The 576716-nt window shown below is 39.1% G+C and overlaps 4 protein-coding genes across 66 annotated transcripts in view; 2 read left to right on the top strand and 2 right to left on the bottom strand.

The window, feature by feature from the left end:
- The window catches only part of TCF4 (transcription factor 4), a 344026-nt gene extending 296803 nt beyond the window's left edge, over positions 1-47223 (top strand). For 16 of the 50 annotated variants that reach the window (XM_070275695.1, XM_023647841.2, XM_001487938.6 and 13 more), the window contains 11 exons: positions 1-122; positions 6075-6207; positions 13887-13954; positions 15090-15168; positions 17473-17549; positions 20252-20455; positions 39722-39857; positions 41478-41640; positions 44879-45108; positions 45593-45733; positions 45931-46604. The exon at positions 1-122 is cut by the window's left edge and continues 12 nt beyond it. In XM_070275695.1, coding sequence (XP_070131796.1) covers positions 1-122; positions 6075-6207; positions 13887-13954; positions 15090-15168; positions 17473-17549; positions 20252-20455; positions 39722-39857; positions 41478-41640; positions 44879-45108; positions 45593-45729 — 1349 coding nt within the window. In that variant the 3' untranslated portion in view covers positions 45730-45733; positions 45931-46604. Of the gene's footprint in view, positions 123-6074; positions 6208-13886; positions 13955-15089; positions 15169-17472; positions 17550-20251; positions 20456-39721; positions 39858-41477; positions 41641-44878; positions 45109-45592; positions 45734-45930 lie in introns of all 50 variants that reach the window. The other 34 variants (XM_023647843.2, XM_005612942.3, XM_070275701.1 and 31 more) reach the window with 3 other exon arrangements.
- Positions 47224-259321: 212098 nt separating this feature from the next.
- On the top strand, positions 259322-323969 carry CCDC68 (coiled-coil domain containing 68). 6 transcript variants are annotated; one of them, XM_070275673.1, is made up of 13 exons: positions 259322-259426; positions 263011-263079; positions 266102-266187; positions 289968-290092; positions 291227-291313; positions 293739-293879; positions 294848-294973; positions 296639-296767; positions 301815-301897; positions 308655-308760; positions 310092-310175; positions 318805-318881; positions 321281-323969. In XM_070275673.1, the coding sequence occupies exons 3-13, from the start codon at positions 266184-266186 to the stop codon at positions 321336-321338; spliced, it is 1020 nt and encodes a 339-aa protein (XP_070131774.1). In that variant the 5' UTR covers positions 259322-259426; positions 263011-263079; positions 266102-266183; the 3' UTR covers positions 321339-323969. The 6 variants fall into 6 exon arrangements, with proteins under 6 accessions (XP_070131774.1, XP_023503600.1, XP_023503602.1 ...); XM_023647834.2 differs by lacking the exons at positions 259322-259426; positions 263011-263079; positions 266102-266187 and adding exons at positions 274775-274960; positions 286893-286985; XM_023647833.2 differs by lacking the exons at positions 259322-259426; positions 263011-263079; positions 266102-266187 and adding exons at positions 274836-275024; positions 286893-286985.
- Positions 323970-333208: 9239 nt separating this feature from the next.
- Positions 333209-491181, bottom strand: RAB27B (RAB27B, member RAS oncogene family). 6 transcript variants are annotated; one of them, XM_070275672.1, is made up of 8 exons: positions 490992-491119; positions 490786-490859; positions 470093-470248; positions 345705-345876; positions 343986-344071; positions 339535-339638; positions 336374-336497; positions 333209-335074 (listed from the first exon to the last, which is right to left on the bottom strand). In XM_070275672.1, exons 4-8 carry the CDS (start codon positions 345855-345857, stop codon positions 334885-334887), a joined length of 657 nt encoding a protein of 218 aa, XP_070131773.1. In that variant the 5' UTR covers positions 345858-345876; positions 470093-470248; positions 490786-490859; positions 490992-491119; the 3' UTR covers positions 333209-334884. The 6 variants fall into 6 exon arrangements, with proteins under 6 accessions (XP_070131773.1, XP_070131772.1, XP_023503598.1 ...); XM_070275671.1 differs by lacking the exon at positions 470093-470248 and adding an exon at positions 355782-355854; XM_023647830.2 differs by lacking the exon at positions 470093-470248 and having other exon boundaries at positions 490992-491181.
- A 47303-nt stretch (positions 491182-538484) lies between these two features.
- Positions 538485-573793, bottom strand: LOC138925416 (dynactin-associated protein-like). Of its 4 annotated transcripts, XM_070275665.1 has the most exons (5): positions 573329-573705; positions 571041-571121; positions 543060-543104; positions 541632-541700; positions 538485-538637 (listed from the first exon to the last, which is right to left on the bottom strand). In XM_070275665.1, exons 1-5 carry the CDS (start codon positions 573383-573385, stop codon positions 538599-538601), a joined length of 291 nt encoding a protein of 96 aa, XP_070131766.1. In that variant the 5' UTR covers positions 573386-573705; the 3' UTR covers positions 538485-538598. The 4 variants fall into 4 exon arrangements, 3 of the variants coding, with proteins under 3 accessions (XP_070131766.1, XP_070131765.1, XP_070131764.1); XR_011441537.1 differs by lacking the exons at positions 538485-538637; positions 541632-541700; positions 543060-543104 and adding an exon at positions 564549-567172; XM_070275664.1 differs by lacking the exons at positions 538485-538637; positions 541632-541700; positions 543060-543104 and adding an exon at positions 567926-570068 and having other exon boundaries at positions 573329-573793.
- Positions 573794-576716: the final 2923 nt, after the last annotated feature.

Raw genomic sequence — 576716 nt, 5'->3', positions numbered from 1 at the left:
GCAGTGACCCTTGGAGCTCCTCCAGTGGGATGAATCAGCCTGGCTACGGAGGAATGTTGGGCAATTCTTCTCATATTCCACAGTCTAGCAGCTACTGCAGCCTGCATCCACACGAGCGTTTGGTAAGGCAGATTTACTTGGTAATGGGGAGAACACAGCCACTTTATTAAATCTCATCCTCTGTCTTTCTATGCGTGTACACAAGGACTCTGTAAATGAATATAAAAATGGTACACAACATTATTCTTACAGTTGTATTGTTTCCGTGATCAAAGACATAACTAAATCAGACCACCTTTGTAAGCCCTTCCAGATTCTTTTTGTCTTTGCTCTTCTGTTTATCGTGTTTTGCTCTGTACTTTATCACCATGTCAGCTCCCTTTGGTGCATAAATACACACTATTTGAGTTGCAGAATCTCAACTACAGCGGTTCCTTGTTGTATTTTTGCTGTGTGTAGTTTTGAAGGATATACTGCAGGGGGCAGAGTGGAGTGACAGTGAGTAGACTTTGAGGGTGGGTGATGTGTGTCACCCACAGGCGTTTCCATTTCCCCTTGAGTGGCTCTTGTTGCTGGCACAGCTTTGAGTTGGTGTGCCACACCCGAAGGAAAGAGCTCATGTTTTCTCCAGTCCCATCAGTGACAGCAACCATGGGATTTCTCTATCAGCTTCCCACTTTTCAGTGTTTTAGCTTTAATTCCACAGTGCCCAATATCCCCCTGATACTCTCTTTTGCTGCTCTCTAATTGAAGATTGCTGGGCTGTAGAATGTTATCTTTCTTTCATTATTGAAGTTTCTACTCTACTCATCACCTACATTCCTCCATCCTAGTATGTCTCTTTCTCCCAGAGGAAGCAACTCATCTGATGTTTTTCTAGCCTCAGAATCCACTTATGAACTTAAGTCCCTCGTTAAATGGAGGAGAGAGTACTTCTAGATCATGAGTTAGGTTTGGGATGCAGATAATGTGGAACTGAGTCCCTTGTGCAATAAAATAGCTTAAAAAATGTATGAACCTCTAACCCTGCAAATGCAAAAGGGTGTGACAAATCCAGTGGTCCTCAGTGATACTTACATCACTCCTCTTCATCTTGTAATTTTTCCATTTTTCTTCTCCTAATACCCAGATTTATGTTTCTTTTTCTGTTTGGATGTAGGAAATCGTACTTTCTGGATTCCTATGGTCTTCCCTTTCTTTTGCTCAACCACCAGAGATATAGAAAAGGTGACTTAGGGCCGGCCCGGTTGCGCAGCGGTTAAGTTTGCACGTTCCGCTTCTCGGTTCGGATCCTGGGTGCGGACATGGCACCGCTTGGCACGCCATGCTGTGATAGGCATCCCACGTATAAAGTAGAGGAAGATGGGCACGATGTTAGCTCAGGGCCAGGCTTCCTCAGCAAAAAGAGGAGGACTGGCAGTAGTTAGGTCAGGGCTAATCTTCCTCAAAAAAAAGAAAAAAGAAAAGGTGACTTATATCCTATTCTGGCAACCTAAAACATTTCCAGAAGTTAAGATTTCTGATATGCTTGAAAATACCTGTTTAGTTAGCTCTGGAGACAGAGACACTGTGTGGTCAACTAGCTTATCCATTATTGAGAAACAGATGACAGAGATGGAATTGGCCTTTTTATATCTTCTCCCAAGTTTGAATTTGTAAATCACAACATTTCTCAAATTTCAGCACATTTTCAGTAAACAGCAGATGAATTACTTTCAAATTTCCTCTTCTCCCACCTCCTACTTGGAAGTCTTAGATTGAAAGCTTAGAGAAATATCAACTATAATTATACTAGAATTTCTTCTTGGCTAATATTTTTATTTCTCCATCATCATTTTCCACTTCTCTAAGGACTCATGATCAAAACTACATGTGTCCTATAAGCAAAGAAAATTTTGGTGACAAAAGATTTGGACACTATACTAATAGGTTGGAATTTCAGTCCTTTTAAGAGTTGTCTATTTGACATTTACTTCTCTTCCCTCCTATATTGATTTCTTTCTTTCTCTATCATATTCTAACATTTTGATCTGAGTTGATTTTATCCCAGTCAACTTCACTGCATGGGGGAGGTATCTTTAAAATGTGCTCAAATGCACAAAATGTATAATTTTAAAAAGGAAACCAACTGCAGTCCTTTTAGAAAAAAAATTTGCTGAAGCAGAACACTATTATCAACCAGGAAAAAAGATCATTTTGAAGGAGTAACCCAATAGGTTGTATCAGATGCTATACTTGTAAAATGTCATTTACCCATCACGAAACACAAGGTTTTCATTCTTCACTTGAAATTGGCAGATCTTAAGAGATTAGGGGTTTTGTTTTAAAAAAGGGTAAATGAATTAGGTCTCTGGTAATGTATCCTAATGAATTTTCTCACTGAAGGAGAAACTGTTGTATTATTGTATCTAATAATCATTGTAATTTCATATTTAACCATAAGAAAATCTCTTATTGAAGTGTCTTTTAAAAATCTGACACTGATTGAGAATAATTTGCGTACGCAGTAGGGAGTTCATGTCCTTTCACTTGAAAAGAAGGGTAGTTCCTTACAATTGTCATCCATAGCTTTTGGCCAGTCCCATACTGAGCAAAGGAATAGTTTGAGAAAAAGAAGAGAGCTTTCCTTGGGTTATTTTGGGTAAAAATTGGCCAAATTAGTATGTCTTTAAAGGTGAAACTTTTTAGAAACATTATTGCCTTCATCACTTTATACTATCTTATAATAGAATGTGTAATTATAGAGCTTAAAATCCACACATTTCAGTAGCAACTGTCAAGTCACCAGTTTTGATTCTTTAAGTCCCTTCACAGTTTCAGCCTCTACAACACATTCCCACAGCTAATCACTACTATGCCACAGATACACATACAAAATCACTGAGGAGATTGGAGTTCGTGGTTAAGCTTTGGAATGGGTTGTTGTAGAAGATTTAAGTTTGGAATGACTCGGCAGAGTTCTTTTTAAAAATAGGATACAGTCCTTGCTGTCTGGCATGGTTTAGGCACAGTCTTAACACCACAGAGTGAAATAGTCCCAGGAGTCTGGAATTTTAATATAGAGGAAATTTTGTTGTCTTATTTTTTTGTAACGTAAACCCTTCCCCCGGTCATTCTCAACTGGGGCCATTTTACCCCTCAGGGAATGTTTAGTAATATCTGGAGACATATTGTGATGTTACAGCTTGGGGGGGTAGATGCTACTGGAGTCTAGCGTGTGAAGGCCAAGGATGCTGGTAAACATACTGGCATGCACAGAAGAGCCCCTACCTCCCCAGCAAAGAAAGATCTGGCACAGAAGCTCAATAGTGCCGAGGTTGTAAAACCCTGCTTTAGCCCAAAGCTTGATTTTATTCTTAGTATGTGCTGCCAGTTATTATATTTTCTGATCTTTGAGTTATCAACCCATAGGTTGATAAAAACATCACTAATGGTAACATTTTTAACACTTACTCTATCAATAGACTCCAAATACACTATAATTGGGTATCATAAGTAAAAATAAATAAACAAATAGTGGGCATGTAAAACCATAACACTTTATCACACTTCCCCTTTCCCTTCCCTTTGTAGCAAGTAGGGCGGACAGTATTAATAGCTGGAGTGAGAGAGACTACAGGGACCTCTTACAGTTGATCTCTAAATACTCTACAAGAGACATTAATGACATATCACTAATATTCTCTTTGGTGTATTTATTATGTCTTTGAGTGACAGTCGTTTGCAAGATACTTTTCCTTGTAAAATAACCTAGTTCTAAATCTCATTAATTTCTTTCAGCATCTAATTTTCTATGAGTCTCTAAAAATAACTGATTTACGTGGATTGCATTGGTTTCCCCATGAAAATTATGGGGAAGAACTTGTCTTTATTCTCTGAACTCAGTATTAACTCTTTGTCAAATCCTGATTTATTGCCCATTTTAAACCAAGTTAAAAGAGTCTAAAAATTCGCCCTGATGTGACCATCTTTTTCCTCTCATCCTGTGATTATTATAGTTATTTAAATATTTTTCAAAGTTATTTTCCTCTGTTTTGATTTTTGCATACTTGGGACTGATTTATAAAGTTTCTCTTCTTCGGAAGCTCAGCGTGGAATAGGACTGTGTAGAGATGAAGTCAACCCATCTCTTTTCTTTTTGTTTCTCTTTTTCCATATTCTGTTTCCTTTTCTCCACATTATTATGGTCCTTGGCTCTTGAGCAGAAATAGCTCTTCTAAGTTTGGTGTTCCATGGCATATCCAGTCTTTCAGGTACGCTGTACTATGGCATGGGCCCACTCTATCATTCTTTGGAGAAAATTTTGTGGACTACTTGGGATACTCTGTAAGTGGAAGGCAGGAATGAGTTTAACAGGTGGCCTAAGGAATTTTTTGATGAAGCAGAGAAGTCCATGAAATTTACAAGCTTGAAAGGCATTCTAGGGAACTTGGAAACGTTTAAGGGCATCATCTCAACTTTTTCCCTGAAGTTGACTTTTCAGTTGGACTACTTGGGGTGTGCAGAGGTAATATGTTCAAAGGCATCCACCATGTCATTAGCTCTGCATTTTTTGAACTGTTTAGTTATCTCTCAAATAAGTAGTATTTCAATCCACTATTTATTAAATGCTAACCAATAACCAGTTGTTCTTTGAGTATATAGGATAATTATGTGTTAGCACCCAACCGCAAGTCATGGGATGCAGAGATATGAGCTCTATTTCTTCTCCTTAAAGAGTTTACCTTATAAGTGGAAATGCATTTGAAAGAGAAAGCAGTGAAAGGCAGCATATAATGTAAGTGCAGTAGGGATTCAGAGAGAAGAGATGATGGAAGAGCTGGAAGAAGTAAGGAATCCTCAAGGAAGAGATAGAACCCAAGATGAGCCTCACAAAATAAATAGGAAAATACCAAGACACGGGGGGGTCACTCCTTGTGAATAAAGCCCCGGTCTTTAAGTGCCCCTGATTTTCAGCACCATATTCAATCTCTAATTTTAGCAGAATCTCTAATAATGATATAATAAAGATCCATAGCCTATTAATGTATTACATATATGGACAAAGGATATTTTAATTTAAATATTTAAATATTTTTCCTTTACACATCTGTAGCACAAACATGTGAAGAGATGTTTTTCACATGCCTATGAGAATAACTTTTTAAGCTACTTTTTATCTTGAAAAGGAAAATAGCTCAATGTGTTTTTGTAAATACCCATATCCCTGTTAGTGATCTGCTCATTCCCAAGCAGATGGATGGGTAGCAACTAATTTGCCAGCTTACAGGCACTGTGATACGCCCCGAGAAAAGCAACTTCTTTGGGCAACTAGTAATAATAATCAAACTCAAAGCCAAACCTTAAACCAAACGTTCCTGTGTAGAAGATGATCTTCTTTCATAGTCAGCCATGTGGTAGATTGCTAATGGAGAGGTCATGTAAAGAAAGAAATCAAATAAGTCATTCTCAGTTCATTTTTCCAATTCAATTCAACATAGTCATTAATTTAAGGCTTTACATATTGATACTTTAGAGAGATATTTAATCATTAGTGCTTTTTAAATTTTTCAGTTACCATTTTGTTCTTGTTGGAGTTCAAAAAGATAATCCACTTTGGCAGGAAGAGGATTTCAGATTGTTTACTCTGCTATTTAGTGTCCAGAAGTTCAGGATGAAGTATAATGTAAACCTGCGGGCCATGATGTTGTTTTATTCATTGTCTTGGAATCTCTCTTGATAATAGGCCATACAAAAAAATAATAGTAGAGACGGTCTTTTGTGTTGCTGAATTCTTGAAGGTGCTTTTAAGCAGTAATTTTTTAGTTTAAAGATCGTGATCATTTCTCAGTGTCCTGTGTTTCCTTTGTATTCCTCTATATTTGATGCAAACCCAAACCAACTATGTGTCTTTATATTTTATTATTCGAGAAATGAAAGCTGTCAGATCTAAGCAAGATGTATTCTTGGATATTTTGAAATTCTAGGGGCTGTCTCCATTGCAAAACAGAGAGTTCTGAAAGAAGTATTAGAAAACTTACCCGCTAAATATTTGATGGTTAAATATGGCCTCCTTCTTCTGCTTCTTGCTGCAGAGCTATCCATCACACTCCTCAGCAGACATCAATTCCAGTCTTCCTCCGATGTCCACTTTCCACCGTAGTGGTACAAACCATTACAGCACCTCTTCCTGTACGCCTCCTGCCAACGGGACAGACAGTATAATGGGTGAGTCATGGAAGTGCCGATTCTGATGCCGACAATCAACGTCAGGGTTTAATAATAAGGGACCTCTTTTATTCCTCTCATAATTGAACAGCAATCGGGCAATGAATATTTGTCACATAACTGAATGAACAAACAAATGAACCAAATAGAAAGAGTCATTGGCTTGAGCATAATCAAATTTTTTGTCACAAGAAAATGAAATTTGTCTACTTTGTGCATGTGAGTCATTAGATTGAATAAGGATTTAAATAGACTAAACCTACCTTGCTTCTCACACTGTCAACTGCGAACAAAGTCAACTTTATAAGACGAACCACTGAAGACTAGTGAGATGAGGGCATATTATAAACTTTTAATAGTAGTTGTTAACCACTTCCCAAATTCCCATCACTGTGCTAAGCTCTTAACCATGACACACCACTACCTTCTGAAGACTAGTTCATGTGAAATTCACAGGTGATCTTTAATAACTAAATGGCTTTGCTTTCTGGAGACAGTGGTGTGGAATCCTTGAGAAGGGAAGAAGTGTTTGCTAACGTATGGGAGAGGAGATCCCTGGGCATCAGTGGGCCAGAAGTTATTTACTGCTTTTTCTCAAGCAGATTTACTAAGGAGTTAAGGCCCAAGCAGAATGCTCTTGCCAAATGAACTGAGCCATCGTCCTCTCATTTTTCTTGATGTCCATTTTGGTCCTCTCCCTAGGACATATGGTTCCTCCACCAGCACTCTGCCCTTGTGGGAAGAGCTAGGCAGGATCTCCAGCTGCCCCTGGAGGAAAGAGTCCGGGTTGAGGAGGAAGCAGCTGCCCCCTTCTGAATCCGCCTTTGACAACCTTGTTGTTCAAATGAGCAGGACAGCCTGATGCTCCACGGTCTTATTAAAACCTCAGCCATCGCTGGTCACCACTACTCTGATTCTAGCTCAGACCCACACGTTGCTTGGCCTTAAGATCACTTCCAGTGGGTCACTGATGAGCACACTAACTGTATGTTTTAGAGAGAAGAATGTGTGACAGAATAAGCCTGCCGTTGATTCTCTTAGCTCTTTGCAGTTTTTTCCCTTTCCTTAGATAGTCTGTGGAACTTTGGAAAGTGGTGTGAATCACTTATGTGGGAGAGTTTTTGATGAAAGAGAAGAGATGTGTTTTGAAATGTTGCAAATATAATTCTGCCTAAGTAATACACTCACTGCTTATTCAATAATATATTTCACACTTGAGATGAGCCATGTAGCAGCCCTTGGCATTATGTCTCACTAAGAAGCAAATTTAGGAAAGAGTTTCCATTTCTGTAACTTTTCCTAACAGAGCTTCTACAAATGTGTTGCATCAGTTTGACCTTGGAGAGCTATGAACAGAGGTCATATGGGGAAGTTTTGTTAGTATCAATGCAGTTTGGGCAGATTTGAAAAACAAGAAGAAAGAAAGAAGTGCAGAACTGAAAGAGTGAGAAAAGCATATTTCACTTCAGTGTGGTTTGACAAATGGAAAGCCCCTTTCTGTAGTCATGAGGTCTACTTATAAAGAAGGATGACCGGTCATTCATCCTCTTACACGACAGATTTCCTGTCTACTTGTGGTTTGAGTAATTTTCTTTTTTAGGAAGGTATAAAGGTGGAGCAAAAGCTTGAGTTGAGGAAAACAGGCTTCAGCACTGTTTGAAAAAAAGTTTTGTTGATTATTTGCACAACAGTCTTCCTGTGGGAGAGGCACTACGACTTGGGAAGAAAGCTATTATGAGATGATGTGATCGTCCTCCATGAGCTGTGGGCAGCGAAGCCACGAGTCTCAGTGGGAATGGGATTCGCTTTATGTAAGCTGGTTGGCTCATCATTAGCTTGTGGATAAACAGGAATGTCTACTCTGCTTCTTCCTTTAGTCTGGGCAGGATGGAGCAATAAGAGGCTTCCACATACTGATGGGCTCAACTGTATACTAAAGATGGGCTTAACTTATACCGACCACAGGGTCCTGTTTAAGTGGAGGGAGGGTTTAGACAATAGTAAAGGAGATAAAATTTTAAAAGGGAAAAGTATGAGATTTTTGGAACCAGGAAAAGGTTTTTAGGAACAATTTTATTACATAAATTATTCCATAATCATAGGTGTTCTTGCTACAGTCTACTAGCAGAATGTGAGAAAGCTTTATAATCTTTTCAGGAATTAAGTAGACATGGTAATTCAGCTTTGTGGAGGAACAGACCTTTTATTAACTTGCATATAAATACAGTTATTACTTTAAGATTACTTCAAGGGAGAATAGTCTAGGGTGTTCTCCCTTAACATAATATGTCCTCTAATTCCTTAAGTTAAAATACAGAGGAAAATTTAAGTGTGATCATAAGCCTTAGTATCACACGGTATCTGAGTAGCTCAGATTTCTTTGCACTTTTATTCTCTTAGGTTTTGGTTCGATTATTAGAGTGTGGTAGAAGTCAGAGATGGCAGCATGTCTATGTAACAAGAAGATTTCTCTTCTGATGTTAGTGACACTTCCCTAACAAACAGTGTGGACTAATAGGATACATCTGTAGACTTTTGAAAATATTTGGCATCTACTCACTCATTCTGAAATGCAGGAAATAAAGAAATATTACATTGCCTGTATCTCAAAGAACAAACAGAGCTAATTAAATAATTGGTAAATAGGGAACACATAGCCTGACACATGTTTGAGATTACACACATGATTCTGTAGAAAATGACTGTGAGCAATACTAATGCCGTAAGAATGGGGTTCGAGCACTAACACATGGACATCACATTTTTCGAGTTTTCTTGGTGAAAAGTTGCAAGGCAATGCAATGTTCTCATAAATGGCGATGACGTCTTAGGAAGCTGCTTTTTCAATTCAGAAGATCATTGCCGCATCTCTCAGTTTCATGTTATAATGTGTCTTCCTGGCAGTCAACTCAACTGTCCTGAACTGATCATAGAACAGTAAAATAAATGTGGAGTGAGGTGTAAGTTCTAGAACCATCAGAAAGTAACCTCTCGAGAACCATGCTCATTTGCTTCTGATTCTGTCCTCTGCATCTCAAAGATGCTTGACAGATGCTCACTGAGGTTTGGGGAATGGCTTGCGTTTGACTTGGAGGAGTGACCATTGTTTCTTGCTTTGTTTTCTTTTGCCCTTTAAATCCCAATATCATTTTTTGAGAAATGCTTAGGAATGACAAAGCTTGCTTAGTCTATATTAATGATTTTTTTAAGTGTCTCGTTCATCCATGGATTTTCCAGAGAATTGTAGAATAAAATATTTTACTTGTGGTGTATAGTCCACGACTTTTCTCTGAAGCCTTGCCAGCAAGCTCTGGAGATTACGTTAGACATTTCTGAATTGCAAGAGTCTATTAAGCACCCTGGAATTATATGAATGTAATGGATGGCACACGGGGTGAATTCCTAGTAGTTCAAATGGTGTAGCACCCAGTGAAGGAGAGAAGCTAAAGTCTGGGGGCTTCAGAAACTACCACCATCGGAGCTTTTCGAATTTATTCCTAAAGCTCTTCAGAAGCAGTAACAGACCAATGCCTCTGCATGTGAGCATGCATACGGAGGAGGAAGTGTAGTAAGTGATTAGATACCAGCTATAGAGGATAGAAAAAAGGACCCCGTACCGTGACAGCACAGTCCCCTCAGACTACTCAAGGAGGGGAGTGCTCCAGTTCCCCACTGGGAAATACCATTTGTATACATTCCCAGGGGGTGACCCCTTGTGGTCTGGGGCTACACGCCCTCCCTTCCCCTCCCAGGGAACTGGGCATACAACTCGCATAATGGTTATAATAACTATCATTGTTTTATTAGTCTTTAACTGGCCTGCTTTCTAATTCATGGTATTTCCCATGTTTTTAAACCTCAAACCAAACAGTGTTGAAGGAACAGACTACCAAGATTGATTTAGTACAACATATGCTAAAGATTACCCTGGGATATCTATCTGTTTCATGAATTAATCTGGCTTACAACTTTCACTTCTAATGACATGTTTGTATGACATGATGCATTTTAGTGTGTGGCTTTTCCAGTAGAAACATAATGTCCATTTCCTCTTGAGGACTTAGTTTCACAGTAATTTTATTATTAGAATAGTCACATAATATTCACTTTGTCCTTTACGAGAATCTTGAGCCTTCAAATACAGCTGAGTGATGAATAGGCAGAGTGTAAAAGTAATATGAATTTTATCCAGCAGTGTCATGGCATCTTAGTTACAAAGACCACCAACAGAGAACAATAAACTAGTTTGATTTAAGTCTCCTCGTCCATTTCCTGCACATGGTCATGGGGCCCAACTTCCCCCCTGAATTCCTAGGAGTCCCTCCTGCTGAAAATAAGTGCATTGGAGCTTACATTTGAGTTTTTATTCTAAAATTATACGTAGTGGGAGTGCTGGAAATCCTCCTTCTTTTGTCATCTTTATAGACAAGCTCATGGCATTGTTCTGCTGCTTCTGATAGTTTAATAACATGGGGGTCATTTGGACACAGTTCAGAAAAACAAAATTTTAAAGCAGTCATCTTCTTTCAGGCAGATATACTATGAATTGCATTTCTTCTTCCTTTTATATTGTCATGATGTTTCCAGCCAGAGGTTATGGGTATGCAATAAAGGGGTAACACATTTTCCAAATTCTGATTTTCAGTAGTCGATCCCCAGGCACTGCTCATCCTGGTGTTTTGATTAGGGTGTGTTCTAATGGGAATTGCCATTTCCCCGAAGTGGGATTGACAACAAGGGTGGTCCAACATGTAGCCGAAGATACCAAACCTTTCTTTCTGCTCCATCTTCTAGCCAGCAACAGCACCTGTGTTCAAGCCATCTGAACAATGCTTGGGTGGCTGGCAGTGTTGAATCCTCCTACAAAATTACAGTTCCTCTTAATAACCGCTCATCTTCTATTCATATTTATGTTACAGCCCTACTTAGAGACTGATTATTTCTTCTCTTGAGCAAGAGAAATTGATTAGAGCTAAGATAGCTTGAGAAATCGATCCAGTCTTTACCAAGTAGGGGCAAAAGTTTTATCTTTATTTCTATTATATAGGCATTTTGGTAACTTCCAGTAATATGAGTTGACAAAAACTCAGGCCTAGAATAGTAATCAAATCCTGTTACATTAAAGACGAAAAGGTGGACTTGATGAGCACAAGTTTAATTAGAAGTGTGTTTTGCTAAACATGACCCATTACTCAGTAGAAATTATGCCATTTGAGCATTGAAAATATATTCACTTTCTGATTACTTATGCCCTTTGACATATCAGTCACATGAATAAAAAGAGAAATCTTTAAGAGAAAAACCCACGTAGCTTAACATGTTTCAGGGACTCTTGAAAACGTGTCTCCTCCGACGTTTCCTGGAACAGAACAAAAGGCATTCCAAGCGAAAGGGCAGACTGGCCCCAATAAACTGCTTTGAAATTTAAGCCCTGGGTTTGGCTCTCCAGCTGCTGCAAGGTAGAATGGCTTCAAGTTAAAAAATAGTCTGTTCTTATCAGTGGCTTCCATGAGTAGCCTTTGTAGTTTTCTGAAACATTTTCATGACAACATGAGGTAAGGAGTTGATTCTAATTTTTCTTCTGCTTCCTCGGTCCTAACGTCTATCTCCCTCTTTAAAATAGGCACTAATAGAACATTTAGTTAGGAATGGCTACAATGAAAGTAATCGTAGTGATCATATCTTGTCTCTTCTCAAGTGTGATTTTTAAGCTGAATATAGTTTATTTTTTAAATGTTCCTAAAATATGTCTCTTGTTTTCAATTCCTTCTGTTTGGTTTCATGAAAATATATTTTTAAACACTTACCTTCACTTTAAATTTGCTCAGAGGAAGAATTAATCTTTTGAAAGCTACTGTGGTAGCAAACTTTAACTGTAATTGAGACAATATCTTGTCCTATTTGGGTTTAAATTCTTTATTAGATATTGTAATTTTTTCCAGTGTGGCTCTGAACTTTCATTTCTTGAAGATCTGTTTTCTAATCAAGCAGATATCACAAATTATTTTAACTGATAAATCTAATTTTTAGGTATGTGTGATAATATTGCCTCTAGGAAGAAATATATGTATAATTGCCCCCAAATACCATGGTAATACATACTGCAAAAAGTTCCTGCTCTCTGTATTTTCAAAAATCTTTATTATTTTGTTTTTAGTTTTTAAAGAACTCCTTAAAGCAGAAATTTTCACTTTCACACCAGATGTAATTTCAGCTATCTCTTATATTAAGTATTTTTAATACTCTTGATATCTGTGAATTCCTTCCACTAGCTCATCTGTATAATGTCAGATGCTCATTTCAAAGAATTTGCTTATAATATAATCCTGAGTGCTAATAACCAAGATATTTTTAATAGTATGAATTTGTGATATGAAAAAGAATAGGCTTTGTCAGAAGGTGACTGTGTTTTGTTTTTTTTTTAATCACATATCAGTTTTCTTTCAGTTTTAGTAATTAACGAATGAATATGGTTGTGGATTTTGTTAACCAAATAAGGCACACATCAAAAGATTATCTAACTGACATACCCAACATGTAAATATATAAAAATAACAAGCATAATTTAACTATGCTAAGCAGAGGTCAGGAGAAGGAAATTGCAACGTAAAGAAGCAGAGAATTTGACCACTTGGGATCTGACCCCACTACTCCATTTTACAGATCTGGAAACAGACATTTGCCAGCAAGGGTGCTCTCCTGGCTCAAGGATAGGGCTGGGAATTTTTGAAAATTATATAAATGTACAATGAAATTCTACTTGGATTAAATCGGCTGATTTAAAATTTCCTTTTCTTATTTTACATCTCCTGGAGTTTAATAGGTTTTATTTAAATACCGTGGCTATTTGCGAATGTTGAGGCCTTAATAAATGTAACATACCAAATGTTGTAGGCATTGTATTAATACTGTTAAATAGAGCTGGCATTAAATTATATACTAGAATCTACATCTTTTTATTAACAGTACTCTTTGTTTATCTATTTGTTGATAAAAAGGTTTTAAGATGATAGAGATAGCTTCGTGAATATGTACACGTGACTTTATCTCTGGAATTTGAGGACATATCCACTTTTAGTAGCATAATAGTTCAAAATTTTAAAATGTCAACAGAGGCTTAAATATGTGGAGAATATATGTTATTTAAGATATTAAAAATTATTTTCTCTCCCAGGAAGTCAGACCTATTAGATGTTTTGTTTGTTTACTGTGGAACTCTGAGAGGAGTACCTCATTTTGCTATGTATCAATTTTTTTTATTTGAAAGAAGATATAAGTGATTCATGAAGATAATTCAATTTAGTGTATAAAATATAAAGAAAAGCCAAACTTTGAGGATTTGAGAGACCTGAAAGTGCTTTCCACTTCTTGCAGTGAACTTCATATGCTCGCTTACCACCATTCCACACTCACTCCTCATCAGCAGCAAGGGGGAAAGTAATAGCAACTAAAACACTTTATCTTGAAACCAAGGTGTCACGTTTATATTTTATCTGTAAAAAATGTAACATGAATATATTTGACATCTACCTCAGCAAACAAATTAATGCTAATTAAAGATTAATGTGTTGTAATTAGCATTAAAAATGCAATTAAATTGTGAGTAAATGGACCAGGAATAGAGAATTGTTAGACGTCTCACTGCCTGGTTTTTCATATTCTGCCTTTTGTTTTTGCAGCAAATAGAGGAAGCGGGGCAGCAGGCAGCTCCCAGACTGGAGATGCTCTGGGCAAAGCACTTGCTTCGGTGAGGCAATGTTGATTTTGGACTTCATATGCACCATTGTAGAAGGGTGAACTTTAATCAGAAGTGGACATTTGGAATTTTAGAAAATGAATGGCAAATAGCTTTGATTTTTTTTGGAAATGCTAGCCTTCTTGCATAATGATCATGGGAAAATGTGAGGAGAGAGTCTGAAGCTTCCCATTTGTGGCTGGTCTCCTCCATCTTGTCTCCTTACTGTGGTACTAAGCAGTCCTCAATTATGGATTTGTGGATGTTCTCAGGGCATTTAGGTGCATAGATCTTCTCTCTTGATTTCTTCTTTTTCTCTAAAGGCACATGGGTACCCATTGACCAGCTAAGACTGACTTTGCAAGGGGCAGTTCTAAAACACTTCAGAAAAGGCATTTTTTAAAAAAATGATCATAACTGAGGTCCTTGAGGCCTTGTCACATTATTGGCACCTGGGGACTCAGTTTCTCTGCCTTGCCTCCCCCGGTGCCAGGAGACTAGAATTCAACATTTCTTGCATGTTCACTAGTGACAACGTGGCCCATCTTATTTATTGTCTTCAAAAGCTAAACATGGTCATTTGCAAATGTAATTGGAGATTTGTTGTTCGAACATTTTATCTCTTCAGTTTGTCTTTTCTTACCTTTGGGAGCATAAAAGAAGTTTGATTTCTGTGAGCTTTGCGACCTAAGTAAAAGTTTTTATGTAATTTGGGCATTCTTATGCCTTGGAATGAAATGGCTTAGTCATAGTGAAGAAAGAGTTGGACAAAAATCTTAGAGATGATACTGTCTGCCCTCTTTTTTTGTGGAGGAAGGAAGGGAGGTTTCGAGTATCTGCTTGGCTTGCCCATGGCCACACAGCCCTGATAGGAAAAGGACTAGAACTGAAGTCTGCTGACCCCCCCAGTCCAGTTTTTTCCCCACTACCTTCTAGGACCTCAATAATTCTTCTTTTGAAAAATTAAAGAAATTGTGTTAAGTTTTTCGTCTTAGACTATTGGTGCTATATAGTTGATTGTTAAATATATTTTGTAACTGATCATTTTTAAACAAATTGCACTGACACTTTGTCGTTTAACAAGTTGTTGATGATTTACTCCTAATGAATGAGGGTTTGATTTTTTTTTTCTCCCCACTGTTTTAAGATCTATTCTCCAGATCACACTAACAACAGCTTTTCATCAAACCCTTCAACTCCTGTTGGCTCTCCTCCTTCTCTCTCAGGTACTGTACTTTAAAGCCCATTCCATCATAGTACCAGTTCATGAGAATGGTTTCCCCCTTGTACTTCCTGTTCTAGTAGATGGAAACCCGCTCCCTCCAAAAGCTCAAAACATAATATCCCCCAACAGACAAATAGAAAGGAGTGGGAGGGAGAGACTGCCGTGTGACATACAGCTGTGTACATCCAAAACCTTTCTTAAAAATTAGATGTTTTTAGAATACACAATCATATGGAAAATGTATTTCTTAAGCTTTTCTTAGCTCTGTAGAAGACACTCAACAGAGTAATATATTCCAACGAAGCATCTCAAAGGGGAAAACCCTGTTAATATAGCCATGAATATAAATATAGACTATATATAGTCATCGAATATAGACTATTCAAAAGGATCATTCCTACAGAAATTTTAGACTTTCCAAATTCCCATAGACTTTCCATGGCATTGAAATGTTTGAGGAAAGCCATAATTTGGTAAATAAATTGTGAAGTAATTGTGGGGAGTGAAAGGGGATGTTTACCTTTAAAATACAACAAATTAACATAACCTATGGCTTCAAATAGGAAAATTATAAGTTGTTGAATTATCTTAGTAAAGCATTTCACTTTTCAGAGGTCCGTTTAAGAGGCTCATTGCCCTTCCAATATAAATGTTTCCAGAAGGCCCTGTCTGGTGTGTGTCTTTGCTCTTTGGAAAGAGGACAGGTGGCTTCTCAAAAAAAACTAAATCACATCTGTACCTGATTGAAACCTGACCTTACTGTAATTTATAGTGGAATCACTTGCCTAAAAATTGCCTCCTCGAACCCTATATTATTCTCTGCACGTAGCGCTCACATGGCCCATTAGACACTGGGTTCTCTGGTAGAGAATGGGAGGTTTCAGACTGCCACACAGCTTTCAGAGGTGATGGCCGTGGTGCAGGTGGGAATCAACATCAGCCTTTTCCAAACCTTCATCCACATGAGGGGGTTACAGAATAGAGAGCGTGGTAGCAGGACCTTGAAGTCCATATGTCCGTAGAGACACAGTTGAAGCTGGGAAGAAATAGAGATGATATTAAGAGGATAATGGAACAGCAATGAAACATTGCCCATGACAGAAATGCAAAGTAAGATTCAGGATTGTTATATACTTGTGGTTCACTAGCATATTATAGGCTCTGGAAAATGATCACAAGTGTCAATGTCCAGAACCAAAGAAGGATTGAGACAACCTCCAGCCCAGTGAGGCAGGTGATGAGGGCATCTGAGCAGGGAGAACTCCAAGTTCCCCATTTCAAACAAAGTGGCTCTGATTTCATCTGTTTAATAATTTGGAAAAAACAATTCTATGGTCTAATAAAGTTTGAGAACAAGTAATATATTCAAATGCTCTGATTTTACAGATGAGTGTGCTAAGGCCTAGACAGGGTCCATGACTTGCTGAGGTTACACCAGTAGCAATCTGAGAGCTTGGACAAGAATCTGGGGCTCACCCTTCTGCCACTCCTCTTCTGGGTTAATGATGGGAGGAGAAAGTTATGATGCACAAATCATTTGGGAAAATGCCACAAATACCCTAAACCTAAATGGCAGTGCTCTAGAAGAAAGAGACTAAAGCATGACACTTTTGGGGTCCTGGTTTTCTACCCCAAATGTATATTATTTTAAATTTAAAAGTTGTTTTTATTTTGTAGGTTAGACATGTAATATTTATTATAGCAGCAATCTCTCTTTACCTTCAAGTTAGTGGATCCTAAAAAATTATTTTTTCCGGAAGAAACTACTTACTTATAACTGTTGTTATATTGAGTTTTTAAATTTCTGGTTTAATGGATCCCTGCCAACTAATCTTATTCCGTTAAATAGTTTCTGAAGGCTCATCCCTTCTTAAGGATCATTTTAAGAACGAATAGCAAAGCTGTTTCTCATTGGTGAGAGACTTTTGGTTTAAGAAACTGTCCTTGTGTGAAGATCTGAAAAAAAAAAAAAAAAAAACCCCACTTTGAGCTCTTAAAAGTCCCTTGACTATGTGGTGATAGTTTTCCTTCCACAGGAACCTTCACTGGCTCAAATTCAGAATCAATTAAATGTCCCCTCAGAGGAGGAAGCCTGAGAGAATTCTGAGTCTATGTAAGGTCTCCATATTTTACATTTAAAATGTTCTCTTCATCTAAAAATTCTTATATGGGAAGGTTACATGCATTTACCTCATTGTCCAAATGAAAAATCAGTGTTGCTTTTGCTGAAAGAACTGTTTAAGATGCTGGTGAGATTATTTTTAAGATTATATGGATCTCATTGTAATTCCCATTTTACTATCAGCAGGCACAGCTGTTTGGTCTAGAAATGGAGGACAGGCCTCATCATCTCCTAATTATGAAGGACCCTTACACTCTTTGGTAAGTCTTACACGCTCATCTCTCCTTTAGCCATTTTCAGACCGTGTTTCTCTTTTGGCATCTAGTTCACTCTCCAAGATTCTTATTTTCACTAATAAGAACTTTAGGTTGATGTTAAGCACACAAGTTTGCTGAGAGCCTGTTATGGGATTATGCTTGTTCTCGTTTGTAGATTGTCACCCAGATACTACTACAGTGTAAGCCCCAGGGCTCTAAACATCTAGGATCAGATAAGAAATTAAAAACCCTAGAAGGATAATGGCCTCCTCCCCATCTTTGGGAAAGATCCCTGTCAACGATTAAATAACTTCCCTGATATGAGAGTTCTGGAATTCCAGCAAAACTGCATAGCTGGAACACTTGAAGAGTCTATATACCTCTGCTTTGCTTTCCAGAATAACTGGTTGGTAGTTTTCCTTTTGACCTCTAAATACAAAGCCTACTGTCACTTTGGTTCTCATAGAAATCTAGTAATATCGTTAAATGCCTGCTCTTCCAGTAGGGACTTGCTGAAAATCTCCATGGGTGTAATTAATATTATAAATACTCACATGATGATTCAGTGTCTGGCACTCTAGTCTTTCTCAGCTCGCAGTGGATGGGGCTGGAAATATGCATGAAACAGCACTGCCCTGTGCAGTATTTTGTCTAGATATGAATCAAATGGGGAGGGGGAGCAGCAAGGAGCTCTTCTGTTCCTCAGGGTTGAGTTTCGCTTTTTTCCTCCATATTTTGAGATAGAACATGGAAGAAGGCGTAAAGTTATCTATCTAACTTAATGTTGTCTTGTCAGTGGTTCAGTTTCCTTTCCCTTTGGCTTACTATTTAAATTAAGGAAGATCTAAAAATGAAAATATGAAAGTGGATTTCCCCCTTCATTGTGCCCTTCCTTGCTGTGGTGTGTCAGTCATCCAGCTATGCATTTTAGCCACGAAAAGCAACCACAGGGGGAGACAGCATATGCACCACCTACCTAGCCCAGTTAATCTGCAGCCCACATCCAAATAAGGCATAGGTGTTTTAAGTGTTTACCTCCATCAGTTATTCTTTAGGACCCATCTATCAAAACTGGGTTTTGCCCAACTATAGATCTCTAAAGACTAGGTTTACGGTTGTGAGCTACAGCTTGAATTCTCTTTGTATTTGCAACACTCAAGAGGGGTTTTGCTAGCAGAAACTTCTCTCTCCACCAGGAAGCTGTGAGCCAGCAAGGAAGATAGGCACTTGTATTATTTCTTTTCATGTTTACATTTACACTTGGAAGTATATATTGTCATTCCCGTTTTTATAAATTAAGAAGCACAGCCTCAAAGAAGTTTAGCAACTTTTCCAAGGTCACATAAGTAACAGAGCTGGGAGTGTAGGGGAGCTCCCTTAACACCAAAGCCCACCAAGTCAGAGTGCTGAGTACCATAGACTAACTATATTAGATACACATTCTTCCCGTCGGTGTAGAATCATAGAAATTGTTTTTCTCATGCAGTAGAGCTGATACATCTGTTTGCACAGCCTATTGGACATCAAAGTGAATTGTAGCATGATCTGGTACAAAGAGGCACTGGATTTGAAGTCAAAAGACTTTTGAGAGTCCTACCCTGATTTACCATTTCCTGGCAGTGTGACACTGAGTAATCAACTCACTTAATTTCTTTGAGCCTCATTTGCATATCTATATGGAAAAGATATACACATGTAGGCCTTACACATGTAGAATGAGTGTCCAATGAAATGGTGTATTTTAAAGTACACCCTAAAGAATGATAATGCAGATGTCTATTTGATATCATTATTGATCACACCGAGAAAAATAAATACACATCTACATGTCCTTTTTCTTCACCAAAAACTATAAGTATAGACTTTATCTGGTTGCAGAAAGCTAGAATCCTGATGGCTGGAATGAAGAAAAAAGGTCTCTTGGTTTTTAATTGTATAATTTAATTGTATAAGGTAGTGAATTCTATACTATACTAGGGGCTTTGAAATCAGTTAGAAGGCCTGGAGAACAATTGATCCAAGTCTTTGTGGTTCTTCAGTCTTGAAATCTCATACTACTTTGGGTAACAGAATTTTTGTAATTTTTTCCTGTAACCATTTTGATTTCCCCTTGGGGCCCCGCACACGCACACACAAGATGGTGATAATAGATAGAAATCAAGAAACATGGGTAAAAATTGATAGTTCTGAATAAATTACAGTCTGTATGCATTTACCTGTCGCTGACATGACACTTAGCGTTATATCATATGCCACGGAGGAGACCAAGGAAATATGCCTTCAAGAAGATAATTTAGTTGGGAAACTGTAAATTGGTCATCTTTCCATTGTTAGTCGTTTGAAATCGTTAACTAACGCCTACCAGAATGTTCCTTAAATTCAATAAATGTTTTTCTTTTCTAAATTAAATCTAAGTTCTCTTTCAAGCTAATGCAATATAGTATAGCATACATACACTATAATGTCCTAGAAGAATTACTGAATTTACTTTGTTAATGAAAAATAACACTATAATTATAACATTAACTTTTTTTCAGTTTTCTAGGAAGGACACTATTTTTGTTCTCGTTTTAAGGAAACAGACTTTATTGGAAACATATATTCAGAAACCCAAAGTGTGGTTTGTGTCAACTTAAGTTTTACTTATATAACCTATGCATGCATTTCAAACTAAATCAAATTTCACATCATTTATTGACCAACAGCAAAGCCGAATTGAAGATCGTTTAGAAAGACTGGATGATGCTATTCACGTTCTCCGGAATCATGCAGTGGGCCCATCCACAGCTATGCCTGGTGGTCATGGGGACATGCATGGAATCATTGGACCTTCTCATAATGGAGCAATGGGTGGTCTGGGCTCAGGGTATGGAACCGGTCTTCTTTCAGCCAACAGACATTCACTCATGGTAAGTGATGAAATTTGTAGACTCTATACTTACCTTATAGAATTAGAATTTCAAGTGTAAATACTGCTGCTGCTGCTTTTTCTTCTTTAAATGGCTTTATAGAGATATAATTCACTTAACATAAAATTCGCCCATTTAAAGTGTGTAATTCAGTATGTTTTAGTATATTCATAGAGTTGTGCGACTAAGACTCAGTCTAATTTGAGAACATTTTTGCCCCCTGCAAAAAGAAAAGAAATCCCCATATCCATTAGCAGTCCCTCTCTTTTCTTCCCTCACGCAGCCCCGGCACCTACTAATCTACTTTCTGTCTTTATACATTTGTCTACTCTAGACATTTCCTATAAATGGAATCATACAGTTTGAGGTGGTCTTTCCTTCTTGGCTTATTTCACTTGGCATGATGTTTTCAAGGCATATACATGTTTTATTACATATCAGTGTCATTCATTTTTATTGCCAAACAATATTCCATTGTATGGATATACATTTTATTTATCCATTCATCAGGTGATGGGTATTTGGGTTGTTTCTACTCTTTGGCTATTTGGAATATTGCTCCTGTGAACTTTCATGTACAAGTTTCTGTGTGGACACAGGTTTTCATTTCACTTTTTCAGCATATACCTAGCAGTGAACTGCTGAGTCATTACTGGTGTTTTAAATTCTTCATCTCGGTGACTTCGGCTAAAGGACCCAACTTATGTTCGTGTTACTTGACAGGCATTTCAGAGACAAATAGGTTGAAAATTTTCTTTTATTAAAGAAGCCAAATTGATGTCTTTTGATTCTGAGTATGGATGTAGAAATATATGATGTGTTTGGCTGTCTAAATATATAAGTGGGACTGAGTAATTTAATATATATTGTAGTTTTACCACTACCTATTTATGAATGTCTTTGTTTGAATAATATTTAAGCAGATCTGTCTATGTTACAATTAGAATTTCAGTTTTGCCCATTACTTTTGGAAAGGAATTGGGGGTGTATTGTTTGGTTGGCTGATTAGGAAGATTCAGAAAAAGTCCTAACAAAATATTAAGTGGTGACAATTACTGAGGTGAGCGAATGGGTGGAGAATTTAACTTTACCAGTGATTCTGTGTAATTCTGCTCCTTACAAACTCCCGCCAGGGCATCCCACACATTAGTGTCCTGTTTCATACCTTATAGACTCTTAAAAAGTTGCTTGGACGAAGATCTATCTTTCGTTATTAGTATAGCATCTCTTGTTTAAAGAAGATTCCGAAAAGAGAATGCAAAATAATTACAGGTTATTCTGAGCCTCTTTAAGTTCTTACTCAATGGTATTCTTCTGCCCTCCTTTCATTTTCTCTTAATAAAATACAAAGATTAAGAGTACCATCCTGGGCAGTGTATTATTGAAACCTGCAACCAATTTGAAACCAAAAATACTGGCTTATTAATAGAAGCAATTAACTCACTTCTAAAATGTAGAAAGATATTTTTCAATGCCAAAGCTAAATCATTTTTTTTCTTTTTTTCTTTTCCTTGACCTCTACCCTAAAAATTCATCATTGAATAAAAATTGTTTGTCTATTCATGGCAGTCGCTAAGAGTTTACAAAAGGAAAATCTAGATTTTAATTTAGCTTGGCCTCAGGTAACGTGTTAAATACACTTGGGATGCATATAATATGAGATTTTGGTTTGTACAGCTCTTTTTTTTTTAACGACAATGTTTAAACAATACTGCTTTTAATTAAGAAATCTGGCTTTATTAAAAGCCAGATCTGTGACTTATAACCATTTCTGTATATCTGCTCTCAATCAAGAGAAAAATGGTTTAATTTCTCTAGCTGTGTTCGTTTTGCATATGTTAAACGGATGTAACATGCACCCAGGGCATTGCTTCAGAGACAGTTTTTTCCATAAATATGTAAAGTTTGCTCTAAAATACCAGATGTAAGTTAAGTGGTTCTTTAAAAGAATAAACTATACATAGATGCTTTTGGAACTATATGACCTTTGAATTGCCTCCTCTTTGATTCAAAGATGGGATAGGAGGAAGAGACTGGAATCATCTTTGGAGATGGGAGGTTGGACTGACCTAGGTGGAGGGGAAAGGGAGAGAATGGGACAGAGCAATAGAAAAAAATAATTCGCCAATATTACACGGTAACATCTTTGATTTATTCTGAAAAATTATTCAGAAGCTATAAAGCTGCTAGTTTTGCTGATGAGGAAAAGTTCCTGCTCACTCTTCTAAAGACATTTATAATTCAATCAAGGGCAACCACAGAGCCAACCAGATAATAGACTGACTCCAGGGGTGTGACATGGCAACAATCTGCTCCCCTTTAAACCAAATGCAGTCTTTCTCCTTTCTTCTTGAAAATATTCAGCGGGTCCACAGCATCTGAGCCCCTCGTCCTAAAACTCTAATGTGTGTGAAAGAGATCGGATTGTCAGTTTCTTTCCTTGTGCAAACTGGCATGAATTTTCAAACAAAAACATAAGAACAAAGGAAATAGTTTTTGAATTTAGTCAGTCTGAAGTTAGCCTTTGACCATTTGATACATTCCACAATAAAAAGGAAGTTGAAGGGGAAGGAAAAAAACCCGCCCCCCTTTCCCCCCCCAACAACAAAAAAAATTCAAGGAGGATACTGGTAATGTTTTCCACATTTGAATTTTAATACATGAAACAGGCTATAAAACTTTGGCCAGCTGCAGTAAATAAAGTAGCAGTGGGAGGTATGCACCGGAAACTTCGGCAGAGAGAGCGCTGGTGGGAGTTTCTTTCCCAACTACACACCTTCGTTTGTTGTTCTGAAGTAGAAGTGAGTTGTAGTAACGTAAGACCCATCCCCGGGCTGGTTTTGTTTTGAGCCGATCTCTTTTATAACTGTCCTTAGTAATTCCTTCTGATTAAAGAATAGACAGCTTGGAATCTTCTTGACCTCCACACTCTTCTCGTTTCCTCTCTTTCTGCCTTCCAAAAATCAAAACAAAATGGCTTGATAACTTGGAAGATGATATAAGCATTTCTTTCTGCAGCAGCTTGAAATTGTGGTGGGGAAAACTGTGGTTCTGCCTCGGCTATTATGTTATCTCATTTAATTGCTAACATATTGTACTTAGCTTTTGATTCATAAAATGTTTTCCTTGGAGTTCTGAAGTAGGTCTTCAGTGATTTACTAAGTATTAGTATAATGAAAGGGATTTTTTTCCACAGCAGCGTGGTTCATAACACTGGAGTGAACGTGGTATACTTGCGGGCTTTCTAGATGATATTATTTGGCCATGCTTTTTCCTGCTCACAAACCGCCACCAGCTTTCCATTATCTACAAGATAAAGACCAATTTCTTAGCCCAGCTTATTAAGCCCCATTACCAATTACCAAAAGCCTTATGTTTAGCTCTTCCGATATGCAGAAACTTTTCCAGCAAGATCAGTCTGGGCATAGTACCAGAATTTGCCCTCTACATTCCCATTGGGTACTTCTTTTGTACCTATCTGGCTTGGCCTGCCCTACCCGCTTCCTTCTGTCCATTTCATTCCCACCCATTCTCAAAGCTCTGACTCAAATTCTGCCTTTTCCAGGAAGCCTTCCCTTGCTCTCTCTACCAGTGGTAGTTATTTTCTTTTCTACTCTCATAGCACTATGAATCATACCATTGGCTAGGTATTTATCTTACCCAGTTATTCATAGCTATCTATCTTTTGTGGGTATGACTTTTGCCTTACCAACTATCCTGGAAATTCCTTGAGTACCGTGTATTACATTTTGTTTCTTTCCCAGTAAATAAATTATCAGTGGGAAGGGAAGAAAGAAAACCAGTGTTTTCTGAGTGCCTGACAAGTTGCCAGCTCCTCTGCTAGGTGCTCCATAGACATTATTTCAGGCAATCTTTACAGGAGCCCAGTGAGGATGATAATAGTGTCCATTTTAGGCACTGGTCAAATGAACCTTAGAGGGTTTGAGTAATTAGTCATGTAGCTAGATTTCAGTTCAGGTACATGGACCCAGAATTCCGTGCTCTTTTTTGTTACCGTGTGCACTCCCCAGGGAGCCTCTGTAGGTACGCCTTTTGAGAACTAATTTTAGGTGGCAAGAGCTTGTGATATTCAAATCTTGATAAATGTTGTTTGACGAAAGAAGTTTCTAGGCATCTCATGGCCACCTTCCCAGAGCAGCTCTCTGCCCAAATGTAGAGGTAGAGAAATTTTCCTCCAATGTGGTAGCTTGCTAGATTAAAACCCACATTGTCTAAACACTTATTTTTAAGTGAACATGTCTGTGCTAAGTGACAAGAGGTGTGAACACTCCTTCCGAGGGTCCTTGAAGTAGTAAATTTTAAATTACTGAGCTATTTTTCTAACCATAACCACCCACTTTTCTAAGAGAATCAAAGCAGAAATCTCTGAATGTGGGAGAATAAGGAAACAGCTGGGTTTGTCACAACCTAGTCAGAAACTCTTGCCCAGGTGTAATCCCCTCTGTGCCTCCAATAGCTCCATGGTTAATCTTGATATTAAATCATTAGATTTTTTAATAAATTATTGAAATGGCAATTTTCCAAATGTAATTCTCTCCATTATTCATTCAGTATTCAGATCCACAGATAAGACCTGAATGAAAGCCTTTCAGATGACCTAATCTCCTCTTTTAACTGAGTAAGAACAAAACTTACATCAAAAATGCCTTCATGTGATTCTGTATGTGCTTCTGAGTACTTGTCAGTAGAGTCAGCAACGATGAGATCATTAAGCAAAAAATTTCCTATGCTATTAATATGTAACATTAGTGTGGTTCCCAGATCCCTTGTGCTTAAAGTCCATTTAATCATTTAAAAAAGAATTGTCAAGTGGTTACCAAATGCCAGGCTCTATGCTAGGATGTGGTCTCTGCCTTCAGTCTGGTAGAGTTCACAGTCTAGTAGAAAAGGACGATATTTAAAAACCCATTGCTGCATCTGGGAAGTAAGCCCCATAAGAGAGCAGGGACTCAGCTCTGTTATCTGGGAGGGAAGGAGCACAGTGTCACTTGGTGGAGGAGTGGTGCTCTCCTAAGGAGCTCGTTGGTCTGGCTGACTTGGGGATTGGAGGAGCCCTATGAAAGTCCCCACCCACGCCTGTCCTCCACAGTGTCCCCTGAGACCTCTCACTAGAACCCCCAGGTGGGGGTGTGGCACACATTTCAGAAACCACTGAGATAAGCCAGTCTTAGCCCAATTTCCCTCTTTTCAATAATATTTTTAGTATTGTTTTGGATTAAAAAGAATTTATCAGAAGGACATTCATTAGATGCTGAAGCTCCCTTTTATGTAATTGACATTAAACGTAGAAGAACTTTTGCCACTTAGGGCCTCGTAGGATGAACAAGTTAAATTAGTTTTGCTTTAATAGTTCTTAAGAGTTAGGACCATTGAATTTTAGATTTGAAAAGCACCCCAGAAGACATTTAGCCCATTGCCCTTATTTCTGAGACCCAGAAAGGGGAAGTGGCCCAAGCATGGATACTCACTAATTAATGGCCAAGCTAGGATTAGAAACCAGACAAGCCAGCAACGAGACTAGCACTCTTCGTACTAAATACCACAATGCTACAGCAAACTTCCTCTCTAACCAAATACGATAGCAATTTCAAAACCGTGGTTTGTATTCTAAACCATTTTGTTACTCTGACTTAACTCATGAAACCCAAGAAAACTCTTTAGTTGCCCCTTGGCTCCCTGCAACAAGATGCTATTTACTTCTGCCCATCATACTTGGCTACAAGAGAGGGTAGTGGGGAGTGATACAATGTCTTGGGTAGCATTTACTGTATGTAGTCATGGGAGTAGCAGAAGTCAGAAAATTTTGTTTCTTTAGGGACCTCTTCAACAAAGGCATGATCCATAGAGGCTGCCTTATCTTCAATCTTGTTCTCTCTTAGGTTTTCACAGATTTTGATTCTGTCAAGTTCCATGTATATTTAAGTACCTACTTCATTTCTAAGCAAACATTACTGTAGAATCTCAGGGATCTTAGAGGTCATCCTCCAAATTCCCTGCCAAGTGTCAACAAGCCTCTATCAGCCCCCTTCCTCCAAGGATGAGTAGCTCTAAATGACCACAAAGCCCATTTCCATCAAATGTTAGGAAACTCTTCTTTATGTCCAGCCCAAATTTACTTCTCTGTGCAATCTTTATTTTTCTGCCCATTGGAATTACTCAAAGTCAACCCAACAAATACTTGAGCAACTTTGGGTTATTTGAAGACAGTCTATTCAGTACTTTTTTCTCTAGGTCAGGCATTTGTATCTTCAAATATTTATCCTAAAAGAAAGTTTTGACTTTATGACTTTCCAGCACATTTTCCCTAGTTTAAAAACAAGGGCTTTTTTTTTTTCAAGGAGCTGTTAGTGTGCAGAATCTCAAACTGAACACAGTGCTCAAGGAATCATCTGGGTGGATCAGGGTGGATCTATCACCAAACCCATTCAGTACATTATATCTTCATTAAAGGCATCCTAAAATGATCCTATTTTTGATGACTTCATCATCCTGCTGACAGATATTGAACTTGTAATCAGCTGAAATCCGTATTCTACACGTCTCTCCATTATCCTTATATACTTTAGTTGTACCAGTATAAAACTTCAGATAACGCCTTTGGATTTCATACTGCAGCCTTCAATCTGTTTCCAGTCTATAGGTCTTGGTAGGTCGTCATTCAGTCACATATTCTGCCAACTCTGTTGTTAGCAAATTTGTTGGGTGCTGTTAATGCTCATGTCATAGCCACGAATGGAAATGTTAACCAGGGGAGGACATAGAACAGAAAGCCAGAGATTCACTACTACAGACGTTCTCTCTACACTTGCATAATCCCCTGCTCTTTGGGCTTAATGTTTCTACCAGTTATGTCCACCTAATTTTACTCTCATGCAGTCCACCTTTTCTCATTTTGTCCATAACATTATCACAGACACCAGGCGAGCAGCATTCCCACGAATGAGAAAATGAGATTTGTCCAGAAAGACTTGTGTTGGTGGAACCAAACCGAGTTGGAGAGGTCATTGCCTCTATTTCAGAGCACTTTTAAATAGCCTATTATAGATTTCACCCAAGGTCTGAGTTGTCAACATCATCTTTCTATAGCTACTATGTTGGTTGTTTTTTTCTTAATTAGGGTATTTGCCTATCTCTGGTGTTACACCATCCCTCCTAATCTCCACAATTATCGGATATTTCTGAAAGCAGATTAGCAACTTCAACTGAAAGTTTTAATCTATATCAATATCATACTTTATTTTAAGAAAACTTAAAGAAAAAAAGGACAGAGAGGAAAAAGGACTTGAAGAAATTCTTTTTATTTTTTAAAAGTTTTTTCCAGCTTAATTGAGATATTATTGACATCTAACGTATGTAAGTTTAAGGTGTACAATGTGATGATTTGATATATGTATATGTTACAAAATGATTACCGCAATAAGGTTAGTTAAAGCCTCCATCCCCTCATTTAATTCCTTTTTTTTTTCTTGGTAGTAATAACTTTTGAGATCTACTCTCAACAACTTTCTAATACATAATATGGTGTTAATTATCATTCCCGTAAGATCCCCAGAACTTCTTCATCTTTTAGCTGGAAGTGTATATCTTTTGACTGACATCTGCCCATTGCCCCCACTGCCCAGCCCCCAGCAACCACCATTCTACTCTTATTTCTTTGAGTTTGTTTTTTTTACATCCTAAATATAACTGAGAACATACAGTATTTGTCTTTCTTGGGCTGACTTAAGGAAATTCTTGTAACCATGGATTAAAACAACAGCTTCAGGATCCTTGATATTTCTGCATTAATTTAAACAAAAGTCAAGAGGTTTTGAATACAACCACAGCAGTGAGACTATATAACAACCCTTAAAACAAGTGGTTAGGACATGACGCATGCCCAGATCCCACAGCGGTGGGTCCAAATTAGATATGGCCCTACTATTTCCCTCAGTACCTATTTTACTCAAATTCAGGCCCTCTGACCTAGAAACAAAACAGTCAATCTGCATTGGACTGTCAAACCCAAAGGACTCCCTTTCTGTATGCTTCTAGGACAAACCAAGCCTGGTTCCCTAATTTTTTTCCCCTAAAGTATGTGTTTTGCATACTTTAGGCATCATGAACTTTAAATAAATAAAAGCAAAAACTTGTCATTCCCACTTCTAAAATATGAAAGCATATTTAAAAGAGATTCCTCATATTTTTACTTTGCTTCTTAAATACTAGGGGAAAAAGCAGGTAGACACTTTAATAGCACAGTCATCATTGTATTTTTTATTCAACTTTTACTGGGGACAAGGACACAGTGCTAAACTGTCCATTATTTAGAAAAGGCATAACCCTTGATTTAAAAAATATATATATTACCCTTGTTGTCTCAAAAAAGCAGATTTTCTTGTGGGGAGTGGGGAACTCTATTGTATATATCAGAAAATACACAGATGTGTATTCACTCATTCTGTATCTTCTGTGCTTTAGATTCTTTGGGGAATACATAAGTGTGCAAGAGAAAATCTGTGATCCTACAGGCCTTTGACTCTGAGAGGGTGATAACACAGTGTGTGCCTAACTCTAACACAAGGCAGAATTATTAAGTGACCTAAGAAAACGTTCAGAGAAGCATGAGCATCATCCAGCCTTAGGGGACAGCTAGGTGAAGCTTCCGGGAGGTGTTGTTCAGCTCCTATTAAAGTCTCTGTAGCATTTCAACAGTTAGAGACAGGTTAGAAAGGGCATTACAGAGCTATAGAATAAACATGATGAAAAAGATACATGGAAAATAAAGGATCTTAATGAGCTCAAATGAAAGTAAGAAAATTGCCTGATGATGCCGGCCCTTGCAGAGGGCAAGCCAGAACGGCATCGGGCGAAAAGCCCCTCCTCACAGCACAGCAGCTCCAACAATTGGCTCGAATATTTCACATGAGAGTCCACAGGAAGAGCGAGTTTTCATGTATATTTTTTACATCCAAATTAAATTAACTCATGGAATTTTCCACCCTTAGGAATTAAAGTAGCAGCTCATGAAGTAATTCAGTTATGTCATTCATACCAAAACAGAAAATACTGGAGCAACTTGGCATGGTTTAAAAGCCAAGACTAGGCTTTGGCCGTTTCATATTTTTTCAAAATCTGTGGCTGTTGTGTTATTTTAACTTTTATTGTGGCTGTAAATTTTTTAAATCAAAAGTATCGTAATTGCTTAGAAAACAGAAGTGTAAAATGGGTTCAAAATAAGAAGAGGATTTAGGCAAAGTAGTTTTAGGAATGAAAACCTAAAAACAAAAAAAGCTTTAACATCACATTTCTGAAACACGAGGATTAGACCTAATTGGTTGACATTCACAGTTGTGCATAATTATAGCTTCCTCTACGTCCATAAATCATCTGACAACTATAAAGTTGAGTTTAACCAAAAGATCTGTCCAGTATTCATTAAATGACATCTTTGGGAAAGCATTGTCCTGATACAATAGCCACATTCATTTTCAAGCAGTTAATTGGACATATTGTCAAAAACCACGGTATTGAGTTTCCACATTTTAATTTCGCATTTGCCTTCTCCTCAGCTTCTGCACACGGACGGGTCTCGTTTGGAGCCCAAAGTGTGTGAAAGTTATTGGAGAATGGTAGTCTCTGGGTAATGTTTCTGTAAGCTGCCCAAATTTTTTCCCCTGTAGTCTAGATGGGAAACAGCTGGTTTTTGTTTAAAAAGCTGTTTTGCGAAATGTCTGAGTCTTGAGGTGTAGAACTGAGGTCACCAGAAAAGCAGGTGCTCACGCACAAGTGAGAAAGACTCTGGGGGCCGGCTGGCCCTGCGATCTTCTGCAGGGTACTTCCTATGAGAGGAAAAAGTGTTGAAGTTGGCTCCTTTATTTAGGACACAAACAGGTATAAGTAAGTAATCGCGTTAGCGATGCGATTAGAAATTGAGTGTCTTTGAACATAGCCCGCCCTCGAGTGAGTAATTAACTCAGTCTGAAAGAAACCGAAATGGTCGTTTCCCTCACAGGGCTTCAAATACAAAGGTCCAAGTCTTTAGCTTCCTTTAGATATCATAAGTGCTTGAATTTCCTTTTTAAATACACCCGCAGTAAAAGAACTACTATTTCAAATAAGTAGTCCCGTAACCGAGCATGTCCTCCAAGTTTATGGTGCAATCTAAGGGAAAGGGAGAAAAGAAACCTGACTTGGCAAGACCAGCACCAGAGCAGTTTTGCAAAGAGACATGTGGAATCACTAAAGTCCAGTGCACGTCAGATATCCACCAGTCCGAAGATGAAAGGAAACAACCTCCTCCCCTGGGAGCTGGAGGTTATTAGCAGCTGTTTATCCAGTCGGGAATGGAGATTAACATTGTGATTTTTTTTTTTTTTTAAGAACTAGAAGAAAATTTGTTTGGGAAGTTGGCTCTTCATATCAAGTCACTGTGCATTGCCAAAAAAAACTTCCTTTCTCAGAACTCATGTACTAGAGTTGAGCAATGTTATGATTCTCTGAGAAACTCTGGATTACCCAAAAGTCTATCTCCATTAAATACAACAGGAAAGAACAGAAATGGATGGACGTCTGCCATTGACACATTCCCTTGTACTCTGTACAGCATGAACCTAGCGGTTGGGTCTGTTACCTGTTCTCCAGCCTCTCGATGGGGCATGTTTCCCTTGTGCCCCATCCCCACTTGCCCCCAACTTAATCTTTGCCACTCCAAGGCACACACAAATGGATTTTGCACATGCCTACTGCTTGTAAAAATGCCTTTTCATGACATGTTGGGGAAGCTGCTTAGTACTCTGTGGAGCTTTATTCTCAAAAAAAAAAAAAAAGAATTAGATATTGGTATTTTTTCCTTGATTTAATGCTACTCTTAATGTCATTTTCTTTTATTAAATCCTTTCTTTTGCTTTTGATCTTATTTATAGCAGAGCCGCTGGTCATATGGAAACTATTATTGTATAGCTGGGAGATGAAAGACTTCATTGCAGTTAAATAAGAGTGAATCATTTGGGCCAATAATATACATATACAGTGAGGTACCGTTTGTGTCCAGAATGCCCTCTGTTGTTCACTTTGTAGCAAAGCTGTTGAGATTTATAAAGGGCTTTACAAAAATCTGCTTTTTGTCCTAAATATGTAGTCTGACACTATGAAAACACATTAATATGCAATCTTTAGCTGCTTCTTCATATATATGTATATATATATAATCTTAATAATGCCACTTTTCGATGTAAAAATAGAAACTTTCATTTAAAGCTGAGATGTTATTTAATTAATGTTAAATGTCAGTTTTTAAAAAATATATTTAGATAATCTATATCAAAATTCGACCCATCACTCGAAACCTGTCTAAAATACCACTTTCTTCTTAAAGTAGTCCCTAGTTTCTCAATCCAGTATGATTTCACCCATCCTTTAAAACTCTACATGACCTTGTACCACATTATGGCATCCATTTTATTTTGCCTTATATAGTAATTATATTAATCCACTATTAAGATGTAAAAGCCTATAAAGTAGTAGATGTGTCTTTTATTATTTTTCCTCAAATGAATAGTGCCTTGCATATAGTAGACATTCAAAAGGCATTTGTTGAATTAAATGTTTATTATTTGATAGAAACATGCTAAATAAATATTTGACAATATCAAAAAGTTTTAGATTTCAGAAATAGTGTCACAGACACGTGCCATTTATGTCATCATTTACTCTTTAGGAAGCATTTAATTGCATGTTGAAATATTACAATTCTGTACAGCGACTTCTACAACCAGTCCTTGCCCTTGGGACATCTGAAGACAAGTCTAGGCTTTGTGAACAGCAACAAAACAGAATCGTGGAAGTGTATGTTCTGCCCTGTTAACTTGTCCTTGAGTGTGTTTTAAGTGTGGTATCCATAATGAACAGTCAAGGGAGAGCCCTATCCAAGCCCAGCAAGATGATGAGAGTTCTGGAGATGCGGACAATCCAGGAGGAGGTAGAGTAAGAGGATGTGTGTGACTGAAAAAGAGAGATGGTCGGTGAGTCGTGCAGAGGAAACCAGCGCTTGGTGATGTAGGAGTGAATGCGGCAAATGAGGGGCCGTGAGTAGGTAACTGAACATTGAGATTAAGGAATTTAAAAATAGGAGGGAACTAGAATGGCCCTAGGGTGTCCAGGTGAAGGATGTAGAAGCATAAGGTGTTGGTCTTAGACTTGATCCATGGAACAAGGAAAATCCGTGCTTGAAACTTGATATGCACGGGACCAAGTGATGGGCGGAGAATGAATATAGCATTTAAAAGGTGAGCGTTTAGAAAGTGATGGGGAAGAAAAGTTTCATTTGTTTAGGCAATCTTCTTTCCACTTCCACTTCCTTTCTAAATATTTTACAATAAGTATGTGTTACTTGGATAATAAGAAAATCATTTTAAAAATGAAGGCCAGTTAGGTAAGGATAAATCCCTAGGGAGGGACCTCCTGGGCCGGCTGCGGAGTGCTTTGTGTGGAAGTCAGCCGAGTGGTTGTGCACTCACACAGGTGTGCTTGCACTGCAGGGACCCGTAATTCCAACTACATGTCAAGTTCAATTGTCGTTTCCTTCACTCCAGACAAAAGAAGCTGCTTACAAGTAATTGCAAATTTTCACCACAGTCTCTGTGCTACACGGGCTTGGTTCACTAGGCATGGATTAACTATAACCCACTTGACTAACCTGCTACCTGGGGCAGGGAAGGCATGGAGTAACCTCCTGCCAAGGTCCCCACTTGGTAGGCTGCATCCAGCTATGGTTTCCACTGTAGGAAAATGATGTACGGAACTGGGGGTGGAAGGTGGAAATACACAGGAGAGAAATGAAACAGTTTTAATAGATGGAACTTATGAGTTAAAAAAAAGATGAACTGAAATCCAGTAAGAGCCATTTGCATCTCTCGAACTAAATCACAGAATCATTCATTTTAACCATTGAGGTGGTCATCGTGGGAGTTTCAGCCGAGCTGGTCACATGACAGATCAGCACTGCCAAGGTCAGGGTCATTTAGATCATGTTTAAATCCTCTTGAAAATTATTTTATCATCTGGAGAATAAGCATTAAATAAATCTCCAGGAATTGCCCAACAAGGAATTACCTTAAATTTCAGGGAAAGTGTCAGAGAAGCTGTTAGATTGCTGGGGGGAAAAATAGGTGTTCTTAAGACAGTTAGGAAGTCTTCTTCCGGTAAACATTTTAAGAATCAAAATCCAAACAAAAGAACTGAGTCCAGATCTGACTTTAGTGAGCAGTCTTTTAAATGTTTAATCACATGAATTAAAAACAAATAGTCTGATAATTTTTTAAACTGAGGAATATGGAAATTTTATTTGTGGTTGAAGAGTGTCCCAGATGTTAAGTCTTTCTCACCCAAAGGAGTTGCTTATGAGAGGAAGGCCTTGTTTTCTGCAGAATCTTGATGCCTCTGGAATTGTTCCTCGGAACATCCGTCTACTGCTGCGATTTCGTGAACTTCCGGGTTCCCATCTGTGAGCTATTAAGAAAAGTTTGCATGACCATTTCCCACCTCTTTAAAAGATGCACTTTTGGACTAAATGGTATTTTGCACATTGATAAAAGTTTGCTTTCCTCTAATAGGACAGAGATCTGGCAAGATAATTGAAAGTGAAATCTAACACTCTACAACTGTCATGTATAATTGATATTTCATGGGGAGATTACAGTTCAGACACCAAAACTGTTTTCTGTGTCAGTGGGTGTCTAATTACAGTAAAAGCCCATCAACGTTTCTTTCGTGTTTATGGCAAAACAAGAAGAGAAAGAGAAGAGAGAAAAGGAAAAGTTACCAGGACTTTTTTCTTTGTCCCACTTTTGTTGTTGTTATTTTTCTTCTTTCTAAAAGACACCTATGTCAAAAGAAAAATTTGGAACCAGATGCCATGAATAAGGAACTTTTGTTGTGATAGACCAAAGTGTTTCTAATAGCTTTTCTGGTTTTGTGTCATTATCGCTTGATCTAGAAATTCATGACAAGTTTCCTAAAGTTCCCATCCTACACTCTTTTAGAAGGATTATGGTAGAAGAGAAGGAACTGAGTCTGAAAGCCTGTTTTGAAGCAGTTATCTCTGGAGATAACATTAACAAGGATTGAATAACTGCCAAATGAAATTTAATACATTTTCCCATCCATGAAATAGGCCTCTTAAATACAACAGAATAATTACTTTCACAATACTCCCTGGAAACAAAGAGAGCAGAAACAGTGAATGTCTTTTTTGTTTGTGGTGTTTGTTGTTAGCTTGAGGATCAGGATAAGGATATTTACCAGGATGCTTTATGCATCCCCACGTAAAAACAGCCTTGCCAACAGCCACCTAATTTAAAGCAGCATATCTTTTAAATCTGTTTATGTTGGAGGAGTCGTGGCAAATATTAAATTTTGTAATTTAGTTAGACATCTTGGCCTTGGCCTGAGTTGGTGAACCATGATGTTTTTTCCCCTACGATAAAGAAAACTAAAGTGATTTTCATATCTATAGCTATACACACACACAGTTTTAAAACAAAAGCTCCAGAAAGTAAACTCCTTTTGTCACTCAACTCTCCTCCCCTCCCGTATATATATGCCCCATCAAGTTGTTCAATGTTATTATAAGTTTTCTGAGTTCAAAATCTGTTTCAGTCACTCATCAAAGCTGTCACTTAACAAAATCTGCTAAGTCACTTAACCATTTTTGGCCTTAGCTTTCTTCTCTGTAAAATGAGAAGTTTGGCCTAAGTGGGTTCCAAGTCTCTGCAAGCCCCAAAGTCTATAAAGTGTGATTGAAAAGTGCTTCTAATATCTCAGTCCTTTCGTTGGAAAGTAAGGTTATTTAAAATTGTATGGTGCTTATGTGATTCAAAAGAAGTAATGCACTTCTAAAGGTATTGAATTATTCCTAATGATAAATTCACACAGGAGAATTTAAATAGCAGTATCAGAATTTGAATGTAATATGACCTAAGATGCAACATAACTTAGATATTTGCACATACGAGCCATGATTTATGGGGACTGTGGAAGGGGCAAGACCAGGCGATCCTGCCTTGTCTTCTTCTTTTGTAGTTCGTTGGACCAGAAATGGGGACACCTGATCCTAGGGTGGCCCATTCTTTGGATGGCCCATGTCTGCTTCAAAGTTACAAGCTAGGCCATCAGATGATCTTAGCATTCTGAACTCAGAAATGCTAAGACACAGAGGGAGTTAGCATCAGGTACAGAACCTACAAGAAAGTACCAAGAGATACCATGAAGGAAGAGTCCAGGCTGTAGTCATGAGGGTGCAGAAGCCAGAGAGAGGCAGAGGGTCGCCAGAGGGAGGAGAGAGGCTGGGATGGCCTATGAAAGACAAGGAATGGCCTTAGGTCCCAAGAGCTCTTTGGGTCCGAAACTTAAATTATAGAAATCTTCATGATAAATCTTTCACTTGAGCAAGCTTGAATGAGTCTCTGATCCTTACTATTAAGACTGCTGCACTAAATTGGTTAGTGACAAAAATCCCACCAAGGATCACTGTGCGCTCCAGGAGGACAGGGGCCACATCTAAGTTATTCACCGCCCTGTCCCCAGCACCCCACAGAGTGACAAGCATGGACTAAATAACTGTTTGTTGAGTTAATAAATGGACTCTCTGATCAATCAGTTAACAATTAGCTAATCATTTTTAGATTTTAATTCTGTCTTTTACTTTTTGCATAAATATACTAAAACCACATTGTATGTGACTATAAGAAGGCTCTATTCTTAAAGGCTGCAAAAAATTTACAATCAATATTGATAAATTTAACTGTTTTCATAGACTGCCTTTTAACTTTAAATTATTGCTTATCTAGATGAAAAGTTTATCAAAATAAGGCTTTAATGAAGTATGGATTTTCTAAAAATAAGCACCATTTAGAATCGATTTGTAGATGGAAGAAATCTACTTTTTTCTTGTTACATTATTATATATTTATTATATGGAAAGTGGACAAATCCTGACCCTTGTATGTACCGATGGCAATATTGGTTCTTCTGTCTATTTCTCAGTTATTCAAGTGGTGGATTTGTGCTGACCTTCCGCTGTCTTTCTTTCTTTGTTTCTTATGTGACTAGAAATAATGTTTCTGAAAGAGAAGTAAATAGGGTTAGGACATGCTGTCTGCGGCCAAGGAAATAAGCAAAGCAAAGCTAATTCTTCAAATTGGAATGCTATTCCACAGCCACAAGCAATGGGATTGATCCTAGAGAATTAAGGTGACTACCATGTGGATCTGGACCTATCGTAGGTCATTGATCTGACCTGGAATACACATAGTTTAAAAGAGAGGCCTTAAAAGATCAAGGATAACTTTGTCCCCGCTTTCCTTTATGGAAAACGATTGATATATTACTTGAGATGATCTATAGAAGAGAGAAAAAGTTAGAATGTCTTGCACACCTAAAGTCCAAACAAAAATATAGATGGATATACATCTATATTCTCAAACACATTTGTACTATCATTTAAGATTTTACTGTTATTGTACAGGAGAAAGATTTAAAATCAAATGGATGTGAACAAAATAAAGAAAAAGCGTGCAAAGATGACCGTCAGTGAAGGTAGCTTGAATTCAAGGAGTTCTTGAACTCCACACTCTTATTTCTGTCGTAAGCAAGTATTTTCAGTTAGAACATATAACAATACCTATAATTATTGTGTATCTGCTTTGTACCAGCTGTTTTGCATACTGCTACTCCTTGCACTAATTCTGGGACTTATTCTCCATGACCTCTCGTGTTATTTTCTCCATTTGGATTTGAGTAACTTACTCGTGGTTACATAGCTAACAAAGACCAGTTACAGTTAGGATCTAGATATTATTGACTCTCATTATTGTATTCTTCTCACTCAGTTGCACTGTCCTTCATAAGAGTGGAGGCAAAGAAAATAAAGACAATTGATTGTGAGTTCTTTTTTGCCCTTGTAAAAACTAAATATGATCTAGAGGAAAGAAAGAAATTTCAGGATTAATAACTGAATATGATTTAAGTAAAAAGCAAGATTTTAACTTTAAGTTGCATCCTTGCCCACAAGGAAGACTTGAGTGTTTTAATAGAAGATTCTAAAGTAGAAGGAGTGTACATCTCCACCATGCTCAAATCTGTGGTTACCATCAGTGATTCCAACTTAGAATCATCCTTTGTGAAAATTCAAGAAATTAAGTCCATTGAGAACACCAGTAAGTATGAATTGGCACTTAGGTAATTAGTTAGGTTAACACTGATTGACAGCCTTAAAGAGTACCATTTGACCAAGGCCTGTAAAATTCATGTTTACAAGTTGACATCTTAGCCTGAAAGGATAATGATCGATTGAATCAGTCTTCTAAATGCACAAATATAAAAATGGCAAATCCAAACCTGAGCAGAAAATAGCTGTCACTCTTTTGTTCAGAAGGAAAATAAAAACATACACAAAGAGTGAGTGAAAAATGGTTGAAGGAACTGGGTGGGCATGGTCTGCCTGTAAGAGATCAGGCTTCAGTTACAGCTGAAAGACAGGAATGGCATGGCACTGGTGTAAATATATGAAAAGGGCTTGTGTTTATTCCATGGAACTCTAAAAGTGGAAACTGGAGCCAGTGGGTGGAAGCTACTGGGGAGCTGGCTTGTTGCGCGAATGGAATAGGCTGCTTTGGGAGATAATCAGAGCCTCAGTACATTTGAGGCACCCACATAGAGGCTAAGTAACAACCATTCAGAACGTTCTGGGAAGGGACACAGGCACGCAGGTGGCAGACACCACCGGACTGCTCAGATCTCTCAGCTGCAACACTCATTTTTACTTCCTGTTGCTCACAAGTCTTTAAATCCTTTACTGTTCTTGCTATGTTTTTGAATCTGAACAATTAGTGTGATTTATATGATCCTTTCCCCTCCCCCTGAATGATTTTCTTCTGTGTTGTCTTGGAGTTTATAAGGTGATGCTTTACACTAGGCTGCCTTTGGATAGCATATGCTTCATTCGCCTCTGTGAATTTGGTTGTTGTTGGTTCAGTCTTATTGCTGCATTCTTTGAAAATACTCTTTGCAAACATTTGGTAGCAAAAAGTGAAGATTCTGCTTTGTGGTTTTATATTTTGGATTGGAAAAATTCAACTTTTTGATTCATAGCAGTATAAATTCTTAGATAAATATTTTTAGTGTTAGACTCACTGTCCTGCGTAAATGTTCACCTAACAATAGGCTAAGAAAATAAATACTTGGAAATGCAAACGGAAATGTAAGCTACTCATGTTCCTCTTGGTTTGCAAATGCTTAATGGTTTTGCTTTAAGGCTTATGCTATAAAGTCAGCAATTGCTGTCTCTGTGCCACGAGTTCAACATCTCTGGACCCCGGAGTAGGTAGTAGTAGTTAATAAAAAGCTCAGCAGTATTTTTTTCAGACCGAGTCATCATGCTGTACTCTATAATTTTATTCTTGGAAACATAAAGAGCGTTTACAATATGGTGTCTTTCTAGGATCAGAATAGTGAAAAAAAAATGGAAAAATGTCCAAACATCTTCACGTGGCAATGATGGCATTACTGGTGTGTTTAATAAAACCTTTATTGGTACATTTTCCGGTGTGGTGGCATTGGCAGAAATGGTCCCCCTTTGGATTTGGAACTCAGCAGCTGATGAAATACAGTAAACATTAATTTGGAATGGGCTGCCAGTTTTGGAAAGCCAGGTGACATTTTATTATATTTGTACCGAGCAGGGGCTATGTCCCATACTGCTGTAGCTTCCGTTGTCAGAGGCTTAGCTGGCATTATGGAAAAAAAAATGGCAGGCCTGAGAATCTTATCCCCTGAAATGAAAGTCGAATGCCAAATTGAAATTCCTGTAGGATTTCCGATAGCAATGGGGGAATTGAGAAGCCCACAATTAAGCATATGGGCATTAAGATAATTGTCAGATCTGTTGGCGGACATGATAGAAGACAGATGGGTACGAATCAGTGCGCTCCACTGCAGCACCCTGGGAGACAATTTGACGTTTTACCTGCCTGAGCTACTCTGCCATATTTGTCACTGAATGTACAGCACGGCATCTTACTGAGTGTTAAGTGTTTTTGCAGGGTACTATAGGTGCATGTGCGGTCCTCCAGCGCCCTCTAGTGAAATGTATTTGGGAGTATTGTTTTTCAAAGGCCAGTCTTCCTTCATCCGGTCCTTGCTGCCCCTGCAAACAGCTGTCGCACCTCTGGTTCCTGCTAAACTCTGTGCTTCCTCTCACCCTTTCAGGTTGGGGCCCATCGTGAAGATGGCGTGGCCCTGAGAGGCAGCCATTCTCTTGTGCCAAACCAGGTTCCGGTTCCACAGCTTCCTGTCCAGTCTGCAACTTCCCCTGATTTGAACCCACCCCAGGACCCTTACAGAGGTAGGTCCGCCTCAGAGGGCACTTCTGACCTCACTTAAACAACAGTAGATCCGGTGTTGATCCCATGCTTCCTTGGCATTCATCCCTCAGGAAGCACTGGCAGAAAACCAAGAATCAAATTTGGTACCAAAATGGTAAGTAAATGGGAAAGTATTTAGAACGTAGACGGCTAATTGTGTTTCTTCAATAACTGTTTTCCTCAAACATCCTCTGAAATCCTGGTACTATTTCAGCAGGGAATGAGACAATAGACTGATGAGAGGAAATTTTATTTTAGCTATTTCCACATTTTATTCATTCAGGTCCTCTAATGTGGTTAGTTGTAGCCTGAAAATGATATTTCCAAATGAATAGGAAGGAAGGAAATTTTTTTTGTTGTTTAAGATCGAAGGAAATGTAGGTACATTTAAAAAATGGAATTTGGTTGGCTGGTTTTCGCCGTTACGTCATGCAGCCCCGTAATGGTTGCCTCATACCACTGATTCCAGTCGGCTTTTCATGACCCCAGGAAGTGGTACTGCAGAGGCAAGACCTGGGGCCCCTGCTCCCTGTGTGACTGGCTGACCAGGTGACTAGGAGACACTAAAATAACATCCTCTCATTCCCCTCAGGTTTAGAATAAAAATCATAACACTACCACGAGAATGTGTAGACGCATTTTTTCAGCTGTTAAACATTGTACAGATCTGAGTGTTAATTATATATATGGGTATGCCTGCCCGTTTTTATCTGAATAGTAACAATTTGGCGGCCCTTTCTTTGAAAGAGCCTTTGCTTTTTCTTTCTCTATCCTAGATCAGTGCTTCTTAAATTTTATGTGCATACACATAACCTGAGGATCTTGTTAAGGATTCTGATTCATTGGGTCTGGCATTCTGCATTTCTGATGGGCTCCCAGGTGATAAGGATGCTCCTGGCCCATGGACCAAATTTTGAGTGACAAGGTTGTAGACTGCACAGATTACAAATAGAGGGAAATACTCAAGAGACATGCTCCTACCTTAGAAATAAATGATTGTTTTAGGGTCAAGTTTTCAAATGTATTATGATCTTGAAAGTTGAGCAATGATGAGGCTAGAAATTTCTTCAGTGAGCAGCTAACTGCTTTCCATATATACCATTCTTAAATGCTGATTACTTCTTGAGGATAAGAGAAGCCTAATTTCAGAATATCGTTAGGGTATCTATTGAAGTCTTGACTGCACATATTTAGTGTACTCCCTGGGAATTATATTTTAAGGACATTTTTCTATTAAATCATTGCATATGGAAGAAACTCAATATAATAGCTGATATTTACTTGGGTTCTTAATCAGAACATTGAGGTGTGTGATTTTCATGATTATGATTTTCATTGCAATTAAGTTGATGTTTTGTAGACAGTGAAATTACCATCTACTCCAAAAGATTGCAAAATAGAATTTAACCTCAGAGCCAATGCAGGGGAAACTTGTTTCTGCAGGTGCATTTTTGAAACTTCACCAGATAGCGCAAAAAAAGTGACAGAAGGATCACAGTTCAACAGTATGAATTATATAGCTGGCAGTTCTGTGATCTAGGGTGCGCGCGTTCGTGCATCGAGTCTTTGGTGGAAGTGTCACCTGGTCGTCTTTTCTGTAGGCATGCCACCAGGATTACAGGGCCAGAGTGTCTCCTCCGGCAGCTCTGAGATCAAGTCCGATGACGAGGGCGATGAGAACCTTCAAGACACGAAATCTTCCGAGGACAAGAAATTAGATGACGACAAGAAGGATATCAAATCAATTACTAGGTCAAGATCTAGGTAACAGTATATAATACTGTCGCTTCATTTAATTCCTTTATTGGACTTTGATGAAGTGAACAGAACAGGAAGAAACGATTCAGTTTTTTCCTGGCAGGTAAATCCACAGCTAAAAAGAAATTAAAGGCCTACCCTGGAAGTACTCAAGTATCCTTTCAGATACGTGTACTCTGGGGCAGCCTAAAGTATCTTTGCATTTATGAATTTGGACCCAGTGCTAATTACACACGATAAAAACAAGTTGTAACCGATTTAAATGCAAACAGTCGATTTTTAAAACTGTGCTATTCTACAAATTTGGTCAGAAATGTTCTTTCTAAAATATTTCTAGAAAGAGATCTTAGCGGTATTGAAAACTCAATTGATGTATATGCAGCTGTAACTTTTTTCTTACCTTGAAAGTGAGAAAATACTGATTTCCCAGCTTTCTCCTAAACATATTGAGTGAGATATATATATATATATATAAAAGCAATACCTAAATTACTAATTTTTTTCTCCTGGATACTCCCTTCTACAGAAAATACAACTGCAGGAAAATAGCTTCTGGTTGGTTTTCTTAAATATCCACTATTTTAACATTAGAAACTATCTCCTTGAACTTTAACTTTACTCTGGTAATCAGAGGTTTTCAAATACCAATAACATGGCACCCATGTTCTTTGCCTCGATTCCCTTGGGTTGTTTTTATATGCAAATTAAATAAGTTGTGCTAAGACTACACCTCCCTTTTAAAGGCTGTCATTCTCAAGGTTCTATCTAGTGGCCTTTAGGAATTAAGAACATGCTGCCTTTTCATATTACCTTTGTCAATATTGAGATAAATTTTATTACATGTCCTTCCACAAGTTCCAAAAGTGCTAACACCTTCTAGCTTACACCTTTCCACCATCATTGAAGAATTTCCTCCCTCTTGGCCATATTGGTAAGAAATCTCAAGAAATGGCTTTCACATCTTTACCGGCTTCTCTGTTAGTTCATCAGCTCTTGGTAATTTAACTAGTGGCCATAACTTATGCATATTAATGGATTCTTTGACATTTCAGTACATTTTGACTTACTGTTAAGTACCTTTTTATTTTAAAAGGTTACCCTTGTGACATTTAGTTATGCCTCCAAAACTGTGTGGTAGGGCACTGCTTTTCAAACCTAGGCAATTTTATTTGCGTAACCAATTTATTTACAAGTGAATAGCCAATTCTAATTAGTCATTAGCCTGAATACCTTTGGAAAACAAGTTCCCACTTTGTGAAAGTTGTGGCACATGTTTGATGTTTAAAAATTTTACCCAAATTTTTAACTTCAGGATGGGCCCAGCGGAGACTCGATTCTGTTCTCTTGTCACTTGTTACATCCTGTTCGTGTGGTGGAATGTGGACGTGAATTCATAGTAACCTTGATTTCCTTAGTATCAGTAGAGGTCATGGGTGAGGGAGAGTAGGGATCAGTGGAGGAAGTAAAGAGGATCAGATGGCAGAGAAAAAGTGCCTTTTCCGACTGGTTCAGTTCAGTTGCATATTTACCAGCAAACATCCACAGCAGACAGTCCCATCTAGAAGGGAGTTTAACTTATGTGGAGATGAGCCAAGTCTTACAGCATCCTTCCTTTAGCATCTTCCTCCTCCCCTCTGTTGTCAGTGCTCTGTGCTTACACATGTCTTCTTATGTGCAACATTTCCTTGCAACCCAAGAATACCACTCCCATTTTTGATTCATTGGGCCTTCACAATCGCGTTTTGTCCTTATTGAAATTTAAAAATTACCTGGAAATTCTCTAATGGAAGATGGAAGATTTGGAGCCATGCCTTTTAAGCCAACATTCATTAGTGTACAACATTCATTCATTTAGTATACACTGAATTGTCTAGCTAACTTCTCCCATGTCCTCCAGCTCTGAAATGTTGTGATTAACATCTTTATTCTGTGAACATTTCAGATTCCTGGAATTTTAAAGTAGAGATTAACATTTAAATCTCTAGGTTAACATCCTTATAGGTGGTCACCTCCATATTGTTTCTTGTAATGGGGAGTCTTTTACTTTTCAGTGAAGATCACTTCATTTCTGCTCTCTCTCATACCCAAAAAGGTTCTTACTCATGTTAATTCAAACTATACCGCTTGGAGTTCTTTGTTCTGTTCTGCCTCCCTGAGACAAGACATCTCCCACACCTCTCTTTTTTACATGATTCCCATGAAATATTTGAAGACTAGATGCCATGAAACCTTCCTTATATGATATGCTTTCCAGACGGCTCATCAACCTATTTCCTTCCATTCAAAAGTTTCTGATTTGTCGTCATGACACCTAGAAACAGAAGGAATCTTCCCTTTTCTAGACTCGACTGGGCACAACCGTGCCTTTGATATGAATCGTATAGTTTTTCTGTTCGCCCAACCAGAGATTAGCTTTTTGGCTTCATTTTTGACCCACAATGAGATTATGGTCATTTATAACCAGTAGGTGTTTGGGTTTGCTTTGGTTTGCTTTGCTTTGTTTTGCATAGATCGTATCAACTCAGATTTCCCCAGCTTGTCTTTGGCATCATAAACATCCATAATGTTAAAGGCTACAGAGATCATGTCTCTCTAGCCTTTTTATTTAATAATACGTGGAGAAAAAGAGACTCAGATACATTAAGTGGACTGACCAAGCCTTCCAGTTAGTTACTGTTGAAACCTGGACAAAGGCCCGCTGTCTCCACTCCCATTACTCTGGTATCTTGAATGTAGGACCTTCTTCTTAATCGTGTCTAGCTGCATTGTGTTGATTTTGACCTATCAAAATCTTTTTTTCAGTCACTTGTTTTCCTTGGGTTTCAGATTTTATGAAAGTTTATGTATGAAAGTTTAGAAAAGCAGCTTCATCTAAAACTTTTTCTGAATTGTGGTCATGCAGTGTAGCTTAAGCCCAAGTTGACTGTGGCCTGCTTTGTAGAGTGTAGCCTCATTATAAAAGCTTTGTTTCCCTTTTTGCCCCCCTACATCGTTATAGAGCACTCTGAGCCCTAACTTTAACCTCTCCTACTTGAATTGGGTTTCATATCTGGGAGAAATCTTGTGTATGGTTGGTCACAGCCATCTACAGCAATCCCAAACTCAAGTAGATGTAAAATCCTGCCAAGGACAACAGCTTGAGATGGAAGAGTTCCCCCAAAACTCTGGAAGAAAACAGAAGTAACTTAGATACCTTCTTTTTCCCCACACCATTAGAAAATGTCGTATCCTCTTTGTCCCACAGCAATAATGATGACGAGGACCTGACACCGGAGCAGAAGGCAGAGCGTGAGAAGGAGCGAAGGATGGCCAACAACGCCCGCGAGCGCCTGCGGGTCCGCGACATCAACGAGGCTTTCAAGGAGCTCGGCCGCATGGTGCAGCTCCACCTCAAGAGTGACAAACCCCAGACCAAGCTTCTGATCCTCCACCAGGCTGTGGCTGTCATCCTCAGCCTGGAGCAGCAAGTGCGAGGTCAGTGCAAGCCAGCTGGCCCCCTTGCAGAGGTCACGGGTAGCATGCAGCTGGAGGGAGGCGTGATGGACTTGCCTGCCTTGAGCAGGAGGAGATAGTAGACTCATTCAGAATAATTGTTTCAATTGCAGATTGTATCAAAATCTATAAGCAGCTTCCCTTTCTCCTGTAATTAAATTACAGGACTGTCTCGTAACTTAGATTTCATTTTGATGTTTCCATATGTACTATCAGTAATTGGAGCTTGGTCTATCTGCTTTACCAACTTTCTTATACTGTAAAGTGGCAGTGCAAATCACACAGTTCAGCCTTTCCTAGTAATTGACCAAATGAACTGCTGCCGTGCACATTTAGTAACTGTTCCTTATATTCTGTAATGTAAAAACTGACAAAAAGGGTCAGCAGACGTGCAGAAGCGTGCATTACTGCCCTCTGCCAGAAGCCTTGGCATTCACTAACTGCTCTGTGCTTTAATCTTCCACAGAAAGGAATCTGAATCCGAAAGCTGCGTGTCTGAAAAGAAGGGAGGAAGAAAAGGTGTCCTCAGAGCCGCCCCCGCTCTCCTTGGCGGGCCCTCACCCTGGCATGGGAGATGCGTCAAATCACATGGGACAGATGTAAAAGGGCAAGTTTGTTTCCAACCATTTCTGAAATCTTTCCTTTGTGACTCTCACCCAGGCATCAGCCATAAACGTCAAATTTTGCCCAAATTAGCAGATAGATTTTTTTTTCCTCCTTGGAAAAAAAGAGTTTAAAAACAAAACATTTACCTCTTCTGTTATAAATGTATTAATTAATTTTCCTCTCTTTTTCCCTTCTCAGGTCCAAGTTGCCACATTGCTTCATTAATACAAGAGACCACTTCCTTAACAGCTGTATTATCTTAAACCCACATAAACACTTCTCCTTAACCCCTTTTTTTGTAATATAAGACAAGTCTGAGTAGTTATGAATCGCAGACGCAAGAGGTTTCAGCATTCCCAATTATCAAAAAACCGAAAAACAAACAAAAAAAAAAAGAAAGAAAAAAGTGCAACTTGAGGGATGACTCTCTTAACATATCATTCAGAATGTGCAAAGCGGTATGTGGGAGGCTGAGACCCAGCCCGGAGACTGAATGGCAATCTTTCCACACTGTGGAACAATGCATTTGTGCCTAAACTTCTTTTGGAAAAAAAAAAATATAATTAATTTGTAAGTCTGAAAAAAATATTTAATTTAAAAAAAATTGTAAACTTGCAATAATGAAAAAGTGTACTTCTGAAGACAACTACATGAACGTTTTTGTTGGTATTCAAGTCAGCTAGTGTTTATAATTACTGGATATTGAAAAAGGGAAGCTCAGCTGCCCTCGTAACAAAACCAGCACACGTCCTGATGACAACGAAGTGATGACATTAGCCATTCCTTAGGGTAGGAGGAACAGATGGATCTTATAGACCTATGACAAATATATATATAAATATATATATAAATATATATTAAAAATTTAGTGACTATGGTAAGCTTTTGTTCATTTGTTTCAGACTTTTTTCTCCTGTAAAAAAATAGTACTGATTAACTTTTTTAAAAGAAAGATTTTACTGTAAATACGGATTTTTTGTTGCTTTTTTTTTTTTGGTCTTCTTTCTGTCCCTTTCCCCAGTTTGTTATTGTAACCTGTAGTGCCAACTCTGCTTCCGGAGGGGTAGTGCAGGATGAAATGCTGACCCTGATGTTGCTTTTCATTCATAAATAAGTAGAAAGTTGTTTCTCCAGTCTTTTGGGAACACAGGACTTAAAAGTCACATCATGTGTAGATATTACAAGCAGCATTACCAAGACATGGCAAAAAGTTTGTCTGGAGTGTAATGTTGCGTTTGTGACCCTTTTCTGGGATTTTCAGAGGTACAAGGTTAGAATGCTACAATGTTACCACTGTGCCTTCCAATGTTTATATCATCGGAAACATAACATAATCAAAGTGGCTGTGATTTAACAAAATGATTAAAGTGTTACCTACATGTGTAGCCGAAGTAGTGTGCAGTGAGGCGTTTCTGAATACATGGTCAGATTTTTGGAAAAAAACAAAAACAAAAAAAACAAGTCAAGTTCAAAAACCATCAAATGAGAAAATTGCAAGTAGTGTGACAGAGCTGATTGATTTTGTTGCTTTCTTGATTTTTTTTTTCAAAATGGGTTTACTAAGATGTAGATGACTTAACTGCCTCCTCCTTCGTCTGAAAAATGCCAATATTCAATCATCATGCAGCATTATAACAAGCCTTATAAGTCCTAAAGCATTAAGTTGCACTTTCTTGAGGAGGGGTAGTGCAGTATTTCTCTGGCCAGTATGAATGAAGTTTATACTTAACATATTTGATAGAAGCATAGATCAAGCTATGGCACAGCAACTCATCAGATAGCTAGCTTTGACGTCTGGGCACAATTGAACCAACTTCCATCGTGAATCTTTATAATGATTGACTTTGGTGTATAGTGCAGTAAACAAATAGTGCTCCTAGTTAAGTATTTGTCAGCATCCTTTTGTCTCTAACTCGTTTCTATTTTTACAGCCACACAATCTTGGCATGTATTAAGAAAAAAAAATCCCTGTTCAAGTAGTTTTTCCACCTATCAGCACTGAGTAAATGCCATAAATCCATCGAAATGGTCTAAACGTTCCATCTGTTCTCCTGTTTTGCCAGTTATATAGTAATGAAATACATTTGTAAATTTTATGCAACAAATGGCAAACGTATCATTATTTTGAAATTGTGTATGTAAAAGTTATATTTTTACATGTAGACTCTTGTTATTATGTGTTTTAATACATTGTATCGGTTTTTGTTTTTTTTTAAACTGTGTGGTTTAAAAAACGTCTCATTTAAATGAAATAGTGAGCTACAAGAATCTGAATTTTATGTTCCTTTCTGAAAATGTAAGAACAAATAAGATAGTTACCACGTGGTCATCTTTTACAAACCCATAAACATTTTGATTAGCTGTGTGTGTGTTGAAAACTGTAAATATGTTCAGTAGCGATAAAACTAAAATACTTTGATTTGTTGATAAGTTCCTAAAATGTGGAGGTGGATTAAAACCTTAGGAGAATAGCAGAAATCAAACTTCATGGCAAGTTATTTTGAGGCTTTCCTGTGAAATGTACCAACAAAGGGGCTCAAAGAAGGGCACGGAAGACAATATGGTGTACTCTCCCCTCCTCCCGAATGACGGAAACCATGTGTATTGTTCCCTCAGTATGTTAAAGATTTCCTTTTAGTGGTACATTCTGCACTCATTTTGTATAGTCTACCAAGGCGGGTATCCCTAAGAACAATATTATATAGGAAGCAGGTATCCTCTGATCACATTCAGGATAAGTGTACAGAAGAAAATAATGGTGTTTACTCTTTAGGGAACTGGAAACACTCCCTGCATTGATGTACATTTTAAGAATGGCACTTTTGATACGTGTTGTCAGAAAGGTGCCTCATAGAGCTGATTTAAAGGTTTTCAAATCTGTAAACAAAGCAAAAAATTAAATCGTAGTTATTTGATTATTTTTTAAATTGGTGCTTTCTATTTTGTTCTCACTCAAACAGAGTAAAAGCTGCAATTTCCTGTTCACCAGCTTTGATGTATTCATTACTCGGTAATGGAATACCTCTATTGTTGAATTCCCTTTGGAAATAAGCGAAAACCTTTCGAACAGCCACCAAAAGCTGCTCACTACTTTTTGCTTGGTGGAGAAACATGATCTGCACCTGTCCGTATTAATCGGGTTGTATCCCTATTAAAAAAAAAAAAAAAGATGAAAGGGAATGTGGCCTTTCTAGTGTGTTTTTTCTTGTCGTTGTTTTGTAATTATCGAACCCAGGTAAGATATTGGTATCCTGCGCTGGATTTTTGAATGAAATTTAGCAGAAGACAGAATTAATGTCCTTACAAAAAATTCGAAAGGGTCCATACTACACTATGTATATGATGATGATGATACTTAGGCTGGGGTTTTCTTGAAAGAGTTGGACTTGAAAAGCAACTTGGAACAATCGATCCACCTCCACATTCAAGTAATTTATGAATATGCAGAATAGGGATCTGTTCATCCAGAAATTTTTACCATTTGTCTTCTGTGTAGCTGCGAGGAACACTAATGTTTATACAACTGTCAGTCCACCCGGTAACGCAACTGGTTCTGATTCGGTCTTCCGATTCCTTTTTTACTTTTCGCTTTTTCCTATTTCTTGATTTTTTTTTTTTAATTTGTGATCTTTATTTTGATGAGGGATTGGGGGGTGGGGAGGGAGTTGAACCGAGACTTGGGGTTAAGAGGATTTTCGTCTTGGATCCAACAGGCAGAATATGATCTGTGTCTAAACATGAACCTGAAATTGTTTCAGCATAAACAAGCACAAAAATTTAGTCTGCTGGCTGACTGGAAACAAAAAAAAAAAGTCAAGATGGAATATGATGAATTCCAACACAATGGGGCACCAAGGCCTTCAGGCCTCTTTTTGTTTTGCTTTGGTTTTGCTTGTTTTTCTTTAGAGACACGCTCTTTCTCATGGGACTTGAAGTGGACTCATCTTTGTGCAGTACTGGTTTTCCCATACTCATTTCAAGTATTATAGACATATGTAATGGTGAAAATATATGAACTGTGGCCTTTTTCATTCTTGTTACTTGTGATGCAATTAAGTGAAGATAAGAAAAAAAAAAAAAGCAGAGATTTACCATGTATCAGTGCCTGGCTTTTTGTTATAAAGCTTTGTTTGTCTAGTGCTCTTTTTGCTATAAAATAGACTGTAGTACACCCTAGTAGGAAAAAAACTAAATTTAAAAATAAAAAATATATTTGGCTTATTTTTCGCAGGAGCAATCCTTTTATACCATGAATATTACAAAAAAAAAAATTGTCAGATTCTGAATATTTCTTCTTTGTAGATTTTTGGAATCATTATGAGTAAAAGTTTGTTACTTTATTTTACTATTTAAAAGATGTTATTTTACCATGTGTTACTGAGATGAAACTGTATGGTAGCTTTTTTTGTTTGTTTTTTGTTTTTTTGTTTTTTTTTAGTTGTAGGTCGCAGCGGGGAAATTTTTTGCGACTGTACACATAGCTGCAGCATTAAAAACAAAAAAAATTGTTAAAAAAAGAAAAAAAGGGAAAACATTTCAAAAAAAAAGATAAACAGTTACACCTTGTTTTCAATGTGTGGCTGAGTGCCTCGATTTTTCATGTTTTTGGTGTATTTCTGATTTGTAGAAGTGTCCAAACAGGTTGTGTGCTGGAGTTCCTTCAAGACAAAAACAAACCCAGCGTGGTCTAGGCCATTACCTGTTTCCCATCTGTAGTTATTCGATGAAGTCATGTACATGACCGTTCTGTAGCAATAAATGTGCCATTTTTATAAACTGTCTCTGACACTTGTTTCATTTCATTTTACATTGTCCATATAGCTCTGATTCTCTTTTGTAAGTAAAACCACCTCTATATTTCCTTTTCCAAGTGTTGGAGGTATTGGCAGCGTAACAAACAAAACATACAAAAAAAAAATCACAAAAACAAATTGAAAAGCAAAAGCACATGATTGACCAAGGAAGAGATGCCCTTAATGGAAATGGAACGGGATGCATGCAAATCAAAAAGAAAACTGTCTAGAGGATTAACCAATTGAAGGAATATAATTAATGTGCATGTAACACTGAAGCTATGCATTCGAAGAGCTCTGAACTGCGCCAGTGTTTTGTGTTGTGCTGCACCTTGCTAAGTCAAGTCAGCCTTAACCTTGGGATCAGTCAGTCGACTTTGGCAGAACCTCCTCAGCTAGATCTTTTCAGTCAAAAATCTAAGGTGATTTCTTTTGTATCACTTTGTGAAGAGCTGAGTATTGTTAACCACAATTAATATGACACTGTATTTATACTCTATCAAACTCTCCCCACCCCACCACTTCTGGTTGACTCTGTTGACTATTAATCCAGATGTAAACAACCAGATGTTTTTTTCTAACTTGTACAAACGGACGCGTGTCACCTATTATGGGAGGGAAAAAAATGTACAGATTAAAATTATTCAGTGTTATGTACTGTAATATTTTTGTAGAATGGACATCAGTCTGCTTTGCAGAACTTGGAGGCTGTTTGACATTGCATTGTAGAAATGTAAAGTAATGTATGCAATGGAAAGGAGAGCCGTGGTAGATGAGCGCTTCGCAATAGAATGTTCTAATCGAGTACGTGGTATTTGGGGGATGTCTCCATATTGCTCTTGTATTCTTTCTAATGGGATTTAGTGACTAGTTTACCTGAAGGAAAATGTTATAACACCATTTGGTTCACATGTGAAGTGCCCTCCACAGCCAAATGTTGGGATTTTTTTCTTTTTGGTTGGACTGTTTGCAGATATTTAAATTTTATGAAATCTCCAAAGATTTTGGTTGATGACCCCTCCCCTTTTTCCTTCTAAATGATTTGAGATGTTCTTATGTTCTTACTGTGTGTTTTAAATATATATAAAAGAGCCACAAGCATTTAGTCTTTTAGTATTATATTTGATTATATAACTACTAAAAAGGGGAAATATGAGCTTGGACACCAGTTCAGTGTTTCTTATGTAGTCTATTAATATTATGTTTTATTTAAAAGGACCACATTAAACGTTAAACTTCGACTTTGCTTCATTTTTCCAAGGGAAGTTAAATTGCTGGAGAAACTGAAATATCCAAAAGTTAAGAAGATCCCAATAATGTTAGAAATTAAGAAGGGAAGATTATCCAAAGGAGTTGAAATGGGAAATCATTTTTAGTCGTACAATTGAATCCATTCATATAAGACCAAGTGGAAGTTTTACTCCAGGCTGCAATTGTAGACCACTTTTCTCTTGACCAACCGCCCAAGACATTTCATTTGTAAGCCACTTTATAGAGAGCATGAAAACAACGAAAAAGAACTAGTGTGCTGCTTATGTTCAAATCACCCCAGGATCCTACATCTAAATTGCACATGGGACCCTTAATGCTCTACCAGCCAGAAGATGTCTGGTTCAATATGGCATGCTCCTTACTTCCAACTAGTTTCAAGTCCACATGCTTACCAGTCACGGCATGTATTGTAAAGAAACATGGCTAGTTTCGAAAAGACTAGAAGGCCAGGAAGAGCCAGAGTCGCCTTGGTATTCCTAAGAGATCATTTAAGTTGAGAATGTTTGATGAACAAATGTGGCCTAAAAGTGACAATCCTAGTCTTCAGGAAAGGAAGACTCACTGTCACAACTGGGAGAGAATGCTAGTGACGAGCATGAGTGCATTGAGGTGGAGCCCTAGAAATACGTTGGGTGCTGTGGAGTCAGAACAGTCAAATCAGCCAGCCAGCCGTTATCTGGGTGTGTGTTTGAATGCTGGAGCTTAAGATTACTGAATCTGTAACTAAATGTAATAAGTATCTTGTAGTTTAGGCTTTTTGCTATGGAAGGAATGTATCTAAAGCAGTTCTTAACATATTTGAGTTGTGGATCCTTTGAAGATGAATGAAACCACTCCATAGAAAAAAGGACATATATATGAAATGTCACATTCAGCTTTAACGAGTTGATCAATCTCTCTCGAGTCTAGGTATGGGCGCCTGTTCATGGATTCTGGGATAAGGAAATCTGGTTTAAGATAACTAACCCTTCAAGACTTGAAAAAGGAGTAGAAGCAGTCCCATTTACCTTGATGGGGATGGCTGAGCCTAACCAGAACTGGACTGTTGTCTGGCTTTTCTGGGTAAAAGAAAGACCCTTTGTGTAACACAGAAAATAATACGGTCTTCATCCACATCTGTTACACTATATTTAGAAGTCAAATGGCTTTGGCGTTGGCATGAACATTCTTGTAAGAGGAAGCAGAAACTTGCCAAGTGCAAAGTGAAAATGCTTGTGCAGAATCAGACCTGCTGGCTTGAGGTTTTTGATGGTAACCAGCCCGTGGGGGAGGAACTCTTGTTCTTGAGCAAAAATGACAACATTCTGAAGAATAGAACAACTTGAATTTTGTAAGGATTTACTTTTTGTGAGTTGGGTGAGGCCACTTTAAAGGTGAGGAAATGAAGGCCAAGTCGGAGCTAAAACAAGTAGCTAGTTCCCTGACCTCAAGCCCAGAGGTCACTGCACTGGCCACCTCTCCCAAATGACCCCTCTGCTTTCACATTTTGACATGACCCTGCCTCCCTCCTGCTCAGCTGCATCCAGGTCTGTTTTTTGTTTGTTTTGCTTTTATCTTTGCTGCTGCTTTTCCATAGACTTTTTGCAGGAGAGTTTCTAAATGTCCCTGCCGTTCTCGTTTTCAACCTTATTCTACAAGTTAGGATATAACTAGATGTGAGAATGCTCATGCAGTAAGAGTCCGCCAGCCTAACTAAAATTTGCACTCTGGCCCACTTTTTCTAAAATAAACTTTCTATTATGGAATAATTTTAGATTTACAGAACACTTGCAAAGATAATACATAGCATTCCCATATAGCCTGCTCTAGCTTCCCCTAGGGGTAAATTGTTACATAACCAGGGTACATTTGTCGAAACTAAGAAATTAACACTTGTTCTTTATTTGACTCTCACCCGTTTTCCACTGGGATCCTTTCTGTGTTCCAGAACCATTCCAGGATCCTATATTGCTGTGGTCTGGCCCACTTTGGAGTTTGAGCACCAGCACAAGCAGCACTGTTGAGTCTGCACATGCCCCATGGTCTCAGGCTCTTTTCAATGTGAATACACCACCCGCCTGAACTATGTATAGTAAAAAGTAGACTGACTCACCTTTTACAATGCCTTTCATTTGTTGCCGCCTCTTAAAACTCCATCCTTCTTTGATGCTGGGTGTTGCACAGTAAGGAGAAGAGAGGAAAGAACAAAGGGAGTGAGGCAGACCCACAGCACCCACCAAGTGAACGGTTCAAATAGTGAATCACGTGGTTCATTCATCCAGGAAGGTGTTAGTACCGATGAGGCCAAAAGCACCAGGGCAGTTAAAAGGTAACTGTCTCTACCTTTCCGAAGTCCATTTGGAAGATGACAGACAGATACGTCTATATGACCAATAGTAACTTCCATGAGGCGGGAACAAACCAGGCGGGGGGTGGCGGTGGTGGAGAGAGGCCCTAGGGCTGGTTCCAGAGCAGACAGGACACTTGTAAAAGTGACCTCAAGGTGTGGGGAGCCTTTGGACAGGCAGAGCAGATAACGGATTTAAGACAATGGCAAGTTGTTCAGCGCTGTAAAAAAGTAAACTTGTAGGAACACAGTTTTGGTAGTTTAAACCATGACGATGCATGTTTCAAATTTTCGTCGCCTTCCCATCTCCCAAACAACAATACCTGGAAAGCTTGGCTGACCTTTTTGGTTTCCAGAATTATTCGGGGTCATGTGCGCGGAGCCCCGTGGGTGACGAGGAGAGGAAGTAACTGCGTCCTTCCATCTGCTTCCTCTAAGGGTCTGAAGGAGGGTCTAGGCCAACCTGAAAATTTTACGGAGAAGGCGAGTGAGGGCCCAAGAGCTTAGCTGCATTTCCATAGTTCACACAGCTCCAGTTTCCCAACTCCCTGCCCAAGAACCCTTTGCAATATGCCACCAAGTCAATAAAGTGGCACTTTTGCCCTCCAGAAGCCCACAACCTGAGGACAAGTGTAAGCAACTGACACAGACCCACTAGAACCAATGGGGCCGTCTAGGCCCAAAATGAAGGGTGCTGGGCGGAACCGATGATTGGAAGAATGCTGGGGTTTGGTAGGGCGTATGACAGCCAGAGGGAGGAAGGGAAAGCATTCAACATGGGAAGTCTTAATGAAGGAGGAGAAAAGCTCTGGAGGATGGAAAAGACGCAATTTCGTGAAGAGTGCATTCCAGCTGGTGAGAGGTGTGGGCCTGAGATAGGAATGTGTTAAGAGTGGATGTATCAAGTGTGGTATGCAAAAGGTGCCTGGATGAAAAGATCCTGTGGGATGAGGCAATGCCTTCATTACTGTTTTATTGATTTCTACCAAGCCTTGCTCTAAAAGGCTTTTGAGGTCACACGGGACAGTCATTAATGGCAATAGCTTACGTTTCTTTTCCACTACCACAAGTATAGGCTAACTGGTCAGGGCCTTAACCTCAGCATACCATTCATATGATAAATGCTATTGAACAAGCCACTTAACCTCACTCATTGCCTTCACCTGTGAAATGGGGCTAATAGTACCTACATCTTGGAGTAAATATTATAAGGTATATGGCACGCTCCACCCAACATTGGCACATAGAAAACGTCAATGCGTTACAGAGAGTTTATACGGCACATAAATATTTATACATCCATGCGCGAACCATAAACATGCACTATTGGCCTGTATTTGCAACTTCTTGTCCCCTCATCCCACTTCTTCCCTCCTAGGCAGAAAGGGTCATCTGGATCATGCTGTGCATCTTCCCAGAGTCTACTGTGATTTCCCCTTTCTCTTGCAGTTAATGGAGCTCCTACCTAGCCAGTGTTGTTAGAAAAATCTGCAAACCAAAGGAGCTATCTTATAAGGAATGTGTTCAAGCAGAGGGTCAACCTAATGACAGTTCTGTTTCCAAAATGACAGCACTTCCACAAACATTATTTCCTTGAGATTCACGGTAAACCTATGAAATCAGTGTTATCATCCACATCATCAAAGAGAGTGAGCAAGGCTCTGAGGGCTGTGCTCGCTGGAAGCGACCAGGGATAAAATCATCAGAGGCGAATCCGGGTCTGTTGATGTCAAGGCCCATGGTCATTTCACCATCTCACAGTTGCCGGAGTTGGAAGGGATTCATTGGCTGGATTACAGTATGTCTAATGTCCTTTCTCATTTGGAATATGGCTCCACTTGTGGGATTGCAGGCCCACCACCACCCTCCCTAGTGATGTTTTTCTGCTGCACTCAGCTCCTGTAGACTTTCCCCCAACCAGACAGCCCAGCATTCCAAGAGCCTGCCCGTCCCTGAGCCTTTGCTCATCCCAGGGGCCCCTCTCTTCATCTTCAACTCAAACACATCGTTTCCATTGTCTGGAGTCATCCCATCAACATAAAAAACAAAACAAAAACAGTTTAATAACATCTGGGGATCATAGATCATGGATCAAAACCACTGTGTTGGGTACCAGGAAGAAAGCAAATTTGTTACCACAAGAACAATCTCTTGCAGATATAAAGCATACAAACAAGCATAAACAAAAAGAGAAACAATTGGCATTTTTGAGCACTAATTTTGGACCATAACATACATCAAAAAATATATATCTCAGTGAAATAAATCATAAAAAAATAAAAAGTAACATTTCTCTCCTCCAAAACCAGATTTTGCTTTATTTTATTTAATCCACATAATTAGATGAGCTGGGTATTATTATTATTCCCATGTCACAGATGAAGAAACTGAGGCTTAGAGGAGTTGTTAGGTGAGGTGGTTAGGCAGATAGGTAATATTGGAAGCCAGGCCATCTCACTTCTGATCCTGAAATCAGTCAAAATTTTGTTCTGTGATGTAGATGCTAGAATTAATCAGCAACTTATTTTCGCAATAATTCAATGAGGTTTACAAAGAAACACAAGGCCAAGAGACATTAGTTCAAATTACTAAGATCATACTTCCCGTAAGTGACCAAGAGGGGATTTAAATGCAGAACTGACACCAAATTCTGCACCTAGTGCCTTAGACCACATTGTCTTTCAAAAGGAAGAAATGAGGCAAAGTTGAGAGCAGAGCTCACGGGGGCCCTGGCCTAAGGCAGCCATCATCTTTGTGAAGAGAGCATGAAGAGTTAATCCTCTGAAGCACCCACTGCCAGAAAGCGTTTAATAAAGATGTGTTCATTTATCTCTTCTGCCAGCACTTGGAGCAATTTGGAAGTTCCTCCGTCTGAATTGCCTGAGGCCATACAGCTAATGGCCCAGCCTGGAGGAGAAGCCGTTCTCCTTACAACTTACCCAGGGAACTTTCCAAGAGAAATATTTAATTTGGTGCCCCATTATCATCCTATTTTAAAAGGTCACTGCAGCCTGTAACTAGACAGATCAAATGTTTATCCATTCCTCAAACCTCTTGTGGGCACCTGCTGAGTAAGTGCTGGGTGTACAACAGAGATCAAGATAGAACCCTCCCCTAAGAAGTTGATAGTCTTAGGAGGAAGGATGCTGGCGTGGGAGGGGAGGGTCACAGTCTTGTGGGGAGGGGAGCAGGAGTGAGAAAGAAGTAAAATGTGTTAAGAGTGGAGATGCGGCCAGAGAGCTTTGAAAGTGCAGAAGAGAGACTGGGGACTGAGGAGATTCATAATGAAAATGGCCGTTGAAATTAATCTTGGGGAACCAGAAAGAAATTGCCATATGGGAAAAGTAGGAAGAAAACTGAAGGTACCGCGATACTGCAAATCCCGTTTTGGAACAGCAAGCAATTCCAAACAACTTTACTGTAGGAACAGGGTGTCAATGGGAGGGCAACAGGAGGTAGACAGGGATCTTGACACCAATAAGGAATTTGTACTGTCCTGTGGGCAACAGGGAGCCACAGAGGAATTTAAGTAGAGAAATGATTTGATCAATTTGCATTTTAGAAGCCCCTCTCCCCCCATGTTTGTGGCACTATGTGAGGAAGGCCTCCTATGGCCAATAGTTACACCATCAAAGTCAAAGACAAGAGCTGACACAGGTTCAGTCTACCCTCATCTCCAGCTCATGATGCAGATTCCCGCTGTTCCTGCTCTTCCCCAGGAAGATACCTGACATGTGGACTAGAAACATCAGATTCAAGGACAATGACCCTACAGAAAATGGCTTATCCAGCTTCCCTGAGAGGGTTCCAGAAAAAGAGAATATTAATGATGAGCTCTCTGAATTGGTTCTGCATTTTAGGGAGTTGGTTCTCTGATCTGATTAGACTTAAAGCCTCTAATGACCTTGTTTCCAGCAAGAAGGGGCATGGCATGCAGTGATGAAACAGTTTAAAAAATTGTCACTTGTTGATACCTGTAACCAAGTGACAAAGGAAGGCAAGGCCCTGGGTGACTAAGCAGTTGCTGGCGTAGAACATTTGAGTCAAAATAAGGAGTATATCAGGATTGGGTGGTTGCTTCTAACTGTGCTAGAGAACTTGAGAAAAAGAAAATGATGAACTAAGGGCTTTAAATTCGCAGTTCAACGTCTACGTTAGGGATCTGAAAGCTTCTTCTGCTGCCCTGAAAGAAATTTTTTCTCCTGTAGCTGCAAGGTTTCACTTGAAAAACAAATGAAAGTCTAATCCTACAGGCAACTGAATTGCAAAGCAAACTGAATTTCCAACCTCTAGTCAGGGGTCTCTTCTGTTAAAGTTGGGGCATTGGTAGGGAAGCAATGGGACCTTGAATATTGGGATGGGGACATATTGGGATGGAGACAACTGATGAAGCCAGTGACTTCCATCTCCTAAATTCTGCCAAGCCTTCCTTGGCGGTAGAAGCTGTTCTTCCACTCCTGCCTGAGGAGCTTGGTCATCCATTGTCTGAAGAACTTATAATGGCCTCCCTTGAGAAAGTTGCCTTGAAGGCACTGCTGATCCCCAGAACATAACGGCACCACCTCTTTTGCTTCCAGACCTATAACTGGACTCAAATTCCAGGTGGCCCCAAAGGTACAAAGTAGGACTCATTAGGAAGTGTAATACACACCAAAAGAATTTGATGATTTTGACAAATTATATTGATGGAAAGCTGGGGAATATGAGAATGGATCTTAAGGGTGTGGGATCAAAGAGGAAGGAATCTATAATCAAGCCAAATTTGTTGCTCTGGGTTCCCTAAGAAGAGAATCCAAATTCAATGTTTAAGCTCAGGAGGCTAGGAATGGCTCTAGCAGTTTGCTTGGTTAGTTGACTGAAATGTGGACCCAAAGTTGGCCTACACTAAATGAAGTTCAAATAGTGGAACTTTTTGGTATGCTGCAGAGGAAGGGATCTAAAAACTTAGGGAGATTGGAAGGCTAGCGTGGATTTGTCATGTCAACTCTGTTCAGCCACTCTGAGAGCGTCCAGAGGACACGACCTTCACCACAGCACTGAGAAATAAATTCCTAGGAGAAGCCCCCCAAGCATCCCCAAAAGAATGGGATGACAGGATCCAGAGGTGACAGGGGCTAGGTGGCGACACTTAATCTCCAAAGGCAAGGTGGTTGTAGTCACTATAATGGACAGCGGAGTCAAAGCAGTAATCAGAATGACTGACTCACTGAGACCTACGATATTGGCTAGTTGATGGTGTCCCTAGAAGAGAAATGGATGGGCAGTCCCCTAGATTCTTACTTGGTCTGTGTAAGTGGAAATGCTCTAGGTCTAGGGTACTGAAGTCTGAGTTGACAAAACAGTCAAAGCCACTCAGTCAATTCCCAGGTTTGGGCCAGTTCAGAGACCCAGAGCTCTACAAGGAAGGGGCAGCCAGAGGAAGGGGTGGCCCTGCGACACTGTCAAAATTTGTACTGTTAGTCTTCCTCCAAGCCCTCTCCCAAGAGACATGCAGCCACGGACCAGAGTGACTGTGCATCGAGGAAGGAGAAATAATCAGACTCTTGGAGGATTACTGAACACTGGCTCCAAACTGATACTGATTCCTGGAGACCCAAAATAACATTGCAAAATAACACTGTGAAATTTTGGAAAACTTGTACCTATTGCTGTGAACTTGCCAGCTGCCCAATACTTCGAGGCTGTTCTAAGGAATTCAATGGTGATATTAACAATTGTGATTTTTTTTTGGTATGATATAATGGAATGTGTCAATATTTGGAAGATCTGCATAATTTAGAGAATCAATATCTCAGATGAACAATGCATGATGTTACATAATCATGCATGGGTGAAACATCTGTTCCAAGTGCAAGACACACCAGAGGATTTTAATGGAAGAGAATATAAAAAGGGCATTGATACCATTTCATAATTCATGGAGCAGCTAACCTTTAAGATACTACTACTTGTCAAGTTTTGGTGTAGTATCAAAAAAAGAATACCTACAATAATCTGAAAAGGCTGTTAAATACTCTTCTGTTTTTCAATTACATATCTGTGTGAGGCTGGATTTTCTTCAAATTTTCAACCAAAGCAACATACTGCAACAGATTGAAATCCGAAGCAGACGTGAGAATCCAGCTGTCTTCTATTAAGTGAGATACCAAAGAGATTTGCAAAAATGTAAAATAATAATCCTCTTCTTATTAATTTTTTTGTTTTGGAAAATGTTATTTTTCATTTTAAAAATTGGCTCAGTTTGAAAGATAATAATGGGTTTATTGTTTTTTTTAATGAATAGAGATTTTTTTATGTTTCTCTGTTTTAATTTCTAACATGGTAAATATTAAGAGTTATAATCCACATGAATGAAAGCACTTTGGGGTCCTCAATAATCTTTAAGAGTAAAAAAGGATCCTGCAAAAAACCATGAGGACTGTGGCTTTAGTCTGAGATCAACTTCACTCAATAAGTATATAAAATAATCAAAGACCAAGGGCAGATGGGGCTAACACCTGAATCTAAGGTGTTTCCTTTGTGATTCCAAGTAGTGTCCCTGTATTAGTTTGCTTGGGCTTCTGTGATATTGTGATTTATAATAAGAAATATATATTTGGTCTTCGAGCCAGTTTCTGCCACAGAGTTCCTATAACCATTGGAATTTCCTAAGTCATGAGAGTGATAAAGGTGTCTTTTGTTAATGAGGTAATTTTTTGGAATGCTCCTACGTCACCTAAGGATGGGGGCTGGTTGCCAGGGGAAGCGACCGTGTGATTGGAGGGTTGCAACCTTAGTCATGTCCCGTCCTGTCCTATTCCTCCCAACCGCCAGCCTCCAAGGAGAGGCGAGGGACTGGACGTTGAATCAATCACCAATGGCCAATGATGTAATCAATCATGCCTATGTGATGAAGCCTCCATCAAAACACAGAAGGATGTGCTTCAGAGAGCTTCCCGGTGGGCCAACACGTGGAGATTTGGGGAGAATGGCAGCCTAGAGCGAGCATGGAAGCTCCACATCCCTTCCCACATACCTTGTGCCATGCATCTCTTCCATCTGGCTGTTCCTGAATTGTATCCTGTCACAGTAAGCCAGTAATCTAGTAAGGAAAGTATTTCTCTGAGTTCTATGAACTGCTCTAGCAGATTAATCAAACTCAAGGAAGGGGTCATTGGAACTTCTGGTCTATAGCCCAGGGGTCAGAAGCCCAGGTGACAACGTGGGCTTTTCACTGGTGTGTGAATTGGTGGGGGAAGAGGATCTTGTGGGATTGAGCCCTTACCGGGATCTGATGCTACCTCCTGGTAGAGTGTGTCAGAGTTGAGCTGAACTGTAGGACACCCAGCTGATGCCCGAGAATTGCTTGGAGGTATGAGGAGAAAACCCCCACACTGTTGGAACTGGTGGCCAGAACAAAATACCACATACTTGTGGCTTAAGACCAGAAATTTGTTTTCTTAAAGTTCTGGAGACCAGAAATCCAAGAGCAAGGTGCTATCAGGGTTGGTTTCTGGTGAGCCCTCTCTTGCTGGCTGGTAGACAGTGCTTTCTCGCTGTATCCTCACAGGGCCTTTTCTCTGTGTGCATGAGGAAATTTAAAAATTAAGTAAAATTAATTAATTAAAAAAATTAATAACAAGAGAGAACTCTCTGGTTTCTCTTCCTTTTCTTACAAGGGCACTAATCCTAAAGATTAAGGTCTCATCTTATGACCTCATTAATCGTGATTACCTCCATATTGGCCCTGTCTCCCAATACAGTCGCATTGGGAGTTAGGGGTTCGACATATGTATCTGGAGGAGGATGCAATTCAGTCTATAAGAATCTCCCATGCTGCTGTGTCCCAGAATCCTCTCAGTCTCTTCTCCAGGAGAGCATCTCCTCATTCTTCAAATAGTGGCTTAGAGACCCACATCCCTGCTTTAGACAGTACTTGCCTGCACACCTGTGTTGGGTGCCCCTGTGCCACCTTACACTTTCACTGTAAGCTCTGTGAGGACAGGGACATGCCGACTGGTTTACCAGTGCCCAGCCCAGGGCCTCGCACCTGTAGGCCCCCGAAACATAGTAACTGAGCCCCAGGAAACTAATATAAGATACAAGTTGTAATAGGAGAGTGTGTCATAATGCTGAGAACTTCAGATAAAGTCCTTCTGGGAGGCAGAATGAGGAAGGGAGGGGCCGGCCCGGTGGCACAGTGGTTAAGTGCATGTGTTCTGCTTCAGCGGCCTGGGGTTCACTGGTTCGGACCCCAGGTGCGGACATGGCACCGCGTGGCAAGCCATGCTGTGGCAGGCGTCCCACATTTAAGTAGAGGAGGATGGGCACAGATGTTAGGTCAGGGCCAGTCTTCCTCAGCAAAAAGAGGAGGATACGCAAGAGTTAGCTCCAGACTAATCTTCCTCGAGGGGAAAAAAAGAAAAAGAATGAGGAAGGGAAGGAAGAACAAGGGGAAAGAAAGTTTGAGTCGTCCACCACACCACATCATTTATAGAGTCACTATATATTTGTTGGTATTCCCATCCTCTGCATGTCTGGAAAAATCTCAGTTTTTGCTCTTAGGGCCATTCAATTGATTGGATGAGACCCACCTATGTCCCCAGTTGTAATCTCTTTTATTTAAAGTCCACTGATTTGCATATTAACCACATGTACCTTCACAGCAACATGTATATTAGTGCTTGATTAAAGATCTGGGTGCTACAGCCTAGCCAGTTGGCACACAACACTAACAATCCCAAAAGGCCTTCAGAGGGAGTGTGGCCCTGCCAACACCTGATTTCAGACTTCAGAACTGTGAACTGATACATTTCTCTGTTAAGCCACCAAGTTTGTGGTAATTTGGCATGGAAGCCCCAGGAAACTAATATAAGATACAAGTTGTAATAGGAGAGTGTGTCATAATGCTGAGAACTTCAGATAAAGTCCTTCTGGGAGGCAGGCATGATCAGTAAATGGGTGAACCTCCCTGTCCTGTGCCATTGTGAGTCTATTCCAGAAATAGACTGGATGTAGTTGACCTTGTAGGTTCTGCAGTGCTGTTAAGAATTTAAGAACAGCTTCCCTCTAAGACAGTGGCTCTTAAGCTAGGCTATACATTAGAAACACCTAAGAGTTTTTTTTTAAATTAATGTCCCCCCTCCTTCCCACAGCCTCCCTTCTGGTGTAATTGGTCTGGGCTGGGTGGGGCAGTGGTATGTGCTAAGAGCTCCCCAGTTGATTCTAATGTGCTGCCAGGATGGAGAACCACTGCTCTAAGTCACACAGGGCCCACAAGCCTTCTGTGTGTCTATCACCACGCAGACCAGGTGGAGGGGAACCCGGGAGGTGCTAACGCCAGACTGAACAGGAAGTCAGGTGGATGAACATGACAGGTCTCTGTGTAGTTAATAACCACATTCACAATCTGAGAAGGGCCTGAGGAGGCAGACACACGGAGGGCAACTCCTCCTTAAACAGCCCCAAGTGTCACAGCAAAAGAGAATTGTTTCTGTCGAAGAGAGTAGGGAGTTCCGTGGCTGCAACAGTAGCTGGCTAAAGAGATGGCTCAGTTAGGGGTTCATTAGTCTACAAGTGTCTGAGTCACAAAATAACAGTGGCTCAGGAAATACTAAAGTTTATTTCTCCCTCACATTGACAGAGTCTAGTGTTGGGCAGTCCAGGGCTGGTAGGATAGGGCCGCCATGTTGGGGACCCCAGCTCTTCTACTTTCACGCTCCACTGTGCCTGCTGTCCATTCCCAGGTCATCACGTGGCTCCTGGAGTTCTGCTCAACAAGTCCACATTCCAGCCACGGGAAAGAGAAAGGGGCGAAGAGTGAGAGACAAAGGGCTGGCATCAGCTTTCTTAAGGGTCCTAGAAGCTGTCACAGAAACTGCTGTTCATACAGCAATGGCCAGAAATTGGTCACATGGCCATGCATTGCTTCAAGGGAGGCTGAGAAACCTATCCTTCATTTCTAAAGTCATGTGCCCCCAAAGTTTGTGGGTTCTATAGAAATGGGGTGAAGAGATATTGAGGGATAATTAACAATATCTGCCAGAGGAAGATTTTTATAAAACCATGGTTGGGGCTCTGAATTTCAGCTTGAGTCTCCCTTTTGGAAGAAACCACCATCACAAAGCCTTCCTCCCTCCTCTTTCTCTGGAGTGGTGACTGCTCGTCCTGACAGTCATTTCCCCCAAAGAGCTGGTCGGGGTGGCCTTTGTGGCTGTTTGATTCCTGTAGTCAGCACCAAAAGCCAACATGATTGAGGGTCATCTATAATTCTATAATTTTGCATCCTAAGTTTAAAGTAGTTCAAAGACAGCATTTCTGATATATTGGAAATACAGGCATTTTGAAATAAAACAATTTAATCATTCTTTTAAATGTATCTAACAGAATTTAAATGCAATAGCAATTTAAATCTACCACCACCCCTTTAGGAAATATTCAACAAGCTCTTATTTAACAGAAGGTAATTTTACATCAGCCCTGTGGTTTGGCTGTTAAGAGTCCGTGATCGTTTCCCAGATAGTGAACCACGTCACCCTTCTGTCGGTTGTCATACTGTGGTGGGTTTGTGCGGCTGCGATGCTGAAAGCTATGCTGCTCAAATACCAGCAAGGTCCCCCATGGTGGACAGGTGTTAGCAGAGCTTCCAGACGAAGACAGACGAGGAAGAAGGACCCGGTCACCCACTTGCGAAAAATTTGGCCATGAAGACCCTATGAATAGCAGCATTGTCTGATATAGCACCAGAGCGGGAGAGGATGGCACAGAAAGACGGGCCAGCATTCCACTCTTCCGGACACACACTCTCTAGGAGTCGGACTCAACAGCACTAACAACAACAAAATCTTACATCATGCTTTTTCTCCTTAAACTTATGTTTCCATTCAACTTCTGCTACATAACTCTTTCCTAGTATAACATATTTTATGCTTAAAAGTCTTTATCACCCTGTCAAACACATCTGCACCAAATATATGTAAAATTGAAGTTTATTTTTATTTTATGTCACCAGAATGCCCTAATAGTTTAATAAAATTATTCTGGATTGAGCTAATATTACATTTATTGTTAGTGCACAATTAAGCAAAACATCATAAATACAGTACAAATATTGATAAATAATTATTAGACATAAAAGATAAAAAACAAAATCCATGGGGAGAGCGTCTCTAATGAAATAGGTGGAAGTGTCTTTTTTTCCTCCAGTTTTCTTGTGTCCATGGATGAATATTGTTTATCGCTTTAATATGTGACTATTCGGGCATCAAGTCAATTTTTGCTCTTTGTTTTATAGTCGTATGCACTGAGAAATCTTGTTGACATCACTACGTAGGAGGGAGTGGAAGGAGCTGTGTGATAGCAGCATCCCTCAGTTCTCTGAACTCCTTTGAAGTGACGTGGGGATCTATCATCAAAAATTACATCTAATGATCACTCAGCTGACAATTCGATTAGGTCTCCTTCAGTGGTGATGAAAGCACAGAATTGGAAACTACCTGATTTATAAAAGGGTTTCTTACGCAGTCATTAGAGTCATTCATTTTTCTAGTTTCTGGGAAATACACCAAAAAAGCTTTACCGAGTCTTATGGAACAACTCACAATAATTAGACCTGTTACTCTGCCACTTAGGCACCTTGTTTATTCTCAGAACAAGTTGAGAAAATGGAAATATTGTTAATTTCAATACACCTTAGCCAATAGAATCTTGTTGATTTTAAAAATGCACTTATTTTTTAAAATGCTTTAAGTGTCTTTTCACCAAGACCTTAGAGCTCAAAAAGAAAAAAAAAAGAGAGAGAGAAAAAAATCCATCACGTAAGTTAATAAAGCTGACTTTAATCATAAAATCCCATTAGCCAAACCAAACCTATTTTCAGGGAAAAAATCTGATTTCATTTTTCAGTTCAAATAAGAGTGTCCCCCTAACAACTCTCTCTCTCTCTTAATTTTAATTCTAAAAAGAAAGACTAGACGATCTTGCTATGAGCCTTCAGTATTTATTTCCAACCCTCCCTTTGCTTGCTCTCAGAAAACACACTCTCTCAGGAGCCCCACATTCTCCATTTGTCCCTTCCTCGTTTCAATGCTCTCTGCAGGTTCTCACACTCCAGGACTGTGCACTGAGGTGACGTTCAACATGGGCGAACGATTCAACTTTCTTTTGTGAATTGTCAGAAATGGAATTGAGAAGTGATGGTCAGCAGACAGGCCCACGCGTAGGCAAGATGGATGCATAGGAAAGTTGAAGATTTAGAAATCATCTCCCAGGCCCAGCCCCGTGGTCCAGTGGTTCAGTTTGCACACTCCGCTTGGGCAGCCCAGGGTTTTGCCAGTTGGAATCCTGGGCGCAGACATGGCACCGCTCATCATATTGAGGCGGCATCCCACATGCCACAACTAGAAGGACCCATAACTAAAAACATACAACTGCATACCTGGGGGCTTTGGGGAGAAAAAGGAAAAATAAAATCTTTAAAAATAAATAAATAAAATAAAATAAAAATAGAAATCATCTGCCTTAGCTATCCACGCATGCACGCGCCCCGAAAAGTATTCACGCACCTTAGTAAACTTGGAGAGTGAGTCCAACACATCTTAGTGCAAATGGATCTGTTGAGCCTGTTGTCAGCCAGGGATGGTGCTCTAAAGACAAATGTGGGAAGACAGACAAGTTTCCCTGTTTTCAGTTTTCCCGGGATAATTTGGCAACACAAAGGAGAGACTTCAGAAATGAGGGAAGAGTGCCTGAAAGACGTAACTGCTGAGCTGAATCTAGGAATCTAAGTTTTTAATGAGCTCACAGTTGATTCTTATGCTCACCAAAATTTGAGCACTACCGCTATTGGACACAAGGCCTTGAAATCAAGAGAGAACTCAGTTCTGCTGTTGCTAAAGAAGCATCCTTTTTTCACATGCCCTGAGTGGAGTACAAGTGAGCCTGGCCTGACTCCAAGGCAGAGGTCACTATAATTCAATTTTAATATTTTTTTTTTCCCCTCTGATTTAAGTGAAAAGAATACCTTTTCAGTGGGGTCCCACCATCACGCAATCCCTGGGCGCCATGAGTGACGGCAGCATTTATAGTCCTTACGTCTGGCCACCTGCTACTTATAGTGATGAGTGGGCTGATCACCTGGGATTCTTGTCTTTCTCCCTGAACCACTTCCAAAAACCTGGGATCTCTGAAAAATCGAACACAAAATCCCAGTCTCCAGAGAGGTGTATGAAAATGCCAAGAAATTTACTTGTCTCCTTCCCCACTGGTCCCTGCCCCTGCCTATCCCGGTTGCCTTTTCAATCTGTCTTAACTAGATGCCTTGGAAATGGGGCGTCGGCTTCTCCTGGAAGTTAGCTTCAAAGCCCCAGACCTAGATATCACACGCTTACCCAATTAAAAGCTGTCCTCAGGAGCACCTTGCCAGAACCCCGTAAGATAACAAGCCCCTGCACGTTACAGCTCACACCCTCTCTTACACGAGGAGATAAGGAGATGTGTTGCTTGAGCCATATTTTTGGAAATTGCTAGTTAGTTGCAAAATGTTTCCTGAGGTAGAAAAAAAGCACCAAGGACTGTAATTATTGGATTGTTTTACTTTGGAGGCCAAGAAGCAGATGCTCCACTTTCAAGACTTGGACAAGGATTGTCACAAGTTAATTTCTCTGCTTGCCACCCGAGCGTCCCAGTTCACCGGCTTCCTTGAGGAAGTCCTCTGGGGAGATCAGTTGAACCACTGCCGAGGATTTGGTTTGCAAGGCTCTTAAAAAAGCTGCCCCATACTGTACTCTGGTGCTAATCAGATTTCAGTGTGATGTCGCCAGGAAAAATCGATATGTATAATGCTAGACTAGAAAGGTTTAGGACCAAATTCCAAAAATGAAATTCATTCTCCAAATTATGTGCCTTAAAAAAAACTTAGCTTGGGTGAAATAGAAAAATCGTTCCATGTCTCTGCTTTCCTACTCCCCCATGTTTCATCTGAGAAATGGAAAATGACTTCCCTGGAAGGAGAGCTGGTCCTCGTGTTGCAGGGCAATGCAGGTAGTAGAGAAGTGTGTTAAAAGGTCCACACAACTGGAAGAAATTAATTAAAATAAGTCATTGAATGCATTTCCTTCCTTCTTTTAAAATACAGGAATTCGAGTGCCCAATATGTGCTAGTCTCTGGGAATTAATTTTAAAAGAGCTCATTTTGTTGCTGTTCTCTTGGAGTGTAATATCTGTGGGAGTGATCTAATATTAAACAATACACGAAGTGTGGTATCTTAGTGTGCACTGCTATAAGAAATATAGCATAGACTGGGTGTGTTGGACAACAAACACTTTTCTCACAGTCCTGGAGGTTGGAGAGTCCAAGTTCAAGGTGCTGGCAGATCCAGTGTCTGGCGGGACCTGCCTTCTGGTTTTCAGGTGGCCATCTTCTTATTGTATCCTCACACGGCGGAGAGCAGAGGGAGAGGGTGCAAGCTCTCTCCTGTCTCTTCTTCTAAGAGCACTAATCCTATTCCTGAGGGCTCTACTCTCATGAAATAATTATCTCCCAACGGCCCCACCTCCTAATACCATCATTTTTGGGATTAGACTTCAACATAGGAATTTGGGGGAGACATAAACATTCAATCCATAGCACGTGGAATACGCTGCCAGGGGTGGAGAGGGATGCAGGTGACCACAGCAGTCTGGGTGTGGGTCTCTCAGGGAAGACTTCCTGGAGGAAGTGATACTTGATTTGGAACCTGGAACTTTAGCAAGCATTAGCCAGGCAGATGGGCCAGGGGTCAAATGCAGGGGAAGACGGTTTGGACATTTGATGGTGGAGAATGTCCCAGGCAGAGGGGACCACACCACAGAGTGTGCAAGGTCCAAAAGTGACAGAACGCATGTTTGGAGAACTGAAATAAAAGTAGCAATAATAATAATTCATTCATTTAAAGATATATTTTAATGCTTATTATGCACCTGTGCTGGTGCTAAGCCAGAGAATAAAACTATGAACAAAGTAGAATTGTTCTAATTATTATTAATAATAACCAATTACTCTTATGACTACATTTATTAAACACTTGTTATGTACTAGGTACTTGAATTATTTCACCAACTGTATCTCATTTCTTTCTTACAACCACCACATGAAATGAGTACTTTTTTTTAGCATCACTTTACAAACAAGTAAACTGAGGCACAGATGAGTTCAGTGACTTGCCCAAAGTCATTCTTTTGCTGGGTTGGGGAACCTGAACACAGACTGTCAGATTCTAGAACTTTCTCTTGGTTCATAATCATGACTGAATTATATGCAAGAAAATTCACTGTGAGAAGCAGAGTGACTAACTTTTTTGGTTTGCCTGGACCTGGGGGGTTTTCTGAGATGGGGGACTTTAACTGTGACAAATAGGTAAGCTAGTAAGTTTGGTTATCATAGCTGAGAAGGGAGCAGGGACACATCTTGTAGGGCCTAACAAAACATGCTCAAGAATTGGGAATTTATGCCAAAGACAATGGAGATCCTCATGTAAGAAGACCACAGCTGACACTCTGATAGTTCCAAACCTCATAGTTGCACAAATTGAGCTTTAGCACCCCCCCCCCCCCCCCCCCCGCAAAGTGACCTCCAGTCGTTCCTGGGAGTTACCATGCTGGGGGCACCCATAAATGTATTAGTTGCAGCAATGGTATTGACTTTATATTGCTCATCTCCTTTTTCCAGTGTGAAAAGCTGGCTCCCCATAATCAGCAACACAACCCATTGCTAAGACAAAGCTGAGTTTATTGCCTACATTAGTAAGGGAGAACACTACCTCAAGAAGCTTTGGTGGCATCTCGGAGCCTGGAGAAAATGTCAGAATTTTTTCGAGAATTGGAAGTTTGGTTTAAGGTAGGTCTTTCAAATTGGGGGCTTAATTAGCACTGACTAATAATCACAATACAACAGGCCAGGATTTGATGGGAATGGCAAGGTGAGGATTTTGAGGTGAGAATCAAAGAATCTGAGGATGTAAACCATCTCTTAATACTTTCCACTAAAGAGTTGAAGGGTCTTTTAGCACTCTTTTGGAAAGTTCTTGTAATAAACAATAAAACCATTTGCCTAGGCAGGAGACTCCTGGAAAATTAGAGCCATGTTAATGAAGACAGAGGGATAAAAAGTCATGTTAATGTGGACAGTTAGAGGTGGTTTCTGTCCTATGTCTAGGCTATGTGGTGGCCCATTCTGGTTCTCATGAGCACTCATTGTCCATCACTGTTTCCCACCACACACTTGGAGGAACTTCACCGTGGCAGCTTCCTCATGAGAACCCCAATATCCATTCTGTGTGGTGGACTGAGGTGCTCCAAAAAGCTTCTAGTGCTCAGAGCCCAGCACGGTGATATAGGCAGGGCTTTCTCCCCAAATCACACAACAATCTGTCACCAGAGCCAGCAAAGCCACTCTACGTGTACTTGCTGTCTCAAAAGTCTCTAGAGCCATTATCTCAGCTTCTGCTTCTCAAACTCTCCCTAGGGGACTCAAAACCAGCCCTGGAAACCTTGTGGGGTACAAACATGACCGTGCTCCCAAGCTTCTCTTTCTCCCCTTCTCAGTTCCCCTCTTTTCCTAGACTTCTTTCACCTTTCCCAGGGACCAGAAAACCAAATCTCCTATGCATATGACTGGAGAGCTATTGACACACTGATATTGGTGTGTTTGTGTTGTGTGTTGCTGTGTAGGTGGGAGCATAGGAGGGAATGGTTGGCTATCACTTACACTAGCAAGTACCCACCCAGGTACCCCGTGGAACTTATGCTCTTCACTGCTCTTAGAAAACTTCCCACTTCTCTCTAATTCTATCAACCCTTTCAATCCTTCCCACCTCTTCTCTTTCATGAGATGATTAATATTAACTCCAATCTCTATTATGCTCAACCAAACCTCTATTGTTGAATCTTTATTCTTTTTACAATCCCTTTTGGCATCTTATATTGTTTGGTTTCCAATCATATTCTGTCTTAAATTCTTCTCTATCCACCCTTCCAATTTTATTATAAAATTTTTCAAACATATAGAAAGGTGAAAAGAATTATAGAAAGGTGAATACCTATGTAATGAATGCCTAGAACAGAGGTCAGCAAACTTTTTCTATAAAGGATTGGATAGTAAATATTTTAGACTTTGCAGCACATATGGTCTCTGTCGCAACTACTCAGCTCTGCTAGGATAGTGCAAAAGCAGCCAGAGACAATATGTAAATGAGTGGGCATGGCTGTATTCCAATAAAACTTTATTTACAAAGCAGGCATGTCCTGATCCCCGACCTAGAATCTACTGTAAATATTTTACTATATTTGTTTAACCACATGTGTATCCATCCCTCTATCATCTCATTTCTGATGTATTTCAAATTAAGTTTCAGGCATCAGTACACATCATCCCTAAAGACTTCAGCTATCAGTTTTCACATGTAATGTTTCACACGTGTAATCTTTTTTTCCAAACGACTATAATTTCTTTAATGACAAAATGTACTGGCTTTTAAAGCCCATCTCAAAGCCTGAAGCCTTGCCTTATTTTCTTAGTCAGAAGTAATTGCTCCTTTCCATATTCATTCATTAATTCAACAAGCATTTATTGACTATTTTCCAAGCACAGCCCTAAATGGGACTCAAAAATAAAGACCACACTTACTGTCTATTAAGGAAATATATGCAAGTAAACAAATATGAGGCAACTGATAATAGAAGTGGGAATAAAGACCTGTTGACAGAAGGAGAAAGAAGGTAAACTCTGCCTTGGGGGAATTGGGCGAGGCTTCTCAAGGTCAAGGTGGGATTAAAGAGTGGGATGGGCTTCCCCATGACATTATGTTACCGTTGTGCATTGCTAGATTCATAATTTGGGATTTCTTCTTCATTAAGAAACCCTCTTAGAGGTCACTGTTGGGGATAATACTTATCTTCCACTCCTCCTTTATGCACGCTGAAGGATCTCCACCAGAACATTCCAGCCTATTGCTTTACTTCTTGCTCTACACCAATGGTTTACAAATTTGAGCACAAAGGGGAACCACTTGGAGGGTTCGCTAAACTACCAATGATTACTGAGCCCAACTCCAGATATTCGGCTACAGCAGGTCTGGGGGGAGGCCCTAGAATCTGCATTTTTAACAAATTCTCAGATGATGTTGATTCAGAGACAACACTTTGAGAACCACTGCTCTAAGCAGTGTAGTCTGCTCTAGCTTTAAAAATATACATATACATATATATGTATGTATATATATATAAGTAAAGCATCTTTTCCAAGAAGTTTTCCAGAAAATGTGTACCAGTTTACATCCCTATTATAAGTAAATCCATATTTTGATACTTACTTGTAATTGAATATTAACATAAAATACTTCTAATTTTATAGATTGGAAATGATACCTTGATCTTGTAATTGAAAGCTCTTTAAATTACTTGTGAAGTCAAAGATTTCTCTGTATCTTCCTTTCAATTTTCTTGTAAATCTAACGTCCTTGTAAAAAGAAATAAAGTCTTCAGAAAAAGAAACAGTGGTTGTTCACTTCCTTGAATGCCTTCCGTTTAAGGCAACACAGGAAGTTCATGATTTGATGCACCCTCTCAGCTCAAAACATGTAATAATGATAAATAAAATATTAAATGTAAAGCCAAAACCACCTCCCAGGGCTCAGAACAAGGTCAAATTCTGTATGGATCAGAAAAAGAACAGGAACATTAAGTGGCGAGCCGGAGTTGAAGCCAGGGTTCTGCTCTGCTCTCGGTTCTAGAAGCAGGTAGTAATGGCAGGAAGTTTGAATTCTGAGGGCTAGTGAGGACGCAAGGGGCTGCGAATGAGGTGGGGGCGGGGACGGTCTTGTTGCTTCAAGGGAATCAGGACCAAAATCATCCCATGCAATGTCATAGTGTGTAAGTCTGACCCTGAGCCCAGGGTCTGGGTGACAGCAACATAGAAGGAGAGAGAGACACGGCACTAGAGAGGAAGGAAATACACCTCTTCTTCAAAATGATTCTGCAAGTCAAAATTATAGAGCAACAAAGAACTAAAATCAATTTGATCCAGAATTCATTCCAGAGGAATAAATCTAAAATAAGTATCTGCCAAAGTCACTAAAATTATTGTAGTTAGAATGCTTTAAAAATATAACAGGCATAATTCATTCCAATACAAAAAGAAATTATGAAACCCAAACAAGTCAAAATGAAACAAAAACAGGTGACTATGAAAAATAACAAATAAGAAATCTTGGAAATGAAAAATATAGAAATCGAAATTTCTTAAAAACCTCAACAAAAGGATTTAAACTCTAGATTGGACATAGTTTGAGAGAATTACTCAATTCACAAAAGGGAGGGCAAAACAACTCAACTCATTTTATGAAGCTAATTTGACCTTGTTACCAAAATGTGAAAGAACATTATAGAACCCTCATTAAAAAATTAGAAGAAAATATCTTAAATAGAATGATACAAAGTAAAATGGTATTTTAAAAAGACAAAAAACGCAATCAAGTAGAGTTTATCTCAGAAATGCAGGGATGTTCGAACGCTTGAAAAAATCTATAATGTATTACACATAATTTTAGAGATTGAAGGGAAAAACGATAATCTCAGATGCAGAAAAAATTAACGTTTATTCAACACGTTGCTTGATTAGCATATCAAGAATCTATCAAAGCACTACATGGATGAATCATTTGTGATGGTGAAACCTCGGAGCACACCCATAAATGGCAGGAACAAGGCAAGAATGAGCACTATCACTGCTTCAGTTTAATAATGTAATGGAGGTCTTTGCAAAGCAATGAAAGAAACAAAAAGAAAACAAAAAAGTCAAGAAGACAATATGAAAAGCAAGTAGAGCGTTTGATGGAAAAGATTTAGAAGAATGAAGCTTTTTTTTCAGATGATACATTTTCTACATAGAAAACCCAAGAGCTTTTATATGCTATTAAATTAAGAAAGTACTGCAAGGTTGAGTATTATAAAATCAACCTATAGAAATCATTAGAATTTTGATAAAAATATTACAGGAAAAAAATGTATTTGCAAAAAAACAATCAACCAAACAAACGTATGGACAAACTTGATCTAAATCTATAAAGTAATAAGAAGAAATTTATTAGTAAATCAAATAAAAGATGAACGGCAAATTTATGGAGAAAATTTTAAAGTAAAGGTTATTGAAGAATATAAATGAAGACAAAAATAGAGAACTATGTCTAAAGATAGGAAAGTTGACTATTATAAAGATGGCAGTTCTACTTCAATTACCTATGAATTTCAATGTGATTCCAAAGTTTTTTTGTATGTGTGGACTTGAAAAATCAGTCCTAAAATTTCTATGGAAGAAGAAATATCAAGACTATCAAACAATTTTGAAGAAAAACTTGTAGAATGTTGCTCTATCAGATATCAAAATTTATTATAAGTATTTTAAGATGCTCAGATTTTTAGAAAAATGAAACATTTTAGAAAAATGAAACAGTAGAAAAAATAGAATTAGATACATTCATTTGTAAAAACTTCTGTATCACAGAATTTGTATTTTCCAATCGAAACTGCAGTAATGAACAACTCCACAAATGATTCTGGAACAATTGGATGGCTCCATGGTGGGAAGATCACTCTGTACCTCACACCATATACAAAAAATCAATTCCATTTTGTTTAAAGACCTAAAGGCAAAAAGGAAATCTTTTAAAGCTTTAAGAAGAAAATCCAAAAAATATTTTTAAAAAATCTGAAATCCAATAAAAACAAGACAAATAGCTCAACAGAAAAATGGAAGATAAGAACCTACAATTCACCGAAGAAATCCAAATAGTCAATAGTGAATAAACATGAAATGACACACTACTTTGCTAGAAATCAGGGAAGTTCACATTAAAAACACAGTGAAATTCCAAATCATACCCATATAATAAAAATGTATAGTTAGGATGCAGAATAATTGAATCTGTCATACTCAGTAGTAATGGAAATTGATGTTACTTTGGTGGGCAGTTTGCCAATATTAGTAAAGCGGAAGATGGTCCAGAGAAATTCTGGCATCAGCTCAAGAATGCATGCTCAAGAATTGCTATGGACAGCATGTTTGTGTCCTCAAATTCGTATGTTGAAACCTTAATCCCCAATGTGATGGTATTTGGAGATGAGGCCTTTGGAAGGTAATCAGGTCCTGAGGGTGGAGCCCTCAGGATGGGATTAGTGCCGTATAGGAGAGATATGGGACCTCGTTTCTCTCCCACCTCTCTGCCATGTTAGGATACAAGGAGAAAGCAGCCATCTGCAAACCAGGAGGAAGGCTTCCACTAAGAACTGAATCAGCCAGCAACTTGATCTTGAACTTCTCAGCCTCCAAGACTGTGAGAAATAAATGTTTGTTGTGTAATCCACCTAGTCTATAGTAATTTGATAGAGTAGCTGGAGCAGACTAAGACAAGAATGTTCATTGTATCATTGTTTATAGTAACAAAATAGAAACAAATTGCTAACCATCAAGAAAGACAGATAAATTGTATGGCAGTCACGTAACAGAATATTATATAACACTTAAAATGAAAGCACATATATCTATCAGTAACATATATCTCAATGGTTACACTTCAAAATTATGATACTGAATGAATAACTCAAATTGCCCACTGATATGTACATTAGGAGCCAGCCTGGTGGTCTAGTGGTTGAGATTCGCTGTTCTCACTGCTGTAGCAGCAGCCCAACTTCGTTTCCTGGGCAGGCAACCACACCACCCATCTGTCGGTTGTCATACTGTGGTGGCTGCATATTGCTGTGATGCTGAAAGTTATGCCATGGAAATACTAGCAGGGCCACCCGGGGTGGGCAAGTTTCAGCAGAGTTTTCAGACTAAGACAGACTAGAAACAAGAACCTGGTCACTCACTTCCAAAAAACCTGGCCCTGAAAACTCTGTGAACAGAAACGGAGCACTGTCTGATACAGCACTGGAAGGGGAGAGGACGGCGCAAAAAGACTGGGCGGGGTTCTGCTCTGCAGTACATGGGTCACAAGGAGTGGGGATCAACTTGATGGCAGTAACAACAAATATGCATTAGGATGGCATTTATATAAAATTTGGAAATATTCAAAACAACATTGTATACTTTTCATTAATACGTACATATGTGGTAGTTTTATAAACATGCACAAAATGATGAATCCCAGACTCTCAGGATGATGGCTCCACTGGGACAAGAGAAAGGAGAATGGGATAAAGCAGGAAACAGGGCATTTTGACTGTATCTGGAGTACATTATTTCTTTTTTAAAAATCTGAAGCAAATATAACAAAATATCAAGCTTTGAAAAAGCTGGTTAGTGGGTGCTCCTTAAATTATTTTCTATACTTCTCCTATGTTTAAAATATTTCATAAGAATTTTACAGAAGGGTCTGCCATGTTTATTTCTGCCTCTCTGTTCTTGCTCACTGCTCTTTACTGTCATCCCATTGCAATCTGATTTCCTCTCCTCACAGTTTCTTGAAACTTCTTTCTCCTTAGGTCACCTGTGACTCTTACGCTGCCAAAGCCCGCAGGTGCACTTCTGCTCTTGTCTTATTTGAAATATCTGTGATGTTGGACACTGATGTCATTCCTTTTACTCTTCATTTTTGCTCCTCCTTCTTCCTTCAACTTTTGAGTTTCTTCCTAATTCTACCTATTTCTTCTCAGTGTCGTTTGCAAGTGTCTGTTCTTTTCCCTGCCACTAAAATGCCCGTGTCCACCAGGGCTCTGATCTCAGGCCTCTGTGATCTGTATCTAAACTCATGCAAACTGACAGCTTCTACTGCACTTCCACGCTGATGACTCAGGAATTTCCACCTCCGGGGGAGAACTCCATTCTGAGGCTCAGACCCTGGTATTCAATCACAGACCAGACGTTTTTACTCAGATGCCCTTGGAACACATCACCTTGAAAACATTCCACTAAAATCATCTCCTTCGCTCTACACCTTCCTATGCCAAATCCTATTGTTCTAGGCAGAATAATGACCTTCCAAAGATGTCTATGTCCTAATTCTAGAACCTTCAGATAGGTTACCTTCCATGGCAAAACGGTCTTTGCAGATGTGGTTAAAAATCTTGAGATGGGAGGTTATCTTGGATTATCTAGGTGGTTCTAATATCATCACAAGGATTCTATAATGTAATCACAAGAGAAACAAGGAGGGAGGAGAGTAAGGGTCAGAGAAAAAAATGTAAGAATGGAAAGAGAGATAGGAGTGATGTGGGGCCATGAGCCAAGAAATGTGAGTAGCTTCTACAAGCTGTCTAGACCCTTCTAGAACCTCCAGAAAGAACACATCCCTGTAGACCTATTTTGGAGTTCTGAACTCCAGAACTGTAAGGTAATAAATCTGTGTTGTTTTAAGCCACTATGTTTGTGGTAATGTGTTACAGCAGAGAGAGGAAGCTAGGACACACACTGACACGGTTTCTTCTCCATTGAGCTGTTACTGACGTCATTCTAGATTCTGCTCTCTTTTTTTTTTTTTTTTTTTTTTAAGATTTTATTTTTTCCTTTTTCTCCCCAAAGCCCCCCGGTACATAGTTGTGTATTCTTCGTTGTGGGTTCTTCTAGTTGTGGCATGTGGGATGCTGCCTCAGCGTGGTCTGATGAGCAGTGCCATGTCCGCGCCCAGGATTCGAACTAATGAAACACTGGGCCGCCTGCAGCGGAGCGCGCGAACGTAACCACTTGGCCACGGGGCCAGCCCCTAGATTCTGCTCTCTTACCACTTACCTCCAAGTAGGTGACAAGTCCCACCACTGCCACTTTTCTGGCTCTCATCACCACCTCCTGCCTAGCTTACTGAAATCACCTCCTGGACCCCTGCTTATGGACCTCCTTTGCTTTGTTCCCTTTCAATCCCTACATCCACACCCATTCTTCCCCAGGATGCCAAAGCAATCTTTTTGAAATATGTACCTAATCACATGAATTTTTAATTAAAATCCTTTCATGCTTCTCCTTTGCTTTCAGGATAAGGTTCACATTCCTTAGGGGAGCAGGTAAAGCCATTGCTCAGGCTTTTCAACTCTCATATCAGACAACTTCTGCAGCTTTCTCTGCTCCAGCCAAAATTGCAGCTTGCTAAAGCAAAAGTTTGTAGCAAGGAATTTGCATTAAAATCAAGCATCTTAAAAACCATACAAGCATTTAAAAACCATGCAAGCTTTGTCCATCCCTGCTTTAGGAGATTCTTGCTCAGTAGGTTTGGGGAACTGAGAATGAACTGTAACTTCTACACAGCTCACAGGCTATTCGGATTAAAAACTCTTGCCTGAGTGCATCTAGCTGTTTCCTAGCACCTTGCTTCCCCTCTTGCTGTGCCATCTGCCTTGCTTCTCCCTTTTAGTCTCAGGACTCATACTTTAAGCCCGACATTGCTTCTTCCGTAGAGTTTTCCAATCTGATCAGGTGCTCTTCAAAGTGCTCCCTTGGAAATCTGCACATCCTTTCTGATTTATCTGTTGTCCTGCCCTGCAGCCTTATTTGGACCAACCCTCCCTTCCAGCTTCTCATGGGTAGGAATCAGCCAACCCCTAGCACGTAGCACAGTACCTGGCATATCGTGAAAGCTCCAACAAATACATCCCTTATTCCCTTCTCTCCCACCCTTTGCCTGAAGCACTTCCACACGGACACACATTGGGATTCTCATTTCTGGTCCCTTCTGTCCTGTTCAGACCCATGGTCTCCCATCGCCTGGGTGACTTCTGATTCTTATCTTCACATAGTAAGTACCCCCAAGCCTGAAGTTCAGAGAAGGCCAAAGAGGATTTAGTCAGATGAAATAGGTCAGAATGACATGGCTCTTGTTACTTTCCGTCAGCCAGCCAGCCAGCCATTGCCAGTAAGCTGGGTTGACCTTTTGGGGTTCGGGCACTTGGGTAAGAATATTCCAACTAGCCTCAGTGGCTGGCCTTCCCCACTGGTTTCTGCAAGGTGACCTATGAATTTGCCAGTGGGTAGGACTGGACATTTTGCTGTGTAGAGCAGGATAAATAGAGGGAAAGGCTTAAGAGAGGGGCTAATCTGTTGACATTCAAGCAAACTTTTTTTTTCTCTCTCAAGTCCCCTCTGGACCAATCTGCAAGCTGTTGATTCTGTATAATATACTCCCCCTTCCACAGAGAGGTTACTCAGGCTGCAAAATTAAAACACACATAAATTATTTAACCTAGTTTTATGATATTGGGTTAATTAGATAAAGCTTTCTCATGAAAACAGTCAGCAAATAACACAGAATTCTTTCTGTTATTATTTATTGAATGTGTAACACAAGTCTCCATTCAGCCTGTAAGTCTGGACAGAGAAAGAACACTCCAGGGCCATTTGATTTAGAAATCCAGACCCTGGGGTCATTCCGACCACGCATATAAGGAATCCTACATCAATGCAACAGTCAGGCAATTAAGGGGGGAAGCACATTCTCGCGTGGAATAGTTTCCATTGCAAGTTGCCAATTTGAAATGATCTTTCTCTGACACGATTTAATTTGCAACCTACTGAGGTCATTTCCTTTTAACTCAGTTCTGCATAAGCAAAACTGCATTAACCAGTTAATTCAATTAAACAAATGGTTGAATTGATTTTTTTGAAGAATGGAATTGACCAGTTATTTTCAATTAACTGGTCTGCTTTCTTCAAAGTGGCATGTAGGAACAGCCCAATGCATGATGCTTCTTGTGGATGGATATGGAGGGCACTCAACAGAGTATCCAGCAAATGCTTTCTGTGGCCTCCTATTAGCGCCAGGCACTGTGCAGGATACTGAGGGACAGGACTATTGTGCTAGGACTGAGCTTGTGGTCTATTTGGGAAGACAAGCCACCAGATGATAATTAACGTGCAAAGCAGGAGAGGGAGAAAAAGCACAGGCCATTTATAATTTAGAATGTTCTAGAAGAAGGCTAGTCTCTGGGAAGACTTTATGGAGAAATTAGGACTGAGTGATAAAGTTTGGCTGCGCTGGGGGAGATGTAGACAGAAAAGTGGGGGCGTTACCAGGGGTAGGTGCTGGAGAGTGGGCCAGTATTGGGCCAAATGGTGGAGAAATAAGATGAAAAGCCAATTGAGGGAAATGAAGGTAAAACCTGAAGAGCCTAAATTACCAAATTAGGCATCTATGTGAATAAGATGTAGGCTAAATGCCCTCCCAGGGTGCAGGCTGAAGGTAGATTCAGGACAATGTATGTGATGCTGGGGCAGAGAAAGGTCTGTGGTAAGATGACCCCTTCCTTGCCTGGTGAAGTGTACCTCCACCTCTGGTCTGCCGCTTAACTTTCACATCACCTCTCATTCCTGATCAAAACTTTTCCTTTATTAACACTTTCTCAGCTACACAAGTTAAAGGAACATTTTCACTTTTCTTGGATTCCTGCCTTATAATTGTCCTTCCTTGTGAGATCCCCTCCCACACACTACAAAATGGAAATTAAAGAGAAAATTGACAAAAAACACATCCAGAAATGTAAAGTAAAAGACTAGCACAAATATAATGATCTTGAGCCTTCACGTGCATATGTATCATCTATACTTTTCTGATGTTTCTCAGGATGCTTCATAATACCTTCTTTGTAGAGTTGTCATGAGGATTAAGTGAAAACATTTTTTAAAATGGACCTAACATTAAACTAGGTACAGACCAGGCATCCACTAGGTGTTAGCTGCCCTTTGTCATAGATAGGTGTGGCTGTGTGTTAGCCCTTGTCAAGCTGTCATTTTTTTTTTCTTTTAATAGGGGCATCTCAAATATCTTTTGTAGTTTCCTCATACCCCATTCCCCCACACTGAAGACTCCAGGAATGAGCACAGGAGTTAGGCCCAACCAATTAGTATATTCTATCTTCCTAAAGATAATGTATAAGTCAAGGCTGGACATGATCCAAGCCAACCAATAATACCCAATCCCAGGAGTTGAATTGGCATCATTGGGAAAGAGAATCTCTTTTTTCTCTGACAATACTAACTGTAAGGAGAACTTACGTTAGAGCTGCTATGGGCCTCAATATACAGAATCATCCAGAGAATAAAGCTAATAAATACAGAAGAAAAGAGAGAGAGAGACAGAGACAGACAGAGATTTGTGATACCTTTTGAGGCCCCTATAAACCAGAGCAACTCCTGGACTTTACATGGGTCAATAAATTTTCTCTTTGCCTAAACCAGTTAGAACTGCTTCCCTTGCAATTTAAAGAGTACTGGCCATTGGAGAAAGACATTATGACCTCATTTTACAGAGAAAGAAACTGAAGCCTTGAGAGAGTAAAGATTTATTCAAAGCCAGATGGCTGGTTAATGGGACAGTTCAGCAGCGATGAGGCCAACCACCTCAAAGTCTTCACAGACAGCGTGGGCTCGTGAGTCAGCCCTTTCCCTCTGGGGTATGACTGCCCATCCTCAGGCCTTTAATCTCAGCAAGCTCCCTGCTGCCACAACATCTCCAGCTGTAGACAAGACAAGACAATGCCCTAAATCTTCACTTTCCCATGCTTTCAGTTGTCCAGGCAACACTCTCAGTATGCCTCACATCCTCGTACTCTTTAACCAGTTTCAGAAGTCCATGCCTCCTATATAACTCATCATCACATGGATGAGTATCTCAGCAACCCAATTTTTTATGACACCATTAATCTGACTCAACCTGCCAAAAATACCCTCCAGAACCCTAGATACTGTTTCTGTGATGCACATTCCATCAGGGAGTCTCTAGGTGGTCTCAACTCATCCTATGACTCCAAATTTACGTCTCTTGTCTGGACTCATCCCCTGAGCTTCAGCTGCCCATTCAGCATCTCAGCTTGGATGTCCACCCATCCTATTGTCTCCTCTGTTTGGAATGAAGTTCTTCCAAATAAAGACATAATTGTTTCCTTTTCATCAGTTAAGTCTCAACATTAACATTATTTCTTCAGTAAGGCCTTCCTTGCCACCCTGACCAAATTGTTCCTTTGCAGCCGCCACCAATCACTCTCCATTACTCCATATTATTTGTACTATGTCTTATTGTGTCTTCTTATTTATCTTATTTTGGAATGTATATGATTTATTAATTTGTCTACAAGTTTATTGTATGTTTCCCCCTTGTATCTGTTTGCTATTGCTATGTAACAAATCACTGTAGCAGCCAATGGCTTGCAATAGTGCACGTTTATTATTATGTATTTCTTATTGCTCACACATCTGTGGGTCAGCAGGTAGTTCTTCTGGTCTCGGCTGGGCTCCCTCATGATCAGCTTCTAGGGGTTGTCTGGCTCTCAGCTGAAACATCTTGCCTCCCCTCTACATCCTCTCTCATCCTCCAGCAGGCTAGCCCTGGCTTATCTACATGGCAGCAACAGAGTTCTGAGAGAGAATGTAGAAGGATAAAGCCTCTTGTGTCACTTTGGCCAAAGTCTATTAGCCAAAACAAATTGTAAGGCCAAACCCAGAGTCAATGTGAGAGGGCACGACCAAAGGGTGTGGATGCAAGGAGTGTGAAAAGTTGAAGCCACAAGCAATCTGCCATACCTTTTATTAGAATCTAAGCTCTTTCAAGGCAAGTACTTTGTCTCCTTAGCTGTATCCTCAGCACTTAAAATAGCGCTTGGCACAAAGTATATATACAAAATAAATATTTCTGACTGACTGATTAGAACCTTGAGTTCCTTGTTTAGAGTCAAAGTCTCTCTCTCCACTCTGCATTGTCTATGAACTCATTCAACATGATTACTGTGTATTTTTATACCATGAATACAGTACACTCAGTGGATGTAGTCTTTTTTTAAAAAATAACAACTATTCAGCCAAGAGAAAATTGATAGAGGTTAATAGGATCCCCACTACAAAGCACTGATAACCTAACTAGAGGGCAACATGTAAGGCAGGATGGTTCGGGGATGGAGGGTGGGAGAGTTTGGAGAGCATGGTGACGACACAGCACTGCTAGAATGGAAGTGCCTTAAGGACAGGGAAGGCATCTCCATGATTCATGGCTATGTCCAATGCCAGGTCCAGTGCCTTGCCTTGCACATTGAGTGGCCAATAAATTTATATTAATTGAAGGGGTAAATGAGGAAAGTGTCAGTTCATGTCTAGGAAGCCAAGGGAAGTTACAGGATTTAATGCACATACCTCTAGGGAGTTACTCTGGGAAGACTAGGCTTAAAGTTGAAATACAGGAGTTCTGAACTCAGACAAGCCATGTGGAGAGGAGGCTTTGCTTCCTGGAGATGTATTGGAGGAGAAAGTGGAATTTCAGAAGCATAAGAGAAAGGATGGGAGGGGAGGTTGATATTTGAGGCTTAGGGTGAGACCTAAGGCAGGGAGTTGATTGTCTGAGGAAGACAGAATGCTTGTGCTGGTGTCTCGAGGAGAGGGATGAGAGATCAAGTTAGTGAAATTTTGCTCAGATCTATGTCATTTTCACAGGAATCGCATCAGTATGAGCTTCTCTTGTCCTCTCCCCCAGCCCTGGCAAATGTCTTAATGTTCTAGACCAGACTGAACACTCTGAAGTGAATTATTTCATATGCTCTAATTTAAGAACTCCAGGCTGAGTTTGGGCCACCCAAAACTTGGGGTGGGCTGGGGATATTTTGGACATCTTTGCCCTTCAAGTTTACCATATGTACTTAATCGGGTTGGTGCTATGGCCTCGATTCCATCTCCCACATGCCCTGAGTGAGGCTGAAGCTCCTATTGGTGCTTTTAAGCCCCAAGAGGCCTGTGGGTGGCACCATGCTGGGGCCCACGAAGGTAGAACCAAGCTGACTCTGGAATTGAGGATTATTATTCCCAGCCTCTGCCTCTTACACATTAAGCAATTAATATCTGTGCCATCCTGGGAGGACACAGGAAAGCACGCACATCTCCACACATGGGCACCAGATGACTTGGATCCAGAGCTGTCTTGGCTGGTTTTAGCTTCCCTTTAAAACACCAGCGAAAGCAAGCATATAAGGTCTTCAGAACCTTTGCCACATCCTATATGGGTTTAATAGAGAAGACCCTTGCTTTTCGTTACCACAGCACTAGACTTCCTTTCCTAAGTGGAGAGCCAAAGATTGGAAAGAAATAGAAAGAACACAGTATTGAACTTCTTTAGCCTCAGTTCCTGCATTTGTGAAAACACGGATAGGTTAACCCATTCTACAGATGTGTTGTGAGGATTAGAAATCGTATATACAATGGTTTCCTATCACATAGTCAGTATTCAATAAATAGTGGATGCTCTTGCTGCTGCCGCTATTATTGTCATTACCACATACACAAATAAATTTGACTCAGAGAAGCTAGATGACTTGTTAATTAAGGTGGAGCTATAAAAACCTGCAATACTCATTGAATAAATCACTTGGGTTGCTTCACTCTTCAGAAGCTTGCTGAAGTCTAGCCTTTGTAATAACAATCTCTCCCCACTTTTGTATCACTTCTCTGCTTCCAGGAGCCTTTCCAATCTTCTTGGGTGCATCCATCAAAACAGGCTATGTTAGTTGTAGCAATGAGCAATTTCAAAATCTCCATGACTCAAATGAACAAAGGTTTATTTCTCATTCATGTTTTATGTCTCTCATGGGTTGGTAGGGAGCCTTGATCACCAGATTTATTCAGGAATCTAGGATGATGGAACCAGACTATGTCAGTTATTGGTCACTGTAGCAGAGGGAAACAACTCTGGAAGGTTGAGAACTGGCAATTAAATGCCCTGGCTTAGAAGTGACAAGTGTGCTTCTGCTCACAACCCAAATATCTAATCACATGGCCTCACTCAACCCCAAGGGGACAGAAGTACAATCTTACCATGTGGCTGGAAGGTGAAGCAGTAGAAATTATTGGTGAAGAGCATTGGCGATGGCCATAGTTTGCTGTCACAACCACTCTTTGAGGTGGGGAGAACCAATGTTATCATTCAGGTCTTACAGAAAAGAACAGTTAGACTCAAACAGGTGACTATCAATTACATGGGTGGAAGGGAAACAGGGATATTTTTGCCAATCAGAAATTAGTTTCCACGTCCTTAGAAAGTGACATAAGAATCTTAATTTTTGGCACCCCCTTTTTTCCCAGAGACGCTTCCTATTATTTCTGTCACAAACTACGACTCTCGTCATACCAACTTGTTACCCTCTACCTGCTTACTTCTTTAACTTAGAATTTGTAAACTTTTTTCTTGTGGAATTTTATAAAAGAAGACAAATGTAGAGTTATAAGGGACACTAGAAACTAGTTTTTTTGGTTATCTATTATTTCGTAGTAAACTACCTCAAAGCTTAGTGGTTTAAAACAACCCTTTTCTTTTACTCATAGGTGTCGGTCAGGAATTCAGGATAGATTTGGATGGGTGATTCATCTCCAACCCACATAACATGAGCTAGGGCAGCAGCAGGGGGCTGCAGGAACCACTTCCAAAATGGCTTCTTCACTCATGTGTCTGGTACCTCAGTGCTCCCTGGCTTTTCTCTCTCTCCCTATATTATTTCTTATCTTCCAGGACCTCTTAATGGACCTTGAGCTTCACACAGCATGCTCACACAGCATGGTGGCTTCTGAGTGGTTGGACTTTTTACATGACAGCTCAGGGCTCCAAGGATGTTTCATGACTTAGCTTCCAAAGTCCCACAGTGTCATTTCTGCAGCATTCAATTGGTCAAGTAAGTCACTAAGGGAGCCCAGATTCAAAGAAAGGGGATTCGATGCTTTATCTTGATGGAAGATACCCCGTCTACCACGCTACCAAAGGTTTAGAAATGCTGAATGGCTTGCCAAATTTGAACAGGTTGCTGGGTTCCTACCCAGTTTCCTGCCATTGATCAAATTTCCCCTTTCTCTCTTACAAACTACAGCCTTTCTCTGGGCCCAAGATTCTTTACTCTTTAACATATGAATCTGGAAAGATGATCTCTAAGGTCGCTTTCTCTCTAACGTATACTTAGTGAGTCCTATAATTTGCATCTTCCCTTCAAATGTTGCTCAAAATTCTCCCCCCCGTGAAGGCTCCTCTGATTAATAAAACCTGGCTTTAATCACACACTTCCCATTAGTGAATTTCCTCAGCACACATGTGGGTAGCTTTTGCACTAAGATCAAGTTCTGTACTTGTTTTAATGTGTCACAAGCCCTAATTCCCAGCAACTTCATCCGACATTGATCTCTTCCTTCCAAGAATTCCTATTACATTTTTAGTTCAAACCACAGAATTTGGCATTTGAGAACATGGTGTCTTGCATTGCTTTCAAATTGTTTCATGTGTGCAAGTTATGTCTTGCCAACTGGACTTTAAACTTCACGGGCATGATCCATGCTTCATACTTTTAAGAAGTTAGCACAGTGATGGTTGCAAGAAGCGTGTAGCAAATGACTACTGACATGAGTTTCTTCTTGTGTTTCTATACGTACACATTACCATTTGGATTGTCACCTCACTTTTTGGTTAGTTTATCTTTATTTATTTATTTTTTCGTTGGTATCTCTCCAAGAAGTTGAAGCTCTATGATGTGTCATTTATGACACACAGTTAATAAATTTTCCTGGGTAGTTCCTTCCTTCTGATTTGCTAATCCAAGAGTTGTAGTAAGAACTTTTTCCAAAACTTCCCCTCTGATTCTTTATAAACACTTCAGTATTTTCTTAAAAACAACAATATCATTATCAAATTAATAAATTGAATATTGATGCAAGAACGTTTTTAATATGTAGTCCATAATCCAACTTATCTATTTTTTTGAATAGTTTTTTCTTTACGTGGTTTTTTTAAATGCAATCTAGAATGATACATGCATTTAGTTGTCATCTCTCTTTAAATTCCTTTAGTTTTCATGAAATTGATATATTTGAAGATTCCAGGCCGATTATTTTATAAAATATCTCCATACCTTGATGATTACACACAGGTCGAACATTTTGGACAGGAGAGCTACATGGTTGATGTTGTATTATTCCCATTGCCTCCTTAAGAAGGTACATAATCCCTGTCTGTCCCATTATCAATGATGTTAAATTTGAATACTTGGTTATGGTGGTTATTTGCCAGATTTCTGCGCTGTAAAGGTACTTCTTTCCCTTTATAATTAAGTGAAAGCTGGAGTGATATTTTGAGATTATATATATAACCTATTCTCCCACAACTTTCCATCCGATGCTTTCAGCATCCACTGATGATCCTTAGCAGAGTTAAATTATTACATTAATAATGTTACATTTTTAGCTGGCACATTTTTATTTTTATTTATTTATTGTAGGGAAACATTTGCCATGAGCTAACATCTGTTGCCAATCTTCCTCTTTTTTTTTTTCCCTCCCCAAAGCCCCAATGCATGGTTGTATATTCTAGTTGTAAGTCCTTCTAGTTCTTATATGTGAGCTGCTGCCATAGCATGGATACTGACAGATAGGTGGTGTGGTTCCACAACCCAGAGATGAACCTGGGCTGCTGAAGCAGTGAGAGCACCAAACTTAACCACTAGGCCGTCAGGGCGGGCTTTGTTACATTTTTAGCTAACATTTCAATCCCGTTTTTAGTATCAGTATAAACCTATGAATTCTTCTCTATTCAAAGTATCATAACTCTTTACCACAGTTCCTTTTTTGATGCTCAAATTGTTTCACATTTGGTGAGTGAGAGCTTCTTCAACCTGGGTCCTAGGCATTTTTGACAGGTCTCATCAGTCTTTGAGATATTCCTTGATTTCTAACATAGGATTTCTTGGCTTACCTTGTACTTTTCCTGCCACTGACCTGTGTTCAGCTGTTTTCTCACTGAGCCTTCATTAGTTTGAGTAGAGAATGGTAATGAGAAACCACAATTCAGCTTTCAGCTGAGCTCACTGATACTGAGGTGCAGTTAATTTTAATTGAATTTTATAAAAGATAAATGTGCTGAAGTAAAAATTCCTGTATGGTTTCCTTTGAATTTTATTATTTAATTTATTTTTATTATTATTTTTTCTCTGGAGATTCTTGGGAATGAATGAACTTTAATGACTATAAGCTGGTTTAGTATTCTTGGGTCAGTCTTGCCCTATAAACTTTCTATCATTGTCCTCTGGTATCAGCTGCAGAAGTTTCAGGTGAGCCCGACACCTTCCCCTTGTAAATGATTTGCTTTTCCTATCTGAATGGCTGAAGAAACCATTCTTTAGTCTCAATTTTAAACAGCATACATAGGATATGTCTTAATGATAAATGCTGTTCATCAGATTTTCTTATAACCTGTTGCGCCCTTTCTGCTTTCTGTGGAGTTAATTTTCTTACATTTCTTACATTCATAGAATGTATCTTCTTTTCCTTTTGTCGGCTTTTATGCTTTTGAGATAATTATATATGTTCATCTTTAATTTTGTAATCAAATATGTTTATAATTCCCATTTATTTCCTTTTTTATTGAGGTAACATTGGTTTATAACATCATACAAATTTTAGGTGTACATCGTTATATTTCAGTTTCTGTGTAGACCATCTATCACCATACACGTGTGCCCTATCACCTCTTTCACCCTCCCATTTTTTGTTAGTCTGAGTTCACTGTGATGATCTGGTCCTTTTTTATACGTTATTGATAGATTTTTCCAATGATACTAATTTTGTTTCCTATTTCTGATATTTGTTATGATATTCTTTTGATACTCTATTTTTTTTCCTTAGCTCTATAGTTTCTCTTTTCATCTCATTTGGCTGTTTATTTATTTATTTATCTTTTTTTTTTTTTTGAGGAAGATTACCCCTGAGCTAACTATTGCCAATCCTCCTTTTTTTTTTGGCTGAGGAAGACTGGTCCTGGGCTAACATCTATGGCTGTCTTCCTCTACTTTATACTTGGGACACCTGCCACAGCATGGTTTGAAAAGCGGTGCCATGTCTGCACCCGGGATCCAAACCAGTGAACCCTAGGCCCCCAAGAAGCGGAACACGCGGACTTAACCACTGAGCAACTGGGCCGACCCCTCTTTTGTCTGTTTAACCTCTTAACTTTGAGATTGTGTTTTGTTGAATTTGTGTTGTTAAGTTTTCTTAGTTGCTATTAAGACATTGTGAATATATTCTTTATTTCCTCTTCTTCTAGGTTGTTGTCTTTCTGCATATTTTGTATCCTGTGTCCCTTTTGTAATTTTTGTGCTGGATATAGTGACATAATTGCCATGCTGTTTCTCTCTGTAAGGTTCATGCTTGGGTAGCTTTCTCAAACTTCCATGTACTTGGATATTGTGTGAGCGAGTTCTTAACTCTGTTTCACCTCTCTCTCATCTCTCTTCCTTCTCAGGTTCAGGATGAGGGCTGGGTAGCTCTACTTTTTCCACTTTGGTGTAGCTTGTATAAGCGGCAGGCAAAACAAATTATTTTTCAAATAGCTGTATTTGCTCTCTACTCAGAGATAGTCTTCAAAGTCTCATACAAAGGTTCATTCACTTAAACCTGGCGTTCATCCACCCACGTGGGGGAATATTCTCAGGTTTTAAGTCCTTTCCCAGTTCAGCACGAACCCCAGGAGATTTCACTTCCCACAGTAAGAGAGAGCCCACTGCTTCCTTTTCTCTAGTTCCTTTATTTCCCCTCACCAGTCAGAAGTGGAGAAAGATTATATCATAACTCCATATCCTTCTATATATATATTTTTTCAATCAGGGAGGCTATTAGCAAGAATTCTCAGGACTTTTCCAACCTCAAATATTACGACTTGGGGTCGGGGGGGGGGGTGCATTGGATGCAACATTAGGAACCCAAATTCCTTCACTTCTGTTCCCAAGTATACTGTTTCTTTCTGAGGCCATCAGTTTTCGAAGGTTAAGATATTAGGTTAGTCCTTCCTTGCTGGATGGCAGTTGATGGATATTTGGTTTTGTTTTTTCAAAATATTTTTGTTTATTTGAACAGATATAAGGGAGTTAAATAATGTGATGCACTTTCAGTCATTATGTTAACGTGGAGAGTCTCCCTTCATTTTTTCCCCTTAGTTGTAAAATCAATTCAGGCCCACTATAGAAAATTTTAAAAACACATAGACTAGAAAGAGAAAGGAAGGAAGGAAGCACCGAAGGAAGGAAGGAAAGAAAGGATCACCCATAATTGCACAATTTAGAGATTTATAATAAGTATTATAATTTTGACATATTATAGCTTTTCCTACAAATATATGTTTAAAACCAAAACTTGGATTAGAGTATGTTTAAAATTTTGACTCTTGCATTTTTTTAATTTGATTCATTTTACCAAGTCATTACTCTTCTTCAAAAATACAACTGAAAGGCTACAAAACATTCCATATATGGATTTCCCAGAATTTTGTCAATTATGTCTTATTGTTTTAGTTTATTTTTAGTTTTTCAGTCTTCTAAGTGATGCTGCAATGAACATTTTTATTTATAAATCTTTGCCCTCAGTTGATTTATTTCTGTAAGATACACTGCTAAAATTGAGGTCATTGCATCCAAAAGTTAGAACTTTTAACATCTCCTAATGCACTTGTCAATTTCTTTTCTCAAAGACCCTTACCTAGTCTAAACAATATGAAATAACATGTCTACGGTATCCTGCCCTCCTTACCACCCCCTTACCTTGCTAGGTAAGGGTTTATTTTTGCTTGCCCTTTTGGCCTAGATCATGGATTTGCACACAGTAGGGGCTCAGGGACTGCTTTCAAGACTCATGAGCTTTCACACTCCTTTTAGCATTATAATTTATTGTCTTGGTCTAAGTCTTAGCAGGTGGTTGAAGACAACTACCTAGGAGATGAAATTTGGGCAGCTGGAGAGGCGCTCTCCCCACTCTGCTTCATTATTAGCCGCCTTTAGAGTATCTGCAGGCATTTACTGTCCAGGGACAGTAGAGAAGTGAGCCAGGAAGCTGAGAACCTGAGGCCACTGCAGAATGGAATCCTGCTCATACTGGTTGCTGGGGGTGTACTGGGGAACAAGGATGCAGCCTTAGAGAAGGAGGAGAAAGTACATGGCTATAGACTCGAACTGTCTCTTGGGTTGGCCCTGATGAACAGTATTTTCCAGTGAGTTCTTCTGATTCCTTTACTCCCTGAGCATGAGCCACTAATGTTGACTGCACAGAGCATCCTGGGGGAACCAGCTCTGTGGTGGTCACTGCCATTCTCAGAGACTGATCTCAGGCTGCCTAAAAAGCTGTTTGCAGTTAATCTGCAGATCTCCAGTCTGGTTCACACACTGATAGTGGACCTTTCATTCAACACTTATTAAAAGAAACTACATCGCAGTCAAGGGTGCAATTGCATGCAACCTAATGTGCGCAAAGCCATCTACTAGCTCCTGAAGTCATAATGATGAGCAAGGCACAGTCTCTCTCTTTAATTGGCAGAAAATACCGCTTTTCTCAAAGATGTGGCAGAAAAATGAGCAGGACACTATGACAGCTTGTAGTAAGCAAAACAAGAAGTGAGGTAGGTGCACAGGTGAGAGACCACTAAGCACACGTCCCTGGCAGCACAGAGCAGAGGCTTCCCCAGCAGAGCAATTCTGACCCCTCTCTCCTTTCTCCCGAAGATTCTTACGTACCTACAAACAGGCTGTGACGAAACCTTGAAGGAGAAAGTTGTCACGGAGGCGCAGGTGGAGAGGCGTACTGGAGAGGAGGGCTGATGTGATGGACAGATGTCAGCTTCCCGTGTGTTCAGGTCTGAGCACCACTTGGCAGCACCAACCTCTTCTTTCCCAGAGACACTGACTGGGAAGTTTCATTTCTGAAACTTCCTTTTCACTTATTTGCTTTTCCTTTCCTTTCTTTCTAAGTTCTTCCTAACCTCCGTCGGAATTTCTTTGTTTTTTATTTTTGACTGTTTCTGAGCCATCTCACTTCTGAGATTTTCTAAATCGAATTTATGTTTTCTTTCGTGACTTCCGTTATTTTCTTGGTGTCCTTTAGCTTGTGTTGAAACACTAGGTTGTGGTTTTTCTCTGCTTTATGGCCATGTTCCTTGGCATGTCTCCATTTTCTGTAGGTTTGTAATTCTGAGTTATTCTTTTTTCTTCTGTGTTTGGCAGTGCAAAGGCCCCCCCAAAGTTGTCCACATCTTACTCCCCAGAACCTGTGGATATGTCATGTTACATGGCAAAGAGGAATTAAGTTTGCTTTTCATCTGGCCTTAAAATAGGGATTATCCTGGATTAGCTGGGTGGATCCAATGTAATCACAAGGGTCCTTTAAAGTGGATGAGGGAAGCAGAACAGGAGCCAGAATGAGAGAGATTTGAAGATGTTATGTTGCTGGCTTTGAAGACAGAGGAAGGGGCCATGAGCCAGAGAATGCAGGTGGCCTCTAGAATTTGGAAAAGGCAAGGAAACAGATTCTTCCTACGCCTCTGGAAGGAATGCAGCCCTGCTGACATCTTGATTTTAATCCAGAGAACCCCACTTTGGACTTTTCACATCTATAACATAAAGATAATAAATTTGTATTCTTTTGAGCCACTAAATTTGCGGTAACTTGTTACAACAGCAATGGGAAACTAAAATGCCCTCTTAGAATATCTTTGCATGAGGTTTAAATGCAATTCTTTTTTGTTACCTATTTGAGATGAGATCCACTTTCCTGTTTGGGTGAGGAAAAGCTGCGGGGCTTGCTCTGGCATTCCCAATCCGTGGAAAGCTACCTCCTGGAGGGGGCGGGAATCCTCATGTGCATGCTGTTATGATGCACTCTCCTGAAAGGAAGTGGAAATAACAGAACCTTATTATTTTTATCTTGAATATTCCAGAAAGTATTTTACTTTATCCAAACTTTAATCTGGGAACAAAATGGAAATTGGAGAATTCCCTGCTTCCTTCTCAGTTCCTTTTTATCCTCTCCCATCTTTGTCAACTGGGCTGACCCCTGCTGATTTTGGGGGGAAAAAAGGAGAGGGAGAAAAGCAGGAAAAAGAGATTGGTGATGGGGAGAAAGGCAAGACAGAAGAACTGCTGAGGAGAGCAGTCCCAGGTTCATCAGCTAAGTCATGGGATGAAGGTCCAGTTCTCCTCAACTGTGCCTGGATACCTCCCCCTATCCTCTTGACTTTCACTTTCTTAGTCCGTGTGTGGTCACAGAGTTCTGGAAATCATTCAGGCTCCTGCATTTTGACAGAATTTTCAAACAAGCAGTTCTTACGTTGAAAGACCCAAATCAGAGCATTGATACCATATGCACCACCTCCATCTTTGCCACTCCAATTACATGCACACTTGCACGCACACACACACACCCCTACAAGTTACATGGACTAACCGGAGGCAAAATTCCTGTCATAGACTGATTAGCCTGATGGAATATATAAAGAGCGTTTCGTTATGCACCTCCTATGCTGGAGAAATGCAAATGAATTCAAGTAAAAAGACGAGTTCCAAGGAGCGGCACCAAGGCCTGGGGATGCATCTTGCTTATTACACTCGCTTGTCTGTTGTACGTGCCATTGCCGATTTGCACCTGCAATTACCTCTTCACACCTGGGAGTGCACAGGTTTTGTTGATTCCATTTCAGGAATGCTCAGCCTACATGTTTCCCAGAATAAAGAGCCTTCTAGAGCTCTGAATTCAGATACCAAGGTGACAATTACTTGTGTTCTTGATTGTTTTAAAAAAAGTAGGAAAAAAAAAGAAGCCAAGAAACAAAAGAAAAAGTGGGAAAAGTCTTAGACTTACCTTCAAAGGAACTGGGTTTACAAATCTGGGAACTTTCAGCCTTTGTTGCTTTTAAGTATCAGTGAGCTCAACCCCCGCTGACAAAATACAGTAATTCCACGAAGAGCTCCCCGGATAGACTGTCATTTTCTACAAAGGCGGCTGGAAATCATTTACACTGCGAGATTCTCTGTGGTGATAACAAGGTATTCAAAATGAGAATGAGTCTGAGATAATCTTCAAAAGGTTCCCAAGTGCAATCTGCCCCCACTCTCTAGAAGATTCCTCTGGAAGAAAGCAGATGCAAACACGACACTTTAGGTTGTTAAGACTGATTTTCTGCACCTGCGCTTGAGCTGCCTGTCATTTCTGGATGAGGTGAATTACATGAGATGAGGCTGAAACTCAACAGACACCGTAGGTCAAATAGTCCGATCGTTCGTGAGCCAAGAGCGCATGAACCATACCTTTCAATGGGGCAGCAAGTATTGCTTCATTTCTTCATTTCTTCACACATACTTGAGTGTGATCCAGACCTGGGAGGCCCAACAGTAGCTCCAAACTGCAAAGAAAAATGATCAACACAGAAAGTGCTTTCCTGTGGCCTCTGAGTAGATTGCAAATCTAAGAAAGAGTGATGTCATTCCAAGTTACAGGATGCCAGAGTACGAAAGTCAAAATTTGTGAGGCTCTACTAAGAATAAAAATCATGCTGGCCAGGGCGCAGCGGTTAAGTTTGCACGTTCCGCTTCAGCGGCCCCGGGTTCTCTGGTTCGGATCCCGGGTGAGGACATGGCACCATTTGGCAGAAGCCATGCTGTGGTAGGAATCCCACGTATAAAGTAGAGGAAGATGGGCATGGATGTTAGCTTAGGGCCAGTCTTTCTCAGCAAAAAGAGAAGGTTTGGCAGCAGTTAGCTCAGGGCTAATCTTCCTCAAAAAAAAAAAAAAAAAAAACCACTTACAGATATTTAAAAATGCATTTTTATTAATAAGAACAATTATTCAGAGGTATGGATGTAATCATATTGAATATGTGCTTAGCCCTTAACACGTAGTTGTCCAGTGCCACTTTCTCAAAATTTCTACGAGATGGCGACTACTGATGTCAGCATTTCACTGATCAGGACACTGAGGCCTGAACAACTCAGGTGCCTTTTCCAAGGACTCACTAGTATTAATCTGTAAATAAAAGTATTTGATTTCAGTGGACTTGACTCCAGAAAGCAAGCTCTTAGACACTACAGAGAAATTGTAGATGTATGTTCATGAAGAGAAGGGTAATCCCAGTAAGTTCTTCATCTTAGATCTAATATTTAACATTGACCTAATATTGTCTTTAAGACATTAGGATGTCATGGCTACGAAAAGTTAATTTAGAGAGGGCCACTGAGAGAGATTCGTTTTCATAACATGCTGTTATTCTCAAAGCATGCTTTCTGAGCACTCTCCGTGTATAGAAGCATCCTTGCTATTCCCCATGCAGTCCGTAGACTAGCTAATAATATAATAAATTTATGCATGGGAATCTTAGTGATTTCTCCACGGACCCATGGAATGAGCAGTAAGACTCAAGCTAAATTTCCTGCATTTCACTCAGCTGAAAGATCAAGGGATGTGGAATGACTCCAGGAAACCAGAGATCAGTTGACAAGCTCTATTTTCATATGGTTGTCTTTCAGAAGGAAGACAACAGGGTGAAACAAGGTGTACCTGGAATTATTCCACTGAAGACTGGGCACATCAATGGAAAATATTTCTCCGGAGCACATTTGTGCTGTGTCAGTTTTTCAGTTGAAGGAATTTAGTTTCTGCTTTCCCCGTTTGCTGAAAGAGACTGTAAATTCACAGTAGCAGATGGCACCTTCTCAGCAACACATTTATGCAGACCTGCAGAGCACAGAGGGACAGACATAGGAAGGCAAGACAAAATCAGTCCTTAAATTCCATTTTAAAGGGAGAGTGCACAGGTTTAGCAACATTGTCTAGTTCTTCAAACCAATTGGCATTTATTGAGTATCTGTTGAGCAAAAGCTATGGTTAGCTGCTGGTACAAAGGAAAAATTGAAAGAAGTGAAAGAAGAATTATCCCTTTCTACAAGAAACTTACACTTTTGTATGTAAGATGGACATGTGGACCACTAACATCATACAAATATAAATGCTAAATAGTGGTACAGCTATTAGCTAAGAGATAAGAGTGCATAATCTTGTCTGGTGTTGCTGATAACAGTAGCAGTAGGGAGAAGAACAAGGAATTGCATGGGGTTGATATTTGTGTGATTAATTCACAAGATGTTGTGAATGATTCGATCTTGAGGGGTTAGTTCAGTTACCATGAGCTTGGCAATATTGACGCTACAGTTAATGTGGAGCGGCCATGTTCCAAATGTAAGTCACTTGGCCTCAAAGGAAAACAGAAACGGTTTGGAGGACTCATTGGAAGTTCACCATAAGAATGATGGGAGCCATGAGCCCTCTTGTCACATATAAGCTCAGCACTAACATTATTTCCTCCCGACATGCTATCTGCTTACAATAAGCAAGTCAGAAATTAAAACACGAGGTGGAATGATTTGCTGGAGTGCAAAGAATGATGAAGCTACAAGTCTTATTTTTATACTTGCTTGCTTGATTCATTCATTCAACATTTCCTGCATAGCTATGACCAGATACCATGCTTAGCACTGGGGCTACAGAGAGAAATAGCCTCAGTCTCCTATTTCTTTATTACTATTACAAAGTAAGAGATAAGCTAATGTCTTCCACTGAGAACCCAGTAGGATGCAGGTAATAGAGCTTAGCACTTTATTCTTGTTTCCCAAGGTCTTCAGAACTGAAGCAGAGCTGGGCTTGGTACTTAATACCTAGAGAATCTATTTGACAATTCTTCCAATTTAGAAGCCAACACGGGTCTTTCGGCCCATTCCTTCAACAACCATTTAAAGTTTCATGTTTTCACCTTTCTTCCAAACATTCTATCCATAATTCATGTTTGGGCTTTTCTCATCTTTTGGACCAGCTGGTTGTTTCTCACTCCTCTAACTGGTTTAAAAAACCAATTTGGCTTAAAAATGAGGGTTTCAAAATATAACGATGTCATGACAAATACAGCACATGAAAAGGTTCGCGTGAAGGCATGAATGGGCAAGCCAAAAGTGTTGGAAGGGGCACCTAATGAAGACCTGGTTTTCAGATCCTCTGTGATTCGACGTCTCCAATGCTCTGTTGGTATTCTGCAACCCCCATCCTCTTCTGTTGTTCATCATAGCAGCTCTGTTTTCTATTTGGCGCATATTGATTTTTCAATAATCAGCAGAGTTATTGGTTTAGCAACTTTCTGTGTCTCTGGTCACAATGAGAGTATGCGGAGGCTGTGCCTAGCTCTACAAGGACACTGAGACTGACCACAATTTTCATTGTATATGAAGGAGAGAAAATGATTTGTCCTCCCTAAAGAGTGGTAGCATACATGGTCCTTGACTTCATGGAAACAGGGGAGAACCCAGTGGAAAGTCCTGGGGAGGCCAAGTTTGGCAGGCTCCACGCCTGCTGACAGCGAAGGCATTTATTTATGGCAGAACATCTTAGAAAGTTGGAACTTTGTGAAAAATGACTTCAGGAAGTCATTTCAAGGAAATAGAAAGTCTGCTGACTCAACTTAGCAAATCCCAGATGCAGCACATCTCTTAAGCCAAAGTGTCAGGGATCTAGTAGCTGATAGTTTGAACATATTCCTTTATCTCTAACACGTTGGAAACAGGATACCATTGCCTTTCCTCAAACCTGGTTTGAGGTTTCTGGTTTGGTCAGTAGCTCTAATTGATTAATATCCCTGTCATGTTCCTGTGTTATGTGAACAGAGGACATTTGGGATCATAGAATGTGGGAAAGGGAGGGGACTTAGTGATCATGTAGTTCAAATTCCTTGTCTCAGAGATGGGTAGATAAAGCCAGAAATAGAAGTGACTTTCCAAAGGGCACAATTAGGCAGGGACAGTGTGAGGATGAGAGGGCAGACTTCCCAAGTCCTAGTCAAGCAATGTTTCATCTGCAACATGCCAACTCTCCACATAGCACAGTATCTGGGCTTCTCCTCCAGCCCAAGTTACTTCCCAGCTACCAAAGCGCCGCTGAGGAAAGTCATGGCTTCAGGGTCCTAAATTGACCCCCTTCCGAACAAGTGAGTGGAACCTTCAAATTAGATTTATTTAATACCAGGTTAGATTATTGTCCATCTAGAAGAGTGCTATCTGAAAGAAATATAATGTGAGCCACATCTATCACTTTAAAATTTTTAATTAGCCACCTTAAAAAAAAGCAAAAAGAGAGAAGTAAAGCTAATTTAATAATATACTTTAACTCAGTCTATCCAAAACATTATGATTTCAACAATAGAATCAGTATAAACTATTATTGATGAGATATTTTGTTATTGAGGAGATTTTCTTTTTTTAATACTAAGTGTTTGGAATTTAGTGTGTATTTTATTTCAATAGCCACATGCGGCTAGTGGCTCCCATATTGGATAGCATAATTCTAGAAGCGGTCTGGTCCTCTTTGTGGTCTCCACTGAATTAGGCTTAGAGTGGCACTTCAAATGGTTTAATCTCTGAAGGGGATATTTTCTAAATCAAAACCAAAAACTTCATGTGCTCTTTCCAAGAATGAGAAGCAGTCCAGAAGACGAAGTTAAGAAACCAACATATTCAAATTTCTGGTACATTTTAATGGTTTTTTGGAATGAGAGGATAGTATATTGAAATGGGTACTTGAAAAATCTAAAGCAAACGGAAAGTGTAGATGAGCCACCCTACAGAATTTATAGAGATTGTGGATCAAGCTGAGCCACTGCTTCTGAGTCCATGGCTACGGTCCTGCCTTTTGCCAAATCCTCTTGTGTTTTTGGTCTTTCACCATTACCCAGTTGATACGGTTCCTATAGACTCCTCTATGGCCCTGATGCTATAAATTCCTTGAGAACCTTGTCTGTAACATGTATTTTATTTTGTACAGGCAATATTGTACTTTCCTACATAATAAATTTCTTTGAAGGCAGAATTTCCCAAAGTTGAACAATAGACTTAGATGTTCTTGGTTGAGGGGAGGAAGGAAAATTCATTCTCACTACAAAATGTATAAAGATAATTCCTGAAGGTACCAGATTATGAGACTGAGCACTTTTCAGGCTGGTGGTCAGCTACAGAAAGGCAGTTTTTAGTCCAGGTAGCCAGACAGAGGCTCTAAGCTCTTAAGGAGGAAGGAGAGCCTTTGTTGGCTCAGGCCTGTAGCCGGAGGGCCTGCCGCAATATTTGGTCATTTAGTAGTTTTGTCAAAGGGTGTTAATTAGATGAATAAAGAATTAAGGAAATCAAGCCCCACATTTTCCTCTCTGTTCCCTTCCACCCTGCTGTCTCTTCTCGATCTTTCTGGAGGGGTCAAGGAAGACAGGTTGGCAGCCCTTGAACCTTTAAAAGTCCACACTGTCTCTACAGCGGGTGGGAGAAGGGTCTTTCTTTCTTGGGTCCCATATCAGAAATCGAAAGGAGCATTGGCTGCTCCCTCTGGCTTCGAAGAGAAGCCTGCTCCATTGCTGCCTGCCTCTCAACGCCCCCTCCACTCCCTGCCTTATACCACCTGCCCCGGAGAGGTGGAAATGAGAGCAGTGGAGTAAGATGGCAGCTGGGCCGTACACTCCAAGCCTCTTGTACACTGCCTCACATCCTCTGGTTCCAGCTATGGCAAACAGTTCCTGCTTTGTGCTCCCAACAACTCACATCAAGTGTGGCCCCAGGCCTGTCGGATGTGGGGCCCAGTACTCTTCTGACTCCATGGTGTATGGCTTGCCTGTGGGTTGAGCACTCACTGGAGAATAATCTGGAAGTGTCAGGGAGTAGAAATCCCATGGAGCAACGTTTTGTAAATAGGAGACAGAAGCTGTGAGATAAATGCTTGTCCTTTCTGTCTATCCATCAGGTGGCTGGCTCTAAGGCTCACTTCATAGGGCTCGTCAGGGGTCCTACTCAAGTGACCATGTTCTGCAGCGGTGGCCCACACTCTAGTGCATCCTTGTTTTCTTTCCCTGCTTCTGTTTTGCACTCCTCCATCACTCACTGCTGCTGCCTGTGGGCACATCCTGAATGAACCCCTAACAAGGCTTTGTCTCAGGCGCTGCTTTGGTGAGGGGGCATCCGGGCTAATGAGGGATCCTGCCCTGATGTGATCCAATGGATGTGCGCTTCAGATTCCAGTCAGTCCAGAGGTTCAGTGGAGAGCCACTGCCTTGACTGAGAGGCTGAGCAAAATTCAACCATGACTCTTTCTGAGGTTTGGGACACTGTGTGTGTGTGTGTGTGTGTGTGTGTGTGTGTTCATGGGTGTTGGGATGTGGAAAAGATGCTTCGATTCTCCCTTGTCACAAACACCTGCTGCAATTAGCCTCTTTGCCTCGGTGGCAGCTTAGCTCTCCCCGCTGAGACTTCCCTCCTTCCTACAGAAAGAAGGGCTAAAATCCTCTTATGCCAACTGATGTTGAAAGGCTAACTTTGCTTGGAGATAAGAGACTCAGTCTTATCAATGTTTAATCTTCAAAATGTAGATTGTGAGGCCGGCCTGGTGGTGTAGTGCTTAAGCTCACGCACTCTGCTTTGGCAGTCCGAGGTTTGCAGGTTCAGATCCCAGGTGCAGACCTACACACTGCTCATCAAGCCATGCTATGGCAGCATCCCATATACAAAGTAGAGGAAGACTGGCATGGATGTTAGCTCAGCAACAATCTTCCTCAAAGCAAAAAGAGGAAGGTTGGCAACAGATGCTAGCTCAGGGCCAATCTTCCTCACCAAAAAAAAAAAAGAAAAAAAAAGTAGATTGTAAGACAGTTGAAGCCTACCTGTAACCCCATAACTTTAGCCTGGGGAATAGACTGGATATCCTATCCAAAGTTGCTTTGTCCATTGGCATAGTGTCCTTATGACACACTTAAGTGTTTTAGTGCACTCACAGGGGTACAGGGAGGAAGACAGACATCTACATGTATGTGTAGGGGCATGGGTTTAATTGTCATAACATGTGCTGGACAATTCAACAGATTCTGACAGCTTGTTCGGAGCCAGGGTGAGGTCCTTCTGATAAATGACTCAGGTGGGGCAGAGATTCCGTTAAAGGAGGAGATGGTCAGAACTGGTATCACTGACCACCCACTTATTACATCACCCCACATTGCACACACACACACACACACACACACACTGAATAATAGAGCAAGAGGGAGCTCTAGAGGAGAGGAGAGTGTTTGAAGATTATTAATAAAGTCCTCTCTTTTATAAGCTTCTGAGGCAGGTCTAGCTCAGATCGCAGTGGTAAAATGGAGATACTCAGGTATTTGACATCCAGAGCAGACGCCCAAACACTAGATCAACTACAAACAGATAAAAACCAACTTCTGGGGGGCTGGCCCAGTGGCGCAGCAGTTAAGTTCACGTGTTTCACTTTGGCGGCCCAGGGTTCACTGGTTCAGATCCCAGGTGCGGACATGGCACTGCTTGGCACGCCATGCTGTGGTAGCCATCCCACATATAAAAAGTAGAGGAAGATGGGCACGGATGTTAGCTCAGGGCCAGTCTTCCTCAGCAAAAAGAGGAGAATTGGCAGCAGTTAGCTCAGGGCTAATCTTCCTCAAAAAAAAAATAATCCCACAAAAACCAACTTACTCCTAATGCTCATCTCTGGAAAAAGATGAGCATTCCTGCCAGGGGAGCCCTATGAGCCCACCAGCCGGCAAGCCCAAGACATCACCCACTCTCCTGTTGAACTCTTCCTCCTCCCCAGGCCTAGAAAACACACAAACTCCAGGGCAGACTGACGACCACCAAACTCCCTTGTAAGGAGAATTCTAGCTCCAGTCACACAGTTTGTTTCACCCCAATGGTTTGACAACATTGTTTCCGGCCTCACTGGTACCAGGGCACTTGTATTCACTTCTTTTCAGGGGCTCTGGCGGTCACTCCCAAGCTGGACTAGGAAACCCCAGTGCCAAGGGCCATCACACATGGTCCACTGCCTCTTGAGTAAGCAAGATTTAGTGGGCAGCCCTACTGTTGAGCTCCCTGCCCCTGAGCTGCCCCCACGTGCTTTTCCCTGGGTTGGATCTTGCTGTATCAGTTGTTTCATCAGCTCTGGTCAGATTCCTGGATATCAGCTTGGCCCAATCAGACCTCAAACCAGAGGGCCAACATTAAGCAATACTATCGGATCTTTTTGAAGAGCCCTTTCTTCTAGATTTCTTTCTCTCCTGAGTATGGGGTGGCTCTTTCCTACCTGCAGAATAACTGGGAAATCAGTGACTGCAGCCCTGCTCTTCCAGCTTTGCCCAGAAGACCACCCCAGAGCTTTTCCCTGGGTTGTCAGCTCACCTCGACTGGTCCTTAGTTCACTCCCTATAGGCTTTAGGGCACTTTAAATAAGCAAATGCGATACACTTGCTGCAGGAAACAAAGACCAGGGTCAAGTACACTAGGTGAGATCTTCAACTTGTTTTATTTTCCTCCAATGAATGAATAAAATCTGCTGAACATCTGTGGGTTTGGAAAACATAGCTGTCGAAAATTGTAAGATGGGTAGGAGTGCTTTAGAAGTGGTGTGTAAGATGTGGGCAGGAGTTCGGAGGCAATGTCCATCTGGACTCTCAGATTGACCTGCAAGTTCATTACTAATCCACAGACCACTCAAAGGACCAAGGAGTAATCTCCCTGGAACCGTGATTAAAGAGTGTGTGACTGTCATTTATGGCAAAAGGCACCACAGTCGTACAGTTGTACCCAGTCTCTGCTGGCCATCTATCATTTTATTAATTAACCCTTTTTTTGGCAATTAAATAAAGTCACACTCAATAAAAAGATAAATGCTGACTAAGGAACTTATGGAAAGCCTTTTTAATTTTAAGACTTGCTTAAGAGTTCCCTTTTTGAAAACTCTTGGGAGTTATGTAAAGAGAGATGCATACATTAGAGTAAGTTTGAAACTGCCTCCAGCCTGTAAGTTAAGCGATAAACATAGACATTCACTACTGTTTTCCCTCTGTTCACCAAAAATTTCACTTGTCAAAACAAGAAAAAGATATGAATTTATCATTGTACTAAATGTAAAATGAACTGGAAGCCGCAACTCAGCATATGTCCATCTCTCTCGTAAAACAGTCACAGATCTTTAAAGCACGACGGATATTTGCCTTTTTTTAAAAAACAGATGCATAGACTAATTAACCAATGAGTTCCAATTAATCCCAGGTGACAGGCTTATTTCCCACAAGAGTTGGTCAACATCTCTTTCTTCCACATCCATGGTTTTCACCCCTATCTTCAGCTAGTCATCTTGCAACGCACACAGCTCCAGCCCAGCTTCAGTTGAGTTGAGAAGCAAGTTCATTTCTTCTTCTAGCTAAATACCTCATAGCTTGCTTTCTACTCATGACATCACTTTCACACCGCAAAGATGGCACCTTTGTTTCCTACAAAATGATCAGCTATTCTGTTTACCCCTAAGCTTCCAGTAATCTCATCTGAAAGTTGATTGGAAGGGAGATACTGCTAAAAAAACATTACATCTCATACTCTAAGGGATTTCCATGTTCATGTTTGACAATGCTAAGTACGAAACAATTTTAACACGCCCATGCTAATGGGACAATGTAGCAAAGGTCTTAGAGATGGCAACATAGCTTGAAGACCATGAACTAAATCTGCTCTGAATTATGTCAAGTCCGTACTTCTCACTTCAGGTGGGGTTCAAGTGTGAAAAATCTTGTGTACTGTACTGACTATGACCATTACAGCATTATCAAAGTCAAAAAATTCAACTGAGTATCTACTTTTTGAGAAATGAATACATTTCTCTTGGATTTACAAGTTGGATGCTTTATTTCATTTTAGGCTAATAGTAACTGGTGCAAATATAGCCTTCATTTGTCGACTTTCTATATAATCTATTGTAAATAAAACATAATTCCATTTTAGACCTAGCTTAGGGGGTTTATTACCAAATGAATTAGAATGGCCTTTTTCATGCATTTTGGGCCCTAGGAGAAGCATTTTATTAGGGCATGAAGTAGTCTGCATAATATGAAACCTTGGCAATTTGAAAAGCTCAGCTTCAGTCCTCAAATTTACTGCTTTGAAGAAATCTTTCTGGTCCCTGATTTTGGGGAGAAAAGAGATTGTCCTCTGAATTTGCCTGAATGCTGGAAAAAATGAGTGTTTTTTTTTTATCCTATCCCACTCCATCTCCAAAACAGAGCATGAGCAAGTTTTCATCTCTACGGCTTCTTCCTACTAATAGAAATGAAACTCTTTAATTAAATCCTGGAGTGTGTGAAACCTGAGTTTCACCATATACCACATCATTGATATTGGAGAGAATTATTTAGGGGAGGTTGAGAGGGAGAGAAGGAACCCCCGACCTGCCCTTTTTTTTTTTTTTTCTGATTTAATAAAGTCTCTTCGCCTCCTGAGCCCACTGTGGTTTTCTTGAATTGCACAGCTGTTGCACAGCTGGCAGAAACCTAGATCAATGCTGATCCTTGGCCAAAATGAAATGAAGGACTCAGTAGAATGGAAAGTTAGTATGGAGTCACTGGGGCCGTCTGTGGTGTATTTCTCCCCATGGAAGACGAGAAGCCCAAAAAAGATGTACTGGACCTTAAAAGGAAAAAAAAAATCTTCAAACAATTGGCTTTGGAACAGATGCATAAGAAAATTTACCAGAAAGCTACTGTGTTTCTCATCTTTCATCCATCAGCATGGACATAGATTCCCTTTGGATGATTTCGGGCTGGAAGCACATGCTGGGGTCCTAAAGTGCAGAGCAGGAGCTGTGTTATTTTGCAGACGCCCACCTCACCTCACCTGGATCTATGCTGTAAATCAGAGGGGTAGGGAAGAGGGAGGAGCTGTTAGGAAGAGAGTTCTAGTCTTTCTTTTAACATGTTTATTCCTTCTGCTCATTTGAAACAGCAGAATCTCCTTCAAGTCCTCAGGATCCTTAATCTTTCCTTTCCCTTTTATCAGGGGCTGAGAAGGATCATTAATGTTGATAGGAAGTAAATACACACTGGGCTGATTTCAGTGACAAGGGTTGATGAAGGGAGTACTACCCTAGCTCCCTCTTCCACCTCTGAGCTTTCCTTGTCTTTTTATTTTCTAATATATTATAGGGCCCTATCTTTCAAAAGAGGAAATGTGACAAATTATCTTATTAAATGTTTTCATTTCTTAATGAATGCTTGCATAGAGACCAATTATTAAGTAGTTGCTATTAGAGAACACAGTTTATATGTACAAGATATAAAACATGGATATAGTTGATAAATTATGGATTGCATTGCATCTTTTTATGAAAAGCTCTGAATTCACCCATTTTAGGCAAAGTAACTGAGTCAACGTACCTGGGAAATAAGATGCAGTCATTTTAGACTTGACTTAGCTGCAAGCCCACTATGTGTGACCTTTTGAAAGTGGCATGATGACTTGCTGCTGTGGTTCCCCATTGGAGAGAAAAGCAGAGTACTTCCTGCCTTTCACACCCCCATCAGAGGGTAGGAGGTGCCGTAAATTGAACTGGTGCTTTTCCTCCTCAGCCAACCATTCCAGCCAAGAAGCCTTGTGTCGCTCTCCCCACTGTTTCAGGCTAGCACACCCTCCACACAGCATCTCCACATTTTGAGAGCCTCAGATTGACTGAACTGGTATCTGTGAGGATGGGACCAAGAAGTGTGTGTTAACAAAAATCCCCCCAGGTGATTCTAATGATTAACCAGCTCAGGTAACTTTTGCTTCAACTGACTTTTGTGAACTTGACTTATTTCATGTTCTGGCTAATAGGTTCTGACTGCTTTTCTGCCTTTACTAACGTTTCTGGCCTTGACTTCTGGTGTTCTTTCTTTCCCTTTCTATCTGAACAAATTTCTAGTCTTAGACCCTGCTATTGATCTTCCTCCTGTTGAACCCTAAACTGGACAACTTTGGTTGCCTCTGAAGCATCCATCTCTTTCTCCCACCAACATACCCTGGCTTCTCTTTGGGAAATTCATCCATCCCCTCTTATCTGCCTTTGAGTTCAGGTAAAATTGTCCCCACTTCCAATTCTAGGGGTGGTTACCGATTGGCTTAAACCAATGAGCATTTTCTATCCCCTCCTTGGTCACAATGACTAGTTGAAGAATAGGCATAACAGAAATAGAGACCAGGGGAGGTATTTCACAGGTCTTTGGGGTACCTGTGAAAGAAAACTTCGCCCTTTTTTTACATTGGGGATACTGGAAGGGATGCTTTCTTTTTCCTGACGGATGTGACAAAGAAGGAAGCACCCCAGAGGCCTGCCTGCAGCCATCTTGCGACTATAAGGGAAGGGTCGGCCAAGAATGAAGCCAACACGGAGGAAGCAAGGCTGAGAAGGACAGAGAAAGAAACTGCAACCTAGTTACATTGTCGGGGTTGCTTTCAGTTAGGAGAGTACTGAAATAGTTCAAACTGACAAATGATGAACCCCAAACCAAGGCAGAAGCAGTGAGATAGATTAAACGGATGGATTTCATGGAATGTGAAAGGGTGAAAGATAGTCATTGAAGATGCAGGGGGAAAAGATCAATTTAAGGTCTCCAATAATGTAGGAATGGATGGAGTCCAGGGTACTGGTAGAAGGCTAAATCTCGGGTGAGGTCTTGGACTGCTACTCCAAATAAAGGAAGAAAAGAAGAAAGAATGAGAATGTAGATAAATTCATGGCTAGTTTTAGTTTCAGTTTGAACTCCAGACTTGTTAGCTCATTCAATCATTCATTCATTTACTCATTTGACCAATATTTATTGCCAAGAGTTGAGCTACATGCTTGGGACACATCAAGGCTCCTTCATAACCCTTCCCCACAATTAGCCACGTCAGGCTGAAATTTCCACGAAGATTTGGAACCTGCCAGAAGGTGTACTTGCACATTGTGTCCCATTTCCTGAATTATAAATCATTGCCAAGCTAGTTATATTAGAATTTGATACATTTTCCCCAGAGACATATTTAAATTCCCTCAAAGCCTTAGAGATTCTGTGAACCCAGTGCTTTGAGGATAGATTTTGGACCACGACCATATTGCCTCTTTTTCCAATGTAATTTGAGACCAACATCTTAGCAAAGGGGCTCTATGTTTCTCTTTCCTAAAAGTAGAAAAGCCTCCATTCCTTCAGACTTTGCTCTAACCAGCTTTGCCAGAGTTCGTAGGGCCTGTAGTTAGCAAGATCCTTCTGGAAATCACATTGTTGGAGACAATGTTGAGCACTGATGGGTGGAGAAGCAAGAATGCTTTCAGTGGTCTCGTTTGCAAGCCTTTGATGTTCCTTCTAAGTCATATTGTGTCCGTGGAAACGTGGGTCTGAGGAGACTGGCAATTCTTTCAAAATGCACAAATGTTGAGAGTGTGTTTTTAATGGCTTCAAGCAATTAAAATAATTTTGAAATAATTAGAAGTAGCAGCTCACTAAGCCAAGAAATGCTGAGAGCCTGGACGGCCACTGGCTCGTTGCTGTGCCTGGGAGAGTGTTGTGAAAGCAATGGTTAGGTCAATGGTGGTTCCTGCTGAGAAACTTCGAGCATAATCTAAATCAGCTGCTGCCTCTGTGGTACAGATGCCCCTGAAAACGGGTCATTAGAAATTAACTGGGGAGAAATTCGGTGCCTTAGGAAAATGACAATTAAATACAAATGCAGGGATGAGTACAATAAATATATAAACACACACACAACTAAAAATAAAAAACAAACAAACAATAAAATGATTTCTTTAAACTAGAAACCTATAGAAATTGAAGCCAAGCAGCCAAAATGTCTGGTCCAAGCAAATTCTCCAAGGGTACAGAGGAAGGATAGTGAGCTGGTAGAAGAGGAAAGATTTCAGAAATCACTTAGGCAATCGTCAACCAAGGCTAAAAGGGGGTGGATTAGGTAAGCCGTAAGCACATTAAGATGATAAAAACTTCCAGCATCACAAGGAATAAAACAGTTGAAAGATCATTAACATGAATCAGAGATTAATCGAAATAAAACTTAAGAAGGCTGAGCCCAGGGTTATCTGCTATCAATGGGACTTGTTTTAGCAGGGAATTTCAGAGGATTTATCGCCAGATAATATGGATAAAGAGTTGCTCTTAAGTCTTTAAAGGGATATAACCAAATGAAGCAATCCTGAAAGCTGGCTTTCTTTTTACAACGACCCATATTCAAGACAAAAAAATACATCAGCATAAGAATATTCTGTCTTTTGCAAACAAATATGCAAAATATAACGCCTCTAAGCTTCATTAGTCTCTAACTCTAAAGAAAATAAGTTTTGATCTCTTTCTTTGAGACAACCAAATTTGAATTTGAGCTGCACTGCTCGCCAAATGAATTCATCCTTTTAATTATGTTAGAAGTTAGAAGGACACACAGAGGGAAAAAAAATTCAAATCCTTTTTCTGCTTGCTCCAACCAATTCAGATCCTCTCCCTTTTAAGATAGCAGCGAAAACTTGGTTATTGAGAAAGTCAGCTTCACCAGAATCTTGAGTTTCTGAATTCACAACAATGATTATAGGCAATAACAAACAGCCTTTATCTTTTTCCATTAATAGCAAGGAATAGCAAATTTAAACAAAAACAGAAACGAAAATTCTTAACGTGGCTTTCTTTTTTCCTCTTTATGGAATTGACTACCACGTTCTTTTGTTTCCTATTCATTTGATATTTTCAACAGACAATGAACAAGCATTCTACTTTTGAACCAGTGGGAACATCGGGCTCTTATGGTGATGACTTCTTTTTTGTTCTCGAATTTTAGTATTTATGGAGCATTTTTGCTATATATCTTTCCTGAGAGTGGACTCTATATACCTGTGTGCTTTTACTTTCTAGGTCAACTGTCGGGGTCCTGGCCCCCAAGGTCCTTGTCTAGCCCTCAGAGGCGCCAGCAGAGTCAGAACTAAGGCTGGAGTGTCTTAAGGTATGACAGTTCACTTTGGACACCTTGCTGACCTTCCAGAAGGCTGTCCTGCAAAGAGAAGGCCAAGTCAGAGACCAGCCAAGGCCTTTCCAATCAGAGAGCCTAGCCAGGCTGGGCTGGGCCAGATAAAATGTTTCAGTGGCTCCAACTACAAAAGGAAAATAACTTTCATGTAATTGGAGGAGCCCTTCTGGCCAGGAGTTCCTTGCTGCTTCCCCCGTGCCCTGACAGGCTCTGGAGCGACCTAAATTGTTGGCCATTGGATGCCCACTCTTGACGCCCCCAGAACTTGAGAGGCAGCGCATCATAGCGGTTAAGGGCAGAGGCTTTGGAATCAAGCAGGCCTGAGAGCTAGCCATTCCAAAAAGGCCTCTTACAACTTTTAGAAGAGACAATAGCCTTGAGAGCCAAGGCTCCTAATTTCCAAGTGCTGGGTGTTTTGGAAAGCAAAACAGCTGAAGGAATAAGAGCCTTCTATTTATGATATAAAAACATATTAGAAGGGAAATTGGCAAAGGGTTCAAATAGCCTGTCTGCATAGACTAGATGAAGGTTGTCAGAGCTCATAGAGGAGGAGCTATGGAGAGAGAAAGGACAGCTGACATGTGGCTTTTGCTCTGAGACGGGCTCCTGTTCCTGGCCCACTACGCTGGGTAGGGGTGGACTGGACAAGGGAAACCCCAGACGATGGGGCAGGTGAGTCATTGCCTGGAGGCCTGAAGGGGGATTGGGCATCCCCTTTCATCTCAGAAACCCTCCATCTCAGAAGGGGTGTGGACTTAGAGCAGAATGGACAGCAGGCCAGTTCTAGGCAGGAAATGCAAAGAGGAGGGGTGTGGAAGTGGCTAGAGCAGATTGGATAGGGGACGTCTCATCAAGACTGTGGACAATAAAAGTTGCCTGTGGACTAGATGTGGGTGCTTCCTCATACATAGACCGGGATGCCATAAGCCTCCCCCAGCCAGGGGGGAGGTGACGAGAGGCCAACCTGGAAGGCACTGATTTCAAACTAAGGAGCACTGAGAAATCACTGAAGTGTCTGAATTTACCTGGATATAACTAGATTAAGTATTTTGCCAGTAGCCTAAATGGGGGCTTAAAAGATAATTTAAGTTCATTTATAGAAAAATAATCAAATTTAGTTTTTATGTACCCAAGTTAGTGGCTTGCAAATTTTGTATCTGATAATGGACTTAGTACAGCGACCCTTTTCGGGGAGAGCCATTAAGACTTTTTAAGTACTCCATCACTGGAGCTAAAATTTTGTAGTAGAAAGAAGGGAAGAGATCTCGGGGGTTGGGTGACTAGTTAATTCCATGAGAAGCAATGAGGTTTTGATTTTAAGAGACAGATATAAAGAAAGAAAAGAAAGTACGGGTTCAAGACACATCCTGGATGTTTAGGAGGATTCAGAAACTATTTGAATGTAGAGTGCAAAGTTAATTCAAATACCGGAAAAGCCAAAGTACCCGGGACCAAGGTGATATCATCAGGGAAGCACAAGAAGCAGGTGATAATGTGGCAGATGATGAACTTGTCTTTCAAGTAATTTAAGTGTTTTTACATTAATCAAAATAACCAAAACTACCAAGTGAGGAAAGCAATAGAATTTTGTAGCTGCAAAAATGGTTGTGTAGACTTGTACCTGAATGTTCATAGCAGCAGTGTTCATAATAGCCAGAAAGTGGAAACAACCCACATATCCATCAATTGATGACGAGATCAGCAAAATGTGGTATATCCGTAGAATGGAATATTATTCAGCCATAAAAGGGAATGAAGTGTTAAACATGTTACAACATCGATAAACCTCAAAAACCTCAAGTGAAAGAGCTCAGTCACAAAGGGTCACATACTGCATGATTCCATTTGTGGAATGTCCAGGATAGGGAAATCTATAGAGGCAGAAAGTAGATTAGCGGTTGTCAGGGGCTGGGGAAGGGATGTTTGTGGAAATGGCAAGTGACAGCTAGTACGGACAGGATTCCTTTTAGCGGGACAAAAATGTTCAAAAATTGATTGTGATAATGGTTACACAACCCTGTGAATATACTAAAAAACCACTGAATTTATACCTTAAATGGATGAATTGTATGGTATACAAATTATCTCTTAATTACCTGCTTTTTTTTTTTTTAATGGATGTGCAGAGAATGTAAACAGCTCGTTCAGGCTGATTCAGCTGGTAATGGGACAGAGTGTCAGTCCTAGATTTGCCCAGAGCTGAGCACATAGAGGTTCGACAGCAATTTCAGGTCTGCTTCAAATTGCTTCTTTTGTGAGACAGATCAAGTAGGCATTTTTATTTGGCCTACTATGGTGCATCCTTGGCCAAAGCTGATATCAGAATCTAAATTCAAATCTACAATTGCATAAACTTGGTCCTTGAGAATATAAGAACGTCACCATCTTAACCTCTGTGGGAGTAAACAGATATAAAACTGGGTTAAGGATCCTTTGATAAAATATACTGAACAATTAGATTCCTAATTGTCAGGAAAAAAGGTGTGAAACGTTGGTTGTCTTGTGAATAGAATGCTATAGAGAGTAGAGTGTTAACACTAGGTTGGGTGGTGTGGATGGAGCCCCAAATTTCTCTTGTTGCAGATGATCAATCTGAGGTAGAATGGGGTTCAGTGACTTGCCCAAAGCCACTGGGGCCATTTGAGCTGATGTTAGAAATGAGGGTCAAAGATATTTTCATGCATAGTGTTTGACTCCATGCTATTGGGGAACATTTCAAAATTTTCCTGAATTGCTGACAACAGGTTTTTGAATTTATCATTAGAAAATAATACCCTGATTCAGAATTTGCAAAAAGAAAAATGTGGTTAAAACGACTGTATGACTTGAAAGGCAAAGGAAATTCTGATGCTATAGATGCTAAACATCAATAGACTCCCTATATCCCATCGTTGTTTTCATTTCCTTTTAGAGTAAAACCATCTTGAAACACTAAACCTTAAACATAGCCTGTACATGACAGCAAACAAACTTTTAGAAAAAGAATAAATTGCCGAACGCAAGCGTGGACTGTAATTTCTTGATGTGGAATGGAAGCAGATGCGCCCAACTTAACATGTCGTTATTAAATTCACTTCCAACTGGCATTTTCTTCTCCTTTTGTGGCAGGGAGGGGTCTTAGCACAGAGCTCTCTTTTCTGCTAATTGAGCAGCCCTGTTTTTGTATACGCTATGAAAAATTAATCTTGGGTAATACATTGATTATGAATAAAAGTTTATGCTATAGACCTGAATTCTGGATTTTGTCCCCGCTACACCTGGTTTTTAGACTAGGCTGTTAAGTAAGTTGGACCACCCCTTCAAAAGCAGTAGGATGTAATAGCCTGTTGTATCTTTAGCATCCTTTAGTACCACTTATTAAAGTATAGCATAAACTTGCAAAAGGCAAGCAGCTGACATTTATAGAGTATCTATTATGGGCTGAACACAGGGCTGGGGACATTGGATACATCATTGCTAATCTGTGTAAGAGTGAGGCAAGTTAGGCATTCTCCTCCCCACCGTGATGGAGATGAGGAAGCGCAGCTCTGAGAGGTTGAGGAGCTCGCCTGTGGTCACCATTTGGAAGCAGGAACACTGGAATTGCAAAGCTCTGACAGCGAAGCCTGAGCTCTTTCACTAGGCTTGGAAACAGGGAGACCTCTTACACACTCCCTCCATTTCCAGTAGAACTGTAGTGAGGGAAGGTAAGGGACCACCCAGCGTCACACAGACTGGCCAGGTTGGGAACTGAGGTTGCCTGGGGTGGAGGTGGAGGTGAGAACTCATGTGGTTTCACCTCTATGATGATGACAGGGAGGGTAGAACTTAGAAACAGCCCAGAGCGTCACTTCTCAAACTAAATGAAGATGCCGGAAGTCCATGCTTGTGAATGTGCTTGGAGGCCTGTTTCTAGGATAGTGGAGAGGAATTCCCAGGTTCCCCAGAGTGCATTCTGAGGGACCTGTGAGGGAGAGAAGCATGGCCCTCAGTGCTCAGGGCCCTGACTCTGGGGAGTCATGAATGTCCATTACTGCTGGTTCAGGGAAACATTATTTATCCATGAATCTTGCTCTTATCTTCTTACCTAGAACCTTCTGTGGTAGGGGTAAGAAAATTGGACATGTCTTCAGAATGCCTACTTTGTGGATTTGTTGCTTATTGTCTACTACCTCTGTGACTTATGGGAAGTGACCTCACTTCTCTGTGACCTGGTTTCTTCATCTGTAAAACAGTATACTCACCTACCTCTTAGAGATGTGCTCGTATATCAGGCATGGCCCCAACTCATATTTCACGGAGCAGGTTCGAGCTGTTCCATCCTTGAACTGCGTTTCCCTCTTATTGCTTATGATCATGCATTTGTGAGGCTGGTGGGCTGTGAGCAAGTCCGTGGTTGGAGAACTTTGAACAAAGCTCAAGTGGAGGTCAACTCCCCAGGTCTGCTTTTATATGAATCCTTTGAAGATCGTACTCCAATATTCTGAGCTGCATATTAAATACAGGCCAATGGGACTTGGGCCTAAAATGGTGATATACGAACGCTTAAAAATATACAAGTCACTAAAAGGAATGGTTCAAATGGCTAATAAATTTGGAACGAATACAAAGAAATACTTTTCCATGCAGAGTGTGGTCGACCTGTGGAATTCGCAGCTGCAGGAGGTAATTGAGTCAAATGCTGTGGGTGGATTTCATAAAGAGTTGGTGTGGCAGACAGCTGCCTAGGCAATGCAAATTGTGTTGTTAAAATTATGCACTGGTTAGGCATTCGCCATTGTAGCAAGGGGACAGAAGTCTCTAGGACTAGAGGCACAAGTGGGGGTAGCAGCTATTTTTACTAGAGAGACCTTTATTTTTCCAAAGTACTTTCTCACATCACTCCTCTAAAGGAAAAGAAAAAAAAAAGGGAGGAAGTGTAATATTAACTTCTCTATTTCAGTGTGTGTCGAAAGAGAGGCACTGGGTTTGTTTGTAGTTTTTCCTCAAAAAGGAAAATGATGCCAAGTTTCTTTTTACCTCAGGTAAGTCAAACTCTCATGTAATTGCATGTTTCCAACGAAACTTTCCAGGTCGAAGTTTCTTCAAAGCATGCCCATCAGTTTTTCTCAGAGAGTTCTGTGAAGATGGAAGCACAAAGCTCTTTTTGCCTTTAAGTAATTCTGATGGTTCATTTGGCCATGAATCTGATGACTGAATGGGTCTTCAGGGGGTCGTGGTCCTCCAAGCCCACCTGGCACCTTCCTGAATCTTCTGGAAGCTCTCTGGGATTGCTCCAACTCTGAAACTTTGTATATTCAGACATAGGAGATAGGAAAGCAGAGCAAGTGTCTAGAGATTTTTAAAACATCCTCCTTTAGGACTAGATTGGAGAGAGGCTAAATCTAAATGAGAGCCTCAACATTCTGCTTTATAGACGAGGCCTTACTGCTCATAGGACACAACTCCCCTTCTCCCTGTCTGCTTATTTTTGGCCCTTGTTCCCTTATTCTGAAATCCTGGCATCAGCAACTCTTAGAAGCGGTTGTTGACCCCCATTTTTCTGGCATGTTGTATGTTGGGGCTGGGAGATAAAGGAAGTGTAATGATGACAATATGATTCTCCAGAATTGCCCAAAAAGCCTAGGGTGAAGGCTTTGGGGTGGCCCCAGCCTGCGGGCTGCAGCCTGGATGCTGCCGTTGGCATCTGGGTCCAGGTTGTACCACCCTGTTTAGACTTCCATTTTATAAAATGAACAGTAACCCCTTTGACTGGTCCAAGGGAGTCCATGTTGCCAAATCTCATGAAATAGGGCTCTTTAGCTCAAGTGAAAGATAGAACTCACAATGCGTAGTTTGGGTCTTCCTCTCTCTGTGAGTCTGTAGTGACAGAAATCTCTACTCCTTGAGTAGAAAACCAGAGAAGGCTCGCGAAGGACTACAGACCCTCAAAGACAGATGATGGGCAAACCTGCCATCCTTTTCGGGTCTGTCAAAAGCTTTAGCTCATTCGCATGTTTCTGAGTCAGTAAAACTAAAAACATATTTTTCCAAACACATTTCCACCCTCCCATCGTTTTTAAAATCCTGTGTAATTTAAGGGAAATTCAATCCATATGCTTTTGATTTGTTTACACTTGTATCATCAAAATATGTTTTTAAAGAGCTTGTGGAGATCCCAAAAGGCTCCTCAGCCTTTTAAATGAGCCTTTTAAAGCTTTTTTTCTCCCCCTCTTAGTAACAGGAGGTTGCATGTTGCCAAGGGTAAATGAACTTGAAAATGAAGAGGTTTTGTGCTGGGTTCAGAATTTTAAATCTACACTTCTGCTTGGGGTTTGAATTCTAAAATCAGCTCCTGGAGACTTGTCTTGTCTCCACATTGTTACCCATCATGAGACTAACAAGGGACTTGCTCTGTAATAACTGTATCGCCAGAGAAAGGGGCCAGAGAATGTTCCTCAGGAAACAAGAAGAAGAAAAAGATGAGGATAATTTACCCATGTCCCTTCTCCTCTCAGAAAAAAGAAAGAGAAAGAAAAAAGGAAGGAAGAAGGAAAGAAGGAAAAAAGGGAAGGAAGAAAGGAAGGAAAGGGGCTGGGCCCATGGCTGAGTGGTTAATTTCACGCTCTCTGATCCTGTGGCCCAGGGTGTCACCGGTTTGGATCCTGGGCGTGGACATGGCACCGCTCATCAGGCCATGCTGAGGTGGTGTCCCACATAGCACAATGAGAAGGATTTATAACTAGAATATACAACTACATACTGGGGGGCTTTGGGGAGAAGAAGAAGAAGAAAAAAAAAAGATTGGCAACAGATGATGTTAGCTCAGGTACCAACCTTTAAAAAAAAACAACAACCTAATAATAAAAAAAAAAAAGGAAGGAAGGAAAAAGAAACAAAAAGTCCACCTCTAACAACTCAAAATATTCCATTCTTCCCAGGCTAAATGACCCTGTAAAGTTATCCAAAGAAATAACTAACATTGACCAAATTTTCCTCTCTTTGGGACCACTAACTGTTCTTCACAAAGCTGTCTGTATTACGTGGAATCATCTCCTCTCAGGGCTGGAAGGGCCTCCTATTTTATAGATGAAGAGACTGAGCCCAGTTTAAGCGGTGACTGAGGAACAGCGCTGGGAATAGAGCTGTTGCCTGAGTCTTGCTTGTTCTACCTCCCTCACTGCTGTGCTTTCAGCACTCAGCCCATTTTATGGATGAGAAAATGTAAGTGATGACTAGAGTGACACCTCCTCATGAGCAGGACTTCCTCTCTATTCTGTCTTCTTGGAGTTCCCACATTGTCTGGCACTGTGCTTAGCCTGGAGGAGGAAGTTGATAATTACCTGCTGGGAGAATGAACAATTAGATCTGTGTAAACTACGTGAAGAAACTCAGAAGTAAATACACACACACACGTACACGCGTGTACACATACACACGCGTGCGCATGCACATATTCTTAGGCATCAGGAATTTGGTTTTGCTTAAATTATTCCAGTCTCTTGTTTCTCTCCGGTTTTCCTGTCTTGTCCGTTACCTGGCTTTGTCAGATATTTCAGGCCGAGACGTTTCTAGGATGATGTCATCAGTCAGCTCTTCTTTCATATCAGAAATCTGTGTTTAATCCCGTGACTCAAAGAAAGGGAAGGGAAGACAAGACAAAGCTCACAAATTACCCCACCGTGATTATTAAATGTGCCCTTTCTGGGGGTTTACATGGCTCTTGCCTTCTCATGGAGGGACAGCGTGGGACTGGAGTACCCAAGAAAAGCCTCCATCTGTGGTTTCTATACTGGCAAAATCCAAACTAGTCCGTTAGTCAAAACACTGGATGTGTTCACGGAATGGTGCCTGTGCTGACATTTCTGATTTTAATCCAATAATGTGTGTTTTTAACTGAAGGCTTCCTTTTATTCTTCTCTGGAGTATTCGGCCTATCAGAAATGTATATTTAAACGTTAACAATTCACCCGAGAAACAAAAGAGGAAATACAAGTACAGTTTTTGCTTTTCTAGGTTCAACAACAACAAAATCCCCCAAAACCTATTTAACGTCAGGCGAAATTTTAGCAATGCTTTCTGTCTCTCTGTTGAGATATAAATATATGAATATATGTTCTTGCCATCGACTCATGTATACCTAAAATTTACATGAGAAAAGCCATTCTGTAATAGGCTGCGGTCTGCAGACGACTGGACGTTCCTGTGAATTCTAGGAGTCCTCTGCATCTGTAATCGCGAATAGTTTTCCTTGACAAGAAGAAACTAGTCAGATCAGCAGGCAAAGAATATTGATCACAGAAACAGAGCCTGGTAAGGGCTTTCATCCTTCTGAAGAAAGGGCCTCGGTATATGTTGATGTTCATATGGTCACATCTTCTTTGATATCACTTTGCTTTGAAATATTCCTATAGTTGGAGGGTTACTGCTGATTTGGTCCAGCGTTTCTATAATTGTTCTGACGATAAGACCCACCAGAGGTCTAGACCTCAATCCAGGCCTACTAAGTCAGCATTTCTAGGGGAGAGGCCTGACTACGAGGATATTTAATAAGCCCTCCAGATAATCTGCAGCATTAGGGAAGAAATACTGACCTAGTTACTTGTGCAAGCACACAGCTAGTTAATGGCCAAGTTGGGTGGGTATTGAGGCCTCTCATTCTGAACTGTGCTCTCTTCACTTTACCCAGCTGGTCTCTTCACTCAGCAAAATCCGGCTTTCTCGAAAGATCCACAGCGGAATTTAGGAGGCTGAAGTTCTGGAACTGCATCATGTCCATCCATAAGAATCTTACATTCTCATGGTCTTGATATCCTCATGTGTAAAATTCAGAGCTCAGATGACATTTTGGAGCCCTTTTCCAGCTTTCCTGTCAAAAGAGACCACTGTAATTGTTACTGTACATTCCGTGAAAGCAGGGGCTGCTTCTTATTGATCTCTGAATCCCCAGCACCTGGCACATGAAGAAGCGCAACAAATGTTTGTTCAAGAAAAATACAACGTAGAAATGTAGCATATTGCACTGTGTGGTCCTCAACACAAAAACTTTTTCATGCTTTTGTCTTTTCCAGACTTTTATTAACAACAATGATTTTTATCAAAGTAAATGTGTTGTTCAGAGCAGTATTATTATGAAGGTTCATAACATACTTGAGCATTTTGTTTCTCTGGCACATCTCTGAAAACTCTATATATCTTTGTGTTTCAGTCATTTAAAAATGAGTCACTATCTTTAAGAACTCCTAGGAAAGGAGCATCTTACCTTTTCTCCAATGTCCAACTTGATATCCTGGGACCTTTAAATCACATCCTTTATTTTCTTTAAAAAAGAAAAATAGGTAAAACTGTTGGTTTCCATTTAGCATTTTCACATGTCCTGGAGAACAGACCATTTCCAGGAAAGTGTGTTACGATTTAAAGCCTTACAACTTCAACATTCATTTAAAAACCCAGGAGGTCAGCCCATCCTCTACAAGACTGCTATTAATTTAAACCTCCTGTGTGGATGCAACACAGGTGCAAGGCTTTAAAGGAGTCAGGAAATGAAGCGATGGCAGACATCAGGCACTGGCCTAAAACATTACTTCATGACTTGCAAGATGGCCGAAGCAGGAGCGGAACCAGAGGAGAATCATATGTGGATAGAATCCTTCAGGTAAAGCTAGCAGGTCGATAAGAATTCTTTTCTCCATCTGGTCCACATTTGATGGCTTCGCAAGATGATAGAGGGAGCTGTGGAGGATGAGAGAAGGGGTAAGGAGGGAGAGCTTGAGGCAAACCAGCATGGATAGGTTGTGAAGTCCTAATTCAACCTCCCCACTGGCCTAGTCTTGATCATTTTAAAAGGAGGTGAAACTCCACAATGCTGCAGCCTCTGGCACATTCTTTATCCATATTTTGAGAAAGAAAGGCAATCAAGAAAACAAGGAATGCCAATGTGTGATACTTTGCAGACCTGGGGGAGGGAACTCTTTTTTCAGTATGTGGTTAAGTGCTGTGATCATTTGGTCCTTTTTCAGGATTTTAAGTAAACTGTTAGAAATGAAATTGTTAGTACCAGGGTTGTGTCAGAAAGTCAAAATTCATGACTTGTCACTGGGTTTGTTATGTGACCTGTGGGAGTGTTATTGGTGAACTGACACTGTCAAGAACATTCCCAGGAAAAACCAGAACACACATGAGACCTCCCAGAAACCACTGGTTTATTTCAGACATAACCTTTCACAGGCAGCGATACAAACAAAGGTTCAGCTAACTCGGCGACTCATGTTCCAGGAGATGCCCAAATAGGGTCTTTGGAAGAACATCTGAAGGGCACCACCCGGCCCTGGAAAACAAGCCATCTTATCCCCATTCCCAGTCTCTCTCCATTTCCCCACACAGCGCTAACCTCTCTCCAAGTCATCTCCCATTTCCAAAGATTGGAATTAATGTGTTTCTCTGTATAAATTTCCAGTGATTGCATTCTATTGATAATTCTGTTCTCTCAATTAGAATACAAGTCCCTAAAGGGGAAGAAATATGCCTATTCTTCTATTTGTACCTGAGCATCTGGTACCTTACAAAATGTCCCATATACACTCAAAAAATAGTTGCTGACTTGACTGCTAAGAAAATCTTGTCTGATTAGAAAGTCTTTCTGATTTAGGCATAATTTTCAGAATTTATCACATTGTTCCACTTGTACAAATGCCCCGAATGGGCTCATGAGTTGCAAATCTGTTAAGTCTTCCAGAACAAGATGAAAGAAGAGTTAAAGCTTAGAAGAGGGCTTAGGTTGAAGACACCCACCTATAAGGGGTTGTTCTGGTTGTTTGCATGCTTCCTCTGTAAAACTGATGGAGGAGATTATATCTCACTCATCTTTGAAATATCTGGTATAATACTTTATATGAAATGGGCAGTCTGTAAATATTTGTAGGATAGAATTGGGAAAATATTTGGATTACTTCAGTTTGTATTGTACCCACTGTCTCATTCACTCTCGCTGGCTGAGAAATAGACCAAGATTAGACTGAACCTTCCTTGTGCATTTCAAAATCTGTGTCTGAGCCAGATGTGCTCCCCAGACAGGAAGAGCCATAGGCCTTGGTGAAGCTGATGCCTGGGAACTTGAGTGTGCTTACCCAGCCTGCACAGTAACTTCATTCATATGTAACTTTACTTCCTTGGAAGATGAGATTTTGGTAACAACCTGCTTACACAAATGAATTAAAAAGTAGAGGTAAATCAAAATGCAGAGTGTACTCTCCCAGACAAATAAGCCAGAAGAACAATTGTAGCCAATGTAAGAGAATTCATATTCTAGATCTTTGGCCACCCAGACTCCTAAGCCTTTCATAAAAGTTAGAAGAAAGATCTCCAAGGAGAGAAAAGAGTGGAGCAATATGCTCTTCAGATATTCGGAGACAGCCTGCAAGCTTTGCCATACATCAGACTAACATGTATTTGGGAGGTAGTTATACCAAGGAAACCATTTGTACACTGAAATACTGCTCTTTGGAATGAAAAAAAATATTTTGCTTGTTGGACAGATTAATAACATCCACAGATTAATAAGTGACCCTGGTGCCTTCTTTCTAAATGGTTCTCGAGTTTGAAGTGGCAGAAAAAGAATGGATATGGTGATCTGTTCTTTGCACACATGAAAGCACCATGTGTTACTTCTGTTTTGTGGGTCTAGAATTATCTTCTCTTCTTTGTGAGGCTTCAGTAACTGGAAACACATGAATTAGTTGCAAGGCTGAATTCTGCTTAGTGGTACATAGAAGGTTGCAGGGCCTCAGGGAAGTGTCAATGTGAAGACACCTTCCTCAGTGTAATTATCAGCAGAGCTCACCAGACAAGATGCAGAAGGACCGACTTCTCACTAGCTCCATGACTGCCACCCTGATGTAAGCCAGCATCATCTTTCATCTGAGTGATTGCAGTAGCCCCCTAACAGCTCTTCCTGGTTTTTACCTTGCCCTCCTACCCTTGTTTTCAACACAAGAGCCAAAGTTTTCCGATGAAAATCAGAGTATGTCAAACTTTGGAACTTCCATGATAGTATTGCCAAATAAAATATGAAGTGCCTGGTTAAATTTGAATTTCAGGTAAATAATGAGCAATTTTTAGCATAAATGTCTCAAAAGTTGCATGGGACATATTTATGCTAAAAATTTGTTTGTATTGCTTTCCTATTGCTGTAACAAATTTCCACAAACTTAGTGTCTTAAAAACCCTTGAGTTTAAAATGGGTTGTGTTGGGCTAAAATCAAGGTGTTAACAAGATTGAGTTCCTTCTAGAGGCTCTGGAAGAACGTCTGTTTCCTTGCCTTTTCCACTTTATAGAGGCAGCTTGAATTCCTTGGCTTGTGACACCTTTCTTCATCTTCAACTGCAACAATCTCATCACTCTGACCTCTACTTGGGCCCTCACATCTCCTTCTCCAACTTCTCTGCCTTCCTCTTCTATCTTTTAAGGATCCTTGTGATGACATTGGGCTCACCTGGAAGAACCAGGATAGTAGTCCCATCTCTTTAACATACTTATATCTGCAAAGTCTCTTCTAGCATATAAGGTAACATATTCCATATAAGGTAATAGGTTCTGGGCATTAGGATATGGACATTTTTGGGGAGCCACTATTCTGCTTACCATCTTGTTTATCTGAAATGAAAATTTCATTGCTATTCGGTGCTTTTACTTGCTAAATCTGGCAGCCCTACTTTATGGCTTCCATCTTACTGAGAGGAAAAACCTTCTCCTCTCCACCGGCCTGCAGGACCCCCCCATGATATGACCCTTCTCTCACTCCGTTCTAGCTATCCTGCCCTCCTTTCTGTTCCTTGTACACTTTCAGGCATGCTCCCTACTTGGGGCTTCTTCTTGTCATTCTCTCCCACTCTCTCTTCCTCTCATCTCTGTATGTCCCACCACCTTCAAGTCCTGATGAAGTGTCAACTTTCCCATGAAGTTTTCCCAGAATAGCTTCTCTCCACCAACCACTGGCGCTCCCTGATCTTCCTCACTTTACTTTTCTCCATAGAACTAACCACCGTCTGAAGGGCTTTGTGTCTTGCTTATATATTTCGTGAATTGTCTCTATTTCCATCTACTCTTTGGCCACCACTAATATATACATTCCAACAGGATTTTATTCCCTGATGCATCTCCCAAGCCTAAAGAACCCCTAGCACATCAGAAAGGCTCAATAAGTATCTGTTGGGTGAATGAATGGATGAACAAATCAGTGGTATATTTCTGGAGTGGATGAAGTTATGGCATATCTTTGCCTTATCAGATCTAAGAAATACATGGCTGCCTTTATTTTCTACATTAAAGTCAAGCCTAAACAAACTATTTTAATAAGCTTATCTAAAAATGAGTGATTCCTGCCTTGTGATTTATAGGACTGTATTAATGATTACACAAGATTGAGAGATAAGCAGCTGTTATTGCTTTTGCAACAGCCGCCCCTCCTCTGCTCTTATACCCTTATACAGTTCTGAGCCATAACTGTCACATTTCTCATTTTAGCTGCTCGACTCGGTTCCAGAGAATTAAAATGTTTGTGTGGTTTTTGTGATTAAACTAATAATGAAAACAAACAAGCCTTAAGCAGTAACTTTTCAAAGTCTTCTAATTCCTTTTTTCTTCAGTATGGAGTACTTCTTAATTAAATCTACCAACTATGAAATTTTTATAGATTTGAATGGTGCCAACCTAGGGAATTTAAATGAACGTTTTTCTTAGAGTTACGGGGCCTTAAGGAGACTTGATAGAGAATAAGAAGAGAGAAGACTGAGGCTTTGTTCAATATAAACCTTTCTGAGAAAAGACCTCCGTAGGTCTAGTTCCTATTTGGTAGTTCACATCAGAGTCACATACAAGTCTTTCTGACTGTGTATTCCGAACCAACATTTTTGACAATATGACAATGGGGCTTCCAAAAAAAGCCAAGAGATTTTGAAATATCCTCAAAGGAAATAATAACAAAAGATGATAGTAGAAGTTTCTGTAATATTTATACCTCTCAATGAATATTTCAATGAATAATTAAATGAATGCATCCATGAGTAAAAGAACTGAACAGTGAGACTAGACATGAATTGTGTCTTGCCTTTGTTAAAACTTAAAAAAATTTTTTTGGTGAGGAAGATTGGCCCTGAGCTAACATCTGTGCCAATATTCCTCAATAGTGCTTTATTTTAAATGTGGGATGCTGCCACAGCATGGCTTGATGAGTGGAGTATAGGTCTGCGCCCAGGATTTGAACCCACAAACCCCAGGCCACCTAAGCAGAGTGTGCAAACTTAACCACTATGCCACCAGGCTGGCCACCTTTCTTATAACTTTTAACATAGATGTCTTTTATCTCAGGATATAACCAGATCTAACCCTCTGGCCCAGACAGTTTTTAGAACACAGACTGTAAACATTTATGTAGACAAGGGTGCCCCACTCTCTGAGTTACTCCATGATTTATCTTGCAACCCCAAGCATTTCAAATGAGTACATTATTTTTTCTCCTGCTGACATGGGAGGCAAGTGACAGATCTGCTGCCTGATATTAGACAGAAAAACATAGTTTTTTCAAAGTTACGTGTCTTTCCCACCTCCTCCAGCCAACTGGATTGCTCCCTTCTCCAAATTGTAGTATTTAATAGGTGGCATTTAGCATTTTGACCCTTAATTGCATCCTATTATATATTTTCTCAAAGTATAAGTCTTGGGTACCCAATAAGACCAGACAGTATCAAGTTCTGGAAAGCTCTAAGGCTTTAGAAAGTGAAGACCTATAGGCAATTCCTGAATATGGCTACTCAGTAGGTACAAGTTAATGATTTTTTTTCTGCATTTTATTGCATTACCTTTCTACCTATAAAATGGGAATAATAATACATACTTCACGTCTTGTTGAGAGAACGACACAAGATATTATATGTGGAAACGATTAACAGTGGGCCACAACAGAACGTGTGCTTGATACATATTTATTTTTCTCTCTAAATCACAAAAGCCATGAATCATATCACCCACAGCTCAGGGCCAGGCAGAGTAGGTGCTCCTAAGTAACAATTGAGTATTTGATTATAATTTAACTGTTGAGCTCAGGAGGCACTTCAATTTCTGACTGTGTCCTTAGTCAAAGTCAATTAGAGTTTTACCTTTTATCAGTGCCAGCCTGTGAACTGTAAATAGGATGGCACTCTTCTCATTCCAGTAAGTCCCTCTAATGAGCAAGAGAGGACTTTAGAGATGACAGTTTTCTAGAGGCGATATAGTGAAGACGTCTCCCCTGCAAAGCAGCCCTAGGGCTATGTTCCTTGCCTTGTAGAGTACTGATTTCTTCTTCAGGAGGAAAAAGCCGTTTACCCTTTCAAAGCAACTGTACAAACCAGGTAGTAAATGTAAATATACTCCAGTTTTCATTTATTGAAACTATGAGAAGAGAGCTTGCAAAATTAAAATAATGCTGTCCCACTAGAAAGGAACATTTGTGCTTGAAGTAAAATATTTTCCTTTCTCGCTAATACTCGTGTCTAAACCTGCAGGGCCTCTGTATTTTTCTAGGCACTTCAGGGCCACCAATTATAAGGGAAGAGCAGAATTTGTACGGAAGATGTATGTGGGCAATGCGCACAGGCGTCTCCAAAGTTCAGCCTTGCTTTCTTTAACTTTGGGGCTACAAGCAGCAGCTCTGCCCTTCGGTCCTTCGGTGGATTCAGAAGCAGAGAAATGCATGGGTACGCCACTCACAACAGCAAATTCCCCCAAGACATCTGCCTCTTTTTCAAATCATACATTTGGCTATGGGCCATTTTGATCGACATTTACTGGTACCAAATCCCTGCACACTTATACACCCGCTCTTACTCTTTGAAAGTCAGATGTAATAAAAATATAATTCAGCTGGGTTGCCCACCTTATTCATATAATCAGTTCTAAATGCCTTTTTGATTCAAAAAGTGAAGGTTTATCATCACTGATGATTTTTAAAAGGATACAATGTAAGTTCATCATCAACACTATAAACACATGTAAGTTGTTACTATGTGACAAGCATTGTATTTATTGAATTTGATTAATTAATTGATAGTATTATTTCATTTCCATGCCAACATTGTGAAGCAGGTACTACCGTAACTCCCATTTTATAGATGAGGCTACTGAGCACTAGAGAGGTTAGGGAACTTGTCTAGAAGTCACACAGCTAGTACTTGTAAAACTGAGAAACAAATCTCATTCATTTCCTGGGACTGCCATAATGAAGTCCCACAAACTGAGGGGCTTAAAACAACAGAAAGTTATCGTCTCACAGTTCTGGAGGCTCGAAGTCTGAAATTAAGGTGTCAGCAGGACTTTGCTCCCTCTGAACCTTTGGGAGAGGATTCTCCCTTCCCTCTTCCAGCTTCTGGAACCCCCAGGTGTTCCTTAGCTTGCAGTTGCGTAAATCCAAACTCCAGCTCCCTCTTCACAGGGCCTTCTCCCTCTGTGCCTACGTGTCTCTGTGTCTTCATATGGCATTCTGCCTGTGCGTCTGTGTCTGTGTCCAAATTTCCCTCTTCTTATAAGGAATCATTTTGGATTAAGGCCCATCCTAATGACCTCATCTTAACTTGATTAAATATGCAAAGACTCTATTCCCAAATAAGATCATGTCACATTCACAGGTTCCGGGCGTTAGGACTGCCACATATCTTTTTTGGAGGGTTGGGGAGGTGCACAGTAAAATCCATAAGACAAACCCAGTCCTTCTGGTTGTAGAATCCATTTTTTAATGGATTCTGTCCTCAAGACAAATTCTTAAAATGTTTTGCTGAGCGGAAGTGAACAGACTCTTGAGGGACCCACTCTGTGCAGAAGAGGATGCTCACTTAGGTACGTATTTCTGACCTCTTTATTTGCAATCACCTGACTTTATACACACCATTCAAACCCACCATCAGATTGGGACTCTACTAAAGAAAGAAAATAAGTCTCTTCCAAATTCTGATTTGGGATTCCTTTCTCCCAAATTTTCACAAAGGCTCCTTGGCCCCTGATGGGCCAGGAACAGGAACAAGAGAAAACAAGAACTTCCCCCAGGGGCTTGTTGCCCAGAGACCCAGGTGGGCTGGGGCAGTTGCTAAGGAGCCACGTGACTGCTCTTTTTGGACAGGGGCGAAACATGCTGAATCGTCAGTGCCTGAGCACTGCAGCCTGGGGGTTCTTCACCTGTCTCAACTCCTCTGGGCAGAGATCCCTGCCACTAGACTGCTGGGGTAGCCAGACTGGAGTCTTTTTAAAGGTTAGCAAATTTGTCTGTTGCCATCTGTCTTTCCCTGTGATGTGTGTGCTCGCTCATGATTCTGTACAATGTGCAAATTTAGAACCTACTTGGAACAATGCTGAGAGAACAAACCTCAGCTCTGGCTTTCCATCACCCTGGAGCCCAGGGACACAGGAATTCCTGAGACATGTATATCTTTGAGGCAGCAGGGAATGGTCGGGGGACCCAATGGCAGGAGTAATGAACAAAATTTTACAGTGGTAAGGGGCCATTTTGTTCAAATCTTTAATTTTTCTGTTGATGAAATTGAGGACTACAGAATTTAAGAGCATGACTCAAGGTCACACATTTAGTCAGAGGCAAAGCTGACATGAAGTCTTAGGTCTCTCTGATTCCCAACCCAGGGATCTCTTCAATAAATGAATGAATTGGTCCATTTTCTGGAGCTTTCCTCTTTGAAAGGGGTTTCAAAGAGCACATCATCTTTTCCTCCCTACAACATAGTAATAAGAGAATTGATTTGACTCCATTAAGAGTAGCTCAGCATACAGCATATGTCTTTCTTTCAAACCAGTCTGGACTTAATTCCACAAATGTTCTCTCTCCATTCTTATGTGTTTATGTTTATTCCTCTGTACCTTTGTATTCTGTTCAGGGTTAGCAAAGTTCAGAGTTTGTTTTCCACTCAATGGATGATTTGGTTTCTGATAAGAATTCTGCACTCTCTGGGCTTCCTCAAAGTTACCACAGCGATATACTCCGAGGCTGCGGCCCTTGTGCTTACAACCGGCAGTGGTTGACTTTATTCCTTTAGAATCCTCCACCTCCATCTGTCTCTATGCTCATCTTTCTATCCCAGGCGATTATTGCCTTTGCCATCCCTCTGCCACAAGGTATCTGAAAAGAACGCAGGCTTGGGTTATATATATGTGGATTTGAACCTGGCTCTGCCACTTACTGATCATGTGACCTCTGTGTTCTCACAGGTACAAAATAAAACAAAACAACAGGGGATATGCAACCTTTCTTAAAAAGGGGTCATGATGTTTGACAGGATGACAAAGGTTGAGTGCCCGGTACACAGCAGGTATTCAATAAACACTAGCTCTCCTCTAAGAAACCACACACGAAGCTTGTGCTGATGGGCCGTGCCCCTTTACCTCTGCTAATGTTGGAGGTTATTCAAATTATAAAACAACAAAGAAGGGCACACGTGTATCAGCATTCAGATTAGTGGCCTTGACACTCCTGGAACTAGGTGTGTGGGTGGGGGCAAAGGCGTAGCAAAAGTCCCGACAAGATTACATGATGTCTGAGGGTTCTTCCAGCTCTAATACCACATGATGCTGGTGGGACTGGCTGTGAACAATTTTAGAAGAACTTGCAAAAAATTAAGACACTAAGACAGAGGGTTGGGGAAAACTACATATTGACTTGAGGAAAGAAAGTTGCATCTCCAGCACATCTATCAAATGCTTAGTTCTTCCTACTTTGTGTTTTCACAAACACTATGCCAGTTAGTCTTCAGAAGAACCCTATAAGGTAGGAATTTTTATCCCATTTTTCAGATGATAAAGTTAAGGCTCAACTGATCTCAGTAGCTTACACAAGTTGCGCAGGTCTTCTGCGACAGAAATGTGAATCCAGGTTTCACATTCCGTGACATCTCTTGTGCAGGCTGAGCTGGGCAACATGTAAGTGGGATTCATATTGAAGGTTTGGATAAAAGGATTCAGGCCCAGTCATTGTTCCCTTCACTTGAGAGCTTTAGCAGATGGTTTCAGAGAGTCACCAAAATAGGGCAGCTGCATCCCCCATGGGGCATTTGTTTGGGATAATAAGTGACATGGGGAGACATTATTGGGCAGGGGATTGAAATCAATAGGGGCAGGTGTCCTTGTTGGAGGGTGTGGCCAGATGATGCTTAGAGTAAGTATTGCTGAGGTACCACGACATTTACCTGCCTGACCTTCGGAGAAAGCCCTGCGAATAAATGCAGAGTAGATGAATGCTCATATTTGTAGTCCATTATGGCTTATAAACAGCCCTGACTGATTTACAGGGGGTGAATCAGACAAAATGGCAACCACTCTTTAGAAATGAGATTATGCATAATATTTACTGCTCTTTTAAAATGATTTAATTTTCCTTCCCGTCCATGTAATTTATTTCTTATAAACTTAGTGTGTTTGTTTTGCAAACAACCTATAAGACATAAGTATATCCAAATTTCTTGAAAGAAAAATAAATATCTCAGGGTTATCTGCTGTACACAAATCAAGTCTTAATAGGTAGTTTTGTAAAAGTCATTCTAATTTGGTATTTTTAAGTTCTCAAATGACCTATTGAACTATTTTTTGGAAGCATTTGAAATGGACAATTTCATATCTTAAAGGTCTTGGAGTCTATAAATGCTGATTTTAAAAAAATCTGAGGGGCTGGCTCAGTGGCACAGTGGTTGGGTGTGCACATTCCACTTCGGTGGCCTGGGGTTTGCCAGTTCCAATCCTGGGTGCGGACATGGCACCGCTTGGCAAGCCATGCTGTGGTAGGTGTCCCACGTATAAAATAGAGGAAGATGGGCATGGATGTTAGCTCAGGGCCAGTCTTCCTCAGCAAAAAGAGGAGGATTGGTGGCAGCAGTTAGCTCAGGGCTAATCTTCCTCAAAAAAAAAATATCTGAATTGCTGTAACTGTGGATGTTTTTCTCCTTTAACTTGGTGATCAGTGTGGGGACAAATATGGGATGAGCCTAATGATATCCAAAACACTCACTTAAACCATCATTGATTTCCTGGCAGCCTGAGCTAGTAATAACTGACATGTGAGTTAAGGAACTCTTCACCCTTGGTTTGTAGAGTTTGGCTGAAGATCAAAGAGTGGCCTGAACCTCTGAGTCCAGTGGGTGTCACCTCTCGATAAGCTTCTCCATTAGCCCTGCATGGGTGGGTTCCTATTTTTCTCTACCAAGGGAGAAACTGTTTCAAGAAACAAAGTAGAAAAACATCTATTTTTCTTTGTTCTGCTTTTTTTTGTTTCCATTTTATCAAATGCCATCTGGAAAACACAGAGAGGTAGATTGTATGTGATATATGAATGTATTCAACATCATCATTGGAATGAAGAGAGGATTTAAAGCACAGTAAAGAGAAAATTGTAGGATAAGCCCATGGATTTTAACAGGCTAATGATAGGACCATCAGCCAGTTCAGAATAGTCACTAAAATTGTATGTGCATTCAGCTGTTTTGGCTTTATTATCTGTTGGATTTTAGGATTTATGTATGTATGTTATTGAAAATACAGAAAGATACCACAGTAATTAAAATCAGGCTGAATTTATCATTCTTATAGAATTTACAAAGCAAGTGACTATGCTTTAGGCAGTTGGCCTAGTGATTAATTTATGTTAGTTCCATAACTTAGATGTCATTGCTTCCAAGTTTATATTGTTTTAACCCAAGTCACTCCTGGGGATTGGAAGGAAAACAAATGGTTGTTTTTTGATACCACCATGCTATATCATTGTGGCATTTGTCCTCACCTAGTAAGATCTCTTCTTTTCCCAAAGTACCTCTAATGGATTTGATAATAAATGCCAACAAATTTCTTAGAATTTGTCTGTTTTATAATGGTGACAGTTTGAGGATTACAGGACAACCAATATTTAGTTGTCCCTGTGCTGTACACTCACTTAGAAGGGCCTGCACTTCTGCAACACTCTTTGAAAGGTCGCATCCTTCTTGGGCTCTTAGCATTTGTGTCCTGGGGTGTTTGGGAGTTGACCCTGGACAGCCCTCGTGGTTATTAGTTCATGGTGTTCTTGGGAGGTGTTTGAAGTCAGCTGGTGCCCTGCTGAGGGAGCTGCTGAGTGCAGCATCGCATCGACAGAATTTCGTGATGCGTTTGCACCCAGGGCTTTGGTGCTGTTTCTGAGTGAGGTAAGCACTTTTCGAGCCAGTGTTGACAAAGTTATCTGCTTCTTACCCACTTTGCATGGGGTTTTGTGTACTTCTGCTTCCTGGATATCCTTCTCTCATTGTTTCTTCACCGATGATACCTTCTAATGAGTGTTATTGGTGCTTACTGTTCAATAGTTTAGAAATTGAAATATAGCCAAAGAGATTTTCTTTTGCTATACCATTAAGGATATAAAAAAGGGAACTTCCTGCTCATAAGATATGAAGTATATTCTTTACTCATTAAACTAGTTTATTGGTTTTACTCCTCTGGGCATGCTCTAGATTTAAGTGGATTTCTCGATCATTAATAAGAATAATACAGTTTTCTCTACATTTATTTGAAGAAGTGCTCCTTCAATTAAAATCCTGAAAATTTGTATCCGTAGTGGGGAAATTGTTTCTCTTTGACAGCAATAATTGTTCTAAGACGGATCACTGCCCCACCACTAGAGGCTGAGTCTGTCCCAGAAACACTGGGGTCAGCAGAAGAATCAATGATTGCTTTTGCCACGTGGGAGAGAGTATCTTTCCTCCAGCCTGTATTTTTCTGGTAGCAGGTTTAGCTTGGTGGTCCCTGTGAAGTCAGCATCTCAGTTCTACCACTTCCTGTGTCACTATGGGCAAATTGCAAATTGCTTTGGGCCTTGGCTTCTTTGTCTGTACAAGGTTAGTTCCTTTCTCTTCTGCTGAAGGTGAGGATTAAGGGAGACGATGAATGGAAAAGGTCTGGCACAGTCTCTAGCACTGAGGTGGCATTCTATCAATGTTAGTTCTCTTTTCCTCTAAAAATAGTTCATAAGACTGTTCTTGAGGGCCAGCAGAGAGAGGCCTCCCCCAGGGAAGCTCCTTCCATCCTGAATACACCAACATCGCACACAGGTGTACACACCCAGTTTTCTCCTTATCCACGAAGGAGTTTGAAATTTTATGCTGGTGGTCTGGCCCTTTGGATGATGGATTAAGATTGCATCATGGTTCAGCAATAGCCATTTTTTCTCCTTGGGGAAGATTAAACTTCAGTGCCCCAAAGAGGTCAGGCTTGGCCATGTTAGCTGCTTTGGCCAATGACATGGGAAGGGAAATAATGTGTGTCACTTCTGGACAGGAGTCTTATGAGCCAGTCTGTGCTTTGCCACATTCTGTTCCCCTCTGCCACATTCACAGACCAAATTCCAGTCAGTGCCAGCCTGCGGTCCACAGTGAGAAACACCTTGACCAGCAGAGCTCTCTTTCCTGTGTTGATTCACACTGGACCCACAATGTGAATGGTAATAATTTTTTGTGGTTTCAAAGGATTCAACCCTGGAGATTTGGGAGTTGTTTGTTAGCATAGTATAACATCTTGACTGATGCAGATGACAATGACGGTTTTTAGGCCTTTAAGATGCAACATTAAAATTCTAAGTAGTCCTGGGGAGAGTAGTAATTTCAGCCTTTGCTACCTGATATCCTAGAATGGGATAGGATTAAAGATCAAGAGAACAACAGTTGGCATGAATGTGACCCATGAAGGGACTCTAAAGGCTAGAGATGCTGAAAGGATATAGGACAAGCTGTCAAAAACAGACTTTGTGTGCTTCCTCCAATGGCCCTTTGCCGATACTGCCTGTGACACAGGAGGGCAGAGGCTGCAGTGAGCACCTGAAACAGTGCTGTCTAATAGGGACCAGGAAGCACAGATTTCAAAAAGGAACTGGTGGGGCTAAGTAAATAGTTCTTGGGTTTAACTTTTAGTTCTAATAAAAACAAAATCTTAGTCCAGTGGTTTGGAGGCTTTAGCATCATAATCACCAGGAGGGGTTGTTACGATACAGATTGCTGGGCCCGGCCTCCAGAGTTTCCAGTCCAGTAGGTCTGGGCTGGGGCCCAATAATTTGCATATCTAAGAAGTTCTCAGGTGATGTCGATGCTGCTGGTCCAGGGACCTTCCTTTGGTAAATCAGGGAGGCCCTCCTAAACGTGAGCCAAGGAGACAGCTGAGAGGAAGTGGCCACCATGGTAGATTCAAGCTTGTTCTCCAGATGACTCCTGGATGAGCTGGCCCCACTGGGCCCCCTGTGCTTCCTGCTCAGGGGTCCATACTACAGAGGACACACTTGGGCATTCCAAAGTGTCCCTCCACGTTATTTGAGGATGTGTCTTAGTGTCACATTCAGAAGTGTGATGCAGGGGATGAATAGGTGACTGGCTCAAGCTTAGGACATTTTAGGCATAACATTTGACACAAAGAGCTGAGGACGAGGGAGTATTTTCTCTAGTTCATGGGCCACAAGACACATGGAGACCCCAAAAGTGGAGGGTATGATAAGCCATTTTGTTGTGGAGCCTGTGGAAGTATCAGGAATTGAATACCAAAAAATGCCTGTAAACAGAGGCAAGATTAATGAATTTTACATTCCAGAAGGGTAAAAACGCCATGAAACTTTTTCTCGCAGTTCAGCAAGGAAAGAGATCACAAAATCTGTGAAAATATTTAGGTAGCTTACTTGGCCATCGCAGGATTGCAGTTTTTCCCATTTGTGGTTTGGGAATGGGAGAGGAAAAGTCATCCAAGCTCTCTCCTAGCCATTAAGAGGCACACGGAAACAGGAAATGAACTACCTGTTAAAAAACACAGAATTATGTTAGAATCGTTCTAAAATTGTAAGGCTAATCCAGAATTTCACAAGACAAAGTTAACTTTGGAATATACTATATACAGTGATCTAAAAAATTGCACAGTTTCTTTAAGAAAGATGGAATAACTAAAAATGTGTATACGGTTACTAAGCACATTTATCCTTGTGGGAATGACAAGACTATGCCAGATAAGGAAAGTTCTTACTTTTAAACTGAATCTAATTATCTTTACAGGTGAAGGATGCTTTAGCCCCTTCTTCAAACAGTAACAACTTCCATTTTTGTGTCCCCTCTGAGTCTCATGATGTTTTCCCAGCATTAGAGTTCCATAAAACTAGTAGAATTGATAATGTGAATGGGACTTCCATGTAAATAAAATGTAAAGGGGGCTTCTATGTAAATAGAATGGACCAATGCTCTGTCTGGAAAACAGCATAAACTCTTGCAGAAAAGAGTCTTCCGCTGTTCTTTGCAGAGGACTGCAGTAACTCTCCACATAGTTACTTCATATTAACCACCCATTATCGCAATGGGGTTGATGAGCGCCTCAGTGTAACAGACCAACTGTGGGACAATGTTTCTTTAAAACTCCCTAGATAGAGGGAAAACTCTATCTTTAGGAAAACTGTTTTCCCTCGATAGAGGGGAAACGTCCAGAAGTGCTAGGGTAGAGCAAGCGCATGCGTGCAGGGAGGAATCACCCAGTGTTTGGGGCACCCCGTTTCCAGAGAGGATAGAAGAAACTCTCACCAGTTAGCTCCCTGTTCTTTTAGGGAGGAAATTGAAATTTCACGAACCCCATGGGCTTACTGAAGTGAAAAAAGAAGACCAATAGGCCGTTTTCTGGATTTCTAGTTTGATTAGTTAGGATGGGGCAAGGTTGCATTATGGCTTTTGTAGCCCTAGACACTTTTACTTTCAAGGGCCACTTCATCCATAAAAAACTACTAAAAATTGTATTTTATAATTGTGTTGGTATAAAGACAAAAATACTAATGGACTCATTATTATATATTCATTATTTTTATAGTCAACTTTTTCTTCTGATTTTAAAATAAGACAATTTTGTGAACTCCTAAAAGTGTTGCAGGCCCTAGGCATTGCACCTACTGTGCCTAATCGGTAAGTCCACTCCCAGGTCATGTTTGGCTGCAAATTAAAAAAAAGAAAAAAGTCCTCCACACGTAGGAGAATGAGATAAGTGAAGCAGAATTCCAATCAGCTCCCAGACACATGCATAAGCCCAGCCGTGTCTAATCTATGTCAGCAAAATCCCATTGACACAAGAGAAATAAGAGTTATTTTATGCCACTGAGTTTTGGTGTGGTCTGTTATGCAGCAATAACTAACTGACATATATGCCCCTAACAGCTATTATATTGAGTGTGGACTTTTTTTTTTTTTTTCCAGAATGCAACATAAAGCCATTGGAAGGATTTAAGCAGGGGATGCGTGCTCTGATATACTTTTGACAAAATTCATTCTGGCTGCTATGGAGAAGAGATTAGAGGGAATCCAGAGTTGAGGGCAGGAAACCAGTAGGAGGCTATTGCAAAGATCTAGATGAGGAAAGATGACGTGATGGTGCTTAGGCTTGGGGGTAGGGGTGGAATGGAGATGGAGAGAAAGGGATGAGAGTGCATGCTCTGTTCAAATTCTGTTCTAGGTCTGTGAAGGATGAGAAAAGGTACGAGGAATTGTAAGACTGCTATACCTTAATTAAAAGGATGAGAGGTAGATTGTTTGCGGAGACAGGAAGGGTGAGTTAATTAGTGGCTTTTCTAATCCCATCCAGAAAATCCTGCTAAGTGTTCCTAAACTCACTGAGGGCCAGATTCAACTTTTGAAATCTGTTTGTGGGAATCAAGATGATGGTAGAAGCAGATGGCTGCAAAGACTGCTATGGTGTAACATTTTGTGGGTTATATTTTAACAGGATGGTAACTGAGCTTTTTGAGCTTGTCTGGTCTATGCCCTCCTCAGAATTCTCCATCCATCTCTCTATCTTCTTTCCATTTCTACAATTTGCAGCAATTTGATTTCCCCCCAAGGAAATCTAGTTTCAGAAAAAGCAAGAGATCTTGAACGGGCTGCTTGTTTATCTTTCGTTTGGCCAAGAAACGCTCCAACATAACCACACCTGATTTCACTTTTGATATCATACGATTATAACATGCCATTTCTTTATGAAATACAAAGAAACATTTCACAAAGGGATTTAGTTCATTTCCTAGAGGCATGCAGGGTTTGCTGTGGTTCTCAACAGCTTTCTTGTTCTGAGGAGTGAACTGGGGTATGATGTGATAAACTAGCCTCCTAAACACATTTGAGGCAGAATTGAAAAAACCTTTCAAACCTCTTAATTCCTAGTTCTGTCGCCATCCCCTCTAACCTCCACCCCTAGATCATGACAATATGGCAGGAATATATTATACACATTTTAAATCTTCACGCTTTCCGATAACTGGGAAAAATTTTGATCTTTCCTAAGTGATTTTTCACATTTTCCTTGTCCATTAACATTGCTATGAAATATTAAAAATAAAGCCAGATAACAATGCATTTCATTCATACCAGAATCACTTGAACAAAATGATTTTCTTGCAGAAAGTTTTCATTCTATTGGATATTATCAATTCATTGGTTAAAAGAAAATTAAACTTTCCAGAATAGTATATAAGAGGAAAATCTATCTAAGTAGGGTTCGGGCAGAAAAATAAAGTTTCTGAAGAAAACCAGTGACAGTCTCTTAACAATGAATGTAATGTAATGTTATTTCTAGTTTTATTATATTTATGTTTTGGTATGTTTTATACTTGGTCTTTATATTCAGAATTATTTATATTTCATTCTGATGTTAATGTTAGTTTGAGATTGCTTGAGTGATATTTACATTTGTATGTTGATACAAATGGAAATAGACGTGTTTATTTTGGGGGTAGGATCTGAAAAATTGGCCAAGTCATTTCTGCTGTTTTTTTTTTCTCACAAACAGTTTTAGTCTTTGAAACTTTTGTGTGTTTTGGCATCATTCAACTCTTCACTGCACCTTATTCCTTATTAAGAAACACAGCCCTTAATTAGCTTTCTGTCCCTTCATTTGAAACTCATTCCTTTTGATAACTTTTTGTTGCTTCTAGAACGGTTGGTGCAGGCTTGTGTGGGTTTCCATAACACAAAAGCCAGATGGATTTTTTAAAACAGATAAATTTAGTCTTGAATAGAGAACTGTGAAAATAAAAAAAAAGAGAAAAGAAACACAAAACAAAACAAAACAAAAAAATCTTGGTACTGATAAAACCAGTGAGAAATCACAGATTCTCAAATTAGCGGAAAAGCAAAACTTTTTCCATCTCCTTCCCCTCCTCCTCCTTCTACTTTTTAATTTGTTTTGGGCTCAAGAATTGAAAAATTCTGTTCCCAATTAAAAATGGATCACATTTGGGTCTGAGAGGGAGTCAGCTGCCTCATGATCTGAGTAGAAGACAGAAGGCTGGAGATAGATTCAGAGTCCCTTTGATAACCAACACCAGTCCCTCTGTGCGCTAATTTGCAGAACGGGGAAAATACTGGCATGTTGCCTTCACAATCCCTTGGAAGAAAAGCATTAGAAATATGAAAACATTAAAATTCTGTCCAAAGTGTTTATCTTATGTAACAAATTTATTGGGGAGTCTCAACATGTTTGGGTATAAAAATGAAACAGTTTTATACTTATCGAATAACAATCCCTTCAAAGAGGATATGTTGACCCACCATTCCTGCTGGGAAGTAACTCCCTTAACAGCAACTTGGCCGGCTCCTCTAACTTTCCTGTCACTTTTGATTATTAGAATAGCCCATTTTGTTATTTAAGACTCGGTCCTATTTATTTTGATACTTCAGTCTCAAATCAGACTCAAAGCTTGTGGACCCTTCTTTCCCGCAGTGTTGTCTCTCTTCCACTCTGTGGCTCCAGTGGCTTGAAGGTTGGTGATCTGTTCTTCATCTACTTGCCTCCTTTCTCCTGTCTTTGAACTATTTTAGATTTCAGAAGCCTCTTGGAGCTTATGCTGGACCATTGTGGCACAGTAAGCAGGGAAAGAGCAGATGGCTGGAGCGTATAGTGACAGCTCTCTGTACAGCCTAGTTCTCTTTCAGGCTGGTCCTTTCTGATGCTGGTGTTCTCAGTTCATGTGTCAGCCTCCCTATAGGTGCTGTATATGTGAATATGTATATGTGTATTTTTGAGGGGCAGTGTTCAGCTTCTTCCTGGCCCCATCTGTCACTGAAATCTCCCACCTTCCCCTAGAAGGCAGTCGTATCTCGGTCTTGAGCAGTGATAAACATCTCCAACCCCTTGTCTGTGTTGAGCCTCCCATTGCTCGGTCCAGTGGCTATCCTGAATGGCTCCATGACCCTATCCTTCTACCAACTTCCATGTTGCTTCACATGGAGCTGTGGGAACCACTGGAGTCCTCTTCTATGTTTCCCAGGTTCACAGAGACTTGAGATGGGGTGGGGCCACCACATCTGATTTCCAGGCATACAACTTGGCGAGCCCTGGTTACCAGAGCTACTGACCTAGATCAACTGCCTTCAGAAATCTCTGGTCTCTAAGTGAACGCTATTCTCCATATTCAAATAGGGAGCCACCTCGGAGACTTCAGGTGATACGTATCAAATGAAGCTCTTCTCTCTTCTTGGCTTTGCAGGCATTAGGAAGTGGAGAGGGCAGCTTGCCACACTTGTTTCCTACTTATATTCTCTCAGTAATTCAAGACTTCATGAATGCCTGTGGCTGTACCAGAGAAGACCTTGAGGTCTACAGCTCAGCATGCATCCAAACATCTCCCTTTCTTGGAGTCACTTTCAGTATTTATTCACAAGTCTCTTGGAGCCTGCTTTACTTGGATTCGGGGAGAGGGAGGCACCCTCCATGACCACAGAAAAATGAGAGAAAAGACTTTCTTCATTAACCTGGACTGCACCAAAGGCACATTTCCACTCTCCCATCTTCAATTCAGTTCTTTTCTTAGTTGAGCTGGGGATGGTTCAGAGGTGGAGCCTCCAGCCAGCCCTCTGGGGAAGTGCTTATCACCAACACTTTCAAGCTCAGCTTTGGACCTTGGCCATGGTTCTGGGACAACAGGAAACATCCCACTTTACATCCTATTCTATTGGTGTTGTACTTTGTAATTTGCCATCTTCACTTGAACTCACCAAACTCTTCCTGGTGTTCTTCTCCTCATCCCATGCTTCAGACTGAGGTTGTAAGTGAGCTAGCAGTTTCCCAGGCTTACAGACTAGGCCCCTAACCCTGTCAGTTATCCACAAAGTGTGTCCCACAGGCCATAAGCAGGACAGTATGATTTAGGGGAAAGAACAGTTATAACATAGGCCTGAACCTTGGTCATGGTCTGGGGCTGATCACCTGTAACCATGATCTCTCTGGTCCTCTAGAAATCTGTTCTTCATTTCTAGAACAAAAGTTTGGAATTGATGAATAATTTTCAAACTTCTTTTGGATAACAGGACCCATTTCTCAAATTGACTGTTGAAACCTAGATCCTCCTTGATTCCCAGCTTTGGTCCTAAAGGCATCTACTTGAATTGTGAGGGCTCCATGGTACAAAATTTGAGAAACATTGAAGTAGAATATCACATTGTTCTCCTTCCAACTTTAACATTATTTAGAGTGTGGCTAGTTCTGCAAAAACAGCCCACTGTTCACACACAACTTCATGTTATGTTTGTCTAACTTCCCAAGTGCCGGTTCCATATTGGGCTCATGATCAGTAAGGCCATCTTCCTGTGTATTTTCAAATTTTTCTGGATGCTTTTAAAAGTCAAAGGTTGTTGATGCTCATGTCTGCTCCTTTTTTTTTTTTTTTTTTTGCAAAGTTAATACTTTGAAAACTGCTCCTTTCCGATCTCTAGAGTAGCATTTTCTTGTGGGTTGGACCCTGGTCTCTTAAGAGGCAATTTGAAACAAAGAACTTTATGGTCAAAAATGTTTAAAAAATGCAGTATTCCATGTCCACCTCTTGGAGCTTTATTAAGGGTTCAGAGAAGTTTTGTAGCAAAGCAACATGTTTAAAGTTGTTTAATTCAGTATTTCCTAAGCATTTGATCACAGAACTCATTGTTTTCCCATATAACGTTAATTAACATCGCATAGAAATAGTGTTCCTTCTAATACATTCTGAAAATCATTGCCTTAGAGTAGAGATCAACACACTTTTCCTATAAAGGGCCCAATGATAAATATTTTAGGCTTTGTGGATTTCACTGACCCTGTTGCAACTACTCAGCTCCCTCGTAGCAGCACAAAAGCAGCTATAGCCAATATCTAAACAAATGGGCGTGGCTGTGTGCCAATAAAACCTTATTTACAAAACCGGGCAATGGCATAGATTTGGCCTGTGGGCTGTGGTTTGCTGACCTCAGTTCTTCCGTTAAACAAGTGAGATTTATTCCAACTAGGGGAGGTATTATCACCAATAGTGAAATAATAGCTTAATTCTTTTCTGATTAATTATTAGAATCTTGCTGAACTTGGGAGATTAAGCCACTGAGGATACCAGTCTTCCCTTAATAATGTGAAATTTGGAGCAGGGTAGGTGACTTATTTCATGCTACTTATTTTACCAGATATTTATTACGCTGTGAAATCTTTGCCCGGCTCATAATCTATGTTGCCTGTTTCACTATGATGAAAGACAGGCAGCAAATAGGACATGTAGCAACCATCCAGTGTCAACTCAATTATTGTGTCTGAAATGAACCATCCATATTTTTCAAGCTCACAGAAGGAAAATGTTATAAACATAATCAGAGGCATTCAGATGATCTTGGCCATTTCCTGAATGTTTTACCATAATGAAATACCATATTAGTTATCTACTGCAGCATAACAAACTACTCTAAAATCTTGGTGGCTTAAAACAGCAAACATTTATTATTCCAAAGTTAGTGTGGATCAGGAATCTCAGCAGCTTAGCTCAGTTCTCTGGCTCAGCGTCTCTCACAAGTTTGCCATTAGGGTGTTGGCAGGGCTGTGGTCTCATCTGAAGGTCCGGCTGGGGGAGAATCTGCTTCCAAACTCACTTACACGGCAGGCCTTGGGTCCTGGGAACATCATCAGTTTCCATGTGGGCCTCTCCATAGGGCTGTTCCCAAGCTATCAGCTGGATTTCCCCAGAGGAAAGGCTGAGAGAGAGAGAGAGCATAAGCAGGACAGAAACCAGAGCTTTTTTTTAACCTAATCTTGAAAGTGACAAACCATCACCTCTGCATGTTCTACCTGTTAGAAACATGTCACAAGATCCAGCCCCGTTCAAGGGAGGGAAATCTACTTGTGTGTGAATTCCAGGAGGCAGAGATCCTTGAAGGCCATCTTAGAGGCTGTCTGTCACATATACTAAATTTATCTAAGGTATTTTTTATGATTTATAATTTGTATTATTTATCTCTGCAATGAGGGTTCAAAGTCCCTGGCCTTGAGTCGTAGAGGAAGATGCCATAGCCATAGTAAAAGCATTAGGACTTTTAGTTTATGAGGGCTTGAGATGAGAGAAAAAGAGCGCACAAGTGTGTATTGCAAGTTGGCGGTGGAGGGAGAAAGGAAAGACAAGGAAAGAGGTTATGGAGGGATTTTTCTAGAGTGATATGTCCTCACTTGGAAGGGAAAGAGCAGAATGAAAGCTACCTGGGAGAGATCTGGCCGTTTAACTCCTTCACAAACTTCCTTCTGTCCCCATGATACCACAAGCATGGATCCCCTTTCCCACTCGTTCCTCAATTCTTTGTGTTAAAATGTACCTCAAGGACCACAGGACCACATTCTCCAATCACCCGCACATGTTTATCACTCAGTAAATATGATCTATTATTGCCAAAGCAATTGGATGAAGTTTTATAATTTTGGTTGTCCAATTGACCAAAAAAAAAAAAAAAGGTAGAAAGAAAGATTTTTTAAAAAGGCAAAAGAGGGGCTGGCCCCATGGCCGAGCGGTTAAGTTCGCGCGCTCCGCTGCAGGCGGCCCAGTGTTTCGTTAGTTCGAATCCTGGGCGCGGACATGGCGCTGCTCGTCAGACCACGCTGAGGCAGCGTCCCACATGCCACAACTAGAAGAACCCACAACGAAGAATACACAACTATGTACCGGGGGCTTTGGGGAGAAAAAGGAAAAAATAAAATCTTTAATAAAAAAAAAAAAAAAGGCAGAAGAAATCCTCAAATCAGCCTCAAGCTAGGTACTGAAGGGGATAAAATTATATAACATATATCCTGCTTTTGAAGATCTTCTATTCCAATTATGGAAACAAGACAAACATATGGAAACTATTATGTTAAAATTAAAGATTTAAGTAACAGTTCCAGGTAACAAGAGAAGGAATATCATAAGGTGGCTTACGATTAATTACCAGCTGAATTATATAGAATTCATTACTATTGGGATTCGAAGAGAGAAACTGATCATCGTGAGTGAGGTGATCAGGGAACATATTGCAAAGCAAATGAGGAGGATTTGGAGAAGGAGAGGAAAGTAAGGGCATTCCAGGTGGATGGAATGGCAGGAGTAAAAATAAGAAGGCGAGACAGGTGTTTTGGGGGAACAATGAGTTAACCAGTTTGGAGAGTGGGTTTTTGGAGGCGAGGAGTCTGAGACGAGGTAAATGGTAAGTCAGACAGCCATGCAGGAACAGGTTGAGTTTAATTATCTAACCTGTGCTAGGTCCCCGAGGCAGATGGCTTGCCAACAAACTTGCATGAATTACCCTCTATTAGAATTTTTAAAAAGGGGTAAGTTCCAGGTTGATTCACTGAACATCTTGGGCTCACAATCCGTGCCTGTCTTTTAATAGCAAGCGGTGGCAAATGGAATCGGTACCTGTGCTTTGTCTCCATAGCAGCGACTCAGAAAAGCCTTGATGGCATCCAGCTGAAGGAGACTGAACCGTTGTCACCCCCCACCGGAAGATGAGGCGGCAATAAAGGGAAGAAGCATGGCTGTTTTTTCAAGAGACTGCTGGGATCAGGGAGACTGGTGTCCTGAGCACCAGGAGACCTCGGCTGAAGTAGGGCTGCGGGGAAGACACAGTGTATCATCAACGTCAAGTGGGATTCGAAGTTAGGGAAAAGCAGGAAGGGACACAGGCCCACTTACTTCACACTCTGCCAGCTCAAAACCAGAGAAACTTGGCACCAGGGAGATGGGTCCCAGAACCTTCAGAAAAGATCTCAAGAATCCAGAAGTGGATGTGGGATCTAATCCAGTCCCCCTAAAACTTCCTTCCTGTTACTTAACCTCTCTAAATTCTGTCTGCTCATCTATAAAACAGGGATAAGTACCTACTTCATCTATAAGATTGTTCTGAGAAGTCAATGAGTCCATGTGTAGAAAAGATTTATGAAGTGACTTATAAAAAGTTCTCAACAGCCATTAGGGACTGCTAATGTTGCTGTTGTTAGTCTATTCTTCCCAGCCTTTCCATATATGTAGATATATATATATATATATATATATATTTTTTTTTTTTGGTGAGGAAGATTGGCCCTGAGCTAATATTTGTTGCCAATCTTCCTCTTTTTGCTTGAGGAAGACTGTCCCTGAGCTAACATCTGTGCCAGGCTTCCTCTATTTTGTATGTGGGACATCACCACAGCATGGTTTGATGAGCTGTGTGTAGGTCCGGGTCCATGATCTGAACCTGTGAACCCCAGGCCACCAAAGTAAGGCACGTGAACTTTAACCACTATGCTGCCAGGTCAGCCCCAGCCTCTCCATATTTTTGATTGTCACAAAGGCACACAACAAAGAAGCAAGTGGTAAAATTGTTGTTCTCTCTTAGATTTAGATCACTTTGAAAGGCTTGGAATGACCCAGAAAGGATATGGGTCTCTTTAATGTCTCTGGGTTTTGGAATGTCAGAAAACATCCCTCCCTCTCTCTCCCTTCCTTCTTCTTTGCTCCCTTCGGCAAACTACGTTTTTAGTGCCATCTCTGTGCCAGGCACTTTGCTAAACATTTCCAGCATTTCTCAGCTGTGGACTTGCAGACTTGACCAAGGCCAATAATTAACCCCTGGTTTCTGAGGGGTAAATGATTGTGTTCAGGTGTGAGTTCAGAGAAAGTGAGTTAGTAGGGTCTCTCAGTAGATAGAAAAAAACGATTTCCCTTTAAGAAGGAAGAAGATGAAAATATGTGGCCAACGTGTGCAGTTTGGAAGTAAATTCTGTCTGTGTGTCTGGAGCAGCAGGGGGGCAGTTGCGGGTGTTCACAGGCGGCTGGCTGGCAGGCAGGCAGCGCAGGCCTTGGTACCCAGGCCTCCTGACGCAGGGCAGATGCGCGGAGAGCAAGCAGCGGCTCTGTGCTCAGCCTGGGACCTCATTTCTGCACCTGGCCTGGTCTCCCACCCCATTGACGGCTAAGTTCCAGGGAGCAGAGCACAAGAAGGCAGCAGGACCCATCTTCTTCTAATTACTATTCTATGGTGTTATGCTCATCACTCCTGTTTAATATATTCTGACTGGCAACAATGTGTTAAGTACTCTGCAGACCACAGAATTAAGCATGGCCGTTGGCTGTTATGCAATGGGCTGAAATCTTAATTCTACAGACACAAGATCCTCAGAGAGGAAAGTGAAGGCTCTGAAGGGTGGTAAACAGCAGAGTGGTAGCTCCTCAGGCCCTGACTTGGTGGCCTTGACCTCAGGCTCTGTCCAAAGGATCCTCTCCTGGCTTGCCCCAGAGCATGCTGATTTCTGACGCCTCAAGAAAGTCTTTTTGAAATTAGTGAACATTCAGAAAGTACCTGAAAGAGTCTAAGGAGTTAACTTGTCTCACGTCCGCAGTGAGAAGGGACCCCACAAAAAATTATGACTAATAATAGCTGGAAATAGCTCCTTTCCCATTGTGCTAATAAGCAAATGACTAGGAGGCTAATGGCTGAGATGAACTCAGCCCGGGCTTGGCCCAGCACTTTTGGCATCCCAAAGTAGCAATGTGTCATCAAACATACGTACGAACTGGGAGGCATTCCAGTCGAACCAAATCATTGCTCTCCAAATAGATGGAGAGAGGATGTGGTGAGGGGTCAGAAGTGGAGAAGACAGGCACAGGAAACCTTTGTGGTGTCATTTCTGTCCCAGAACAGGATGCCAGAAGGAGCGGGGTCAAAGCAAAGGGAAGCCTCGCGTCACAGTACAAGGCGTTATTAGGACTGATTGGCTTTTAATTGTTTCATTCTTTAGGGCGAGTGCTGTGTGATCGCTTAGCCACTGAATCTCTATTGTGTTAAAAGTTTTAAAGTTTATTTTTAATTTAAAGTCAATAAATGAAAGGTTAAACAAACAAAGGAGGGGGGCAGTTGAGGAGCAACTTGTTAAAGTAAATGATGTGTAGGGTTCTCTCACGCTACTTCTTTCCTTGGACATCTGGGTAATTCATAGCCCCCGTTCCTGGCTTTTGGGCCCTATTCAGAGTCTCTGGGTCTTCCATCTTACCAAGTCGTCTTCCCCAGAGGCACTTATCTGATAAACTCTATCCACCCTCTGGTGATACTTAAAGAAGGACTCTTCAATTGGCCACAGAGAAAGAAGAGAAACCCCCAGCAACCCCTGGACTGCCTGAGGTCCACCCCCCATACAATTCCCGATGCTAAGCACCAAGGGACAGTTGATATCATCACCCCCAAAATCCAGGAAGAAAGCACAGAATGACATATCCCTTTAGAAAACGAATTTCCTACAGAAGATCCCACTCTGCATCCACTAGGGAGAAAGAGCTTATGGCTTATGTAATACCTCCCAGAGTCACATGTCCCCAAGTGCAAAAGAGTTGGCTGTTGAAGAGAATAGTTCACAAACATGCCCTTGGAATAAGGAAAGCTCTCGGCATCCAAAAGCGTTCTCCCAGGCTGATGCGGCATAGGGTTCCAAGTCCTTCCAGTAGCTCCTAAACTCCATCTGAGGTCTTTGTAACAACCTGCGTGGGGCTCAGGGAGTACCCACCTGCCAATTTCCTGGCTATTTGCATTTTCATTGTTGAACTCTAGTCCTGGAAAACCTACTCTAAGCCACCCTCCACACCCCTGGTGGAGTACAGGAAACTCTACCTCAAGACTTGCCCATATTCAGGCTCTCCCATCTTTTCAGGACCACACTGAGATTGAGAGAACAAAGAGCTGAGTGTTGGCATGATACAAGATAGAAAATGAGTAGGTCATTCAAATAGATGGTACACCCACCCCCTCCCACAGGAAAGCAGAGCTAGCCACTCAGTCCCAGAAGTAGACTTAGCCATTTTCTGAATATAAGAAATATAAAGATACCTAGACTGTCCATTTTTTTTTTTGGTTGGGAAAGATTCACCCTGAGCTAACATCTGTTGCCAATCTTCCTCTTTTTTTCCCTCCTCCCCCAAACCCCAGTACATAGTTGTATATTCTAGTTGTACGTCGTTTTAGTTCTTCTATGTGAGCTGCCACCATAGCATGGCTACTGACAGACAAATGGTATGGTTCCACAACTGGGAATTGAACCCAGCCCTCCAGAGTGGAGGGCACTGAACTTTAACCACTAGGCCATCTGGGCTCGTTCTAGACTATCTTTAGAAAACTCAGCCATTATATCCTCAACTCTCAGATCAGGTTGACGGCAAAGATTTATTAAGGGAAAACATCATTTATTCATTCACTTATTCATTCATTCAACAAATACCTATTAGACACCCACTGTAGCCCAGGTACTCTGCTAGGTGCTGAGAATACAAGCGTCAACAAGACAGACATTTGTCAGCCCCTTGGATAAAACACAATAAACCAATAGAATAATTTCAAACTGTGATAAGTGCTATGAAGATAACCAGCAGGAGACTGAGACAGAAGGAGGGGATCCTTTAGCTGGCTGACCAAGTCCAGTTTGAAGAGGTGACTTTTGACCTGAAAAGGATGGGGAAAAGTTTTCTAGGCCAAAAAGGCAGGGGAGGGAGAGAGCATTACAGGGGGAGCAAACAGCATGTGCGTAGCCTCGAGGTGAGAAAGAATTTATGAGTTCCGGGAACTGAATGAAGGAAGCCCAGTGGAGGGTTGTGACCCAGGGGAAGAGGAACAGGAGCCAAGACTGGAAAGAGGAGAAGGGCTAGATCAAGGATGGACTTAAAAGCCAGAGTGGGAAGTTGGGGTTTTATTCTTAATATGGTGGGAAGCTATTGAAGAATTGTGATTAGTGCTTACTAAATGAATGAGAGGGAGTGACATGATACAATTAATATCCCTTCATTTGTGCTACTTTGTTGAGAATAGCTAGGAGGGGTGAGAAGAGAAGCAGAAGGATCAGCTAGGAGCTGTTGCAGTAATCTAGCTGAGGGGGAATGGTGGCCTGGACGGAGGCTTGGCAGTGGGGATAGAGAGAAGTGACGTAACTCATTTAAATCAACCAGGTGCTTGATCCAAATAATGCCAAATGGTTCTACTGTCATCTTTTTGTGTTTCACATTCATATCATTTCTGCATAAAACCACAGGGAGGGGAAAAAAAACAAGGGGTAAAATGTTAATATGAAAACAGTAAAATTCTCCACTAGATGATTTCCAAATATTTTCCTGAAATCCATCAAGATGTTTTCAAAGTAATTGTTGTATGTGGGCTCATCCTCTTTGACTAAAACAACCAGTACTTGCCTTTGGGGAGGTGCTGCTTCAGTTAAAATGGCCAACGGGCTATGCAAGAATCTGAGGTCTAACTCAACCAAATGTGGAGAAATTCTGAAGCCCTGGTGTAGACATCTTTCCAAAATGCTACTAGTTGAATTACAAATTGTTTTATAAATGACATTGTCTGGAATGGGAGTTTAAAAGAATCATCATTTTTAAACATCTGCCAAGTTTTAAATGGTATTTTTCACAGAAGTACCAGTTGATCCATGACCATGAAATTTTCCAGCTCATATATCCTGATGAAGACAGGAAAAGACTTTCTGTGACAACTGTTGGACCACACCTGACCTTGGATCCTGTGCTGTTTGCCCTTCTCAGCTTCACTGTTTATCAAGTTTGCTTTCCCCAAGTCTCATCGCTGAGATATTCAGAAAATTACTACAAAATGTTGTCACAGATCCTTTAGTTATCTTTGTAATGTTAGTGGCAACATTAAAGACTTGTAGAGGTATCTTCATGGCGTGTTCTTTGCCTGGAAAGGAAAGATGTTTTTAATTAAAGTTTGAAACCCTTAATAACATGGAACACTACAGAAATTATACTTTTCTAAATTAGAAATTTTACGATCAAGGATATCTACCGGTTCATATTTATAGACATTTTTGATGCTATTGTTCCTTTACTTTGCTGAGGTATCCAGTCTGAAGCTTAAAGGTAATGCATTTCAGTTTTATGGCTTCATGTTTTTTATTTTGACTCATATCATCATTAACATAGCTAAAGAATTAATGACTATGTTTTTCAGTTTTTCCATAGAATAGTCTTGGAAGTTTGTATGTTCTATGAATTCCAATCCAAAGTGTGGATTATAGCACTTGTTAGCAACTAATTGACTCTTCTTCCCCCGAGAGAGAATCCAATTGGTTCTGTTACTCCTCATCCTTATTGGTGAGAGCTTTCATTTCAGGCCTTTGCATAGGATGCTGACAAGCCAATGGATTGTTTGCCTTTGGTCAGGTGCTCACCCTTTGCCCCAATCAGCTGAGGCCAAAATCTAGCATAGAACAATGGCCAAAGACTAAGTAAGGAACATCCTGAGGCAGCTTTGCTTGGCAAGGGCTGTGGACAGAAGTCCTTTGAAAGGCTTGTGGTTGTGAGAGGTGTTGGAAGTCTTGGCCCATTCTGTGGATCATCTAAGAGTAGTTTATTGTGAAAGTACCTATTTTAAATAGCCGCTGACACATGTCTTTTCATTGCCTAGTACCCTGAAGATAACAACGAAGCTTCAGAAAGGATCCCATGAGCTAGTAACAAAAAATGCAAATTAAGGACTTATGTAACTGTCTTATAAATAATTTTAGGAAAGGAAGCTTGAAATCAGTCCTGCTGATTAATAGAAGAAACAGTTAAATATTGTTTCATGGGAAGATCATTGCTCTAGGGATCAGGAAATATGGGCAGTTCTGGCTCTGAGACTCTCCATATGATCTCGGGAAACCACTTCAGTTTTCTGGCCCCCAGTGTCTTCCCTAGTCTATAAAACAAGTTTTATAATAGATGACTTCTACCTCAAAACCATCCTTGCTCTGAAATTTGAGAAAGAGAATTGAGAATCAAAATGAGATAGAAGCAGATGAGTTAGTAGGAAAAAAACACGTAAGAGGGAAATTAACAGTTACTTAGGAAGCATGTACTATGATATTCCATGTGTTTTATATATATTGACTTCTCATTGATCCAAAAAGCACTATGAATTTATTACCATTGTACAGAAGAAAGGGAATTTAAGATACTTTGCCCCCAGCCATATCAATTGTAAACAGTGAAGATGACTCAAATTTTTCTAGTTCTCTCCCCCCAAAAATGCTTTCTAGCATACCTAATTCTTTCTTAAATGTAGGGAGAAATTCATCCTTACAGAAAGAAAGGCAGGTAAAAATGTTAATCTTTTATGGAGAAATCAGGTTAGCTTTTTCACTATAATGTTATGGAGCCTGGGTTGACAGTGTTGAAGTGTGACTCAGAATTTGAACCTCTGCACTGATTGTTTTCACTCCAATTTTATGAAATCTGTAGGTGTGTGTGTTAACGATGAATCCCTCAGCACTTCCCCGGCCATGCATAAACATCGACATGCAAAACAGCAAGGAGCGCACTGTTGATCACAGCTGCAGTCAAGCCAACAAAACTGTTTCTACCGTTGAGGATGAAATTTGTAAAACTCTCTCTCCCAAATAAAATAACATAAAATAAAATCAACCTCTTGTGTTATTGCCATTCCTTTGGGTCACCTGCTCAAATGCCATGTTTCTGCTAGGTTTCCTTTGAAGTCTCTCAAAGGATTGGAACACTAAAGGAGAGTCAGGTTCAAGGTTTTACGTGTGAAAGTTGCTTTAAACAACCAATCAGCCAACCAACTAAACAAACAAAAACACCAGATTAAAGCAGCGTAGGAAGTATTTGCCTCTTGTTTATTACATGCACCTCTTTGTTAACACAAGGCAAATAAGACTGCTAAGTGTGATGGAAATCAAGGAACTAAGATCTTATATTTACATAGACTAGTGTTGTGCAACTTTTCAAAGCCTTTTCCCTTTTGGAGAAATCTAAATATTTGTCACAGCCCTATGTGCACATGAGGAGGCGCCACCAGGTGAGAATCAACATTGGAGGTTTTATCAAGCTTTGCTTTCCAAATAAAAACGTAGTTTCAATCCTTTTTCAAACTGCCCAGAAATTTGGATATATTCTTTCCAGGAGAGCTCGCTCTTCTGCATTGACAATTGCTGGCATGTGAAGTTCTTTAACCAAGTTATCACACTGATTCTCTCACCAACCCTGTGAAGTTGGTAAGGAGAGCAGATGTCATTAAATTCATTTGAACACAAGGAAACAGGCTCAGAAAGCAGTTTGTTTTCCTACATGAGCCAGTTAATAAGCAGGGAAGCCAGAATTACTCATAGGTAAGTTCTTTCCATTATGCTCTTACCACTATGACATACTGTGTGGTTAACCAAAGGAAGAATACAAGCAAAGATGGTGGCAATTTATGCAGTGAACAGGAATTTGTAGAAGACTACACTAAGAAATCTGGTAAATTCCTCTATTGCCAGATGCTACTCTTTTAAAGAAGAACCATCCATGTTTTGCTTCCTTTTGCTCTTGGAAAGTACAAAAATCCACCTCAAAGATGACTGGGTAGTTCACTGATGTGCTTCTGGAATAGTCTATATAGAGTTTATCTGTGTTATTCCAAGACCAGATCTACATGTGATTAAGTAAAGCTGAAGGTTCACAGTGACCTTCGCTGTGGCACAGTGGCACAGTGAATGATAGGAAAGTTCTAATTTTTTTTTTCAGTGTTTCAAACACAAGCAGAGAAGATACCTGTCCATTTGGAGTGATTTCAAGGTACTGGAACTTGCACATTTTTTCTGCCATCTTCATTCTCAGTTCTCTATAGATCTATGTACAAATGAGCTATACCTGTATACCAAGATCTATTCCCATTCTGGAGTTAGTCTTGACCAGGGCAAAAATTAACTTACAGTCCTAATCTCCCAACTGGTGGGGTTTGGAATTAAAAGTCTTTCCGAGTAGGTTTGATCTCTGGTGAGCCAGGGCAGCCTACTTGCCTTTGGTGCTATATGTAAACCTTCCAGATTGAACTCTACTTCTCGCTGTGTCCATGATACCATATTTCTGCAGTTCATGGGATACTGTATCTAATCAGTCCATGATACCATATTTCTGCAGTTCATGGGATACTGTATCTAATCTCTCCTTCTGGGACTTGAGCTCTTCCTTGAACTGTAGCCCTTTGGGCTGGGGCTAAGACACTCTTCCCTTCTCTTTCCTCTTCCTTACCTGAGTTGCTGGAATTTTACCACCATATCACCATCTGCTGGAGGGCATTGTAGGGGACTGGAATTGGACACCTCAAGATGTGTCTCTTTGGTATGAGGATTATTTTGGGCTGGTTACTTTTAAAAAACTGCAGACAGGAAAGAAACTCCGAAAAGTAGTAGAATTTACTTACTCTTTGTTAAGAGACATTTACATTGTAAAGGAAATTTCCATCTGTAAAGGTGTCTCCCTCTCTGTACCAGGAGGGATGACCTTATCTCTAGAAACTTTTATCAATGTGGAAGGCAAGGACTCAAGTCTGCATAATAACCTGACTCTTCTTTACTGTACTTGTGTGGTAATCTCCCATGATCGACTCCCCATCCACCCTCAACTTCCTCCTTTGTCTTTAGCTGAAGATGATATTTAAGGTGGTGGCTTCAGCCATTTTGGCAAGTTGCTCAGGTTGCCTGAGCCTCTCCCATGTATACATGTTATAAAGCTTTGTTTAATTTTCTCCTGTTATTCTGTCTCATGTGAATTTAATTTGTTCTCCAGCCAGAAGAACCCATAGAGGGTAGAGGAAATGTCTTCCCCCCCACAGCGTCCAGCTCTAAGAGGACTAATAATATCTCAGAATCACATGGCTCCACATTGTCTATCTCCTGCCTTCCAGGCCGTTTGCCTCTCAAACTCCTACTTGCCAAATGGGCTTCCCTTGCAATTAATAATTGCCTGGGCCCCTCCAGAGCTTGGCCCCTGTGCTGTGTACTGCCAAGTCACTCTTACCAGGGCCAACTTCTGCATCTGCACTCTTTCACCCAGTCCCCATCTCACCACATACTAATATCCAGCCTGCTCCCAACAAGCCTGGATTGGGAGGGTCCAGCATGTCTTAGAACAACTGAAAGCTTCCTATATTATCAATCCCAAAATAAAGCAAATTACCTCTTTCACCATTAGGTTTTGCCTGCAGTTCTACTCATCACAGTTTTTACCATTTAGAGAAGAGATGCAAACTGGTGGGAACTGGCCTGTAGAAGTGAGTGATTTGTCTATGTACATGGTGCTTACATTTATTTAAAAAGTTACTTTTCAACATTTACAAATCAATTATGGATTTCTTGATTCTCTTGAAGATCAAAAGTTCTAGCCCTGCTGGGCCAACACATCCCCTGGCCACGATTGCTTGGAGCAGAGTAAAAGTGACCCCTTAGGAGGGACTCTTAAGAGGGTCATGAGCTCTCTGGTTCCCAGGAGGCCTCACCTCCAGGTCGGCCTTCCAATAGGCATTTGGATATGCTAACCCTGCTTTAAGTTCTTGCTATCTTTTAAACAGTGCAATTTTCTCCTTCTTTCTTTCTCAGCCCACCCAAATAGACACTTCACCAATGTCAGCCATTTTCACCTTATTTTTAAGTGTAAATCTCTATGTAGGTATAGATAGTGGAATACAGAGCTGGAGGAAGAGGGAGAGATGATAGAAAGAGGACATGGTAACAGAGGTAGTGAAGAAAGAAAAATCACATCCGTGTTGTAAAGTATCTGTACCTAGTTTTCATCTTCTTCAGGGCATATTCTATAAGCCAAATATGCCAGCTTTTTATGTAAGTCATTAGTCAAGATGATAACACATCAGACAGGCACAGACAGAAGAGTCTTGAAGAAATGATGGAAAACTCTTACTGTAGTCTTATCTACCCAAGGCCAGAATTCCTTTAGATGTAAGATAATATTTTCCAGGACCTGGTTTTGTTGGCTCATCTTGTTTAAATAATGATTATTGATAAGCCCTAGAAGGTTAGAATTTAGAGATCATCTAGAACAGTTGTTCTCAACCCTGGCTACCTTTTAACACCACTCTGGGGAGGTTTAAAAAATCTGGATGGCTGAACTGTAGCCCAGAGGAGTTAAATCAGGAAATCTGAGGGTGGGACAAGGCATCAACATTTAAGAAAATGCTTCTTGGATGATTCCAAAGCCTAGACAAGTATAAGAATTACTGATCTAGATCTTGCCCAAAAAGGCCTGATTTTACAGATAAGGACTCTGAAGTCAGTGATTTACCTGAGTGATTTACTTAAGATTCCGGAGCCCAAGAATGGAAGAACTGAGACAAGAATCTCAGTTTTCCTAGCTCTCATCCAGGATTTTCCACTTTGCGAAACTCTGCTCTGCAGGGTGCAGAACTTTTTCTAATAGAGTCCACAAACCTTGCAAGAGACCACTGGTTACTCATAAAGAAACAGGCATGGCATTGGGTAAGCACTGGCCCAAGATCACAAGGGAGAGGACGGCAGAGGTGGCATTCAGTGGGGAAGCTTCTGCGGAGTATGGTCAGCACCAGATGGAAGGGGAGATTCCAAATGAGTGGGTGATTAAGTAGTAAGATTCTCTATTTTATTCATACAATGACTTTTGGTACTTTGAGACCTGAAGAATCTAAAAGCTAATCGGCAATTGTCATGATTATTAACAAATAAATGAACAATTTGACAAGGAAACACATTATCAGTCTTTTTTTTTGTCTAGAATGGGAGCACATATCAGGATTATTTTAATAAGAAATCTGTATTCTTTTTAAAAATTGATTTTTTTCCCATTTAAAACTTAAAGAAAAGTTGACAAATAACACAGAGTTCCTATATACCCTCTCACTCAGCTTCCCCTAATGTGAATATAACTGTAGCATAATTATTAAAACCAGTGCAATAGTATTCGTACAACACTACTAACTACACGATGGTCTTTGTTTGGATTTCACCAGTTTTTCCACTAAATGTCCTTTTTCTGTCCAAGGATCCAATCTGGGATGTCACATTGCATGTAATTGATATTCCTCCTTCATCTTCTCTAATCAGTGACAGTTCCTTAGCCTTTCTTTGTCTTTCAAGACCTTGACAATTTTGAGAAGTACTGGTTAATATTGTAGAAAGTTCCTCAATTTGGGTTCATCTGATATTTTCTCAAAATTAGAGTGAGGTTATCCATTTTTGGTAAACATATCACAGAAATGATGCGGTATCCTTCTCAGTGCTTCATTTCAAGGGGTTCATCTTATCGATGTCTTATTACTGGTGGTGTTAACATCGATCACTTGGTGAAAGTAAAATCTCTTTATTTCTGATGATCCAGCTGCACAATTTATTTAGAAAACTTGGCGCAAGAGAAACCTATAAGTAGAACCTTATGCTTTGGTGGAAAAAATGACTATGTGGCTGAGATTGCTCTAATCTCTCTCTTCTCCTCCCACAATCAAATCTTTTTTCTTGCATGGGCTGTTGCCTAAAATTCTACCATTAGAACTTCATCCATTTAGCCAAGGATTTGATCTCTATTAAAATACAGATGCTGAGGGAGGAATTCTATGTACTGTATTCAGCTGTTCCTGGGAGCGCCTTTCTAGGGGGAGTTGGAGGAAAAGCAGTAAAGCATTTTCTGCTTCTGTTTGGATATGGAGGCAGTAGTTCCTGGACAGATCCTGAAAATAATTGCTCTGTAAGTGCCAAAGTGATCTCTTTGAAGCATACGCCTGATCTCTGACTTTTTTGCTCAAACCTGTTATTGGCTCTTCATTTCCCTCTGGATGCGTCTCTTTCTGCTGTGTCTTGACTCCAGCTTCACTTCATCTTTCCCACCCTTGCTTTCTCCAATCCAGTGCTTCAGAACTTCTTTCAGTTCCCAATATCTGAATTGCGAATTGTCCCCCCACCTCTGAATTGTGACGTGTGCCATTCCCTTTCCTCAAAATGCTCTTCCTCAATTCTCTTCACTGGTTTGGTTCTTACCATCCAGCAGGTCTTAACTTAGTTATCACTCTTCCCAGAAGGCCTTCCATGCATGAATTCTCCAGTTAGGCAAGTTGCCCTTCTCTGACCTTGCAGAGTCCTCTGTACTTCCTCTTCATTGAGGGTATCACTCTGGTTTGTAATTTTCTATAAACTCATAGCTGTCCCCCTCTAGACGAAGGGTTATCAAACTATAGCCCATGGACCAAATCTGGGCCCCCTCCTGTGTTTTTAAATAAAGTTTTATTGGATCACAGCCATGCTCATTTCTTTATGTATTGTTTATGGCTGCTTTCACACTGTAAGGCAGAGTCAACAAGTCATGATAGAGATTGCATGGCCTGCAAAGTCTAAAATATTTACTATCTGGCCATTTAGAGGAAAAGTTTGCCAAACTCTGCTCTAGACTATGCATTAGTCTAGAGCCCCTGCTCTAGTGAAACATGATCAATAACTGCATTAATCTTATCTGCTCTTGAATTCATAGCTGTCATCACCCCAGGACCTAGCCAAGAGAAGATCTTCGATAAATATTTATTGAACAAAGACAAACTTCACAATTTTGTTCCAGCCCAGTCTTGTCTACATGTTATAGCCAATTAGCTAACATAACAAAATTAAATGAAAAAAAAGTCATATTTTGTATTTGTTTCTGAGGAAGAATTTACCAAAGGAAAGATGTCCATAGCTTCTTCTCAGCCTTTGCATCACATTTCTCATCCTGAAATAGAAAAGGGAATGATTTTCAGTTCAATTAAGCCCACAAACCTTATTAACAAGATGGTGTTACATTCACATGGTCTGGTCACAGGTTAGATTGATACTGACCAGTTTTACTGATACTGTTGGGATTTCTGCAGACTCAGTAGCACTTCCTGGCCCAGGAGAAATCAAAAAAATAGTTTGGTCTTTCCAGAGAGTTTCCTGGTGAAAATGCCAAATCTAACCAGATTAACTACCATTCCGTAAGGTCACGGAGGAATTAAAAAGACTTCCCATGCAAGTGAGTAGCTAAAATTAAATTAACAAAATGAAGAGGTGGACCTAGAGAAGCATGTTTATGCCGTTGCTCCGATGACTTGGAAATATACTTAGTATTCGCTCTAGGAGGCCCTGCTTACACCTGCCTCCAGTGGGGGTTGTGAATTTCATTACCCCTCCAAATATGAAAAGATAGAGACTTACTTTTCAGACTTTGACTTCCTCTGGGAGAGGGTTTAACATCAAAGCAACTATTTCTACAAACATTTAAAACATCTTTTCTCTTCCTGCTTTCCTTCCCCCACTGCTTTGCTTTTGGAAACACTAAACACACCCAGTTTTCCAGACTCCGATGGCCCAACAATTCTCCTTTCCTTAGCAAGGACCACATTACTGCCGTGATTTATGGCTGGTGAATAATTAGGAGCCTGTTGCTATGGTCTGGGGTTGAGATCAAAAGAACCATGTGTCAAAGCGAAGGGAGGGGCCACTGGAGCAGAGGCAAAGGGTGGTGGTGTTTGTTTGTAATCCTAACCAGAGAGAAGCTGGTCCATCGCTTAATTGGGAAAAGGCGCGGCGTCTGAAGAAAGCCATGAAAGCAGAGCCTGTTCTATGAAAAGAATCCGTGTGTTTTGCAAATCAACAATATTTAGTGATAGGTGAACCTCCAGGGGGCCTGGAGGCTGGACGGTTTGAATTAGTACTCAGAGGTTTGGAGAAAAATGTGAAATATATGAATACGAGTATAAAAAGACGGCCCAAATAGGCTCACTTATGAGATTTCTGGTATTTCCTTCTTCTGGTTAAGAGGAAATACCAAGAGAAGGACTGCAGTATTTCAGTACTTCTGTATCTGTCGTCCAATTTCCCGATGAATATCGACTCTCTGCTTCCTCTTTGTCCCTCCCACTTCCTGCCCATGAGGAGGAGGGACCCTGGGAGCAGAGAGATGGGGGCGTCCAGGCTGGGCTGGACTGAGGGGTACAGAGCTGCGGGGGGTGGGATGGGCAGCAGTGGGGAGGGAGGTGAGCCAGCTCTGAGGACTCTGAGGTTCCATCTGCTGTATATTTATGACTCTCTATAAATCAGTGAGCAATGGAAAAGACCCCGGACAGGGTGTCAGGAAACCAGTTTTCCAGTCCTGGCGTGGCTTCTAACAAGCTGTGTGGCCTACGGCAAATCTAGATTTCTGGGTCTCAGTTTCCTTATCTGTCAAGTGAGATTGACTGGCTTTGATGAACTCTAAGCTCTTATTCAGCTCTAAAATGCTGTGATCAGATTCCTCCCCTAAGACCTCCAAATTGTGGTGTGACCTCCTATCTGAGCAGAGGTCCCATTTGAGTTTGACTTTTCCTCTTGAGAGGGGAATGTTGAGCCAGGCTGCGACTGGGAGGCATTTTTAAATGAAATATTCGGCTCTGCAAGGGGAGTGTTCCGATTCAAACACATCCAGCACGTAGATGCACAAACTGAAAGGGGCTTGTTGGTGTTCACAGAGTGAATAGAAAGCAAGGGCTGACCTTGTTCACCTTGTGAAACCACAGGTATCCAGAGGATGAGATGAGGAAGGGGTTGCACAAAGTGAAAGTCCTTTCATGAAGTTTGAAGAAATCCACAGTGCAATAGAGAAGATGCCGCAATCCTGGGGGACTTTTCCAGCACGCAGATCCACATTGCCAAGTAGAGTCATAGCTGACACTTGAGAAGCTAGGACCCTTTAGAAGTCACCTGTGTGTGTGTTTTCTGTGATTGAGCCCTGTGGGCTCTGGCTGCTGGGGCCTCAGCTCTTCCCATATGACCCGTGTACCATGCTGCCACCTAGTGTGGGCTCAGGAACTTCTTGGTGTGCTTAAGAGATGCTGATGAATATAAAGAAATGAAGGCAGGAGCTCCCAAAGGTTCACAGGAAGAGGCACCGTTTCTGTTAAGTGGTGGGACCACTGTGGCCTCCTGTCTCCTCATGATGACCCCACTTCTAGTTATGGACGTGTTTGGTTCTCTAACTCACCTTCTTACCATTTTTGACAGAATCCTGAATTCTACATGGAGTTTCCAGTTTTACAATGCTAGCTATTGATCCTCATGCACTCTTCTTCTGAAAAGTGAAAAGTTGAAATCAAAGGTGATAAAAAAAGAAAAGTATTTGGTGGGAAGCCACAGGAAGAATAAACAGATCATCACTTGCTATGCTCATCAACAGGGGAACCTGTGAATCTTGAAAGTTTACTTTGCAAATGATGCAAGGTGATTTTATCCCAAAGTTTCCCATGAAAGTCAGCGGAAGGTGGGTATCTCAGGATTGACACAATGCCGTGAAAATATACCCCTGAATGTCTCTTCAAAACACGTGCCCACAATGGAAACGTATTCTAGATAAGGCATGGAATGGGTGGCATTATGCAAATCAAGGAAAACCTTACAGGGTGAGTAATTTAGTAACCTCTTTCTGAGTATAAGAGCCTATTTTAAAGTCCTAAATGGCGCCATAAATGTAGTCAGGCATGGATTTCCATACTGATACTGGATAATAAACACAGTCGGAGTCTGAAGTACCTTGAGGGACACCCTACTGGGCTTACTGTTCTATGCTTCCCTCCTCATCACTGGAGCCTCGACTTTAATACTCATGGCTTTGTTTACCTAACACTTTGTCAAGTCCAATACATTTTGGTTCTTTTACCTTTCCTGGAAAAGCAGCCACAAGCACAGAACTGTTGTCATTTTTCTCTTCAACACCAACTAGACATCTTTTGTTACGGTCTAAGTCCACACTATTAAAATTGAAGTGTTGCTTCCAAACTTTAAAAAATACTTTATTAGAATCACAGGGATGCTGAGGCTGAAATGTCTTCAATGGCCGTCTATGAACATCGCTAAAAGACTAAAAATACTTATCTTTCTAGAAACCCTGTCAAACCCCCTTTGACTGACTTTATAAGGAACAAATGGCATAGTTTGAAAACTTTGAAATAATAAATTTATATTCCTAAAATGCTGCCTTACTTTTTAAATTATATTTGGGTTTTCCCAAAGATTCATTTCCTGAAAACATTCAGTGCTAAGAAGTTTAAAGTCTACTCTGCCATGTCTATTCCTTTCTATCTGCTGTGATTTTTTTCACAAAAATGCTGACAACACTATCTTAGCCCACCTCATTCTGCAAATCTTATTGTTGGGGATCTCCCTTTCTCATTTTTTCGGTGCTTTTTAACACTTAATACATTTTACTAAACTGCCTTCCAAAAAAGCTTTCAAACTAGATGGTTTGATATATGTATACGTTGTGAAATAATCACTACAATCAAGCTCATTAATATATCCATTGCCTCCATAGTTACCTTTTGTGTGTGTGCGCGTGTGAGTGTGCGTGTGTGTCTGTGTGGTGAGAACACTTGGGATCTACCCTCTTAGCAAATTTCAAGTCCACAGTACAATATTGTCACCTGTAATCACCATGCTGTACATTAGATCTCCAGAGCTCATTCATCTTGCATAATTGAAACTTCGTGCTCCTTGACCAACACATTCCCAGTCACCCAGCCCCTGGTAACCACCATTCTACTCTCTGCTTCTATGTGTTTGACTAATTTATATTCCACATATAAGTGTGATCTCCCTTACTTTATCCCTCTGAGAGGATGGGAGAGTTGGGAGAGAGGTAACCGTACAAGTCTCTGCGAGCAGTGACCAAACTTTCAATCTGATGCCTGTGTAGGAAATGGGCTAAATGCAAACCTTGACCTTTCTGGAAGAGAACTGGAAGTTCTGGTGATGCCCAAATGTGTGAAGAGGAGAGAGGGAGAAGAGGAAGGGACAAAGACCATAGGATGGGGATTGTAGCCCAATCCATACTCGAGACTCAGTGGTCTTATAGTTTCCTACATGGAAGAGATGCGTACACCAATTCATGACATTTGGGTGGGTTTTGGATCCCTAAACCCACACAGAGGATGTCTTTGACACTTTACTTGGAGAAGATGTTTTCCTCCTTCCATACATTACAGCAGCTGTACGCAGAGCAGATTTTAGGTAGTAGACTATAGGGACAAGATAAGAAAATATCTCCACAGCCATGAACCTGGGGAATGAAGATGACTGAACAGTGTGGTCAAGTTCACAGACTCAAGTTATGCTGTCCTGGTTTGAACTCCAGCTTTACCGCTTACTAGCTGTGTGACCTTTGTGTAAGTTGCTTCACCGTACTCTGCCTCTATTTGCTTATTTTAAAAATAGTGATAACAATACCTATTCATGGGATTGTTGTAATGATTAAATGAATTATAGATGTAAAGTGCACAGAAAATGTCTTGCATACAGTAATTGGTCAACACATGTTAGCGATTATTATGTCATTGTTGAAATTAATGGAAAAATGAGGTCTGGATACTCTTATGGCAACAAAAAAGAAGACAACAAGCTCAATTTTTGACCACATCCATATTCAGGGGTTGGCAGGTCATCTAAGTTACACACCGACCAGTTCTACTTTGCGCCAGGTTAGAGATACAAAGGCCCAGGACTGGCTATATAATTTGCAGGGCTCCCTGCAAAATAAACATGTGGGTGCCTTTTTCAAACATTATTAAGAATTTGAAGAAGATGATAGTAGAACGCTAAATGGAGCGTGGGGCCCTTCTAAGCAGGTGGCCCTGTGTGACTGCACAGGTTGCACACCTGTGAGGCTAGCCCTGCAAAGGCAGCATGATTCATGGTCTCTGGCACCACAGAGATTGCCCTCCAGCTCTAAGCTTCTAAGTGATCTTTTTCTTTTCACTCAATTCCTATTGTTTTACTCTTTCGTGGTAGCGTTCTTGGTGTTTGAATTTGTGGTTCAAAACACAAGCTTCCTGGAAATCATCTAAGAGCACTCAGACCCTCTGTCTCTACTTCTCCACATTTCCTGCATTCTTCAGTTCACTGCAATCTGGCTCTTATTCCCTAAACCTCCATCCCACTCTGCCACCACTATCATCTCCTCTGAATTTTTGGTGGTAGGGTACCAATGGCTTCTTAATTTTCCTTTTACAGTACCTGTCCTATTTAAACTGTGTTTACAGTTTGACAGCAATGACATTATCCTAAAACTCTCCTCTCTGACTTCTGTAATGCCACTCCAGGGTTCCTTGGGTCTCTCCTCATCTTTTCTGCTTTTTCTACTTTCTATATATCTTCTGCCTATTCTTCAACACATGATAATCCTTATGGATTTATTTGTAATTTTTGGTCCTTGTTCTCATTCTTTTTCTGCACGTATTCCTTGACAATCCCATTCACTCTAATGGCTTCAACCACCATCAAATAGTGCCAACTCTCGAATCAAGTATATCAACTCACTTCTCTGCTGATTTAGACCTATATTTCCAATGTACATTTAGACAGCTCTGACTGGGCATTCATAAATGACCACACACTCAATGCATCTCAAGCCAAGTCATGTTTTCCTCATTCCGTTTTCTTCTTTTACTTTCTACTTTTTCTACTTTTCCTATGATATGACTTAGTAATCCCAGCTAGGAGCTATGGTAATCCTCAACCTCCCTCTCTGCCTCACCACCCAGCATCCAATGCTTCTCCTACTTCAATTGATCTTGTCATGTAAATATCTCTTGAATCTATCCCCTCCTTTTAATTTTCATTACTAGTTTCATGCCCATCACCAAACTGGTCTACTAGTATATATCTGTACTACTCCATCTTCTCATTGGACTCAGTCTCCAGGTTTTCTACCTTCCAGTTGTATTCCATACATACCATAAAATCTTTTCTAAAATGGAAATTTTTTAGGGTACACCTTTGCTTAGGGAGCCCTATTGTCTGGTGGATAAAGTTAAAACTTCTTTGGAAAAGCACAAAGATTTTTGTTTTTCTGTCTGATCCCAATTTATCTGAGATTAGTGTTAGCTTCCAGTCTTCCTAATCACATACCTTAGCTCAAGCAACTCTAAACTGTTGACCTTTCCTTGACTGTGTCATCCTCTCTTGTACCTCTATGCTCTTGCCCAGGATGTCCCTTGTGTCCAGAAATGCCTTTCCCTACATTCTCTACTCAGTCAATTCCTAACTGTCTTTCCAGATGCATCTTATCTGAGACTTCTTCCAGGAAATTTTTTTACTGTGTCCTTATAGCACTTTGAACACACTTCTATTGATTGCAGTTATTTAATTGCCTTCTCCACAATTAGCTGTGAATTCTCAGAAGTCAGGTATTGTGCTAGATTCTTCTTCATATCCTCAGCACCTAACACAGTCCCCAGCTCAGAGTAGGAACTGAAACAGTCCTTCATGAATGACTATCCTATGTATAAAGTCAAGGGTTTACGAGAATGCTTGACTTACAGCATTGGGAGGGCTTATTTTGTATTTCTGTTTAGTTATAAATGATAGAACTTGGACCAAGGAGCAAAAAAAAAAAGCTTTTAACAAGCAAATTTCCCATACTACCTCTGGAAGTGCTCAAATAGAGGTGAGTTACCCCCAGAGAGGAGAAATCTGCACTGGCATTGAATACTCTCTTAAATGTCTTGCACATACACCTGTATAGGAATTCTTTTGGTGGATAAGATACAGCAAAACTATCTCACAAATAATAGAGCCTGTGATATGACTCCAGCACCTGCAGCCCTGACTCTTTTTATTTCTACTCCTTTGCCCCCACTCACTATTTTTCAAATGAATCTAATGTCTACTATCAAGTAGTTATTACATTTCTAATTTTAAGAACATTTGTGAGAGAAAGCCAAAAAACCAGACGTTTCTTATCTTTGATCATTAAAGTCGTATGTCAGGCTGGTCATGCCATTTGTTTGAGCTCCTTCTGGTCACAGTGGCCAAAGTTAGAGAATCAATCCTCATATAGATCCATTGTGTTCCCAGAGAGAATTATCACCCGCTGCATTCTAAGACAGCTCATCTTTCTCTTACTAGGTGAGAAAAAGTAGGTGCCTTTGAAGAACATCTCCCTTATTGGAAATAGAACTCCAGCAATATGGTGAGTCTGTAATATTTGTGTGTGTCTATGTATTTTCACTAATGTTTGTGAAATTTCAAATGTCTCCAGCACCTGAGCCAATTTTATAAGGACCAAATTCAGCATAGTTGAGGAAAAAGCAAGTTGTTTCTTATATTTTTATCTTTGGCATCCAGAGAGAGAGACAAGGCTAACAATAATGGTGAACAACGCAATGGCAAATTACTTTTCATCCAACATTTGTATTCTTCTGCAATGTTTTAAGCAAATCTTGGTTGCCTTCTTTTATCAATGTTTAAAGCTGCTATGAGTCATGTTTTATTACCCAATTACTTATTATAATAGATGTTACCAAATTTCCTAGTGAAGACTAAAGGTCAGCTCCCAAGCTTAAGTTTCTTCATTTGTCAACTGGGAACAAGGCTCTTTCACGGCCTTGTGTATAACCATCATTCTGTAAAGTTCTGTAAGAGAAGTACACCAAATATTTGAGGCAACAAATTCAAACATGTTAGAACTGTGCTTGCTTAGAAATGGAAATGCTTTTAGATAGGCCAAGTTTGGGGGTCAGTAAGGGAATTCACAGAGAAGAATTGTTCACAACAGAAAATAAAAGTAATTTACATAGCATTGTAAACATTGGCGGCTCTAGGCAGTTCTGTATATATAACGTAACAAAACAAAGGCCCTAGTCTCTGACCCTGAACAATTTTCAATTTATCACTACAAATGCCCTAAGAACTCAGAACAATGCAGCCCAGACTAAGGGCGCATTAACTACCGGGCATTGTCATTGAAATCCTTCTCCAGTGCCAACTATCCAAGAGGGTTTTAAAGGTTTTAAAGGGAGGAATGTTGGTTGATATTAAATTGGCAAATGAGTCGAGGTCAAAAGAAAGGATTTATGAACAAACAAAGCATGCCCCTAGAATGAACAGAAAGACAAAGAGGATTGGGAAAGGAGTACTAGGAAGAGGTGGGGACATTTATGAGGTCAAAGATGTTGGTCAGATGAGAGCCAAAAGTCCAATGAAAAATAAGAGAAACCAGCATATATTGCAATGGAAAGACAGTGAACGTATATTTAAACTTGTAAAACAGGGCTAGCAAACTTTTTGTGCAAAGGACCAGATGGTAAATATTTTTGGCTTTGTGGGCCATATAGTCCCTATCACAACCATTCAACTGTGCTAAAGTTGCGGGAAAGCAGCCACAGACAATCTGTAAAGAAAGAGTGTGGCTATGTTCCAATAAAACTTTATTGACTAAAACAGGAAGTAGATTGATTTGGCCCATAGACCAAAGGTGTAGAAGAATAAGGGAGGAAATAATCAAGCCAAATTAATTCACCGCTGCTCTGGCACCCTTGGCCCATGGCGTGATAACTCTGCAGTCATCATTGAAATCATAACCCTCTGCAAGATTCCTGATAGTTAAGGGAATGATACCAATGTTCTTGTTCAGAGGTGACCTAAAATTGTGTAGTAGGCAAATTGCCTCCTTTCTCCTTATTTGTGCTTTGCTTCTCCTTTGGTGGGTACCTCTCACCATCCCCATCTCAAACAAACCTTAAATGCATCTTCCAAGAAACCAATAATCCACTCCCTCCCATTGCTGGGATAGGGCACACTTGATTCTGTATTTTTGATGACCATAGAAGTGAATTTGAACAAAGTTGGGACCGACTTCCTCAACATGATAGTAGTAGGAATCTAGCAATATGACAATGGACACAAAAAGGTACTTCAATTAACCCTAGAGTTGTCATTATAAAGACTTTAGGAATCTCTTCATTTCGTACCTGGAGACAGAAGGGTAAGGAGGCTTACTAAACATGTGTAACTAGGGACAGAACACACTAGAAACCAGGCCAACAGATTCCTAAATTAGAGCTCTTTTGTCCCATTTGATGCTACTTTATTTATGTTGCAACTTTTCAAAGCCATGAAAGTAGTTTTGAATAAGTGCAACCAGATTAATGATTCTATAAGACCTGGGGCACAATCTCCATTCTTTCTGTATTATGGATGAGAAGTGGCATAGATTCAGCCTTGCTCAACATCAAGGACATGAACCAAGCAATCTCTTCTCCCCTTCAAATATTACACTATCATCATAAAAAGTAGATGATCCTCCGGCCCAGGAGTTTTCCACTTGTGAAGACAGACGTGCACCAATTTGTCTACCATCCCTCACTCCCTTGTCATCAGCAACTACGTTTATGCAGTGACTCGTCAAGCTGGCAATGCAGGACATCACAGTGAAAGACAACCCTCCCAGGAGGCTTCAAGCTCTTTCTCACCAACTGTGCTAGCTAGCCACAAGCATGAAAAGGTAGAACAAAATGTGTGTTTTTAAGATGAAAATCATTCTGTTCACAAGTGGTCAACACTGCAGGAAGTGCTTTCGCTAGACATCATTTTGCCAAACACTAACGCTGCTAGTTTAGCTGATGAAATTTAAAGCATTCAAGTCAAATAAATTGGATTACCACCCTTGGATTAAGATAAATCATTTCCCCAATCTTTGGTCTGTTTGCTTTGGCTGAGCTTGAATCCTGCAAACTCTGCTTTTGATAACCACACTAAAGCGGCAGGGAGTGAAATAGCAGGAGGAGATGTGAGAAAGATTGAAATTGAAAATACATAATCAACAAATGATTTTTTAGATTTTTTTTTTTCCTGAATGCTTTAGAACTTGGAATCCTTCTGTAATTGCATTTATTACCCTTGACCCAGGAACTCCATCCCAAAGAAAACAGAATTGGAGATCAATGATAGATTTGTAAGGAAGGGAAGATGTGACCAGTGATTCCTCTGTCTATCCTTCACAAATTCGGTAGGGAATTCCGTCAGGTGGGTAGGTTCATAAGGTACATGTACTTCTCACCCGGCCAAGTGCTGGTGTGCTCCGCTCCCATTCAACTTCCCTGCGTAGGGGAGAAACTTCCATCTGGTACCATATAGGCAGCTGGAAGGCTACCTGGGGATTTGACTTTGGGGCCTCTGTGATTTCCTTTTAGAACCTGTGGGTTGCAGTCACTCAGGTATTTCAAATCAGCCAGCAAATACAACCTAAGTTCTTTGGTGGCTTTCAAAATCTGCAGTTATCAACATTAGAATCATAGCCCTCTGCAGGTTTCCTGGTAGTTAAGTGAATGATATCAGTGGTCTTGTTCAGAGGTGACCCAAAATTATGCAGTAGACAAATTGCCTCCTTTCTCTTTATTTGTGGCTTCTCCTTTTGTGGGTACATTTCACACGCTCTGGTCCTGAACACCAGTTAAATTCATCTTCCAAGAGACCAATAACCTACACCTCATTGTTTCTGGGCCAATGCCTTATGGATGACCCATTCTCTTTTTTTTTCCTATGCCCAATTTTCTCCAATGCCCTCAGTTAATTCACATTAAGTTATTAATGACCTAAAATTGGTTTAATCCCTTGTGTAGTTAGTTGCACTTATGAAACTATTTTCTGCAAGGAAATAAACCTCCATTCCTACAGGTTGGGGGGGACTTATAAAGGAAATAATTTGGGGTGTGGAGGATGTTTCCATTATCTCTCAAATCATTTACTACTCTCTACTCAGTACTTAATTGCCTCCTGGAGCACATGGCTCATTCCAAGTCTACTGAGATCAGGAAACCATTTGGAGAGCATATTGGCTTTAAATTGGGTAAAATATCATGTTCTTCAACTCAGGGAATATAGGCAAACCTATCCTTGGGAAGTTTAATGGAGTGGGTCCCAAAAGGAAACCGAAGCCGATGAGGTTCTCAGTGCTGTCATAGAACAGCCTGATCTGAACGCTTTCAGCTCCTCTTCCTGTTCTAAACCAAAAAAACTCGGGCATGGAGCCATGTATAGCCATGATTGGAGTTAGGGGTTTTTTTTCTAGGAAAAATAAAACTCTTGAAAATCTTTTTCGCTCAGGAAAAAAGCACAGGCTAAAGAATTTAATAAGATGGAGTCTTTATTTAGAAACAACATGCCTTCCTGTGAACACAGAGCTCCCTTGGAAAGCAGCTAAGAATGGACCTGCACAATTATTTTCTGGCAAAGAACCAATCACATTTGGAGACCTCAGCAGCTGAACACAGAGTGACAGCTGAAAACTAAAACATGTTACAAAGATCAGAGACATTGCTGAATGCTCCATTTTGAAGTTTGATCCAAAGACCCAATTTATGTCATGTTGATTTTATTGAAGAGAGGAGGTTTATTCCAAAGGCTCATTTAAGCCCTAACCTCTCGTCTGCTCTTTCGGCCCTTCAGCCTTACAGGATTTTCAATACCCCTGGAAGGTATTTGCCCTTCAGAAATGAGTCCGACAGTGCTTAGGAGGGCATTAGATACTTCTGCAAGTCTGCTTCAACCCCCAGAACTGTGGTTCCCAGCAGGCAGTTCCCCCACATTCTAATAAGAGAATGTATTTCTCATTCTGCCGGAGGGCTGCTTGTCAGTTCTGGGTTCTTTTGAAATATCCATGACTTGTCCAACATGAAAGAGAACAAGAACAAAGTAGATTATGTTTTTACTACTGTCTAGATTAAAAAAAGATTTATTAAATACATGGAATAAGAAAAGAGACAATAAACTAAGGGGTAGTTTTGGGTTAGGGTCTTGGGCTCAGAAGGCTGACTGTTGGGATCTGAGTAGCGCCTGCTTTGTGAACATAGACAATTCATTTCCAGATCCTCTCTTTCTCATCTGTTAAAAAAAGTCTAATAATCTCTACCTTAGAGGGCTATTATAAAGATTAAGTAGGTTTAAAAGGTCCTTCGTATGAAAGTACTCAGCACATATGAGGTAATAGTATTAAACGTAAACTAGCAGGGCTCGAAGTATAAATACTAGAATAGGAGATGGGAAGTGATCAAAGAACACGGAAATGGAGTGATGCAGCTAAGGATGGATTCAGCTGAGGTGTGGTTTGTGTCTTTTGCACAGCCTTGTCTAGAGCCAATGTGTGAATTTGTGCCATCCTATGGCACTCATCATTTTCTGTTCCCATTTTGTATTCTAAGGTTAATTATTTTACATACGTATAATTCCAGAGCCTTATGAAACCACGAACAAATATTTTGGCATCTACCCTCCTGGTACCCCACTTCCTCACAGTTGGTAGGTTCCGTTCCCCATTGCTTGCGTGGACCACTGGCCAACTTTATGCTTTTGTGGCTAGCCTCCATCTGACCCAGTTCAATCCAGTTCTTCAAATCACATTTTAGGAGAACACTTTACCTTCAGGTGTTTTATTAAATTCAGATGTGTTTACTGCGTTTCCTATCCTAATTCTAGGATTCAGTTTAAAAGATCCAACTGGTATACCATGACACCGTCTCACATTTTCAAAAGAGCCCAGAAAATTTAGTGGAAACCCCTAATGAACCCTACAGCGCCACATCTACAGTCTCTAACAATCGACAATTTTCCTCCTTTGCTCGTTACGTTTCGTCTGCAGTTCAATGTCCCACAATTTGTAGCCCACACTTGCCTGGAATTTACATCCACTTTGAAGGCATGCTTGGTGAATATCTTTCTTTTGTTATGACCCTGAACCTAAAGACCATAACTATTTTACATATCCCATAGAGGACACAAGCTCCACTCTCACGCAACAATTCCACTGGACAACGTGAAGCATCCATCCTAACTAAGTGGCCTCCTGGATAACAATTGTATATAATAACTTGATGAAGGAGTATCTGAAATGTTTCATTATCAGTTGCTTCACTGTTGTTGATGTAGATTAATCACCAATATTCTCATTCATTTACTTATCTTCTGGAACTTCTACTTTTCCAATATATGGAGCCTAAATTTTCAGCTTTAGTTTTCACTGGTTTTCCCAACCACTGGTTGTAAAGAATCACCCAGTTATGGAGACATCACTAACTCTGGGATTCCTGTCCCACAGCTACAATCTACAGCCCTCTGATTCTGTGGCAGGTTTTCAAGTTTTTCTATCTTAGTTTGTTTTCAATATGTTTCATGTGGGAAAGCCTGCTGAGCTATGGAATGTATTTACCCTGAGTGAGATTCCTAGTTCTGGGACACAGTAATCAACCCGATTTGCAAATAAACCATGGCTATACACATATTTTTTCACACACATATTTTTGTTAATATTAAGCAGTTATTTGAAAAACAAGCTGGTACAATTTCTTGGTAGGATTGTTTTACAGGATTCTGTATCAGCTGTTGCAAGAAAAGAACTGAGCTGCAAAGGGGATTCAAGTTGTATCTTATTACTCTTTGTTATGGAGGGTATTGAATTTGTTTTAAAATCAGTCAAATGGTTTAGAAATTATGTTGCAGACAGACAAGTGCAAAATGCCAGGTGGTTGAGTTGAGACCTCATTTGAATCAATGAAAAGTCCACTGACTTAGTATAATTGTTCCATTAAATGTTATTTACTTTAATTTGTTTTCTCCCACTTAACTGAGTTTTGCTCTTATGAAACATAAAAATTCATAATGCACTTTAACCCTAATCTTATTTAAAAGGTTATTTTGTATAGATCTATTCTAGATTCTTACAGCCTCTATAATAACAAAATGTTCTCGGTTGACTAATTTCCTTGGTACCACTAGTCCCAGGACATAATGAAGATACACAACGGGTCCCTTGTCATTTAGATTAATTCCACTCTTTATTTATATAATGTCTTGTATAAGAAATGGATTATACCTTAAAAAGATTCCCAGCTTGTGTCTCTTCTTTCCAAGATCATAGAGAAGCCCCAGTGATTGTATTAAGCTAAATAATACTTCATTATTCTGCCATTGTAGAAATCACAAGGCAGAGAGAGTAACACATCAATTATCTGGCTTTGTCAGTAAATGAGCTATTCCTTATAAGCAGTTTTGTCAAGAAGTGAAGTATATCCTATGAGTTAAAAATATTAGTATTAATCATTTGGCATAGAAATCTACTAAAAAATATACTAAAAAAATTTACTTCCAAGTTAGTCTGGCAGGAGTCTGCCACTTAACATCCCATTCTCAGGCTGGTGAGAGAAAACCAGGTGGTTCAGAAAAGAAGAAAAGAGTTACTCTGGGATTGGCTGGCCCATGGCCGTGCATCCCCTGTCGCCATGTGCTCCCATTTGGGACACTCTTCCCTTGCAGGAAGCCTCTTTTGTGCTTCACGTGACGCTGTATCCAGGTGATCCAGCTTCGTTCTTTGTGTTTCCCGGCCTCTTGCTTCTGAACTAGAGCTTTCTTTGACTCATGGTTTCCTTTCTCCCAGATGGATATTGATCACACTGAGTTGGTACCTTGACAGCTTGGCCTAAGGAAATTCTGTCACGAATTGTCCTCTGGGAATTCTGGCGCTAGGTGCTCATAGGTGAATCAATGCTATCCTCCAACAAATATCTGCATTCATATACACATATATTTCCTCCCTCTCTGAAAATAAAACTCCACACTGAAAGCAATATAGCGGCTATTGTTATTGAGTTAGCAAGTTCATTAGCGATATGACTTTACTGTGCTGGAACACAGTGATGACCACAGGAATACGGAGACGTATGGAGCTGTTTGTCCTTTCACTTAGCCCCAGATTGATGTAGCAACCCTCCCTAATTTAGTTTATCAGCTGTCAATTACTACTGGTAAAATCACACCTTTAGCTGCTCAGTGCCTTTTTCTAAAATTTTAGTTGTTAAAATAACATGTATTGAGTTGACCTTTGTTGGTATATGATTCTATAAATTTTAACATGTGTATAGATTTGGCTAACCACTGCCACAGTAGGATACTAAATAATTCCACCACTCCAAAAAAGAAAAAATCCTTTGTGTAGTCCCTTTGTAGCCACACCTTCCTCCTACCCCTAAACCTTGACACCCTTAGACCTATTCTCTGTCCCCATAGTTTTCTGTCTTTTGGAGAATGTCATACAGATGAAACTATACAGTCTGTAACCTTTTGGGATTGTCTCCTTTCACTTAGCATGACGCCTTTGAGATTTATCCAAGTGGTTGCATGAAGTTCAAGAAGTCATTCTGTTTTGATTGCTGAGTAGTATTCCTTTATAGGGGTGTACAACAGTTTGTTTATCCATTCATCCATTGAAGAACATCTGGGTTGGGGCTGATTATGAATAGAGATGCTATAAACATTTGTGTGTTGGTTTTTATGTGAATTTGCATTTCTCCTAGAATTGCTGGGTCATATGGGAAGTGTATGTATGTTTTAACTATTTGAGGAACTGTGTGTTTTCCAGAGTGGCTATCCCATTTTACATTTCCACCTGTGATGTATGAGAGATCCAGTTGCTTTGCATCCTCACCATCACTTGGTATTGTTGGTACCTTTTATTGTAGCCATTCTGATGAGTGTGGAGTCATATCTCATGGTAGTTTTAGTTTACATTTTGCCAATGACTAAAGACGATGAGCATCTTTTCATGTGTTTATTTCACATCCATGTACTTTCTTTGGTGAAGCGTCTCTTCAAATCCCTTGTCTATTTTTAAATCAGGGTTGTATGTTTTATTTTTGCTGAGTTTTAAGTTTCTTTATATATTCTGGATACCAATTCTTTGTGGATATGTGATTTGTAAATATTTTCTTTCAATCTGCAACTTGTTTTCTCATTCACTTTACAATGTCCTTTGCAGAGCAAAAGTTTTTAATTTTGTGGAATTCCAATTTATTACTTTCTTCTTTTGTAGATTTTGTTTTTGGTGCTGCATCTAAGAAATGTTTGCCTAACCCAACATCATAAAAATTTTCTTTTATGTTTTCTTCTAAAATGTTTATAGTTGTGTGTTTTACATTTATATCTATGATCTATTTTGAGTTAATTCTTGTGTAAGATGTGCGGCTGTAGTTTGAGATTCATTTGGGTTTTTTTTGTTTGCATATGGATGTCCATTTCTTCTGACATCACCAAGGCTCTCTTAATTTGATACCTTTATTCTCTTAAAGTACAGAAAATCAGACAGTCAAACTTATTAGAATAGCTCAAATGGACAGAGGCTTTGTAATACTTAGTGTGCTTACTCGGTGGTCTTTTCTGCTGGCTTCTTGTTTGGGGTCATGCTCTTGGTGGTTGAGAGTACCCTACAAGTGATATCTGGATAACTGAGGTGTCACTCTAAATAAAGGAAACCAAATCACTTAAGCTTAAGTACTGTTTCAAAACAACTCAAAATATGAATGGCTGGAATTAGGTGGATGGTTTTTACAGACTGATACAAAATTACTGAATCATTTGCATTTCTCTTTCTTGTGTGAGGTAATTCTTAGGACATACATGTTGTTGGTCCATTCATTAATTTGCTAAAACACGGTTGTTAAACACTTACTGTGTGCCTGGTACTACTCTGGATGCTTGGGAATCGTCAATGAGTAAAAGCAGGTGAAAATCGCCCCCTGTGAAGCTTATATTCCTGCAGTTATGTGGGGCGGGGAGGAGGGTAAGCGTATATCATTAATTTACATTAATAAGATAGTTAAATATATATAGGATAATATAAAATAAGGTATATACATAATAAGAATATATAGCAATAAAATAATAGTGAAACGTATAAATTATACATTTGTAAATAAAACTTTGTTATTTTCAAGGGCTTAAAAAAATATGTTCCAAGCAGTGCCTTTAAATTAATTTCTTTTGTTTATTTATTTATTATTTATTTGTAGCGTTGGTTTATAACATTATGTACATTTCACATCATGGTACATCACGGTGTTTCAATTTCTGTGTAGTCTGCATCACGTTCACCACTCAGACTCTAATTGCCGTCATCACTGTACACCTGTGCCCCTTTGCCCCTTTTGCCCTCCTCCCTCCCCCCTTTCCCTCTGGTAACCACCAATCTGTTCTCTGTGTCTATGTGTTTGTTTGTTTGTTGTTGTTGTTTTATCTTCCATACGTGAGTGAAATCATACGTTATTTGGCTTTCTCCATCTGACTTATTTCACTTAGCGTAATGCCCTCAGGTCTATCCATGTTTTCGTAAATGACAAGATTTCATCGTTTTTATGGCTGAGCAGTTTTCCATTGTATATATATATACCACATCTTCTTTATCCATTCATCCACTGATGGGCACTTAGGTTGTTTCCAAGTCTTAGCTATGGTGAATAATGCTGCAATGAACATAGGAGTGTATATATCTTTTCAAATTAGTGTATTTGTGTTCTTTGGATAAATACCCAGAAGTGGAATAGTTGGATCCTATGGTAGTTCTAATCTTAAGTTTTTGAGGAATCTCCATACTGTTTTCTATAGTGGGTGCACCGGTTTACGTTCCTTAAATGTAAATTTAATAAACATTTATTCCCAGGTAATACATACAAATCACCATGCTGGTCAATAAATATTTGTGTGTGTTTATTGCACAATAAATATATCATTTCTCTACTCTTTTTTGGATTTGCCTGTGTGTATGTGTGTGTGCATGAATGCTGGGGTTGATGTTGATGGAAAATATGGTACACATATAAGTATGATGCTCTGCGTGAGTGGTCTGAACAAGAGCGAGGAGAATTCAGAGGGAACCACTTCTGGCTGCTGACATACAAGGCCCTCCTGGTTTGGCCCCATTCCTACCACACAGTGGTTAATAGCAAGGATTTCATTCTTCATTTCTGAAACGTTTTTAGTACGGACATTTTCAAGAATATGAAAAATTAGAAAGAAGATTCTAAAAAACCCCATGTAGCCATCATTCGACTTCAACAATTTTTAATATTAACAGCAAGGATTGTGGAGTGAGGCACATGTAAGATGAAGTCTCAGTTCTTCACTTACTGGCTACGTGCCTGACATCAAATTCCTGAGCGTCTCTGTGCTTCATTTTCTCACCTGCAAAAGGGGGGTAAATAATGCCACCCACAGTGTGCATGTGAGAATCGGGAAAAATCATGATGATAACGCGCCTGTCACAGTGTGTGTTCCACGGCAGCAGACTCCGTGCGTACAGTCCACCTCTTCCTTCTCCTCCGGGGTCCAGCAGTTTGTTTATTGCACCACAATCGTTTTGTGTGCTCTCCACTAGAGTAGAGGCACCTTGAAGGAAGTGTTTGTGCTTTTCCTCTGCTCCACCCTGGCTGGCACAGAGTAGGTATTCAATAGTTATTTATAAGCTAACCACTGAACAATTGGAAAAGATTTCACAGGAGAGAGATTGAAAGATGTTGGTGTATGGAAAAAAATAGTCCAAGAAGTGTGTATCAGAGGTAGAAAAACCTAACAAAATGCTCACGAAATGATGAGATCTCACATTGACGACGTCTAGAAGATGAGAGTGGGAAAGTGGGTTGTGTCCATAGCATAGACCCTGGAATTCCAACAGTATGTAGGTAACAGAGACCCACAGAGGTTTTCCAAGGCTAGTTATTTTTAGTTAGTGTGGCTATTGTCAGCATTTAAATGTGCATTTTGGAAATATTTGAACAGAATTTTACTGTTAAACAGTGTTGTGGGTTGAATTGTGCCCCCCAAAAGATATATTTATGTCTTAACCCCCAGTACCTGCAGATGAGATCTTATTTGGAAATAGGTTTGTTGCAGACGTAATCAAGTTAAGATGAGGTCATTAAGGTGGGCCCTAAGCCAATACGACTGATGTCCTTATAAGAAGAGAAGTATTTGGACACAGAGACATAGAGAGAGGGGAGAATGACATGTGACAACAGAGACAGAGATTGAAGTGTTGCAGCTGCAGCCAAGGAATGCCAAGGATTGACGGCCACCAGAAGGGGGAAGAGGACAGGAAGGATCCTCCCCCACAGCTTTCGGAGGGCACACAGCCCCGCTGACACCTTGATTTCAGACTTCTAGGCTCCAGAACTGTGAGAGGACAAATTTCTACTGTTTTAAGCTTCTTAGGTTCTGGCACTTCGTTACAGCAGCCCTGGGAAACCAAAGGAAACAGTTTAAGAGCTCTCCCTGGAAGTCTTGTTGGCATCAATTTGCGTAACAAACATTTTAGGTACAATCCAAAGATAAACTTTGGCTCTGTTCTCTGTTGAATGGTCCCAAATGCAAAATTAAGAGAGGTCTTGTTTAGGTTTAGAAATGCCAATGGGAACCCAAGAACTAGAGCTATAGGTCCAACCCACCCTGCACTGGACATAGCTGTTCATGTGTGGTGAGCAAACTGCACACAGCAGTAGAAATATTCATATACGCACTTTCTGGCCCAAAGGCCTAAATAAAGTGTAGGAATAGCCTTTCTGGTTCTGCTGGCTGGGCTTCACAAAGCTGTTTAGATGCTGTACTTTTTTTTTTTTGCTGAGGAAGATTTGTCCTGAGGTAACATCCTAGTGCCAATCTTCCTCTTTTTTTGCTTGAGGAAGATTAGCTCTGAGCCAACGTATGTGCCAATCTTCCCCTATTTTGTATGTGGGACAGCACCACAGCATGGCTGACAAGTGGTGTAGATCTGCACTGGGATCTGAACCTGTGAACCTGGGCCGCCAAAGCAGAGTGCAGAACCCTAACCACTCAGCCACACGGCTGGCCCTAGGTGCTGTACTTCTGAGTGAGTAGTGAGCTGTGTTTGTGTTGTGACAGCAGGCTGGGGATGATTTTGGAAGCATATTGTGATGCTCAGAAAGCAGGGGAGGGTGGGGTGAGTGCTGCCAGAGGGCTTGAAGCCCATCCAGGTCATTTGTCTTACTGCCCAGGAGCTTCCCCACCTTTGCTTGGAAGTAGCCAAAAGGAGCCAGTGCTCTGGAAGGAATTCACAGAATGCAGGCGGGGACTCAGACAGCTTCCGACTAGTCAGGCAGCATCTAGTGAAGAACAGAGTTCACTTCAAAATGGCTGAAATAAATATGTAGCGACCAGAGACCAATTCGTGCAAACTGCTCTGGAAGATCTTATCCATTCCCCTAAGACTGACAGCTCGAAGTCAGAGACGTGCCTAGAGTAGAGTTGACAAAAATAAACAGAAGGCAGGTTGTTGGATATGCCTCTTCCCAGCTGACTACCACGGGGAGTGGACTAATTGCCCTAGGGGCTCTCAGAAGAGGAGCTCACTTCCCCTTCACATGTGTGTTCTGGGCGCAGGGGCTGTCCATGCTCAAGGGGAAGGTGGGGAGGCGGGGGAGGCCAGGGCATTTGACTCACAAAGACAGATCTGGCATTTCACGGTCAAGTGGCACCCAGCTTTGGAGCCTCTGCCACTGCTCCTGGGTTGTTTAGTAGGCTCTGGGAAGCTTCTGGATTGTTTCCAACTCCTAGGCATTGGTATTTTTCTCCTAGAACAATACGGAACAAGATTGGGCCTCAACCCTATTTACTCTTCTCAGGATTCCAACTTCTATTTTGTCTCTGGCAGCTGGGAGAGACTCCTTCCCTGTTGCGGGTTGAATGTGTCCCTCAAAATTCCTTTGTGGAAGTCTCAGTACCTCACAAGGTGACCTTATTTGGAAATAGGGTTGTTGCAGATGTAATTAGTTAAATTAAAATGAAGTCATTGAGGTGGGGCCTATTCCAAAATGATGGTGTCCTAACCAAAAGGGGAAATTTGCACACAGAGACATGCAGTGAGGGAGATGGCATGTGAAAATGAAGGCAGAGACTGGGGTGACGATTCTACCAGTCAAGTACTGCCAACGACTGCCAGCAAGGCACCAGAAGCTATCGGAGAGGCACGGAACAGATTCTCCCTCACAGCCCTCAGAAGGAACCCTTCCTGCTGATATCCTAATTTTGGACTCCAGCCCCAGAACTGTGAGACAGTAACTTTCTGTAGTTTAAGCCACCCAGTCTGTGGCGCAGTGTTACGGCAGCCTACAATGCGAATGTACTCCCCAGTAGCAGGTATGAAGTCAGACACGGGAACTGTGGGTAGAGAGTGGGCTTGAAGGACAGTGGGGCAGGATTAGGAGTTGGGTCCTCAACAGTGGGGTTGCAATGGAGAGGTTTGGAAGACTGGCGCACGTCCTACCCCCTCCACGGACATGACGCCACCAACTGCCCTGGACTGTTTTTTCCCAAGCGCCCCTCACCCTGTATACTGTGACAGCTCTGCAGAGCAGCAATGATGGGAGAGAGACGAAGGGGCAGGGTCTCCAGGTCACACACACACAGACGAGACATGACAACCAACTCCTTGTAAATTTAATCAGAGACTTGAAGACAGGAAGCTGCAGAGTTCATTCCCTAGGGGATGATATATTAGGATTCCAAGTATATCAATTATTCTAAAAATAAAAGTAAACATGTGAAGGAAATAAATTAATAAACAAAGTAGCCAAGTTTTCATTAAAAGACTGCTGCTTTTCCTGCCTTGGAAATCCTGCTTCCCCAGGCAAGCGTTGGCTTCTCCATAGGCTGACGCTCACCCGGTGAATGTGACATCCCAGAACTCTGCATCAAAGCCCTTTCCTTTTTTCCCTTCTTCCCTTCTTGGTTTATTTTCCACACCAATTCTTAATATATTCTTCCTCTAAATGAGATAATACATGTCTTGAGGCTAATGCAATGCTTAGCAAATAGATGCATAACTAAGGATAACTCCTTTCATTCTCAGCTTCCTGTCTCTTAATGGTCCTTTTATTACATCTTTAAATATATGTGTCTCAACCCTAACATATTAATGAAATCAGAGGTTGCAGGCCCAATTTTATTTGTTTCAATGAAATTTAATTAGTTGTCAACATTTTTAAAGAGTGACATTTTATATGTAAATATATATTTATATTTATATAGTTAATCTAAATATTTTAAATTTATGTAATTAATTAGAATTTTTATATTGAATATATTTTACATTTACAATATATATTATTATAGTTTATATATATATATCTAAATTTGAAAGTGGATCTCCAGCTCCAACTTATCTGGAAAAATTGGAAGGTCTGGCCATCCTGGACCCACGTTTTTGAGTGGTCACTTCTGGCTGGAGCTTAGCAGATGCTGCCCCCTTTGGAAAAGGCATAGGTGCTCTTCCATCTTGCTGTGGCCCCATCCTGTATGTTTTCCCACAGACATCACAAAACTCTGTCACGGCTCGGGACAGTAGCCTCAGGGGACTGCCAGGATGAGTCCCAGCTGTGAATTTGTTCATCTTTCCGAATCTGCTTCCTCTTCTCTGTCTTCATGTTATTTTCCACATAGGTTTGTAACAATCAAATTCCATGTAAAACTGTTTTTGATGAAGAGCAAACCTGGCTGACATTTATATTAACTGGGTGTTAGTAATGTAGGGGATTGGAATGGGCCACCCCAAGATAGATCTCTTTGGCATGAGGATTATTTTGGGCTGGTTGCTTTTAAAAACTGCAGACATGAGAGAAACTCTGAAAAGTAGAAGTTACCCTTTGTAAGAGACATTTACATTTGTAAGGGAAATCTCCATCTGTAACGGTGTCTCCCTCTTTGTACTGGGAAGAAGGGGGAATGACCTTATCTCTAGAAACTCTTATCAATGCAGAAGGTAAGGACTTAAATCTGCATAATAACCTTACTCTTGTTTACTGTGCTTTTCTGGTAACCTCCCATAACTGACTCCCCCAACCCCCAACATCCTCCTTTACCTTTAGCTGAGGCTAGGTGAGAGCTAAGGTGAGAGCTTCCACCATTTTGACAAGTTACTCAGTTTGCCTTTCATGTATACATGTTATAAAGCTTTGTTTAATTTTCTCCAACTATTCTGTCTCATGTGAATTTAATTTGATGTCTGGCCAGAAGGACCCAGAGTGAGTAGAGGAAATGTCTTCCTCCCCTACAGTAACATTAGCCAGAAATGGCTGCTTATGTCAAATTTGGCAGGGTAAACAGAAATCTGTAACATTAGTCTTGCTTAATTAGAATTGCTAGAGATCCACGCCTATTAATTCTTTGAGCTTGTGGTTTCTGCTTTCCTAATGCTAATTAATAAGTAAATATTTCCTTTTAAATTACATTTTATGAGCCAGGTCTCCAGTGACAGGATTGGACAGTGGCTGATGCAACAAAAGCAAAGAATTCATTTTTGTTAGCATTTTGCAGTTTGCAAAGTTGACAAAGTTTCTTTGAATATTGCACTTGATGTTGACTGCCTGTCATCATCAACTGGGCTTTGGCAATGATGTATGTTGGGACCTTAGCAGTAGCAAAGGGAATAGGGAGGAAGTGTGGAATGATCTGCTTCTAATACTGCTGCAGGTGGGAGAGGTGAACAGGCGAGTCACAAGGTCCCAAAGAGGGGGTGGGTAGAAAAATTAAGTTCATTTCAGGCTGGGATGACCAAAGGTGTCAGGGTGGTGGCTGTGTTTCAGCTGTGGTGATGCTCATAGGCTAATAGAACTTAGCATCCTCCATTGGGAAATGTCCTTCTAGTCTGAAACAGAAATGCACAGAGGGTTGAGGTAGACAGGGACATGGGAAGCTGGGAAGGTTGTTAGACTTCCACCCGAACAGTCTAAGGGCCAGGAAAGGGCTCCAGTCCAAGTGTAGAACTGAAATAGTTTAGGTTTCAGTAAATATTTGTTTCAAGAGTGGATTAATAAATCCAGCCCTGCTTCTGACCAGCTGTGTGATCTTGGGGAAGTCATTTAAATTCTTAATCAGTCAGGGTTTGGTCAGGAAAACAAAAGCCTTCTTGGGTATTTAGAAGAGGTTTCCTGCAGGGAACAAGAGGCTGGGAACGCAAATATCAGGAAGTCTGGAAACACAGGCATTGTAGGGAAGCTGACTCCAGCTGACGCAGCCCAAGGGGGTGATTCTTCGGAAGCGCCCTGGAAGCCCCAGTCAGAACTTCCCATCTGCAGCCTGCAGTCTGTGCTTTGGCTCAGCTGCAGCCAGAGGCCAGAGGACAATGGTTTCTGCTTCTCTTCCATCTTCAAACCCCACAACAGGGCCTCTCTTGGGTGGAATCCAACTAGGGACCTGCTGGCCCAGGACTCTGGGAAACTGAGTTTTCAGACTTTGTGAACCTGGTTATTAGGGGGAGCTTAGAAAAGCAACGACTGTACTATCAAAAATAGTATTTGGTACACCTCTCTGGGCCTTAGTTTCTTCATCTGTAAAATGAGAAAGAGGCTACTGACATCAGAAAATGCTTGCAAAGATTTTATATGTGCTTGGAACGTAGTGGGTTCCTAGTTATTGATACCCTCTACTCTGGAGCTGGAGCACTAAGGAAAAAGCAAAATAACATTCCCAAGAAACACAGTGGCCTTGTCCAATAAGGCAACATGGCTAAGAGCACAGATTCTGGAAGCAGAACGCCCGAGTTTCAATCCTGGTCTCACTACCAACTAGCTGGGTCACTTCAGACTAGTTACTTATCCTCCTCATGCCTCGGTTTTATCAGTTGCAAAATGGGTACAGTAGAGGTCACTTCTTCATAGTGTTGTTGTGTAAATTAGGGAGTCAATATATGTAAACTGCTTAGCTGTTATCCTTCAATTGTCACTATGTTGTTTTTTTGGAACTATTTTTTAGACTTTAAAATAATTTTAGACTTAAAAAGGAGGTGCAAATATGCCGTAGAAACTTCCCATCGACCCGTCTTCCAGCTGCCCCTAACGCTAACATCTGAGACCATCATGGCCCAATTACCCCTTCTGCGACAGTAACACTGGTCTAACACTATGAACTAACAACAGATTTACTAGAATTTTGCCAGGTTTTTTTTTTTCACCCAAGTCCTTTTTTTTGTTCCAGTGTCTAATTCAAAAGACCTCACTGTGTTTAGTTCTCCTGTCTTCTTAGTCTTCTCCAATCTGTAACAGTTCTTCATTCTTTTTTGTCTTTCACGACCTTGACATTTTTCAAGAGAACCCGTCAAGTATTTTATAGAATGTCCTTCAGCTGGGATTTGTCTGATGTTCTCATGTGAATAGGTTTAGGTTATGTATTTTGAGGAAGAATGTCACAGAGATGACATGCCTTTCTCAGTGCATCCTATCTGGGGTACGTGATGTCCCTTCGTCCTACTACTGGTGGTGTTGTCATTGATCACATGGATGAGGTGGCGTCTGCTAGGTTTCTCTGCTATACATAATCATTTTCCCTTTGTAAGTAATAAACTTTTTGGGGAGGATACTTTGAGACTATGCCAAAATTCTGTTTCTCTTTCAACTCTTGCCCACTAATATTAGCAATCATGGCTGAATCTTGCCTACAGCAATTATTACTGTAGTGTTCTGATAGTGATTTTCCGTTTCCATCATTTCTTCTACATTATTAATTGGAAATCTCTTGTAAGAAAGAGTGGTCGCTTCTTTCCCTTTTATTTATTTGTTTAATCATTTATTTATATTACTATGGGCTCGTGGATATTTCTTTTAGTCTTTGGATTATAATACAATGTTATTGTTATTTACTCTGTCACTCAAATTGTTCCAGCTTTGGCCATTGAAGCTTCCTCGGGTTGACTTCTGAGTCCCTTCAGCAAGCTCCCATCCTTTCTGAGCACTTCTTCACTTTCTGACACATTAAGATAGTCCAGGTCCGCCTCTTATTTTCCTTGCCCCAGCCCTAGAGCCAACCACTTCTCCAAGGAGTCCTGTTTCCTTTTTTTAAGGAATGGTGTTTAGAAACCAAGATCTGAAAGGGAGGTGGTTGGTTTTAATATATATTTATAAATTAGTTTTTTCTTTGGATTTCAACATTTTTCTCTTTTGTGTGTCTGTCTCTCAGTCATTTTTGTTTTCTGACATCTGCATGAGCTTGTCTGAGGCATAGAGCTGCACACAGACCTTTCCAGTTCGGAGGAGAGTCAGACATATAAGCAACTAATGCCCAGAAAAGAAAGAATGTGGTGAATGCTCCGCCACTCTAAGATGTAGGAGAAGCACCCTTTCAAGGAAGGAAGAGGAATCAGGAGAGGCTTCATGGAGAAAGAGATCTCTGCACAAGTGGGTGAAGAAGGAGGATCGCTTTCCTTGGGTGGAAGTTTGGGGGAGAGCATTTCAGGGAGGTAGAACAGCGTGAGCCTGAGCAATGGCAGGACAAAGGAGCATAGGGAGCCTCTGTAGGGCAGAGCCAGGAGTCCCATGCATCTGGAGTTATTTGCGGCAGGAGTGGTGGGAGAGGTGGTCCATCATGGGCCCTGAAAGTCCTGAACATTTTTACTGAGAATGCCAAGAAAGAATGCAAGGCCCTGACTGCTTCTGACCCAGACACCTGAGCAGCAATGTTTCTCGAAGTGTTTGCAATGTGCATCCTTGAGGGATGAGGTAAGGTCTTCCTCCAGACAAAGAGCACGTTTGCTTCTGCTTGCTGTGAAAGTGGTGAATCCCCCAACCTCAGTGTTCCTCTCCTTTGTTGCAACCCACTGTCTGTGCAGGCCTTCCCAATGGGCCCTTGAATCACCCGCATGGGACCCAGGGGACATGGAGAACCTGTGAGAACCTGAAGACCGGGCTACTGCTTTTGCCATAATAATAAAGACCTTCTCTGACCCTGGAGTCTTGATTCTTTTGCCATTATCCACGAAATGATATCAAGCTAGTTTATTAGCTTATAGTAGGGAAAAACTCCAGACCCTGCACATGTCTTGATAAGAAAGGAATGAGAGTTCAAGTTGGGAAGGCAGGTTGCATTTTTGGTAAGAAGACCCTGGAAGCTGTTTGGCTCTAGTGTGCAGTCTGCTGTGGAGACTTGGGGAAGGTGGACGCTGCTGCTCCTCTCTTCCCTTTTCTCCAGATGCAATACTTTTATTGATGGCTCCAGAAGGATGACACACGTTAATTATTGGTAATTTTTTATTAGATGTCTGTTTCTTTGAGGACTGCATTGCTCGTTCTTTGTCTCTGCAGTGTTTGTGGGTTTAGGATAGTAACTAGAAAAATGTACTGCTTTGGTGAAATCTACTTCATCGCTCTAGGTTGAGTTAAACTGAGTGTATTACCCAAGGGCATGGGTGCCTCCAAACTGGATGCAGCTGGAGGAATCGGAAACAACTTTGCTGATCCAAGAACTCAGCATAATAGAGCTTTAAAAGAGCAGTGAGTTACTAATAGGTCAGCAGGTCAGACAAGGCACCCAGGTTGTGTGACATTTAAAGCAAGGAGGAGGTCAAAGGCCAGGTGTACATGTAAGAAGCAGGACACAAATGCCAGGTTGTAAGGTTAGATGCAAACCCAGAGGATTGTAAACAGCTGAGAACAAGGAGACCTGAAAGGGCAAGGTGGGTTCAGGGCAAAGTGAGCAGAGACTCAAGAGTTAGGAAGGAGCTTGGTTACTGAGGTGAGCACCCAGCCAGCAGGAGGGTTGATGCTGTCTCCTTCCCAGGCAGAGCCAGTCCCAGACTGTGACTCAATCAGGGCTACAAAAGGTGGCAAGATGAGAGTGAGGAGACCAAGTAAGCAGTTTGCAAGTTAGCCGTGGGTTAACCCATGCGCATGAAGACACGAGGGAAAAGATGTCTTCAGGACGACATCTTATTTTTGAAACACTATAATAGATTTTCTCGAGGAGAATAAAAATGTAGTACATCTTTCTTAGTGTCCTCCTTAAACCTTGGGTCTTCTGACATTTATACTTTTCAGCATCCACATTTTGCTAGCAGATCAGATCTTGTTGATCTTAAAAAAAAAAATGATGCTATGGGTGAGAGCAGTGTTGTTCAACATCCTAGTACTTGATACCAATTACGACCTCCAAATACACATGATAGTTTCTCTGAAATGCGTATCAGGCAATGGAATTAAAAATGCATTTATAATTCCAAATGTGAGATAATGGTTTCAGGGAAGCTGAAAATGTAGAAATCGGCTTCTAAAAAAGGTACAGTCTAGAAATAGACACACACTCCCTCTGTCCCCTCTGTCCTGGCACACATAACCCAAAATTTGGACCCTCACATTTGTAACTCATTTGCATATGTAAGTGCCAGTTGGCAGTATTTTGAACACTTCAGCAGTTCCCTATGCATCCGTTTGAGTCAGGGCTGCTACTGAAGCCCTGTTTCAATGTGTTTTGTTTCTCCTGCCATTTCAAAATGAAGTCATGAGTGTGGGACTTCTTCCAAGAAGGTCCAGAAAGTAACTTTATTTTCACCTTCTTCCTGTGATACCGCATATCTTTCACTGTCTCTGTGAAACTCTAACTTGAGGTCTCATGGTCACTTCAGCAAATCCCAGAATGTCTAACAGTGATTTTGGCACAACATTTGGGAAGCCATCCAAGGAAGATGGACATTTTGGCTTCTGTTAACATCATGTAGAGATTTTCGGAGAAAGTGAAGGCTAGCCAGGGCAAGGAGAAAAGCACATCACACAAATCCCACTTTCCCTAAACCTCCAGCTCTTTTTCTGGGTTAAATCTTTGTGCTGAGATAGATATTATTTCTTCTTTTCTCATTCTTGCCTCCTTCATTATCCTCAAATTTCTTTTCTTTTCACCTCCAAGAGTATATCTGTTAATTGATACACAAACGCTTGGCTGAGTGACATCCCTGTGCGGTTGGTTTACCAACAGAAACAGTCCCAACCATGTAGTAGGGCGTAAGCTGGCAAGTGTCCTTGAGTAGGATAATTAAAGGACAGGATGAGTTTTCAATTTAGTTTTTACTTACGATGTTTTTTTTTTGTAAGGGTTCAGAACTTAAAAGTCACAAATGGGAATACAGGAAGACATCTTCCTCACCCCCATTTCCAAAGCCCCCTGCTTCCTCTCCCTGGAGGTAGTCATCAGTTTCTCTTTATCCTTTCACAGATATTTTATGCATATACATGTACTACAATGGAAGGTTAGCATGAGTCACCAAGAAACAATATTGACTTCATTCCAAAGGGGGTGCTAGGCCGTATGTGAGCAGGTGAAGCTGAGTCTCTTGTTCCAGGCAAAGATTCTATTTGTGCTCTAATGAAAGGTGCTTTGCACTTTGAAAGTCAGAAAATGTGAAGTCTAAAGGCAATTTCAGAGTGGAGACATGGAGAGGAGATATGATGTTGACAATTCAGGGGCTAGAGAGCCCTCATTGTAATCTCTGATATTTTTATCCAGATGAAATAAGATGAAGACGGAAATCAAGGGCAACTGGCCAAAGTACCTCTGAGTCGCTGTCTCGATACTAATACCAAAGGGCTGGGTGGGAAATCCAGCTCTGGGACTGGATGGTCAAACCAATTAATAGACCCTTGAGTGTTAAAGTGCAAAAGTGTGTCTGCATTTCACCCGGGAGATCTTGTTAGAATGCAGCTGCTGATTCAGTCGGTTCTGAGTGTGGCCTGAGCACCTGCATTTCAAACAAGCCTTCAGGTGCTACTGGTCCTCAGACCATACTTTGAGTACCAAGGACCTAAACAGACCCCACCTCCAAGACTCTGTTTCCATGGGTGTAAGATAGAACTCTGCCTTTTGATGTCCTTCCCTGTGGTAATTCTGATGTAGGTTGACCTGAGAACACACTTTGAGAAAGCCCGCTCCTAGACCTGGAATTTCCTTTCCTTCACATAGAGAGAAGAAGATCACAGGGGAGAATAGAAAAGGTATGGGGAAGGGAAGGATAAGCTGTGAGAGGATGCCCCTCAATATAGGGGGCATTGAATCAAGTGCATATTCTGCAGCTGAGATGTAATTTTGCTTCTAGCTAGTGAGAAGACTTTGTTGGAAAGAGGATCACGGGCCTTCCCTCATTTCTCTGCTTTAGGTTTTGGGATAGCAACCTCAGAGACTATGCTTTGAAATTTCTCCTTCTGCATGAGCTTTGGTTCCGATCATCTAATCTTTAACTTATCCCGGTGAAACCAGAGGGAAGGCCCCAGGGTCCAGGATTCTGATGGTCTTCCTTGTATAATCTCATCCAAGGACACCCAGATGCCCTCACGAAGGCTGATTTTTCCCTGGACTCAGATTTGGCTTTCAGACATATAATGTGCAAATGCTTAAAGGGAAATGTGCCCAGATTCTTGACACAGACCTGACCTCCATTCAGGCTATCAGTGGCCACTGGTTCAGAATGAACTTGGCTCCAGTAAAATGAGTAAGTAATGTTTGTTTCCATCCCTGGGAATGAACATTTCCATTCTCTTTCTGTGAACTCAGGCCCCTCCGGGAGGGCTTCCCAGGGCATCTCCCCCTTGGTGGTCATGGATGCACCACTGCTATGCGCGTCTGCTTCTGGGGTTCCATGCGCCACTGAGTCAAGAGGCTTGAGGGAGGCAGGATGGACGAGGCTGTAGATGATGAATTTTGGTATGGATCTTTGTCTCCTGGACAATGAGCCCCTGTCTTAGGACCTCGGTGTACAAATGACTGCACCTTTCTCACAGTGGCTTGCCAAGCCCCAGCTGAAAGAGGTGAGGGAAGTAGCCTGGATTGAATTCTTTGCTTCCTTGTGCCCCCTTGTGTTCAGCATGCTGCCTTCAATCATAACAACCTGACCACACACAACCCCCTAAAGCAGACAAGGAGGGATGAAGTTCTCCATAATTGTGCACCTGCCATTGCTAATGTAGGAAGTGAAAATAACATAAACGCGCTCCATCCCACGCAACACAGAAACACCAGCCAAAAAAATCCCCTTGCAAAATGCCACTGAGACTCCCATTCAGCCCACACCCTTACACAGGCACAGCAGCTGAGCACCTGGCATGTGGGACATCACATCACACAACTCACATGCCATCTTGCTCAGGACAGGAGCAGGGAGGCTGAAGCCTTGACACCCAACACACAGCCCTTCCTGTTTACCTGTTTTATTTAACTCTTGCATCATCTCTTTAGAGTGGTAGTAGAGGTGTTATTATTACTTTCCATGGCAGTAAAGATCACACAGCCATGTTGTGGGCTGGATTGTGACCCTCCCACCCCAAATTCATATGTTGAAGTTCTAACACCTAGTACCTCAGAATATGACTTTATATGGACATAAGGTCATTGCAGATGTGGTTAGTTAAGCCGAGGTTATTACGATGGGCTCCTATTCAGTATGATGGGTGTCCTTACAAAAAGGAGAAATTCGGACACAGACATGCACCCAAGGGAGAATGCCACGTGAAGATTAACGCAGAGATCAGAGTGATGCTTCTACAAGCCAAGGAATGACAAAGATTGCCAGCAAACCACAAGAAGCTGAGGGAGAGGAGTGGAACAGATTCTCCCTCACAGCCCTCAGAAGGAAGGACGCCTGCCAACATCTTGATCTTGGACTTTAGCCTCCAGACCTGTGAGACAATAAACTCGAAGTCACCCAGGCTGTGGTACTTTGTTACAGCAGCCCTAGCAAACTGATACAACATGTAAGCAACAGCGTGGGGACACAAAACAGATTTTCTAAATCTTTGTTACTACTATAGGCTGCTTGTGCCAAGGGGAGTGGAGAGCGTGAGGGCCATGGCACTATTAATATTTTAAAAGCCAATGAGGGGACATCTTTATCTCCTTTGTTCCTCAATTCAGACTCACTCAGCAACAGCAACTTTTAGACGACTATTCCTCTCTACCTCCAGATCACCATCAGCAGTGCTTGTGGCATTTATTCCCAGGTCGTATACCCCTCTGTTCTGGTTACTATTGCTGTGTAGTCAACTATCCCCAAACACAGAAGCTTATACAACCTGCATTTTATTATATCTCATGGGTTCTATATTCCAGGAATTCAGGCAGGGCTCACCTGGGTGGTTCTTTTGTTCCTCCTGGCATTTACCAAGGTCCCTAATTGGCTCTCAGCCGGCAGAAGGGCTGATCTGGAGGGACCAGGACAACCTCACTGACATGTCTGGTGCCTTGGTGGGGACGACTGGATTGTGGGGCTCAAATTGGGACTGAAGACCAAAGTCCTCTCATGAAGCATCTGCAGCACAGTGGGTGCAGGTTACTTGTTCTTCTTGCATGGGCACTGGCTTTCCCCAAGATAAGTGCCCCAGGAGAGCCAGGTAGAAGTTGCATGGCCTTTTATGATCTAACCTTGAAAGTCATAAGTATTATTTCCACCATAGTCTACTGGTCGAAGCTGTCACAGAGCCCACCCAGATTCCAGGGGAGCCTTCAAAGACCTCACCTCTTGATGGAAAGAGAATCAAATAGTATGCAGTCATTAAACAACAAAAACAACACTCTACCTTCCCATCTCTTGAGTGGCAATGAAAATAAGGAAAATCTCTACTTTTCTCCAGTCTCTGACTCTTGTGTTCTCAGGGTTCAGACAGTTATGGTTGGGGTGAGGTACCCCCTGAGAAGCATTCACAGCTGCCTATTTGCCTGTTTTATGGTTGGAACTGTGTTCACAGGGACAAAATGTGGGCCCATGCAGTGTCCAACTCCAATTGAGGAACCTCTCAAGAAGCCAAAATGGAAATGAACAGGACCTCTTCACAGTCAGCAAGCTCCCAGATAGTTATCGTATTAGCCCGTCATCTGCATGCTTAGGAGATAGCAGCCTTCCAAGGGCTCTGTCACTCAGTATCCTTTCAAAGCAGCCGGGAATGAATTCCTCACCTGGTCCATTTACTGCCTGTGGGAGGCTCGATGACAGGCTGAGGAGTCTGGAAGAGGAAATCTCCCAGGAGAAGTGGAGGCCACACTACCAATCCGTGCCCTTTGGAGTACACCTCTCTTAAACATCGCTCTATAAACAAAAGGAGTGGGAAAAGGGGATCAGATCTCCTGTACGCCTCCTTTGGCACTTCCATTTGTTGTTCTAATCTCTCTGCACGTCTATCTTGCTCTCCCTTGCTCTGGGTCCCCAGGCTGTTTGGATTACCTGGGAGGGTGGTTTTATCTGCAGAAACCTCGGGTTAATAAGGCTCAGTAGATTCAAAGCATTCCACCACTTATTTGACCCTATAATGCATGGCACAGCAGAAAGAGACCATATGCGATTGCTATTTAACCCCAATAATGTAGTCTTGTGTGTGTGTGCATGTGAGAGTGAGTGAGTGAGAGAGAGAAAGAGAGGAAAAGAGAGAGAGACAGTATCTTAAATCACCGTCTAGGGAGTAAGTTCCTTAAAGATAGAAACTACGTGATATTTACTTTTGCCTTCACAAAAATCCATAGTAATGTGTTCGGTACATGGTCGGTACTTACCAAATAAATGTTTGTAGAAAGATGGATGGGAGAAAAGAGGGGTTCATTTAGCCAGGTCTGCCTTTTTCACTGCTTGCAGGATTCCTAGTAGAATCTTATATACATTTTTGGCTGTATGGTGGAATGTGGAACAGGAAAGGAGAAAGGGAGAGGTGCCAAGCTTGCAGCTTGAGACCTTGAACTATAAGGAGACCAAGACTGAGTGGGTTGGAAGCTAGATCACCAGGGTTAGCTTTGGACTTTAGTGACAGGGACATGAAGGGAACTAGACTGAATGCCCATTTTAAGGATGGAGAAATTTTATCAGGGGTTCAAGTTTACATGCTATTTGAAGAGAAGCAGTGAAAGACTGTCCATTTTGGGCTTCTCGTGAATGAAAATGCTGGTTTCTGTGCAATATTCAAAACTTATTGCCTATGTGTCCTACTCAGGCCTGCATGCTGGCTGCCCGCAAGGTGCTTCCTCTTCACTCACCTCACCGCAATCCGCCATTGAGCTTTGGACTCCAAGAGTCTTTTGAAACCGCTCTCTAAAGTGTACTGAAAAACTTCAACTCTAAAACTTGTTAAGTTTTCCTAGTCTTGACGCTTCTAGACTTCATCATTCAACAGTAGCCTATCTATACTTTTTCTGAAAAAAGTTATTTCATTATATAAATGATAGTTGCTCATTATCAGTTCAAAAGTCCATCACTCCACGGTATTTCTGTTGCTCTGGCGGAGGCCTTAGAGGCTTGTAGTCAAACGAGTAACATGAGGACGCCACCATTTTAGAGAGCTTCATGTCAAGGTAGTGGCCAAGCTGGATGCAGCAGTGGGCAAAGTCGAGAAGATAGTCAGGAGGTCTTGGTAATAATTCAGTAGGGAGATAATAAAAGCCGATACCAAGTGAATACAAAAGACATTTTGAAGAGGAACAGACAGTTTTGAAGAAGAACCAAAAATATTTGTTGACTGACTAGATAAAGGAAAGGAATCCGAGATGGTTTCTAAGGTCCTAAGCAGCGTGATTGTGATCTCACAGCTGACAGAAACTGAGAAGTCTGAAAGGGGATTTGGTTTTGGGGAAAAGGTAAAGGTTTGGTTTTAGACATGCTAAGTTGGAGATGTTCCGGATAAGAACTAGCATATTGTGGAAATGGGTTGGTGGTACATGTGAAACTTGAGCTTCCCTCCCCTCCTTCTGTGCCCAAGGAACCCTGATATGGTCACAATCATCAGCAAACCCAAGCGTTTGGGGTAAAGGCGCCAGGGAGGAGGGGGTGGTTAATGCTCTCTCTTCTGCATGCAAGGACCGTTTCCTCTTTGAATTGTCTTCATCTTAGAACTGTCTTGTGCAGCTGGTGTGGTAAGGTAGGCGTTGGAACTTTCCCTGCTATGGAGGCATTCCATTCTATCTTTAAACCCTTCCCGCCCTCCACACATACACCTTAGACATCCAGAAAGAAGCCAGGGCAGACTTTTGCAGAAAGAAGGCTCACCCTGACATTTTTTCCCTTCTCAGCTTTAAACTAAATGGACAAAAATAGTCTTTATATTTTACATGTGGTCCCGAGGTAGGAGACCAGGTAGGTATCTGAGTCCAAACTTCCAGCTGGAAATAATGCTCCTTTGCCTGTGGATGTAGCAGGGGGGTTAGTCCACAGTGGGGGAGGGGATGGAAGTCAAAGACTTGAACCTGGACTATTTAAATGACTAATGTACAGTTTTGCTGGTGCTTAAGAGAGCAGAGAGGTGGGGATATAAAGTCGCCAGTTACTCATGTTTAGAGGATTGTGCAATATATGATTTTTGATGAAATCTGTGAAGGAAAATACATTGACAGAAAAGACAAAAAAGCAGAAGTATATTACAACCCAACAATTCCACTCCTAGACAGGTACCCCAAAATAACAGGCATACACATTCCCAAAGGACATCTACCAGAATGTTCATAACAGTGCTATATGTAATAGACAAAAATAGAATCAACCCAAAAGAGAATCAACCCAAAAGTTAATCAATGGTAAATGGATAAGTGAATTGCGGTTTATTCATTCAAGGGAATACTATAGAGCAATGGAAATTAATAGATAATTACTACAGGCAGTGTGGCAGAATCTCACAAGCATCATGCTGAGTAGAAGACACCATCTCATAAGAGGACATACTGTATGATTACATTTATATGAATTTCAAACACAAGCGAATTTATCTATGCTGTTAGAAGTCAGGAGAGTGGTTACTCTTGGGGTAAGGGGTACAATGGGCTTCTGGGATTCTGTTTTTTTCCGTTTCTTAATCTAGGTTCTTGTTACACTTTAAAAATGTTTTGAAGTGAACACTTATGATTTGTACCTGTATATACACTATACTACAGTAAAATTTGCAAAGAAAGAAATCAGAACACAGGTTTTTGGGAAAAGCTCTCTTTTAGAATCTAAGTATAGGAAGATAAACTAGAGAAACAGTCATTAGAAGAGTAGCAGAATTGCTTCGTATAGTTTCACAGACACTAAGGGGAAGTCTTGAGAAGTGTGGGTAAAAATGTTTAACTGGCTAAGTCAAAACAAAGAATAAGATCAAAAGTCAGGCAAGAGTCTAAAAATGTATTTACAGCAATAAGAAATTGGCCCACATGATTATGGAGGCTGAGAAGTTCAGACCCAGGAAAGCTGATGGTGTAGTTCCCACATGAGTCTGAAGGCCTCTGAACCAGGAGGGCTGATTGTGTAAGTTCCAGTCTGAGTCCAGGTCTAAAGGCAGAAGACTGATGTCCCAGCTCAAAGGCAGTCAGGCAGAGAGAGAATTCTTTCTTACTCAGCCTTTTATTCTATTCAGGTCTTCAACGAATTGGATGAGGCCCACCCACATTGGGGAGGGCAATCTGTTTTACTCAGTGTACTGATTCAATCTCATCCAGAAACACCCTCACAGACACACCCAGAAATAACGTTTAACCAAATATCTGGGCACCCTGTGGCCCGGTCAAGTTGACACAGGAAATTGATCATCATAACTATGTCTAAATATAAATGAACAAAAGACATGAATGGGCGATATTAATAACTGATAGTGGCAGATGCCGTTACAAATCCAGTATGCACGTGATGCTATTTCAACTCACAGAAATTCAACAGAGTTGTAAATATAATTTATCCCAATTTCAGAGATGATGAGCTCAGAGTTGGAGATATTAACCAACTTGGCTGAAGTTTGGATACTCAACACGGGCAAAGCATCTTCCTTAGAAGGATAAACTAAGAAAAAAAAACAGTTTGGAACTTGAGTCTGGAAACTGTAGGCTCAGAGGAGAGATGATCCAGGAACATAAAGTCATGGATGTACACTGTGACTAGATTTTGGAGTATGAGAACCAGGAGTGCAGAAAAGGCCTGAAGAACCTTGAGAGCCCAGACACTGATTTTCCAGAGAAGCACACACATCCTTTTGAAACTTGAGAACAAGCATAAGTAAATAAAATGGGATGCGATTTGCCGCAGAGAGCTCACCTTGGAGCTTCCTTTGCTGAGAGAAGACAGAAGCTGAAAAAAGTTTCATGCAACGGATGTAGTGCCTTAGTGAAATGGCTCACCTTTTGAAATGGAGGTAAGAGAGGGCAATGAGGCAGCTTGCCAAACATCCTCTGCTGTCTGAGAGTCAGCCAGTCTCTGGATTAGTGCACTGGTGCCTTGGACTCTGCAGAAGACTCTTTGTCTCTGGTTTAACATCACTTTAGCCAGCAAGTAGTGCAAAAGACAGCTCCAAGATCAAAAGTGATGATGATATAAATAGAGTAGGCTCCCCAGAGCCACACTTGGCCCTCAAATATCTTCAAGGACAAGTTCAGTGACCTTAAGAGCCCAAAGGCAGTGAAGGGTCCACTGAAGAGTAAGAATATTGGCTGCTTGAATTTTGCTCTGGAGAAGGTGCTGGGCAGTGGGCTAAGGGCCCATATCAGCCCAGTATGACCAGTTCCCTGTTCTCTTTCTTAACACTACCAGGGTTATGCAAGGGCCATTGACCTACCAGTATGTTGGCTGGAGTCAAGGTCAGAGATAGTGTGGGTGGGCTGGGTCACATCCACATAATATTAAGATTTGCACTAGGCTCCTAGAGCCCACGAAATATAGTCATGTACAGTATCATTTCTTTTAATTTATCATAATTTGTGTTGTCATGTAATAACCAATGGGTTTCTATAGGGACATGTGAAAAACACAGAAACGAAAATGAGGTTTAAGAAATTGAACTCAGTTGGTCAAAACTTTTTCCTCTCCATGCCATAACTCCACTGGATGGCAAGGTCCTGAAACAGGGGCCGTGTCTTTGTGACTTTGCATCTCAGCACCTAGCGTGATGCCTGGGCTCATGAATGAGCCATTCATGACACAGGATGTGTTGTAACTTAGGTTGGCTCAGTGGGTTATGATCCACCTGGCTCCCTGTCATGCCAGGCTGGCCTGGAGTGGAACTGCATAACTGTCATTAGAATGGCTGCATTGATCTCCTGCAAAAGCCAGAGATGACTTTCGTCCCTCTGGAAAGTCACTGCTTATTGGACCCTTCCAAACCAGGTCATTTTGGTGTGAAAATTTGTCTTATAGTCTACAAATAATTTAAATCTCATTAAATTCAGATAGAAAATGTTATACCTCTAACTGACAATCCCTAGTTCATTTTAGGACTCAGAGTTGTCACTGATGAGACAGAGTGTATCATTTTCATTAAATAGCAGGTAGATATTAATATCAATATTCTAAAACTATAGCTCAGAGGAATTTCAAGAGAAGAGAAATCACTATCATTTGTATGGCATTGATATACAAGATGGGTACATATATTTTATATGTGTCTATACATACCATTTGTGTGGAAATTACTTTGTCTATTGCAAGTAAGTGCCACAGGTATTTAGTTTGCACTACTTTTACACTTTTTACTCTTGGGAGAGTTAATTACAAACAATTTAATTAAGATCTCTTACTCATTAATGTTCTAGAAGCTTAGCAAGTTTGGGTTAGCTCAGCAGGTTGCAAAGGTTTAATTTTATCAGTTATCCTCCCATTAACTCATACACCATCAGTACTGTGCTTGTTTTTTATCCTTCTCTGCCTGGGGTACCAACAGAATTTAAAATATCATTAAAACTAAGAATTCAGGAAAGACTCCGTTAGCTGCCACCTGTCCTGATGAAGCTCGGATTTCCATTTTGAATCTTTAGAATACGAGACTGAGGATGTCTCCATACTGTGCTCTTCAATGAGACCAAACAAACAAAAGCCATATTTTATTTTGGGTTAGAATTAGAGCAATAACATACAATTTCATTAGCTTTCTGAGAAATATAGATTTCAAGGAAAAAAAGTCTGTTCTATAATTTAGAAGCTCAAACACTAAAGATATCAAATTTAGCAAAAAGAGTACTGCAAGAAAGATTTATAATATGGGGGAAAACACAAATCAGGTCTTAAGGAAATACTTTTCTATTTATCCTTTCTAAGGACATTCTATATAGGCACAATTTATACCTTGATCTCAGGTATCACTAACACCAACTAACTAGAATGGAGTATAATGGCCTGTGAAATTTAAACTTACTTGTTAAACATTAGTGCAGTTTTTTTGCATTTTTTTTAATAGACTGACCTTTTTTCAGGTATAACTGGTTTAGTAAATAAGGAGCAATTAGCTTCCTGATTTAAGTAGTAAATAAGGAACAGTTAGTGTTGTACCAAGCTGTTTTCTTTTTTTTTTCAAGTCTCTGGTCATGAATTTTATGTTCTCTTATTTACCACGATGTCTATTAATACTTACTGGACCTGGTTCTTCTTTCTGTTCATAAGAATTCTGGAGGATGGATGCTGTGTTTACTTAGGGAAAAATGGTTATAAAAGGAAAGACAGAGTTTAGTTCTTTATCTTCAATTCTACTATCCTTGAAATAACCTGGGAGTATTTGTTTTGAACTGTATAAATTCTAATATTCTGAGATTGTATCCAGAAATGATTACATATTCACAGGGAATGTGGCAAGTTCAAAACACATTTCTAAAATTAATGGGAAAATAGAAATCCTGTTTCTTGAACAACTTAAATATTAACAATTTAAAGATTAGTTAAATTTAGATTAACAAAAATATTTATTGTAAATTGATAAAGGAAAGCAGAAAGGAACAGCTAAGAAAGGGCCTGTGGGTCTCTGAAGATAATGAGACCCAGGCAGAGTTGCAAGATGTAGTAAATCAAACTATAGAACTCTCAGTTAACTTTGAATTTCAGATGAGCAGCGAATGATTTTTTAGGGTAGATTTGTCCAATGCAACATTTGGTACACTCTTATCCTGAAAAAGTGTTCATTGTTTATCTGAAACTCAAATTTAACTGGGCATCCTGTTTTCGATCTGGCAACCCTCTGCCCTGGCATCTTAGGTGATGGATTCAAGGTCACAGAGCTACTTTGTGGCACATTCACCAGGAGAACTCAGGTCTCATAAAATCATATTATTTTGACTCTATGATATGTTGTTCCACACAATTCTCCTATGGACAAACATCTTTAACCAATGATTTAAAAAAATAAAAACATTTTTGTTTCACTTTCAGATGTCTCATGTCCAAAAACTTCTTCTATTCCATAAAATGACGCTACTAAATATCTCAAGATAAAAGTCACATTCAGCTCTCCTAATTATTCTGTAAAATGGTTATTTTAACATGCAGTATCAAAATTGTTTTTCACTCTGATTTTATAGCCAAATAATTTCACCATGTATTAAAACTTAAGGAGAATTATGACCAGGGAAATTACAACTAGGCATCAGACGTGCAGTGTAAAACTTCGAACACTCTCATAAAAGCCATTCTTTCCTCCTCTTTAGTATTTTACCATCAACAATGAAAGCAGAGGGATGCTACTTACTGACAAATTGTACAGACAGTGTCTAAAAAGACAGTGAATTTTGCAGCTGAGAAATCTAGATGGAGATGGGCAGCCATTTGTTTCAGTGGCTGTGATTTTATAACCTAAAGCTGTGTTTTCTGGCAGAAAAATTCAGTGCCTGGATCAGAAGTGTGAAAACATGAGGTCCTCTGCAGGATGTTGGGAAACGAGGCTGGTGATTCCCATAGCCTTTGAGGCCAGACACTAAAACAGTGGCTAGTTTAAAAATTTAGAAAAAAAAAAAAAAAACCCTTAAGAACCAGAGTCTAAAAAGCACACTGTAATTTGTTTCATTGCAGCATCTCGATGGTTTCTCTGGAAGGCAAAAAACAAAGGGGCTGATTTTCTTCCCTCCATGCGGGTGTGAGTTAGTGGCTGGGAGGGTAGCCAGTGGCCTGTGGAAGAGGTTCTCATCTAGTCAGTACAGTGTAATTTCATGAGCTTCTATCTCAGGCTAAGCTGGGATCTCAGGCTTCCATGATCTCACCATCTAGCAAGGGAGACAATCTGGAAACAGACGGACTACCAATTTTGTTCTAGTGGGGAGCAAGCAAAGTGTCATGGAAGCACTAAGGAGGGAGCCCGAGACTCTGGAGGGCTCAGACGTTTCTTGGAGGCAATACTTAATTTCTGTCTAGAGATACGTATGGAAATCCTTGCAAATGATATGACAGGATATCTGATCCAGGCTTTGCTTCACAATGCTGTTACTGTGAGAGAGGGAAAATGAGGGAAATAGGTTAGCCATGAGTTGATATATTAGTTGAAGCTGGGTCTGAGTACATGGAGTTAATTATACATCCTGTTTACTCGGTATATTTGAAATTGTCCATAATAAAGAGGCAACATGTGTGTGTGCATGTGTGCGTGTGTGTGTCGATGAAGATAGAAAGAGAGAGACTGAGATTCTAAGGCAAGGCAAAGGTGCCTGGGAAAAGTGGAGCAGCCTAGAGAGAATCGTTTGTTTCAAGGCACCACTCTGCAAAATGAAGGAGGCGCAGGTCTTGCTTTGTGACCCAGGAATGTGAAGTAGGCACAGGCACAAACAGGGAAGTTCCCAGCATTACTCCTGGCAATTAGTGAGAAGGTGTTTGAAGGGTGAAATGGGGGAGTTCAGCAGGTCTACTCACCAAGGAGGCCAGAACTGTCCCCTCTGGTTCATCTGTAAAGCCAGTTATGCCTCGAATGTCAAGTTCTTAGAGATCTACTTCCTAGGACCTGGCAAAGGCATCTTGGATAACCACTGCCATAGACTGGATGAATTATCCAGACCCTATCCAGAGTGTTCGAGAGAGCAGGATGCAGTCATCCTGTCCTCCTTCTAGAAAATTGCAGGCCCATGAGCACCTGGGCCAATGTTCTTTTCTTCTCTGTAGTTCCAGCACCCCTTGGTCAACTGTGTATTTCTCAGCCCCCAACTGTTTGCCGAGCACTGTGCTTGGTGTGTGGAAGACAAGGGGCTCACTGTTCTGTCTTTGGGGAGTTTCAAGGATTGTTGATGACTTTACAGGCTTGCAGGGGGGAGCGAGCAAGGTAGTTGATGGTTGCATGACCTCTTAGGAAGCGAATCAAGTGTACCCTTTTTAGATGTAGCCATTTAGTCACAAAAGAAAGCTTAGTTTGAAACCAGTCGCTCTCTGTCCTTCCTCGACTGGGTAATCTAATTTGAATGCAAGGAAGTCTGGCAGTTGCAAATGCTAGCTGGCAACAGAAGCGCATTTTCATTGACTTCCTGGGATTCTTTGCCTCCCTCAAATATTTTGGATACAGAGAACATGGCACAGATTCTTCAGGCGGTGCTAATGACGGGAAGAACTGCATAATGGAGAGTGCGCCTCATCCAGACAGAGAGAAGTCGTGCCGATGAACGCAGCCCACCCAAAATGGAGGCCGCTTCCAAGGCTGCCAGGCTGGCGACCATGAGCGGCAAAGACTGTGACATCCAAGTGTCGCAGCTCCAGTCAAAGTCGGTGGAGTCTGCCAATTGAAGACAATTAGCAAGCGCGACTTCTCAATTGTGTTGACAGATGAGGGAGAAAAATCAAATAGATGTGAGAGCTATGTTTATCCTGCTGCAGTGTTTTGCAATATTATGTCTATTGATTTGCTTTTTGTTCCTGAGTTATTGGATGGATGGTGCGCTGCTCTGACTGTCAACCCAGCAAGCTTGCTTTCACAGCTGCTTGTCAAGGGAGAATTTCTACACAAATCACCCCAACCCGTCTCACAGGGGACATTAGGCCAAAGATACTCTGTTATGATTTAATGGAAAGGAAAAAAAAAACTATAGCATGTGGCTCAATTTTCTTTTTACAACAATTGGATATAGCTTTTGAATTCTGTGTTGTGGCACAGCCGCTGTAATTGGTTTTGCGTGTATTCTGCAGTCCAGGAAGGTAGGCTGGCTTGTATGTGGCTGTTATTTGTGTCCTGGCCGACCCTCCCACTAAAATCTGATATGAATTCCCATTGCCTTACTATACGTTGTAACACCTCTCAAATTAAGATACAGTGGTCAGTCATCAGAAGAGTATATTGTTATTTTAAAAGAATGTGAAACATGTGAGCCTGCCACAATTGTTAAAGAAAGAGAATTGATATTTGCTGTTTTGATTTTCTCCCTCGTGCTGTATCTACTCCACTCCTGGGCACAGAGGAGCCGCTCATGCTTCCCAGCGTGGGATCCTCTCCCCAATGGGATCAGCTCTCTTTAGCCCTTATCCCACACCATTTTAAATCCTAAACGTTAATGTAAAAACGTACCTCATTCATGGACCAGTCTCAAAGAGCCCTATGTCGAATCTAGAGGAAACAGACTCAGGATAATCTAGGACTGTATGATAAAAGCTTTATACTCAACTCTTTGTATCACTTTTACTTTGGAGAGAGGACCTTATCTTAAGAAAGGACATTCCTGGTAGGAAATTTGGAAGCTGTGGCAAAAGAATAGAGAAAGAAATTGGGGTCCCAGGACTTGGGAACATCCCTTAAATCAAATTTCATACTCTGCTTCTTTCTTCTTTCATGTGTAGCCCCAGTCCTGCAATACATCAGAATTATGAAACCGATCCTTACTCCCCACCTTCGTGTTTATTTGTTTTTAAGGGCTGCACAAATGACAACGGTTGTGGAGTCTTGGTTCAGCATCCCCACATGCAGGCTTCAAGGCACCCTCTCTAAGGAATGGGTGTTAAGCTGGGCTGAGAAGCTCCAGAAGGCAAAATCACATCCATCTTGGTTATATAAAAAAAAAACAATTCTGCATTGTCGGCATGTGTTCATGTGCACAAATTTCTTCTTCGCACTATGTATTGAGGCCCCTGTGTCCGACTCATTGGCTGGTAGAGAGTTAGGTGCATTTAGGGGGATGCATTACTTTCCCACAAACAACACAGGGACTGTTAAACAAACAGCAGGAAGACAGCTCAATTTTAAATAAAATTTACAGGCTCAGAATGAATGCCCCTCCCTAAAGAGCTAACTTACTACCAGGGAATTTCTTAGGCACTGGGGATCAGAAGCGCCGATTCTAAAGTTAATTACAATACATAAACATGTATTTAAAAAGATAATTATTTGACATTATTTTGGAACTTGACTGAAAATTGCTTTCTAAGGACAGAAGCTCCTTCTACAGGTCTCATATGACTTAGTACACAATGAAAAGGCATGTATCGAACAGCAAGAGGGACCCTTTCATAGCCACGCATTCTTTAAAAAAATCAGTTTCCAACTCTTTGTTCTAGCTCCCGTTCTGTTATTTCCTCTCTCCAGAGTCTTCTTCTCCTGCCACCTAAAATGTCATAAATATCATCATGGGAGACAATGTGGTCTAGTGCAGTTTTATTAAAAAGTCTCACACTTTTTGCAGCCAAATCATCACCAACATATGCTGTTCCCAGCCTGTCCTCTATTCCAACAGGTTCACAGGAAATAACATCAGTAGCACTGAAGGCTTCACAACTTTGCAAATGCTATTTTATTCATTTAGACAAGTATCCATTCAGCACCAGTTATGTACACAGGATGCTATAAAAATGCAAATTGATCCCAATAACAAGTTCTCGTCCTCAAAATGCTGACCATCTAGCTGTGTTTGGATATTCAGAGCAAAACATTTCTAATCGTGCTCTTAACAAAAGGCAAGCATTTCAAGAACTGCCGTGGGGCAGAGGCTAATTTATGACAGAGGATTCCTCCCATATCAACAGGTTTGGAAGATTGTGAAGTCTGACCACATTCACTCCTCTGGGCATGTCTGTGATATAGGTGTTTCCATCTCCATTTTACAGAAGTAGAAACTGAAACCCAGGCAAGTTAAGTGACTTGTCTAAGATCACAAAACTGGTGACAGACCCCAAGCCCTGTAAAGGTCACATGGGGTAATGAAAAGGCAAAAGTGTGGGGTCTGACGTGACCTAGGTTCAATCTTAACTCTGATTCTGTCTTGCTGGGCAGTCTCTGCTGCTTCTGTAAGAGAATGAGAACGATGGTACCTACTGCATAAGGCTGTTGTGGGACGTAAATGAGGAGCGTTGTATTTCCCCAAATCTAAGATACCTCTTATTGTAGGTGGCACCATTATTTCATGGTTCACTAAGAGAAAAATGCGGCCAATTAATCTACAAATACAATCTTTATTATTACTTGAAATTTTAATTTATTATTTATTCGAAGAGCTCCTTCAGACTTGTTTAGACATAGGTTTTCTTTTCTAAATCCATTATGGCTCTTGGGCATACATAAAAGGGAAAATATAAGAGAAATGAATGGGCCTGGAATTCCTATACTTCTTCACATCTGACCCCTCAAGGTTACTTTTTGAGTCAGAGTTCTTGATGTCTATGCTTTTCCTCCAAGATCACCCTCTGGGCCTGCAAGAGCAATGGTAATGTAGCATTTCCTAAAAGAATGTTCTACTCTTATATCTGGGATTTCACCCATGATACTCTCACTCACAGAGCAAGTTTTGATGCTGGGGTGTCAATAGAAGGTTTTCAAGCACCAGCGAGAATTTTCATTCCTTCTTCAAATGATCCTTAAGTGTTTTGTTGACTGAAATGCCAGGGTTGGAGTTGTCCAGTCATTCTACCAAGAATAATAACTGAACAAAGACAATTATGTCATGATTGCTGGCTGGTCAGCAGTGATGGCCAGACCCAGTTGATTTATTATATGTTTTGGAATCCATGAGATACAGATCTACACAGTACAGTGTTGTACACAATACTTAGTTGATGGTTTTAAAATAACGGTTCTTTCCCCTTCTTTTTTACATATGCAATAGCTATCAAATTGGTGGCATTGCCAATAAAGATTAAGTGTTCAGAGGAGGAGTAAGTATCTTGAAGTGGAGATTGAAATTGATTCGTGGAAGAGATGCTTTCAGCTGGAAAGAAAGGGTAAGCAGAAAGATGCTGGAAATCCAGTGGCACTTAGAGAATGACTCAACAGTCCTTTAACTTCCTCCCCCACAATTACCATCAACCCCACCAAACCCAATGGGCTTGCTATGTAAACGCAATTTTAGAAAAATTTTTAGCACTCTTCTTCCAACTGCATTGCCACCTCTAACTCTGGAAATTCGACTAAAATTTATGAAAATACAAATATATTTGGCAAAATGTATATGATATTTTTGGGTGAGTAGTAATTGGGAGAATTGAGAAATCTATTTGAGTTGTAGGGTTGGGAATCAGGCCAACCTTGGTCCTAATTCTGGCTTTTAGTCCTTAACAACTGTTTGATGTTGGGAACATTTCTACCTTTTTCTGCATCTCAGTTTTCTCTTCCATAAAATAAAGGGAATATTTACCTATCTTAGAGGAGTATGAAATTTAAAGAGAACAGGAAATAGTGTATATAAAATATTTAAGGTGGTGCTTGGTTCATATAAGCACTCATCAGGACCTACTCTACAATGTAGTCCTAATTAAGGTCCTAGTGGTAAGTGATGAGTCAATACAAGTACTTAGAATAGTGAACCCCACCTGCCTGCAAGTAGCAGCCTCAATATAGCAGCTGTGTGACCTTTGGCAAATTACTTAGTCTCTCTATGCTTCAGTTTTCTCGTCTGGAAAGTAGGGTTACTAAGAGAACCTATTTCACAGTGAGTACATTATTTTTAATAATTTAGACATGGAATGAATTAGTAAGTGCCAAATAAATGTTAGCCATTATGATCTATCCTAGAGATACATAGGGTTTGCAGAGGACTTCTGGAGATGGCAGTTGCTTAACGCAATAGTATAATCAATATTATAAAATACATACAGAATTATGTAATATGGTAAAATGCCAGGCAACAGAGCAAGGACTTCAAATTATCTGGGGAGTTGTTTGTGAGGAAAGGGCTATATAAATGGTAACTTGCTCTACCCATGCATCAAACTAGCCTTGATCCCTAACCAGCTTTTATAGCCAGTTTGATGGGTCTCTTCAGAGCCATGTAAAAGTATTAGAGTTAACACTTGACTTCTAACCCGAGTTAGAAAGAGATTTGCTACAGGAACTGACTCCTGAGTACTAACATGGGTTCTAGAGGCCAGAACCCCCCTCCCCACTCTCTCTGTGCTCAGGGAATGCATTTTTCCCACATTCAAGGGAACAGAATCTTTCCCAACAAGCAAAATAAATCTAGAGACTTCCCTTCTCTCCTTCTCTGGGCAGCTCCTCAGATCTCCGTAACATAATGTTAAACCTTTATTACCTCTTCTAAAATTCTAAACTGACACTCAGGGAATTGTATTGCCCTCTGCTGTGGTTCAAAATTAAAATATGGCTCAGGACAGTTGCCATGCCACATTTACCAAAATGCTGCATGCTCAGTCATTTTCAATGAGTCATTTATTTAATTCTTCAATATTTTTTTTCCCTTTGATTTGGGTGAAAAGCAAGCTAATCAGTGATGTGGCTCAGATGTTCTGATCCTCCAATATATTATGTTGGTTGCACTCCAGAGCCATATTTGAATCAAAAAAAAAAAACCAAAACAGAGCAAGTCACTTCTTTTTTAATAGTGTTTGTTCTCTTTTTGTATTCAGTCTGATTCTTTTAGCAAGTACAGATCTAAGCATTTAATTTTACCATCTTCAACTCCCTAGGAAGACAAATGAAAATAGTGTATTTCTCTAAAAATGTTTCAGGAAATGGAGACAGGAAAACCTTTAAAGTTGAGTTTTAATTTTTCTATCAGAATGAGCTCTTCTCAATCTGGCTGCTACTACCTTGGCAGTCTCCAGCCTCATGGGACTTCTGGCCGCTGGGTCAATAACTCATCATCTTCAGCACCTTGAACCTTTGCATGTTCTGCATCCTCAGAGAGAGGGACTTTAACTGCTGTCTTCCTGGAAAACTCCCAGTCATCTTTCAAGATGCAAATATGATGCCACCTTCTCTGTAGGACCTCTGTAGGTTCATCCTCACCCTTCTTTCCTCGGGACAGAATTAGCTTCTTCTCCTCTGTGGTCCGTGGGCATTGGGTAGCCACACCTCTGCTAGAATGCACAGCCCGTTATATCCGACCACTGATCCATTTACCTCTCCTGCTCAAGTGTACAGTCTTTCTTGGTCTGTATTATAATTTTTTATCTTTTACTCCTGACTTTTGAGAACATACCAGACTCACCAAGGGCATTCAATAGATACTTGTTGAATGAATGATTACCCCAAGCCTTCCAGGTATATTTACAGTGTTATATGGAGAAATGGACAGTTAGGAAATTCTCAGCAGTGATGCGGATCTACAACACATTGAAGACACACTCACACAAGCCAAGGGTGCCGGTTACTGGTTTATTACCCCCTAGCTCAAAATATGCCCTTCTTTGTCTGCTGCTCTGTGATAATGGAGGCGGGCTTTGTAAATATTTCTCCTTTGCAAACTGGCAAAGTGTTACATGTTGTCATTACAGAAGGTGCTGGAGGGACACTGGAAGTATAAGGGATTTCTTTTCTGTTTTCTGGTGTGCCTTGTTTGCCAGATTCCTACAGGGTGCAATTTCTCCAATACCTGGCTCCTGTCCTGGAAGCCTGTTCTAGGTCCTAGTTCCTGTGATCCACAGGAGCCAGCAGCTTCCCTAGAACCTCTGCTGATGGCTTCAGAGTAGAGAGCTGTGAGCAAGGCACAGGCCCATGGACAGCCTCTCCCACCCCTTTCTTGAGTGACCTTACAGTGAGTTCTAAGGCATGGCACCTGACCTGTGGATGGCTTTCCCCAACGCCCCAGAGGACAGATTTCCAGCAAGTCCTGCCTGCGTGGCACCTCAGCTACGTCTTGCTATCCAGTAAGCTACAGCCACGCCCTCTTCAGGGAAGTCTGTATCCCAGCCCTGCTTGGGAAGGGGCCTTCCTTGGGTGCCCCTGCTCCATCCTAGGCATAGCGGCTGCTCCTGATGCCTACTACCCCCATATTCTTTAACACTTACTAACCAAGTCCCTCTTACTCCAACCCTCTGTTAATTGTTCTTTATGTTACACTATCCCTGTTCAAATTTCTAGTGTGGTTTTTGTCTCCCAATTGGGCCTCAACTAATATATCAAGTGTTAAAGGAACAAAGAAAATTGTTTATTTTGGAATGTTGGAACCAATGTCATAGTATAGTGAAGTCTATAAAGCTATCTAACTCTGCATTAGACATCTAATGTTAATTATACTGAATTTTGAATAGTGAACTTTGAAGTAATTTCTGCTCACACTTATGCCAGAACTGGAGTCCTAGAGAGCAAAATTATGAATTTATCCACTCTCAATTTCAAATTTTTAATAATTCAGATGAAGTCTAAATGAAAATTTTCTTCTAGTTATTGTAAATGAATAGCATGATGACATCTGCAAAGATAAAATTTTAAAAGTACGATCCCGCACTCAGATATACGCGATATTTTCTACATGTACGCCTTTCATAAAGGTTGATAATGCTATAGTTGATGAGGTGAATTCTGCCAAATCTTTCAGTTAATTAAAGGAGTTTTTCTAAGACTCTCTTCTAAGATGCACCTCGCTTTCTTATCTGGACTTACTCCATCTACACAAAACTCATATTCCTGACATCTCTAAAAATAATCTCAATCCTAGGTAAGTAGTTCAATTAGTGGAGCCCTGGTGTCTGTTACTTTGGTTGGTGCTGATGTTGTTCTTTCCGGTGCTTATGTGGTGGTTTTAAGAATGCATTGAATGAATATAAATTTTACTGAAAAAACAGAAGAAATAATCAGTAGGAGTCACCTACACGCTACAGCCTCTTCTGAGAAATCAGAGTCACACCAGAAAACTAAATACCACTTAGATTAAGTCGCTGAGCTTGAGTTTCATATCTGAATCAATTAGTTGCATTAGTGAAGACATCCACCACTATTAAAACCTGCTTAAGGATCTCATTCACTGCCAACTACTACTTTCAGACTTCCAGGGGACATGCCCACATGACTGGGAACAATTTTCCCTTAGGTTGGTTTGGATGATAGTGTGAGTTTCAATAGCTCATTCTGTTTGACTAAAGCAGTATTGATGGGACTTTCTCCTTCCTATATAATTCTCTTGGCAATAAAATTTAGCATGGGCCTGCTTATGTATGATGTGGACTCCTCATTTCAATCTTAGATACAGCAAGATCATGCTTTTTCACCAACTTTCATTCTCTTCACCTTTCCAAATCTTTTCCAGCTAGCTAGTACGTTTTAGGCTGACCACCCCAACTTAAAGTGCTTTCTCTCTCTGACCTGACAATTTATGCAATTTGTATAGTATCTAGAGTAGAAGTTGCAAACTTTTCCATAAAGGTCTGGATAGTGAATATTTTAGGTTTTGAGCACCACACAGTCTCTGTTATAACTACTCAGCCCTGCTGTTACAGTATAAATGCAGCCACAGACAATATGTAAACAAATGAACATGGCTGTATTCTTATAAAACTTTATTTACAAAAGCAGACAGCAGGTCAGATTTGGCCTGTAGGCTGCAATTTGCTGATTCCTTATCTCAACAAGAGGCTTCCATTTGGGGCGTACACAAAGGCTTTGCAGAGGGTGCCTGGGAGTGAATAACTTTAAGGGAATGACTTTCCTGATGATGAACGTCAATTACATTCTTCCCTGCAATTAATCCGCCCCAGGTCAGTGGTGAGTCAATGCTCCTTTCCTGCTTCCTCTTTAGAAATTGCTCCACTTTACCAAAGAAATGCACAACTCTGATCCATCCTCAATCTTCTTGCCCAACTGTGTTAAAGCCTGTGGGGCACAAAAATCATTGCAAAGGGTGTAAAAACACTTGTAACATAAGACAAAAGCATTCCTTATGGATGACTCACTCCTAAGGGACAATTCTTTGAGATCCAAGAAAAAAGCTGCTGTAAGAAATCTTGAAGGATGCTGTACCTTATTTCCTCAAGGTGGAAAACTCATGGCAGAGCATTGTGCCTGCTTTATCATCTATCTATCTATCTCCCAATCTGCTATAGAAATTATTAAAAATAGAATTCAGAAATGAAAAGATTGCCATGCAGACATTCATTAACATATTTATTTGAATTTTTAAGAATGAAGTCAGATTTTATTTTTCTAGCATAAAGTAAGTCTGATTTGAGAATGAGGATTGACAGGCTTTTTGTTATATGGCAAATATCTTCCACAAATTGAGTGAGGTAAATCTGCAATTCAATATATATTGATAGCTCAAAATATATTGATAAAAATATATTCAGAACACTTAGAGAATGTGTAATATACTGAAAACACGTCTTTTTGAAACTATAAACATACAATAAAATTTATATATGTACATTTAAAGTGTTTACAGGGATACATAATTCTAAAAATTTAGCAGATACATAACAAACGTTTTGAGTTTTCTGATAGAGAAAAATATTTAACAATCATTCACTACCTCATTGTGCCTCTATTTTTGTCTTGAAAATTATTGAAATCTTTCATTATTATATAATTTTTCATGTGTATTGGGTATTGTCTCCTAAATGGATTAGAAGCTTATCTATTCTGCCACTTCCTAGACCTGTGACCTCATTTCTTAGTTTCCATCTAGTAACAAATATCTATAGTTCCCATCACCACCATGATTACGATAATGAAGCCCCTGAGGATAGTGACAAGTTATAGGGGAACACTGAAACCCTACAGCTAAAATCATCATTGTCAAACATCAAAAGGAGACCCAGAGGGCTGGCCCTGGGGCTGCTTCAGTGGCCCAGGGTTTACCAGTTCTGATCCTGGGTGTGGACCTACACACTATTCATCAAGCCGTGCCATGGTGGCATCCCACATAGAAGAACTAGAATGACTTACAACCAGGATATACAACTATGTACTGGGGCTTTGGGGAGAAAAAAAAGAGGAAGATTGGCAACAGATGTTAACTCAGGGCCAATTTTCCTCATCAAAAAAAGGCATTAAAAAAAAAAAGGAGGAGCCCGCCCTGTGGCAAAGTGGTGAAGTTTGAGGGTTCCGGCGGCACAGGGTTTCACTGGTTCTGATCCTGGGCATGGACATGGCACCACTCATCAGGCTATGCTGAAGCAGCGTCCCACATGCCACAACTAGAAGGATCCAAACCTAAAGTATACAACTATGTACTGGGTGGATTTGGGGAGAAAAAGCAGAAAAAAAAAAGATTGGCAACAGTCATTAGCTCAGGTGCCAATCTTTAAAAAAAAAAGGAGACCCGGTCTCAATATATTATATGATTTAAAGACCTAGTTAAAATATTAATGCATGTATTGGTCAAGCTAGGCTAGGGTATGTTGCAGAAACAAATAATCCCAAAGTCTCAGTAATTTAACACAGTAAGAGTTTATCTCTGGTCCCACATGTGTTGTCAGGGGGCTCTGCTCCCCCAGGTACTCAGGCATCCAGGAAGACGAGGCTCCTCAAAGAGGGTGCACTATTTGGAGCACAGAGTCTGAGCAGCTGCTGCAACAGGAGAAGAGAGAGAGTCATGCATTGACTATTAAATGTTATAGCCCGTTGGCTCAAATGAGTCACATGACTCTTCCAATATAGGAGTTTGGAAGTGCTCTCTTCCAATTGCCCATGCTGTGGAGGACACTGGATGTGGGTAAACACTAATAATGTCTACCACACTATAGTTTCTTAATTATGGACGCATGCAAAGATTTAAAGTGTTAAAGTAGTGCTTTAAATATTCACAGAGAACGAATGATAAAAGTATTCAACCATGAAATTGATTAACTTTAATTACATTGTATCCACATGATGGAATATTATGAAGTTATTAAAAATGTTTAGAAAAGTATTTAACAACGTGGGAATATGTTAATGATATAACATGAGGTAGAAAAGAAGGCTATAAAATAGTAAGCTTAGTATAATCTCAACTTGGGAAAAAAAAATACCTCCAGGTAAGGCTAGGAGGCTAAAGATCAAAATATTAATAATGGTTGTTTTTGAATTATGACATTATAGGCAATTTAATTTTTTTTCTTGGTACTTTTCTGTATCTTCTGTCTTCTATAATTAACATGTATTTATTGTTGGCGAAAATTATTTTGAAATGGTGTTTCCTTTACATATATATGTACAAATAACACTGTATAATATTTTATTTTCTCTTTACTTCTCTCTTGTATGCCTCATTTTTCTAACATGACTGCAATTAAATCTTGTGTTTCCTTTTATACCATCCTGCCTATGGAGTCCAGCGCAAAACCAGTCACATAATCAACTCTCGAAAGTAATTGGCAACAGAAAGATTTTCTATCCAGAATGGAGACAAACAAAAAACAGCAACGATGACAAAAGAAATAACCCTAACATCTTGAGAAAGCTCAGGCTGTTCTCTATTTTCAATTCATGATAAAGACATTTAAATAGACATAGATCAGAATCTAAGCTCCTCATGCATCTGAAAATGACCACGGTATTTTTTAAAGTTTATTTTCTCCACTGAAGTAATCTGCTCCTTGGAGCTCCAGTTTCCTTTGGAAGAATTGTGAGGCAAAGATGGGAAAGCGATATAAAAATCTCAGGACTCAGTGTGCTTAGAATTTGGGACAGATGATTTATTTAGTTCTGAGATCAAGATAGATATTATAATATGGTGCAAATTAGAATGAAGGTACTAAATAATTTACGCTAATGCTCTCAGTTATAAAGATAACTGCCTCACTTTGCAACTGATATAAATTAAGGGAATATATTTAAATGTATATTTTAATCAATCAAGAAGGCTCGTCTGCCAGCCGGTGTCAGATGCTAATGCATGCTCTCAATGAAACGGTCTGTTTATTAACTAATTAAATGCCAACTGACTGAGTCGCTGAATTCAGACACAGAAATGATGGCAATGTACTGTTCTGGTCATTGGGTCTGCTTCACAGTACAAAGTTCAGCTCTGCATAACGGTGAAACATAGTTTATTGCTAAATGATCTAAGCTGCTGTTTATCCAAAATGTGAAGTCTGTGATAGGATTAAGAGAAATGAGATGTCAGAAGTAAGACTATGCTGCAGAAAGTAACATTAAGAAGAACTTGCATATAAATGGAGATGCCTGGTTCTCTGCTTTTGCTGACCAGCTGCCTAGTGCATAGTAGGTTGTTTAGTGAATGTTTGTGGAATTGAATTGAATGAAGCTAAATGTGCTATTAGGTATCTTGATGAGCTGGAAGAAAGACGTCTTTTCAGGGAATCTTGGGGACTTGATAAAAAGCATATCTAAATAACTGTCAGCATCAAAAGATGGAGAGTAATAAAAGAGACAGAGAAGCACAGGTACAGGGAGTGAATGTCTGAGTTGAAAGCAGAACCAACAAATTAGGGTCCATTAACAGCTCAGGGAGCATAAAACATGAAAGAAAAGGCTTTTGAAAGGAAAGCCAGAAGAATGAGACAAACTGGAAATTCACAATCAGGACCATTTCCTTACTAATCAAAATCCATTTTTTCAGCTTTTTATTTTTTTCTGCGCTGGCATTTTTCTCACATATCATAGGCACAGAAAATAAAACCAGCCAGGGAAGTGGCAGCTTCTTCACAGTGCCGATGAGTCGCTATCAAACTTATTTTCAGGATCTTTCTTCTTGTTTTTAAATTTCCTTGCTTTATTTTTGAAATGAAACAGGAAAACCTAAGATGATTCATACTGAATCTAGCCTGCTCAAATAATGTATTTACTAAAGAAAATTCTCCTATCCAAATTTCATTTTCAAATGAATTGCCCTTTTCATGATATGTTAATTTTTCACATCTTAAGGATTCACAAAACACTTTAAAAATGAAGATGAGTGCACTGACTAGAATGCAATTAGGTGAAATGTGGTAGTTACCGAACTTACAGCAAATGTAAATATAATTTTGGATTGAAAGTAGTTAATATCTTTTTCAAGTAGAGATTTGAAAGCGGACTTAAAGGAGCATAAAACTCTGATACTGTATGGAAGTCTTAATATCTATAATTTTGACGTTTTATTTTGGTCCTTTTATCTAGCTATCTTTTGATTCTCTATACATCTTGAAAAAGCTTCCACAAAAAGATTACACCAAACTGGAGTGCTTATCTAGAGGGACGCCTTTTTCACGGACTCTGGGTGTGAGGGAGCGATTTAATGGCCTTCTTATGGCGTGGTCCCTTGCCCTACTTTGCTGAGGAGGCTGGCTTGGATTAATGCTTATCTCGAGAGTCCGAAAATGGCTGCGGAATTGGTTTTAAAAATTACAGTGCTTTTTAAAAGAGTTTTTATTCAGTGAGAGCTGTAAGAAAGAGGACGAGTTGACAATGCCTAAGATGAGTTCCTAAATTCTTCTAAACAGAGATAAATACTCAACATGAATTTGGATTCGTGCTGCTAGTAGCTTACCCTGGAGTTATTTCCCATGTGAGTGACCGAGTCCCAGATTCCTGAACGTCTGCGTGAAGGACGTAAGTGGTCCAGCTTCAGTCAAGATGCTCTGCACTCAGCTTTACTTCTCTAGATAAAGGGTGATAAAATCTCTCTCCCCAAACCAAAGTTTCAGCTCAGGAAAGCCATGGATTTTTCAGGAGATATAAATACTTCCTTTGTGTCATGTTGATGTCAAGAGTGATGACAATGTTTTTGTTGACCAGAAGAGGAATTTTAACAATGCGTAATCACACATGACCAGATCAAGATCAGCTACACTTTCTTGGGCAGTTCAGAGATTCTGTGACCAGCTACACTGGCCAGGACCACACTAACTTTGCTCCTGGGATTGAGTTCCAGGGTGTTGCCTTTAGAGTTACGCAACTTTTCTTTACCCTTCTCTAGCAGCAGTGAAACTGCTAATATCTCTTTGCAGGGTATAGGCTGCCCCAATTACTTCTTACTGATAAAATGTCAGCTAATGAAGAGCTGGATTCCAATACCTTTGGAGGCTTTTATCTTTTTTGCTTCTATCCCAGCCCCTTTTTTGTAGGGATAAAATTGTGCAGAGTTAAAAAGGAGGCTTTGGTAAGAGTTAAGATAGCAAGACCATTTAAATTTTATTTCCATGGCATCAAAACTTCATGTCAAATCTATCTTATTTACTTTTCCATTTTAACCTTATTGTCTCTTTCTATTGCCCATTTAACAAGTTAATATAACATTGCATCATTGGCGTGTTGCATAAAATATTGAATAAATATTTTGGGCACCTAGAGCTGCATTAGATACTTTGCACTCAAATGTTTCCTTTTGAAAGTAATAAATATTTCCCTTTATTTTGAATTTTAGGAGGTGGGAATGTATTTAGCAAGTTGTTCCTATTTGTAAAATTAAGTGGAACTAGTGATATTGAGAAAAATTGCAGTTGAAAGTTGGAAGTGTCCTTAGAAATTAGATCTCTAATCTTTTCATTTTAGAGATGAAGTAACTGATGGCCAGGGAGGGCAAGCAGTTTATCAAAGGCCATGCCATCTAGTTAGAGAGAGAGCAGGAATTGGGACCTGGATCTCCTGAGTCCTCGACCAGTATATGTCCCTTTGGTCTCATTGTCTCTCGTAATAGTTATTTGAGGATATATGGAATCCTTTAGCATCTTAGTCCCAAGATATGAAAAAAATATTTAAATGAACGAGGTTTGCTTTGAGCTGTAGTTCTTTCTACAGTTGTATTTAAGATCAGCACTTTATTTTGCCCTGAAATAAAAAGAACAAATGTACAATATTACATGATAACATTTCTAAAGCTCCATGAATCACTGGAAATGATAGAGATGCGACAACATCGATAGAGTCTATGCCAATTATCGCGCCTCTCTTATGGCATAATTAGGAGATGTTCACGGAAATATGCTTTTCATTTCCATTCACGGGTAATGACCACGCACTCCTTCAGAGAAGATTTATTTTCCCTCCACCTCTGCTTCTACTAAGCTAAGCACTTATTCTGTACTCATGCAAATGAAAGGTGTATATTCCATGCAGGAGAGTGTGTGTGTGTGTGTTTGTGTAATTAAGACGTACATATTAACTTTTTAGCTGACATAAGAAGATACAGCTTCAAAATATTGGGAATTTGCTCCAGATAGCATACATCTTCATGTCCTCCATTCTATATAAAACAAGCGATATTTACAGGAATAATTCTCTATGTAATTACACAATTATTAAAAACATAGTAGTGAAGAAGAAGCTTTTATCAAGTCATTCAAATTAGTGCTATTTCATACTAATCACTATCTACTTGAATGTGTATTGCTTGGATGTGACTGTAGAAAGCTCATTAAATAAATTTTCTTTAAAATTTAATTACTGGGAACTTCTTCAGATAATAATGATTATGCGTATAATTAGGATCTTTGTTCCTCTTTGTTGTTAGACTAAAAGGTACAAAGACTCAGAGAAAAAGAGATCGAAATTGCGTATCCAACACTTGGAGAAGTAGTTGTCACAGGCATTGTAGAATATTAAAGAGCCCAATCCAGCAGTGGGGCATCAAGATCGAAGTATGGAAATTGTAATTTAGCATTTAGTTATTTAGTCTTTCATTTTCTTCCCAAATTGCCTGGGTTGTATTCGTGAACTGTAAGTGAGAAACAATGAAAGGCCGTTTCCTTTAAGGTCTGAGTACAGAAAATGTTAGAAATGTGTAATGTCTTCACTTATAAAGACTGTAAGACACAGAGCCTATATTTTGGTAGTTTGATAAGCATACATGAGAGGTGCTGTGTATTTCTCCTGCCATGCTGAATAAAACTAGCGTATATGCTCACTGGAGTTAATGCCTTTTGACCCTTGTAATTCAGAAGAAGGCACAAGCACTCAAACCAGTAAAGTTTTTCAGACCCTCTTCCTAAAATGGTGATCAAACCTTTGTATAAACCGAGGTTATAACAAAGTCTTTCCTAAGATTACTTCATTTACAAGTCATATACACTTTGAGAATTGCTGCGTATAATTTTTGGATTCAAATATTATAACAATCCCCCAACTCTCCAGTCAAAGACAGTTCCAAAACAGTATTTTAGTACACAGAAACGTTCCTTACTAGGAAACTCTGGGCTAAGAAATGAATTGTGAATATTTTGTCAAAGACTTCTGACAAATGTAAAAAATGAATATGCTTTAGCTCATCTAAACCTGACACAAATTATGTTTCTAAAGTAGTCAACATAAGAAGTTAGAAAATACTGTAACTAAATAAGAAAGCCACTTATAAGAGTGAAGAAGTAGACTAGACTGTCGTTCTTACTTTGGTGCTAGAGTGTAGGATGAAGGCGGTCCCGTATATATTACTAAAAACAATGACTTCAGCAGAAACCTTCTGACCAGAGCCTTCCCCTCATCAGTCAGTTAGGACCTTTGTGCGTAAGCTGCTGTATTAGGTGTCCCATAAAGCATTCCAGTTCTCCATGCCATCAAAAGGGTAGAGAACCAAAAGTGTCGCCAAGCAGATTAACATGTTCAGAAAAATATAATTGGTTGTGTGAGAGGGAAACTGATTGATATTTACATTGTGTTTGAGTTGCTCTTGGCATTGAGGTTATACAGTTTACTTAGGGTCCCTGCAATCAGCTAGGCTGAATCACAGCCTCACGTTTTCACTTACGCGAGAGAGCCGAGTGGAGGCATGGAAGAAGGAGAAGGAGAAAGAGAAGAAGCCCCCCCCAACATCACAACAATAACACCTGAAACAACAACCACCACAACTCAGAAGCTGTTTTCTTTTAGCTGTCATTGAAAAAGCCATATTTTTGTCAAGAATGCTGGAATTTCCTTGACAGGAAATAGGAGATGTGGGTGTGATTGTCTTCTCTTGGACTCCTACAGGTTTCTACATAGTTTCCAGAAGCATAGAAATCTTCTGTCCCATGCCAACACTCAGTTTTTATAAACATAGGACTGCTAGATTTCTTGATTGAATTCTCAGTTTCTGTCAGTGGAGACTGATTTTAGGCCACATTCAGCAAGGGACAGAAATCAGAGGCACATTTGGCTCAGGGGAGCCCTGAGAATCCTGCTGTCCAAAGGGAAGAAATGGGATCATGGTAAAGCCCAGCCAGAAGTTTCTCTGTCCATTTTAGTGGACAGGATGTTTGGTCTGGCTTATTGATGTATCATGGACTACGGTTCTGCCTCCGCCTTTGATTTCTCACGTACGATCTCTTCAGCATGTATATCACTTCATGATGAAGGCGTGTGGAAGAGATGGTCCTGATAGGCAGTTTGAGTCTGAGGTCTATGGGAGGTGTCAGTGATTACTTACATCTCTGGGCATGTTAAAGAACTTTGGGACAAGTGACACCACCATTAATGTAATCTTTTTGGGTCACATTTTAGCACGATAGAGATACTATCCTCCCTAATACTCAGAGAGATTCATGTACAAGTAGTGCTTCATTCTTTTTAGATGTCTGCTGTTTTTGTTTCTCTAAATCAATAGGAATGTGTAGGGAGATTATTAAATATATAGTGGGATTATTGCACTTTTAGCTCCTGGATGTCAGAAGATTTTGGATAGTTTGTATGTTAATAGGTGATAGATTACCAAAATAATATTTTGAAGCAATAAGAGAATGGGTGAGATTATCTCATAAAACCCCTTCTGAATCTAATATCACTTGATTTGATAATCTTGGTCTGCTGCCTCATATGGGCACTTCCTGGGGATAGTACATTATGCTAGGAATGGCTATGCAAGAAGAGTGGGTAATAGCCAGGAAAAGGGATGTCTCAGGCAAAAATTAGGTGAGCATCCAATGTCTAACAGATACACCAAGGGGAAATTTGCGTCTTCTGTCTTCAGCCCTCTTGGTTCCGATTCTCAGGATGTCTCTGCAGCTCTAGGTGTCATCTTTCTGGTGAGGCCCAGACTAACATAGCTAGCTGCTTCCCGGCTGCCTCAAAGCCAACATATCTAACTGAATTCCTCATGGCTTTTGTCCTCAAGTGTTTAACTCTCCTGTTTCCAATCCTGGCTCTTGTAACAGTGAGTTAACAGGTTTCCTTTCTCTAGTCTTGTCCTCATCAGAGCCACCCACCCCTCTAAATCTGCATGATCTTCAAAATATGAACTGACCATGCTTTTCTTCTATTTAAAATTCTTCATGGCTCCCTTTTGCCTCCAGGATAGAGCCTAAACACCTTGGGATGGTGTTCAAGGCTCTTCATAACCTGGTCTTCATTAGCCTTTATGGATTTATCAAGGGCAATCTCTAGAATGCATTCCCTTTCCACTGGGGGAGCTTTCCAAGGCCAAGAACTTTACCTGTTTTGTGAGCTGAGGTAGCCTGGTGCATAGAAACCACTCAATAAATATTTGCTGAATGACAAACTGAGTGGACGAACGCTGGAATGCCACTCCCCACCTCATTTTTATTATCTATTAATATTGATTGATTTGTTCCCAGAATGCATCACGCTGTTCACACGTTCGAATCTTTGCTCATGCAATTCCCTTTTCTGGGAACACTGACCCTGTCTTTCTTTTCCTGGCTAATCATTCTCATCTACAAGACTCAGCTCAGAAGGTGCTTTTTATAGTCTTCCCTGAAACTCCAGGTGAGGCTAACCCATCTTCCTCTGTGTTTCCAGAACATTCTGTGCAAACGTCTACCAAACTCTTACTCCAACTTGAAGTTCAGTATTTATGTCTCTGTTTACCCCATTAAACAAAAAGCTCCTGGGAACCGTGTCTAGCACATAGTAGGTACTCAAAGACTACTTGATGACGTGATCCGTACTAAGATTTCTTCTCATGCATTCAGGTCTGTGATGGGTCTCACTTCCTCTGGGAAACCTTTGTTGACTGTGCTGTGTATTGATCCTGTTAGAATTCCACAAAGTGTAGTCCTAGAATCATCATCTTCCAAATTCATCATATACTGTTTTGTTGTTTTAGTTTTAACTGCTTTAATAAGGTACAGTTGACACATAATAAGCTGCACATATTTCAAGTGTACAATTTGATAATTTTTGACATGTCTGTACACTCATGAAACCACCATCACAATCAGGATAATGAACGTATCATCGATAACTCGCCCTGAAGTTTTCCAGCGCCCCTTTTGCCTCTCTTTGCACCCTCCTCTGCACTGCTTTGCTTTTTGTCATTACATATTAGTTTGTATTTACTAGAATTTTATGTAAATGGAATCATAAGAATGGATTATTTTTTGTCTGCCTTCTTTCACTGAGCATAATTATTTGAGATCCCTCTATGTTCCTAGGTTATCAGTAGTTCATTCTTTTTATTACTGAGTAGGATTCCATTGTATGGATATACCACAATTTGTTTATTCATTTACCTGTTGATAGACACTGGGTTGGCTATCAGAAATAAAGCCACTATGAGCAGTTATATACAAGCCTTTGCATGGACATAAGTTTGCATTTCTTTTGAGTTAGCGGCCTAGGAATTGAATGGCTGAATCATATGGTAGGTGTATGTCCAACTTTTTAAGGAAAGGTCCAAGTGTGTTCCAAAATGGTTGTACAATTTTGTGTTCCCACCAGCAATGTGTGAGAGTTCCAGCTTTTCTACATCCTCATTAACACATAAGGTAGTCAGTTTTTAAAATTTTAACCTTTAAAATAGGTCTGGAATGGCATCTTCTTGTGATTTTAATTTGCATTTCTTTTTTTTTTTTTCCTCACGAAGATTATCCTTGAGCTAACATCTGATGCCAATCTTGCTCTTTTTATTTTTTCCTGTGAGCTGCCACCACAGCATGGCCACTGACAGATGAGTGGTGTGGTTCTGTGCCTGGGGAAACAGAACTCAGGCCACCAAAGCAAAGCATGCTGCTATTTAGCCACTAGGCCATCAGGGCTGGCCCTAATTTGCAGTTCTTAATGAAGAATGATGTCAAGTATGTTTTCTTTGCTTATTTGCCTTCTGTATATCTTTGGTGAAGTCAGTACAACTGTTATGCCCATTTTTAAAAAGAAGTTGTTTATTTTCTTATTGTTGAGTTTTGAGAATTCTTTATATATTCCAGATACAAGTCTTTTAGCAGATATATGATTTGCAAATATTTTCTCCCATTTTGTGATTTGTCTTTTCATTTTCTTAACAGTGATTTTGAAGAAGAGAAATTTTAAATTTTGACAAAGTCAAATTTATTAATTTGTTCTTTTGTGGATCATGTTTTTGGTGTTGAATCTAAGATACCTTAGCTTAACCCAAAGGTCACAAAGATTTCTTCCTATGTTTTCTTTTAAAAGATTTATAATATTAGGTCTCACATTTAGGTCTAAGATGCTTTCTGAACTAATTTTTATATTGGTGCTTTGTATAGATCAAAGTTAATTTTTTTTTTTCTGCATCTAGAAATCCAATTGTTCTGGCACCATTGTTGAACAGACCATCCTTTCTCCACCGATTGCTTTTGCATTTTTGTTGAGTATCCACTATCCAGATGTCATTATGTATGAGTTTATTTCTGGACTCTGTTCTGTTCCATTGATCTATTCATTTATCTTTACATCAATTGCCACACTGTCTTGTTAACTATGGCTTTATAGTAAGTCTTGAAACGAGATAGTGCTAGTCTTTCAATTTTGTTCTTTTTCAAAGCTGTTTCGCTTTACTGGGCTTTTTTTTTTTTTTAATGTGTTGTTTTAAGCTCTTGTTCATACAACCGAACTGTAAGCTGAAAGAGTCAGCAATGTTTTATTCTGTCTTGCTCACCTGAAGATATTTTACCATATCCACTAAGTACTTAGTTGTTCTTTTTCCTCTAGTGATTTTATCTGAACTATGTTTTCTCAGTAAACTGAGAAATACTGCAGCTTTCCCCACTCTCTTTGGAACTTCTTACCATTTGCCAGAGTACTTTGAGAATTTTTTAAGTGTGACAGCTTCCCCCAGCTTTAGTTAATCATACATAAAGTGCCCACATATTGAAAAACCAGCCGTTCTATATGTTGAGAGGCACGCTTCTCCCATAGAAGGAAAAGAAAGAGAAAGAAAAAAGCCACACACATTAGTGACAATGCTGCAGAAGGTGTTTTCCTGAACTCTAGACAATGGACGCTAATGGATCATTTGTGCTGTGTACTGAAGCCTTTTGAATTCACAACAAGAGAAATCATCTCTGATGATGCTTTGCTCAGCCAAGTTCTCCAATCAGCCAAATTACAAAAACTGAAACTTCAAGGAATGAGACCATCTTTGGAGGACAAAAAGTCTGTTTGGCAGCTTGACTACTGAATAGCATGCGGAGCAAGCTGGGAAATTGTCTAGAAAGGTGCAAATGTGTACAGGGTCCATTATTCTGTGTATTAATATTGTCTAGTCCTCTCTTTATCCTTAAATAAGCAGGCTTAATGTTTCCTCTGTGAGGCAGGGATACTGGGCTTCTACAACACATCCATCTCTTTCCATCAGTTCAGATTCCGGAGAAAGGATATGACGTGAAGGTTTCCAGAAACTTGCAGGTGTTGATGCGTGTTTTCATTGTCCTAGACAGTCCCTCCTGCCACTGAACTGAAATCACTATAACCGATTCAAGGAAGTGATTGAGGAGCAGAAAATTCTCCTTCTCATTAAAACCCAAATGGAAATGTAACAGCTGGGATATCAGCTTCGTTCAGAACCAAGGCAAGGATTGATGAACCAAGGTCTTCCATTAATCAAGCTGCCCCACGGATGTGTAGTAAACAATTTTGGAAGCTTCTTTGAAGGGTGAATCTTGCAGGTGGCTGGTGGAGGTGAAAGGCCTGAACTGTGCTGATTCTTTTGCTCATCCCTAAAATGAATCTTCCTCACTACTACGTATTGTAGGAAGTTGGAGCAACCATATCATGGATGTCATTTTATTGTGGTATGAGAAAGTGCTCTCTGAAATCTCCTCTTGCACTAAAAACTTTAAACATTTTAAAAACAAGGACTTCTCATCAAAATATAAACACAAATTCTATACCATTTCCTTGTACCTAACACTAAAGTATGGCCACTGAAAAATTAACCTATTTTTTAGAAAATGGTTTTCCTTCAGCATAAACTCAGTGTTATATTGAGACCATTTAACATCAATGAAACAAAATCTATCTTTGAGAGGCTTATTTGATATTTTCATTTTCACTAATGGATAATTCAGCAAATATTAGGTGAACACCTGTTATGAACCATTGTTTAGGCACCAGGAATACAGGAATGAACAAGGATTCCTGTTCTTATCCTAGGTAGGGGGAAGCTGAGGAGATTAGAGTTAGTTTGTTGGTATTCTGGCCATGAAGCTATGACATAGTTTCAAAGTTTTGATGTTCTCAGTGACAGTAAAGGGTATACTGATGCCTTTGTGGTTTTGAACTCCAGCTCTGCAAGGACAGGGTCATATTTCCCCACAATTGGATATCCAGTGTTTAGCATGGTCTTTATCATATATTAAGGTGCTCAATAAGTACTGAACAATATGAGTAAAATTAAGAAAATATAAATATTTCCTAAGGTCATGAATTATAAAGGAAGAAGCTGAGGGTTTGTAGAAGTTCAATGTTTTGGTATTTGTAAGCTAGGCAAATGTCAGGTAGCCTTTACTTTATCCTTCCCACATTTGCTGTTAATTTGTTGGTGAAAATCTTTGGCATAAAACCAACATTTGGGAACTGAAATTCAATCTTTGAGTCCACAGTAGTAAAACGATGGCTCTTTATTCTTGAATACCTTCCTTAATAATATATTTTTATTAAAGTACCTTTTATTATGGCTGAATTTGACCATGATTATTGTTGTTGCCTAGGCTGATGGTGTTTATAAAATCCAGTTGTACAAAACTCAGACTTCATTTTAGATGGTGTGTTGGGAGAGAAAAAGCCAAAGCTCTTACTTGAGCATTTTTCATCTGGAGATGAATCATAGGCAATTAACAGGAACAATTCTAATTAACTGACATAATTAAAAAACTAATAATGTTTAACATTATTGTTTTATACAATGACATTAGCTTTAACAGCCTAGCAACACATCAAGGCCTCATTTCCATAGTCACAGAGTAGATTATTTATCCTGAGTTTCTCTGGTAACCAGTTTGACAATAGTAACAGCAATGTGGGTTCCTAAATTGTTTTGCCATACAGCTTTATAATTTATGCCATTGGCAATAATTGCAATGTCTGTATAATTTCCTTTTAATTATCAACTAATGAAATTTACATTCATTTGGGTAAAACAAATATTCATATTCGACTTCTGATCACCTGTCCATGTTTCCATTTAATTTACTCAAGTTTGGTGCCTTTTATTTATATTTTTAATATCAAGCTGTGAGAAGAATATTAACATTTATTTTCTGATTAGTGTTAAGGGAAATATTGATTATGTGGTTCTTTTTCCTTCTTTGTCTTTATATTTTCAGTGGGCGAATTTTTTTAATCCAAGAAGATACACGCTTCTAGTTTTTTCACATTAAACTCCAAGGAGTTTAAGTGGAATTAATTTAGTAAACTTTAATTGCAGAATAATCTCTGCCTGTTCCCTTATCTCTTGATTTATTACAGGCATTTATTTCTACTTTGAAAACTTCTCATCAGTTTCCCAGGGAATTAATTTAGATTTCCAAAAAGAAAAAAAAAACAAATTGCATCTAAATTCAAATTAAGATGCTAATTACAATAATTATTTCATCACATTATATAGAAACTTTGTACATATGAGTATAGCAATTTTGAGGCAAAAAGTGCTATTTTTTCACAATCCTAATTCTTGCAACTTTTGAACAGATGAGTTTCCTAGTCTAATTAGTTGCTTACAAAGACACTGCCCCTCAAAAGAGTTATGCTGAACGCCAATCAACTAATTTGAAAAATTGATAATAAATAGTCTTTATAAGTGAACTGAGTGCCAACGTTAATCCACTGAAGTGAGATGTTTGTGATTAGTAAACTATGGGGGTCGATCATTAACGGGCTTGAACAGTATGCTTTGGACCAGAGAGATCCATACTCATGGACTGTGCTTTTCCAAATGGGGAAAAACTTATTTAAAAAGTGATTATAACTTTTTTTAATATTATCAAAAAGGGGAATACATTAGGAAGAGCAGTAGTTTATTCTGCACCTGGGCTCAGATCAACTGGGACAGCTCCCCTGTGTGCCCTGTCACTGGATGTCCACAGGCTCCACACTCAGGGTTTAATAATAGGAAAGAAACTGCTGGGAGAGCTGATGAGAGGGAATGTGCACCTCAGTATTTGGGGAAGAATAATTTTGGCAGTTCTGCCTTGTTCTTTGGGGGAAGAAAATCAAGAGTTTTTGATTCTTTTTTTTCTTTGGATTAATTCAAATTTTCTCTCTCGTACTTACTGAGGTAAATGCAGATTGGCACCCACATCGACAGTAGACGTGCGCTGAGAGTAGAGTTGCTGGATATGTTCCTGTGCAGTCTTTTATTTTTTTGTAGGCTGCAGACAAGTGTGTTTTAACCCAGCACGTTCATACAATGTGCGAATATAGCCATTCTTCATTGGACCATTCACAGAAAGCTTGGTAAAATCAGATTGTTGGACTTGAAATCTGCTGCTGACCTGTGCTAAGATTTTGAGGCATGCTGTGTTAGGAAGACTGTTGGGTTTAGATCCAGAATAAACAGGTCAGCTACTCACTGTCCCAGACTGTGGGATCCTCAGTTTCCTATCTTGTAAAATGGGGATGAATGATAATACCTGCTCCCTCAGAATTCATATGAGAAGTAAACAAGATAGGAGAGGCCAAAGTGATTCATGAATTATAAAGTCCCAAACAACTGTAAGACACTGTTAGGATTCTTATATTCTGGTCTTCAGTTCAAAATGGAACTAACTTCAATGCAACTGCCATTTTGTAGAATGTTTGCATCTGTGAATAGGCACTTAAAGTACAGATTTTCGTAGAGTAAATCTGTGACGTATCTTTGAATAGTGAAGACTATTTTACGAATATAAATTATGACTTCCTAACATCTATTCTCTAATTTTGGACTTTTTCATATTGATAATTTTGCTTCTAAAATTGTACACACTTTTAGCAGTAAGTCTCTGATAGATCTTAACAGCCACATTATTAAATATTACATTTTTTCCACTCAGTTGATTTTACTAGAGGATAAGACTATACTTTTGCCATTTTAACAGTGATTAATAAGTAGTTATATATTACCCCCTGAGGTCACTAAAATATGACATTTAAGGGGTCCAAAATAATTGTCAGGTAAGTCTCCTTTGGCTCAGATTGAGAATTTACTTCTTGATCCTTCAGTTTAAGCAATTTCCTTCCACTTTAGACAAGCCAAAGATAATAAATTCATTTAATGTACAAAATGAACCACTGCTTGTTAAAACTGATCGGAATATCTATGTCTCAACGATTAGGTGAATAATTGTTTTAATATTTAGAATGCCCATGACAAATTGTGTTGGTCAATGTAGGTCTGTATAATTTATATTTGGGCTCTGTATTACTTGTGCCTTATTCCTCTTATTATAAGAAGGCCTGGACTGTGGTAGAAAATACTGTCAGAATTGATGCCCCTTTTTTGTTATCCATAGTTTGCAAATGTTCTCCAACACAAAAACATCATCAGTAGAAACACTATCTATTGACTGTTTGAAAGATGCTTGGATGACAAAGGTAGGCTATATGGAATACTTCCCTTCAAGATGTTTTTATTAGATTTAGGAAAGCATCCTAAAAGGATTTTAAAAAATTACAAGGTAGCTTATGGCTAATGTAAAATGAATAGTAGAAGCAGTGGGCTTTAGCTGGTTTGCGACAGAAATATCAATGCTGCTATTGCAGCCAGGATGTGAATCCTCCGGCACCCCTTACGAATTCTGTCACCTTGAGCAATTTGCTTTCTCTGAGTCTCGGTTTTTAAATTTGTAAATGAGCCTTATTATAGTACACCACATTTCCTAAGATAGTATTTTATATTATAATTTTTTAATCTATATTACTATCATTTATTATTATTATCATCATCCAGATGAGAAAACTGAAGCACAGTGAGGGTAAGTAACTTAGGAATAATATGTTAGGATTTCAACCAAGCTCTTAAACCCCAGGCTACCTTGCTTTTCAGTAACTCTCTGCATACAAATGTACATACCATCTCTGAAAAAAAGTGCATTTCCCAATTTTAACACAGATAGTAAATGTATCCCTGAGTTATCCCTGAGACTTGAATAGCTGGAATTCGTGAGTGAAACTGAACGATGGAAGAAGCTCACAATTTAGTTGAAAAAACAGGTTTAATACATCAAAGTACACAAGTTGAATAATGCTTTAAATATGAGTTCAGGGCAAGCAATGCCACAAAATGGTCCTTGATAAATTGCTAATTAAGTGATCTAACTAATAATTACTGCACCGTCAACTATTTAGATAAACCAGGAGAAAGACACTTTTCCTCCTGATTGAGGAACACTCTATAATACCCAAGAGGTTATTCCAGCCTCTATTAGGTTCAGCTATGCGTAATAGAAAAATCCAAAATAATAGTGAGTTAAACAAGATAGAAGTTTATTTCTTTGTTACTTCAAGAAGTCCTGAGGTCCAGGACTGGTATGGCAGGATGTGGTAAGAAGATTCCTTCTCTCTTGTTCTTCCATCTGTGGCTTACATTTGTAGGGATTCTCATGGTTCGAAGTGACTACTGGAGCTTCAGCTGTTAAGTTCATATTCCAGCCAGCAGAAAGGAGAAGAGAAGGAGAAGGAGAATGATATGCTTCCTGCCTTTAAGGATGCTCCCTGGAAGCTGTACAATCAACTTCTGCCTCTAACGTATGGGCCACAAGTTAGTTGCCTTACTCAGTTGATTCCAAAGGAGGCTGGGAAATACAATTTTTTTTTTCTGGGTTGTTATATGATCAGATAAAAATATTTCTGTTACTGAGGAAAGTTGGGAAGACAATTGGTAGTCTCTGCCACTCAACCACATAAATAACTATTTATAGGCACCAGCCCACACACTTTGTGACAGTCCACACCCTGAAAAGACACAGAGGTAGGAAAATAGTTGAAGATGGTTGTCAGTTTCACATCCCTGCCATAACCTTTTTCTTGTCCTGGCTGAGTGGCTAAATAGCTTGGTGAAGCTAGGTTACCACCACCATTTCTTTACCTTCCTTCTACGCTTGTAGGCATTAATCACTTGCAGTAGGGTTCCAGATGAGCCTAGTGATATACTGTGCAAGCACATGTATTGTGATTCTCAGTTTTACTGAGGGAAGGGTAGAACAATGAATCTCTTCCTCAGTCTCAAAACTTAAACATATCCCCACAGTCTTCCTGAGAGAGCTCTACATTTGTAAAAGGAAAAGGAAAGATGTACATGAATTTGCAAAGATTTGCAAAGGGCACGTTATAGGCCATGCTTAGGCTTGTGTTTAATTAAGGGAGTGATTACGTGAGCAGACCAAAGACTAAAATGGAGTCCCACATCCAATCTTGTAGTTGCTGTTTTTGTTTTCTTGGTGTTCTACATGAGCTTGAAAGATTTATGTAAGCTCTCTAAGTGTCATTTTCCTCTTCTGCAAATGAGAGGCCAAAATTAGTACCCAATTCCTTTCCTCACAAGGGAGAAAGCTAATTAGAATAAAGCTGGGGCAATTATTTGAGCTCTGTGGAGAAAGGCATAAGCAATTTCCTATAAATTCCTACAGGGAAGATCATTATTATTAATCTATATTTGTTCTCTACCTGGAAACCTCCTCCAATCCATCTCCCCCATTTCACTCTTCAAGATAACCCTACAGACATACATCTGATTAAATGTGGATGTGCTTCTTTCTCTGACACTTTGGTGTTTCTCAACCTTTCAGGATGCGTGTGTATCTTTAACGTGCTTTTCATGGTCCTGTCTTAGTCAGCAGTTATTTGAGCCCTGACTTTCCCTACTATCTACTGGATGGTGTCAAGGCTAAGTCACCAGGCTCTGAGAACAGAAAACCACCTGGTTCAAACTCCATCTCTGACCATCACTCGTTTTTAAACTTTAATAATTTAACCTCTTAAGTCTCAATTTCCTCAGCTGTAAAGTGGATGTAATTAATACCTGTGTCACAGGACTGTTATCAGAATTAATTAAGATGATGTATGTAAAGCACCTTAATGCATCTAGCTACAGAGAAAGAGCCTAATAAATGTGTGCTATCATCATTGTAGTAAAGTTATCAAATATAAGGATTTTATCTGTTGCTGTGTCCTCTGAGGCCTAAATATTTGTTGGATGAGGGATAATAAAAATACTTATCACTCACAACTAGAAGGACGTGCAACTAAGATATACAACTGTGTATGGGGGGGTTGGGGAGATAAAAGCAGAAAAAAAAATAGTTATCATTCTTTGGATAGAGTGGTTGGTAATCATACAGTTGAAAATGGCAAGGCTAGGATTTTACTCTGGGCTGTATGATGCCAGACTTTCTGCAAGTACTCACCACTGTCTCCTCCAGACCACTGAGATTCTTATAAAGTCGCACACAGATACCTCCAAGGACTTTCAGGAGTTTTATGTCTCTGCTGATGCTGGTGTGGTTCCGTTGGGTTTGACAAGTGATCTATGATATCTCCTGAACACATCTATGCTCTGAAAGACTCCAAACACTGGGCTCTGCCACTCAGACTTGACCCAACCCATGGCCCTTGGAACTGGGAGGTGGTGCTGGGCATCCCCAGTGCAGGGCTGTGTTTTCCACAGCACACCTGACCCACTCAGCCACCCAGCAAGTGGCGCCTGCACTGCCGCAAGTCACAATTCCTGCCCTGGCCCTGCCTCAGCAAAATGTCCTCTCAACGGTGGCCATATGGCAATGACAGCCCTGGTCCTCATGAGGAGGACAGAATGTTCTAGCATTTTCCCACCACAGATTGGGAGCTAAAATGTAATACTGTTAATTCTCAAATATCCATGCTACTAGAAAGGAACAGACGTATTCATCAAAAATATTACAATTGATTTGGGAGTACAGGAAAAATAGACACTTAAAGTGATGTGGTATGGTTATGAATGTGCGTTTAGAAACACACCTACACCACACACACACACACACAAGCACACACACCCTATTGACATAGCAGACCCTTCTGGGACATCTCACTGCCTCCATTTCTGGCTCAACTCTATAGGGATGGAGGGCAGAGGAGTGGGAGGTAAGGGTGTTTGAGAGATGAAGAAATCTTTAGAGAGTTCACCATTTACACAATTCATCATATACAAAATTAAATCACTATTATGCCTGACGAGGCATGCCTGTAGTCTGAACTGAACTGCAAAAGCCTACCAGAATTCCTACACACACGAATATCTTATCTTCATCTGAGTATTTTCTATCTTCACACAGAGAAACTGAGGGAGTCGGTGCTGTCATCATCCCACTGTTGGCCAAAACTGCTTTGGAATTCCTCTATGGGAATAACAAAGCTGGGGCACAAACTTTTAAACAATCAAATGGTGCAGGACATATTTTAGAAGTGGTTTCTCAATTTTAGAGAAACTGTTCGAGATCGTTGGAAGCTAACTTTGGGAGATAAGGTGGGAGATCAGGCCAAATAACAACATTTGAGATTAAAAATAACCAGTGAGATGTTCACAAGATTACTCTGAGGGCAGTTTTCAAAGCTGAGTTAGAAACGTTGTTTTAGGTGATGGCAACACCACAGGCATAAAAGTGTGTTGGCCTCCAAAAGTGACTAATTTGAAGGGGATCAAATAAAGCTGAATTTACAAAACCCGAAGTTTGTTAAAAATGGAAAACTTTTCTTTAGAGTTAAGCTTCGTTCTCTTTAGCTCTTTACTTTTTCAAATCTGTGGATGACTCTCTTCTCTGGGTCAGACCTAATTTGGGGACTTTTAAAAATAAGCAACGCAGCAGAAACATCAGACAGAGAGATGGAGACCAGAGTGTTTTCTTCTCTGTGTTATTCTCTATTTCCAGAGTGTGAAACATCGCTTAGGTACTACCCACACCGGTTCAAGTCCCGGGCTTAAAATAATCTATTTCTAAAAATCCAAGCCATTTGATGGGGAAGCAGATACAAGGCAAGCTGATTTAAATGGAGATGTTTTTCTGACTATTTTTATTACTTCCCTGAGGCAGAAATGATTGACTTTCATGAAAGCCCATCATAGATCCAGGACCTTATATGACATGAGGTCAACAGGCCCCTCTATAATTTAGCAGCCACATCAAAGTAAATAAGCATAATTTGGGATAGGAAAGATGTCTTAAAGGAACTTTGAAATCATTATATGCTTTGCTTATTACAATATCCAATATTTATCCTTGGGAAAACTCTCAAATTTCCTTTTTTTTTTTGGAGGAAGATTAGCCCTGAGCTAACATCTGCCACCAATCCTCCTCTTTTTGCTGAGGAAGACTGGCCCTGAGCTAACATCCGTGCCCATCTTCCTCTACTTTTTATGTGGGACGCCTGCCACAGCATGGTGCCAAACGGCGCCATGTCCGAACCCAGGATCCGAACTGGAGAACCCTGGGCCGCCGAAATGCGCACTTAACCACTGCACCACCGGGTCAGCCCGTCAAATTTCTTAGTATCACCTAATATAATATCATGAGTTGTAACTGCATTTTATTTCTGTAATAGAGGAAACAAATCGTTAATTGTACAATGAATGTGACTGGTCTTCAAGTTTAGAAAGGGAAATTTGCCGAAGGTCTCAGATTTCAGTGCTTCCAAACTTTAACATGTGCGGGAATCACCTGAGGATCCTGCTGAAATGGGGATTCTGATTCAGTTGGTTTGGCCGGAACCTTGATTTTGTATTTCTAACAAGACCCCACAAGACGCCAATGCTGCTGGCTATGCTTTGAGTAGCAAAGATCTCAGAAAATATTCCTTACTGAAGAGTCCTGATTAAAAATAAATAACTATTGAGAAGCACAATCTTCCAAACGCAACTTAGACACATACTTGCTGTGATTCATGACGTTCTGAGGAGTCGAGTTCTGGAAGTCATTAGGAAACTCTATACAGCAGTGTGCACCTTTCCATGTGTACAACGTGTGTGATCAATTAGCGGCAGATTGGACCAGGTGTTGTCTGATTGGTGAGCGGCCTGGGGAGGGAGCCTTTGTAGTTCTTTCAGGTGTGGGTGTATTCAGTTTTTAAAACAACAAGGATCGGGGCATGTGGTTTTGAGGATCCTAAAACTCAGGGGCGTATGGTACCTTTAGGTGAGCACATCAATCTGAAGTTTGAGAAAGAAAAGGAGCTCTTGGATTTAATTAAGAAATTTGTTAAAAGCAAGAACTCTGTCAGATATTTTGCTTTGATGTTAATTCTTCAACAAAAATAGAAGATCAAGGTGGTTACAAAAGCAATGCAAAACAGGAAAAGAAAGAAGTCTTCCTAAGAAGGCCAATGGGATTTTCTCGGTGTTTGCTCTTACCGTTTATTCTGCAATATGCTGTTTGAGCATGCTATGCAAGGCCTAGAGCTTAGTGTCCAAATGTGTTTTCTTGTATCAGAGGAATTAACCTAACTATTCCTTGATCATATCTCAAGAATGGTAGATACAGGCCACCATGGATGAGGTGCTCTAGAAACACAAGTGCAAGAAAGCGTGGTGTTCATATACTGCTATATAGAATCAGATCAGAGTGATGGTTTAAGGGTGTGTTTAGAGAAAAGCAATGTCATGTATCACTTGGTAATAAGAGTAAAGATTTTCTTAAATCAATGTAAAGCTGAAAGTTCTTGCAAATTTCTACTTATACATATTTTCTAAAGATGCTCAGATTGTCGAAGAACTTGAATCACATTCTTCATATTCTTTTAAGGATGGATTCAGTGTCTTAAAAACCTCACAGATTTGCCAATTTATATTTTGTTGGAATCTCAGTCCTGCAAGGTATCTTGAAAACATGAGACCCATCGTCAAGTTTGTTTGGGAAATGTTGCAGCCAGTATGATCCTCATCAAGATACACAATGCACTAATCAAGTAAAGGCTCTGAGACATCCTGTGATGTAAGAACTCCTGTTTAGCCTTATTTCTCACACTGTAAATTGCTAACATCCTACACAGCCCTTTTGAAAAGGGAGATCCTGATGAAGCTTTTATGTATCAGTGGTGATTTTTATATTATTAAATATCCATGACTTCTGTCTCTTGTTTGACTATAGCCATGTTATGTTAATTGTATAAAGATTCCAGATAATTTTAGTGAGATGGAAAGACCAGTAGAAAATGCTATGAAGTTCCAAGCTAATTTCAAACCTATAATACAGTAGTAATTTCTAATCTCCAGGATATGGTTATAAAACTTTGATCTCTTGAGACTATCACATTTACTCCTTACATAGGAATCTCTAAAATGAAGTTCTAGAGTGAAGGGCCAGGAGCCTAAAATAATCCTTTCTAGGAAGATGCAATTAATATCCTTTTAGTGATTGATTGACTAAAAATGTCTATAGAGTAGCAATTACATTGGCCTTGAATTATACTAGGTGTTTTGGAAAACACAAAAAATGCAAATTTTCTGGCCTTTAAGAATTGACAACATAATTGGAGAGACAAGACAGCCTCTCTTGAAAAGTTAAATAAAAATAAAGGCCATGTATATTTAAATTCCACATGCACGGTAGAGATATTTCGGACAGTGGATATTTAGAGAAGACGGATGTTGCGTGCTCCTGGAGAGTGAGACGATTTATTTCTCACTCCTTTGCTGCCCTCAAAACCTACCACAGAATTTGATGAGCTGCATTGGTTGGCCTGAGTAGTCAAAGAAAGCTTCACAGGGGACAGTGGGCTCGAGGACAATCTCGTCTGCTGGATATGTGGGATCAAAAGGCTTTCCTCTATTTGTGTTATACAAGTAGCCTTATGCCAAAAAGAATTGGCACAAGGGCAAGCAAGAAAGTCAGAAGAAATTGTATGAGAGGATCACCAAGCTCAACCTTGTGAGCCCACAGCATTTGACAGACAAACTTAGCCTGCAAAAGATATGGGAGCACTCTTAGAGAAAAGTGCCATACCTCCTGCAACTCCACGATGGCTCTTAATGGCAACCAGAGCTAACATCCAACAAATAGTTCCTCTTTGTGCAGACTAGTGGAAAAGCTCACAACTATTTTTGCCCTCTCCTTTAAATAAATATTATACACAGCATCCACTTCTATAATTGTCAATCTTGTCAATCCTAAAACTCACCCTGTATTCTGCAAAAGAAGCTGTAGGTCCTACAGTCCTCATACATCCTCCACAGATGTGTCCGTCTTGCAGGATTTTTTCATTTTCTCTGAAAGGCAACAGGAACATTTTTCCTTTGTTTCTGTGGATTTAAAGTTATTTTTAATTCTTACTTCCACTGTTTGTATCTCTAACTTGGGACTAATTATAGAAGAGATCTACAGACATAGAGATAAGGGAAGAGAAGGAAGAATCATTTGGGCTCAAGTTGAACAACATCTAGTCACCTATATACTGATTAAAATAATCTGTTACTTGGGGAATAATTGGTTTCTGTCAGTTTTCTTTTGTCCATTATTTCCATGTAGGCGTTGAAATCCCACCACATCCACATATCCATGGCGATGGCTTTGACTATATTTTCTCAGCTCCTTGAAGGTTAATGGATGATATGGGGATGCAAGAGAGTAGAGGACAGCAGAGTGGGTGGGATTGCTATGATGCATGGGACTTGGGGGAACATGGTACTTCCCATATGACTTCCACTATTGACTACCAGCCTCTTGTAGCCTCACTGTTTCCTGCGACTGGCTGTGGGATTTGTCGAGCCACTTAACCTCTTTGCACTTCCCTCACGATGGTGAGCTTGGAATGATGCTGTTTACTAGTTTGTAACAGGCTTTGAGATCCCCCTATGCTGTAAATTGCTTGACATTAACAATAATTGCCTACAGAGTTTTCCAAACCATTTACATGAAGAATCTCTGCAATATGAGGTTAAATTACAATATGCTAATAGTAAATCAATGTTGAACAGTACACTTTTGTACACTGAGCTGCCACACTTTGCCTGCTCAAAGCAAGTGTGTTCCTCTTTACATTCATGTTTATTCTGGTTCAGGCTTATAATCGTTTTGGCATTAGGGAACTAAAACTTTCCCGACGCTAGCTTTTCTCTACACTTACATTGGGCCACAGAACTTCAGAAACCACACATGTATCTCCCTTCCTGTAACAGTGATGGACACATTCCTGTATGGGTCGTATGCAGCTGTGGTGAGATGCTATTGAAATTCTTGTGAACAAAGAAAGCTCTGTGCTGAAACGTAGCTTAAAGGAATGGAATTAAGCTTGAGGAAATTTGCAGGAACCTACCAAAAGGAAAGGTACAAACTAAATTTCAACCAAGAACAATGTAAATAAATCTAACTTGTATAGGATATATAAACCAGAGAGATGGCAGAGAGTGACTAGAAATATAAGTGACCCGATCCAGGTTTCTGACCCGCCTTGAAGGACATATGGTAGAGGAAAATGAGGTAGAAGCTGCTAAAAATGTATTTTTGTCAAAAAGTACAATTTCTCCACTTTGGCTAAGAAATTAGTCAACAAACAGGACTTTATTATACAACTACCAAGTGGAAAAAAATCGAGGCAGGAAAGCAGTACAAATTACAGTCTCTTTCCTTGAGAAGCTTGCAACGTAGCTGATGAAACGAGACAGTCACCCAAAATGAACACCCTGGTTAAGTTGCCCTTTATGTTGTGAGTCAGTAGATTTCACAAAGATGGGCCCCTTGAATGAAGAGCAGCCTCACCTGGAAGAGTCTGTTGCAGAGCCTGCACTTCCAGGAGAAGGAACCTCACCCCAGGAGCTCAGGGACTTTATCTAGCTCATCACTATGTACCGAGCATCTGGAAGAGTGCCTGCCATGTCATAGAAGATTAATAAATATTTGTTGAATGAATGGACTAATAAATAAAAGCAAAAGGCAGAAGCAAGAGTATAGTAAATACCAACTGGTTTATATTTTCAGATGACAATGATTTCCTTTTTTATTAGTTGGAATGGATTTTGCTATAAGAACAGGAAACCTAGCAGCAGAGAAAAGACGTAAGAATTTTTTTGTCTCCTGAAGTCCAGGGCAGCGGGGCCATTAGGGACCCAGGTTGTCCCATGTTTCTGCTTTGCCATCCTTAGTAATCCTCATTGCTGTCATCTCACGGTCATGAGATGGCAATTACAGTTATAATGATCACATCTGTGGTTTGGGCAGGGAAAGGGGGAATGAGGCATTAGGATGAGGGGGAAAGGCTGAACTGCCTTTTTGATTTTTCTCCAACAGAGACTTTGCCCTTTATTTTTGTCAGGGTCTTCTTCCCTGCGGATCCCGGCAGGCACTTTCTTGTCCAGAACCACGTTAGGAGGCTCTCTCTAACTGCAAAGGAGGCAGACAGCAAGGCTTCAGGATTCTAATTTCCATAGTAAAGGAAGGTATGAAAGGAAGAGAATGAGAAAGGGTGATGAGTGAGCCATCTGTAGTGTCTGCAACACAGCTTCCCTGTGACTTGTTGATGGTCCCTGGGAGTGGACGCTTGGAAGTCATATTTGAACCACACAAGAGTCTACATCCAGAGCTACCACCAGGTGATATAGAAGTGGCTAGCTGCCCCAAATTTCATTGGCTTCTAGAGTCAGAGAGAGTCAAGCGAGTTCCTAAGGATTGCTGGAACTGCAACATTTATGAGGGCCCCCAAGCTGCTGCTGGGTGAGTCTGGAAAAGATTAGAAATCTGTAGTGAGCAGAAGGTACACTACATGGATATGGAAAGGGTGAAAAATCCAAATGACCAGTAAAGCTGTTTAAAAACTTACATTCACTGCAACTCAAATGTGAGAAGATATATATATATATATATATATTTGGTTTATATAACTGATTTAATAATGTCCCTAAATAAATTTCTACCTAAGTATCAAGAAAAGGAGTCTAAATTTATATCTGCAATTAACTGTCTCTCCTTATCTCTAGGCTCAGACCATCTTTATTGGATGGTTTGGTGTCTTTGGAGTATATGTTTGTTCATTTGCATTCTTTCACCCTTTCCATAATGTTTGTGGATATTCACAGGTCTCTCCTGGTGATGGTGTTGTCTGCAGCTTGGACTGGTGCCTATTTGGGTACCCTGCATTTGTCTGGTCTCTTGAAGTATTATGCTGGCACCGGTGGTTCTAGCTTCTGAACACAAAGGCTTCTTGTCCTGACCCAGACTCATGCTGGTCTACTATCCTTGTAAGTCCTCCTAAGTCTTCCCGCTAGACACAGGGATCTTTCTGGGCTTCCCTCATCAAGTTCAATCCTTAGTCCTTTAGGAGCCAAAAACACTCCTCAGGCTTATCTATGAAACCATATTCTTTGGCCACTGATGTGAAATCCTTCAAACCTAACTGGGAGGTCTCTTCCCAGGATCCTTGCTCTCAGGGTTCCCATCAAACTATCTAGTGTTTCCCTTCTCCATCACCTGAGTCACTCAGTCACACCCACCACTGACAGTAAACCTCACACTCTCTAGATCACCAGGCCTTCTTCCGGGTAGATTATTGGGAGCTACTGGAATAAAAAAAAAACATTATCTACTCAACTCAAGCCTACCTTTCAAGACTATTTTCTTAATTCAGACACAGAAAAATCATACCTTGAATATCAAAAGCTGACTTTTCCTTGTTACTTTTATTGAGATATAATTTATATCTCATTAAAAGCATTCATTTTAAATATACATCTTGGTGATATTTTCTATTCATTATATGTCTCATTTTAATTCAGTGGTGAGTGAACTTGATTTGTATTTTCAAGACTACAAGAAAAGACCCTATCAGTGAAGGTAGAGTCTTCTGAAGAGTTTGAAAAAGGTAGACTTGTTAACCAGTAATTCTCTGTGAAACTAATAAACTTGGGAATTACATGTAATCAGTATGTGGCTAGAGGTCTTCTCTTAGGCATGGTCTTATGGCTTCCTCTCAGGTTTCTGAATTTCCTGCTTGGCTTCTACAGCCTCAAGCTGGTCAAAGTCCCCTCCCTCCCCAGTCTAGACCCCCTCTGTCAAAACTTCCCTTCTCTTATCTGAAAACGCTCCATAAATGAGCGGGAAGGGCTGATATGATTGTGGCCATTTATATTAATGTACAAATGAGGCTACTTGGGGTTACTTGCATTTTTGAAGATTGTTGGTATCTGAGCATTGAATCTAACTTGTAGAAAGTTTGTGAGAGATAGTGTGTGGGCCTGGGCCTTCACACAATCAACTCATGGCTCTTACAAGCCACCATCTTCCTGCCTTTGGGATATTTCTCTGTGCCTCTCCCACTTTTATCTTGTCCACCTGGGAGCCAATGGGAGTTTGGTTTTGCAGCTTCTTTCCCATGCTTCTTCTTTATTCTCGCAGGCACCCCTGCAAAGGAGTCACTTGATGAGCAAAGTCTGTGAATCCTAAATGCCTAAACTGGTGAATTACATACGTATGAATACTTAGAAGCTACCTTAGAAGTTATAGGAATCATAAAACGCACCATATCACAGAGGTTAACAGTATGGACTTTGATAGACTCATATTTAATTCCATCCTGTAACTCGCCACCCTACTCTTTGTTTTTACCACCATTTTTAGTACTTAATTTGAGCCTTACACTGTGCCAGGAACTTTCACTTATGTGGCAAGTAGTTCCCAGAATTCCATAACTCACAAGGGTAAGTTTCCTTCTAGCTCCCAAATCACAATAATTTGAATCGTCATCCTACTTAATAGTGGGAGAGCCAGTCTTTTACTCAGTATTTCTGGAAATCCCCAGGAAACACTTAAAACCTATCCTCCAAATCTGAAAATTCATTTTTCTCTGCAATCTGAGCCACTTGCTGGTTTCCAACCATATCTCTAATCTTCCCATGGGTAGGCCTTGAATCGCCTCTCATTCCCCTCAGAAGTAATAGCAAAAATTAAAATTTTATCATGATTTTAAGAAATGTCTGGGAAAAAAGTCACAACCACTTCTAGATATAGTATAGATCTATCTTTGAGGGTCCCTGTCTGTCTTATTCAATGTCTATGCCCAAGAGGAGGGCTCACTGAGGGAGCCCTCCTTCTCACCAGTCTGGGGACAATTAACAACAAGTCTATGGCGGATTGCTTGCAAAGATGGCCGCCACTGATCCTGCCCATTCCTCTGTGTACAAGCCATCTCTCCACTCAAGAGATAGACTTTTTCCCCTCTCCTCGAATCTGAACCGGTCTTGTAACTTGCTTTGACCAGTAGAATGTGAGAGAAGTGTCAGTTCCCCAGTTCTTATCTGAGACCTTAAGAGGTCTGGAAGTTTCCATCTTTGTCTCTCATAAGCCATTACCACGTAAAGAATCCAAGTAGCTTTCTGGAGACAGAGACTGTGGGGAGAGCAAGAGAGGTAAATTTCTGACTGTCAGACAGCTAGTCAACAGTGGGATTGGGATCAGGAACCAGCCTGTCTGTCTCTGAGGCTTGTGCACTTAACCTTTCCTTTTCTAGCTCTGTGGTAATGCACAATCATTTAACCCCTTGTAAGACTCAGTTTCCTCTTTTTATATAACGAGATAGTTATAAATTCAGAGACTATTTTAAGAATTAAAAAAATAATATTTATAAAATATTTAGCCACATACATATGCCACACTCACATATGAAATGCACAGAAAATTGAATGGCCACCATATTGATATATGAAAATCAGAGATTTGCATTGATACCAAAACCAGGTCAGATAGTCACTTGTGGAAGTGATACAGTCATTTTAGTATAATTGTAAAGTGATACAGAGCTTCATTGGAGTCAAGATGAACGCCAAAATATAGCTACTTTCTCCAAGATTGACAGCGCACTGTTTTCTGGTCCCCAAAGCTGCAGCAGTGGTCACAGTGTGGGTAGTAAGGTTTGGAGGAGTGAAGGTCATAACAGACCTTCTGGAAACAGAGCAGGCTCTCTCTGAGCCCATCCTCACATCCATAGGAGCTTTCTGCACTTGTAAGTATGCATCGTGCTGGGCCATCTCATCCAGGCCAGGTGCAACTCCTCAATCTTGGAGTTACGCAATGCACTACAGATCACAGGATTCTGTAGAACTCAGGCATAAGCCAAGTCACCGTTCAGACTACACTCAGATTCTGCAGTGAAGTACAACCTGTGCCCAGGACATCACTACACTCAGAGCCAAAAAACTAAAACAAAAGCAGTGTTTCAAAATTCAGTTCATTTTTTTAAAAAAGTAGGCCGACGGTGTCTTGTATAATGAGATGTGCTAGTGATTTCTTTTTAAACAAAAACATACACCAAGGGAAAACTGAAAACTAGGATTTACAGCATTACATATAATTACAGAGTAATGAGGCTGATAGGCCACATGTGGCTCTTGTTCTGTGTAACTCATGAGCTAGACTTAACTTTCCGCTGCCAGAAAGGCATTCTTGCCTATGTACTGTTCAAATATAGGGGGATTGTAAAACTGTTCAAAGAACTAGATATTAAAACTTCTTAGCAAGAAAGTAGAAAGAAATATAAGAAATATAGAAATATAAGAAAATATAAGAAATATAAGAATATATAGTAGGTACATATATTTCTTAACACGTGTATATAATGCTTTATAATTTTTTCTCTGATATAAGCAAAATAATGATCATTTTAGAAAATATGAAAAACATGGGAAAGCAAAAAGAAAAAATGAAAGGCATCCAGAAGTCTATAATTTTTAAACAACCACTAGTATTTTCATCTATTATTTTCCAAACTTTTTCTTATAAATGTATTTGTTAATACATATTTTATGAGCAAATATGTTGTATGTTTTTAAGAGCCTAGAATGATTAACATAATACAATAAACATTGTATCATATTATTAAATATTTTTCACCAATTGAATCAATCAACATGTAGTATAAATAAATTGACTTCTACAAAAAGAAAATCAAGATATACTTCCTGTTGAAGTGTTAAAGTCATCTTAAACCTACAAGGACTAAATATTTCATTTTAAGCAAATAAAACATAGTACTTCTTTAATTTTTAGAAAATATTTCCATGATTACCAGAGATTTAAAATTTTTTCATGTGCTTATTGGCCAATTATATATTATATTTTGCAAATTACCTGGTCCTGCCCTTTAGTTTGGTGGGGAGGGAGAATGGGAGGTTTCATTTGTTTCTTGATGGCTGGTAAGACATATTTCTGTACAAGAATAATAAACCTTTGTCTGTCATTTATTGCAAATATTTTTCTCAGTTTGATGTTTGTCTTTCTTATGGTCATTTTCAATCTTAGAAATTTAACATTCTTGTGTGTTCAGATCTCAGGGACTTGGAAAGGACCAGAATGTGAATGCATAAGTAAATAAACCTTTCTAATCAGGACATTCCTAAAATAGTTTGGACCTGGGAGTGCGTCTGTTTGTGTACGCAGGTGGCTGCTGGCTGCTGCGGGCCCAGCCTCACTCCGATCCCTCGCCCCTAACAGGATGACCAGGTTTAAAATGCGTTTATTGCATTCGCTTTAAGGAAAGGTCTGAGGCAGGATAGGCACTCTTTCTGCTGCTCAGGGATGAATAACCTTGCGAAGGACCTGGTCAGAGAGCGAGTCGCTTAAAATAAAACGGGGGGAAGATTTTTAAGAGATGGAACATTTGTGATAAACTCATTTTCTGTGTCAGCACCAATGGAGATGCCTGTCTGGGTCGACTGAGCAGCATTTCTGTAGCAGTTGAAAATTCCTTTCATTTCATTATCAGAACTGTTCAAGCACCCCGGTTTGGATCAGGGAACAGCTTCTTAAACCTGCAGGAAGCTCATTTACCCCTGCTGAGGCTCCAGCTCCCCTTCTCCTGGGAAGGTAGAGACGGCTCGCTTACAAATCCTGGCAGAGATGTATATACATATATATTCCCTGATCATATATATAAATATAATTTGTATCGCAGGAACATGAACATTTCCCAGGACCCTCCATCTCTAGCAGCCTTAATATTATCCTTTCTCTGTTTGATTTGGGTCTGTTTCAAGGCTACTTTCCCAATCCCCTCATGTGTTAAAAATCCTGCTCTGGGTGCATTTGTAAACAGAGAGGTGCCTCTAAGGTGGTGCACAGCAGAACGAGGAGCAGAGAACCAGTTCTCTCAACAGCAGCAATGGGGGAAGGTGGAATATTTTTCAAACAAACACTGGTTGAGAAAACTTTTAAAGAGTCTCAGACGACATTTATAGATTCAGAACTAAATTAATGGAGAGGGAAAATCTATATAATTTGAAGCCCTTAAAGTGGAACCAATAGGACTTTTCTACCTGTTTTGTGACTGCAACACCCGTGCGCTCAAAAACCATAACTGCAAGTGTGTTCTTGGATCCTCCATGTCGGAGAAGGAGCTAGAAGACAGTAGGAACTGGGAAGAGTCCGACTAAGTGATTCTGAGACATAGGGAGGCAGCACTCTGTTGGTGATGGGATGTGGTGATAAGGGGGACACGCAGATGCAGGCAACATAAGAGATGTAGCCAGTTAGGGAAATTGGATGTCCGTAGAGCAGAGTGGCAAGGAGCAGGCGACAGCCAAGAGAGTCAACTAGTGTGTACTGGTGTCCCAGAAATCAGAGAGGAGGTGTGCTGAGAAATCCAGGCAGGTGGACCCCGATCAGGGTGAAGGAGTTTAGAAAGTGAGTAACTCCATGGGGCAACTTAGCACAGGCCTCCATCCTGGGTCACTGGTGGGACTAAGCCACCATCCTGCTTTGAAGGAGCACCCAGCAGGTTTCTGAAGCATGGACCCAGGTCTAGGGAAACAAGTCACGTTGCCATCAGAGATGGCTCCCAAACTGTGCAGCAGCCCCGAGCTGAGCACTGGTAGGTCAGTTCCCCAGAGGGGTCCACTTGAAACGCCCTCTGCAGGTTGGGTTCTGGCTCCTTCTGTTCACCTCACTAAACATGGGATTGGTTTCATGCCTCCAGGGTGCTACGTCTGCAGGACGGAAGGAGTCCAGCTGGGCTAAGGGCAAATACATGTAATAATAATGTGCTTGAGTTCTATTTTTAGGGAGTTAAAATTGAAAATTGAAAAATGAGGGGTCAGCCCTGTGGTCGAGTGGTTAAGTCTGCGCACTCCACTTAGGCGGCCCAGGGTTCGGATCCTGGGCCTGGACATGGCACCACTCATTAGGCCATGTTGAGGTGGCGTCCCACATGCCACAACTAGGAGGACCCACAACTAAAGTATACAACTATGTACTGGGGGGATTTGGGGGAAAAAAAAAGAAGATTGGCAACAGTTGTTAGCTCAGGTGCCAATCTGTAAAAAAAAAAAAAAAAAAAAGGAAAAATGAATGAATAGTATTTTACTAATTTTCAGTGCCTGACAGATTGTGTGTTTTTTTTTTAAACTAAGTTTTCGTGTAAGCTGATCACGTATTTCCAGTGGAAAAGACCTAATTGGGAATTTGTAGGCAAGATAAGAAGTAAAGGAGGAGGATTCAAAAGCCCAATGTGCACTGAAAGAATTTCAGCATTAAGATTCTTAGTTTTAAAGGCTCTATTATGTCTATTTGTGCCCCAGTCTATTTCTTTCCTTCAAGGGGTCTGTCTGTCATAGCACTGTGCACACAGTGGAGCTATATTAATGCATGTCACTGGACTGGAGAAGTCTCAGGAGAATCAGGGAAATTGGCATTGTAGAGAAGCCACTAGAAGCAGCTCTGCTCCAAGGAGAGCTGGGCTCTGCTTTGTGGGAGAAATGAGTGGGTCGTGGATGGAGGGAAATGCCAAAAACAAAACAGCAGCAGATGTCCTTGGTCGAGCACTTGCTAGGGATCACTCATTATGTGAAATATTTCACACGCATTGCTTCATTTACAGAAGCCCTATGAGACTCTTTGTTTTCGTACCCACCTACAGATGAAGAAAGTAAGTCTCAGTGTAAATGAAAACATCCCCAAGACCATACAGACAAGGGGTAGAACTTACACAAAAATTTCCCTGACTTGGAAGCATGTGTCTGTCACATGCAGCGTCAGGCTCAGCCTGATTGATTCACTGCTGTACTGGAAGGACGGGGTCGCATATCTTATCCACACAGTTACGATATTGTATTGGATTTCCTGACCTTTAACTGATTCACCCTTTGCCCGCGTGAAATTAGTAAAATGGCTACATTAACATTTCTTTTAATGCTCTTTTTAAAAGAGTACATTTTTAAGCACGGAAATAATGCATTTAAATGTGCTCTATAAAATGTGCATTTGTTTATAATAGACCCAGAAAATTGCAAATGCAAAAGTACAATTGTTTTAGACAAGAGCAATTTTTGTATTTATAGTACTTATAACAGCCCCAAATATACATTTTAGTGTATATGTGTTGAGAAATGTGTTTTTAAATGTTGGTTTGTAATGTAGACATATCAAAAAATTCTCATTAATTGCAAGTATATCCTAGTAACTACCTATTTCTTGAATTAGAATAATATCTACCTCATTTTAATGACCAATATAGAGCAATTCATACATACGTAATTTATGAGTAGGAAGCAAGATGGAAAATAAACGTACAAGATGCTTAGTCTGTTACCTCAAAAGACAAACACCTTTATTTTATGTATTTGAACAATTGTGCTTGTTGTTTGCTCTGAACAATAAAGATGGAGATGGAGAGAAAGGAAAATAGAAAGATAAAATGGCAGGAAGGAAACAGAAGTAGAATTAATGGTAGTGGTTGGGGGAAATAACATATATTTATCCACATGACAAATAAAAATGAATGATTTTTTGGCAGAAATTTTTCATTAAGGTAGGACTGTGCCTTTTTTACTCATTTATAGTAAGCTTGAATGCCAGAAAAATGTTATTATTTTGCCTACTCTCGTTTATTAAAATCATTTTTAAAATGTGCTTCCCAGACATCCATCTGTCATATCAGAAAATAAGCTAATTTTCTCTTTCTTTGTTCCTTTTTTTTTAATATGCTAGGAGAAATTAGATAAACTAATGCAATTTATTACATATTTTCTCCACTACATAAAAATACATATAGTTATTAGAAAAACTTTAAAATAAAGAAAAATGGAGGAGAAAAATCAATATTCTCATTACCCAAAGAAAACAAATCTAAACATTTTGGGAATTTCCTTCCTTCCAGTCTTTTTTTTCCTCCCTATAACTACTTAGGCTTCAAACTAACATTTTTGCAAACTGTTAAAATATCCAGAGTTCAATAATTATTAGGTATATCATTATTGTTTTCTCCCAGATTGAAAAGAAGCAAGAAAATGCTTCAAGAACCCTTAGTTTATGCATCTTGTGCTGCATTCCACAGAAATAATGTTTTAGTCTAAACTGAGTTAATTCAACCTTGCATCCCTCACTGCTTTTGATGTATCCAACCATATGTGCGACAGAGCAGAGCTTCCGTATACTGTTCCCAAGTTTCTCTCCCAAGCACATTGTAATGATGATGGAACCATGAAAGCAGTGTCAATGAAGAAATTGCACAATTCAGAGTGTCAGTGCAGAATAAATCCAATGAACCTCATGTCTCAGTAGGTATCCATTGGTTCCAAAATTGGAACATAATACATGGTAAGAATTTTCTTCCCTGGAGAGAGTAGCCAGTAACGTGCCTGTTTTGATTACATTAGCGTAATTTAAAGTGTAAGTTGCTCTCTGCCGTACTTAGTCTTTTACTAAAGATTGATGAGAAAACAGTCTCCGTAGTCCAGATGAAGGGAAATGTCGATCATTCTGTGGGAAATTCAGGATGTGTAGGAGCAGACTTTGCACTGGAATGTGCCTTCCATGCTTTACCTCACTTTAAGTTTGTGCTGTGTGGTCACTTTAGTGAGGACTCTGGAGACCTCAGAAGTTCAGCTCTGAAAGCCAGTAACTGAACAGTTTGACCCTGATTCTGTTGTCTCTAGTTGACGCATGAGAGAAGTTATTCTAGATTTGAGAATGGAGATTTTATACTAACTATAACTGATATGGTTTACAGACTTAGACACTATAGACTGAAACAAATTACGTATGCTTATTCCGATTTTAGCATTTGGTGCCTTCATACATGGGTGGCCAACCCAATGCAAGATGAAGTAATGGGAGGTTTTGCAGCTTTGGCAACTTTATCCCACAGAGTCGGTGATTTCTTCTTCAGGAAAGTGCCTCTGGCCTGATGTTTTTATGACTTTTTGTCTGCCTTGATCTTCCCAAAGACTTCATAACCCAGCTCAGAACATCATCTAGTCATTATCTCTGGAAAGGCTCAATATTCTTGTGTGTCTTCATCTATTTCCCAAGAGGTTGACATCTACTTTTAGCTAATCAGAGAACTAGATTTTGCTGACTTCTCTAGGGTCTATTTTTCTCTGCCTCAGTTGTCTTATAGTTAGTGTCAACATTTTTGATGTGCACACACATATACATTTTTACTAATTGTATACAATGTCACTGGTTAATTTCTGTATTTTATTATTGCCTTGGAATACAGACCTATACAGCATGAAGACAGCATTCTCTGTTCGCCTTAGTTGATAATATGAAACTTAATGTTTACCTGTGCTTCCTTTTCCTTTCCCTTTCTCTTCAATGTGATCCATCTTCTGGGCCTCAAACAAGCCACCTGCTGTTTATTCTTTGATGTCGTTCTGCTTATGTAATCACTTGCTTCTCCAGTGGTTACTACTACTGTTTTGCTTACCAATTAGTGAATCAGGGTAATTCACAGACAGTCTCTTCCTTTAGTCTTTCTCTAACTATTGCATTTCCTTTACCTCCCATACATTCTTCCCTGATTCCTTGTACTCTCTTTATGGTCTGGAGGAGGGGACGGTAAACTTTTTCTGTAGAGGGCCGGATAGCAATATTTTAGGTTTTGCTGGCTGTGCAGTCTCTGTTGCAGCTACTCAACTCTGCCATTGTCACACAAAAGCAGCCAGAGACAATATCTAAATGCATGGCCCAATAACGTCATTTACAAAAGGAGGCAGGAGACTGGATTTAGCCTGTGGGCCAGAGTTTGCCGACTCCTCTTCTGGACAATCATGTGCCAGGTCACTTGCCATTATCCTATAACATTAAGAATTTGTAAATATTTACATGTGCAGTTATGTTAATTATTAACCATAAGGAAAAGCTAATAATAGTAATAACATTTCTTGAACACCTAATATGTCCTAGGCACTGTGTTAAGCATACATAGTACATGAATTATCTCATTTAATCTGCTCAGTGGTCTTATGAGGTGATTCTAATATTAGTCTGAATTATAGATGAAAAAATTGAGGCACAGAGAAGTTAAGTATCTTGCTCAAAATCTACAGTTAAAAATAAGGGGATCAGCCCCATGGCCTAGTGATTAAGTTCAGTGTGCTCTGCTTCGGCAGCCCAGGTTCGGCTTCTGGGTGAGGACTTACACCACTCACTGGCGGCCGTGCTGTGGCGGCAACCTGCAAACAAAATAGGGGAAGATCGGCACAGATGTTATCTCAGGGTGAATCTTCTTCAGCAAACAAAACAAAACAAAACTACAGTTAAAAGGAATCCAAGTGGTCTCTCTTCAGAGCCCACTCTAGTAACCATCGTTCAGTATTACGTCCCATACACCAGAACATGTGACTCCATGTGTGAGGACTATAAACCCAATGGCACTATGGTCAAAATGGCTGTTTGAGTTTGTTTCAACTGGTTATAACCAAAGAAATAACAACAATGCCATTGTTGATTGCTTGTTCCTCAATGATGTTAAAGGTTAAGTATAACTACTTCAGAAACCACTGGAAAGCATTTAGCCAAGGTAACCGCCTTTTCTTCTTATTGCTGCTTTTTAATTATCACAGAGAATTGAAAGGGGAAATTTAACTGATAATGCAAAACATAGTTTTATAGAGCACTGACATAGTTCCTTAGCTCTCTATTCACGTGATTAGTGTAGGCAGCAAATCAACAACTTCTAGCTTTTGGCCGAAATTTTGGGCTGGAGTAGAACACCCTCAGGAGTTTACTCTGACTGAGACCTGTAAACAGCATGCCCCTTCTTTGCTTGGTAGAATGTAGAAACAAGGTGAGGCACCAGTCACCCATATTATACCTTCAAGTGGAGCCCTCTGCCTCTGTGATAAATGAGCGTATATTTTTAAAAATATCTAAGTCTGTATAAGAAAGCTACAAAAAGCTTTCTCTTAAGTGAACTAGTTCAAGAGCAGCCTGTACATGGCACTGCCCTCAGAATTTTTGAGGGAATGTTTTTATGCAAAGATGAATAAATGAATAAATGTTCTCTGAGCATCTATTACGTAAAAATATTTATGCATTACTTAGTATGTAACAGTACTTTTAAATGGGGGAGAAATAAAACATCTATCACACAATTTTAAAAAACCCCAATAACCTTTCAAAAAAACCTGATTACAAAAAGAAATGTTCACTGTAGAAAACCTGAAGAATAAAAAGGGAATGCGGAAAGTAATTTAAAAATCCTCTTTAATTCCTCACCCAAAGAGAATCATGTTACCAATCTGATATGCTTCACAGTTTCTTGTGCATACTCTGCTTGTAGCTCAATCCATACTGTATCTGTAGACCGTTATGGGGATAACATAGAATATAGCTTTACGTCTTCTTTTACCATTCAGCATTATAGAGTGAGCATTTTCCGTATTATTAAGTGTTATGCAAAAGGACCGTTTTATTGTAACATCATTTAAATTGTACATTACATTCTAATTCCTGCCCGCTAGGTATCAGGATTTCCTTCTCACAATTATCTGGTACTCACTTGAAATCCTCATCAAAATGGTTTCTTTAAGAAATGAGGAGGGGCTGGCCTGGTGGCTCAGCGGTTAAGTGCGCACATTCCGCTTCGGTGGCCCGGGGTTCACCAGTTTGGATCCCGGGAGTGGACATGGCATTGCTTGGCAAGCCATGCTGTGGCAGGTGTCCCACATATAAAGTAGAGGAAGATGGGCACGGATGTTAGTTCAGGGCCAGGCTTCCTCAGCAAAAAGAGGAGGATTGGCAGCAGATGTTAGCTCAGGGCTAATCTTCTTCAAAAAAAAGAAAGAAAGAAATGAGGAAAGTTGATACCTTTCCATTAAAAACAGTTAAAATAAAATCTTTGTGGGTTTAATTTTGGTTATCTGGAAAATTCACTTATGCAAAACTTATAACAGTAAATAAATGAGCTGTTAATGAATGCAGATCATGTCTGGTCCAAAAATGTCTATCTGAATATAATCACTATTCCTTTAAGTCGATGCATAAAGATGGAAACTGTGGTGTCAATAAAGCTGCACTTTTAAATGAAAATTCTAAGGACCACAGATATATAGTCAAATAAAAGGAAATTGATTACCTGGTAAAATTAATTAATAGGAATAATTGCTGTGATTCACATTCTCAAGTACTTTTTTTCAAATTAACATTTTTAATCTTGCCACTCCCTTCCCCTTCAAAATATACACACACAATACATGTTCAACACACACACAACAAACACATACTCACAAGCCACACCCATGTTCCTGGATTAGTCAGTAGAGTCTCCATTTTTCTATACAGCTTAACCATAACATTTAGTGACAGATATTTTTCATATCCTGTCATATCTAACTTGTAGAATCATGTACATATGGTGAATTTTGGTACAAAACCATGGCCAGATTTTTCTTTAAAGCACCAATCAAAACATTTTGATCTTTCATTTAATATAAGCAATAAAACTCCTTACTTTACCTTTTTTGTAACTTTGTAAAATGTGATTTTTGAGGGGGGAGTGGGGTGGGTTGGTTTCACTGTGTCAAAAAACATCTTGAATGCCTCTGTCTTTTTTTCCCTCTTTCTTGAAGGTTCTTTGACTTGGAATTCAGCTCAAAATTCTGAGTCTAACTAAAATTCAATTTACTTGTTAATCCCATAAGGGGATACAATAGCTGCTACACATTCAGGCAGAGTCAAAAATCTACAAATTTTTACTTTTAATCATGTTTTCTCTGTCTCTAATTTCCTGTGTAAGAAAACATTCTCTTGGACAATTACCCCCGTAATGGCCTTGCCAGAATCAATTTCAACTTCAGCTGTCTCAGAGAGTTCAGTAGCAGTCTGAGATTTTTTCCCTGCAATTTTCATTTTGTTGCACAAGAAACCGAAGTTTCTTTTTTTGTTGCCCTCTCAAATGCACTCACGTATCGTTAAATACACATAGACATATAGGTATCAGCATTTTCTATTAGGACAATGTTCAGACTGTCTCCAACTTACAAGTGGATCAAGTTCGAAAAATCCTGTTATCAGTCATTTGAAGCATGTTACACATTTCCTCAGAGAAATAATGGTAGCATTCAAGGGTAGATTTCAAGAAAAATAAAAAGTAATTTAAACTATAATGCATCAATATAAAGCACTTTAAGCAATATTTTAATGGCACCTAGCCACCAGTGATAATAAGAAATTCATTCTGAATTCCAGTGACAGATACCAGGAACACATCTCTCTCCATTCAGTGGTTTCTCTGCAGGTGACAGAAGGAATGGCATGTGGGGTTAGGGTGGAATGGGTGACAAAGGCTTGCATAGTCTCTATGGCCAATATCTTGTTAAAACTCTACAGCTTCAAAAGGAAACACATTTCTCCAGATAAATCACACCCCGTGGGATCCAAACTGAGGAAAAAGGGATAAATTTATCCAGGAGAAATGGGAGCTCTAGTCCTCAACAGTATATTCATTGGCCTGGTGTTTGTATATCAGATTTTTTTTTCCTACTGAGAAGAGGGTGAACTTCTTCTGAATAACATAAAAATGTAATGAAATTCAACTTGTATAACACTGGGGGCTCAGAAGGTATTCTCAGACCATCATTGCAACAGAGGGAAGTTCATAATCAGAAGCGCCCACGAAGCTTGCTGCAAGGAGGCAGGTGAAAACATCACTTCCTTAGTGAACACAACACCACTGAGAGATGAAACGGCAACTTCACGGCACGTGAGCAGCCAATTCACTTCCTGTACCCAATGTATGCACCACTCACCAAGCGCCCCATTGTTGCCTGCTGAGCCAGAATCAGGTTTTAGAACATTTTCCTACAATAGTGCCTCATTCTTTTCATAAAAAGGAATACATCAATAAAAAAATTAATCATAGAAAGAATCAATCAATCAATGTAATCTACCATATTATCACATTAACCAAGAAAAAACACATGATTGTATCAAGAGATGCAAAAAAAAGCATTAGACAAAATTCATCCATGATAAGGACTCTCAGCAACCTGGAATAGAAGAGAGCTTCCTCAACCTGATAAAGGGCTGTAGGTTTTCATGGAAGAATGCCAGACCTCACTCAGGGTCAGGAATAGTGCCTGTTCCTATCAGCCAGACTGAAAAACCTTATGATTCACAGAGCATTGAATAGAGGCAAATTTCCTCAAACTGATAAGTGGCATCTACAGAAATGCTACAGGTAACATCATATTTAGTGATGAAAGACTAGATGCTTTCCCACTAAGATCAAGAAAAAGATAAAGATGTCTGCTCTTACCTCTTCCATTCAACATTGTATTGGAGGTTCTAGGCAGCACAAAGAAGAAGAAGAAGAAACAAAGGACTTCCAGATTTGGAAGAAAGAAGCAAAATTGTTCTTATTTGTGGACAACATGATCATCTTTGTTGAAAATCCTACGGAATTTACAAAACAAAAGACACTAGAACTTGTAAGTGTGTTTTGTAAGGTGGCAGGATATAAAATCAATGTAAAAGATAATTATATTTTTACATACAATCAGAAAATGAAATTTAAATAATATCTCCATAACATTACTACAAGAAAATTTGAAAGACCTAAATAAACGTAGCAATATATCATGTTCACTGGTTGGAAGACTCAATGAAGTTAAGATGGCAGTTAAGCCCAACTTCGTCTATAGATTCAATGCAATCCCAATCACAGGTGTCTTCCTTTGTCAAAATGTACCAAATTGTATACTTTAAACATTTGCAATTTATTGTATGTTAGTTATACCTCCATAAAACTGTTAAATTACAAAGAAAAAAATCAGCATTACAGACTCTTATTCAATCCTTCGGAGAAGAAGTCAGCTGGATGGATACTTCCATTTCACGCCACAAAAGATTACTAGTGTTCAATAATGGTTTCTAAACAGATGGAAGGTTAAAGAAAGACTATTTTATCTTGTCTAACCCAGCTACTTTTATCAAACTATATTGATCATTTTTTAAGATTAAAAAAATTAAAATGGGCTATTTATTGGCAATAATGAAGAAAAAGGCAAAGGTATGATGATCTATCCAGGCTTTCCCACTTGTGCTCTTAGAGCTAAAGACTCTGAAGTTCCAGGCATCTCCAGCTCAAGAATGGATGTGACTGGTGATGGTGAGCCATCTTGGACCATTCAAGGCTCCCAGCTAAAAAGAAGGCATCTCTCATTTTAGGTCTTTAAAGAGAAAGCACAGCACTCACCTCCAGACCCACACTCGGTCTCTTATCCTGCTCCCATTTCTCTTTGCTCCTGCCAACCCAGGCCAGCTGCTGACTGCTCCTTCATACCCATGGTCAGGGCTCATCTCATCAGCTGACTCACTTGTAGAAAACTTATAGGTTCTAGTTCCTTATCTGCATTGGGAGAGAGCATTTAAGCAGTGTGTAGAATCTCATCATTGCTACACTCAAGTTATGCTCTCCAGCACAGAGTAATAGCTGATCCACATTCTAAAAAACCCCAAAAAGGCCAAAAAACTATAGCCAAACTATGAGGTATGGCTCTTACTACTCTCACTTCTCAAAGTGAGAAAAATTCTATTAAAAAAAAATCAATATATTATATAACAAAGGCTTTGGAAAAATCTCCACTCACTCTCCTTTCTTCACCAATCAAGGGGAGATGAAAATGAACAGAATTTTAAGGAGCGTTTTAAACACTAAGAGGCTGTACAAACTTGGGCAAGCGACAACTCGTCAGTCCTTGATTTTCCTAGCTGTAGAAATGAAATGAAAAGATTATACAGAATGATCTCGAAGGTCTCATTCAATTCTATGCAGCACATATGGTCCAAGGCCTTAGTGGGTTTGCAATCTGGTCCGAGTAGAAGACTAACCATCCTGAAAAAACAGTGAGCATTACTAGAAAAAATACAATTAGGTGTTCAATTATGTGGTACAGATGCTGAGCGTTCTTGGAATTTGGTGCACAGTAGTTTCTGAGGTTGGAGAAACAAGTCAAGGCTTCATGGAGAAGTGGTGGTTTCATCTGGGTCTTAGACATGACTTATTAACGTTGTAATTCCAAAATCTATTGGGACAGCGGCTAATTTTCAGGGCAGGAACTGTGTCTTCCTAATCGTTGTACTTTTTCTCCCTAGAGTTCCTTGTCTACACCATTGGATTTAGCTCCAAATCCAGTCTATCTTTCCCTGTTTACTGTGGACTCATGCATGCTAGTCCAACTACATTGTAAGTTTTTTGAGAGCCGGGCCTCTACTCTAGTATTTTTCTGTATCCAGATCCATCAATTCTGTGTTTTAATAACAGAGTAAATCATACTCTTTATGACACAGCCCTTTTCAAACTCTTTTCATAGAACTGAAATAAATTTAAAGTATGTGATATGGGCAGCTTCAAAGGAAAAGAAGTTACCAAAAGAGAAAGATGAAGAGACTGGAGAGAAGATGGTGATGGTGCATACTTGTGTGGTACGTATATACCACAAAAGGTACATATACACCCACATGTATACCATCCTTTGTGGTCATGGGCTGATTGCAAGAATATGAGCCTCAAGTGTTTTGGTTGTTTTGTTTTACTTGTTTTTGTTTATCTCTACACCTTCTACTCTGTTTGCTGTCTTTTAAAATCCTCCCTCGACTCTTTATAATTTGGGGTATCCCATGCTGAGGTCATTAGAAGATTGTAGTCTAGTGACAACCCTGTGTGCATCCTTCCCCCAGCCTCCAGTATGGAGCGGGGCATAGGTTGATGCTTTATAAAATATCTGTTTCTTTATCTATTTATTTATCCCTTCAATTTGATTTTCCTTAGGTAATTGAAATGCTGTTTGCCTGATTGGTTTATCGTAGTATCAAATTTCAAAGCATGGTTAATTCTGATGTAGCAATTGGCTGAGGCTAGAGGCCCCACTGAACCTAGACCTACCTGAACAGTATAGAAATTCGAGACACGATGGCTTAAGGAGCTTGAGCTTGGAGCTTGAGTATGGCTCATGATTAGGCTCTGTGCAGAGTATAGGTCATGAAGTGTGTAGTAGATTGTATTAATGGCCCCATATGCTCTTCATTCCTTTCTGAACTTGTGCCATTTGCAATGTAATTTTGCAGTTTTAGTAAAGAGGTGAGAACTCTACTTCCCCTCCTCTTCATTTTGGCCTGGACTTGTAACTTGCTTCGGCCAAGTGAATACAGCAGAAGTAACAGTGTGCCAGTTCCAAGTCTAGGCCTCAGGAAGCCTGGCACGTTCCCACTTGCTCTGCTCTTGCTCCTCTGCCGTGGCCATGAGAACATACTAGATGAGCCTGCTGGAGGCTGAGACATAAGAACAGAGCTGAGTTGCCCCATCATCCCAGCCAAAGCCAACCAAACATAAGACCCCAAGTGTGTGTGTAAACCCTGTCAAGATCAGCTGAGCCCAGCCCATGTCAACCGCAAACATGTGAGCCCACAAAATGCTCACTGATGGATGCCACTAGGGTTTTGAGGTTGTATGTTATGCAGCATTATTATGGCTATACATAACCCAGACAAAGGGCTTCACTGCAGCCAGGGAATGTGGGCCTGGTGTTCAACTGCAGCTCCTAGAATTACCTAGAGTTACCCAGTGCTGGGGGAGTATTCCTCAGGCTTGTTGGTCCTCTTAGCTGATATCTGGAAGCAGAGCTGGCCTCTTCTAGATGGATAAAGTTAGAGAGGTTCTTGGGTGAGCTGAGGGTACGAAGTCCTCAAGGTGGAGATATTGTCCTTCCTGCTAAAAAGGAGGTGGTTCTTTTTAGGGCTCAGGTGATTAATAAGAAAAAAATAAAATAGAGATGAGCATATTTTGTAAGTAGGCCATGCCAATTCCACTGTATTTCAGGTAACTTACAGGAAATAAAACAAAACCATGACAACTAAATGTAGTACAATTCCTATCTTAGATATGATGACATTTGGATCTGTTAAAATGTCTTGAATGGATGGACTGATCTATTCATTAATGCAACAAATATTTATTCAGCAACTACTATATGCCAGACACTATTTTGGATACTGGAACAAAATGTAATATCATCCTCTACTTGTGGAGCTTCTGTTCTAGTGGAGAGACAGATACAATAATCAATAAACATAATAAGTAAATCATATAATATGCTGAAAGGTGATACATGCTATTGGAAAGAGGAAAAAATCGTGAAAGGTGAGGGACATTGAGAGTGCCACAGGGGAGGGTTGGAGGCAGTTACGATTTAAAGGTGACACTTAAGCAAAGACTTGGAGGCAAGAAAGAGGTAGGTGTGCGAAGATTGAGGAAGAAGGTCCAGGCAGAGCAGCTGCTGCAGTAAAGGCCCTGATGTGAGACCTTGCCTCATATTTAAAGAACAGCAAGAAGCCACTGTTGCTGAATAATGAGCTGGGGGTGGAAGAGTAATAAGAAAAGTCACAGGGCAACATTGTCTGAAGTCTTGAAGGCCATCATGAGAACTTCGCTTCATACTTGAAGAGAAAATGGGAGCCCTGGGAAGGTTTTGAGCATGAAGATGGTCATAATCTGACTAGACTCTCTGCTGGGTGAGGCTAGACTGCCGTGGGGTATGGTGGAGACCAGTTAGGAGGCCACAGCAGAAATCCAGGCCGCATATGATGCCCTGGCCACACGGCTGATGAGAAGGGTGTGAATTCTTGGTATACGTTAAGGTACAGCCCAAAGGATTTGTTGATGGATGGGATGTGGGGGATGAGACAGAGAAGAGGCAAGGATGACAGCGAGGATTTGGGCTTGAGAAACTAGAAGAATAGGGTTGCCCCTGCCCGAGGTAGGAAAACTGTGGGAGGAGCAGGGTTTAGAGAAAAGAGTAGGAGTTCATTCTGGACATGTTATGGTTGAACTGTCTATTAGACATTCTATTAGAGATATCCTATGTGAAGTAATACTAGGATCTAGCTTTCTGAACTCAGTAGAAAACCCAGATTCTCCTTTTAAAACATACATTCAAACCCAGAAACCCATAGATTTCTGATTTTCTATAAAGGTGGTGATTATTAATATCTGTTTACTTTAGCTTGTCTTTCAAATGGTATCTCTATTTTACTGACCTACGCTTTTCATACACAGTGTAATTGTTCCTCATCAGGATAGACCCAGTTATTTATTTCCAAATTACAAATTTTGTTTGGTGGCATAAATTACCAATCAATATCACAAAATCTCTCAAAGCATCCCCCACATCATTTCAAATGCAAAGTAACAACAAAGTTGAGGAAACCAATGCACCATCATATTGTATATTTAAGGTTTTAATTTTAGATACACCTAAATTTATTTTATTCATCCAACAAACATTATTGAATAATTACTGTAAGCCTGGCATTGTGCTGGATACCAGAGTGGCTAGAGATTATTTTTTTTAAATGCCCTCTTTTCACATTTAGGAGCCTGTACGACACAGTGGTACAGGTGATGGAGAGAGTAAGGAGTCAGTGAATAGACTGAAATATTCATTAGAATACAACCAACTGCTATAAATAAAGGTTTGAAGAAATTGCTGGGGGAGCGCTGGAGGGAAGGACTATCTTTCTTTCCTTCATCCCACGTGCAAAGTCCATCTCCAGTTCTGCAGACAACTCCTTGATTTACTAGTTCTTAGATTCAATCCTTCCTCATTTCTACCCCAGCAAGAGGCGCTGAGCAGGCTCAGAAACAACGGGCAGAAATGGGTTAATTAAATCAAGTAATCACAGCTTCTGGGTTACCCTCCCAGATAACAACGTTTTAACCCTGAAAGAGTGACTACTCTGGGGCTGGTCCCCTGGCCTAGTTGTTAAGTTTAGCGCCCTCTGCTTTACTGGCTGGGGTTCAGTTCCCGGGCATGGACCTACACAACTTGTCAGTGGCTATGCTGTGGTGGCCACCCACATACAAAATGGAGAAAGATTGGCACAGATGTTAGCTCAGGGTGAACCTTCCTCAGGAAAAAAAAATGTGACTACTTCAGCTTGAATTCTGGTAGTGAGTGATGCTTCATGGGGCAGGATATGGGAGGAAGTGAGCTTCTCAGGTCTCACACCAGGGTGGCTGCCTTCTTCACTCCAGCACATTTGCCTGGGTCTTCCTGCTTGCTTTCTTGGAAGCCTAGAGCTCCACCAAGTATTGTACACATTCAATAAAGAACATGATATCACCCCCCAAATGCCATATTTTATAAAAAGAGGTCCGGTCCTGATCATTTGCACATGAAAAACTGAGGGAGTTTCCCTGTTCAGATGAGGACCTGGGCTCTGCATTCAAATCTCAGGTCCATAGCTTGACACCAAGTGCCTTGGGTGAGTTACTCAGTTGTCTTATGCGCTGGTTTCTTAATAGGGGGTTACAACAGTAATAGGGTTGCTGAGAGGATCATATGAGATACGAGGTAATCCAATAAAGCTTGGTGCAAGGTAGGTGCTCAATAAACATTAGGCATTTCTATTTTCTCATTTTGATCCTTGATTTTACAATTCAGATTTTGGTGAGTCTAAAGCCTAGGCTGATTGTATAAAACAAGAGAGCTGTGTAGTAGGGCATCGAATGTCCCCCTAAGCCGTACATTTCACTATCCCCAGCGTAGACTGCATCAGGAAACTGGATGTCTAGACATTTTATGAAATGTCCACTAGGTGGCAACATGTTGTCGTATTTACTGTCCTCTCTAAATTTGGTACAGGAATCCTGGGAGACCACATTCATCTCATCTGATAATTAAGAATTTTGTTATCACAAACAAAAGTGGGCTGGCTATGGTCATTATTTTAAGAAAAAAACCCTCCAATTAGTGGCTTCTTGTTTAAAAAATAACACTTGTTATTCACATGTTTGAATTGTATCATAAGAGCAGTACAACGTTAACTATTACACTCTAGGATGTCTCTATTTCCTATTCTTAGGCTCTTATTTATTTGATTTTTAAATATTGTGTTTTAAGTTGTTGGTTGCCTGACAAAGGATGAAGAATTTGGGAGATGTTCATCTCCATGATTCAAAAAATTTCATTGCATGCCCTTCTTCATTTGCCATAACATTAACAACTTACAGAGACAAAGGATAAAAAGATTTTCTTTTCATAGATTTCCTGTTCTTAGATCAAAGTATTGATGCAGACAAAAAAGTCAGGAACAGCACATGGGATCAATTGTGTGACCAAAAAAAGGGTCGACTTTTTCACAAATATCAAAGTGATCTCTATAAAATGAACGTCTATTTTACCTTCTTTTGCCATTCCTTTGTAGTGTGTTTATCTGGAGAAGCATTAAAAAAAGAATATGGGAAGAATCAGTTGATGAGTCTGACATAGAAAGAAGCTTCGGGAAGCAGCTATCAACCAGAGAGGAGGGAACAAAAATAAGGGTTTGTGGATGAGGGAGAAAATATTCCTAGTGATGTGAATTAGCAATGAAGAATCCATCCTGAAGCAGGGCTTAGGTGTATCTGTGAAACACAATTACATAACAAAACCATTAAAAGGAGACAGTTTAGGAAATACGTGTTCAATGAAGTTTTATGTTACTTTATAAAATATATATTTGAATACATTACTGAGAGTGCCATGACACACTTGATTGCTTACTTAGATTTACTGGAAAGCATTAAATGGACTGGGGGATACTTGGCATTAGCAAATGAAGTTCCAGAACAAGTGCTGTCTGCGGGCATTGCTTTGGAAATCCCACTGCCTGGAATAAAACAATAATATATTCTTGATCGATATAAACGCTAAGTCTACTTTTTAATTAAAACAGTCATTAACGATCCAACTATTGCCTGGAAATTAACCTCTGGCCTATTATAAAATTAGCATTCTCAAATTCATATTTGAAAGCAACCTTTTAAAACCACTTTTGCTGTTGTTAGTGATGGTGCTGGGTCTGTGGTTGGTAAAGGAGGTATATTGATTACAACACCTATTATTGAGAAAGAGTCATCCAGCATAAGCCTCCAATTATACTGGAAGTCACCCTGTGGTAATAATATAAATTTTGCAAAGGTTGTATAGTAGGGTTTTATCTGTTTGTTTTGCAAAGGGATATACTGTCAGTACATGAATGGTTTAGAATTGTTTAAAGTTGTAGTTGATGAGAGCTGGAAATGGCCTAAGCAAGGACAAAGTATATCATTCTTCATTCAACAAATATTTATTGACTTCTTGATCTAGGCCTTAAGATGGTAATACATAAATATCCTCAAATGTTGTCTAGTCAGGTTTCATCTGTTTGTTTTGCAAAGAATACACTGTCAGGACATGAATGGTTTAACACTACTTGAAGTATAGTTGCTGAGAGCTGGAAACTTAACCTTAGCAAGGAGAAAGTAGATCATTGTTCATTAAACAAATATTTATTGACTTCCTGCTATGGGCCTTAGGAATTCAGTGGTGATCCAAATAGACGTGCTCTCTGCCCTCACAATTGCTCATAGATTCTCATAGGAAAACAGAAAATAAGAAGACAATTGTAATACATGTAGCCATGATGGGAAAGCAGGCCAGTGGAAATTTGAATTAAAAGGAGAAAGTTTACCCAAAGTACACTTTTAAATTTAAATCTACAAAATAGATGACTTGGACAAGTAAAACAAAAAACCAAACAAAAACCGTCTTGTTTAATGTAATTAATGAATGATCTTTCACGTAATTAGTAACCATGTTGCAACTACCAATTTGTTTCCTTCAAGCTAGCACAGAATCTATAAAAGAAACTCTTTATCTGATCCTCACCTCATTGAGCCTCTAGTGTCCACTCCATTGACAAAATCTGTGAGCAATACTCACCTCCTCTGGGTACGAGCAGCTCAGAAGGTATCTCTCTGGAAACCCCAGACACTTCTGCTCACACTAGTGAGTTGCATGCTTATTATGTTTCAATCACACTTTTTTCCAAACCTATTTATGCCAATTTCCCTCTACATTTTAGTTTTGAAGTTTATTTAAACACTATAAAAACTGATGTAGAGCAAAAATGAGTAGGTTTTTATGAAAAATAAGTTGAATTCTTTGAAAAGACTCAAAGGTGAGTGGCTAAAAATTTCTTGCTTTCAAAATAGGTAAAGGTAAGAAAATGAGTGCATTAGGAGAAACAGTAAAAATCTGGAAGGGTCCTGCAGATAGTTTCACAAGTGTGTCTAAATCCTTGCTTTTCTTTAAAAGAACTGAATTTGGACATTTTAGGCCACACCCATTTGGGTGTTTATTTAGAATCAAGACGCCCCAAGATGACTCATCAGAGATCAGCCACTTACTCAAAGACTTGGACTCTGCCTTAAAATACTGGTGAATAAATATATACTTAAATTTTAAGTTAAAGTATTTACATAGCATTTTTTATCATTCTACAACTTTAACCGACCTTTTGGATCCCACTGTAATTTTTTTCACTGAAAAATTCTTTAAAGATTAGGCAAACATCTCCTGCTTCCATTTCTTTACCCTTCTAACTCCTTAATCTCTTAAATCAAGACTTCAGCGATCTCAAATGGTTCCCCTGCCAGCCTAACCACAGAGCCAGTGGGCTGCTCTCACCTGTCTTTCATTTCTCTCCATTCCTTCTCCATTCCCTGTTCAGGACAAGTTCAGGCCCTTACATTTTGCAGAACCCCCCCAGCTAGCCCACTGCCTCCTGTCTGCCCTGTACATCGATGCCAGATTAATCTTCCTAAAGTACAGTTCTGTTCAAGTTACCCAAGTCCTACCTGCAAGGTCTGCAGGGCCTGGCAGAAGTAGGTTTGATAAAAGGGGGTGGGCAAGGGGGAGGAGGATGGCAATAAGGATGCATGGAGGGGTTCCAGAGGTAAGTTCAATGAACCACGTAGAACAAATCAGCAGAGTTAGCAGAAAAGCCAAACCATGGTTGAGGGGGAGCCAAGAAAACTGTCAAATGTGAGGACTGAAGGGTGAGATTGAGAGGAAAATTCAGAAATGAAAATAGGGTTCGAGGACAGGAACATGGACTATATGTTGAATGTGATCTGAGTAACAAGAATGCCCCGAATAGCAACAGGGAGTGCTGAGGTTGGCTTTCTCTGAGCTGCTCAGGATTGGAGCTTCCGAGTAGTCCTGGGACTGGGGCTGACTTTAGGAGCTGTGATGTGTTTTCAGTTTTCTACCTATCTTTGGGGATTCCTTGGCAAACTATCTGTCCGCACTGCATGCATACTCAATGGGACTGTTTACCAAGATGCTCTTCCTAACGTTGGTCAAATGATGAACGAGTGACACATAAAGAACAATAAGATTCTCTCTCTTGGAAATTTGAATGTTGGGTGGAGAGAACAAAAACATTTGGAGTTGACTCACTCTAACAGAAGTGCCTTGGAAAGACTTCCGTTGGGTCCTGCTCCTTGATCCTAGTCTAGTAGAGTTATCTGGGTTTTCTCCTTCCTGAGAACTGGTTGTTCAGCTTTTCCTTTGATTCTGTGACCTCCTTCCAATTAATTAATCCAATTAATTGTGTTTGGGGCAGTTTCTGTTTCATGCTACCTGAAAGCTTTCATTGATTCTCCAGCTTAAGAACTATCCTGGCCTGCATCTATGTGGCTTTTCTGGCCAAACACTCAATGGTTCTCTATGATCTGGCATATTACGTGTATATTCCTCACCATGGAGTTTCAGGCCTTGCAAAATATAGTAATGGTCTACTACTCAGGTTTTATTTCTACTATTTCCCTACTTATATCCTGTTCTCTAGTCAATAAATTACCATCTGGAGTAAATCATTATAGTAAAGGTTGACTGCGAATCATGCCTCCTGGTATCCATGTCTTTGTGGAGTCCCTCTTGCATTGACTCTGGGCTTTGCCATGTGACTTGCTCTGGCCAAGGGGACATTAGTAAATATGACAGAAGCAGAGGCTTAAAAAGGACCTGTGCAGTGGGGCTTGCCCTCTTAGAACGTTGCTGCCACCATGTGTTGAAATTTGGTCTAGCCTTTTAGAGGGTGAAAGAGCATACCAGGAGAGAGGCCAGCTGTCCCAGCTCCCAGCGAGCCTCCAGCTGAAGCTTCATGAGCAACCCAAAGAATCAAATCATCAGAGTTGATGAATGATTGTTAATCGATAACTGAGACAGAAATGGGTTTCATTTCCTTAATCAGAGCCATAAGTTCAATAGATACATTCTTTATTTTCTAGGCACCAGTTTGCCTACCTGGTTCACTGCCACAAAACCTGGGTCTGGCTGAGCATCCTTCCAGCCTCCTACAGCAGGATCCTCACTGCTTTTCCAAACTCCACCAACAGTCTCCTTTCTGCTCCTCCAGCCTCTGCCTGCTGTCTGGTCACAAAGTCAACGCACATGTTTTCATTTTTCTGTTATGGCAGCACCTGTGTAACCGATTTCTGTCTCTCCCAAAATATTGCAGTCATATTTTTAAATGTAAGTACAACATTTTTAAAAGATGACCCTAAATGCCACCTCTTCCCTGAATATTTCCTCGTGTACCAGACATGGTTTCTCTCTTTTTTGAAACCCTCATAGTACTCCGAACCTCTCTCATGGTGCTTATGATCTGCATCATTATCTTTCCTACCTTGTGGTTGTCCTCTGGGTAGCCTCCTATGCGGTGTTTTACCAGATATTGGGGCCCTCATCTCTGCAACCCCTATGCTTTACTCCTCAAAATGTGGTCCCCAGACCAGGAGCAATGACATCACTTGAGTTTGTTAGAATGCCAAATCTCAGGCCCTATTCTAGAAATAGCGAATGAGAGTCTGAATTTTACCAAGACCTCAGATGGTTTGAATGCATATTAAAGTTTGAAAAGCATTGCTTTAATGCAATAGTATGCAGTTGTGCATAAGGATAACTCGAAGACTTAAAAAAAAATCCCAATGCTTGGGTACCACACCAGATGAATTAAATTAATTCACAGTCTGGGTTGAGACCCACTGTTCTAACGTAGGATTGGCAGGTCTAGCAAATAAAAATACAGAACACTCAGTTAAATTAGTATTTCAGATCAACAGTAAAGAATTTTTTAGTATCTCTCGAATATTGTATGGGACATACTTAACACCAAAAAATTCTTTGCCTTCGATCTGAAATTCTAATTTAAGTGAGCATCCTAGATTTTACCTGGCAGCCCTACACTCTAGTGTTTAGTCCAGAGCAGAGAGTGGTTTTCCAACACTGGAGGGCAACAGAATCACTGGGAAGGGTTTATCAACAGAGAGTCCTGGGCCCCAATTCTGAGTTTCTGATTTAGTGGAGCTGAGATGAGGCACAAGGATTTGGATTTCTGACAAGTTTTCTGGGTGAACCTGTTGATCTGGGAACCAAATTTGAGAACCATTGGTCTGGAATTACACTTGTCTGAAGGGATGCCTTCCATGTATACAAATCAGTGATTGGAAAAAGACTGCTGAGTAGATACCATGGCCACCTCCATCAGCAATACCGAACATGAAAACATCTCTTAATGGAGATGAGGGTTATACAAGGAGAAGGTACACGGGTAAGAAAATAAGGTCCTCATTGGTCATCATGGGCATCAGGTACCTACAGGGCCTGGACGTGTACCCCTCCCTCCAGGGGCAGTTGGAAATGGTTTATCTCTAAGAATATGGCTCTAAATCAGAGCTGTCTCATAGAAACATAATGCGAGCCACAGGTATAATTTAAAAAATTTTAGGAGTTATATTAAAGTGCTTAAAGAAACAGATGAATTCATTTTAGTAATAGATTTTATTTATCTCAATACATCCAAAATCTCATCATTTTAATCTGCAATCATCACAAACAATTATCAATGAGATCATTTACATTCTTTTTTTCATACTAAGTCTTTGAAATCTGGTGTATATTTCATGGTTTCCATTGCATCTCAATTCAGAGCAGCCACATTCCAAATGCTCCAGTGGTCTCATGAGGCTCATGGCTGCTGTATTGAACAGTGCTGCTTGAAACTATTGTCTGACCTTGATACAGCCCAACCCTGGGCTGATTGCCTGGTCCAAGCACCTCACTCTTCTCTGACCACAGACTTGGACTAGTTCCCAGGCCAGTTGTACCTTGTGATTTTTATTTTTTTCTTGAATTCCTAGCCCTGCCCTCCCCTTCCTCACTCCCATGTCCTTGCTCAAGGGGAAACGGCGTGAATGGAAATCTCAACGCCAAAAATAACTATTCAGGCTTAAAGGGAACTTGCTGCCCATCCAGTGTAATGTAAGTGGCTGAAATGTTATGTGTGTCCATTGAGTCTTTGCTTTGGACAGGTTTTTCCATCATATGAGAGGCTTAACCAAAGTTACAGTCCGAGAAGCCCTGTTGGGGCCCTGTTTAATCTAGTTTTAAAATCATAAGTACCAGAGAGACTAACATTTCCCTAGGATAGCTTGAATCCTATAACTTTCATTTTCAAGGAAATTGGCTCCATAGAAGAAACACAAGTAAAAGAGAATAAAAACCACCCAAAGGTAATAGGCCAAAGTCTTAAGTTCTTGGGTAAAAAATAAACAGGCTGCTTTCATTGGAACCATCGTTTATATTTTTTCACAGGTTAGTGGCATATTTATCCCGTATTTGAAACTTTTTGTTGGAAGGGTGTCAAAGTTTAGCAATTTTGCAGTTAAAAGTTGAAAAGAAATTATTTATCAAACGTATTACTCTATGAGACAGAAAAGAAATATGCAAAGATTTTCTGTATATTAGTTCTATTTTCAAAGCCTAGGAAGGTTCAGCTAAATTTCAGCTGTGGGCCGTGGCTCTTTGAGATCTGGAACTTGGCTACCTCAATGGAGAAACCAGGAGGCACATAGGGAGATTCTAAATCTATGATCACTTTTATGACCTAGAATTATGTTTGAGGTCCTGAGACATGGGTTAAATTTAACTTCGATCATTAACTAGATGAATTTTCAGCTAGAATTTCAGCTGTAAACAATCTGACAGGGTGATTGGCAGCCTCTCATTATAGAGGCGTAGTGATTAATTAACACAGAGCTTAATTAATTTTGTAAGGCAAGGAGCAGTATTCCTTTGCAGTGAAAATCCATATTTGAATACTTGGAGCCCTTTCTCTGGGTTAATTTCAGATATTTAGCTCACTTTAAATTCTCAGTTCTTAGTAAATGTTATATGCTTCCAACTATTAAAGTAACTGGGAATATTTATGATATTCTACGTCAAGTTATTTTTGGAAGAATGTGAAGTGTAAATAACTACATTCCTTTATTCTTGTTTCAATTTCAAAAGCGTATTTATATCATTGTATTGATTAGGATGTTAAATTACACTGTTAAAGACAAAGATGTATATAGAAACTGTGGGAAAATATTTACCCCCACCCCTGCTTGCTGTGGGAATTATCTCAATGCTATGCTCAATACACATTTAAATCATTTTGCCATGAAAAAGCCTGGAGCATCATGTCTTTAAATATTGGAGTGAGTCTTAGGGACGCTACAGAAAAGAGTTCATTCCCTTGGCATACGACTTAACAGTAATCTCTATTCTGCAAATAAACCAAGAATGGGAGATTTTCTTCAGCTGGAAAAGTAATTTACTGGGAGGGTCCGAAGAGAGTTCAGAGGTTGGAAACTGGAAGGGCTGGGATTCTCCCGCTGGCTGGGAAAGAGAGATGATGCCTGCCAAGAAGCTCAAGATGAAGACTGAGCCACATGGCGGTCACGTGGACCATGTGGAGTCTGAACTCAGAACAAATGAGGAAAACAGCTGTGAATGCAGTGTAGACCAGCTCTATAGCACTGAGACCCAGAAAGAGATGGCCAAGGTGGGAGGTGGGCATCATGAGAAAAGGACATTCCTGGAGACGGCCGCAAGAACTTAGTACAAGACCAGAAGCCCAGGAAGGACTTGGGGATATCTTCTTTTTCCTTCTGGGGCAGCCACAGCTAGAGCAAAGCCTGAGGGGCCCTAGAAGGGCAGAGAGCGGAAAGCAGAAAGGAAATGACTCCCCTCTGAAAGGGCCAGAGAGGACCGTGGGAAGCAATAATTAGCAAACAGGTTCCAGGACTGAGCGTCCTGCCACACCCATGACCTTGGAACTTTACATCTGTGAGAACTGTAGTTTACTTTATAGCTTGCAGAACAATTCTCTCCAAAGTAATTTAGTAGTTATTTGGTTAAGCTAAGTTTTTAAGTAAATATCACACCTTTGGCGTCTCATTAAGGTCACAGAGAGGACAGCAGTGTCTCCTTAGGACACAGTGTAGCGATGTCCGTGAGCCGGAAGCCCAGGGGGAATCAGCGATGTGGAATGCAAGGAGCAGGTGAGGCAGGGAGGGAGAACATCAGGGTCATCTATGGACACCTGAGGCCCTGACACCCGCTTCTGTTACTGAAGCCCGGCCGGCTGAAATGCCACTCCCCAGACATCTGTGACCACTCGATGCCAGACAAACAAATCACATCCACACAAGGGGGGACATTTATTTGCTAGTCAGGATAAGCTGTGACCTTTGGTCACTATCTGTTTTCAGGAACAGGATAGAAATTAGATTTCTTTCCAGATTTTACCTGTCTGAACTGCCCTCAATATCTTCCTTTTTGATTTTTAATAAATTATTATTTCACTGTTCATCATTATAACAGACATATATAAGCTTTAAATGGTTACATACTAGTAATATTAATTAATTGGTTAATTGGACTTCTGGTCAAATCCTTCTATTTTCAGAGTTTTTCTCTCAATTCATTGGCTATTTTTTTCTCAGTCTTTGCTACATCCTCCTCCTGTTTCTGTCATTTCAATGTCCCTTCTCTGTACTCATTCCCTCGACTACTTCACCCGGTTCTATATTTTTCCTTGCCTTTCATAATTCATATGTATATTTATATCCAGTTTTGAGCTCCAGACTCACACATTCAATTACCTAATTGTTAAATCTCTCCATTGGATATCTAATAAGCATTGTAGTTATAAAAGTTTGAAAACGAAACACTCAATTTTCCTCTAAAACTTGCTTTTTCTTTTTTTAGTCCAATCTCAAAAATCAGTTTACTCAACAGATATTACTGAGTGTATCTTCTCTGTCAGATACAGCTTAAGATTCCTCAGTGAACGAAAGAGGGAGGAGGCAGAAAAGCAGCAGCAAATACAACATCTAAATAAGTTACCTAGTGTGTGAGAGGGTAGTGAGTGCTTTGTTAAAAGAAAAAAGAAAATTAGGTCGAGGTGCAGTAGAAAGAGGCCTGCATCATTAAATAAGGTGGCCAGGGAGATGCTACCAAGGGAGTGGCATTTGAGCAAAGACTTGAAATTGGTGAGGGAGTTCAGCTTTTGGGATTAAGAGAGAGTAAGACAAGAGAAACTGGAGATAGTAACTCTTTTTAAGAGTTTGCTATATGTTGGTACAAAGGAATGGAGATACAACTGGCAGAGGAAGTGGGATCAAGAGAAGGTTTTTCTGCTTTTATTAAAAATTTTAATTGAAGTGTAACATTCATACAGAATATGCAATAATTCTAAGTGAGAATCGAAAACATTGTGAAGTGGGGGCTGGCCTGGTGGTGTAGTGGGTAAGTTCATGCGCTCCACTTGAGCAGCCCAGGTTTGTGGGTTTGGATCCCGGGCGTGGACCTACACACCACTCATCAAGCCATGCTGTGGTGGCATCCCACATACAAAACAGAAGAGGATAGCCACAGATATTAGCTCAGGGTCACTCTTCCTCAAGCAAAAAGAGGAAGCTTGTCTACAGATGTTATCCCAGGGCTAATCTTCCTCATCAAAAAAAGAGAAAAAATAAAAAACAACAACAAAACGCACTGTAATGTGTTTTCACAAGGTGACTACTATCCATGTCAGAAAACAGAATAATGCCAGCACCCCAGAGGATGCCCTTCTGCACCCAAAGGTAACCACTGTAATGACTTCTGATTCCATAAATTTGTCTTTCCAGTTTTTGAACTTTATATGAATGGAATCAATTCGTGTGTATACTTTAGTGATTGGCTTCTTTCTCTAAATTATGTTTGTGAGATTTATCCGTGCTGTTGTGTGCAGCAGGAACTCATTTATTCTTCTTTCTGTACAGTATTTCACTGTATATTATACTAGTTTTTGATTTGCTTTTCACTCTCTTAATGATGTAATTTGATGAAAAGAATGTATTAGTTTTAATGTAGTGACATTTATTAATCTTATCCTTTATGGCATGTGATTTGGTATACTGTTTAAGAAAGTTTGCCTATGCCAAAATTATAAAGATTTTCTCCTATGTTAACTTCTAGAAGCTTTATTACTTTGTCTTTTACGTTTAGGTCTATAATCCACCTGGAATTAACTTTATGTATATGGTGTGAGGGAAACTACAAGCTTTATTCTTGGCATTGTTATTGAAAAGAACGTCTTTTCCAATGTTTTCATTTCATAGATTATGTGACTGGATATATGAGCTGCGTCTCTGGACTTTCTATTCTATTCAGTTTGTGTTATTGTCTCTCTGTGGGCCACTTACAAAGCTAATTACTATAGCTTTTTGCTAAGTCTTGATATCTGATTATGTAAGTCCTTCAACTTACTTCATTTTTGTTTAAGTTTCTCTTGACTATATTTGGACTTTTACATTTCCATATAAATTTTATAAATAACTTGTCGAATTAAATTTAAAAAATATAATTTTGATTATGATTTCATTAAATCTGGAGAGATCAATATAAGACAACTAACATTTTTGTAGTACATCTTCCATTTTACAATTTAGGCTTCCAACCCATGAACATATTATAATTCTCCATTTTCTACAAGCCTTCTTCACTTGTGCTCAATCTGTTTTGTAGTTTTCTGAATAGCAGTCTTGCATTTCTTTTGTTTGATTTATTCCCAGTATTTTATGCTAATTGGTGCTATTGTAAATAGTATCTTTCTAAAAATCATCGTTTTCTAATGTTTGTTGATTTACATAGAAATAGAATTGATCAACTTTTTGTATATTGACCATGTATCTAGCAACATGGATAAATTCACTTCTTAATTGTAATAGTTTATCTGTAGATTCTTGTGAACACTCCACATTATCTATAAATAAGGACATAATTTTTCCATATTTTATTTCCTTTTCTTGCTTTATTTCACTGCATATCATCTCCAATATAATACTGCATAAAAACTGTGATGGGAGCATCCTTGCCTCATTTCTGATCTCAGATCAGCTGCTTTCAATTTTTCACCATTAAGTATGGTTTTCCTATAAAGTTTTGTGGATATTCTTTAATTGAATTAAGGAGATTTCCTTCTTAGAGTTTTCAAAACTCTTTCTAAGAGTTTTGTTTTTAAATCATGAGCAGGTGTTGAATTTTAACAAATCCTTTTTCTCCATTTTTTAAAGTATCAGATATTTTTCTTCTTTAGTTTCTTAATGTGAAGAATTATGTTGATTGGTTTTTAATAGTTAAACCAATCTTGCAACTCTGGAATAAGCCCAACTTGGTTGGAATATACTATACTATTTACACCTTGCTGAAATTCAATTTGATAGTATTTGAGAGCTTTACATATATGATCATGAGAGGCATTGGCTTGTCATTTTCCTTTCTTGTAGTGGTCTTGTTACATTGTCCATGGCCTAACTGTGAATACCAGGGCATCTGCTAGCTATACCAAGGCTAGCTGATAGTACCATGCTATCTCTTGGCAGACAGGGGCTGATTTCTCTTTTGGCCAAGGGTAAACAATCTAAGACCACAGGGCATTAACCTAGGATATGCAGTTCTGCACCACTGCCATGATTATGCTGATCAGGAAGTTGTCCACAGTATGTTGCCTGTAGTTGGGGGAGGGTTAGAGTTTCGGGACTTTTCGTTTCAGGATGAGTTATTCAAACCTCTGATGTCATAATGGTGTGCAGTAGCATTGGTGAATCTGTAAAAGATACACCAGCCAACTGCAACCCAGGTGATTACCAGAAACAAATTGGCCATCTGCTCTTGTATTAGATTCTGAAGAAGGGGCCTAGATTATCATTTCAGGTTGTGAAAACATATCCCAAAGTTCGGCTGGTCCTTCCTAGAGACCTGAGTGATTTTCTCTTTTAGCCTAGTCCTGTTCTACTTGACCTCTGGAATTTGTTTAGGCACAACAAGAGTGTTTGCTAAAGCATAAACTCCCCCTTAGATTATGAATTTAAATTTAAACTGGTTTGTTGGACTTCCAGAGCAGAAGCATGCTTTCTTAAGAAGTAGGGACAGGGGGACCCAGATTCTAATAGGAACAACAGGAATAAGACATTGGTTCCTTAAGGTGGGTAAACTCCTTATGTAGAATTATACAGGTCCTGTAAAGAAGTTGGAATGTCTCTAAAGAAAACAAACTGACCATTGTGGCAAGGAAAACCCCAGGAAATCCCTTTGTTTCAAAACCATTTCAAAGTCACCGACTAACCTCAAGTCATACCTACCATTAGTATAAATACTTGCTCTTTTATCTTTTGTCAGTTGGCAGGTCTGGGAAAGAGCAATTAACTGAGCTGTTTGAACTAAGTTAATTTCTTGGAGAAGCTAAGATGTTAAGGGTAAACTCACATCTGTGATGGCACTGCCTACTTGGCAATTGTTCCTTTCCTTTTTAAGGCTGAGCCATCATCAAACAAAATTTAACCAGTCTTCCTGTAAGATATGGCTAGTTCCCAGAGGTCAGCAATCATGGGCTTCTCTGTGGGGGAGGGTAGGGGTGGGGCTGGGTGTGTGTTACAGTAATGGATAGTGATGTGTGAAGAGAAAGGAACAATATTTCATAGGAGGTCAAGCAAGTGGCTATAATTGGCTAAGTGGTTTTAGTCAGTGGAGGAGTCTGTATAGCACAGGGAAGTATCACGTTTAGTGGAGATCCTAGGAATCGATCAACTGAAGCTTTCACATGTTTTGTGATTGCTGCTATAGTTTTTAGATGCGAAGGAGATGCCTTGGTTGCTGGAGCTAATGAAAAACTGGAAAAGAAAGGCCTCTGGTGATCCCCTTGTCAATGAGTGAGTACCTCTAGCGCTTATTCTGACTTTTCATGAACCAAAAGAGGAGATGACTTATGAATCCAGAATCCTTTCGTACAAATCTTTTAGTAGACAGTTATCGTAAGAGTCTTTGTGCTTAAATGTGTTTGCTTTTTTTAACTTGAAAAGTATACAATCATAGAAATATATCTATATTAACATATGTATGTTATACATAATTAATCTAGGAAGATAAATTCTTATTTTGATTTGTCAGTTATTTCTAATTGCCATGAGTTTGGTCAAGAAAAGAGGCTGCAACGACAGTTTTGATTCAGTTAAAATTTGGAGAATTTTATTCAAACGTAATTATTCTTATTGTCGTTTCTTTTCTAAGATGAAGAAACAAATCTTTGTGTTCCCTAATGGCCATTTTAGGAGACCCAAAAACAGATTAGGCATAAAAGTCATCTTAATAGCCTTATTATTCTGTATTTGGGGCAGGCAAAAATCAGGAATAGTTACTAAAGAAGACAAGATGTAAGTCATAAGTACCTAAAGAAAAGTAATATTTACAGGCAATGTTGTAAACATATACAACAATAAACAATAATGATTATAAGAAACTCAACCTTGTTTTTAAAGGTAAGGAATCTTTTTAAAAATGACTTAAGTCTATGTCAAAAAGCCCCATAAATTAACAGACTTGGTGACGAAGCGAAATCTCTACTAATCTGGGAATAAAATAACTTAGTCATTTTATAGAAAAAAATACCCAAATGCTAATTGAACTGTTTTTGTGTGTTATTAATGTAATAACTTATTAATATGTGTTTACATATGTGTGTGAATTTTGACATACACAGATATATAAATATACAAATAAGTAATTAAGTAATGAGTTTAAAGCTTTTTTTTTAATTTTATTTTTCCTTTTTCTCCCCAAAGACCCCTGGTACATAGTTGTATATTTTTAGTTGTGGGTCCTTCTAGTTGTGGCATGTGGGATGCTGCTTCAGCATGGCCTGATGAGCGGTGCCATGTCCGCACCCAGGATCTGAACCAGCCAAACCCTGGGCCGCCCAAGCAGAGTGCCTGAACTTAACCACTCAGCCACAGGGCGGGCCCCTAAAGCTTTTAACTATAGCTAAGAAATAGAAATGTAGCTCCTAAGAACTAGCAGATGATTATACATTTTTTATCTTTATACTTTTCTTTTTTTTCTCCCCCTTCCCCACCTCCGTGATTTTTCTTTTTTTTTTTTTTATTTTTTTTTTTAAAGATTTTATTTTTTCCTTTTTCTCCCCAAATCCCCCCGGTACATAGTTGTGTATTCTTCGTTGTGGGTTCTTCTAGTTGTGGCATGTGGGACGCTGCCTCAGCGTGGTCTGATGAGCAGTGTCATGTCCGCGCCCAGGATTCGAACTAACGAAACACTGGGCCGCCTGCAGCAGAGCGCACGGACTTAACCACTCGGCCACGGGGCCAGCCCCTCTCCGTGATTTTTCTTAAAGGCTCTGTCCAATTCTTCCCACAGGTGCCACCTACCCCTACTGGGCCCCAAGGTGAATTCTTTGGCCTCACTCTGTGGGTATTGACTTTCTACTTGAAGGGTCAGTCATACTGTCCACAAGCCCTAGTGTCCATTCTAAGGGCCTGTCACACCTGTAGCGCCTGTTGAAGAGGAGCCTGAGGCAGCCATGTTCTCATCATGGCGACCACTGGGTAGTTACTAAGTACTAGAAGACAGAGAGAGAGGGTGATGGGCACCCAGCCCAATGGCAGCCAATCCACAGGATGGACAGTGACTTTTGAGGTGACCTGGGATAAACAGTTCATCCTAAGGAGGAACAAAGAGGTTCCCTCAGAGCCTCACTCTTCAGGAATCAGAACTGGGAAGAACAAAAAGAATCTGGCAGCAAGTAGCCAAAGCTGAAGCTAAAAGAATTTATAAAAGTTAGGGCCCATTTTACAGAAACTGAAGCCCAGAGAGGTCATATAACTTACCCAAGGGCAACTAACTAAACTGACCGCTGCTTTACCCTCCACCTCATGGCCAGTGAAGATTTACAGAGCAAGGGGTGAGGAAGCCACTTGATTGTGGGAAGAGATGGGAGACGGAGGAGACAGCTGGGTCACATTAACGCTTCGTAGAGCTCTAGACTGAGGACTGCCAGACTCTCGGGGGGAAATCCTAGAGTTCCTCCCTCCAGGTCAGGTCTCCAGGAATTTCAGGCGTGGCAGGGTTCCTCCAATGAGCTCTCCACCTCCCTTATGGCCATGTGGAGCTTCACACTACCCCTGCCTTTCTTGAGCTAACCCAAGGACACTTTTTTTCTTTACCAAAAAATGTCTATTTTGCTGCCAAATCATAAAAAAAGACAACTTTTCAAAAAACCAACCAAAACTTAGAAACAGGGATCTAGGTATCAAACCACGAAACTCTGCTGTTGCAAAAAGGATAAAAAGTCAAATTCCCATAGCCCATTAGAAAATACCTTAAAAAACACACACAAAGAATTCATAAAGTTAGGGTCGAAGCCACAATGGCATGGACAGGTTAGAAAAGCAGATAATTAAGGAACGTGCAGCTTGTTTGGCTTGAGAATATATTAGGTTTTCTCCTATTCCAGCAGAAGAAAAACAAAACAAAAAACAAAAAATAGAACATGACGGCTGGAGTAATATTAAAGTCGTGCTTACCAACTGAAGGTAGGGCCGGGGGGAGGGAAAGAGTGTAGACCAAAAGGTAGCAAAGATAAGTTATCTTGAAAGTTAGGCTCTATCTCTAACTAAAAATATTTGTCTAATACAACATTCCCACAGCTCTACTCTGGGCTGCACACCCCTCCTCCAAACTTAGAAATACCTGGATAAAGCACTTAAAATGGACATCTCAATCTCGTGCCTCTCCACCTTTCTCCATCTTCCTTCATTTGGGGGAGGGACTCACAATGCAGAAGGAAGTGACATTCATTACTCCAGCTATTGCTAAGCAGAGCACACCAAGCTCATCTCAGAAAAAAAGGTTATAAAAATCAGAACATATTAAGTCCAAAAGAATATACCCAATTATGCACTTGGAAAGGGTATTTTTGAAAGAACATCTAGTTTTTCTCAGAGAGCAGCAATAGTTTAAAATAATGATGCCCATGATCTTTTGATAAATACCCAGCAATGGATTAGCTGGATCATATGTAGTTCTATTCTTAATTTTTTGAGGAATCGCCATACTGTTTTCCATAGTGGCTGCACCAGTATGCATTCCCACCAGCAGTGTATGAGGGTTCTCTTTTCTCCACATCCTCTCCAACACCATCTAAAGAACATGAAAACATGAATGCGTAAAGATATATGCACCCCTATGTTCACTGCAGCATTATTCACAATAGCCAAGACTTGGAAGCAACCTATGTACCCATTAGTGACAAATGGATAAAGAAGATGTGGTATATATACACAATGGAATACTACTGAGCCATAAAAAAGGATGAAATCCAGCCATTTGTGACATGGATGGACCTTGAGGGTTTTATGCTAAGTGAAATGTCAGAGGAAGAAAGTCAAATACTGTGTGATCTCACTAATAAATAGAAGATAAAAACAACAACAACAACAACAAGAAACAAACACATAGATACAGATATTAGATTGGTGGTTACCAGAGGGCAAGGGGGGAGGGAGGAGGGTGAAACGGGTGACTGGGCACATGTGTATGGTGATGGATGGTAATTAAGCTTTGGGTGGTGAACATGATGTAATCTACACTAAAATCGAAATATAATGATGTACACCTGAAATATATATAATGTTATAAACCAATGTTACTTCAATTAAAAAAAAAAGAAATAATGATGTCCAGGCTGACCTTCAGCTGGTTTGCGTTGGTTCGTCTATACCAGTTTATTATGGCTGGCAGCTCTGCTGATTGGTTGGTGCCACTGCTCAACCAGTAGGCACATATTTTGAATATCATCCTTGGTTGTGTCATGGTTTCTCTATCCATTATGTGAAAGGAGTCTTAGAAAAAGATTCACCTGTTTAGACAGGCTTGTATATACAAGTAGACATTCATATATTGTTCATAAATATTTGCTGAATGTTCTACTAAGGAATTCATAACAACAGCGAGAGCTTCATTTCCTACAATGATTTTTCATTCCTTTTTAGCAGAGACGGACAAGAAAAATACATTACTGAACCTTTTGTGCTTCACATGATTTGCTCTCACCTCTCTGCTTTATCTCCCATTAGTCTCCTGAAGTCCAGCTGGGCTCATCTACTTGGTAGCTCCTTAACCTGTCTGAACATTGACTTGCTTTGTGTCTTTGTCTACGTCTGGTCTTAGAAGACTCCCACGCTCTCCCAGCATACATGGCACTGATACTCAAAACCCAGCTCCAATCCCACCTCCTCTTAAGGCTTTCCCTAGGACACATCGAAAGTCAATACTCTCTCTCTTAGTCTTCAAGCACTTATTAAGCCTCCTACTACTCAGGGATGATTTGTTTTGGGGAATATTTTAATTTATTATGTAATTGTATTTATAGTTATTTTCCACGTGCATATGTGACTTACCCATTTAAAGTGCAAACTCATTGAAATTTCAAATTATAAAAATTGACCCCAAGACTCAGTAGAGCAGCTTGCATGGAGTAGATGGATTGCTGTGCCAAGCTGGCAAGAGACATTTAGATAGACTGCATTTTCTCTAGCTCAAGAGTTCAGTCTACAAGACTCAGGGGGCCTGTAGAGTTCAATTCTGTCAAGATCAAGTGCCTTGACTTTCACACTTGCATTTTCCTTTCCATCCATCAAGTCCCAGAAAGCCCAGGAAAGCTATAGGTGCAGGCGAGGAGGAAGCACTTGGAAAATTTGCCAACATCAGACACTCCTTAGGATGGAGTTGTGGAGGTGCCCTGGGAAGCTGAGAGGAAAGATGAGAAAGGCAGCCAGAGATATCACCGAAAAGGAGATGGGAACATGCCTCCTTTATAATTTTACCAAGCCCTCTTGATTTTGTGCCTTAAAAAATAAAATATTTAATAACAAAACCTAACGTTTGAATTGTAAAGTGATTTAGGAGGACAGCTGTGGTAGGCAGAATAATGGCCCCTCAAAGATGTCCTAACCTCTGGGACCTGTGAATATGTGATCTTACATGCACAGTGGACTTGGCAGATCTGAGTAAGTTAAGGATCTTAAAATGGGTGATTATCCTGAATTATGCAGTGGAGCTCAATGTAAGCACAAAGGTCTTTGTAAGTGAAAGAGGGAGAGTCAAAGTCAGAGAGAGATAAGCTGTTGGTTTTGAAAATGGAGAAAGGGGCCATGAGCCCAGAGATGCAGGTAGCTAGGAAATGATGCAAAAGACAAGAGAACAGATTCTCCCTGTGAGCCTCCAGAAAGGAGCACAGCCCTGTTGACGTCTTCACTTTAGCCCAGTGAGTACCACGTCAGGCCTCTGACCTCCAGAACTGTAAGATAAGAAATGCGTATTTTTTTTAAGCAACAAAGTTTGTGCTCATTTGTTATAGCAGCCACAGGAAACTAATACAGTACCAAATGCAATATACCCAGCATTTTATGGAAAGACCTAAGTGGGACCAATGTAAACTGGGGAGATCAAGGAAGGTTTCCCAATACGTAGCAAATGAAGTGAGAAGGAGTTTCCAGGACAAAGAGGAGGGGAAAGGGCATTTTAATCTGTGGGAGAAGGGGGTGTGTGGGGGGGAAACAAGCAAAAAAACAAGTAAAAGGAGAAAGGAGAGTGTGTTTGGAACACCAAAGCCATCCCACCTTATATTATAATATAATATATAATATTATATTATATATATAATTCCCTTTAGCAAATAACCCCCAAACAGAAATAAACAAGAATGATTTCAATATGAGGCCCTGTCTGAATGTCACAGGCAGAAGGTCTGAATGGGGGCCCTTGATTTATAGTCAGATCCTCTTACAACCTGGGCGACAATGTGTAGACTGCTCCAAGAGGGGAGCAGCATCTGGGGCTTTCTTCTGCCCCCCTAAAGTCCCTCCTCTTTAGTGCTCACCCCTCCCCCCCACCAAGGTCATAGTAGGATGTCAGTGAGGATGCTGAGGATGGGTTGGGGATGATTTTGTCCCTGCACAATCTCCATCAGACCAACCCGAGCCATTCCAAAAACTGCATAATACTAATACTTTTTTTTTTTAATATGGATAATGTTATGTAAAATGTGAAGAAAAGCAGCTTTTGAAAATTTGGTTATTTGAGATGATTTGTACATATTCTGTCGCAAAAATAGCAACCAAATGCTATAGCTATAAGAGAAATCCATAAATCCATCCTCCCCCCTCAATTTCCAAGCTCTAAGCCATGCCCCTGGAGTTTTCAATTTAAGGATGGCTTACGGATTCTCCTGAACAGCCTATGTAGGTTGCTGATATTTTATAGTTCTACATTCTCGTTAATCCTGAGTGGTTCCCCACTCTCCTCCACATAAGATTTATTAGAATTACTTAGGTAATAGTACATTTGCAGAACTATGGAATAATCAGTCCTTCACACTGGTGAGAATTGTTGCTTTCAGTTAAGGCCTCCCTTCTCCCTCTGGAAAAGTGCAGAGAAATCTTGCCTTCACCTCTGATCTTGTTAGTTTTTTTGGGGATATGGTAGGAATTAAATACAAAATAGGAAGCATTTTGGAAACAAAATGGGAAAACATCTTTATTATTATTTTTAGTAACTTTGTCACACACACTTGAAAGACAGCAAATCACTTAGCCCTGTGGTGCTGGATCACTCACTGGGCCATCTATACTGTGTTTACCCAGCAAAACCTGGACTAGTGGAGCCGATTTCCCTGTTCAAGGAGGGTGAAGGCCAGGAAGGGAGCTGAGAGAGTCTCCAAAAGCAGGGCAGCATCAAGCACTGGGCCAGATCCCAGCCCAGAAGGAGGAAATGTGGTGTTTATGGGACCAACTTGTGCAAACCAAAGCAATACAACAAAGAATCCTCAACAGCTGGATTTCTTCGATGTTTACAGTATAATAAACATCCATGACTATCTCTGGAACATGATTTGTCTCTAAATATATATAAATGTCTCTATTTAATAGAACAAAGATTAGTTGTTAACTAAAATTTACCTAAGAACCATCAACTTTCACTTCTCCAGTTGGGTCCCAATTCACAAGTTCATCTGTTGGGAAAAACAAACAAACAAAAAAACATTTCTTGGGCCAGCCTCAGTGGCCTAGTGGTTAAGTTCAGTGTGCTCTGCTTCGGTGGCAGGATTTGGTTCCTGGGCACAGTCCTACACTGCTCTGTTAGCAGCCATGCTGTGCTGGTGGCCCACACACTAAAAAATAGAGGAAGGTTGGCACAGATGTTAGCTCAGGGCGAATCTTCCTCAGCAAAAACAAGCAAACAAACATTTCTTTTCCCTTCCTCTCACTGGGGTAGAAGTCAGTAACTGCAGGTGTCCCAGGTCCCAGGAAGATTCTGAAAAGCCCTTGGATATTGGGGGATTGGGCTGCAGTTTTCCAAATCTGTTAAATGTGAGATGGGTGGAGCAAATAACTAGTTGGTTTTCTTTTTCCCCCAATCCTAAAAGTTTATGAACTTTCAAAGGGACACAGCAGGCAATCTGAAAGAGTTCCCAATGGTCAAAGCTGAAACAATCTGAACAACAAAATAAATAAGGTCGTATTGAATTATGGCTCAAAGTATAAAATAAATATACATGAGTCCATACTGAGATAAATGATTGAATGGATAAGTAAATGGGAGAGAAGGAACAAACCTTCCTTACAGAATAATTCCAAATAACATATGTAGATCCCCCCCCACCCCCAGGAAGTAGAGTTTCGTTGCCCCACCCTCCTCTCTTGAGAGTGGGCTGAACTTAGTGAGTATAGAAAGAGAAAAACAGTGCCTTTGTGGTGGAGAATGCTGGCAGATACTGCTTTAACCAAGGGATTAACATCACTAGCAGTGTCATGTTGCTATCAGGTACCCCTTGACAGGATGTGATGATGAGAAGCGCATTTTACCCCTGTGGTTTGCTCTCTCAAAACCATACCAACAGTCTAAGCATGAGAAAAACATCAGACAAAACCAAATGAGAGATATCAAGAGCTTAGCAGAAAGAATTCTTACGAATTGTCCATGTGGCGAAAAACAAGAGAATACTAAGAAACTGTCACAGACCAGAAGAGATTAAGGAGACAGGACACTAAATGCAGTGTGGAATCCTGAAACAGAAAGTTATTAACGGAAACTAGTGAAATCTGTATTGAGTCAAGTTTAGTTAATAGTAACAGACCAATGTAATTTCTTCGTAGACAAATGTACCACGGAAATGTAAGATGTGAATATTAGGGGTTTACGGAACTCTGTACTATCTCTGCAACTTTTTCGTAAATCTAAAATTCCTCCAAAAGAAAGTTTTATTACAAACAACAAGAACAAAACAAAAGTTTATGAACTTGGAGCGCAAACAGAACCTTCTTTGAAAGCAGCAACAACTAGCCCACTTTATGTAACTCTCCTGAGTGGGGCGCGGTGGTCGGGACTTGCGGGTGCAGGGCGCGCCCCCGGCGGGGGTGGGGCAGGGCGTGCGCGTCCGGGCGGGGCGGGAGCCCGGCTCCTCCCCGGAGCCACCCAGGCGCCGGACTCTGCCCGGGGCGCGCCCTGCGGGGCGGAGCCCAATCGGCCGGAGGCCGAGCCACCATCGCCCGGCGGAGCAGACGCTGGCCCCAGGCCTGCCAGCCAAGGGGAGGAGCAGGGCCGGGCCCCTGCGCTCGCCGAGTGCCCTCCAAGGTAGGGAGCCCTGGCGATCGCGCCCTGACTCCTGCGGTGCGCGCCTGGGCGCCCCCCGCCCCAGGTGAGTGGGTGTCCAGGTGCCCCCGGAGCTGTTCCCCCAGCGCAGCTCGGCGCACCGGGGCATTTCCCTGTAAACAGGTCCTTGGTGAGGAGGCTATTCCTCCCTCTGTTCTGGGCTCAGATTCCTTGGGCAAGAAGTTTCTGCTCCTCCGGGAAGAGAAAGAGTTGCCTTCCCCGGTGTTAGAATAACCCCTCCTTAGTCCGATGCACACCTGATTATTTATTTAGGTTGCTGTCATGCAATCCCTTTTTACCAGGGGTCCCCGGGATTCAGAGGTTGTGAATAAAGCCCTTCGGAAAACTTACTGTCACCTGTGAACCCCCCTGTGGAGGCTTTGACAGGTCACTGCGCCCCAGTTTTTAAGAACACAAACGAATGAATGAATGCAGGTGGTTGTCTTACCCTGCGTCCTTCCGTGCTGGCGTCTGTCGTTGCAGGTGTGGCAAAAGAAGAACAGCGCATTGGTTTACAGTTTTCTACTGTCATGGGATTTGAGAGCTGTAAATTAGCGAGCCCTAGCGTTATTATCTTACTGAAAGAGTAGTACGGGGCGGTGTAGGGGAAGTGTTCCGGTTGGATGATGAAATGGCTATGAATTTTCAGCCTTCTTCGAAAGGAGATGTGTGTGTGTGTGTGTGTGTGGAATATAAGGATCAGAAGAAACAATTAGCCCAGAACATGGTTGGAGCTGTGTCTGTTTACCGTTAAACTATAGTTGTTTTATCTTAGGAACCAAGACCACCTTTACTTTCTTGGTATATATAGACCAGATGAAGTGTCCAAAAGGGACTTATTCTGCATTTGCAGTAGGGAAAAGATAATGTCTTCTGGATTTTACCTAATGCTATTAAATATTCAGTTCTAGAGAAGTCTGTTCAGAAATATGATCTGAGTTGGAGTCTCAGGTACTCTGCAGACACAATGGCTTCTGTTGTTTGGTGGCTGGGCTGTCCCCCTCCCTGTCCTCTCACACTGAGAGAGAAGGTTCCTGACACATAGGAGTTTAGAGAAGGAATGCAGACTTTTGAAATAAATACAGACACTATTTCAGTTATATTACTTTTATGTTTTTGTGAATTAATCATAAGCTTCTTATTTGTTAGCTTAATTGATTGCTGCTGTGCTCCACAGTGGGCTGAAGTTGTAATCCATGTTCCGGCTGAAGCTGAAAAATGAGGTTTATATTTGTTTGTTTGGGATAAGGACTGAAAAAGGAAAGAATTGAAGGTTTTGAAGGGAATTTAAAAGATTTTTTTAAAGTAGTTGTTTCAAATCTCTTGAACTGAGATATTTACATCAAATTATGTGGCCATTTATTGATTGAAAAAATTTTGTAGTGGCGGAATGTCGCTATCAGTTTAATAACATGTTTAAGTGAATTTACATTTGAATAAGCATGAAATCTACATGGGGTTGGAAAACGAAAGCCTGTATGTGTTTGCATTCAGTTTTAGAAGATATTTGGTGCATCTGTGGATTTTTGGCCTATTCAGGCATTCATTGAACCAATATTTGTTGAGCGCCTGTTGTTCAGAGCACTGTGTTCTGTGTTGGAGACACAGGGGGAGACAGTCTTGTGTAAATGAGACACATTCCTGAACTTATGGAATTTGTATATCATTGGAATCCTCCCAGACACCCCGAAACCATAGATTAGGAACCACGTCAATGACAATCCATCAATTTTGACAGTGACTGAAACTAGATTAGTTTCAAATCATAAACTCTCTTACGTTGATTTAAATCGTCAAATCTAAAAATTTTAAAGGAGTTCTATGTTATTCAGGTCAGTGGTTTTCTCTTTTGCTTAGGTTGGGGGAGAATTTAGGAATCATGTGTTCTTGGTTTAATATTATGAAATGTTGAGATATTAAACCTGAAATAGCTAAATATCACTTTCACTCAAATTAAATAAAAACTAGCAGTGGATGGCAGTAATTTAGGGGGAAAAATCAATGAATGAAAAATTTCAAATTGAGAAGATTCTATCCATCAAATTATTTTTTCCTCTAAATTAGAAAAATATGACTACAGTTATATTTTACCCCAGAGGAAAAGAGGGACTTTATTCAAGGCATTCTTGCTTTTTTTCCCCTTTGTTTTTAAAATACAACTTTATTGGAGGTATAATTTACATACCATAAAATTCATTCCAGTATACAATTCTGTGATTTTTGGTAAATTTACAGAATTGTGTAACCATCATTACAAACCAGTTTTAGAAGATTTTCGTCATCCACAAAATACTCCACATGCCTGTTAGCAGTCATTCACCATTTCACACCCAGCTGCGGGCAACCACTAATCTACTTCATGTATCTTTAGATTTGACTTTTCCAGACATTTCATACAAATACCGTCATAGAATATATGTTTTTAGTATCCGGCTTCTTTCACCTGGAATGTTTTTGAAGTTTATTCAGGTAGCATGTATCAGTAGTTGGCACCTTTTTATTGCTAACTAATATTCATTCCATTGTATGACTATACCATGTTTTGTTCACCAGTTGATGGGCATTTCTGCAATTACATTTAAGTGGTAAGACAGGTACTTTGGTCCAGCTTCCATGGTAGCATAATTTAAAAATAACTGATATGAGCCAACCTCCTATTTACATTTATGAAAAATAGATTCCTCATATGGATTACTGATGTTTTCTGAATGAGACATAACTGTGATCTTTCTGTGATACTCGCATGAAAATAGTCAGTAGTAAACCCCATGCAAATAGCAAGAAGCACAGTCGTTTATATTCTAGGTTGGACTTGGAAGATGTTTAACTCTTGACATTAACATTTGTGAAGAGCATCCGTATCCTTTGCTACATTTTCTTCACAAATGGCATGCAGTTAGAGGGGGGAATTTTGAAGATTGTTAGACCTGACAGTGATAGCTGAAGTAATCTTAATAATAGGAGCACTTCTTAATAATAACATATTTTAGTGGGGCACTTATCATAAAGCATGAATCATCTATAGCATTAAGCCAAAAACTAGAAGGGAGTGCATCTGGATTTACATGCTTTTGGTTGTATTATTCTGTAGTTTCTATGACTGTGCTGAAGAATGAAACCGATACAGCTCTGTTTATTTACCAAATCAGAAACTAGTTTGAGCTCTTAGATCAGAGAAAATCCAAAACAGAAGAAATGCCATTCCTTTTTCCTCTGGGGCCTTTTTAGGAGCTAGAGCAAAATTATAGGTTATTCCAGGTTCCCATTAAGTGGTGGTGTTTTTCTGTGTTTTCTAGAGAACAAACCAAATAAAAACTTTCTATCACTGTAAAAGCATTGACTTTTAGGATCCCTCTTCTAGGAATCACAGACCTTGAAAAGCAGTTCAGTCAGAGCTGTCTTCTTATACACCCCCATTCACCCTGCTTTGTGCCACTACTCTGGCAAATCCATTTTTAAGAGGTTACGCTTGACAACGTCTACTTAAAGATCTTCTTGGGGAGGTTTCTCCAGTTGAGTAGAAACCCTTCTGTACAAAGTTGGCAGATTCTGTGAAACTAAAGAGAAGACAATATGTCTCTGGATGCCTGAAAGTTACTGCTGAAATTGCAAGTTCCTATGGGGGAAAAAAGAGCATTAAAACAACTTGGAGGTCTACTTTACTGACAGCTTAGAATGCAAAGGATTTTATTTTTAAACTTTGAAAATTTGAAAACAAAATAGTCTAGGTTAAATAACATAGTTTTCCAAAACTGAATGTGCTCATTTGGAGCCTAGGTTTTCTGCTTGAAATATCAAAACAACTTGCTAAAACTCCTGGGTGGGAACACTGCTGTTTTGATGATCTGTGATTAGATGAACCGATCAGTCTCCGTTGGTAACATCTCTTTTTTTAACTTGATAAGGGTTTAAAAATTTCTAGGACAGATGCCTCTTTCTAGTGTTACACTGAAAATTTCATTCCAAATGCCTCCCAAGAGTGTATTCCCAATTACAGAAATCTATCTTCATCCTTCTCACTTTTATCTCCTTCGAAATGGGCACGGACACACTCCCCACGCTGTGTCCATTCACCGGCAGGAGGAAGGCTTGATCAGCATTGAGCTGAGCGCCTCTTCGAATGATTCTGAAGAGCTCACTCACTCATCACCCATATTGACATAATCTAATATGAGGAGCTGGGTCTGATCCAGAACTAGAAGCTGCTTCTCACCCTTGTATCTTTCTCTTGTCGCCTGAGTTTTGGTAGGATACTGTGCTTGTAGCAGTCTGACATCTTCCTGGTGCGGGAAGGTGGGCAGAGGTGGTGGGCGAAGTACAGGGTCCAGGCCGTGTCAGGGCATGCAGCCCTGAATAGACTTTGCAGTCCCTGATCAATAATTTACATGCAAGTGGGCAGCTGTGAAGAACGGAAACATGTTGTGCGTCTAGAAAATGATTCAGAAGGGGATGGAAAGAAGAGATAAGGAGTTCTAGGGTTATGAATTAGATTTAAATCTTATTGCAAATATTATTATATACTTATTTATTCTTATGTATTTCCTCCTGCTTTTCCATCTTAGTAAATAATAATTAACTTTCTTAAGATGTCTAAGATTTCCCTCGTTTCTGTTGCCATATTGAATGTCAGGCTTCATTGACTATTCTTTTTTTTTTTTTTTTTTTAAAGATTTTATTTTTTCCTTTTTCTCCCCAAAGCCCCCCAGTACATAGTTGTGTATTCTTCGTTGTGGGTTCTTCTAGTTGTGGCATGTGGGACGCTGCCTCAGCGTGGTCTGATGAGCAGTGCCATGTCCGCGCCCAGGATTCGAACCGACGAAACACTGGGCCGCCTGCAGCGGAGCGCGCGAACTTAACCACTCGGCCACGGGGCCAGCCCCTTCATTGACTATTCTTGTATCAGTAACAGCTCTACCTACTTATCTACCTGTCAGGAGCACAGTTACCTGCTTTGTAACAATCCTGATTCTATTGCTGTTTTTTGCCATTTAAACTTTTTGGGGCTAATAATTGGAATGAAAGAGAACAAATCCAGCTAATTATGGCTTCCTGTTTGTTCTAATAAAATCAGTGAAGGTCCTTGGTTTTGAAATCTCAATGGTACTTTGCTTTTTCTAGGATTCTATTGGGTTATTATTTTTAAAATAGAAGTATATACAGTCACCTTTTTTGGTATAGAAATTCTGTAAGTTTTGACAAATGGTTACAGTCTTGGAGCCATCCTCACCATCAAGATATAGAACAGTTACATCACCCCTCCCTACCCCCCAAAAATTCCCTTGTCCCATTGGTAGTCAACCCCCACCCCATTCCCAGTCCCCAGGTAACCACTAACCTGTTTTCTGTCCCCATAGTTTCAAATGTTCTGCAATGTCATATAAATGGAACTGTAGAGTATATAGCCTTTTGGATTTGGCTGTTTTCAGTAAGCGTAATGCATTTGAGATTCACCTGTGTGTGTCAGTAGTTCATTCTTTTGTGTTCATGAGTAGGATTCACTTGTTGATGAATATTTGAATTTTTTCCAGTGTCTGGCAGTAGTAAACATTTGTGTTTTATGGAACATAAACTTTCATTTCACTTGGGTAAATACATAAGGATGGGATTGCTGGGTTGTACAGTGTGTGCTTAACTTTATAGGAAACTTCCCAAGTATTGTCCAACATGGCTGCACATTTCGCATTCCCACCAGCAACAGACAGGAGTTCCAGCTGCTCCAAGTCCTCACTTACACGTGGTGTTGTCTGTTTCCCGCCTTCCCCTGCTGGATAATTTTTGGAACAAAGTGAATTATGTTGAAGCTAAAATATTCCAGGATGGGTTTAGGAAGCTATAGATATTTTGTAAATTCCTGAGCCTTTTACTCTTAAAATATTTTATAAAGCCACATAAGAAATTTTCCAAAGGGGCTCCTTCCCTATAAATGTTACAGATGACTAAGATGTATGTCATTGACATCTGCTTCTTTTCGTATTTTCGTCAACTGACAAGTCATAAGTGGCTTTCGAGTTGAATATTAACTGAGAAGATCAAGGCAGGAGGAATAATTGACTGACGGGGTGGAGGGTATAGGAACAGTGACTGAGTCACTGACACTTTCAAATGATGTCCTGTAGGCAAATGCCCACAATAAGTTGTGAATATAAAAGTAATTATTTAATATTTTTTGAATGTGTGTTATGGGTCAGATACTCCATTAAGCACTTTTTATGCATTATCACATTTAATCCTCATATAGGTCTATGAAGGGGTTAACATTTCCATCTGAATTTTTCAGTTGAGGAAGTCAAAGCCTAGGGAGCTTAAAAACTTTCCCCAGGCCACCCAGGGTAGCGGGGAAGTAGAACAGAGTCTTTTGGGCAACACCAACCGAGTCCGAAGCCTCCATTTTTGAGCCATGAAACCAGAAGGACAACAATATCTTCTCAGGCTCCTGAAGGACATTGTAGGAGCTCACAGCAGGAGTGACTTGAATGTTCCTTCCTTTGGAAAACCCTGATTACTAAACTAGCTCGGGCCCAAGAAACTAGGCTTAGAAATCCCTTCAGAATGCAGCAGGAGGCAAAGTGGCAAGTTGGAAAGAACCAGCAGACTCATGGGTTGAGATCCATGACCGTCATTAACTATCTGTCTTTGCTTAGTTTTGTTGAGCCTCATTTACTCATCTGTGAAATGGGAATAATGGCACTGACCTCTCAGGGTGTGTATGAGAATTAGTAAAGGCAGCATACCCTACTGGCCTGTGGTGGGCACGCTCTTCCCCACATGGGAAGGGATTCATGTAATTTGCACCTCTTTGCAATTTGGTTGCTATACCCAGCACTGGGTGAAACCAGCAGCTGTTTTTCAGAGTTTCAGATCATACCAGTAAATTATGAAGATCGATTATTTTTTTACCTGGATTTGAGGTCAATCTATCTGGGTTCAGATGATGAAGTCAGTTTATCACCTTGAAAAACTTATATCACTCTTCTGTGACTTGGCTGCATTATACATAGATAAATAGAAGTAGATATATAGATAATAACTATAACAGTGTGTTATATATAGAGAAAATGATTTTTGGGAAATGGCACAGTTCTTTGTCGATAGTATATATTTGTATCTTGTATTTGTACCAATATTTCAATCCATTTTTTTCCAAAAGCAAATAGCTGTTATTTCATATCTAAGAGCTTTCTATAGCACTGCCTATGATATGAATATATGTGCGCATACACATGAGTAGTATTTACACATGAATAAAATAAATTCTACTTAAGAAATCTTAGATTATTACTTGAAAACAGTGTTATTATTACTTGGGTTCTGGGTTAGCATGCATATTTTTTGATATACTGTGCATCACTTTCAGGTGAACTGCACAGTCACCTGAGATTTGGCTGGCTGACACTGGATGTCACCATTGTGCTGTGTAATGCAGCTGCAGAACAGGTGTGCTATTTAATATCCAGGACACTGTCAGCATCTTCAAGGGTTTGGAGATGCGTTAATTTTTTTCCCTCATACAACCTAACTATCCTTGCAGCACCTTTGTCGTAACTTACTTTTTCAGTTTCCAATATCTAAGCTCTATATAATAGTGACCAAGAATGATGAAACAATATTCAATATTGGTAGCTCAGAACTGAGAAACTGAGAACTCAGAAACTGTGCTAAAACCATACAGAGGCTTGTGGTTACAAACCAGAATAATTGATTCTGGCTAACTTAAGTAGAAAAGGAATATAGTGGAAGTATATGAAGCAGCTTCCAGAATTGATGGGAAAACTAGGTTTCGAAATGGGAGAATCCAATGTGCTGGTGCCTCAGCAAAGATCAGGCTATGGCAAGATAGAGTCCTGGCGTTGCCAGGTCACTGGATACCACCACTGGCCTTCCTGCCACTGGACAGAAAGCGTCGTCTATGCCAGACTCCATCCCTTCCCAGAATAATGGGGTTTTCACTGCGTCTAGCTTCAACAAGCCCAAGGACCAATCCCTTACTGGCTTTTCCAGGTGGGAACACTCACTTGCCTGTATTTGGGTACCGTACCTGTGCTCCGGCCCAAGGAGTGAGGAAAAACAAGTAAGGCATTTTTCCTGCCAAGACTCAGACTGATGGTGATTCCACCACTCTGGGAAGGAGATTCAAGTGCTGGGCAGCCAAAACATACCACATGTCCACCATGCTTTTCAATCGGCACCCACAGAAGCAAGTTGAGAATACTGCCGTGCAGTCAGCCGAACTTTAGAGCCCCTTCTCGGGGACGTCAGTTGCGTGGGCCTCATGGCAGCTGGCAGCTTCGCAGACTTTGCTATACTCTACCTTTCCTCCAACCCTGAGGGAGTCATACCAGCCAGGGCTAGACCTGTTTATTCTGACTAAGGAGACAACTTAGGTAAGTTGGAAGTCTCAACAAGTTTCAGTCTACTAAAACACCCCAAAAAACTAAAAAACCGTCCTGCTACATTAAAAGACAATGATAGGCTGCACTGTGTATCTTGTTGTTCTTGGATAGGAACACTATTTTACACCAACTCCAGCCTCTGCTCTTGCTCTCCCCTTCGCCTGGAACCCTCTTCTCCCAGATAACTACGGCTTCAGCTCCTTTCATTCGAGTCTCTTGTTCAAATGGCTCAGATTGGCCTTCCCTCCCCATTCATCTAAAACACCACCTCCTTTTATCCTGTTCCCCTGCTTTTCTTCATGGCACTTGTCACTATCTCTCATTCTGTTCCCCCATATGTGTATAGTTTTAATTAATAGCTGTCTTCCCTCTGTACTGAAAGTCTCTGAAAGCAGGGTCTCTGGCCCACCTCTGTGGCCACAGCTCCTACTGCAGCTATATCCAGTAAATACTTGCTATATAATGAATGAGTAGAGGTTTCAGTAAAGAAAAGAAACACCTTTGTTATGATCTCTAGAATATAAACAGTGCCTGTATGAGTTTCCTAGGCTGCTATACCAAAGTACCACAAAATGAGTGACTTAAACTTAGAAATTTCTTGTCCTCCAGTTCCAGAGGCTGGAAGTCCAAGACCAAGGTGTCGGCAGGGTTGGTTCCTCCTGAGGACTGTTAGGGAGAATCTGTTCTATGCTTTTTCTCCAACTTCTGGTGGTTTGTTGGCCATCTTTGGTGTTCCTTGGCTTGTAGAAGCATCATCCTAGTCTCTGCCTTCAACTTTACATGCGTTTTTCCTGTATGCATCTGTGTCCATTTAAATTTCCTCTTTTTATAAAGACATCTGTCATATTGGATTAGGGGTCTGTCCTACTGCGGTATGACCTCATCTTAGCTAATTACATCTGCAGAGACCCTCTTTCCAAATAAGGTCACATTCTGGGGTATTAGGGGTTAGGACTTCAACTTAGGAATGGCGGGCTGGGGGCAGAATTCAGCCCATAACAGTACCTCATATGTGTTGACTGTATAATGAATAAGCCATCCTTATGTCATTAAACAGAGTAGTAGGTTTAGTTACATTATCCTGGGTTCCCAGTGATGTATTGGTTTACCACATGGATTACAATTCATAGTAGTGTGTGAATTGCTTTGTAAATTGTAAACTGTTCATTAGATAATAGCATCATTGGTTGGACATGTTGAGTTATTGATGCTTTATCAAGAAAGAACCAATACTATGGATTTTCTAGTCTTAAAAATCCCTCAAAGCAGAGTTTCCTTGATAGCCCAACTCAGTCTACAGACTGTTTAAATTATTACCCGGTTTTTCTCTACCACTGAGACTGCTTGTCAGTAGTAATTGGGGATAATGGTTTCCTGTTTTATTTGCTCATTTGACAAACATGTACAAATCATTTATTATGCCTATAATATAACTGTTATAAGTTCTTGATAAATGTTAACTCACGAACAACCCCATGTTGTTTATTATTTATATTGTTAGTAGCAATTAACATTGATATTATGTGAATTTTACTGATAAGGAAACTGAGGCACAGAGAGGGTAAGGAACTTGACCAAGGTTACACAGCTACTGGGTGGCAGAGTCAGGTCATGAAACTTGGCAGTCTGTCTCCAAACCTTTTAGATGTAGAATGCTCTTTCTTCACAGAAGGTCTCATGGAGAAATTCACTGTGCAACAAAACAAAGCAGAGGTGCTTTGGTTCAAGTCAAGTTGGCAAAGCCCTTTCTGCTCAGCACCTCCCCTCCCCTTGGGAGCCCTGTTTGAAAAGCCCCCATCTAGGAAATAACGCCTCTTGGCGTGATGCCACTTGTAAGCTGTCTTCAATCCACTCTAGCATAAAACAAATAAAATTGCCTTCTCACTTTAATTAACTGATTGTGTTTTATTTTGAAAAATTTATCTGCCTAATCTACTTCTGGCAGAAATAAAATGCTAAGATGGATTTTCCCCAGGATGCTATTGCCATATGGCAATTTGGACTTTGCTGGCTTCAGTTCCCCTTGGGTTTCTTTATATAATCAAGAACTGTGGTCACAAAAGTTTTCCAAAACAAAGAGAGAAATGAAATTTGATTTCATAAGAATAAAGTTGGATATAAACTTGGCAGCCAGATAGGCATGGACGCCCCCCCCCCCCCCCACCGTCATGGGCTTCCCATCTTCTGAGTTGATTAATAATGTAAAATAATAGAGGCAACAATATTAACAGTTACTGTCCATTGAGTGCCTTCTGCAACCAGGCATTTAACAAGCCCCTCATTTTTGCAATTCTAGGTATTATCAATCCTATTTTACAGACATGTAAATTGAGGCTAAGATTTTTTTGCGTCTTGTGAGTGGAGGAGGTAGGATGTTTTGAGAAATATCAGTGATTAAAGAGCAGAATTCCTTGATATTAAGAATAAAAACCACATAAGAGAATATATTTTAGGATATATAACATGAAGCCTGGTGCAATTTTCAAATTCTGAAAGATGGTGAGAATGCAGTGGGATCTATTCTAAAGAGTGATTACTTCCTATGATGAAATGCCTCTTCTTATTTGTTAATGGGCACAGTGTGTAACATGCTAAAAAGGAAAAAGAAGGCAAATCAATTAAATGGGACTGTCCATCAAGGGGAATTGAATCAGATCAAACTGATTACTTTGCTTGCCTCTGTTTTCCCACTGGTTTTGCCCCCACCCCCTGCCAGGCTCTAACCCAGAGGTCAGCTAACTTCTGTAGGATCAGATGCTGAATATTTTAGGCGTTGCTTGTCACGTATTTTCTCTGTCACAACTACTGAACTCTGCTGTTGCAGTGCAAAAACAGCATAGACAACATGTAATTGAATGGCCATGGTTATTTTAGAGGAAAACTTCATGTGTAGACACTAAGTTTGAACTTCGTATAATTTTCACGTGACACAAAATGTTATTGTTCTTTTGATTTTTTCTAAAACTGTTAAAAAATTTAAGAACCACTCTTATTTAGTTCATAGGCTGTTCAACCAGGTGCAGAGCCAGAGTGGGCTCCTGTGTCGTGGTATGCCAACCACCACTCCAGCCTGACCACCCGCCTCTGGTTTCCAAACACCTGACTTATTGTCTCTGTGGGTGTTTCTTTTGCTTTGAGCATTTAAATGTTGTTTTGGACCAAGAACTTAATCCCGGAAGAGACTTCAGAGGACTTTGGAACAGAAGGCCTTCCACTCGCGTTCTGCAAAAAGCAGACTTTCAGAGTCATGGCTGCCAAATCAACTTCAGCTGAAACAAATGGAAGCTGTAGTGGCAGTCTAAGAGGATTTAGAATAAAATGGAAAATTCTTGGCATACGCTTCATTGAATTTTAATTGAAGATTTCATTGAAGATTAAAGGATAAATGCAGGACTTTGAGTTATCCCCAGAAACGATCTAGTTTTGAAGTGATGCTAGCGAATATGAAAATTCTTTTGTGTGTTTTAACAGCACAGGTCATTGCTACATTTTAAATATTTTTGTTGTTGTTTTTTTCTCACTAGGGGAGACAGCCTCAATATGATGGAAACACCCTTGAACTTGGTGTCCAAATGATGGTTTAAGTTTCAGCTCAGTTAGTTTTACGGTGATCTTGCGTAAGTTAACATCACCTATGGGCTTGGCTTCCTTATCAGTAAAGTGAGATTAATAATCCTACCTCACAGGCCTTTCTATTTTATTTTATTTTTTAGTTCTTTATTGTTTATTATGGAAATTTCGAACAGAAACATACAGGTAGAGGAGTATAACGAACCCCGTATGCCCCTGCCTGTCTTCAACAATTCCCTGTCATTTGTCAGACTTTTTTCATCTTTGTCCCACTTCTTTTCTCTACTAGATTATTTTAAAGGAATTCCAAATACAGTATTATTTCACCTGCAAATATTTCAGTATGTATGACTAATGGATAAGATCTTTTTAAAGAATATTTTAATTCCCTTATCACACCTGGCAAAATTACAGTGACTCTTTAACTTCGTCTATTATCTGTTCACTGTTAAGATTTTCCCATTTGGCTCAAAAATGTATTTATATAGCTGGTTTGTTTGAATCAGGAGCCAAAGAAGATTTGTATATTGTATTTGGCCATATGTGTCTTAAGACTCTTAATTTATGGCAATTTCTTTCCTCTTCTCCCCATCTTTCTTCATATAATTAATTTGAGGAAGGAACTAGTTATTTATCCCATAAAATTTCACATAATGTGGATTTGGCTTATTGCAACCTTGACCCTTGTAGAGTCATTGAACGTTTTCCTTTTGTTCAGCTATTTATTGTCCCTAGATTTAGAGACTTGACTAGATTCAGGTCTCTCTTTTTTTTAAGCATATTTCAAAGATAATGCTTCCTGCTGGTGATTGTACCACACCTAGAGGACATAATGTCTGGTTGTCTCTTTTTCAGTTGTGGTAAGATTGATGAGTGGGGTCCCTCAGGTTAATACACTCTTCATCAACCTCTCACCTAACGTTTTCAGCACTGGTTGATGACTGTTGCTTAGATCCATTACTTTATAAAGGGCTGCAAAATATAGGTTTTCTAATTCTATCAGTCCTTTTGGATTTATTATCAGGAATTCTTTAGAAAAATTTCCACTTTTTGGTTACTGTGAAATAGAGTTCATACAGTAAAGGCAAGATAAATGCTTGTTGAAGGTGCCCCCTCACCCCTTTGTCTGGGCTAATTTTCAGTATAATGGTGGCCTGTCTCCATTGAGTTGGATGATGAGGGTTGGTGCTGGACAGACAAGTGGTGTGGTTCCATTCCCAGGAACTGGAGCTGGGCCGCCAAAGTGAAGTCTGCCAAACTTGAACGCTTGGCCATCAGGGCTGGCTCTAAAAAGTTTTGATATGTTTCAGTCTCTCACGGTCATTCCTCTTCAGGTTGGCTTTTCTGTCTTTAGTATGTGATGGCTTTTTTGTTTTCTGGCATGACAGAATATGTCAGGCTGACCTTACGTATTTCTTGCCCCAGACTTAAATCACTCAGAAGCCCTGGTTTCTTTGTAGTAGAAAATGATATACTGAGACCACCATCTGGGCACTAGAAGTGTTGGTTGCTTCTATTTCTAAATTTGTCAGTGGGAGATCTAGAATATACATTTTTAAAGGAAAATACATAGTTATTTTATTCTCATAATTTAATTTTGGATTATGAGGTTTTACATAATATTTTTGTTTCTATTTTGTATGTTTTTTTCTCTTATGCTGAAAATCTTGGCTCTTAACGACATTAAGACAAGAACTTCTTGGCTTTATTCTACATCATGTATTGATGTGGGTGAGTGCATGCTCATGCGTGCACACACAGGTATAATAGATTCAAAATAGCAATACTAATATTTCCACTAACGGTATTATTAGTGAGTGTAGTTTAAGATTGTTTTGTGATTCTTTTTGTTCTTAGGACATAGCATAGCTGGGAAAAATAGTCCCTGCTATGTGTTTTAAAGCCACTTCAAATAATTTATGTGACTGTACCATCAACTTGATATACAGATCTATTCATTTGTTTCTTATTTTGGAAGAGTTCATTTTTTTCTCTTTAATTTAGTTTTATTTTATAATTAGGTAAAATAATTACCGTGTTCAATGTCAAAATTATGTCACAGATTTTTTACTTCCATCCATCCCTCCCTTCTTATAGAAATTGTGATACAAATATCCTTTTCTGCGCCATGCCTTTTTGTTGAATAATACATCCTGGAGAAGACTCCATAGCAGTAGATAATTTATTCAACCAGTCCTCTTTTTGTGAGCGTTGGGGCTTTTCCCAGTCTTTTACTATTACAAATAGTTCTTCAGTAAATGGCCTTTACGGGCTATTGAGAGTCAAATAAAATGTAGCATATTAAATGTCTGTGTAAAGTGATATACATACATGTATATATGCACATTAGTGACATACATATGATTTTGTTATAAATATATTGTTTTATTTATTTATTTATTTTTTACTTTAAGATTGACACCTGAGCTAACAACTATTACCAATCTTATTTTTTTTTTTTTCTGCCTTTTCTCCCCAAATCCCCCAAGTTCATAGGTTCATATTTTAGTTGTGGGTCTTTCTTGTTGTGGTATGTGGGATGCCGCCTCAGTATGGCTAATGAGTGGTGCCATGTCCGCGCCCAGGATCCGAATGGGCCAAACCCTGGGCCGCTGAAGTGGAGCGCGCAAACTTAACCACTCGGCTGCGGGACCAGCCCCCATAAATATATTATTTTAGTACCACAGACATTTATTAGGCACTTACAGTGTGCTAGAATATAAAGGTGAATAAGGCATGGTCCCTACTCTTGAAGTTTTACTGTCTATTATAATGTGGAATACAAAGAAAAATTTCACATTTTTTCTTCTCAGATAATTTACATTTCCTATCAATTATTGTTTCAGCTGTTATTGTTTTCATATTAAATTAATTTCTGAAATTATGACTATATAAGATATCAATAATTTATAATATTTTCTACTATATTTGATTACAGTACTCATACAGAACTTCTTTCAGTATATGAACCATATAATCATATTGACAAAGAAGTTAGTTTTATCTGTTTTATGTTTTCCTAAAACCAGAATTCACAATGACAACAGTAACAGTGACCACAGAAGTTCCCCCAAGGAGTCAGATAGAAGATAACTCTGCCTTGTATGAGTCCACAGCAGCTCACATTATTGAAGAAACCGAATATGTGAAAAAGGTATGTGGGCGCTGGGAATCAGGTTAGCATGGTATGATTTTTAAAAATAAATCTAATATGGATCTGTGGGCTTTGTTTTTCCCTCCATAGAACATGTGAGGAGGAATAAACTTAGTTTGGCAAAGGACAGTCTTGATAGCTGAAATTTAAACACGTTTAGTCATTTCTCTCGAGGATATGAACCTCCATTCTTGTACTTGGCGTTAAATTGAAAAATGGGCCAGGAGGGGTCGGTCAGAACAGCTCAGCACTAATTTGTCCCACACTTGTCACCACTGCCCTTCCTACTGTTTTATATCATTTCTCAGTTGTTTCATGAGTGTTGATACTGTGTTTCCAAGTAGCTGTTTACGTTTCCTGCTGAGTTTCTTCTCTGTTTACCTTGTTCCTTCTCACAGTTCAAGGTCGCTATCGCCAGTGACTACACCTTGGCATGTTACTTCATTAAAAATGTGAAATCTCTCACAAGAGAATCCAATGATAATGGCTGACAAACGTATATATTCTTACGAACTGTTTCTTAGAAAGATGGAAAAATTTGGCTATAGTAACACTGTAACTTATTCAGATCGATTAATTCGTCTTTGAGTGTCTTACAATTCCATAGGTCACCAAGACATGGGGCTTATATTTCATGCATAAATTTGTATGATTTCCTCTTAGTAATTATTCTGTAGTAATTACTAAATAGCAATTATTCTCTAGTAATTACTTCATAGTAATTATTTTGTAGTAATTACCAGATAATAATTATTTTGTAGTGTTACTAAATAGTAATTGTTTTATAGTAATTACTAAATAGTAAATTAGTACTAAATTACTATATAGAAAAAATAGAACTAAATAGTATTAAATACTAATTACTAAATAGTAATTGTTTTGTAGTATAATATTCACTTAGGCTATACTTTAGGCTTGACTGAGAAAGAGTTATAAAAACCAAATGCTCATTTTCTGTGGTCTAAACAATGTTATCCTGAATACAAGTTAGGTTGATGGCAATTATGTAAATCTAGGATCAGAATATATGTATTACTTTCTAGATAAATCGGGTAGACTGTAGGTGGTATAGAGGAAAAAAAAGTATTTGGCATTAAATGCTTTTGGAAAAAATAAAATATTTTTTTCTTCTAGATTCGAACTACTCTGGAAAAGATCCGAAATCAAATGTTTAAAGATGAAGTAGGACGTAACAGTACAAATCACAAACTAGATGCAAAGGTAATGAATTTATCAAAATGTACCACTTTTATTCCTTCAATAAATAAGCGTAAAGCCATACAGACTTCATTTAAATAACTGTTTTGGATAATTATTAAATTATTCTTTGAAGCTTTGAACGATGAGTATTAAATATTTTGTTGGTATCTGAAGATATTAATGGGCATATGTATGAAATATTTAACCACAGATGTCATTAGGAAGATCAGGTTGAATGACAAGACCTTATGTGACTATGTTAAACCAGGCTTACTTATCTAAAGTATATGGGAAGGTGTCAGCCCCACCAGGATACACGACAGGACAGCAACATTTGCGAATGACAGACAAAGGTACAAGCTTTTAGCTTTACCTGGACCACACCAAAGGACACAGTTGAAACCATTTAGGCCGAGTCATCAGACACCTGATGAGCTTAAAAATGCACACCCTCCCCTGAGACTGGCCTTATATTCTTAAGGTCAGGCAATCTGCACTTAGCCTTGTCTGGATTATGCCAGGTAAGTCTCCTCTGAGCCAGGTGAACTCCATCAATGTCAGTGTTTATCCCCTATGTAGTATGGCCACGGAGAACACCAGAACATGGGGTGTGATGCATAAACATAGTCTCTTTTGTCATCCTCACAGGAGGCTGAGAAGAGAGGCTAGTGAAAAAACAGGAGAGAATGGAGTCACTGAAGACAAGAGAAAAAAAGTTTCAGAAAGGGGAAAGGGACCACTGTGTCAAATGGTGTTTGGGGTGAGGTAAATTGAGGACTGAACATTGACCATTGGCTCTAACAATGGGGAGATTGTTGGTGAGCTTGATAGGAGTAGCTTCTTAGGAATGAGGAGGAATTGTGTTGCCAGTGTGTCTGTCTCGGCCATCTCAAACCACAGAAGCTCAGTAGACAAACTGAGCGTCAAAGTATCAGCCCCTTTCCCTTCAGCATCTGGACCAAGTTCCTGCATGGATTTAGCCAGAATCATCTAGGGCTTTCTACTCTCAGAGTGTGGGCTGCAGTCCCAGCAGCGTCAGCATCTTCAGGGAACTTGTTAAAAATGCAGCATCTAGCATGCCATCCCAGACCTCCTGATTCAGAAGTGACTTTTTAACCAGATCAGTCACCAAGTAATTCATATGAACATTAAAATTTGAGATTCACTGATGTATGACCTTTATAGCTGTCTACCACTGCCAGTAATCTACCTTCTATAAGAGTCTTTCCATCAAATCCTCTTTAACAAATTAAAAAAGGAAATAATTCCTACTCTGTATGTGAAGAGTGACAGTATGCACTAGGGTCTGGAGTAGAAACAACAAAACCATGACAGAATTATGGTGACTATATTATTTATATGCACTGTTTTCTTTTTGATTTTTATTTCTATAAATGTAGTCCATATATTGTACTGGAAAGGATATAGGCTTTGTTCGTAAACAAACTTGGATTCTAATTCTGGTTCTGGAAGTTATTTTAGGTATAATCTTGGGCTTGTTAGCTAAACTCGCTCATCTTCAATTTCCTCTTCTATATAGTAGGCATAGTGCCTTCTACTGTTTTGAGAATTTAGACAAAGGAGCATATTTAAAACATCTAAAAGATTACCTGACACATAATAAGTGCTTAACAAATAGAACTTGTTACTATAATGGTAAGATGTATATAATTGTATAATGTTTCCTCAATCTGTCTTGAACTAATTTGGAAAAGCAGAAAGAGAGCAGGACAGACAATCAAGAAACTGTGTCATGAGCTCTCCCACTCACTGGCTATGTAAACTTGGGCGCTGGTCCTACAGTTTTCGTATCTGTAAAATTGATGGGGTTGAATTAGATGGTTTCAAATTTCCTTTCCACTTCCATATGTCCTCCATTCCAGAAGAGATTTATTTCATGCTCCAAGTGTATTTTCAGGGAGCTAGAGTTTACATAGAGTTACACTGGCAGTAACATTCAGTTCTGACATCTCTGATTAGAAATTTAATATAAGGCGGTCACAATGAAGCCTCATTGAACACTGAATAATACACATTGTAACAATTAGGTCTGATTATATTAATTTGTAATGCAATGTAACCAAAATGCATTTATGTCTACAACTTAGACAAAAAAACCCCCAAAAATCGAAACTGGCCTTGTGGATATTATTTATCTCCTAAAAAGGACCCAATAGTATATTGAAAACTGTAGGGAATATAAAAGGCATAAAAGATGTATTTCTACATCTTTCTAATATAAGAATCTATTCAAATTTGAGCAATTATAGAGGCCAGCTGCTTCATCTAGAATTCCTCATTGATATTTGAGATTCAAAAGATTTATTTTACTTGTGCTGACCTGAATCTTCCTTGATATATGTAATCCTGAGTGATAATTATTGTTGTCAAAGTTCGTAGAGGCATGGAAAGTCAGGTCTGTGATTTTCACATTTGTTCATTTCAGCGCTGTGGAAACACTCAAAATGACTCTAATCCTGAAATGGATCCCTCCTGTTGCAGTTTGGATCTGCTCATGGAAAGGATAAAAGGAAAAGACCTAAAGCTCTTAGAAGTGAACAAGGAGAACGAAGTATTGAAAATTAAGGTAAGACCGTTAGAAGACATTTCTAATTTTGTGTTTTGAGCCTTTGAGCCAATAGGATAGATTCATAGATCTGTGAAAGCAAAAAAACATCCACACGCATCCATAGAGTCCACACATATGCTCACATAGAGAATCATTTTTATACTTTAAATCTCACTCTTTTATTTTAGAGACTACTTTTATTGTTAAAAAGATCTTACACAAGTTCAACAGGTGTAAAGTTTCAGTTGTGTGAGATGAATCAGGTCTAGGGACCTGCTGTACAACATTGTACCTGTAGTTCATACTGTATTGTACTCTTAAAGAGGTAAGTGGGTAGGTCTCATGTGACGTGTTCTTACTACAATAAATTTTTTGAAAGTCTTTACATATTTTATAAATATTCATTAGAGCACTCAGTCAAATGTCTCATTATTTTGTTTAATTAATCTATTGTTTGTTGGATGCTTTATATTTTCCTTTTTTGGGCTTATTTTATGTGCAGTCCTAGAGCGAATATCTCGGTAGGTAAATCTTTGTGCTATCCTCGATTATTTCTTTAGGTTAAATCCGTGAAAGATTCATGACACTTTAGCTTTGTTGCACTTAATACTCCAATCTTGTCCCACTTCTATTTCATGAAAATGCATCTTTTAGTGCTGTTGTGGAGAACGCTAATAAAATACTTGCAAATGTGTGTATAAGCTGAACTCTTTGGAGGGTGCGGTCTATAGATGCAGGGCACTAATGTTCACGGAGCTCTACTTTGGCCTGGTCAGTGCAAATCCTCTTGTATGACAGCCTATTAAACTGAGGGGTTCTCATTTTACATTTCCCAGATAACAGTATCTTTTCTCCTATCCATTGTCTACGAGGGTGCAAAGGGTACAGTTATAGCCTCTGTATTTTTAATTGCCTGTCAAACTGTTCTGTCTTTAACCCTTTTTATTGTAAATGTCAAAACAATCACAGTGACCTTTTTGTCCTAGCTCGAAGCCTCCAGAGAAGCAGGAGCAGCGGCTCTGAGAAACGTGGCCCGGAGATTATTTGAAAACTACCAAACGCAGTCTGAAGAGGTTAGAAAGAAGCATGAGGACAGTCAACAGTTACTCCAGGTACCGAGCTAGCAACTTGTCCATTGGAGATCTAACCCCTGAGCTTTCCGAGTGCCTCTATTTGGAGGAGTTAGATGTGAAACGAGCAATGGCCCCATGACTTGGTGGGCCCTGGGAAGGGCAGGGTGCCCATCCTCTGTGGCCTCCTCCCCCAGCCCTGCTTAGCCCGGGACGCAGACGTTGGTGAGCTGCTGTGTCACCTTGCCCAGAGCCCCGCAGAGCGCAGGCAGAAGGGAGGCCCTCCCCTCCTGCCTAGAAATCCAGGCTGGCCCAGGTAACACTGGCCAGCGGCTCCTCTTCTGCTTCTGCCTTTGACTAACTAGATGACCCAGGTTGTGTCTACCTCTCTAGACTTGGGGTGCCTTGACTCTAAAATGAAAAAGTTGCACTGGATAAATGGGTTTCAAAAATGTTTTGGTCCTAGAAAATATTTTTCATCTTAAACAAACAAAAAAGTATGTATGTGTACATATATATATTTAAATATGAAAGTTATATATTTCATATTTTAATACATCAATACATATAATTAAAATATTAAAAACACATAAATATGTATATGTGTATATATAAATGTATATGTATATATTTCATAGACACAAACACACTTTTTGTTTTTGCTTTAAAATCTGAAGTATGTATCCTAGGACCAATAAAACTTTATCTGAAGAATGTCTTCTAGGACTGGAAGAGGGAAAAAATATATGTGCAAGTGTATGTGTGTGTGTGTTTGCCAAAACTGAAAACAGGCAAGCTCATTCATGCTGGGGTGGGGTACCTGCATCTCTGCCTGCTCAGGCCCTAGGAAGGCCCCCAGGGAAGCACAGTATGAAATCCAGTGCAGAGGGACAGGCCCTCATGCTTCAGGCTGTGATGGTGATGTTGGCAAACTCACATGCATGCAGGGCGCAGATAAAGAACTAAGTGAGGAGAGTGAGCAGGCTTGTGTGGCCCCGAGGCCTCTGCGTGAGTGACAGGCCTGCTGGGACTGGAGTACGCACGTCCCTGCAGGGGACTCGGTCTCAGCTTGGAGTTGCCTCTCAGGAGTGCCCATGTGGTGTTTTCAAGACAAGCCAGACACTTTTGTTTTTACTGTAAAGTCTCGAGTTCTGTTAAATACACATACAGATGTGCATGCACGTGTCAGGTAGAAGTCGGTGGAAACACTCCCAGTGTGGCCTGTGTACTGCCAGATGCAGACTTCTTGTCCTGTGGTCTTTCAGCGCAGCTCCTGCTGTATGCCCGGGAAATAACCTCTGACACAGTGGGGCTAATTATTTTGCTTTTATGACACTTTCTAATTAAAAATAAAACATTTTTTACTTGAACATCTAAGATTTTATTTTTGTTTCCCATAAGTTTTGTTAAGAAAAAGTCAAAAATTTTACTTTTCTTAAATTAGTCTCTTTCTTTAACAGTTCAGGTGGTATGTTTTATGGTAACAAATGTAAACATTTTAGGAATAGTATTTATTATTAACTCTATTGATTTAGTGTTGTGCTAGTCTATCAGATTTATTTTTAAGAAAACTCTGAATTCAAAAAAAGTTATTCTAAACAAGTGTGAATTATTAAATTTTTTTTTGGTTACTCAGAAAATTAGGGAGATAATATCTATATAGGTTTAATAAAAACGGTAGTCTGACGACTGCTTCTCTGACCAAAGGTTAACAAACTTGAAAAAGAACAGAAATTGAAACAACATGTTGAAAATCTGAATCAGGTTGCTGAAAAGCTTGAAGAAAAACATCATCAAATCACAGAATTAGAGAACCTTGTCCAGAGAATGGAAAAGGTAAGCCACTGGAGAATTAAAGAGAATTCTTCCTGATGAGATTAGAGTAAGAATTAAAGAAAATAACACTAAAATAAGTAAGATAACGTTAAGTGAAAGTACTCTTTGCAGCTCCTAAGACTTTAGGAGGTATTCAGTAACGTTAGTTTCATCCCTGACATATTTAAAGTCACCTGCACTGTAATTACTGATTTCTCTCTCCACAAATCCTGCAGACATCTCATTGTCTGTCATGTTCTCTTTCTAGTAAATGTATGGCCTAGAAAGGGGAAGCAGGTGAGGCTGTGAAGGGAAATAATGGAAAAGACCATAAAGTCCACCTATTACTACCACTAATATAGTAGATCCTTGTAGTCATAGTGTTTTTATGTATTAGAGTCAGTGTCCACGTTTGGCCATCCAAGTCCACTTTAGATTTGTAAAAACCTATAGCTGCACTAGGACAGATACAGTTCGCATTGAGAAAAGATGCTCTGGAACTTTCAAAAGAGACAATTTAGGGAAGAGTAATAATAGAATGAAAATTATTGTAAGTTTCATGCAGTGTTCCTTTAAGTAGCTGGTACGCCAACTATATGTAGAAGGTGAGCACGTACGTTTAATTATGCAAGCCTTAGGATTTAGCATTCAGACAAACCAAGGAATAATTTTTTAAATAGCAAAACAAATAGAAAATTGGCCTCTCCAACTGAATTGGGGGTAGATAAGAAGATAGGCTTTGACTTCTAGTAAATATTGTGCAATCAGTTTTGTGTGTATCCTCTTAATTCCCTGCTTTATCTCTGCTCTTCTCAGCTGTATTTCGTTTGAGAAGTCGGCCTGAGTTGATGCCATTTTAAAAATGTCATTTCAAAAGCATCAGGTTTCAACATTCAGGTTTCTTGGCAGACAAACTTTGATTAATTTTTTACACATTTCTCAAGAATTTAATTTATTGCACTGTGAATTTGGCTGAATTTGTATTCTTAATGAAGGTCCTATGAGGAAATTATGAAAATTAAATAAGACTATACTTAACTGAATCTAGTAATAATAATATACAGCTATATCTGTGTTGTGCAATGGGTCACTAAGCGTTAAATTTTAGCCAGAATCGCTGGGCTAGAATGTTCCAATCAGCTGGTTTGTCCAGGTGTGACAATTTATAATTATGATGTTTTGGACAAATTGTAACATGTGGATGAATCCTTTGTAGCGTTAGAAATTTATCCTGTAATAAATAGTTTAACTAAGATAGCGCAAAGATTGTTTGCATTTAGGAAAGAAAGACAATTCTGGAATGCAAATAGGTTGTTTAACCAAACAACTTGATTAGCCAGTTTAACACTAAATGTTAGACTTGTGATCACCTCAAACCCAATAATCCTGGGTCAGGTTTAGTGGCCAGCTCTCAGTTCCTGAAAATTAACAAAAGGACAGTAGAGTGTAATTTCTGTTTCTTAGAAATCCCAGAAATCTGTACTCGGTGTGAATTCATCTCCAAATTGTGGGGTAAATTCACTTGACTATTTATTCTACAAATCTTTGAGCACCTACCATGTGCCAGGCAGAGCTGGAGCCATGATATCTATTTGTGGATGGACCAGGTATAGTCTTTTTGTGGAGATTGCAATGGAGTATATCTGGGTTGTGTAGGACTTAAGGAACTTCCCAGATCTCCCCCACTTCCTTCTTGTAGGGGTCCTTAGAGAGGCTGACACCCCTACTGAAGGTAGGGAAATGTATCCCTAAAAGAGGTTAAGTGGCTCAGACACTGGCAGACATTTTTGAGAAGTGATGGCTTAGCAATTTTCTGAATATTGACCTATAATGGTGGTCTGTCTCTAGGAGCTAGGACAGAGTGAGTGGACAGGATGCCCATGGTTTAGCCAGGCCATACAGTAACCTTCAAGAATACTCTAGTTCAGTAACTTCCTAGAGTGGAGCCTACTGGAATGTCTGGGAGGTGAGGGTTGGTGAGGATGGAGTGGAAGGACAATATGCAAGAGACTTTTCTTAAAAACATATTTATTTTAAAGATATATTTGTAAAACAACCAAGTAAAAAAATAAAAGTATAAGAAGCAAAGCTTGACAACATCTTCTTGGTTTAAGGAAATACTGAGAATACAGGCTGCGATGAAGGGTTTCTCAGGCAGAGAGCGTGTATCAGAGTGAAGGAAGGGAGTACTGAGACTTTTGTATTACTAGGAAAAAGACATGAGTTCAAAAAGGAAATGGAAATTAAAAATGAACATCCACAGCAAAGGTTGATAAATACTGCCCTGCTAGCGGGTGCCCCCGGAGAAGGATTCATTTTCTACTCACTTGAACAAGCCACTGCTCCAGTAAATAGCCATTAGTGGGATGAGGTCTAGTAATGAACACATTACTTAAAACCTTTACCATCTGTCCCACTTTAATCAGGAATGCAGTGAGAATGAATTCCATAAACACAGTGATAAGCCAGCAAAAAGACCCAATAAGAGCGTTTTAATATGGCATATGTTCCTTTTGCTAACAGTGCAATTCTGTTGCATCATATCTCTTTCCAGTGTCATTGATTTAGCTCTATTAGAGTTTTAGAACTCAAAGGCACTTCTGAGACCACCTAGTTCCTCATCGTCATTTTATAAATGAGGACAATGCAGACAAGGAACTATTCCGCAGTCTTTCAGTTACCAGTTCTCAGTCCTTTCCATTATGCCCTTCTCGTCTCTGATGACGAATGAAAATGATATCCTTGGTTTCTAAATCATTTAGATGTTAACATATGGCAATGGTTTAAATTGCTGTCCACTCCACCTTGATCAATAGAGTGAGGGAACTCTTGAGCTCCCCAGAGGTGCGGTTTGGGGAAAAGTGGATTGCCCACTGGGTGGTGCTGTGTACTCCTTTGCCTTTTGAGAAGACACTGTCCCTAAGAAGCCCTAGCCAGTATAGGGTGATTTCCTGTGTTGTCAGAGAGGAAGCATTAAGAGACCAAGCTAGATCCTGGAGCCTTAGCCAAGGCAAAACATTTACTCGTCCAGTCATCTGGTCTGCTTGAATTCTGGTTATGAAGATCCATTAACTGACAGTAAGTCTATTAGGAAGAATGTTAAACACCATTTTTGTCCCTACAAATTCAAAATATATTATCAGCGATGTGTTTCTTTGATGATCAGAGTATTGTAATAAGCTTGCAGGGCTTATCTGTGATCCCTCAGAAATATTTGAACACTGCTAGGGCTATAAGCAGCCCAGGGACAATTTCTATAGGTGACAAGAATGCTAGAGGAAAGAGTTGAGAAAGTTAGTATAAATTTTAAAAATAACAGAGCACATAAGATATGAGGTGTTTGGCACCTTCAAATTATTATATATTGAGGTCTTAATATGTGCCAGAGAAGTATGTAGGCCTTCCACGTATATTCTCTCCAATCATCCCAACATTTCAATATAGGTAGTAATTATCCCCATTTTAGGGATGTTCAAGAAGTCAAAAACATTACTCAAACGAGTATAGAATGAATACATGTCTGATGTTTTATTTAGCTCATTAATTAATGAGGGAACCAGTAAGGTAGTAAAGCTGGTTTAAATAAAATATTTTGAGGAACTGGCTATTTATAGGCATTTTGAAAAAGGAATGTAGAATAGGATTACTAGGCGAGATACAAAGCTGGTTAATATTCTTTAAGGCAACTAAACCATAACCTTTGGGATTATCTTTTCTACCAGGCAGAAATCTACAAATTAACATGCAACTTCACAGACTCAGGGCTCTAATCAAATAATAAATAATAAACACAGGGAAATTCTACAGGAGAATTAAAGAATCTTTGGGTCAGGTTATTAAACAATGACCCAATATGACAATAAAATCAATATATATATTAGTTTGATTTCCAAGTTTTGGTTTATTTTTCTTAACAATGATAAAGCCCAGAGAGGTTAAAACCTTGGCAAAAATTGCAAAGTTTCAAAACCAGGTGTGTCCATGTCCAAAGACTTTCTGACATTTTTGCTCTACAGCGCTGCGTTGTTTCACCCATATAAATACGGCGCCAGGAATTATTTTATTTTATTTTGAGTAACATTAGCCCTGAGCTAACATCTGCTGCCAGTCCTCCTCTTTTTTGCTGAGGAAGCCTGGCCCTGAGCTAACATCCATGCCCATCTTCCTCTACTTTATGTGTGGGACGCCTAGCACAGCATGGCGTGCCAAGCGGTGCCATGTCCGTACCCGGGATCCAAACTGGTGAACCCCGGGCCACTGAGAAGCGGAATGTGTGCACTTAACCGCTGCGCCACCGGGCTGGCCCCAGGAATGATTTTAAACAGCGTTGTAAATGGTGTCAAAACATCTCTTTACCATCAAATATAAAAAAGAAAACGATCATCCCAGCTTGGTTTTTCATGGATTTGTCTATTTTCCTTTCGGATGGAAAGAGTTTGGTTTAATGATGACATTAAGGCATTTCTTTAGATGTTCTTTCCCAGTGTCAAAATTTCTCTTATATCCTAATTGGGAAGTGACTTTATAATTTGTGGCCTTGATCCTTCACTAAAAATACATTTACTACTTTTCTACTTTCTGACAGATACCACGTGAGCAGGTAGGAGTATCAAGATAAGCACAGTAGTGTCCTTGGCTACAAACTCAGTGTAACGGAGGAGAAGCAGGTGTCATGGTTGGAGAGCCAATGCCTAGAGAGAGAAGGGCAGGTAGTTGGCATCTGGGGTGGGATGGACAAAGGCAGGAGAAGTTTTACTGAGCAGGGTGAATTTCAGCAGTGGGCTGGAGAGGAGCAAAAGCTCTCCAGGCAAGTGAGGGGAGTGAAGACAACTAGTCCTGACCTGCCGTTGAGCTGCTCAGAAACCACGCAGGAGAATGCCTGACCAGGCTCACTGGGGTGGGTTGTAACAGCTCCATATGACATTAGCTTTAGCTCAAGACTTATTTCTAGTATTACAAGAAGCATCTTTTGTGAACAGTTTGCAAGAATGCTTTACCAAACACACTTACATACACAGAGAGAAAGTGAGAGTGAAATAAGCAAAAATTGTATCTTATTTTCTCCTAGGAAAAGAGAACACTGCTAGAAAAAAAACTGTCTTTGGAAAACAAGCTGCTGCAACTCAAATCCAACACTGCATATGCTAAAAGGTTTGCAGATCTACTGCCTAAGTAAAAGCTCTTCCTGATGCCTGTCCTCGCCACGGTCCCCTGGCCAGTGGACAGAAGGCTACCACTCCCCGGGGAAACAGCAAGACTGAACGTGCTGGAGAGAGGGAGATTTTAAAGCATTAACAGCCATGTGCCTCGCCTTCCTCACCCACTGGGGAATGAGGGAGGGACAGAGTTCCCTGGGGGTCCAGGGAGACTGGCGGAAGGGTTAATCCTTCTGAAGAGTGAATGAGCCTGTCCCCTCCCTGTTTACCCTTGGTGCTAAAGAGGATGCTCTTGAGGTCTTCCTTCCCCCTGATGCTTCTGATTTTGTTAATAGGTCTCTGCTACAGCTGGCATTAGATTGGCTGGCCCACGAGTGGAATTGTAGGATAGTTTTGTGGTGTTCCCCAAGCGTGGAGAGAATGAAGGAGACACTGTGAAAAACATCCTTAGTTCTTTGGACTTATTTACAAATGCTGGTAATTCACAAGCAGTCGCAGTCCCTAGTATGCTGGGGCTGGGATGGGTTTGCGGACATCATACAACTGCTGTGCTACTCAGCTGCTGTTAGAAAAATTCTCTGGAGGGCCATATAATACCTCCTATCATGTGAAATTTCCTGAAATATTTCTTTTCCTTTCCTTTCCTTTCTTCTCTTCTTCTTTCTGTTCTTTTAATTCTAAGCCTATCACAGTCATATATTTCGATATAACATTCAAAGTCAAATCTATTTAAAGATCTTAGTTCATCCGTTTAGAGCTGTTGATCCTTAAGATATCAGGTGCTATCCTGAGCGTCAGAATGTACAAATTGTTGTTCTCATTTATTTAATGATATTTGCTCAAACATCCCTCTCTCTAGGTCTTTTGATTATCTTTCTCTCTTTCCTTTTCTTTTCCTATTATCTCTCTTTCTCTTCTCATCTCTCATATGCTTTGCCTTCTGTCTGGCTCATATCCATGCATCGACAGGGAGTATTCAGAAATAGCAACCAAAACTTGGAATTAAGGTAAAAGGAGGCCAGCTTGTCATTCCAGTGTCCCACTGGAGTATTGTTTAAGAAACCCACCCCCGGACTCTTCCATCATCTAGGAGGAATACATTTATTTGACTTGACATTAACTAAGTACCACATATGCCAAAATCCAGAACTGGGTTGGCACTGGCAAGTGCACATTCATATTTGAAACACACTAGGATACCACTAATATTAATTTCCCCATATTCTTCTCCCTGAACAAGATATAGCCCAAGAAGGCGGACTTCCAAGAGAGTTTCGTAGCACTGTGCGTCTCCATGGAGAATGAAGGATGTACTGTGGGAAACATCTATAGTTCTTTGGAATTGCTTACATATACTCATAACTTTAAGTAAATCTTTGGCTTACCTTATTTTTTTTTTTCTTAAAGAGGGCTTTTCTACACAGTAGAACTACTGGCTGGTACAATGTGCCTTCCATTAAGAGTCCAGACAATCTGTTTGATTTTTTTCTTTAAAAAATGATTTTTTATTGATAATAGGGTTTTTATCAGTCTTTGAGCCAAAAATGTAACCATTTTAAAAGCCAAACTTATGTATTCTTTCGGTTCTGTTATATATGAGCAGTTGTTATCAGGAATTCTCAAAAAGCTCTTAGTTTTAAAAATATTTCGAGGGAAATGGATGTTTTGTGTTCCAGAAAAGTATTTGAACATTTAGGCTCATGCCGTTTTTGTAGATTGTAGGTATTACAAATATTTATCTTACTTATTACTTTAAGCTGTGAGTAGGGGTATTCATTTTGCTAAGTGACAAGAAAATGAAATCAGTAAGAGTCAGACGTTTTTGGTTAAAGCAATAGAGATTTGGTTAAGCTACCATAAATAAGAGGATTTCTGTTAGGTTAAGATTGGGTCAATATAGCCATAAAGATGATGCGTCTCATGGGAAGAGAGGAGGGCCACCCTTTAGCACCTAATGTGGTTTTAGGGACCAGATTATTTTGTTGCTCCCATTCAGTCATGAGTTTGGTGAAGTTTCACTGTTCTCTTGTTTTTTATCCTTCCTGTATGATTCATTAAATTTTCCTGCCATTTTTCACCAGCTGGTTCATATTCTCTCTTTTTTCCTTTCCAATTCCAGAGGAAGGGGTCTGATTGGCCTAATACGACTTCCTATATTGGACAGATTGAGCATGTTGGCCAATCCCTACATTGTCATCCAACCAGTGGTCATTTGGCAGGCACTCACTCCCAGTCCTGTGGTGGCCTTCCCTCATGCAAAGAATAGCTGCTTCCCTAAGCAGGGGGCTATGGCTCACTAAATTTCCCTCAGGCATGGATGGCGGTTTTGACAAGTGCCACAACTTTCTTGAATTGCAGTGAGCTTCATTCTGTCATTTTGGTAAAAAGATTCAATATGTTCTAATGTGGCATTTCTGGTGTAAAAAAGCATCTCTGAGGATGATAACTTATAAACAATTATAATTCAAAAGCGACAGTTTTTTCTTGTGTATGGTTATATATATATATCATTATAATGTATTAAGCTGAACCTCACAATTACTTTTAACAAGAGTTAAAAGATTTGGCAGAAGCATCTCATTAAAAATAAAGTTGACTCCGTGTTTCTACTACCATCACTACCAACTGACACATGTATAGAACTTTGCTGTTTAGAGGGTGACCCCGGATACCTTATTTAATTTAATCCTTCCATCGGCCTTTCCGGGAGGGAACTGAGCTTCTGACGGGTTAAGTGATTACACGGCCTCTCAGAAGTTGTGGAGCTCAGAGTTTTGGCTCTAGTACTCTCATAGCAAAGCCTGTGCTCGTTCTGCTATAGAGGAGATTTGATCTCCTTTCTCTCATTCTGGAGACTTCTGGAGACCCTTCACTTCTGGGAAGAGGTAGAAAATGTGTGTCTGTGAGGAGAAGGCAGTTTCTCAATTTGTCCATCTGCCCTGTGACATCACAGACAAATACACAGGCCCGTTTTAGAGTTATCCTTTGGGGAAACACAGAAATTGTACCTCAAAAAATCCTTTAAAAATAGAGAGCATGGTGCCAGAGAACAATTTGTTCAAAGCCATTCTAACACTGAGGAGCACAGGGCACTGCAGCAGGGTCCAACTCAGATTCCTTTGACCACGCCTTTGGCAGATAGAGGCCCTCAGAGAGACTGAGAGTGTGCTTCTTGCCCGGTACATACGCTACGGTTACCCCATGTTCCTAGTTAAAGCAAAGCCATTCGTTTTCACATTTCTGCAAGTTAAGGATAGAATTGAATTCCTTTCTTGAATGCTAAGGAATCTAACAGGAAGAGTACCAGAAATGGTATTCTGGTCACTCGGCCTCAGTGGTGAAATGAGAGAGGATCCTCACTTCCCTTCCTTCAAAGGGAAGGGCCAACATTTTTCTCTCTTTTGGTTGGGGCTTTTTTGTCTGTTCCCACTGGCATTTCTAGACTGCATACTCTCTCAGCTCCAAGCCTGGGATATATGAGGCAGAAAGAAAACCCTGGGAACTCACTCACCATTGTGTTGTTTCCTGGATCCCAAGGTCCCGAGCTAGTCTGATTGTTCTCTCCACTTATCAGAGTCTTCTAGTGTTTGTTTCTATATAATGTCCAGGTTTTTGGTTGTATTGGGGAAGAATGGGGAAAAACTCATCTTCTGCGTCTTCCTGGAAGCAGAAATTTTTGGGTTCTATTTTGATTTCAACATTTACTTTACATTTCTGTTGAGCATTGGGAGGCAGAGCACGCATCCTAGATACAGACGTTTGTGGGAAGGGCTTGTCCTCCCTCCCTGGCCTTCCCCTTTGTTATGTTTTCTTCCTGCTGCTTTGCTTTAGTGCCTGTGCGTGAAGACTGAGCGCTTTAACTGAAAGATAAATAACAGAGATTAAAGGGAGCTCAGATGGCAGCTTATTGAAATGTGTTCTCACATTTAAAGACTGTCAGTGGATGACTAGGTTTCATATTTATTGAACAATCCTAAGAGAGATTTTCTGCAACTTCCTTTAGTCTCTGTTCTAGTGTATTAATGCAAATAAGTCTGAAGGCCCTGTGTTCTCAAGAGTGCTTCTAGAAATACTTTTCTTCCATCTTGAGACCTATTTCGGATTTTTATTTATCTGTAGTGACTCTTGTGGTAATACTCTCATGGAATACATGGAGAAATTTTCCAAGTTTCGTATTTTGAGTACGTCCTTCTAAAGCCACCTTTTTTCCCTTTGGTCCCAGAGTTCTGGGTCATCCTAGGGCACAACCAGACCATTTTGAATACTCACCATTAACATTTTTATGAATTATTTTATTTAAAAATTTTTTATGAATTTGTGAACATTTCATGAATATTCAAAGCCAGCCTGCCTACGCAAAACATCCTGAGTTCTTTCTCATTATTTGCCAGGAAAGTCTTGAGTCTGGCTGCTCTTTCCACCTTTTTCTTTTCTCCCTTTTCCCTTCTCACCGGAGCAATTTTGAATCTTCACACCAGCTGGGGGCCAGATTTCTGTTTGCCTTCTGTGCTGTTCTGATCCTGATGTCCTCAACTCGTCTTTTTTGTGAAGGACCTCTTCAAGTCACTTTCCAATTTTCCTACTAGGATACCTGTCCTATTAATTTTTGGATGTTCTTTATATAATCTGGATACAATGCCTTTGTTAGTCATTTGTGTTACCAATATTCCGAGGCTAAACTATTCACTCTTATTTGATGACCAGAAGTTTTTAGTTTTTGTCTATTCAACTTATCAGTCTTTCCCTTTTGTGGTTAATAGTGTTTTAAGTTCTATTTTTAAAAAAACTTTATTCCAAATTCACGAAGATGCTCTTCTATATTATTTTCTGAAAGTCTTTTGGGTCCCCAGTTTTATTCACAATCTACAGGGAATTTATTTTTATTATGAGGTGAGGCTAGGATCAATTTTCTTTTTCTTTTTTCTCAAATGAACATCCACTTGCCTCAGTACCATTTGTTGAAAAGACCATTCTCTTTATAATATTCTGCAGAATCATTGTGGATATAAATCAAGTCTATTGGTATATCTCTGTGATATATATGTGTCTGTAAAATAAAAGTGGTGTGGATATAGCATAATTTATCAGTCTTCTATTGAACATTTAGTTTGTTTCCACTTTTTATGCTATGAACAATAATGAACTACATTTTACATATATCTCTGACATATCTTGTGTAATTATACAGGATTTTTTATAGTATAAATTATTTAATTCCATAGGATAAATAAATAGTATTGCCTATCGTTATACATTATTTTTACTTGTGCATTTCTATAGTTTTATGGAAAATATTTTTTTGTACAGTAAAACAAACTCTTTTTAAAGCCCTTGCATGCATGCAGAGCCAAAAGAGAAGAAAAATTAAAAGACTGTCTTAAATATTGCAAGCTGCCTGCAAATTATGCGGCTTTGGGAGACTATATTATGAACTAAAAGTTACTGAGACAAAGTTAGTGGTTTAGTGCTGCTCAAAGCACACAATGCCTGGTCTGTGGACCAGGAGAGTCATTGGCAACACTTGGAGGATGTTGGAAATGCAGAATCTTAAGCCCTACCCCAGCCTGCTGGATCAGAATGTGCATTTTAACAAGATCCCTGATGATTTAACGAGATCCTCCAACGCACATTAGGTTTGAGAAGCAATGTTTTAGTACATAATGTGAAACAAAATGAAGACTTTTTTTATTCTTTCTAATGAGAATATGTTCTGTAGTGTCACATGAATTTCCATGACTTTTGCAATATTTGTAGAGCCTGTAAAAATCAGAATTGTGATTGCGCTGGATGTTGGCTACTAATTGTAAAACCTTAATAAGCTAAAATAATATTAATGTGTTACTTGCTAAAAAGATTATTTTCCAAAAGTACATTGACTTTACCTCCTTAAGACTACAGTATAATCTTCTGATGTAGAAAAGGCAGGAATTATTATATCCGTCATACTGAGGCTTAGAAAGATTGTGTGACTTCAAAGTCACAGTGCACTCAAGTTTCTTGGTCTTGCCACAATGCCTGTTACTTCATAATTCTAATAATATTGGCAAGAAGAGAAATAGTCCAAAGCTATATAATCCATTCCAGTTACCTAAATGGAGCCTTGGGAAAGGATGAATAATCTAAATTCAAACCTCACCCATCTTTTTGCACAATGGTTAATATGGACTCAGAATATTAGCTGGATCTGATTTCCTCTTTTTTTTCCTTGCCCTACTTATAGGCAGTAGAATTACCAAAAATAGGAAGCCAAAAAAAGCAAAACAAATAAACGAAAACCCAGGCAATCCACAATGTATACTAACCCTCTATCATTGGAAATTGGTTTCTGGTATATATGGAAATCTCCATTCCTGGCCCCCTGTTCTAAGTCTGCTATCCCCTTTTAATTATCTGTGCATTCTGATGGGTGCTAGGTCTGTGGGTTCTCATAGGCAAGACAGATTAGAGATGTAAGTGCTTTACCTGGCTTAATACAACTTGACTCAACTACCTGCTGGAGGGAGGGGAGTCACAAGTGGCCAGAATGGAGCTTTGTGCTTTGACATGAATTGATTTTCTCATTCAAGTTCCTGTCTGAGCTAATCAGAGGCTGCTTCGTGGTGTCTTGTGTGGCATATGGGGTCCTGGGTGTCTTATCCACATGATGCCCAGTAACAGTATAGTGTGTGAGGAGAGCCTGGCAGCACAGCTGTAAAACATAGCTGTTTAATGCATTAGCAAATCTCTCTCTCTTTTTGCCTTTGCGTTTCTAGTTGCCAGGATCTTCAGATGGAGATTTCCCTTCTCCAGGAGCAGATCTCTCATCTGCAGTTTGTGATTCACGCCCAGCATCAGAACCTGCGCAGCGTCATCCAGGAGGTCAGATTAATCAAGTGTATTTCTCTGGTAGATGATGTGTTTACGGTGAGAAGCCCAAATACAAGTGGCTTGCCTGGATTTTACAAGCAGGAGATTCTCCTCCCCACTGACATTTCCTTTTTATTTCCATGCAACATGGCTCTGATTCCTGTGCCCTCTGTTGTCTGTATGCCAACACCTATAATGTTCTCAATGAAGATATTTGGGAAATTGTGTTTAACTGCTCTTTAGATGTTTCAGTGATTTTTTAAAGTGTTCTGAGCCAGGTAACGTACTCTGTTGTTTCAGAGATTTTGTAGATTAGGAGATTCAGCCCTTACCTAAGGAAGAAATGATCTATTTTAATGATCTCATAAGTGGTAAATTTACTTCGGAGGTGTGTTAGGACAGGGGAGTAGCTCAGCCCTTCTCTGTGAGCATCCTGGCTGGTGAGGGAGAAGAGGTCATTGTGGCGGCAGCCAGATGGATGGTGGGTGGCATACTCATACAGTTTGTTACTTCCGGGTATGTATTGATCTGGTTTTTTGGATGTGCTTTAGACCTCAAATCAGACCTTTGTTCACTTTTTTTGCTACCTAATAATTGTTTCCAAAAGGAGTCCTTCCAAATAACGCAAATACCTTCCGGACGTAAATGTAGCGTTTGTGCTTGCATGGCCAGGACCTCACCAAAGGGCCAGGGGATTAAACTGTGGCGCTTGAGAGCCAGGAAAGATTTAGGGGCATCCCACATTCTCATTTTACAGATGAGAAAACTGAGGCCCACAGTAGTTCAGTGACAGAGCTGGTGATGGTGGTGTTGGCCTTCGAATCCATGTGCTTCCTCCCTCCCTGCACCGTTCTGAACTTCCTTACCCCACCTTCTCAGTTCCACCCTGCCTCTGGACAGATGCGTTTCTTCTGAAGCAAAGTGGGTTCACCTCATTGTGCCACTGGTTGACCAGATCTATACCTCGGAGAGCTTCCCCAGGCCAGGCAATGGCTTTGCATCATATCCACTGGCCTCTGAGCCTACGGGATGAAAACGTTGTGTGGCTGAGACATAGGAGGAAGACCAGTGCTGCTTTTCACAGGATGCACTCCTGCTGAATTTGGTTTAAACAGGTTTTCCAAAGATTAAAATGTTTAACAGCACCATCTGCGTGCTCTCGTCCCCGGGTGCCAATTTGCCCAGCTATTTTCTGAAGCCTGCTGAGTCTGCTGATGCTTTGGGATTTAATATTTTTATTTGATGAACATCGTTTGACCACAGAAACCTGTACAATTTCTGGCTTGAGTAACTATTCCCTGTTGTTTGACAAGATTTCTCCAATTGTGTTTCCTAATTCTTAGATGGAAGGATTAAAAAATAATTTAAAGGAACAAGATGAAAGAATTGAAAATCTGAAAGAAAAAGTTAACATACTTGAAGCCCAGGTAAGGAGGGAATCTGTTGTATATTTCAGTGTGGAGTGTGGGTGTGTGTGTGTGTTCAGTGTATCTGGGAGCCTGTGTATGAATGTGTCCTATGTGTGTGTGCTTGTGTGTGATGTTGTGCCAGTGTGACACTAAGTTTGAGTATCTCTGTAAGTGAATGGGTGTGTGTGTCTGTGTCTGAGTGTCTATGTGTGAGTGTACATGCGTGAGCTTATGTGTATATATATGAGTGTCTTTTTGTGAGTGTGTGTATGTGTATCTTCTATGCATAAGAAATTAGAATTTTGAGGAGGAGGTGCTTTTAATAATTATTAAAGTATTAAATATTAAATATTATTTTATAATATTGTTACAATATTAATATTAAATATTATTAAATGTTAAAAGTTCATCCAAATTTTCCAGAGTACTTGCTACATTGGGGAGACAGATGATAACGTCTCTTGATATGGACTCGAATTAGCAGCTTGGTCAAGGCCACTCGTGTGAATTCAGTGCTAACCAGATAGTCTGTTCCTCTCCCACCCTGAGATGTCCCCTTTTCTCCTCTTCCTCCATCCATATTCATCATGGCTTCCAAGCTTTGCCTCAGGGCTCACTCACTTCAGGAAGCCTGTTGTAATTTTCTTATCTTTCAGTGTTTTGAAACTTAGCATACAACTTTACCCTTTACTGCGACAAGATGTGTTTCTTCCTGCCCACTCCTTCCCCCCTTAACTAGGAAGACCTGCTTAGGCTCTCAGCTGCAGTCCTAGGCTGGCGGTGCCCCTGCCCCACAGGAAGTGCAGCCAAGCCCTGCTGAGGTTGGAGTGCCCAAGGACGCCACAGGGGCCCCCAGCTCAGCTCTACCTTGTGATCAGTGCCGCCTCTTCTGTCTCTGCCTAATGGCTCATCACTGCCTGCCTGGACATGGTCACCTTTTCTACTTCATCCCCCAGTGTTTTGACTTCCTGCTTGTCGTCCATGTTGTCTTGTCCTCTGGAATACGGAGATGCTCTGACTTCCGTTGGAAAGCTCATCCTCTTTGGGAGCTTTTCTCCCGCAGGATAGACCAGAGGAGTGGCATGATCGTGCTCGCAGCACACTGCCCGCTGTCCCTTCTACCACCGTGTTCTTTCTGTTTTCCCCACACAGAAGGAAAAGCTCATAATAACATAAAGAGGTTGTAAATACTTTTACATCTTAAATGTTGTCATCATCACTCTGTTTTGCCATTTCTACCTTCCCAGAGGACCACTATTCTCTTTATTCTGGAGGGTGAATTCGTCAAGCTTCAGGCCTTCCTTAGCTTCTCACCTTGTTTAGATTATATGCACCGCTGAAAATGCAGAGATTGTGGGATAACTGGCTCAAAACTAGTGTCCACGCAAGTGCCCAGTAACTGCTGGTCAGTTTATGTCAGGGAGCCTCCGATGATGTGACTCGTGTCACATTAGAGCCTCTTCCTCCTAGGAAGTGTCCCTAAAGGCATTTCCTCACAGCTTTATTAAAATTCATGGCCTTTTGGCAAATGTTACTCTATAAAATATTTTTTCTTATATTATTTTTTTACGTAACTAACATATGTTCATTTGTTCTATACAAATTAGGAAAAAGGATAAGTAAATATAAATTGAAAATTATGCAAACATACCATCCAAGGGCAATCCCTCAGTACAGTTGTGTATATCTGTGTTTCTGTGGGAATCTATGTGTATATATTAAAGATACAGACTATGTATGGCATAGTACTATGCCTATTTTTATTGCATTTTTTAAACTTTTATTTATTTCATTTATTTGTTCATAATATTAATCACGTACTTAATGCTATAAGTACTTACTGAGTGGCTACGATGGTGTAGGCACTAAGTTCAGGAAACAATATTGAACACAATGGACATGAGCCCTGCCTTCCGGAGTTTACTGTCTAGAGAGGGAGACAGACACAAATAAATGAACGTGTAACTGACAATATCGTGGACGTGTTCTGCAGTAAAAGAACAAGCTGCTCTGAGGGAAGATACCTGGATTGAGGAAGGTAGGTGGCTGATTTAGATTGGTGAGTGGGAACAACCTCTCTGAGAAAATGAATTTGAATCTGAGCCCAGTGGAATACTCAGTGGGAGGGCCTGTCAGGCAGAGCGACAGGAGACCATTGTGAGTGCTTCTAATCTAAAAAGGTTATGTAGAATAGCATGGATGACGTTGGAAAGGTAGGAGGGGGATGGGTGAGAAGAGAAAAGGCCTGCAGGCCGTGCTAAGGAGTCTTTTTCTCTGTATAATAATATAACAAGAAGGTCTTTGCTCACCAATCAGATTGCATTTACGTTGTCTTTTTAAATAGCCACCAAAGTTTCCACTGGATTGATATACAATCATTTAATTAAGTCATTTCCTATTGTTGGACGTTAGATTGTTTTTCAATATTCCTTTTGTAAACAGCACTGAATTCAACAGACTTGTACAAACATCACTGACCATTTGTGTAATTACTTCCTTCCTTAAGATAAACTTTTAGAAGTGGAATTGCTAACTCAAGTAGTATATTTATTTTTAAGGTTTTTGATATGTGCTCTCTGATTTACCGGGTTCTGTTGGATCAAACACCTCCCTCAGCTGCCACAGCCCCAGCAGCAGCTGCCTCTCCTCTAGCTGTTAACTTTTTACTCACTTTTGGTCTTTCGGGCCTTACATTTCTGATCTACCAATAGTCCTCTTTCTTTCTGTTCATTATTAGAGATTTCAATAGTTAAAAATCCTTTATTGTTATTTCAGTAAAATCTAAGAAGAGAGAGATGATAAACGTGTGCTCAGATTCTCTTTATGGACTGGGAATCTTATTTAAATCGAAATCTGTCTGTATGTAATTCAGGCTGTCTGGTGTGAGGTAGGGATCTAAATTTTTAGTTGTCTCACTTTACTGAGTAGCCCATCCTTTCTTCATGAATTTGAAATGCCTGTTTATCCTAAACTAAATTTTTATGTTGGAAGTCTGTTCCAATGATGTGTGTGCCCTTTTTGGCTCTAACGCCCTGCTACTTTAATTATTGTGCATCTGTAACACATTTTGACTGGAGAGAGTGTTATCTTTCTCTAATCTTTCACTTCATTATGGTTCTGGGCTCTGGTAATACCTAATTAAGTGCCAGCTCTCATCGTAGAGTCCTGGAACCAATCATGCTAATTGCTTCTAATTCATTATATTCCCTAGTTGTGTCTCTTTATTTATATCATCCCCCAAACAGGCTTTATTGTCCTAAGTAAACTAGCAATTTAACCCAGATAATACACATTATCCAGTTGGCCTTTTGGTCCAATAGTTAGACCAGAACAATGTATTTGTTTCCATTGTACTGTGTTTCTGTATTTCGAAATTCAGCAAATACTTGCTGTCTATCCTATTGGTGTGATATGAGCAAGCAGCAAATTTGTGCTGTCCTCATGGGCTGCAGGCTCTGCAGTGATTTTGAGGCACCTCTCAGCACGGTCTTAGATTCTTTGTATGTAGTTTAATTCAAGCTACTATTTTCTGATGTTTTCTTTTATGAAAAAAGGTTTCAAATTATAGCAGTATCTAACAAATGTCTTTATGTTCTCAAACTTTATTATCTTTAATAGAGAAATCTTTTCCTTCCCTGCAGGGAATGTTACAGTGCCCATTTCAGCATTAAAAAGTCTAAGCCGCATTAATTTATTTATTCAGCACATACTTTTCTGTGTTTATGATGTATCAGGAAATGTTTAAGTGCTCAGTATAAGAGTAATGAACGGAACAGACTTTTCTGACCTCATCTAGCTTATGCCGTAATTGAAGATACAGACAATAATACATAAACAAATAAATAAGCACGTAATTAGGGAGGGATAAGTGCTCTGAGAAGACTAGAATGTGACAATGTAATAGTTATGGAGTGCTAGGAGTCAGGAAGGGCCTCTCTGAGCCTGTGATATTTGACCGGGTACCGAAATTCAGTGAGTGTTGGAGCTATCATGTCTCTCCTTCCAGTCCATCCCTCCTCAGTGGTTTCTAATGAAGCTCTCAAACTGGGATGATATATGCAGGAGTGTATACTATTTCGCACTGCAAACTTAAGACCACTACCTATTTTGGGATTCACTAAATAACAGTGTGAACTGATTCCATTTATGAAAAATGGTCATTAGAACTTGAACAACCCGTCAACTTTCTAAACCATACCAATGGCATAGTTTTATCATCCATACTAAAACCATTTGTCTCTTCTTAGGCGTGCTCTATAGTTCATTTTGCTTAATCTTCAGCACTGCTCTGGGAGAAAGTTATTATTTCCTACATTCTGTAAATGATAAAACTGAGATTCAGGGGCCGGCCAAGTGGTGTAGTGGTTAAGTTCGTGTACTCTGCTTTGGCGAACTGGGGTTCGCAAGTTCAGATCCTAGGTAGGGACCTACACACTGCTTATCAAGCCACCCTGTGGCAGCATCACAGATACAAAATAGAGGAAGATTGGCACAGGTGTTAGCTCAGGGACAATCTTCCTCACCAAAAAAAAAAAAAACACAAAAAAACAAAACATTCAGAGAAGTTAAGAAACTTGTTCAAAATCACTCTGCTGTATTTGAGGTTTATTGACTTTGAAGCACTTGCTTTTCCCAAAAAATATCTACTTATCAGTGTGATCAAACAAGTGTGTATACATGTGTGTGAAATAATACATATGTGTATGTGTGTATACTACATATGTAGAAATGGATAGTTATAAGGTTAAATGTGTATGATTCTGTGTTTATTTTAGCCATTGTCACAGTTACTATATTAAATTGTTTTCCATTTTCTAGTTTTCTGTAGTCATGAAAACAAATACATTTCTTCTATGGTATTCTTTCTATCCTAGCAGAATTTTTTTTTTCCTTCCACAAGTGGGATAAAATTCACTCATATAACTTTATCCTTTTTTAAAAAAAATCTTTAAGGTTTTTAAACCTCTTTTAAATATCATCAGAAAATTTCTGCTTAGTTCTACCAAAATTATTTACTTTTCTTTCTACTTTTGCATATCTTTCATCATCCTAATTTAGAGCTCTGACATTCCTCTCACATTTCATGCATTTCTAGCTCCTTCACTAATGACTTGCTCATATGGAAATCCATCTTCAGAAATTACTCCATTTTCTAAACTTTGAAGATTATTCTACTTTATATAATCACCATCATCCCTAAAATTTCATTCCAAGAGTGTGTCGATTGAAGATTAAGTATGCAGAAATTAGGTTCTTTCAGAAAACTGTGTCGATAAACTATCCTTGGATGGGGTCGTAAAAATGGCAGACATATTCTGGCCAGTGATTTGTAGTTTTGTAAAGTAACGATGTAATAAAACTCACGGATATGGCTGTTCTAGTTAAAGGAAGAACTCTGAAAGCCCGTGAATCAGAAATAAATACCTAAATCTAGTAGAGGAAATAAATCAGCGTGGAAGTTGAAATAAATGAAAATAAAGACAGTCTGATATGCGAGCTCTTATGCTTTTATGTTGTTCGGTACTCAACAACTTGAGAAACTAGGAGTTTATTCTGGAAAAAATCAAAATAGCTTCTACATAATTGTGCAGCCACGGAATATTTTTATTTCAATATTCATTGTCATCATGATATTACATTTCAAATTGCTTCATAGCTCTTAAAGTACTATATGGAGAGGAGTTTTTCTCAGCCACACACTTGGCCTATGATATGTGCCTACACTTGTTTGGAGAATATGTTAGATTTATCTCTATTATATGAGGAACATCTTTATTATCAGCTTATCAAATCTGAAGTATATTTCCTGAGTGAGACTTAAGTGTTTAACTCTTTTTTTTTTATTGGTGAGGAAGATTGGCCCTGGGTTAACATCTATGCCAATCTTCCTCTATTTTATATGTGGGATGCTGTCATAGCATGGCTTGACGAGTGATATGTAGGTCCACTCCTGGGATCCAAACCTGTGAACCCCAGGCCACTGAAGCAGAGCACACAAACTTGACCACTTTGCCACTGGACTGGCCCCAATTGTTTAACTCTTGAAATATCACAGTGAATTGATTACTGTGTGTGAAGATCTTTGCTCCATCTTTTAGTTATTCAGTATAGATGCTGAAGGATAAGAAGGGACAAAATCCACATCTTTTCTCTGCTTTTCTTATTCCAGTGGTTCTTCATCTTAGCTGTGCATTAGGATTGCCTTGAAAGCTCCTGAACCCAGTCCATGACCAAATTAAGCAGGATCTCTGAAGGTGGGACTCGGGCATTAGTAGAGTTTAAGTATCCCCAGGAAATTCCAATGTACAACCAACACTGAAAACTGCTATTCACTCCGGTGGTTCTCAAACTTGAGCAGACATCAGAATCATCCTGTGAGCTTCTTAAAATATATCACCTGGCCACCCTGGGTTTCTGATTCAATAGGTCCCATTGGGGATTGAGAATTCGTAGTTCTAATAAGTTCCCAGGTGATGTTGATATTGTTGATCCAGGATCTCACTTTAAGAACTGTTGCCTTAGTCTTTTTCTCCCTTCTAGCTCATTTCACCTCATCTTCAAGGTCCAGGTTAAACCTCCTTGTGTATGAAAATGTCATAAATTATTCTGGTTGCATTGATTTCTGTTTATACCTTTTATATACTAATTAATTACCTCCTGCCTTATGACATCTCTTGAATTGCTTTTCTTTCTTTTTTTATTTTTTAATGTTCACATGTTTGTTTTGTCACCTCCACCGTACTGTGCATCCTCTATACTAAAAGAGAAGACACCCTGCTTTCTTGTGCTTCTTCACATCCCCTCTGCCCCGGCTTGATGCTGTAGACTTGGCAGGGACTGACTAACTGGGTGTATGTATGTGGGGCTGGATGGTTGGGATAGGTTGTTGATTAATTTCCTGGCAGTTTGCTTTCTTCTGTTTTATATTCATCCTACTTGGAATCCCTTCAGAAATCGTTGGATCTCTGTATCTTCTGGGGCACACCTTTTACTTATTTGTAATATAAGGAGGTTGGGCTAATTCCTCTGGTTACAGAAAAATAACGTCTTGCAGGGAAAAGAGCATGAGATTGGGAGTCCGCCATGCCTGCGTGAAGCCTGCAGGTTTGTGTGCCAATGCTGCATATACTACCTGTGGGTTATCACAGGCGAGTTCCCTACGCAATTTGAGCTCTGCCACCCTTAATTCTTTAATATGCATAGCAATAAAACTTACTCCCCAGAGCTGAGTTCATATCAATGAAAAGAATGTCTAGAAAGTACTAGGTGAAAGTCTTGACCTTCGCTAGGCACTCATAATTATTGTCTCTTTCTTCTATCAAAATTCTAATGCCTTTTTCCCAAAACCATGCATTTTGGTTTTGGCTTACCCCAAAGCATCAGGCAGAGTCTTAGGAAATACCTTTTCAACTCCAGTTATGTGACTCTCTAAGACCTTAGTTCCCTCAAAGGGAATGGAGCTGCTGTGTTGCTGTTCTTTTGAAGCCATGGCCTCACCTGTCATCCTGCCTCCCAGTCGCCTTTCAGTCCCAGACCCCTCGATACTGGTGTACTCTTTAATGACCGACTGAGTGCAGCCAACTTACAACTTGGCCTTGGCCGTGACCCTTCGCTGTTTTAAGTCTCCCTTTCCATCTGTGACATGAAGTGGCTTGGCTTGACTGTGCCGTAGAGAACGTATTGGCTCTGGACTGGGAGGACTTGATTTTGAGTCTGAGTTCTGCCATGAGCAAGATGTTGGGCACTGAAACTCTTTGGACCCCAGTTTTTAGTTATTAAAAATGGTGCTTGTACTAGAAAATCATAACCAACTGCCTGTAAGTCTTCAAATCTGTGCCAGACACTGAGCTGAATACTTTACATGTTTTTATCTCATTTCAGAACCTGTGAAGAAGGGACTATGGTCATATCTAGTATACAGATGAGGAAATTAGGCACAGAGGGGTTAAGTAACCTAAAGGAGGTCACATAGCTAGTAAGTGGCTGAGGTAGGATTTGTACCTGAGAACTTAAACTCTTACCCTTCGTGTCATTAGCCATTGATTTATCTCCCAGAATTATGAGAGTTTTTCTAGATTTAAAATGTTATGATCATATGATATCTGTTTCTTCTGACAACTTTTACATGATAGGCAGGTCATGTATCATTTACTACTAGTATGGATACGAAGAAACTGAGGCTTCAATGAGAAAATGGAGGCTAAAGAACCATATAGTAAAGAACAAATGTGCTAGTTTTTGTGAAGCTTATAATCAAGAGATTACACAAGACAGACAAACATATAATCAATATTGTGGGTGTCTTTAAGAAGGTGCTTTAATAAAATTATCTCATGAAGTTCTTTGCATCTGTCCATATAAAATAAACTGTAAGATCGGAGCTAGTGCAGCTATTGAATTTCAGAGGCTAAAGCAGAATACTGTATTTTAATACCTTGGTAAACTATGCGTTTTTGAAGGTGTGTTTGTAATTTCAGAGATAATAGTGACTCCTAACTGGCTACATTCTGTGTTCTAATAGAGTTACTGGAACGACAAGCATGCTGCCAAGGTTTGATGTAGGTGGTGGATTGATCAGAAGCATTAAGCATGAGACTAATAAATGTGCTAGCCATGTGATCTCTGCACATTTTTTTTTCAACTTTAGAATAAAGAACTGAAAACCAAGGTGGCACTTTGGTCTGAAACTCCTAGGACAACAGTATCTAAGGCTGTCTCTACAAGGTACGGTCTTTCTTCTCCCACCCCCGTCTGCCTTGACAACCTCTATTGAATATTCATGAGTGTTGACATTCATCCCACTGGAGAAAGATTCCCATCTCTTACTACTACGTGATCATTTGTTCGTTGTCTGTTTCCCAGTCCTTTGAGAGTAAGAACTATGTTAGTGTTGTTCACCACTGGATCCTCAAAGCCTAACATATACTTACTGAAAAAATAAATGGATAAATTTAAGTATCTGTTTTTCCTCTTCTTTGCCATAAAACAAGCCCAATCTTGGCTTCAACACTTTCTCCAAACAGTACAGATCATCTTCTCTATTGTCCTTGTCCCTGTGTTACTCATATTTTGTGTGCCATTGATGAGCAGTTTAATCATAAATTGTTTGTCTTTACTTAAATGTCCATGTCTGTTTTTCTGCTCATGTAGATTATAAATGCAAGAAGGAAGGAATAGTTCCATGTATTTCATGTTATTTCCTGCATTATTAAGGACAAGTGTCTGCAAGAACTACCTAATAATGACTGAATCAAGCAATAATGACCCACTAAAGCAATCGAAGTGATAGTTGAAACCATCAAAGACACTTTCTAATGTTGACAGAATCTGAAGTGACAAGTTGTTAAAAAAAAAAACCCAAAAGACTTCTGGGCTCAAATTTCATTTCCATAATACTCTGAAATTATCACTTAAAAGAAAACATAGTCTGTAATTACATGAATCGTTTAAAAAGTGATTAAAAACTTCCTGTTGTCACAGCTTTTGGATTTCCCAGTCTCGTCCCTCCAGGGCAGAAGCCCGTTTTCTGACACTGTCTTCAGCACAGTGCCTGAGGTGGAAAATCAGGCCCGCTGTGATCGCATCAGTCTAGGAATTCAGGCAGATTCCTCTCCCTCTTGATAGCTCTCATCAACAGTGCTTCACTTCGCTAATGATATACGTAATTAGAGACTGGAGACGAAACCATTATGAATGAAGTTTTCTAAAATCTTTGGGCCTCCAGATGCTAAGTTATCAACTTTTTGGCCACTAGCCTTGCAACGTCTAATGAAGAAAAGAAGTTAAGTCCTAGAAGTATTAAAGAAGGAAGTGGAATGCCCACATTTAAGAAGCCGTGAGAGAAGTGGTCACTTCGGTGGAGGGAGAGATGAAGAATTTAGACTATACGGGCAAGCATGACTTTCCAAGGGAAGGGTGGATGGTTGATGTTTTGCTCCCTCACCAGATACCATTCCTCCTGGGGTAGTGAGACATCATGACTAAGCGCAGCTATTTTGCCCCTGGAGGGAACAGAGCCAGTGTGGAGTGGAGGAGGGAGCACCTGGTTGTCTCCATATTGTAACTACTCTAGTATTGAAAGCTGAGACTCTGGCTGGTACGGAGGGGATGTGTTGGGGAGAATGACTTCTATGGCCTTCTGCTGCAGTTAATTAATTGTTAAGGGTCTCTTAGTTTTAAAGGTTGTTTTTTTCTCCCTATGACTTGTGAAAGGTCAAATGGGAAGATTTCCTAATTGAAATAGGGCAACTGGACTGAATATGCCCTTTGTTTCATGATTTTTGATAGAAATTCCAGGATTAATGATAGAGTGGTAGGTCTCATGTTTGCAAAATGAAATGTGGCCAGCTGGCTGCTTTGAGAATGTAAGCGGTTACTACTATATTCACCAACATACAATGGAATTATAACTCTAGGGAGGGATTGGAGTATAAAAGTAGCTTTAAGACAAAAAAGAAAATCATGCATTTAAAAATTGATCTAGGCAAATCTCTTAAATCACCAATAAAATATAGTTCTATGCCGTCTCTCAGTAAGTACAGAAAACAAGATTTTTTTCCTTGAGCTTTAGAACATATAGGTGTTTCTGGAATTGAACACCAGAAGAAGTGGTTGCTGGAGATTTAGGGGTCACATTGTTAGACACCAACAAAAGACACATATATTGATGTGTGTGTGTGTATATGTATATATGTGTATTTTTTTTAGAACTAGAATCACACAGTGAGGAGAGAAGTTCAGGCTATGAGAAACCCACAGAACTAAGACGTCCTGAGAGAACAGTTGATTTGTGTTTCCCATTTCCATGTCACTCCGGTGCATATCTTCACTGAGTGGCATGGCAGACACAGGCTCTAACTCTCTCTCACTTCCCCTCACTCTTCCTCACTCTTGTCCTATTATAATTAGCTGAATTTATGTAAGTTTAATGCTTCCACAACTCGATTCTACTGTGTCTCATGGACAATTAGTCAGAATCCATCGATTTGCCACCCTTAGATTAAAGCGGTTGGTTCAGACTTGGTAGTAGAGTGGCAGTGGAGATGGTAATCATGAGGATACAGCAATTATATCACGAAAGTTTAATGTGCTCAATTTTGATAATTGTGTGGTCTTTTCTACAGTGAATTGAAGACTGAAGACACTACGCCCTATCTGATGTTGGTTAGGCTACGGAAATGAGCTGGCTGGGTGAAGATCTGAATGAGAAAGATCACTGTGTGGGTCTCATTTGTTCTTTGAAACACAGTCTAAACTTGCATGTTAAAGGGCTCAATGGCAGTATCTAATGGAATTTGTTATACATCAATAGCCCTGCAAGAAGATAACATTCCAGGAAATCAAACAAATATATATTCAAGAGAAGGAACTCTCTTCAAAACTTATGAACTGGGTGAATCAACCAGGTTCTTTCCCATGAGGGAAGATGGATTTTGCTTTAAACTTAAAAAAATTTTCCGAATCTTTTTTGCTGAAGGGAGTGGTTTAAGGTTGTCAACTTTGACCTTTTGATAGTGGTTTTTATGTCTATAAATAGGAAGAAGAATGAATATGTGCATGAATAAATGATGTATTTTGAAGTTGGCTTTTGGATAATAAGAAATATCTTATCATGATATAAGCTCATCTCCTGGCCCATGGTTAGTGGGAGAGTTATTCTTTACTGAATTATGGACAGGAGGAGTAAGTTCTTTTTAGCTAATTCCCCAAACCACAAGACCCTCCAAAGTTGAGAATCATGGCTGCCTCACCCACACCTTAGGGAGCCCCTGTTCTTCAGCTGGGATTGAAAATTAGTTGCTAGAGGCAACCCATATGTAAGCACAAAGGAAGGCACTTTGTGATTCTGACTTTGTGACTAATTTTGTTTCCAATATTCATCATATTATCTCAGCATGATATTTAGGGGGAAGGATAGAACACAATGCTGTTAGCTCATACCTCCATAAAAATGTATTTATTATGGGTTCAAAGGAACAGTGGCTGCTGTCTGCAGCCAGGAAGACTCTGAATTCATGGATTGGAATGATGTATCTAGCGCTTTTGGGAAAGTGTGCTTAAGGTTTGATACTTGCGTTCATTACAGGTACAGTTTGTGATTGCTATGGCTAAAACCAAACTCTAGCTGTAGAAATGCAAACTGCCGACACTCGGGAAAGCAGAACGCTCTTCAACTAGAGGAATAATGGGAGACCTTAGTCACCCGAAAGAGTGAATTACTTTTAAGCCTTTTGATCATCCTCTCTGATGTATAACTCTAAACATTTTCTCAGGAAAGATGCTTCAAGCCTTTCAAATGGAATGTGAAATATCAGTATTATCTATGAAATATTTAAAGGCATGTACACACGAGAGGAAGTAATGTCGTATTTATAAATTCATCAAAGTCCTGTAATCCTTGAGATGTTGTATAAGCATATGTATGAGTTTCTTGCTTCATGTTTTTATTGCTTGCTGGTTTTTTTAAAGATGTAGTCTAATAACATCTAGGGCACAATTTCCCTATGCCAGGAATACTTACCTGTCTTAGTGCCTTAAATCCTCCTGACAGCTGTCAGAGGCAGGCCACATGATTATCCCCATTTTCCAGCGGAGGATACGGTAAGTGGTTAAGTAATTTGCACTACTGCCAACTCTGGAACAAAGATTTGAACCTATTTGGCTGTCAGTATTCCTTCTACCTGCTCACTCGGTGGTCTGAGCTATCTCCCAGCTATAGACATGCCCCTCCTTTTGCTTCTTTAACAAACACAGCATCCTTGTGGGCTCTCTGCATTATCCTATGGATGACAGTCAGAAGCAGCCCTTACTAATAAAGTAAATATTTTGCTGAGAGGAGTTGGCCTTTCACCTGTTGCACGACTGTCCTGAGTATTTAGTTCAGAAAAACCTACCTGCTAAAAATCTGCTTCCTTTATATTTATTGTTTATGACTTTGTACCACATTGAAGATATTTTGGTCATACATTTTCAGGCACATTTGTAGGGAGATTGGGCCCCTGAATTCTGCTTCCAGCATTTGCAGTGTGGCAGGAGAATTCAGCTTTCACTGGGAGATCACTTTGGTTCCTCTTAGACCTCAATTATCGTGCTGGATTGTGATAAACATGAGATTTGGGGATGGATCCATCCAACTGAGCTAACAACCAAGATGATTTCCATGTATTCTGAAGTCAAAAATGGAAAGACACTCTTGGATTTTATTTTGGTTTCACTATCCTCATTTTTGAACGTGTAAGTGGAGTTGGATGTAATACAGATAGGATCTGCTCATCTAGTCCCCAGGTTCACTTTGGAGCGGTCTTTGTATCTCCTGAGAATAAGAATAAACAGTTTCAGAAGCCTAGAAAGATCTGAATCCTTCAAATACAAACGTATCTTTTTAGTAGCACCAGCATCATTTGTTTGTCATATATGGATTATTTTCTATTTCCTTATCATGTCGGCTTTTATCATTTGAAATATTTTTTAAACATTTCTGAGTGATGAAACAAATGACTACAATGGAGAATGAAATTTATTAGTCTAAAAATTGTACCATACAAGACATACAGGAAACGAAACACTAGTTCTGTTGTAGCCTAAATAATTGTACTTATAATTATCCTAATCAATATATTGGATAAGGAGGTCTGAGGTGGGCCTTGAAGTGAATACATGGAAGTGGGAAATGAAACTTAGTTTCACTTTGATTACATGTATTGTTACAAATTATCATCAAGCAATGTTTAAACAATTCATGTAGCATATCCTTTGAATAATTTGCTTATAATATGCCTTACAATAAAGAAAATTGTTGTCATATTTTGTAAATTTTTTTGTTTTTATTTCTTTTTACATTAAAATTATTGTACATAGGGGCCGGCCTGATGGTGTAGTTGTTGAGTTCCTGTGCTCTGCTTCGGTGGCCCGGGGTTCTCTGGTTTGGATCCTGGGCATGGACGTTCACACTGCTTATCAGGCCATTCTGTGGCAGGTGTCCCACATATAAAATAGAGGAAGACGGGCATGGATGTTAGCTCAGGGCCAATCTTCCTCAGCAAAAAGAGGATTGGTGGTGGATGTTACTCAGGGCTAATCTTCCTAAAAAACATTATTATACTTAAATGAATTAAGTTGTGTTTATTTGATTGTTCATGACAATATAATCCGTAATAAATGGATTGTTATTGTCAGTGAACAGACATTTAGATAGCTTCCTGAATTTTTCTGCTATTTTTCCCTGGATCCAAATTAACAGCACAAGTAATCTATTATGTCTGTATTCTAAACCGGAAAAAATAGTAGCATTATAAAATTAAGAACACACACATTTCTCAAATTTTCATATTTCTGCACTTTGAAAATCTTTACCTCTCCTCTGACCTGCAAATAATTATAGAATCCTCATCAATATTGAAGTAGGGACCCAATCCATCAAGAATGACAAATTCCCTCAGCTAGTATCATAATTATAATTCCCTTCCTTCCTTTCTTCTCTTATTTTTTGTTGGGGAATTTTAAGGATGCAATCAATATTTAAATAATGATATTTAATCACTTTGTTATTGTTAAAGTATACATGTATAAGCATTTAAAATTGTAGTGGAGTTACAGAAAATTGGCATTTATCCTAGGCCTGCAAGGTTAGTTTATCATTTGAAAATTAATCAATGTAATTAAGCATATACGCGTAATAAAAATTATGATTTTAATAAATGAAGAAAAGTATTTGAAAAAATTCAGCACCCATTTGTGATAAAAACTTAGCCAACTAGGAATAGTAAGAAACATCCTCATTCTGGTGAAAAACATTTATGAAAAACCTTCAGTCTATATAACTAATGATGAAAGACTGATGTTTTCCCTGCTAATATTGGGAACAAGGCAAAGATGCTTGCTTTCATCACTTTTCTTAAACATTTTGCTGCAGGTTTTAGCCACTGGAATATGAGAAGAAAAAGAAAAAGAAAGAAAAGGCGTACAGATTGAAAAGGAAAAGTAAGACTATCCATTTTTTGTAGTTCATAGAATGGTTGATGTAGAAACATTAATGAATCTACAAAATAACTACTAGAACTAACAAGTTAAGGTCACAGATTACCAGGTTAAAATACAAAATTAATATATTAGCAGTTTGGTATTGGTGAAAAGACAGGCAGATATATCAATGGATGGAAGGAGAATCCATATATACACCCATATATGTGGTTGATATTTGACAAAGGTGTCAATGCTCCAGTGGAGGAGAGAGTCTTCTAACTGGTGCTGGAAATACTAGAGGTATATGTATGAGAAAAAATAGCATCAATTCTTACCTCACATGATATATAATAATTAACCTGAAAGGGACAATGTACCTAAATGTAAAGCTAAAACTATAAGATTTCTAGGAGAAAACATAGTAGATTATCTTTGCAATTAAGGTAGGCAAGATTCTTAAATATTACACAAAGAGCACAAACCATAAAAGAAAAAAATTGATAAATTGGACTTCATTAAAATTCAAATCTTTTGCTCTTTGAAAGACATCACTAAACACATAAAAAAGAAAGCTACTGAATGGGAGAAAATATTCACAATAGGATTTTTATCCAGAATACCCAAAGAGCTTTTTAAATATAATAAGAAGACAAACAATCCAATGAAAAAAATGGGCAAAAATGTTTGCAGAATCACTTCACAAAGCAAGATGTACAAATTACAAATACACATCAAATGATGCTTAATACATCTGTTATCAGGGAAATGCAAATTAAAGCCACTAAGAAATACCATTAAAACAATAAAAATTAAAAACACTGGCCGTATGGAGGATATGGAGCAACCGAACTTAGCATACACTACAGATTGGAATGCAAAAATGGTACAACCATTTTGGAAAACGGGCTATTTCTTAAAAAGTTAAATATACATCGCCATATGCCCTAGTCATTCCAATCTTCAATTTTTACCTGAGAGAAACAACTGCTTCTATTCACAGAAAGATTCATACATGAATTTTCGTAGCACCTTTATTTGTAATAGCCCAAATCTGAAAACAAATGTCCATTAACAGATAAATAGGTAAACAATGTGTGGTACATCCATACATGGGAATATAACTCAATAATTAAAAGGGACAGAGAACAAACAAATATACACAACAACAGATAAATCTGAAATCGTTATACTTAGTGAAAGAAGTCAGAGGAAGGAAAAGAAACACTATCTAATTCTATAGTGACAGAGAGCAAATCCGTATTTACCTGGGCACAGGAGTAGCGGGAGGGATAGATTGCAAAGGGGAACAGAGAAACATCGGGAGGTAATAGAGGTGTCCAGTGTGTTGATAATGGTGATGTTTTCACAGATACATTCCATGGCAAAAATCAATAAATTAGACAATTCAAATACTTACTTCAATAAACTAGTAAAAAAAATGTTAACGCTGTGTTATTCTACAGTCCACCTAATCAGTTTTCCACACAGGATTCATTCATTTCTTTCTTCAACAAATATTAGTTGAGTGCCCCCTATTTGCCAAGGATTGTTCTGGATGCCAGGGTTACAGCAGTAGGGGAGGGTGTGCGTGCACAATGGAAGAAAGGAAAAGAAAAATCCCTACCTTCCTAGAAATACATTCTAGTGACAAGGAGCACATAATAAAGTCAGAGATGTCCCACCCATGGGTTGTGAATCAAAATAAAGCAGAACACACACATAGGGAGTCACCAGGAGTGAAAGATCATGGTTACAATTTTAAATTGGGTGATCATTTAAAATATAGTAACTATGGATTGCTAATTTAAATAGGAGAGTAGTTTTAAATAACTTTGATGATAACATTTAGAGGAAGAAAACAGAAGGCGGCGGCTAGGGAAGTGAGGGGAAGGAAGTGGTGTTATTTGGTGGAGGAGGGGGTCCAGGCAGAGGCAAGCACAGGTGCAGAGGCCCCACAGAATCAGCCCACCAGGTGTGTCCCACAACAGCCAGGACATCAGTGCCGCTGGAATGGTAGGTGACAAGTAAGTCCCAATGTCGTCTAAAGCATTTTCCATGCAACATATTCTTTCACGTTTCCTTCAGATACATCATTCCTTTTATTTGATTAATAAGCTATCCTTGCAGTTCTTCTTTGAATTCGGAGCTGTGGTAAGCTAATGATTTTTAGGAGTCTGTATCTCAGTCTCCTTTGTCTCTGTTTCCCTAGCAGACTGAGAAAGCCCACGTTCTCTGGGAGGGGCCTTGAAGGGAAAACTGCCCTTAAAAGGTTCAGTTGAGTGGTCCTGTCTTGACCCTCATAAGGAACTGCTCTTGGAAGTCAGGGGAAGAGAAGAGGCCCGTGAAGCTAGGTAATAGGTAACCATAATCCAATATGTTAAGTAGCAGGACTCCAAATTGCTCCTTCTGGTTCATTCTTTCCCTGAGAGTGAATGAGCTCATGAGGTGAACTTCTCTGGGGAATCAGTCAAATGGATCAAAGTCTTCTGTTGTCAACCTTGCTGCTGCTTTCTTTTTTTTTTTTTTTTTTTTTTAACCTTTTGGTAAAGAAGAGTCTTTCTCTCAGGGACCTACAACCATGGTCCAAAGCTATGATAATTTAGAAAATCTCATTATTATCGCAAAACATTTCTAGTACCTATAATATAGCCTTAGTCCAGTTGTAATTAGTGTGCTCGCTTCCTAAACCATAATGCAAGTCACCTAAATGAATTTCTAAGAGAAATGTTCACACTCTTATTGTAGATGTTCTTTGCCCACAAGTAGCAATCCATACTAAACACGAAATTTTCCTTGGTAGAGAGAACTATAAAGAATACAAATACCTTACACACAGTTTTAAAATGAGAAACCCGGGCATTACAGACAGTGAATGTCAAGACGGTCTTAGGTTTTTCTCAGTATGGGGCATGCTATGACTATTTAAAAATCCTATGAAAAAGGATTTTTCATAGGAAAAGCAAGTCCCTAATGACTTATTCTGAATTATTTCAGACGAACCCAAAGGGGAAAAGATTCTGTCTGAGTGAAACAACGTTACTGCTACCGGGGAGTACGGTTGAGAGAACGATGCCACGGCTTTATTTGCTTGCAGTGGGAGAATTGTTTATCTTTAGATTAAAAACTCATCATTATCTTGGCAAAGCCGAAGTAACATATGGAGGGAAAACAACTCCGGAAACAAGGCAGCCTTTGCAAATGAGCATTTAAAAGGAAGCTGTATGATTGTGGTCTTGAATTGGCCTTGAACACGGGTCCTTTCACCAGTCTGTGACTAAAGTAGATGTCACCACCTGCCTCAGCATTTTATTGTGAGGATGAAATAGGTCATAATACGTTGAGGCATTTTTGTACCATAGACTACTTCAACATTTGTTAATTGTTAATTTTCTAAATGTGTAATTCAAAATTGTTAGAAAATTTTTCTTGCAAAGCCCAGTCTTTAAACAAATAATAAATGAGAAAGCTTAGAAAGATGGGTAAAAATCACTTGGCTAAATCCAAACGTCCTCTTACTGCCTAGTTCCTAATGGGTGCCATTTTTAATGTGATACAAGTTCCATGCTGATACTGATTTAATGTTCCCCATCCACCATGCATTCAACTTTGCATAGAAATAAAGTTTCTCTGAGGACACAAAATAATTGATAAAAATGCATTTTTATTTGAAAAGTGTACAGGAACAATCACTGAATAAGTTCTCAACCATAGTATTCAAACCCAGATACCACAAAATCATTGGATGCTATGATTTCTGAAGTCACTAGAACTTTGGTACAAGAAAATAATGACCTAACAGTGTTTGTCAGGCACCACAGTCTATTCAGGGGCACAGAGAATAAAAACTCCATGTTTAAGATTTTTAATTTACATTCATAGCACTAGACAAAACAGAGATCTGTGTAAAGGACAGACAAAACAATAAATGTGCTTAGCCTAAAAATGAGGATAATATCACTTAAAGGTAGACTGCTGGGAGCAGTGAAGCACTCCAGGGTTATGTCAGAACATTGTCTACTTTTAAGACATTAAGCAGGACAACTTACTTTTCTTAAATAATTTCAGATGCACTCACTGTCTTTTACAAGGCTATGGATACAAAAGCCCTATTTGTACAAGGAGGATTTCGACCAAGTTTTAATATACTATCTAGAATGTAATAGGACTCTTTGAACGAAATACAAGAAGACATCCAAAATGAAACCAAACTCATATTTTTTCAATAACTTGAGATATATTGAACATTTTCAATCGAACACAATGACCTCAAGTTGACTACTCATTTATAGCTTCCAAATACCTCTACTAAAATTAGTGTTTTGTCCCTGCTATGACACTTCCTTTCACAAGTGGTTTAAATTACGAATGATTTTTAAAATTACTTTTAGCTTGTGATAATAGTGTCTGTTCATGAAATGGAACATAATTTACAAACCAGTTTCTTATATATGTTCTCCTTTGAGCCTGACATGACCTTTGTGAGGCACACAGTGTTTATAAGCCGCATATGAGGAGAAGCCACTAAGATATTTAATGATATATCCATGGTGCCCAAATTCTTCTTTAGCCACTCTCCTTTCTACAATACTAAGCTTCCTCTCAAAGAGCATTTCAAAAAGTAACCTGGAGAATAGAAGAGTAAGGATAAGCCTATTTGCTAGGGACAGACACTATTTTGACGTGGGAATAGACATAAGGACAACAGCTGCTGGTTAAATAAAGAATCCATTAGGTTAAGGACAGACTTGCCGGCTCCTACAGAATTTGCTAATGATCCTTAAAGACTAAGTCAGTGGAAGGATATTAGCCATGACTTCCACGATCTGTTGGCGATGAAAAGAACTGGGAAACAAATTTAAACGACTCAATCCAAAGATGGTGCTTTTGTATATTTTTTCTTCATAAAAGATGACACCCTTTTAAATAATTCCACTATTTCGGTACTAACATTTTTGTTTGTTTTTGTTCTCTCTGTATATGAAGTTAGAAAATATCTCAACCACAGACTTGGTAAAAAGAGCTCCACAGAGAAGCATCTTGGTGACGTCACTCCTTGAAAAATCAAAGTGCAATTTGTGAGAAAATTAGATTCAGACAGCATAAACAAAATGTTTCTAAGTTTCCCAAATTTTGATACCAATAATAAAATATTTGGTGTTTAAATATTTTTATTAGCTTAGTTCTAAGGGCATAAACCTCTACTTGGTAGGTAAAAATGATGAATAAATATTTGCCAGAGATCTAGTTTCAAAAACTCTTTTGCTAACTCTTTTTTTTTTTAATTACCTAAAAATCAACCTTTTAAGTATGGCCTTATCCATGTTCTGCCGTATTTAAGAACTCTATTTAGATAACTTCTAATAGCTCTAGTTCTTGTTCAACAATGTCATTGTGGTTGGGTCTCCACCCAAGAATTCTAAGGCAAGAAGTTTATAAAATTCCCTACATATCTAACAATGACTTTTATCAGTTCTACTTTATGGGATAAGTATCTTTATGGATTTATAAAACATTAAAACAACACTCACCTCAGATACTATTCTCTATCTGCTTTCCATGTTTAAGAGCTCAGCACTTCCCAGAATTAAGTTTATATCGTCTTGGTCAAAAATCAAGAAGAAAATATAGCTTTTGGTGAATTCTTAGACAACCTTTTCAAATATAGACAGCATCTTGGCATTTTTAAAAATGATAAAGCTTTCCCTAAAATATCCAAATATATTAGACTTCTTTTAATGTGTTAACGCTGGATAGTAGAAGGTGAAAGACAACTTTTCTATCGCTTTGGCTAACCTCAGCTCTCAGGGCCTCCTTTCAAAGAGTTATTAAGTATCTTCGGAAGCCAGAAACCTCAATATTACCTCTTCACAGATTGAATTTTAGATTATAACTCCAAAGCTCATTATGGATGAGGATTTTCCCTCAAAGTCTTAGTGTGATACACAATGAGGAAAGTGTATGTACCCTTTTTTCACGTGGACAGAGATACACAACAGTGAACAGTCTTGTTCCATGGACACGGGTTCCAGGTTATGTACTATGCACACTCTGTCTATTGCATATACTGCTTCTCTTTCTAACCACTGCATTCACTCCATTGGTGAGAATACATATGAGCTCCATCAAATGTATTGATTCCTAGTGGGCAAAATTTACAGTTTGAAGAATATTTTGACTGTTATTAAATTTTTTTTAACGTAGTTATGTCCTTCGCCACGGCCAAGCTTCTTTCTCTTATAAAGGAGACAAGAAAGGCTGATTAAAACTATTGCCCAGTTCATCCTACCTGTACAGGTTGGCAGAGAATAACATACTAGAAACATAACAAAGACACCCACTGATACATAGAGTGGCCTGTCTGGTTAAAAATAACAGATAAAATATTTACTTTAGAAAATGCTGGTCTTGAATTTTTTGCAGAGTGATGGCTGATAATATGGAAATGATAGGAAATTGCCTAGAGGGGTGACTTGCAAAAATTTTAAAACTCTTATGTAGGGACCCACAGGCTCAATTCTTAGCATTTAGCATTTCTCTGCCAATTCATGACTTGTTACCCTCGTCATACCAAGACCAACGTGTTCTCTCAAGTATTTCTGGTACATTTCTCAAAAGGACTTTTCCTCTTTTATATTAAAAGGTAACTTTGTACCTAATCACAGTTAAGAGTCTCAAGTAATGCCCACTACCTGAGAAGTGAGCTGGGAGACCAGGAGATTGTGGCAATCACCTCCAGATTCCCAGTAACATCCTTGTTCCCTTTACTGAAGACATCAGAATACCCTCAGTGACCTTAGTGTCTCTGTGAGGGCCTCCTATAATATGATATTATTGGAAATAAGCTTTGTGGCTGGAGACCAATTTGGTCATGGACTTATCCGAGGCGCTGTGTTAGACCAATGTAAACATCAAACCAGTGCAAACACCCCAGAAATGGTTTCTACACGAGAAAAGAATTTCAAGTACGTTTTAAATATTTCTCCAAAATACAATATGATTTACTAAAGCATTTGAGAGAGAATAAATAACAGGACACATCTTGGCTAAAAATACATGCTGTTGTGATTTGAAGGGGGTATGCAATTCTTTAAAGTATTCTGCATACTTCATGGCCCCAAATCAATTTGAAATTGTAAAATGAATTATACGGAACAATTAATTCTGAAACAAGGAAAGAAGGAATTTCTAGTACTGGTTACATAGAATTTGGCGTCAGATGGTAAACTTGACAAAGAAAATATTTTTTTTAGATCAAGAATTTATTTACAAGTAGAATACAATTTTAAAGTAATCTTCTTATCTGTTTTAAATTTCACTCCTCTTGGGATTATTACTCAATAATTGTTATTTTTATAGACATAGTTCTATAATTATGGGCATCATCACCATCTGCTTCATGCTACAGCTATCAAATAATGATCTTTAAATAGATCCTAAATAAATGCTTCTCAAATGACTGACAACGACAGAATCTTGGCATAAGTAAATCAATCATCTAACTGGAAAATTAATAGAACAAAAAGACATATCCAAAATAGAATACCTTTAGGATTTTATAAAGGCTAGCCATTCCCCATTATGGAAATGCGGGGGACACCCAATTTGAATTCAAAGAAAAAATTGATATAATGACCACAAAAGTTCACCAAATTTTGCCACAGCGATGGTTATATTGTTTTTGCTCAATTTTCTTCCAGAAGAAACATCCTTGATGTTAGCTAATAGCTTTCTATCCCCACAGCACAGGCACTGAGGTCATGAAGAGCATCAGAAAGAAGAACACCAACGGAGGGAATACCCGACTGTGATTGATCTTAGAAGCTGGCATCGTGCTGCAGAGATCAAGGAACTGAGCAGTTAACACAGAGAATTTCACAGGGGCTAATTGCATCAAAGCTTCCAAATTGCCTTGATTCGTGGCACATTTCTGGGTCTAGTCCATTCTCAGAACATTATAAATAGACAATCTCTTGGATCTGTGTTCTTGAAACTGATTCAATATCAGATGGAGGTTGGTGGGGAGAGGCTATAGGGGCCTGGGATTTAGGGTTTCCAATGTTGGTAACTGAACAAAAAAAATACGCAGAGAGTACAGAAAAGTGAAGTTTAATTGGCAAATTTTCAAATGAAGAGGAACCATCCTGTAGAAAAATCATATACTCATAACAAAAAGAGAAAACTTGAAGTATGGTGGCTTTGTTACTGATAAAATTGACTGAAATAGTTAAATAATAGTTTGATAGGAGTGGCTTATGTTTAGCAGAAACTAAGATAAAAAACTAATGCAGTGTTAGTTTAAACACAATAGTAAGAATAGGCCAATGGAAAATATGTTTGTGATCATTTTTAGGAAAAAAAGGCAGCTTTAGGTGAAGCAGTAAAGCGATCCACAAAATTTTTGGTGAGATAAGATACAGTTTGATCCCTGCCAACCCCAAATATAGCTCAACCCTGGGTATTTTTGCCTTAGGCAAAAGATAAACAAATGTTAAATATATTGTAATATGGCATGAGGTATCACCAATTTTTATGTGACTAATGACATGAAAATTCAGAGTGACCATAAAATTGATCCATCATTATTCTGAAGTTATTGATCTACAAAGTGACAATATCTGTATTTTCACAATTGATTGAAAACCAGGGGTGAGTGTGGGTTGGAGGGGAGAAATGTGATTTAGAGTTTCCAGTGCTTTTGTAAATTAAAAAGAAATTCAAAATTAATAGTCACTTTTTGTGTCATATCACCAGCCTATTTTCCCTAAAAAAAAATTAAGGCTAGTTTTTCTTGACTGAATTTTTAAAGAGAGATTTAATAAACAGCAATCTTTAGTTTCTCCATGTGACTATCACCATTTGCTAAAAAAGAAATGAAATGCAAAGCTGAACACTGCACCAATTTCTAAAATTTTGTTTGAAATGGAAACCTCTGGAGACTCTTAGCCCCAGCTGATGTCAACTTCTAATTGGCTTGAGTGAAATTTGGCTAAGTAACTCTTTCAGACATCTCTAACAGATACATTTAATTTCAGTTGTCCAAATGCCACGTTCCCATATTTTCATTTTTCTCCCAGGGCATCTCTCTTGTACTTTGTCATTCACAGTCTTATTCTTGTCTATCTGCCATTTATCAAGAATATAAAAATGGCATTATTACACGATCTCCTACATTTTCATAGAAGTCTGACATCCATTCTCTCATAACCTTATCAGTAATTTGGTCATTCTAGTACAGCCATTGGGGGTACAGAGTAATGTCATTCTTAATGAACCACTTAGAATTCTTTATTGAGTATCCATTTTTAGTTAATATGTTTCCCCCAATGCAGATTTAAAAGTATGAATCAGATTCTATATAAGAAGGAAATCCAATCTTTTAAAGAAATCATCTTTCCATATTTTCCTTTTAGTAGCCTATCCTGTTCCCCAATGTGACAACATAAATTTTTGTTCCAATTTAAAACTCACTGATACTTCTTTTTGTGTGCTCTCTTAGATACTCATTTCTTTATAAGCAAAGCAGATTGAGCATCCATGATGGTACAATCACATTAGGAGATCTGTGATCTTGTTTGGAGGGGCCTGAGGGACAACTGGTCAATTCTTTTGAACGCTGTTGACTATTCTGGTTTCTTAAAATAGATTTTCTGGCAGAAAAAGAAAGACATGCCATTATGCATGGTCTACTCAACAATTTCATGGTTGGTTGCTGTTTTGGGAAGTAATATTTGGATGGGGTTCTTGATGACCAGTTCCTGCATGGAGTCTAGCAGGCACATTTCTTCTCTGCAGGCTTTTCTCCATCTAGCTTTCCAGAGTTTCCACCATTGACAGTGTCGGAGACTTGTGTCTTCTCTACACACTGTTCCATTCGCTTCATTATCAAGTCCAGAAGGGTTTCCACAGCTTTTTCCACGTTCTGGCCAGTCGCTGCACTTGTTTCAAAATATGGTATGCTAGCATAGAAGAGATGACAAACATTTTTGAGAGGAGGAAATTAGACAGGATACAACAAGATGTACAAATGAGTCACACATGCAAAAGCAGGGCTGGCTGAGAGATTGCGAAATAATCATGATTTTGCTGGCTAAGTGGGAAAGCATCCTTGTTTTTCCGCAGTGAGTAAATATCAGTGGGCTGCTCTTTGATAGGAACATAACCAGTTTTGTGGGCAAAGAAACTGATATAGAAGGTACTCAGGAACTTGATGCCAAGGCATTATCACTATTTCCAAAACAAGGGTAAAAATGTGTAAATTATGGATCAATGTTACCATTAAAATATTACTTCCCTCCAATCAATTACCTGGAAATCTGATTTAGAAATTAAGCATGCACTGAATAGGATATCCATGCGAATACAGTCTATATTTATTTGGGATCAAGTTTCAAGAAGACATGTTCCTTTTTAAAGCTCTCAGGGAAAATCCTTCAGTAAAAAATTGGCAGATATGATGAAATTGCTTTAAATTTAAAAAATAATGACAAAGTCTGCCTTGGAAATCAGTTTATGATTGCATGTGGTGTTTTCTGATTTGTTTTGTTTTGTTTTTTTGAGGAAGATTAGCCCTGAGCTAACTGCTGCCAATCCTCCTCCTTTTGCTGAGGAAGACTGGCCCTGAGCTAACATCCATGCCAATCATCCTCTACTTTATACATGGGATGCCTACCACAGGATAGTGTGCCAAGCGGTGCAATGTCCGCACTCGGGATCCAAACTGGCGAACCTTGGGCCCCCGAAGCAGAACATTCGCACTTAACTGCTGCGCCACGGGGTCGGCCCCGCATGGGGTGTTTTTAATTTTATTTTAATCTGCCACTTGAGCTTGGTTAGGATAAAGATTTCAAATATTACATCAATATCAGGTATTATTCCTCAGAGTTTTACAGCTGTCAACTGAGAGGCAGTAGAGGGTCTTGATCTGAGACTGCTGGGTTGAATTCAAGCTCTGCCACTTGCTACTCATGTGGCCTTCCATCAGTTACTTAATCTCTCTGTGTCTCAATTCCTCATCTATAAATTGGGATAATTTTAGGTCTCCTATATATGGTTATAAGGGGTTAAATGAGTTAAAATCTAGGAACAATTGTTAGCACATAGTAAGTATTCAGTAAACGTTAGCTGCTATTTTTCTTAAGTAATTGATTTAAAACATTGATACAAGGGTTTTTCTCCTGGTATCGACTTCATGTCCCCATCCCATTACTAAGCTGCAGTGTGCAAGGTCAGATAACATCTCCCTGTCACTGACTTACCCGTATTTGTCAGCCAGGTCCCGGGCTTGCCGTTCGTTGACTTCCCTCTGGTCTGGCAGGTCTGCCTTGTTGCCAATTAATACTATATCTGGATTTTCACAATAAGCATTTGCTTGCAGTTGGCCTTAGAAAGAAAGCAGATGGAACCAGCAAGTTAGTTATAAACAAGTGATGTCAAATGACTGCTCCTACTTTAGATTCCTAATCTAATCGATCATCTCCAGCTTGGCTGCTTCCTAGTTACGTGATATTAGCCAAGTTACTTAACTCTACTCAGCTGCAGGTTCCTCATCTGTAAAATGGAGATAATGCCTCACAAATTGCAGATGGTGAATATTAATAATAATTTATATGAAGCACCTATCAGGGCTCATCTACATCTGGGGAAGTGCCCTGCGAGATGGCCATGCTGCTTCATCCCATTTGTTCCTCAGATAGAAGCGGAGATACTAGAACCTGATGTTAGAGACACAGGTTCGCTCCTTCCTTTAGGAGGCTGCTACATTTCCGTCTCCTGAAGTCCAAGGTGATGATCTATAAGAGCAGAACATTTTCGAACCTCCACAAATTCATGTAGAAATTATTTTAAGACAGGTAATTTTTCTCTTTTCTCCAGGAAACACTGTTCAAAAGAAAGAGAGAGAGAGAAGAAAGACGAGAGAGGGAGGGAGAGGGAGAGAGCGGGAAGGAAGGAAGGAAGAATGGAAGGGAGGAAGGAAGTGATAAACCTGTCAACCTCTCTTTTCAAGATTTCAGGGGCTACCTTAATGTCTATCTCAAGGCATGCTGGGTGCAACCTTGCTGAGCCAGAGAAGGAAGACAAAGCCTTATCCTGTAACACTGACTATTTGGGTGTTAGAAATTAAAGTGTTATTAGACATGGCAATTAATGATTTTAAATCCCAACAGTATCCTTCTGGAAATTTTTAAAAACAAGAGTCTTGTCTGCTTTGAAAAAGGATGGACAAATCATTCTCTGAAAGAATCTGATAATCTTATTATCTCCTCAGAATCTAATAATACCACCAAAATTTGGATACACAAATATAATAATAAAAAGAAATAGAGACAGATCCTAGGATAAACACTCATTTGGAGAAGAAATTAAGAAAGTCAGAATTGGTTGATATTTTTCCCCATGGTAGCAACTGTGTTGAACTCATATTTAAAACAGTTATAGATACTAATTATTAATTATAAATAATATGTAATCATATGAAATATATATTTTTTGAGCATCTACTCTGTGCCAGACCCTCGTCCAGGCTTTGGGCTCTTGTGATGGAACAAGAACACAAAGTCTGTGTTTTCACAGAGCTCACATTCTAATGGTGGAGAGTCAAGACCACAAACAAACAAATATATAATGAAATGTCAGGTGGTGGCAGTGATGGTGGGAAATATAGGGTATTGAGGGGATACAAAATAACGAAGGACACTATTTTAGATGAGGTGGTCAGGGAAGGCTTCTCCAAGAGATAAATAAGGTTTGAACAAAAACTTGAAGGACACGAATGAACTAGCACACACTGTAAGTGGGAGGAGAGAAATCAAGGCCAAGGCACTCGGAAGTACAAAGGCCCTGAGGCAGAACTGTGGCTTTCGTTCTGGGAACAGTAGGAGAGGTGTTTGGCTAGCAGCCAGTGAGCTGGGGCACAGAGCAAGAGCAAATTTGAGGGGAGTCTGAGGCCTCATCACCATGGCCTTGAAGGTGGGTGAAGAACTCTGGATTTCATTTCAAGTGAGACAGGAGGTCCTAGAAGGACTTTGAGCAGCAGAATAGCATGATCCAATTTTTTTAAAAAATGCCACTCTCGGGCTGGCTCCGTGGCCGAGTGGTTAAGTTCAAACGCTCCGCTGCGGCGGCCGAGGGTTGGGATCCTGGGCGCAGACATGGTACTGCTCATCAGGCCACATTGAGGCGGCATCCCACATCCCACAACTAGAAGGACCTGCAACTAAGATATACAACTATGTACCGGGGTGGGGGTTTGGGAAATAAAGCAGAAAAAAAAAAGAAAAAGATTGGCAACAGTTGTTAGCCCAGGTGCCAATCTTTGAAAAAAAAAATACCACTCTGGCCACAGACAGCCCTGACAAATCTAGAAATGACAAGACTATCACCAGCCCCATAGGACCGCTTGTATATCCCATTAGGATAAAAATTCATATTTCTAATAAAAAATGCAAATGAAATATTCTCTTTAGTGCTACATCAATTAAAAAATAAAAGAAAATTCAAATACTACTCTTCTATTCTAACATACATCAATCTGGCTTTAATACTGATTAGGCTACTTTTAACTTCATATTATATCTAAATTTTATAGATTTTTCTATACAAGGCTTCCTCACTTTTGAACATTTGTTCAAAAAAAGTTGGGGCTGGCCCAGTGGCATAGTGGTTGAGTTTTCACACTCTGCTTTGGCAGTCCAGGGGTTGCAAATTCAGATCCTGGGCATGGACATACACACCACTCATCAAGCCACACTGAGGCAGCATCCCACATACGAAAAATGGAGGAGGTTTGGCACAGATGTTAGCTCAGTGACAATCTTCCTCAAGCAAAAAGAGGAAGATTGGCAACAGATGTTAGCTCAGGGCCAATCTTCCTCACCAAAAGAAAAAAGGTAAAATTTCAATGTGAGCTGACTGACTGACACACTGTACCATCTTCATGTGGTTGGTCTTCTCTGGAGAAGCTTCTAACCTAATTAACCCATTCATTAATTAATCCACGAGTTAACGTGTGTGGAAGGGCACACTTTTTAGGTGCTAGTGTACTGTCTCAGAAAACACTGCTGTTTTCCTCTGTGTCCTCTCCAAGTTAGATGTAGTAGCTCATGGAGTTGTAAGATGTCTTTTAAGACTTACTGGACAAGTGGAATAAATGGCCTTTCAATTGCAATAATAATGACCTAAAATATAGGTGAAGCCACATACGCTTCTTCTAAGAGTGTCAAAGGAAAATAAAATTCCAAGCCTCCTTGAGTGATCCACATAAAGGCCAGCACTTTGAAGGTGACACAGGAAACACTAAACTCTTGACTTCCCAGGGTCAATCTCTGGTACTCAATCCAGTTTCATTTGGAGAGGCAAACAAGCAAATACAGCTGTTGGGTCCCAAAGTGGCCAACACAAGTTACTAGGTACAACTTACTCATCCAGTTTCTGACATTTAAGAAGCTCTGTTGACTGGTGAGGTCAAACATTAATAAGAAGCCCATGGCATCTCTGAAAAACGCTGTGGTGAGGCTCCGGAATCTGCCAAGATAACACAGTGGGTAGTTCTGAACATTAGTTGACATATGTATTATGATGACAATACAAACAACTCTATTTCCCTTTCAAATATGAAATCTCCATCGCATCCCTTACAGATTATCCTACAGAAGGGAGAGTGGGCAGAAAGACTGACAAAGGGTCAGGAGAGAACATCTAGTTGTAGATTTTTTTGAAGACCACATTCTGGCTTTATGTTCTATAGCATTTATACACACAGAACTCATAACATTCGATCACACACTTGCTTACACAGCCCCTTGGACTCTTTCTCTTGTTGGATCGTGGGCATCTTGTGGTTCACAATTAAAATGTAAGCCACTTTAGAATGGGGACTTTAACTTATACTTTTCAACCTTCCTTGTCTGTGCCCAGAAGAAAGCTTGGCACAAGGTAGCCTGAAAATGAATGCTTGTGATTAATGCAGAAAACCCCAACTTGATGGCAGCTGGAACTAGGATTCTTTTGTAGGGAAAAACAACGTTGGTGCAAAAACTCTTGTGTAAGCACTGTTTGGGGGTAAAACTGAGCTTTCAGCTGGCATCTGTGGAAAGACACTGACGAAGAGAGAAGACTGAAGAAAGGCAGAAGAGGAAGATGACGAGGAAACTGAGGGAAGGTCAGAGGGATTTAGCAGTTGGGGACAGAAGGCAAGAATGTTCATCTCTAAAGGAGGATTTTGAAGAATACAGTCTATCATGTGCAAAGGAAAGACTTTCTCTACCCCGCTCCTCCCTGCTCCACCCCAACATCTTCAGTGAACTTGACAATGTGCTAGGATCCACGTTAAAGTCAGGAATGGGCAAAGTCTGAGACCACACATAGGGACCAGAGAAGATTTGGGTAATAGTCATAGAGAAGTGAATTTGGCCATGAGCTTTTAGAAAGGTATACAACTTTGAAATATCCTTCTTATCCTAAATATCTTCCTAATTTTTGGTCAATTTCCGTCTACTTGAAGATTCTTTGGCTTCCTTAGGGTTCTATTCTCGACTCCTCATGCTAAATACACTCGCTGAGTAATCTCTTCTACTTCCCTGGCTCAGTTATCACCTATATGTTGAACCCCAAATTTCTAGGTCTAGATCTTTCCTGCACTTCACACTGTGTGCCCAGTTACTTGTTGGATATTTCCACTTGGAGGAAACTATGGTACCTCCAACTTCATGTGTCTAAAACCAAACTGGCCCCTCCTCCTGATTTCTTTTTCTGTCAATGGCATTGCCATCCTCCTGGTTGCCAAAGCCTCTTTCTCCTTCACCTGCTGTGTACAAACAATCAACAAATATCTCCTGACCTTCTCATTTCTATCCAGCTACCCTGTCACAACTCTAGTTTTGAACCCATTATCTTTCACCTGGATAATTTCAACAGCCTTCTCCATAGGCTTCCTGTCTCCAGTTTTGTTTGGGATCCTCTTCTTTTCTGATTTCTTCCTAGTGATTATTTAAATCCTCTGCTAAAAACATTTTAATGATGCATTGCTCTTAAGATAATGACTGAACTCTTTAATAAGCTGTCAAGGCTCTGCATGAACGGACCCTTGTTTATCTATCCAGCTTCATCTCTTGACTACCCACAGGCATGCTGATCTTCTTTTAGTTCTCAGAAAGTTCACTCTTTCCCTTGGGCTTTCACCCATGCTGTTGCCTCTGTGGGTAACTCCACCTTAATGCTTCCTTTGCCTCCTACCCTGTTAGCCTGGATAAGACTCCCTCATACATTGCATATGAGTATATATATGACAGTATCAGAGGAATTACCACTTCCTCAAGCAGCCTTCCCAACACCTACATCTGGGTTATGGGCTCCTCCTGGTGCATCTGCCTATCACCCCTTGTTTTCTGTTGCTGTCCTAAGGCTATATCGCAATTCTTGGTTATTTGTCCAAATTCCACCCTGGATTATAGGCTCCAAGAGCAAAGGAGCTGCGTTTTTAAGTTGCTCTCCATTATATTTGCATGGCCCTAAACACAGTATTTATTCACTGAAAGTTTATTATATTAAGAGAAAGAAATAAAGAGAATAGCAAAGGAGATAAAATTATTAAAGATTTAAATGCCTTAAATAGAGAACAATAGTTCTAATGCCACAGCAGGGAGAAGAGATATTTTAACAAATATTAATTTCCATATTAGGATCTCTTTGGTAGGGCATAATCATGATGATTATGAAATGCCAAAATTTTACCCATTTTTTTCTTGTGGATTTGCTCCGACCAGTCGCTGGAGGCTCACAGAGATTACAGTGACTCTACTGAATGGTCCTCTCTCTTTGGGGACTAGCTGTACTCACAAAATTGTCTCCTACTCAACCACAGCAGTGTGGCTAGTTCAACCACAATCGTCTGCTCTCAGTCCTCTTCCTAAAAGTGTGTGTGTGTGTGTCTTTTGAGGTCAAGACCGTGCTTTATCCCCCTCTCATTGCTCACAGCACTTGACAAAGTTACTGAAAAACACGCTTGTGGTATGCATCTCATTGGGGCAAACACTTTTGCATCCACAGCAAGATGGATAGGACATTCTTGCTCTGAACCAGGCTCATATCCTGGACCACTCTGCTCAGTACCCTTGCCATCTCCCATTCTTCCCACAGTTTACTCCAGGGGAAAAGTTCCCAGCTGCATTCCAGCTTCACCCACTGACTTCATTCTGTCCCCAGGGTGGAGAAAGCTAGGCCCTCATAAAAAACAGACCCCAGGGTCATATGATTGTTCTTTCTCCATCCCTGGGAAGAGCTCTGCCTTGTATCCTATAGGTTTACATAAGGGGTATGATTTTTTTTCCTTCTTCCCACAATGTCACTTTTATCAATAACCATTCTCTTACATAGATTATATTGCCAGATGTCCTCAAGCACAGGACTGAGGTGTGAGGCATTGTTTATCTTGTTGCTTAGCTACCTCTTATATTTACAGAATACAAAATTTTCAAGGAATGAATAACCTTGGTGTTACTAAGACTGTCCCGAGTATTCCCCGTCTCCCTCAGAGAGCAGCTGTCTTAAGGGGATGGATGAGAGAAGCCTGCCATTATGCTAGGCTGACATATCATGTGCGAAGACATATGGAACCACATTTTCTCATAACTTCTTCAAAAATGAATTAAATTGGTCTATAAAACATACATCTTTGTGACAACAAAACTGACATATGAACAGAGATTCTTGTGAGGAATGATTTCAGAAGAACTAGCAGTGTTGAAGGATGTGTGTAAATGGAATTCACAGTCAAAAAAGCTAACAGAGAGGGCCCGCCACCTCTCCTGGCGTTTATGCTCAGTGAAAGTGAGAACATTTTGGACGCATTTCAAAATCTGAAGTGTTTACAAGCATAAACATTCTAAGACATGCGATGCAGAATTTGGGGGTGTGCATCTTCTAAATATCTTCTCTGGCAGTCTAGTGCCAATTTTATTTAATCTAATATTGAAAGGCTTCACTAGCTTGGGGTCTTTAGCACTTTGAAAGCTTGGATCCCAAAGAAATATACTTTCATAAAATAATGGAATAGTACCTCCAGCTTAAAGCAATCAATGCTACTTTCTACTGACTGTCTCTCGTCTTGGAGACTATACCAGAGATGATGCTAAAAAATCCAGCATGGTCGCTGCCCTTATAAAGCTGACAATTTTGTTGGGGTGAGAAGGCCACAAGTGAATCAAAGAACAGCAATTAGAGAAAAAAATAAGAGATTTGCCTTATTACAAGGTGGCATATAATTGAGTAACCTGAGGGATATTAGGATAGGTGATGTAGGAGTTCAGAAGAAAGGGAGTCTGTTTCCGTTGGAATGTTCAAAAAGGCCCCACAGAGGAGGTGAAATATGAGCCAGGCCTGGTGAAAGAAGAGGATCAGAGAAGGTAGAAAGGGAGTAAAACCTTCCTGCTGGAGAGCAATGGCATGACCAAAATCCTAGATGACAAAGCCAGTCAAATGGCAGGAGACAGGCTGTGTGGAAGAACGGAAAGAGATGAAAAAGATCTTAACACCCTCTCTTTCAATTGCCTCTTCAAGTAGCACTTGTAATGATGTTAATTTCCCACTTTAAGTCAGTTAAATTCTGGAGAAGTTTTTTCCCTATTGGAAAGTACACAGGCAACACATAACAAGAATTTTCCTAGAGATTTTTGAAATCTGCACCAAACACACAATGCTAGTTATGGTTAATTAACTATAAATAATTTATTTTTATTTCTTGATACAAATGTCTATTTTGAAACCAGGAGAAGAGCTGCATATCACCTGATTTACAAGTTCACATACAGCATTCACTTTAAAATAAGCTTTTCTAAGCTATTTGTGGCTAGAAACAAAGTAATTTACTATTACCGCTCTTGTCCTGCAGTGTCCCAAAGCTGAAGATGCACCTTAAAGGCTTTCCCTGATGATCCATTTGGTCCCTGTGTATTATAAACCTGAAAGATACAATTCTCATCAGTTGATACTGCTTTGGATTTCGTCCACATTCAAATTCTCTGGGTTCACTCAGCATGTTTTTTCGCAATTACTATAATCAAAGTTCATAGTGCAGAATAAATATTTGCTCTGTTTTTTTCCAGAAGTATCACATATACTCTCACTTTTAAATGTCAAGTACAAGTATGATTTTCAACACGATTTAGGCATACTGCAAACTTAAATTAGACACCTTCTGTCATTTCCTCATGGAGGCAGCAAACATTAGATTTAGGACCCAAGTTCTAGGTCTGAACAACAACTTTTCATTTAACCTCTTTGAACCTTATTTTCTTATCCGGAAATTGAGACCCATAATCTCTTCCTACTTTACAGAGTTACTGCAAACTGAAATGAAATAACTGATGTGAGAGCATTTTTAAAACAGTAAAATGGTCTACAAATACCTGAACCTCTTATACTGTGAATTGGACATTCAAAATGACTTAGCCGTGAAACATCCACAGAATTTCCCAATGAGTTTACACAGGTTATTTCAAGTCTTCCTTTACTAGCCATTTCTTCAAGGGCTTTTTAAAGAAAAGTTTACATTTTTAAAATTATGATCTTTTTGACTTCTTATTTAAGCAAAGCCTAGCAATTTTAATCTTTAATCAGCTCCACTAAGTATGGTTTAGTGAAAATGTTTTAAAGGGAAAACTTTGCAAGGACTTATACCTCCATCAGTAGGGGCATTTGGGATGGGAGAAGGCACAGGAAAACCCTACAGGGATTGGAACCAAGTTTGCCAAGACTACATAGACTAGAATGTACTGACTTTCAGATAAGGTACAGGACATTATAAGAAACCATGATTTAACTTCTCAACCACCATTTCTTTTGTTTTTTTCCCCCCCAATTGTTGAGGAATGGATAGATTCGTGACATCAACTGGAAGCCACAGCCATGTTGGCAATCAAGAATACCTTGGGTGGCAGTAAATCTGGCTAAGCTCATGTGTCTATGCTACACGTCTCACATGTCACAATATCCTCATTCCTGTCATTAGCGTCTAGCATAGAAGAAGGAAGTGGTTGTGATTCTCACTTAAACTCCCTTATCTTGGAAAATAGCATGGATTGGTCTCACATTCTGTTCATAACAAGCGAGTGATTGATGGCTGAGACTACACATAAATAAAAATGCAGCAAGAACTTACAAAGCTTATATTCCAGCTAGTTGCCAATCATCCTTTTAACCTCTTTCTTGAGAGTAGGGAAACGAACACTTGTTCTTCTTGGGGAACTTAACTCAGATCAAGAGTTAATGTTTTTGGATCCTGAATAATTCAAGTTTTGAAAGATTCCTTAAGAATTCACAGTAAACACACTATATAAACCCATAAATTATTTATTTTCGTTGCCCTGTCTACTTTTGGAGACAAGTGATGGTGCCACTCAATATTTTTCTAAGCAAAACGTTATTTATAGTTGAGTAAGAAAGAAATAATATTCTAAAGTAAATTTACATGACAGGTTATGAATTTCATATGATAAAAGACAGACATCTTGAAACCCAATAAACATAGTTTCTTATTCTTATTTTATATAGGGGAAATCAAGAACAAGTTTAATAGTATGGTTAAAAACTCACCACACGTTTTTCCCGAAAGTCTATTCCTACTGTTGTGATGAACTTGGGATTGAATTTATTATCTGTGTATCGATAAAGAAATGTCGTTTTCCCCACCCCCGAATCTCCAAGGGCCAGGAGTTTGATCAGATAATCATAGTCCCCATCGGTCATAGTGATGGTCTTGGTGGGCCTGTGTAAGAGAGGAACAATAGTATGTTGTGATTAAAATTGGTTTTCCTTCATCTTCCTTCAAAACACAACATAAAGGCGAAAAACAAAGGTGAAAAATTTAAATGCCTCTATTCTGCCAAAGTCTGAATTAACATGTTCAGAGCAGCTTCAGGAGTCAGGGCACATTTAGTATTTCACTCTGTACAAATCTTTTACATCATGTCAGTTGACACAGAACAAAAAGGTATATGGTACCCACCATAACCATTGCTACAGCAATATAGAACTTAAAGTAAAAAGTCATAACTTTCTGTTTTAAAGCTAGAGCCCTTTGGGATCAGGAGTATGGTGCTAGGAAGAGAAGAGTCACCAGGAATAGAAAAACCTGTTCAAGATAACACAGGTACGCTAGAGAGAGACTGAAATTCTATATAGGTAGTCGAGAAGAAAAGCCTGGGGAAATATTTTGCATCTAATCATGCAAGATGAGCTTTGTACTATGTGCATACAAAATATTCCTTTTTAATTTTAAAATTTAACAACTGGTATGACAACCTTTAAAAATATTGATTTGAAATCATTTCAAAATCACTGTTTAAAAATCTTCTGTTTTGAAATACAAAGCCTCTGTTCTCCAATGGCAAATCTGCTCTATTTGGCAAGTCTGCTGAGTATTTTCCAGGCCTTGAGAAAGGGGAAGCAGTATTAAGAGGCATAATTCTGCTAATATTTCTCCTGACTGAAGGAACCGTGTCACTGGCCATTTCTTCCAGTGCCCTAACCTCTCCTGCCTCTGCCTTATTTTTTCTGTTGTTACACTGACTATGGGTGAGGATGCACCTACAATGGTAATGACACCAAGACTACCACCACATGCATTTCAATGACACCATCACCTACTAGGTGAAATTTCCACTCCTGAGTTTAGCAAAATGATTTGCTATTTAGTACAACTTTCTGATTCATGGCTTATAGACATGTTTGTCATATCCTTATATACATGAAGGCCTATGAAGATTTTCCTAGAATGGGGAAATTTCTCTCCTTGCTATGTGAGAAGGAGGACTAATTCCCTCACTTCTACAGATCCAGAAATCATTGTACTCTGGGAGTTCTGAAGTGATGAAAATTAAATTTCAACAACAGGCTATTCCATGGACATATCTAAAAATTTCTAGGTAATTCTAATCATTTTTTACATGTAGTAAAATCATGCACATGTTCATCAACTTAAACAAAACTTTATTTTTTACATTGTCACTTTAGTTAGTGGTCAAAACTAGAAGATTTCAAGTCTTTGAATAAATAATCATGAAGATGCTAATTAGGTACTTCGCAAATCAGAATCATTACATTCAGAAGACTTGCAATTTTTTTACATTAGAATTTTCTAAAATTCTGCTGCTAAGTCCTACCAAATTTATCATGGGCATATGTTTCTTTAATTAATGAATGTATTTGGAGGTAAGGTGTTTTGAGAGCTGCCAATAAGTACTTTTGTGCTAAAGCTTTCCTCCTCTATAATATACTTTTTTCACTGAGGACTCCCAGGGTGGATGTTTGCTGGCCCTGAATGTTCTCTTTTTCTTTTTAAATATCTATCCAAAGTATAATCATTGCTCAGGAAGAGATGCTCAGCAGCCATCAACAACCAGCCTTCCATAATAAAAGGATACAGACATCTCAGCTACTGAAGTGAAATTCTCCTTGGAAAATGTCTGCATTGATTGACTGTCTAGCTGTGACTGGTTCTGAGTTTGGATGGTTCTAAAGATCTTACTGTGTAGTTGAAGACGTTGCTGCTCCTACTCTTTGAGCCAAATGGGTTACTAGAAGAGATTGCTGCCGACGCAGTCTGACTTGCCCTCATTTAAGGTCAATCACCACTACCATCACTCTACTTATCTCTCCCCACCCTCCCTAACACTTGCTCATGTGAAACTCTTCCGAAGGGTGATAAAGTCTATCATTTCACTGGTAGAATTGGATGAAACTGCTAATTCTCTTGGAAAAAGAAAGAAATTAATATTCATTCTAAGATATGTGACTAAAGCCAAGTTTTTCCCTGGGCATAAGCCTTGATGATCAGAGGGAAGAAACTGAAGCCACTGCCTAAATATAAGATAAAGTTGGAGGATACTGTGGATCCCTGCAAAAATGAAAATAATAGAGTCAACAGATACAACAGCGTACTTTAAAATTTTGCTTAAAGTTAACTATGTTTTTTGCAATACCTTTTGTGACAGTGTCAAGAAAGGCTAGTCTTGAGCAAATCTAGTTAAATATCTTCAACATATGGTATCAGGCCCAAAGATGAAAACTCAAAAAATATAATTCATAATTTAGTTTCTGACAAGGCATGCATACACTTAAAAGTTAATAAAGGATGCAAGAAAATATAATCTTGCAAGATGGAACATGATTAATTGATAAATAGTCATGCTTTTAGTTCAAACAAAACAGCAACCTTCATGGACTGCAGTGTCTGAGAAGATTTTGTAGAGGAAGATGAACTTGCACTTAACCTTATAGCATAGAGAGGAATTAGGTAGGAGGAGAGGAGATACAGGATTATTGCAAGGGAGATCACTTTCCACTAGTGGAATAAGACTCACTGCTTGCCAACTACGTCATCTGCCGCATATTCCTGATCTGCAGCCAAGTTGTTCTTTGTTGTTGGTACATAAACCCGCCTGGGGCAATATGGGGTTGCCTCCTAGTCAGACTCTAATCTAGAGTGAACAATCCAGGCTGACATGGATCAATTCCACTGTGGCCCACACTCACTGTTTTCTGTATGAAGAGTTGTGGACCCTTTGTGGCATTTAACAGAAAGTCCACCCGAAATGAATGCAAAGCTTGGCATTATGGAAAAACTTTTATTTAGTATCTCCAGTAGACTATTTAAAGAAATTGACATATTAACCTAGGCATGAGAGAGTTCGTCTCTAACTTTCTTTTGAAAATGAATTTTATTTCTCACTTTTATATCACTACTCATGAAGAAAATTCTTTTGCATTTAGTCTGGTTCCTCTTTTATTGCCATGTGATTTTTCTGAGTCCTAAAATCATATGACCTCAATATTCTATCCTCGGCACAGCAAATACAACACCACAAAGGAAAATAAATGCCTTGGCAAGATTTCCTTTTCCAAGAACTGGGCTAAAAAACTGATCTGGGAAGGATCAAAAAGAGGACAAGTTTAGCAGTATTGTTTATTCCTGCACAATGATTGATGGTCTTGTCAGTTCTTGGTTCTATGGATCTAAAAGGGAAGAAAAAGCCATTAGATTGCTGTGTTTCAGGAAACGGGTCTGACACTCCGCCATTATCACTGTGTCACAAGCTATACCACAAGAGCCAGGAGGTCTTTTAGATACAGAAACTGAAGTGTCATCCTCAGAGCCCTTCATGGGAAGGTAAGGGGCTGGGAAGAGTAAGGAAAAGAATCTAAAATCCCCATGAGGCTCTGTTTAATGAAGAAATCTTAAAGGTAGAAGGAAATTAAGTAATCATGTGGTCTAACCTTTAGTTTATCGATGAGAAGTCATGTGCAGAGAAGTTATGTGACTTGCGGGGTGACAGTTCCCAACAGAGGAAAATCCAAGATTACTGTTCCTTATAATTTGAAATGAAAAGTGGGTAAGATAGGTAGAAAGTAGAAATGTTTTCATTCTATGGAGGAAATACTCATTTCTCTGGGCGTTGACAGTCACATAATTTTCATAGTTAGAATATCTCAAATGAGGTTGCCCATAGTTTCTGTCTTTTTTTGCTCTGTTCTGCTTCATTCTTGTTCAATGTAAATTCCATTAGCTCAGGAATTTAATGTCCTTTGTCCATTGCTGGATCCACAGAGCCCAGTACAGTGGTTGGCATATAGTAGGAGATCAATACATATGTGTTCAGTGTATAAGTATATTTAAGTTTCTCAGAGCCATGCAAACGTCACGATTAATGAAATTAATCTTTCAGGAATTGGTGGAAGTGGTGTCCCTCCGAGTTCAGGACTAGAATTCTCCTTCCTTCTTCATCTGTGAACATTTAGACTAAATGATTAAATGTTCACCACGGTACTTTCCAGGTCTGGCTTCCTGAGCTCATTTATCTATTTTAAGTTGCACAAGAATATAAAAACCTTCTCAAAATAGAATATTTATACCTTCAGAGGAGCAGTTTGAAATAACCTGGGAAAAGAGAAAGTACAGAGGGACTATAATTTTTGAAAGTGAGATCTGTGCTGTCGGAGAGCATATAAACTTGTCAGTTGAATAGGTCAGGGCTCAGAGAACTGGGTTTTCTGTGAAAGCATCCATTTGCTCGTCTAACACACACTCATCGTTCCCCTCTTATTTTGCATGATATTTTCCGTGGCTCTGAGCAGATTCTCTGCTTTCTCTACTGGAGAACTTAACAAATGCCACAGATACGTGTGGATGACTACTGTACAGATGGACTTGCCCATGCAAACTTCGGTGTTCTTTGCTAGTTCTCCAACTAACAATCTTAAGAATGTCATGACTTTGTGACTTAAACTTATTAAATTAATAAACAATAAATTAATTAACAAACATTATTAAACCTAACGTTCTTAAGGCACTTCGGAAAGTTTAAAATAGTAGACAAGTAAAGTATCAGTGAGCTTACTTTGCATTCAGTGTAGACGGTTTCAATAGAATAAAGCCGTCAAGGATAAAATGGACAGACACTTAACATTTCTTCATTTATCTTTATTGGATGGGTTTGTGTTGGGCTCCAGTAGGTACATTTTGAGATCTGGGACTTTCATAGGAAGCACTTAATTGAGTGACAGCCTGAAGGTGGTTCTCGTTAACTGACCTTGAAATACTACTTCCCCCACCATTCATGTTCTGAAAGTTAGAGTTGAACTAAGGACAGTGGAAGGACTCTAGGGACCTGTGGTCTTGCATGAGTAAAACAGAAGGCATTTTCTGGAGGGAGGAAAGGAGGAGTCAATTTTTTACAAATAAATTTTCTTTAGTGTTTTCTACAGCATTTTGCTCTGTTAGGAAGGTTTATTGAAGAGAATTCTTTATTTTTCTTTAGAGATTGGCACCTGAGCTAGCAACTATTGCCAATCTTCTTGTTTTTTTCCTTCTGCTTTTTCTCCCCAAATTCCCCCAGTACATAGTTGTATAGTTTAGTTGTAGGTCCCTAGTTGTGGCATGTTGGATGCTGCCTCAACATGGCCTGATGAGCAGCGCCATATCTGTTCCCAGGATCTGAACCAGTGAAACTCTGGGCCGCCGAAGCAGAGAGTGCAAACTTAACTACTCGGCCACAGGCCAGCCCAAAGATAATTCTTCTTAAAGTCTATTTAGAATTATTGGACATGAGCCTATATGGAAGATTCAAACCAAATTGTAAATATAAATCAACATCAAGTTAATCAAACAACTTTCATTTAAGCTGACAGTAGTCTACGTGGCTACTGGAGCAATCAAATCTATTTTAAAAAATAAAAGTGTCCATTTTGTTTCACTCTGTGATCAAAGGATCTAAAGTAACAGAGAGAAACCAAGAATTGATTGAGCTCTGAAGTTCAGCTTACTCACCCTGAAAATAAAGGGTAGAAATTCTAACACAAGCCAGCTTTAAATTGATTTCTCTCTATCCATATATCATTATTTTCACATACTAAACTTACTTTTTTTTTTCTTTTTTTGAGGAAGATTAGCCCTGAGCTAACTACTGCCAGTCCTCCTCTTTTTGCTGAGGAAGCCTGGCCCTGAGCTAATATCCGTGCCCATCTTCCTCTACTCTATACGTGGGACGCCTACCACAGCATGGCGTGCCAAGTGGCGCTATGTCCGCACCCGGGATCCGAACCGGAGAACCCGGAGAAGCGGAACGTGTGAACTTAACCGCTGCGCCACTGGGCTGGCCCCCTAAACTTACTTCTAAGCCAATAAATAATCTTATTTCTCTAGATGCTTTTTTTTTGTTGAAAGTAACACTTTTTTTCTTTGGCTTAATTCTGTGGTATCTGTAGAAATGATATGAAGTTTTTCCTTTTTTTCTTTCCTTTTTATTAGAAGAAATTTCAAAAATATGCATAATTTGAGGGAACAGAAGTGAACCCCCATATACTGATCGCTCAGTTTCTAAATTACCAATAGATGGTCAATCTTGTTTCATGTACCCAAAACTCTCCCTCTACCAGATTATTTTGTAGCAGATACCAGGCATCATAACATTTTTTTTCATGAATAATTTAATGCATATCTCTAAAGATTGCTCAGCTTAGCACTGTTGACATTGTGCATAACATAGAAGAGATTGTCAAACATTTGGCTTCTTGAGAATTTGATAGGTCAAAAATCATATATTAATACTGTTTTAACCTGTATTTCTCTTACAATGATCTAAGTCAAGCATCTTTTCATATGTTTAAGGGTTATTTGTATTTCTTTCTCAGTGAATGGAAGGCTCATATTGCTTGTCCATTTTAAAAAATGGTTTATCTGTTCTATTTTTAGAATCTCTTTGTATATTAGGGATATTAAAACTCTGTTACGTTGCAAATACTTCCCATTTATCTCTTTACCTTGCTTGTGGTATTTATGCCATCCAAAGACTTTTGTTGTTGATGTTGTTTTGGTGAAGGGGAAATAGACCCTAACTGGGTCTATTTCCAGATTTTTCTCTTCTGTTCCACTGGTCTGATTGTCTCTTCATACAACACCAATTTAAATATGATTATGCATATAATATTTAATATCTGAAAGGGTTATCCCTCCTCATTGTTCTTCTTAACATTTTTATTATATTGAATTTTCCTGTCCAAAAACGTGTCTTCCATGTGGTCAAGTCATTTATCATGACTTTCAGGATTGCCTTATGGTTTTCCTCATACAGGTTTTAGATATTTCTGTAAAGTTTACACCTAAGTATTTTATTTTCTTTGCTTTTGTAACTTGAGACTCATCTGTCATCTGTTTGCTATTGTTTTGTTGTTTATACAATGATTTTTGTGTATTGATTTTATTACCCAACACTTAGTTAAATTTTCTTGTTATTATAGTGGTTTTTCAATTCGTTATTTTGAATTTTCCAGATGTACAATCATATCCTTCATTAATAGGTATGGTTTTAGTTCTTCCTTTCAAATTCTTATGCTTCTGTTTATTTTCTCGTGTCTACTTTCACTTTTTCACCTCTATTATAAAGCTAAAAAGTAATAGAGACAGTGTGCATCCTTGTTCCTGATTTTAGTTGGAAATTCTCTAGTACTTTCCCATTAAGCAAGATGCTAGCTGCTTTTAACATGAGGATACCAAATTTGTCAATTAGCCTTTCTTCTTCCGTTGAGATGATCTTCTGACTTCTCTCCTTAGCATGATTTTATTAATAGATCTCCTAATATAGCAACATCTTTAGCAACATTTCTGAAATAAATTTTACTCACTCATGATGTATTATCTTTTAATGTGCTGTTGGGTTCTGTTTCTTGCATTTTATTTAATTTTTTCATCAGTATTAATAAGCAAGATTTATCTTGCTTTTGAAGCACTCCGGTTTTGAGCTTAACATTACATCCACTTCACTGAAAGAATATGAAAGTTTTCCTCTTTTTCCTGTGCTCTGGAGTAGCTTAAGTATCATTGAGATTATTTGATCTTTAAATATTTGAAAGCATTTCTATGTGAAGCCATCTTGTCCTGGAGATTTTCTGTGGGGTGTTTTTTAAATTACCTTCTCTATTTCTTCTTTGGTAATTGATCCATTTAGTCCTGTCTCCACTAGGATCAATTTTGCAAAGTTGTAATTCTGTATAACATTAACCATTTCATCTCGGAGTTCAAATGTACTTTATGGAGTTTTACAAACTACTCTCAGATGATTTTTAGAATTCCCTCTGTTTTGATACGTATTTTTCTATTTGACACTTCTAATTTTGCATATTTGTACTTATTTGTGGAAGGCTTTGGAAAACCAATGAAAGTACTGGTCTTATTAGCTCAAGGGTTTATTTCAATTTTCATACGACAGCCTATAGTCCAGTAATCCTATTTCCTACTACCATTAGTTTTCCCCTCAGAATAGCCTCTCTACCTCTACTCTTTATCTTCTAAATTCAGTTATATCTACAATTTCCTTGTTCATGAGTTCTTACACTTCTCCAGTTTTACTCCAGTTTCTAGACACCCACAGAGAACATAGAGCTGTGGGGTCAAGTTCTAGCAGACCATGGAATTCTGGATTTGAAGTTGCTAAAACCCAAATTTGCTCAAGGAGTATTCTCACTGAGAACCGTGCAGCTTGCCAATAATCCTCAAAATCAGGACCAGGGTAGGGCTATTCCCTGATCTAAGACATTTTTACCTGAATTAAAAGAGCTTTTCAATCACTCTGTTTCCTAATATGGAACCATGCAGATCAATGCTTTTCATGTGTTTCCCTACAATTGAGTCATTACAGCTCAGCAGGAGCCAGCCGAGCACAAAGCTATTTCGTCCCCAGTTGAAGCACAATATTGACAGGTGTTCCAATGGCATCTTGCCGAGAAGGACATGAGAGCTATGGCCTAGCATTATCCCTGAAGCTCACAGGCATCCCTGGATAGAAAGCAAACCCCTAACTGATATGTGCTTAAAAATATTGTTTAGCAGACATGCCCCAAATCTCAGGGTTAGTTAAACTGATTCAGGCTTTTGGCTTCAGATGAGTAAATGGTCAGCAGGAACAAAATAGTACTTTACAAAGTTGCTGTTTCACATTCAGAGAAACTTCTCTAAAGGCTTGTGCTTATAGGTTAAGGGTAATTTAGGAATATTTCTAAATGTTGATAAACTGAAAACTTCTTTAAAAAGAACTTCATAGCCTTCTTGGAAACTTAAACAAGCACAGTCCCATAATATGTCCAGGGTCACACTGTGGGCATAGGCCTTGAATCTCACATATGTTGTCACTGATCTGTCAGCTCGTCTTGCTGGCATAAAGTCCAACCTGATTAATAAATCTCATGTTCTGTCTCCCTTATGGGGATTAAGCTTTTTCTTTTAAGTTTTCTTTTTCCTGAGGCAGATTAACTCTGAGTTAACATCCGCTGCCAATCCTCCTCTTTTTGCTGAGGAAAATTGGCCCAGAGGCAACATCCATGCCCATCTTCCTCCAGTTTATATGTGGGTTGCTTGCCACAGCATGGCTTCATAAGCAGCACATAGCTCCATGCCCAGGATCCCACATGGCAGACCCCAGGCCACTGAAGCAGAGCACGTGAACTTAACTGCTATGCTATCTGGCCAGTCTCAGGATTCTGCTTTTTTGATTAAAAACACTCAGTGATACAAAACTCTAGAGTGTTGAGAATTTCACTTCACATATATGCCTTTATTTTTCTGGATTTACAACATTAAATAATAGACATTGTTATAGCTAAGATAGCACCATGGAAAGGATACCTATTTTATATCAGACCTCCTGTATAAGTTACCTCAAACTCACAAATTCCACTTTTGAAAGAAAGCCACACAATTACCACAATAAAGATTGTTTAGATATCTTGATAACACCTGAGAGGGTCTTTCACTGAACTGGCCCATACCTGAAGCGTTTGTTGTCTGTTCCTTTGCAGTATTTCTAGACCCACTGCAAAATAGTTTTTGTTTTGTTTTTCTTTTTGGTGAGGAAGATTGGCCCTGAGTTAAAAATCTGTTGCCAATCTTCTTCTTTTTGCTTGAGGAAGATGGTCCCTGAGCGAACATTTATGCCAATCTTCCTCCATTTTTTGTACGTGAGATGCCACCACGGCATGGCTTGATGAGTGGTGCGTAGGTCTGTGCCCAGGATCCGAACCGGTGAGCCCTGGGCTGCCAAAACGGAGCACGTGCACTGAACCACTACCCGACTGGGCTGGCTCCTGCTGCAAAATAGTTTTAAGCATTTAATATTAACTTACTCAACTTCAAGGCCTGGCTTTGGCATTTCCCTCCAAAATCTCCAAAAGAAGCCCAGTGGATGCTGACATGTCTCTGTAATGAGCAAGTGAACCAAAGAAGAACTTTCACTTTAAATGTACACATTAGCCTAGAGCTCACATTGATGATTTAAAGAAAAAGTTGGCTTCTAGCCCAATTTACAGTGTATTAAGCCACTTTTATGGCTTGGAATAAGAGCATCTTTAGATATTACTCAAGTTAAAGGCTTCATGACATTCAAAATTAGAAACTTCATAGATGCCTCTCTACAATGTTACCATGTAGGATTTTATGACTGGTAAGAATCATGCTCAGGCAATTCTAATAGAATGTACCAATTAACAGAATTTTCATATACATATAATTATTTTTACCAGAGAAAGCAATTTGTGACTATGAAGACAAAAATGCTGCACACCAGACAACTGTAGCAAAAATAACAAAAGTATCAAACTATTAGAAAAGGTATTTGTGACAACTCAGATGATAACAGAATGCTATCTAACAACAGTTACATTGCCTTATTATATATTAGGCATCATTCTAAGCACAAATTACTAAGGACGAATACATTTAATCTTTAAAACAACCCAACAACATTACAGATTCAACTCAATCACTACCAAAATCTAGCTGCCTGTTGGCAGAAATTATAAGCCGATCCTAAAATTCACATGAAAATGCTAGGGAAATGGAATAGTCAAAATAATCTTGACCTAATAACAAAGTTGGAGAATTCATATTTCCCAATTTCAAAACTTATTACAAAATTACAGCAATCAATACAGTGTGGCATTGGCTTAAGGGTAGCCATATAGATCAATGGAATAGAATTGAGTCCAGAAATAAATTCTTACATTTATGGTCAATTATGCCAAGGTTGCCAAGACAATTTAATGGGGAAAGAATAGGCTTTTCAACAAATGGTGCAGTGGCAACTGGATAGCCACTTTCAAAAGAATGAATTTGAACTCCTGCCTTACACCATATACCAAAATTAACAGAAAATGGATCACAGGCCTAAATGTAAGAGCTAAAACTATGAAACTCTTAGAAGAAAACATAGGAGTAAATACCTATAACCTTAGATTGGGAAATAGTTTCTTAGATATAATACCAAAGGAATTAGTGACAAAAGAAAACATAGATAAATGGATTTCATTACAATTAAAAACTTTAATGCTTCAAAAGACACAATGAAACAAGGCAAAATACAACCCCCAAACTGGGTGAGAATATTTGCAAATCGCATATCTGACAAAGGACTTGAATCTAGACTATATAAGGAATTCTTACAACTCAATAATAAAAAGACAAATAACCCAATTAAAAAATGGATGAAGGATTTAAATAGATATATTTCTCCAAAGATGATATATAAATGGCCAATAAGCACATGAAAAGATGCTAAGACAGCATTAGTCATTAGAAAAGTACAAATCAAAACCACAATGAAATACCACTTCATATCCACTAGGATGATTGTAATAAAAATATGAACAATAACAAGTGCTGGGGGAGCTGTGGAGAAATGCAGCTCTCCTATATTGCTGGTGGGAACGCAAATGGTGCAGCCACTTTGGAAAACAGTTTGCTACTTCCTAAAAAGGTAAACATAGAGTGACCCTAAGACACACCAATTATACTCCTAGGTCTACATCCGAAAGAAATTAAAACATATATCTCTGCAAAAACTTATATAAAAATGCTCATAACAGCCTCAAACTGTAAACAACCCAAGCATCTATTAGTGGATGAATATATAAACAAAATGTGGCATACCCATACAATGGAATATTACTCAGCCAAATAAAGGAATGAAGGACTGACATGTGGCACAACACAGATGAACCCTGAAAACATTATGCTAAGTGAAAGAAGCCAGAAGCAAAGGCTACATATTTTATGATTCCATTTACATGAAATGTTCAGAGGAGGCAAACCCATAGAGACAGAATGTAATATACTGTTTGCCAGAGGATGTAGAGAGGAGGAATGGGGAGTGACTACCAGTGGATATGAGGTTTTCTTGGAGGCGTGATGAAAATGTCTGGATATATATAGTAATGGTGGCGCATCTTTGTGAATATACTAAAAACCACTGAATTGTATACTTTAACAGGATGGATTTTACAGCATATGAATTATATCTCAGTAAAGCTGGAGGTCGGCCCCATGGCCAAGTGGTTAAGTTCGCAGGCTCCACTTCAGTAGCCTGGGGTTTGTCAGTTCAGATCCTGGGTGTGGACCTACACACTGCTCGTCAGGCCATGCTGAGGCAGTGTCCCATATAGAAGAACTAGAATGACTTAGAACTAGATATACAACTATGTACTGAGGTTTTGGGGAGAAAAAAAATAATAAAGTTATTATTTTAAAAACCCAACAAGCTAAGAATATTATATTTTATTTTAAAAGTAATTGATTTGACCTAGCTCCACTAGGTAGGTGTTAATTAATCCCTGTTTATAATGAAGCCACTTATTCATAAGTGTCATGTGTATTCAAATAATGATACTCTCCTGAAATCTAACGGAAAGGGCCTGTAGAGTATACTCTATGAGCCTAATTCTCACAAATAAAATAATGTCTTATTTAAAGACTATTCAATATTTGATAGGGTCCTGATAGCCCACCTACTGAGCAAATGTGCTCACCAATCAGGACCGAGTAATGGAAAATCACTGAGAAACAGCAGGGCCGCTTGGTTATCAGGACCCTGTGAAACAACTCTGGAATGTAACTTGAGTGCACACACAATCCAGTGGGTCCCCACCCTGACTGATGGTCAATATTCCCTGGGAGGTTTACAAAGACAAACTCTAGAGCCTCTCCAGAAAGGCTAAGCCAGAATCCCTCCAGGCAGATCCCAGAACCTGGAGTTGAAACATCCCACTAAACGACAACAGAAGAGCAGCCAGGTTTGGGAGCCATTTTTTCCCATCATCATTCTTTACCTTGACACACATCTATAGGAAACTATTCCTGAAGGTCGAGACTCTGTAACCCCCTTCAGCAACTCATTCTAGTATAGACAAACCCATTGATCAAGAAAGGAGTCAGTTTATCTAGTTCCATCCTGTTACAGTTTAGAGCAATTTCCTCTTGCTGATTGTGATCAGCAAAGCTTGGCATACAGCAGTGGATTCCTTCTTTTGCTGAGACGCATTATTACAATGCCCTTAAAACACTTTATCAACTACATAGAATTTTGTTCCTTCACATATTCTAAATTTTGTTTCCCTGAAAATTAGTAGCCCCAAAACATTATTTTACTCACTCTAAACACATATACTACATGCACTGAACATGTTGCACAAATGTTTGGATTCAACAAATTAAGCTACAAGAATTTTTTGAAAGATTTAGTATTTGACCTGAAAAGCTATTCCACTTGTCTTCATAAGTGGGCTGCATGACTTACTATTTATAAAGGAGTTATACCTTTTTTTTTACACTTTCCTAGGTCCTTTTAGCCAAGACTTCAGCTGGAAGCAAGAAAAGTAAAAGTTAAATTCCTTGAAATTATGCAAAGCTTTATATTGAAAGCATCTTTGACATCTTATATCTCTTTCAGGCTGGAAATTCTTGTGATGCAATAAAGGAGATTAGTAAGTATACACAAAGAGGCCAACACCTCCCTAAGATCAATCAGCAAGACCAGAAAATGGGTTTTCCAACTTAGCGGTTCTCAAACTTGGCTGCTTTTAAAATTACCTGATGCCCAGGCCATATGCCAAACCAAGTAAATCTGAATCCTGATGATGAGATAAAAGCATTAATATTTTTTTCATTGCTCTCTAGATGATTTCAATGTGCAGCCAAGTTTCAGAACCACTGCCCCACCTCTTAGCCCAGAGACTCCCCACTGCCGATGGATGATTCCTAGTTTGAACAGCAGGAGGTAACCTCAATCTCACACTAAAGGTAATAGGAGAGAAGAGTGGACCACATTGATGAAGACATATCTTTTCCTAAGACAGTGGCTAGTTGGGAAAATGGTTCTTTTCCCACCATAGGCACTGCCTCAAAAGGCCAAGCAGCACCAGCACCAGTATCTCGACTGTTCCTATCCCTCATCATGAGAAGAGCATGCCATCCTCTACGATGTCGGTCAATCCATCTCTTTTCTCCGTAGAGGTATTTGATACATGAAAGGACGTTAAGTGTATATCTGTAAATTGAATCTTCTACTCCTAAGCAACGTCTCCCCATGGAAAAAGATATGGTGTTAAGTTATAGATGTTCATTTAATAAGATGTTTTACTAAGTTTTCAGACATTGGCCTCATAATCTTGCAAACTGGGTTCATTTTCCAGTTGGCTGCTGCTTTGAGGAAGTCATGCCAAACTCTGACTGCTCTGCTTCACTATCTGAGAAAGGGTTTCTAACCAAAATATCTCCCCACAAAGTCTGCCTCCCTGTGAGGAAGCCAAATTAGACAGCATCTATGAGTTCACAGGCAAATATCCATGAAAATAAGATGAGTGCCACGTGATTACAATTTTCTCACTTAAACATAATTCTAGGTAATTCATAGAATAAGAACGATAAAAAAATCCAAGACCTCTTTAGGAAAAGAATGTTGGTTGGTCATTGTTTTGCTGATATTTAACCAGAAGCATTTTATGAGCTTAATAAATGCTGGAGAAGAGAGATTATATCTACAAAGAATGGAGTTAGTCCAAAGAAAGTGCTTATTTGTCTCACAAGGGTTCTTTCGACATGATGTAGGTGCTTATGTTAATTGAAATTTCTAAATTGGAATTTTATTTCTACAATACATAAGGTTTGAGGCTGAATAGAAAATAAAGAAGGCTATTATATGTGGTTCTTAACCCTTATGTGGTTGGGGAGAAAATAGACAAATGTTAAGTCCCTTCATCTCACAAGTTATTTGAAATGAGGTCTACACCAAAAAATTTAAGGCTCTAAGTCTGACAGGTGTTCAGAGGAGAGAGAAAAACTCATAAACGGAGGTGTAGGTGGGAGCAGAAATAATCAGGAGGGCTTCATAGAGGAGGTGAGAGGAGTGCTGGAGCTTGATGGAGAAAGGGGAGAGAGAGGGACTGGATGAGGGGAGCACTCACTGGTCTGGAGGCAGAATGGGCGCCCAGTGTCACTGACTGCAGGAAACTTGGCTTAGATGGAAGCAGAAGCATTCTGAGGGGGCCTTGGCTGATGAGCTTGGATCTGCAAGATCAAGTGCTGACTGTGGTGTAATGGTAAGACGTTGGAGTCCACAGTCCTGGGTTTATAAGTTCAGTTTTAGCCATTTACCAACCACGTGGCCATGGGCAAGTTATTTAACTTCTTATCTTCAGGTCTTTCTCCACAGTTGGAAGTCTGTAAAATACCTGATTCAATGCATTCAGTCACCACGAATTCCCCTCCACACTTGACTTGCCAAGAAATAGGGAACCAGAAAAAAATACAATGACACAATGTACCAAAAACAAAATAATCAACTAACATAGGATATTTTATAGCCTAAAATGAAGTCACCAAATTTCTCATTTGGTGGTGACAAATGAGGTGTAGAACAAAGGAGGTGTAGAAATCCCAAGGAAAAGGCATGGTTAAATTTATAAAGGGTAGTTTTACTTCTACTTAACAAAGCACTAGATTATTTCAGCCACTTTATCCCCTGCTGGAGCTCTGATTAAAAATACAAGATGTCAACAATGACTAATTACAGCTTTAATGGGTCTATTGTTTACTTCTTGGCAGTGACCTAATCAACTGACCATGTCTTAAAGTCACCTAGCATTTTCCAGTATAAAATATTTATAATTTTGTCTTTGACAACTTTCGCCCCCAACTGTTATTGGTGAGAAAAGAAAAGTTATCATTAGCAGGAAGACATTTATAATTATGCCCACCTTTCCCTGCTGTTTGGTGTATTTTAAAGTCTAACCAGAAGACAGCAGAAAGCAGCTTCTTAGTGCCTGCTCTGAGCCTAAGTTTCTGACAATGGAGAGAGTCCTGACACGGCAATACAGCTCTCTGTCCTACAATATTCTTTAACTTTAGAGTTGGTGAACATTTTTTGGTTAGTAATAATTTAGGGTTGAGAAAAGTCATGAAATATTCAAAAGTGTGAGTGCTTACTGAAATTACACTTATCAAAAGGGTGCTACTCAACATTATGTTGAGTGAAATAAGCCAGACAGAGAAAGACGAACTCTGTATGACTCCACTCATAGGTGGTAGTTAACATATGGACAAAGAGAACTGATCGGTGGTTGCCAGGGGAAAGGGGGGTGGGGGAAGGGCACTAGGGGTGAAGTGGTGTACCCACAACATGACTAATAATGATGTACAGCTGTAATTTCACAAGGATGTTAACTTTCATAACCTTAATAAAAAAAAAAGGGGTGCTACTCAGAACTTTGCATTATGCTTTTGTCCAACTTTGCCTCAAACTGAGACAGGGACTTCCATGTGGAAACATACTGTCTTAACTGTTCATATCCACAGCGACTATGCTCACTGAGAAAGAATCATGACTTCAGCAAAGAAATAAATGCCAAGAGTTGGAGTTTTTATAAACTAAGATTTGTTGTAAGACAGGCCTTATGAAATGAGCTTTGCCCGTATTTTCCAGAGTTGACCTAAATTGAGGGAAAGCTTGTGGCATGCTGCAAGAACAGAGAAGAGGTTATATTATATCTCATCTCGGCAACATTGCCCGCCTGAAGTCCACTCTTGCCCAAGGAAAAACATGATTCCATTTTCCACTAAAGATTCACATTTTACTTTCTGGTATTTTTGAACAAAAAGACAAATATCGTAATTTACTACAATAAGTCAAAATACTGAAAGTAAATGTTAACATTTTGGGAGAAAAAATTCACAGTAAGCTGACACAAAGACTACATTTGCTGCATCTGACGCTTCCCCGTTTACAGAAGGTCTGTGTCTCTAAGAAATTCCTCGGAATCCATCCATTTCCCCAACATCAAAGAATACTCCTCCTTTATCATTTCCATCAACTTTTTAAAAGGAAAATCCAGATATCTTTCTTTCACTGTCTTATTTCCTAAGGTTCCAGCGACCTTAACTGCAAGCGAGGGGTTCCTTATAACTAAGCAAAAGGTTTTCCTGCTGGAATCTGAGCACATTTTGGTAGGTATTATTATCACAATAAGAGGCCAAATTATGAAAGCTAAATGCTTGCATGTTAAATTTCAGAAATATAAATTCTAGTTACATAGAATAAGAAAGAAGTTTCACATTCATTCTGTCTATGTATTTCTTTTGCATACATTAAGGTGAATTTGCCATTGTATGTGATTATTAGGGGGTTGCATTTCAGAATAAATTTGGTTCTGCTCTTCTCTGATAATGTTACGAAGCAGTCAGTCTTCCAGTTCATGTTACGCAATGGCAAACAGAGGGTAATATTAAGTCCATTGTCTTCTAATTAAGCAAAGGGTGGGACTATGATATTACACACCTTTAAATCTTCCAACATCATCTGAAAGAGCTGACTTTCCCTGGGCTCTAAAGCAGAAACCAGTTTTATAAACCCAACTGTAGGTAAGGTGTCCTGTTGAATCATTACAAATGTCACCAAAGGACATACTATATTTCATGGTAGATAGGTTTATATTTTCTTAAGCAATAAAAATAAGTTGGATAAAATATGAGGAATGAGTATAAGAACGCCAGTTGGAACATTTTTTCCTCCAGCATAACGGCATTGACTGGGTTATATCAGGTATTAATTGCAAAGGATCAGCAGTGTCAGAATAGCACATATGCATGCATGAACTCATACACACACTCATGCACACTCACACATGCACACGCTCATGCATACACACACATCCACACACGCGTGGAGGCACATCAAGCATGGATCATTAGGCCTGTGCATACACTCCATAAAAGCCAATCTTCTATCGAAACTGTTCTTGTCAGAAGATAGGTCTGTTCTGAATGTTTTTGGAGTAAGCCAGAAATATAAACAATTTACCATATAAGTTTTATAAAATACATGAATTTGGATTTTTTCTATGCCCATAATTCAAAGTAGGAGACTGAGATCATCTTTTTTGTCGAGAATTTGGTGCAAGTTATGCAACACGCAAAGGCTGCTCTACCTGTAAAGTGTGAGGGCAGTGATGGGGGGGAGGAAGTACTTGGGAAACGATTCCTAGATCGCTTGACCTGGGAGTAAGGGGGTACTAATTTCCCGGATGGGCGGAAGAGGACAGCGGGAGGAGCCTTCATAAAAGGAGTCGGAGGAACAGTAGGGCACCGCATACCCTCAGCCTTGTTAAATGAGCCCTGATGGATTGCCTGGGTGGAGGCCTTAGGAGGCAGGGCATTACGTTTGGCACAGGGTGTTTTAAAGGAAAGATCAAAAAGTTGCCTGAGGACTCTTTACCGTCAACGGCCTCTCCAAATCCTGCCTTTGATGAAAATAGTACAGTAAACACATTTACAGAACCTCTGTATGTAGAACACTAAACTCAGGAGAGAGGAGGAAACGAAAGAAGAATATGGAAATACATGTGAGATGGTTTAGAAACATCTAAAAAACAACAATAATGAAGTTTTAGGTAAGATATTGAAGAAAGAGTGTGGATTTTATAATTAAAATTAGACTTTACAATATAGGTACAGCACAGCAACTTTTCTAAAGCAAGAACACTAATCTCCGCCAGAGAGAAATCCCCCACATCCACTCCTTTACTCATTCACTCGCCCAACAAACCTTTACTGGGCCCCTACTATGCACTGGCCAGAGTCTATTGTGGGGATTCAGTGAAATAGCATAAGGTGTTCGGCTACCCTCCCAAGACAACTGTAATAGCTGCAGCAACCACGTGCTCTGGAATGCCCACCCCCTGCCCAGTTTGCGCCTCCTATGCTCTTCACAGCATCCACTTTCCCTCTCAGACGGGTCCTAATCTGAACAAACCCTATGGACACTGCTGAGCCTCCTAACTAGGATTCCTGCCTCCAGTTTTGCCTTCTCCCAACCAGTCTCCACAGAACAAGCAGAACTGTCTTTTAAAAATGCAGGTCAGACCACATCTCGATTCTGCTTAATATTTTCCAGTGGCATTCCATCAAACTGCAAAGAAAACCCAAAGTTTTCTTTTTATCTTCTGCCCCACAAAGTCCACATAACCTGACTGACTGTTCTCGATTCTTTGAAGAACCACCTTTCGTCCTGTCTTTTGGCCTCTGCACTGGCTGTTCCCTCTGCCGATCACCTTTCCTCCTCCCCTATTTTCACAAGCTGTCGCCTTACTATCATTCAGTTCTCCGTTTAAATGTTTCATCATCAGGGAGATCTTGTAGGGCCCCCAAATCTAAAGAAGGCTCCCATTCACTTTCTGCGGCTTCACCCTATTTTAATTTTTTGTATAGCTCCTCTCCCCAGCTGATGTCTGTCTTCTTATTTATTATCACTTGCTTTCACCTCTAGAATTCAAGCTCTGGGAGGGCAGAATCTGTGCATGCTTCGTTCACTTTGGGGCCTAGCTCCAAATAGATGCTCCACAAATATTTTCTGGACACACTTAAATATATGCTCTGTTAGATCTAATTTAGTGTGGTTCTATAATAAAGCCTACTGGTCTTGGGGAACTTGAGGTTGTACACTGAAAAACCCTGAATAATCTATATAAGAAAAATATCTTTACCATCCAAGTTAGCTTAGAGGTTGAAAAAAGCAAAAGACAAAAAACTAAAACTCACAAGTATGAAACTATAGAATTAAAGGACACTGATGGGTGAGTGTACAGTTTCCAACTTTATTACTAGCTGTTTTTAAGACAGTAAAGGACTTAATACCTACTTCTGCTTTCTTGGTTTTCAAAACCATGTTGAGTAAAAACAGGTGATGGGGGATTTTGATGAGGTGCTGGAAAGGGTCTTATTTCAGTGCTCCGGGGTAAGATTACTGAAGAGGGAATCTCTTTTGGGTTCCTGGACCCAATCTCAACATGTGTGTTGGAAGTCTTCCCCACACCAACAAGCAATTCTTGGACACCAGCAGGGTGTCTGAGAATTCAACTCAATTCTGATGCTACTTACCTGGAGATAGCATCATATTCCACAGGTAGAGGGCTCAGTCCATAAGACCGCCCTCCACTTCAGACTCTAATCGCAAGTCCAGGTTGGTACCTGTACTTCTGACCACCTGGCTATAAATCAGAGGTTCCTATGACCCTATCCTTGGGTTTGATTAATTTGCTAGAAGGGCTCACAGCACTCAGGAAACCTGTTTACTCACTAGATTACCAATTTATTACAAAGGATATTAAAGGATATGAATCAATTGCTAGATGAAGAGATACGTAAGGTGAGGTCCCAAACAAAGGAGCTTCTGTCCTCATGGAGCTTGGCCGGCATGGTGGCAGGTGGAAGTTGTCTGGTTCCCCAACCAGGTGTGATTGATTAACTTATTGGCCATGAGTGATTGATTCAACCTCCAGCTCCTCGCCCCTCCCTGGAAATCAGGGGGTGGGGCTGAAAGTTCCAACCCTCTGTTCATGGTTGGTTCTCCTAACAACCAGCCCCATCCGCAGGTGCTTTCCAAAAGTCACCTCATTAACATAAACTCAGTTGTGCTGGAAGGGGGCTTGTTATCAAAAACAAAACACCTGTTTCACTTTTATGGCTTTGAAGAGTTTTTAGGAACTAAGGACAAGAGACCAAATATGATACCAATAGATGCTCCCACTGCTCTTATCACTTAGGAAATTCCAAGACTTTTGGGAGATGAGCCAGGAACTGTGGATGAAGACCAAACATACATGAGAAATGTATTTTGGTCATCTGAATGACTAAATATGTATGTTTCTTATAAGTCACAATATCTCAAATGTCATGCAAGAGAATCATTGGCTCAAACCCTCATTTCTGCCATCCCATATGTATGGCTTTTAATGGAGCAAGATAACGGCCCATTATCTTGGACATCAACTTTTGAGGATACATAATAAAAATAACCTGTATTTGAAGTAAAAGCAAGAATCATATTTTAAATGTATAAAAATGGCTAGTGTTTAAGGAAAATTCAAGAAAACATTATCACCACAGAATGCAGAAAACTAACATTATATGTAAACTGGAGGATGAAGATTGCTACTGAGCCACTGTTCTCACTTTGGACTTGATTCTTGGAGAAAAGATAAATTAATTGCTCAGTAAGAGATTAGACTCCGGAGGCAGGTCTGTCTGTGGAAAAACTGCTATGTTGAATTCTCACAACCAATATTATAGAGATATTATGGAGGATTAGGAAATTTTTTACTTAATTCATCTACTTTAGTTTTCAACCTCCGCATATTTTTGAAATAAAGGTTATGGTTAATCTTCCTCCATGTGTAACAAAGGCAAGCTACTAGAAAATCTCCTGTGTTTGTGTTTTCTATTACTTTTTCCATAATAGTTCTTTAAATGGCCTCTATAGACAGCTTTTTTTTTTCTCTTTTTTTTTTTTGGTGAAGAAGATTCACTCTAAGCTAACATCTGTGCCAATCTTCCTCTATTTTGCATGTGGGTTGTTGCCACAGCATGGCTTGACAAATGTAGGTCTAAGTCCAGGATCCTAACGTGGGAACCTGGGCTGCCAAAGCAGAGTGCACCCCACTTAACTACTATGCCACAGGGCCAGCCCCTGTAGACAGCTTTTTTGAGGTGTTCTGAAAGACCTTCCGGGACCCCAGCATCTGACCAGCCACAGTGCCAGAAATCCCCATGAAATCCTCATGAATAGACATTCCTAACAGGCCTAGTGGAAAGAAGCAATGTTAACTGCATTAGGATAAGAGTCACCAAGGAGGTAATATGTTAACTAGTTCACTCATTAGTGTTGATTAGGTTAACTCATTAAACTCATCACCTCCCACAGTCACCTAAACTTTCTTCCAAGACAAGTTTTTGATTATCAGATTGCCTGGTAAAAAGAGACACAACATATTTTCTTGAATGGACAATGAAAAAGAGGTAAAGATTATAACAGGGCATATTTGTATTAATAAAATTCCTGAATGGGAAAGTAGAGAAGAAACTTAGAATAAAGTCAATGGGCAGATAGAGGGACACTAAAAAAAGGGAGGGGGTCCAAAGTCAAGCCCCTCTCTCCCCTCCCTCACTATTTTGTTCCTAGCTGGCCCTGAAGATGTCATAACACATTCTAAATAGAGTAACTGGTCTCAGCCCACATTTGTTGAGCTCTTCAGATTCTACAGGCTATTGTAAATAATTAACTTGGGAAAACCACTCTGCCCTTTACTGGTGGCATTTAACTGAATCTATAATAATCTGCATTTGCTAATATACTAAGTCTAAAGCTATGTGTTGAAATAAGATGCAAGAAAATAGTGAGGAGTAAAGGAGAAATACCAAATTGTTCAGCTAGAATTTCTGAAGACACAATCTCATTACTGGACTCCAGATGTAAAAGAAGCCACAGGCAAAAAGCTACCAAAATATTCAAATGCAAGTGGTCTGAAGAGAGAGGAAGAAGTGAGGTGAAAATGTTAGAAGTGAGATAATGAAAGGCCTGAGCTGGACGAAGGGGAACTTTGTAATCTCCCAACAAGAGCTATCTGTCATTGTCAGCTTACAAAGGCAGTCCTTCAACCAAAAGAAGGTGTACTAACAGTAATACACACAAAGAGAAGCCCCTGTACGGTAAAGCACACATGGCTGTGACACTTGTGAAAAAGAACAAGAAGCTGCAAACAATTCATAGAATTAACAAAACACTAAGAGAATTCATAAAACATTAAGAAGTTTGCAACCTAACCGCAGCCCCCCCCCCCCCCCGCCCGACCAGTTCACCTGACCCCATCACATCAACAGAGTAATTAAGAGTGGTTTTTCAGGAACTGACACTCTTTGCCTAATTCAGGCCAGCTGAGACCACCAACCCATCAACTGGGCCTGCACAAATCCTCGATAAATGATCTTTTTGATGTCAAGGAGCTAAAAACTCTACCCTCAGATCTCAGTAATATCGCCATTTTGTGAACATGTGTCCTATGAAGAGGCATGAAGCTTGACTCCGCTTGCGAAGATCATCAATGACCTCACCTCTCCTTACCACCAATCATCTATCTCCACACTGTAGACCGCCCTGCCCTTCATCCCATAAATTTTGCCCCAAGCCCTGAGTCAGGGAGACCGATCTGAGAGCATATGCCCCCATCTCCTTGCAGATCGATCTAGCAATAAAGCTGACTTCTTTTTCCAAAAGCTGATGCTGTAATAATTGGCTTTTTTAATGTGTGGCAGGCAAGGAAATCCCAATTTTGTGTGGTAACAAGTTGATCTGGTTTTCATTTTTTTTCTTCTTTCATGGTCTTTAGAGAAAACTATACTTAGAATTTCTTTGTTGCTGTCACAGCACTATCCTTTGGATTCTGGGCCAAAACTGAATTCCAAACTACTGGAATCACTCGAATTGTGGTTTCATGGATGTCTTTTTTTTTTTTTTTTTCGCAAGTCCACACTTGCCATAGACCACTAGGCATCAAGCTCTCTCTGAAACTCATTGGACCTTAAAGAGTGCTTTCTCAGCTACTTTTTGCTGAATATTAAGATTTCAAGTTTAGTTGATCTTTTAAAGATGCTTCTAGTGGATTGAAATTATCAAAATTAGAAGAATTTAAGGGGCCAGCCAGGTGGCGTGGAGGTCGGGCTCATGTGTTCCACTTCAGCTGCCCGGGCTTCACAGGTTCAGATGCCGGGCACGGACCTATGCACTGCTCATCAAGCCATGCTGTGGCAGCATCCCACATACAAAATAGAGGAAGACTGGCACAGATGTTAGCTCAGGGACAATCTTCCTCATTGGCAACAGATGTTAGCTCAGGTGTAATCTTCCTCACCAGAAAAAAAAAAAACGAATTTAAGATCCCCTTGCAGCTCTATGGTCTGAGATTCCATGATATCTGTGCTTTCAGATACAGCCCCACTGATATCCCCATATTGCCAAACTACCCAGAATGCAGTATATATCCTCAGTTTTAAAAGACAGTGTCAAGATAGTCCAACAAACATTTACTGAACATCAACTACATATATGCAAGAGGCTTTCATAAGTGCTGTAAATATAGAGACAGATGAAAGCAACTAAGCCAGGAATAGAATTCAGTTTCTTCTCTCCTCCCTGAGTCTATGCCTCAAATTTACTGGAAGATATCATTATCAGGAAATGGCCTTGAAACAGATACTCACACTGTGTTCTCTGCAGCAGAAACTAGAAGGTTTTGTGGTCTGTCTTTACATCACGCATTTCATAAAACACATCCATAAAGGAAGAGAAAAAAATATTTGGCATGTGCAGGAACAAGATATCTCCCCTAGTATTTTAATTCAGTTCCTTCATTTAGTCACACATCAAGACATGGATACGATATAGACACAATTTGAGCAGAAAGATAAGGTTTATTAGCAAAAGACACTGCTTCCCCTCCCCCTAAATGACAACTCATACTTATGTCTGTTCAAGTCTTTTTTCATAAGCTCTTCACGCTCAGGTGATCCAAGGCAGGTGAACCAACAAACACAAACTCCAGAACTACCGGGTAAAGGCTTCACAGAGATGAAAGAACCCTGAGACCCAAGGACTTTCACCCGTTTGATTTCTCTTGGCTGGTTCTCTCCAGAAGGCATTTTAGCTGAGAGAGTCATTTGTTCAGAAACAGAAACAGCTGTTCTGAATCCTTTTCCAAATTAAAAATAGGAGTTTCTGAATAGTATTAAGGAAGGTGGAATCTCAAAATTAGGTCAGATCGGGATGCGACCCTGGCAAGACTTTGGGGTCAGACATGGTTTGAATCCCAGCTCCTCTAGTTACTAGCTATGTGGCTTGAGCAACTTACTGAACCTGGGGGTCTCAGATGCCTCCTGTGTAAACGCAGTCATACAGTAGATGTGAAGTACCTGGTTTACCACTTAGCCGATGGGGACACTGAGGAGGTGGAGACGGTCTCAGCATAAAGCACTATTGGCCACAATTTCTTTGCAATCTCTGCATTTCTTTGTAACTAGTGTTGCAATTGCAAATACTCATTAATAACATTTCTCCTTTCTCATTTTCTGCACTAAACCTCAATCATGACTGCAATAAGGACTCCGTGGCTGGTCAACCTGTATTTATCTGAAACCCTGAGAGAGTCCTAAAGTTCTATAAAGAAGTAGCATAAAATATAATGCTTGTTCTAAGGGGTTTACAATATAAAAACCGATTTTTGAATAATTGCCAAAATATATTGTTAAGTAAAAACAGGTGTACATATTTGCCAAAATTCGTTGAACTGTAAACTTAAAATGGGTATATTATTTTTCTGTGTAAATTATTCCTCATTTAAAGACAATCACTGAAAAAAACATGCTGTTGCCCAAATGTAGCCCTTAGAGATTCTGATGAAACAGGTCTGGAGTGTGTGGCTTGGGTATGAAGAGTTTAAAATCATCCCAGGTTATTCTAATAAGAAAAAAATCAAAAGCCAAAAACAGAAAAATGATGTGGCGCAGTGTGAACAAGAATTTAGGGACACCAGAGTTAGCAAATGAAATTCAGGACACTCAGCTAAATTTGAATTTCAAATAAAACACCAATTAATTTTTTTGAGTAAGCATGTCCCAAATACTGCACATTTAACTGGATCTCGTGTATTTCATTTGGCAACTCTAAATAGTGTGCTAACTTTTGTGCAAAAAAAGAGAGAAAGAAGAATATGCGTATCCAAATGTTTAATTACATATGCATAAAATAGATTTTGAAGATTTGCTTGTGGGGAGGGGAACCAGACAGGAGGCAAGAAGGAAAGGGTACTTGTCACTGTATACTTTTTGTGCCTTTTGAATTTTGAACCACAGAAACGTATTACACGTTTTTTAAACAAAATTATAAAATTTAAAAATAAATGATTTCTAACAAGAGAAAAGAATATAAGGAGACAAAACTGATACATGTATTAAACTTAGAAAACAAAACTGATAGGAACTTGCCCAAACACTTTATTCTATTATACTCTGGTTTTTCAGTGTAGTTAGATGTAAGTAGAATTAATATTAACAATCACTTGTTGAGTTGCCAGACTATAATGGAATTAATATTAGCAACCTCCTGTTGAGTTGCTATTATGCTAAGCACTTTACATACATGAGTTAATTTAATCCTCATAATAATCCCTGGGGGTTTTGCAAATGAAAAGGCTGAAACTCAGAAAGGTTAATTAACTTGCCCAAGACCACACAGCTAATGATTGGCAGGCCTGGGGTTTGAATCCAGGTCTGTCAGAATCACAGCCTGTGGTTTTTAAACACAAGACAACACTACTGCCTTCCAGAGTATATATTCCTCAAGTCAGGAAATTTGTATTTGGGCATAAAAATCAATGCAAAAAGGAAGAGCGAGGAATAAGCATTTTCATATACCAACATCAGTCACTCAGAAACATGACACACCACTAAGTATTTTGTTTAAGTAAATATACAGGTAGACTTCGCTTTATGCATTGTTTGTGTTCCAGGACAGTTGTTCATAAATGACATTTCTACAAATGTTTGCATATCTAGAATAAAATTGAGAGTGTACTTTTTAGACAAACTGTTAAATTCTTTTTTAGAAGGCAGACATTTTTGTAATATGACTGACCCCAATTCCTCTGTTTTTGGACAAGGTACAAAATGAGATAATCTAGGAGTTTACTAATTGTCCTTTGGAGTTGGGGGTCTTAATACAAAGTATGACTGATGGTTTATCTGCAGAAAGGACACTTTGCTAATTTACAAAGGATTTAACCAGTTAAATTAAGTTTCTAACTTGAGCCAACCTTTAGCTAATTTATTGTTTAAATAGTATGAGTAAATATTTGCCAGGGAGAAGCAGAATGTCACTTAACTTATCAAACCATACTATTTTCATAGCTTATCAGAGACAGGAATATGTTAGAGCCTATTAGTTTTCTGTTGTGAGCGATTTTTTAAAAGATTTCTCCAAAATCTCTTTTGGTCTGCACATTCGATACATTCCCAAGTGATCTAGCTTCTTCGTATTGCAGGGCGTGGGGAGTGGGAGGAAGCGGGTTATCCATTGTATGTGACAACTACAAGACTTTCAAGAGTCTTTAAAACTAGTAATTTTAAAAACAGTTGACCAACGGTTGACCAAAAGCTATCACTGTCTGAGAAGAGAGCTGCAGACTCCTGAAGAGTTGTCAGGATTTCTGTCCAATGTTGGGCTGGGGGTGGCGGCGAGGTCTCCTTCCTCTCCATCTCAAGTGCAACCAGAGCCAGGTACGCTGAGGTTAAGGCAAGCCATGACTTCCCCATGTTCAAACTTTGTACTCCCCACCGTTACCCACGAACTCTACTGAGCAGCCAGCATTATGATTCTGAATTCAGGCTCTTCAAAAATCAACTCAGGAATAAACATTTAAAACTATGCCCCAGAGATGCTGTTGGCCAGGCAATGGCTCCATTTGTCGGTGTCAGTCGCCATCTTTGTAGAGCAGTGTTCGTACCATCATCTAAACATTCTATTTACTTTCTTCTTTATTCCTTATAAAGGCGAGCATTTTCTTTGAAAGAACAAAATTAAAGAATATATATAAAATGCTAGATGTACACCATCAAAGACTGTGTCTGAAAAGCTAAGAGTAACTGATAACTTTATACAGTAGTCCCCCGTTATCCACACAGGATATGTTCCAAGACCCCCAGCAGATGCCTGAAACTGCAGATAGTACCAAACCTTATAAATACTAAGTTTTTTCCTATACATGCATATTTGAGGTGTGACACCAAAACTAGCAAGAATTTCTTTTTCCTTCTTCACAATTTCATGAGTAGAAGATTTGTTCTTACTACAGATCTTGGCAACCTCAGCATATGATTTTTTCTTTCCCTATTAAATCGAGAACTTTCACCTTTTCACTTAAAGGATGCACTTTATGGCTTCTCTTTGGCATATCCAAATTGCCAGCATCACTACTCTTGTGCTTTGAGGCCAATATTAAGTAAAATAAGGGTTACTTGAATACAAGCCCTATGATACCGTGACAGTCAACCTGATAAGCAAAACAGCAACCAAGTGACTAACAGTTGGGTAGCGTATACAGCATGGACACACTGGACGAAGGGATGAGTGGGACGGCACAAGATTTCATCACTCCACTCAGAACTGTGCACAATTTGAAATTATGAATTATTTATTTTTGGAATTTTCCATTTAATATTTTTGGATCACAGGTGGCCGTGGGTAACTGAAACCGCAGAAAGCAAAACCAAGCATAAGGAGGGACTACTGTATTACTTAGCTCCCTGGAAACAGACACCCCTCCATCTCCCCACCCCTTACCACCCTACGCTATATCATGAAATTTACTTTTTTTTTTTTTTAAGATTTTATTTTTTTCCTTTTTCTCCCCAAAGCCCCCCGGTACATAGTTGTATATTCTTCGTTGTGGGTCCTTCTAGTTGTGGCATGTGGGATGCTGCCTCAGCATGGTTTGATGAACAGTGACATGTCCGCGCCCAGGATTCGAACCAACGAAATACTGGGCTGCCTGCAGCAGAGCGCACGAACTTAACCACTCGGGCACGGGGCCAGCCCCAGAAATTTACTTATTTTTTATATTTACATGTTTGATTCAGTACATATTTTCCAGAATGCATTACATTCTGAGAAGGGACTGCCAGTCATTAATCTACATAAAACTCATAGTATTTCCAATAAATCAAATTGCATCTCCATTTAATTGTATTTGTTATATCTAACTGAATTGAGGTTTTGTTTACTCTTCTTAGTTTTAAAAATAGGGAAATTGAATTGTTTATACCTTTTATAAACTATGATGATTAAACATTTTTTTCCTCTTAGTTTTCCAAAGCCCTCATTTTTTCCAGATAGGTCAGTAGCCTGTTCTTAATTAAACATCTCCTGATCTAGAGTCTGGGGAAATATATGTACATTTACTCATGAATAAGTCCCATGAATTTTTCCCGTTCACTATTTTAATGATATGAAAGCCCAGGACTCAATATAAAAATCTCTATACAAAAATTGCTGATAATGTAGGGTTACAAAACAGCCATAAACATTTATTTTTATAAATTCTGACAAGAATTGGGTTAATAGTCAAAGCAGGTCAAAATCAGGACAAATTAACTCAAGAATGTGGGCATCAACAAGGAATCCCTGATATATATATGTGAGGAGGTTTAAATGAATTTATGTTTTGCTGACTCCTGGTTTTTTCCTAATATTTCTTTACTTACTATTTGAACGTATACTTTATACTTTACTCTAAATCTTATCAGAAAATTATTAGCACCAGTGGTAGGATCAACTAGTAAATAAAAATGAGCATGGATATTTAAAAGACTCAACACTGGGAGGGGCAGGTACAGGTATATCTAACTACATAATCAACAGGTTATTTCTAATTACCACCACGTTCTTAATTGGTGCTCCACTGGTATGGGTTGGAGGCCACAGCATTCCTCATTCTTCTGGGCTGCCCCATGTTGACTCTGCAACCCATAGGCACATGCACATGTCCCCTTTCTACAGTGATTTTAGAGGCACCAACACAGCAGCCTGCTCAAACATATCTCCCCCTCCAATTTACCAGAAAACTGGGTAATTCCACCTTTACAATAGTTTCATCTGAAGCTCTTTAGGATGTAAATGTCAGCGTACCATGTGCTATAGTACTGCATTTCATGTCAATGTCCCAGCAATATCCAGAACTTTAGATCCCTACAGACATGCCTTCATAGAACAATGAAATAGTATTAGTGCCTTCACCTTTGGTGTTGTCAATATGAAAGCAATCATATAAGGTCCATTTTTGTATCATTTATAAAACTACAATTAGAAACATTGTGTATTATGTGCTCTGTGCCATAAAGTTACTCTCAGAATGTAACAATAGAAAAAAAAATGTCTCCCCCAGTAAATGGGTATATTTTCTTTAATCTGATAAGAAAAACTATGGTATTCATTATCTTTTTTGCCTGGAAGCTCAGATTTCAATTTTTGCTTAAATGAAAGAGTCCTCGAAGGTTCTCTTGTTCTGTTGTTAAACAACTTACTTCTCTCTTCTGGACTACATGACTCAGTTTTTGCTTGTTTTTTATTCTTCCTTCATAGCTACTTGACTGGATTTTAATCTCTAACTCTAAACTATTGCAAATCATTTTATGGGAAGAAGTAAATACAGTCAATTCCTGTTATTCACGGTAGCTTGATTCTATCAAGTCACTGCCAACACTGAATTAGTGAATATTAAACAATTATGTCTAGGGACATACACGGTGAGGTTCCTGCAAGCCTCTGGTCACAATATTTTCACCACATGATCAATACATAACCTTGTTTTGTGGGTGTTTCTGTTTAAAGACACGTTATTTAATATATACTGTTGATTCATTAACATTGAACCCACAGCCAACAGCACTGTAACTCCTGCCTGAATGAGGCCTATCTAACAGACGTGTATTCTCCATAAGACACATCACAGCCTTCTTGAGCTTAGGAACGCTAGACAGCACTTCAGCAAGATGCTCGGGGGCCATTTTAAACAGAAAAATCACCACCTAAAAGCACAAAAATGCAAAAAATGTGGAACTAAATAAACCATGAAAGGACACTTGTTTTACTGTATGAGCCGAAACAAGATGGCAGAGTGTCAACTTGTCTGACCTCAGCTGGGAACTTGTACATCAGGTATCTCAAAACTGTCCCCACTCTATGCATGTCTGTGATGACTGCAAAGAACAGTGAGTACTGATTTGGGGATTACAAATAAATTTTAGCCAGTAGGCAAATTCACAAATGCACAATCAGCAAGTCATGATGGATTGTCTATTTTCCCCAAATTAACATTATTATATTTTGACCAATTAGCACATTAGCAACAATTAGAATAGCGGATGATGGACTGGAAAGGAGGGCGCTCAGGGAACGGAACCAGGGGAAAGGACACGTTGATAACCTTGTGGAAACGTGGTGAGAAAGTTTAGAGGAAAGCCTGGAGGAGCGGATGTGAGGGGAGCAGCCAGGGAGTCCCACAGGAGCTTGGGTCCCTGGGAAAAGGATAAGAGGAACAAGGCAAGCCTGAAAAGGAGACTGTATTCACCTACTTCACAATGCTACTTTTTCCCCATTGCAGTGCCCTTTGAAGTATATCCATCATTGCTTAACTAGGAGAATTCAGGGGGATTCTTTTCTTCCCCGATAGATTCTACCCTAAATTAGAAAAATAAGCCAGGCTCTATGATCAAGTATTGTAATGCTAATATGTTAGAGGGAAAAGCAGCCTAACACATACTGAGTTAATTTTGGCCAAATCGTTAGTAAAAGTTGTAACACCAGGTTCTGAGGGGAGACTCCTCCCTCTAGTGTTGATGATGAAAAACATTATTCAACCTGGAACAGCCACATCCCTCTCGTCCACACCTCCATTTTTACAGTGACACCACCATAAAGTCACACACTAGGCAAATATTGGTAGAAAGGCAGATTGGGAAAGATAATGCGAATTTTGTAGGCCTAGTAGGAAAGCAGATCAGTCCACTCAATTAAGACATTGCACACAGTAGGTCCTCCAGGGACCTACAACTATGTGAGAAGTAGCGCTAAATGAAAACTAATTAGCTCATGAAGTGAAAATTCAGCCTGGTTTTCTGTCTGTACTTGGCTTATCACCAACACTAATTAACCCTCTTGGATCTTTCATTCAGCGAAAATTATTGGGATTATTAGCACCACAGAGCTCTGTAGATATTTTGACTCATGGCTATTTTCACAATGTTATTTCCTGTAGAGGCTATTGATGTATAAATAAACCATAACTGCACACTGTGCTTTATTCACGAACTTGGCTTGGTTCTTGAAGTGACACCCTTGTTATTTCTGACCCCACCCTGATTACTCTGATACTCCTCCCGTCTTCCCTGAAGCCATCTCAGGGTTATGGAATGGCTTTTCTTTTAGTTCTGTGGCATTTATACTTCCTGTCCTTCATTTAGATTTTCATTCTAAACATATTTGGATGAGCAATTGACATCCAGATTCCAGCATATGAGGGATGGTTGCTCTAATATTCATAGTTTTTAAAATTATTTTAACCTGATTATCTGAAAAGGAAGAAAAATGTATAGCTCCAGTTTGGCTAAACTTTATAGAATTTGAAAAAATACTTCAAAGATGACTTTATGGTTCACATTTTATATTTCAGAAGAATAGAAATGATCCTCCTGTTACCATATGATATTTTAAAGCATTAGAATCAAGTAGATTAAGCTAAACATTAGAATGTGTCTAACTTCCAAATAAGCCAGTTTCCTCAGCTTTGTTTTATAATAGTTTGACATTTGTCATCTGGCCAATGATATGCAGCAGGTATACACCAGTGTGGCTTAAATGTTCCTATTTTTCGAATTGGTCAGCAGGTGCCACACTAGCTGTTCAATGTGTTTAACATCATCCCTAGTTCCTGGGGAATCAGAAGAGGATACAGGAGAGATGGTGCAAATATATTCCTGACCTATTTTTAAAACCACTTCAAGGGCAAGTTCTCCTACAGAGAGTCAGAAGCAGCTTCTTAACATAGGGTTTACCACTGCCAAAACAAAGGATAAATTGTACTGAAAATCGAAGAGTGTAGGTATGCTATTACCACAAAGCTTTAATAAATATCAACTGTACACGGAACTAATTTATTTTAGTGCCTTTCTGAACCTCAATCATCATGAAAAGTTTTACCACAAACTCTAGTAAGGTTATGTTACTTGCTGACACTATACCTCGTGACAATGGTACAAACAAATTTGGACGGTGATTGACTTTATAGAGGTTTATAGTTTCTGCTTGTTAGCAAATAACACAAATGCATGAATTCAAGACACTTAAAACAAATATTTTCCTCTGAAACTACGAAATCTAAGGTGAAATTGTTAGTTGCAGCAGCCCTCCAAACTAAGAATATTTTTAAATAGGCATTTTGCTCTTAAAAGTAAAAACAGATAAAACCTAACTGCAAAGGGTGTCTTAAAATATATTGCAGCCAATGCTTTGAATTCTGCTTTGACCCACAGGAAAAAGGAATTGTGTCCTATTGATACGGTCTCAATGGTTGTTTTCTTTGTCTTTCTTGATATTATCATCTAAGCTTTGATGGACTTGAGAATGTCCTGAAAAACTGTGTTATGCTTAAAAATTATTTGAAAATATCTGTCCAAATTTCCTTTCACACGTAAAACTTTACAGAAATCTTTTTCTGAAAAATAGTTCAAAAACCTCGTGTCCTTGAAAAGAGACAGGAAATGATTTCAGGGCATTTGATCAAGTGTGCTAGCAGTTCTGCAAAGAAAAACTCATAAAATCTTTCTAAAAATTTCAGTAGTTATCTGCCCTATTCCTTATGGTGGAATAAATAAGAAACAGCTTACATATCACTTCTTACAAACAAGTGGGTCAACCACTTCCACATCACTTTTTAAAATTTCACTGACTTGAAATTAATTACTGTTTGGAAATAAGCCAAGTATGGATAAAAAACTAGGGCTAAATTTCCCATGATGAAATATTTAGTTTTACTTCAGGGCTATTTCTTACACTGCAGTCTTCTGCCATTAGATGGTTGACCTTCTTACTTGACAGCACTTCCAGATATGTTTATGTGGTGAATGCTGGACTCCTATTGCTTACTATAATCATTCATGCATTTTTTTTTTTTTTTTTTTGTCTCTAAGGAAAGTCAAGCGGTGATCTCTTTGCAATTCCTGTGAATTGTTTAAATCCTCAATTTTGAACCATTTTATTCTATGTAATAAATCTGTTTTTCCAGGCTTGCAGACTGAATTGGACTGAATAGTATATTAGTGTCTTATTTCTGAAGGTAACAAACTCAGAGGGCAGTAATGGTGTTAAGTATTACTCTAAAATTACCAAGATGCAAACAACCAAGAGATCTTTTGCTATCATGTATCTATGAGTTTAGCCATTTAGTTTGCAGTTGTGGATCTGGACCTGTTGAGAGAAACTACAGTTGTTTATAAGCCCACCTCTTATGCCAGCAGTTGGCTGAGGTTAGCTAAGAAAAATGCCACCATTCTTGATGGAAGAATGTTCAGGCTGGTTGATCGGTTACTATTATTTTAGACTGAGGACTAACCACAGTGTCTGCCAGTGTCTTACCAACTGAGTCTATTTACATAAACTTGTAATGTTCACCCACCAGACAGGAAACTGACAACTTATTGTCAAGGATACACAGTGGGCAGTACTGGTAAGCAGGCCTCAAACTCTATGAATGGGACAATTCCCTTTCTGAGGATGGACTTAAGAGACTCTACAAAAAGGACACCAAAGAACATTTTTAAAAATGGATGTGACCATATTTCCAGAACTAGGGATCCGACTGCTTATCTAACCCAAGGTCTGCCCTTGCAATGGAAGATCATAAATGGTGTCTGCTCAGGAAATTCCAGGCCATAGCTTCACCATCCACATAAGCTTTATTAGCTTTTACTGATAAAGTACTTTTTGCCCCAAATTGTCTCACTACAAGTCTATTCTTAAGCCTAAAACTTCTAACATTAGTCATGCCTTTGGACTTTTGATGTATGTTTAAAAGCAAATATGCTTACAGGGAAGAGTAATTCCTGAGCTGTTTTCAGCCATAGCTACATCAGCAGAAATTATTTCATCAGAAAGACTGGTCAGTCTATGGCCATACCACCCTGAATGGGCCCAATCTCGTCTGATCTCAGAAGCTAAGCAGGGTTGGGCCTGGTTAGTACTTGCATTGGAGAAAGAGCGGTCCACAAGTCATTGATTATCCAGCTTGGGAGCAACAAATTGGTACCAAGCACTGTAGAAAAATATCAAAAAAGATAAAAGTGGGCTCTGAGATAAAGTTTCGAGAGAGATTGATTTCACCGATGACTTGTACTAAAAAGAAAGTTCTTTACTCCATCTTCAATAAATGTCAAAGAAAAAAAGACTCAAAGAGACGATCTTACCTCCATGATAAAATAGACATGTAATAAAATTATTTTCCCAGACAGGAGTTTGGGGGCCATAGGGAATGTTTGGCCTTCTAAAAAGCTGCATTATTTCCAATTATATAGGAGAAGCTGAGGAATATATCATTCCTCTAAAAAGTCTGCAAAAAAGTATTTTTTTGTTTCTTCCTTAATAAAGCTTCATGACAAAAGTAACTGTTGTTAAGAACATTATGGATTTACTTATAGACACTGTTGCTATAGTATAAATGTAGTTCTGAAAAGTCACCACTGGAATGGAGATGATAAAAATATTCACTCTCCTCTTTAATTCTAGTACCAATTCATTTCAGATACAGTTAAACAGGGTAATTTTAAAGAAATGGGAATTAAGTGATATTTGCCACTCAAAAAACAAAAAGATATTATTTAAGAGCTAGTCTATTCCTCAGACTTTTCTAAATTAGCGCTGGATTTGGTTTATGTTCTCCAGGTCTGAGGGAGCTAGATAATACATCAGGTCAAGGGAAAGGCCCTAAATAGATAAAAGCTTTTACATCTGCCTTTTTATGCCCTTTTCCTCGAGACCCTTTGGTTTGGAGAAGACTTCACTGTTGCCTGGATCATTGAGTTCAACTTTGCCTTTAAATCATTCCTTGGGCCAATTTTGGCAATTCTGTTACAGAAAACTAGACTCATACAGACTATGGCTAGAAAGGAAGAAATGTTTATTTACTTTACCCTTCTTTCATCTTTTTCATACCTTGGCATATATACTATGAATGTCCTGGAATTCATTCAGGAAGCAATAGTAAGGGAAAGCAGAATTTGTAAAACTGGGTCCAGTAAAATGAAAATGATCAAATTTTCAATTTTCTTACACAATGGTCTAGACTTGAAAATTGGTGCATTCAATGTATGCATTCTTTTGGCAATAATATTTCAAAGCTTAAAATGATGGTGCTTGTTGTCAGTCATTAATCAAGGATTCATTAACAATGCAAATTTTCACACTATACAACCATGTCAGTCATAATTTATACTCATAAATTATAGGACTTTTTTTGCAATAATGATATTTGTGCCTTTTTCTTTCTATTATTATACTTCCTTATAAGTCCAAATGCTCTGCAAAACAAGAGATTTATGTCCTTATGCCCATAATGTTAGCTTCCCTATACCCAAATCTCAAATGAGAAAAAACTCACTGTCATTTCCCAAGAGAATATGAAAAATTGATGAATTTACAGAGAAGGATAATCTAGAAGATTCACAGTTGGATGATAGCTTAGTAAATAATGTAAGTAACCAAATGCTTAAGGAAAAAAGAACAAAAGTCTAAAGTCAACATTGTTCTAATTATAAATCTTGAGTGGGATATTTGTAGACATGGACTATGTGTCTAACTCATAGATGAGTCATTAAAATGATTTGTAGGACTTTTCTTCTCCATCTATAATAATGAGAACACAAACAACTGGGCTATTGGCATATTACAAGAAATTTTCATGAAAAACACATTTTGTTCAGAGCTAGATGCCTGAAATGATGCATCCATAACAAAGAAAGTTTTACACACCTAGAATCCAGAAAGAACAGAGAGAACATCTCCCTTGGACAAGAAGGCATGCAGAATGTTCTCATACAGGTTATTTAATAATCAGAAAAACTTGCGATGGAGAGTGAGAGGCAATCAGATAGTTGTATAAAAAATGTTTGTAAATATGATAAAATATTTCCCAAAGTTTTTCAAGCAGTGAACTGGAGAGAGTATTAACATGGGAATGGAGATGAGGTGAGGAAGAGGAGGTAGGAGAAAGAGAAGTCAATCACTTGACAGATATTTACAAGCCAATCATTTGACAATATTTCACATATTATTGGAAATTTCAAAAGTAATCAATACAAGAGACTTATTCTGGAGGCCAGCACTGTGGCTGAGTGGTTGAGTTCACATGCTCCACTTCGGCAGCCCGGGGTTCACTGGTTCAGATCCTGGGCACGAACCTATACATTGCTCATTAAGCCATGCTGTGGTGGCATCCCACATAAAAGAACTAGAATGACTTACAACTAGCATGTACAACTATGTACTAGGGCTTTGGGGAGAATTAAAAAAAAGAGGAAGATTGGCAACAGATGTTAGCTCAGCGCCAATCCTCCTCACCAAAAAGCATACCTAAAAAAAACCCAAAAGACTTATTCTTTAATTCCTTTAGATCATCAAGATACATTCTCTGATGTTTTGGTAGGTAGATCTTGAGATTAAAAGTGTTGTAAATGCAGTCACAGCAGGGCTAGAACGAAGCTACTGAGTAAAATGAAGAGAATGCGAATTAATTTGTTCTTAAAGTAATATGGGCTGGGGATCAGTTATTAAAGCATGATATTAATGAGCCCAAATCAATATATTCAGTCACTTTAGGAAGCTGCTAGGTTTTCCATTCTGTGGTACTAGAACACATTTCTAACTGAGACGTGATGTCATTTTTCACAAAGGGGGCTGGGAGAGAATATGGGTGCCCAGAATTATAGAGAAAGGAAACATTTCTTAAAGCAATTGCCCTACAGAAAGGGATAAATGATGCCATACTTCGATTTTGAGGAACACTATTCATCCATCTATTGCCTCCTTAAAACCAGCAATTGAGACTTTATAAAAATTTCTTTTTCTCCAAATAGCTGATCAATGCCACTCATTGATTATTTCTCTAATCTGACTTCTCTTCTCCAACCTTACAATCACTGAGCTAATTCCAGACCTTTTTTATTTCCCATTCATCACTGATCTCTGTACAGTTTGACCCCCTTAAATTGATCTTCCTCTTTCTCACCACAATACTGCATTCAAACTGCTAACAGACTTCGCCAGCTTATGCTAAAATGATCTACTCGTCTATCTCTCAACCTTAACAGATTCTTAGTCCTTCAAGCACAGGAACTATTCGTTTCTACACCAAAGTACTAAATGTGTTGCTGACACATAAAAGGCACTTACTGAGTTTTTTGAATAACAAGTTCGGATATATAGAAATTATGCCAGAGATTAAACTGCTATTATCAGTTTTAACATGGTGAGTAGAACTTTTGCTGTAATAAATGAAACATTCTCCACTTTAATATGGCTGACTGAACATTTTCTCTAAGGTTTACGCTATCCAGGTAGAATTTGTGCTCTTCAAAGAATGTCAGTGGTTCTTGAATTTCTTATTTTCATCTTTTGGATCAAGTGACCACATACAATAACATGTTTACAATAGAAAAGATTATTTAGAGAGCAGTTTTGAGCTATTTCTTTAACCCTCCCATTCCAATTTCTACACCCTTTTAAAGAACATAGTTCCTGAGAAATGAGACAAATAAAAATGTTTCTACTGGTTATAAAATATTATGATAAAACAGAACATCTTTCTTTAAAGATATAGTTAACATTTATGAATTTGAATTGTGCCTTTTCTCTTTTGAATTGGTTCTCTGTTCTCAAGGTGCCGAGCCTATCCCAGTGTTTGAATATTTACTATATCGATTTTAAGAATGAACATTGCTACTGTAGACTAATTGCACCATACTCCAAGGCTTTATTTCACTAAAATCACTTTAATCCAACACCTTCCAGGAACTAAAGGATAGAGAATGAGTTTCTGGTTCCCTGGGCCTCATGCATGAGTCTCCCTTAAAAGTCAAAGTATACTTTGAAAGAGTTTAAAAAACATAAGGAGTCAGAACCATGAAAACCAAACTTGATTAGAAAAGTTGTTGGGAACCAGAAAGAAGAACATTATAATTCAAGGAAATTCATCTTCACAGCAGCTCAGTTATTATCATATGGTGGTTTTACAGAGAAAACCACACCATAGAACTCAAAGGCTCGCTCCAGCTTGCGTCGGAAACAGATGCGCCAGGCTTTCTCCCAGTCTGCAGAGGAGACCAAGACCTCAGGTGGGCATGACTTTCCCCATTAGAGGTCAAAATACACACTGGACAAGGGTCCTTACTGTCCATTTTTCATCTCACTCTCACCTTTATCTAAGTACTCTGTGATCTCAAAAGGAAGGAACTCTCACCAAGTATGTAAATTCCTGGGGTGGGGAGAGGGCACCTCAACTAAGAAGGTATCCAGGAGCACTACTAATGAGCTATACATTCTACTTTTGTTTACCTGGTTTCTCCAGTAGCTAAGTGAAACATTACGATCTACCAGAGGAGATTTGGGGAGGCAGTATAGAGCGATTTCAAAATAACTAGCACCTGAAATGGCCTAGTGTGGCCCTGAGAGAAAAGCAAACTCACAGTTTCTCATTTCATTTCATTGCTACTATGTGAAAGTCTTCACCCACTAGCATCCCATTTCCAATTGAAGATTAAAGAATAGGTTTTCCTGATATGATGCCCTATTTATTTAAACCTGTTTCACTCTGTTTTAACCTTCAGTAATATGTACCAGAATATTTTCACTAAAGTGAGTTTTTTCCTAAGATATGTTTTACAGTGTTGTTTTCTGTATTCTTTCTAAAATAAGCTTTTATCTCCAAACCCTGAGAGGCAGCATTTGATAACAGGTGTTGCCAATTTGGGGAAGATTGGGATCAAAAGTTGACTGAGGGAGGGACAGGAGCAGACGCTGGGAATCAGTTTCTGATACTTAGCGGTGGCACCTATCTTTAGTTCACTCAAGGTTAAGGAATTAACAAACAGGGTGCACTGCTTCTGCATTTCCCAGCATTTGGGAGAAAATTTCAGAAAATTGGAGGCCTAAGTCAGTCTGAGGAGGCGCCTGAATCAATATAAGGAAGCTCTTAATCTAGGAAAGGTTTCATTTTTTTTTAGTGCAAAGAGATGCCTAGTGTTTCTTTCCCTCTTCGAAAAACTGAGTTTTTTTTCTATATATTGAACATTTTGACATGTCCAGAAATCTTTATCGACACTGCATTTTGTTTATGAAAATAGCATATTTTGAATAATAGGCCATAAGAACTAAGTAATTCTTTTAACGAACTTCTCAGGCTGCAGGACTTTGCCTAAGTTAGAGTGGACAAATATCATACAAATAAACCAATTTTGCTTTTTTCTAATTATTTTTGCGGTGTACCCTCATGTCAGATTTAATACACGGTTTTGTTTTTCTGAGCAAGTAGAGAAGCAACAAGAAAACAGACCGGGTTGACCCCAAGTTCACTATAATTGAAAATAAATTTATGTGCCACAGAAGGAAGACTAAAATAAAATCTTGTTCTTTTCCCCTAAGCCTCTGAAAATGAAAGTTTTTCCTATTTTATAGAGCTTATGTATTTCTCTTTTTTCTTTCTCTCTGTGTGTTTGTGTGTGTGTGTGTGTGTATGCTTATTACACATATATACATCTGTATCTATGAATATCTACCTGTCAATCTATCTGTCTGTCTATCTAAATGGGTAAATAGGTAGATAAATGGAAGGAAGAGAGGAAAGAAACAAAGGAAAAAAGGAAGGAAGGAACTCAACATGAAACAAGAATTGTAGGTTACCCAAGTCTAGAGCTAGACAATAGGGATATTAAAATTATCAACCTGTTCCTTGTATTTTACACAGGAGAAAGTCAAGCCTTAAGGAGACTGAACGCCATCCCCATACCTATACCACACAGCATTAGCGCTATCTGATTAACGATGGACTTAATATTTGATATAAATCCCACCAACTTGTGACACGTGTCTCTGCCTTCTCTGAAATTGTTCCCAAAATTATGTGGGAGAGTCTTGATATCCTTGAATATAGTTTTACCTACTAAAAAAGGTTGTTCCTGCATTTCTAGATATTAGACATTTATATGACGGCTACAATTTAATTTACTTTGTTTTGTTATTTTTTACAACTGTATTAACTAAAATTGCACTATTATCTCAATTTGTGATCTAGACTACCTATCAAACATCAGACAAATTGTGTTCTTGTATGTGTAGGATCACAGTTTTGGAAGAGAGGGTGGAGGTCATTTAGTTCAACTTCTCAGGACAGGCAGTGTCTACAAGAAATAGTCTCAGAGGGCTGCACTTCTTGGGCTTCTCTGGTTTTATCCAGTCCTTGCAATCACTTCCCAAGCGGTCTCTCTAGCCTCACCTTGCACCCCTCTCCACTCACTGCCTTCCACTCTCTAAACGCTGCTGTTGGCTCCTTCAATGCACCAAGCTCTTTCCCAGGACAGAAAGTCGGCAGATGCTCTTACCCTGTCTGGATTCTTCTCTCCCAACTGTCCACCTGACTGGCACCCATACATCCTTGAGGTCTTAACAGGTCCTCAGACAGGGCTTCTTGACCAATCCCAACATTATTCTTTCCCATTTCCCTGCAGTCACAATAACTCTTCAACTTTCTTTGATTTTAATTTTCTTTTGGTATTGTCTAATCCTTCCCTTTTTTGGAGAGGGAGTGAGGAAGATTGGCCCTCAGATAACATCTGTTGCCAATCTTCCTCTTTTTGCTTGAGGAAGATTGTCACTGAGCTAACATCTGTGCCCATCATCCTCTATTTTTTTGTATGTGGGACGCTGCCACAACATGGCTTGATGAGTAGTGTTCAGGTCCCGGCCCAGGATCTGAACCCGGGAAACCTGAGCCACCAAAGTGGAGTGCATGAACCCAGCCACTACACCACCAGGCCAGCACCTAATCCTTGCTGTTTTTGAACACTATTTTCTTTTAATAGAAAGAAGAAGGAAGCAAAATAGAAATGGAGTAATTCTACATTCTCTCGTGTCCACTAACTTCCTTATTCACTGCTTTGCTCTAAACACCACCAAAAGGATCTTTGGCTCTCCTCAGCATTTTTTCCAGGCTTCAGACCACTCTGGGTCTTACTCTTCCTCACACTATGCTTACAGCTTCTGCAACACCTTTGTAGGTCTTTCCAGTTATGTGTTCCTTTGTTCATCTGTTCTGCAAGCTGTTTTAAAAAACTGATTTTATTAGAACCTCCATGTAGCTTCATGAATTTCTCTAGTGATCTTTCTTTTGGGATTATGTGAAATGCCATTTCCAGAACTTTTAAAAGTTAGTTTATCTGAACTCCTTGTTTTTGAGAACTCCGTCTTCTATCAAAGCTGCCAATGATTCCGAATTGCTACATGCGATCATGGCCTCCCAGTCTTCACCTTAGCAACATCTGACACAACAGACCCTTCTCTTCTTTTTGAAACACTTTCTGGCTTGTGTTCCATGATGACACTCTCTTCGAAGGTGAGGGGTGGGGAGCTTTTTACTGGTTCCTTCTATGCAAGGTTCCTCAAAGTTAGCATAAGCCAGAACTTGGTCCTTAGGGCTTTCTCTCTCTCTCTCTAATATCTCTCTGGGTGACGTCCTCAAGACCATGGCTCTATATAGCATCCACAGGCACTTAATTCCAAAATTTCTATATTCAGCTGTGACTTCTTCCAAACGCTCCAGATTCTTATCTCCGAAAGCCCAATTTGACATTTTTACTTGGATACCTAACAATACCTCAAAGGACTGGAAGTGAATTCTTCATTTCCTTTCAAACCTGTTTTACTCCATCTTAGGCAACAGCTGCACCATCTACCTAGTAACTTCAGTACAAAACCTGAGGATCATTTTGGTTCTTTCTTTTTCTTCACTCTCACCTCTTACTCAATTCATCAGCAAATCCTGTCAGCTCTGCCTTTGAATAATTCCTAAGCCTGTCTCCTTCTCTCCAGGACCACTGTTCCAACCTTGATCTATGCCACTGTCACCTCTGCTCTGCTGGAAATACCTCCTAACTCATCTCTCTTCGACTCTGCTCGCCCTACAGTACCTTCTCTTCAAGAAGGCCAGGGTGATTTTTTTAAAAAGGTGGCCTCCTCTGAGGCTTTTCCTGACCCCTGACTCACACAGTGTCCCCCTTCCCCTCCCAGGTCATTTTCATTATTTTACATTAAAAATTTTTTTAATAGCACTGAAACTTACATAATTGCTAATTTGTTTATTGACTTAGGTGTCTCTCTCCCCAAACTAGAATGTAATTTCCATGATATTAACCTCCATTATCCACAAGCTTAGAAGAATAGCAAGGTTCCTGGGATGCTCAGTATTTGTTGAATAAATTTTCAACAGACAATATCTAAACCATAGTGTCTTCTCATTTCACTCAGAATAAAAATTAAAAGCTGGGGGCCAGCCTGTGGCTGAGTGGTTGAAGTTCCTCACCCTCTGCTTCAACAGCCAGGGTTTGTGGGTTTGAATCCCAGGCGCAGACCTACTGCACTTGTCAGCCGTGCTGTGGAGGCATCCCATATACAAAGCGGAGGAAGACTGGCACAGATGTTAGCTCAGGGCAAATCTTCCCCACCAAAAAAAAAAAAAGAAAGAAAGAAAGAATGAAAGAAAGAAAGAAAATCAAAAGCCAACATGTTTATTAGGACTTTCAAAGCCCTCTGTGACCTGGCCCCATTACCTCCCCTCCCCCATTTCTTGCTACCCTCCCCCTCACTCCCTCTGCTCGAGCCTGCACAGGCTTCTTCACTATTCCAGGAAGATGCCAGGCAAAGCCCTGCTTATTGGTCCTTCAGTCTGGAAAGTTCTTCCTCCTTGAAGCCACACAGTGCACTCCCTGACTTCCTTCAGACCGATATTCAAATAGCATCCTCTCCATGAGGCTTTCCCTGGGCATCTGATCTACAATTTCAGCACTCGCTGGGCTGTGCCACTGACACTATCCGCATGCCTCCTCTGCTAGATATTCTCTCCCTACCCCTATCTCTAATGTACCATCCATTCAGTGTGCTTCTCTTATTCACTCTCTATCTCCCCAGTAAAAGGCAAGGTTTATGGGGCCAGGGATTTTTGCCTGTTTTGTCCACTTTTGCCCACACAGAGCCCAGAATAACTCTTGACACTATTAATAAACACTTGAATAAATGAACAAGAAACTTAAATTCTTTTTATCAATAAAATGAGCAGCTGTTTAGTTAAAAAAGACAACTAATTGAAGATTTCTTGGCTGTGTGTTAAATAGAGTTTTATTCTCATTATTGGTAATCTAGACAAGTTTCCTTTATTTAAGGAGGGCCTATGAGCGAAGGTTAATCTTTAGAGAACACGAATAATGATTGCAAAGGGCGTGAAACAAATTAAGTAATACTCTCAACACAATTTATGCGATTTATGATAGGTTTTTATTGTGCTTAGTGAGGTTGCTACTTCCTACTACTATATATTAAACTCAAGCTCTATATATACTTAATAAAGAGTAAAACATCATTCTCCTTTAGCCACCATCTTTAAAAAGTGACGTACTCTTCATGGAAAACAACTGGTCTGTCCTGTCTGTTTTTACTGTAATTGTTTTCCTGCATCTCAACATTACAATTACTTGCATAAGAGTTGAACTATTGGTTAACCTGCCTTGATGAATCAACTCAAGAAACTGGCTTAATTATGAGCTGAGTTTTATGTGAATACTTGATCTATGTTTCATGCTCTACCGATCTGAAAGACAAAAAAACTAACCAGAAATTTCCCATAGTGAGGGTGGGAAAAGAGCAGATTTCCGTCCTGAACCACCTGGGGCTTTGGATGACTTCCACTTTTCCAGAAGAATAGTTAAATAAATGAAAAGCAATTCCGGAAGCAGCAGATAATTTTAGTATGAGCTGGTGTGCCAGGGAGCTGAGAAGATCAGCTCTGTCAGGGTTACCTTCCTCATCAGGTCAAATATTCCTCTTCCAGAAATGGCCTATGAGAGAGCTGTGGTTTGCTTACATTTGACAGATTCCCTTTATTCCTTCTTGGCAACTACGAGAACAGGCTCATCCAGTTTTATGTGAAATGTTTTGTTTTCCTTTCAAGAGCAATGATGGTGACATTTTATGGGAGGCTATAGTCAGTTCTTAAGCAGAAAAGCCTCATTAATATTAAACTATCTGTCAAGAACATCCTTTTTTGTCATCCATAAAAATCTTCTCTTTCCTTCAAGAAGGGCTGATCCCGTCTGGATAGAGGATTATGCTGGGAAACTATAAAAAACAACTATTGAGGGGAATGGCAAAAAGCAAGTATGGCTCTAACTTCATACTGCAATCTGGACTTTACAGTAACTTGAAAATTCAATAAACTGAAAATACCTGAGGCTGTCATCCTGAAGTCTATCTTTTCTGCTGACTTTTCAAATTTAGGACTGTGCAACCATGTATATAAAATATATATTTTTATAATATCACTGAATATGCACGAATGTAACTAAATAAGGAGAACAGTATGAAATTTTTCTTTTAAACAGAACTAAATCAAAATTATTTAGTCAAATAATATCAATAATAATAAAATAATAATCAATAATATAATCACATAAATCATATATCATTTCGTGAATCACATATAAATCATATATTTTATAAAATAAAATAGCTGTTATTGTATTAAATAATTTTGTTGCTGATAACCTTGAAACTACACAGTCTTAATTTGGGCTTAATTTAATAATGTACCATTTAAACAACTGGAATCTTATATCCTTAATTTTAGATTTGAAGTAAAAAGCTGGTAAATATGTCACGGGTGTGATGACTTGAACCAAACACAGCTTTTTCCTAGGAATGCAGCCTCCAGCTTTAGCTAGTTATGTCTCACCTGTTTCAATAGTTTCCAGATAATTAAATAATGGATGGGGAGGGAAAGTCTTGGAAGCTAATTTATTGTGACCCCTTGAATGAGCCCACCTGTATATACCCTAATAGCTGCAACACTTGGACCAGAATTTGGAAATTCACAGACCAAAAAATTGGAAGACACAAATCACCTGTGATTTCTCCGCGGCTATTTCTCCAGAGGAAGTGCAAAGAAACGTCCTATCGCTTGCCTGCCTTGTCTCACTAAATTACTTCTCCTTAAATGAAACTCCAAACACATTATTATTAGTATTAATTATTTTTTGGTTGTTTTTGAGATAGAAATGGAAGGAACTGGCATTGCACTGCCCAGTTTTTGTATCCTAACCAGCAGTTTGATATGCAAATACCTAAACAGACAGCCAGCTAGTTTTCCGCTGACATCCCTGCGGTCACATCCCGTCCTCGCCAGGATCTGGGCTGAAGCCGCCGATCTCGGGCGCTCACACACAGAGCCAGGCTGGCCCGAGGCGCGGACTCCAGACCCCGCCGCCTCTCTCCTGGCCTCGGCTCCTCATCCACGTCTCACTTCCCTTCCGCAGGCTAGCCGCCGAGAATACCCTGAGTGGGTGGAAACACACTCCAGCAATAACAGCCCGGCTTCCCCAACTCACCAGCCTGCGAAGTTTCCTTTGCAAGAGGACTGGGTGCCAGGTTGCAGAGGTTTCCTTCCCCTTTCCCGAGGCCTTGACCTCCTGGGCTTCCACACCGGCAACCCCACGGGATCGGCTCTACAGGGCGACAATCCTGGGGACAGCTCCTTATTTTTCCAACCTGTGGCGCTCGATCGGTCCCACGCCGGCCGGTCCCCAGCCCCTGCCCGTCAGGACTGTATGCGGCAGGACTTGTAGCACCACCCCTGAGTCCGCCGAGCCCGGGCTCTGGAGGTTTGTGTGAGAAGAAGGCGTGTCTCCCAGTCCTAACGCGGATACGCAGGGTGCACCTCAAGCAAATCTTGGTGGTGACTCAAACGCGCTTGGCTGCTGGTGAAATTCTCCCCGCTGTGGGGCTTCAAGCCTTAGAAGCGAACTCATCTTTATTCCTTCATTTCTCTGTGTTTTCTTTAATATTTCTTATTCAAAGAGCCCAGGCACTGTGAGAACTGCTTCCAAAAGCATCGCATTCCCCTCCCGGGGTGTCTCATTAACCATAGAGAGCAAGGGTTCGGGAGTGGACGACAGAGAAAGGGTTCGGGAAACAAAAGGGGATCTGTGAAGAAATTAGTGCTTTAAAAGTTAGGGTCTGTTAATATGAATACATTAATCAGTATGGACCATCCTCTTCTCTGCCTCCTAGAGTCACTTCAGAGATAGTGAATAGTACATAGAGGTTAGCAAATAGAGGTGGTGTCCATGAGATCAAATGAAGTCAGGAGCACACACATTCCCTGAGCAAATATTTACCAACGGCCTACTATGTGGCAGACCCTGTTCTAGACACTTCAGATGCATCCGACCACAACAAAGATCCTGGCTGGCTCTGTTTGAGGTCACCTTTGAAACTCTGCCATCCCTAGTTTACAGACTGACAGTAAAGGTGAGACTCCAAGGATATATACATATCATAGCAGTAGACTTATTTTTCCGTGAGGAAAATTGAAAAGTTCCAAACCTGTTGCTTGCATTCATGTTGGTAAACAATGAGATTACTGCTTATAAATTTTAATTGTTTGACCAGTTCTGACAGGGTGCCCTAGAGACAATCTGGGAGGCAGGGCTGTTATCAGCTAGGGAGTGTCTCCCAGAGAAGACCTGTGGGAGGGGTAAAGGAACAGCCCCAAACCAAAATGAAACACAAACAAACGAACAATAGCAAAGTGATGGAGGAGTATTGGAGGAAACATTTGGTCCTATAGGAAGCTGTCTGTTAAGAAAATACGGAAGCTCTGTTTTCTATGTCTCAATATTCTTATCTCGAACGTGGGAATAATAAAATACCTTCATAGAGTTATCGTGAGTAAATGAGTTCATATCAGTAAAGTACTCAGAACAGCACCTGGCACAGTAAATTCTATATATATGCTGGCTATACTTATAATTTTGGTAGCACCTATCTTCTCCCTCCTCCCAAAGTTTTAAGGTCCAATTCATAAAAATTATTCTGATCTACTAGGAGAAAGTATAGGAAGTTTGGCCATAGATTTTCAAAATATATATGCCAGGAATCTATATTTATAATAAATCTATTTCACATCCCTCAGCAATATCTAAGTATATGACAAGAGTGTGTCCATGGCCTGGAGAGAGATAAAAGAAAGAACATAAGAGCCTTAAATTTATTCCACTGTATATAGCACACTCTTTTAAAACGATTCTGTGCTGTACAATGATCACGTGTATTCTTTACCTAGTTTGTGTTCCCTTACTCAAATTATTCCTAATAGCTATTTCCTACATGCAAGACACTTTATAAAGCCCTTGCCCATAGATCGTCTCATTTAACTTACACAACATTGCTTTGAAATAGGCAAGGCATCTGTTTTTATTGTCCTCATTTTAAGAATGAAGATACTGAGGTTGAAGGAGTCACAAAAATATGCCCAGAATCGTGAAGGTTCATAAAGGTAGAACTCAGGTCTGCTGATCCAGAAGGCAGAGCTCACGGTGGTCACTAGACTGTGCTGCCTCCCCATTTCTAGAAACAGTTCCTGCCGTGAGAAGGTTTAACACATACACTTATCACCTGCTCTCCTTGCCACCCTTCCCTAGATGAGTATGTTGGTTGCCTCCTAGGGTCATCTCTTGCAGGGACAGCTCTCCAGGAGTCACTTGCCACTTGAGTCCTGTCTTTCAGGTTCCAAGGCTCAGAGGCACTAATGTTACATAGTGACATTCTTGGCTACTCCACGGTGAAACTTTTCCATCCCTGTGGGAAGGTGGATTCTCAGGGAGAGAAGGCAGTGAGAGAACATGAGAGGAATGATTCTTGGCCACTTCATCAAGGCCACTTTAACCAGAGGTGAAGCAGAATAAAAGACCCTGAAACCAGTGAAAACAAGGTAATAGCATCGTGTGTTGTAATAAAAAGTAAATGCCTTCCTGTGCCTGGAGTTTATCTAGCACAAATTAAATAGACATAGTTTCTGTCCATAGGTTTATCATTCAGTAAATACAGCACTGTGGTAAATGGAAATATAAATGTACATGAGAGACTTCTGGTTGAAAAAAATGGCAAATTGATCACAGGTGTTTCATCTCCCCTTCTTCAAACTCCTTTAACATAAGAATAAATTAATTTTTAAATGCTATTAAATCATAAAGACGAATAAAAGGAAGAGGAGACAACAGAAGATGAAATAAACTACAATAGATGGTTGGAAAAACCCGAGTCAGATGGAGCCTTGCTAACTGATTTGCAAGAGGGGGAGAGTTTATACATTGCATGCCTGTAGGAGGGGTTATGGATAAGAAGCAAGACAATGCTTCTTGCACAACTGGGAGGCTCAGGCCCGGGAGGCAGAAATATCACCATGGAAGGAGGCCAGGTGGTGGGGTGAACACAGGGGTTTGGTTAGACGTCTGTATACGGAATGCTTGGACCCAAAGTTCCCTTCCCCAGTGCTGTGCAATTAACCAAGCATAAGTTCCTCCATCTGCTCAACCCAGCCTCCAGGAGACGGCAGGGTTATTTTGTGGAGAAAGTAAACTAGAGTAATGTGTGGTTTAACAAGATGAACTGAACACATGCATTTTCACTCTGCTCCTACAGAAAATGAGTTAAAAAGAAATTTATACACAACACAGCAAAAAAATCTCTTGAAACTGAAAATATACTTAAAATTTTAAAAATTTGACAGATGGGTTATAAGATTAAGTTGAAAAAATCTTTAGGAAAATAGAACAAAAAGCTATGGAAATAAAAAATTGGAGAAAGCAAAAAATTTCTGGCTAATGGGAATCTCAGAAAGTTCCAGAAGAGTTCTTTCTATCTAGAAAGGGATGGAAAAATTAAAGAAATAATGCAAAAACAATTCCAGAAATGAAGATCATGGATTTTGGGAATCAAAAGTTCCAATAAAAGTCCAAGAGAACATTTTTAAAATTAATTGATTAATTAAACATGCCAAAATAAATTGTTCTGAAATATTAGAAGCCCAGGAATAAAGAGAAGAACCTAAAATCCCTTCCAGAAAAATAAAGCAGGTCACATACAAAGGAAAAGAATAAAAGTTGCATTGGATTTCTCAAGAGCAATAATGGATCCAGAAGATTTTTTAAATGACTTCATATTTCTAAAATGAAATTATTTTGAATTTAGAATTGTCTACCCAGACAAAATGTCAGCCAAGTGTGATTAAAGATATTTTCAGACATGCAAGGATTCAAAAATATACTTCTTGTGCCATTTTTAAAGAAAGGTCCCCCAAACAACCTTATAAATCAAGAAAGAGGTAGAGATGGAACCCAGGAAATGCAGGTCCAATACAGGAAATGGTAAAGTGACTTCTCCAGAACAACAGTTGTGAAGCCAGCCTGGACAGAGGCAAGATGAATTGCAGCAGGAAAGTCTCCAAGAAAAAAGAAAAAGAAAGTAATTATTTGATGTACATGTACATTTGAAAAATTATTGATAAATGTATGTCCATTGGAGACTGGAAGTGCTCATCCCAGTCCGTGTTTTTCTCTTTTTCCTAAGCACCCCACTAGATTTCACTTCTTAACCCTTTGCGGAGGTGGTGGGGGAGGTATGTAACTGAGTTCTAGCCAGGGTTATGCGGGCAGCAGTGTATATACCACTTCCAGGCCATTCCCATTAAATGACCTATGAGACGCAAAGACTCAGTGAAGAGCTCTGGGGCCCTAGAAGACATTAAAGCCTTGAGATGAAAGAAATTTGTGGTTCTGAATGATTGTGTGGCATAGAAACCTAACTGCCACACATTGGATTGTGACATAAACAAGAAATAAACTTACACTGTTTCAAGCCACTGACATTTTTTGAGTTGTTTGTTATAGCAGTTGGACTGTTTGGGCTATTACAGTTTAAAAAAGATCATTTGGGGCATTTGCGAATACTTTACAGTTGATACAAAGTATACTAAACAAACTGAAAACAAGGCTATTACTAACTCCGGGGAAAAAACAAAAGGTTATGAGAGAAAAGAAACATATGGTAATATACCAGTTTGTTCAGATGTAGATATAACAAGAGTAATGGGAGCACTGACAAGAAAGTAACCATAAACTGTGATATAACCATGGATAGATGGTAGGCATAAGGAAAGACAACGTGTGTGTATATACACTTAATAAATATTGTGTAAAACTGCTAAATAAAGAAATAGCAGGATACACAAACCATTTAGAAATATGTAAGTAAGTACAAAAAACATCACTAAACGAGTCAAATATTTTGCTGTGAGGATTGTGACTGGGACTTCAGAGGAGAGATGTGCTAGTTTATAAAAACTTCAGCACCTTTTTTTTAAAAACTATGAGATGTATTACCTTAATAAAAATAAAATTAATATTAAAGGCTTAAAATATATAAGGGAAATAAAAAGTATTTATTCGACAGGGAAAACATTACAATTCATTAAGTACTTGCATATATTTTTTGCATAATAACCTATAAGCAGTGGAGAAAGTGAATTTGGGGTGCAGACTGAAGATAGACTTGAGAGGTTTGCACAGTCATTAATTCATTCAACAAACATTTATTAAGTGATGTGTGCCTGATAATCTGCTGTGCACAGAGGATTAAGTAGAGAACACAAAGAAAAAATATAAGGTACTCTAAGAGAAAATGAGCATTTTAAAGCTTTAAACAACAAATATGTTTGGTTTCTTCTCTCTTGTCCTTGGTGATATAAGCCACTGACTTAACTTTTTGGGCAAGATACTGCTTTTCATCCTTCAAAATATTCTTAAAAATTGCCATCTTGTCTCTTGACTTGAACCCCACACTGGTGGGATCAGAAGTTTCCTCACTCGCCCTTCTGGGATTGCAAGGGAGGCTTTACCAGCCAGTCATGCTCGGGTTTGCCTCCGCCCGCTGCTCATTGTCAGTTCATATGAGGTCTGTCTAATCACAAATGAAAATCAACCCCTCCCCAGTTTGAGGTAACCCACAGCATGACTAAAAGTCACAAGACTGGACTCCCAGGTCATGCTAGTTTTCCTAACTACTTTTAAAGATGTAACTTCAAGAAATATATATGCTTAAGTGAATTTCTACTAGCAAATTACTTTAAATGTGCAAACACATCAAGACCTCTGTTGGGCATCCAAGGGGACTTGCTCACATAATTACATGTAGAGCATCTACTCTACGGTGAGGTCTCAACCTCCCCACTTCTAACTTCCTTTTGTCTTGGTTTCTTAGAGTGTGATGAACATACGCTGGGACTTTATATGGAAATTATTGTAGCTTAGTCTAATTCTATCTTTCTATGTTAAAGGAACATTCTATCAGAAAGGACCAAATGGTTTCATGAGTAATGTTTGCATATAACCTTTGGCAAGCCCTGACTTGCAAAAAAGCCACAGTCATGTGGGTAAGACATAATTCTGTCTATGAATAATATTAAACCGCTTTATAAAAAAATACTGTAAGTGTAATTATGGACATAATTACAATTAAAAAATTGTCTAATCACTTTATCAAATTGATTAAGGAGAAATAAATCCATATTAATAAAAACTAAGCAGATAGGAAAGAATGTAATGACAATACATATTGATACACATAAATATAGTCATATATCAACATACATAATTAATTGTATGTGCTAACATAAGTATAGTCATATACAAGCACTTGTAAAGTATATACATATATTTGCTTAATGCTAGCTTTAGAGTGACAAAATAAAGTATCATGTATCCACCACATAAGTGTGAAAGAATATGTGGTTGTTCCTTCATTTCCCAAAATATGTCACCAAAAAGGTATTCTAATTCACAACTTTTGCTACTTTTTAACTGCAAACACTTTCAATTGTGATGTAATAAATTCAGATAATTAAATCTTTCATAAATTCTTTTACTTGCCTTTTAACCAATTATCAGATAATTTTTCCAAACATCCAAACTAACATCGATTGATGTAATTTCAGGCAAATATGTCTTTGCCCTCCAAATGCTTTTTTGATCAAATTAAACTATTTTCATGAATGTTCCATTATAAGAGATACAAAGAACACCAATATAAGATAAACATCTGTTTTTTAAAATATAATTTGGGAAATGATTTTGCCTTATATTTGATCATATATGATATTGAAAGATAATTTACAAAAATAACAAGTAGTAAATGAAGATTTGGTCATAGCAAAGAATCCCAAGCTAAATGATTACTTTTTAAAACTGCATTTTCAAGAAATAGTAACACTATCTTAAAAATAATCTTGCATTATTACTTAAAAATATATACTAATATATATTTAAATGCTCTATTTGCAAAATGACATGAAAAGTCTCAGTACTATAGCCATACAACACCTCCTGAAATATGCATCGCTGCCATAACCACTAAGTAGTTTCCTGTTCTGTGGATGTTTTAGCTACAGATTTCATCACTGCAGTAGATTGAGAGAATGGAAGGAGATCCCCACACACTTCATGTACAATATATGCTTTTGTCAGAACTACTCAGCCAGGAGAGGTGTCAAGATGGCGGTGTAGGTGGGCTCTGAACTCACTTCCTCCCATAGACACAACCAATTTACAACTACTCTTGGAACAATTACCCCTGAGAAAGAACTGAAAACTGGATAAAAACAACCTCTGGAAGAGGCAGAAATTCCTTTCTGGAGAGAAAAAGCAGCCACCTTGGCAAGCCATGGCGCTTCATGGCCTGCTGGGGGAAATCCTAAAGTATACAGCCTTCCCTGGAGGACTACAGGACCTGACTGGGGAAGCCTTACCACTATAAGCATCCTTTGGACTCAGCACAACTGAGGTGAATCTCATACTATCTGGCTTTGCTGGCTACTAACAACAATGGGGAATACCCCTAGAAAAGCTATCAGACATAAAGAAAAAAAACCTGGCTCTTAAAGGGCCCAAACACAAATTCACCCATTTTGGAAAGCAACCTAAGATCACAAGAAAGAAAGGTGCACAGACCTTTGGTGAAAAAAAAGTGACCTGATAGGATCTGGATGCATCTCGGTGAGAGGTGAGACATCTCCAGGAACTGAGACGTTGGCAGCAGCCACTATTGTGACCTAGAACAGGCATGCTGACACAGATGCTGGGAGATGCCATGGGAGTTCTTCCCCTGGCATGTTAGCCCAGGGTCTGCCCCACCCACTAGAGCACCTATTTAATCCTGCCCAGCCAGGAGGGGCAGCCTGCCCTACCCTGCAGCAAGTCCTCAGGCAACTTGTGGGCTTGCATAGGCTGGATGCCTGGATCCTCTGGACCCAGGTGAGTGGGTCTGCCTCTGTGGGGCAGGGGGTACACAAGGGGTGGGTGGAATGTGCAGGGCATTGGTGGAATCTGTGGGGTCTCTGCAGTGGAGCGACTGGGTCCACTTCAGCGGGTTGGGACACTTGCATGAGGCAGGATTGTCTTAACTGTGTGTGGCTCTGTGGGCGGTGGGACTTTTCAGCTGCAGAAGACCTGTGCTTCTCAAACAGCCACATAGGGGATCAGCCCCCTCTACCAAAGTCTAAAATAATTGCATGCTTCTGTGCCTGGGGCCAGCCCCACTCAGCTGCAATCCTGAGAGAGCTGAAGAAAGCTTTGCAGGCCAAAGGCCTACAACAATTGTAAGCTCCTGGGCCCAGCAACCAGTCATGCAGGGGGCCTACTCACTTAACAGAAAAACTGCAACAGAAATCTGCTATTAGACCTTGCAGCCAACTGCTGGGACTCCCCATGCCTGACAAAGTGACTGAAGGGTCCACAGCAGCCACATGCAGCTGAGTGTTACAACCAGCTGGCCAGGGGGACAGCCTAGTCTCCCTGGGCACCTGCAGCAAGAGCAACCCTGCCACAATAGAAGGGTACATGTGGCCCACACAGGGGACACTCCTGGAACATTTGGAACTGGTGAAGGGAGGGAAACACACTGGTGGCCTCATGAGGCATCTCTTACATGAGGCCACCTCTCCAAGATCAGAAGATGTAGCTGACCCACCTAATACATAGATATAGGCACTGAGAAAGAGGCAAAATGGGGAGGCAAAGGAATACACTCCAAGTAAGGGAACAGGACAAAAGCCCAGAAAAAGAACTAAATGAAATAGAAATAAACAATCTACCTGACAAAGAGTTTAAAAAAAAAGTCATACGGGTGCTCACTGATCTTGGGAGAAGAATGAATGAACTCAGTGAGAATGTCAATAAAGATCTGAAAATATAAAAAACAACCAATCAGAAATGAAGAATACAATACTGGAAATGAAAAATTCACTAGAGGGACTCAGTAGCAGAGTAGATGATACAGAAGAATGGATCAGTGAGCTGGATGAAAGGCTAGAGGAAATCACCCAAGCTGAAGAGAAAAAGGAAAAAAGAATTAAGAGTAATGAAAGCAGTCTAAAGGACCTCTGGGACAACATCAAGCACACTAACATTCATAGTATAGGTATCCCAGACAGAGAAGAGAGAGACAAAGAGTCAGAGAATCTATTTGAAGAAATAATAGCTGAAAACTTTCCTAACCTAAGGAAGAAAATAGACATCCAGGTAACAGGAAGCACAAAAAACACTGAATGAGAAAAACTCAAGAGGCCCACACCAAGACACATTATAATTAAAATGTCAAAAATTAAAGATAAAGAGAGAATCCTAAAAGCTGCAAGAGAAAGGCAGCAAGTGACATACAAAGGAAACCCCATAAGGCTATCAGGTGACTTCTCCACAGAAACCTTACAGGCTAGAAGGGAGTGGCATGATATATTTAAAATGCTGAAAGGAAATAACCTACTGCCAAGAATACTCTACCTGGCAAAGTTATTGTTCAGAATAGATGGAGAAATAAAGAGTTTCCCAGACAAGGAAAAATTTAAAGGAGTTTATCACCAAGAAATTAGTTTTACAAGAAATGCTAAAGAGACTTATTTAAGTGGGAAAGAAAAGAACACAAATAGGAATTAGAAAATTATTTTTCAAAAAGGCAATAAAATCACAGGTAAAGGCAAAAATACAGTAAAAGTAGCAGATCAACCACCTATGAAGATAATATGAAGGTGAAAAAAGAAAATGCTAAAATTGCCTATTTCCATGATAGGAGGGTAATGGGTACATGCACACACACAAGAAGGTTATATATGATATCAAAAACATAAAATGTGGGGGGAGGGGTGTAAAAGAGTAGGGCTTTTAGCAAAGAGGTCAAACTAATGAGACCATCAACTTAATATGGATTGCAATACACATAGGTTATTATATATATACATATATTGTTATATATGAACTTCATGGTAATCACAAACCAGAAACCTATAATAAAAACACAAAAAATTAAGAGAAAGGAACCCAAACATGATACTAAAGAAGTCCATCAAACCACAAGGGAAGAGAACAAGAGAAGAAAAGGAAAAGAGAAGAACTACTAAAACATCCTGAAAAAAGTAACAAAATGGCAATAAGTACACACTTGTCAATAGCTACCTTAAATGTAAATGGACTAAATGCTCCAATCAAAAGGCATAGCATGGCTGATTGGACAAAAACACACACCCATATATATGCTGCATACAAGAAACACACTTCAGACCTAAAGACACTCTCAAACTGATTTGAAAGGATGGAAAAAGTTACTCCATGTAAATGGCAATGAAAAGAACAATGGGGTAGCAATACTTATATCAGACAAAATAGACTTTAAAACAAAAACTGTAACAAGAGACAAAGAAGGGCACTACATAATGATAAAGGGAACAATCTGACAAGGGGATATAACACTTGTAAATACCTCTGCACTCAAAATAGGAACACCTGAATATATAAAGCAATTACTAACAGATATAAAAGGAGAAATACACAGTAATACAATAATAGTAGGGGAATTTAACCCTCTGCTTACACCAATTGATGGATCATTGAAACAGAAGATCAATAAAGAAAGATTGGCCTTAAACAACGCATTAGACCAGATGGACTTAGTAGATATATACAGAACATTCCATACAAAACCCACAGAATACACATTCTTTTCAAATGCATATGGAACATTCTCCAGGATAGATCACACATTAGGCCATAAAACAAGTCTCAATAAATTTAAGAAGACTGAAATATCAAGCATCTTTTCTGACCACAAATGTATGAAACTAGAAATCAGCACAGAAAGAAAACCAGAAAAGCCCCAAATACGTGGAAATTAGACAAAATGCTACCAAACAATGACTGGGCCAATGAAGAAATCAAAGGAGCAATCAAAAAATACCTGGAGGCAAGTGAAAATGAAAATACAGCTTGCCAAAATGTATGGGATATAGCAAAAGCAGTTCTAAGAGGGAAGTTTATAGCAGTACAGGCCTACCTCAACACACAAGAAAAATCTTAAATAAAGAATCTAACAGTGCACATAAAGGAACTGGAAAAAGAAGAATAAACAAAGCCCAAAATCAGTAGAAGAAAGGAAATAATAAAAATCCGAGTAGAAATAAATGAAATAGAGACTAAAAGAACAATAGAAAAAATTAATGAAACCAAGAGCTTGTTCTTTGAAAAAATAAACAAAATTGACAAACCTTTAGCTAGACTCACCACGAAAAAAAGAGAGAAGGCTGAAATAAATAAAATCAGAAATGAAAGAGGAGAGATTACAATGGACACCTCAGAAATACAAATGTTATAAGAGAATACTATGAAAAGCCATACACCAACAAATTAGATAATCTAGAAGAAATGGATAAATTCTTAGAATCATACAACTTTCCAAAACTGAATCAAGAAGAAATAGAGAATTTGAATAGACTGATCACCTGAAAGGAGATAAAAACAGCAATCAAAAACCTCCCCAAAAATAAAAGTCCAGGACCAGAAGCCTTCCCTGGTGAATTCTACCAAATGTTCAAAGAAGACTTCATACCTATCCTTCTCAAACTCTTCCAAAAAATTGAAGAGGAGGGGAAGCTTCCTAACTCACTCTACGAAACCAACATTATCCTGATACCAAAATCAGACAAGGACAAAAAAAAAAAGAAAATTACAGGCCAATATCACTGACAAACACCAATGCGAAAATCCTCAACAAAATACTAGCAAATGCAATACAACAAAACATTAAAAAGATTATGCACCTTGATCAAGTGGGATTTATTCCAGGGATGCAGGGATGGTTAAACATCCACAAGTCAATCAACGTGATACACCACGTTAACAAAATGAAGAATACAAATCACATGATCATTTCAATAGACACTGAGAAAGCATTTGACAGAGCACAGCATCCATTTATGATAAAAACATTGAATAAAACCGGTGTAGAAGGAAAGTACCTCAACATAATAAAGGCCATATATGACAAATCCACAGCTAATATTATCCTCAATGGAGAAAAACTGAAAGCTATCCCTCTAAGAACAGGAACCAGACAAGGATGCCCACTTTCACCTCTCTTATTTTACACGGTATTGGAAGTTCTAGACAGAGCAATCAGACAAGAAAAAGAAATCTAAGGGATCCAAACTGGAAAGGAAGAAGTGAAACTGACAGTATTTGCAGATGAAATGATTTGATATCTAGAAAACCCTACAGAATTCACCAAAAAACCTTTAGAAATAGTAAATGAATATGGTAAAGTTGTAGGATAAAAAATCAACATACAAAAATCAGTTGCATTTCTATACACTAATAACAAAGTAGCAGAAAGAGAAATTAAGAATACAATCCTACTTACAATTGCAACAAAAAGAATAAAATACCTAGGAATAAACTTAACCAAAGAGGTGAAAGATCTGTACACTGAAAACTATAAAATGTTATTGAAAGAAATTGAAGAAGACACAATGAAATGGAAAGATATTGCATGCTCTTGTATTGGGAGAATTAGCACTGTTAAAATGTCCATACTTCCGAAAGCAATCTACAGATTTAATGCAATCCCTATCAAAGCTCCAACATTTTTCACAGAAATAGAACAAAGAATCCTAAAATTTATGTGGAAGATAAAACAAACAAACACATAGCAACAGAGATTGGATTGGTGGTTACCATAGGCGAAGGGGGGAGGGGGAAGGGCAAAAGGGATAATTAGGCTCATATGTTTGGTGATGGACTATAATTAGTTTTTGGGTGATGAACATGATGTAATCTACACAGAATTAGAAATATATTATGTTGTACATCTGAAAGCTATATAATGTTATAATCCAATGTTACTGCAATAAAAAAAATTGAAACTAAAATTAAATTAAAATAAATTTAAAAAAAGAACTACTCAATTAATTTTAAATAAATCATAAACGGTTTATTTTTATAGTCATATATTTGATGGGAGTCTTGAGAAGGAAGATGTTTTAGAAGAACTGATAAAGGAACATGTGATTAGAATGAAGATGCAACAATTAGTGTATCTTCATTTTCTTGCATTTCTCTACATGTAAAATGTGGTAAATATTAGTCATTTTCTTGGTATAAGGCATTCAAACCCCTTCCCTGTTTGTGGAGTCTCCTCCAATGCATGTCTTGGTGGGAATCCGCTATAAAAGTCGAAGAGATCAGATGCTCTTGACAGTGATGGCAGTTTGTAGGGTCTGGATGCAATAGCATTGAGTGGTTCCAATGGTGGCATTCTAATCACATGAATGAATGCCTCTAGGCCTATGACTCTAGTCCTATGCCCCCATGCCCTAGAGTGGGGGCAACAAAATATCAAACCTGGGAAAAGCAATCTTACAACTAAAAGAAATATAGAATTTGCTAATTTACATAAGCAGACAAATTAGAAGTATGTGTGGGAATGGATTCTAAGGGTGCTTATACCAGGAAGGAAGAAGCACAATTTTAGAACAAGATAGACTGATTAATATGGATGCCCAGGATAAAATGTACCAATTTGATTAGCTGAGAGTGCTTGTAATTGTTTTCTCAGTTTGAAGAAGTTTAAACCTAGAGTAAGCCCTATCTTTTTTTGTTTTGTTTTGTTTTTTTGTTTTCTTTGGAGGAAGATTAGCCCTCAGCTAACTACTGCCAGTTCTCCTCTTTTTGCTGAGGAAGCCTGGCTCTGAGCTAACATCGTGCCCATCTTCCTCTAGTTTATACGTGGGAGGCCTACCACAGCATGGCTGCCAAGCAGTGCCATGTCCGCAGCCGGGATCCGAACCAGTGAACCCCGGGCCTCCGAGAAGCGGAACGGGCCTCCGAGAAGCGGAACGGGCCTCCGAGAAGCGGAACGAGCGAACTTAACCGCTGCGCCACCGGGCCGGCCCCTAGAGTAAGCCCTATCTTAATAAGACCTAATCTTGCTCTGTAGAAGGACATTCCCAACTACATTACAAACACATACAGAGTGTCTTCTTTTTACGTTTCCCAGAACGATCATGTGGCTATTTTCCAAGATAACTGGCACTGGGGAGCAGGAACTTTTCCAGAATAGTAGAGCATTGACTGTAGGATATCACTAATGGCTGAGTAACAAGAAAGTCACTGCAATTCAAAGAATAGAGTCAGGACTCTTGGCTTTATCAAATTCTACCTCACGGTGGACTCACTAGGAGTCTCAAATCCATCTCATGTTTATTTTGCCATTTTTTCCCTAACTTACAGGTTAAAGGATAATGTGATAGATTTATCTGGAGATTAACCTGAAACTATGCAACACTACTCTGAAGAAAACATCCAATGGCATAGTCATTATCTGAAAGAATTGCAGACATTAGTGTGACTATTAAGAACTTGAATGATGCAAAGAAGGTGATTCCTATTGCATCTCCACTTGGTTCTCTACACTGACCTGTGTAGAAGGTGGATGGGTCTTCAAGGATGACCATGAATAAAAACAAACTTAATCAGATGATGACTTCAATTGCAACTAATGCAACAAATCAAATAGATACAGATTCTAATGTACTTGGTAGACTTGGATAGGTGGCTCCAAGTCATTTATTTATTGAATTACCTGCAAGGTTGTCCAAATGATCCAGGTTTTAGACAAAGCAGTTGTTCTTTTACTCTGTGCCCAGGAGACTTATGATAAGAAGAATTATCTGCAGTAGAGTAGGTGCTGTACAGAGCCTTTGGCATTTCCTAGTAGGGGGATCATTTGGGAAGCCTCTATGTATAAAATTATAGAGTTGTAGGTCTTCCCAAGTTCCGGATAGAGAAAGATGAGCAAGAATTCTAAATCAAAAAGCTTGGATTTTACTTCAAGTTCTGCCAAAAAGACATTTTGTGATGGATTCTTCTTTGATTTTACATGTTAAAAACAGAGTTTTAAAATAATTTGTTCCGCTTATAAAAATTTCACGTCTGACACCACTAAAGGCATCCAAAGAATGAAAGTTTGTGAGTCTATACATAAATGAATCTGTTCACTACCTTGACATCCTTAGCAAGGAAAGTTGTAAGAAATAGGGTAAGATAAATCACAGAAGTGCCTTGGCTATTGCAATGCACCCACAGCCTCGCCTCAACTCATTAGTGGCAAAACTGGATTTGTAACAATCAGGAAATACATTGGCCTGAACTTGCACTTAATGACCTAAGATCTTTTAACACTGGTCATCATAAGTTGAAATCTGCTTTCTCCAACTAACAGCAAATCTTTGCAAGTTTTCTTACCTCTTCCTCCTCCTTGAGACTATCCCTGTAAAAATAAAATTATTATCCTTGAAATTCTGTTTTAAAGTTAGAAATAAAATAAAGATGAAATATTTGTCTAAATAATGTATTTGATTGTTAATAACCACCCAATGAGTTAAATAAAATTTTAATATGTAACTCCACATGTCTATTCCTCAGTTGTTTGGGCATAAATATATTTAGAGATTCAAAACTAGCATAAGTAAATATTTGATAATATTGGAAACGTGTGAAATATCTCCAAGTTGAATCCACTCCCTGACCCCGTAACTCCGTGACCCCATGATTCGTGTAGTAGTGACTATATTGTTTGTAAGATATTCTTGATTTGACATTGGCCTCTTGTCCTCAATTTAGTCCTAGGGGACCAAAAAGCATTTCTAGCCCCTTAACACCTTCCAAGGACTTTTGCTGGCACTATTGATGGTTTTGGGCTATGACAAGGAAATTCCAACTCTATTTCTCCACAGTAACTCCAGAAGGGCCTACTGCTTATACCTCAGTATATTAAAATAGTGTTTTATACTATTAACAGAAACTATATACAGTTTCACTTATACTGCTGAATTTGTGTCATCACAGAAACAATTGTATTCAATAAGCCAGTTGAAAAAGGCAATGAATTAGGTTTCAAATTTAATAGATACGCTAAAAAAAAATTTGATATTTAAAGAGAGAAGCTTTATTTAGCTGCTAAATTAATAATATTAAGTGGACTATCAAATTCCCTAATGATATCACAAACGTCAAGCTTTTACATACTTTAGCCTTGAATTAAAATCCACATTTTTGGATCTCATTGGCTAGAATAATTGTCTCATCACTTTATTTAGCCATCCTTAAAATAAGATCACTGAGTCTTTATTTTGTCTTTTTTAGGTGTCCCAGTTTATTGCATATTTCCTCATCCAATTAATATCTACCTGTGATTTTAAATACTGCATTAAGTTTGAATGTTTCCCACAATTATTGTGCTTCTGATAAGAGAGAAAAGTTTGGAGGTTTTTGTTTGTTTCTTTTGTTTTTGCAATTATTTTTATTCTAACAGTTCTTATTAAATTTCTTTCTTTGAAATGTTCTGACTTGTTTTCCATTTGGTAGGTGGTATTAAATTAAGTATAACACACTTTGTTGTAGGACCCATGCAATCATTACGATTTTCTTGAATCCTCAGTATTGTTCTTGACTATTAAAAAAAAATTTTTTTATTTCCTGAAAACATGAAGCATTCTATTCCATACCTTAGCTTCACTGATTTATTTATTAAATTACATTGAACTATAATGTCCTTTTGTAACTAAAGAGTTCCTGGTTCTAGGGTGATTAATTTTACTAAAGCCATAACTTAGGACAACCATTACATATTGTGACTAATCTATAGTAGAAAATGTAGTTATCAATTTAACACAAGAAAGGCAATTGCTGTTGGTTTATCCTTTTAGTGCAGAAATATTTTGAAAAGAATAGTAATAGTGATAAAATCCTATAGTATGTTGGACACAAAAATGTTATCGCTGTCTCTCTCCTACAAGACTACCCATTTTCAATGGTTCTTAACTGATTCATAAGTTTCATGAAGTTCTTCAGTGACTGTAAAGCTTGATCAGCACAAACCATCACTGAGGACTGACAGTAACATTAGACTTAGAACGATAGGCTACACTCTTTCTGATAGGCTACTAATAACATTGAATTTTTAGCCCTCCAGGTCTCGTCTATAGTTGATTAGTATTAAAGAGTCAAGTCCTACGCCCAAAAGGCTTTGGCTTATGGTTAGTTTGGATTTGGCACAAAACTTTATTTTTCCCTTATCTGAGTCTATTTGTACACCAATTTGTTTCAGAAAGATGGTAAATTTTTTCTGTAATTCCATAAAACACAGTGAGAAAAATAAAATTGAAATCCATAAAATAATAGAAAAATGGGTAATCAAGTTGAGCAGGCACTATGCAAAGAGAATATCCAATACTCAGTAAGCACGAAAAGGTGCTCACCCTCCTTAGTCATCTGAGAAATTCAAATTAAACCATAATGAGAAACAACTCTGCATCTACCAGGATGACTAAAATGAAATACCGAGTGTTGGCGGAGATGTGGAGCAACTGAAATGGTCATTCCCTGATGGTGGGGGTGTAAATGGTTTGACTATTTTGGAAAACTGAATTTGGGCAGAGCTCCAGCCCTTTCTAAACATATGGTTTGTAGAACTTCATAATATGTTCACCAGCAGTCTTTTACAAGAGCTACTTGTAGCAGCTACAAGCTGAAAGAAACCTACATGTCCATTAATAATAAGATAAAAAATTAAATTTAGATATATTTGCAAATTTAGGTATATTCACAAAAAAGAATATTACACAGCAATGAGAATAAAGTATTGCTACTTGCAACAGCGTTAGCGAATCTCATAAGCATGATGCTGAATGCGATAATCTAGACACAAAATAATATATGCTATAGAATTTCATAGACATAAATTTCAAAATCAGGCAAATTCATCCATAGCATTAGCAGTCAGGATAGGGTTATTTTGCAAGGGTCAAGGGATAGTGACTAAGAAGACACAGGGTAGGGCTTACAGTAAGGTGTATTTCTTCATTTGTGTGCTGGTTATGTAGGTGTGTTTCTTTTGTGAAGTTCATCTAGCCTTATACGTATGATTTCTATACATTTCTGCATGAATTTTGTTCTTCAATGAAGTTATCTTAAAACATAAATTAATAACAAATTAAAATTGAGATCAAATCAAGATGAAAAAGAGAACATGAAAAAATGAAGTCAGAAGTTAGTCTAGTACAGAAAAATACCTTCTCTAACATTAGTTACATTTGTTAGAGACCATGAAATAAATATGATTCATTATGTCTATAAAAAACCAATGTGTTGCTCAAGAGAAACTTATTCATTCATTGAATTAAGATCAAAGAGAGATTTCTCCCATGCTCGTAAAGAGGATTTGACCTATGTAATGAGCTATGACTTCCAGAATATCCTGATAGTAAATACCACAATGAATTGTTTGGGGCAGTTTCTTTTCTTTTCTTTCTTTTTTGCTGAGGAAGATTTGCCCTGAGCTAACATCTGTTGGCAGTCTTCCTCTTTTTTATTCCTTTTTGTATGTGAGCCACTGTCACAGCATGGCTACTAACAGAGAAGATATAGGTCCACACCAGGGAACCAAACCGGGCCACTGAAGCAGAGCACACCAACCTTAACCCATAGGCCACCAGGACTGGCCCATAGGTGGTTTCTTAAAATGGCCATCAGTGAAGAAGGATGGCATTAATAGCAAATTATAATTCAGTAAAAGTAAGTAAGTAGTTCTAAGGGAAAGTGAGGGGCTGGGAAAATGACATTCTTTGCAGGTTTAATTTAATTGAGTAATTGATTTTAGAGTAAGGAATTGATAGACTGTATCCTCAGTACGTAGATTTTGATAAGTTCTGAGGCCAGGGGATTTGAGACTATATTTCCCCAGAAGTACTTGGGGAGCGGCCATTATATGTTGCTGGGTAAATGAGAATCACATGCTTCAGCCAATGAGGGTGAGAGTGACATCTTGTTGTAAAAGCTGAGAGGCACGACATGCATATGTGTCTGCACAGAAGAGCTCCCTATTTCTGCTCAAGGTTAGAGCAAGGGAGGATTCTCAGTAAGCAGTTTGGGGTCTTCTCGAGTACACAGTCATCACATCCCTGAAGTTCGACTTCATGAAGCATTACTCCAATCCCTGGAAAAAAATTCAGGTGGGTGCTCCTCACGAATTTTCAATGGGAATGATATTACCCCCAAGGGGGCAACATTCATTCTTGGAGAGTGAAATAACCTTATTCTTTTTTATGTGTATAAAACACAGATATACATACTGCACATAAACAGATATACAGTATGTCTGTGGTATTAAAATTTCACAGCGAGAGGGGCAATTATGGAAAAAATGACTGAAAGGCTTTGAGGAAGGTGGGGGTTGTGAAATACAGGTTGAAAAAAACTAATGTAATCAGGTGCCAAACACAAAATAATAATAGTTACCTTTCCTTCACCCTCAACTCAGAGAAACACTTACAGACATTCAGACATTTAAACTTGATCAACATAACCTCATTCAGTATGCTCCAACGTAAAGTACTCATAATGTATATTCTTAGGTAAATGAATGAGCTAACTCAGTTAAATGTTGGAATATGTCTAGTAAAATGAGGAATTTGGTTTTAGAATATTAATAGTTTGGCTTGGTTATTCTATTAATGCCACTCTTACGTTGCAAAAATAAAAATTGTGTTAACGTGCTTAACAATCCTTGCCTTTTGATTGTCTGCATTAGGAGATACTAGATATAGCTCACCCAAGAAGTGTATCCTGTAGTTGTTAAAAATAAAAAATACAGGAGGATAATATTCTCCGGAGCATTGAGGGGAATCACTGCTGGGATTTAAAAAATAGTATATTCTCATTGTAACTGGTGAAATAATGAAAAAAACACATAAAGAAAAGCCATAAATTCTCCTATTCCATTCCATCCTATGCCATTGAGTTAATCAAAGATATTTCCACCAGCTTCTTTTTTTCCAGCTTTATTGGGGTATAATTGACATATAACATGGTGGAAGTTCAAGGTGTACAATGTAATGATTTGATATGTGTCTATAGTGCAAAATGATTACCACAATAAGGTTAGTTAATACAACAATCACCTTACTCAGTTACAATTTTTGTGTGTGTGTGGTGAGAACTTTTAAAATCTACTCTTTCAGGCAACTTTCAAATATACAGTACAGTATTGTTAACAATAGTCACCATACTGTACATTACATCCCCAGAAACCTATTCATCTTATAACTGGAAGTTTGTACCCTTTGATCACCTTCATCCATTTCCTCCATCCCCTGCTCCTGGCAACTTCCAATCTGTTCTCTGTTTCTATGAGTTCAGTTTTTTTCAGATTCCACATATAAGGGCAATCTTAAATGTCTTTCTCTGACTTATTTCACTTAGCATAATGCCCTCAAGTTTCAGCCACGTTGTTGCAAATGGCAGAATTTCATCGTTTTTATGACTGAATAATATTCCATTATGTGTGTGTGTGTGTGTGTGTGTGTGTGTGTATCACATTTTCTTTATCCACTCATCCATTGATGGACACATTGTTTCCATGTCTTGGCTATTGTAAATAATGCTGCAATGAACATGAGGGTGCAGATATCTCTTCAAGATAGTGATTTCATTTCCTGTGGATATATACTCAGAAATGGAATTGCTAGATTATATGGTAGTCCTACTTTTAATTTTTTGAGGAACCTCTATACTGTTTTCCATCGTGGCTGAACCAATTTACATTCTCACCAACAGGGCACAAGAGTTCCATTTTCTCCAAATCCTCACCAACACCTGTCACCTCTTGGCTTTTTTATAACAGCCATTCTAACAGGTGTGAGAGAATGCGTCATGATTTTGACTTGCATTTCCCTGGTGATTAGAGATATTGAGAACGTTTTCATGTACCTGTTGGCCATTTGAATATCTTCTTTGGAAAAATGTCTATTCTGGTCCTTTCCCCATTTTTCAATTGTATTATTTGTGGTTTTGCTATTGATTTGTATGAGTTCCTTATATATTTTGGACATTAATCCCTTATCAAATATGTGGTTCGAAAATATTTTCTTCCATTCAGTAGGTTGCCTTTTATTTTTTTTGATCATTTCCTTTGTTGTGCAGAAACTTTTTTAGTTTGACGAAGTCCTACTTGTTCACTCTTGCTTTTGCTGCTTATGCTTTGGATAGCAGACCCATAAAATCATTGCCACGACCAATGTCAAGGGCTTTTTTTCTCTGATTTTTTTCCAGGACTTTTATGATTTCAGGTCTTCCATTTAAATCTTTAGTCCACTTTAAGTTAATTTCTGTAAGTGGTGTAAGATAGGGATCCAGTTTCATTCTTTTCTATGTGAATACCCAGTTTTCCCAGCAGCATTTATTGGAGAGACTCTCTTTTCTCCATTGAGTATTCTTGACTCCCTTGTCAAATATTACTTGACCATATATGTATGCACAAGCTTCTTAATGTTCAAACATATACAGGGTTTTTAAAAAAGAATAGCTCTATTAAATAAATCTGGATCATAAATCTGCTTTCTCATTGCAATGTCAAAGTCGAGTATTTGCTGCAACAAACTAGTCACGATATAGCCCACAAGCCTAAAACATTTAATATCTGACCCTTTACAAAGAAAATTTGCTGTCCCCAACAGTATGGTATTTGGTTAAGTAAGTTATTGTTCATCCATTTGATACAAAACTGAATACATTAAAATGTAGTATAAAAGAATGTTTAATTAAATGAAAATAGATTCACTATGCGTATGAACCAGGCAATTTGAAAAATCTTGCATGGTAGAAGTCAACTTTTGTTAAAATACACACAACATTTTGTGGAGTACTTAGACTTGAAAGAGCTCAGTGGTCAGAGTCTGAGAGGCTCAAGTTTCGTTTCTGATGCTGCCAGTTATCAATTGTATGGAAACAGATAATTTATTTTACCTTATGGTCCATTTCCTTTATTATACACTGGAAATGTTCAAATGTAGATACCTCTCATCTCCTTCCTGTAATTGATTTGAGGTGAACTGACATAATAATATCTATTATTTGTAGTGATTTAATTATGAAATGAAACACATAAAGTTCTAATATGATGCCCAGCACACAGCAAGGCATATTACATTTTTTAATTTTCCTCTTACCTCTGCTTCAAATAGACAATAGGTGAGATAAGAAATTCCCATCTTATTATTTCTTTTTTGATAAGCAGATGGACTATAGAAAGGAGTAAAGAAAACTCTTTCAAGGGCTGGGGCATTCCCTGCCACAGTGATGGAAAGGACCACAGAGATGCAGAAACAGGAGCCACAACTGACAGCGACATGAAAACAAGGTATTAGCATATTTCTATTCCATGACATCTGGTTTCATCTCCGAATTATGTCAATTAGGAGCATAATTGCAGAGGACGACAGAGGAACTATGCTTCTTCATTTGTTCTGTTCCTCGTGCTGAGACTTAGAATTAGCATTTGCATCAAGAAGATGGTAAATAAATGTCTTAAGTTAATAGTTTCATTTGCCACTATTGTGTATATTTGTATTGTATGTACACGTATACATATATGTGTATATACACGTCTATATATATACTTGTGTGTGTTTTTTCCTTATATCAAAGGTTAAATTCTTCATTTTATCTTTAAACCATTAGACATAAAAAAGTTATTAACGAAAATAATTCCTAAAATGTCCTTGTTACTTAATTTGGTGTTATAGAAACTCAAAATGTGAAAGCAATCATCTAGGTTGGAATTTCCAGCTCTCTTCCAAGGAACGCTACATCTGAGAGGTATTAATACTTGTGTGTGTAAGAAGGGTTCCATAGTCAAACTGCTTTGGGAAATACTGCTTGCTTCTGTTACTGCCTCTTAAAATTCACAATAAGCACTAACACATTAAAGTCTCTGCAGTAATAAAACTTTTTCAGTCTTATTTCGCCTGTCTTATCCCAAGTAATTTGGCAATATGATTTCCTTACTCATAAAACTTCTATTTAACATCTAGAAGTATTGTTCCCAGAACATCTGTAAGTTTTCATCTAGTTTAACTCACCCATTCTATAGATGAGGAAATATAATTGTGTATGACAAAAAGTCGACTTGGCAACTCGTATCCTCAATTCATTTCTGTTTGCCAACCATTGATCTAAATGTTATCTAGATCCCGAAGTCCTGTTGAATACGTGTTTATCTTCTCTCCATCCCCAAACTCCCAAAAATGGCAACGAAGGAATTTGAAAGGCATTAACTCAGAAGAAGGGTGCGACAGATATTTTGATGTCAGCAAGCAGATGGAAGTGGGCTAACTGCCTTAGCAGAGTGGAGGAAATTCACTACTTCCCTGCACGGGGGACATGGAGGTGGGTGACCGAGTCACTGGAGACACGAGGCACTGCAAAAAGTATTGGGTGGGTATGAGCTGAAATATAAGAATTGAGTGAACGTCTCTGTGTAGAGTACCTTCTCTCCTCCTTTCCCACCAAAAGTTTAGGAAGTAACTATTCCTGAGTGACTCAGGTGGGTGATGAAGCACAGGACGGCTAACTGAAAAGTAATAAAACAATCTAGATTCTTATGACTACCTTTTTTTCAGAGGAAATGCATTAGTTTCAGGTAACACATTGAGCACTGACTATATAAAAACAACGGACTAGATGCTGGAGATACAAAGAATATTTAACAGCAAAATTTATATGGAAGCCATGATTCCTGGTCTTATGGAGTTTACAACCACAGGGGGAGGGCTCACGAAATTTCTCCGACTTTTTTAGCCGTTCATTCAACAGGTATTTAGCGAGCACCTACAAACTTGATGAAGTCCTGAGTTTGAATTTCAGAACCATGTTAGTTCAGACAGTTTCCATAACCTCTCTAAGCCCTTGTTCCCCCTTTTATACAAAAGAGATAAAAACTATAGTAACAATAATAACAGTAACTACTTCATAGAGTTGCATGCCTGAAGCATACTCTGAAAGGTATTTCTGATAAATCTGGAAATAAGAAAGCACAGTATTCCCTAGAATGAAGTTTTGTTCAACCAAATTTATCGGGAGCCTACTAATTGAGAGGCCCCACAATGGCACCTGAAAGTTTAATTTTACTAAAAAGTGAACGAGTTTATGTGGAAGGGGTTACAAATGGGCAGGAGGAAACGTTGAAGACGATGGTTGTGTTCACTGTCTTTGCTGTGGAGATGGTTTCACGAGTATATTCATACATCAAACTGTATCCAATTGTACAGTTTAATTATATGCATCTTATTTTACATCAATTAAACTATTGAACTATTTTAGCTATGTGAAAAAAGGAAAATAAACATAAAACTAGGCTTAAATATTAACTCCTTAAAGGAGATATCATCACCTTTTATTTAACTCCTCCCCCTCCAACGAACACCCTCCATACGGGGTACTCTGAGGGCACTCTCTTTCTACTATTTTATATTCTGAAGATGTTTATTCATTCTCACATGGTATATTTTCAAAAATATTTTCAGATCAATATTCTCAAAACTTCAACTTATACAAATGCTGAAAAGCTGGACAGTGAGAAGAACAAAATTACAATTATTTAGATTATTAATTAGTAGTAAAACCTACCTTTTTAAGCTTTTTAAAGATCAGTATAATCCAAAATATTATCTGTACATGAATGTACTCCAAAAGGAATTAAAGAAAGACAGCCCAATTTTCCAAGAAATTCATCCTAATGTAGGATTTCATTAAGAATATTTATACTTAATTTTTGAATAATGTCTTATATGGCATATCAGTAGATGCTCAGTAGATGTGATATTGTATTAAAGTAAATAATTATTTTATAATAAACTATTATTTTCTTAAACATTTCTAAACATATTTGCCCCCAAACATTTGGTCTTGGCTTTTGTACTAGTTATGCTTTTACTGGAATAATGTACTATCATAAATCACTCTAAACCTTGGTGGCTTAAACCAATATTTATTCTCTAATTGAGAAAATTTCACTCAAAAATTTTATCATGCGCTATTTGCTCTAAGAGCTGTCTTTCCTTAGGAAAGTTCTTCTGTGGATGCTGGGTGGCATCTTTGCACCGTGGCACCACTTTAGCCTCAGAGCTTCTTTCCTTTTGCTTTCTTCTAGCAATTTCTCATAGTTCCCGGTCTAGTATAGGCTCTTCTCATTTTTAAGCACAGTTAGATATTAATTGACTACTTGTCATATTTTTTCTATTTTAATTAATATTTCATATTAATTCTGTTATTTTAGTGAGATGGAAATATTTGACTGCATATTCCAATTGGAAAATTGGAAGCTTTTTAAGGTATGTATATGTGTTTGTGTGTGTACACATGATAATCATTTTACATTTTTAACTATAGATTGGAAAGAATAAATTAATTTAGTTTGGCCAGTGAAGAATTGCATGACGAATCATAAATTAATACATTTTTAAAACATATTCGCTAGTATATTGGCTTTGTTTGAACAGGGTGACAGGTGGCCCCTTTACTTGTGGACGACTGGGAGAGATTTCTAAAGTTCCCCGATATCTAGTGCTTCTCTACTTCTGCGTCAGTGAAGGTTGGCGCTTTCTCGCCCTTTGAAGTTTGCTTTGGCTATATGATTGATTTGGGCCAAGGAAATATGGACAGAAGTGCTGTGTACCACTTGCAAAAGGAACATTTCTGAGCTGGTGCGTGCTCTGCCTCAGTGATCCTGGAAGCGTGGGTTGAATTGGAGATGCCGTGAGGCCAAGCAACCTGGAATGTTGGCCCAGCACTCAGGGAAGAGCTGCTCTGAAGGGTCGCCTCAACTGTATGTGAATAAGAAATAAGCTGCTCAGATACAGGGATTTGTTACCACAGCATTACTGAGCTTATCCAGATGAGTACAAAGGACATAGAGTATCTTATGTAGTAAATAATGAACAAAATTTAAATATTTACAATGGCATTATGTGTAACCAATTTTGTTTATTCTTATAGGATACCTTACTTTTGTTATGATGGAAACTCCTCCGACTTTAGGCTAATTTTTGTCAATGCATAGCATTTAATTAGTGTAAAATTAACTCCTATTTTGAAAGATGCAAACAGATTGGGGATGAGGAAAAGATCTGAAAGACCAAGACTAAGTACCATGTATTCCTATGTTCAGAGACAGATGACATCCCCTGAGGTGGTGAAGTCACAAGGCAAATTTTAAGGTCTTATTTCTTTCCTGAACTCTTTTTCTGCTACGTCAGACATGGGTAGTTTTCACAGTGTGTCCCCCGCCAGTGTGGAGGTATCCCGTTTTCACAGCTCACTTGTGAGTGCAGGTGTACACAAAGGGCTTGGTAAATTTGGTCAGTTCCCCACTGAGTATTTAAGAACAAAACTATTAAACCATCACGAGCAAGACATTACAGGTGGTATTTAAACCACACAAAGGTATCATTACTGATACACATTCGCTGTTGATAAGATGGGCTTGTTTCCATAGCTGGCTGTTAAATGATGTGCATATTGATATTGTTAAGAAATTAGCTGGTTTCGTCCAAGGCTGTAGGCTTAGTGGTGTGAGTCAAGTTACTGTGGTTCCCTCTGCAAAGCCCCAAGTTCCTGGAGAGGTTATGTTCTTCGGGCAACTGGGCGAGGACTTATACAAAGCCTCCCATCTCCTCTGCCTTTGCCCGCTCCCACAAGAAAAGTTCAACCCTCAAGAAAAGGCTTAGCCTCAAAGTCGGTGCTCATGAAAACAGGCTTTTTTTCTATACTGACACTGCACGTGATGGGTGATATCTCAGAGCAGGAAAAGAAAGGTTAAGTTAAAACTGAATGCCAGTGAATTTAACCCAACCTCAAAAAGTGGTTCAACATTTCAGAATGAGCTTATCATCTTCTAATCAATTCCATTTGCTCAAACCTGCTCATGTTTGCTTTTAAGAGATTTAGAATGTTTATTTTTGCTATTGAGCAGTTTGGTATTTATGTAATTCTCTAATTTTTTGATGTTATTTTTGCTAGTCGTTAACAGTTTAAACATGGTGTTAATGACTCATGTTTCCTACCCACTTAACCATCCTAATTTGATAATAACTAACAAAACATCCTGAAAGCTAATCTAACTATGCTGTTAAACATTAGAAAGATGTTATAAAATTACACGTGCATGGTCTTCAGACACGTATTTATATTCAGTGTATGTTATTTTCTTTGATAGGTTTGAAAATTTGGAAGTTTTTGATTAATATATCGAAACATTAAATTTTAACAATTCTATTTGTTCTTGTCATCATCCGATTTTCAACCCATATTTGTCTTTACCAGAGATTTTTTCTATTTTTTCAGAGTATAATGTAGACACAGTAGAATTTACCCTTTTTAATGTATAATTCTGCAAGTTTTGGTAAATGTACACAGTCATTTAGTCACCACCACAATCAAGATACAAAACAGCTTCATCATCTCAAAATTTCTTCCCTGACATCACCCTCTCAGCAATTACTGATCTGTTTTCTGTCCCTATAGACAAAACTATAGACAAAACTTTTCAAGAATGTCAAATAGGGGCTGGCCCGTGGCCAAGTGATTAAGTTCTCGAGCTCTGCTTCAACGGCCCAGGGTTTTGCCGGTTCAGATCCTGGGCGGGGACATGGCACCACTGGTCAGGCCATCCTGAGGCCGTGTCCCACGTGCCACAACTAGAAGGACCGGCAACTAAAATATACAACCATGTACTGGGGGGATCTGGGCAGAAAAAAAGCAGGAAAAAAATGTCAAATAAATGGAATCACTCAGTAGACAACATTTTCAGTACGGTTTCTTTCAATTAGCTTAATGTAGAAGTGTGGGGTTTTTTTAATCATGTCCTGCCATTTCTCAAAATTTGGCTTCTTAATTCCTATATCATTAAATATACACTACTACCTCACTTTCGCAATCTGATGTTTCTTATCCAGTGATTTCTAATATAAATTCTTCACACCAATCAGGTCAATTTCCTCAAAGTCAGTTAGAGCGAATTCCTTTCCACTTCGATATTTGTTCAGGCTGCTTTCCCCTCCTGGAATACCAAATCCATCAACTTGACTAGTTCAAGTCCTTCACATATTCCTACAGCCACAGATCAAGGGCTGGCTTCTCAAGTAGTTTTCTCTGAAAAATACAGCCAATCACAAGCCCTCTGTTGAATTGATTGATCACGTAATACCTGAATTGTTTCAGATTTATTTGTGTTTTCTCCCCTACCAGATTGTAAGGTCCTTGAGAGCAAGATAAGTTCCTAGCACAGGAAGGGTTACATAGAAATGCTGAAGGGAGTAACTTGAGAATTCCTACAAAGAGGTGTTGGAAGGAGAGTGGGGGGCTTAGATGCCTTGGTAAACCTGACCAACTGGTGTTTAGGTAGAGCGAGATGTACCAGTTCCTCAGTGAGTTTCAAAATGAGAACAGTAGTTTTTTGCAGATGGTCTGTTTCATTGGTATGGCTTTGGGGAACTGATAGAGATTGGTATTACCACTGCTTATTGATTCACTGACGGCCAGGATTGTTCAATCTTGGTGGCTTCTTGTTTTCCTTAGATTTAGCAACTAGAGGGAGAATGCCAAATTCCTAACTGAAAAGCTGATAAGCGCAAAAAAGCTATTAAATGAACACTATTTCTTGATGTAAAAATTGCAAAATGGGACTTGAAATTTCCTTTGAGATTCACAAGATGCAATGACCTGAACTAGTTAACCCAAGAAAAAGCTGTAGTTCAGTAGCTCAGTATCAGTTGTCAATTGCTCCTTCAGATTCCAGGGAAACTCACATTGGTTCCCCAGTGGCTAAGAGTTTAAGGCATCCAAAATGAAGCACATGGACAGGGCGATGTGAGAGTCACACTTTTTTTTATTGTAAGAATTTCTATCTGAAGATACTTTGCAGTAGTATTAGCAGTCATATTAATAAACTATTAAAGAGCCACAGATTCTTAAAATAAATAATATTTCTAATGCCTTTATTTCAGTGGAAAATTTATTTCCTAAAAATAGGGATGACCACTGCCTCTTTACACTATTTTATTACGTAAGCAATTTTAGAAACACTTAGAGTGAACAAACTTTAAATATTTTCCAAATTACATTGAAGAAACAGAGACTGCCTCGGTAGTGATAAAAGTATGCCCATTAGCCACTGCTTCAGTCCCTCATAACTTCTCCTCTCTTTGACAGAAGCCTGTTTATTCTTCTTCAGGTCCATGCAAGTGAGTGCAAACTTACTCCTAACACATTCTTCATGTTTAGGTCACCATTGGAAGTGAGAAACATTTCAGCGACTGATGAAAAGAAAGCATGATTTTCTAACACCTAAGTTATTTAGACCTAACAGAAAAGAAAGATCCTGAACTAAAGAATCTTTTTTTTTTTTTTTTTTTGCTGGGGAAGATTCACCCTGAGCTAAAATCTGTTGCCAATCTTCCTCTATTTTGTATATAAGTTGCCACCATACCATGGCCGCTGACTAGTGGTATAGGTCCGTACCTGGGAACCAAATCCCGGGCTGCCAAAGTGTAGCACACTGAACTCAACCACTAGGCCATGGAGCTGGCCCCTGCAGAATCTTTAGTATGATAATTCTCATTGTGATAATTCCTGTAATAATAACTTTTGAATTAGGCATAAATTTAAGCTCCTAAAAATATGAATAAGGAAGCAATAACAGTTTCCAAGAGTATTAGGAAGGCTGTATTTTTTCATTTTTTATTTCAATACTCAATGCTTGTATACACTTGAAATCAAAGTGAATAGGGAAACAAGAAGATAAAAAGAGAGACTGCTCCTCTGATCAAAGTCTTATATGACCCCCACAAGGTAACGCACAATAATCTCCATGTCACACCAGACTTCATCTCCCTGAGACGTGGGTTCTGAGTTAGGCAGATGATTCAGATACCAGCACAGTTTCCAGTCCATGACGCAAGGTTGAGTCCATCACTGATCTGCACCGACTGTCAACATATTTCAAGAACTGTGACTCTCCACACAGCACAGGATGTGGGCATCGGAAACAAAAAAGGAAGCAGCGGCAAAGCGTTTCATATCTCTGAAGGAAATCCCACAGCTTGCAAGCAAATCAAGTGGACTGAATGCATCAGTCCCTTTTATCACAATGGGTCATGATGAAGCAGCTAAATCAGATGCTCTACAACAGAGCAACTTGCAAAAAATGAGCACGCAATTTCATATGTAATGAGTTAGTCTCAACTTATGAGAAATAAATGCATGATTTTGATGGAGCAGTATTTCCTTATTCAATCCATGCATTTGGGGACCTAAATTATATTTTCCAATGGAATAAAAAAAGTAAATGCTTTTCTGAAGCATTTTTATTAGTCTCTTGAAACCTAATCTTCGATTTAGGAACTAATGTTTCAAACAACATCTAAAGGTACCTGCTTGGTAAATGGTGAGTTAACCTCAAGATTACATTTAATTCTGTAAATATTTTCTAAGAATCATCTGCCTTCATTTTCTAGGCATGAGAGCACATGATCTCTAAACTCACAGATTATCTGTGCTAGGATTTTTACGTCAATACTGCCGGATTGTGGTCTTTTCAGAGAAGGGACTCTTCAACCATGTTGGGATAAAGACACACCTTGACATTTTTGAAGATTACAGACCAGTTCTTTCATAGAATGTCTCTCAGTTTGGATTTGTCTGATGTTTCCTCATGATTAGATTCAGTTACTCCTTCCGAAGGGTCAAAGTTTAATGTGCTTAGGCACTTATGGAGACCCTGTTAAAATGCAGATTCTGACTAACAGGGCTATGGCGAGACCCATGGTTCTGCATTTCTAACAAGCTGCCAGGCCATTGATGGTGACGACCACGCTTTGATTAAAAAGAGCCCAAAAGACACCAACTAAGAAGAGGATATAACTGGGGCTGATTATCCCCCTTTCCCTTCATCAGGACTAATCCCACCATCCTTCATGCCTGTTTAAGGCAGTGACATCCACAAGTCCAAATCTTCCAAAATTATTAATTTCACCATTAGAAATCTGAACCTTCCAGAACTATTGATTTCCTCCATTCCTAAATGAACCCCTAACTGCGTCCTGACCATCATGTTAGCGAATAATTCTTTCATCCACCCAGTTGTTTGAATCCAAAACCAAGAAGTCATCCTTGCTTCCTCTCTCTTGCTCAGCTCCCACAGCCAGCCTGGCAGCATGATCTAATTCCAAAACATCCGAAATCTGTTCACTTCTATTTGTCTCTACTGCCTCCAACGCATTGCACATTACCATCACCTCTTGCTTGCCTACTGAAGTTATTTTCTAACTGGTCTCACTGCCTCCATTCTTGTCCCCCTACACACAGCCACCAGAGAGCTCTTTTCAAAATAACATAAGTCAGGTTTCTCTGATTAAAAACCTCTATTGGTTACTTATTATGTTTAGGGAAAAATATCCAAACTCCTTTCTTTGTTTGTAAGGACTCATGTGACTTCTCTCATCCCACTCTTGCTTGCATACTGGCCTATTTGGTCTTTCTCTGACCAGCCAAGCTTCAGGCTCCTCCTGCTTTGGTTATGCTTCCTCCTGAACTTTGCATAGCTTGCTGCTTCATATCATTCAGACATCTGCCCAGTAGCCGTCCGTTCCAAGGACCTCCTGACTGCCTTATCTAAAATAGCACCTTTCTCATCTTCTGTACTGCGCCACCCCCTTCCTTTCTTTATTTTCATGATAAGCATCACCACTCTGTGAAACTATGTTATTTATTTGCTTACTGGCTTTGTATTTATTTCTCCTAGACATAAGACCATAAGAGAAGGAACATTATATTATTTTTTCATTGATGTATTTAAGCTCCAATGCCAGGCATAACATACGCACTCAATAAATATTAACTGAATAAACGAATACGAAACGAATAAATGAGTGCTACCCAAAATCAAAATGTTTATGTAAGCAAAGGACTGCCAGCGAGGCATTGGCTAAGTTACCATGTCTCATGTGATTGCTCACCACCAACATATCTTTTCCAAGTCTGCATGTGCTCCACCAACATAGATTTTAGACTGGAATGGCTTTGAGTGATGTGCAGACCTTGGCCCATTCCTCTTACTACACCCATAAGCTTACTGAAAGTTTTGCAGAATGATACTACTCCAGCTAGACTTTACAATCCTTAGAGAAGGTATCCCAAGGTCCTCCATTCCTGCCGGGGGCTTTCTAACTTTTCCTGGTTTCAAGATGGAAAATTGAGCCTATGTGTTTAAACTCCCTTTGCCCCATATTGTTGAAACAACTAAAGAATTTAAAACTAAGAAAATAGGGGCCGGCCTGGTGGCGCAGCAGTGAAGTTCGCACGTTCAGCTTCGGCGGCCCGGGGTTCGCTGGTTTGGATCCCGGGTGCAGATATGGCACCACTTGGCAAAAAGCCATGCTATGGTAGGTGTTCCACATATAAAGTAGAGGAAGATGGGCATGGATGTTGGCTCAAGGCCAGTCTTCCTCAGCAAAAAGAGGAGGATTGGCAGCAGATGTTAGCTCAGGGCTAATCTTCTTCTTCTTCTTCAAAAAAGAAAATATTGGTAGCAATTTAGGAAAATAGGAAAGGGCAAAATTACTCAGCAAGAAGCTTGGAAAATATCAAGAGGATATAGAGATAATGGATTTGGCCTGAGAGAAAATCTGATTCATGCTGACCAGTCTACACATCACTCAAGAAAGAACCCATCTTGGACATAAACGAAGAGCTTTCCTCAACAAGTTCCAGAAAAAGTCGAATCTTCAATCACCACATACAAGATGCAAGAGCAAGCACTGTGCCAGTGGGTGAAGGCTAACAGAAAAACCAAGGGGACAATGACAGTGCCCCCAACCCCAGCTAACTTCCAAAGCAAAGAAACGAAGGAAGAAACTCTACTCAGCCCAGAAGTAAAACCTCCTTATTCTCTCTCTCTATGGAAGTTTCTTCCCTACCTCCCACTGGCAATTATTGCTGGAAGGGAAAGTATACTCTCCAGTCACAGTGTTAGAAGGGGCCTTAGCAAAGAAAAGGATCCTGTGAACTCTGCTAGGGCAGGGCTTCATTGCACCTTCAATAACGTTGACTCCTGGCTTTACTCTTGTGGTCATCCTGCTGACAGAAATGGAGGCTTCGCTGTTTAGGGAACCCCACCATCAAGTGTCTCACTCAATGGGAAGGGAATGGAACCAGAACACCTAATCATTGATTGCTCCTGGCCTACCCATTCTGAAGGAAAGCCCACCAGCTGTTCCATCTCTTCTTCCAAATTTGCGGTCACTCTCAGTTCTGTGCAGCCGTCCTCCACACTCAAAAAATAGGAAGGATAGTTTCAATAGGGGACGGTGCAAAGTGACCTACACAATCGCTGACTGAGCCTATATCTTCTACAGGTTTTAACCAATCCAGATTGGAGGTCCCAAACTCTAAGGAAGTGATTCTTGCAGAGGGGCTATTTTGACCTCCCTGCTCCCCAGGGGCATTTGTCAACAGCTAGAGATGTTTTTGGTTGTCACAACTGTGTGGTAGAGGGTGTGCTACTGGCATCTAGTAGGTAAAAGTCAGGGATGCTGCTAATCATCCTAAAATCGCTGGACAGCCGCCCAGCTCCCAGCAAAGAATGGTCTGGCTCAAAACGTCAATACTTCTGAGGTTTAGAAATGTTGCTCAAAGGTCAATGGGCCCAGACAGGCAGTGGTAAACGTGGAGCTGGCCATGAAGCCATAGGGCATCTTGGGCACAGTGGTGAACTGTGATTCAGCAACATGGGCCCAGGAATGACAGGTTTTCCAGCCTTTGAAGAAAGGGAAGTAGTCTTCCCTAGAAAACTGCAAACCAGATTTACAATGGCTTTTATAAATATTGGCAATCAATTTTATAATGCTGAAAAACAATCCAAATTAAAATACAGAACAAAACAAATAAACAATAAAACCATTCCAGGAGCCAAAAAAAAATATGTCAGAGTCTGGACCTGGCCCATGGATTGCCATTGCAGATTTAGTACTTTATTTATTGTACATGAGCTGATTATATTAACACAATTATGTCTGAGCACCTAGGAGGACAGACAGCAGTTTAAAAGTGGGCATTAGTCTGAGCAATAACCAGAGAAAATGCCTACCACTAATAAATATTCATAGAAACAAGAGCTAATTTAAACAATATCATATTATTGATAAGATCACATAGGACACTGAGGGGGTAAGCAGGGGCCAAAACCATTAACATCAGACTTTACTTGGTCTGTTAGGAAATAAGAAAATTCCAGTTGATTTATTTGTGTCTCTATAAGTCTGAGAAAAAGCATAGTAAGTTGGCAAAAAAAAATTTCATTAAGTTAGAAAAGGACACATTTTTTGTCCTTGATGATAAATTAAGTAGCCCAAACAAAACAAGGTAAAACATCTAAACTTATTATATTTTTCCTAAAATTCTAGCATCGTCAATTAATACTAATTTGGAAGTGAGTCACAATTTTAACTTAAAAAAATAAATATTTGCCTAATGTTATCGAAAGCTTCATTTTTATAAGTAGTGTTGAACATAACCTAAAGTAAGAAATTACTTGCAGGTAGAAAACAAATGGCAATAGAAATTTTATTTTACTTCTAAATGACAACTGCCAGAGAAATTCAACAAAAGACGTTTCCTTATGTCAGTGATCTTAGAGTGATTAAATGTAACTTTGAAAATAATGTACAGTTTGATCTTTGCCTTCATCTCCTCTCCTCTTGATGATTTCAAAGTTTTCGAATCTCTTAAATGTGAACAACACACTCAAAAAATGGATATTAAAACTTTTTTGAAATTTACAATACGTGGAGATATACTACATTACTATCTAGTACTCTGAGTAAAAACAATAGAGTCATAAGTAAATAATATTCTTTAGTATTCAAACAATTAGTAACTCTTTGATATTAAATTTGGATCGTAGAATACGATCGTAAGTGAGCAAAAGTGAGGCCATCTTGTTACGCTAAATGGCCCCAGCCCCTCCACTGTGTGAATACTCGCTGCTCTGCAGGTACTCTAAGAAATTCGCATGCTCTCCTGAGTTATGGCCTCCACTTTATGTACTCCCTGAGAGCTTGATAAATTAAAACTTTGTTCTATGAGTTTCTCTCCAGGAATAGGCTGACCACAAGCGGGAAACACAGCTACAAGGTATCCATCACAGCTGACAGAGAATGGAACAATGAAAGACCCTGGAGTCCATCATGCCTGAAAGAAACTCCCTCCTTACTGCCCATTTTCCCTCTATAACTACCTCAAGATTCTGTAATTTATGTTTTTAATTAATTTTTTTTTTTTGCAGAAGATTAGCCCTGAGCTAACATCTACCACCAATCCTCCTCTTTTTGCTGAGGAAGACTGGCCCTGAGCTAACATCCGTGCCCATCAACCCCTACTTTATATGTGGGACACCTGCCACAGCATGGCTTCACAAGCAATGCATAGGTCCGCACCCGGGATCCCAACTGGCAAACCCCGGGCCGCTGAAGTGGAACGTGTGAACTTAACTGCTGGGCTGGCCCCAAGATTCCGCAATTTTTGAAGATGATTTTTTGGGACATTAGTCTGCCATCTTCCTGGTTATGCTGGCTAATTGAATTAAAGCTTCCTATCTCGATCTCTAACTCGTGGTTAATTGGCTCAGATTGCGGTGAGCAGAGCAAGCCCATTGCTCAGTATCATGATGTCACATACAACTGAAGGTTAGCAACTTATAAGTTCCAAAACTTACAAGGCCTGTCCTCTTCATGGTAAGTAGTACTTTGAAATGTTGCCATTGCAAACAATACTTTTCCTATTTTTTTGACGGCTTAACAAGGTAAAGAAACTTCACAAATGTAGGTAGACTTAGTGAGAATGTGATTATTCTCTGCCTTGACACTTATCTGAAGAGACTGTCACACTCTCCTATAACAGGGGTGGCATCAGGATGCAGTGGAGACAGGCCAAGCGTGGGTGCCCCATGACCTTGATTCTCATCTAGGCTCTGCCATCACCAGTTCTTTGATCCCTACATCTTCATGCTTCTGTTTCAGCATCTGCTGCTGTTCTGCCACATGATAGCTAAGGTCCCTTCCAGCCCTAACGCTCTATGGTTTCATGAGCAGATCCAGGAATGTGCTTTACTCCTAGATTCCTTGGGGTCTTCCCTTAGCTTCTCTCAGCCCTTGAGGAGGGTTGCCCATATGTTCAACTTGCTCTGAAGTGGATAGCTGTCTCTTGGACTTCTAATGTTCTTAGGAATCAGGAAATAAATTGTTAAACAATAGAGAGGGTAAATGAGCCCTCAATATGAAAAGTTAATGGGAAAGAGAAGCAGAAAGAACAGAGAATGGGAAGAGAGGTCAGTTGTTAGATTTCAGAATAGACTAGCTATCTTCACGTTAGTCACCTAGGGAGATTTGAACAAAACGTCAGTTTTATCCTAATCAAATAAATTGGAATCTTTCAGGGTAAGGCTGACACTGGTATTTAAACAAGAATAAAAATAATAAGACTTTGGGCGCTTGTCCTGCACAGTCGGTACCGAGAATCACAAAATAAGGTGCTGGTGAGAGTATCATTTGAGAAAGAGAGGAAATAAATCTATTCAGAAATATCCTTATACAAGTGGAGATTACTTTTTAAAAATCTACAAATCTAAAAATGTTAACAGTTTTTGGTTTATAGAGAAATCACCAATCACTCCTTTATTGAACCTACTGGGCAGCCAGGGTTGAGAATCACGAGAGCATGAGGCACTGTGCAATATTTCCATATTTGCTCCTTAACAGATTCCAAACTTGGGTCATTGGAAAATAGAGACAGATAATTGTTTATTTAATCTGTCACCATGACTGAGAAAGGTAATTTAGACTTAACTATTCTGCATAAAGAAGGGATGAATTAATGTTTTTGCATTTTTAAAAAGCAAATATATAGGGGCTGGCCCCGTGGCCGAGCGGTTAAGTTCGCGCGCTCCGCTGCAGGCGGCCCAGTGTTTCGTTGGTTCGAATCCTGGGCGCGGACATGACACTGCTCGTCGAACCACACTGAGGCAGCGTCCCACATACCACAACTAGAAGAACCCACAGCAAAGAATACACAACTATGTACCAGGGGGCTTTGGGGAGAAAAAGGAAAAAATAAAATCTTTAAAAAAAAAAAAAAAAGCAAATATATAATCACTCCAAATTCTTAAAGGACTGCACAACACTTGCACACTCAAATGCCTGCTTGCCTTTCTGTATATGTAATTCACTTGCACACACTTTTATAGGGCTGGAAATGTGTTTTCTTGATGTTGACAGAGTCAGAGCTTAGTCACATCAGAAATGAACAGGGTAGGTAAAACTCTAGCTCCTGTTTCTCAAATGGAGCAAAGTCTGCAATGATTCCTCTCAAACTCTGATGATTTGGAAAATCATCTGTCTCTACGCCCTGCTCAGAGCCATCTACCTTGTGACATGGCTGTTATTACAACTACCACATGGCCACTCTGACTTAATTTCAGATCCACTAGAATGACTGAGTGGTTCCTGACCATAGTTTTTCTAAACTGGAGATATAAATTGGGAGAGTATGTGAGGAGAATATGTTCTTACAGAGCTCTAATATCTGATTATCTAAAATATCTGGAAAAAAAGATTAGATCTGAAACTTATTACATTTCATCTATCAATTGTTTGGTCACTCAATATCATTTTTTTTCCCATTAGAAGTTAGTATGACCAGACTTGAATGATAGCAATATGAACAGTAATAAAGGCAATGAATTTAATTAATAATTTTGAACTTAGGACCAGATTTTGAGGCATCAGTTCCAGAAGGAGGAGTCTCAAAGCTATACTTCAACTCTATTGACTCAGGCATATGACAAGCAAGTGACGTCATGGAAGCATCACAAATTCTGTAACATTAACCTGAAGTGAAAAATAAAAAATTTAAACAATTACTCTAAATCTGAATTTCCCCTCTGATATAAGGATGGGAAATTTGTGAAGCTGATGAGAGGAGACAGATCAACCTGCCTTGCCGCAGTTAGGGATGGAGGCCCTCATTTTGAAAAATAATCCTTGTAGTTTCTGCAATAAATAGGAATAGCCAATAAGCAATAAACATATATAGAAAACGGACACGTAATTCAGAGAAAGTCGTCATTTCTGTGTCATGTGACAGGATTGCTGGTCATTTGTTTCTATTTACATTTTTCATTATTTCACACTAAAAGAAGGAATCAGACCCAAACTTATTTAGGGGACAGTTCTAATACTGGATGTAAGATAATTGGGAATGCCGAGGACTGTGGCATTCTAGAGATTGCTCCTCCACTCTAAAGGGGGCCACCTCTGCTCAACTCTAGCTGAACATTCTTATGGGACATATTGTTAAATCTTCCCTTCTTTCAAAAGAAACTGAAATCAACATAATTTTTTTAGTAAGGAAGATTCGCCATGAGCTAACATCTGTTGCCAATCTTCTTCTTTTTTTTCTTGAGGAAGATTAGTCCTGAGCTAACATCCATGCCAATCTTCTTCTATTTTATATGTAGGATGCCTCCACAGCTGGCTGATGAGCAGTGTAGGTCTGCCCCAAGGATCTGAACCCGGGCCACCAAAACGGAGCCCGCTGTACTTAACTACCACACCCTGGGGCTGGACCCTGGAAATCAATATTTTCATATCAACAACCATTTAAAAATACTAACAGCTTTTCCAATAATTTACCAGTATTGTATAGATCAAGCAAACACATCAGTATGTGACCTCTGTCATAAAATCATTTCAACATTTTCAGACTGAGAATTATCCTATGTGGAGGGCTCAAATCTCATTTCTTGAAAAAGTGTAAAGATTTTTTTACTCTGTTAGACCTCGTGCCAGAGTTGGATGGCATTTCATCAGTCCTCCTTAACTAAGTGAAAAAAGCATGCCTTTTAATACAGCTACTGGAGCTCATTTTGATTATTCTCAACTTTTTATTTAATGAAAATTCAATCCTACTTAAATGTCACTGATAAGGGCACTCAGAAAAATATGCAAATGTGTTCATCCAGCACTCAAAGTTCATAGAGAATTCTAAGAAGGCTAGAGTGTGCAATGATGACAAGCATTTATATAGTGGTTTCTGGGTTCCAGGTTCTAAGCTAAGGATTTTGTATATATTAATTCAATTAATTCTCATAGCAACCACCTGATGTTGGTACTATATTTATTATCTCCATACAGTTAGAGAAACTGAAGCACAAAGATTTAAAGATCTTCTCTAACTTCTCACATGGCGAGTAAGCGCCAGAGTCAGGGTTCAAACCCAAGCAGCTTAGCTCCAGGGTTCAACCTCAATCCCTTTGCCAGCCTTTCAAATTAAAAAGTTAAGGGGCCCACCGCATGGCTGAGTGGTTAAGTTCACGTGCTCCACTTCAGTGGCCCAGGGTTTTGCTGGTTTGGATCCTGGGCACGGATATGGCACTGCTCATCAGGCCATGTGGGTGGCATCCCACATAACACAACCAGAAGGACCTATAACTAGAATGTACAACTATGTACTGGGGAGGGCTTTGGGGAGAAGAAGAGGGAAAAAAAAAAAGATTGGCAACAGATGTTAGCTCAGGTGCCAATCTTAAAAAAAAGTTAATAAATATCTGAGTGATTGTGTATCTTTATGTGAACTATAAAGGTTACAGCACAGTCTCAGATTGTATGCATTCCTGTGATGCAGTATATAGGGTGAATCTGTAACTATTCATATGGACCATTCCAATGTGTCATTTTCTGAAACGATTACGAATCACCAGTGGTATTTTCAGTCCAATATGCAACACAAGGAAGACTTTATTTCTTTATGGCAACATTTGATTTGCTCACTTGCTGTTGTCATTTCAAATATTTCACAAAATCCTAAGGAATGAAAATTGGAAGAGACAGATGATAGAGATCATCCGGTCCAAACTCTCCTTAACTGAGAACTTGGAAAAACCCAGTGAGAATTAGACATCTCTCTCTCCCTTGAACACCAAAATTGAGCCAGTGTATGTGGGAATCTTTTTCTTTTATCACCAATCTACATTCCTTTCTCTCTTTATGCTGCAAACCACATGAAAGAGGATGTCCTTTCCTGATAGAGAATTCTCAGGGGAGGAAATGAGGAGGCGTCAGATCAAATGGCTTTTCTCAAAGTATATTAAACAGTGGATTTGAAATATGGTAAATTCCAAGGATTCTCCTGTTTTTTCTGCTGAGAAGTTTTTGTTGAAAGGCCCAGAGATATTTCAAATGTCCATTAATTTATCAAGTATCTACTACATTTACACCAGGAACTGTGATAGTCTCATTGTCACACAATAATATCAGAAATTGGCTGTTATGTTGCTGTCAACAAAAAAGACAACTATTATGCTATTGGCACAGGTGACAATTTCACAAACCCCTTATACCTAAATATTTCCTCTTTATGACTACTATCAGATCTTTAGAATATCTACTTTTTGGTAGAAATTCATAGAGCAAATTTTCTTCTGGCAGAAATCTAGCAAAGGGCTTCATGATTTCCTTATTATCAGAGAATGCGTGATTTCCTGAAGCACCAAAGAAATTCAAAGCATTTCTTGCTTTGAATATCAATGAAAATAGTAATATCAGTTATAGTAATAACTAGAGGAAACAAATGAAAGGATTATTTAGAAAACCAGGGTCTATCCAGTTTATCCACTATCTTACATTCATAAACATATTTCTTTTTGCCTAACACGTGTCCATCTAAGTTCCTATCTCTTATCTTTACTCAGTTTGTGCAATTGAATGAAGGGGTTTAGACTGTTATTTATTTGGCCTCTTTTTTTGATCCGTGATGACATAAATAGCCATATACAGAAATCAATTTGTAAGGAGTGAAAGCAAAGTTAGTTTGTGAATTTGATGTTCTTGATCCATACTACAGAGTTGAGGTTTCGTTTCTTTTATTGATGATGATGATTTAGATCCCCCTTTATTAAGAGATAAGGGTGTAAAGTAATGAGAGGGATTAAAAAAAACTTACATAGAATTCTAAAATCCAAATGACAAATGATTAATCACCTAAGATCACATTCTTATTTCAATATATCTGTTTAAGATATTTTTCAAACTCCATTTTTTAAATTGTCTTAGTTGTCTTTGAAGTAAGTCTTAGCAATAGAAAATCTTAGCACTTTGATGCTGAATTTGGTATTTAGAATGAGCCCCAAATCATTCTGAATCAAGTGTGGTAAACAGACGAGTTGAAGCAGTTGAGTCATGTCATTCTCTGACGTGGCTTGAAAATAAGACTTGAAGCTAATTCTACAAATGCTTAAGTGTTTTAAAGAAATTTTGGCATTATTGAAAAGTAGCATACCTTTCTAGGACAACTTTTAGGGACAATACTCATTTGAGTTTCTAAATTCTTATGCGCTTCCTTAAAAAATACTTAAAAATACTGCAAATAGCTATTTTGCAATAATAAATGTTAGAATCATCTCCAGACAGTTTTAAGAATGTGGACACATTACACAATGACATCTCTAAGAAAAGTTTAAATTTTTTCTTTGTTGAGCATTACACCTGTTAAGAATATATGCCAGCACTCACAACTAGAATATACAGCTATGTACTGGGGGACTTTGGAGAGAAGAAGAAAGAAAAAAAAAGAAGAAGATTGGCAACAGATGTTAACTCAGATGCCAATCTTAAAAAATATTTTTATATATGCTCATTACCTGGGGCTTTTTTGAAACATCTAGCTGTTTACTGAATTCTTCAGTTTTCCCTCTGTTTTAATATGCAAGATAATTTTAGTGTATTTGTCTTCTAGTATCGTGCAAGATTAAATCACTGATGGTTTCTATGTAGTCAACATCCAAAATAAATTCAGATATGGTCATGGCAGTGGCCAGATAAGATTGTTCAGAGTAATTAGAAAGGAATAATCTTTCACAAGCGGACTCACTGTTTGTAAAAAATGTTGCAAATGTTTCTTGGATACTGTCTTCAAAGACTGGAACTAAGTTCCACTTTTGCAACCATCTGCTTTATATACCTACCTGTCTTTTAAGTTTTTCTTTTAAATATGCCATACTTCATACTTATAATTCGTCTGTAGAGATGAGCATTTAGAGAATACTTTGTAATAGGAACAGATAGAGTGTGTTTCTTTAACAAAGTGAAGATATCTTTAAACATTATCTTTCCTCTCCAGAAAAACACGGAGTGACCAGATGTCAGTGGTTCCTTCCTCCACTTCATCAATTTTCCTTCAATAACAAGTTTACTTCATGTCAAGCTATGTTTAAAAAGATCTATGAAATCCATCATTTTGACTGAATTGATGGGTCAATTAAGACAACTAGACAATTTAGTCAAAAAACAGCAGTAGATCTCAAATTTAATCAAAATAGCCCACTGCTCAAATGTCAAAGCAAATCTTAGTAAATGTAGAATAGACTGGGGTGGGATTGGAGTGTTAACATGAAAAAAATCTTAGTAACAGATTGTTTCATCGTATTTAATTTCAATTCTGCTAATGAAATAGGAAGCAGACAGAAGGTAATTTGAATTTGAACACGACCAGTCCTTCTGATATGCTAATTACATTACAGATACTGTTTGATCTAGAAATCCATGTGAAAGATATGAAAGGCCCCTTGTAGCGTGTGTTTTTTCTAATACTAGTCATTAGCAACATCTTACTAAGTTCACATGGAAAACATTATATCCTATTGGAAAACAGGAAAAAGAATTTCAAGATAAGATACTTGAAAACTATTTTGGGGCAATAATATAATCAGATGAATATACATACATACAAATTTAAGTGGCACAATGGGATCTTTATGACTTTTCAAATATCTATCATTTGTAAATTATTGGGGCAATAATATCTAAACAGCTGTCCAATATTTGTCTACTTATAATTTAAAAATAAATAATTCATATTTAAACAGTGTTCTGCCTATCTATTTAGAAAAATTTTGACCAATTTGACTGAAAGCACACCATAAGATGCCTACATTTAGGATTTTGATACTCAAAAAATTCACACAACCTAAATTAAAGTCATTGATAAATAAAATGTTTCAATGTTAATGTGCTCTTTGAGTTCATAATAGTATTTTAAGGATGAATAAAAATTGAAAAATTTCTCATAGCTCTCACCTAGATAATGTACATTTCTCTAACCTCAAAGTTGGAATTAAAATTAAGCTTTTCTGCCAAGCGGCTAAAATCTCCCTTATAGGCAAAATAATTGAGCCCATATTTAGAATAAACATTGTTAGGAATAATGTCACCATTACTTAGAACTGTGAATTAAACAGAGTTTGTGGATTTCCAAGTTTGCACTTTCAGTGACCTCTCTTCTGCACTGTGAAAAATCAGCACACAGGCTTTATTCAAGGAGTCTTTCCTGTGTTACTAAGTTCCTTGGGATGTATGCCTCAAGGAAAGGGGCAAGCTATTGATCAATTCTATATGTTTTATTTCCTGACACATAGTTAGAGGATAGAACAGAGGCCTCTAGTCGTAAATAGCTCCTTTCTAGAGGCCACCATTGGAAGATATCACGAGTTACTGAACTCTTAAATGCAATTTCCCTGTGAAGGTTATTCCTTTTGCTTAGTACCCATTTGATGTGAACTCTAAGGAAATAAAAAAACTGCTTGGGATAAGATTTTGTATTTTGATTGACAAGGATGCTACAGGTCAGAACTGAGGGCGGAAGAAACTGTGGACAGCCCCAGAAAAGCAAGAACATCTGAGAGGCAGGGTAGGAGGTCAGAAGAAAAAACTAAGTTGTTTTTCTTTTATTTTTTTCTTTCCTAATTTTACTTTAAGGTTAAGAAAGACTGCCAAAGGTAAAATTATCAGATTTCCAAGGGCCGTGGTCATAGTCTCAGTGCTCCTAAAAATCAGCCAGATCACCACACTTTAGCACCGTCTGCAATCAGCAATGATACATACAAATATTGAAATATTTATAGTTTAGAAGTCTCTAAGTCTGCACTTCTTCCAATTAAATCTCTCCATTAACGCTTGCCCAGTTTAACCTTTTTTAACTCAGTCTGGGCTAATTCTTGCTGCTCTATTATTTTTCTGGCCTCACTGAGAAAACGAGGAACAGAGGGAGAGAACTACGGAAAACATGGTGTAAAAACTGGTGCTAGCAACACACTCAAAGTCTCTTTGTGAATATCAGAATAGTGACTTCTGGGTGACAATTGGGGACCACCTAGGTTTAGATATTTTTGGTTCAACATTGCTTGAATGGAATCTTTTACTGGAACTTCAGACCAATGATATTGATTTTTAAAGAATTAATGTGAATAGATTATGCAGTACAAATTATGAACACTTAATTTAGGTATATACACGGATAGATTGAGCCATTATTTAGATATGAACCTGATTTTAATCTCACCAGCGATTGGCAAGTTTTTAGCAGTTTTTTAGCCAGTTAATGTTTTCTTCTGTGATCTTACACTGATTTTTTACAGACTTTCTTTATATTTTATTTCCTGAAGTTTGCCACTGCCACTGCTATTTCTTAGATTTTTGTCTCTTTTTTATCCTATCTCTTCCTGTGTGTGTGTGTGTGCGCGCGCACGCTGAGATGTGAAAATTTCTGTCTGCTGAGCAAGAGATGAGGACTTCTCTCTGAACAGAAAGTGATATGATCCTCTCCATCTCTTCCTATCAGAGTCACTTAGAAGCACAATAGGGTAGTAAGGTGGACGTCTATTGCTTTTGTTCACTCAGAGCTCCTTCCCTCTTTGAAAATAACAGCACTGCAGATATCCTTGAGGAATCACTCTTTGCCCATTCTCAGACCACGTGGTTCTTGTGGGAAAGAGAACGTTCTCCAGAATCAGAAATGGGCAGACGGTCCATTACAAAAGGCTCAAAGGCAAGAAGACACAATTCCAGAATATTTTTGCGTTAGTGGGTGATAAACTTGGAACACCTGGCAACCACCTTGTCCCTAGAAAGAAAGAAATTGCCTATCAACAGAGCCAGCCTGGGGGAACTGAGCCAAGAAATGGAGAGAGATCGAGGAAGCCCTCATGACAGTTTCAGATGGTGAAGCCATCCCTATTTGCTGCTTGATCTGCTCCTATTTGGGACTTCTGCTTTTGTGAGAAATGCTAAACTTTCAAAACAATATTTGGATGCTATCTGAAGAAGGCAGCTATTGTATTCTCTTTCAGGGTGTAAAATGAAAGGGAAGCTTTCCTTGAGCTGTTCTAGCACAGGAAGAAAGCTTTTAACTCTTCTCTGTCCTCTCTCTTTCCATTAAGTATTTATTTTGCATACCTCCTACTCCATCTTCAACTTAGGACCAACTTCTAGGGCTTCACTACTTAGCATATTCACTGTATCTTGCAATACTAAATTGCCTTGGGCATAATGAAGTAAGCAAAGCAAATAAACCTGAGTTAATGTCTAATTCATCAATGGATATGAGCACAACAGAACGATATTAATCTCTGTTGATGCAGAGAGATGCGCTTAAATACTGTTATTCAGCATACAAACACCTTGCAGTAAATCATAAGGCCACTTTATCGTAGCTGAATAGCTTTATTTAATTTAATTTATTTATAAACACACATTCTCCAGTTGTAGTTGTCAAACCTCAGAGACTTCATTTCTAGATGAACATATTTCAGTAATGTTAATGAATAATTAATTGAAAAATTACATTTCATAGTGATTTTAAATCTCGCAAACATATTAACATTTCAGATGGCATTGGTCTATAGAATAATTTAAAGACCGTTCTCCTACACTTCCGCTGCGTGTGTTACAGATGCAATATGTGTGTCTAAATGTTATTTAATCAAATATTGAAAGACATTATCTAATCTCACCTGGCATTTTAATGGTATTTCAGATGGTGCCTTCTTCAGACAGCTGTATCATGTTGTTGATTTGTATATGAAACAAAGTAACATGTTAGAGAGCCCCCAGGGAATTAGGCAGAAAGGAGGGTTGAGTCCTGGTGCACTCAGCGAACTTCTGTTCCCAGATTTACACATAAGAGACAAGTGAGAACAGGTCTGAGGAGGCGGAAAATGTTGCGAAAGACGTTGCTAGTGCTGTTACTTTTCTTCAGCAAGTTTGAATTGGTTAGAGTGATTCTGAAAAGAATTTTCAAGGAAAATAATTTTGGTTATTTTGTAAGTAAGTTTGAAGGAAAACATCCTGTTGTCTGAGAAAAGAGGAATTATTTCGCAGAAGACAAAAATGATGAAAAAGTGGAGGAAGAGGAGGAGTAAGAAATATAAACGAAGAAGAGAAAGTAGAAAGGAGAAGACGCAAATTTGTTACAGAAAGTGTGAAATAGAACGTGTTTTTGGAAAATGTCAGTCAAAGTGGCATAGGTTTATACCCCATTTCTGACATTTCTCTTGCATAAGGTACTTCACTTTTTGGGCCTCTACAGTCACAGCTGTAAGATGGGAAAAATCTCTTGTTCCCTGGCTTGATCTTAGATTTTGATAAAAAAGGCATTTGAAGCCTCTGCTATAGTAGCTGGCCCATAGCTGTTCATAAACTTGTGTTCCATTCTTTCTTTATTATTAGGCAGTATCTATAAAATATGCATTAATGCACTTGAACAAAAAATATTTATTGAATATCTCCCATCTTCCAAGCACTGAGCATTCAAAAGGTAAGAAAACAAATCCCAAAACACTCATGAAGCTTATATTCTGATGGGAGAGGACAGCCATAAACAAAATAAATAAATAGACAGCATACAAATTGGAATATAAGATAGTGTTACCAAGCGAAATGCAGGAAGAAGCAGAATAGTTGGTACCGGGGAAACAAATTTTTAAAAGGGTGGTCAGGCAAGGTCTCACCCATAAAGTAGCATTTTGAGAAAAGATTTGAAGAAGTTGAGGGTGAAGAACATTCCAGTCAAATGGAAAGGCAAGTGCAAAGGCCCTGAGGCAGGAATGTGTCTGCCTGATAGATTGGGCTGGCGCTTGTTGAAATTTGAACTTTAGAAATGGCTGGAGGGATGAGCAAAGGGGACAGGGGTAAGGGATGTGGTTAGAAAGGAAGTAGTGGGCAAGATCATTGCAGGCTTTCACTCTGAGTGAGAGGAGAAGCCACTTGAGAGTTGTAAGTGGAGGAGTGACATGATTTGATATATGTTTTAAGAGAATCACTTTGGCTGCTGTATTGAAAATAGGATGCAAAAAAGTAAAGGCCAATGATGATAGAAATTTGAAATTTGGAAATTATTTGATCCCTTGGCTGAATGTTGGCTACACAGCTGAGCTAGATGAGGCTTCCCTCCTTCAGTCCCCATCACTCCGACCTCCGCCTCGGTGCCTCAGTCACAACTGCTTTTGGGAATGTGACCAAATGAGCATATGATGGTTGACTCCTTATGGATAACTCTCCAGGACCCTTGTTCCTGGGAACTGACCCCCTTCATTTCTTTCTCATACTCTCATATGGGCAAACATATTTGGATTCGGTCACAACTGATTGGTTCAGGGCCAGGCACCAGCCCCACACTGGTCCGATGGGCTGCTCTCCAAGGGTATGTGTAATTCTGAGAGTCCAAACAGGGTCTAGCTGTTCCCTTGAGGAGGGGAGGTGTAAACTTGGAACATGTTGTTGGTACCCATTTTCCACCATGGAGACCGAAGTGGAAGAAATTGGTTTTGAGAGAAAGGGAAGAATAAAACCCACGCCCAAAGTGAAGCAAGGAGATGAGAGAGGGAGAAAGCAGACACACTTCCTTCCAGGACATTTCTGTGGTCCAGTTTCCTTGGTTTCCGTTAGACACTCTTGTATCCTCACAATAAATTACCTTTTGGTTACTGTGAGCTAGTTAGTTATAATGACATGTAATCAAAAACTTTAGTATAAGAACCTGGTGTGACAGCTAGAGTTCTAAAAGCACAATAAATACTGTGCATACATGTACACATATATATATATATATATAAATATATGAATAAATAAATAAATGCATATATCTCTCCACCGGCTCCGTGATTAACATTTTAAAACTGAAAGCAAAATATTTACTAATTCAGCCATCACGTTCAAAATGCTTTTTAGAAATGGAGATCAGAGTTGTAAACTCACAGTAGGGAGGTGATGAAACACATTCTTCAGACTCTGAAAGAATTGTGATGATGAGAATCATCGGCTTGGTGTTTTGCCAAAAGTAGTTTAAATGTTTCTGTAAGAATCATGTCAATGTTACCCTAAGAAATCCATAGTGGCCCTGTCATTGTGTCAGCTACACATTTAGTTCTGATTTGCCTACAGGATTCTGATACTTTGTATTTATCTCATCCGTGGAACTGAATTCAGTACCTCATGGGATATTTCCAGTTTTAAAAAAACACATTGCCCTAGCTATCATTTACTGATTTGTTACTATGATATTCTGAAGTTGCACAAGAGTCAACATCACTCCTATTCAGAAAACCAGACATGTATGAACACGCTGTGTTTTACAATCAAATTTTAAAAGACACTGGAGTTTTAATAACAATTTTGAAAATCACTGCAGAGGTTTTCTTGGAATTTATATGACAATCAATGACAAAATATGTCAGAATAGCCATAAAGTTGTACCTCAGTGTTGTTTTATACAAGAAGAGAAATAGGAAGGGACAAGCATCTTCTTCCATCTCTTAGCATGGAGGATGAAGAAAGGCTGCACATTGTTGCTCAAGAGTCTGTACATTTACACCAAATTTGTATTTGCATTGTCAGTATGGCAAATGAGTGAAACAAGTGTTTATATCTTATCGGATTTTTTACTTCTTTTTTTGATTCAGCTTGTGCCAGGGCTGAAAATCTCAATTTATATTCATGACAGTGGGTATTTTTTTAACGTCTACATTCTTTCTAATAAACTGTTGGAAGACTTAAAAAAGAAAGAAAGAAAGAAAGAAACAGTGAAATGGCCAGCAACTGCAAGTTAAGGAGAGAGGTCTCAGAAGAAAGCAACCCTGCTGACACCTTGATCTGGACTGCTAGCCACCAGCACCATTAGAAAATAAATTTCTGTTGCTTAAGTCCCCGAGGCTGTGGTCCATTCTTACGGCAGCCCCAGCAGACTAACACAGTAGGTCTGAGGTAGCACTCGATAATGTGCCTTTCTAACAAATCCCCAGTGATGCTGTTCCTGTGGGTCTGAAGACCCACACTTGGAGGGCCATTGATCTAGTCCTTCCAGCTGATGGAATGGCTTCTCAGTTCTGGACCCTTGCACTTGGCTGTGTACATTCCTCCCCGGCAGTGCTAAACCTGATTTCAACTGTATCTTCACAACACGAGGCTTAATCTTGGGATTCTGTCTGTGCTGTGCCCCACTGAGCAGTCCTGGTTGATGAGACCAGTTCCTGTCAAGTCCCTGGACCTAGAGATCTCAACGGGAGAATAGAAATCATGTTCTGCCATGGGTGTTACTTTGTATATTTCCAAAGCCTATACTTTTTCTTTCTTATTTATTTATTTATTTTTTGGTGAGAAAGTTTTGCCCTGAGCGAACATCTGTTGCCAATCTTCCTCTATTTTGTATGTGGGATGCTGCCACAGCATACCCTGATGAGCGATGAGTAGGTCCATGCCCAGGATCTGAACCTGCAAACCCTGGGCCACCAAAGCAAAGCATGCGAACTTAACCACTACACCACCAGGCCAGTCCCCAAAGCCTATACTTTTTATCTCAACACCATGCAGTCTGGAATATAACTTAGTGTGTGGGAATTGCATTGTCAACAGATCTCTATGGGATTTTTATCTTACTCAATGGTGAGGACCATTGCTACAAAATTTAAGAAGGGGAGGAAAGAATTGCTATCTAAAATAATCTAGAATGACTTCAAGGGAACCAGCTAATCCTTGGAGAGTGAAAAGGATTTACAAGTATAGAAAGTAACCAGAAAGACCTTCCAGAAGCCAAGGTGAACAAAGCAGACAGGCAAGAAAGTTCAAGTTGTATCTAGGGGTCATACACAGACCATCTTTATCAGAAGGAGAAGGGAGAGGAGAGAAATAAGGGGAGAAAGATGGGTTAAACCAGAATGAGTTAGCTTTGAATACAAGATAATAATAATTTATGGCTAATAGCTTCCAATTATTGAGTGTTTAGTAAACGCTATACTATGAACTCTGGGAGGATAGAGCATTTCATCTCTAGAACCAAGTTCATTGCCTGGTACAAAGCAGATGCTCAATAAAGATAGGTTGAATGAAAGAATGAAAAGCCCTATGCTACTTAGTTGGTTTATAGCAATGATGTACACAGTTGTTGTTATCTCCTTTTATAGGTTCACAGGTTAATTAACTTGCTGTGTCACAGTCACTGGTTAATTAACTGGCTCAAGAATTGTGTGACTCAAAGACCAATTGCCTTCACCTATGTTGTGCCCTCTGAATTAAAGGAGTTAAATTCTGATGCTTCAAGAAATGAGGCAACAGTGAAGGATTTTGAGCAGCGGCAATTGGGGGTCAGGCTAAGCAGCCATTTTGGAGACAAGATGATGAAGTGTGTTCAGCTGGAGCTGATGGCAGCATGCCCAAATGCAAACTCTGGAAGCACCTAGAGAAAGAAATGGCAGTTATGCCATTTGTGAGATACTTAGAGAAAGAGCAGATGACTTATTGGCCAGAGGAAAGCTGCCTGGCCTTTCAACATTAGGCAGAAGATTTTTGAGAGAAAAACACTACATAAATTTATAATTCTGAAAAGTTGTAAACTGTGATAGCAAATTGGCAAGGGAGGGACCTCCTCACTTGTACATTGACTCCTGTAGTAAGTTGGCTTTTTAAATTTTTCCTTGTCTGTCAGATTGTTATTTTATGTTTTTACCGTAGTCAATAATTGAAAGTGAGGACCAGACTGAGAACAAAAGAAGAGAATGAAGAAAGAGAGAGCGAGAAAGAGAATGTAACGCTATTATTCCCAAAGAAGTACTTAAAAACCAAATAGTCCATTCTTAATTAAATTTGTGAGGAAACTTGTTTTTGATTATATTGTGAAGGAAATAAGAAAGCAGTTTACAATTTAAATCTATCTTTAAGGAGGTAAAAGGGAAAATTAAGACAAACAGCAATCAAACTAAAGTTAATACCTAATGTTAGATATAGTCACCCTAAAGAACTCCAGCTAAGAACACAGATAATATTCTTCTGGAGCACACACTTCTTTCCTCTAATTACTTAAACCAAAGGCAAGTTATCTCCATCTCCCTGCTGCTTACTAAATTTCTCCCAAGTCCTTCCAGTTTTTACCTGAGAACTTTCCACTGAATTTAAGAGCAGCTTGGGCACAGTCAGACTTCACAGGCACACGGGGCTGCAGAAATACTGCCTTCGTTTCTAACTCGGTAAGAATCAGTCTTCACATTACTGTACTTCTAGGAACATTTTCTCCTTCGGTTCCTGCCCCAAGCCCCAGTGCCAACGGATTTGGGAGAACTCCAAATTCTGCGTTTCAGACATGCTCGCTCTTCTCCTGTCTCACCTCCCACCATTTGTCATTTTTGACCCCTTTACTTTAACAGGCCAAAGCTCAAATCTTCAATACCCTAACAGTTACTTCACCTTATAAAAGCTCTTGTAAATTTAAGAATTTCTCTCACTTCTCCCCAAATGTATATGAATAAAGAGTGCTTCTAAGTGCAATATTTTTATATATGATCTATGTTATTGTGATCAGATTCATGCATTCACAAATATTCCTTGTGTGACTGATTGGGAGTTGGAGTTCTAGGCACTATGGACATAAAGGTGAGTAAGATTAGAGATTTTCACAGTCGAAGAGATAGGCATATCAACTGACAACTGCAGAAAACACTGAAGGGATCCACTCCGAAATCTGCACGGGGCATCATGGCAACACCCACTAGAATCTGTCCTCCAGGAAGGTAAGCACATCGACCGTTCTGTTCACTGCTGGTTTTACAATCTCCCAAAGTAGTGATGACACGTCTTCTCTGGGCTATCCTTCCTATGATTCATTCAACCACAGGAGATGGAAGTTTCAGGAAACCAAGGGATAAAGACCAGCCACTTGAGCTTTACCGACTCCTGTGGCCTACAAAATGCAGGGCCCCGGAATACTCATGTACAACTCTGGCTGCTCCCTGAAGGTGAGAGGCCTGATTTTATGAATGATGGAGGCCTCAGAGAAGGGTCAGTTTGCTTGGTGTGTGGGTGGAATAGAAAGGTGCCAGAGGAGAGCAGAAGAGGGGATCTGCCTGCAGCCAGGCCTTGCCTGCCTGTGCAGGAAACCGTTCCGAGGAAGGGAGTGCTCTAAACGCTTTCTTTCCTAGTAGCTGAGATTGTGGGCAACTTCCTTTCCTCATTGGAGACAGTGAAGGGCCAGTTTCTCTCTATTCTCTAAAAACACCACAGTCAAGCAAATTCAATTTACAAACGAATGGGATTTATACCAAGAGATTTACCAATGCTGTATATTCTGCTCTTTGTGTCACATACCGCCTATTTGCTGATTAAGCAGCACATAAATCTTAGAGTAACTTGTTTAAGAGCTATGATCACAGTATATTAACTCTAGTATCTCTTCCACAAGAAATCATCTGTGGAAATGCCAGAGGGCCTTAGTACTTTCCCATGGTTGCCTTATAGCATCACCGTGCCCCTCAGTATCTGGCATACTGCAAGGCCCCTAGACGCTCAACAGATTATGACAGGAGTGACAGCACCAAGGCTGATCATGCAGTCATGTGGGTGGTGGAGCATGAGGAAAGAAGTTGAGGAAGACTAGAAGTTGGCTAGGTCACAAAGAGGAGGGGTGATATGGGCATTCAGGAAGAGGAGACAGCATGAACAAAAGCTGTGAGTGGAGGCAGCATGGCTGACATGGGTGACATTATAAGTGATTCTGTCATGAGGGTGGTGAGAGATGAAGATGAAGAAATAGACCAGGAGTAGATATCAGGGGACCCTGTACATCAGATTCAATTTACTGGAACAATTATTCTGAGGTCAGTTTCCACGCGGTCCGCCTACATTAGTGGCATCTTGAAGGCCAGGATGCAGAACTTGGCAGTTGAAAGAGATGGGAGGAATTTCTGGATGCTGAAAGGACCACATTATTGCCTGGGGCAGCAGGGTTTAGAGACAAATCTCTAGACTTTTTCCTTGGCAATATGGTGTCATGAGGACAAAAATTAGGCCACGCCTGTTCTCTGGAAGAGTAATGGATGGAATATTATTCATTTGGCATCACTTCCAGTCTCAAGAAAAAAGTTTAAAGTGCAACAGCTACATTCCCTCATTTAGCTAATGGGAGCTCAAGGATGTGCCAGAAATCATTTCCAGGCTTTACACAATTTCAGAGCTGCTTGATGTTGGCACTGTGGTCATCGCCTCCTCTAGGCAGGGCCATGCAAAAGGTGAATGGCAGATACGCTCCCAAAGGGAGCCTGGGTAATAACCTGAACTGCCTTCTCCAAGGTCAGGCCCTCTGAAGAAGCAGTGGAAAGAAGAGAAGTCAAGTTCTCCCGGGATGCAAGAGCAGTGACTGACAGCTCCAAAAGCACATAGGCCCCCTTTGTAAGTATTCACTCAACCACTGAACAGATATTTGTCATGTGCGTAGTGTTTCTAAGGTACACGGCTAGGCTCTGGGGATGCAGCAGTGAACAAAACACACGGAGACTCTGATGGAGTGAGGGGAGACTGACAATACACAAATGAATGCAAAACTGAAAGATGGAGGTAAGTTCTATGAAAAAAATAACAAGGCAGGATAAAGAGATAAAGAATGACAGGAAAAAGATGCTATTTTAGGGTCTTGAGCAATTGTTGAACATTGTTTCTTCTTTATAAAATAGGAATGAAAGTAGAAATGAATAGCCTTAATTTCTCCGTGTTGTAACAAGAATTAAATGCAACATAGTTATGAAAGACTTTGTCATTTCTCTGGAATAGAACAAGTAGTTAGTAATTGGTAGCTTCCATTATTACAGAGGGTGAGACCATTTTAGTTGTTATCTTAGAACTCAGAAGTCTGTCAAACTTCCTGTGTTCAGTTCTGGTTCCTCTCTCTAAAATCCACATGGGCTTGGTCAGTTGCTTTCTCTCTCTGGGTCTCTGTTTTCTTATCTATAAATTGGAATAATAATAGTACCTTCCTTACTAAGTTGTTGGAAGGATTAATAAGATTATACATACGAAGTGCTTAGCTCTGAACCAGTCACATAAAATAGATGCTTATTATGTTATTTTTTATTTTGCATTTTTAAATTTTTTTTTAAATTTTACTTCTTTCTTTCTTCCTTCCTTTCTTTCTTCCTTTCTTTTTGAGAAAGATCAGCCCTGAGCTAACATCTGCCACCAATTCTCCTCTTTTTGCTGAGGAAGACTGGCTCTGAGCTAACATCCATGCCCATCTTCCTCTACTTTATACGTGGAAAGCTGGCACAGCATGGCTTGACATACGGTGTGTAGGTCCACACCTGGGATCCGAACCACTGAACTCCTGGCCCCCAAAGTGGAACGTGTGAACTGTGCTGTGCCACCGGGCTGGCCCCTGTAAGTTATCTTTTAATATGGTAACTTCTTCAGGAAAGTTTTCCCAGCATGAAATTCAGCCTCCCGGGTTATAATTATTTCTAAGTGATAATGCATTACTTTCTTTCTCTTGGCACTCACGCTTTGTGGGGAGGGGAAGTAGAGTGTTGGTTGAGCGTACGAATTGGCAGAGATACCACTCATGTCTTAGCCATTCACATTCACAGGCAGTTTCTTAGAGACACCTCTCGTGACCATTTGAAGGCAGTGATATGTTAGAGAAAAATATAAAGTGTATTTCTTCCTATTCAAAAGTTAAATTAATTGACACTTTCTAGCCTTAGGAAGTAGCATATATCCTGCTTTATGTGTCTGTATCCTCTGCCAGCGTGTGCATTCTCAAGGAAGGAAATCGTCTTTATTCATGTGTATCTGCAACCCCTAAGACAGTGTCCGGCTGCATGAAGTGCTTGGAAGACAAGATTAAATTGACTTGAGTAGCCTGATAGAAAGGAATACATAAACAATAGCCACAGTGACAGAGCAGAGGCTGTCACACTAGGGCACACTTGTATAGAATGGACCTGGGGCTCACCACCATGGCGAAGCCCCCTTCCCTTTCCTCTGTGGAGCCTCCATGTGTTGTTTGCTTTGGGGAGAATTAAGCCAAAGTCACCTCCACCCTTGATCAGTCACCTCCTCTGGCTCTTCAGCTGCTTCCCCGAGGTGCAGAGCTTTGATTTAGAAGGCCCGTCCAGGAGCATCCTTGAAGAGGATGGACATTGCTACATTGAATCGCGGCCTTAGGAACAGGGAAATATTGATCCCTCTAACTGCTTGACTCATAAAAAACATTCATTTTCTTTTGTGTTTTAGAAAATGAAATTTCAAAGCCAATGTCTTCTCTATTAAATTCAGGACAAAATACGAGATGATCTTTGCCAAATGAACCAAAAATGATTGGTGAAGATAAAGAAGGAAATACAGGCATGATAATTGGTCTACAGCCTTTTTTTTTTAATTCTGAAAATACGTTGGATTTGAAATTGCATATAAATAAAGTAATCAAGTATAAAATGCATGAAAAGGACATGGAATTAAATTATGAAGGAAACTGCTATTATTCTCCCAGACAGCAAAAAGAAGGTTGTATGAAGAAACAAGCAAACAAATGAAAGCAGTCAGAAGCAAATGTAATAAAGCATAAAGGATGGGACAACATGTAGCCTGGTGATTGTACATAGTAGATCCTTAATAAAAGTTTGTTACATAAATGAATGAATAAGAAGCTTGGCTTATTAAATATCCAACAAATTGAATATAAAATGTAATATCTTAAGTATAAGTTTGCAATAATTAATAAAGGAGCCTGGGTTTAGAGTATAGATTTTTAACTGTCCTGATCCAATGTAATTAATTCAATGCAAAACAGCTCTTATTCTCATACGGGGCGTCTATTTGAAGTTTGGATGCACACAACTTTTGAAATGAAAGATCTCACATTTTGATTCAAATTGCTGCTTGGAAATGTGGGAACAATCAATATGGATAAGCCTAGAGGCCAATGCAGAATTAAGGATGAGCCACCAAAACATTCTCTTGTCTCCAGCAGAGGAAGGAGAGCTCTAATTCCCAGGCTTCATTTGCACATGCTGTTATTCACAGATGAATAAAGCGTGCCACTTTGTTAGTCACCTCCTGGGTCCATAGCACGTAAGCACAGAGAGGAAATGGTCCAAGAACCACTGGCATCCAACCCATCATACATTATGCTACTAAATATCTGGCATGGCAATTGGCTAAACCTCGTCAGCCAGCTGCCAAATGTCATTTAACAAAGCAGTCCCCATCCAGGACCTCTATGTGACTATACTGATAATATTATCACTGGAGGTGAAGAGACACATTCCCTAAAGAAACTCATCATTAGAAACAAACATGGCAGCTCATCAAAAAGCAGAAGCAACATGGAGAAATTGAGGAGGAGCTTTTAAATAAGCCAGTGTGTTTGTGTGGGTTTGCTTGTGTGTTAGTGTGTGCAGATGTGAAAGTCTTTATCCCATCAAGTAATATAAGTGATATATATTTCTTTTAATTGCCTAAATTAATGACTAGACTTTCCCAACACCATAAATAAAACAAATACTTTTTCTTGCCAGCAGTCTTCAGACTGATGTCCAAGGCTACTTGGGTTTTAGTCCTTCCTCCTAAATATTTTGGGAAAACTGGGCGAAGATTTCTCCTCAGTCTGACTTCTTTACTAGTAGAAATATTCTTTGTCACTTTGCCAAGCATGAAGTCAAATGTGATGCTTTAAAGTGAGAGCAGAAGAGTTCCTTTAATGAACTTTTGTCTTATTTTGCATGGTCTTTTTGGGCAATCTCACTCCCTACACACACACACACACACACACACACACACACACACACTCCTTACCTACAGCTTTCACCCCTATGACACTCCCTTTGTACTTCTAACCCAGATCTCTCACCTCAGCTCCAAATTCATACCTATTATTAGGTACTTCAAAATGAAGTATGTCCAGTATTGAGCTCATTGTCTCTCTACCCTTAGAAACATTTACCTTACTCTGACTTGTTTTTATGAATGGCACACACATGAATCTAGATGCAATCCAGCCAAGATCCTGGGTGGTTAAATATTCCTATGTCTCCTTCAACTTCCATTAAGAATTAATGTTGATTTTTACCTGCAAAATAATTCTCTTTTCAGTCCCCTCTTGGCCAACCTGACTGTCCTTGCTTTAGCCTGGACTCAGCATTTTCTGGATGGCCTTCCCCATCCAGTCTTACTGCAGTCAAATCCATTCTCCACTCTGATGCAGCACTGGACATTTCAAATATACGTCTGATCATGTCTAGCCACTGCTGAAGATCCTTCAGTTTAACAATAAAGGGACAGAACATAAATGAGGAAAACTATAGTCTTTGCTCCCAAAAATAATATATAAATTTAATGCAATTCTAATTAGAACTCCAATAAGATCTTTTGAATTGGATCAAATGATGCTAACACATATAGAATACTAAGTACTGGAGAAAATTATGAAAAAGGATATTAAGGGAAGGCTAAATCTTACCAAATAGTAGTAAGCACTATAAGGCTACTATTAAAACACATGGTATTAGCGTAAGAATACGGAAACAGATCGATGAAATAGAACTGAGAATCCAGAAATAGATCCTAGAATATAGAAGAACTTAGTATATGATAAATGTTTTATTTTAATGCAGTGGGGGAAAAGGTAGTTTATTTAATGAAAAGCATTGGCCCAATGGGCTATTTAACTAGGAGGAAATGAAATTTGGCCCTGATCTACATTATATACAAAAATAAATGTCTCACTGATTAGAGACTTAATTATGATATATAAAACCACAAAATCTTGAAAGAATATCTCAGTAAATATATGTGCAATGTTGGAGAAAGGAAGATCCTCTTAACCACAGCCAGAAACCCAAATTCTATAAATAAAAAGATACATATGAAAGCTAAATCTTTTGTATGGAAAAATATACTATTAACGAAGTCATTAGACAATAGGTGTTGAATAAATATTACTATTGCAGAGGATAGACAAAGAGCTCTCAAAAATTAACAAGAAGAAAAATGAAACGACAAAATTGGACAAAGAACAGAAAGAAGCTATTCCCAAAAGATCAAATCCAAATGGTGAAGAAATGTATGAAAAGATGCTCTACTGTAATAAGAGATGGCATTTGATACACAATGGACCGTCCAAAACAAAAAGGAACTATGTCACTTTTCCAGTGGTGGAAAAGTTGCAGACTAAAGAGTGCTCTCATAGGCTGTTGGCAGAAAAGTGTGTTGCTACAACCTTTTAGGAATGTAATCTGGCCATTTATTAAAATTAAGTCTTTATGCTAGAAATATAAACACCAGTTTAGAATATATATGGATATGTATGTGTGCATATAAATTGGAAACAAAAACCATATTAATAGATGAATAGGTGAATTATTAAATAAAATATAGAAAATATGGCACATTCATATCTTACGAAGATTTAAAAATGTAAGTTGATTTGGGGGAATTTCAAATAGGCATTAAGTGAGAAAAGCAAGATGCAGAAAAGTGTATATAATATGAGCAAATTCTTATAAACAATGATAACTCCGTCCATGTATGTCTGTGTGTTTTTACATGATTTATGTGATTATATGATCCATGAAAAAAAACGAAGGTTAGATTAGATTGTTAACTTTGATTACCCTGAGTGGGTAGTTTAGTGATGAGATTATAGGAGACAAGAGGCAAAGATGAAATCAAGTATAGAAAGCCTGTATGTGTTCACTTTTATTATATATGAAAATTACATATATTTTTTTTTCCTTTTTTTTGGTGAGGAAGATTTGCTCTGAGCTAATGTCCATGACCAATCTTCCTCTACTTTGTATGTAGAATGCCTCCACAGCATGGCTGATGAGTGGAGCAGGTCCACGCCTGGGATCCAAACCTGCAAACCTGGGCCGCTGAAGTGGAGTGTGTGGAACTTTAACCACTCAGCCACAGGGCTGGCCCCTGAAAATTACATATGTTTTTTGAGTGTAGGAAGGAGAATTTAAAAGTCCTCAATAGCTCTTTATTGACTGAAGGCAATAATTTTTGAAAAATTTTAAAAATTGTTTTCCATTTAAGGCTCTTCACTCTATGACCATTGCCTATTACTCCAGCTTCATATCTATACATTTTCACAAACACCTTCATGCTTCATCCACAGGGAACACCTTCCCATTCCCATCACATGCTCCATTCTCTAATCCTATCTTTTTGGGGGGATTTGCTATTATAAGGATTTCCTCTTTAGCTACCTCATGAATCTTTGCTCATCCCTCAATGTGAGCTCAAGTTTCACCTCCTCCAGGCTCTTCACCCTCCTTGTCTTTACTCCACAGCGGCTCCTACCATCCCAGGTGGTACCGTGATTGTTATTTACCTTTCTTCTCCATGTCTCTATCAGCCAGGATTCCTGGAAGACAGGATCATCTGTTTTTTATCATTATACTCCTGAATATCATTTAATCTTCCCACTAGCTCACTCAACACAGCCATTCCCTGAAATGATTCTAGGTTACTTTTATAGAGCAAAACATTCCTCCATGATCTGATGACTTTACTGGAGATAAGGCTGAGTTCACTGCATCCACACAATAGGTAAACATAAGTCATACAAAAATAGCAACACTCCAGGTGCAGAGTGTGGTACTTGTGCTTATCTTGTGTGCTTTTGAATCAATTGTGTGAAACAGGCAAAAGAATTGAGGTCTGACTTCAGCTGGTTGAGGACTGACCAGATGGAATGATATAAGTGTATATTAAATAACATAAAAACAGAAGATAAACAACATTAATTGACTTCATAGTATTCAAGGTCATTATCTAAAATACAAAAGTAAGGTGATTGCCTTATTGTGTTTGTGAACACCTTGATACAAACAGTTCCTACCTATATTATTTTACTTGTATCTTGTTTTAAACAAAGACCATTAATCAATCACCATTTACTGGTGGTTCCCTCAAAAATACAGGGAGCTAAATAGCTATTGTAATTAAATGCCCTCATGGCCATTATCTTATCAGGGAACTGACTATGACCTCTAACCATTTAGTTAGAACAGCTGGGTGACTCCCGAAAAATCAATACCGTCTACTGCGCATCGGGGTGAGCCACTGGGTAAACCTTGGTTGTGTGTGGAGTTATTTGGCCTCCAGTTTATTTACTGTGTGAAAACCTGTCTGGTAAGTATTTGAGCAAACATTTCAGAGAGGAAATGGAGAAAGTAGTTCAGTGTTTCACTTCCTTTAGGCAATATGTTAAAAGTGCAGGATAAAAGAAAAGAAAATCTTTGGTTTCTAGGGTGGGAAAAACCTTTGTAATAGACTAAACTTTTTCCACCTTCTCTGTTTGAGTGTAGAGTCCAAATTTATATTCATTCACAAATTAAGTGAATTGGATAGTTCTTGAAAATTCCTTGTCAGCTGTGGCCAAATGCCTACATTCTTGTCATTTGGCACAATTAAAAGAAGAACCAAAATTGAACCAATAACAACCTTCTAAAGAAGCCACTAGGAAAGTCACATTACGTTGAATTAGTGATGATTTGGCTCTGTGATTCACATTAAAAATTTCCTGCCACAACTAAAGGACCCACAACGAAGAATACACAACTATGTACTGGGAGGCTTTGGGGAGAAAAAGGAAAAAAAAAAAATTCCCTCGATGGTCATGGCTTCTTCACTTCAGAATGAGTAAGTGAAACAACATTTCAAAACTAACAAGCTGAGTGTATTATCTCTGGGGAACCAGCACACAAACTACCAGAGGGGATGTGAAACATAAGCCAGTCACTTGCTCATCCCTAGTCATAGATTTCTAGTATTTCATGTACTGTGTCTATGTCTTTAGGCATGGATTTGTATGCAGGTAAAACACAACTGAAATGTAAAGAACTCGGATTACAGGAACGTAGACACTTAGACCTGGGCGGGACTTTAGTACTTATTTCATCTAACCTCTTTGTTTCATAAATAGAAAAATGCCAGGACCCGGACACTTTAAATTATCTGCTCAAATCATAGGGCAGCTGAGGGCACAGCCAGGAATGGATCCCAGGTCTCTTAAATCCTAATCTGGGGTTCTTTGCATACGCCTACCTGCTTCTACTCAACCTGCTAAGCAACCTCTAGAAGCTAAATTTATAGGGTCATCACTTCCCTTCTACTCATCAATAATGACCCCATTTATAATGTTCCATGTTTTATGTTTGTTTTTATTATTTACTGCTTTTGATAATCCTCAGGGGGTTTACCATGAAGATCATAAAATGGTGAGATGGAATAAAGGCATGTGTTACTTCATGCAGCTGTTACAGATCTGAAACTGAGCTCCAGGAATTCTTAGGCGTCCTGAAGTCTAAAGCTGGCAATTCCAGGGGTGCGATTGTGAGAACTAATTATAAAAATGCACTGCACCAAAAATATTAGTTAAATTAATTTGGGAAACTATGGTTCCTGATAGAAGAACTCAGTGTTAATTAGCATGTTAAAGAATCTGAGAGGTCCTCCTGTAAACTGCTTTAACTTTATTTAATCCATTATTTCTCAAACATATTCGAACATGGAAGCTCTTCTGGTGTGTGTGCCTAACACCAGTTTCTGACAGAAGTAATCTTCTGCAGAATAAACATTAGTGAGTTGCCTTATCACAGTGAGCAATGGGATGTAAGCCCGTATCTCATCCTTCAATAATTCATTTTGTTAAAAAGTATCTGCAACATGTTCCCGCAGGCAGCTCTTTGTATGCTGGGGGTAGGGAGAAGGAGAGAGGGAGGAGATATAGGAAGTTAACGATGACTTCGGAGTTTATAATCTCGCTGTGTTAGGCAAGACAAACACACAAGTAAGCAAAATCAAAGGCAGTGAATAATTCAGCATCCAGTAGCCCCATAAAGTACAGATGAGGACATTAGGATTTTAGACTTAAGCTCAACTGGGACAAAGTACATTTTAAATTAGATGCTGAAGGATATGTATAAAGCATAATGCCTTTCACAAAGGTGATCAATACATATTTGCTTAGCAAATGAAGGACATTGTGGGCTGCGGAGCAGCATGAACTATATCTTGAAGTCAAATTGAATGTAATGCGTTAGTCATGGAGGAGTGAAGAATCTAGGCTGCCTGGAGTGGGGTTGGGAGGGAGCACTGTGCTCGAGGGGAAAGGAAATGGAGATTGAAGGGGCAGGTTATATGCAGAATTGAAAAATCTTTATTCTGATGAAAGTTCAAGAGTCTTCCTGAAGTTGTGGGTCTTTTCTTACTCATCCTTAGTATCTTGCATACAGCCAGGGCATGAAGAGGAATTTCAAAGATGTAGTTAATTAAAAGAACAAATGAATGAGCATGAATAAAAGAAGTACAAGGGTGAACCACCGGAGGATTTCTATCTGGAAAGTAACATGACACAAGCGGTCTTTTTTGAAATTAAATCTGGTTTGTGATGTCTGAGGTGAGTTGGGGTTGTGAGAAAACACAGACAGTAGGTATCAGTTAGTAAACAGATGTAGGAGTTAGGATGAATTTCTACCCTGGAGTAGACAAATTTGAAATGCATTTTCAAGGAAAAATCAGTAAGCTCAAAGAGCAACTAAATAAGAAAACAAAGAAAAGGGACAGTAAAAAATACCAAGTTTAAACCTAACAGAGTAGTAGTGTCATTAATAGACAAAGGAACATTCCAAAGAGGAGTAGAATGGCAAATATCCCACAGGAGATGTTCTGTCACCATAATGGTGACATAGGGAGAGCACAACGGCTGGCAAATCCCACTCACCCATCTTAGCTCATTCTCCAAATGAGGTATGGGTATGATATTATCACCTCCATTTTGCAGAGGAGGAAAGTTAGTAGCGGAAATATCAGGTTTTTCTCCAAATATACACTCAACAGGAAGCACAGCTAAGACTTTCATCCCCATTTCTTGACTTCATATTTAATGTTCTACAACATTCCATTTCAGGAGATACAGGATTCAAAGAAAATGTCTAGCCAGAGATAGAGATTTGAAATTTACCCACATAGATATGAGAGTTGGAGTAGTAAAACATTGTTTGTTCCATGAGAGCTGAGTTCAGTTTGATGGGCTTTAATTGAGTGCCTGGTGTGTGCTCGCCTCTGTGACCCCAGGGAGGGAATGGGAAGATGATAAGCCCAGGGTCAAGAACTTCCATTTAGGGAAGGCTAAGAGGAAGAGAGAGGAATCAATAAACAAGCTGAATTAAATAAAAATCAAGTTAACTACCGTTCGTTAGTAGCTACAACAAGCTGAATTAAATAAAAATCAAGTTAACTACCGTTCGTTAGTAGCTACTAGATACAAGACAGGGAATGGCGGACCAAAGAAGAATGTGCAAATGAGAAAGTGCCATGCTTCCGATGTCAGGGCTGGCAAAGAGGGATGGCTTGATTAGAGGTGACAAATGCCACAACTAGGGAATGGGAACTTAGAAGCTTTTCCCTTCTCAATACTTCTCCCCTTCAGGCAAACCAAGAATGAAAAACAGGCTCAATTAACACCTCTCATTCATTCACTTTGCTGGTTTCTTCTAGGACCCGGCTCTTGCTGGAGTCCTGGAGGGAGCTTGGGGCTTCAGTATCTAAAATGGATGGGGCCAAGGGAGAAGAAACAAATGATGCCAAGGGATGAAAGGGGAAAAGCCTGAGTCATAAAGTTTTTCAAATATATTTGAATGACAGATACATCTCCTACCCATGTTTCTCTTTCTCTCAAACAGAGCTCGAGGAATTAAAGGAAAGTAGTACCATACACAGGATATTCAATCCATCACCTACCTTTCCAGGCTTCTCTCCCACTAAAGCTGGACACACTGCACATCTGCCAGATCAGTGGTATTATTTGCTATCCTTGGAGCACATTCTGGTAATCTCCACCTACCCAAATCATGCATACTTTCAAAGCTTTGCTCAAATACCTCCTCCTCCAGGAAGCCTTCCCTGAACACCATGGCCTGAAATGACTTCTCCCTTCCTGGGCTCTATAGCACTTTGTGTTTCTGGAAGAAGCCTGTCCTTCTTGTGTCCTACTCACTGGTTTGTATTGTGACTTTTCAAAAAACATCATCTACAAAAATATGAATTTATTAAAATATTATAAATACCCAAAATAATGTCAGACACGGTATATGAACCAAGATACTCTCACTTTAGAGCCTTTCCACCACCCTCACTTACTCTTTTTTGTATATATTATTTACCCTTTTAAGTTTTAAGTTCCCTGATGGCAAGAACCAATTTTTATGGATCATAATATTCATCAAAGCATTGAGCTTAGAGACTCAATAAATATTTGATGGGTGAATTAATTAGTTATTTAATTAGAAAAATAAATATGAAGTGAAATAATCTTCTGTAGTTTAAGCATTTATTCACCTATGCTTGGGGATGCTATGACACACTGTTATTGGGGGACACAAATAGAATCGAAACAGTAAAAATCCCCACCCACACAGCCTACAGTACAGAGGAAGGAGGCACGCAACATGCAAATAGAGGAGTAAAATATTTGCCGAAGAGTGGTAAGCACTAGGAAGAATAACAAAGCAGGGAAGAAGGATAAGGAGTGGGCAGCGGGGAGGAGTAGATGATAAGAGAAAACCTCAAGCAGGAAATAATCTTTGAGCAAAGTATTTAAGGAGATGACTGGGCAAGACATGCACATACCTGAGGGAAGACCATTCCCAAGAGAGGGAGTCAAGTGTAAAGGCTCAAGACAGGAGTGTGTTTGGGTTGTTTAAGAATGAGCAAAGAGGCCCATGTGGCCGAAGCAGACTGAGCAGAGGAGAATAGAAGAGAATAGACTGGAAGGGAGTGTATCAGTTTCCTAAGGCGGCCATAACCAATTATCATAAACTGAGTGGCTTAAAACAACAGAAACTTGTCAGGAGTCCAAAATGAAGGTGTTGGCAGGGCTGGTTCCTTCTGGAGACTCAGAGGGAGAGACCATCCCATGCCTCTCTCCTAGCTCCTGGTGGTTGGTGACAATCCTTGGAGCTCCTTGGCTTGTAGATGCATCACTCCAATACCTACCTCCATCTTCACATTTCTTTCTTCTCTGTGTTTCTGTGTCTTCTCCTTTTCTGTCTCTTATAAAGACATTCTCACTGGATTTAGGACCCACTCTAATCCAGTAGGGTCTCATCTCGATCCTTCTCTTAATTACATCTGCAAAGACCTTATTCCAAATAAGGTCACATTCTGAGGTTCTGGGTGGGCATGAGTTTGGGAGAGACATTATTCAGCCCCCTACAGGGAGCAAGGGTGAAGCATCAAGAGCAGTTAGGCCATTCAGATGTCAATAATCCACCTGTGGGATGGTGTGTCTTGAGCTGGTAACAGGAGATGGTGAGAAGTGATCCTATTAGATCTATTTTTAATAGAGCCAATGGGATTTACTGACACATAGGATTATTGACCTATTGGGTTTTTCTTCTTCACTGCTTTATAAATAGGAGACGCACTGGTGTTTTGAGTGGAAAGGGCATGTGGCCCCCCAGTGGTAACTGCCTGCTAGAGTCTGCTGTGAATAGAGGATAAAGCAGAATGATAGTTTACAAACAATTGTATGTAGGCAGGGGAAGTAGGGGTCCTTTTTCAGTTTTAATATTTGGTGTTTCTTATTAAGAATATCTATGACAATATATTTAGTTGAAATTCAAGTAGAGCAAAATTTAAAGAGAAATAAATTGTTCCTAGGATAGGAAATACATTCACATGGCAGGGATGGATATGCGTGTTACATTTCTTATGTAAACCCTAGAACCAAAACAACTCTATATTCTGATTCACTGTATCTATTTGAATGGATATATTTCTCTTTAGGAAAGGAAACTGATCTCACCCATCTAAGGAAAAAGCAAAGACTTGCATTTTAAAGAGACTTAGGAGTTGAGCTCAGCTGGAAAAAATAATAATGAGAATCCATATGAACTTTTGAGTGCTTTGGTAACAGTTTCAACTGAAATCTTGATTTACTTCCCAAGTTATAACCTCAGGGAGACAAGAGATGTAGGGAGAATGAAGGAAATGAAATACAACAAATCGTCCCCATTGTGATGGCAGGTCCTCAAGCAAATTTCTTGGTATTCAGTACAAAACAAAGACCAAGCATGCCCCTTATTCAATAATTGCCTCTCCATAGACCGTTCCCATTGATTCAACAATGGACGCTTGTTATTTATTACCTAAGGAATATTCTCCAATTTTCTAAGATAGGCATCCAAAGGCCTCTCATCTAACTCTCATACTTTTCTCTTCCTTCCTCAACTGGACTCAGGGGTCCAGTTGAAGACACTCAATGTCCCTCCAAACATGGCATCCACATATATCCATGGGTGCTCTAGGACCAGTTCAATTGACCCTATCTTATCAACAGAGTAATTAAGAAATTGTCTTTCAGAAAATTTGCAAAGTTACGCAGTCAGAGCATGCACAGAAGAAGAAATCTTGATCTGAAATGACTGCGGAACCAAAGATTCTCCCCGCCACAGAACCAATGGACTGGGACATGACTGGAACTTAGAAGTTGGACTCTTATCAGAAGCAAACGTTCCAGCATTCAGGAAGCTCTGGTGCTCACATTCCTTCTCCACCTTACCCTAAAAGTATAGAACTTCATCATAAATGCTCACCATAAATGCTTGCAGCCCGCGAATCAAAACCTACCCCTCCAATGTTTCTCCGCATCAGCCTGTTCTCCTAACCTCTTAAATTTTGCCCCAAATCCTGAACCAGGGAGACAGATCTGAGGGCACACGCCCCCATCTCCCTGCAGATCAAACTCGCAGATTAAAGCTGATTTCTCTCTCAAAAGCTGATGCCATAATTAGTTGGCTTATTTATGGCCATTGGGTAGGAGAATCCCATTTTTTGCAGTAACACTCATGATTGCCCCCAGCTCTGCCTGCCCTTCCTGAGGAGGTCACCAACTCTCTCACTCAAAGTTCTTCTGGTTTTTGTGATCTGGTTTGAATTTTACCTCCTCTATGATACCTTACCCTGTGACATCAGTTCACACATCAAAAATTTCTCCTTTCACTAAAATGTTCATCATCCTGTCATGTCCAAGTTCAAGTCATCATCTCTTGCCTGGACTAATGCAATAGCCTCCTAACGGCTTCCTGTCTTCCATCCTTGACTCCTATAGTCTATTCCCCAGATAGCAGCCAAAATGATATTTTCAAAACCTAGGCTAACTTATGTTATTCCTTGCTCAAAATCCTTTGAGTGGCTTTCTATCTCACATAGAGTAAAATTCCAAGAACTCTCTCTAAGCTACAGGCCCATCTCTGCCTGCAACACAAGCCACTCACTCTTGGCCAGGTTTTCTCTGTTTGTTCCCACCTACCACATTTGACCTGAAATAATCAGTCTCGTTCCCAGTTTCACTCTCTTCATCCCTTAGATCTCAACTCAAGCACCACATCCTCTGAAATGCTTCTCCGATCCATCAGACTAGATCAGGTACCCTGCTTTTTTGTGCTGATTAAAACATTGTATTTTTTCATAGTACTTATTACACCTGCAACATACGCTTGAGTGATTATGCAATTTAGTTCTCTGCAGATAAGGGATCATATGTGAGTTACTCAAGACTGTCTCCATGTATCTGGAAAGAGATCCTGCACAGAGAAGTGGCTGATTAAATCTTTGCTTAATGAATGAATAATGCTTATTTTCTCAACCACTACTCTGATATCTATTATATTTTACCTAGTATTCCCAGTTGTCTTTGTATTTAATCCCTCTGAATATACAGCATCTTGCAAAACATGTCATCTAACCTTCTCAGTACTGGTTAGTGACTTGCCACATTTACTGGCAGTAGTGGTGATTCAATATGTACTTATTGACCAACTGCGGTGTGCAGAGATCAGTGCTGCTCACTGTAGAATACATGATAAAATAAAAAAAAAGAAAAGGCAAGGTTTCTTTACCTCTGGTAAGAATACGATAATAGAAATTGGTGCTGGGTTTGTGTTTAATTATACAATACCAAAGCTATAGAGAGGATTTTGAAGTCTTCTAAGCTTCTCAAACTCACCATAAAATGAGGCGTCGAAGCAGATTAAGTGACACAAAGCTAATTAGCGACTGACCACTTAGTAACTCTCTGGTACTGTTTCTACGTCAGCACACTGCAGACCACGTTAGAATCATCGGTCCAACATCTTTGTTTTAGGGAGAAGATAAATGAGAGCCATTTGTTTGTCCAGAGTGACACAGAGTGAGCTTATGGCAAAAATTAGTATTAGAATCCAGCAGGGTCTGTCGGCTCCATCCTCCTCCTCTGTTTTTTGTTTTTTGAGCTTTTCAGACCTGTCTCAGATAATCCTTCATTCACGAAGTCTGTCCTGATTCCTCACAAACCCGACCTGTTTTTTTTCCCTCTTTAACGCTTAACACTTTGTTTATAACACGGGTTAGGCATGTCTCTTATTGAATTTTGTACTATGTTTATTTGGATACTTGTTTAATTTCCTCTACTAGGTTGTCAGTTCCTTGAAACCTTTATCTGTTCTATTTCCTTATCATACACAGTTACTAACACAATACTGTACACACAATGGTGTTCATAAGTATTTGGTAAGTTGAATGGAATTAATGAGAAATTACCACCTCCTATACCTGTTCTATCAATTACAGCGAAGGCAGTTTCTGAATCAAATCACCAGGGAGTTGACAACAATCTTAATTGTCATGACTCCCACTAGAAATTGTTTTAAGAACACTTGATAATTATCTGACAAAGGACAAAGAATCTCCTGGAAAACACAGAAGAAAATCCAGGTTACAAAACATAATGTTACACCTAACTTTCAATAGGTCCTCCAAAAATAGTTATTTTATTCTAATCAAAAACCCTTCTCATTCCACACAGAAAGGAAAGATATCACATTCACTGAGTTACTAGTTTCACAAAAGGAATTTCTCTCCATTCTAAAGGAATGACAGGATTAGTGACGGAAAAGTGTAATTCTTGATTTGTGCCTGGTTTCCCATAGCATTCGTCCTTTCTGAGAAAGATCGAGATGTTAATTTTTTGCCAGAGGAGGCAGGAGGAGGAAGTGGGGAAATCTGGTGAATAAAATGAATGAACACTTTGAGGAGAGCATTCAACAAAACCGACTTGATGAGTTAGGGAAAGATACAAATCAAAAATGTAAACGAAAATTGTAACGGATCATACATGTTCGACTAGTTAAAATAATAACTAGAGCTTTCAGAAGCTAAATTTAATTTTGGATCAAATCATTCAAACAAGTGAGCAAGTGAAAATTCAGAGCCTTTGCATTTATGGGGGGAACAATTTGAGTTAACACAAAATCTAACTATTTCTGGCAGTTACAATAATTTGACTCAAATGTCTAACAGCTTTTAATCTACTGAACATTATTTAAAAAATCAGTTCTTGGTTCTGCTGTGCTTTACATTTTATTCTTGGCTCAGATGTGCTTTACATTTTATATGATATTAATAACCATCACTATTGATTTCACATAACTTGAAACAATGCTGTTCAGTTAGAAGATATGGAGAAAGAGCAAGGCCAGAATCTTGAGAGCTTAGCGACAGGGCTCAAGTTTATGCACACAAGCTTTGGGCAAAGAGATTCCAAGAGTCGGATTCCTAAACAGTGACACACTGGCTGCACTTAAAAGTAGATAATTGCACCTGAATAAAGTACTAATTCAGTGAAAATCCGCAAATGTTTATTGAGATTCTGCTCTGTTTAAGGCATAATCTGAGTAGTTATATCTATAGGAGAGAGCCCAAGGAAGAATCATACATTCTTTCTGATTCATTGTCCAAATCAGAGCAGACTTTCCTAGGCATAATATGATGAGCACGCCTGACAAGGCCTAGGGAAATGCTGAATCTGGGGTTTAGAGACATCAAATTATGGTTGGCTGGTATTTCTCTCATCATATCTCACACTATTGGTATTTAAAACCAGTGCTGTATCATTCTCTTTGTACATGTGTGTGTGGTGTATATAGCTTTTATTTCGCTAGTTTTCAAGTATTTTACTTTTCTTTCCTTACTTCATATTTCAACGTATGTACAAACACGAATACAGATGCAATTATTACAAAAGAACTTTCGAGGATCATGTCTTTCTCAACTGGAAATTATGATTTTTTGTGCACTTAGTGCCATGCAGGTTATATTGTAAATAATTGGGTCATATTTCATATGCAGACAAGTTATATATGTATATGTCAAGGGTCACCTATAAGAAGATGTGCCTCAAAGTTGATGAGGCATAAATTTCAGGTCCTCTTACTTGCATGGGGTAATCAAAAGGTCATATATTTTTGCCAAATTTACAAAAATAGGATTTTTTCACTGCCATTGGCTAAGAACACTGTCCATTTTCATTCTGACTTTTCCTCTGTCCCATTTCCTCTCATATCAGACATATATGAGCGGCCACGAGTATTTTGGGCACTTGGCTAAGGAAACGTTGAGTTGAAAATCAGCCATTTTAACTGTAATTTACATGGTTTGAGTATTTACAAACTCATGATTTAATATACATGAAAAATAGCTTCTTTCATCTATTTAACAGCATGTAAAAGACCTGAGAAAAAATTCAGATAAAAAATTAGCTGAAAATTAAACAAAAGTGATACTGATGAATGATTAAATCAATCTAGAATCGAGAAGAGGATTGTAAGAAAGATACCTGATAAAAAATTATTGGCCAAAGTAATAATTTATTGAGAAGGAAATACATTTTAAAGAGAAGTAATGAATTGACTTCCTTTCATAGCTTGATAGTTTAATTAATGAAGAAGAGCGAATCTATGGACACTGGCAAAAGATTTAAATTTCTTGCCAATTTTACACAAAATATGGATGACAAGAAGTATAACGTAAAACTCAAAATATGTCACTACAACAGGACATAGATTACAAAGTGGTAAAGGAGTGCCATCAGCTTAGTACTTAAGATTAGATGCTGCACAAGAAAATCCTAAATGTCTTAAAACTTCTAGCTCATATCTGAGGGAAAACAGATAGAAGTTCACCAAATTTGTTTACAATTCTATAAATTATATGATGATACCCAAAAAAAGTGTGAAACTGAAAAAATCTTGTTTGCATAGTCAAGCTAACACAGCTGTATACCCCTGGGAGCCTGCACACCATAGATTCTGATCAATTATGCTAAGAGAGAGACTAAACTATCTTTCTATTCTATCTATAAAAAATGGTCTTATAAATCTTTATCATATAAAGAACATGTAGCCAAAAGAAAAGCAGGTATTATAAAACTGTATCAGACAATTCATTAATAAAAATATTTCTAGATTTTATGTTTCTCATACTTTTCAGTTTTTAGAAGAAATTGTAATTTCTTGTCATTTTTTTCTCATTTCAAACAATTGTTTGCTTCCATACCCAATTTTATATTAATATTTAATTTATTTAATTAAGTCAAAGAAGCTCCCCCAAATATTGCAAGCTTCAGGCCCCATAAAACCTATTATTTTCCTTTTTTACTAGGTAATTTCAACTGCAACACTCTTGTTCTTAAATATTTGCAAAGAAAAAGAAATACGTAGCCATTTTCATTCTCTATTCTATCAAACACTCTTCCTTAGGGATGAATTATATTGCCCCTGCTACAATTTACACAAATTTGTTCATATTCAGCTTTTGGTGGACACATATAAGGATTCACTGTACATGCAACAAAATATACGGTAAGTGATAAAATTAGATAATCAACAGCTTTCTCAGGAAAAAGTAGATTGAATTTCATCTACTATGCCATCCATCATTGTCTCTCAAATGAAGATGAAAAATTAAGATAAAAAAGTATGACTAATTGCAAACGTTATGCGGAAATAGTCTTTTAATTGATATCCAACAGATATGTAGTAATGGTTAGAGCCCACTCAAGGTTGTTAGAACAATAGCTCCTTTCCTGCCTGCCTCCCCCAAATTCTAATTTTATCTCCAGATTTTGGTTCTGACTCTCCCTGATATTGGCTTGGTTATCCAGGGGTTTCCAGGATCACTGCTCTGTTCTGACCCTGGTGTCCTTTTAATACCGGTGGCCTGTCTGCTTTCTAATTCTGCTCATGCTGCATGTCTTGCTGTTTGTGGATGGCTTCTAACTGAGATTCTGCCTACTCTTGCTCTGAAACCAGGACTGTTGGGCATCATCTCCCCACAAGCTCCCTGCTTCGAGCCTAATTGCCCTCTGCCCTTCTGGTTCCTAGCTCTATCCTGACCTCTAGTGACCACTGCAAGGACCACCCCATCGGAAGCCCTTCCCACTTGTGTGCCATATGGGATAGATCTGGTTGAACCGTCTCAGTGAGGATTACCCTAGAAGTTGTTTACTTATGCAAAGTACGAAAACTTAGCTAGAAATAAAGAAAGAATTTGCTGAAGATCAAGGTGATAGGTATAGGGAATACATCCTCTTTTAAGCAAAATGAAGCTTCTCAGTTGACTTTTGTAATTTACTTCCATATCTGTTCACCTTCATGCTTCATTCACCTGTCTGTCCATTCATTCATTCATGAATATCTGGCAAAGTGCTGAGGTAAAGCAGACAAATTTCCACTACAGTTTGGCCTAGAGCTAGCCCTGTCCAGACTCATAAACACATCAACCCAGAATGGAGCAGAGTAGGTTTCTGTTCAACAGCAGCAGTTCTGGAGCGAACAGCCATAGGATTCCCTTACTCAGCAGACTGAACAAGTACTTCTGAATAAAAGTGTGGCTGGTTCCCAGAGGCTAGAGGAGGAGAATGGGACAAAACAAATGCTACAAAAGCATTGTTTTAGGGTTTGGAATAGTTGAACCCATATTCACAGTCACTTAAAACAATGATGTAGAATCATGTAAGACAATCTGAGAGACCTAATCGAACAGGCGCAATGTGGAACAGAAAAGAAAAGCTTCCACTTAAAAGGGGAGCAGATCATAGCCGTGAAGAAGAGGCAGAAACAGTGTCAGTGATTCCAGGGAATGGCAAAACGGAGCTTTCATGTTGTAGTTCTGTTACTTAAGGAAAATATCACTGGGAGAGAATAGGCAAGGTTTTGGCAATTCTTCAAACTTTTTGGAATTCTTTTCCTGTTGAGTTTTGTATAGCAGAGGTCATGTTAAATAGAATTACCTAGCCGACAGATCAATTATCATCTCATACTTTTTTCGACAGCTTGATGACACTACTCAGTAATCATTCTCTGTTACTCAGTGATAGATGTTTTCACTTTTGTATAGAGACACAAACTTCAGAGAGACAATACTACCCAGATCCCTCTTGAAATGGTCAATCAAAAAAAGTCACTATTAATGGACTGAGGTCTCCATGGGTTAACTGTTTTTGATTTCATGCAGGGCTCAGGACAAAGAGAAGATTGTGGTGACACTGTTATTTGCTTTCCGTGTAATATTCAGCATCCCCTTGTGCAATATTTTTACGTGATCATTGTCCACTGACATCTAGATTAGTTTCTCACAGATTTATTTGGCTGATGAAACTCTGATGGCCGTGCTGGAACAGGGGCATTTGCTATTATTGACTTTTCTTACCATTATTTAACTGAATATTAGTAAAGATGGGGGCCTTGGGTCAGATGAGTATGTATAGGGAATTTGCACAATGAAACTATTGCTGAGTGATGATCCCACACCGTTCACACTGTTGGTCTGTGTCGTTTGGGCTCTCCTTAGTTAGTTCTGAAGAGGGTTAAGTGAGAAAGTGCCAGAAGGGGAAGCCACCCACTTGTCATTTCATGTGATCTGTAGTTGTGGGGATTATGTTGTCACATAGGGGAAGAATCCTAGAAACTCTCTCATAAACTAACTACAGTTTGATCCCATAGAGAAACTATTTCTGGAGTCAAAAACTCTCCTTTAGGTGAAAGTCTTAAGTGACTTTTTAAAAATGCAAGTAAGCAAGCATTTCCAAACTGCCAGCAAAGCAACATGCCCTGTAAAGAAAACATCCCATTTCCACCCTTTCTCTTTCCCAGGAGAGTCAATCCTTCATAATAATCATAGTGATAACGATAACCTATATTCATATAGCTAATGCAGTTTACAGAGCAGTTTTGTAACAAGGGTGCATGTCTAAAGAGAAAAATCTTGTTCAGCCATCCTTCCATCAACAGGCACCGTTTCCTAAGTCTAATCTTTCTAAGTAGCAAGAGAGAATCTATAAAAACTGTAGGATCTGCTGGTATAAAAATTTCTTCTAAACGCCAAGTATGTGACTGTGTATGGAGTTGGGGGTTTGGGAATTAATTTAGTACTTTATGAAATAGCCAAGCTATTGGATGCAAATAAGTGAAATAAATTATGCAATGAAATAAACGAGGTACAAATGACCAAAGAAAACTTACACAGGTACATTACCCCTCTTATTTCTTTTGTTGTTGTTCATTACATCGAATGCACCTATAGGTGAAAACCTATAGAAGTGTTTTTGTTTTAAGGAAAAATCTAGGTGGAGGAGAGGATAAACAAATGATAAAATAAAATTACAAATAATGTGTAGAGCTTCAGTGTGGCTTATCCGTGTTTCGGGTGCTTACAGTCTGTCCAGCTCTGTGCTAAGCACTGTAGATTTGTTACCTCATTTAACTTTCCTAACAAACTTGGGTACAGATGAAGAGACAGATGCTAGAGGTATTCAAATAACTTGCCCAAGGCCCAGCAGTTATTAAGAAGCCAAGCCTACAAGTCAGAACACACGTCTTGGAATGTGCTGCCTGGAGAAATGTACAGAAAGTGGAGAAGCAAGTGGATAGCTTAGAAAACTGGAAAAAGGCACAGAAATCCCAAGGTAAGTGGTTATAAATATACAGCTGGCATAGCCATTCCATTTTCTTGGGTCTGCTCTGCTCTGTCAGGAGGGCTTTCAAAGACCTCCTAGCAGTTGGAAGGAGCATAGAAACTTCTAGGCCGCCTACTGTCTGAGTCAATTGCCTACCCTGGCACAGATACCTTTTAAGGTTAAAAACAATAAACAAGACAAAACCAAAAACCTCTTTCATGCTGCTTTCTTAGGACTTTGCTGTTTCATTGCTTAATACCCTCTAACAATAGGATTATACTTGCACACACATTATTTATTTGCTTTCTTTTCCACTACTCTGATTTGGCAAAGCAAGCATTTCCTTACTTGACAGTAGTGATTCTCAATCTTGTCTGCACATGAGAATCACCTGAGGGACTTTCAAAACATACAAATGCCTGGGCCCCACCCCGCAGCAATACGTCATATTCTCTGGGGGAGCGGGTCAACGCGTCGTGTTTTATAAAAGCTCCCCCGATGATTCCAGTGTGCAGCCAGGGCTGAGAGTTGCTGTGAATCCTAAATGAACTGAGGCTCGTGGCTTAAGGTTGCAGAGTATCAGAAGCGCCTGACCACCTGCTGTGTCCCCTGCCTCAATTGACAATTGAATCCAGCACAGAAAAATGTACAAGGGTGTGCTAGCAAAGTGCTAAATTGAATGTTTGCAAGCAATAATAACTTCTTAGACTGGAAGAACCATGTCCCATCCTAATCTCACAATTTCAGTCCTAGAATGGGAGCCAGATGGGGCCACTGAGAACTAAGAACCCCCAACTAGTGCGAACTGTTACTTTGCAGTCCCAGAAAAGCGACAACCAGAGAAATCTTAATTTCAGGAACTATTTTCCCAGCTCAGCATTTTCTCCAATGACTGTGTCGCTTCCCCGATTGCTTTCTCACAACCTGGTAGATGTGATGCTCCATTTTTATGGAGCTTCTTTATTCTGTGCTTTGTTAACTTCCCTTCATCTTTTATATCTTCCCTCTGGTGTCTGGATAGATTTAACCACTTCGTTAATCGTATTTTGTGTAATGAGAGAGAAATACAGTCCACATATATGTTGCTGGCTTCAAAGTATGTGTTTCCCTCAACCTCACTTCCGAGTTTTGGACTTACATTGCCACATTCCAATGGGTTCTCAAATTCATTGTGCCCCAAATTGAACTCAGATTTTTTTCAACTATCCCTATAGTCTTGTGAGCCCCAAATCTATATCCCATGCCCAGATTCCCTTTCACATGTAAATAATCACAGGCACCTCAAACTCAGTGTCCAAAACCAAATTGATCATCTTCCTCTACATGCCTGTTTCTCTCCTCAAGTTCTCAATCAGTAGAATCAACATCCATCAAGTCAGCCAAGCTGGAACGCTGGGTGTCATTCTTGATTTTTCCCTTCATCATTACTTCCCACATCAATCAATCACTGAGTGTTACTGATCCGACTTCCTCTCTCTTTCTCTGCTACCACCGTCTTCAATGCCCCCGCCCCTGCCCTGGTTAAAAGTCTCATCTCTCACAAGCACTACAACTGCAACACCTCAAGCTTCTGATGTTGTCTTTCTCAAATTCCTTAGCTATGCACTGCCAGAGTTTAAAATAGAAACCTGACTGTTTCATTGCCCTCTTAACTTTTAGGGTCTCCCAGGACACAATAAAGTCCTGTCTCTTCAGCTGGCCACGGGTCCCTCTGTAGACTGGCACCTGTCTCCCTCACTGCTCACAGCTCCTGTAAGCCTCTGTCTAGGACTTGACTCTCCAGAAATAATCGATTACTAGCAGTCCCTCTCCAACCTGCTTTGTAATCTGTGCCACTGGTCCTCTGCCCCTTTTTTGGTTAACTCCTGCCCATCACCTAAGACTCATTTCTATTATATCCTCTACCAGGACACTATACCTTGTCCTCATTGCCTCCCAGGTTCTTCTTTGCCTTCACAAAATTCTGTGCAATTTTATATCATTAAAACTAATCCTCCTCCTCCTCTATAATGTGAATTTCTTGATTTCAGTGACCGGAGTCTGTAGCCTCAGCAGCTAGACAGAGCCTGGCACTCAAGGAAAAGTTGTGAATTATGAATACCTCCATGGTACCCAGTATATACTTCTTCCACAGTGCTCATTACCTTCAGTAGTATTTACTGTCTCCTTCTGCTCTCTTTTCATCTAGCAGGTTATCTCTGGGAGAGCTGTCAAAGACTGTGTGGTACTCACCTTTATTTCTTCAGTGTTAACACTATTCCCTAACTATGAATAGGTGCTCTATCAGTGCCAACTGAAAGAGAGGAAAGGAAGGTCCAATTTCCAAATAATGGTTCAGCACAATTTGAAAACTGGAAACATTAAACACTCAAGTAAAAATTGTAATAATTATCCCTTACTTCTTTACTCAAATAAATGAAACAATTAAATATCACTGGAGTTTTAAGAGAGAGTTATTTTCTTCACATATCTGACTATAAATAGAATCTTTGTCTTATAATATTCCAGAGTTGAATCATTATAAGATTCTAAAAGGGATCATCAATTTCATTGATAGAAAATTATAGCAAATCGTTCCCTTTACACGTATGAATGGATAGAAACCCACTAGAAGGAATGGCTAGGGAGGAGTAATGGACCTTCCATTGTATATAAATGCAGCAGGAGTCATTTATCTTTTCAGCTCAAGCACCATATTGCTGAAAGCATGACACTAGTTGATGCTAAATCTCAGACATCAATGATTAAGGTATCGAGAAGAGTAGGTATTTTAAAAAGCTTGTCAGTGGGTATTTTAAAACAGTAGATATTTTTTAACGCCCAAAGCAAAGAGCATAATTAATAAGAAGTATTAATTGGCAGTAAAAATAAAGCTAACATTGTTATAACTTGAAGCAAAAAGCAAAACAAAAGTACTCTAATACTGTTTGCAGGATTGCTATGAATACTTGGAAAAATTTTGTACCTGTCTTCTTTCCCTATCATCAGTCTTCACATTCAGATAAGTGACTAATCATTTTAGCTTTTTTGGACTCTCTTATCCCACCCATCTAGTAGCTTTTCCTCATATAATACGTTCTTTTTAGAAAAGAGAAGAATTGTTTTCCGGTTTTCTTTGCTGTAATTTGTAGGCGGCAGTGAAATATAACTTAGAGAAGCCCTCTGCCATGTCTGTTGGTACAGTTGAGGCGGAGGGTGACTCACCCTAGGAAGTGGCAGCTGTCGGCACCTGTCATAAGAAGTTAGGGTCTGTGAGCCAAAACTCATGCGGCTGAGAACATACTCCAGCAAGTCTTAGACTGGGAGCCAGGACAAGGCATTCAGGCAGGAAGGAAGTCATGAGATCTGTTTGAGATTGGAGCCTTTGTGAAGTCAAGCCGCTGTTTGTGAAAATGTGATCTCTACCCACCTGTGTTGGAATCACCTGGGTTGCTGTTTGAAGACCAGATCTGTGCCTCAACCCAGACCTGCAGTATCCGATTCTCTGGGAGTCAGGCTCAGGAATCTGCTTTTTACCAATCTTATTTGTGACGTGCCTCAAAGAGGTGAGAACTGCTGTGAAGTCCTGAAAGAATACAAGTCATTGAATTCCCACATCGGTCATCCTGATTTTTCTATAGACTCACCCTTCAGAGCGATCCTAAGAGGAAATATGCTAATCCTTATGAGAAGTCAGATGATTTTGTGGTTGTAACACGTTATAACTTTAAATAGGATAAGATTGACCACTGAGAAAGTCTTAATGAGAGAATATAAAATACTCCAGCTGTAAATTCTTATTTCACAATCTAATAACTAACAGTGGCTCTGAAATCCATGCATAACTTGGAATGTCATTATTATTTGTAAGGCAAGATGTGGGAAGAAAAAAGAGAATTTAAATGAACTCATACGTGAGTGTGTGCGTGCGCACGCGCACACACACACAATGAAATGCCGAGAACTATCATTCAGATTTTGTTTCAAAATCCTCCTACATTCTTCAGACTGAATCATCCACTGTGGTTGTTTGTAAAACACCACTAACTATCATTCTCAACTACTAATTCACATCCGGGGCAAAATGGCACTGGTCTTATCCAGGCTTTTATTTTATTTTTTTTAAACTATATTTAAGATATAAAAATTTACGTGTTAAAAGACCTTTTTTACTTTTAACCATGTCACCTAGAAGGAGTAACTCATAGATATTAACAGTCACTATTATATTAATTTGTATTTGTTTATAAGGCAAATGAAGAGAGAGAGTGAGACACTGTGCTGGCAAATTCTGATCATCACAAGGAGAGAGAAGAAAATTCTGCAGGATGGGGTCCCCTTTTATAAGTAAAAATAGAGGCAATTGAGGAGTAGCATGAGTCCATAGAGGATTTGAGACTGTGGGGGGGGGGGGTGCTACCAAATGGAGAGTAGTTTGGGGAACAACGAAGCCAAATATGAAAATCCCTTCTTGGCCTGGCCCAGGGGAATGCTACAAGAGAATCTGAAGCAGATGCATGTTTCCCAGCCACATGGGATCTGAGAAGTGGGCAGCTCAAGAAGACACTGATTTTATTTTACTCACAGGGAAATGTTAAATCTCTGTACTGTTTCTCTTTGCTATTAGGTGGCTATTCTCCTTAGGTCCTCCAAGTCAGGATTCTGAGATATAGCTTGGTTTATGTTATAAAATTTAGAATAAGTTACTTGAAGCTAAACCATGATGGAAATGCAAAGGTACAAACAGGGAACGGGGATTAAATATAATAATAACTGTTATTCATGAAGCATTTAATATATGCCAGCCAGTTTGCTAGGTGTTTTACATACACTCATTTTGCTTTCACCATTATCCTATGATGAAGGTACTGTTATTTTCTCAATTTTTCAGATGACAAAACAAAGGGTAATTAAAGTAAACAAGGATAGCAGGTAGATGATAGAGCCAAAATTTACACTCAAGTCTGATTTATTCTAGTCCTCTCTGTCATAATTGCAAGCTTGAATGCCTCAAAAGACTGAGTGTTAACCACATAAAATCTTTAAATGTAAGATTTCCATACCTATGAGCTCCTCTGATATGTATAAAATGAGGTCAAATTTATTTTTAAACATCCTTGAAAAATTTTAGGAACATTTTCATAGATTAAAGCATGACCTATGTGGAAATACTTCAAAATAGGTCTTTAAAAATTATTAACATCACTGAGGGTTCAGGCTTTATCACAGATAATCCCAATAGGAGCTGTATCTAATAATATGCTTGCCATCCGGAAACCAAAGTCAAGCTCATGATTTGTCGGGTTTTTTTTTTTTTGGTGAGGGAGATTGGCCCTGATCTAACATCTGTTGCCAATCTTCCTCTTTTTGCTTGAGAAGGATTGTCTCTGAGCTAACATCTGTGATGATATTCCTCTATTTTGTGTATGGGATGCCACCACAGCATAGCTTGATGATTAGTGTGTAGGTCTGCACCTGGTTTCCAAACCCAAGAGCCCTGGGCCGCCAAAGCAGAGTGTGCGGACTTAACCACTATGCCACCAGGCCAGCCTCTCAACCTCATGGTTTTATCCCACCTAATTGGAAACTAAGAGTCTTAACTCATACCTGGGACCTAAGCAAAGGATATTTTTGCCATCTAATAACATCGGCATAATCTTTCTTCAAGTTCTTGTCCTGTTGGACACTATGTCTTTGTTTAGAATGATCCCCTACTAATTTAACTCATCTCAGGCAAGGACAAAAACTAGTCACTGGACATCCTTGTCCACCTAGCCATCTCCTTCTAGCTTCATTTCCTACATTAACATCTGACACTCCTCTCCCACATACAGTGAGATCCCTCCCTCTCTCTCTTCCTGTAGTGTTCTGCACATGTGTGCCCTGTGGCTCGGGCATCATGCTTCCACATAACTGGAGATTATGAGCCATTTTACCAACCAGACTGCAAGATCCATCTTTGTGTCTATCTTGGCCAGTATGGTGGCCAACTCACTGCCATTTCTCAATAAATATTTATAATTGACTGACTGAAGGAGTGCTTCCAACGACTCCTTTTAAAGTATTATTCCTCCTCAGATGGCACTGGTCCTGAACTTCTACACATCCTTCTATAAAAAGAAACAAGCTTATAGGTCTAGATCGTGGGCGATGAGTTACAGGGTCACATATGATCTAGGCCTCACAATTCTGGTATTATCAGTATAGTCCAAATCTTAAAGGAAAAGAACGGTTTTTATATTCTCTTAGAAGATTACTTTATCACATTCTGAAATAAAAATAACTAAAAGCTTTGTCCCGAAATTAGGTAGGAAAGGTAAAACGAATATTAAAGATGCATATCTGCTAGTCTTCCTGTCGGGGCCTAATATGAGCTGCCTAAGAGATGTACACGCCTCAAAAACCTTCCAATGAGTGAAATCAGTCTATTTTATTAAGAGAATACTCATTCACTGTTTTATTTTCAGAGAGGCAGAGCAATGGTTAAGACCACAGACTCAGGCACACTGCTTGGCACAAATTCTCTCGAGAGATGTTTACTGGATAACAATTATGTCCGAATTACTCCTCTAGCCACTGGTTTTAGCGTCTATCATCTTTAGTCTGGACTATTGTGACAGGCTTGGAACTGGTCTCCCTGCTTCTGCCCTTGCTCCCTTGCCCTCAGACTAGGACGCTCACTGGACAGCTCATGTCTCCCGTTGGCTCCACCTCCCCCAGTGGCTTCCCATCACTGGGCATAAAAACCACAGTTCCATAAGATTATTCATGCTATCCACTCTGGCTCTTTCTTGTGTATCTGATCTCACCTCCTAGTATTCTCCTCTTTCTCACTTTTTTCTAGCTGTATTTACCTCTTTGCTCTTCCTTCACCAAGGCAAACATGCTCCCAGGCTCAGGTCATTTACCTTTCACCATTCCCTGTGCCTCAGGGCCTCTTTGCATTCATCATCTGTGTGGCTCCACCACTCACGAAACTCAAGTCCTTACCTGAGGAGCACAGTCAGAGTTTCCTTCCCTCACCACTTCATCTAAATCAGCCCACACTCTGTCAACCCTTGCTCTTCTTTAATTATTCCCATCTAACATAGCATAGATGCAGTTGTATATTTTTGGTGTATCTAGAGCTCCAGGATAACAGGGATTCTATCACCAGCCCCTAGAAGATGATCTGATGGGTGGTAGGCACTTCATATTTATTGAATGAATAATGGAATACCTCTGCTGAAAAATCTTATAATTTAGTTATGTTAAGAGGACATAAAATGTTGAAAACTACAACATATAAAAGCTAAATAGCATGATACTTGAATGATATGCCAATGGCAGTACAGAATTCAGGGCCAGATGTGCCATAATTGGCATAGAAATAAGTTTGACATTCTTGCATGCTTGAGATTATGTTATACAGAACCAGGAAAGAAATGTTTCTGTCTAGGTTGCTGAAAATCCTGTCCCAAATTGGAAGACAACCTTTTGAGGATAGTTAGCTCTTGCAGGCTTCCAAAAGTAGTGCGGAGTTTGATCACCTTGTTAAAAGTTGTCCTCCATAGTGTGAGTCAACATGGATGCACACTCTTGAGGAGATAAGACCTGTTATTGATGTCCTGGGATATGGCCACTATTTGAAGAGGAAACCAGGATATTATACAACTGAGAACCTTTGATCTTGATATTTAAGTCAGCAGTCTTCTCCTTGTCGCTGGACACCAGGGACTGGCTGTGTTTTCTCTCACAATCTAGAAACATAGAAAATGTGGAAGCCAGACTGGCTTACCCCTACCACTCAGCTATCTTTAGGGCACCTGTTCTTACAATTACTGGCTTTGTACTCGGAAAATGCAAATAAACTTGATTATTAGCTGAAAGAAAACATAGAAATGAAGGTAAATCTATTGCAGAAATAGCAAATGAATTCTCAGTAAATAAAGTATGAATGATTTGTGACCTTATACTTTTTAAGATTTGTATATCTGACACTAACTTCTTCCTGCTTTTCATTATTATAAATTCAAATAATTGTATACAAGCACTTTTAGGTTCTTTAAAACAAACTAGGATGCTTATAAACTCAGACAGATGAAGTCGCATCGAGGAATTTGAACTACAAAATAAATTGCATTTACGACAGTGACTCTAACCCTGTGCTCCACCCACCACTATGACTCAGAGAAGGGCCTCTCTGTACGTTCTTGGGAGATATGTTCCAAGAGGCTTACAGCTTCCTCTGGAGTAGCAATTAAGTCATCTTTACAAGCAATTGCCTTAGAAGGATTTCCTCCCAGTCATTTGCCCTAACCAGAAAATAAGACTGCTTTAGGTTCCTCTTCCCTTTCAAGCTTTACACGTGAAAACATTCAGTCTTCAATGAAAAGCTGCATTAACTTTCATGCCGAAACAGACTTTTATTTGTAGTGCAAGCCTTAGGCTAAAACCAGCCCCTCAGGACTGATTTTGCCAGAAGGAAAAATGTCAGAATTCCCAGACCTTGTTTTCACGAATGGTTAAACTCTAGACTATGTCTTCAAAAATTACAGGGAACTTGAGTTTTTACCTGCTGTCACCTTCTGCCTCTAGGGAAGAGGAGAACCAAGCCATAGAGGCTGAGAGGTGGGTGACTTTTTATTTAGCAAAGGGACTTGCAGGGTTTTTGCTCCAGCAGCACATTCAATAAGGTTGGAATGCTGCATAGAAGCTTAGCGTGGCCACGATGTAGGGGTGACATTAATAAGGCTTCCCATACATACATTTTTCATAAGGTGGATGTACAACAGCGTAGGTAGTATACTAACTTTCATGTGACAGAAAGGGAGGAAAGACTATATATTTATATTTGTCTGTATTGGCGTGAAGAAACACTGAGTAGATAATAAAACTGATTAGCCTTAGGGAACAGAGGTGTGGGAGACTTGATGGATGGGGAGGGCAGTGGAGGTGAGTCTTCTTAGTGTGGCCTTATTATTTGAGGGTTTTGAACCATGAAAATCAATTACTTATTCAAAAATTTAAAAGGTCCCATAGGGAGATATGGCTTCTTTCAATAATATTTAATTTTGTCTTACCTTTGAAAATAATTGTGCTACCACTTGGCTCTTTGGTTTTGTATGCTAAGGACATTATTCAATATCCATGACTTCCAAGACATGCTTCTTGATAAAGTAGACCACAATTAGATTATTATCATGACTAAAAACCTAGGTAGGATTTATTGAAAATAAAAACCAAGCTTTTAATCTTGTCATCTTGATTCCTTCTGAATTTCTATTAATAAAAATGCACCAGAAATAAATTTCTTTCCCTCCATTTCATCATTTATATCACAAATCAAAAAGATAAAAAATTGCTATCTAATGATGCCTACTATATTCTGGTATATATATCCTAATCTTTACATTTTACACATGAAGAAAACCGTAGCTCAGGACATTTCAGTGACTTGCCTGAACCCAGCGTGCATGCCTACCTCTCCCTGATTAGAAAGCTCTCACTCTGCCCAGAGGACCACTTTAGCCACTCTCAGGACACGATTCTACTGGAAAGTAAGCGATATGTTGACTGGAGATGTTCCACTGCCAAGCTGTGGAAATTCAGGCAGGCGTCCTATAAATGAATAATTGGAGAGAAGTTCTTTATTTCCTTTCCTGTTCTAACATCCAGATGAGTGATGCTACATTGCTGCCTATAATGAAAATAAGCTCTGGAAATGTACCTTAGAAAAATGATCTGACTGTGAAAATGTTTATCCAACGGATGGAAAGAATGTCTTATCATTTCCTTCCTAACCCTGAGGATCTATAACTCTTTCTATTTAGACATCCAAGGAGTTAGGAAGATAATGCCTATGAATCAATTCATTATCCAGAAGACTAGTTAATAAAAAATATAAGATAAAATCACTCATATGAAAATCCTTAATATTACTGCCTTACAAAGAGTCAATCGAGTAATTGAACTTTAATAATATTAGCCATGGGATGTATTCTTCTTCTAGTCATGGAAACTTGTCACTAGATGATGCACAAACCATTAAAGACCAAAAAAAGGTATTGGAGGAGTTTATCGAGAGGATGTGATCACTGGTTGACCTGCAAACTGGCCCTGGGCAGCCAGAGGCTCCTCACCCCTCCGGTTGGTCCCTGAAATGTACATTCTGCCCATTGTTCCCACATTAGGAGCTAGTTTTAAGGATGCAGCCTTGAGAGAGCAACGTTTTGTTGAGACCATCTGGACTGTATACACTACTGAACCCAATTAAGACCTGTGTATGAACTTTTAAGATTCTGGCAGGTGGGTGTGGAGATCTACTCATCTTGTGACCACCCAAGTGGTAAGTTCCTTTGCTTAGTAAAACTGCACCTACCAATCCTGGAGTGGTCTGTCTATGTCTCTCCTTGCCCTCTGTAAATGGCGCTCAGTTTCAGATTTTACCTGGGGAACTCCCGAGCTTGCAAACCAAGAAAAGGTAAATGGGACTATGTCAAAATTAAAACCTATTGCTCTTAGTAAAGAAACCTAAGAAAATGAAAAGGCAAACAAAGCTAAACGTACTCTTACCATATGATCCAGCAATTCATTTGGTATTTACTCAAATGAATTGAAAACTTATGTCCACACAAAACCTGCACACAGGTGTTTATAGCAGCTTTAATCATAATTGCCCAAACTTGGAAGCAATCAAGATGTCCTTCAGCAGGTGAATGGATAAAAAAATCTGTATTACATCCAGAGAATAGAATATTATTCAGCACCAAAAAATTGAGCTATGGGATCATGAAAGACATGGAGGAACCCTAACTGCATATTACTATGTGAAAAGAGCCAATCTGAAGAGGCTACATACTGTATGATTTCAACTATATGACATTCTGGAAAAGGCAAAACCGTGAAGACAGCAAAAAGATCAGTGGTTGCCAGGGGTTGGAGGCGGGGAGGGATAAAGAGGCAGAGCACAGAGGATTTTTAATGCAATGAAAATACTCTGTATGAGACCATAATGGTGGATACATGTCATTATACATTTGTCCAAACCCATAGAATGTACACCACCAAGAGTGAACCCTAAGATAAGCTGTTGACTTTGAGTGATTATGATGTATCAATGTAGGTTCATTGGTTGTAACAAATGTGCTACTTTGGTGTGGGATGTTGATAATGGGGGAGGCTATGCATGTGTGGGGGCAGGGGCTACGTATATGGGACATCTCTGTATCTCCCTCTCAATTTTGGTGTAAACAAAAAACAGTAAAGTGTTAAAAAGAGAGACGGCGCAGAACCAGGGAACATATTTGCAATACATATATCTTACAAAGGATTTGTATCCAAAATGTATAGCGAACTCTATGACAAGTAACTCAATACAAAAGTGGGCAAAAGATCTGAATGGGTTACTTCTCAACAGAAGATTAGAGAACGTGTAATATGCCCATGTAAAGATGCTCAACACCTTTTGTCAATCAGAGAAATGCGAATTAAAATCAGTGAGATCCCACTACACACCCACTAGAAGGGCTAAAAAAAATTAACAATATCAGGTGCTGGTGAGAATGTGGAGAAACTAGAACTCCCATATGTTTCAGCTGGGGAAAGTAAAATTCAACAAACATTTTGGAAAACTATGAGGCAAAACTATTCTTACAATGCTAAATGTACACTTACCATATAATTCATCACTTCTGCTCTTAGATACTCACCAAGAGAAATGAAAACATATTTCTACACAATGACTTGAAAATCAAGGTTCATAGCAGCTTTATTTATAGTCCCCCCCAAAAAAGAAACTACCTAAATGTCCATCAATAGGAGAATAGACAAACAAATTGTAGTATGTCCATAAGGTGGAATACTACTCAGAAATCTTTTTTAAAAAGTTTTGAACTAGTGATACACGTGAGAACATGAGTGACTCTCAGAAACATCACACTGAGTGAAATAAGCCATACACCAGAGCACATGCTGTATGATTCCATTAATATGTAATTCTAGAAAAAGCAAATGAATCTATAGCGACTAATAGCCTATTGGAGACAGTCTAAGGCCAGGATTCACACAAAGGGACATCAAGGGACTTCGGGGTGATGATAATACTCTCTATCTTGATTGTGCCCATGGTTATACAGGAGTACACATTTTTCAAGACACATTGAGTTTCACACGTAAAATAGGCGCTGTTGTTTTATGTAAAGTACACCACAACAAAGTAGTTGAAAGAAAAATGTTCTTGTCCAGATCAATTTCTTCCCATAACTAGCCAAAGATGCAGATTAAACCTTAAAAATCTTATGAATGTGTTTATGTTCTCAAAACAGGCTTAAGGTAGAGATACATTATGTAAAATTCTGCTTACAGTGTCTGGGATATGGTTGGTAATCAACATGATTAATTTCATTCTTTTCTTTCCAGTTGTGCTTATGTGGAAAATATAAGTAACGTTTTCAAAGGCAGGCAGCTATGAAATACTGAGAAATATACACAGAAGGACAAGATCATAAGTCAACGTTTAGTCCTCTAAGAACAATTAAAGGAGTCTAGGATTATACGGAAGCTCTTCCCTCTTTTGTGGTTTATAATATGACCTGGGTTTTAGAATACCATTACTGTTTACCATCTGAATTTTGGTATCTCTCACTTTTTATTGGACTCATTTAGCATTTGTCATGCATTTTCTATTTCAGTCATTAACATTTTTGAGCACACATTCATATTTTCAACTTTGTCACAAATTCCTAGAAGGCAAGAACCAAGTCTAATACTGTTTTTTTTTAGTGGCTGATTTGTACAGAGAAGGCATTCAATAAAAGTTGAACATGTTGATGATATTTTCACCTTTGAAACTTCTTGCCTCATCAATATTATTTAGTCAAATAACTTAGATATTATTAATTTACTTCCATACAAAATGAAAAAAAATTATTTAAGATATTTGGCCAGGTAACTAAGGGCTTTTTCTTTCTCTTGATACATTCATAAATCGAGGATCATTCATTTATTCAATTCCTGAGTTTCTCAACAAACATGTATTAAATATCTATCTTTGCCAAGCACTACATTAAGCGCTGAAAATACAGAGATTATTATGTCCTAACATTTTAGAAAGGATGTCAAATATAGCAAAAAATTTATCACGGTGGGATAAATACATTATGAGAAGTGTATGGAAAGACAGAAAGACGATGCCAAGATAATGTTCCAGAAAAAGCTCAAAAATAAAATTTTGATACATCTATTCATTAGCTAACCTAAAATTCTGCAATCAAATTTAATGTGGTTTGAATATTTGAATGTAGATAATCCATAATTGATGCTATAAAAGTTGAGTTATTTGGGCATTAAAATTGTGGTTACTTTCCCAGGCAAGGAGAGTAATCCTCTTTCTCTGATTATTTAGGCACTTGCAGTTAGGCCTAAAGTCAATAAACTCATCCAAGGCTTGACTCTTAATTACAAGAAGAAACTTTTTCTGAGTAAGACAGTCCAGAGTCAATGATAGACCAATAAATTATGCTATGCTTTGAAGCTGACCTCTTCTGTTTTGTACCTTAGTGGAAGGTCAAGGTGACTATATGGGCAGCTTTCTTCCACAGAGGGAAACATTTTCGGCAATTTTGAATAAGAAATTGATCACTAGGATTATCTCTACTTATGTATTTCCTTGATTGCAATTTGATATAAGAAAGTAATCTGTGCCAATCTGCTCTTCCTTTTTGCCAGAAAAAGGAAATAACAACATTAAAAGACACTTCTTTCAGGTCATTAAAGCTTCATTCAATCAAAAACTTAGATGCTTATGCTACCGTCTCCTACATGACATTTCCTTTCTGAAATTTCCCGTCCTACTCCTTCTACAACACTCCCTCACCTGGAAAATCCTCCTTATCCTCTAGATCCTAATTTAAATGTCACTTTCTTGGCGATGCCTTTCTTGACTCCAACCCCCAAATTATACACCCAGCTCCCATCCCAACAGACTAAGAAAATGTTCCTCTCATAGGTTCTCATAGTACTTCTTCATAAAACTTATAGCTTTTGTAATTAATTATTTATTTTCTGTCTCCCTTACCAGTCTGCACACTCCGTTTTATAATATTACCAAAATACATCATGCATCACTTGGTTTACTCAGATAACTATCCCGTTTTGGCATGAGGAGAATAACGTCTAACTAAATAGCAGGTATTTACTATCTAATTTTACTTGTAGATGGTTGTAAATTCTATCACAATTAAAACTGTCAGAAAAATTCTCTGGAACTTGGAAATAAGGCAAAAAGATGGACAAAAGTTCCTTTTAATATCATACAGGTTCAATGACCACCTGAGGCTCACCTAGGTAGTCATAACACTGTCCACAAGAACTTTCTATAAAGATGGAAATGTTGCTTAATATGGTAGCCACTAGGCCAGTGTAGCCACTGAGCATGTGAAAAGTGGATACTGTGACTGAGGGACTAAATTTTCTACTACGTTTAATTTTAATTAAATTTAAATTTAATTAGCCACATTTAAGTAGCTAGTGGCTACTTTATTAGACAACTGAAGTTCAGAAGAATGTACTACTTCGTTTGTCTCACTTTTTCCTATTTAAAGGTCCTAGACTTAGTAAAATTACTTGTTAATTTGTAGAATTTTATACATTAAGTATGCAAATAATTTTTGCCTAGTGGAACAAATAAGTCCAAAAATTTATGGTCTGTTGGATATTAGCAAATTTTAAAATCTGACTCAATAATTTTATCCTAATGTGTCTTAGTTAAATTGCCTATATATACATAATTTCTCATATTTTCTCTGCAGCAATCATAACATCTGGTCCCCTCATTAATTAATAAGTTACACAAATTGTTTAAATATGTTCATTTTATATTTGCCAGAGAGTCATAATTTAAAAATTAGCTTTGCAGGTCACCCCCAGTAGCCCCTAAAATTAACTCACAAAATTATTTTTGAGATTTCAGAGACAGCACCTGAGAAATCACAAAGATTTATTATTTTACTTTATAAAAGTTAAAAAAAATGCTAGAAATAATTAGGTTTGTTTGGTGGCTTCATAGTTACTAATTAGTTCAATCCTATTGTAAGTGCCGCACAAAAAGAATTGCAAAATCAGGAGAGGAGCAGACTTCCTTCGGCTAATTTGCCTAAGTAAGATATAATTAATATGAATATTTCAGAAATTAGATGCTTTTTTGGGAAGGCTCTGGAGAATCTTCAGTGCCTTCCACAATATGCTCTCCCCTCAGGGAAAACGTTGGTCAATCCATTATGACTGACGACCCATTAGACAAGTCTACTCTCCCCAACTCTGACACCATTGGTTATGGTCAAAGATCACCCACAGTCAATCAGTCTCATCATCCCATAGCTCTCTCTTTCTTGATGCCTCTCTGAAGGCTCTGCTGTAAACTCTGGGCTAGAATTGGTGTCTTCAACAAAGGACTGTCCCGAAGTCTCATAAAAAGTACGGTACCACGTACTCGTCAAAGCATAGACTCTTGGATATAGGCTTCTAAACTCACATGGCTTAGACAACTTTCAGGCTGTACCCATGGAACGAATGAGAATTTGCTGGACTCTTTTAGTCCAGAAGCAGACATAATACATGAAAGCAGACTGCTGGCCCTGGATCCAAGGCAACAAAGATTAATCACCAGGACTAAATGAGCTCATGAGGAAAATGCAATTGTGGTCATTTATCTGGAATATGGTTAGCATTCTTTTAACTTTCTATTTTTAAGTAAATATATAAGGAAACCCTTTCTCTTTCTTTTTAAGCTATCTCTAATCCTAACCTTAGAAGATGATGCTTTTGTAAACTGAAATTAAATGTTCTAAATGGTATTTAAGTGTCATTCACCCGCTTGGAATTTACTGAATCTCTTTACTTTCCATGGCAATAGGTTATTTGCATAGATCAATATGAATCTGTTCCCATATTTAACAGGACATAACTGCACTAATCAATGTTGCAAACAAGTCTATGCTTGGGGTGTCATATTCGAGAAGCATTCTTATTTAATCAAGTATGACACTTCATCCTTAAGGAATATATGCAGAGTGGATGCCCACAGAGCCTTTCTAGGAAGCTGTTCTAGTGTCTGCTTTCAAAGTCCCAGACAGAGAGGCAGTAAAGACGTCATTTCCAGCAGGCTGGGGACCTAAGCAAATTTGAGGGAGCTCTAGAAGAGCCGATTTCTCCTAGATGTATGGGTACTGCAGGTGAAATCTAATGGAGAGAGTGTTTTGGAGTTGGTTTCCTAGCCTTAGAATAGAAGAGATATTAAAAGAGACATTTAAAAGTCCAATTCAAAATTCCTTACAAAAATTCCCAGACAGAAGTAAATTTTGTGGTGTTACTGATTGCTCAATATTGTAAAGCCCTGGAATTGCAGAGCAAATTCCAGGAGGTCTATATGGTTAACTAACCCTCTTGATGCACCTATGGAAACAATCAAGTCAAACCTGGGCTCTGATAAGGCTTCACATGGGCTGTGTGATGGGCTGAATTTGGCACATGGGCTGAGTAGCCAACCCCTGATCTAGACCATGGAAATGAGGCAAAAAGATGGGTAGAAAGTACTTTCAATAACATATGGGGAGAAAGGCCACCCAAGGACTGTCTAAGGGAAAGCCTTTCCTTTTGTAATTGTTTACTCTTGATTAAAAGTCCCGGATTTTTGTGAGGTTACCTGTTAGCTTGTAGACTTTTGTCCTGTAGAAATGCAAATAACTTTTGCCTGATGGAACAGATAACTTCAAAGATTAACTTGTTTTTTTTAAATTCCACAATCTTATCCTAATACCTCTCTTTAAAATTGCCAATTTATACCAAGTTTCTTAAATGCTTTTCAAACTGGTCCTTACATGTTACTGATATCTTCCAATAATTAATGAACTAATGAAAATCTTTTACACATGTCCATTTTATACTTGTCTGAGAGTTACGATTTTACATTTTGAAATTGTACTTTAACAAACTATATGCTGAGTCAAGAGGTCAGGTTGAAAATCATAAGACATGGCTTCTCCTTCCATATCTGGCACGTCATGACCTGACCATTGGGAACTTCAGGATCGTCATCTCTAAGCTGGAGGTGATAGACCAAGATTTCAAAAGTCTCTTCCAAGCTTCACTTTAAATATTCTAAAACTGAAAAGTTTGAGTAGTTTAGTGGAAGCAAAATGTTATTGAAAGAAAGAAACTTTAACATTCTGAAAAGAACTCAAACAGACTTGGAATGTACTGTCTTTTTATCCCAGTTACACTAAAAGGATCCATTCAAAATGACAAAGCACCATTTAAATAATCTCTTTGCCAGGAGCAATTGCTCTTTAATTGAGCCATCTTTTCTGCAGATAGATAACTTTTGACATACACATAGAATGATACAAGATTTATATCTTTCCTAGAGTTTTCTTCTTGTCAAGGCATAATAGAGGGCCATTCTTTATCAGGAGCATGTGCAACGCTCAGATAGTGAGTCTCCCCACCCTTTTCACACTGAGCAAAGTTGCAATAGATCTGAAATGGAACTTTGATCTAGTTTGAATTTAGACAAATGGAAAGCTATTGTACATAACTAAGACTTTTCCAAAGAAGAGTAATGAAATGGTCTGTTAAGGGTCATAAAAAGTCCTATAGTATAAGGTTTTTAAAAAATAGTGTATAAAAGAAGTGAAAGGCAAGATAATAATTAAAACAACCTAGATAACAGTATAACACCTACAATATTCATAAAGCAAATGAATCGTGTGGGGATTCCATCACTAATGGATTTGCTTGGTATTTATTTTATGCAGTGATTGAAATATTTTCTGTATTAAGAAAATACTAGATATTGTAATATAGACCATCTTAAGTCCAGTTATGAGTTAATTCTAACCTTGAAAATGAGGAGTTACCCACAGGGCATGATAGTTATCAGAGTAAGTCCAGTGGAAATTTGGCCTCGGAATCAGAATCATGGATTCATTATAAATCAATAATTTATTTATTTGATTACCATGAAGATGTAATTGAGCGGGAAAATTTCAAAGGTGTTCTGTTCAGAAACCTGGTTGTTCTGTCAAAACCTTTACACAGTAACTTTGAGTAAAGGGTGAAAAATGTGTCTTGTTAGAAATAATCCCAATGAGATGAATGAATAAAAGTGAAGTTTTTAATGGGATCAAATGATATTTAATAAATATTTTTAAGTCCAGACACTATTTTCTAGATTTTCAAGCCTGGATTATATTACTTTTTGTATTGCATATGTCTAATTTGAATTGCATAAGTTTTCTGATACAGGGAAACTTTTTTATATTATGATTAAATGATAGTAATGTATGATATTGATCTTTGTCATTTGTTGAGACTTGCTTTGTATTTTGTGTTAGTAAATTTCTATGCATAAGAAGAATGTTTACACATGCTTAAAAGAATAACTTTATTAGTTGCAAGTTTAATATATGTCCATTAGATTGAAATTGTAAATTGTGTTGTTCAAATTCTCTATCCTTATTAATTTTTTCCCAGGTTCTATAAAGATTTGGTAAAATCTCACTATAATTGTGGATTTGTCAATCTCTCCTTGCTTTATATACTCTGTTTAGACTATTTTAGGTTATGTTATTAGGTGCTCACAGGTTCAGGATGGACATATCTTATTGGTGAATTACACGTTCAATCCTTAACAATCCTTTTAAATCCTACTTATGCTTCTGCTTTAAAATGTATTTGCCTACTATGATTATTGCTACTCCAACTTTCATTCAGCAATTATCTGCCTGTTATATATTTACCTATTACACTTATCCCTCATTTAATAATATTAATTTATTACTAAAATTCAATATATTGCAATAAAAACACAAAGACCTAAAGAGACCAAGTTGCATTTCCAAGGACACAGATGAAATGTGACAGAGCTGCAGATAGATTTAAAAACTAGCAGCACAAGGTCTCATAAACTTGAATTTTACTTCCTGACCTGACCCTCTCCACTGCTTTTTTCACCCTCGGGAAGGACCTTTGCTCTTTCTTGGTCCAGCACAAGGATAGATTTTAGTCTGAGTTTGCCAGTTTGTCTGTGTCTCCTTCTTTGAATGGTTCCAGCTTCTTCTACAGGATCAGGAACTTGGCCAAATCAAATCTAGACCTCTCAGGGACTTGTGCCCCCAGCATGCCTCGTTTCAATGCCAGCCTTTTTTGTGCTTTTATTTTAGTTTAGTTTTCTATGTTGAATTTTGTCTGATAAAGTAGCTTCGATTACATCTAGCTGATAACATCCAGAATTAATGTTTTCCTTTGAAATGACTGGGGGAAAACATTGTTGAACAATTTTGCCACTCTACCTAGCTGTATTGTCAAGAACCACAGTAGACAAGTACTTGAAAGTCATCCTGTGGCAATTTTGCACTTAAAATAATATATATATATATGGGGATTAATATATATATATATAACAGGGAAATACATGTGCTTTTTTTGTGAACAGGTATATTTTTTATGGCTGTACATCAATGAGATGACAAAACCACAAAAGTGTAAGTTTCTCCAAGTAAAAATGAACTACCTTCTTCAACAATGAACTCACTTCTTCACTTTGTGAACCTGAACCCTGTGCTGTGCACTGTGAAGTGCCATGTTCACCTCACTGAACTTCTCAAGAAGTTGTGCTGGATGGGCCAACCCAGTAGGCCCGGTCCTGTCAGGGACTAACCTCTTTGGAGGTGGCGTCTCTGTCCAGCATTCCCTGGGAGGAACAGCACCTTAATTAATTCCTATCAACCATGGTGGTTTCTGAGGAGACCATTGAAAATCCTCCATGACTGCATCTAACAAAGCTCCTAATTGAGACTTAGTCTTTGGAAGATTCAGGCACAATGCTCTCTATTTCCGCTGTCTGTGGAAGTGGCTGTCTTTTTCCCCCTCAACTGTGTGACACAGAATCACCAAAAGAATTTAAAGAAAGGGGCACAAGAGTAATAAAATAGGCCAATACTTGTTTATTTGACTAGGTATTTAAAGGGGTGAATTCTGAAAGTTGCAACAACCCTTTTAAGTCATAATGGAAATGAAATTTGCACCAGATATTGCTGGGGATGCTTGACATACGTTATCTCATCCTTCTCAAAACGCTGTAAAGAAAAGCTCATTTTTCTCAAAGTTTTGTAAAGTTTTATCAAAGGGGCTCAAAAGGTTAAATGCTCAAGATTTCCAGGTTTAAGAATGACATTGACTAGATTTAAATTGGCCCAGGTTTGCACAAAGTCTGCAATCTTCATTATTATAGCATGCTGCCACTCACTATTTGGCTGCCTCTTCTACTCAGATCCCTGATGGTATGTTACTTTTTCAGAGACTTCTAGATAATCACATCTAAAAAAGCTACCAAGTCAGTCTTTATCATAGCACTCTTTGAATTTTCAAGTTAGTACGTATCAGATATATTCTGGTTTATTTAATTTGTAATAAGCTATAATAACAACAGAATAGCATTTTAATAATGATGTACTTGGTTAATAATATTTAATTATTGTTTATTGCCTATTTCCCTCCATAAAATCATGGAGACCGTGAATGGTGGGACATATCTTGCTTACTGCTCTAACTCCCATACTTGGCACACAGTGAAGAATCAATGGATATCTATTAGAGAAAGACAATCCAGAGCTAGCCTTGACAGCCTAGAGATTTAAAGTTTGGCATGATCTACATCAGCAGCCCAGGTTCGGTTTCCGGGCGCACAACCACACCACTCATCTGTCAGTGGCCATGCTGAGGTGGCGGCTCACATACAAAGAAGAAAGAGGAAGATTGGCATCAGATGTTAGCTTCGGGCAAATCTTCCTCAAAAAGAAAAAAGGACAATACAAAAATATTAAATTTAAATGCTGTGTCCATGAAGTTTTACACTTATTCCAAACTACAATGATTACATTCTATTTGGGGGAATAGGAAAGCTCATTTGCAACTTAAACGTCTATGGAACCATGATTAATATTTATCAACAGTTTCCTTAGAGTTTTTAACTTCCTCCTTTCCAAACTCCAACAAAATACATAACTTACCTTCCTGGTTCACACACTATCACTGATGTGTACATGGCGTGCCACTAATATACTCTGATACCCTTCCCTTTAAAGTCTTTTATTTAACAAGAGAAAATCCTAATTAGATTTCCAAGAAATTCTCAAATTGCACAGAATTCCTATTTATTGTGGCTTGTATATGTGACCAGCAGATTCTTAAAAACTCATGTTAGCATACCAAGGAGGACTATTAGTAATTTCTTTATATTTGTTTCTTTATCATTTCAACTAACACTGAGTGCTTCCCACAGGATTACCGTTAGAAGTGGGCCCTCAGCTGACTTATTGCATTTTTCTGTGCTTCCACTAGGAAACATCTTTTCTAACTCAAAGCATAAGTGCTCATAAAACAAAAATAAAAGTAAACTGAAGAAACACTGACAAGCAAGTTTTGCTAATGTTTCTCTTCTCCCTCTGCATTAGCTCCTTTTGGGTTGTTTCATAACGTGAAAGCTATCTTTTTCCAGCTCTTCCCTAAATGTCTCACTAAGCACCCCATCCACATGGAATACATTATGACTTTTAGGAAAAAAAAGCACAGCTGAGGGTGAAATCAGTGTAACAGATTTACTACCTGTTCAATCTCTTTTAAATAAAAATATGTATGTTACAATTAATCTTTTAGAAATATCTACCTTACTATTCTCCATTAAATCTAGATACTATTGATGCTCACCTGGACCTCCTGGGCAGCAAGACTTAAGGCCTAAGAGGATTATCCTCAGGGATAAAATCACCAGATAATCACTCCTTTCACACTTTAACAAATTCGTTTTAGCTTTTGCATTTTATTCTTCAGCCTAGGCCCTACTTGTTTGCCAGCAATTCTGGACTTCTGCTGAGCTTTGATCCCATCGTCTCCAGTTCATTAGGTCTAGCCAGTGCACTTATTTTAGGACTTAAATTCAGGAAGAAAGTTCATGTTCTGAGAAGAGTATCAAATTCTGAGTGAGATCTATGTCCCTGGATTTTTTTTCCCCATCATCATTGAATGCAATGAATCTTTAGACTCAACATATAATGAAGTTACTTTAAAATTATTTCTGATGACATGTATAATGAGTATGACAAGAAACTGAAGTTTGTTGTTTTTTGGTTGGGAGCAGGGAAAGATTTTCCCTGAGCTGACATCTGTTGCCAATTTTCCTCTTTCTCTTTTTTTTCTTTTTCCCTTCCCAATGACCCAGTACATAGTTGTATACCCTAGTTGTAAGTCCTTCTAATTCTTCTATGTGAGCTGCCACCACAGCATGGCTCCTGACAGACGAGAGGTGTAGTTCTGCGCCCAGGAACCAAACCTGGGCCACCAAAGTGGAGCATGCTGAACTTTAACCACTAGACCATCAGGGCTGGCTCGTAAAACTAAAGTTTAAGGCTTCGAATCATATGTTGGGTAAAAATTTTCAAAAGGAAGTATTAATTTGAAGAACTGAGTTATCTTTCCAGACTTGGAATAAAGAAAACTTTTTAAAAAGAGGGAGAAAGAAACTTTGTTAACACAAAGTTCACAGAGTTATGTAGTATATTGTCATAGTGACTCAAAAATAAATTTCACAACTTGCTTTTGCTTTTGAAATTATTGAAAGTCTGTGATGACTACTCCCATTCTGCTTTCTGTAACTTCCTCCAGAAGTAAGGCATTATTTCAAAAAAGATTTTTCCCTGCCTAAGAAATACTATATAGCACTGTTAACATGTTATTTTTATATACTTATGGTCATTTGCATCTTAAGGATACTGTAAATTAATTATTACAACATTTGTAATTCTCATTACAATTTAAAAATATAGGTGACATGTTTATATAGTAAATATTCAATCAGAATGTTCAAAATGTAAAGTATAGAAAAATAAAATAACTCAGTCCCTCCCTCCCTTATCCTCTGTTCTTCTCTCTCCTACCAAATAAAAAATTTTAGGAGAACTATAAGTATATTTTCAAAAGTTTGATAATTAAATATTTTGAAATCTCATTTAGGGTATTTCAATATATAAAATGTAATACACTTAAATATATAACTGTTGAACTATTAAGAGTATTGTTAAAATTCTTTAAAAAGTGCTTTTCATTAAAGTTTCATTTTCCACATTGGTACTGTGCTTTGAGTCTTAGTCTGATACTTTCTTTCCAGAAATAAATTTTAATGGCACTGTTCATTTTAAAATTTCCCATGAATTGACCATTAATATGACTCAACATTTTATTCATTTATAAATACTTATACCCATTACATTTTGGTATAACATATCTAAATTTAATTTCTAAGGTAATAATCTAACCTAACAATTTGACAAGGCTTTAAAGTTTTCAAAGAGCTCTTAATGCATGAAATTGGCATCAAGGCCCTGAAAAAGCATCTTTAATTGATTTATAAAATACTTAAAGAGAATTTCCAATTTTCTCTGTAGAGTCGTACTCATTTGGGTTTTCTAATAGAAAACTACTCCCTTATCACACATAACCAGATCCACTGTCGAACAGGAAAAGGAAGCTTAGGTTATTAATTTTTTTAACTGTTTCTGTGTGCAGTCTACTAATTGTAGTATTGAGTACAACATGGTCAGAGAAAAGCAACTAGATTTCTCTTCAATGGCTTTACACTGAGAGGTACAGAACGGTTTAATAGCTTCCTGGCAGCCCACATTTATGATAAGAGTATTTGAATGCAGAAATAAAGAAAGCATAAAAAGACTCCTACACTGCACCACAGCAATGATTAGAAAGGACAATATTTGAGCTTTGAAAACAGAAAGCAGAGAGCAAGCAAGCGAGCAGTCTGCAGCCCTGAGCAAAAATCTCTTTCCCATCAAAACTCTGTTGCAAATCCAGCTTCTCCTCTGGCAAACCCACAGGCTAGAAGAGGGAACCACAGCCACTCCAAAGTGGAGTTTCAGGCCCATCGTTAGTGGTTTCTGTCACCGTCTTGGTGCTTTTCCTTCATGAATGAAATATGCAGATGGCATTTTACATCGGCTCTTTCAATGAGGAAGAAGAATGTCAAGAGACACAACTCACACAGCCAGCCCGTTAGAGATCTGTGACCAATGTACTTACACCTCCAATGCCTCCAGATTTCAGCCTCTGGAAATATTTAGCCCATTTCTTTATGGCACTGTTGCTTCCATCAGCTGTGGAAATTAAAATAAAACAATGTAGTAACCCAACAAGTGCTGGACAGCATTCCAGAGCGTCAGATTAAGTGAATACTAAAGGCACATTGACGGTGTACAAAATCTGAATGATAAAGAGCAAGTAAATACCTTCCAATCCACCAGAAGGGGGAAGGATGCTGAGCTGCCACGGCTGCTGCCGGCTCTCTTGTGTAACAGCAAAGGCGGCTCAGTCCCTCCGACAGGCTGTGAAGCGTGGCTGCCTATCGGCGTCTGGGCGGTCCTAGTGCCTGCTCCAGGTTAGCACACAAGGTAACTCCAAAGAGCCTCCCTATTTCTTGTGCTTCTTCTAGGGGAAGTCACCAAGGGTTTTCAAGGACATCAGCTTGTCAGGCTGGGCAGTGGGGTTTGGGTTTGGGAAAAGTGATTCGTAAACAGGGTCTGCTAATGTGATCCAGACACTGCAGCTAAAACCAAAAGGACTACAGATGACATTGTCCGTTAAATAAATGGCGATCTTGAAAATGTTAAAGCCAGAGGGCTTTTAGAAAGAAAGCCAATTTGCACATATACTATGTTGACTGCAATCCATTTCTTTGTTTTTTTTCCCCCACATTTAAAATGTAAAGAGAAAAAAGAATAAAGTAGGGTATTTAAAAAAGTTTGATATATTGTTTCTTACCATTTGCGAAGTGTTTGTTAAAACCTCCAAAACGCCACGTTTAGCATATTCTATTCAAAAATCTCAAATAAAATAAATGTAAAACCAAACAAAATAGAGACCTCCAGAAGCTTATTCTCTTGAGAAAGGCAAAATGTACAAAACTCCATATAAGCCAGCCTTCATCTTCCTCTGTTCATTTGTCCCACTTTTTTTTTCCTTGTGGCACCTCTTCCCACACAACATTCCTATTTTTTTAGTTGTCATCTCACTCCCCCACGCAACATAATCTCTCTGAGGGCAGCTGTTCTGTTTACTTTAGTGGAGCAAATTTACTTTGATAACCTGGAAGATTACTCAGCCCTCACCTCGGTAAACATTTGTAGAAAAAAATGAATTGGACACTAAACTGAGAAATTACATTAAAGAAAACAAGTACAGAAGATAATATCTTAACTGATTAAACTCATTTAGCTGATCACTCTGAGGAGCTGTTTTATTTAAGGGACTGTATCAAGTATACACTTGCCTTTAAGAAGCTTATCATTTAAATGTGGAGAAAAGATATTAATATATATGTGTTATCAAACAATTATGTGTACTAATATTTTCCATTAAAGAGTAAACACTGTGAGACAAGATGCACTGTCATCACTAGGGGCTTCTATGTTTTGACGTTTTGGGTATGGCATTGAGCCGGGGGCTGGGTTTGAGAATTCAGCACTGATTCACTGATTTCTTCCCCCGCCAGCCCACACTCGAGTTAGAGTTTGGCTGACAGGAGGCAGATTGGTTCAGAAGGGACCACAATGTGGAAAGTTAACTCCGGTAAGATACTAACACAGGTGAAGAGAAGGAGGGCAGGTAGGTGGGTGCTGCAAAGGAGGGGGGAGGGGCTGCACATACTTAGTGGTCCCAAAGTCAGACCATGGAGGTGAGGTACGGCAGCCAGTAGTAAAGTATATTGACCTGTAACAAGGTATGCTGGTAGGGCTGAGGCTCAGAGGTTCAGAGGCCAAGAGGGGAGAGGGAATGTCAAAGATCAAGGTAAGACTCTCCCCATGGAGCACTCAAGGTGGGATTTTCTCATTCGAAGAGTACACACCCAAGAGGCACAGGGTCAGATTAAGGCCAAGAATGAGGGGCATTGATGCTTTTTAAGATCTAAAGATCCAGAAGTCAATCAGCTGGATTGATATCAAGTCACATGCAGGTCAAGCAGCTGTGACTGGGGTTGGGGAAGAAGTGCATGAAGAGGAAGCCATGCTGGTCATTAGACAGTCAAGTTTGAAGAGTTAAGCTAGAGTAATATTTGCCTCAATGAAAGAAAGATTGCTTTGTTGAGCACACAAATTGCTCATCCACTGCGTTTCTTTCTACTTCTTCTTTATTCACATGTTTTCTCAATGAGATTCTGTTTTCAAAAGAAAAAGTTGACTAGCAGCAAAAGGTGCTAATGCACTGTCCAGAGATGTTTATAAGTACACTAGGTGCAGACTGGACCACAGCAGATGAGTGGCTATGGCTGGTACAAGAGGGAGGCAATGCCCCTCTGTCAAGCCTCCCTTTGGAGCCACTGATTTTTATGAATAATGCAGAGAGTCCTGGAGAATGATGCACTATGTCTGTGGCTGGGCCTCAGAAATACTGACATGTCACCTGCGTGAGGATGCCAGGTGGAGGGAGGATGAGCAGGACTGCTGAGAGACATGTCACTATATATATATATATATATATATATATGTAGATAGGTAGATAGTTAGATAGATAGATATGTATAGATACAGATACATAGACATATATCAAAAAGACTCAAAAAACATTTAAAAAAATCTTGATCTAGGACATGGAGAAAAAGAGAGACTGTACCTTCCTCTCATACAAATATAGAATATTTATCAAAATTGATCAGTCACTAGGTGATAAAACAAGTTGCAAAAACTTCTGAGGAAGCAGTGTGACACAGACCATGCTCTTTGACCAGAGTGCAATTGCATGTCAGTAACAAAATGATAAATAAAACATTCCTATACAGTTGACAAATAAGACCACACCTCTAAATAATTTATGGGTCAAAGACGAAACGAATACCGAAATTTAAAAATAATTAGAAATGTACAATCATGAAAATACTACACATAGGAGGCTATGAAATCATACTTAAGACAAATTTATAGCCTAAGTTCTTATATTAGCAAATAAAAAGGCAGAAAATTAAAGAAGCGAATAATAAATATTAGAGAAGAAATCAACAAAATAAAAAATCTATACTAGAAAGAAATATACATGAAGAATCAACAAAGTCAAAAGCATTTTTTTTAAAAAGTTAATGAAATAGATAACTATTTGGCTAGACTAGTTAAAGAGAAAAGAGAGAAGGCATAAAAATCACTTAGAAACACTTCAGAAAACAGTTTTCAGTTTCTGAAAAAGTTAAGACATACATTTTTCATATAACCCAGCCATTCCACTCCTGGGTAGTTGTCCAAGAAAGATGACGACTATAAAAAAGGTTCATATGAATTTTCATAGCAGCTTTAGTTGAAATAATTGAAAATAGAAAACAATCCGAATGTCCATCAAGAGAAGGGATAAACACACTGCAGTATACCCATCCAGCAGGATGCTAATCAGCAATCATAAGGAATTAGCTATTGATACAGGCAACAACACAGATGAATTTCAAATCATTATGCTCAATTTTGTAAAAAGCCAGACAAGAAAGGGTACATACTGTGTGATTTCAGTTATACAAACTGCTAGAAGATGCAAATTAATCTATAGTTACAGAAATCAGATCAGTGGTTGCATGGAGACAGGAGAGAAGAAAAGATAGACTATAAAGGGGCAAGAGAAGACTGTTGGGAATGACGGCTGATGGGTATGTGCACTATCTTGATTGTGGGGTTGGTTTCATAGTGTTTACATTGTCAAAACTCACTGTGCTCTGCTGAGTCCTCAAGAAGCAGATGCCATGACAGGATCAGATTGCAAGAGATCCACTGGGGAGAAAACCTGGAGGGAAATGGGGGAGAAAGACAGACGAGGCTGTGAGAGCTATCAGATGGTAGTGCAGAAGTGACCAGGCGTAGGAGACAGGAAGGTAAGGAAAGCAGGATGGAAAACAGCAAGGTCTCGGACTAGACTAAGAAATTATGGCAAGGCTGACACAGAGTTCTCTGAGTCCATCAGCAGCATGCAGGAATGAGCCTACCTTAGTTCCCTGCTGCACTTGGTCACTGGGAGGAGCAGCCTGTGGGAGGCGTGGCCTGGGCCCAAATGTGTCGAAGGATTCCAGATTCAGTGCTCTAAGTCAACTACTCTCCTAGCAGTAGAAGATCTGAGAAGTACATTCCCATGGCTGTCCCCTCACCGTATTAGACCCTCTAAATATGTGCAGTTAATCATATGTCAATTATGCATCAATAAAATCACAAAAACAAGAAACACAGAATGGCAAATAAAGCAGAGGTTAGACATAACAAGAGAGCACTGTAGACAAATTTATACCAATAGATTTGAAAGCTTGGAAACCAAGAAATTCCTAGAAAAATGTAATTTACCAAAACTGAAACAAACAAGCAAACAAAGTCTGATTAATTCTAGCATTATGAAAGAAATTAAAACAAACAAATATTGTCCACTCCTGGAATCCTGTTCATGGGGTGATATCAAAGAGACATATACAAGAATGCTCATGGCAGCAATGTTTGAGTAATAAAAACCTGAAACATTTAAATAGCCACAAAAAAGAGATTATAGATAAACCAGCTGTGCTCTATTTACACAGAGAGCAATATACAGCAGCAAAAATGTACACTCTTATACTAGACACAACCAAATTTTGGAAACATAACGTTAGCTAAAAAAGTAAATCCTGGAAGACTAGATATGGTACAATTTTTATAGAGTAGAAAAAATTGCAGAATCAAATGATATGTTGTTTAAACATATATGCAAATGTGACAAAACTATATATTTTAAAAAGCCAGAAATTCATAATTAGGTTAGTGGTTGTAACCGAAAGTTCGGTCTCTGAACCCGATGCCAATCCAAATAATGAGAACAGAGTCTTGAGTGGAGAAGAAAGGTTTTTACTATGCCAGGCACAGGGAGCAAAGCAAGGGCTCATGCCTCAAAAATTGCTAGCTCCCGGATGAGGAACGGGTAGGGATTTTTATTTTGGGTTTTGAGTAGGAGAGGGGGCGCATGTAGCTTGTTGCAGTTTGGCATTTTCCCACCAGCCTGCGTTTGGCCTTGAGAGGCTGCTTGCAGCAAGGCAGGGGGGATGGTGAGATAGGAGGATGGCAGTTGGGTGTCCTTTGCCGTTGTCTCGTCTTCCTGTTTGAGGCAGGTTCGAGCACCTGGAGTCGAGGAGCTGAGGTCTGGGAAGCCTCCACTCCTTGATATTCTTGAGACAGTGGCTTTCCTGGCAAACTTCAAGGACACATGAAACTTTAGTGTGCCTCCAACTCCAGGCCACCTGGGCTTTTAACAATGTGTAACTCCCATTTAGTTGTAAAGCTCAAGGAGTCCAAGTTTAAAGAAACAGGTATTTACATATGACTGGAGCTAGAGAAGCAGGAAAGGGGGTGGTGGGTTTTAGTTTTAACCCCACGTACGCTGGGTTCAATGTGGGGGAACTGATATCGTGGCTGATGTTAAGAGCCTGTAACACGGTTACTCTGTAGCGAGGTGGTGAAGCATGACATACACCTATTGGTAACGGCCTAATCCTTAGGTTTATGGGGCATCCATTATATTATTATGCCCTTTATCCTATCTTATATTAATCCTTTGTATGTAGCAAATAATATGTAACTTCTTAAAAGAGAAATAAAAGAGAGAAAAATCCTCTTCCACACGGAGGAAACAGCATGTGCAAAGATATTAGAGGAGCAAGCTGGAACCGTAGCATGGAACAAATGAGAAATAGAAGGAAAGCTGTGGAGGCAGATGAGGTTGGTCGTGGGGGAGGAGCAATAGAGTTCATGGGCGTCTACGTGGAACCAATACCAGTCTGATAGTAGCTAACATCTTCTCACCTTGTTAGGAAGACGGTCTTTGCAAACTTGACCTTGATTCTCTTAGCCAGGGCTGATTAGTCACGCTATGACTGCAGATGTCCAAACAGGCGCAATTCCCTGAGAGACCTTTTTGGTTATTCACCATTAATTCAGAATTCATGTCTCAGTGGAATTTTCCAATTCCTCCTGAAGACCTGTTAGGTTTTCAGTTTGGAACTGTGACTTACTGTACTATTTCAATTTGTAATCTCATCTCACTTCTCTCACTACAGAATTTCACATGAAAATAGCAATTTTTCTTGGTTACAAAAAGACGTAGTACAGCATTGTTGCAGAAAATGTGAAAATACAGATAAGCGCTAAGTAGATGATAACTTCTCACTGATGCCAATCCTCAAAGATAAATCCTGTTTAAAGATGGTGTACGTATATGTACACAAATGCCACATGATCTTTCACAAAATCGGAAATAAATTGTAGATATTTTAAAACCTGTCTTCTCTCATACTGTTACCTGTTATTGTTAATATTGTCATATTGTCTAACTCATTACATATTCTTCAAGTATGGGGGTTGGCAAACCATGACATGTAGGCCAAATCCAGCTTGCCACTTGTTTTTGTAAATAAAGTTTTGACGGAGCCCAGCCATACTCATTGGTTTACAGATTGTCTACAGCTATAACAGCAGAGTTGAGTAGTTGTGACAGAGACTATCTCTACAAAAAACTATATGGCCCTGTGCAGAAAAAGCGCCAACCCTTGCCATACTTTTCACTGCTATATGATAATCCATTTTATGAATGCACCATAAATTAACTAATTTCTGATTATTGGACATTTTGACTACCTCCAAGTTTTTTCTATTCTGATCATCTTGGCTCAAAAATCTTTGCAGCCATCCTAAAAATGAAATTGTTGGATCAAAGTTATGTCCTCTGTAAGGCTTTCGAAGCGCATGGCCAAATTTCCTTCAGAAGATTGTACCAGTTGACATCACTACCACTCTTCACAACAAATCTTTTGGAAAGAATATCTGCCCCCCACTGCATGCACATTCTCACCACCTAGTTTGGACCATTTACCCTTGGTGGTTATTAATGATCTCTTAGTCACAATATTAATGACTTTTTTTGGCCTATCTTCCTTGAACTCTCTGTCTTTTGACGTAATTGACTCTTTTTCCTTGGATCTGAGGCCCTCCAGTTTTCTGCTTTTTTTCTGCTCACTCTGTCTGCCCCTTCTTTCTCTCAGCTGTTCTTTTTCCTCCAGTATCTTTCTGGTGGAAATTCCCCAAGAATAGGCCCGGGTTCTTGCCTGAGCTCTCTTCTCTCTCAGCACTTCCATTTGACCTCTTTTCTCACACCCAGCTTCAGAATATCCTGCCAGCAGCCCCTACCTTCATTTTGGCATGTTTCACCCCTATCCTAAGATGCAGAAGTAGCCACCTTACTGGTCTACTCCTCAGGGTTACATCTTCCTCAATTGTTTTTTACATACTTCTCCCAAATTGTTTCCTTTTTAAGTTTTAATTATATTAATTTCCTGCTCATAAATCTACAAGGAATTTACATTGCTTACAGAATAAAATTAAAACTCCTTTCATTGGTATTTAATACTCTTCAAATTGGGCCCAACTTACCTTTCCAAGCTTAATTACCTTAATTAGTTTGTTTGCTAAACTGTGAGCTTTAAAAAATTGGACAATTCCCTATTCTCCAATCATGGTTTTTTAAACTCATATATTTTTGGTGCATTCTATATGTATAATATGTCTTTTTACCATTTACCCTAATGCCTTCTGCTCAATCCTTCAAATTGTACTCATTCTTCAAGGCCTAGTTTAATATAGTTTCTTTTCCAAAAGTTTTGCTTCATCTCATCAGCCAGAAAATGTATCTCCCTCATATAAACTTTCCACAGTAGCCATATTTTTTATCTGTACCTGTCATAAAGACTTACTTTCTACACAATGACTTCTGAAAGTATTTTAGTTTCCTATTTGTTTTACACTAAATTACTGCATGCTTTGTGCCTTATTTTTCTTTAAATCCTCATTGTGCTGTGGTTTCCACAACATAGAGATATTATTGTTGAATGGATAACTGAATGAATGAACTGATCATTAACCCAATAGAAGACAGACTTGAAGTAGTTCAATACTTTGTGATTCATCCAGCATTGGAATAAAATACAGAGAATTATGGATTCAGGCCTTCCAATAGTATCACATAACCTATCACATCAATGCAACTGCTATTTACTTGCCTAAAAAGTGGTACTTAAGGCACAATAATATATCTCATAATACATCAAGATACAACACTATTAATCAAGCCAACCAGGCATGAATCTCCTTTCTAATTAGATTTCACAAGGGTAGTTGCTGCCGATCCATTTCCCCGAGTCAGTGGTGTGTGGCGTAGCACTTACCACCTGGAGAAGCAGAAGGAGAAGCAGTACTTCAGCGTGAGGACACTTCCCAGACGGAGAAGCAGTAAGGACTCCTCACTCTACGCTGGCTCCTTACATGAGACACAAACTAGACGGTGGGCTTTGTTTCGTCATCTCTCTGTGGTATCAGAGATTTGCTGACTCACAAAATTCCAGAGGACAGAGGGACAAGAAAAGTGTACTAGTCACGATTAGCATTATCTATAGAATGTAAGTACATCAGATGACAAAAACGCATTTGTTATTATAGGAAGCAAAAAACTCCCCAAAGTGGTATTTTAGCATGTTTGTGCATTTTTGGCTAAACTATAGCTTTATCTAGATTCTTGTGTAGGATGCAGAGAAAAAAAGATTCCTGTTCCAAGATCATTTTTGTCTGAGATCCTTCACTGTCCAGTTGTATAACCTTGGGTAGGTTATTTCACTTCTCTGAGCTTTGGTTTCTTTGCTAGCAAAGTGAAGGGACTCAACTCGGTGATATCTAAGACCCTTCCCACCTCTGAGTGTCTGGATTCTATGTCACCATGTGTAGAGAGTGGAAGCAACACCCCACATAGATCTACTGAAACGGCCACTGAAAAGCCTACACTGAGTAGTGTGTCTGCCGTCAGAAGTTTTCATGTTAGAAGACCACCCCCCGCCCCGGACATCTCCCTTCTTGTCCAAAACTGAACTCACATTGCTCAGGGGCTTAAACAGAGCATGTGAGCAGGGAAGGGACTAGATCAGCATCTTGGAAATCAAATCTTAGAAGCCACTGAGCTGTAAAGGAGTTCTTCAATATGAAAAATATGCCATTTTCCGTTTGGAAGTGCCTCGGAGTTCTGGTCTTCCACAATGAAGCAGACACAACGTCCTCACCAGGGCACAAATTAATGGATTTATGAAGCTCTCCTTGTTTCAATGACTCTGTCAGCAATAGTCACATGTTTTGCATGAGTTTTGACTTAATCTTTCTTTTTATATTTATATTTACAGTAGTGCAATTTCAGCAACTTTTCAGAAAACCATGATTAAATCATCTCCTCTTCAGTGGCTGTCAGACCAAGACAGCCCTTTTTACAAAGCTCTGTTCTCCCTAGATTGCTTTAGCTTTTTTCCCCCTATACTTTCAAATATCCTGACTGTGCTACCAGGATCAGCTTTCTACCATCCTTCCTTGCTCAAAAATTTGAGTGATTAAGTTGTAATAATGGCATAGTAGAGCTTAAAAGGATCATAGAAATAATTTAGTTCAATCCTCTCGTCTTACACTTATTAAAATTGCAGACCATGGAATTTAATAGTTCAAGGTCACTGTATTTGTCTGGGTTTCCTAGATAATAGAGCCTGGTGTAAGGCTTCAATACCAAGCTTTCTTGGGAGAGAAAACCCAGGGTGGTGAGAGGAAGGGAAAGAGGAAGGAAGGTAGGGAAGGACGGAAAGCTACTGTATGGTGCTGTTTATCATGCTGCCCACTGATTCCCAAGCTCAAAGAGACCAAGCTGCTTGCTCTGCAGACACATGTGCTCAGTCTAGCCTGACAGCTCCAGCCATTGTATCATGCCTCACAATTGTCTGTCAGAGTGAGAACAAAGAGAGAATTTACCTGCTGGATCCTTCTTGTTCCTCTTTCTCTAACTCGTCAAAGTTTACCCCATGGGGCGTTAACTCCCCCACACTTCCAGGTTGTGTTACCTAGCCCCTCTGGCATCTTCCGGGAAAGTCAAATCCCATGCCTTGTGGCATGTTGCCTGAAAGTGTTAGAAGGAGCCAAAGACTCTGGTAAGCCTCAGGGGGCAGAAACGTGAGAACCCAAAAGGAGTTGGTTGCTGCTGTCACTGTCAAAGAGGAAGTAGTGGCTGAGTATTTTAGAGACAGGTAAGCCCAAGAGAAAACTGCGGACAGGTTCAATTTTGTCACCTAGCTTCGTAGTAGCAAAATTAAGACTACAAGCCAATATCCTTACACCAAATTTAATGCTCTGATTAATAGCCAAACTTGTCAACCTATCCTTCAAGATTCTACATAATCTAAATTTACCTTATTTAGTCATCTTATGCCAACTAAACTGTTTCATGAAAATTAACATCATCTGCTTCTAAACAACTCAACTATTGGGATCAAGAACTGAGAACAGTTGGGTCAACATGATCTGACTATTTATGCCAGGAAATTCTTGACCAGGTAGATAAGAATATAAGCCAATAAAAATAAAAAGGAGTCTGGGGCCAGCCCTGTGCCTGAGTGGATAAGTTCGTGTGCTCCACTTTGGTGGCCTGGGGTTGCCCAGTTCGGATCCTAGGTGCGAACCTAGCACTGCTCATCAAGCCATGCTGTGGCAGGATCCCACAGAGAAGAACTAGAATGACTTACAACTAGGATACACTACTATGTACTGGGGCTTTGGGAAGGGAAAAAAAAAAGAGGAAGATTGACAACAGATGTTAGCTCAGGGCCAATCTTCCTCACCAAAAACAAGCAAAAAGAAAAGGAGTCAGTGTTTTCTTTAGAAAATTCTTACAAACCCATCTGTCCAGAAAACAGTTTGCTAATCTGGATACACAGCATGCTTATGGAACAACAGTTCACTTATCAACATTATTTTCAAGCCCTTCCCTCATTGGCTCAACCAAACTTAAGTTATTACTTCACAAACTTTTTCCAATTCCAATCATCTACTTTGAAGGACCTGCTTTAAATTCTTGAGCCCGGGTCTTTACATTTTGAGATAATTATTGGATTGACTTAGTTATCTCCTCCCGCCCACAAAACCCACGAGGAGACAGGAAATCCATTTATTTCACTGCACTTTAGGCACAAATGATCAATTAACTCAAATGAATAAGATAATCATGGTCTGAATCCTGAAAATAAAGTCAGAAAAGATGCTACACAGAAAGAATGAGATCAATTTCCTATTCAATTCCCCAAATCCAAAATTTCACAATAAAAGAAAATGAAAATAAAACATACCTATCTAGCATTATATGAATATCACCCAATTTCATTGTGCATAATCCCATTTTATTATATAAATTTATATATTTTAGACTACATTCCTCTTTTTTGTAAAGTAGCATGAAGTTTTTCCTCAAAAGTAGACTGAATTGAATGCCAACCAATTCCATGAAAGCTTGAGGCTCAGAATTATCCCATCAGACCTGCCGGTTAATTTAGCACGGATCCTGCCACGGGTGGTTGGATAATTGCAGGAGTAGTGGAAGCGTCTTCTCTGACAGATCCTCACCCATGCTGCCTAAAGAATGGCGCAGACTACAGTGGTAAGAAAGACCTTTTCTCCAGCAACAATTCTCTGGCCACTAAAAGGTACATGTATTAATACGACGATGAAAGACCTTTAAGAACATGGGTTTAAAATAGCTGACTGAGGTGGGGATAGCGGTGGGGGAGCTAGGGAGAAGCATGCCAGGTGCACTTGGAGGCAGTCTGGTCCTTAGGTAGACACCTCCTGTTCAGGTCCCATTGCCTGTTATTCTGAGAAGCGCTTAGAATAATTTCGCAACAACAACAGAAGAATTACTAAAGCTGTTTCTCTTTTGTTTATATTTTTAAAATCATGCAACTTAGTAGCCTGCTAAATATAAAACAAATGGCTGTGATGTCAATGCAACATTGATTCAGATGAGGAAGAGAATGCAGGCTGAAGGGGTCCAAGAAGGATGTACAGGAGAAGCGGGGCTGAGGTGGAACTCAGCTTTGAATGTTGGCTGGTTAAGCGTGGGAAGGCCTGACGTCAGAGTCACGTGGACTGGTGAAGTAAAGGGAGGACGTGGGCCTGATCTCTGTGAGTTCAGAAGCTACATAAGTAGGCTTATAAACCTTCTATGGCAATGAGATAAAAATGTTATTTAAGATGGATATTCATAACGGCAACAATACTATATAAAATGCTTATGTATAAACCCAACTAGAAATGAGCAAAAACTACAGAACTACATAAAGAAAACTATAGATCTTTACTAAAAGACCTAAGAGAAGCGTTGGTTAAGAAAGACAGAGAGCCAGAGGGACTAAGGTCCAGTACTGAAAGAATTGAATAGCCTTGGGATAAGAAGTCTCACTAAGTTCACCTGCAAATGTAATGTCAATGAATGTCACCAAAAGAATCTTTCTAAGAATTTGGAAAAAATAATAATAAACTGATTTGGAAAAATTAATTCATTTTTTTCCTGTCCTATTAGCTATCAAACCACACCATAAAACTAGATTAACTTTGAAAATTGTGGCAGTCGTGTGGAAAGCACGCATTTCACAGTGGAAGAATTGAGCATGAAACAGAGACATGTATATATGAAAATGTAATTTATCATAAAGGCAGAATTTAAAGTCAGTAGGGAAATGACAAACTATTCAACAAATAGTATTGGCACAAGAGCCATCCATGTGGGGAAAAGATGTCAGATACCTATATCATTCCATACACAAAAATTAATTCAAGTGGATTAAGTAACTAAAAATGAATAAAAAAGAAACTATAATGGAATATTTTATAATCTAAAGGGTTTTTCTAAGCAGTACACTACACCTGGGAGCCACAGAAGTGATACATAAAAATGTTAAAAATATGTGAAAATTTAAATATAAACCATCAGAGTAAAGATTAATATCTATAATTCATAGAACAAAATCAAGTTAAAGAAAATAAAAACAAACCACTTCATATAAAAATGGTCAAATTAGATGTGGAGCAAATTTGCAAAAGAAGATAAATGAAAAGATGCTCAACCTCATTACAAATCTGGGACATTCTAAAAGAAATGAGTTCTCATGTTTTGTCCATCACAGTGTCAAAAATTAAAAAGATTAATCCCATACTGAAGTGACGAGAGGGTAGGGAAAGTCACTCACTGTCATTCTTTGTTTATGGCATTATATATGCTAAATCTTTTTAAAGAGCAACTTGATGTTATTGATCAAGGAATAGTACATAAAATATAATTCAATTTACATTTCCAAACTATTATTTGTACGGATATAGGTATGTAAATGCCATAGTTAGGGCTGGGAGGATTCCTGTGTGATTACTTTTGGAAAGAGAATAAAATCAGGGGAGGAAAGGTTGAGGGGAAATGATGTGCCTCGTTTTATTTCTCTATTTTGTGAATCTTTTACTGGAATTTAGTCACACTCTACTTGTCTAAGATATTTTTAACTTTTTGCTGAGTGTAATGTGTGTTTTACACACACACACACACACAAACACACCCTTAGGTGCACAGAGAGAAGTATGCCTCAGTGCATATAGCTTGATGAATTTTCACAAGCTGAGCAAGTAATAGCAGTCAGATCATGAAACAGAATGTTCCCCACACTTCAGAAGCTTTCTCATGCTTCCTTCCAAACAGAAACACCCTCTCCCCTCAGAAGGTAACTATTATCCTGACATCTGACAACTAATATTATTTTTACCTATTTTGTTATCTTATATAAAATGGGTCATATGCTTAGTAATTTTCTTTGTATCTGGCTGCTTACTCAACCTTATGATTTTGAGTCATATTTATTGTAGTTTCAGATTTCTCATTCTCAATACTGTCCACTGAGTGAACATTCCAGAATGTATTTATCCACCCTACTGTTGACAGTCACTTGGGTAATGACCCAGTTTAGGAGAGATATAAATAGTGCTGCACTGAACATTCTTCTCCATGTCTTTTGGAGAATGAACATATGTACATGTCTCTGCTTGGTATACACCCAGAATTAGAACTGCTGGCTACAGGCATTGCTTATGTTATTCTTGAGAAGATGCTGCCAAACAGTTTTCAAAAGTGGTTTTACCAATTTCCACTCTCACTTACTATGCACAGGAGTTCAGTTTATTCTACATCCTTGTCAACACTTGGTACGATCGGTCTTTTTCACTTGACCATTCTGGTGGTTACTTCGTGGTTTCTAGTTTAAGCTGAGAACCTTTTCATAGATTTAATGGTCATTTAAATACTCTCTTGTGAAGTGTCTGTTCAAGTCATCTGCCCATTTTTTTTATTGGGTTGTTTGTTTATTTCTTACTTATATTTATGCAAATATCTGTATTGTAAGTATCTGTTCTTATGCTGTGGGTTGCTTTTTAAAGGTACCTTTAGAAGAGTAATTTTTAAATTTTAATATAGTCCAATATATCAATTATTTCTTTATGGTTGATTCTTTTGGTGTTCTAATTAAGAATCTTCCTACTCTGAGGTGAAAAAGGTGTTCTCTGTTGTTTTATCTTGTCTGATTTTTGAAAAGCAATACGAGTAAAAAAGATCAGTAAAATCTTTTTTACCAATGACACCTAAAAATTAGAGCACTAACCATCAATAGAATTTCACAGTGAAAGTCAGTACTTTTGCTGGCATAAGCCTGCTAGCAAAGGCTGTATCAGTCCCATTTAGCATTATAGAGTTTAATTCCACTTCAATATTTGTAAATAAAATGTTTTGCCACTTGACTATAAAACTGATGACTGCAGTGAATAGGCCTATGTAGAAAGCATAGGTGAATTGAAAAAATAATACCTTAGGGCATCTTCAGATTCATATTCATTATCCTGACAACTAAAGAGACAGACTCTTCAGTGTGTAGAATACCAAAAAGACTTAAAAGATACAACGTGCCTTCAGTGTTAAATCGAAAACGGTTATTGGATTTCGCCAGCATAAACTGAAAAGCTCATTCTCTACCTTATTTTAAGCACTCTTTCTTTAAATCTTCTTATAAATTTCCTCTTTCTCATTTTCTTGGATTAGCTAAAGGAATCTGGTTAAAGCTGAGCTTTACTGAAGGAAATCAAGTTTTCCTCTTGTTCTTCTGTTCCTTTTCTTCCTAATTCTTGGTGATATTTTTGTTTAGAGTTTCACAGATTTATAGAGCTTAAAGAGATTTTAAAGTCTTATTTTATCCATCCTTCAAAGACATCCAAGCAACATGAGAACCAATCCTGATTGTGTGACAATTTGCCAAGCTTTCAGCTATAGGGAAACTAGTCATCTGGTTCTGTTTTTTATTTTGACTATATGAAATATGAAGACTATAAACAATACTTAAAAATCACTGAAATAAATTAGAAAATTTGTTTTATCCACTGTCAGGATTTTTTTTAATAATTACTTTTACCACTCTAAAGTTAAATGATGATCGTAAAGTGTTACCAGATTAAATATGTTTAGCGTCTTAATGAAGAAGATGGGTTCAATTATTCTCCAAAGGGTTTGGAAAGAAATGATGTTGATTTCTTGATTTCCCATGTATACTATTTCTTGTATGTGTCCTCCTTTTTAAGAAAATTCTGCTTGTCACCGTTTAAATCTGAAACTAACCGCTTGAGTATTTGTCATTGAAATAGCTCCCAACCACTCTTCATCTATTTAGGCTCCTGTATCTCCAATCTACCCTATTTATTTTCAACTTCTTCTTCTTAAATTATCCATTTTTTATGTTGTTTCTGTTTGTTCATTAACCTTCAGGGGTTCCTCATTACTGGGGGGATAAAACTCAAAATGTCTCAATCCAGCATCAAAGGTCTTTAAAAACCGGCCTGACCTTGCCTTCCCAGAAAATACTCAACATTCCCTTTCACAAACCCCCATGGCTACTTCTGGTCTTCAAGCATCACATACACATGTATCCCCACTTGGCATCTGTAATCAAACAATTTTCTCTCCCTCTGGAATGCTCTTCTGTTCCTTATCCTTGACTGTCGACCTCTTTCAGAGCTAAGATCAGGTTGTCTGCTTCCTCTGAAATTTTATTAATCTCTCTGCTCCATGGGTGAGACTGTCCATGGAATACATTGTTTTTGTCATGCATTTAAGGACTACCAAATACTGCCTATCCATCCATCCATCCTTCCATCCATTCATCCATTTACTTATTTAATGAACCTATGTTAAGAATCTGCTATTACTAAACATTAATCTACGCAATAAAGTCCCTGCTCTCATTAAGTTCACTTTCTATTCTGAAGAGATAGAAAATAAACATATATATGTATTATGTGTGTGTGTGTGTATGTATATATATATATATATATATATACACATATGCATACACCCACACATATTTACATTTCAGACGATAATAAGCACTATGAAAAATAAAGCAGAGTAAGGGCATAAGTAAAAGTGATGATACAGGCAGGTAAGTGATCTGTTTTATAAATGGTGATCAGCGAAGTCTTCTCCACTGAGACAATATTGTGAAATGAATATATGCGGTGCAAAGTAGCTTTGACCTGCAACAAAAAGTATCTGCATATCTCCACTGAAGGAGAATATCATATGCAAATCTCCAGCAAGATATTCCGTTGACTAGGAATCCTACCAAATTATTTCCTTAAAATATGTATCTATTGATTTGCATTGGGGAGATTTGTCCCTTTTTCTCCAAATAAAGTAATAGATGTAGTGCAGTCTCACCTGAGTGGAGGTCACAGCCCTAGGACGTTACAATACTGGATCAGAGAGTCTCCTGGGATTGCTGAGAAGGTACCTGCATTTATAGAGATGTAGTTGTGGACAAACGGGTAAACTCTTAGTCTTCCTCTGAATCCCATTTATGTGAGAAATCTATGCCACTTCTGGAGGCCAAGACAATCCAAATGCGTGAAGTTTCCCATCTTCAAATAAAAGCCAGGTAACAGGGAAATATCTAAGTATGCCGTGGCCACTACTCTTAAAAGAGAATAAGGGGAGGATGACACACTTTGAAGATTATTTGTCTCCTGCTGTCTGAAATTTCCTTCTCATTATAATGAAAAGAACCAAGGTGCTCCCTGACCAGAGGGTGGAAGAATTCCTAATTTGGGCATATATTAAAATTCCAACAAATTAATATATAATTGTTGAGCGAGTGAATGAGACATTGCATCATCCTCATAGTGATTAAATATTGGAAAGGAGTTAATATATGCAAAAATATTCAACCCAACTTACGGTTAAATTAGGAAATAAACAAGGAAACTGCAGTATAAAGCTAACCAATGCCAGAGTTTAACACTAGTTTCTTAGTTTGTGTTTGTTCTAAGTTCAGTACTTTTAATTTGGCCACAGCACAAATATGGATAGGAATAAATAAAATAGGAAGTATTTATTTTTATATTTAAAATCAGTCTTTTATTTTTCTCCTATAAAATATTCTGCGATTAGCAGGTCTATATTTCAAGTAAATCTAAAATAATTTAATTCGACCTTCAAAAGTGATTTTCTGTACGACACTTTATGAAACTTGAGACTTCTTTCTATTGGACCAAGATATTTGAAAACTGTTTCTGAAATTCCTCATTAGAAGTCATTGAAATGAGATTCTGAGGCAATCTCAGGGAATTTTTAAAAATCAGAGGCCCTTTTTTTTGGTATCTCCTATATTTCTTCTGGTTTCTTTCATTTTAATATTGAGTCATCGGGCTTGCTCACATCCTGAATTAATTCCTCTTCATCTCTCTTCTATGTTGCAACTATCTGTATAATTGTTAGCACGTCATTACTCCATCTTCACTTTTCAGATGACTAAACTGAGGGTGAATGACTCAGTTTGGGACCAAGTTGTTAGCATGGGTATACTGTGAGCTCTCAGCTGGAAAAGCGCTAACCGATGTAAGATGCTGTAATTACAATTTACAGCCCCTGATTCTGCAGCACGTTGCTTAGCTACTAACTCACCTCTTTGTACTCTGATCTTTACTTCCCCTTTTGGGCTATTTCTCTTCTTACAGAAGCTATCATCTGGATATACCTCACTGTTACTCTTGTCTTCTCTGTATATGAAAATGAATAATTTTGAGCACAACTTTATTTCCTAAGGAGGTGAAAATAACCCATGGAGAAAAGTATCAAATCATTTTTAGAACTCTTTATTTTCAGAACTACCTGGCTGCTACATCTTTAGTGTTTGTGCAGTGCTGTAAAATGTTCCCCATAAAATGATGCATGTACAGGTTTGGGCTCATTCTTGTGAGTAAAGCTTTAGATTAAATGATTATAAATGCTTTTAGAATATGCCCATAATGTGCTGACCATCTGGTTTGTCAATTGCAGTTTTCAGTAACTGACTCGTAAAAAGAAATTCCTCTCAAATTCAGCAATATGTGTAAATAATATTTGATAATATTTTCATTTCTAAAAAAGGTTAAATACCGTGATCTTTTCTGTTTTCCCTTATAGCCCGACTAATATCAAAAATAAGAGAATTTTATGTAAAACATTTTGTGTTGAGTAGAAAACAAACTAGCCCTGTCATTGAGAAGACTAAAATCTAGATGGAGAAATAAGATTTAAGGAAAATTATATAAAAATGTATGTGGATCTTATTTTTGCACGGGCATTTTGAGGGGCATCTCGTACTGAGTAATAGAAAATATTTTCTATTCATTTTAGCGAGCTGTAGACATGGAGGGTTTTGATGATAGGATGAGCATAAAATACAGATTTTGACATTTTATGTCAGTAACAAAACATAAACACAGAAATACTACCAAATAATCTAAGAAATGAGAATGAATTGAATTCTTACACTTTAATTAAATTTACTATATCTAGATTTATTAGTTTTACAGTAATATTACTTGAGGGAAAATTTTCTGAGGTTATGTGTATCCAGCTGGACAATGAAAAATAGACAAACAGAAATACAAAAATTGAAATATATTTTATCAACAGCCATAAAGATAAAGTATTGGCCGCTATTTGGTTTAACACTGTGGGACAGATTGTTGCCACTCACTATAACTCATCTGCTGTCCTGTATCACCCAACTTCCCATGTAATTAGGTTAACATTATGTGACTCGTTTTGACCAATGGATTGTGAAAAGTGATGTATGATGTGTGTCACTTCTAGGTCAAGAGTTAAGGTCAACAGTTAAGAATGTGTGTGCTCCTTCCAATCTTCCTTTTCCCTTGCTATGACAACTTTGGAAGTCACATACTGGGATGGGGACATGATAAGATGAAGAAAATGTGGATCTCCGAGTCACCAGATGGGAGACAGCCCTCCAGAAACTTCATAAGGAAGAAGTAAGTGTGTCTTGTGGTAAACTAAGAGTTCACAAACTATGACCCATTGGTCAAATCTGTCCTGCAGCCTGCTTCTGTATAACTTGTAAGCTAATAATGTTTTTTACATTTTTAAATGGTTGGGGGGGGGACAAAAAAAAAGACAATATATTGTGATACATGAAATTCAACTTTAGTGTCGATAAAGTTTTATTGGAACATGGACACTCTTATTTACTTGTATATTGGGTATGGCTGCTTTTGTGCTACAACAAGAGTTGAGTATTTGTGACAGAGACCGTCTGGCCCACAAGGCCTAAAATGTTTACTATTTGGCCCTTTATAGAAAAGTTTTGGTGTCAATGCTCCCTGCGTTCTAGGCACCCATGAGATGGATCCCTAACATCATCTTGATACTAGCCGATTCCTGCCTTCCCCTCAATGATAGCTGATTAGAAGAGAGTTGAAAACTGACCCAAAGTGAACAAATAAAATGATCTCTGCCAGGATGTTGGAGTAAGATGTGGAGTTTAAGTGATTAGGCAAGGTATACACCAGGTGTTTCTAATTGCTGGAAGTGAGAATAAGATAACTTGGGAGCTAAGTTCAGCTGTTGTTCAAGATGTGCTCAGAAAAGCAGAGACAAGAACCAGGGAATCCCAAGAAGAAGGAGGGAGATGGAAGCATCCTTGGTCCCTTGCTACCTCTCCTGTTCTTGGTCACAGGCGCTCTATACTTCCTTTTCTCATATTCCATGAAATACCCCTTTGTCTTTATTTTTTAAACTGTTGAACTAATTGATTTAGTTATCTACCTGAGCTAGCGTGAGTGAATTTCTTTTACTTGAGAATGGAAAAAAACATCCAGATACTGGCCTCAAGAAAACTTGAATTAAAATTTCCAGAAAGGTCTCATCAATTGTTGGATAGAGGAAAGCACTAGTGAGAAAACTTGTCAAGAGACAGCAACAACATCCTAGAGATACCCAAGAGTCCTTTGGCAAAGTTTCTAATGTCTTTCTGTAAGGTTTAACATGATTTTATAAGTAAGCTTTATTCTTCACTGTTCCTTTTAAATCTTAACTGGAAATATTTTCTATACGTAATGAAGAAGGTGTTTGACCCCCAAATGCATTACTTACTTGTTCTATGACTGTAGAATCACTTACGCATGTAAACTTTTTGAGGGTCGCTTTCATTCCCAATTGAAAAGCAATGCTCCATAAATCTAACAGCAGAATTTCTTAACTGAAAGTTCATGGATGAAATTCAAGTCCTAAAATCTCCCAAATATCGAAGGCAAAATGTTATATATGTACACATTTTAATTTTTTCTGATGGGAGCTTATAGGTTTCATCAGATTCTCAAAGGATTCTGTTATGCAAAACAAAGTTAAGAAACATTAACTTAAAGAATCATTATCAGTGACCAGAGTGGCTTAGTGGTTAAGTTTGTATGCTCCACTTCAGCAGCCTGGGCTTTGCAGACCTGGATTCTGGGCACAGACCTACACCTCTCATCAAGACATGCTGTGGCGGCGTCACACATGAAAAATGGAGAAAGATTGGCACAGATGTTAGCTCAGCAACAGTCCTCCTCAAGCAAAAAGAGGAAGATTGGCAACATATGTTAGCTGAGGGCCAATCTTCCTCACAAAAGAACAAAAGAATCCTTATGAAGATCAGTGAAAAAATATATGAAGTTACTAGCACAGTACATAGAACGCTTCATAAACGTTTGTTCACTTCTCTTTCCCCTTTCTCATTTATTCAAACTTGCCACCTATTTGAGTTTTACTCTGCCAATTATATTACAATTCTCTTGAGGGCGGAGATTACCTTATAATTCCTTGTATAGCTTCTGTTGCACTTAAGAACACTGGGAACCTGCTACAGATTGAGTATTTTTGTCTCCATGAAATTCATATGTTGAAACCTAATTCCCAACGTGATGGTATTTGGAGGTGGGGCCTTTGGGAGGTGATTAGATCACGAGGATGCAGCTCTCATGAATGGGATTAGTGCCCTTATAATAGAGGCCCCAGCAAGCTCCTTCTCCCCTCATAAGGATATAAGGAAAAGATGGTGTCTGTGGACCAGGAAACATGCTCCGAGCTTGAGCTGATCTTGGACTTCCTTTTTTTTTTTTTAATATTTTAAAAGTTTATTTATTCATTTTTAAACAGTAGGACCTTCACATGGATCAAAATTCAAAAGGTGCACTGCATTGTATCATTGCAATTTGCTAAGAGAGTAGAACTTAAAGGTTCTCGCTAAAAAAAAAAAGACAAATATGTGAGGTGGTAGATGTGTTAATAAACTGCTTCTTGAACTTAGCCTCCATAATTGTGAGAAACAAATTTCTGTTATTCATAAGCTACACAGTTTATGGAAATTGTTATAGCTCCCTGAATGGACTAAGACAGAAACTAAGTGTTGGTTTAATAGATTGCCAAAAAATTGATGTGTGCGAGAGAGTGTGTGTGTGTATGAAAGATTATTTTTCAATATCAAATGGCTCTTTTGATTGCAGCTTTTTAAACACAAAATAAAAGTCTCGTTTAAGATTGGAACCAAAAATCCCTCACTGGATCCTTTGAGTCTTCGCTTGTCCTCATCATATTTCAAAAGTACTTGTATCCTGGGATTGATAAGAATCTCTTTACCCAATAATCCCATAACCTACTTTTCCCCCAAACTGTAAAACTTCTCTGGAAACATGGAGAGAAAGGTTTCAGCAGCTAAATCCCTTTTGATTAACAGCTATGATTGTATTCCCTTTTGAAATGCTAGGGATCTTCGTGTAATTTCTCTCAGAAATGCTGTTGCTATTCTGTCGCGGTGGAAATTCCCCTGCCACTCCACTGTCACTGACCTGCTTCCTTCCCAGTTGAGACCTTTCGGGCTACTACATCCCTATCTGGTTGCTATGCAACCAATCCTAGGAGGCAGTTTCACTGTGCACGTGCTTGCCCTCAGATGGATGATTTGTTTTACACGTTATTATTCAGCCACAATTTGAATCTAACTCTTTCCAACATTCTCAACTGTGGCTCTAATCTTGGATTTTGACAAACTAGTACAATACACAAACCTAAGATTTTTACTCTATTTTTATCTAAATTCTTCTTTAGAAAGCCTTCTTTTTTGACGTTTCTCAAGATTTTCCTCCTTTCTCATTAAATGTTGGCATAAGTCTCACTGTCAACCAGTCAAGATTTCTCAAATTTACATTCTCTCACTGTGCAATGTCCATTGTTTACTTGGTGATTTCTCTGTAGATTGCATTATAAACACCAAAACAGTTACATTTAAGATGTAACTTATGGACCTTTAAATTTTACATCATATTCTGGAATTTTTCTAGGCTTAGGATCAAATATCAATGATAAAATTTCATTCATGAGTTAATTCTGTTTCTTTAAACATTTATAAAACTAGCAACACAATGTGTATGGTCACTTGACAGACCACACTGAACAAATGAATATATTAAAAGATAAATAATTTGTATCTTCCCAATGAATTAACATTAAAACCTAATTATATATAATAAAATCATTTCGTTTAAAATCTAGGTACTTTTCCAAATATGTGAAAATAAACCCCATATTATTGAAAAGAAATCTGACAAAGTTTAAAGAAGAAATTGTTTATTATATTTTGGACTATTCTATTCTGGCCCTAAAACAAATAACAAAGAGATATCACTTCTGACTTACCAAACTGCAAAATCTTTTTGAAAGGGTAATAACTAGTGTTGATAGAAGGCGGTAAAATGGTTGTTTTGGGTGCTTTGAAGCCTGGTAAATTGGTACAGCCTTCTGGGGACAATTGTTATGATGACGAGAGTTTGAAATTGTGCCTTCATTTTACTTTCCAACTTCTTGACCCAGCAAACCCACTTCCAGATATCCGTCCCAAGAAAATAACTGACATTCGGGCAAGTAATTAAGTTCAAGGATGATCATTGCAGAGTTATGATAGTGAAGCCTGTGATTGTGAATTTTGTCTTCCCAGCAGATTCGCTCTCTTCATCCCTGTCTTCCCATAATCCCTCAAGGGTGCACATGACCCAAGCCTTCTGGGAGCTTCTGTTGCAGATTACTTGAATTTGGAAAATAGGTACAGCACACATAATGAATGATCATTGGAATGAGTCTTGCGACAGCCACGCTCTAGAAAGAAGTTCCATTGAGCTTTTTCTACTGCGATTCCTTCAGCTGCCCTGATTCCCGTCTTTTCCAAGACTTGAGCATTTAGTTCTTTGTTCTTTTTGCAGTTTTCCTGGTAAGCTACTTACTAGTCTTCCTCTTATTTTGGTATGAATTCAATGGAATACACTTCTTTGGCTTTAAAAAAAAATCTTAATTGATACAGAAATTGAGACCATAACATACATTGTAAGTCCACTCCCTCAGGGTTTATGGAATATTTCGGATGAGTTACAGAATCAAAATGAGGCTAAAGGCAGAAGAAGTTTGGCTATATTCTGGGAAAAGAAAATGACATCCTTAGGTGAGCAGTGGAGAAACAACAAGTCATGTTATCTGTCATCCCCTGAGACCATGTATCAGCCCATGAGGGAGCTCTGGGAAGATCTACCAATTTCAAGGTGACTAGGAATGTCAAGACCAGAGGGGAGAAACAAAACAGAGCAAGACCTTCTAATCTCAAGATTCTTGCTTTAAGATGGCACACAATAAAACTCAGGAACACTGTGTGCCTTGGTGTGAGAAGAGTTCTTTTCCTCTTGTCACTGCTTGGCCAAGGACATCGAAACCTAAGATTTCGATTTCGTTTTAGAGATTGATCTCTAATTCAGAGGCTATGGTAAGAACGACCTCGCCAGATCAGAGGATAATGCACAAAGGTTGGAATTCCAGAAACTGAAAGGAAGAGAGCTGGGAAGCTCTGAAGATGTGGAAAGGCTGAGTCTCTAGGCTCCTCTGAAATGTTGCCTGGCGTTCTTTTTAAAAATTGGAATATAATTCACATATCATAAAATTCACCACTTATAGTGTATGATCCAGTGGTTTTCAGAGTATTCACAAGGTTATTCAACCATCACCACTATTAAATTCCAGAATATTTTCATCACCCCCAAAGAAACTCCATATCCACTAGCAGTCACTCTCCATTACTTTCTCCCCAGGGTCTGGCAACTGCTAATGTCCTTTCTGCTTTTAAGAATTTGCCTGTTTTGGAGATTTCACATAAATTGAAGCATATCATATATGATCTTTTGCTTCTGGATTCTTTCATTTAGCATAACGTTTTCAAATTTCATCCATGTTTTAGCATGTATTAGCACTTTATTCCTTTTTTATGGCTGAATAACATTCCACTGTATGGCTATACCACATTATGTTTATCCATTCATCAGTTGTTGGACAATAGAATTGCTTTCACCTTTTGGCTATTATGAATAATACTGACATGAACATTTTTGCACAAGGTTTTGTGTAAACATTTTCAAATCTCTTGTGTATACGACTAGGAATAGAATTACTGGGCCCTATGGTAATTGTACATTTAACTTCTTGAGGAAATGACAAACTGTTTCCCACAGCATTTTACATACCTACCAGAAAATTATGAGTTCTAATTTTCCACTTCCTTGCCTACATTTTTCATTTTGTGATTTTTATAAATTACTATTTTAATCATCCTGGGGGTATGCAGTGCTATCTCATTATGGCTTTGATTCTCATTTCCATAATGACCTTTGAACCATATCCAGGGTTCAAACTGAATGTGATCTCAACGGGGAAATGCAGAATAAGTATAGGCAAAAAAGAAAGAAAGAAAGAAAGAAAAGATTCTCATTAAGACATTACAGAGGTTTGCTAAACTAATTGTCCAAAAAATGAGGAAATATCTGATAATTGTTGAGGCTGTGTGGTGATTATGAGATTATGAGATTCATAATCTGTTGACTTTTTTAATAATAAGAAGTTAAAGGAATTTACTTGTTACTCTTTTAATTTTTTTAAAGCTGAAATAAATCTGTGGGAATGGAATTTGGGAGTGTCTGACTAAGAAAAATTCTTTCTTAAGAGGATGCAGCTTCATATGTATTCAAGGACTCAGTCCTTGGAATTAGGCAAGAGGCTGAAAATTTCTAGTATGACAGTTCTAGTTAAACCAAGATTCAGCAAACCTAGAATTGGGGGGTTATAAAATTCAGGTTGAACCCTATGTCACTGTTTCTAAATCAGGGCACTACTGGCATTTGGGGCAAGCCAGAAAGGTGGGGTATATAGACTTCATTCATGCCATCATTTCCACTTTATCCGTGGAATTCCAGTGAGCAAGTCCTGAAGTGGCAAAAGAAGGAGCATGCTAGCTGGCTATAAAGCAAACCATCCTTCCTGTCTGATTTTTAAGATCCTCTCTTGCACTGGAGTCTTTTTGGGATTATTCTCATGGGACACAAATATTCTCAGGCTCTGAGCCCATTCTGAGAGTTCTGTCCACACCTTGCTCTCCAAATGCCCTGTGTCACCTCTGGATTTGGTATCCAGAGATGACTTTGAAGAAGAGGTGAATGTGTTTAAGTTTTTATGTGGGATAGTACTATCATGTTAGATTGAGGCAGCTGAGGTGAGCATGGAGTAAGTGTTGAATATAACAGAGGGTGAAAAGACAAGCTATAGACTGGGAGAAAATATTTGCAAACCGCATATCCAGCAAAGGACTAGTATTTAGAAAACAAGAAGAATTCTCAAAACTCACAGTAAAATCCCCAAACAATCCAATCAAAAAATGGACAAAAGACACAGACATTTCATCAAAGAGGCTATCTAGATGGCACACAAGCACATGAAACGATGTTCAACTATCATCAGCTATTAGGGAGATGAAGTGAAACTACAATGAGCTATTGGTATGCACCTGTTAGAATAGCTAAAATTAAAGTGCCAATACCAAATGCTGACAAGGGTGAGAGAAACTAGACCACTCATATATTGCAGGTGGGAACTTAACATGGTATGGTAACTCTTCAAAACAGTCTAGAAAGTTGCTAAAAGCTAAACACATCACATGATCAAGCAATTGCACTCCTGACCATTAATCCCAGAGAAATTAAAACTTATGTTCATGCAAAAACCGGTATGCGAATTCCGTGGCAGCTTTAGTTGCAGCAGTGAAATATGAGAATCTGATCAGCCGGTCTTCAACAGGTGAGCAGTTAAACAAACTGGTGCATATGTATCCCAGAAAGCTACTTAGCAATAAAAAGAAACAAACTATTGTCATGCTGAAGATGTGCATGATCTCCACAGAATTATGTTGAGCAAAAAATGCCGACCCCCAAAGGTTACATACTGTGTGGTTCCAGGTATATAACATTTGAGAAATGAAAAAACTGTAGAAAGGGAGGAGAGACTAATGATTGCTAGGGTTTGGTAACCCTGGGTGAGTGGGGTGCTGAGAAGGGGACTGGAGGAGGGTGAGTATAATCATAAAAGGGCAACAGGAGGGACCTGTGATTTTGAAACTGTTCAGTATCTCAGTTGTGGTGGTGGACACACAAGCTTGCACACATGGTAAAACTGTATAGAACTGAACACACACACACACAGAGACGAGTACAAGTAAAACAGGAGAACTCGATTAGATTGGTGGATTGTGTCAATATCGATATCTTGCTTGTGACCTTAGAGTACAGTTTTGCAAGATGGCCCACCGGTGAAAATTGGGCAAAGTGTATATGGGATGTCTCTGTATAGTTTCTTACATCTGCATCTGAATCTATAATCATCCCACTAAAAGTTTCAATTTAAAAAGTTGACTAAAATATTCACACTTACAGAAAAACATGGTAGGGGGTTATTATCTGCTTGAGTAAATGATGAAAAAGATTTTTAACCTCACAAGAGGATTGTCACAGGAATCCTTTAGCTAAATTTATAAATTTTTATATATAATTTATATATATTTATGTAAAGGCACATTTTTATAGCAAACTCACAGAAAGAAATTAGATTCTATATTCAGCAGAAATATACCCATTGTTTAAAGTGAGTTGTGCATCTTTTTACTTAACTTTCATTATTAGAGGACAGATGAGTCCCACTGTACAATGATTGGTCTTCAAATATTCCATTTACAAAATGGATGCAGGCTGATGGCTTTAGTTTTAGTGAGATGTCTAAATACTTGGCCCTGAAGTGCTAAAGAGGGTTGGAGGGGACCCTTGAGCAGCATGAGGTTTTTCCCAGCTGCAGGTCCCCAGCACTGCAGAAATGCTCCAACTCAGGAACCCAGCACAGAGGCCAACAGGAGAATGCTTGAAAGGTAAAACAGACAGGAAGCATGAGCTCTGAGTGGCCCCGGAATCTCTCCGAGTTGCCATCTGTACTGTCGGTGGACTCTTCATGATGTCCTGTTACCTTCCAGAGCACCACTTCCTCTGCTCTTCAGGTATTGGAACCACTCAGTAGGAGACGATATATTTTCCTTGGGGCAGACGTGTTTCACCTGGATACACACTTCTGAAGTTACTAATGTGATCATTTTGCAAAAAATTGTTCAACGTTTCATAACTGCTCATCTTTGAAAGTAAACATGCTTGTTTTTTAAAGATAAGATCAGAAGTGCAGGTGTTAATGGCTAGGTTTATTTCCAAATAGTAGAGAAAACTTATTGTTGAAGAGTTTTGGTATATTTCTAGGGCACTCGCCCCGCCTGCCTAATATCATTGCATTTCTGTACCCACAGACGTCTGTGGCTAATCACCCAAGAACAGGACCCAACTGAAGCACCACAGAGACATCTACTGGTTGGTTTCTTTCCTTCCAGTCTGGCTTTGAAGAGCTTATTTTCTGTGTCATAAGGAATTGTAACTCACCAGCACTATTCAGCATTGCATGTAAGCACGGTATACAGCCATGCAGACAATTATATTGCCCAATAATCTGGGACAATTAATTGGAAGTCTGGAGGGACTGATGTTCTCACAGCCCAATCTTCCCAAGACGTGCACACCACGGGTTTTCATAGTGCTTCTGACAGCCAAGAAGGCAAAGAGCCAACTGTCTTAAATCCAGCATTAGAAGTCGAGTGTGGGCACAAATAGGGCAATTCACAAATTTGGCTCAGTTGGAAAAATCTGTGGATGCCATTCTAGCCTTTTCACAGATTATTTCCTATAGCCCAGTACATAGGCAATAATTGCGAAAATAGATAATGGTTAGAAATAATTGTTTGGGACAATTTCTTAGAATCACATCTGAAGCTGAGAGAACCAAGGGTTTATTTTTAAGAGAAAACACCAGTAGCAAGTCTTCAAGTCTACTGGGCTCTGCCTTGCAAGGGGCGGACCACTTGGACAGAAAGGAATGGTGGCTTTGATGTCCCTGCCCCATGATATGTTAATGTTTTGTAAGCCTTCTTTACTGTTCTAGAATTTTTCTACTGTTGTCCTGTACTTTTATACAGCATGGACATCTTTGGAGGCCTGGTTTTTTTAAGTTTCACTATAGAGAATATTTTACCTCCAATACAATTGTGGAGAACAATGATGGTACAAGCTGAGCTGGATAACATTTGATTAAATTTTGATCCAATTACAGAATGAATTTGGAACATATGAGGTGATTCATGGATCTTAAGTCGCAATAGATCTAGATGTTAGACACAAAGAGTTATGATTGATCCCTGTGGCTGTCCTCTCTCACTTTCCTGCATGAGGAAAAAGCGTTAGCCTATGCTAGGACCAAAGTCAAAAACATTATCTGTCTAGCAGATTTCATATAAAATACATCTCCATTAGTAAATAACAGAACTATATTGACATTGATTTGCAAAAGAGAAATAAAGAGGCACGCAAAAGGAAAGGCATATGTCCTTTGGTTTATTAAAATCGATTTTAGAATTGATCCTATTGCCATAAGCATTAGCTATGAGCTAGGATTCCTATTGTTTTTGCTGATTGTGAAAGCAGTGCATGCTCATTGTAAAAATTCAAACCCCTTATTATCCTATCATTTTCCACAGAAAACCATAGCCAAGAATTTTCTGTATTTTCTTTCAGTGTTTATATGCATATACAAACATGCATATCTATGCACAGGCATAAATATGAAAACACACATAGCACACTTTTGCAACTGTTTGCTGCTTTTTTCTAAACTAGTTGTGTTTAGGATATATTTATATAGCTACTTTGTCCCTATAAAATGGGTTCTATATTGACCCAGATATTAGCTTTCCCTTAGTTTCCTCTTTGGGAAGACAGTGTTCTTTCCCCACAGCAGTAATCCAAGGGCTTGATTTTCCTTTTGAGGGTCTTTCCCCATTTCTCCTAGCTCTCCTATGGGCTTCCTTCTCTTCTTATCTGTTACCTCCTATAAATTTTCCTCTAAATCCAGCAAGTAGACGAGCAATCTTCCTTTCTTCTCACAATGCCGCAATTCATGCTCTCCAGTCTTACAGTCATTCAACATGCAGTACATAGAGTACCTCCGGTATCTCAAGCATTGCATAGATGTGAGTCTGCAACATAGACGTGACCCTCTTGAGGCTTATAATGGTATCGATATTTCTTGATGAAAAGAATGTGTGGGGAAACTGAAGCTTGGAGGGAATAAGGCTCTTGCTCATTGTAACTCAGCTGGTAAGTGGCAGAGCTGTCATTGGAACTACTCTCATAATCATCAACTCCACTGATTTAAACACCTTTGTTTAAAATATCCGTTCATCTCCTTTGGAAAAAACTCAAAAGGAGAAATGTTTCTTCCTGATGCTCCTAAATACCCCAAATCAGAATTTTCCTTCTGGAAACCCTGCAGGCTTTGACTCTACGTTACCTGAGACTGAAGGTTGCCCAAGTCTCCCCAAATATCTGGAAGGAGGAGAAAAGGACTATAAAGGGGCAGGTCTCATGTCTCCATGTCCAATGTGCAAGGAGAGTAGCAAAGTCCTCTGATGTTTTATTTTTTTTTTAAAAATGTGTTCTTTGGGGCTGGCCCCGTGGCCGAGTGGTTAAGTTTGCGCGCTCCGCTGCAGGCGGCCCAGTGTTTCGTTGGTTCGAATCCTGGGCGCGGACACGGCACTGCTCATCAGACCACGCTGAGGCGGCGTCCCACATGCCACAACTAGAAGGACCCACAATGAAGAATATACAACTATGTACCGGGGGGCTTTGGGGAGAAAAAGGAAAAAATAAAATCTTAAAAAAAAAAAATGTGTTCTTTTAGGAATGCAGATTCCTTTTTATAGTGGGCCATTTATATCAAGCACGTGTAACTCTTCTAAAAATACATTAATTTTTAGAAACAATCGCCTAGACCTATAATGAAAATATCTCATTTTCGTTGTGGTTTCTATGTATTTAATTATTTGTGAGCTCAAGTGTCTTACCCTCTGTTTATATTCATTACTTGTGTTTTTCTTCTGTGACAAACACATTCATGTCCTTTGTCCATCTCTCTTTTTGTGTGTCTGTGGTATCTTATTAATTTGTAAGTACTCAGTGTAATTTTTCCTATACGTTGAAAATATTTTCTCCCAGTTTTTTGTTGACTTAGGTTAATTGTGTCTTTTCCGTGTAAAACTTTAAAGACTTTCAGGCAGTGTTATTTGCCAATCTTTATCTTGATAGCTTTTGAGTTTTGATATAGGATATACAGTATCTCTACATCAATATAAATTTAACTTTGTCTCTAATTTTTAAGGAAGAAAGATGGCATAACATGATCAGCATATTTTTACACCATAGCTATTAAAGTACTTAGAAACTGCTCTGCAAAGTTCACTTTAATTCTTTCCTTAAATTCACAGAGGGGTGAATCCTGGCACAGATGAATTTGGGAGCTCTAATGTGCAGCATGGGAACTATAGTTAATAATACTGTATTGTATACTTGAAATTTGCCGAGAGAGAGTAGATCTTAAGTGTTCTCACCAGACACACAAAAAATTAGTAATTATGAGAAGTGATGGATGTGTTAATCAACTTGATTGAGATAATTATTCCACAATATATATGTACATCAAATCATCACATTGTAATCCTTAAATATTTACAATTTTTATTTGTCAATTATACCTCAATAAGGCTAGGAAAAGAAAGAACTTCCCGCGTAGAAAGAGAAAGTCAGCAAAAGCTAAAAGCAAAGAAGGGAAATGTAGGAATGAATAGAGAATTGAAAGATGTTTCTCCTACTTTCTCAATGGTCTTGTTCGTGTGACTCACAGAAGCAGCCCCAGTGTGTGACCAACGAATCTCCCAAGGCATTCTGGGTCGGCGCTGTCAGCCATTTTAATGGCCGATTACCACACAATTGATTGGATTAAGCATGCAATCATCCAAATTAGGCTTTAAGTAATCCAACTGACCATGTTAGACCCTGTGTGACATAGAATCCCTCAGGCTGATGCTAAGGACTCAGGAAGGTGAGAAAGGAGGTTGGGCACTAGCAACACAGTCTTTCCTGGGACAGAATGAGCCAATAAATGTGAACAGCAAAGGCTACTCAGGATGGAGAGGGTCACGGAACAAAGATTTTGCTCAAAGCCCAATTTCACTGCTTGTTACCTATGTGACTTTAAACAAGTTATTTAAATCCTTAAACCTTAGTGTCTTCCTAAGAGGAAATGGACAAATTAACATCTCTATTTCAGGGTTGTTTTGATTAAATTAAGTAATAATGTCTGTGGTGCATGTAGATTATAACCAAATGTGAAAGAAATTCTTGCAGGTCTCCTTCATGAGCTTCTGTTTTTATCTTCTTTGCATGTTCCATAATCTCAAAGCCTCATCATTCTCTTATCCATTCAAAAATTATTTTTGAGTCCCTGTTTTGTATAAGACACTATATCATGGACTACTGGTATATCATTGAATAAACATGCGTTTTGGGGCCAGCCCTATGGTAGAGTGGTTAAGTTCAGATGCTCCACTTCAGCAGCCTGGAGTTTGCTGGTTCGGATCCTGGGTGTGAACTTACACACTGCTCATCAAGCCACTCTGTGGCAGCATCCCACATAAGAGAACTAGAATGATCTACAACTAGGATATACAACTATATACTGGGATTTTGGGGAGGGGGAAAAAAAAGAGGAAGATTGACAACAGATATTAGCTCAAGGCCAATCTTCCTCACCAAAAATAGCATACTTAAAAAAAAAATACATGAGTTTTGTTCTTAAAACAATGCTAATAGATTAATTAGAGAGATGATAATAAAAGGGAATATTTATTGGGAAATTATTCTGCACTAAATGCTTAATTCTCACAGCTACCCTAAAGGTGACATGCTATCTTTATCCCAATTTTACAGGTGACAAAACAGAGTTAGGAAACATGTCTAGAGTTTCATAACTTGTAAGTGTCTGAGCAAAGATTCACACCCAGATGTCTAGAAATTCAGAGCCCAAGTTTTTCTTCAGGCTTAAGCCATATGTTACACTAACGAAATAACGGTGTGGTATAATCTAACTAGAATGTGATAAGTGACATGAGAAATACAGATAGATTTGCAGGAAAATTTAGAGGAAGTCTTGACCACATTTGTCTGCAAGAATCAGGGAAGACTCCATCTAGGAATTATTGGAGACACATCTTAAAAAGCAGTAATGTATTAGTCTATGCTCTGCCAAGGTTATATTTTGCCTTTCTACAGAAATAACTTCAAGTGCTACTGGGGGCCTATCCAATGACAAACCAATGTGAGTAAAACAGCCCTAAAAGTTAAGTGCCCACTGCTGTGAAATAAATGTTCTTGACTTAGGCCTCCAAATGCCCAGCCTGGGAAGGGAAAATTTTCCTCCGAGGAGCAAACGCTACTTCACCCTTGACTAACCATGGGCGGGGCCAATCTGTGATCTTTCTCAACGTTTTCACTGGGAAGATGGACTATGTACGTGCTCGTAGTGATGTGACAGCCCAGGGACTGTGTGAACAAATCCAAGTGTTGCTCTTGGAATCATACAACATCTAGTCTCTTTGAAATCAGGATTCCGTAGAGTGCATGGAATTGTGTTATCTATTCCAGAAAAACAAGAATTTCTCTAACTAGTTACAGGCTAATGTTTTTATGAAAAGTATGTATCACAAGATTTTTTATCAATACTGTTAAAAACAAAACAGTGTGCTGCTGTTTTTTTTTTTTTTTTTAATGTAATTCACTTCAAAGACTAAGTCCCATCAGGCAACTGGCAATGCTTATGGAAAAAAGCTCATTCCAGTCTTCTTCCTGCCCTTCCCTGAGCTGTGGATTTTTAGTAGCAGCCAGGGGCTATGCCAGGGCATTCATTGCCTCTGATTTTCCCATTTCCACTCCTGGTAGTTTCTTGTAAATATCTCAGCTAGTCTTGCTGAAGACTGACTCTTAACAGGGTCCAAAGTGAAAACAGGTACGACTCCTTTCGAATGGCCCGCCCTCCCATCTCTGAGACCCTTAATCTTGCTGATTCAAAGCAGACATTTGCGGCTGACCGTCTCCCTCTTGCCCTAACCTGTGACCTCCCTAAAGGTCACACACACATGCCTGGCTCAGCACTGCATCATTGTACTCTTTCGTTTGTTGAATCTTTTTTGATGTCTTGGTTCCAATGTTGCTAAGGCAGTTATTCTCAGATGCACAGATTTCCTGTCCCTGCTTCTGTTTGTCCCCTCAGCCTGCCCTGGTAGGATAATCATGAATGGAGGGTCCAGCTTCTCATCCCATATGATGTCAAAATCAAAGTTAACTTCAGCACAAATAATATTATTTTCAATTTAAATGTTTATGAATTTTATGTTTTGGCATACAGTTCCCAGGTATGCAAATATAGACGCAGATGAGCAAGAAACGTGTTACTAGTTTATTTAATTTTCATAAAGTAAAATAAAATTTTATCCTAAGTCTCTTTAGCACTTGGCTGGTGAGGAATTTATTATTACCTTTTTTTTTTTGAGGAAGATTAGCCCTGAGCTAGCTTCTGCTGCCAATCCTCCTCTTTTTGCTGAGGAAGACTAGCCCTGAGCTAACATTCATGCCCATCCTCCTCTACTTTATATGTGGGATGCCTACCATAGCATGGCTTGCCAAGCAGTGCCATGTCCGCACTCGGGGTCCGAACCTGCGAACCCCGGGCTGCTGAAGTGGAACGTATGCACTTAGCTGCTGTGCCACCAGGTTGGACCCTGGTGAGGAATTTAATCACATCACTGCTGGGCTTCCATGCCTTTCCCCCTCTGTTTCTGCAGTCCAAATCTGAAAGAAATTGGTGAGAAAGTTATTATTTGTGGTTTAAATAAAGTAATTTAGCTGAGCATAGAATATGCTCAATAATATACAAAAAAAATTTCGAGACCAGTTTTTTAGCTAGATTGAGAACACTGGACACTAAGTCTGGCCCATTGAGAGGGAATAGACAGAGCAGAGGGCAAGAACGTCTTAGAGGTCAAGGGTGAATATTCAAACTGCATCCTTTCAAGTTAGACCTAAAATGCTTTTTTGGAAAGCACATTCCTGACACTAATGTCCACAGATTCTGATTCTGTAGGTATGAGGTTCTATCCAGGAATTAGCGTTATTAACAAGCATTCCAGGTGATTTGTCCATGGGCCACAGAGTGAGAAATGCTGAGACAGTGACAATCTTAGAGCAGGGGATTGACATAGGAGAGCTGTATCCTAGAAGATCAATCAAAAAGTGTGTTGCAAGAGTCATCAGAGCTTGAGATCAAAAAGAGCAGTTAAATGCAATAAAAAGAATTTAGGCTAAAAGCAATGGGGGGGCTAGATGAGACCAGCAGAAGTCTGTTTAAAATTTTATTTTAGACTAACACGACCTAGATCTTTCTACGTGCCACTGTTCTGCTACTGCTTTATTGAAAAGATATGGTAAGCCTTTCAGTAAGTGTTTATGGGCAGACTAGCTTCAGAGTTTTGCTACTAAAATTTTAGGTGTAAAAATATCCTTTTACATAATTTTATTCCAGGTCATCATTTTTATTCCTTGTTTCTTTAAAAGGAAAAATAAAACATTATTTTGACTCGTCCAAGCTTTTAGTCTTTTGTTTCTTTTTTGTACTTAAAAATGACTTTTTATTCTGAACTAATTTTAGACTTACAGAAAAGTTGCAAAAATAGTACAGAGAATTTCCAAATCTCCCTTACCCAGCTTGAAACAGAAAAAGGACCTCAGTGGGAAACTGGTGAAGTTCGAATAAGGTGTTTAGTTAAGAATATCGTACTTGTATTAAATCCTGGTTTGACACCTGTACACTTTGCTCTATCTTATACTAATTAATGTAAACAAAAGGCTACTGAGAGGCTATGGAGATGATAGGTGAAAGTTGCTTCTTCCTCAACAGAAACAAATAATTATTTCTATACATTAGATTTACGTTTTAAGCGTATGCCTTCATTTTTTCTTTATCCCAGTTGTTGATGGAAAATTATGAGAATTTTGACTCCTCAGGTTACTTTGATGTAAGATTATTAAAATAATCTCTGCAATTATTGCCATTTTAAAGTTGAGGAAATAGAGGCTCAGAGAAGTTAAGTAACTTGCCTAGGATTACACGTGGTAATTAGAGTAGAGATTCATTCAAAGCAGGCTGCCTGGCTCCAGAGCCCACAATCCATATTGTGGCACCAAGCTTTACTGCCTCTCACATCTGTGTCAAAATCCATAAAATGTAATAATGGAAATTGTTGCATTCTCCTAAATCTACAGCCTAATATCGCAGAAAGAAAAGGGACATCTTGGATTTCACTCATATAATATGAGGCTCACACTCTATAATAGATTGAAAACAACCATAATCATTCCGTAGTGAAGGAAAATTATATGTTCTGAGATGCACTGAAAAATTATAGCATAGTTATGGTAACATCTCTAGTCTGAAATGTCAGTTCAGAAAATTTCTCATGGAAGTTCTTTCTATTGCACTAGAAAGTCAGAATCAATTATACTCATATTTTTTTAACATAACTTCTTGGAAACAGCATCAAAATAATGTCTTTGATGTTGGCAAGTACCAGGAGCTGTAGCAGTCACTGTCCATTTTAGACATGGAGTGTCAGTCCAGGTTCTTAGCTGCAAGCGACGAAACTGACTCTGATGATCTTCAGCAGAAACAGGATTTATTGGAAGCATATTAGGCACTCACAGAATTGGTGAGAGGCTGCTGAGCCAGGCTGGTAAAATATAAAAGGGCCGCAGAGCAGAAAGGACACAACTTCGAGTAGGGCTAGTCTGCACAGGCCCTCTTCTCCGGTCACGACTCCAGGCATCACCACCAATGTGACTAGTAGTCATCCCTTCTTCCTTTGATCATTTTTCCATGATTCAGGGCCCCAGGTGAGAGTGTCTAATTGACCAAGCATTGGTCATCGGCCAGTGCCTCTTTGGGTGATGGAGCCTAGACTTACCCAAAGAGGGACTCCAGGGTTAGGAAAGGAGTTTAATTTCCTGCAAACCCAGATGATGACAATGTAGACTACACATGTTAAATTCAAGTTTTATGCCAATTCTTATTCACATGTGGAATTTTACATTGATTTCTTAGAGATTAAAAGAATGCAAGGTCGTAATATTTCTTTTGTCTATATGAAAAAATCGTTTCAAGGAAACACAGAATTTTAGAATTTCAAGGGTATTCTGGGGACTGCTAATTCAACCACACAAGTGACACCAGAAAGTCATTCATAATTGAATGAATGAAATTGAAACTCATTTATAATTGTCACAATTTGCAACATAGCAAAATTAAGATTGCGGGTTCTCATTATCCACAGACCTAGGTTCAAATCCTTCCAACAGTCCTTCCTAGCTGTGTGACCTCCAACAGGTTACTTAGCCACACTGTACCTTTTTTCTCTATTCCTTAAAATGGGAAAGCTGATACTTCTAACTCATGTTTGTGGAGAGGATTAATTAATATAATTCATGAAAATCAATGAGAACACTTCTTGGTATGTGATAAGTATTCAACGGTAGTTTCCTTATGATGTTATGATATAGCCATTGTCAATGTCATCACTAACCCTGTTATCATTGTCACCATCATCATCATCCAGCTACTCTTTGAGTACATCTAGTGAAAGATCCTTATCTCACGAGGCAATGCATTTCATTGTTGCACAGCTCTCATTATTACCAAGCTCCTGTTAGTTAAGGAAAGAAAAAACATCAGATTTGCAATATGGATGAATTCTAATTGTCAGCATCCTTCCATAATTTCAACTGTGCTCATGCTCTAACATCCTTAACGGAAATGTTTTTCCATCCACAGTACCTTTTAAACAATAAATGATGTTGAAATGATATTCAGTAAGTAATATTGATCAAGTACACACATATATTCTATGTTAAGCTACAAAAAGTGAACATTGAAAAAGGTAATTTACTTAATAATGGCAAAATGTACCCTGGCATTTTGTTTCTGAAACTAATGAAGAGCAAAATGTTGTAGAATTAACATCATGAATGTTATGCTAAACTATGCCAAGTTATTTCCCTAAAATGTTTATTTGTAGTAAATCATATGCTCTCCAAACTAAGTAATTTTGTAAGAAATTATGTTCTTGTTATTAACACTTGTACACTTAATGGCACTATCAACTCACTTCTTCTGAATAGCATCATTTAAAATTTTTGATTGATTAGAAATACGTGTTGTGGAGTTTTAAATTAGGTTTGAGAACTTTAATTTTTTCAATAAAAGAGGGATTGTAAGCTGTTTGGGCAATCAAGTATTTCTTAATCAAAAAACTAGTTATTTAATGCAATAGTAAACAGTTCTAAAATTTAATAGCTCTATTATATCTTAATTTATAAAACTTGAAATTTAAATTATATACATTCAGTACTATTATAAAAAATAATAAAATGCAACAAGCCTTTTTCATTAAACAAGATTCTTAGTTTATTTTTGCAACAAACTTCCCACTAGATGGCACTAAAGAACTGCCAAAATTTTGCTAACTGACTTTCTAGCAGGTCAAGAAAATAAACAAAGAATCCTAATGATTGGTGGGACAGTTGTGTCAGACAGACAGACTTAGTCTCAAATTTCCTAACTTGCATGTATAGTGATATTTAAAGTAGAATTGAGAGTTATTTGGTCAATAAATATTACGTAGGATAGTCATTTAATATATCCAGGGCAAGTAGCTAGATATTAACAATTCAACAGAAATCATAAAACGTAAATGATTTTTATGATTAAATTGCACTAATTCAAATTCCACTAACTAACTAAGGCCTAGATTTTCTCAGTGTTTATGAGGAAATAGAGTTCACTAAACAGCAATAACAAAAGAATAATGAAAAGAAATTCAAGGAGCAACAATTTATATAACAATTTATAGTTTGACCTGCTATTTGTAACTACTCTAGGCCAAGGGCTGGTTGGTGAATATAAAAACATTTTCATTCTTTAGGATAGCCTGTCATTTAGATTCATCTTTGTCCAGGGTACTGAGCTTGTAACTCAGTTGTAATTGAGCTATAACTCAAATCACAAAATTAGAAAGGTTATAACATATCTACACAAAGCCAAAACTTCAGATGGAAGCTCAAAGCTTTGGGTAATGATCAAGATATTTGTAAATTTGGAGATATGTGTCATATGATAGAAATATTCCACTCTCATTTGGAGGCTGATATATATTAAGCCACAAAACGCATTAACACTCGGTGGCTTTGAAGGCAGTGCATTTTACTGCCTTGCCACCATTTTGTTGTATATAGATGGGGTAACATTAATGGTAATAACTTTGATGTCACTTCATTTTGCTCCCTGTTGTTTGGGCAGGGCCTTAGCTTCCTGAAATGTGCTCCCCTCCTAGAGGATTTATGAGGATCTCAAAGCCCTGTTGCTTGTTCAGTAACCATAGTGCTCTCTGCCTTTTTTATTTCTCCTGTAAGTTAGCCCCCTCTTGGCTGGGCACCTATGGGGTCTCCCAGGTACTCCTGCCACTTCCACTGTGCATCACCACGTGTACCGGGCACTGCAGCTCGCCATTACAACCGAGCCACTGAGGCCGTAGAGACACCAAGGCCATGTGCTTTCTTGGTAAGTTGTTTGCACTGGGCGATGGGCTAACTGTTGGGGACACAAGGGTGAACCATACAAACGTGGCACTTCCCTCATGGAATTTTCCAGTAGTCAACATATCTTTCTCTGCCCCTCTTTCTATCTGCTTTACCAACTGTAAAGAAAATTCCTAAGAATCTGGTAACTTCCATTCAGTTCTCTCATTTGTGTTACAAACAGAAAAAACAAAAGGTAAATGGTGTGATTTGAATCTAGATTTAAGTTGTGACTTTATATAATTTTTAATGTATTTTTCTAATTCGTATATGAAAGTATTTTATATTAACTCATAGTAGAAATTTGGGGGAAAGCACTTAAAAATACAAAGAACATAGCCACTCATGATCCCACCTCCCAGTGAAAAATTGTTGTTAATGTTTTGGTGAGCATCCTTGAATAAGTTCTATGCATATATTTGCAAGCATTATCATTTACTCATATATGTATACTTCCAGCCCAGATCAAGTCTAAACTTGTTGGGGTACAATCATTAAATAGTTTTATTTATTTTTTCCACTTACAACCATTTCAACAACTCTCTCAAAGCTACTTCTCAGTCTTTAGCATGTAGAAAGGTCCTATCCTGTAGGGGCTTATAGCATAGACCTCAGAGCTAACCTGCCTGCCACTTTGAATTGTGTAACCTTGGGAAAGTTGATTACATCTCTCTGTATTGCAGTTCCCTTACCTAGAAAATAGCGACAGAAATAGCATTTACCTCATAGAGCTGTTATGAGTTGAATGAATTAATATGGGTAAAGCGAGTAGAATAGGATCTGCTACAAAGCAAGCAGATGTCCTTTGAGTCATTGTAGGGATTTCTGAGCTCTAATCTCATCTTTTTCCTTCTGTCCAGCCCCAGCTTGACCCCAGGGAGCAGGGGGTTATCATTTGCTCTTCCGTTCCTCCCTCTTCCTCATCTGGGTCCAGTTCTTTAGCTATTTGGGCTTAGAGAGAGAGGAGGGGGTAAGATTTGGGGGGAAAAGCCAACAGGATTCTTGCTCAGCAGGGAGAGAGACTACAAAATCATCCGTGGGATGTTGCAGTTGCTCTGGGTGAACCTCCTGATGGTGTCACCCTAAAAAGAAGCTGTGCACTCATTAGCAGGCTCTACTCTTTTCCCCCAATCCTCCCAGCCCTCAGGAACAATTAATCTACTTTCCTTCTTTATAGAATTGCCTATTTTAAGCATGTAGAGCCATACAAAACAGCTCTTTTGCATTATTCTTTAAAAAACAAAAGAAAAACTTAGAAGTATTATTAAGGAGCTATAGGCCCAGCTCCAAATAATGAGAAGAAGAACTTATGAATAGCAATTAGAGCAAGAGGCTCACCAGGTGAATCTGCTTTTACACATCACTGGGTATTTTGTATTTTTATTGCATTGACAACTTTAGATCTTTCATCTTTTACCCTCTAATACAGGTATTACTCACAACCCTTCCTGAAGATGTAACACTTTGTTGAACAGACTCAGGCATCAAACCACAGAATGCTACCAAGAAATCCGTAGTTGAATTTTGACTAGAATCGAGCGTCTTAGGCTTGTGAAAGATGCTAATTATGGAATAACAAAATGGGCTCATTTGGTCCCATCAAGGATTGTTCCTACCCTCTGCCGTGAAAACCTGTTGCACACGGCATTTGACGTTCCTTCTGCAGGCTTCCAGTGCCTCAACTGTGAAACAGAGGAAATAATGTCACTACAGGAAGGGAGGAACAGTTTCTAAGTTTTAAGAGCTCAGGTGCTACACAAAGCAGTGTTAGTCTATTCGGTTCCTTTCCAATTCTCTTTCCATTGCTTGTCTGCTGCAACTTTAGGATTTGACTCTATGACAGCTTTAGAGAAAACATACGTCATGGATTCTTTTCCCATAAGGTTTCAAATTTTAAAAATAATAAACCCAGAAAAGTGCACAAATATATAAATGTACAGTTTAATGAATTAGCACAAAACAAACACTGTGTAACTTCCTAGGCCAAGAAGTAGAATATTACCAGCCTTCCTGAAGTCTCATCTTGTATCCTTTCCAAATTACGATGCCTTCTTTTCTCCCAAAGATAACTACTAGTATTAGGTCAATTCCCCAGAAAATAGAATGTGAGGCAAAGATTAAGTGTTAATGTCTTATTTGGAGTTTCAATCCCAAGGCAATAAGAGTGAGGGAAAATGGAACTGGAGAGTGGTAGGAGGGGGAGTAAATGCAAGGTGGTGCATCACCAAGCATGCCCCAACTTGCCTCAGTAATGACGTATCTTATTGCTCAGACACATGGAATATTTCCAGATCGGCTACACATCCTGTGTGACAAGGATGCATGAGCTTCTCAACAGATACCGCAGAAGGTAGCCAGGCGTGAATCCTCTCATTTGTGCCCCATCCAAGATGTCCTGCTTCTGGATAAGGGGACTCTAGCAGCAAGAAGCTGCCATTAGTGAGATGCCAATGGTGAAACAGATTGAGTTAACCAGAACTCTCATGCCAAGTGTTTGCCAAATATTTCCAGGCACATGGTGAGAATACACTCCTTGTCCTCTTTGTGGCTGGGTGAGGGTATAAGTCTTGTTCAGGCGCGTGAGTTGTGAGCAGAAGTTACATGTTTCACTTCTCTTCCAAAACATTGTTTGCTGATGTCAGACCCACCAGAGCTCTCCACAACGGAAATCATGTTTAAGAGACATCAGCGAGAGTTCTATCGTGAAGAGATTCAGACTAGCCGCTCTAGCTGTTGTGCATGATATGTGTGATGGACGTTTACCATAAGCAAGAACAAAACAAAACATCTTTCTCATTTTAAGCCACTAATTTTACCGGGTTGTTTGTACTATAACAAAAGCTGGCCTGCCCCAACTGATACAACATGGAACATTGTGATGTTCCCTGAAGTCATACCTGTGTCCCATGAGATAGCCGACATTTGGATACCTGCCAATGAGCAGATATTAATTAACGTTAACCAGACAAGAATAGCCACAAATTGTGCCATTTCATACCCAGTTAAATAGATAAATATTTGTCACCACCACCACCTGTTTACCATCTTCCCTCTACTGCCTGAAAAAGCTAGAACAAGATGAAGGAGGAAAGCTGACAGCAAAGAATAGACTATAGCTCCCTCTCTCTTTCAGTTTCCTATAGCCATGGATCAAATCGGAGCTGGAAGAAGAAAAAATGAGGGTTTTTAACTGAATTATTCTATTTTAGAAAGTGATCAAAAAACTCTTGATTAGCCTGAATTGTCTTTAAGCAATAAGAAAGAGAGATTCCAGCAGAGCTTTGTCATAGGCAGTAATTTTTACTCCTTCTAGCATACATGTTGAATAAGTGAGTCCCATTAGCAAAAGGGAGCATCATCCAAGGATATGCTGAAAATCAGAGCCTGTAAGAAGAGTGATTTCAACCTTATTCATTGTTGTTAAAGAGGCAGTGTTTCCCAAGCCACATACACTATATCTTGTCTATGTCTCATTCATGTGATGATAGACACAGATATATCACCATGGTATTTGTGCTTTGTCTTCAAATACTAATTGGTTAGATGTGGTGGATAGAATTCTTTCTAAAATATTTTTCCAAAAGAAGTAATAATTATTAAATAAATTTTGCCTTGTCCTTGTGGCCTCATGATAGCAAAACCACCACCTTCTTCCCCAGAGAGAATTACCACTAAATATATAAAATTATACATCAATATTATATTATGTTATATATAATATAATTTAATATATTATATATGTTAATTATATATAAAATATTTTTCCTGAGATATAATTCAGACACCAATTTATCCATTTAAAATATACACTTCAATGGTGTTTAGTATATTTACAAAGTTGTGCAACCATCACCACAATCTACTTTAGAACATTTTCATCACTCTCATAAGAAGCCTTGTATTCATTAGAGGTCACCACCCCTTTCTCTCCCAATCCTCCCAGCCCTAAAGAATAATTACTCTACTTTCTGTCTTTATAGAATTGCCTATTCTGGACATTTAATATAAATGGAGTCATAAAATATTTTTCTCTTGTAAGCAGCTTCTTTACTTAGCATAATGTTTTCAAAGTTCATCTATGATGGAGCACGAACTAGTACTTCATTTCTTTTTATTGCCAAATAACATTCCATTGTATGGCTATTTTTTTCATTAATCAATTAGTGGACACTGAGTTGTTCCATTTTTGGCTATTATGGATAATGCTGCTTTGAACAATACGTACAAGTTTTTGTGTGGATGTATGTTTTCCTTTCTCTTGGATATTATACCTAGGAGTAAAATTCCAGGTCATATAACTCGTTGTTTAATCTATTTAGGATCTTTCAGACTGTTTTCCAGAGCATCTGCATCATTTTAAATTCCCACCAGCAGTGTAAGAAGGTTCCAACTTCAACACTGTCTTTTAACGCAGAAAAAAAAAAAAAATGGAGATGCTGCAGGTGTATATATTAACTCCTGTAAATGAGGCAAGGTTTTTCTACTTGCAATGAGAGAAGATGTTGGAATACTCTTAGTTCATCAAGAAAAAGATTGCACCATCCTAAACTTCCTAAATTGCTATCAGGGAGCAGTTTAGATCCTGAAACAATCTGGCTCAGATGCAGGAAAAAAATGAACACTTTCACCTGTTTTCATTTGGAACTTGATTTTAACTTCTATTCAGCAGCGTTGGTTAAATAAGGACTTGAGAACTATTTTTATATAATTTGAGTTTGCATAATGGTGAAGACATCAAGCTATTCATCAGAAGATGTGACTTTTCTCTGAAATAAAACTTGAAAAAAAAGTTTGAGTCTTAAAGCAAAAGTAGGACCTAATTCCTAGCAGATCCTTGCGCCACTTTGAAAATGAGCTTAATCAATTGTCAGTAATGATTTTACATCCTTTAAAAGGAGAAATCAAATATAGCATCCTATGTGCCAAGACATTAGAAATCAATAAAAGAAGATATCTGTGTGCTGTATAAATGGATATGAAAATTATAAGTTCATTTATCAAAAAAGATTACCTGTTCAGGAGTCCTAATGAGAGATCCCATTTGGTGAGCATTTGGCTAATAACTCAGCAGCTGCGGAGCATTATTGCTTAATCTAATTATTTCCAAGGAGATGTGATCTATGTGCTGCAAACAAAAATGCACGCAGAGAAAAGAAATAGGTCTCTATGTTTCTAACTATTCCAAATTAACTGTAGAATGAGGAAAAACAATATTTACCTATGGGCCACCTGTATTCCCAATGTAATGCTAAGTCCACATTATCAGTGACAAAGCATCTCAGAGAATGAAAGCAATTATGAAGATAATCAAAGGGAAAGCAATCATTTGCACTCCCCCTTTTCCACTTTATCCCTCCAATTATTAGAAAATTAGCATGAAATATTTTTTCTCTTAAAAAGGGAACTATGTGAGTAATTGTCTTAACAGTCTGCTTGATTTTTCTAGAAAGTTCTATCAAATGAGAATTCAATTATGAGGATTTGTTTACTACCCGAAGTGGTTAATTTAAGGATTGATGAAGTGCCCATCCTTCCATATGTAGGAAATGATATCAAGAGTCTCTACCTTTGTGGGAATCATCTGGGACTGGAGATGCAACACTGCTAACAACCAAATGCTTGTTTATTGACTGTTTCTTGGATCAAAAATAAAAGCTGTAAAAAACAGTTTTGTGACTATTGGGAAAATCTGAAGATGCATGGTATACTAGATGATATGATGGCAGTATTTTTTAATGTTCTGGAGTAAAATAATGTTATTGTGATTATCTCTTTGGATATGCATGCTGAAATTTCAAGGGTGAAGTGTCAGGATATCCACAACTTATTTTCAAATGGTTCGGCCAAAAAGAATCTGAAGATAAAGCAAATGTGATAAAACGATTTCAGTGGTGGAATCTAGGTCAAGAATAAATAAGTGCTGCTTCTTTCAGTTTTTTTGCAGGCTTGTAATTTTTCAAAATAAGATATAATTTGGAGGAGGGCTGAGAAGGAGATGCCTTTGCTACCTATGGAAGATCCAAATACCCTTTATTTATTTATTTTTTTGAGGATGATTAGCCCTGAGCTAACTACTGCCAGCCAGTCCTCCTCTTTTCGCAGAGGAAGACTGGCACTGAGCTAACATCCGTGCCCTTCTTTCTCTACTTTATACATGGGACGCCTACCACAGCATGGCTTGCCAAGCAGTGCCATGTCCGCACCCAGGATCCAAACCGGCAAACCCCGGGCTGCCAAGAAGCAGAACATGCGCACTTATCCACTGCACCACCGGGCTGGCCCCTAAATACCCTTTAAATCTTGGCTCAGTTGCTACCCTTTTGTGTATGTGTGAGGTGTGTGTGTGCATGGGTGTGTGAAATATTATTTACCCCATTGTGAACTGCCCCTCTCTGAGTTATTATAACGCTTTCTGGCTATCCACTGAATTAGCAATTAGTCATGTTCTGCTCTCAATAAGCATCTGTTACTTTGATTGATTGATTGATGTAGGTTTGAAGTTCAAGCAATCAGTCTCTAAGAAAGATTCTGCAAGAACTGATAATAACAATGATGACAATGGCAGCTGCCATTTATCACGTGCTCATTGTGTGCCTGGCACAGGACTAAATATTTCACATAAAGCACATCATATTTTCTCACTTACTTTTGATGTAGCATCCTGGATTTTCCGACAATTCTTGAAACAAAAGCCTGATTTATTTTAGTAAAGCAGTTCTCATGGCGCACCATGGTCTTAAAAATGAATGAAACCCAGGATGCTTCTTTCCCTTTGGTGTCACACAACTGGGAGATGTTTGGTGGAGTTTGTGTAGCTCTAAAACCCAAGGAATAAGCCATTGACAGGACAAAACTACTGAGAAACAATTTGTAGAGGCCGAGGTTGTGGTTCTCTTTTTGCATGGTGATTTTATTTTCCGGGCAAGCTGCAGTGAAATAACCCTGAGGCAGTCAACACATCAATCCATCAGGGTGCTAGGTCAGAAGCTCTGTAGATCCTGAACTGGCCCGGTAACCTGATGAATGCTTTTTCTAAAAGTCCCTGTAGGTAAGATTAATTAATAGAAAGAAGCCTGAGGTCTATTCCCAAGATGGAAGGTTATCTTTTCCATCCACATAAAGCTGTTTGAATGATATCCCATGGCTTTTATATTAGCTGTCCTTGACTCATGACATTCAGGGAAGAATCCTTTAGGCAACACGTTGTGCATTAAACTGTGAGAAATCTATTGAGAGAACGACACATGCAGCTACTGGCAAGATGGTTTGTTGCAGCAGCACTGAGGCTAACCTGAGGTTGGACACGGTTGTTAAGGAAATCATTGAAATGGATGCTGTAGAAATGGGAAGTCATTGGCACATTTAAGAAAAGAATAAAGCCTCAATATCTTAGCTGTATGATGTTATCTTTGGATAACCCAGTAGTAGTAATATTAAAGTAATTAAAATGAGTGATAATTTCCTATTAGTAAATTATAATGATGTATTGTTGAATGATCTAACTCATGGAAGAGATGATGTGTTTATTCATATTTCAGAATAATTAATTAGTAAAGTTGATGCATATGACTATGCATAAAGCAGAGTAAAAAATATTTTCATAGAACTCTACTTCTTTGTTTTATAAACTTAATCCAGTAACACAGATAGCCTTTAATTTAAAAAAAAATAGAATCTAATACACTGGGCCACTTTGGCTTTTGGCCTTGTGTGTCCCCTTCAGTGACATCTGTCTGCATAGGACAAAATAATTGAGTAAAGCAAACAGAAGATGTGAGTATTCTTGTCTTCAGCTGGTCTAGCAGTAGATTTGTGAACAGGTAGCCTGAATGCTGGTACACTTACCTGGCTGAAAACTGCTCTGGAGTTTAGCTTTGCTCAACTCACCATCATCTCTCATTCTATGTGCCACAATGACCTTTATTCATGCTTCAGACTTGCCAAGTTATTTCTCAAGGTACAGCCTCTGCATGCAACTCTCTCCATGGAAGGATTTTAACTCCAGTCCTCACATAGGTGGGTCTTTCTCATCCTTTGGGTTTTGACTTCAATATCACCTTCTCAGGGAGGTCTTTCCTGAAACTCCATCCATCTAAAATCCTCCATATGCACGCCTTTCATTTCCTATCCTCTTATACTGTTTCCTTCACAGTACTTATCACAACTTAAAAATATTTTGGTTTGTTTGTTTCTGTTTTGCTTATTTGTCTATCCTTTGTCCTTCCCACTATTCTTTGTGGCCCATGAAGACATGGATTCTGCCTTGTTCACTGTTGTCTCTTCAGCATACAGCAGAGAATGTGGCAGATGGAGAGCACTCAATTGATATTGGCTAAATGAATGAATGGATGAATCCCTAGACGTTCATCTCCAATTTTTCCTGAGTCAGGAAAGAGAACTAAATCATTTAGACTAGGTCAATTTCTTCTTTGACCTGTATATTAGGGTTAGCTGGGCCACAGTAACAAATAGATACAAGCATATTTTGGCTTAACATAATACAAGTTTATTTTTCAGTCATGAAACAGTGGAAGATGGTTCTAAGTGAATGCATGCGGGTGGAGACAGAGCAGCTACACTTGGTTTCCAGTAGGTCTGCCTTCACACATGGCTTCCAAGCTCACAGTGGGAGTTGACATCCTAATAAGCCAGAAGGGAAAAAAACACCAGGAGTGCATATGGGAGGTTTCTGGGCGGAGCCTGCAAGTAGTATGCATAATTTCTGCTTGCTAAGACTTAGTCACATGTCTACCCTGCTGCAAAGGATGCTGGGAAATAAAGTCTTACTTGTGCCACTCTTGGCCTACCAATAACTAATGTTGTGGTTGGATCAGCCCTTGCAAGATGCCCTTCAGCAATAACCATCAAGAAACTTTGGAAAAATAAAGGTTTATTACTTACAAGACCTGGAAATTACAGAGCACACCTGGGACCCCACAGTGGGGTCATGAATAGAGAGAGAGAGATAGAGAGAGAGAGAAAGAACATGGGCCTGCGATTCTACTTTTATTGAGGTTGAGGGTAGGTGCCTAGGGTTTCACAGGCTCAGTCTTTATCGGTGAATTTAAAACATAAGAGCAGAAATTTAAAGTGTAGGAAAAGAAAAAGAAAGGAAAAAATAAGCAAGCAGTCCAAATGGCCAGTTATCTAAATCAACCAGGATCTCTAAAACAAAGGAGCCTCAATGAGGGGAGGTGGCGTGGCTCTTTAGCTAGTCATATGGCTGACAATGTGTATATTTGTGATAGCCCTCTTGAAGTGGATGCCTCTTTGAAATAGATGCCTTAGCAATCAACGCTTAAGTCAGTACTTGCATTACAAAAAAGAGAAAATCCAGCCATCAGGGCTTCCACTCCAAGTCTAGTTGTCCTTTCTCCAAGATTTTGGATTGGCATATGGAAAAACTTTTATTCTTTTATTCATTCAATAAGAGCCTGTTAGAGGGCTGGGTTTACAAACATGACTAGATCCTTCCCCAGGAGAGCTTACAGACCAGCAGGAAAATACACATGTAAATACCAAATAGCAGTGCACTCTGAGTCGTGCTATCATAATGATGTCTGTGAGCACCACATGAGCACACATCAGGGTAGAGGCATACTTCAAAGAGGAGCTGAAATTTGAGTCGGGCCAGGAAGAATGAACATAGTTTGCCAGGTGGAATAGGAATTAAGGATGAGAACAGTGTTGAATATACCACTGTAGAATTTCAAACTGCAGTGTTATTGGGCTGAATAATATTATCATTATATTTCAAATAAACATAATTAATACAAAATAAGCATTACAACTTTGGATATTTATCACTGTAAACATAATTCTCCTTGACAGTATTTTAATAGGCTGTGAGGCGGAGCAGAATATGCCACCCCAGAACGTGCCATATCAGCATGTGGATTATTTTGAGCTGAAGACAATCGGGACCCAGCAGACTCAAGAAGAGCTTTTTACCTCCCCTTTAACTGCCTAAAAGAATTTGGACAGGGAACCTGTACCAGGAAGAGAAATATCATCAGAGAGAATTTTTGTATCAGAAGACTTATCTGCATCAAACATTTGCTCTTCTCATCTTCCTGTGAATTATCTTCCTCCCGTTTGAAGCCCCAGACCCTCACCCCTTTCTTAGCTCAGAATGGTACATGAGCCTCAAATACCTGACTGCTGGGGAGTCTCATATTTCTATGGTGCTCCCATATACACTAAATTTGTTTTTCTCTTATTAATCTGTCTTATGTCAATTTAATTAATAGACCAGCCAAAGGACCTGTAAGGGAAGAAGGGAAAAGTTGTCTGCCCTACATCTGTGTTGTCCATTACAGAGTGTGAAATTTGGAAGGCATGAAATGGAGTATTTCAAAAAAATTGAACCCACTTGGCAAGGCCAAAATCTATAATCAGGATGATTAAAATAAAAAATTTTCTGAATAATATTTTTTCTACATTGTATGCTCTTTTTTTGCGTCATCGCTTATGAAGTATATACCAGTACAATTGAATGCATTCATTTCATTCTCAAATATTTGTTATATCGATACTAATTTATAAGTCCTGGAAAAAAAGAAGGGGAAATCAGATAAAAATTGTACTTGCCGATGGAGAATAAGCTAAGTTTACCTTGCTTTCTAGAAATGGATCTGTAGGAGTCAGAGGTCTAATTACCAATGGAACTGTCGAGTAAAAGCCACGTAAAATGTCTTGCTACTTTCTGGATAATAAGGACTAGTGAGCAAAATCAAGCCACTTATATACTAGTGAAGCTAAATCGTAAAACCGGTGAAGTCATAGGGAGATAATGAACATAAGATTGTTGAGTAAAATCAAAATATATGATGAATATATGCTGTCATAATATTGTGGTTTCTACACTGCCCTCGCAGAGCAGGCTGGAGGAGGATGCAGATAATTAAATTGAAAAAAATATGGATGATAAATGCTATAACAGAAGGGAGGTACTGGGTGCTGGAGAAGCAAAGAGGAGAAAGAAAATGTCGATTTGGCAGGTCAAGTAGACTTCTGAGAGTTACTTGTAACTTTCCTGAAGTTTCCTGTGTCCTGAAGGGTGAGCAGGAACTAGGAAGGTAAACGATTGGGGTGAGGGGACATTAGAGGGAGGAGGAGTGCGTGCGTAGATGGGTGGCGTGTGCAAGCACTGGAGGGAGTTTGTCAATGCTGCATTTAATGAGTCAAAGAAGTTTCGTAAGTACCTGTATTAGTTTGCTAGGGCTGCCATAACTAAATACCACACGCTGGGGGGGCTTAAACCACAGAAATTCCTTGTTTCACAGTTGAGGTTGGAAGTTCAAGATCGAGGTGTCAGCAGGGTTGGTTTCCTCTGAGGCCTCTCTCGTTGACTTGCAGATAGTTGCCCCCTTGCTGCCTCTTCACATGGTTGTCCCTCTGTGCATGTGCACCCCCGTGTGTCCTAATCTGTCTTCTTATAAGGACATCAGTCATATTGGATTAGGGCCCACCCTAACAGCCTCATTTAACTTAACCACTTCTTTAAAGGCCCTGTCTCCCAATACAGCCGTGTTCTGAGGCCCTGGGGGTTAGGGACTTCAGCATATGAATTTTGGAGGGACACCATTCGGTCCATAACAGTACCCTCTTTAGACTTAATAGCTGAAGACTTACCCTCTTCATTAGAGTATCAAAGAACTGGATGTTCATATAGGTGGAATTCAAGACAGGGAGAATTGGAGACTTGAGCAGCATTCAGGGCCAGAGTATTAGGAGGAGAGAGGAAGAGCAGGGAACAGCAGTTAGACTTTTTGGTTTCAGGTTCATTTTACACCCTTAAATTTATTGTGGATTCCCAGGAGTTCTTGTTTGTGTGGGTTATATCTATCAAATTCACCACATTCAAAATTAAAACTGAAGAAGTTTGAAAATATTTGTTTGTTAATTCATTTAAAATAACAATAATAAGCCTATTCTATATTAACATAGACGGCATAATTTTTGATGAACAGTTACTAAATTTTACACACACACACACACACACACACACACACACACACACAAAGTAAGAAGATTGGCATTGTTTTGCAAATCTCTTTAATGTTCAGAGGAGTGGAAAGCAACTGGATTTTCATTTATGCCTCAATATTTGATTTGCCTTTTATGTTGTCTTGGTTGATGTATAATGAGGAAAATCTGGCTAAAACAGGTGTGTAGTTGATAAAGGGAGAAATATTTTAATAGCCATTTCAAATAATTGTAGATATTCTCCCACAATTCTAGATACACCAAAATTCCCCAGATGGTAGTTTCATAAAGGTTAGCCACAATGTGAAATCTGAAGTCTTATCAATGAACTTTGTGTACAATTATATTAAAAAACCATAGCTCAATTTTGCATTTTCTATGGATCTTTTCCCCATACATGATTTTGTATCATGATGCATTGGTCATTTTGAAAATATTGGCTCGCCGAGTCATCCAGATCTTTTAAATGTTGCAACATTTCATTATAGAATATTCTTAAAAGCACATGTGTTAATATCACCACCGACATCATCAGAACACCCTTTATATTTGGAGAAGCTGTTACTTCTCAAGTTTTCCAAAATTCACATCTTCCCTTAAAAGTTCATTTAAAAAAACTTTGGTCACAAATGCTTTCCATTGCTTTCCACATCAATTCATTTTTGAGAAAATGTCCACCAAACATCCAAATCTGGATAAGATAGTTCTGTGAAAAATACAGCTCATTCAGTCCTAGGTCAGTTCACAGCTCAAACGATTGCCTGAGGGCTTTATCTCAAGTGCTTTATGTGTTCCTTCTAGTTCATCTTACAGAATATTAAAAGGTCATATTTTGTTGACTTTATAGGTCTCCAGTTGGGGGCCCCATCCATGAGGTCTGTCGTCTTGCATTTCTCTGCTTTATCCTGCTGCACCCTGCTGGTAAATGAGAGCACAATCCTATCTCCTTCTTAGACGTGCTCAGAAATGGACTAGACTCCATGCAGGTAGATAGAAGCATGAGTCTTGTCTTAAACACCCCCTACAAAGCTCAAGCAGAATGAATTAATTCAGAGTCTTCTGATATTAGCATACCTTCTTTTTCCAAGGAATCAGGCTAACTTCTGAAAAGTGACCACTCTGTAAAGAGAACACAGAATTTGGAACAGAGACTCACATGTTTCCATCTTCGGTAAAATACTCCCATTGCATCTTTTCTACATTTGAGATAATCAGTAGTAACTTCTATTTAAGACAAACTCAATTAAAATTCTTATTAGAATTCCTTTTTTCTCACATTAATATAAACAGAAATTTTTAAAGGGATTGGAGAAAATACCAAAAATATGCAATCACTCCATGCTAAAGTGTAATTATCCTCCAATGAAAACAGACACTTTTTGAATTATATTTTATTAATATGTCTGTATAATGTGAATGGAATTGAACAAAGCCCTGAAAATGTAATGCTTCGCAAATGTGGAAGAGGGGTTCCTAAAGTGTCTCTTTCTTGTGTGTCATACAAGTGCAGTAAATTTTTCTCCTTTTAAATATCTATTGTTCTTCTTGGTTAAACCAGGAAAAGGTCTTATTTAAATAACTGAGGAAATTTTGCTTTCTGCCAAGTTTGATGTTCATGATTTTGGAGTTTTTCTCATCAAGAAATTTTAGAGCAACAAATTGACATTTCCTTTTAATTTATTCCCCAAAGGATGCAAAAAATTTTCACATAGAAATTTCATCTTCAATTGAGACATTATAAAAAATGTTAAGAAGCTTAAAGAAAAATAATCCAAAAAATTATAGAGAAAAATGAGAAATCCAAAACCTTCTTTTCTTTTCTTTTCATTATTCAAATTTCAAACCAACAAACTAAATTAAAAATGCTTTGGGGCCTGCCCAGTGGTGTAGTGGTTAAGTTTGCCTGCTCTGTTTCGGCAGCCTGGGGTTTGCAGGTTCGGATCCTAGGCACAGACTTACTCACCTCTTATCAAGCCATGCTGTGGTGGCATCCCACATACAAAACAGAGGAAGATTGCCACAGATGTTAGCTCAAGGGCAACCTTCCTTAAGCAATAAAAAGAGGAAGATTGGCATTAGATGTTAGCTCAGGGCCAATCTTCCTCACACACACACACAAAATGTTTTAAGACAATTCCTTATAGTTTTGAATATATGGCACCTAAAATTTATGAAAAATTCTTATCAAAATGATTACTATAGACTTTTAGTTACAAACCCCAGATGCAACAGTCCATCTAGAGAATAGTTAACATTTTTTATCCTCAATTATATTCTGCTGTTCAAAAGTTAAATGACATTATAAAATGTACCATTTGAAAATGAACATCTCCTTAGTGTGACAAATGTGAGGTAATGTGACCCTAAGAGCAACTTAGCATGTTGATGCTGAGAACTTATTTTACCTCTAATATTAAACTTCTAATATTTTCCTACTAAAATTTTAATGATAAAAATTTAATTATTATATTTGATAAAATATCAGATTTTTTCATTTATTCAAGAAATTCATTTTCTTGATGGAGACCTTTGACTGTGGCTGCAGCATTAGCTGAGGATGGATTTTAATACTTGATCATTTAGCATTCAGTCAAAATATGTATTTTGTAAACTCCTAAGCAAATATTTGCATACACACATATCTTTTTGACATGATTTAACACTATAATGGGTTCAGAAAATAGCTTCCTGATAATATAGATCTATTTCATTCTTTGTATCAGTTTTGTTTTATTACATGGACATTGTGGGAGACTAGAATTGGCCACCCCAAGATGTGTCTCTTTGGCATGAAGAATATTGTGGGCTGGTTACTTTTAAAAACTGCAAACAGGAAAGAAACTCTGAAAAGTAGAATTTACTTACCCTTTGTTAAGAGACATTTACATTTGTAAAGGAAATCTCCATCTGTAAAGGTGTCTCCCTCTCTGTACCAGGAAGAAGGGGGATGACCTTTTCTCTGGAAACTCTTATCAATGCAGAAGGGCAGGACTTAAATCTGCATAATGACCTTACCCTTGTTTACTGCCCTTGTCTGGTAATCTCCCATAACTGACTCCCCCCACCCCCAACATCCACCTTTGTATTTAGCTGAGGCTGGTATTTAAGGTGAGAGCTTCTGCCATTTTGGTGAGTTGCTCAGTTTGCCTGAGCCTCTCCCATGTACACATGTTATAAAGTTTTGGTTAATTTTCTCCTGTTATTCTGTCTCATGTGAATTTAATTTGTTGTCCAGCCAGAAGGACCCAGAATGGGTAGAAAAAATGTCTTCCTCCCCTACAACATATTCTAATGTATTTAATCAGTCTCCTAGCAATGGAAATCCAAGTTGTTTCTAGGTTTTCATTTATCTTTACGCACTTTTGTCAGTATGTGAGTAATATACTCACTAGAAGTGAAATTGCCTTTTCTCTGTGTGCACTTTAAACCTTGATAGAGATTGCCAATAGCAATACAAAAAGCAGATTAGGAGAAAGCTTTTCCCTCATATTCTTGAATAGCTCGTCATTTGTTTTTATTTCTCCAAAAATGTATTAATACCTACATCTGGGCTAAAAATAGTATTAAAATAATTTAGAGGAGCTAGCTAGCTAGAGGAATATATACATACACAATTGTTAAATTCAATCTCATTTAAAATAATTTTAACTGTTGCTAACAAAGGCAAAGCAGTAAGCAATAAGAATTTTAATCTACTTTCCCTCTATCGTTTTTATTTATTCATTATTGTCTTAGGAAGATGCTTGTAGTGAAAACTTTCTCTAAAGCTGGTACCTGGTGACTGCGTTCTTTCCAACTGGTGGCCACCAGATGTCTCCCCTCCTCCACTAAGGTGTATTTTCAGAACCGCCTACTGCTTTCAGAAACATCTATTGATAGAGTAACATGTAAAATATTTCCTCATAGAATTTTTTTGTGTGTGTTTTTCAGGGCAAAGCTCATCCCTTTAAAAATAAACATGAAAATGCTTCTTTTAGAACGAATACCTAACATGAATGAAAATGGCTTGATACTAACAGCATTTCCTCTATCTTGGAAAAAAATGACCGTAACATAACAGAAAAACACTTTTCTTTCCCTGAAAAGTATCATTGCATATGGGAGTAGTGCGTAACATAATAGCATAAAACTGACTGACTTAAGAGAATCTACAAACTAAACTATTTGTTCTGGTGTAATAAGGACATACCCCCTTATAATTAAAACATGTTTAATCATACATTTTTATGAGAGCGCTGTTTAATACTTTCAAAGTTTCTCAGGGAAGAGCTCTTTTCGAAATAGCCAAATTACACAAATATTGTCTCCGTACATATTTTTAAAACCTCCTCTGTCACTTGATACAGCCAGGTGGTCTATGAAAACAAAACAAAACCCCTACATTTATGAAGGAGCCGTGCAAGCAGGAGAAGGGGTAGGAAAAGAGAGCAGAGCCTTGAATAACACATGAGAGGACTCAGTTTTTCCGTTCAGTCCAGTAGTTACTGAGCATCCGCATAGCCGGGGAAGAGCACATCTATAAGGAAACACACAGGCCAAACATCTTTCAGGATGCAGTCAAATCCTTTTCTTGTTCAAAACGGGGAAGTGGATGAGGAAAAGAACCACGTGTTCTTTTTTGTTAACCCCAAATCTCCCCCTTCTTTCCACCTATCTTATTTCTCTGCAAGTGCCTTCCTTAGAATGAAGCTTCCAAAAGAAAAATGGAGTTCCGTGTCCTCACACTCCCCCACTGTCCCAAATCCCCTGAGATAAGAAGACAATACTGGTACTTCTATTTTTTAAAGTATTATTTCCTTTAATCCTCATGGCAACTCTGCAGGTATTATTGAAACTTAGAGATACAGGTTAAGGACTCGCCCACCGCATACACTGGGGCACATCTGACGTAGATAGACCAGAACGCAGAACTCACAGACCTTTCCACCATTAGGCCATCTTTTCTAGAGCGTGCACGTTTGCCTTTCAGGACCTCTAAGTTTTTAAACTTCTAGTCTTTCAAAAATAAAGATAATTGGACATTATCCTATAAAATCTACCAAAATAAATTCTAATGAATTAAAAGTTATAGTAATAATACATGGCACATTAAAGGAGAAGAAACTGAATTTTTATATAATCTTTAGTGTTGGAGAAAGAAACTGGAAAGGCGTAGGTTAACAGCAGAAACCTAAAGAAAAGATAAAAGATCTGTAGATAACAACGGTTTTAAGCTTCTGAATTTAAGTCACAATAACTAAATCAAAATATAAATTACAGCGTGAGGAAACATTTGCAACATATTTGACAGGCAAACGATTTATCTTTTCAATGTTTAAAAATCACTTCCAAATTAATAAGAAAAAATGAAGACCCCATGAAATGGGCAAAGACATGAACAGGCCAGTTCTCTTAAAAAAATATGTAATAAATAAACCTGAAATAGCACAAACTAGCATGAAAGCATGTCTAATCTACTATTAATTAAGTAAAAACACTTAGACAATTGAAGTTTACTTGATCTTGTATCCACTTGGGCAAGATTTAAACACAATACTCTAGTTTTAGCAATGGTATAAAGAAACTAGACACATATTTTTTGTGGGGAAGAAAATTAGTACCACGTTTCTGAAGAACAATTGGGTAAGATGTTTTAAAAGTCTTAAAAATGTACATAAACTTTAACCCAGAAATTTTAGATATGGGATTTATGTTATGTTAAAAATTATTCATGTGTTTAAAGATGTTTATTATAGTATACGTATTTTTAAATATCATAAAAGTAGAAATCAACACAAATGTCTAAAAATAGGGAATTGGTTAAACTACAATGCATCCTTACAATGGAATATTTTAAAGCTATTTAAAAATACCATGTTGTAGGATAATATTGTTTTGGACGTGGGTAGAGTTTATGATACATTGCTAAGTGGGTAAAAAGAAATTGATCTTAAAAAGGGAGGACTTATTATGTATTTTGGGGGATAAAACATGATACCTATGGACCAAAGAAAAAAAAAGGCTAAAGAACCACATACCAAAATGTTTGTTGTGCTTGCCACTGATAATGTGAATAAGTTTTTCTTTCTTTCGCTATTTTCCAAATAGTCTTTTCTTTGAACAAATTTTATTTTTCTAATTAAGAAAATACTATTAAAATAGAGTGTACATATATAAATATATATAGTGTGTATATATAGTATATATGTATGTATTAAGATATAGTATGTATATAAACATGACAGACACTTGAATTTCTGTTAAGCCCAACTGACTTCAGCCTGAGGCTGATTGGGACTGCTTTGGGGCTCACAGAAGTATTTAGACCTGTTAAGATTCCCTTTCTCCCCAACAAGGCAAAATAGTGTCTCCAGGGGAAGGCCTCTCTTCTCTCATTAGTGCCTTTATGCCATTTAGAGAAGTGTCTTTCACAGAGTAACGAGTATGATTGCTATTTCCACAAAGCAGAGGGTTGGGCTGGGAGCTCTAATGACTCCCACTTATCAGCAGGTGCTTAGGGAGCCGTTCTTTTGATCTTCAAATGAAAACGCCTCTACGGAAGGCTGAGGTAGGATTACTGCTGAGCCGGCACATTCCAGCAGGAAGATATTGCTCAATGGGTAGGGTTTCCTCTAATCACCTCTGTGGTACTCAGGATTATTAAAGACAGCAATTGAGACATCAGGTATTAAACAATTTAGCAAATGCCACTTTTCGTTTCCCAGAAGGCCTGAGGGTCTCTGGAGGCCCAGGTGTGGAGGACAGCCAGGCGGGCCGGAGTGGGAGGGGAGAGTCCCTAAGCAGAGCTGTCTCCTGGAACTGCTGAGAAACCTTGGTGCCGAGGCCACTGGGCAGAACCTGGCTTGGAGTCCACTGTCCTTCAGACTCCATCTCAGAACCAGGATTGTCTCCTGCCTTCCTCAGTTTCCCAACCAGAAATGGCTTTGCCTTCACTGGTTGATTTCAGGTTGTCCCAAGTTTTAGAGTTTTCTGGCACCAACCTCTTAATTTTAGCAAAATTATTTTAATATTGAAAGACATAATGAAGTAGCTGATTAACTCTGTTTTGCCAACTTTACCGCGGGGGCGGGGGGGGGGGGGGGGGCGGTGGAGGATCCATAAAACGTCAGGTCCAAACTAAAATCAGGAGTACAAATTGAGATTACTCAGAGGCAGATATGTGTGGTTTTTGCCAACAGGCTGTGTAAAGTTTTCTTACAGTAATTGTTTGTCTTTAAGGAACAAATTAGACTTTTAAAAAAGCCAATTATCATGGATAATATATAGTTGGAGGGAAAAAAAGAGAAAAAGAAATGAACTAGCAACCTCCTCCTGACTAGAGTTCACCAACAACAGGCTGGAAGGTGCATCCAGGAAGAGTCGGTAAGGACTTTACTTCAAATTCTCTAACCTTTGGTTTGTAGCTCAAGATTTATTGTTTAAAAATGGTTTCTTTTATCAGAAAATTTGGGCAAATTTATTCTGATTTGGCCAGATCTTTTTGGTGACATGCTTCACAAATGTTTAGAAGCACCCTCCACTACCAAATCTGAAACTTATACTAGTCACACTGGTTAGCATGGTTTTCTATGTGTAGTAAAGCTTGGCTTTTTTTTTTTTTTAAAGTATGCTTTTTTTGGTGAGGAAGATTGGCCCTGAGCTAACATCTGTTACCAATTCTCTTTTTTTTCTCCCCAAAGCCCCAGTACACACTTAAATATCGTAGTTATAGGTCATTCTAGTTCTTCTATGTGGGACACTGCCACAGCATGGCTTGATGAGCCACGTGTAGGTCCATGCCCAAAGTCTGAACTGGCAAACCCCAGCCACTGAAGCAGAGTGCATGCACTTAACCACTCAGTCATGGGGCCAGCCCCAAAAGCTTGGTTCTATTTACGATTCTGTGATTTGACTACCTGTGTTGTTCAGAAGAATTATTCTTTGTCTTCATGTGCTTCTCACAAACTAATATTGTTAATGTTTCCCTAAAGGCTCTTTGGAGGACTCCTGGATTTCAGATGAACCATCAGCTCTGAAGTGACTGCGGACTGAGATGAGTCCACAGAGGCTGAAAGCTGGTGCCTCTAAGGAAGCACTCAACTTGCTTACGATCTTCAAAGCTCTGTGACTGTCAACTGAGTACGTATGTTTTTTTTTTTTTAACATTTTCTAAACATTTCACCCCCAAATTAACCAATGGTTTTCATTTTCCTTTTTTGGATGATGATATTCTAAGGGAGAGGAAGCCACTAGCTACTTATAGATGGTTCCAATGCCAGGCTTCACTCTGGGCCAAGCAGAAGACTATTTTGGTGAGATTAATTCCAAATTTTAGTTCAGTGTTTTGCTCATGGTGAATACTCAAGAAACATTTTCCAACATCTTTTTAAAAAGACATAACCACAAAATTAATAAAAATAATCTATCCCGCTATACTGTTTTCTAAACAATCCTTACTTTCCTCAATCTACAAAGACTTTCTATCCACCTTCCATTTTACCTCTGAGGAACTACAGGAAAGAGATTTTATCAGTGTATTTAGATTTTATTTTTGTTGATATCACTGACAATTTATTGTCATTATAATACCTGTGTTGAGTAAATTTTGAATGTTTGAATTAACCCTATTGAGTTGACCTGGGTTCCCAATCTTGATCTGCCTGTTGGGCAGATAAAGGAATAGAACCTCCCTGGCCCTCGATTTCCCTTTTGTCCTGTAGTGGAGAGTAGAGTGATCGTGGTACAAGGTCTTCAAACAGATCAATCTTCTCAGCGCTCAATATAACAGGGGAAATTCATTATTCCTTTTTCTATTTCTTTCCCTTGCTTTTCTTCTTTCTCCTCTGCTCTGGGAGTGAGTATTGGGCTGGGGAAATCCTCTAAATGCTTCTATCTGAGCAAGTGGAAAGCAATCTTGCCCACATTCAGCAGTGGTGCATGGCTCAATGCCACCACAACATCATGCTGAGCCCCTTAGGCAAACCAGGTCAGGTATGTAGCTGCAGGGCCTTGCTGACTCTAGTACCTGTCTGTGTGTCTGTCAACCAGAATGAAGGACACTTTTTAGCTAAAGTGCAAATGCAAAAAATCCAAGGGGGGCATTGAGAGAGATCTTTCCCCACCTCCATCTATAACTTTAGTAAACTGTTCTGTGGCCTCCTGCAAGAGCCAGCTACAAAGGATTGCTCAGACTGAATTACAGTTGAGTATACAACATGCTTCTTTGGTGCTGTGGGAGGTTAAAGAATGGCCCCCCAAAGATGTCTACATCCTAATCCCCCAGAACCTATGAATATGTTACCTCACATGGTAAAAAGGACTTTGCAGATATGATTAAGTTAAAGATCTTGTGATGGGGAGCTGATCCTGGATTGTCACGGCAGGTCAGTGTAATCACAAGGGTCCTTATAAAAGGGAGGCAGGAGGTGAGAGGGAGAAGGTGATGTGACAACAGAAGCAGAGATGGGAGTGATGCAGCCATGTGCTGGCAGCCTTTCTAAGTTGTAAGAGGCAAGGACTGGATTCTCTCCTAGAGCCTCTAGAAGGAACCAGCCCTGCCAACATCTTGATTTTAGCCCCATAAGATTCACTTTGGACTTCTGGCCTCCAGGATTGTAAGAGAATGCATTTGTATGGTTTTAAGCCACTAAGTTTGTGGTAATGTTTACAGTGGCAATAGGAAATTAACACAGTTGCTCTTCACAAACAATTCAGGATGAAAGTTCAGATTTGAATCTGGAATGAGGAGAGACACTTGTGATGGGAAATGGTGAATTAGCTCAGTCTTGGTTCCACCCGGGGTTTAACATAATTATGAGGCTATTGTATGGAGTTGCTTACTGATCATTTATTCAGCTGGGGAGAGGATCCTCAGAAAGCAAGTTGACTTGTACTTGTAAGCAAACACACTGATTATCTGTGAAATCATTCAATAATGACAAGTGAAAATAACTAATGCTCCAATTCTATGCCATAAATATCTAGAACCATTGTGTAGGGCAGGAAACCTGGCAGAAAATGACTTCCATGAGAGTAAAGCTTCCCCTTAAAGCTAGCTCTCCAGCTGAGAGCATCTGCTCTGAAAGCACCATAAACCTCCACACTCAAAGACATAGATCATGATTGTTATTGTTCCTAAGGACAGCACTCTGCTTCCTCACCCGGAAAGCTTGTAGCATTCTTTCAGAAGAACACCCCTTGGGCTGGGAAGTAACCAAGCATAGCTGCGGTGGTAGAGGAGACCTACCCGCCCACTCCTTGAGCTGCATCTCTAGGTGAAAGCCACAGCAGTCCTTTCACTCCATTAGAAGGCTCCTTTCCAACCCAACACAGGGCTTGAAATTAGACGTACCTTGTAAAATGACTTGGTAATACCCTGTTAATTTACAATTATTTGACAATTGTTCTTTAATTATTAACCAGCCTACCCAACATTCCCCAAATACACAACATTCTATGGCATTCATGTTTTTTTCTACTTGGAAATCCCAATCCCAAATCTCTGCCTGTTAAAACCCCACCCAACTCTCAAGACAAAAATCAAATACCCCCCTTCCCACATTTCCACCATCAGAAACTGTTTTCTCCTTCCTCAGTGCTCTTAGGGCACTTTATCAATAGATGAAAGTGTTTCAACTTTAGCACTGTTGACATTTGGGGATAATTTTGGGGAGTGCACATTATAGAATGTTTAACACCATCCCTGACCTCTGCCAACTAGATGCCAATAACATTCTCTCTCAGTTGTGATAATAAAAAATTGTCTTCAGACATTGCCAAATATCCCCAAGGGGGAAAAACTGCCCCAAGTGGAGAGGCACTGATATGCATATATCACTACAATCAACCCCACTCTGGTGCAGTTGGTCATTTCTATGTCTTCCCTTCCCTGAAAACTGTCAGTTCTTTAAAGGAAAGCACTATGTCTAATTAGTCTGTCCACACTCCATTCTAATTCCACGTAAAAGTTTTAGCACATCCCTTATATATAATAGGAATTCAATAACCATTGACTGTATGAATGCATTTATTATCATGACTGTATCCTCTCATTTATTCTACTTGGGAGGAAAAAATAATATGTATAAGAAGACAGAGAAAATGGCTACCTAGAAGAAGGAATCTAAGGGCAGTTTCATTTGTCCAAAATCTCTGCATTCTGCTGAACTCCAAAAAAAAAGTTACAGGTAAAAGTCTGGGTATGCCGCAGATGAAAAGACAGCATCAATCATATGTTTTTTTCAATGTGACCCTTTCCTTCAGTCCCTGTTAGTATGGAAGCCTACTGAGGAATCCGTTCATTGATCCATCAATGGAAAGAAGGCCACACGGTAGAGTGATTAAGAGCATTGCTCCTGCTTATGGGACACAATCAAGCAGACCAAATTCAAATTATAGGGGTCCCTGAGGGAGAGGAGAGAGAAAGAAAGAGGCAAAAAGCTTATTCAAAGAAATGACTGAAAACTTACCTACCCTGGGGAAAGAAACAGACATCCAGATCCAGGGAGCCCAGAGAGTTCCAAATAAGATGAATCTAAAAAGATCCACACTGAGACACATTATAATTAAAATGTCAAAAGTTAAAGACAAGGAGAGAATCTTAAAAGCAGCAAGAGAAAAACAACTTGTTATGGACAAGGGAAAACCCGTAAGACTATCAGCAGATTTTTCAGCAGAAACTTTGCAGGCCAGAAGGGAGTGGCATCAAACATTCAAAGAACTGAAAGAAAAAAACTGCCAACCAAGAATACTTTACCTGGCAAAGCTGTCCTTCAGAATTGAAGAAGAGAGAAAGAGTTTTCCAGGCAAACACAAATGCAAGAGTTCATCACCACTAAATCGAGTTTACAAGAAATGTTAAGGGAATTTCTTCAAGCTAAAGTGAAGGGATGCTAATTAGTAACAGGAAAATGTATGAAAGTACAAATCTCACTGGTAAAGGCAAATATATAGTTAAAATCCGAATCCTCTTATGTTGTAATTGTGGTGCATAAGTCACTTATAAATCTAGTATAAGGTTGAAAGACAAAAGTATTAGAAATAACTATAACTATAATAATTTGTTAATGGATCCACAAGGTAAAAAGGTGTAAGTTGTGACAACTAACATAAAATGTTGAGGGAGGAGAGTAAAACTGGAGCTTTAGTAAGCGTTCACACCATATAGAAAGCCACATATTCTACTTAGGTATTCATTAATGCAATGTAAGTGAAGCAATGAAATTAGACTGGAATGCAAGAATGAAGCGTTCTTAATGAAATGTGTACTTAATTACATAAAAGGAGGTAAGATGGTTAGGAGGTATTAGATCAGACTGAATAAACATATCCCTCTGTAGAAGATTCCTGATATCCTAGTCTACAGATTTCTTGTACAAGAGGCTGAAAATCTCTTTTCCCAGGAGTCTTTTGTTTCCCACAGCCACCTTCAGTGGAGGCCAAAAGATGTCTCCCAACTGAAGGCAAGGGCAGTCATAAGAAATATTCATGGATACTAAGCAGAGGGAAGGAAGGATTCTAGAAGAGGGCAAATGTTCATGCTGCTGACAATATTCATTGGGCATTTATTTTTAATTCAGAGCAAATAGCTGCATTAGGGAGATGCTTGACCAGGGTTTAGGAATGAAGTTCTGTCCTTATGACGTGGTTTTAAATTTTTTCAGAGGACCTAGGACATATGAGGAGTGTCCCTAACAAGATGTTCTCACTCCTGCTTTAACGTATATGTCCCTAAATACCTAAAAGCATGTTGTCACTCCTGCTTTAACATGTATGTTGTCAACAAGGAGACGGGTGAGTAAGAGAGGAACTCCATGCTATTGGGTAAGGCTCCCTGACTTAGAGGATCCTAAGAGATTAAGGGCCTTCTGATGTAGACCTGTAGGTAATGTAGTAATGGAAACTGGTCAATGAAATGTGCAGTGGGGAGGATGGATGAGAAGAGACTAGAGAGTACGGAGAGTAGTCTGTGCATGAAATACCATGTTATTTCAAATTGAATTGATGCTGTAAATTAGTGTACATAGAAGAACTGGTACATCCAGGGTTCAGAAGCAGGGCTGCTCTCCTTTCTTTTAACTGGCAGGAATCTCTGGGAGATCCAGACCTGGCAGGAGGTGATTGGAAATCTAAGCTGTGAGCTAAGCTATTACCAGGTAGTCTTGAACCTCTCCACTTCAGTGTTCTCAAATGGGCCTCAATATTGGTCCTTTCTCTCCTGTTTGACAGGAACTAACCTAGTAACCATATTCAAGTTAAGGAGCAATGTCTGATGATAATTTCATGTGTTGTCCCTGTTCTGTGCTCCTATAACTTGCTGTATATTACACCACTGTACACCCCCCCCCCCCCATCCTTACCTCCTTCACCTTCCAGTTTCAGGGGGCCTATTTTCAGGTCTCCTGTCCAAGGTAAGTCCTATCTCCTCAAAGATTTTCCTAGTGGTCATTCTTAATCATTTCTCTTTTGGGGGCAGTTAGATTGTTTCTATGTACTCCACTATTTATAAAAATGCTATGATGCATATCTTTGTACATGAGTCTTTATCCACATTCCTAATTATACTCTTTGTGGATTCTATAAGCAGAGCTACTATGTTAAAGGCTGTTAGCATTTTTAAAAATCTTGATAAACATGACCAAAGTGAGATATGGTCTCAAGTATTTTAAAATGCAGAAAAGAAAGAAAGGAAAATGTTAATAGTGGTTGCTTCTGGTGGTAAGAAAATTGGTTAATTTTTCCCCTCCTGTTCCCACATACTTCAATAAACTCTCCAATTTCATTTTTCAAAATGAACATGTATTTCATTTAAATTAGAAAAATAAACAAATCAAAACCCCAAAAATGACAATCTTAAACATTCTTCATGGCTTAGCTCTAATGCTGCCTATTCCGTGAAGTCTTCTTTGATTTCCCCAAACCCACAGAGCTCTTGGTTTGTACCACTTTAATCACACAGATACTGGCCATCTACGTTTTTCACCCCGGACTAAAACTCCTCGGGAACATAGATTATTTTTAAATGTTCTTTTTATGACCCCAATGTCAGTAACAAGATAAATATGTGGGCAACCAAATGAAAATTGTCAAGCAGTGGTGTCCAAAGCTGGTCCTTAGGAAAGTCTGGTCCCTGCATCCCAGCTTGGTAAAGCTCCCCTGGAATTGACTGGTGTTTCACATCCTACTGAGTAGAGGAACCAGCGTTCTTGAAAATGGCAAGGAGTAATAACGTAAGGCACAAACCCCTTTAAGACTTCTCTCTAGTAGAGCTATGCCCACACATATCTAAGCTGCGGAGCTTGAAGTAGTGGCTCCTAATCAGAAGCACTTATCAAAATTTCCTGGGAAAATTAATCTAGCTATAAAACAGGCTATGGTTGTGTTCCAGTGTCCACTGGCTGTTGCTGAGGCTTTGCCAACCAGAACAATGTAGAAAATGCAATTTTCCAATCCAGGTTTTACTTCTCTTTCCTCTTGGTTCTCGCTGGCTTGGAGGTTGCTGGGAAGTTCCTGGACAGCAGCTTGTGACTCAGGTGTAGAGCAACGGAGGAAATCCCGGATGACTGTCCCTGCGGGCTTCTCATGCTTCATGGAAGTCACCATCACCATTCTCTGCACCAGAGTCTTGTGACTTTTCCACCAATAATTTAATTTCAGTCAATGTCTTAGTCTGCTCAGGCTGCTATAACAAAAACACCATAGACTGGGGGACTTCAACAACAAACATTTATCTTTCACAGTTCTGGAGGCTGAGAAGTCCAAAATCAAGGTGCTAGCAGATTCTGCATCCAGTGAGAACCCCCTTCCTGGTTCATAGACAGCTGTCTTCTAGTTGCACCCCCGCATGGTGGAAGGGAAGAGAGAACTCTCAGGGGTCTCTTTTCTAAGGACATTAATTCCATTCATGAGGGCTCCACTCTCACGACCTAATCACCTCCCAAAGGCCACACTCCTAATATTATCACATTGAGCGTTAGGATTTCAAAATCTGAATTTTGGAGGATACATTCAGTCCATAACAGATCATTATACGCCATAGTTGCTTTTGGGTCTGCTAATCCGCCATAATCCATCTTGGAAAGCTTTTTCTCTGAAATATCATTTTATTCTTTTAGGTGAATAGAATGGAGATTAATGATAGGCTTGTAGATGGTAAGTAAGGAGGACAAATACATTCCATATCTTTATAGGCAAAGTTAAACTAGCTAGGAGCCACGGGGAAGCAAGATCAATATACAATGAAGACAATGAGAAATGGCCATTATTGCACCAAGAATTGGAGTTAGAAATGAGTTTGAGACAAAAGCATAAAAAAGGATCCTGTCCTCTAACAAGCACAGTAAATCATGACCTAAGGAGAAGCAGGACATCTGAGAATACAGGAGACTTATTATTATGTCCTAGGAAAAATAACTTATTTATAAGTATGTCCAAATGCCAGAACTTTCCAGCATCAGTGACTACCTTGAGCTATAGCATTGAAGACCACTTTTAAATGCAAATATATTGGACTGTTCCTGGTCTGCTCACAAGGCCAGAGGCAATGGGCCCCTAATAGGAAGTCACTCTGATGTTGGTGTTGGGAGGCAGAGGCAGTGCAGAGCATCAACTGATGCCCATAGAGAACAAACTCAGATCCTAGTGGGGGCATCCAGTTGAGTTGATATGGTGGAATGAAAATGGAAAATGGATTCTAGAAGAGGGTGAAGTGTCACTGAAAACAAATATTCCCTGCTCCACAATTTTGTCTAGGAGGAGTCCTGAATCAAATTATGAATAATCCAGGCATTTAAAATGAAAATCATAATAATATTTTGCTACTAGTGACACATGGTAAGCACTTACTATATGGTACTATTATTCTACTGAAGAATATTAATCTTTTTAACATTATAGGCTCTATAAAGTATATACAGCTATTATCTCCAACTTACAGTTAAGGAATCCAAGATTTGGACAGATTAAGGGCCTTGATGAGATGACACTTTACACATGGAACTGGAATTCAAACCCGTGTCTGTTCAAGAAGCCGCTATTACTCACCACAGTGGATCACTTCTCCTTCTTCTAGAATAACAGAACCACACGGCACCGAGAGTTGAAAATCCCAGTAGTTCTTCATCCCCCAAAAGGAGTAAATAATACCACTCTTTATTGGTATGATCTTTGACAGCTGCAAAGTGCTTCATGTCCATGATGTCAGATTACCTTCCAAACAGCTTTAGAAACAAGTTTTGATATTCCCATTTCATCGATGAAGAAATTGATTTTCAATAAGTTTGGAAGATTCTCCTAAGGGTACACACCTGCCAAGTGGCAGAAGCGAGCCTCCATCCTTTGTTAGTGGTTCCATGTTCAGTGGGAGTTCTGCCACCCACGATGCTATTCTAGGGAGAAAATGGCGGCAGGGCATGTTCTTTGTGAGATGCTGCCATTTTCATGAGAAATCTTGGCATGGTAAGAACACTCTCCCAGAAAGAAGAGAGAACTGAAGAGGTATTTGGATTTACCCTCCTGCCCTGAATCACCCCCAGCACCAGGATAAGCTGGCCCATTTGGCAACAGCAATTGGTTTAAATGCATATGTGTTAAGGTGTCCTTGGGGAAAAGGGTCTGTGAGAATCTGAAGGACCATGTAAATTACAATATACAAAAAAAGTATTCATTCACTAAAATAAATACTGCAGATTTTTTTTAAATCTTAATTTTGCTACTAAGGTGGTCCCCATAATTTAAAAAAATAGCTAAAATTTTTTTAAACTACTTTCACTTTAAGGGCATTAATGTAATTAATGCCCTTATAATCTGACCTAGCCAGCTAATAGATATTCACTCTGTTGCTCTCACAGGAGGGAAAGCAAATCCTTTTATCTCCCACTTGACCTTCAATTCCCATCACTGCAGGATCTTTCTACGTGCACTTTGATTTTTATGCCACTCAACCCCCAAACTCTATTCAGCTTTGAGGTAACCGTATAATAATATAATAATACTTTCTAAGAGACTTTAATTATCTTGTAACATATTTCCTAGTTGAATGTCAATATCAGTTGTAATTTTCTGAATATTTATCAATTCTTAATTAAAGAAAGAGAAAAGGCCAGAAAAATGCTAGGTGGCAAGGAGAAAAACCATCCTTGACTTAAGAATTCACCATTATCCTCAGACGGATTGACAACACCAGCGAACATTTATTGAATATTTGCCTGGTACCAAGCTAAGTGTATTTCATATTTTAATCTATTCACTCTTCACACTAGACCTATGAAGTAGGTGGTCTTTTTTTTTTCTTAAAGCTTGGCACCTGGGCTAACAACTGTTGCCAATCTTTTGGGTTTTTTTCCTGCTTTATCTCCCCAACCCCCACCCCCGTAAACAGTTGTATATCTTAGTTGCAGGTCCTTCTAGTTGTGGGATGTGGAATGCCGCCTCAACGTGGCCTGACGAGCGGTGCCATGTCCGCGCCCAGGATCCGAACCCTGGGCTGCCGCAGCGGAGCACATGAACTTAACCACTCAGCCACGGAGCCAGCCCCTAGGTGGTCTTTTTTATCTCCACTTTCTAGACGAGGAAAGTGAGGCACAGAAAAGCAGGGTAATTTGCCAAAGGTCACAGAATAAGTGAGAGAGCTAGGTTTCAAGACCTGGCTGCCTGGGTTTAGAGCTTGTACCCTCTAACTATTCTCATACTATATTGAGAGACAAGCATAAAGCTATTTGAGACCAGGAAAGAAGAAAACCTGGTTCTCAGGGAAAATTAAAAGTAAGATTGATGATATGATGCAGAAAATATGAAGAGTAAAATGCCATTGGAGAATACGATTTTCTTTCCTCCAACTGGAAATAAAATATGTAAAAATGGGATAGCTATTAACAAAATGTGAGTTAGACACATCAAGGAAGAAAGTCAAACTGAAAGTCAGAAAATGGAAAGTGAAAAGTTTTCGTGTTAGCGCAGAGCCCAGACCTGAGTTTGTATAATCTCTGCTTTACCTCTAATGCACCGTCGGGTGAGGTAACTGGGTGAAAGTCCTTTGCACTGGCCTGCACACGCCCAGCACTTGCCCAGGTTCGTTCTAGCTTCTGGGCCTTCCTCTCAAAGTGAAGAGTTTGGACTGGATAACCTACACAGTCTCCTGGTCTCTATCTGCTTGATATTTCTGGAATATAGACAGTGCCTTAACACACCAAAGCTTGCTCTGTAGTTTCTCCCTGTCAAGCACAGGTCTGGGTTCTGGGCAGATACACAAAAGCACAAGGCAGGATGCCACTCCTTCTGGGAGAAGCCGTTGGTGCTCACCTGAGCCGGGTGAAACTCCTGGAGATGTGAATCCTCAGCTGGTGTGGTTGGCACCTGAGGCCGGCTCACTTTGACACTGTATTGACCACATCTCACTCACAACTCTTAGACATTGTTAGAATTTTGCAACTGTCAGAATGTTTATAAAAGAGTTTTAAAGAATACTGTAAGCTAATTAAAGGATTAGAAGTTTGGAGTGAAGTGCTTACTTCCTCCTCTAAAAATGTTTGGATTTAATCGTTGTGGCAGAGACTCTGCGTTGTCCCCCAATATCCATTCTCTTTGTTCTCCTTATAAATAGAAGCCTCAGTGTAAGCTTGTCACACAAACTTCTAGAATAATCATTACATTCCCCAGCATTTCTTATAGCTAGGTGTGGCTGTAGGATTAATTTCTGGCATTGGAGTATAATAAAATTGTATGAACTTCTGAGAAATATTCTTATAGGGAAGGATCAAGCTTTCATCTCTCTTTTTTTCTGCTGGCTGGAATATAGACACAATGACTGGTACTTAGGCAGCCATTTTGAACCATCAAATAGAAGCCAGATGCTGAGAATGTGGAGCAATGAGATAAAGGAGTCTAGGTCTCTGATGACAATGAAATTACTTTTTCCAACTCTGGACCAGCTGCCTTCAGTCTTTTAATGTGTGTGAGAGAGAAACTTCTATATATTATTCTTCTACAACTTCACTATTATGTAGGAACATCTGTCACTTACAGCTGAATTTTCTCTTCACTAATAAAGGAGTCTTTGGTGTAGTGAGTAGTAAGCAATGACTTGGGCCTTCTTCCATTTGTAAGAGAAGTCCACATCTTTCACTGAGGACAGCTGCAATTGTAGAAACAAATACAACTGATAGCGAAGCATCCGTGCTTACAGTATTTCTTAAAAATCAGACTACAGTTCACAGCAAACACATCCATTCTGCCGCTGGAAAGGATGACATTAGCTTTTGTGCACCATTATTTTATTATTTATTTATTTATTTCCAGGCTTATTGAGATACAATTGGCACATAACATTGTGTAAGTTTAAGGTACAACATGTTGATTTGATACACTTACATGTTGCAAAATGATCAGCACCATAGCTTAGCTACCATCTCTATCATATCACATAATTACCATTTCCTTTGTCACGTGAGAGCATTTAAGATCTACTCTCTCTGCAACTTTGAGGTTTATAACACAGTATTATTAATGATAATTACCATGCTGTACATTAGATCCCCAGACCTTATTCATCTTCTGACTGGAACACTGGACACTTTGACTAGCAGCTCTCCATTTTCCCCACTCTCCCCAGCCCCTGGTAAAGACCACTCTACTCTCTGCTTCTATGAGTTCAGCTTTTTTAGATTCCACATATGAGTAATATCATACAGAATTTGTCTGTCTCTGTATGGCTTATTTCACTTAGCATAATCCCTCCAGTTCCATCTATATTGTTGCAAAAGATGGATTTCCTTCTCTCTCACGGTTGAATAATATTCTATTGAATGTATAAACCGTATCTTCTTTATCCATTCATCCATTGACAGACACTTAGGCTGATTCTGTACTTGAGCTATTGTGAATAATGCTGCAGTGAACACGGGGGTGCAGATATGTCTTCGAGATCCTGTTTTCATTTCCTTTGGATATATACCCACAAGAGGGATTGCCGGATCATATGGGAGTTCTATTTTTAATCTTTTGAGGAACCTCTATACTGTCTTCCCTAGTGGCTGCGCTGATTTACCTTCCCACCAACAGTATGCAAGGGTCCCCTTTCTCCACATTCTTGCCAACACTCTTTATCTCTTGCTTCTTGATGGCAGTCATTCTAACAGGTGTGAGGTAATATCTCATTTAGGTTTTGATTTGCATTTCCGTGATGATTAGCGATGTTGAGCACATTTTGATGTACCCCTGGGCCATTTGTATACCTCCTTTGGGAAGGTGTCTATCCAATTCCTCTGTCCATTTTTTAATTGCATTGTTTGTTTTTTGCTATTGAGTTGTATGAGTTCTTTACATGTTTTGGATATTAACCATTTATAAGGTATACGATTTGCAAATATTTTCTCCTATTTCATAGGTTGTTTTTCATTTTGTCGATGGTTTGTTTCCTTTGCTGTTTTTAGTGCTTTTTAGTTTGATCATGGTGTATGATCCTTTTAATGTCCTGTTAAATTGGGTTTGCTAATATTTTGTTGAGAATTTTTGCATCTATATTCATCAGGGATATTGGCCTGTAGTTTCTTCTCTTGTGGTGTCCTTATCTGGCTTTGATATCAAGGTAATGCTGGCCTTCTAAAAGGAGATTGGGAGTGTCCCCTCCTTTTCAATTTTTTGGAAGAGTTTAAGAAGGATTGACACTAATTCTTGTTTAAATATTTGGTAGAATCCACCAGTGAAACCATCTGGTCCTGGGCTTCTCTGTGTTGAGAAGTTTTTGGTTACTGATTCAATCCCCTTACTCGTCATTGATCTGTTTAGATTTTCTATTTCTTCATGATTCAGTCTTGGTAGGTTGTATGTTTCTAGGAATTTATCCATTTCTTCTAGGTTATCCAATTTGTTGGCATATAATTGTTCATAGTAATCTTCTGTGGTCTTTGTATTATGTGGTGTGAGTTGTAATGTCTCCTTTTTCATTTCTGACTTTAGTTATTTGAGTCTTCTCTCTTTTCATCTTAGTCTGGCTAAAGGTTTGTTGATTTTGTTTAACTTTTTTAAAAGCCAGCTTTTACTTTCATGGATCTTTTCTATTGTTTTTCTAGTCTCTATTTATAACCTTTTAAAAGTAGTTTTATTGAGGTGTATTTGACTAATGAGAAGTTATTTGAACTGGAACAGGAGTGCATACCTGAAGAAGAGGCAAGAGAAAAGGAAACTGCATGAGAAGAAAAAGGAAAATCTCCAAGAAAATTCACAGTGAAGAGTTTAGCAGAAGCTTTTGTGGCACTCAAGAAGCTCCTTAAAAAGTTTGAAAACGTGGACTCAAACACCTAAAGGTTTTCATTAATGGAGAGGAATGTTCATGGTGCATTATCTGCTTACAAGCAAATCTATGATGAAAAAAAGAAACAAACCGAGCAAACCACCATGGACTTATTTCTGAAAAGAGTAACACCTCCTCAAGAAGAACGTCAGGCAAGTCCATCAGGAGGTATTCCAGAAGAAGGCATTGTTATCATAGGAGATGACAGCTCCATGCGTGTTATTGTTCCAGTGGGACAAGATGTGGAGGTGGAAGATGGTGATATTGACGTTCTTCACCCTGTGTGAGTCTAGGCTAATGCGTGTGTTTGTGTCTTAGTTTTTAACAAAAAAATTTAAAAATTAAAAAAAATAATTAAAGTAGAAGAAAGATTATAGAATAAGATATAAAGAAAGAAAATATTTTTGTACAGCTATACAATGTGTTTGTGTTTTAAGCTGTGTTATTACAAGAGTCAAAAAGTTTTAAAAAATTTAAAAATTTTTAAAGCAAAAATGTTTCAGTAAGCTAAAGTTAACTTATTAGTGAAGAAAGAAATATTTTTAAATATATTTAGTATAGTGTCAGTGTACAGTGTTTATAAAGTGTACAGCAGTGTACGGTAATGTCCTAGGCCTTCACATTCACTCATCAGTCACCACCTCATGCAGAGCAACTTCCAGTCCTGCCAGCTCCATTCATGGTATAAGTGCCCTGTACAGGTGTACCACTTTTTATCTTTTGTACTCTATTTCTTTCTTTCTTTTTTTTTTTTTTAAAGACTTTATTTTTTCCTTTTTCTCCCCAAAGCCCCCCGGTACATAGTTGTGTATTCTTCGCTGTGGGTTCTTCTAGTTGTGGCATGTGGGACGCTGCCTCAGCGTGGTCTGATGAGCAGTGCCATGTCCGCGCCCAGGATTTGAACTAACGAAACACTGGGCCGCCTACAGTGGAGTGCGCGAACTTAACCACTCGGCCACGGGGCCAGCCCTTTTGTACTCTATTTCTACTGTACCTTTTCTATGTTTAGATACACAAATACTTACCATTGTATTACAATTGCCTAGAGTATTCAGTACAGTAAAGTGCTGTGCAGGTTTGTAGCCCAGGAGCAAAAGGCTATACCATATAACCTGGGTATGCAGTAGACTGTAGCATCTAGTTTTGTGTAAGTACACTCTATTATGTTCACACAACAATGAAATCACCTAACCACACATTTCTCAGAATGTGTCCTTGTCATTAAGTGACAAATGACTGTAATTCGCAAATTTCATGCTTTGATGATGTCCCATAGATTGTGTAGGTTTTCTTCACTCTTTTTCATTCTTTTTTCCTCTGAATAGATGATTTCAATTGATTTGTCTTAGAGCTTACTGATTCTTTCATCTGCTTGGTCAAGTCTGTTGTTGAAGCTCTCTACTGAATTCTGCAATTAATTCATTGTTTTCTTCAGCTCCAAAATTTTTGCTTTGCTTTGTTTTTTATGTTTTCTATCTCTTTGTTGAACTTCTCATTTTGCTCTTGTATTGTTTTCCCGATGTCATTAAGTTATTTATGTGTTCTCTTACAACTCTTTGAGCATCTTTAGAACAATAATTTGGAATTTTTTGTTGGATAATTCCTGGAAATCCATTTCTTTCAGGCTAGCTACTAGAAGTTTACTGTATTCCTCTGGTGGACTCATGTGTCCCTGATGCTTCATGATCTCAGTAGCCTTGCATAGGTATCTGTGCATTTGAAGAAGCAATCACCTCTCCAGATTTTGTGGACTGACTCCAGTATGTGAAGACTCTCTTGTGGGCATGGGGCACAGAGCATTCTATGACCCTGGGTCTGGTGGTATAGGGTGCCACATGTGGGGATGTGTGGCAGCAGTGGTTCCAGGATGGCATGTTGTCTCTTTGGCTCAGGCCACTAGGTCCCCAACATTGACAGCTGTGTGGTCCTTGGCAAGTGCTGCAAGGGATCTTCAGTGGCTGCAAGGGCTATTGGGGTCTACTTCAGCATCTCTATGTCCAGTGACTAGGGACCACGGCAGGCAGTAGTGGTTGCTGGAGATGGTGATAGGTACACACTTGGCTACAGGGGCCAGCTGCAGATGCCTGCGTAGTGGCAGGAGCCTGTTGCAGACACACACATAGTGGTGGGGTCCAGGTCAGGCAGCCAGGGCCACAGTCAATTGTAGACACACTGTAGGGGTTCTAACAGTCAGCACGTACTACCACGGCTGCTGCATTTTACCATGAGCACACAGCAGTGGAGGCTGGTAACAGAGGTTGGGCTGAGGGCATGCAAATTCACAACTGGAGGGGCTGGCAAGAGGTGAACACAGTGGTGCAGGCCATTGACAGAAGACAGGGCCTGGTCTGGGCCCACAAGAAGCTGTGGGAGCATTAGCTGTCAGCCTACTCCGTGGTTGCACAGTCTCTCCCCAGATGTGGACACAGCAGTAGAGGCCTTTGAAGGCATCAGGCTGGTAGAGTGCAAGTGTACACCTGGAGGGGCTATCCCTGAACATGCACACAGGGGTCAGCTGTGGAGGTCTAGTCTGACATTTTGCACTTCTGTAGCTGCAGAGATCTGGGCTGGCTACTGCTGCCGTTCCTGGGCTCTGGTGGTGGCAGGAGTGGGAGGGTGTGGGGAGAGACTCAGGCAGCTGCAGTCAACAAACACGAATACCTGGGGAGCAAAAGCTGGTGAAATCTGCAAGGGGTCCTCTGAAGCTGTGCTGACAATTGGCTCCTTCTTCAGTGGAGAAAACTTCTGTGTTTATGTATAGAACAGGTCACTGTGAACCACAGGCTTATCTGTAGAGGAGGTCACTGTGTACTGTGATGGCTTTTGTTGCATGGCTGCTATTGGTAGCCTCTGTTTTTCTTCCTTATTCCTAGCCATCACTGTATGTTTCAGCTTTGCCAGTCTTGGGGGGAGGGGGGTGAAATCAAAGCAGGATTTTTGTGCAGTGCCATGAAAGACTAGGGAAGCCGATGGCTCACCTGCCTTTCCTTTCCTGGCAAGAAGACCCGTTCTAGCTGGGAAGTTCTGTCTTGGTGCTGAAAAATGGCTGCTTGGAGAATAGGATGGTGCAGGCAAAATGAAGCTGTCTTCCTTTTCTTTGTTTACAATTATTCTCAGGGTTTTTTCGTTCTTCTGTGTTGTTCAAAGTTTCTTAAATGGACTCCAGAGCTCTCTCAGAGCTGTTTTTGTCCATGAATAGATGTGGAATTGTTGATTTTTGTTGAGAGAAAGACGTTGCAGTCTTCTATGCCACCATCTTGGTGACATCCTCCCTCTGTGCACAATTATTTTAGTTTCCCTTTGCTGTTGTTAATCTACCACACATTTGTTTTGTTTGTGCTTTGCCTTAAGGTACATCATAGACATTTTGAAACTCATCTCTTCTGATAAATGCGAAAGCAATATGAGGAGGAAGCCTCATACAAAGTTGATGTAAATGGAAAAAATGGTTAAAAAAATTCAAACTCATGAGGAAAATGCTGAATGTCTCATGTGATTTTAGGAAGAAATTTTTTGATGGTAGGGACCCTTTTGAGTGACAAAGAGAGACTCCTATAAAACTTAGAAAATGCTCTCATGATGTCACGGCAAAAGTCAGGAAGAGATGTGACAGACTAGAAACATGTTTGATTTGAACACAATACTGGTCCTAGACGTCTCTCACTATAATGGCAGTTCATGAGAAGCTTAAGAGGTTACTGAAGAACTTAAAGATTCAGCAGGTGCAAGTTCACAAATAACAATTTGTTACAAAGTAGAGATGGTTCCCAAGTTCAAAAAGCTTTTGAAACTGCACAGTATCAAAGTAGGTGGCGTAAGTGTAAATAACATGCCTTCTGAAAGATTTCCCTAAAAGACTTGTGAACATCCTCGTGGAGCGGGGCTAATTATTCCAGCCGATCTTCAGCATAGACAAATAGACCTATTTGGGGAACAAAATGCCCAATAGAATATTTTTTAGCAAAGCATCCAAAGAAGTGGATTGCACTCGTATTTGATGAAGTGTTTTCAAAAATTTAACATTTTAATCCCACATGAAGTTACTTTGCCTTCAAGAACAAATGCTGGAATCACAAAAGTGCTTGTAGAAGATGTTTTGAGTAAAGAAGCTTCCTGACTAATTTAAAATATATTGCTGTTGTTCAAGTTTGGTACATAATTTTTTTTAATAATAAGTATTAGAACATATACATAATATTAGTTTTTACTGAATAAATCATTAAAATTGGGTGATTACTTACTTATTGAATATGCATACTTCACTTAGTATTTTCATAGTACTTTGTAAAATCTTTGCTCAAGGTATGTATTTTTAACTTGTGAAGATACTTTCCACAACTCTGTTTACTATTTTAGTATTGTGTTAAACATAAAAGTCTAAAGCAAAAAAGAATTCAAGAATTCATTCACGCCCCTATTTTACAAAGCACAGAAATCTGATGATTTCCAATAACCTTAATTACATATCCTCCAACACAATATGTAAACAGGAAATTCATCACTAAGAAAAGATTTGCCTTAAACAGAGAAGTTACCCCTCCTTTATTACCTTAGTGCGTGCTACATTATCTCTGAAAGTAAAAGAAGAAAGCAGTAGCTCCTGTCACCACACCTACTTACTCAGGACGGCGTCTAGGATACAAAACTTTTTAAAAAATTCTTTATAAGCAGTAAATTCATTTTAGGTCTTTTATTAAAAGCTCCTTTTACTTTTATATCACAAAGCAAAGTTTAAATCATATAAGGATGTACATTCCAACCGAATGAATTTAATCTTTCTTCTTCACAAGCATTTAAATGAAAAATACAGTAAAAATGAATTGATTTAAAACTACCCTGGGGAAAAAAAATGCATGCATACTTACTCCTTTGTACTTATTACTCTTATCTAGAGCTTCATGAAATTTCTTTTCTAAAATTTATATACCTTTCATCATTCTTAAATTGTATTATCAAATAATGTTTGTGGTGTAAAAATTGCTCTTCAAAAACTCAAATTTTTACATTTACTGGTGTCTGGGAAATAATACTAGCTGCCCATAAATCATAATTATCTAAAGAATGACTACCTCTCTAATCTTTTTTTTTTTTTTGGCAGCGACTAATCACTCAGCAAGACCTTAAGGTCTGGCTGGTTTACATGCTCTGTTATTGACTGCAGCAAATCAACCTAGAATTATATAGGATACAAAATCTTTTGCTTTAGGAAATCTTTAAACATAAAACAACGCTTTTAGAACCCATTTAGAACCTCTAATGGTGTGCAAAAAGAGAATCAGAAGTTGTAACTGGAGAGCCAAGCTCTACTGTCAACTCAGAGGGTCTGAGTCTTTGACCAGGAGCCCCCCTTCTCTAGGATGGTCTTCCCTTTTGTTGAGTTAGGAGGTTGGGTGTGGAGTGGGCAGGTTGTTTTAACTCTGAAGGCTTTTCCAGATTAAAAATGAGTATGCTTCCAGGGAGTATTAAATACTTAGAATATAAGTCATATTGAGCAAGAGTCTTGTGTTTCATAGCAAATTATAAGCAATGTGCCCTCAAAGTTACAGTACAAAGGAGAAAACAATTTAAAACTTCAAATTTTGTTAAGTACTGTCACGTGTTGCTTAATGATGGAGGTGCGTTCTGAGAAATGCCTCCTTAGCTGAATTTGTTGTTGTGTGGACATCATAGAGCGGACTTCTACAAACCTAGATGATAGAGCATACTATGCACCTAGGCTACATGGGACTGATCTTATGGGTCATATATGTGGTACGTCATTGATCAAAACATTGTTATGCAGCACATGACTGTAATAGTTTATAGTAGTTTAGAGATTAAGCAAAATATCAAGTATGAAAAATAATAATGACAATAGTGAAAAAAGTGCAGATCTATAAAATACACCACTTGTTACATTTGAAGTGTTTCTGAGTGTGTTTTTGATTTTAATTCTATTAAATCCCCTTGGCTCTGTCATTTTCTGTTTTAATAATCTCTACTTAAATGCAAATCCTCACCCTTTTTCAACTTTCAGCCCTTCTCTGAAATCTCCTTTGGTTATTGCGAACCTCAATGACCTCTCCTCTTTTCTGAGTTCCCCAATGGGAGGAACCCTTCTGTAATGATCAATAGTTATATAATTATTCCTGTTCATTAATCACTTTAATTGAACATTTCCTTCTTTCCCTACTGGAATACAAATGCTGAAAATAGTCAAGTATATAAGATTGAGAAATAATAAACAACCAGATGGTAAACAGTGACTTAAGAAGCCAGCATGCAGGAAGCTAAGTAGGGCAGGGTCCACCTGGCAGCCTCTTCAGCAGCTGAAATCCTCATCAGTGATAAATGAGGTTGATTATACAGGAGGCATGAAAAGAACACTCTAGGCCCCAGCCTGGATAAATCAACCAGGCTCAGTGGAAATTTTTCTTTTCCAAGCATTTGAACATTGGAGGGCCCAAGACGGAGTCATCACCATATGGGAATCCGGCAACAGATTGAGCAAGAGGGGCAAGATCTCATGAAGCCAAATGCTTTGGAAACTCTTGGCGGGAAGGAGAGAATACCTCGGAGATGCCTCCTTCAGGGTAAGGGTGTTGATCTGGCTTCAGGAGGGCTGAGAGCTCACAAGGGTCATTTTTTATTTTCAATGATAATTTTATGGCCCCGTATTGTGGTTTTAGTGGTGTCCATAGCAGATCCAGGCACCGTGGTGGAGGCACTTTGGTTTGCCACAGGGGTTGACGGCAGGGCACTCTGTGATCCAGGCAGGGACAATGAAGCAGGAGATGGGGTAGAACCAGGGATGCGGGTGACGTGATTGGACATTCTGTCTGCGTGAATGATGATGGTGGTAATGTTAGTGGGCTTGCCAAAGCGGACAAAGTATAAGACTAGAACAACAAGGGCCGTAGCAATTAGACAGGCCAACAGACACATCAGAAATGTTTTCCAGAGTGACCACTGTTTTGCTGAAATCTGCAAATAATTATAGAAAGTGAATATTTCAGCAAATTATGTAGTGGGGACTTAGGTAACTGGTTTCAATTAGAATAAGGCGGACTTTTTTATTACTCCAAATGCTATAATTTAAAGCACAATTTTCAGCTCTCTGTCTCTCTCTCTCTTTCTCTCTCTCACACACACACACCTTTTGTCCACAAGTCTATGAGGACAAAATGTCCCCTCTTAGTTATTCCTTCATACTAAAGCAAGAAGTCATCATCTCAAATGCAAATAGATTGACTCAGGAATGTATTATGTTATCAGCTACTAACATCACGATATAAATTAAATTATCTAATCAGTTCTCATGGGTAGAAAAACAATGAAAAGGCATATCAAAGCTTTTCGATTGGTTATCTTTAGGTAATGGAAAATTACGGGTATTCTTTTGCTCATTGTTTGTTATTTCCCATTTTCACATTACATATTGAGATTTTATAATTAGAAAATTATTTATTAAATACACTTTTATCTCTTAAGCATAAATAAAAGGACGTTCTTTGAGCTTGGAAAGACGTCAAAATGGAAAAATAATTAGTCCTGGCATGGGGCAGGATCTTAAAGGAACAGAATACAGCACTGATAAACGGGTGGGGGCCGCAGGTCCCAGGATTTGCTGGGAGATTGTGGAGTCAGCTCAGGAGTAGCATAGAGGAGCCAGAGGACCAATGGCCAGTGAGGGGTTGAAGAGGAGTAGAGCCCTGTAGAGGGGCTGACGGAGCAGGGCCTGCCTGTCCCATTTCACCATTATTCCAAAGGACGACTGAGGACTTCCACTACCCCCAGGCCCTAAGTCTTACCCACTGTGGCTGGATGGTCACGTTGGGCACTCGACGACCACGGTGTGTTCCTCCATTTGAGCAGTATGGATTTCCGTGTAACTGCAGAGAAAGAATTTAAAAATAAATAAATAACCAACTCTGATTGTTAAGGATGAGGAAAGTTTATTTTATCCAGGAACATAAGCATATGAAATATATATAAACGATGTGAATCCAACATGTTTTAAATGAAGAAATAGCCATGTTCTAGGAGAATCTGAAACTCTAATAACGGTTTCATTGTATGAACTATACAAACACATTCTTCACATCAATTTATCAAAGGAGGACAATAAAATGATCATCTTAATAGATGCCTGAGGATCATTTAACAAATTTCAGCATTCAGTCCTGACAGAAGCAAACAACACAAATGTCAAAGAACTAAAAATACAAGAATAATTCCCAAATGTGACAGAGAATGTTTACCTCAAAACAGTGATGAACACTATATTTACCAGTGAAAGATCAGGCACATTTCTTTAAAGTCAGGAGAATGAACAATGTCTCCTACCACCAATATTAGGTAATGTTTTTCAGACATTCTCATCAATATCTATCAATATTGGAAATGTGAAGATAAAAGTAACATTATTTGCCCATGATGTGTTTGTCTACAAACAGAATCCCATATAATCATATTAAAAATAAAGTCAAGGTCACAGATTATAAAAACGTGAAAAATATATGTACCAGCACTTGTTTTGTGTGTGTGTGTGTGTGTGTGTGTGTGTGTGTGTGTACATTAGCAACTGCTGTTCACAGTGGTAATAAAGCATATAAAATGACATAGGATTTATATAAAGAGAACCATAAAACTCTACTGAGGAACAAAAAGACAACTTGAATAAGTGTCCTCTTAGCAAAAGTTTCAGTAATATAAGCTCTCAATTCTCTGAATTTTAATTAAGATCTTTATGGAAATTTTTAGAGGAAAAAGATAAATGACAAAAAAATTCAAAACCAGTGACAAAATAACCAAAAGAATCAAATTAGAATAGATAGTAGGGGGGAAGAGAAAGCAAAATTTTAGCTGTGATTTTCTTTGAGGGGGATCATGGGTGATTATTTTTTCTTTGTAATTTTCCAAATGTTCTAAAATAAGCAAATAAAATGATAGAACAATTATAAAAAAAATCTTCTACTGTTTGATTTGAGGGATCGAGGAGGTTATAGATTGTCTGTCAGATTACTGAAAAACAGGAAATTCTAATCATGCCTTTTCATAGTCTCAGAAGTTGGTTTTACTGTTTGGGTTCTTTTCTCTTTTTAGTACAATTAACTAATTATTTGACTTAACAGAATAAATTGCATAAATGTTTTTGGCATATGGGAAAATATATTTAATATATTATGAAAAAGAGAAGGAAATAAAATGGTGTATATATGACATTAAAACAATGACATTTTGCAACTTCTTTGAAATATGCGGCATCCTATAAATTAAGGTTTAGGGGTATACTTACTGAATCCCCAAACGGATCACAAATACAACCTTCAATTTGCAAAACAATTCTTATATCAATCCTTATCTTTGTTTCTATTTTGTCTGATGTGTCTCTTGGTTCTACAACCTCAAGATAATTTAAAATTTATTTTTCTTTGTTAGGAACAAAGTAATCAAGTTCTTTGAAAAGTCGCTTCTTATAATGAAAAGATTATGTGTGAGAAAACTAAGTTCGATTTCTGACTCTGCCGTTAGCTAGGTGGACTCCTAATGCTTCAGTTTCCTCATTTGTAAAATGAAGGGATTTGTTTGAATGACGAATGAGACCCTTTGTATGCTCTAAGGAATACATTTTTATATTACTAGAGTAACACATTTTAAGTATAAGTCCCCCTACCATGAGACATTTTCCATAAATTACTTCTTTAAATCCAAGTAGGCCAATGAGAATATTTTCATTGGATCAAAATATGTAGAAATATAAATAATATTGTTAATATTTGCTATCAACATAACATTTCAAATCATCTACTAAAATTCTGTCTACTGGTATTTTATCATAGGTTTCTGTTATAAATATCGAGATTTAGGCAAAAAGTCTATTGAACATTTCCCAAATGATGTGAAAGCACTATGTGGCATACTAAATAACTCCCTTAACACTGATCATTACTGATAATAACATTCCAGATTCCCTTCATTCTGTAATAGCAAACATCAGAAAAAAAGGCAGCTTAATTTTTTCAAAGTGTTAAATATTAAGCGTTGAAAAGAAGAATATTAGACACGAAAGCATTTAAAAGGTGTTTGCAATACTCACCAGCTCAGTGGCATTTTGTTCAATATCCATAGCTTGCTGCCATTGTTCTCCATCCATTCTGAGGATGCTGGTATCTCAAACGTAACTCCAAGTACGTCTGTACTTACTCTGTGGATGAGAAGTTAGGAAATACTGGATTTATGTAAGCTGATAACTGTGTTTATTCAATCTGGGTTATATTAACTAACAGTCACCCATCTCCTGAAAAAAATTTCCAAATTCAACCCAAAGTACTTAATTTATGTTCGTTGGAGAAAAATAAATAGAAAAATTTGCTCCCATTAAAAAACAATGTGCATAAAATTATTTCAACTGTAAGATTAACTCTAGAATTCCGAGCAGATGTAAACCCTTGACCTCCTTATTTCACAAAACTTATTTAAAAATCACTGAAACTTGACTTTTCACAAGTCAGGAATTTCGTTTTTGCTTCTAAAAAAGCCCACAAAGCCACTCCTTTGGTACGAATATTGCAGAATTCTGTGGCTGAGCAACTGGAGGGATTATGGTGATGACTAATTACAAAACTGTCCAAAAGTAAGACAATATTGAGATTACTGGATCATGATAAATTTAGATGATTGGTGAGTAAAATCTACTGTACTATTGAAGTCAGTGGCTATATTAACATGGATAAAAAAAACCTTATGAAAATGGTGTTAGCCAGAATTAAAGATAAAAATCTGAAATTACTACACTTCAGTAGCTCGTGACTACAGAAATCAAAGATTATCCCTGGTAAATCTTGCTCACTTCTTAGGACATTATAACTTGCTTTAGGCTACGAAATGATGTCACTGTTTCTGATAAATCCTAATCTTTTAGATGAATGGGAGCTAGAAAAGAAAGAATGTCGTTGGTGCTTTTCCACTTCTCTAAGGGAAAGCATACACGATACAGCATGCAAAATTGAGGTGGTGTTTCACATCAATCAATGCTCTCTGACCCTTTGCCAAAGTGGAATGCAGTATAGAATACAGAAAAAATTACTTTAAAGATCCTTTCAGTCAAGCACCTGCTATAGTCAACAACTTTGGTGGGGGGGGGAGCGTTACTAACAATAATTTCTAAAATATTAATAGACTTACACATATCCCAGGTCAAGAGCAAACATGTCTTCTTGTGTGTGATAGGTATAGTCATGAAAAAAAGTTATGTAACTAAATTCCAAACCTCTAGACTTCTCCTTAAGCAAACATTAAATGATTTTATGCTTTAAGCCAATGTTAATCGCTTTTTTCTTTTGCTTTGTGCCTTATGGTCAAAACAAATCCTGTCTGATTAATCCAGTGTTGCTCTGATTATATCTGAGCCCACAGTTATGTAATGGTTGGATAACTTGAGATCTTCAAACTATAATTTTAAACTTCTCAGTGGTGGTTTAAATCTTAGAGTAGCAAAGAATGAGACAAAGTACCTAAGAAACTTAGCAGCAGGAACCTGGCTTCCCACCTAGTGACCAGCCATGCTGGGGGCCTACTCACTTAACAGAACAACTGTAACAGGAATGTGCTATTAGACCTTCCAGCCAACTGTGCTGGGGCTCCCTATGCCCAATAAAGTGACAGACTCTCTCTGGGAACCTGCAGCAAAAGCAACCCTGCCACAACAGAAGGAGGCATGTAGCCAACACAGGGGACACTCCTCGAACATTTGGAACTGCTGACCAGAGGGAAGCACACTGCTGGGCCTCATAAGGCCTCTCTTACATAAGGCTACCTCTCCAAGATTAGGAGATGTAGCTGACCCAACAAATACATAGATGCAAGCACAGAGAAAGAGGCAATATGAGGAGACAAAGGAACACACTCCAAGTAAGGGAATAGGACAACCCCCCCAAAAAAGAACTAAACAAAACAGAAATAAACAATCTACCTGACAAAGAGTTCAAACAAAAAGCCAGAATGGTGCTCACGGATCTTGGGAGAGGAATGGATGAACTCAGTAAGAACTTCAACAAAGAAATGTAAAATATAAAAACAACCAATCAGAAATGAAGAATACAATACTGGAGATGAAACATTTACTAGAGGGACTCAATAGCAGAGTAGATGATACAGAAGAATGGATCAGTGAGCTGGATGAAAGACTAGAGGAAATCACCCAAGCTGAACAGATAAAAGAAAAAAGAATTAAAAAGAATGAGGACAATCTAAGGGATCTCTGGGACAATATCAAGCACACTAACATCTGTATTATAAATGTCCCAGAAGGAGAAGAGAGAGACAAAAGGACAGAGAATCTATTTGAAGAAATAATAGCTGAAAACTTTCCTAACCTAAGGAAGGAAACAGACATCCAGATACAGGAAGCACAAAGAGCACCAAAGAAGATTATCCCAAAGAGGCCCACACCAAGACACATTATAATTAAAATCTCAAGAATTAGAGATTAAGAGAGAATCCTAAAAGCCACGAGAGAAAGGCAACAAGTGACATACAAAGGAAACCCCAGAAGGCTATCTGCTGACTTCTCAGCTGAAACCCTACAGGCAAGAAGGGAGTGGCACAGTATATTTAAAGTGCTAAAAGGAAAAACCCTACAGCCAAGAATACTCTACCCAGCAAGGTTATTGTTCAGAATGGAAGGAGAGATAAATAAATAAAATCAGAAATGAAAGAGGAGAAATTACAACAGACATCTCAGAAATACAAAAGATTATAAGAGAATACTACCAAAAGCTATACACCTGCAGACTGGAGTCCCTAGAAGAAATAGGTAAATTCTTAGAATCATACAACCTTCCAAAACTGAATCAACAAGAAATAGAGAATTTTAATAGGCCGATAACCAGTAAGGAGATCAAAACAGCAATGAAAAACCTCCCAAAAAATAGAAGTCCAGGACCAGAGGGCTTCCCTGGTGAATTCTACCAAACATTCAAAGATTTATTACCTATCCCTCTCAAACTCTTGCAAAAAATTGAGGAGGAGAGGAATCTTCCTAACTCATTCTATGAAGCCAACATTATTCTGATACCAAAGTCAGACAAGGACAACACAAAAAAGGAAAATTACAGGCCAATACCACTGATGAACATGAATGCAAAAATCCTCAACAAAATACTAGCACATCAAATACAACAATACATTAAAAAGATCATACATCATGATCAAGTGGGTTTTATTCCAGGGATGCAAGGATGGTTCAACATCTGCAAATCAATAAACAGGATACATCACATTAACAAAATGAACAACAAAAATCACATGATCATCTCGATAGAAACAGAGAAAGCATTTGACAAGATACAGCATCCATTTATGATAAAAACTCTAAATAAAAAAGATATAGAAGGAAAGTATCTCAACATAATAAAGCCCATATGACAAACCCACAGCTAATATCATTCTCAACGGAGAAAAACAGAGAGCTATCCCTCTAAAAA

Source organism: Equus caballus, chromosome 8, assembly GCF_041296265.1.
Source record: "Equus caballus isolate H_3958 breed thoroughbred chromosome 8, TB-T2T, whole genome shotgun sequence".
NCBI classification, from domain to species: Eukaryota; Metazoa; Chordata; class Mammalia; order Perissodactyla; family Equidae; genus Equus; species Equus caballus.
This window is presented reverse-complemented; position numbering and strand designations above follow the sequence as displayed.

Bases quoted from the DNA above. Each gene is read 5' to 3' on its own strand.
- CCDC68 (XM_070275673.1), top strand. The intron at 296,768-301,814 runs GTAAGCCACTGG...ATTTTCTCCTAG, and splicing joins TTGTCCAGAGAATGGAAAAG to GAAAAGAGAACACTGCTAGA. The intron at 318,882-321,280 runs GTACGGTCTTTC...TCTTTTCTACAG, and splicing joins TCTAAGGCTGTCTCTACAAG to TGAATTGAAGACTGAAGACA.
- RAB27B (XM_070275671.1), bottom strand. From the start codon at position 355,807: ATGCCAAAGCCAGGCCTTGAAGTTGA. The intron at 344,072-345,704 runs GTGAGTTTTTAA...TGTATCTTTCAG, and splicing joins ACTTTCGGGAAAAACGTGTG to GTTTATAATACACAGGGACC. The intron at 339,639-343,985 runs GTAATAGTAAAT...TTATCTTGGCAG, and splicing joins GACACTGCAGGACAAGAGCG to ATTCCGGAGCCTCACCACAG.
- LOC138925416 (XM_070275663.1), bottom strand. From the start codon at position 573,385: ATGGATGGAGAACAATGGCAGCAAGCTATGGATATTGAACAAAATGCC. The intron at 571,122-573,328 runs GTGAGTATTGCA...CTTTCTCTGCAG, and splicing joins AACAAAATGCCACTGAGCTG to TTACACGGAAATCCATACTG. The intron at 570,214-571,040 runs GTAAGACTTAGG...AATTATTTGCAG, and splicing joins TGACCATCCAGCCACAGTGG to ATTTCAGCAAAACAGTGGTC.